Genomic DNA, 488048 nt, shown 5'->3' on the forward strand with positions numbered 1-488048 from the left:
AAATAATTGGATGTAAAGGGCACTGGCCGTTTGAAACGATGAATATTTGACCGTGTGACAGCACAGGCGGCTGGCTGGGCCTCTGCTCATCAAATTACCCTTTCATGAGGAGCTTTAGTTCACTTGGCACTGGAAAGCCCGGAGGAGAGCAATGAGGAAGGGAGCAGCGTGGAAAAACTCACCTGGAAACAAGCTTAGCACCAGCAAGGAGGAGGATGCACTGAGGGAAACATGAATTTCCATTTGTTTCCCTTTGGTTAAAGGAGTTTTGAGAAGGAATTAGTGACTGATGGAGACAACAGGGACAAAAATAAGGAGTGGACAGACAATAGACTAAGTGTAAATAAATCCTTCAGGCTATGATACTGTGATGCTTTGATAACATTAGCTCTAAGGCAATGTAAATAATTAATATTAATTGTCAGATGGGTTGTGGTGTGCAATGGGGAGTATGAGGAAAGGAAAAGGAGGAAAAAGTAATAAAGGTGGAAAAGGGAAGCTGTCTGCTGCAGGATTTGCATCCCTCGTGTTACAGCCAGAGTTAAATGAAGAGAGGTTAAGCCACTTAAGAGAGCTGAACAATTTTAAGATAAGAGGTTCATCTGGGCAGAAAGCACCTCTGTAACACTGCTCTCACATCTTCCCAGATCAGCTGTGATCCCCCCTTGGATATCCAGGAAACCTCGTTGTAATCACAGCATTGAGTATTAGCCAGATTTTTTTTCTTATTTTATTCCCCTATGTGCCAAAATGCATGAGGACTTGTCTGGGCTTAGCTACAGGGATCTACAGTTTTGGGGCCTCCAGGCTAAAGTTTTTCCTTCTCAGAATAAACAAAACAAAACAAAAAAGCTTTTCCCTTTGAAATCTGTGTGTCCCCCAGCCAGCTGCTGAGACTTTGTGTCTCCAGTCCTCCCTCACTTCATTAACTCTCTGCACAATCAAGATCCTGCTGAATTGTGACTGCAGTGGCAGATTACAGTCGTCTACAATTAACAGGCATAGATAGAGCATAATTCAGGCTGACCTTTAGCCACAGAGCTCTGCTCTGCTCTGCAGACCTCTGTCCCAGCCTTCATGAGGCAGCATCCACCAGGGCTGAGCTCTGACATCAAACCCTGGCTGTAAATCCTGCTTTGAGAGATGGATCCTGTGCATTTCCCAGTCTCCAAGGGCAGCTTTCCAGCCTCTGTGCATGCCTTGAGGAGCTGCTGAGCTGCCCTGAGCAGCACAATGAGTCTGCACCACGCTGCGACGCCCAGGAAATGCAATGCAAGATCAACAACCTCACTGTTCTCTTACCCACAAATTCATCCCTGCCTTCCCCTCCTTTGGTTATGATTTTTTCTTCCTGTCCTAAAGGTCCCATAATGTTGGATTCATCTGGAATTTCTGTCCCAAAACTGTGAGTTGGCCAATGCAGCTGGGAACAGCAAGAGGGGGCAGAGCAGCCAGAGCTGGTGGCCGCGAGGCCATGGTGCATCTGTTCACCCAAAATAAAGAGTTCCCAGTGCCCAGCTGGGATCCAGCAGAGCTCAGGACAGTCTTTTCCTGTGGCTGCCCCATCCCTGGAAGTGCCCAAGGCCAGGTTGGGCAGGGCCTGGAGCACCCTGGGATGGTGGAAGGTGTCCCTGCCCATGGGAGGGGTGGCACTGGATGATGTTCCAGGTCCCTTCCAACCCAAACCATTCTGGGATTTTCTGACTTTGAGAACCAAGGATTTACTCGGGTTTCTCCCTTGCTGCACAAATATAAATAACACACATAGGAATCTGGGATTTTGTGGAGCTCTTTGGAGTAACATGATTCTTTGTAGAGGGCCTTGAACTGCTGTGGCAAATCAACAGGACATAACATGGAATTAAACACTGAAACTGATTTTTTTTTAATAATAATAACAAAAACCCCCCAACTAAACCAGCTCCTACCTTGTCTGACTGATAAAGCACCGTAACATTAAATTCAAGCATAAACAAAACTGAGGAAGCCATCCTGAATTTCTTGATGCATTTAATAAATGAGATGCAGGATTTTCAGTCTGTCTCAGGGATAAAACACAGTCAGAGAGAGCAAACCCCTTCCATTCAGCTGTGCTTGGAGAGCAGTCCCTGCCAGCATCCTTGGCACCTGGAAGAAGGACAGCAGGGCTGATGCCGAGCGCCACGGGCTCATCACGTTCCCCTTCTCCTGTTTTCCCTGCCCAGTTTGTCCTGCTGCTCCACGGGCAACAGAATTTTGGAAAGCAGCTCCTTTTCTCTAGCAAGGCAGGGGAGTGAGCTGTGCTGTAATGCTGATTAAGCTCGTGTAGCTCTTGCCGGGGAAGCTGCACAGAGCCCGTTGCAGGCGGCTGTCACAGGGCCAGGGGTGAAAAAGCCAAGAGGAGCTCAGGGAAGAGCAAACAAAGAAATCCAGCCCTGCAAGGATCCAGGACCTTAACAGCAACAACAGCGACCCTGAGATTCTTGAGCTGAAACACAAAGCCCCAAACCTCACACGTTCTTCTCCTGAACGCAGCACAAACCCTCGGTGAACACGGAGCAGCCCCCTCCCCACCCCGGGGCACCCTGCACCCCCAAACCCTGACCCCACAGTGCCAACACCCCAGCAAGGCAGGGCTCAGCCTGTGAATCCCTGCAAAGGAGAGCCAGGGATGTGGGGAAGGGTTTGGAGGGGCCCAAAGAGGAAGAGGAGACTCAGGGGAGACCTCGTGGGGTCTGCAGCTCCTCCTGAGGGCAGCTCCGGGCTGTGCTGGGAACAGGAGCCAGGGAGCGGCTGGAGCTGGGCCAGGGGGGTTTAGGTTGGATTTAGGGAAAGGTTCTTCCCCAGAGGGTGCTGGCACTGCCCAGGGAATGGGCACGGCCCCGAGGCTGCCAGAGCTCCAGGAGGGTTTGGACACCACTCCAGGGTGGGATTGTTGGGCTGTTTGTGACGTGACAGGAATTGGACTCAGTGACCCCCGTGGGTCCCTTCCAATTTGGGATTTTCTGTGATTCCCTGGTTCACAGCTTTACCCCACAGGAGATTGCCCATCACCATTTTCCTCTTCCAGCCTTCCTCCAGGAAGAGGAAAAAGCCCCACGAGCTGAACATTCTTCTGTTTTAGTACCACAAGAGCAAATACCTCCATAAAACCCAAACAAGTAAACAAACACAAAATCTTCGGGATGTCTGCACAGCCCTGAACCTCCATGGGGGAAGAAACATCATTTTAGGCTTTCCCACAAATTCCAGTACTGAGAAGTGAAGATTTTCCAGCAAGATCCTCATATCACACAGGACATTCCTGACAATATGTCAAGAAGGTGTCCTGTGCTAAAATCCCTTTAAATCCAACAAATAACCCATTAAATATGTGGGGGGAGTTGGGGTTTTTTTACTCCAGACTAGACAATAAGTTCTTTGATCTGTTGCCTCAAATTTCACTGTCTCTCTGAAAACAAAAGAAAGAAAAAAAGCCACAAATTTTTACATGTCTCACAAGAGGACGGCATTCAACTCAGACTAAAAATTATGAAGTCGTATATTTTTAATATTCCTGTCTAGCCCTCTGCAAACCACAGAACAATGCAACATCCATCATCATAAAAGCTGGGGCAGTAAATTAAGAAGACAGCATATTTGGGGGCATTTTTAAAAGAAAAATAAATATTCCTAATGGGAAACTTGAGAGAAATCATTAAAAATTACTGTGGTATCCATCACAGGAGAATGAAATCAATTAGGTCTTAATCTCCTGTTATTTATGAAGGGAAGAATTAAGAAACAGAATTTCTTTAATGCAGGCATTTTCTGTTAGGTTCTGCTGCCCCAGATTTGAGTCCCAAACACAGCAAAACCTCTCAAAAGTAAAACAAATGGGAGTCAAATGTTGGATTTTTAACAGCAGCTAATGGTGTTAGATAGAGCAGGCAGCCCATAATTATCCATCTTTCACACAGTTTAACTTGGGCCATTACATAATTCCATTTAGGCCAGGGAGCCCTCAGAGTTGTATTTTCACCTCGTGACAAACACCAAAATTAGAGATGTGATCCCAGCAGCGTTACAGGTTCAGTCCAGATCTGGCATCACTCGAGGGATTTGTTATTAATTCCTCTGGAATTCACTGGAACAACATTACCCACGGAGAGCTCATGTGGATTTGGCATCCAAGCTCTGGGTTGCTCCCCAAAAATTGGAAATCTACGACACAATGTGCCCCTGAGGTCACTGAGGGCTGGGCAGGACGGGGCTGGAGGGACAGGAGGTGGCACTTGGGTGTGGGAATCCAGAGCATCCCTCTGGCTGCCCTGGGACCCTGGCAGGGGTCAGGAACCCCCTGGACAGAGCCCCCAGAGACACTGGCTGTGACCTCTGGCCATTGAAAAGAGTTTTCCATCTTACAGGATGAATTACCAGCTCTGAGGGTTTGATATCAGTAATAATTAAGTGTGGCACGGGTGCAAAAGTAAAATTTTATGATTCTAGATGAGGGGTCCAAAGGGGACAAGATGGAGGAAATTGGGTGTGCCTTGTCCTTTTTCTCCTTCTTCGTGCCCTCCATGTCTCACTGTGGTGTTGTCATTTTTCTGTTGGTTCAGGCTGGGGACACACTGTCCAACGTAGGTGACAGATATTGGCACGTTATTGTAAATCCAGCCCAGGGAGTTTCTGGTATTTAATGTTTGTAACATCCCACTGAGGGCAGAGCCCCACACGCTGCCCTGCAGGACAGAGCTGGGCAGGGCAGCAGAACATGTGAGAGATAAACAGAATAAACAATCTTGGAACCAGCACAGATGAATTATGGCTTCTGCTTTGGCTGTGGGGCTGACAGAGACTTTCTACAATCTGGGAATCATCAATAGCACAGATTCTGACACTTGGGGACCTGGTTTAGTGCTGGGCTTTAGTGGCACTGCTGGGCTCAGAGACCTGATAGTCTAGAGGCTTTTCCAAGCCAAATAATTCCAGGAGCAGGGGGTTGGAGCTCCTCTGCTCTGGCTGGGGGAGCTGGGGGTGTTCACCTGGGGGAGGATCCAAGGAAAACTAAAAACCCTTTTGAGGCCTCCAGGAGAGCTGGAGAGGGATGGGGACAAGGGATGGAGGGACAGCACACAGGGAATGGCTCCCACTGCCAGAGGGCAGGGATGGATGGGGTACGGGGAATTGGGAATTGTTCCTTGGCAGGGTGGGGAGGAGCTCGGCTGGAATTCCCAGAGCAGCTGTGGCTGTCCCTGGATCCCTGGCAGTGCCCAAGGCCAGGCTGGACACTGGGGCTGGAGCACCTGGGACAGTGGGAGGGGTCCCTGCCATGGCAGGGGTGGCCCTGGGTGGGGTTTAAGGTCCTTTCCACCCCACCCCACTCCATGACTCTGGGATTGTTCAAAGCCAGCTGCATGTGCAGCCAGCCTGGGATTTAACCAGAACATTGCTCTTTTCTCATCATTTCTTCCCCAAATCATGGCAAAATCTGTCTCCAGCACATTTCCCTGACTCCTTCCTCAGTGACACAATTTCAGAGGACAACCCAGTTACAAAACCAGAGTTCTGTCCTCAATATGGTTTTTGTTTGACTCCCTGGCCACAGTTATATATCACAATAAATTAAATGACTGCTGAGGGACCTTCCTTCCAGACACCATTAATCAGAAAATTAGCCCACATTCAGACTGGACACTATTCCCCTGGCCACCCTTTGGTCAGGATTTTTATTAATATTCCCCACATCATGGATACAAAGTGCTCACTTCAAGGCACACAAAAACTTCTGGAAAACCACAGCAACATGAAACAGAAATGGATGTCTCCCCATTCAAGCACAGCTGCATAAGCCCATCAGATGTGAGATAGCAGATGGCCCAAGAAAGAAGTTGAAGATGATAAAATTGTTTCCAAAAAGTTTTTTTGCTATTTTATACCAAGTTGCTAAAGCCAACTGCAGACTTGAAATACCTCCAGAACCACGGAGCAGCCTCTCTGTGATAGGTGTTTGTACCCTGGAATTATATATTAACTGAGTCTAGTCATGATAAGATACTGCAGAAAATAAAATTATGTTAAACATGAAGTCTAAAAATACACCCTGTGACAATTTTTTAAAAAAATATCCACCAAATTTCTGCAATTAAGAGCTCTTTTACATATTCCTATCTATGCAACATCATCCTCAAGCAGTTTGTTGCACTGCTCCTATTTTATATCATTTTATGTAACTCTGTGTACCATGAGAAAATTGATGCAGTTTCTTCTCCCTTTTTTCTTTTTATTTTTACTTTTTTTCATCACTCTGCAGCTGGTAGGGAGATGATACACCTCATTATCTTATTCTGTGGGTCATCTAAAATGAGTATTAAGTCATTCTACCTCCCACAGCCTTTGGTACGGAGCCAAGGAGAACTCGGAAAAGTAAAATTCCTGACCTAAAAAAAGAGAGGATGCTTTATATTCTCAACATAAAAATGAGGTTTTAGGAGAGGATGCTTTGTATTCTCAACATAAAAATGGAATGGTTTGGGTTGGGAGGGACCTTAAATCCCATCCAATGCCACCCCTGCCATGGCAGGGACACCTCCCACTGTCCCAGGCTGCTCCAAGCACCCTCACATGGAATAATTCCTTCTTAATAAACATGACAAGCTTATTCCAACAGTTTTCTCACAGCATAACTGAAATTGCAAGAGATAAAACCATAACCTCCCAAAACACCTCCAGCTGGGAGACAAGTCCCCTTCCAGGACCCAACCTCATTCTCCATGGGCAGAGTGGACACAATGAGCAGCACAGGCTCCTCTTCTCTGATGAGGATTTTGGGCAAGGATATTCGTGATTTTGGCATAAGTAGACACATATTTAAACCAAATCCTAATAAATCTTTCCATCCTTGCACTGAGCTCCTCCACCACTAGTAAATTGGATGGATTTTCTGTAGCTCCTTTCATTCTGGTTTTATGCTCAGGTAAATTTGCATTTCAGTTGAAATAAATGCCCTTTTATCCAAGGGGCTGCAGATGGGGAATGGTCCCAGCTGGGGTTGGGATTTCTCCAACCCCCATTTCCTGGTGCTGACCTCTGGCCAGGACAGGGGGATCCCACAGGACCCGGCCACATCCCAAAGCAGCAACCAACTACAGAGGCTGCAGTCACAGTGCCTGGAGAAATGTGACCCTGTGGGACAGCCCTGCACCCTGACGGGCTCCAGCAGGGACAAGTGGCCACTCAGAGCTCCTGGGGGGACAACCACCCACCCCTCAAAGCACACAGGCACTTCTGTCCCCGCAGTCAAAGGGGCAAACACCCCTGCAGATGAGGCAAGCTGGATTTTCAGCCCTGAAGCTCCCACTGCAAGGGCTGTGTCAGGGAATGGTTTCCTCTGGAGAGGGCTGCCAGGAACTTTATCCCTGCTTTTGTGTGTTGTTTTCCTTGTAAATCGGCATTTCTGTCCCAGAAAATATTACACTAACGTGACCAGTCCCAAATATCCAACAATAAAACCCCTCCAAAGCCTTACCCAGACATTCTCCTCATCTCTCTGAGCAGCTGAGTAAACTCCAAGATGTAACTAATGGCTTGCATACACATACACAGGAAAATATTTGGGTTTAAATAAATCCCCAGAACACTGGAACCCTCAGTCCTTTACACTACAATGACTCCCAACCCTTAAGGAGGTTTTTCTGTCAGCTGAGATTAATGATGTCAGCAAGCAAACAAACACCACGTCCTGCACACCTCCAACACCCATGTGGGCTTGATTTCCACTCCTGCAGAATTCCAACCCTGTGGGGAGCTTTTGTGCTTGGCAAGGACAATGCCAAGGCAATGTGCTGACACATCCACACAGGCTCTGTGCCTGAATGCCCCCAAAACTTCCCAAATCTCCCCCAAACCAGCGCTGTTAGAAATCCTGACGTGTCCCTCCCAAAGGCACAGCACCAAGACCCACAGAACTTGAACTCAATCTGCAAATTTCTCCAACAGGAAGGAAAATTCCAGCTTGACAAGGGTGGGTGACCTCCAATTTTCCTGTTATCTGCTGGCAAATGGGCTCTTTGAAGAGTCTGCAGGGCCAAAGGGAGATCCCACCACTTTTTCCCTAACTCTGAACTTCCTAAAGCTGATGTCTCTTTGTCCAGGCTATTCCTGTTTTCCTGAAATGACATTTTCCTGCACAGTCCATTTTCCATCACAATGATTGGATTGTAGAGCTGCAATGAATGCCAGAATTGTTTGCTGGATACATTACCAGATAACTTTTTTTTCCCTCAAGCCCAGAAAGAGAAATTAGGTTTGCAACAGAGATAATTTTTGGTTTTCTGAAGCACAGGTTTTGTACCATGTAAAACATTCCCAGACAGTGATTTGCATCATGCATTTTCCTCACTAGTTTATTTGTACAAAAGAAATTCCACCTCCGGCTGCCACAGATTTGTCCTGCAGGTTTTAAAAATCGTGTTTAGAGAAAATAAAAACACTTGGAAATAACCCTTTTACAAAGCCAGAGGATTTTTTTTTTTTTCCTTTTGGTTGATGCACTTGGCTTCATGCTGTGAGCCAGAGGAGCTGCTCCTGAGCCAGGGGAGGATGCAGGAGGTGAATGTTGTACCCTGTCCCCAAGGAGGGAGAGGAAACCAGGCCAGTGGAGGTGTCATTCCCTGCTCAGGGCATTCATGGTGGTGCCAAGGGGTAAAATCCCACCTGAAGCCTGTGCTGCTCTTCCCAGGAAATGCTCACACGGTTCATTTCCTCACGAGGATCACCTGGCTGCCCCGATTTCCAAGGAGGATCAGTTCCCTTGCTTGACATTCCCAGTCAGAGGTGGGAAGCATGTAAAATACATGCATTTATTTGCATGGATTTACATATGGGCATGGAGTAGGGACATGCTATGGCATGGAGATGAACGTTCCTCCCCCTTGAGTCCTCATTCTTTGGTTTTTTGACTTCAGGGAAATGCAGCTTTGCTTCATCAGGTCACTGTGGCCAGTAGATGAAACCATCTCCCTTGAATTCCTGGTAATCCTGCAGGACAAATGCCTGATGCCATGGGAAACACTCTCATTCCCACTGAGGAAGATCCTGTCTCTTCCTCTCTGCCAGAGAAGAAGTGGGAAAGGTTTCTGTGCTCCCTTCAAGTGTCAGTCCCAGCCCAGGGGACATCCCTGACCTGGGAGTGATTATTTTGCTGTGTTCTCCATGGATACCAAACTCCAAATGTTTTCTCTCCATGCCAAAATCTCTTGCTGTGGCTTTAGGGTGAGACTCCAGGCAGGCCTAAGGGCATACACTAAAGCAGGGTGAAATGTAAATAACATTCTTCTATTTCCCAGATGTGCAGGAAATAATGCACCTGAGGGCACAGACCTGATGAACCAAAGCTGCATTTTCCTGAAAAAAAAAAAAAAAAATCCTAAAAATCAGACTCAAGGGGGAGAAACGTTCACTTTTTACTGAAATAAAAGAGAATCTGGGCACTGATTCTGTAGGAAATGTCTCTGGTCATAGTGAGCTACACTGGATGAAAGCTTGAAAGAGAATCTTTGGTGTCCCTTTTCTGATTCCACTTGGAGTCATCTGTGGTCCAGCCTTGGCTTTGGTTTCCAGAATGACTTCCTTGGTTAAAAAGGTGTTTTTCAGGGAAAAATGCTGGCAGGTCCTTCCTCACTGCCTTACCTTCCACCTCCTCTCCCAACAGATTGAACTGCTGATGACTTTTTGAGGATCTGGAATATATTTGTTCAACAGATCTCCGTCTTCTCGGCAAGCAAAAATTACCATTGTTATTCCTACATTAAGTGGGAAGCTGAAACACAAAAAGGCAAAATAATCCAACAGAAACAGAGCACAAAACACCCCAGGTCCCTGTGTCCAGCACAGGTCACCCAGCTGGAGGTTATCCCAGTGGCTCACAAACATCCCTCTTCCAAAAAATCCTGACCTTGCATCTCAGCCTGGATTAGGAAAACAAAGCAGAACCATCAAAGGCCAAATTCCAGCCTCATTCAAACCCCATCTCAAACTCTCTGCAGCAAAATTTAACACTTGCAGTGATTTTTAGGGGCAGTGGTTTTTTTTTCCCATGGGATTTGTGGGTACAAAGGCACAACTTCTCAGGCAGTTTCAATAATTGTGTTTTATTTAACAGCACCAAATAAAAACACAGCACTTGGATCAATATTATCCTCATGCTTTATTCCATAAATAAACTCCATTGGTTTGTGAGCTGCTTGTTTTTACTTCCAACATGTACAAATAAAGATTTAAATATTTTTTTGGAGGAAACGTGACAGCTGGTTTGAGTTCTGCACGTCTTGATGCAAACATCCTTCTTGGCACCACTCCTTCATCTGCCATTTCTAGAAACACTTTGTGCTCACAGAAGTGGAGTAAAACGTAAGTTACAATGAAAAACGTGAAAAAAAGTGTTATAAACAAATATTTAAATATTGTTTTTTAATGGGAGAGCTCGCTAGGTTGTTTCACTCTATGAACAGGAATGGAGTTCTTCAGAAAGTTGAAATATTGGTCCCCTTTGGAATGTTAAGTATTAATGTGAAACTGCTGTTGCTCTGATGATGTGGTAATGCTATTTCAACTGGTTCCTAAACATAACAAATAAGAGTTTTCTTCAAGGATTTAACTCACAGGAAATCAATTAAGAAAATACTTCAGAGAAATAAGTTTTTTACGTCTTATAAACACTGGGCTATTGCTACAGAGAAGTGTACTTTTTAAAAAAAGGATTAAGATAAATAATACCCCTGTAATGCAGTATTTGCATTAAAAATTCTTAAAATTATTTCCTCTGGGTAAAATGACCAAAAGGTGATGCTCTGGGACAGCTGTGCTCCCTTTTAGGCTGTTTTTGATTACTTGAAAGTTGCCTTAAAATTTCAATTGAAACATAAATGATCTTTCTTTATACAAAGAGCCAAAGATAAGAAAAATACCTCCAGGTAATTGAGATAACAGTTAATTTTATGGCTTATCTAGAAGTCAAAGGCATTCAAGATCCAATTAGGATGATGAGAAAGAGGCTCCTTTGTCACTCTGTGTTTCTGTGAAGGAGCTGGTCCAGTAATTGCTAGAGAAAAAAAATACAAAAGTGCTTTAAAATACTGTTAAAATCCATCAGGTGATAGAAATGTTTAGTGATACAGGAGGTGAGGTGGAGTTGGCATCCCAGATTTCAAATTTAATGTGTCCATTTGCTCAGAAACAACAGGAAATCCTCACCTTTTTAAACATCTCCACACGCAGCCTGTTACTCTGGATGATGATCCGCTTCTGTTTCTCCTCTTGTTTCTTTTTAACCTCAGGTAAATTGTCATAAATCCTGTCAGGAATTCAGAAAGCAGAGTTCATGTCATCCCCGGGGCTCACAAATAATTAATTTTTCCTGTAGGGAATGTTTGCCTTCCATGCAGCACTTGTAATGGGCATCTCTAAGTATTTAAATTTGATTTATGGCATGGGAATGATAAATTATTAATAGTCATAGTTTGATATGAAATCTGGCTGGTTTTCAAATCTTGCTGCAAATTCTGATTTTGGAATAAAAAAAGTAAAGAAAGAGATGAGATGAGTTAATTTCAAAACAGTAGCTTCTAATGAGCTCAGTGAACTTCGTTTCAATTTCTAGCAACAAAATTCCAACCAGAATCTGGGCTGTATACTTTTTTTTTTTTTTTTTTGTATTTATGTCACACAATTAGTATCAAGCAATCACTTTCAAGTAATTTTCTAAAATACAAGAAAAACATCATTATAAGTCTGCAAACTGTTTGCATTTTTCCACTGTCATTAGGAACGCTTTTTACCAAGGACAACACAATCTTTCCAGTCTAAAAGTAACATTAAAAAAGTGACTTCTGATCTTTTCCCATTAAAATCAGTGATAAAAGTCCCAGGATTTGGAAGAGAAAGCAGAACAATCCTGGTTTTGCACTGATGCCTTGTGAGGCTGCCCTGGAGCAGAGCCTGGGCAGAGTCACAGAATAAAGCAGGGATTTATTCCAGGATCTCCTCATGGATCCACCTTGGGCAGCAGCAGAGCCCAGCCAGGGCTGCACCCAAATGACCCAAAATGGTCCCAAAATGCACGAGCGCTCCCGGGGCTCTCCCTGGGATCAGTTCTGCTCCATTGGCACCTTGGAGTTCATTGTCCCATTCCAGCTCCAGCCCAGGCAGTCCCACCCTGCTGGTTTTTCTCTCTCCAGCCCACGGTGTTTGTGCTCCTGGGCTGAGGTTTGGATCATTTGTCCTTGGTGCCCAGCTGGAGCAGGAATTGTTTTGTCTCCCTGCTCTGTGCAGAGAGCTCAGCATCCCCTGATGTGAAGCTCAGACCCTCACACTAAAGCAGCTCAGAATCTGAGAAATATAAAAGCTAAAACCTGAGGCATCAGCATGAGCACAAAGCCTCTTTAGTTCTTGGTTCTCCTCATAATATTTTGCAATTCCAGGTTCTTGAAGCAGCCTGTTTTAGCTGGGGATTGTATTTTGGAGAACAGGATTGGGACATATTTGAAAACAGAGATTAATTCCTCATGGTGCCTTCTGCAGCTTCCCTTGCATGAAGTGCAATGCAGCTAAAGATCAGATACCACATTCCTCATGATTTGCTGTCATTCCCATCCTCTGTGCCATAAAATACCCAAAGTGACCTCACTGCTTCCTTTTATGGGTGTTCAACATGAGGGACCTGCCAAGGGTTTGGTTTTTATGCCGTGGCTGCCCCATGGTGTTCAAAGGGCAGGGCTGCCCAAACCTGAGGTGATAGAGCAGAGAAAAATTCATGGACAAACTCCAAAGCAGAGGGATTTGTACCTTTTAGATCTCATGTGCATCTCCTTCTCAGGAATGACTCTCTCCTTTGGTTTGAAGAGGTTATCTGGCAGAGAGAAAATAAAGTTACTACTGGAGGGATCTGCTTTTACTGACATCTCAGATGTCATATCCCATGGAGCCACAATTTGTCATTTCTGGTTAAAGTTTTCAATGCTTAAAGCCAGATCCAAATCTCCAAAACTTCCTCACAGGTTCCTGCAAGCAGCTGCACCCTGGCTGCTCCTCAGTGTGTCAGGAGCCTGCCCCGGCACAGTCATTTCTGATTCAATTTACACCTGTTTTGCAGGGCTGTGGATAATTATCTGAGCTTTAGAAGGAGGAAAATCACATTACTCCTTCTGATCAAGTATGAAGAGATCTGTGATAATTCCAATCAGCATTTCCCTGGATACAGGAAAATAATTTCTGATCTGAGCAATTAGTGGGTCTCAGGAAAAGGAGATTTTAACATTTTCCTTGCAAAAATGAGTCCTGAAAGGGAAGGGAGGATATTTGTACAAGGTGGGAAGCCAAGAAATAAATGAGATTACTGTTGTATCTCTGTGTAAAATTCATGGAATCACAAAATGGTTTGGGTTGGGAGGGACCACGAAGCTCATCCCATTCCCACCCCGGCCATGGCAGGGACACCTCCCACTGTCCCAATGTCCAACCTGGCCTTGGGCACTGCCAGGATCCAGGGGCAGCCACAGCTGCCCTGGGAATTCCATCCCAGCCCCTCTCCACCCTCCCAGGTGGGAATTAGGAATTGGGAATTCCTAATTCCCAATCTCCCACCCATCCCTGCCCTCTGGCAGTGGGAGCCATTCCCTGTGTCCTGTCCCTCCATCCCCTGTCCCCAGTCCCTCTCCAGCTCTCCTGGAGCCCCTCCAGGCCCTGGCAGAGCTCTGAGCTCTCCCTGGAGCCTTTCCCAGGCTGAACAATCCCAAATCTCTCAGCCATTCCTCATAGCAGAGATTTTCCATCCTTCCAATCAAAATCAAGGGGAGGGAGGCTCTGAAGCCTCCTGTGCCTCAGGACTGCCTTTCCCCCCTCAGCACTTGTCTACACTTAATCATCCTTGTTAAATCTTCAGCACACACCAGCCACATGCTCGATTTGCTAGGAAAACATAATTTGTCTTTTATTTATTAGTGTTCTAACGCTCATTTGCATGTTGATTCACTTAAAAGGAATAAACACTTGGATGCTACTGCTGTCCAAATAACTCTGAAAGTGCAGAGAGAAGATTGTTTGTGACCCAGGGACACCTTCCACTATCCCAGGTTGCTCCAAGCCCCTTCAACCTGGCTTTGAACTCCTCCAGGGATGGGGCATGATGACAATTGATCATTCCAGACCTTTGTGTGTAGCCACCAGAACAGGAAAAACCTCATCCAGGGATTTGCAGACCCACTTCCTATCCCATATACAGCATGATAAACTGATAAAATGTATTTCTCCTGCAAGTCCCTCAGCCAGGGTGGTCTCTATTTTCAATTTCTGGGAAGCAGCACAGAGGCTGGGAGCTGTGCAGGTGCTGTTGCTCCAGAATAATCCTCTCCTGCTGCCACAGAAGGGCATCAGACCCTTCTGGACAAGATATGTGCTCTGCAGGGCTTTGAAGGGATGGACTCAAAAGAGACTCTCGGGAAAATCCTCCAAGAAAATAATAAATCCACCTCGGTTATGGAAATGCCCTTTGTGAAGCAGTGTGGAGCCACGAGGTTAATTCTCATGGCCAAGCATTCCTGTAGCACTTCCCAGCTGGCTGTTTAACAGAAAAAAAAAAAAGAAAATCACATGCAAACATTGAGGCTAATCCTTGCTGGATTGTAGGATTAGGATTCAAAAGTGAAATGAGAAGTAAATATAAAAAAATTGCTAGAAATGAGAAAGTAAAAGTCAAGTGTGCATTTAAATAGTTGTTAATCCTCTACACTGAGAAGAAAGCTCATTTCAGAGGGGGAGAGCAGCAAACAGAGCTGAAATAACCTCGAGCTCATCCTGGAGACCTGACTTAAAGCTCTTTCCTACCAAGCAAAGATCAAATGGGCCACGAGGTAGACAATTCCCCTCTAAATTATGTTTCAGCTGTTCCTTATCAAAGCTCCTTACCAGATTTCATAGCTTTGGATGAATTTTGGAGAAGGGATTTCAGAGCAGACCTTCAGCACTGCCAGGGATGCAGCACAGTTAAATACAGCTTTAGACAGAGAGGAGTCACCTCGTTGGTGTTTTATTCACACCTTGTGAAACTCCTGACTTTCTGGCACTCACAAGCTGTAAATGAATGCAAATGGGTCGTCCCTGTAATATATTTTAATTAATGCTAAACTGCACCTCCAAGAGGATGAGTAACTCTCCTACTTGGGAAGTCAGTAAATATTTAGACAGAGAACAGATAAAATGATTGTGTCGGAACCAGCCCCTGACTTCCTATTTACCACTAAATCACTGGAGCACTTAAAAGAGGAAAAACAGTGGCAATATTTATCAAAGTATACACAATATAGATACAGTTTCTTCTAACATGAATGTGAATTCTGAAAGTTTGGTAGGAGCTAAAGTGTGCTTTTGAGGATGTGTGAAAAGCAAAGCACTGCTGGTGGTGAGACTCTAATTTAACTGCTCTTTTACTGAACTGAAAAAATAATTCACCAAAAACCCATTTGCACAGAGAAATCCTAGGATACAGAACACTTTTTTAAGCACGGGGGTTTTTTAAAATCAGCAGTCCCCTAAAAAATAAATTAGCCTTGAATCTAAGATAGATGTGGATGTGATGCTGAGCTCCTCGTGCCCATGGGATTTTCCTGGGAATTCATCCAGGGGATGTAAAGCAGTGCCTACACCCAGGGGTGCTGCCCAAACTTTGCACATCCCCTGTCAGTGACTTCATGCACTGAACTGCTCCAGCTGCAGCCTGCACATGAGGTTTTGGTGTTATTTACACAAAATGCAATAACCCCCGAGTTAAGGGTTCAGGGTAAGGCTGCCTGGCTCCTACTCACCCCACAGAAATCCTAAAGCTCACAAGTGCTCCTTGCCCCAACAGCACCCATAGGAAGGTGGTTCCCAGATTCTCCAGCTGTTCAGGTCTCTCCTACTACTACTGAGACTTCTGACCCTCCTCAATATTTCATTTTTTTTCTGGAGAACATTACTAATATGTCTAGAAAGCTGTAAAGTTGAGAGGTTTGTGGAAACATTTTCATATTAGAATAATTTTGAGAATGTTGCTGGAGATTTCAGTCCTTTCTATCCAAATTATACTTAAATATTCATGGATTTTATCCAGAAAAACAAAAATATTTGCATCTCACCTGGCCTTCTTAAATCTTTCCAGTATCATTAGAGCATTAGAGCATATCATCCTAAAAACTTTTTTTCCCTCAAAAAATCAGCAGCTTTTGATGAAGGTGTGGCAGAGTTTATATTAGTTTAATAATATCTTCAAAACAGATCATTCCTCTTCCCAATTCCATTACCTGACTGCAGCTTAGACTTTATTCAGAGCTGCCAGCCAAAAAAAGCCAAAAGAATGAGTGCCACTATTAAAAGTTTGAATGGGGAAAAGAGAACTGGGAAATGACCCCAAATAAATGACCCAAATAAAGGGACAGCTGAGCACCAATGTGAAAGCCACAGGATTATTGCAAATTTCTCTGATTGCCACCTTCTCCTCCCTCAGTCCAAACAAAAACCTCCCTGGCACAGGACTGCTGGAGAAACCCAGCCCTGGAAAATCAAAAAAAAAACCCCAATCCTTGTGGATGTGACAGCCTGGTCAGAGAGGGAGAAAACTCGATATGTTTTCCCAGGATTGGCTTGTGAGAATTTAGGGAGTTGAAGATAAAGAATGATAGCTTGTTATTCTAAACAGCCTGCAGGCATTGTTTTCCTACTCTCTGTTTTCCTGGTTTTCCCCAAAGATTGTTTATCAGAAAGGTGTTTTTGTTAATTAGCAATCAGGTGACTTGTATTGATTGACTGACCAATGTGGTCTGTCGGTATCAGCACAGTCTATATAAAACTGTATAGAAAACAGTCTAATCCCTATAAAAGAGGGGTTTTCAAAGCAAAGTGAGATGCTGTGCAAACCAGCCTTCTGGTGAGTCTGTGTCCTTCCTCACTCAACAGTGACAATCCTCATCCTCCAGTTCCAAAAACACTTTTGGGACAGGTTTGGAAGCACGACTGAGGGGATATAAATTATTTCCAAGATATTACCCAAGATCGAGGGTTTGGATGCAAACCCAGAGGAGTTCAGCAGGCTCCAGGGTGGGGTTGAAGGGTAACCTTCAGCTCCTCTGGCCAATCCCAAAGAACAACCAACCCCTCCAAGGACAGGAAAAGGCAAGGTGGGCAAAAACCCCAAACGTGCCTGAGAAATTGCGTCCAACCTCCCAAAGTGCCTGTGCACACCAAGATCACAGGGCTGTTCATTATGCAGATTTAAAGGGCCATAAACAGCTGGTAGTCCTGTCACTGCAGTAATTACATTACGGTTTTGGAGATTTAAATGCAGTTATTTGAACATTGTTTCTATTCAGCTCGTCACAGTGGGATCTCTAATTTGTTAGACACAGTCAACAGCAGAGTTGTCTATCTTGGACTAATTAGCACGCTCAAAATTTAGCGGTGCCCATTACCCAGCACAAAGGCTGCCTGAGAGTTCTGTGCAGGTTCTGTGCTTCCAAAGAGCCCTCGTGATGATAAAACCTCGTGCAGGATAAACATTTTCATTTTCCTCAGATTACTTGCAGCGTTTTGTAAAACCCCGCTCGTGAAGGACAATTAAAAAGTGGCAAACAACTCAGGGTTTTGAGGATGGGAAGGTAAATGGGAACTGCACAGATGTTGGTATTTATATGGAAATTATGCTGAATGCCAATTATTTCTTTCTCCGACAAGAAACTGAAGTTGTAACAACACTGTCAAAACACAGGGAAACCCTGCTAGTCAATAATTTCATGTTATCAATAAAGATGTTTTAGGCTTATAGAATAATCTCTCTGGGAGAGAGAAAAATCTCTGCAGGTCTTTTGCTCTCTGGGTGTAAAATATTTTAATGGAATCAAAGTTGCAAAAGTAGAGAGAAGCACATGTACTAAACTTACTTCAGCAAACTGATCAAAACACCTTGGGCTGCAGTTTAGGCCCCATTTCCACCTGAATAAAAGCAGGCACCCACCTCTCCCCATCCTGGGCCACCCTCCTGGGTGGGTGGTGGAACCCTGGCTGCTGGCAATTTTGGACTTTCTCAACTAACCCCCAAGAGAACTCTGCATTTGACCTGAGGCCATGGAGAAGGCTTCCAAAATTGAATAATAGAACTGAGATTATGCGTGTGTCGTTTGAATAGAAGTGTGTAAAATCACCTAGTAGAAAATGTAGAGTTTAAATTTTTAGAATATAGTAATATATATATAAAACAAGACAGAAGTTTTAAGACAGAAACTAGTTCTTCTTCTTTACCTTCTTCATAAGTTTAAGTAGTATTGTGTAATTAAATAAAAAGTCCACATTACAGAGCACAAATAGTTATTAAGATAAGCTACAGAAACCAAAGATTCTCTCTAGGCAAATTTACCTTTAATGACCAACCACTAAAAGATGGAAATAGTTGTTAACTTCAATAATTAATGAATATATTTCAATATTATGATTTTATTACTCATTAAACAAGCATAAAGTTTAAAACTTCATTATTATTTGAGGAGAAGTAGGCTTAGCCTTTCATATTTTGTTTCATAAATTATTTGCGGAGTGGTTTGGGGGATTTTTAAAGATGTTCAGACAGAAGTGGGAGATTTTTACCACTTCCTCTAAGAGAGATGACAAACTCCTGGCGTGCTGCTGGCAGAGCTCACAGAGTCCTCACACTGCACAGCCCTGAGAGATCTGATTCCAGGTAAATTAACTTGGATCATGGAAATGGTGAATTCATTCTATTCAGCCTTTAAGATAGAATTCATGCTTTGTGCTGTGTTTCCTTATGTTTATTTAGCTCTCACTGTAAAGACCCAGTAGGAAGTTGGAATTCTCCAGGAAACTCCAAGAGCCCTGAAATGGGGCTGCACCCACTTCTCCTGCATTCCCCAGGCAGCCAAAAAACCCTGTTTGTGTTTCCCTGGGTTGAGGACATCAAATATTCCCTTCCCTGCATCTTCCAGGTGTCTTTGTTAGTTTGTTTAATCTTTTCAATTAATTTACTTTTCAGCAGAATAATGTATCTTCAAGCAGCCACAGATTTAAAACCAAGATGTAAAGAGGAACGCCAATCAATCAAATAAATCTTTGTTCTTTAGTCAACTGAGTTAATGAACATCCAGATGGCAATTAAAAAAAAAAGAAAAAAGAAAATAAAAAGAAAAGCAATTTGTTTTACATCTTAAGCTTAGATAACATTTACAGAGGTGTTGTGTGGGCTGTGAGGGAGAGAAGGGTTTCCCTCATGGGGGGTTGAGGCTGTTTGCCACAACCTAATCAGCTTTAATTAGGAAATCACAGAGTTTTCATGCCTTGATGCAGCAGGGCTGTGCAGACCAGAGCTCTTCCCCAGCTCTGGGATTTCTGACACAAGTGGCAGATCCACACCTGCAGCTGGGGCTCCTTCCCAAATCCCACCTGTCCCCAGACTGGTCATTCTGTCAGCTGGGAGAGGATGAAATGTCATTTATTGCCATGTCCCCATGAGCAGCAGCAGCTGAAGAACACAACTGCGTGTGACAATGACAAAAAGTCCCCAGGGAGCTGCCACAGAGCACAGGAAATTCCTCATCCCCACTGACCCATCTCTGAGCTGCTGGGAATTCCTGCCAGGAGCATCTGCACCGATGCTGGAGAGTGAACCGGGAGCAGCACCTCTCCTGTTTCTCCCCAATTTCATTTGGAAATTCCATCCACGACTTCCAAAGGCAGCCACGGACCTGCTGCTGCTCACAACTCACCACTGAGCGGGTCAGGGATGGTGAATTGCTTCTTCTTGCTGGAAGTGGAGGTGGAGAGCTTGGGAGCCAGAGCTCGGGGGGTGCCTGGGGGAGCCTCCCTGTGCTGGGCCCTCCTCAGCTGCACCATCAGCTCCAGCCTCCTCAGCCTCTTCTGGGAGCGGGAGATGAACTCAGGGTTGTGGATCTCCAGGGCTTCCTGCAGGAACAGAGAAGCTGCTTTGTGCCCTCCTGAGTCGAAGGGAGGAAAAGGTGTGATGGGCATAGGGCTGAGTTTGGTTAGAGATGGTTAAAGTGATGAAAATGAGTCTGGGTTTGGGTTGGAAAGGACTTCAAAGCTCATTCCACCCCCTGCCATGGGCAGGGACACCTCCCACTGTCCCAGGATGCTCCAAACCCTTTCAACCTGGCTTTGGGCACTGCCAGGGATCCAGGGGCAGCCACAGCTGCTCTTGGCACCTGTGCCAGGGCTGCCCACCCTCCCAGGGAACAATTCCTGCCCAATATCCCATCCATCCCTGCCCTCTGGCAATGGGAAGCCATTCCCCCTCTTCCTGTCAAGTTTATACATCTCTATGTTTCAAATTACATATTTTTACATCCAAATTCAAGTTCTTGATGTTTTGCCTGTTTCCTTTTCTCACCCCATCACCGAAGCAACTCGTCACTGACAGTTCACAAGCTTTCCTGTTTATTTAGATTGTCAGATCGCTCCATGGCTGATCCAGAAAGAAAACACTTCCCAGTCAAAGGCTGCTTCAACATTTAGGAATGTCTTAAGACAGAGGAAAGGAGCAGAGGTGGGTCTGCAGCATGTGCAGGACGAAAAGGCAGGGAAGTCCATCAGCTGCTGGTACCAGCCTGGGCCATGTCCACAGCTACAGCTGGTGCTGGAAGTGCCAGGCACTTGGGAAACTGGGAATTTATAAATTCCCAAACTCTTAGCAAGCTTCCCCACAGGAACAGCAGCTGCAGCTCAGAACAAAGAGCCTGGACAACCAGACAACCAAGCAAGTTCTGGCAGTGCATACAAACTGCCAAAACTTCACTAGAAAGGGAAAAAATCAAGGAATGTGAACTTCTGCCCTTAACAAGTTCCCAGGAAGCAATCACCATCCATGGGGGAAAAGGGGAGAAAAGGGAAAAAAGGGGGGGGGAAAGGAAAATTAGCAGGAAAAAAGGGGAAAAAGGGGAGAAAAAAGATGCTTTACCCGCAGTGTCCGTGGGACTGTTGGAGTTTGCTCCAGCTGGGAGCTGGATCCTGGCCAGGTGAGCAGGTTTTTCTCCCAGGTCACACCTGGAGAGAGGGCCCTGGGCAGTGTCACCGTGGGCAGTGTCACCGTGGGCAGTGTCACCGTGGGCAGTGTCACCCTCCTGCCTCCCCGCTCGTCCTGTGCCTCGAGCTCCTTCGCTCTGTCCCTCGGAGCTGGGGATTCAGAATTGCCTTGGAGAGATTTAAAAGTTCGTTAGGAGTGCATGGCTAATTTTTTATTGGATTCTCCACCTCATTAGACAGAGAGGGCAATTCCTGAAATAAGAAAGCCAGGCTGTTATTAATAGGCCTCATTAGGCAGAGGAGATCAGATCTAATGGTGGCTGCCCTGTGACACCCGGAGTGTCTCTCACATTATCCAGACCTCACATGGGAGGAAATCACAATTAAAACTCCAGGACACTCAACTCTCTTTGCTGGTGCTTCCCAAAATTTGTGCCATGGAAAGCCAGGGATATCTTGCTGTGACCTGCAGTTGGAATTCATTCCAATTTATTGCAGAAAATACCAGATTGCTATGGGTTTTAACCACAAATCATTTCCCTTTCACCACACTGAGCCTTTCATCAGCACCACTGGCTTTTTTTTTTTCCTTTGTTTTTAATCCAGTTTACTTTCTGTCACTCCTACAGATCTGTTAGCCAGTGGAAAAGCTCCATTAAAAAAAAATCAACAAAAGGTTATTGTGTATTATAGGGCATTATTATGAAAGCTGTCAATTGACATTAAGAAAAAGATATTATTTTCTACGCTTATAATTAAGTTTTAATGCTCACTGACTGATACTCCCTGCACAAATTAGGACCAAAAGAGGCTGTGTGCTCAAAAATCAGATTCTTATTCAGAGGACAGAACAAATCCAAAATAACAAAGGAACTTCGGAAGGGCTCCATATGAACTGTTTGAAAAGTCACACTGGAGTGCTCCTTTCTTGCCAAATAATTTGATTTCTAGAACTAAATATCTGGGAATAAAGCCCGTTACTGTTTTATTTCAATTTTTGGTTACAATAAACTTAAAATATTTTCCTCTTTATGACATATTGTACATATTATATTGTACTTAAAAAACATATTAAAAAGATCTGCGTTGGGTACATTTGCCTTATAAAAATCTGAAATGTATTTCCTCCCTAACACTGTTCTCACCAACATTTTGGAATAAACCTTGAAACCTGTGAACATGAAATTAAATTCCTCCCTAAGCCAGGTTTACAGAGGTGTGGATTAAGTTGGGCTTTGCCAGATCTCAGTGGATGCTTCACTTTTGTAAAACAAAGTTGCTTTCAGTTAGGGGAATGCCATGATTTAACCTCAGGCACTGAAAACAGCATTTAGGCTTCCAAATGTCTGACATTCAGCAGCTTTATGCTCAGCGATGACAAATTTTGCCTACCTGCCTGCAAAACACTCTCTTCAGAAAAAAACAGCTGCAAGAAAAAAAGGTTCCACGACCATTACAACATTTTTAAGGAATAAGTTTCTCACAAACAAATGGATACTAAATCCAAATTAATCTCAGTTGCTTTCTGCAAAAAAATACCTGGTGCATGAATACAGCTGCTGGTGTCATCTGCATTTTAGCTGTGAGGATTAATGTTGGAAGTAAGACATCCCAGACATAGCTGAACCCAAAGAAATTATGTTTTACACACTGAAGTCTTGTTAATAATCATAGTTCAGGTAGTTGTGTCAAAAAAAAGGTTGAAGGAGTGAAAGAAAGGTATCAGAACAGAGTTGTAAAAATCTCACTGCTGGTATTACTAGGTTAGGCTGGGGCTGCTTGACTTTGCAATTTTAATGCTTTTTTGAGATTTTCTTGTGAATCTAAGCCTATCTTGGTCATTTTAATCTTGTTTTCTATTAACCATAGCAATGTATACAGTCAGATCAGCTGATTGATCTCTCACCAGATGACTCACGCTCAGCACTTAAAGCTGGACAAGAACGGCCTGACTTTCCATTATTTCACTTTTTTTTTCTTTGAGACTGATCTCATCTTATTATTGAAACCATATTCCTGACAACCACAGTAGGATTTGTACCTTACTTTTTAGGAGCTGCTTTTGCCCATGAACATTTTCCTCCCAGAGGATCCTTGATGACGCCGTTATGTTGCACACACTGCTGGAGAAGGACATTTTTGGTTTCAGGACAGCCTGTGCTTGGATCTCTTTGGATTTGGAGGTGTCTTTGGAGGGATCTGCCCAGTTGGATGAGCCATCAGGAGCAGCAGCAATGGTTTCTCTGGGGGCTGCATCTGGAAGGGAGCCAGGGGTTGTTGTGCTGCTCCTCTTCCTGCTTCCCAACAGCATTGGTGTTCCTGGCAAAAACAAAAAAACCAATCCTATAACATGGGAATTTTTTTTTTTTTCCTCAGCTCTCTAAGCCATGTAATTTTTATTGGCATGGAAGGATCCTGGAGTTGTAGGGCTGAGCAATGCCCTTCCCATCAAAAACTGTCATGGCAAAGCTTTGTGCTGAACCCTTTGGGTGCTGGCTCCAGCTGTGGCTGTGCACAGAGCCAGAACGGGGCACTGGAAATGCTGGGGGTGGGAGATGCTTCTGAGGCAACCACTCCACTGGAGAGGGGCCAAAACCCTGATCCCAAAACTTGTTAGGCCTTGGTTTTCATCACAGCCACCACTGAATCCATAACAATGACTCTGATGAGGTTTAAACAATTTCAGATCCTGGAATCCTGGAACACTTCCAATTGAAATGTATCTTAAGAGCATCCAGTGCCACCCCTGCCATGGCAGGGACACCTTAGTGATGGGCAGTGCTGGGGTGATGGTTGGACTCGATCATCGTGAAGGGTTTTTCCAACCTAAATGAATCTGTGTTTCTATGATTCCCTGTTTGACACTTCCTTATCTCCAAGTCACTCACTAAAATCAGGTCCTGCCTTGTGGGAAGTTTTCAGTTCACTTTCTCAGTCCTTAATCCACTCACAAAAGATAAGAAATATTCTTTTCCACCAAATGATGATCTCCAGTGCATTTTAGTGACCTGACTGTCTCATGTCTCTTTTTGACTCTCAAATATTTCTGAGAAAATCAGAGGCATTAAGATACAGCATTTACTGTTTTTCCCTTTCCCTGCAGTTCAGAGCTTGGAGCACAGAACCACAGAATTGTTTAGGTTGGCAAAGCCCTCTGAGATCATTGACTCCAACCACAACATCTCGAGCTCCTTTCTGTAACTGCCCATACAGTGAGGAGGAGTCAGCTCCTCAGGGGATGCTCTAGTGAGGGATCCCTAAAGATCAGCCCAAACAGAGAAAACAAACCTCATTTTTAATTCAATTTATTGAGATGAACCCCATCCAAAGCAGTTTCACAGCCCTACAGAAAATCTGGTCAAAGCAAGAGAGCTCCCAAACTCTGGGGTAGCATCCAAGCTCTCCTGCTCTCTGACAGAACTCGTTTTCCTCTGTGCTTTTCATACATCACAAATAACTCCCTTATCTTTTGTCACAACCAAGCTCTTTTCTCTGATGGAAAGAGTTTTGATGCAAATGTTCTCGAGAAACTGGACAGACTCAATTCTGTGCATCCCTTCAGAGCTCTTGCCTATCCAGGGACCTGTTCCCTGACCAATCCCATTCCTGCAGTCACACAAAAATGTCCTATGGCACAGAGAGGGGGGAAAAACACCAGGACAGATTAGTGGGGTCATGGACTCAAAGGGTGGCTGTGGGAGGAGGTAGGAACAAGCAGTGGGGTAGGAGAAGATGAAGAAAGCAGCAGGTAGCACTGAGTAACTGCAGAGCAGCAGGGGAGGAAGTCCTTTCACTCAGGCAGCCAGGAAATCCAAGCCAAGATGGATAGAGGGGGAAAAAAGGAGGAGAGCTAAGCCACAGGAAGAACCTGAATGGAAAACAGATTATCTCATTAAATCACCTTTGAAATTAAAATAGTTCACTGGCCAGCAGTAAACAGAGAAGAGAAGAAAGAGGAAAGGAGGAAAGAGTTTCTGCTCATCCATGGCAGCATCACAGTGGGAGATAATTTGCCTTCATATCAAGAAATGGTCTGTGCAGCAAATGTGTGTTGTGAAGCCAAACAGCTTCACTGTCAAATTGCTCAATTTGGGGACCCTGCTGTGTCCCCAGGAGGGTCTGTTTGCTGCTGCTGGGCTCCCCAAAATCAGCAGGAGTCATCAAGGGGGTCAAAATGGGCTGTAAGGGAGAAGGGTAGAGACCAGAGTGAAGGGAGAAGGCTCCAAGTCACATCTCTCCTCTCTAACTCAGAATATTGATCTGAACACGAGAAAGAAGAGCTCCTGGAGTATTCACACTCCATTTACTCCTAACTACCAGACTAGCTCTCCATGGGTATTGGCTTCCAAGTGTAAGTACAGAAACCTTCAAGAATGGACAATTAAGCTCCAGGAAATTTCTTACACGTTGTGCAAATGGAGAAAACCTTCTCTCCTCTCTGCACCACTTCCCTGCTAAAAGAAACTCCACCAGTGGCATCCTCCCAACAAGGCCTGGGGGATCCCTGTGAAGATGTAGATTAGGAGAGAAGGAAAAGAAATGCATGAACAAAACTAAGAATGGGGCCAAAAATTAGGAAAAGGGGATGAATGCTTCTTAGCATTTTATGATAAAAGGTTGCCTTGAGAAAGAATTTAAACACCCCCCACGATTCCTGATGAAATTCAGGAATAAAATCAACACGTCCTTCCTGCATGAAAAGTGTCTTCCTTGTGGGTCTGGATTTAATATTCTAACTAAATCTTAATCCTTATTATATTCACAGTATGGTGGGGATTTTTTTTGTGTGGTAGTTAATTAAGGTAGTAAAAAGTATGCGTCTTCTTCTTGTCTAACAGTGAAAGCAATCAGAATAATAACAGAGTCAATTTGCTAAATTCTTTCTTCTAGCTCCCTCTTGAATTAACCTTTCCCTTCCAAAGGTGCACCCAGGTGCAGCCAATCCCCAGGAAAACAGAGCAAAGCAAACCAGACAGGGGCTCCAAAAATCAACTCCCTCATCCTCAAAGCAGCTCTCAGTTACTTTAACAAACACAGATGCAAATGATATTTAGGAATAAAAAGAAAAAAAAAGAGAACAAGGCAAAGGTACTTAAAGGTAAGATCACAGTGTTTCACTCTGTACACCCTGGACCAGTTTTTAATATTCTTTGTGGGGAATTAGGACTGTTACTCTCATTAAGACTATCTGGAATTGTGTATCTAAATCCCTCCACCAACCCAGCTTGAAATATATATGCCCCACTGAGAATAGCCAGAATTGCAACTGGATGACCAGAAATAGATGTTTTTTCTATTATCCCAGCTGAGGAAAGCCTTTAAAACCAATGAACAAAGACATGCAAGTGTAATGCTTTGGGAGATATGGGAGAGCAAAACTGAAAGAAACAGAAAGCAGAATGACTCCATTAATAAAATTCAGCCAGTATAGGTTGTAGCTGTAACAGTTCAGCTGCTTATAGAAGCAAATTTAAGGAACAAAGTCATAATTACATCTGGAGAAGAGTCATTTCTGCCCTGTGCAAGAAAGATGACAACAGCTCAATTTTTAAATAATGACTTAGTGAAAACCATACCATAGAGGAGGAGTTGAAAATATTCTGTAAAACCAAGGGTAGGTTTTCAAAAGCTCCTTTAAAGAAGAAAAAAAAAAGAATCCTTGATCTTGGAGTAAAATAAGTATATTGTTTTACTGTAAAGTATCTTTTTACATTTCCCCTTCTCTCCCTTCAGGGGGTTTTGCTAATGGAAAGTGACCCTGCATTACAGCAGGTTAAACTTGAGACACTCACAATCCAGGCAAACATCCCCTGTTCCATTGTTACTGGTTTCCCCTCTCCCCCATTCCACTTTACAGCAGGATAATTCAGCTTTTCATCCTTGAATAAAACCCTCCTCCCAGTGTTGCAGCGTGGATTTTTGATGATTTGTGAGAAAGTGCTTCTTTGAAACTGGCCAAAGCTCACTTTAGCAGAGGCAGGGCTGCAAATCCTCCGTGGCCACCAAGTCAGCCCAAGAGGTGCTGGGAGGGGACACCCCGAGCTGATTCCCTGTGTGTCCCTAATGAGATCAGACATCAGCACTGGAGACAGCTTCACATTGCAGACCACCTGCTGGGGGGTTTGTTTTAATTTAATAAAAACCCCACATCCTGAGCTGCTGAGCTCTCCTGCACCTCCATGCTGGGAGCTGATGCTGCCAACACCCCAAGCAGAGAGGAGCAGGAATTAACATTCCTTAAATGTAAGAAACTTCTGCCTCCTTCAAGATTTAGACCCAGTAGTTGTAGAGACCCACACGTGCCTCAAGCAGCCATCCATAATGCCAAGCAAGACTCCAGCCTCCCTCTGACAGAGACTGATGGCTCAGCCCTTATCATGAATCAAGGGTTGGCACAGCTGGGCCACGCAATCTTAGATGTGAGCAAACAGAGCACATCATCTCAACAGCCTGGTAACCAAGAGAGATGGAAACATTGAGAGCCATGACAGCGTTATTAGTTATGCCAGGGTTTGTCAAGGGATGCAAGATAGGGTGGAGGATTTATTTCTCAGATCGCTGCCGAGGAAAAGGCATCACTTGTGATCAGTCAACAAGCTGCAGTCGGCCAGGGGTGCCACAAAATTCACCTGTTTTGAGTAGAATCCCCTCTGACCAACAATGAGACTTTTGTCCCAAACTGCCTCCTGATGCTTCTCAAATGATTCATTTGCAAGAGGCAGCATCAGCTGCTGCTCAGCATTAACATCCATGGAAACTACCTGAATTCCTGGGAATGTAGCTCTGCCCACGTTTCCTGTTCAAAATGTGATGTTTAACGAGGTCTTGATTCACCTTTCAATAAAAATCTGGATCCTGAGAAGTGGGGCTGGGCCCTGTCCTCAGCTCCATTCCCAGAATTGTCAAGATCCAAAGTCAAGGTAACTTTGCTGGCTTGAGGAGAGAGGCTCAGCCAGGCCATTTCTCCCAATGAATGTGTCATTGCACCTGTATTAATGCTTCTTCAAACAGCCCTGTCTGGTGGGGATAAAGCTTAATTATCTCAACTATATCAGTAACACCTCAAGCTAAGAGTTTAAATTAGAAAAAATTGTCTCTAGTAAAAAAGCAAAAAAGCATCTCTTTTCCCTAGCTACCTCTTTTTGGTTGATTTTTTTTTTTTAAACCATGTTGACAGCTGTGGCCGCATTTCTCAGAAGGAAGAGGCTTTCTTTTGGCAAAAGCTAATATTTGACTGTAGAAAGTTGCAATCATTTATAACAGAAAGTGTACCTAAGAGCTGTTAGTCTTCAAACCTATAATCAGTCCTAAGTAGGAAAAGCTTCTTAATGTCATGAAACAGCTTGTTTACAGAAGGCTTTGGGCAAAATTAGTGTAGTGGCTTCAGAGCAAACAATCCCAAACCCAGCTAATCACAGCCCCTAACAATCAGCCTCTCCGTGCTGAAGGCCAATTTATTTTCTCAAAGCACTTTGCAAATAATTAATTGACCTTCTCCCTTGGTGTTAAACAAGGGAATATCACTTATTTCAGAGAGGGACTGGGGACACACGTGCTGCACCCAGTCTGGCTGCCATGGAGAGTTTTGGAGGAAGGAGGATTTGCAGTGGCTGCACCAGCAAAATCCTGCAATTTAACAGCCTCCAGTTGCACCAGGGCAGGTTTGGGTTGGGCAGCAGGAAAAATTCCTTCACTGACAGAGTGGTTAAGCCCTGAAATGGGCTTCCCAGGTGGAGTCAGCATCCCTGGGAGCATTTCAAAAATAGCAGACCTTGGTGATATGGTTTAGTTGACATGATTGTGTTGGACTTGGTGATCTTGGAGAACTCTTTCCAACCTTAACGATGCTGTGAGAAGGAAACATTCCTGCCTGACACCTGCAGGACATCACCTTACACCAGGAATCAGGAGAGGGTATAATTGCAGCAGAATGTTTTAGTGGACAGCTAATAACCCACCCACATGATTTGAGGTGACTGCTCGCACCAGGGAGCTCCCAGTATCCAGCTGCTCAGCTACAGTGTTTGTATATTTTACTAGCATTTTTCCCTTTTCCCTCCCATGAGCTGGGAGAGGATGAAAGGAAAAAAATATTTACTGCTGTACTTTCGAGACATTCTCTGTAACAGCCACAGACCCAAAACCTCCGAGTTAGAAATCCATGTTTGCATTTCCAGGATGTCATGCTGGAAGCTATCAGACGCTATTGTAGTGACTCCAGGAGTAATCTGATGCAGTGTGACTTAAAAAAAAAAACGTTCAGGATGATTCAGAACATTTAAATGGTGATTTGCAGGGTAAGAAAGGCTTGGGCCACTTGGAATTCTCATCATGTCCAAGGCACCTAGTTCAGCTCCTTCTGATAATTTACTGCAGCCTGGCTGAGCCAAGGATTCATTTCACAGACTGTACAAGAGTCGTTCCTAGTTTAAACCAAGTGTGAATTAGGGGAAAATGAGGCTCTTTACTCCAGTGGCATAATGCAGTCACTGAATGCACAGAGCCCATCTCTTTTAATCATTATTTTAATGATTCTGGTATTCCGGCCCTGCTGCTGGCCCAGAGTGCTAACGAGTGACTTGTACCCTCCAGTCGTTCACTTCAAATTGTCTCACATTCTTACCAATGCTGACAGCTCAGATAGAAATGTCTCAGAACCACAGAATCATAGAATGGTGTAGGCTGGAAAGGGCCTTTAAATAATAGAATCTAAAATGGAAAATAGTGGAAGAATCAAACCCTCAGTTCTCATGTGCTGAACTTTAACTTGGATCTTCAGACAACATGAACATCTTTGGGAAAATCCAATTTAAAAGTTTCACTCATAAAAATGTGTTCTGTATCATCATTAACAGGGCAAACATACTTCTGTCTTCCAGAGAAATAATGGCCTTTCTACACAACAGCTTCATTGCTATGTTCCATAACAGAAAATTGAGCCTTTACTCCTCAAAGGGCATTTCCTGAAGGAAACTTCAACTCCAGTCAAATTATTTTATCATCACACTCTTAAACACACTAAACCAAACAAACAAACAAAAAAAAATCCACAAGAAAAGCCCAAAGAAATGAACAAACTCCAAGAAGACCCAACCATCTCTGGCTGCTCCTTACCTCAAACCACAGAGAAGTTGATAAAGAACAATTGGCTCCACAGGAAAATTATCTCAGCCAGGGTCACTGTGACATCACAGCAGTGTCACTGAAAACCAGCTTTGGCCCACACAGCCCTGAGCATCACCCTTCTCCCTTGCTGACATCACTGCCCACGGTCTCCAGAGGCAAGACAGGAGGTCACCACATCTGTCTTGCGATTTCATAAAGAAATAGTTTAAAGGAGTGGAAAATCAAAGAACACCCCTCCTGCTGATCCCTTCCTTCTCCTATACCCTTTGTCCCACTGATGATGGGGAAGGCAGCACGCCTTTGAGACAGAGAGCAAAGCTGAAGAGCTGCTACTCTAAAAAATGCAAAAGGGTCTTCCAGAAAATATGAGGCATCCCCTTCCTTCTAGAAATGAAAATAAAAACTCCAAGATAAAGAGAGCCCCCTGCTCTGGCCCATCACACAGGCTGGGGCTTGTCTCAAAGGGTGGCAGCATCTTCCAGAGTTACCTGTAACAGGATTTCCAGTTCCTCACTTGAGTTTTCAACACCTGCAAAGATTGAATACTCATTTTCTGGGGATGCAGCACATGAAGGTCACCCCTCAGTGTAACACAGACCCAGTGACACAGAACGTCTAGACTAAGCAAAATTGACAGCCTCCTCCATTTCAAATTTATCCCAGATGAAGTGAAACATCAAAGGAGCTCCTTTTAATGGGCTTTTTGGCATGTGGGCCTTTGTTCTTAACAAGTCAGCACCAGCTGCTGTGTCCATAATGCCAAGTCAGTAACATCCCCAGCCAGATTCCTGGCTGGTGTAAATCAGTGTCACTCCTCTGCAGGCAGAGATTTCAGTTGGTTGACATCAGCTGAAGATTTGGCTCCTTGTGCTTAGCAGGTGCAAGATAAGTAAAATCTCCTGTGCCATATTTCATATTTCTCCTGTCTTCACCACCAGTTCTGCTGCACACATTTGCAGGGTGGAGAGTTAATTAGCATCAGCTGGAGCTGCTCAAGTTTCTATACAATAAATTCCATATTGTCAGGAACTGCTCTCCTCTAATTATATCTTGTTCATGTATATATATATGTTTATATTTACACGCATACAAATCTTTTACTCTGGCTTATTGCATGGTGACTTTCCCATAAACAGAAGATGAGATGAGAACAGGCCACATTCCTTCATCACAGCATTTCAAATACTATTTAATTAATGAAAGTAAATATTACTTATAGCCTTCAGATTTCCTAATTGGCCCATTATGTTATCAGGTTGATATATTAGTTTAAAGGTGACCCACAAGATTTACTTGATACATAAATGTCTCAAAGCTCTTCAGTGTGTATTTAAAACAAAAATATATTTCTGCTTTGCAGGTAGCAGCTTATCAAAATCCCACAGCACCAGATGTTCTGATTTTACTCCAGTATGAGTAGGAATACACATACATGCACCAAAAAATTAAAATAGCTCTTGAAACAAATTCAAGTCTAGTTATTTACCCCTTAAAAACACACTGCTGACTTCAGCACTTGTTAATAAATAAGTTCAAGAAGGAAACAGAAGACTGTAGTCATCTGGGGCCATTCAACAAACCCAAAGCCCAGATCCCATCTCAGTTTCCTCCACTCGCTGCCTTGGGTTGTTTTAATTAAGCAAATTATGCTTTCAAGTCACCTGCCCCGCTCTTTGGGAGAAGATACAAGTGGTGCATTACTGAGTCTCTGCCGTGTCTGGATCACTGCTGGGACCACGTCCTTGCCTTCCCAAGCATTCCAGCCCTGAGTTCTGAAAGAGGAAGGCTGGCAGTGCTCCCCTGGCAGGACAGCTCCCAGGCACTGCTGGGCACCTCCATCACAGCCACCCCATTGTGCCATCCCCTCCCGAGCCGGCTCCAGCGCGGAACCTTGGAACCCTTCTGCTGGAAAAGGCCTTCCCGTGCCCTGGCCCAGCTCTGCCGAGGCCACCGTGTCCCCAGGGGCCACACACATGGCTTTTGAAGCCCTCCATGGATGGGGACTCCAAACTGCCCTGGGCAGCTGGGTCAGGCCTGGACAAACCTTTCCATGAAGGAATTTTCCCAAATATCCACCCTGAGCCCAGCCCAGGGCCGTTCCCTCTGCTCCTGTCCCTGTTCCTGGAGCAGAGCCCGACCCCCCGGCTGTCCCCTCCTGGCAGGAGCTGTGAGAGCCACAAGGTCCCCCTGATCCCCCTTTGCTCCAGGCTGAGCCCCCTCAGCTCCCTCAGAGCCTTCTCCAGCTCCATTCCCTGGACCAGTTTCGGTCCCTCAATGTCTCTCTTGTCCAAGACTGACCCCAGGACCTGAGGTCCCTCATCCGTGCCCAGAACAGGGATTGTCACTGTCCTGGTCCCGTGGCCACACTGTGGCTGATGATCACCTTATAACCCTGATATCCCTAATTTTGGGTGGCTTACATGGCAATGTGATTTATGATTTTCCCTTTTGTCATCTCCCCCCACCCTCCTAGCACATCTGGACCTCAACTCAGGGCAGTGGGATCCAGCACAGCACCCACCATCCAGACTGGATTCACTCTCCACCTTGGTTGTTATTCCTTAATATCTCTCCACATCAGTTTTGGGTATGACAACAAAACATGAACAAAAGTGTAGAGGTGAGCAGGAAATATTTTGGTTTAAAAAATAGCTGAGATGTGTGAAGGCGCTCAGGCGTGAAGTTTACTGCTATCTAAGCTCAAATGGATAAATTTAGATGTTGGCATTTATAATCTTCCCTAGAAAAGTGATCATATTGTTTAATCAAGAGGTCAAAAAGAATTTAAAATTGTCCCATTTTCTTCTTTTTTCTCCTTTTTAATAATTCAGCCTAGTGCCCAGTAGGGTAATAGATAGTGAAAGATGGATGGAGAACTAGATATTCATGGGGAATATATTCTTCATGAACGGAAGGTGAGAAATTAATATTAAAAATGTTCCTGTCTTCAGCAGAAACAAGACTAATCTTTTCATTCCTAACTTACCTTGTATTTATGAGACATCAGCTGCAGACAGGAAAGGAAATTGCAGCATTGCCTAGGAGCAGCGTTAGCAAGTTCTGACAGCTTGTTAAAAGCCGTGACCAAAGGCAGGGTGATGCACATCCATCACCCCTGGCAGGACCTCGTGGAGCTTGGCCTGGGCTGGCCCCTGGCCACAGCTCTGAGGTGGGTGGCTCGTGTGGCCCCCAGTGGGACCCTTCACACATTCCTGCAGCTGCCCAAGGGATGTGGGAATGTTGGCCACTCACTAAAAATAAACACAGTTCTGTCCTACGGCTCTGTCCTCCCACGGTTCAAGTCTGACTTCATGTATAACATGGATTTTCCAGCACTTACGATCCCATTTCTTGCCAGATAATGGAAGTAAAGGCCCAAAGCAGCAGAGCCAATAGAAGAGAAGAGTCCACAGTGGGGAAATATCATATTCCATCCATGGGATACTCTAGCATGAACCATGGCTTTGAACTCTGAGTCCCAGAGATTTGGATTTCCAAGTGTAATTCCCATCCACGAGCGGAACCCAAGATTTACATTTCATTAATAATCCTAAAGCATCCTTTTCATAATGTGGCACATGATGGAAATACATAACTCTGGAGATTACCTGGCCCGGCCTCCTGCTGAAAGAAGGGCCTTAGATTAAGTTATCCAGGTCCATGTAAAGCCAAGTCTTGAACGGCTGGATTTGGACATGAAATAATGTGAGTAATACAGTAAGTAGAGTCATCATTACTGCAGTGAAGTCACACAAAAGATTAGGAAAAAGACACTCAACTGGGCCTGTAGGAAACAGCCAACCCAGTCCCAGCACCTGTAAAGCAGAGAAGTATTTGGGTGCTTTGTCCAACTCAGAGCCTTATAAAGCAACCTATACATCCTGGAAACTGCATTTACAGATTTCATACAGAGAAGTGTAGCCTTGAAAGTAATTTTTCTTTTTTTTTTCAGCATAGTGATGTTATTACCACTTGTATTTCTGCTGGCAGGAAGCTCTTGCCTACAGCTGCAAACCAATATAAACTCCAACTTTCTGGGTCATCAGAAATGTAATGGACAAAGTGCTCTCTGCAGTTACCTCATCAAGAAGATAACTGAGTTACAGCACGAACACTGTGGCAAAACCTGTTCACTGTCCCTTCTTTGCTGGTTCTCCTTTCTTTTTAAACACTTCATTTCACAAACATTTCATTGCATAAACATGGAGAGGAGCAAAGCTTAACAGGAACGGGTTTGAATTAATAAACAGCAGAGGAAAAAATATCCAAACTAACCGGGAATCTAGAATGGGATAAAAGCTCTTCTCCAAAAGGGTTGTTCAGTCCTAGAGGGATTTAAAAACCCTCTGGATGTGGAACTTGGGGACATGGGTCAGTGGTGGCCTTGGCAGTGCTGGGGGATGGTTTGACTGGATGATCTTTAAAGGTCTTTTCAAACATTAACTATTCTCTGATTGATAATCTCATACCAATACTTCTCCTCCTCACTTCACCCAGTCCAGAAGTAAAAAAGACTCAGTTTTTCATTTGTCTCAGGTTAAAATCACACCATTCTCTCTCATTTGAGGCCCAGTGTGGATGTCCCATGCATTTTACCAAGTTTCTCATGGTTTGTCCCATTTAATGGTTGATGGCTGTGCACGAGCTCATTACTTGGATGACCCTGCTGACAAAGGCTGTGGTTTTGGAGCATTATTCTGGTTGTTTATACAAATTTCACACAGGAAAGTTGTAGTAAGCTGATAAACACCTCCTTACACGTTACAAAAGGTCTGAGCAAGAGAAATGTATATCTTTGCATTCTATATTATGGCCCACACAAAAGGTGGAAGCAGTTAAAAGGTAACACTTCCCATGTTTATTTACACCTATAGTCTTGTGTACACAAATGGTGGAAGTCCTTTATCACAAACCTGTATTTCTCAGCTCCTAAATTCACCGATTTCCTCCTTTCAGTAAAACTATGGAACCATGAGCAGCCTCCCAACTCACTTTCTAATTATTTCCAGTAAAACTGGTTCTTCTATGCCACCATGGCATCACTAAGCCCAGGGAAGGCTCAGTTTTAAATCTGCTTTGTCACAGAGAAACCTTAGATGGTGTTGAACGAAGCCTTGAATACATAACACTCCCCATGGAGTGATATTCCCTGATATTCAAAATTAAGATGCATAGAATGAAATGTTTCATTTGCTGGTGCCATCCCTTTATATTTCCACCCCAAACCCCTTAGCACTGGTTGGCATCTTCCCTCTCCTGCTCCCCACTGTGCTTTCTCCCCTCCAACACCACACAGCTTAGGAAAATTGAGGAATATTTTATCTCAGGCTCTGCCCCTGCAGGAACAATCCCATTGATTTCAGGCATGGAGAAGGGAGAGCAGCAGAGACTACAAGGAGTTTGCACCTTGCCCAGCCCTCGAGGCAGCATGAGGCTTCTCATCTTTCTCTTTCCTTCCACTTGCACACTGGGAGGATGAAGGTACAAAGGAGCTTTAGGAAGTCACTCATGTTCATGCACTGACCCTTAGATCAAAAAGGCCAAATAAGAAAAGGGTAATTGTAATTAAAAGTAGCCCAAGGCTGCAGGATACAGAGGGGGTGAGTTTAATCTTTGTGTTTTTGGTAGGAAACAGACTCCACTCATTGCCAATCTTCCCATCCACCTTCCCTTCCCGGAAAGGCAATAAACTCAGCTGTGGTTATCCAAGTGTGCTGGAAAATCCCAGTGCAGCAGGAGCTGCACCACTCTGGGCAGGAAGCAATCCCCAGGGCCCCTCTCCCTTCCCCAAGGAGCAATGCTGCAAAGAACATTTTATGTTTGTAAAATGCTTGGAAAGATTGGAAACAAATGTGTTCAAGATTTGCAAACCTTTTACCTGGTTCCATTAAGTAGAAAAGCCTGAGCTTATTACTGTAGTCTTCTAAATAAAAGCTGAAAACAAGACCATTTTTAATTGCAAGGAGCACAAAACCAAGCTCAGTGCAGTCATCTCCTTAAATTCACACCTTGAAATTCAGCCCTTATTCAAACATAAACCTAATTATTTTCAGGGGATAAGCACTTGCACATTGCTGAGAGAATAATAAAAAAAATACTGTTATAAATGGTTAAAAAAAGAGGTTTAATGAAGAAAACACAGGGGGATTTTTCTCTCTCAGCTGATGAGCAGCACGCATCACTACCATAGCAAATATTCATGGTAGTGCTGGAGCTGGAAACCTCTGGGTTGTGCTCTAACTCCCTGAGCCTCTGCAGAAGCAAGGATTGCTCTTATCTTCTCTCACAGGATCACTGTGGTGGGGCTGCTCCAGCTTGAACCTCTGCTCCACCAGCCTGATGTTTATGGAAATGACTTACCTGCCTCATTGCTCGAATTAGGAATTTGGAGGGAAAACACAGCGTGGTGGCTGCCAGGCTGCTCATCCTCTTCCTTTGCTGCTGCTGCCTTGGGAGGTTCTCTGGGAATATCCACAAACGCTGGAAGTCCCGAGGCAAAAACACTTTGCAAAGGGTATTTACGACCCAAATGTCCTTCCTTTGTTTTCTCCTCCTTAATTACCTTATTTCCCGTGAAGTCTGCGCTCAGGTGGGATCTGAGTGGAGCCCGGTGCGCTCCCGGGAGCTTCCTTGGAGCTCTCTCCTCCATGGGCTCTCCATTAGCTATGCCATCTACTCCATCTGCTGTTAATCCGGACAAACTGCACTTCAGGCTCAAGGACAACGTGGATCTATACATTTTTTGGCATTTAACTGGAGGTTGATCAATGCACACACTGAGCGACTTGTCCAAATAATAGATGGTGCTTGGACACGGCTCAGACACCTGGAGCTGGACACAGGAGATGAATGAAGCTGGAATTTTCTCCCTCCTATCACTGCTTTGGAGAGCCACGCCATCCTCCTTGATTCCAGGGTCAAAAAGCTGCTTTTGGGGTTCTTCACCTAAGTTTGAGCAAGACTTGGAAACCTTTAAAGGAGGTTGGTTGGCACGGGCTGGGGGAGGCCAGTGCTTGAGGAGAGCAGGGACCTTGCTGGACGTGGGGGACACGGCGCTGGGCTCCTGGCCAGCCCCAGGGCCACGTGCCAGGTCTCCAGAGCCCACAGGAACACGCCTGGCTGTGACAGTGATGGAGGCAAAGCCTCTCTGCTGCCTTGGACACCGCTTTGGACTGGGAGAGTCCGATGGTGACATGGAGTCTTCTGAGGATGCCTGAATCTCTAACCTGGTGGGAAGCACCAAAAATGTTCTGCTAACGATGGCTGAGCCCTGGTTAGGCAAGGATGGCTTCGTGTGACAAGCTCTGGGCTGGGGGATCAGGGCCTGCATAGGCAGAGAGAGCTGGTTTCCTCTGGACTTATCCTCCTCAATCTGTGCAATGATTACGGGTGAAATCAATGTTGTGTTTTGGGAAGGCAGAGATTCCTGCAAATGAAAAGATTCCCAGTTATCACCGTACTCCAATATCCTGTGTGCAACTGTTTCTCATCCACCATCTATCACAGCAGACAGTTTTGTTCACAATCTCTTGTTACCTTTCTATTCATAATAACTTTTTTGTCATTTAAAAAATGTACACTCTTGAAATCAGCTCTGAATTGTCTGGGAGGCTTCAATGAAAACTTTATCACTGCTGAAGGGAAAAATATGAAAATATAAAATGTGTATTTCATAGTATTATTTTGAGTATTTAACTCATGACCATGGATGGTATTGGTGGGTGTTTAAAAGTGAAGACCATTGCCAGTTTCAGACTATAATCTCCTCTTTCATGATGATCTGCTGGAATTTAGAATGCGTTTAAGTATACTATGGATCACTGGCCTGTGACATCACATGCTTCAGAAGACATGGGCACCAGGGGCATGACAGCTTTATAATCAGTTATAGGCATGAAAAACTCCCAAAAAAGTGATACAGTTACCCACAAGGGCTCTGGGTACTATTTTAGTTAATTCTCTCTTTCTTATGATTCCTCGGTGACACCTGCCAACCATGTACAAACACATATGGACAAGATTGATTGACAGTGGCCCAGAGACTGAGAGTGGCCCAGATTAATTTTTCTATCCATGACAGGAAACATCCATCTTGATAGACCACACCTTACTTCCCTCGAGGTGACAAAGGAGGTGCTTTTATGTTCCAGCTCTCTGACAGAGTAAACCTGAGTTTAAAGCCTCCTGCTATTATTATCTATCCTGCTGGGCACATAAATCCTATGCAATAAAGCATCTGGTCTAATCTCATTGCTGCTGTAAACTGGTTCATTAGATTGCTCCTGCCCTGTGTTCCCAGATCTCTTGATCCTAACAGAAAAAAAAAAACCCAAAAACCAAAGACAACACTGAATTGGCAAGCAGAATCTGAGGATTAGCTTCCTAAAGAAAGCCCATCCTGTGTTTAGGTACCATCAATTCATGCTTGTTATGAATTCACCCCAGTCCTAGCTGAGTGTCTCTATCACCTGATAATCAATGCCAGGACTCAACAAGGGCTTCACAAAACACGATATTGTTCTTCCTCTAGGAGACTGTGAGGGTGGCAGCACTATAACCTCCCTGGTGCCATGGTCACTCTTCTCAGGAAGGGAGAAACGATGCATCAGGTTTCAGCTTTTCTGTTTTTCACATTCTGTGCTGCTTTAGTGAGTCTGGGCTTCACACCAGGGGATGCTGAGCTCTGCACAGAGCAGGGACACAAAACAATTCCTGCTCCAGCTGGGCACCAAGGACAAATGATCCAAACCTCAGCCCAGGAGCACAAACACCGTGGGCTGGAGAGAGAAAAACAAGCAGGGTGGGACTGCCTGGGCTGGAGCTGGAATGGGACAATGAACTCCAAGGTGCCAATGGAGCAGAACTGATCCCAGGGAGAGCCCCGGGAGCGCTCGTGCATTTTGGGACCATTTTGGGTCATTTGGGTGCAGCCCTGGCTGGGCTCTGCTGCTGCCCAAGGTGGATCCATGAGGAGATCCTGGAATAAATCCCTGCTTTGTTCTGTGACTCTGTCCAGCCTCTGCTCCAGGGCAGCCTGCACAAAGTATCAGGGTGACACTGCACTGGAGCCCAAGGGGAGATGATCTTTAAGGACCCTTCCAACCCAAATCATTCCATGATCTGATGCTCCTATAAAACCATCCCTGTGGTCCTCCTCCATGCAGGAAAACATCACCAGAAACATTTGCTTTGTATCTCTTAGGAAAGAGCCTCTTGGGAACCCAAACAGGCAGAGGTAGATCAAGAGTTTATTAATGAGGTGAAATGCCAGATAAATTTTACCAACTCTTTAAACCAGCTGCTTGTGGTTTGGACAATTCAATAATTTCACAGCCTCAGGGAAAGCATTTTCTTCCTCCTCTGTTTCTTTCATGGTTTGTAACAACATTCGCCTCATATTTTCTTCACTTCATTTACTTCTACCTACAGGTTTAAGACCTTTGCATGCCTTCCAAAATTCTCAAGTTCCTCCAGATTTCTACAGGGCACCAAAGAAGAATGTTCCTTGAGAGACTTTATTTTGGATGCATCTCTCATGCTCCAGTAGTTAATTTGACATTTATTTCTTTTGTTGAGGGCTGCACAGATGGAGACATCCTGCAAGAGTCCAAAGGCATGTCAGAAATGCTCCTGATTAGCTACAAACTTCTGTACCAATATTTTAAATAATTTACTTTTCCTTTTTTCTGTTGAAAATATGTATTATTTTCTCCTCCCCCAATGCCAGCTGATCCTGTGCTTGTTGGGAGCTTTCAAGCTTCATTGCATCTTGTGAAAAAAAACCCACACATACACAAAGTAATTGTGGTGAGCTGAAAACCTCAGGCTTTATCCTGAGGACATATCAAGCAGAGTGTATTGATATTTGGGATATTGCTTGATTTAGCTTTGTGGAGGGTTTTTTACAAATTCTTTTCCCCAGCAAAACATGTCATTTTTCCCCCTCACCAAGAGCACGCAGAATCACAACACTTAACCATCGTTATATTTGGCTTTTCTGCTGCCTAAGCTAAGCTTAGCTAAACAAAACCAAGTCCAAACACACTGCTCAGCAATCAGTGCTTGTTTTTTAAACCCTCCTGAATTCTGCTGACTGCTCCCCAGACAGAACTTATTTATCTTACCTTGGTAGGGCTGGATTTTCCCCACACACCATTCTCCAGCTGAAGATCTGTGCATGTCCTCTGACCATCAGGGCCCCAGCGCTTTTGTGTCACCCCTGGGGAAAAACACAGAGAAAAGAACATTACTGTCAGTGTTCTGGAGGAGATGGGTTAGAAAATGTGCTTTTAAATGCAGCACAGAAGGAGGGAAGGAGTCAAGGAAATGATCTGATTGCCCTGGGATCTGTTTCTCCCCCTCCACAGAAGAGGCTCTTGAAACACCTTGGGATCCTACTGCAAGGACTTGGACAGCCCCACACTGTGTCCAGGGCTGATCCAAAGCTTCACTGTCTCTGCTTTTGGTTTCCATGGTTTTGGGCATGACCGTGGAGGGACTGGGGAAGCCAGGAAATGTGGATTTCAGCAAACACCCCTTTTGTGCTCTCTGCAGAACGGGGAGCACACACAGCCCAGCAAGGAGCTGGGTTTCACTGGCACTGAGGCACCTTCACATTTAAAGAGCTGCAGTGGTTCCAAACAACGACCACAAATTCTATCACATCACAGCATTCCCAGTTCAGTGATAATTGTTCCACCAGCATCTCAACCTCTGCTTTTGTCATGGGCTGTTTTCTGTGAGCACTGTTCTCCCTCTGCAGCTTTTTACATGGAGCTAATTTCCATTTAACACAGTCTGGGCTATTGCACTGATACATTACGTCTGCTGTCAACTGCTTTGCCAGAAATTACGTTACTTTCTAGTTTGTATTAAGCATCCAGAATTAATTTTCAGAAATTCTCCATTTGGACTGAAATCTCTTGACGTTCCTGGCTGTTGTTTTACAGCAACATGTCACACCACTGGTAAGACCTTTTGTATTATTTTTCTTCCACCCAGGCAGGCTGCCACAGGAGAAAATTTTTTGCTAAGCAGAAATTCAGTTTATGTGTTACATTATATTAACAAAGGAATATAAATCAGCTCCACTTTAGGAATTGTTTATTAAACTATACCCACCACAACAGAATTCATCTCCTTGGGCGAAGGGCAAGAGGAGGAAGATATCAGATCTATCCCTCAAGAAATCTTTAGTCCCACCACAATGTTTAGAGGGGTTTTGACGAGATTTTTGTTTAATAAGATACACTAAAATACACTTTAACACTTCCCTAGCATAACTCCAAGATGCCAATGCCACCATGCATGTCCATGGCTGGCATGAAGGGAGAAGTTTGTTTTTGTCATTGAGCAGCAGAGTCCAGAGCCACAGAGCAAACAGCTGGACTCATTAGCCACAGTGTGGGAAAAACCAGAATCCAGCAAACAGCCAGAGCAGAGGGCCCTCTCCATGGTTTTTGGCAAAGGAATAATGCTGGGCTGCAATCCGTGCCAAGGCAGGAACCTGGTCTAGCACTGGAAACTGCTGGCACCAAACACGGGTGAGATGTCCTTGGAGCCAGCTCCTCACCCTGTCGTGGTGCATGGTGAGGAGGACAGGATCCAAGGACAAAACTCTCCTCTGCTGCTGGGGAAGCCTCATGGAAAGGTTATTTTCAGTGTATCAGTGCTGGGGTGAGACACACGTGGGCACCTTCATGGTGAAGAGCAGCCATGTGTGCTCTTACTTATTTTTTAAAACAATTAAATAGAGAATAACCTGAAGAGTGGGGTAAAGAAGAAATTTGTGGATTGAGACATTAATAGAAATTTGATAAAAAAACCCTATGTAATTAAAGTAACAACTTCCTCTAAGTTATCAATATTTTCCAGAAATGCTTTGCAGCAAAAACCCTGCAGTTGTCTCAGATCAAAGAGGAAACTACAATAGGAGATCATCAACTTCTGAATGTCAGCTGGTGCACAAAGAAATCCAGAGGCAGTCCAGGGATAAATCAGATCCCACAGGCTCATTCTTCCATGAATTTCATTCAAATGCATTTCCAGCACCAGAGAAATATTGATGACTACAGAGTCAAAGAAGAGCAAGTTGTCAAAGTCCACACAGCAGATTGCACAGAACAGGTAAATTATTCTTATCCAAGTAACCTCCCATGATAAGCAATATTCTATGGGTAGAACCTTCCAATATCCCACAGATCCCTTGGAACAGATTGGTAAATTTATGTCTGTTTAACTTTAAAAATAGCTGTTTCTGGAGCAGGAGAGGCAAGAAGGAGAGAAGAAGAGGCAAGAGGTGAGAAGAAGAGGAAATATTTATTTTCTTTGCTAAATTATCCACAGTAGAGTTTTGCATTGCTCTTTGTATCCTATCCCATGCAAGGACATTCTCACATTGCTATAGGAATCCTACAGCTGCAAAACACTCAAACTTTTGGCAAGTCATTGAATGTATTTGCTGAGAAAGATTAAATGGCATTGGTGGCAAAAGCACTGGCATTTATCATGGTATTATTAAATCTGTTGTTGGAAGCTTTATGTTTGTTAATTCATGTTAAGAGAACAAGCAAAAAAAAAAAAAAACCCCAAACCTTTAAAAAGAGCTGGAATCTGTGTTTGCACTGAAGGCACTACAGGGAGCACAAGGCTTTAGCTGAGACCTGTCACACACCGGGCGTTCAGATTCTCACTGCTGACAAAACACATTGCCCTGGAACCCTTGTTACACAACAAAATGCAAAGTTCACTTTTTCCCTGGTGTGAAAGCATGAAAGAAATGGCATTTCAAGTACTTTCTGTCTCTGTGGGGAGCAGGAGAAACTTATTTCTCTCCAAGCTGAAATCCCAAGGATTGGTTTAACCTCCCCAGACCTTCCCTTCCCACCACAATCAATTAAAAATGGGAGGTGCCATGAGGAACAGAGGAGCAGCTGCTGGCACCTGAGCTCTGTCCTGTGACATCTTCACTCTTCTTCATTTTCTCCCCTCACAGATCCTGTTTGTTGAACCAAATGCTTCCTTGGCAAGGGAGCTGGGGGTGTTCAGCCTGGAGAAAAGGAGACTCAGGGAGCTCTGTACAGCTCCTGGAAGGTGGCTGTGCTCAGCTGGGGTTGGGCTCTGTCTTCAGGAACTGACAGAACCAGAGCACACAGCCTCAAGCTGCACCCAGGGAAATACAGGTTGGATATCAGGAAAAAGTATTTTACAGAAAGGGTGATAAAGTTCTGGAATGGCTGCCCAGGGAGGTGGTGGAGTCACCATCCCTGGGTGTGTTTAACAAAGCCTGGATGTGGCACTGGGTGCCAGGGTGGAGTTGAGGAGTTGGGGCTGGGTTGGACTGGATGATCTTGAGGGTCTCTTCCAACCCAGTGATTCTGGAATTCTGTGAATTCCATGAATTCTGTGAATTCTGTGAGGCATCTGGACATCCGGCTGCAGCCCAGGGTTTTCCTAATTACGGAGTGCAGCTGGAATCGCTTCCCCAGTCTCGAGTGCCTGGATCCTGCCTCGGGCCAACTGGCAGCTGCCTCAGAGAATGGTTCAGAAAAGATGTGCTTGTAAATCAGCTGCTGAAGCCCAGCTCGATGGCAGAGGTGAGGGTGCTGCTGAGGAATCACTGCCCGGGAATGTTTGGCAGGCCCAGGACAGCCCCACACGGAGCCAGCTCAGGTTTTTTGCAAAACTTGGGACTCACATAAAAAACATGGAAAAACGCTGCTTTCCCAGTGGTTCAGGTCTTTGCCAGGCTGGAGGACACTGGTTGGTGACAAACCAGGAGTGACAAGGACATTGAGAGGCTGGAGTGTGTCCAGGGAAGGGAATGGAGCTGGGAAGGGGCTGCGGAATTCCTGAGGGATCTGGGAAGGGGCTGGGAACTCCTGAGGGAGCTGGGAAGGGGCTGGGAACTCCTGAGGGAGATGAGGGGGCTCAGCCTGGAGCAAAGGGGGATCAGGGGGACCTTGTGGCTCTCACAGCTCCTGCCAGGAGGGGACAGCCGGGGGGTCGGGCTCTGCTCCAGGAACAGGGACAGGAGCAGAGGGAACGGCCTCAGGCTGGGACAGGGGAGCTCAGGGTGGATATTGGGACAAATTCCTTCACCAAAAGGGTTTTCAAGAATTGAAACAGGCTGCCTGGGGAACACTTCCACCACCCTGGAAGCATTCAGAAATCTTGTGGATGTGGCGCTTGGGGACGTGGGTCAGGGGTGACCTCGGCAGTGCAGGGGGAATGCTTGGACTCAATGTTAAGAGAGTTTTTCCAAGTTCAAGCATTCTATGATTGACACCCAGAGTGACACCAGGCAGAGCTGGAATGACTTTAGATCACTGGCCTTGGCCTCATCCCCAGCTTTTGTCAGGATAGTTGCCTATTTTAGTCACTTACTGCTCACATGCTGACAGATCTCAAATGTGTGTCAGCACTTCTGGTCTCCCTTGTTCTGCTCCAAGCCCTGCTGCTCTGCACCGACCACATCCCCTGTCCCCTCTGAGCCACCAGCATCACCTCACAGTGAACTCTGGAGCCTGCAGGAACCTCCAGTGCTTCCCTGAAAACTCCATCCAACAGCACTGCAGAACACACACACTGCTATGAAAAGAGCAAACCTTCACTTTACAAAAAAATTAAGTTTTTTGTTGATCTTAGCTCAATATCCATGAGACTGGTGAGGGGAATTGGGCTCCCACCCATGTCCATGGCAGCAGGATCCCTACAGGACTAAAGAATTCCCAAAAATTCCTCAAATTCCCCACTTAGCACCTGGGAGCTAAAGGACAGGGATGGCTTAGCTGCAGGGTTGGGTATCAGAGCGATCACTCTGCTAACACAGTGTCTCACTTAAACATTATTTTTTAAGGCCTTTTCTTCCTTCTGTGTATTATTCTTACTGGAGGAAGTAATTTATACTCTATTTAAAACATTAGAACTGTTTCAATTTCCTCGTGGCTTTTTAAAATTGAAATACCTGCGGAAGCCTGGAGGAAACAGAAGTGTCATCATTAAAGATTCATCACGCTCCCTGCTCAGTAAGGGCTGGGAGAGATCATGGTTTGCTCCTTCACATCTGAGGTGAGTCATCCAAAAAATCCACCTGGACGTTAGGGATACATCGGAGATGAAAGCCAAGCTGGAACGAGCACCGGAACCAAACCTGTGTCTTCTGCTCTTCTTCATGTGTCATAAAGAAGGATATCAAAAAACTGGTGTCACCTGAAATAAAACTGAGCAGCAAAGCTAAGGTTCACGTTCCCGGTATGAAAGGTAGAGATATGAATGCTGAAAATTTTACATTTTCTCAGAGTTCTTGCTGTGTCAAATTGATTTATAGGAAATTTACCAAAAAATGTTGTGTTTAGTTGCTAGTGGGGAGAGCTCTGTGTCTCCAGCAAGCCTTGGCACAGGCACATGGAATGGTTTGGGTTGGAAGGGACCTTAAGGTCATGGGCAGGGACACCTTTCACTATCTCAGGGTGCTCCAAGCCCTGTCCAACCTGCCTTGGACACTTCCAGGGATCCAGATTCTCCTGAGCCTCCAGAAATGATGTGAAATTCAAGGAAGAGGGGAGGGGTTGCACTGATAATCTCTGCAGGATTTCACATTTAGCAGCCTTGCTGTAAGGCCGGGCAGGAATTTTAACCAGGATGCTTAAGGAGAACAGGGATCCATCCTGAGAGCTCAAACACACCTAAAAACCACCCAGGATGTGCTCCTCAAGAGAGGATGACAGAGGGACAGTCCTTCAGTCCTCTCAGAGCACCTGTGCTGAACTTACAAAAGTCACCTGCACATCCTGACAACTGGGGTCAAACAGCAACGTGGGCTCGAAGCAGGGGAAGCAGCTCCAGCCCTTTCCTTGAAACCTCTCTTGTCATGAAAAAAGCCAAACCAACACAAACAAGCACTTTGCCACAAAAGAAAGCACTTGAACACAGTGGCACAAAATGATGGTGTTTTAAGGCAGCTTGGTGGGGAAGGCTTTCAAATCAGAGCGAGCCTAACAGCCTGAAATCATTTTAGCCTGAACAGGAGTCATTGTGTAAACAAAATAGAAAAGTTTTCTTTGTTGTTGGGTTTTTTTTTAACGTGTCAGGACAGTTTTTCTTCTGTTACAAGTGAGATTTGATAAGTGAATTATCTCTCCCTGCTTGCACACCTTGGAGCTGTGCTGGCTGCCTGCAGAGATGATTACAGGATCCACCATGGAAGGGACAAATGGATTCTGGTCTGCTATCAAAAAGCCACAAGTCATAAATGTCTCATTATGTGTGCCATTAGAAGCAAGGTGCCCATCAGGGGGCTAGAAAGAGCACAAGAATTAGATCTTCAAACCCATGCATAAGTGAAAAAAAAAAGATGTTTTCATTATGCATTGCTGTTATTCTTTATCTCCAATTAATAATATAAAGAGAGGGATCACCCTCAGCACATCCATCACACAGACAAATTAAGAAAATTCTTAAATTCTTCACTTTCTCCCTTTTCCCCTTCTCCTCCAAGTTTTCTTTCTTTTTTTTTTTTTTTTTTTTTTTAATTTTTAGTGATGTGCTGTTGGGCAATCCAATATTATCTATACATCTCACCATGATTTGGGACCTAGATATGTTTCTGTAATTTGGACACATTTTTCTAAGAGGATTTGGCAAAGCATGAGAGGAGCATAAACAACAAAAAAACCCCAAGTTCTGCTCAGAGAAAAGGAAGTCTCTTTAGGAAACCCTGGGAAATTCTGATTCCTGTGTGAGGTGCCCTCTGCTCACACCAAGGGAGGTGACACCTTTGGTTCCTTGCCAAAGTTCCTGCTTGGGGACCATTTTATTTTTTTGGGAAACTGCTGATATTTCTTTAACCAAACCCTTCAGTGGGGTCAGGGACCCCAGGGAGGGGTTTTGCCCTGGAGGTGAGGTCTGGGACTATGTGGGAATAGGAATATTCCATAAAGAGCTGATGGAAGGGTTCCTTCACCCCTCTCAGAATCCCCTTCCCAACCTCGCATGAAAACCACCCCATTTCAGGGACCACATCATTTCTGGAAGTCCAGGAATGCCTGAGACAGCCAGAAGATTCTTAAGTGACTGTAAACATGACAAATACAGTGCATAATCAAACAAAGGCAGAGCAGTTCTGCAGCCAAAAATCATATTTATGAAGAGTGATTTTAGTTATTATGAGTATTTATGTAAAGGTCACAACATGCATAGAATTTGATGGCACAAATGGATTCTGTAAATAAAAATTCCGCCCGTGTGGCTCAGAACTGGTAGCAATTACAAAATGTACACATTTGCCCAGAGCTGCTTGTGCATAATAAGAGCTTGAGGTTTTTGTGAAGCCTCCCAATTCAATATTTCTTATATTTACCTGCTTTTGAAAGAGAAATTCAGAGAGGACAAGTGCACTGCCTGTTATGCATTTCATGACTCAATTTATGTCCTGCTGCAGGGATTTTTTTTGAGATGCTTTGGCGTAACAATGGTATTTATTGATTTTTTTTTTCCTTTTAATACTCTTAGAACAGCGGTGACTCCAGAAAATGATGTGTGCCGTGGGTACAGATGTTTTTGTGGAGGTATCAAAGGAGTGACTCCAGCCCACATCTCTATCACTCCCATTTTGTTTCCAAAACAAAGAAATGGGATGTTCAGGAGCCAAATTTGACACTGAACGATTTGTACAATAAAACAAAACTTGCTGGAGCTCCAGCCATGCCAGATTGAATACTGACTTTTCATGTTACTTCTGTACAATAGAAGCATTCATTTTTTTTTTGTGTAATACTTGGGATAATTCTTTCTTTCTGGGAAGTCTCTCACATTAACTGCTGTGATTACAGGCATCACAAACTGCTTGATAATAGGGGATGCAGGAGGCTAAAACCAAGATAAAAAAAAAACAGTTTTCACAGGAAAAAAACACAATAGGCAAGATTTAAATAACTATGAGGCCTCAAAAGTTCAGTTTCTAAGTCACTGGTGTGATCACAAATAGTTTTGTTTTGCATAACTTAAGAATATTTTGCGTCTCCCTCTAACTTATTTCGGTTGCCACAGACTTGCCCCTATTTGAAATCTAACAGATGAATTTTGCAGTTACTCCACCACATAAAGCTTTCCAGTTAGTGAATTATTATTTGCCTTTGGAAGGTAAAGAAGAAAACCAAATCTTTTTTCATAATGTACTTTTACTACGCACCCATACTTTGTTTCATCTTGAAATTTCCCCTTTTGAATTCCATTGCAACAGGTGGAGAAACCCAGATAGAGATTAAATAATAGAGATTAAACCAAAAAATGTTGTCATATGACCATAAAAAACAGGGCACGGGGGCTGCAGGTTTTATCACCAGATTCAGCAGAAGACAATTGGCCACTGCCTTTTTTGTGCTTTTTTAATCAATGGTGTAGAAAAGTCTGGAATCGAGGATGAAATGTTAAAGCCCTCAAACCCACAACTCCTGGCAGCTTTTTGGGGTGAAATGTGGAGTTGTCTCCAGCTTTCTGGTGGCTGTGGATGTCACCTGGATGGAAGGAGCAGGGCTGAGGCAGCCCTGGATGCTTCTCCAAGAAGGAAGCAGCTGCTGCCTAGCAACCACCCAAACCTGGTGGCTGTTTGTGTATTCCAGTTCTTGTGCAAAACTAAAGCTCAGATCTCAAATTATTGCATTCAACAATAATTGCATTCAACATCAGAGCTGCAACAGATGGATAAGAAAGTGCATTTTTCTTTAATTCCTAATTCTCCAAGGTTATGCTTGTAAAATACATACACCCCCCCCCCCCAACAAATTCAATGCCAGACCAACCAGAAAATATTTCAATATGTGAATAATTATGTTTTGTAATAGTTATCCTTTAAGAGCTACTTCCATGAATAAATATCTTTACATTCTCTTACTAAGGGTGATATAGGAACAAACTTAAAGGGCTGTGCGTTCTTTTGGGCATGACACAAATTTCCCTGCAAAAAAAAAAGTTGTCCCTGTGGTTTAGTAGTCCTGGGGTTTTTTCCTAATTATTATTTTCTACATGTGAAACAAGTAAGGAAAAAAGAAAAAAAAAAACCCAAACAACAAGAAAACCCCAAAACTTTTGCACTATGCCCCCTACTTGGATTACATCTTAGTCTGATTTTCTAAAGGAATTTGATTTATGCCCTGTCCTTCTTTATGCCCTACCTGGGCCTTTTGAAGTTGTGGTCTCTTCCAAGCAATTTCACAGAAGGGTTGATAGCTGATGTCCCAAGCAGCTGACCACGAAAATCAGTGGATTTGTGGGAATCAGAGGCTGCCACAGACAGAAGCTGACCAGGTCACCCCTGCTGGATCTATGGATGCATTTCCCAGTTAGGCAGGACACATCCCTTGTCATGGGAGCAGGGAGGGGGCACAGGGGGCAGGTGGAAGAGGGGAAGGGAAAGGAGACATGAGGAGGAGTGAGGAACAATATTTGGGTCTGAGATCATGGGCTCTGACAGTTCTCATGGAATGGCCTCTTTCTTGTCAGCCTGGATTTTCCATTTCACATTATTCTTTTCGTTCTCTTAAAAAAGATGGAAATCTCCTGGTAAGATTATGGAAACTGAGGGGCTTGGAGAAAAATCAAGTAATGCCACAGCTGCTTGATCCTGGTAGTGGGGTGCTTTAGACATAACCATGTGCAACATCTGTCCTGTTTGAAGTCCCAGAGCAAAGAGCTGCTGGAGCAGTCACCCTCCTAAATGTGACAGGCTCAGCATCAGATTCCCAGATTTTACTGCAGAGAATGCTCAGAATCATGCCATGTGAAGTGATAACTGAGCAGCTCAGAACAACCAAATGCTGAAACAATTCTCTCTGTAAGGCAAATGAGGTGGCTGGGGACGGTTGCCACCAGCACCACTTTGTTTGTCCTGCAGTTGTCCCTTTCCACAACAATCTCTGATCCAGAGCCAACCAACAAACCATTAAATAACTCAGCTGCACTCTTCCCCCAGCCAAACCCTGGCCCTGACACATCCAGCCTTTCCACTGGGTGCTTTGGGATGGCAATTGATCCCAAAATTGAACCCTCCTGCTGTTGGGACACAACTCCAAGGTTAGGTCAAGACTAGTAGAGAAAGAAGCAGGGAAAGGAGCTGAAATAAAACCAGTTCCAGCACACAGACTTTGCTCAATGTGCTTTCAGACACCTCTTTGGTCACTGTTGGTATTCCCTGTTCCATCAAATCCTGGGAAGGACCTGCAGGACACGGCTGAGCCTTTCCAGGCTCAGCAGGGAGCACCCTGAGCTCGCAGCCCTGTGCTGGTGACACCAAGGCTCAGGTGGGACGTGACCAGGTCAGGCTCTGCCCAAAGCCAAGGGCAGCAAAGCTCAGGAGGAAGGTTCAGTTTTCTGGGAAAGCTGCATCTGGAAATGTGGATATGAAATTGTACAGCCAATCCACATGGTGCAGCCCTTGGGCAAACTGAGTGCACCCTTTCTGCACCCATACCTTCTTTTTATCCCAATTTTCTTGGATCAATAGGCTTAGGTAGATAGCAGGTAGATATCTCTATTGAATTAGTTGCAGTTACTTTGGTTAATTGGCAATTTTAGTTTGATCTTTTTTGTTGTTGTTGTTGTTTGTGTGGTTTTGGTTTGGTTTTTTTTTAAGGATGAAATGTAGAACCTGTTTTGTTTGCTTTTTTTCTGGTTTGTAATGGACCATTTTTTTTACATCAACTCCAAAAATGCACCTTGCTGGCTCTTATATCCAAAGGAAAAATAGACAAAAGCCTGGGCTTTGCTAGGACAAGTGTAAATGTGTGCTGGGAATACTCCAGCAGCTGCCCCACCCTGAAGAAGAAAACAGGCTAGTTTTATTTCAAACCCTGCACCATGGAGCTCAGTGATCCTGAATTTTCTCTCCCCAACCCATCCATGCAATCTGGATGATGGGAATGCTAACCAGATGTGGACACATTGAATCTAGAGAGCACTGCATTATTCAAGGGAGGCAAAAAGGCCAAAATTTACAACAGGAGTCTTTACTGTAAATTAAACCAAACCAACAGCAGCCAACAGGACAGACAAACTGCAGGGATAGCTGCAAGGGCATTGGGTTAAATCTTTGTCATCTTTAAACACATTAAAACACACTTTTTGATTGTTTTCCCCTTTTAAAGAGAAAAAAAATTTAATATGCACTCAGAAGTATGTGCATTTTTGGTGCTTAGTGGGATAAAGGTCATCTATGATGTAAAAAAAAAAATCCCAGTAATTCCAGCAAATCGTTCATTATTTTATATAAAAAGGCAAAAATGTTTCTTACAACCTAAACTGAAAGCATGATTTTGGAGGATGTGTCTGGTCTATGTCATATTGATTTAAAACCAACTTATTACTCTAAATGTGGTTAGACTTAGTTAGAAGAATGCTGGGATTAACACCTTGGCCAGAAATTTAATGCTGATAGATGTATAAATGTAGATTTATAGACTTCATTCAACAGTTAAGGAAAATTTATTAAGTCAAAATTAGGTGGATTTCTCTAATTTATAACAGTATTTTTATATTTCAATAAAATACTGAAATGAGCACAAGATGTTTCTATACCTTGGGTGTACATTGCTGTTTCTGCCTGTGTATTGTGATAATATTAGGATTTCCCCAGGATTTCCAAGGTTGAGAATGTGGGGTTTTCATTGGGTTTTCGGGGATTTTTGGTGTTTTGGGGTTTTTTTCCACTTAGTTCCCTGTCACCTTTTAAAAAGCAGTATCTAAATCAAGGTGTTATTAATTTCCTTGCAAATAAACAACTAAAAGTTCCACCAGCTCCAAACCTTATTCTTCCCAACCCTCTCCTTTCCTAACAAAGCTTCCATGTCATGGTTGTCCATTGGCAGAGCTGGACAAATCTGATCAATAGAGCTGGAAAGATCTGGTAAATGTTCAGCCCAAATTATTATAACTTCACTCTCAGATTCCTGGAAAAAACTCCTCCTTTTGGGACCCAACTCCAAGGTCAGGTCAAGACTACTACAGAAAGAAGAAGGGAAAGGAGCTTATATGGTGTGAAGTAATGCTGTAATAAAATCCAGTATTTCCCTGAAGGAGGAGTTTGCAATAGCTGCACCTACAGCAGGTTATGATAACAGCCTCTGCTTCGTGGGGAGAAATAAACAGCTTTATGTTCCTGACCTCCAGCACACAGTGCCACGAAATCAGAGTGCAATTGGAGTTATTTGCTGCTTTTCAGATATTCATTTCTCTTCCCTGGTGCTGAAAGGGCTTGGCTGAAGGCAGCTTATACTAGATTAGGCTTCCAACACCTTCATGCATTATGGACTCCAAAGACATCTTTTTCTCTCACTCTCAGAAGGTGAAAGTGTTGAGTCATTTCTTTTAAAGACCTGGTGGATGTTATTGCTCATTAAATGAGAGAGCTGGTGCTCAAGGCAGGGCTCAGGGATGCTCTGCCAGGCTGGGTTTAGGGATGCTGCTCCAGGCTGGACTCAGGGATGCTGCTCCAGGTTGAGCTCAGGGATGATCTCCCAGGCCAGAATCAGGGATGCTGCTCCAGCCTGGCTCAGGGATGCTGCTCCAGGCCAGACTCAGGGATGCTGCTCCAGGCTCAGGGATGCTCTCCCAGGCCAGGCTCAGGGATGCTCTCCCAGGCTGGGCTCAGGGATGCTGCTCCAGGCCAGACTCAGGGATGCTGCTCCATGCCAGGCTCAGGGATGCTGCTCCAGGCTGGACTCAGGGATGCTGCTCCAGGTTGAGCTCAGGGATGATCTCCCAGGCCAGGATCAGGGATGCTGCTCCATGCCAGGCTCAGGGATGCTCTCCCAGGCTGGGCTCAGAGATGCTGCTCCAGGCCAGGCTCAGTGATGCTGCTCCATGCCAGGCTCAGGGATGCTGCTCCATGCCAGGCTCAGGGATGCTCCCTGTTCCACTGCAGCTTCCACATCTCCTCAGGACTCAGCTCTCAGCTTCCCTCTGCTGCTCTGCTCACCCTTCCCTGGTTTAACTGAGCCAGACTCCAGCAGCTTATCCGAGATCCTAATGGGGATTACCAGAGCTCATGGATGCAGCCTGTGCCAGCAATAATTCGGGTTTCAAACGCGAGCGCCTGGTGGGAAGGGATTGTCATTTGTGGAGCCAGTCCCTTTAATGGAGAAACAACCCCCGTGCTACAGGAGAGGATAATTTGGCAGTTCCAGTCCCAGTGGCTCAGAGACATAAAATCCAGCCTCATCAATGTGTAAGATTAGAAGTAATTAGCCCCTATATGGTAAAGTCATTGCTTAGGAACTCGGCGCCGTCTGGGGACTTGGTGTGACGATGCCTCAGGGACAAGTAAGATGGGACCTTTGACTTGAGTGATTTGGAAGGGGCTGAGACCTAATTAAATCTGCAAAGATGCTGTAACTGCATTAAAAGGGATTTTTAAATATGAGCCATATTCCCTTTCACTAAACAAACTAGGTGTATTCCACCCTGGAACAGGGAGAGAATTAATCAAGGGACAGCGAGCCAACAGCTGCTGTGCGGCTGCCAAAGAGAAGATGATACAGGATTATACAGAATTGAAGAGCATTTAATAAGAATTCAGGGATATTTACAAGAATTGAAGAATATTTAACAGGTTTTTTTTAAGGATGAGTTTTTATTCAGCTGTGGTGAAAACCAAGCACATAACCCTCATTGTAAATCCAAGAGAATGTGGGTTTTTTTAAAAATTTGTTTCTCCTAATGTTTAACTTATAATAAACACTGATTGCCTTACACAAATAAAAGCTAATTTTCTTGTAAAAAATAATATACAATTTACTTTTTCACTCATTAAAATAACCAACTTGCAGCTTTTCAAAGAGGGATACGCAGAGCTATTATATTTCTGCTACTGAGCTTCACACATCACTTCCCATCTTCCTTTTCCTTAAAAAGGCTGGGCATTTTGTGCTGGTGAAAGGAAAGATTGTAAGTTCTCTTCTCAACAATGATTGCCTCATTTATATGATCTATCTTCTCCTAAGAATAAAAAAAAATCACTGCATGATATTAATATTTTTCTAGCATAACTCAGCCCTCTGCCTTTGTCAGTGCAGAGCTGGATCCTCAAAGCCTGGAAAATTAGTGGAAAAATATTTAAGGGCATGAACTCAGAGTGGGAAAACAGAGAAATCCTGATTGCAAAGAGAAAAGAGCACTGGGATGACACAGGGAAGTTTAGACACTTCATCATTGTGCCTAAAAAGGATTAATTAAAACAGCATCAAACTCATGGGTAGGCAGGTCAATGCTGAGAGAAATCACCATTTAGCCAAAAAAATATTATTATTCAATATTATTTTTCTAAAGTCTTAGAAGCATTATGATTTTTGCATTTATGATGGTGGTAGGGCTATAATTACTACTTTTACAAAAGAACCATTCCTGAATGAATTCAGGGTTATTTATACCTAAATTATCCATTGTTATTATACTGAATTTTTTTTACACTGAAATTATCCCTTGCTACTTATATTGAAATTATCCATTGTTTGGACTGCCTATAAACCTATGAACTCAGTAATTTTTATTTGATCCAAACTTGGTGAACAAAACTATAAATACATTATCTCATAGAATACATCTACAGCCTATGGGGCGACTAAAAGCATGTTATTAGCATGATACCAAAAATTATTCACTCAACAAACATCACCCCTCACAAACCAGCCCCCAAAATAAAGTGGTCACCCTGTCACCTGCCTGGCGATGTGGTTCTGAGTTAATCATACAGAGATATTGATCATGGAAGAGTTTGGGCTGGAAGGAACCTAAATCCTCTCCCGTTCCATCCCCTGCCATGGTGTCTCAGGTTTAGCTGGGTGTGTATTCAATTCCCATCTGTCAGAGCTGGGGTGGCTCTCTCTGTTCATTGGGCAGATTTTTCTTTATCTCTTCCACAGCCAGTCCTCCCTCCAGGAGTTCTCTTCTTTTAATGAGCCATTAATTATTAATTATTAATTATCTTCTGTTCATGGCCAGTGACGTCCCTGCATGGCTGAGAAAATTCCATCATCCATGAGGAGATGCTTCACCCAGGGGAGGAGCCAAGAATTCCTACCTGGATACAATCTGACCTGGGAACAGCACAGCAGCCTTTGCCCCCTGCATTCCCAGAGGAGCAGCTTCCTTCCCCCTGCATTCCCAGAGGAGCAGCTTTCTTCCCCCTGCATTCCCAGGGGAGCAGCTTCCTTCCCCCTGCATTCCCAGAGGAGCAGCTTCCTTCCCCCTGCATTCCCAGAGGAGCAGCTTTATCCCCACTGCATTCCCAGAGGAGCAGCTTTCTTCCCCCTGCATTCCCAGAGGAGCAGCTTCCTTCCCCCTGCATTCCCAGAGGAGCAGCTTCCTTCCCCCTGCATTCCCAGAGGAGCCCAGGCCCATCTCCCCCAGCCCTGGAGCTCCAGAGGAAAACTCCCCCCTTGTGCAGATCCTGCTCCAGCAGAAGCACAGCTGGCACTGCAGGAGGGCTGAGCCCCCCTGGGATGGGGCTGAGCCACCTCCCTGACCCACAGGGGACAGGGCTGCTCTGACTCTGGCAGTGTTGTGTTTTTTGTATTTTTAATTCTCCTACTAAAGAACTTTGCCTGAGCACCCCTTAATTTCAAAATTATAATAATTCAGAAGCAGGGGGTTTCCATTTTCCATTTCAGGGGAGGTTCCTGCCTTCCTTTGCAGACACCTGGCTGTTCAAACCAAGACACATGGCAGGGACACCTTCCACTGTCAGAGGCTGCTCCACCCCCAATGTCCAACCTGGCTTTGGACACTTCCAGGGATCCAGGGGCAGCCCCAGCTGCTCTGGGCTATGCACTGAGAACCTCAACCACTGCTGGGCTGTGGAAATTAATCCCTCATCATAACCATGGCTAAGTGGATCTGTGCTCTCCTTTAATTACATCAGGTTCATGGAATGGTTTCTCCTCTGCCCCATTTGGGCAGATCCAGGTGTCATTCCTGGGGACATCCATCCCTCAATAATGCAGTTCCAGCAGCAGCATGTGGAAACGCTCTGTGGGCTCTTTCTTTACAAGAATATAAATTTAACCAGTGGCTGTGTTTTTTAGTAGAGAAGCTTGATGAGCTCCATGGCTCCTCAATCACCATAAGAAAAATCAACAGCAAAGTGCTCTGGTATTTCAAACCTTCAAATGACCTTTCAAGAGGATTTCAGTTTGAAAATACAATATGAGGATACTCTGTGGATTTGGGAATTCATCTTATAGCCAAAGCCTTTGCTAAATGTCTCCTGCTAGAAATGCAGAATAAACAGCAGTGGGGATCAAAGGTAGGGGAATAAAAATGAAGGAAAAGGCGGGTGGTGACCAGCTGGTGACCTGGGTCAAGCCACATGTAATTATTTGTCTTCAATTCTGGGTGTTAGAAACGTCCCTCAGCTCTCAGAAGGAGAGCAATCCCAGTTAGACAAAGTGGGAAACATGAGTGGGACACAGGAAACAAAAGAAAAACCCTCACATGAAAAATAGTCCCACTCTAATGGCACAGGAAAAGGCACTGGAGAGAAGGAAAATGGAGAATATTGCTGGGAAAACCCTGGGGACTGAGGAGGAGGCTGCAAAGAAAGCCTGGCTCCATCCTCCCCAGAACAAAACAGCAGATAATGCTTTTAAAGTTGAGTGAGTTTTTATGGATTTTTTTTGAAATTGGGTTTTTTGGGTTTTTTCTCCCTGACTAAAAGCTGAATAAAAGTTATTTATAAAAGCCTCTGTATTTTTGGATGGAATGGACAGAGAAAATCTCAGGTAAAAACAAAATAATTGCAAAACGGTGAAACAAGAAAAACTGCATTTGTGCCTGTATCTTAAAAATAGCAACTGAAGCAATACAAAGTGAGTGAGTTTGAATATGAGCACACAGCACAGAAGTGCTGAGTAACCCAGAGTGCTGCTTAATTTTTAAAAAGGGATCTCGATATCTCAGGCATCTCAAAATTAAGATGGGATTAAAATACATCAGAAGATAATATGAAAAAAAAAATAATAAAGCCAGTGTAAATTACCTTGACAAGACCAGGATGACAAAGGAATAGAGCCTGAAATCAAAGAAAATATAAATAAATAAAATACAGCAGTGCCCCCACATCTCCCTAACTCATCCTAAATGAGCAGAAGTACTCTAGAAACTGATATTTTCTTAGAAAGGGGCACATTGCTGCAAAATACTGACACTAAATAAGAGATGCACTAAAATCACAAAACTCAGAAGATGCATAGGAAGAGGTATGAGAAGACGTGAAGCTCCTGGGTATATTAAAATAGAGTTTTTCTGCACAAAGTGTAATTAAATCTTGAATCTCAATTACCATAATCAGGATAATGAAATAACTGATAATCTCCAACAAAATCCTACCCTTCCCAAAGAGTAAATTAATCAAATCACTCCACTACACCATTATTTTAGCATGTATAAACTCCTAAAAACACTAGAAATTTCCTTTGAATTCCTTGAAGGAGTTCATAGCTGCAGCCCTCTTTGTTGTATTTTTACAAAGGAATTCTCTAAATGAACAAAACAGAAGCAAATTTATTTAAGCCAGACCAACATGGACTGGTCTGAGGAGGAAATCTCTGCTCTAAAATAAAAATTAAGTTGTTTATGGAAACACAAAGCAGCACATGCAAGGTTTTTGTTCATCCCATGTTATAGGAGGATATTTTAGAGGGAAAGGTCCTAAGTTTCACTCTCCTTATTGATGTTGGGAAACAATGACAGATTTATTGTAAAGATTTGTCAGCAGCAGCAGCAGCGAGGTCACTGTGCCCTAAGAAAGAGAAAATGTTCATTTACCTGGAACCCCACCCCAGTGAAACCTTCCTTACCCAACCCTTTGCCTGAACAAAACATGCATTTACCTCATAAAGCTTGAATTGTGCATCAGGATTCAGCTAATTGGAGGTTTGCTGTCATTAATTTAGATAATATACATTCATCTCACATAAATAGCTTCCAGCAGCTTCTTTAATTTAACCTTTCTTTTGGCCTCCTTTTTTCACTGTCACACAACCAGCAATTGGGAGCTCACAAACGACCTCCTGTGCCACAGCCCTACCATAACAATCCATGGGAGGAATTTCATAAAACTGATTAAATTCTACCACATTGGCTTTGATGAATTAGTAGAATTTGTTACCTGCAGCTGCTCAGAGATAATCTTTGATTTTTAGCTGAGTGTTGGAAAGAGTAAACCAGGGACATGTTGTAGCTTTGACACCTTCATGGCTGAAATGGAAATAGAGCCACAGCGTTCACAGAAGCAAAACCTTTACAGATTTTTGCCTTTTATCTCTCTATTCTCACTGCTTAAAACAATATCTGAGGAGGATCTCCCATGACAAAAGTGTTTCTGTATAAATTTTGAGATGATTACAATTATTCTGTAATGATTATTCCTTCCTGCCTGGTGTCACATCACAAAGAAGAAGAGCTGGGGATCATTTTCCCACAAAGCTTCAAAGGTGGCAAATGATCCCAAGGTAAAAAATGAGCTCCAGCACAGCAAATCACCCAAAATGTTTTGTTCAACATTAAATTATTATTCACCATTTAAATTAAGGATTGCAAGGGAAATTCATTCTGAGCCTTTTCCATTTCCCTCATACTCACAATTTGGCTAATGAACCAAGAAAGCAATTAGTGAAACATCTCAATTTATAGCAGGTTGAGGTAATCTTTAGCCAGGGCACAGTTAAAACTCCTGCGGTGTGAAAAGGAGACTTTTCATCTCCTGAAGCAGCTCTGGGGAGTTAATGAGAGCATCAGCAATGGCACAATTTGTTATTTCTGGCTGCCCCTGGATCCCTGGCAGTGTCCAAGGCCAGGCTGGCCAGGGCTTGGAGCAGCTTGGGATAGTGGAAGGTGTCCCTGACCATGGCAGGGATGGCACTGGATGGGATTTAAGGTCCCTTCCAACTCAAACCATGGGAGCACAGCAGGGATTTCCACAAGATACGGATTTTTTTCAGGCATTTATCCCATGCAGCTCAGTTAAACACTCCCACACAACATCTGGGAGCAGCCCATCCAAGATTCCACAGCACTGTGGTGGGCACTTCCCAGTTCCCCAGCTTTAGAGGGATTTCATTCCTGTGGGACAGCACTTCCATGGATGATCCTGTGCTGATCCTTTGTTGCAGTAAGGTAGAAAAATTATAAAGAAAAACCTTCTAAAATCAGGCCTGCTGTGGCTGGCCTGTCATTTCTTCTAAATCAAGCTTGCATTTTACCAGTTCCCATGTGAAAGCAACCCTGGTGTGAGCAGCTCATTAACATAACAATCTATTCTTGAGTAAAAAACAACCTGTATAAATTGCTTTTACATTTTAGACAGAAAAATGAAAAGTATATCTCACAAAGAACTTTCCCTGCACATACACACCAAGAATTTGAGCGACCAATCAATACAGGATAACAACTTGTTATTAATCCATAAATAATTGGCAAGAAAGCTATTGACCAATGGGAATCCCACACAAGGTCTGTGAAATTTATAAAAAAGGAGATATGTGAATAAAGAATGGCCTTTTTTTCCACCATGAAGAAAATAGAGTCCCATGTGATTTATTCTCATAATCCTTCTGTGCCATCCCAGTGGGAAAAGGGGAGAAGCAAAAGAAGGGGAGCACTCCCATGGTTAGTGGAGCCTCCCTGACTGATGCAGAGTTCATGAGCTCCAGAGCAGGACACAAGTCAGGAATTGTACATGGACACACTCAGAGCACCACCAAAATTCAAGAAATAATTCGATATTCTCAAAAATTATTGAGCTGCAGTCAACAGAGCACGCACAAAAGAAACCAGGACTTGTGAACAGCTTAATGCAAACAACTTTTCAGCACAAAATATAGGGAATGAAGAAAACAAGGCTGCATAAGGAGTAGGATACATTATGGAAAATACAGTGGCAATAATATAACTTAGTGGTGTGCTGCAGTATTTTGCCTAGTAATGATTTGTGTCTGTAAAATTTTAAAGGGACCTGAGTTAAGTATATTTGTAATTTTAAGACTTTATGATAGATACTCTTATAGTAAGGATTTAGGAATGGGCAATAACATGGGAAGAGTTTTGTTGTTTGTTTTTTGTTTTTGTTTTTTTTTAATTCAGTGCATCAATAACCACAACTGGACTAAAAATAAATACTTAATTGCAATTCAACCAAAAGCTCCCCCTGAGGCTTGAGCTCGATTGGATGCTGGGTGCTAAAATCAGCCTCTCCCTTTTCCTTAGGATAGCAAAGAAAAAGGAGAATGAGCTTGACTTTATTTACAGCATGGTAAATAGAGTCACGCTCAACCTTAGGAGAAGCATGAGCCTGGGTAATTGAGTCAGGAAGAGGAGTGGAAGTCTCCTGTGACAGCCTGTAATTGTCAGAGTTCCAGTTAAATGCAGCAGACACTGATTCAGTTCGTATTTTGAATGCCTGGGTAGTGCCTGGATCAAACCTGGCCTCCAGACCTCTGGAGAGCTGCTTCTCTCTGCAGCGTGGTCCTTCCACTCTGATACAGAGACATTAACCAGAAAAACTACATGGGTAATTCTGCACTCAGTGCTGAAAATATTTCATTTAGAGCTGCGTCGAAAATTCCATCCCCTTAGCAACTGGGAGGTTCCTGCTGGAAGGAAGATGGGGCTCTGGGAATGTCAGAGGCAAGCAAGGATTCTGTGGGTGTGAAATTGTTGGCAATTATGTCTGAGCACTGGCTGCACATGTTTTTGCTGAATGTGTTCAGATTTACTGGAGGAATTGGCCTGGAGTATTTACTGAATTCTGGGAGGCCTGATTAAAATAAACTCTGTTCAAGACACTTGTACTGTACTGAGACTCTGGAGTCCAGGGAGAGCTCTGGATGTGTCAGACACCAAAACAACAACAAATTAAAGAAAGGAATTGGCTCAGGAAATATTACTGCTGGTTCCTGAAAACAAGCTAAAATGCAGTTGCTACCTGAGGAGCACAAAGGGAAAGAGAAATAACATGAGAAGCAATAAAGTGGAATTTGGTGTGGCAGAGCAACTCACAGCAGATCCACGAAGGAAATGAGCACAGGTGATTAAGAATAAATCACTCCATGGTGACCTGCCATTCCCATCCGGGCTGGACAGGCAGTCCTGGGATGACAGAAGCCACTCTTTCCTTCCTCTTCCCTTCACTGCCAGACCCAGGGCAAGGCTCCATTTACCAGCCTGGGAACTGTCCTAGGTTGGAAATGGGGCTGTGTATTCTATCCCCATCTGTCAGAGCTGGGGCAGTTCTCTTCTGTACATTGGGCAGTTTTTTCTTTATCTTTACCACCATGACCAAGCCTCCCTCCAGAAAATCTCTTCTGTTCATGGGCCATTAATTATTAATTATCTTCTGTTCATGGCCAGTGAGTGTCCCTGCACGGCTGAGAAAATTCCATCATCCATGGGGAGATGCTCCACCCAGGGGAGGAGCCAAGCATTCCTACCTGGATACAATCTGACCTGGGAACAGCTCAGCAGCCTTTGCCCCCTGCATTCCCAGAGGAGCAGCTTTCTCTCCACTGCATTCCCAGAGGAGCAGCTTCCTTCCCCCTGCATTCCCAGAGGAGCAGCTTCCTTCCCCCTGCATTCCCAGGGGAGCCCAGGCCCATCTCCCCCAGCCCTGGAGCTCCAGAGGAAAACTCCCCCCTGGTGCAGGATCCTGCTCCAGCAGAAGCACAGCTGGCACTGCAGGAGGGCTGAGCCCCCCTGGGATGGGGCTGAGCCACCTCCCTGACCCACAGGGGACAGGGCTGTTCTGACTCTTAGCAGTGGTGTTTTGTATTACTGCATTTTTTATTTTATTTTTATTTTCTTCCCTACTAAATAACCGTTATTCCTGCTCCCATATCCTTGCCTGAGAGCCCCAAATTTCAAAATTATAACAATTCAGAGGGAGGGGTTTTGCATTTTCCATTTCAGGGGAGGCTCCTGCCTTCCTTAACAGACACCTGGCTTTTCAAATCAGGAATGCAGGCAGCAGCACAGGTTTCCTTGCAGCTCACTGTCCAGGATTCTCCCCTCTGGATCTCTCTGACCTGTCTGCTGGAAGAAGCCACCAAAGCAGCTCTTTCACTCTGCACAAGCCACCAACCCCACGTCCAGCCCTTGGAGGCTTCCATGAGCCTTCCCAGAGCAGTGCATTGATCATGGAGAGGTTTGCAGGGAATGACAATTTAGGAGTGCGACCATTCCCAACCACAAACTGTGGGAATCACACAATCCTCAAATGGTTTGGATTGGAAAGGACCTTGAAGACCACCTGATTCCAGCTTCTGCTGTGGGCAGGGACACCTTCCCTAATCCAGTGGTCCAGGAGCTGCCAACCTCACAGGGGTAGAGCAACAGCAGCAACACGAGTGGGGCCCTCCTCACATCCCCGCAGTGAGCCCTGAGCAGGAGAAGATCCTCACTTTCATGGAAGAGGGCTCTGAGATCCATTTCCAAGCCCTTTTATCCTCCCACCTGCAGGAGAACGGGACCTGTGGTGGTGTTTGGCTCCTGCATTCTCCTCCCACATACATCAACCAAGTCAGCCCACGCTTCCCACAGGACAGAAGGAGGAGGAAGCTGCTTCTGACCCCTCAGGAAGGTCTGTGTGCTCCTCAGGAAGGTCTGTGTCCTCCTCAGGAAGGTCTGTGCTCCTCAGGAAGGTCTGTGCTCCTCAGGAAGGTCTGTGTCCTCCTCAGGAAGGTCTGTGCTCCTCAGGAAGGTCTGTGCTCCTCAGGAAGGTCTGTGCTCCTCAGGAAGGTCTGTGAGCTCCTCAGGGAGACTTTGGCTCTGGGCAGCACAGCAGTGCACAAATTGCAATCAAGCATACAGGGAGTCCAAAGCCCAACGCAGAGCTCGGGCCAAAATCCTGCTCTCCTGCCTCCTCAGAGGATGCAAAAAGAAGATGAAACCTTTTTTAATGATGTCCTGGTGCCACTGTGAATGTGGGTACCAAGGAGACAACACAAGTGTGGCTGTACTGAGGATGACTCCCCAGGCCACAGCTCAGGTTCGTGTTCAAGGCAAAGCTGCAGCTCTTTGGATGAGGAATAAGTCATTTACCCAAACATAAAAATTCTTCTTTGAGCACAGAAGCATCTCTCTGCTACCTTACCCATAAACTCCAGATTAATCTGCTCTTCTAAAGTGTTTATAGGTAATATCATCAGAGTTTCCTTTTGAAGAGTTTAATTTTACAGCTAAATTGCCAGCTTGTATTCTAAACATCTCAGCTGCGAGGTTCCACAGATTTTGGGGGGTCTGCAGGATTGATGTGCTCAATTTCTGCCTCTCAGACTCTACTATCTGCTTTTTGCAGTCATCCTGCTATGAGGCATTTCTCCAAGAAGGTGATTTTCCTTCCTGTTCACTAAATCTCTGGCAGAAAATGCATTTTAGTGAACTAATTAAATAGAGTTGGATTGTACATCAAATATCAGTAATAATATCAGGCACTAACATTCTGGCTGCTGTGAGAACAGGTTGCAATACACATTGTACCTGTAATACATCACTGGGATAATGATTTGATGCATCTGTGCTGTTAAATCCTCCCTTGGCAGAATGACCAGCCAGCAAAAGACTGGAAAATATTTATGGGAAAGAGGATACTGGAATGGTGGAGGGAAGGATCCTCCTCCGTGTGCTGTCCTTCTCCTCCCAGCCACATTCCCAGGGCTTGTGTGAGGCCGTATCCCAAATTTTCTCCTCATTTTCTGACTCTCCAGAGTATGAGCATCTCTCCTTTTCTGTATTCTACTTATTAATTATTATTAATTAAACTCCTGTTTAATTAAAATCTAGTGTATCCCAGAAAAACCTGAGCTTATGTTCTTAAATATGCTTTTTTCCCCCCTCCCAAAGGATTCCCAAGTGCTTGACAAGCTACAACCACAGAATGATTAAAGCTTTTCTTGAGTTCAGTTTTAATTCTGTGAGTTAATTTAATTCAGTAGAAGACACATTGATAACTTGTTCTCACTTCCCATTTCTGTGGAATAAAAGAAGGGAGATCTTAGCTAAGCAAAACAATGTTCCCAAGAGAGGAAATTCTTGAGATTATCAAAATGCAGCACCTGTAACCAGTGTTTCTTCTCAAACGTAGAGAAGTAAAAAAAAAAAGGACTTTTTTTTTTGGGAACAAAGTTCACAGAACCCTTTTGGAGAATGCTAAACCTAATTTCTAATCCATCAAACTGTGATCTCCCCCACACCCAGAGTACTGGGTTTTCAGTGACCCACTCATCCTCTAGTGTCCATAATTCCCCAAAAATAGCCATGAAAAGAAGCATAAAGCATTAACTATAACAATAAAAACATAAATTGACCTATAAATTGCCACTGCCCAGGTTCATTTGGGCTCTGGGGGATGGCAGCACAAGGCTCACATCCATCTCCATTAATATTTTCAGCCAAAGGTTAAAGAACAGTAAAACGAACTAAGCTGCCAGAGAAAATACATATTAGCATTTAGATTAACAGTTATTATCTGCATTTCCCATCAGCAGACAACAGTGAAATACGTGATGATGGCTTCAGATATTTTTTCAGAAAGGTTAAGGGGTCCCTGGATTCAAAGGGCTGGGAAAGACTGGCCTGGGAGATAAATGGCCTGGCCCTGGCATGTGCTGTGCATCCTCAATACATCTGGACTCTGGCTGGAATTAAAATTCATATTGCAGCAGCAATTAAAAGACAGAAGTAGGTCAGGAGCTGCTGTTCAAGGCAATGTGCAGGCAAGGAAAGAAATGAAAAAACCCAAAGCAAGCAGCGTCTGCCTGCTAGAAAATTCAGCCTTGAGAAACTCAGGCTGAGGTATGAGAGGAAAAAAGAGGGAAAGGAGAGTTCGGGTGGTTCAGTTCTGGGCTCAGCAGGCAAAGGCAGCTCTCAGGCTGCACACTGACATCAACTCTTTCATTCTCCATGGAGCAAGTATTTCATTGTCCACGGACTCCCCCAGTGCCCTCCCTGCGTGTCACACGCTGGGACAATGCCCTTTGTGGGAACTCATCAGCTCCAGGCATGGAAAATGGGAATAAAACCACGTTGCTTCCATTGCTGTTTGAAAACCAGAGGAGTTTGGTGCAGTCACCTGCAGGCTGACACAGACCCTCCCTGCAGGCTGCTGCTCTGCTTTTGCAGTGCTGACAACTAATGCAGGTCAGGGATTTCATGGGCAGCTCAGTTTTAGTCCCTCAGCCACATAAAATTGAGCAAAGTGAGACCCAGCCACCTAATGTAGATTAAACCTTGCTTTCATTATAATCTGTTTTTAAAAGTGGCCTGTCAACCAAAACTACACCAAAAATAGGTTCTCTAGCTCTATAAGAGTTTGCACAGGAACTTTGCCTGTTAAAGTTCGATTTTATCCAGAAAGGGATTTTTAAAATAATTTTAAATGCTCCAAAGAGCAGCAGCTGGTTTCAGAAGAGGCTCTCCATGTGTGGCCTTTGCTTCCTGCCTTGCCCTGCTTCTTGTGGGAATTTCCAAGCCAAGCCCTGCCAGGTATCTCCCCAACCTGCCCAGCTGTCTGTGCTCAGCCTCCCAAATCCATTTTCCATGTTGGCAGCTCCAAGTGGCACTAGGAATCCAGAGCAATAGAAGCAGACAACTAAATGCAATCAATTAAACCCAAAGAGATCTGAAACCCAGTCCCAGAGCACCCATGGGGACTGTGGCCAGAGTGACCTTCTGCTGCTAAAACACTTCTTTTTTTGCCATTTATTTATCCTACACAAGGGAAAACATGTCTATATTCTGTTGACTCCAGTCTTCTTCTTCCAAAAGACAGACAAAGTAATTGTCAATAGCTGATTTTGTCACTTTTATTGTGTATTTTCTGCACTGTTCTGCCCCTCATAAATCCTGCACTGCTGGGCTTTAATCACCAGCAAAAGTTTCTATACCTTATTCCACCTCCTGCCAGAGGCACAGAAGACATTTTTAGTTGTTTGTGATACAAGCCTGTGCAGGACTCTAATAATTATTAATGGTAACACAACATCAACAAGTGGGGGCACAACTTCTAGAGCTGTGTGTACTTTGCAGGGAGGGCAGGAAGGAGAATCCCTTTTTACAGGTAGTGGCCAGGGCATAATTCCCAGGGGAGTTTGCTCAGTGGGTTGCCAGCTGTGTGGCTGAGGTGTTACAGCATCACCCAATTAACTCAGTAATTAATGCACAGCGCTGATGGCAATCTGGGACAGGTTTGGGGTGGGACCACACACAGAGGTGGGAGTGGGGCTGGTCTCTGCTCAGCACTCCTTCCCCAGGGATGCAGAAGTGTCTCAGGAAACAGGAGCAGCATTGCAGGAGAGAAGAACACCCCTGAAAATGCCCTGGGGGAAAACTGGGGCTGGGCTGGAGCATAAACAAGGAAGGACTGCTGGGAACTCTGCTCCTCCAGCCTGGCTGGAGGATTTACAGCAGAGGGACTCGTGGAGGACAAGGGAAAACTGTCGGAATTTGTGCTATTGATGATTCCCAGATTGTAGAAAGTCTCTGTCAGCCCCGCTGCCAAAGCAAAGCCATAATTGGTCTGTGCTGGTTCCAGGTTGTTTATTCTGTTTATCTCTCACATGTTCTGCTGCCCTGCCCAGCTCTGTCCTGCAGGGCAGCGTGTGGGGCTCTGCCCTCAGTGGGCAATAAAAAGCCAATAAAGACTTAATGCCAACGTCACTTCAGAGTAAGTTTTTAACACCACCTGGAATCATCATCCAGTGCATTTTTACTTGTAATTTTTTTTTATTTTTCTCTCTTTTTGGGTGCTCAGAAGATAATTTTCTCCCCACAGAGCAGCGAGTGCAAAGGGTAACTTCCCTCCACCCCACCAGTGCTGGCAGCAGCACAAATACAGGAGCAGTTCATGACTATTTATACTTCACAACCCCATCCCAGTGAAAGCTTTTAAGTAATTAGTTTTCCTCATTAACAGATGCTCTGCCTGGTGAAGGGCACTCAGGTGCTCCTAAAGCCCCTCCTGGATTACAGAGCAGCACCACACAGGCTGCGAGGGCAAAGCTCAGAAATGCTGAGCTGGGCTGGTGAAAAAGGCAACAAAACCACCACATTTATATAAAAATGTCTCATTCCTGCAAGATCTCAGAGCTTCACAGCAATAAAAACATTCCCAAGATATTATCATGATCCCCTTGTATTTAAATCAGATGGACAATATTTATCAACATCACTTTTAGGGAGAGCCAAATACACTTTAAGGGATATCAGGAGTTTTTTTTGTGCTGAAGTTGCATCCTATCCTAAAAAAAAAAAGCAAATTTGATCCATCCCATAGACCAAAAAGTGATTTGCAAACACAGGGAACAGGGTTAGCCAATAAAACACGTGGGGTTTGTACCTTCTCCCTGCCACATCTCATCCATTATCTCATTTTTCTCTTTCACACTTGCAGAGGCAAAACGGACATCAGGTAAAGCCTAATTTAATATTATCAGTACTGCATTCAAACACATCACCACGAGCTGTGTTGCTAAAATTGCACTGCAGGAAAAAATACAGGTAAAACATTGTTATCTCCTTGGAAAAGCTGGGCCTGGTGCTCCAGCACCCACTGATGCCTTTTGAAAGCAGCAGGATTATTTTCCCGAATAAGGATTACTCCCATGATTAAGGAGTGCAGAATTACATCCATTCTTTGCATATCTCCTGGTGTTTACATATCCCTGCTTTCACCTCTTGGTTTTTGTTGCTTTTTCTTTATTTTTAACATGGACATTTAATTACTGTTAGCACCAGATATCATTGTGCTGGACTTGTATCCCTTCAAAATGTGGCTGGGCCTTGGATGCCAAAGAAGAAATGCTTTTGTGATCAAAACAAAGGAAATAAAGCAGAAGCAGCAGAATGTGGGCTATGCAATTAAAAACAAATAAAAAGAGAGGGAACTTGTTATTCACAATCAAGGCTTATTCATGATTCATCTCACATCCCTGCTCCTACCCATGGCCTCTGCTCTCGGGAGCTGATTGCTTTTGTATCAATTTTTAACTGTGCCAAGGACTGAGTTACCTGAGAGCTCCCAGGCACTGCTGGCAGGATCACTGCTGGAAAATAACAGCACTCAAACAGTTGGAACAAGTATTATAAGCAGGTTTGCTGTTAATGATTAATAAATAAAAATACTTTGATGTTTTTCACCTTGTAAAGAAGGGGTGAGAGTTGCTTTAGTTCATCCTGCCGTGTGCTTTATATTCAAAATATATCTCCTTCCTATCCTTAGGAAAATTAAGTTATTTTTCCATTACTTTATAGTAAAATAGAACATTTAATGCAGAGTTATTAATTAAGAACTTAATGCAAGTCTCAGGTCATGTTCTCAACCCAGTGGGAAATGTATCTAAATAAAAGCAACACCATAAGTTAAACTTCCAACAGGAAACCAACTTTTTTTTTATGGAAAACACAACTTCTTTCAAGCTCTCACATCTGACACTGAATTCCATGAATCTCAGTTTGGGAAATCGTAAAGGGAACATCAATATCTTTAGTTTTAGTAGTGTGCTAAAACTACTGGGGGGGGGGTGAAAACTTAAATACCACCAGATAATGTCAGGCAGCTTCATCATAACTTCACCGCCAGTTCTGTAGGTACTGTTTACACATTTCCTAGAGTTAAAAAGAAAGGCACATCATGCCTTTTCAGGCTTTAAGTCACTTCAAACTCCAAAAGAAGGCAGATTATTTATGGCTCCAGCAGCTGCGGAGCTGCTCCCCGGAGCATCCCTGGGATGCTCTGTCCCGGTGGGTGACAGCGACGGGGACATCATAACTTCAGAGCCAATTCTGTAGGTAGTGTTTACACATTTCCTAGAGTTAAAAAGAAAAGCACATCCTGCCTTTTCAGGATTTAACTCACCTCAAACTCCAAAAGAATGGAGATTATTTATAGAAAGACTGGCACAGGAGCGAAAGGAGCTGGCAGGACGCTCAGACACCCCCCGAAATTGCCTGAATTCACCCCAAATCCCCGTTTCCCTGCAGCTCTCGGCGCAGTGCAGGGGGTGACAAAGGGCTGCGTGTCCTCCCAGGAGCATCCCCGGGTGGTGACAGCGACAGGGACACCGTAACTTCAGTGCCAGCTCTGGAGGAACTGTTTATACATTTCCTAGAGTGAAAAAGAAAGGCACCACCTGCCTTTTCGGGCTTTAACTCACTTCAAACTCCAAAAGAACGCAGAGTACTTTCAGAAAGGCTGGCACAGGGGTGACAGGAGGTCTCAGGACGCTCAGACACCCCCCGAAGTTGCCCGAACTCACCCCAAATCCCCGTTTCCCGGCGGCTCTCGGCGCGGTGCATGCGGGTGACAAAGGAGCGCTCCGGCAGCCGCGGAGCCGCTCCCCGGGGCATCCCCGGGATGCTCTGCCCGGCCAGCCCCGCCGGGTGACAGCGACAGCCCGAGCTGCCAGCGCATCAATTATTCACCCTCCGCCGCCCCAGCAGCTGCTCCGGCAGCAGAGCCGCTCGCTGCGTGCTCCGTGTCCCGGAAAAAATGGGATTGCAAAATCCTGGCATGGGCAAAACCTGGGTGCGCCGCTCGGGGACAAGTCGTGTCGCGCTTGTGCCACTGGCTGTTGGGAACAGCTCATTGTCTTCATCGAAATATTGAATTTATCGCCCTCCTTCTGAGTGTTCTGGAGCAAAGTTAAGAGGAAATGTCCCAACCTGTTCCTGTTGCTTGCACATATTTCTGTATTGACCTCCCAGACTTTGAAACAGCAAACACCTGTTTGCCAAAATGTTGCTGTTCCTGTTCTAAGCATGAAAGGGGGGGGGGGGAAAGCACAGCAAATCCCTAATTCACTCCAAAATCCATCGCAGTGTTGTTTTTGAAATTATGTTTTGAAGGTGGTATTTTCACTGGGATGTTTTAATTTTTATTGAGAATTTTTAAAAGGATCAGTGGTAGCATCATTCTTCTCGATGTTTGCCATATAGAAATCATTAATAACTGAATATGATAACAATTGAATGATCATCCATCTGATAATTGATCAGAAGACTAATGATGGAACACAATGAAGGATTTTTAATAATTTACATGTCTAATTATGTAATGCTTTAATGGGGTAAACAAAGATTTACATCATTTTCTCTAATACTGCTAAGAGCAGCACTGGAATATTGAATTCATTTTGGTATCCACATTCTAAATACAGCTATAGAAAAAACTACTCAGAAATTATTTGAACTCAATAAGGAAAATTAAAAACATGTATTCAGCCTGATTTGTTTTCCAAAAGAATACTGAGAGTTAATTTGATTACAGTGCACCAAGGGTATTTCAAGGAGAAAATACCTCGAAGTATTTCTGAGGTAGATATTTCTTTGGAGACGGTGATTACCTACTACAAAAATGTTCTGAGTGACCTCTGCATTTCTTAGATACCTTTCTAGAAAATATGCTTTTTCCAAACAAACAAACAACAAAGTTTACAGAACTTAAAATGCAGGGAACGTAAGGGCAGATTCCTTTAAATCCTTTTAGAATTACATTGTGCTCATGTTGTTCCTTGACTCTCCACTACCTTCCTATCAGCTGCATGTGGTGATTTTAGCAATCTTTCAATAAATTAAAAAACAGATTTGCAATAATTTCAGGATTTCACCCAGAGAACCATGACATTGTAATGCAAATGAGGCTGATGAATGTTTCATGGCAGACTTCAAAACGTTTGCTGCTGAGCCTTTCTAGAGCAGCCCAGGTGGATGCACTTTTCCTCCCACCTTTTTCTCATTATTCTAGTTAGGATAAGAAAGAAAAACAACTTGGGGCACAAGGACATGAAATAATTTGTTTTTGCTTAAGAATTATAAATGAAGCTTATTTCTGCCTCTAATATTCCAGCTCTAGACAGGTTTATTCAGTGTTTGATGTAGGTGGGATTGAAGGACTTTGATCACCATCTTAAAACTGCAGCAGGGACAGAAGGGTTTGTGATTATCTGCTGGATTTTGGCACAAACCAATCTCTTCCAGATTGCAGGTGCACTTTGGAGGTGGTGATTACAGAGATCACTGCTGAGGTCACCCCCTCCTATGGTGGACTTGTGACAACGGCCAAAAAAGAAAAAGTGTTTTCACCTGAACTGAATGCTGGCAATGTCCTTTAGGATGTGTGCAGCATGAAAGGAAAGGTTAGGCTGTGAGGAAGAAGATAGCCAGGCAGATATTGGCCAAGTCAGCCCTTGGAAGCATTTCCCAGCAGGATCCACCCCTGGTTGTGAGCACTAAATGATATCTCTGGCTGCAGCTGGGCAGGGGATAATGCAGGTCCAGATCAGCTCCAGCTCCTGGCACCTCCTGCCACCCCTCCTGAGGTCTCCAGGTGGATGGTGAACAGCAAAGAGTGCAAGGGGCACGGGGGAGGCAAGGGGAATTGCTGTCTGGTGCTGCTGCATGAGTTTTGCCTGGGAAAAAAAACAGATTGACAGAGTTGTAGCTCAGAGTCCCTGTTCAGACAGTGTCACATATGCAAGGAGGTGACAAATTATGCTTGACTGCACTTGAAAGCTGCAGAAATGTTGAGTAGCACGGGCAGGGAGATGGGGTTCCTATCCATTGCCATCAAAATATCATCTTTTAGTGCTGTTGACAGTTTAATAGCTACTTCTGGATGGTGGAGAGCATTGTGAAGTGCTGCCACTGTATTATTAACCCAGGCTGGAGCTTCCCTGCAAATCAGAGCAAAAATCCACACAAATGGAACTTCTGAAACAGTTTTAGATTAGAGGTGTGCTGGTCACAACAGGAATTATATCTCTCTGTCTGCATCTCAGGCAGATACAATAACTCTTCAACCCCCGATTACGTTATCATTTATTTTCTGAGATCACAGAATAATTAATGTTGGAAAAGACTCCAAAACCATCGAGTCCAACCATTAACCCAGCACTGCCACATCCACCACTAAATCACATCCCTAAGCACATCCCAGGTCCAAACTCCATTCCATTTTAAAAATCCAGGTGATGGAATTCTGCTCAAATCGAACATTTTTGATTCCATTTTTCTCCTCCAGGCAGCTGCTCTGACCTGCAGGATACAGTGTGTGAATCTGCACTGCTCGTGAGAAAATGCAACCGTGCAAAGCTTGCATCCACGGATGTCACTGCCTGAAATCATCCCTGGGATGTACAGAGCTGTGCCACACCGTGGAAATGGCTTGCAGGGCCCCAGTCTGTCACAGTTCAGAGCAGATTTGTGTAATCTCACACAGCCTCAGCATATCCTGTGGCTGGGGGGGTGTGGTGTGATGCTGTGACCACAGAAGAGGTTTGGGATTCAGGAGGTTGGAGTGTGACTCTCTATTGATACCTTTAAATTAGCTATCGCTGTGGTATCTGCTTTCTGTCAAGGTGCTGCAGGAGATCAGTGAGATGCATCTGGGAGGGGAGTGAATCAATTCCCTGCTCTGCCTGGGGGCTGACCCTTCCCTGTTGGCTGTTTCCCAGCTTGTCACCTCACTTATTTCCCTTTTTTTTTACATTTTTCCTTGGCACCACTGGCAGGGAATGTGCTCCCTGCTGGGGCTCCTGTCTAGAAGTGCCACCTCCCCAAGGTGGCTGAGCTGACTGTGGGATGAGACTCTCAGCATTTTCCCTCTGTACTCATCACTGGTGAGCAGCACCTTGAATCCTGTCCCCACTTAGGAATCCCTCACTCAGGAAAGGAAATTGAGAGGCTGGAACTGGTCCAGGGAAGGGAATGGAGCTGGGAAGGGGCTGAGGGATCTGGGAAGGGGCTGGGAACTCCTGAGGGATTTGAGAAGGGGCTGGAGAATCCCTGAGGGAGCTGGGAAGGGGATGGGAACTCCTGAGGGAGCTGGGAAGGGGCTGGGAACTCCTGAGGGAGCTGAGGGGCTCAGCCTGGAGCAAAGGGGGATCAGGGGGACCTTGTGGCTCTGCACAGCTCCTGCCAGGAGGGGACAGCCGGGGGGTCGGGCTCTGCTCCAGGAACAGGGACAGGAGCAGAGGGAACGGCCCCAGGCTGGGACAGGGGAGCTCAGGGTGGACACCAGGAGCTTTTTCTTCCTGGAGAGGACTGGAAGCATGGGAAGAGGCTGTTTAGGGAAGTGGTGGGATCCCCATTCCTGGAGGTGTCCAAAGAATTCCTGGATGTGGCACTCAGTGCTCTGGGCTGGGGACAAGTTGGGGATCAGGCACAGCTGGGACTCGATGATCTTGGAGGTCTTTTCCACCCAAAATAATCCTGGGATTTTGAGACACCAAATGTGGCCCTTCTGGCACATGGCACCAAGAGGGGCAACACTCCAGAACAACCCCAGGGAGCTGTGGCAGAACTGCCAAAACACGTCCTGCTGGCACATTGTTCCCCATCTGGGTTGGTGGTGGTTTTTTGGTTTTGTTTTTTTGGGTTTTTTTTTTTGAAGTCTCAGAAAAACAGAGCATTACAAAAACATCAAGCTGTGAGAAGAAAAGTCAAAAGCCAGAAAATTCCAAGTTAATGCTGACTCCTTAATTCACATCATTAACTCTGAGGCACGGCTGAAGTCTGGGCAGCAGCCTGAGCTGAACTCTGGTGGGGTTTGGAACAGGCTGAGGATTTGCACACCCAAGGGAGCACAGATTCCTGTGTGGGTGCAGGAGGGGAACTGGGACTGGCTGAGTGAAGGGGCTGGATGCCACTGCCACTGGAATGGGCAAAAAAAAAAAAAAAAAAAAAAAGGAGGGGCAAGAAAGGGACAGAGTTCCTGAAAAATTAGCCGGAGGAAGGGAGGTGAGAGAAGATATAAACTCATCCCAGGGGAGAATAAGATTAAGGACACTGACAAATGAGGGAGCCAAGACATGAATTAAAAGGTGAGCAGGGAAAGGCAGATACTTAAACAGGAAAAATAGGGGGTAATTGTGAAAAAGGCAAAACCAACAGGGAGTGAGAGGAGAGCGACTTGGACGGGGATCTGGCACAAAGCTGGGACTGCAGTGAAAGGGGCAGGAGAACAAAGATCCCTCAGAGAGGGAGAAATGCAATCAGGGCTGGGAGAGGCTGAAGAAGAAAAATCAAGAGGAAAAAAGGCTCAGGTTTGGTGGGCAGAAGAGTCAGGGCATTTTGGACTCCCTCCTCTTTTTGTGGGCAGAAGAGTCAGGGCATTTTGGACTCCCTCCTCTGAAGGCAGAGCAGGATTGGAGCTCCCACCCCTCTCTCTGCCCAAGGCCTGCTGCACATTGATCCTGCTAGCTGAGCCCTGGCCTTCATTTCTGCTTATTAGCTCCAAAAATTCAAATTGCACATGAGAAACAGAGACCAAACCAATCATTAAGGCTGCAAATGAAATATCCCCAAGTAAGGAAATTCAAAGAAAGCTGATGAGGAAAGAGTTTTGCAAACTGTGATACATAAATACATATATTCCTCTTCTGCTGAAGATCTTGGAGCACTTTGGCTCTTTGAAAATACACACAGCTGGATACTTACATTTAATTAAATAGTTTTTAAGATAATGACTACCGCAGTTTTGGCATAATTCACAAGTAAAAGCAATCAAACCCAAAATTCAAAACTGCTTTTATTCAAATATCCAGCATCACTAACAGCCTCTACAGTTTTCGACGGAATGGGAGCCATAAAACTCCATTCCAGAGTTTACAGTTGCAATAAGAGCAGATTTATGGGCAATAAGAAGTGTCTGTGTGCACCTTCTTGTGCCTCTCCTTTATTAGGCTAAAGCTGAGACATCCCCAAAAACGTCTTTAATTAGCTCAAGCACTTCATTTAACAAAACAAGCAGTTTAGAAGAAATATAAACCCTGATTCTCCAGCCACCACGTACAGGAAGCAACTATTATTTGTGCAAGATTAATAAAGTCACAGGTGATTTTAGAACAACCTAATTAAAGCATGATTTAAACCTAAGAGCACATGGATTTTTTTATATCAGTACTGGATCAAGGAAAAGAAAATACTATGTTAATAAATACCCTGTTTTTGTATTAAAGAAAGCTATGTTGAGGGTGGGTATGAAGACACCTTGCAATAAAAGTTACTTTTCTTGTAAAGACATGCAATAAAAGCATTTGTGGGATTCTTCCCTCGACTAAACCAGAACTTCTTTTCTGTCCCATCATGTAATCCATGCATCAAGGGAGAACAGTGCAATGATGAGGGAATAATTGAAGTTAGAAAGTCAGGGAAAAGTCTGACTGTGGGGACAGTTTTCTGTCTCACATTTCAGATGTTTTACATAAAGTGACTAAACATCTGTATTGCATATACTGTAATTAACATTTTTCCCATCTATGGTGGAATACAGCATTAAAAATACTGAGCACATTCAGCTACACCAAAATCAGAGAGAAATGCAGAGCTCCAGCATTGTTTTCAACACATATCAGAGCCCCTTTGGCTGCAATCCAGCACTGGATTTTTAAAAAAGCTCCTTTTATCACAGGCAGGGGTTTTCCAGAGATGATCTTCCACCAGTGGACCCAACTGAGGATCCAAAATTCCAAACCCTTTTGCAGCTCCAGGGTTCCAGGATGGCTCGGGTTGGAAATGACCTGAAAGACCATGGGCAGGGCCAACTCCCACCAGAGCAGGCTGATAAAATGTCTTTAACTTTCAAAAAAGTTCTTTTAACTTCAATGAAACTTCTTTAATTTATTTAACTATCAATAAGCAATGCAAAAATTGGATTTGTGGAGAAAAGAAGGGAATGGCATTGCAATTTTTTGCAAAATTACCAGGAAAACATGGGTGCTGAGTGTCTCCCTGAAAAACATTCACACAGTGAGAGGAACTGTCCTAGAATTATTTTTCCCACAATGGTTTCTTTTCATTGTTATTCATCATTGAGCTGCTTCTCTAAACTTCATTTAGAAGTCCTGTGAAATGGTTCTGTGAAAACAATTATTTTAAGAATATAAATAACCATTGGTAACTTTGGACACTTTTTGCAAGAATTTTAAAACTCCAAGCCTTGGCATTTTATTTCAGGTAAGGGTTTCTTTCCCAAATGTCTGCTACAACACCTGAATTCTTCACTGTAGGTTTGTTATTGCAGCAGGGATTTTTATGAAAATCTGTCTGTATTGCCCAGCCTGGACAGCAGCAATTGGCTCCTCTGTACCTCAGGTCCATCCTCCTCTTAAAGATTCATTTTGTGATCAATTTGAAGCAATTTGCTTTTGCTTTCTTCCTTCATTTTTATTTCTCCCAATAAAGAGATTAATAAAGCAGTGTGCCAAGAGAAAGTGCCTTTAATGGCTTCTTTTTCCTCAAATATTTATCTCCCAAACATTTTTAATATTTAAACATTTGCTACTTAATTTCTAATAAACTACTTGGTATTAATTGAGTTCAAGGAGTAAAATAGAGATGGATTCTGTGCCAGGCTGTGCTGATTAGTAGTCCTGGGATTGTACCATCAGTATTGTCTCACCAACAGTTTATTCCAAATATTTTAATGGGAATAAAGAGAGGGAGATGAAGTTATGATCTCTTAGGTAGATGCAATCATTTAACAGTGCCTTGGTTTCCCAGGACCTGTGTTACCTGGATTTATCACAGAATGTTTTGGGTTAGAAGGGACACTAAAGACCATCTCATTCCAACCCCCAGAGGAGAGACAGGTCCTACCATCTTTTATGTTATTTAAGTTCTGTTGGAGTTACAGCAATTTCCGTGCTTTTTAATGCACATTTCTAAGGTCTTTTTAGACAAGTTTTGCTTTTTAACTGCACACTGCAAAATGCTCAGCTTGATCTTGATTAACCTCTGTCTTGGGCTGTTAGAAATCTCTCTCTGACCCTGACAAATCCCAAACCTCCTCAGTGACAGCCATCCTTCCTCACAGGTCATTTTTCTGCCTCATTGCTCCAGCAGAATCCCTTCCCAGCTTGCAGCCCAGCTCTTCCCTGTTCCTCCCAAAACAAACCAGCCCAGAGAGGCTGACCCCAGCCTGTGGGAATTTGTGGTATTGATGATTCTGAGATTGTAGAAAGCTTTTGTCTTTCTGCCCTGTTGCTAAAGAAGAAGCTGTAATTTGTCTGTGTTGGTTTTAAGGTTGCTTATTTTTGTTTATTTATAACATATTCTGCTGCCCTGCCCAGCTCTGTCCTGCAGGGCAGCGTGTGGGGCTCTGCCCTCAGTGGGATGTGACAAACATTAAATACCAGAAACTCCCTGGGCTGCATTTACAATAACGTGCCAATATCTGTCACCTACGTTGGACAGTGTGTCCCCAGCCTGAACCAACAGAAAAATGCCAACACCACACTGAGACATGGAGGGCATGAAGAAGGAGAAAAAGGACAAGGCACACCCAATTTCCTCCATCTTGTCCCCTTTGGACCCCTCATCTAGAATCCTAAAATTTTACTTTTGCACCCATGCCACACTTAATTATTACTGATATCGAACACTCAGAGCTGGTAATTCATCCTGTAAGATTGAAAACTCTTTTCCATGGCCAGAGATCACAGCCAGTGTCTCTGGGGGCTCTGTCCAGGGGGTTCCTAACCCCTGCCAGGGTCCCAGGGCAGCCAGAGGGAAGCTCTGGATTCCCACACCAGCCCTGCTCCCATCCTGCCCAGCCCTGCCTGCTGCCAGCTCACCCCTCCCTGCCTGGAATTGCATTCCATGCCAGGCTTAATGGACTGAAACAATTCCCCTCTCTAAAAGGTCTAAAAGGAGACCTGATTTTCCTCTTTGGAGCCCTCACTCTGAGGTCACCTCTGCTGCCTCTCCTGCAGAGAATAAAGCACCAAACACCTCAGCACTGGTGCAGAAGTCCTGGGACAGCTCTTGTGATCCTCACAGTGACCTTGTACTTCCCTCAGCTTTTGTGAGAGTCACCCACGTTTTCCCAGCTTTTACTTCAGCCATAAATTCTCTGGCACTGCTCCATTGCAGTCTCTGCTCAGTGCCTGCCCTGATGAGCTGGGAAGGCTGGCCGGTGCTGCAGGACAGATGGGACTGTGCCTCTCACTTTGGCAGCCACAGCGAAAGAAGTAGATCATTTCAGACAGGAGAAATGTGATTTTTTTCCCTTTCACGTTTTCACGGGCTCGTTCACAGCTCACAGAGGTCAGAAGAAAACCCCCATGAATTGTTGAATGAATGGTGCACATAAATTAATAGCAAGCCTTTATAATATCTATAAAACAGTTCAGGATCCGAAGATTCCCCAGTGGGAAGGACTCGAGAGGGTTCAGATTCAAACCCTACACATTGGCTCTGGATTTTCCCCCAGGAAATCCCTTGAAATCCCAAGGATAGGGATGGCAGAAGCCCCCAGGCAGCTCATCCCACAACTCCTCTGCCCTCCACCCTGGCAAATCCACAGACCCAGCTGCTTTGCTCAGAAATGCTCAGTTTCACAGCATGAGAGGCTGCACACTGAACTCTAACACAAATCTATCTGATTTTATACAAAAAGAAGAACTAAAATGTGCTGTTTGCCCATTAGAACTTTGGAATTGCCTAGGTAATGGAATAGCATTGGATCACAACCTTAAAATTACCTGTGCTGTTCAGTTCACCTATTACAACTTCAACCCAGAAATTATTGTTCTTTTTTCCAAATAAGATTATGAAAACACACATGCTGCCACAAAGCCTCTGAGCGGGCCCAGGACTGCACCCTGCACTCTCTGAACATTATTTCCTGCTGCTAAACTCTTTCTTTGGATCTGTTTTAGACAGAACCTCTTCAAAGCCATCCTGGGTGCAACCTCGGCCTGAGTGGAGCAGGTGTGAGGCACCCACCCCTCACCATCTCTGCTTTTCCATGGAAATTGCTGAGGCTCCCCAGGTTTTGATTACTTCATCCTCTGTAGCAACTGGATCTCGTACAAAAGAAATTTCCAGGCACAATAACCTGCCTGACCTGGAACAAGGAGCAACAAGAAGCAATTTCATTGTGACGTGGATGGGGTTTCACATCTTCCCTTTGGCCATTTCCCAATCCAAGGCAGTAAATTAATTCCCAGACACAAACCTAAAAGGGCTCTCTTCACTTCTCCATGTCTTGTTGCCTGATTTTCTAAGAAATTCATGACCTCAGTAAATAATTCAAGAGGGAAGAGGGAGCTGGGAGATGGCAGAAGTTTATCTGGCTGCAGAGGGGAAGGTGCTGTTTCTGAAGAGGTCACAATGAGGGCAGGTCCCTAGAAGATCAAAACTTAAGCAGGTTGATGAGGTTGATGGCTGTGGTTATGAGCTGGAATTTGGGAAAACACAGCAGTGATATGGATGACAAAATTTCCATCTCTAAGCTGTAGGGGATTGAATTTGAATTTTTGTCTCACAAATTTTCATGTGAAACATTTTCATATCTCACATGAAAGTACCTGGTGCAGGAATTAAAGGCAGAAGGATCTGTGATTCCATCTTAAAATCCTGCTGCACTTAAAAAAGAAAAACTAAATGGCAGGCAAGGAGGGAATCCATATTTCACAGGAGCTGGTTCACAGACTGTGCCCACTTGGATCAATATGGGAAAGCACTTTTGTTCTAGAAGCCTGTCGGGTCACCTCACAGATATGTACATTTGTAATGAAGGTTTTCAATGTACATTTTCTCTGGGACAAAGTTCATGCCAGGTTGTCACAGGAAAGGCTGATGGACCTTTCAAGAGGGAAATCTACCTCAGAGGGCCAAGTATAAGATATATATAATACGTGTATATAATTATAGCATATATGATTACAATATATAGCTCTATCAATATACAAAGTGTGAGAGAGAGATCTCAATCACACAAGTTCTGAACGTTTCAGGTTAGTTAAACATCTCAATTTAATTCCATACCAACAAAATAACTTCCAGCCTTGTGAAAAGACAGCAGCAAACTTCTGTCTGTGGGATGCAAACCTGCTGTTGGTGCACACGGGGCTGGGGAACTAAAGAGGGACCAGATCTGGGACACAGTGGAACATCTTCCCTTGGATCTTGAAAGCACAAACACAAAATATGTGTTTATATAATAAATATATATAAAAAATATATATATTATAAAATATATAACAAGTAAATAAAATAAAAACAAAAATGATATTGTATTTATAATAATTATAAATTATTATAAATACATAATATGATATAAATATTATATATTTATTATCATAAAAATTCCTGATCACTCTTGAAAGCCTCAGTTTCTGGTAGGAGCAGCCCAGGCTGTAGCAGTGTTGTCACAGCTCTTTAATGAAGTGCTTCTCCTGGCTGCTCTGTTCCAGCTGCTGCTGCTGAGCAGGGCCTTCCAAAAGAAGCAATCACTGCCTGCGAGCTGGGTTTACTCAGCTGTGCCACTTCTGAGCTGATTTAAGCACTCTGTCAAAATGGAGTGAAATTAATTAATTCACTGGAGAGCTTTGCCTTCTCCAAACTTAAGGAAAAAGGAATGCAAACGAGCAGTAATCAGATCCACATTTTTTCAGGCAAAGTGTTTGAATACCCTCGGAAGATGTTCTGTTTCTGCACAAATCCAGAGAAGGACCAACTCAGTCCTCTCCCCCTGGAATAAATTTCCTCCTCAGTGGCAGCTCCTGGGATTTGGGTGTTTGGCTGCACCCCACAGACCCCATTTAATCCCCCAAACTGCTGCAGGCTCTGAAGGCACTGGAAGGATGAAATAAAAGACAATTGGAGCTGGATGACTTCCACGTCCAACTGTCGGAGATGCTGAAGCAGACAATTGCCTTCTGCTTCTTACTGAGGCTTTTTGGGGTTTAAGTGCTCCTTGATAGCTTGGTACACAATTAGAGGTGGATTAGAGGAAGTGGTAATAGGGTATTTTTTGTCTAATCTGCTCTCAATTGCTAATATTAATTAAAGGAGTTCTTCCTCTTTGTTATACAATAAACACAAGCCACTCTTTAAAATGAGCATTTCAACTTCCTAGCTGCTTGGTGCTGCTTATTTTCAGCTATTTATTTTCCTTTTATTTTGTCTTTATTTTAATTTTTTTCCCAGCAGAAACCATGGCAGGAGCCTGGCACACATCACAACGAGGTGAGGATCATCTGATCCTCGACTTCGTCGCATTCAGATCTGGCTGCAACACCTAAACCCTCAAGCTGTTTTTTCCTTAATACAACTGTCAAACTCTCACAAAAAGAAAGAGCAGAAAAAATACAAAATAACCAAGCCATTTCAGGTAGAACCTGGGAATAAGGGAGATACAGAGCTGTTGTTCCAGCTGAATACCTGGGACGGTGAAAGATGCCCCTGCCCATGGCAAGGGGTGGGGCTGGATGGCCTTGAAGGTCTCTTCCAACCCAAACCAGTCTGGGGTTTTATGAAATTCAAGAAAGAAGCACTAAAACCCTTCTGCTCTCATTAGGAGCTCACCTGTAACAAGGTGCAATGATCAGGTACCAAATCAGAGAGGTTATTCCTGTCAGCTGGATTACATCTGCTTCTGCCATTAGTTGAAAAAACCACATTCTCTTCTAGAACAAAGCCACAAGAAGCTGTGTCAGTAACCCATGAGCAGCAGCTCCTTTAGCAGTACCAAATCAGAGGTTATTTCTGTCATTTGGATTAAATCTGGTTCTGCCATTAGTTGAAAAAACCACATTCTCTTCTAGAACAAAGCCACAAGAAGCTGTGTCAGTAACCCATGAGCAGCAGCTCCTTTAGCAGGAGGAAAGAGTTCTGGGAGGGAAAGAAGACAAAAAGGGAGAAAGAGCAAGAAAAGGCAGCAAAGAGGCATCACCCAGGGCCACAGAGAAGACAGAGGTAGGAAAACATTCCTGATCTGAGCAGAGTGAGGGAGCTCCTACAGCCCCAGCCCTGCTCTGCCCAGGGAAATGGGAGTGGGAACATTCCCTGGAAACAAAGAGAGCTCATCAGAGGGTGCCACCAACTCTATCAGCACTGTCTGCTCCTAACGGGAGCAGCCTGCAGGACACCAAACATCGGGAGCAGGAGGATAACACACTTATCAGGCAGCGCCATGCCTGCACTCACAGGGTGCTTCTGCTCTGATTGCTTCCCAACCACGTTTTGGATTTCTGATGCATCAGGTTGGAGGGGAGAAATGAATGCTGTAACAGGTGAGAAAATAGCTGGGGTCATCATATCCATGAGAAAAGAAAGGGGAAATAAGCAAAACATGCACCACAGGCAACACAATAAACAATAAGTAGGCAATAAATCTATCAGAGGATTAAATGGTAGGGCAGAGGTTCCAGAGCACAATTTATAGTAGTATATTATTTATATCATAAGCAATATTATATATATATAAAATAATATATAATACATTGATATTAATATAATTAAATATATAAATCCGTTATAATTATATTATAAATTATGATATCATATATAATTTATATTTATAAAATTACATTTCCATTATAAAATATATGTATATGTAAATCTATATATAAATGTGTATATATAAAGGTGTATATATAAATGTATATATATGTATATAAAAATGTATATATAAATGTATAGATACATAAACCAGCTATATAAAGCAAGGAAAATAGTCTTGGAGAGACCTTTGCAAAGAGTTCAGATTTTAATTCTTAAACAGGTAAAATAAGCATAGACCAAACCCTGGACATTTCTGTCCTCAAACCACTTCCAGGGCACCTGCTCAAATCCCGTTTTTCAGAGGGAAACTGCAAACCCAGCAAGTTTAGTCAGAGAACACAAAGAAAATCTGGTGCTGGGGTGGCACCCAGAGCAGCAGCTCCAGCCTGAGCCTTGGGGTGGATGCTCTTGCACCGCTCCCTTTATCTCGGGCTGCATTTCAAGCTCCTTCTCCTGCTAACAGCATCTCAAGGACTCGGACTATTAAAGTTATCTGGAAGTGATAATCGCTGTCTCCGCGGGGAGCCCCTGATCCGCTCCCCCTCCTTCTCTTGGTGGTGCCTCCGCATCCATCTCTGCAGTTTTATGGTAGCTCTGCCTCCCATCCCCTCTTCTTGCGCATGTTAATTTTTAAAGGCACCTATCTCTGTCCATCAGTTCACCTCCATCTGCACCATTCCCTCATTTCACTGTAGGCTTGCCATAAAATAATCCACTAATGCCTGTTTGTTGTCCAAACACCTGCTGTGTGCTCCCAGCCCAGCCAAGCTGCATTTTGCTTTGCCTCTCTCATTCTGTCCCTCCCCTGCTTCGTGTGCTGACACTTTTTCCCTAATTGCTTTATTTACCCAGATACTTTTTCCACTCGGGGCTCCCATCTTCACAAATCCCTGTCACGGATTCACCACTTCAAACTTCACTTCAAAATGTGTTTAATAAGATCTCGAATCTTTGCCTGTTTCTGGGTGTAAATAGGGTGGCAGGATGTGCTACCCAATTTGTGTAGACAGAAACCTTTTGCATCTACGAGCACTAACACGAATCCAGTGCTGCAGTTGCAATTAAATGCAAAATTAAATGAGGACAGTTTGTCAGTTTTGAATGAAAATTTGAGGAATCAAATTATTCAGAATTACTTGTGTTTATGCTGTGTGAAGGTCTCCAGGTCTGATACTGGACACCTTTGAGCACAGTTGTTTTTCTGGTTCATACCTCTGCTCCCCCAACACAGCATGAAACTGTTCTGAACCGGTCAAAAGCAAAACCATCCCCAGTTCTCAAAGAAAAGACACAACTGAAAAATCCCCACCCTCCTTTCTCCTCCTGGATTGTGGCTCCACATCTCTGTCCTTTACAGCTCAGGGAAAGCTGAAACCATCCATGAATCTGAGGGTTATGGAGCAGCATTTTCCCTGGAATGTAGGGATGCCCAGAGAAGCAGCAGCTGCCTGGACTCCCCCTTCACCAGCAGCCTCTTGTAGAGGCTTGAGAAGTGATTTCCTTATGAATAAAAAGGGAATAGAACTTGCAGCAGGTCCCAAACCCTCTGCTTCCAGGTGTGCCACCTGTGGGAGCCAGGAGAACCTGCCCTTGCCATGAGCCAGTGCTGCTGGAGGTAGTCTGAAGGCTCTGGATAAATACGTGCCTGGAATGTGAACTCCAAGCTCCAAGGGATGCATTTTTAGCCTTGATTTATCTGCAGGCCACTCCAAATTAATTAATTAGGGCAGGGAGCTCTCCCTTCACCTTCCCATTGGTGGTGGGCAGAGGTGCCTGGTGTGGCAGCCACTCTCTGTCCATCCTGGCATGGGGACAGCCAGGATGCCACCCCTCCTGCCAGCAGGGTCTGTCCTCCCCGCTCAGCTGTGACCCCGGGGCAAACTCTGCACCTCTCCTGTGAAATCCCTGAATTGTGCCTCTTTTCCTCATGCAGTTCTGTGGGAATCCAGAGCATCCCTCTGGCTGCCCTGGCAGGGGTCAGGAACCCCCCTGGACAGAGCCCCCAGAGACACTGGCTGTGATCTCTGGCCATGGAAAAGAGTTTTCAACCTTGCAGGATTAATTACCAGCTCTGATTGTTTGATATCAGTAATAATTAAGTGTGGCATGGGTGCAAAAGTAAAATGTTAGGATTCTAGATGAGGGGTCCAAAGGGGACAAGATGGAGGAAATTGGGTGTGCCTTGTCCTTTTTCTCCTTCTTCATGCCCTCCATGTTTCACTGTGGTGTTGGCATTTTTCTGTTGGTTCAGGCTGGGGACACACTGCCCAACGTAGGTGACAGATATTGGCACGTTATTGTAAATCCAGCCCAGGGAGTTTCTGGTATTTAATGTTTGTCACATCCCACTGAGGGCAGAGCCCCACACGCTGCCCTGCAGGACAGAGCTGGGCAGGGCAGCAGAACATGTGAGAGATCAACAGAATAAACAACCTGGAACCAGCACAGACCAATTATGGCTTCTGCTTTGGCTGTGGGACAGAGAGACAGACTTTCTTCAATTTTGGAATCATCAATACCACAGATTCCGACATAACTGGCGTCCCTGGGTGGGCTCAAACCACCAACCTTTTGGTTACACAGTTCCTCTCTGGATCAAGGTCTCCACCTGCCTCTCCCCACCTCTGAGCAGCTGTGGCCTCTTCTGTCTTTCTTCCACCTTGCGTGCCAGCTGGGCAGCCTAAAATCTTCTAAGCTCTTCCCCAGATAAAATCCTCTCTCGGTTCTCCAGAGCTGTTTCGGAATTCCCCTGGAAGGAGGTTGTGTGTGAGGGCAGCATTAGTGAGGGCAAGATGTTTTCTTCAGAGGGAAGAAAGCCTGGAGCATGTGGAATTATCAATTTCAACTTCATTGGAAGAGTTCTTAGGACCAGAGGATGGAGAAAACCCAAGTTAGGTGGGAGAAGTCACTCCAAACAGTCTCAGGTGTGTTCTCTTGACGTGCACCAGTGCAGCAGCCTTGGAGAAATCTCCTTTCTCCCTCCACTGTCTCCATGTGTGCTCCTTCCATAGGATATGTGCTCTCTCCATGGGATATGTGCCAGGAAATCCTAAGAAGCTACAGCCCAACCTTCCACGGGGAATGTGAAAGCCTTAATGTCCTGCATGGCTAAAAGCAGAGGTGACAAAGCTCTAAACCAAAGTGGAAAAACCCCCAGTCCCACCACAGAGCAATCCTGTGTTTTGACAAGCTGCCACCCCAACTCTCTAATTACACCTCTCCATCAAGTGCAACAGCCAGCAGCTTTTCTGGGAATCATCTGTTCCCTTAGAATTATTTCTCACTGGTTAACATGCTGAGGGAAGGGAATTTTTTTTTTTCAAAAGAGAAAAAAGACACAGCTCAAGTTCACCTGAGCTCAGCCCTCACATGCCTGTTAACATGTCTGCACTCTGCCTTGTTCCTGAATGCCAAAATAATGACTCGGAGTCTGAACTTTATAATTTCCCTGGAGCACCATTGTCCTGCAGTTTGCCTTTCAGTCCTGCAGTGCTGCCAAGGGAGAGGTGAGGGAAGTGAACCACTTTATTTATTGAGTTTGCTGCTGTAACCACTTAAAGCGAGCTCAGCATCACCGGCTGCTGCTTTGGGGTGGGTTCCTGGAACGAGGAGATTTTCCTTCACATCCACATAGGGGAATCTCCCTGCTTTTATTGCACAGCTTTGTCCCAGCTTCAAACACATCTCCTGACCTGAGAGAGGATTACAGCACCTTTGATACCCCAATTAAAATGGATCAGGAGGGGGAAGGAGCGATTGATCCTTCAGCCCCCGTGCTGATCTGCTGAAAGTGCTGACTTGTGCCCATGAGCACAAACACTGAATCACAGGGATCAATAAACAGGGCTGGAGTGCTGCAGCTGCTGCAGGCAGCCTTGCACTAGCAATTACAGAATCTGGGTTGGCTTTACAACTGCCTCGACAAATGCCCTCTAACCCTGATCCTTCCTATCCAAAAAAAAAAAAAAAAATAAAAACAGGAGCTGGCATTTGAATTACCAAAATGGCACATTAAAAGGGGAAAATACCTCAATTGCCTGGGAAGTGCTTATAGCTCTGTGTTATAAACATTCTCCTTTTAAACTTATGGGTATTAGGGAAGGTGTTCTTAAATCTACAAAGCTTGGATGTGCTGTGGAGAGAAGGTTTATAAATGAATAAATGATTCATCCTTTTTGCTTTCTGATGCTGCAGGGAGGCAATTAAGTGGGATTGAAGTTGATAGTTTAGGGGGCTTTGGAAGTTCTTAATATAAAAGATCACAACTACAAAATACTTATGAATTATAGAAGAGGCCAAGGGACAGAATGCTATAGATTTTAATGGCACTTGAAAAAAGTGCCTGGAGGAGACAATAATGTGGTGTTCCTTAGCTGTGACCTCATTGAAAAGGATCTAAAGACCAAAAGGGCAAAGGCAAGTGGAGGAGGACGTCTTACATTTTGGGTTTGTCGCCCTGTGGACAGTGAGCACATCCTCAAACTTCCTAAATTTGCATTTTTCCCATTGCAAAATCCAAGGACTGGGCAATGAAGTGGGGAATTGTGGTGTTTGCTGACTGTAAGACAAAACAAAGTATCTTCCTCATCCCCAGCTCAGCTTTGCAGGTCAATATTTACATCCCTCTGCAACAGTCAACACCAAATATTTGGGATGAGTATTCCATAGGTAAATATCAATACCAAATATTTGGTTTAAATATCTCAACATCCCAGATATTTGGGGAAAGCCCTATTCTACTGCCTGCAGCTCGGAATAGAGCTATTAAATGTTTTTAAAAGAACCTTTAATTTTTCATGTGCAATTTTGGGATGAAAGAAAACAAGCAATAAGTTCTCACTGTACTTCCTGCTTGAAACTCCAAATTTTTACCCCAGCTTTTTCAGAACTGAATTAAATTTTTAATCAGATATTTACCCAATAAGCTACGTCAGCTCTTTCTCTGTGAAGGAATTTTATCTGTTGGCTTTAGAATACAAGGAAAACTGAATATGAGGTGAGGATCCATCGACTCACCAAGGGGAATATCTTCATCTGAAAACCCTGCTTTGTTCTTTCCATGTTTTAATCCCTTTTTTCATCTTTCACATAATTTTCATTTATTTCACAAAAATATTGCCATGAAGATTTCAACCCCCAAAATGGAGAGCTAGGTATTGAACTCTATAAATTCCACTACTTGCAGCTCATTCTGTTGATTTTTCCCATGACAGGAGGTTATGTGGTTTTAATGGAATATTAGTAGTATGGCTACATTAAATGCCATTTAAAACCTCTTTCAAAGTGGTATTGACTGTGTCAAAATGAGACTATGGAAACATCCCAGTGATGGGAAATAGGTGTGAATATTGTATTTTCATCACAGAATTTTCAAACTGATGCAGAAAACTCTGACAGATATATAAAAAAAACCCTATAAAAATATCATATTGTTGTGAGTGGATTTGCCTTTCTATACAAAAGAGCTAAAAACAGGCTCGTTGATATATTAACAACAAGGAAAAATATTCCAAGTAATTATCAGCTCTCCCCACGTGTTGAAAGCCCATTTTGTCCTGTAGCTGTTTCAATCAATACACTATTTATTTTCAAATAACCATGCACTAAGGATCATTTGGACACAGAGCCCATAAATACACATTACCTCATTATCGACCCTCTCAGGCCACTGCTGCATTATTAACATTTCACTCGAAGAAGCAATCAAGCTGTAAACAGCAGGAATTTCTGGAGTTATTCTTCCCCCAAATGTTTTTGTAGGGATGACCAAGCCTGGGATTTTGCCCCCAAAAATTACTTTACTCTGTGATATTCTTCACAGAGAATCAAATGTACCCAGTAGCCAGTGAAATGGGAAGAAATACAATATTTGCAAAGAGGGAATGTACACAGGACAGTTAAACTCCATTTTTTATCCAGGGATTATCACTTGCACACACATGAGAACTCGGAATTTCGGTTCCAAAACACCCTGTTGTTCTAATCCTATAAATTCCATTTTTTTCTGCAGTTGCTGGAAAAGGAACCAACGAGCCAACCAAGTGCTGGGAGCAGAATCCCTTGGCTCTGGGTAGGACAGAAGTGTGCAGTGGCAGCTTCATGCAGCTCATGCAGGGAAATTCTCCTCCCCAAGTGCTGGGGGGTGACTGATGGATTCCCATAAAAATGAGCTTCTTGGGGGCAACAGCAAAGGCTGTTTGAGCAAACTGCCAGGAGCTGGAGGGCTGCACCTTGTTTGCATGTCAATTTATATTGCTTTTAGAGCCATGAGGTAGTACTTGAATATTTTTCGATAGGTTTGTCAGTGCCGAGTGATCTCCAGAAATAAAAACCTGTCTCTGGTCGCCCTCTGTGCCTCTGGGGCCATGTCCTGACACCACTGATCTTGGCAGAGGGTGCTCAGCACCCCCAGGACCCCCCAGATTCAACCCCTGCTCCCAGGGCTGGCTGCTATGGTTTCAGTGTGCCATCACTTAGGGCAGGTGCCATGCCCACCACAGATCCATGCCCACATCCCACCCTCAGGCTAAGCCAGACCCAAACCAGCCCCACTGGTACAGCAGGAATAAAATTATTGGGGTACAGACACCGTATTACTGCTGGGTTTGTAAAATACACCCACCCTGCTTAAGATCAGTAAGAATATAATGAGTTTATGGTGGGTTTAAATGGGATATTGGGAAGGAATTGTTCCCTGTGAGGCCCTGGCACAGGTGCCCAGAGCAGCTGTGGCTGCCCCTGGATCCCTGGCAGTGCCCAAGGCCAGGCTGGACAGGGTTTGGAGCCACCTGGGACAGTGGAAGGTGTCCCAGGGTGTGGAATGAGATGAGTTTTAAGGTCCTCTCCAGCCCAGAGCAGTCTGTGGAATTGTGTGATGTGTCTGCATTCCTCCATCCATGTGCTGGCACAGGAAGGATTAAGCCCATTTTGCATAAAACCAATTGCACCAAGTGAGGGGAGAAGGTGTGTAGGGGTAGAAAGTGGAAAATCACTGAGGGAAGGAGAAGAAGATTGAGAGGACAGAGGCAGGTCCGTGTGCCAGCTGCTCTGCAGAGGAAGAAAACGGGAGGGATGAGCTCAAACCTTTGGATTTCAGATTTGGACTGAGGCTGGGGATAATGCAGAGGCTTCCTGGCAAATTTGGCATCTGACAGCAAGAGCTGCAGTCAAGGTGATCTTCTGGGTAGCTGCTGTATTCACTTTATTTCCAAAGCTTGCATTCATGCTCTTGCTGTCAATAAAAATCCCTGCCTGAATAGATAAGCCAGAGCCCTGTATCTCATTAAGCCTGAGAATTCAATCCTCTGCTTCAAGCTCTGTGCTCCTATGCTACTTTATATCATTAAGAAATATTGCCTCAGCTGATCTCCTAAATCCTTGTATTAACCAGCACAATTAAATCTAATATGAATGGAAAAACGGGAGCCAGTGGGGTTTCTCCGTGGTGTGAACTCCAGGTGCATCCCCATGAATGTGACTGAAGAGTGCACAAGCAACAAGTCAGAAATGAGACCCTTATAAGCCCTAAGTCATTCTATTTTAAATAGCTTAAGAAAATGCTGAGGCTTTCTCGGGATGGATTGTGGAATATCTTGAAGTGAGACCATAAATCCCTATGCTGTCACTCTTTTTCTCTGAGGAGTTATTAAATAAAGCATCCAAAATAAAAGTCAGGCTGTCGAGCTCCTGGGGTTTTGTTTCTCTGTCAGACAGGAAACTTGGTGAGTTTGGAGTTTTAAAACAATGGCCTAAACATGCCAACCATTAGCAGTGGCACTTAATGAGATTCTCAGATAACCCTTTAACAGAATATGTAGTGATTAAGTCAATTTAAATGATTCATCTCCACTGCAGCCTGTGAGACTTGTACATAACAGCCATTTGCGTAGCAATAAAAATCTCCATTTCTCCACACAGGACAGGTTTATAAGGATATTTCCAACCTTAATAATGCCTGCTCTCATTTGTCTGGAAGTTTGTTTCACTCCTCCTTTTTGCCAGATGCTTCTCCTGAATGGGGAAGATCTCAGGGCAAAGCATCTCCTTGTGCAGGGCCACACATGAGTGACTGAGGAGCATTACCAGGCTGGCTGTGAAATTCCAGGGGAATTGAATTCCTGTGACATTCCTGGCACTGGTGTGTGGCCAGAGCATCCCCTGCTCTGTCACACACCCAGAGAAGCCCTAAGGAGCCCGGCCCCAACCCCTGCCAGCCCAAATTAACCCAGCACTGCAGCCTGGTCCAAGGGAATTGCTAAATTTCCAAAGGTGCAGGATCAGATCCTCCCAGATCTGAGATAAATCCAAGGGGAAGGCTCTGCCAAGCCAGCCCTTGGCAAAGCTGCATTTTCTGGAAGATCCTGGAGCAGCCTGGCCAAGGCAGGTTCTTGGAGACTAATCCTTCTTTACTGTCTTCTTCCTTCTTCTTCATAAGTTTAGATAATAATTTATAATTTAACAAAAATGTCCACATTGTGGACTTCAAGTAATTAGTTATTAAATTAAAGGTTAAAATAATTTAAATATAATTTCTTAATGAGAGAGTTTAACCTTAAAAAACCCACTTAACAAAAAATTAACAATTTTTTGTACCTTATTAGTAAAGAACTACAAAACTCACTACCCATAAAACTATAACACAAATAAAACAATAAACACCTAAGTCTAAACACAAACTATTGTCTCGAATACCTTCAATCCCAACCTCAACAAAAGTAAAAATAAAACCAAATACCAGCAGGAGATGACACTGCAGGGTTGTGTAACACCCCCTTCCCTGCTCCCCCAGCCCAGGCAATTCATCATTAATTGAAATTGCTTCTCCCCAACTGACCCAGAGCCACACGGATTAAACCAGATTTCGGAATGCTAATTACACGACATCATTTTCCCAATTATTCTTAAAATTGGATTATGTACCGGGAGATGGGGTGTTTGAAGCAGCCACTAATGAGCAAATCATGCATAAAAAACCTGGTTTGTTATGTTGGTGACTGCACAAAATAAGGTCGCAGGCGTGAAGTCGCGTCCAAAGAAACAAAAGAAACCAAAGAGGTTCCAAGAGTAGCACCAAGCTGGAATTTAGGGAGCTTCAAAAGCCATGGCAGAGCCAGAAAATGGGGTTTTCTTCCTTTTCCTCCCATTATCCATCGATGGTTAAAGCTCTTTCTGGGTTATTGGCTGTTTCAGGGTATTTTCCCAAGAAATTATGATGTTATCTAAGTGACCGAGTTGCTTATAATCCATTTTCAAAAGTTTCTGTGGAGCTTAAGAACATAAATCTTATTATCAAAGAGACTCCACTATTGCATTTTCTTGTGCTTGCCCCACCTTTCTGATGTAATCAAGAGTGACACAGACATTTAATTGCTCCAAACAGTCTCTGTATTGCAGCAGAACTCTTTAGATTCCCACACAATATCACAACTCTAGTTTTAATCCCTTTGTACTTTTCTGGCTGAACAGTTTTGCTGTGATTTCAGGGCAGTTCAGGAGAATATTCCAAATTAGTTTCCAATCCCTGAATAAATCTGGAGATCTATCAATCCACACCTGCCTGTCTATCCCACCATCACACTGCCTGGAAACATCCATTGCTAATTTATCCCAAATATCCTTATAATACAATTTCATTGCAAATTTCAGTCCTGGTTGTTTTTTTCCTCATGGATTCGAGACAATTATTGCTTAAAAAAAAAAAAAAAAAAAAAAACAACAACAAAAAACCCAACAGAAATCGAATCGTGTATGCAGTGTAAAAAACCCAAATTTTCCAGGTTACTTGCTGCAAACCTTCAGATTCAAGTTTGCAAATAAGAACTAATACTCCCTTCTCAACAATCCAGAATGTTTAAGTCAAAATGGGCTTAGCTTTAAATCTAAATTTTTTGAGAGTCATTCCTAACAGAGAAACTCTGAGCTCCTTGAAATAACCCTTTTTTTCTTTTCAAGGGACATAAATTAAAAGAAAGTTTTCAAAAACTCAGGATATTTTTACTCCCTGGACTGATAAAGCCTGTGAGTTGTGCACTGTTCTTTTCTCCTTCACAAGTCTCCTTACCAGTCTCTCTTGACCACAATTTTTTTAAAATCTTGTATAATTACTGAGAAAATTATTTTCTGATATAAAAATTCTGTTATAAGTTTGAAACTTATGTTACAAGTCTATTCTGATATTAAAAAGAAGATATATAGCAAGAAGAGAATGAAATTACAATGCGCTTTGTAGCAACAATAAATATCTTTTGAGTCAATCTCCCATTTACATTTTTAAACTCTTTTCTCTGGTAAAGCTTAAGACAAGACTTCCATAGCAACAGAGACAAGGTCTGGCTCCCACTGCAAGGAATCCTAACAAAAAATGTATTAAGAAAAAAACAGGGGGTGATTATTTATTTTTAAGTTATTTGAATGAGGCACATGAACTTCAAGTTAAAAAAAAAAAATCCAGTGTTTTTCTTCAGCCCAGCCATCAGTCAAAATAAAATAACATATTCTGTTAATTGCTTTCTGCTTTTTCTCACAGTTTCAGGGGAATGCAGGGGTAGAGGGAAATTCTTGTTGGGTTTCGGGTTTTTTTTAAATTGAGATAGAAATCCTGACCCCCTCTGAAATAGCAAATGGGATGTGAAAGAGTTTTCTGCCACCAACTCGTGGCCAAGATTTGATCCAGAAGATGCATTTGTGTCCTTGCCTCATCTTGTGGGCCCTGGCAGCCAGAGTGAGGACCAGGGATGAATGCAGTCCACCAGATTTCCTCCTGCATCCATCAGGGAAATCACTTGGCTCCAACACAGAAAGGACAACAGTGGGCAAAGGCAGAGCCCTGTGCTTTTCTGGAGGTTCAGCAGCAGATCTGGGTGCTGGCAGTCGGTTTTTATCAACACGTCCCTGTCCATGGCAGGGGTGGCACAAAATGAGCTTTAAGGTCCCTTCCAACCCAAACCATTCCAGGATTCTGTGGTGACATTGCTTTGACTCTTGTGCCTGGTAGTGCTGGTTGCCTTTGACAGTGACTTTTGGAGAAGAGCAAAGCTGTCCCAACAAAACACCTCTAATACAATTCTTTAGTGTTTTTTTTTTCCTCACTGATAATTTCCGTTTCCATAGTTCCAGGTTAAATGAAACCTCTTTAGGGTTTTCAAGCTGCCATAAGATGGGAGGAAGGTCCATCCTGTACCTCTTATTTTAGCTCTTTAACCTCGTAGCAAAGTGTGACCAAGCCTTGGAGAAGCCATCCCACAGAGATGACTTGGGTGCCATCCCACCCCAAATCCCAACAGAGCTGGATTTGCCAACAGTTTCTGCTGGCACAGAATGGATATTGCCTGCCCTAACTCTCACTTGTGCCACTGTATTTCACTGATACCACTGAACTGCTACAGTTATTTTTTTTTAAGTGGGTTGAAAGAAGACTGTCATCAATATTTAAAATTAATATTTTCCATGAAAATTTAATTGTGTGCTATGGTGGTTTTAATCTAATCTAGTCAGCAATCTTCACATAGTCCCAAAAGGCAGCATCCCAAGTGACCAATTTTTCCTTGCATTTTCTTTGCTTTTGTACTACTTTATCATTTAACAATGTTTTGCTTAGAAACCCAGATTTACCTTCTGCCTCATCATCGCCATTCCATTATGCTCTTTATGTGTAAACAGAGTGTACTTCAAAGAGCATATATCATTATTAATAGTTAATAAAAGAAATGGAAATAAAAGCTCCACAAGCTGGTCCTGTAGCTGGGAAGCAATTCCCTGCACTTTGTAGGAAATGCTTTCCTTCCTGTTAGATATCCTTGATGACTCTTGCAGGAACATAAAACCAACCCCCTATTATTGCACTTACTGGATATATAATCTTCAAATAATGAGCAACAGGAAGAAAACAACTCGAAGAAGCCTCCTGGAGCATTTTCCCCTGTCTTACCAAGGCCAGCAGCTTTCCTTGATTAAGGGTTAGAGGGTCAGAGTCCCAATAAGCAGTTAGCTGTGGAATTGAATCCATGTCACATCCTTCTCCTCTCCCCTGAGCTAGCTCTGCCACCAAATGAACCTGGGGTATTGATAACGTCAAAGGAACTGCAAAAATGAAGCAACAAGCCATGATCAGCCAATATTCCTAAATACCCTGTCACAGAATTACCTTCAGAGGAGGAAGATTTGGAGTCTGTAGTATCTTATGACAAAGTGTAATGGAGCCTACAGGGTCCTGTGCCCACCACGCCCAAAGCAGCTACATGGGAGAGGTGAAAACCAATTTATTCCCATTTCTGGGGACAGATTTTAGCTCAGCAGGAGATGCTGTTTGTCATTTATAATCCAGCCTCCACGAGTCACAGGAGTTGTGTGGTTGCCATGAACTCCATCAGCTCCTCGAGGCCCTGCTGGGAATGGGTCTCCTGGTGCTGGGCAGTCCCCAGACATTTGTATAAATGATATTTTTGAGGCCGAATTTCCCAGTGCACTGCATGCACACCCTCATTGCCATTCCATGAGTACAGCCAGTGAGGAGCTGTCTGTTATCCCATTGGGAATTGAGCAGGAGTCCTTGATCAAAGGACAAATACCTTTATATTGAGTGATTCCCAAATCATTCTCTTGAAAAGCTTTACCACCAGCAGATGTTTTTGGTGGTGGGATATTTATTTAGCTGCCCATATTGCTCTCCTCTCATCAATGAGAGTCTCGTTTTCCTTCTACTTAATTAAGACTACCTTCAAAGAGACCCTTTTATAAACAAATTAGGGTTATCTGACTCAGAGTTTAAAATGGAGCAGTGTTTGATCAATACAATCGACTGAAGAGATCTAAACTCATCTCTGGGATACTCTGTTCCTGTCTTGGAAAGTTTTTAATGCCTCGCTGAAGCAGAGGTTGAAGTGTGTGACAGCCTCTGGCCTCTTACAACATTAACTGGACAATTTTAAATGAGGCAAATAGCACTGGAAGACCTTCCAGTGGAGCCATTCCCTTTAAATAATGCTGTGTGGAAGGGAGGTGGGAAGCCTGGAATGCTTTTAGGAGGATCAGGGATCATGGAGATGATGATGCTGGTGACAAGACAAACACTTGTGTATTTTTAGCTTCCACAGGATGTGGTTTGGCATTAAAAGAAAAATCACAAAATAAAATTTTAACAGATGAAAATCACAGGCAAAATGAAAATCACAGAACCCTTCAACCATCCATCATCCATCCATCCATCCATCCATCATCCATCATCCATCCATCCATCCCTACCTTAAGACCAAGACTGAACTGGAAACACCTCTAATTTATTTTTGCTGTTGCAGCAGGAAGTTCAAATTGAGCATGTGAAGACCTATGGAGATTCAGATCCAATGGATAAGATACACTATTAATTTCTATTTCTTGCATGGAATGCAGCCTTAGAGCTGTGACTCTCATTGGGAATGCTTTAATATAAAAACTTTACAGGCTTGTCTGTATTACAGAAGATATAGATTGCAATATATCAGTGAATTCAAAAAAAATTTAAATATTTCCTCCAGCAGAACTTCTCCAATTGATGTATTCTGAATGTTTGATCAGTGTGTGTGAACGTTCGAACCAGGGAATCTGCATTCCTGCACACATCCCTTGCATTCATTCCAAGATGCAGGCAACACTGCACTGCACAGACTTTAATAAAAAGAACCTAATTACACGGCAAACCTATGAGCAAAATCAGCCTGAAGAAGGAGCAGAAGAAAGCAGCAAAGCTAAAGTACCTGAAGAGTTACCAGACACACAGAAATTACATCTCTGTCTCACTAATTCAATACTGCCACCTAATTCCTGACAGTAACTAACAATTTCACAATAGCTGTCCACCAGCTCACCAGGAAATTCTCTTGTTCTGGAGAAAAAAATTGTCAGCTGCTCCTGAGTAGGCTTAGAAAAACACTCAACATGTCTGTGCATCTCTAGCCTCTTGTTTCTCTTTTTAATTCAGTATAAAATGCTATTTTTGCTAAGGAAAAAGTTGAGTTTATGGATAGAATCCCTGCATTTCCCACATTTGGGAATAGAGGATTGTGTTTCAGGCTGCACTGGGATCCATTTCTACCCTGGGCCAGTAATCATTTCAATGTGATATTGATACCATACATTTTTGGATGGTTAATTTAGTACAACTTTATCTGTGCCAAGATATCAAGCTGATAATTGATCTCCAGCTTTGTTCTGCAGCATTAATTAAGTTTTAGAAAAGCTTACAGATCAATTTATTTGAGTTAATGCAAATCTGCACCTAGAACAACACGACTCAGATATTTATCACTCTGCTGTTAGTCCCTTCTCATGCCTCAGCAATTCAGGTTTACATCTGGCTCAAGTTTCTCTAATCTAAAATAAACCAGCATGAAAAAGCATTTGATTTCTCATTTAGATTCTCGATAGTCTTTTATTGCAAAGATAAAATCCCTTGTCTGATTTGAAATGATGAAATTGTTGGGTCAAAAATAATGAATAAAATGTTGGAACTCCCGAGTTTTTACAACTAACCTAAATTTTATAGGTCCTAAAAAAATTAAAAGCAAAATGGGGTCCTTTCCACATGAGAGATAACATAGTATTATTTAAGTAGTGCTACAATTGTGATTAATTTCTATGCCCTAAAAATATTTACTTCAAAGATATTGAAAGGTTGATGTGAAAAGCTCCTCACTGTGAGGATCTGGCTTCATTTGCTCTTGCACAGCCCCTCAGGTGAGGATTGGGATAAAACCAGCTCAGGCCAAATCAAATCAGCTGCAGCAGCACCAGGTTTGTTTCTCTTTTCTTAAAATGCAAAGGATGGCTGTTTCCATGTGGATTTATTAGGGAATGTTTTGCGTTGGAAGGGGATCTAAAGTCCATCCAGCACCACCCAGGGACACTCCCACTGTCCCAGCTGCTCCAGCCCCAGTGTCCAACCTGACCTTGGGCACTGCCAGGGATCCAGGGGCAGCCCCAGCTGCTCTGGGGTCTCACCACTCTCACAGCCAGGAATTCCTTCCCAACATCCCACCCAAATTCCCCTGGTCCAGTTTGCAGCCGTTCCCTGGGTCCTGTCCCTCCATGCCTTGTCCCCATCCATCTCCAGCTCTCCTGGCCTGGCAGGGCTCTGAGCTCTCCCTGGATCCTTCTCCTCTCCAGGCTGAGCAATCCCAGCTCTCAGCGTGCCCTTATAGCAGGATGTGGATCCTGCTCACGGATCTGTGCTTTACAGAGGCCTTTTGTTTCATTTCTGAGTTTAAACAAAGCTTCCATTTTCTTCAATCATGCCCAGGTGCTAAAGAGTTACAACTCCAAAACATCCCTCGATTTTTCCCACAGCCTTTTCCCCCTTTTTCTTTTTTTTTTTTTTTTTTTTTTTTGCAGAGTCACGGTTTTCTCAGTTTTGTTTCAGAGCATTTAAACACATTTAAAGCTGAGCTGGCCACAATGACCTTTCAGCACAGCATGCAGAAAACTCTGAATCAGGTAACTCTGCTTTTACTGACTGTTGCACATTTCCTCAGTACTCAGGTCAATACTTTGCAGATTTCTCTAACAACAAATCTGCAATATGGGGATGAAAATACTTGCCCACCTCAAAAATTTTTGCTGGAGGCAGCTTGGATTTTCCTTAGCCTGTATCTAGTGTGATATTCTATCAAGGATGATAAAAGGGAGGATAAAAAAAGAGTTTGTAAGACATGAGCTCTCGGTATTTTTCATGAGAGGATTTTTATGTACATTGTGTTGGGTCAATGAGGTATGCATTTTTGCCTAATTAACAGAGCAGGGTACTATTAATTAATCAGATGAGATACATACCAATAGGGCCCCCTTTATCAGAAGCAGAGAAAATTGCTTTAGGAATTTTCCCAAAATCTTAAAATCTGGAGTTTTCATAATGTGAGATGCCTCTGCCAAGACCTTGCTGGGTAACTCCCCATAGCCAGGACTGCCTTCACCAGCAAAAAGGGTGAGAGTTTTCCTGAGAGAATTGGTGAGGTTTTGCCATGTGGATCCCACCTTTCTATTTCCCTGCTTGCCCTTTCCTGAACATTTCAGTGGGGTTTTCCCCTTGTACAGCTCCCTCACCCAAACCCCATTTAGATCCTGCTCTGTATTGATTGTGTTCATTGTACAAAATGCTGACTGAAGGAATAGGATAAAAAACTTCCCTCCTCTTGGCTTTTCCCAACTTCCATTGAGTCAGGAAGGTCAGAGGAAAATGCCCAACTCCACCCTCCAAAGGAGAGTTGCTTGGGAACTGGAGATTGTTTGATTGTGACAAATATTGTGGGCTGCTGCTCAAAGAGCTCCACAGCTGGAGAGATTGACAAGACCAGAAAATTCAGGGGTTGGTGATTGATTTTTGGGTTTTCCTATTTGTGATAATTTTAATCTGGATGTGGGAGTGTGTCTCAAGTGCTCCCCTTTGTTTATATTTTAAAATCAATAATCATGGAAGCATAGAATGGTTTGGATTGGAAGAGACCTTAAGGAACATCCAGTCCCTGTGCAGTGACATCTCCCACTGTCCCAGGTGCTCCAACCCCAGTGTCCAACCTGGCCTTGGCACTGCCAGGGATCCAGGGGCAGCCACAGCTGCTCTGGGCACCTGTGCCAAGGCCTTACACTCTCACAGCCAAAAATTCCTTCCCAATATCCCACATAACTGTGCCCTCTGGCAGTGGGAAGCCATTCCCCTTGTCCTTTTAATTCAGCTCTTTTTAAGAGTCTCTCTCCCCCTTTTTTGCTCCTTTCAGGCATTGAAAGACCACACTGAGGTCACCCCAAAGCCTCCTTTTTCCAGGCTGAACAATCCCAGCTCTCCCAGCCTTTCCTCCCAGCAGAGCTGCTCCATCCCTCTGATCCACTTGGTGGTTTCCTCTTGCCTGGATCCAACACCTCCATGTCCTTCCCATGCTGGGAACCCAGAGCTGGAGGCAGAACTCAACAGAAAATCTTATTTCCAGAATTTACCAGTTCCTGCAAAGCACTACAGCTCCTTTTTAGCTCTCAGTTGGTGGGGTGAGAGTGGGTGAGAAAACAGCTACACTAGACATCACTTCAATCTCCATGAATGAAGCTGCAATCTGTATATCCTACCTGGAATTCCAGTTGGATATTTATTTTCCCAAATTAGCTTAGCCACAGTAGTGGTGCAGGTTCCCATTTCTATATTTGATGGGGGTTTTTAGTATGCAGCTTGACAACTGGGAATGAGACAGGTAAAAGAAAGAAGAAAAACCACTCCAGCTTCCTCTGGCTGTAACACCTAAGGCAAAAGACCCTCTTTGAAACAATAAAATGTTTCAGCACGGTGTGGAAGGCAGGATGTGCTGAGGGAGGTGGTGCAAACATCCTCTGTTCCTCCTCAGCTGCTCCCAAAATGAGAGGCAGACACAAGGAAGAGCCTGAGCTGCTCCCTTGGGAGCAAGTTTGGCGTGAAAGAAGCTTTTATACCAAAAGAGAAATGATAATTTTCCTCCTTGGAAAGGAAATTTGGTTCCCTGTCCATGGCAGGGGGTTGGATGGTCTTTAAGGTCCCTTCCAACCCAAACCATTCTGGGACTGATCCTATAATTCTTGGTTTCTAGTAGAAAATACTCTGTGATGCCTTTTCCATGAACAACTATAAAATTATCTATTCTTCATCTTTTACTGACAATTTTCTCCCTCTGGAACAAAAGATTAATTTACATTTTCCTATTAATAGGCACATTTTTACAGTGCCTGTACCACTGTAGAAAAGGGGCAGCACAGCATTATTTTTTTTGTCTGCTTACTCAATTATTGTGAGAGAAATAAGCTATTTTAGAGATGTCTTCCAAAGTAGGTCAGGACAGAATGAGAGAAGAAGTCTGTGAGTAACTTTCCAGAAATAAGTGATATCCCCTGATCTGATGCAGGCTCTGGGTGTCTGAAAACCTCATTGGCTACAGCACTGCATTTAGAGGACTGTTAATTAGGAGTGAAAAATTAATTACATTCCTCTGCCTGCTCTGGGGCTGGAGGTGCTGCTGGCAGATGGGCAGTGCTGCAGCAGCACTCGTGATGGCAAAGGTGATTGAGTTTAGATTATTCTGTGCTTCTGATTTTCCACTTTTTGGGTTGTTTTGGATCATTTAGGGAAGATTCATCTCTTTCCTTAGTCAGGGGAGTCTGTTGATGAAGCCACCAAGTGGGATGCTGAAAGATTTTAATAAGATATTGACTGAGGTGGGTCTTTTGTAGGGTTGGTGTTTTTCCTTTCAAACTTTGGAGTGTCACTGGGTTTTTTAAGAACTCTACAGATCTGAGCCTTGGTTTGTCTCTGCTTCAGTTCCCTGCCTGTAAAGAAGATTAATCACATTTCCCCATCTCACAGGAGCATTGTGTAAATGAATCCATTAAAAGATTGCCAGCTGTCCCTATGTCATTTAACGGGAAAATAGGGGTACCTAAAACAAACATCCAGGAGCCTTCCTGGCCAGGGCAGAGAAATACAAAGAATATTTTTCCATGCCAGCAGCCAGCAAGTAATTTTGAGGGTGAGCAATTCTTTCCTTCAGAGACAAGCACCAAACACATGCACTGAGCTGTGGATTTAACTGGAAAAGTGGAGTTATCAAGTGTTCCACCAAGCCATGGGCTGATCTTGCTCATTAATCCAGAATTTGGCATAGAGGGGGTCAGGAAATTGTTTAATTGTTTTTTACTCTGCTTCCTTCCAAGTTCATCTTCTTCCATTAATGAGAGTTTCCAAAGCATTTGGAACCAGGCAGACACCAGGATAATACCCCTGATAATGTGGATTGCTGGCACTGGTGTGGTGTTGCCAAAGCACCACTGCAGGTCTGTTCCTGACATGCTGCTCCTAAAAGTGAGTGGCTGCACTCTGGCCTTTGCTTTCTTGCTCTTGAGGTTTTATAATACATTTTTATTTTATTTTATTTTATTTTACTTTATTTTATTTTATATTTTATTTTTAAATTTAATTTAATTTTATTTATTTTCCTTGATTTGATTTTACTTCTTTTTTTTTTAATTTTTTTTGCTTTATGATGAAACACAGCTCCAAGCCCCAGTAGTTGTACCTGCACCTGCAGGTTTTTTGAGTAAATGCATCCCACACATTCAAACCCTAGAGAATAACTAATAAGGCATCATTTATTAAATATCTGCATACATATAATTATCTTAACCTTGTGATTTTGGAGTCAATGATTTTTTGGTTGACCTGATGATGATTTTAATGGAATTGCTGCTGCTGATCTGCACTTCACTGTGAATAGAGGAAAAACAAGGAACTTCCTCTCCTCTCTTGGACAGCCCTGCAGACCCAAATATATCAGCTAAAATATTTATGTGTCTGCAAACTTAAAGAGAGAATTTTGTGTGTCCAACAATTCATAGAGAGATTTTTTTGGGGGAAGTATTTTGTAAGGTTTTTTTGTGTTGGAGCAACATAAAGGACTTCAAAGTCCTGGAAGTCTGAGTGAGCCTCGGTTAAGCTGAAAATCTCCTTGCTGGAATTTTTGCTGTCATGTCCACATGAGGGTTAAGCTAATGACACCCTGGCACTGTGGCTTTTAAGAGGTTCCTTTACTATAAAGCAGAATTATCAGACTTCTTTGGAGGTTTCACCAAGGTCTAGCTCATTGTGAGCATTTCTGTTCGATTATCAGCAAAAGTTTATTTATATTTATATTTATTATATTCCAAAGACTTGTGGAAAAGACATTTACTCTCGTGCTTCCTCCTGTCTTAGGTTAGAAGAGGTGGCTGGGGGTGTGTATTCAACTCCCATCTGTCAGAGTTGGGGTGGCTCTCTCTGTTCATTGGGCAGATTTTTCTTTATCTCTGCCACAGCCAGTCCTCCCTCCAGGAGATCTCTTCTTTTAATGAGCCATTAATTATTAATTCTCTTCTGTTCATGGCCAGTGAGTGTCCCTGCACGGCTGAGAAAATTCCATCATCCATGGGGAGATGCTCCACCCAGGGGAGGAGCCAAGCATTCCTACCTGGATACAATCTGACCTGGGAACAGCACAGCAGCCTCTGCCCCCTGTATTCCCAGAGGAGCAGCTTTCTTCCCTCTGCATTCCCAGAGGAGCAGCTTTCTTCCCCCTGCATTCCCAGAGGAGCAGCTTCCTTCCCCCTGCATTCCCAGAGGAGCAGCTTTCTTCCCCCTGCATTCCCAGAGGAGCAGCTTTCTTCCCCCTGCATTCCCAGAGGAGCCCAGGCCCATCTCCCCCAGCCCTGGAGCTCCAGAGGAAAACTCCCCCCTTGTGCAGATCCTGCTCCAGCAGAAGCACAGCTGGCACTGCAGGAGGGCTGAGCCCCCCTGGGATGGGGCTGAGCCACCTCCCTGACCCACAGGCTGCCAGGGCATTGCTGACTCTGGCAGTTTTGTATTTTTAATTTTCCTACTAAAGAACTGTTATTCCTATTCCCATATCTTTGCCTGAGCATCCCTTAATTTCAAAATTATAACAATTCAGAGGGAGGGGTTTTCCATTTTCCATTTCAGGGGAGTCTCCTGCCTTCCTTAGCAGACACCTGGCTTTTCAAACCAAGACACCTCCCAAGCTCCTCAACTCCTTCCCAATTCCTCCTGGCTAGGATGAAACCTGGAACCAGAAGAGGTCTCAGCTTGGCAATGTTGATGTTTTGTAGCAAAGCCCTTCCTTACCTTGTCAAGTGAAATGATCATTGCACTGTCAAGCAAATGACACATCCCATCTCAGCCCTGCAGCTGCTTTATTTAGCAGGGGACTTGTGTAATCCAGCAAACTCCTGCTCTCCTCACATCCACCAGCCCTCACATGCTGGGAGAACAGCCCAAAACAATTCTGCTTTTCCTTTTTTCCTTCCCTGAAAGGCCTTTTTTCCTAGCTTTGACTTTGAGTAAGAACAAGAAGGCTGCAAAAATAAATAGCCTTGACTTTGAGTAAGGAGAAGACTTTAAATAAACCTTCAGATTTCCTTTAGATTTGCTCCTTTCAAAGGAAAAATCTACAAATCCTCACCTTTAGAGTACAACATCCCTTTTTCTTTTTTCCTTTTGCTGCCAAATAAGGGAAAAAAAAATTTTGCACAAAAAAAAAGGCATGCACATAATTTCAATCCCATTTATCAACAAATGTTCTGTATCAAGACGTGGCTTTATTGCTTTGCAGCCCTATCAAGACAAGGTTTTAACAAAAATTGCCATTGCACAGGTACTTGGGAAAAGCTTCCAACATCTTCGTTGTGGATTTAATATGTGTGGATAATTGTGGATTTGATATGTGTGAATAATTTGTGAATTTGATATTTGTGGGGATCAGCAGTGCCTGAGTGGAGTCCCAAATTGAGGCCTATAAGGATCTCTTTCTCTTCTTCAAATAGGCTTGCTGGGTGACTTAAACTGAGATAAGCGCCCCAAATGATTTATCTTCAAAGAGTTTGGTCACTTAATGTGAATTTTTGTCATTTAAATTTCCATTAATTCCTGTAGTTGGTGGATTAGGAGTGATTTCCTCCTGAATAGTGCAATAAACTCTACCCCAACCACTTTATACCATTATCAAAACCACTTGAAGCCTTCAATTCTCTGACAGTAAGAAGAAAATTTATGATGAGGCTGAATTCTAAAGAAAGGTCGTTTGTACATCCCTGAGCAAGTCCCCCCCCCAGCTGAGGCCCTGCCAGCTCTCAAAGAGACACAGAAAGGTCTTTGAGCTCCTGTCATCTCTGGGAATAACAGCATCAATATGCAGGGAGGTTAATGCCTCACAAAGGAGCAGGAATCTGCATATTACATTTATCAAAAGATGTGTAAATGAGCCGTATAGGAGTCTCCTACAATGCCCTGCATAATTTATTCCGTGTACAATAAAGAGCTGATCAGATTTCACGCATGTTTACTTTGGGAAAGATAACTGCTGGAGTGTCTGAACCAGCCATGGAATACAAATATGGTTCAAAGTAATGTGTTTATCTACCTGACATTTTAATCTTGAAAACTTTCTTATTCCCATTGTTTTGACAAAGAGGTTCCCTTTTGTGAGAATAATCTCTGCCCAGCACTGGAGGACTTGCTTTGTTGGAGACACACAATATATCTGGGAGTTTATTAGATATGCAGAAGTGAAACAAAAGGCCTGTGGTAGCACCATTTATATTTCTGCTATGGTTTATTTTCTTTCTCAAACTTTGAAGGAGAGGAAAATTAATCGAACCTGAAGTCTTAGAAACAGAGAAATCCTGGTTTCATAACTCAGAGGCAAAGTGCAGAGCCCCATGCTGCAATCTTGTTCCTTGAGCAAGTTCCTAGACAAGTCAAGTTGGGCCCTTGTACATCCATTTTCCTCTCCTAATTCTAACCAGCTCACATTTATCCTCTCAGCATGAGTATTAGCTAAGAGAAACATGCAGTTTAAACTTTTTATAGTTCAATTTCACATTGCTTAGGCACCAGTTAGTGACCAGCTTCCCCCATAATTAAATATTGTGATTTCAACAGCTGGACATTTTTACTGAAGTTCTGGATTTACCCTCCTCGTCTTTACCTTGGATTTGCTGGCTGTTACGTCTTTGTTCCCCAGGGTCTGGCAGGTGCAGATGGAGATTTTCAGTTTTCCTCTTTGAGTTACTTCTCAGAGACTTGCTCCTCACCACCTGAACGTTGGCAGATCCTGTAGGAGAGGATGGGAGCTGCTGTTTGCTGGGCTCAGCATCCCCTGAAGACTCTTCCCTGCAGTGGCTGCACTGAGTTCCCCAAATCCTGCATGCTGGAGGGAATCCTGCTGCTGTCAGGGAGCTCAGCAGAGGAACAGACCCTCCTTTGTTCTCCCTTCAGGTGCTGAAGGCTCTTTGGAGCTGCTGTTAAACTCCTTCCTTAACCTCCCCGCCCAATTCCTTTCAGTCCATGGGATCAAGTTCTCAAGCCTGCTGGATCTAAAGCTCCGGAGAGAGATTTTGGCAGGGAAAGCCTCATCCCCAGCAGGACACTGCCCTACAAGTCCTTGGGAGCATGGCTTGTGTCCCCCACTGTTGTGGGGCTGCTCCATCATCCCAGGGGGATCGGGTGTCTCCCACCACCCCAGTGTCCAAGGCACGACCTCATTTCACACCGAGTTACCCTGAAATCAAGGATTTCATTGCAAAACTAGTGGCTGTGTTTCTCAGCCCTCAAATTCTGGTTTTAAATAATCCTTAAATGCTTTCTAAAAAGCAGAGCACTGGAGTTCTGCAGACCTCTGCCAAACCTTTTCTTCCTTGACACGACTGATGAGTGAATGTGCATATATTTCAAATAACAAAACTGTTTTCATAATTCGCATTATCATGATATTTTGTCATCTTCAAGAGGCTGTGTCTGTCTGCTCTGTTGTGCCAAAGCAAACAGTGGCAGTTTCAACAAGTCCAGAGCAACAAACCCAATGGGATTGTTGTGGTAAAAAAGATATGGGGGCAAACCAGGGACAACTTTTTAGCAGGGGCTGTTGTGATAGGAAAAGGTGCAATGGGCTTGAATGGAAGGAGAGGCAATTTGGATGGGATGCCAGGAAAAATCATTCCCTGGGAGGGTGGGCAGCCCTGGATTCCTGGCAGTGCCCAAGGCCAGGTTGGACACTGGGGCAGTGGGAGGTGTCCCTGCCATGGCAGGGGTGGCACTGGGTGGGATTTAAAGTCCCTCCCAACCCAAACCATTCTCTGATTGTCCAGGCAAAGAAGGGTCACAGCAACAAAAGGAAGACGAAACCTTGGTTAATACTCTGCTGCTGAAAGGAAGAATTCAGTGCTAAATCCAGGCAGACTCCTTTAAGCACACGAGACAAAAACAAACAAACAAACAAACAAACAAAACACCAAACAAAAAACCCAGATGTCATTTGAAGTGTCTGTTAAAAAAAATTAATTAAAAAACAACCAAAAATCCACTCCTTCCACTGCAGCCTGGAGTGAGTCAATGTTTGCCCATCCCAGGTGGGACCCAAGGACAGCCAGCACCTCCTTTGCACAGATCTTCTCCTGTTGCAAATTTTACACCTTTTCTTTTCCTGCAGCTACGGGAATTACAGTGTACATAGCATTTCTTCATCAGTTCACAAATGCTCCCCATTAAATGTGCCCAGTTGATGCAGTCACATGGCTTGGAAAATGCCAATCACTCCTGTCAAATAGATTTATGCTACAACATGGATATGTCAGTAACTCTTCATTTAAAAATAAAATAATGGCAGAGGGAGACTTCATGAGGTGGAATAGAGCAGCCTGAACAAGCAACCATAGAAACCACACAGAGAATGCTGTCCCAGGAGACAAATTTCCTTCCCATATAAATTTAGATGGCCTGTCTAGGTTTGCACCTCCCTCCTCGAGGCTGTTCTGGAGGGAGATGCTCCTTGCTGGTTATTCATCAACTTGGAGCAGAGATGAGGCTGAATGTGGATTATATACATTAAAAAAAAGCAATCCCTGTTGAAGCAGGAGCCCTGAAACACTTGCCTTTTATGTGGAAAAACTGCTACAACAGTGTTTTATTCCGGGGGCCCAATTGCCTCTGTGTGAGTCATCCGAGGAGTTCAGTCAGCGAAAACATTTGTGATAATACAATGAACCAGCAGAACGGGTTTTGCCACAATGAATGTATTCAAAAAAAGAGCCCTGTGCTTCCACCCAGACCTCTGGGCTTACTCACAGCCTGCTGCAAGGTTTGGGGCAGCTGGAGGTCTTGGTTCAGGTAGATTTTGGGGATATTTCAGGCTATTTTCCACCTTAAAGTTGAAACCGGGCTGGGAAAACCAAACAAATATATAACTTAGCAGCAACAAGTCATATGAATGGAGAAACGCATTAATTCTGTTCCATAGTATCAGCAGGTTGGTGGTGTTGAAAGTCTGGGATTTCAGCGCTGGAACCTCTCATGGGGCACAGAGGAGCAGAGAGGCTCACCTGCAGTGCAGCAGGTTTGGGGCTGGAGCTTTTGTCTACCCAAGAAAATCTGTTCCTTCTGTCAAAAAATTTAATTTAGCAATGTAATTTTGGTAATTTTGGCCCTGTACTTGGGTCTGTGAGGAATGATGTGGCCTGCTCCTGAGCTGAAGCTGGCGTCCTGATTTATTTCCAAAGAGTGTCCAGGGAAAACACAAAGGCTTTTCCTGCCCCTTGGGAGCTGCTCGTACTCCGACCCTGCTGCTTTTTACACACTGAATTTTCCAGCAGCTCCCATGTGACCCTTTCCCCTCTGTGCTGATGGAAAGGCTTTCCCTGGCAGCTGTGAAATGCAGGATTTTGTTCTGTTCTAATTCTGTTCTGGTTCACGGGTGCTGTTTCCAAGTATTTTCTGGATGTACCAGCAGCCAGGTGATGTGGGTTGTCCATCAATCACTGATTTATTTTTTATTCCTCAACACCTACCCTGGACAAGAAAATATTTGGACTTCCAAACTCTAACTCTCCCTCTGAAAGAGGAACATACTAAGTTACCTTTTAGAGTAAATTCTGTGTATTTTAGCTCCAGTGCTCAGGGATTAACCTGGTCTTATTCTCTTGCAATGCAGTAGAACTTGCAGCATTTAATATGCATTTAAGCATTTCAATAGTGAATTATTTTTAAAAAGTAAAATAGCTACAGCTGCTCCATGCCAGATATTTATGCCACTGAATTCTTAATTTATTTTAAGGATGATTTTTAAATATATTTTATCAGAGTAACATTCACTGTCATGAAAGATCTTCCACTGCAGGAGATGCAGAATTTCTGTGCTTAAACCTCAGGATTACTCTGAATTAATGAACTGATAATTTAGTTTCTTTTGAAATGCTGATAATGTGTATTTTTTTGACTTCCATTTACATCATGGGCATAGTCAGATACATGGTTTTGTACAGTTTGAGTGTTATTTACAGTTATTTAATTGCTGCATGAGCCATAAGTATCATTATCAAGCCTCCCCAAACCTGCTGGGAAACAACAATTCCTTATTTTTCCCAAGAATCATGATGTGGATCAGCACTTTTTTACGCTGCGGGGTTCAAGGTGGGTGTTGAAAGATGAAGAACAGAGAGAAGGGAGAATTCATAATTTCCATGGTAGAACACGAACTAATTCCTCCTTGGGTTGCTGGATTCTCCAGGACTGAAATCCTGATGCATTCCCTAAGGAATTAACTTGTCATTAAATATCTTGTGAAGAGTTCCAGTGTATGAGACTACCAGAAAATGATAGTCACTTCCTATTTTTTGTATATAATTATCACAAAATCACAGTCACTTCCTATTTCTCTTGCTTGTGTTTTCCTGTTAAAGCACCAAAATCTTTTAAAACTTATAAGGCGTTTAGAATTTTGAACAGAAAATGGGGAGATTTGATCCTCTGGAGAGGATCAGCCCTAAATGCTCAAAGCACCCAGTGCTCTGAAACAAAGAGAGAAGTTTGCTCTCACTGCTCCCATATTAAGCTTTGAGTGAACTCAGCAATTATTGGATTTAGGAGTTACCTTTTGTCTAAAAACACTTTCCTTCTGCATCTCTCACAAGGATTTTCCTTGAAAGGCTCTGTAAATCACTAAAGTCCTTGCAAGGGGGGAAAAAATAAAATAATCCTGTTTAGAATCTCTGAAAAAGTTTTCTCTTCCCAAAACAATTCTGAGCATTCTCCAAACCCCAGGGTGATAAAATGATAAAATGTGTTTTTCCTCCTGGGACAAAGGCAGCTCTGTGCCCAGGAAGGACCAGCTGTGCAGGCGGGGTGGCAAAGTGGGGTTGGCATCACAGCTCCTCTTGTGCTGCCCGTGGTCCCTGGGGAGAGAACGGCTGCAAAAATCCCCTTCCAGCTGCCCTTGGGGGTTTTTGTTTGCTCTGAATTGAAATTATGTCATAATGGGTCTGGGTTTGGGTTTGGGAGGAGCCAAGTTAGATGTTCCACAAAATATCCTCCTTGTTGTCCCATCAAAGCATCTCATTGAATCCCAGAAAGGCCACAGCCCTCCCACATGAAAGCAATGAAATTATTTATTTGCTATTAATGAGTTATAAATAATCCTTAAACCCACTATATTTTTGGTTATTTTAATCAAATTTTTGGTTCAGAAAGGAGAAGGAACTCTTTATTGGATTTAATTTTGCAAACTGCTGGTCTGAGTCTGTTTACAACGTGCACAAATGTACCAAAAATGTGGTGTACAAACTGTTCCTTGCCAAGAATAAGACTTGACACGGTGAGACGTTGAAGCACAAAAGGAAAGAAGACAAAACTCCACCATTCCCAGATCCTCACTGTAGAAGAGGGCTCCATCCTTTTTGGGGCACACAAGGATGAGTGTCAGGGCCCCCAAACATCCCCAGGGACATTTGAAATGGGACCTCTCTGGTCTTTCCTTTGGTGGAGAAAAATCTCCTTGTAAAGAAAAACCAAGCACAGAGCCCATCGGAAAGATGTGTGTGCACAGTTGTGAAATTAGAGCACACAGGTGAGTTGGAAGCTATTTATTTATTTATTTATTTATTTATTTATTTATTTATTTATTTATATAAATACCTGTGGAGCTCATTGTCCTGAGCTCCACTGTTATTTATACAGAAATAAAATTCAACATCAACCCTTGCATCGCATTAAATTTTGTTTTCTTTTGGATAACGGATCATAAAAGTATAGACTTACCAATATACAGCAAGATGTAGCTCAGAAAAGCAGGTATGGATTTAGGCATTAGGATCAATGGTCAATCAAAAGGAAGATCAGTGTTTAAAGAGCACTAAAATGTCCATTTTTATTTAAAAAAGCAGGGAAAAAGCAGATTAAAGCTCAGGAAACTGGTGGAGCTCTGTTCCCTTTATAACTACTATTTGCTTGAGGAGAGTGAGTGTGCCTTGAAGCACAAATGTAAGATCACTTTTTTGGACTGGTATATTCTAGGGTCAAAAATCAGATTTTTTTTTTCATCTATTACAAATTCCTAGTTTTATTGTCCAAAGGAGAATTTTTGCATTGCTTTGAGAGAATTTTACAGCCAAGGGTGCAAGGTTATGGTAATGAAATCACAGAATAATGGAATGCTTTGGGTGGGAAGGGACCTTAAAGCCCACCCAGGGACACTGTCCACTATCCCAGGGTGCTCCAAGCCCCATCCTTGGACACTTCCAGGGATCCAGAGGCAGCCACAGCTATTATAAACCTCTGTAATTAACTTAAAATTCTTCTTCACACATCTTTGAACTCGATTCTTATACTCAAATACTCACACATATTTCTACTTTATAGTATGTATACACCTGTATACATTTATATCTATATAAACTTATATGTACATTTCCCTAAATATTCAATATTTAAGACCTAAATCAGAGGATAACAACTGATGTGGCAAAAGCATGAGGACCAAACTTACCTGTTGATCTGCTGGGGATGAGTAAAGTCAGAGTATTGTAGCAAAAGAGAACAGCATTTTCACACATCTCCATCCTGTTTGTACCAGTTTCCTTAAGCATAATGCACTTTTTCAGAAACTGATTTTTTTGAAAGTAGCTATGATAAAAAATAACCCATCTTCCTCTCCAGGAGTATTTCATTCCCATAACTTCCTTTGAAAATATTCCTTGCACCAAAACCATCACTTAAAATACTTGACTAACATGAGGCTGCCAGCAGGGACTTTGGAGCACGCTGGTTTTTAATTGGCAATGTACTCACTGATTTCAGCAGGGCTTTGGGTGGCTTGGAGTGGTACTTGACTCTGAACCCCCAAAATAAGAGGAAATACAAGGAAAACAAGGAGCAGAAATAGAAATTGTTTTCTCTTTCCTTTCTCTCTGTGCACCTCTATGAAAAATCCTGAGAGGGAGAGAAATGTGCTTGCCACACACCCCCAGCTCTCCCAGCCTGGCTCCAGCCCTTGGAGCATCTCCATGGCCTCTGGAATCTCTCCAGAGTTCCAAATCCCTCCCGTGCTGAGCACCCCAGGGCTGGGCTCAGAGCTCCAGCTGGGGTTCCACAAGAGCAGAGCAGAGGTGCAGAACCACCTCTCTCATCCTGATTAAATATATATGATATAAAGCTTTGTAGGTCAAATAATTTACAATTTTAAGCTTGTTCTTTAGATTTTGCAAAAGGGGAGAAAATTTACAATTCTAAACACCTAAGTCTACACTCCATGAAAAGTTAATGGTTTAATTTTTCTCTTATATATCTTTTATAAACTCTCCTCTGAGAGGGGCTCCCTGCCAGATTTCAACAAGGCTCTGTGCTGTTCTTCTGCTCCTAAACATGCCAGTGCCAGCAGCACTTGTGCTTCCCATGGACTGGGCTGGGAAAAGGGCTGGGAAATATCCTTGTGTCACAAGGAATTGTGGAGCGTGTGCTGGGGCAAAATGAGTGACAGAGAGATGTGATGTGGAGGTGTCAGGTTTGATGGGAAATGATGGAATGAGTGTGTTTCCTCAGGAAAACCTGTCACAGCCATGGGTGAGGAAGTGATGAACTGTGCTTTGAAGGAGTCTCATCCTCTCTCTTTTAAATGAATGTGAAAAAAAAATTAAAAAAAAATAAAATAGCCTTCCAGAGATCATTCCCTCCCCAGAAGCTGTTTGCATAAGAAAAATGCATCAGGAATGAAATTCCAAGGGAATTTTTTATTCCAGTGGGGATTTTTCTTCTAGTTTAGAGAGCAGAAAGAAATAGATACATATATATATATATATATATATATATATATGTATGTATGTATGTATGTATGTATATAGAGATGTATATAGATGTATATAGATGTATATATATAGATGTGTGTGTATATACTTATATATATATATATGTAGATATATATACACATATATATGTATATACATATATATATACACACACACATATATATTATATATATATAATGAGATAATGCAGAAGCTGTACAAACAGTGGTTGAAATAAAAAGGGGATACCTCCAGAAGCCTCTAATTGAATCTCACACTTAATTGCACCCTCACTGAACCTCGGGCTCAGGGACTGGCCTGGCCTCTCCAGGCCTGGGAAGTTCACAGCATCCCACACCGAGAGCCTCTGCAAAATCCCTAAAATCTTTAAAATCTTTACCTTGCTCCTGTTTTCCATCTTTTCTCTGGAATGCTGCCCCTAATTCTCATGCTGAGCAGCAAACCCATCCCTCTGTCCTGGTCAGATTTTGTGCCCCAGCACAGTCCCCAACAAATAATTTATTTGGTTTGGGTTTTCTTACACGTAGTGGGTTTCGTTTGAAGCTCTGGAATACTCATTCCAACATGGAAAAAATATTAAAAAAACCTTTAATTATTTCTATTAATAATATGGCAAGTGAGGAATATTCAGGTTTATCAAACATTTAGTTTGTTCTTATACACATTTCCACATTTGCTACCTCATACATGTGCTCACGTTTCACTCTAAAACTGTCCTCTGCTGCATTTTCCCACTATTCTGCCCCTTCCAGCAGAATTCAGCAAATATGATTTTATTTTAGGATATTTTTTGGTTTGTAGTTTATATACTTTAAATCTATTCTGTGACTAGTGTGTACTAGTATTTATAGACAATGTGTATATATATATATATATAGACACACACACTCTGTTTGTCTCCTGGGAACTTCCCTGAGCATTCCAGGAGATCCCTTTACTCCATATGCTCAGGAAGAGAGCACAATATTGCACACCAGGCATAAATACCATTAAAATAAATATCTTTTTAAGCACACTTCTCTAAAACTTCAGATTTCCAACTTCGTTCCACTTTTCCAAGTATTAAAACAAAAAAAAATTAAAAAGAGCATTTTAAGGTTCTATCACTCGACACCAGGGGAATAGAGAGGATACAGAGCAAAAGTTATGATCTTTTTTCTTTGGTGTCCCAGATAATGTACTTTCATATTGCTGACAATTTTTACAAGACTTTTCTCCCTTGTTTCTTGGGAATGGGCAAAGGCACAGCACAGACTGAGGAAGGCCTCCAGCATCATCCTCCCCTCCTTCCAGCTCTTTCTTTGTTCCCTGTCTGCAAAATTAGTCTGGGGCTTCAGGCTGCCTCTCTATATTAACCATTAGGAGAAGTTCATAGAGCCAAAAACATCTCATTTTTTGAGAAACACTTAAAGTTTTGGGGTTTTTTTTGTTACCTCCACAACCGTTTTATTTTCCTCAGCATCAATCGAAGGAGATAAGGCAGAGTGAAATTGCAAAGGGACATAAAAATTATTTGTTTTTTCCCTCTGTGCAGCCAACACCGAGAGGTCTGGGCTTGGGGGACCCTTCCCACTGGGTTTAGGGAATGTGGGATCCTCATCCCACTCGTGCTGCTTTTGGCTGGGATGGAGGGAATGATGCTGATGTTTTGGAGTCCAGGAGTTTTCAGTGTCCCACAGCATGGCCAGGACAGGTGACCTGAAGTGACCACAGGGACATTCCACACCTTACAATGCCCAGTTTACAAACTGGGCAAACTGGGAGCCACCAACCACTGCTGGGAGACAAGTGCTGAGCAAATATTTGGGCATCACTGCTCTGTCTGGGGCTTTATTCCCCCCTCTCTCTCTCTTTTCTTCATTATTATTAAACCATGACACCCTGCAAAATATTTCTGGTTACACTGAGTGAAATAGCTAAAAGTTATTTCAGCTTTTGTCCTTTAAAATGAATTTTTTAAAGCCTCCAACGTCAGTCAAGCACAGGAATAGTCTCAGTCCTTGCTCACACTTAATAAGAGCTGAAGCCTGATGGCTTGAGCACATACATTAGAGACTCTCCTGTAATTTTATCACTCATTTATCTTTCATTCAGCAGAGTTTGGGCTGCCTGTTCCCCTCCCTGGAAACAGGAAGGAAAAACAGAGCCACCTTAATCACCAAGGTAAGGGGAAATGAATTTTTTATGAATTGCCCTCCATATTTTCCAAGAAGTAAATTATTTCTTACATTTCAAGCTAAAATAAAAGTTGGCTGAGGGAGGAGAGTTGGCAGAACTTTGGCATTTCCTCTGGAGTTCCTGGATTTACATCTGCAGTCTTCGAGCACTGGCCCAGCCCCATGGAATTCCCATGTTTTAAAGGGAATTCATGGATGCTCCCAGCCTTGCCAGCTGGCAGCAAAGCAGCAACCAAGCATGAACAACCCCCACCCAGCCAAAATTTGCAATGTTGGTCCCCATCCCCATGCCTTAGGGCAGATTTAAACCACTCCTGGAGCAGAGGGGGGAAAAGGTTCCACTTCCAGCACGTTCATCCCTCAAGGATGCACAACCAATCTTTGTTTTGGTTGAATACATCCAGTGGCTCCAAATTATTGTGGACAGGTCTTGTCTTCATGCTGGGAGGGTGCAGATGTTCTGGGCAAAGCCACTGGCCAGGTACTGAAGGAAGAAATCAGGGAGAAATCCATGATGGAAATCCCATGGCAGATGTTTAATATTAGGTGCAAGGAATTAATACACTGCAATTTTTACATTTTTTCCAGGAAAAAAACCCAACAACTTCGTTTTCCCACTCATATGCAAAAGAAAGAAAATTTTGTTATTGTTAAAGGAAAGCAAGAAATCAACAGAAAGGAGCTGAAGGGACAATTATAGAGAAGTTCAATAGATTCAATACCACCAGAGATTAATTCCATAGACAGGAAAATAGAGATCTGATGGGTGATGTTGCTCATTGTTCCACTGGTTCATTGCTGCTGCTGGATTTTGACAGAAAAAATTCAATGTGGCTTTTGTAATTTATTTGTAATGCCTCTCCTTACTTACAGACTCAGGATTAGACTTAATTTTGCAAATATTATCTATAGATTTGATTTCATGAGGTGCTTCACTCTGAATGTGGGTTTAGATGGAGGCAATATATAATAAATGTAGAATCTAGAGTAGCAAAACCCTTTTGCAGTGAAACTGATCCTGGTATTTTATTGCACATGAGATGGACCTGTGAAGGAGAGGAGGGTTCCAAACTTTCTGGAAACCCAGTTTATCCCTTTGAAAGGACTTCAAGAATAAAACTGACTGCAAGCATTTCAGAAATGCTGATTGCATTTCGTTTAAAAAAGAAAAAAAAAAACAACAAACCCAAAAACAGAATAGAGATTTTCTTTTTCCCCTCTTAATCCCTTCAAGGGAGGAGCAATCTTCACAATAAAAAATAAAGACACATTGCTCTCCACGTGATACCTGAAAACATCTGCCATCTCCTGGGGGCTCGAAGAGAAAGAAAGAGAAAAGAAGCTCATGAAATATAAAATTACCCTGGAATCCATATTAATGACTGCGGTTGGTTTGCAGGGCTGCAGTGCCCCTCACCCCGTGCTGCTGCCCTCAGGGGCAGCTCAGCAGGAGCTGAAGGGCAGCACAGCTCTCTGTCCTTGCCAGCAGGAAATCAGCAGCCAGGGAAGGCTGGGAGAAATCCTGGATTCACTGCAGCAGGCAAAGGAAGGAATTCCTCCCTGGAAGGGGAGGGTGGTTTTCCAGACTGTGCTCTGCTCTTGTGAGACCCCAGCTGGAGCTCTGGGTCCAGCCCTGGGGTGCTGGGCATGGGAAGGATGTGGAGCTCTGGGGAGATTCCAGAGGAGGCCAGGGAGATGCTCCAAGGGCTGGAGCCAGGCTGGGAGAGCTGGGAGATCTGGGAGAGCTGGGGATGCTCATCTGGAGAGGAGACGAGCCTCAGGGAGAGCTCAGAGCACTGCCAGGGCCTGGAGGGGCTCCAGGAGAGCTGCAGAGGGACTGGGGACAAGGGATGGAGGGACAGGACACAGGGAATGGCTCCTACTGCCAGAGGACAAGGATGGATGGGATATTGGGAAGGAATTTTTGGCTGTCAGGCCCTGGCACAGGTGCCCAGAGCAGCTGTGGCTGACCTGGATCCCTGGCAGTGCCCAAGGCCAGGTTGGACAGGGCTTGGAGCACCTGGGACAGTGGAAGGTGTCCCTGCCATGGCTTTAAGAGGAGCTTTAAGGTCCCTTCCAACCCAAACCACCCTGTAGCTTTATGATTATGGATGGAGACATTCAACAGACCAAGTTGGTTTGGATTGGATTGGATTGGATTGGATTGGATTGGATTGGATTGGATTGGATTGGATTGGGTTGGGTTGGATTGGATTGGATTGGATTGGATTTGATTGGATTGGATTGGATCGGATCGGATTGGATTGGATTGGATTGGATTGGATTGGATTGGATTGGATTGGAGACCCTCCAGCACAGGATCCAAAGCAGCAAAATCCAAAATATCAATTCTTGTGCCTGCTTCATCCTTTATGAACTTCCAGTGTGCCACCAAGGAAGCTGTACTTCCAGATGTTCCGTCCCTTTTTCCACTTGTGTCACCCTGTTCTTTTAAAATTTTAAACTTCTTTTAAAGGTTTTAAAGTTTTTTTAAAAGTTTTCTATGCCTTCTGAGGTTTACATATTTCTGCTAGAGTTTCTCACACACCGTCATGTAACTAATTATTATTTTACATTCTTCTTTGTGAGAAGAGGGAATTAATAGACTGTTAGATTGACCAGTGTGGTTAGAGAAGTGGCAATTTCATCCTCCAATCCAGTGCCACTTTTAGAATTATATATATTGCAAGGTCAAAAATAAAGTTCCCTCCTTTTATTTCCTTTTGTTCTTTGCATCTCAGTTGTGCGTGCGTGAGTTATTTCGTGTCATAGCACGACACACTTGGGAGCCTGAATTGTTTCCATTCATCTGAAACCTCAGGGAAGTTCCTTGTCTCTGGAGGTCCAACCAAACCCAAAGGAAAAGGAAAGAATTTCTCCTCATTTAATCTTGTTTTGCTGAACTACCACAGATGTGGAGCTGGGTGTCCTAAATAGCACATCTATCATTCTGCTTTTGCTTGGATAAAGTTTGCCCTTAGGGACTCCCAGGAAATCTGTCTCAAAATTACCAATCCTCTGCCATCTGAAATGATGCAGTTTGTGAGCTCCAAATGAGAAAGAAACTTCTGTTTCCTTCTGGTTTCGCTTCATTTTAGCCAAGGATAGGAAAGGCGCTTTGGAAATATTCAGATTAATTTTCTTTCCCATTTGGGCCAAATCCACTTCCACTCTTAAAATCGTGGAATTATTAAGTTTGGAAAAGATCTCTAAGATCATTGAGTCCAGCCATGAACTCAGCACTGCCAAGGCCACCACTAAACCCTGTCCCCAAGTGCCACATCCACACGGCTTTTAAATCCCTCCAGGAATCCATAATTTCCCTGGGAAGCCCATTCCAGCCTGACAACCCTTTTTGTGAAGAAATTCTTCCTAATATCAGATTGATGGATGTCCATGCAGGAGGAACAGTGTCTTTCCATGTCTGTGTCTTGTTTTTTGTGCCTCACAACCCCAGTGTCCCCTGGAGGAGTGGGCAGATCTGATCTGGGCTGTGGGAGGGCTCCTTCCAGTTTTAGTTTTGGATAAGTATTCCCTCATATTTCATTGGAAAACTGATCTCTGCCTTAAATGACCGAAGATTATATTTACATTTTGTTTATTAAAAATTATGTTTACATTTAAGGCAAATGCCTTGCCTTAAATGACCAAAGATTACCTTCATAACACTTCACAAAGGATATAATCTGAAATAAAGTAAGAACATATAAAACTAGGACTGATACAAAAAAAAGGGAAAAAATTCCTAAAATGTTTCTGCCTTCCACTCCACCTTTTATTGATACCACAAGGAATAATTTATATTTTTAAGATGCAGGCCTAGGGATGATTCCTGGTCCACAGGAATCCTTTCATCTGACAGATCTTTGCTCAATAATGTCATAAAATAAGGGAAAAAGCATCAATTGTGCTGCTGAACAGCCCCAAACACCATCACCTGTGCTGGGTGGGAACCAGAAGGGAGAAAAGATGGAGAATTACAAGTGCCAGGCATAGAAAGAGGATTTTCAGGGAATTTGACCCTGCTGAAATTTGATAGATTTATCACTTAATTCCAACTGACCAGGACAAGGATGCTCATACCAAAGGTCAAAGGGAGGCAGGGCCACGATGCAGGAAAAATGCAACCAACAGCCTCAGCTTGGCTTGAAGGAAAGAAAAGATAAAATAAATTCTACCAGAGAAATGATCTCCGTAACATGCCCAAAAGCCACAACTAAAATAAGAGCAGAGAGCATAATACAATTAAAAATCTGTTTATTATGACAGTGTGACTGTACCCAGGCATTGGGAAGCAAACTCCTGAAGGATCAATCCCAAAATTTCTTTCCATTTTTGAGTGCTTAGTGATTGATGCATTCAGTGTTCAAAATATAGTTTTAATTTATTCAAATGTCAGAGAAACCACAGAAAATTCAGCCACTGACCTAGATTTATCCATTCCCATGCCTGAAATTTGGCTTTCACTGATAAAAGATAAAAAGCAATTTACTGTTTCTTGAACTTGGCCATATATAATAATAACAGATGATTAATTATTTTTTAAAAGCATTACATTTAAGCACCTTTTCATTCCCCCTGCAGGTCAGGAAGGCTGTCTGTTAGGTTGGTGATAGGATTCAGAGCAAGATACATAAAAACCTCCCTGGCAAAATCACCCCTGGGTTCCTTTCCTTCCAGCTGGAGCTGCTTTCTTTTCCTAAATTGAAAAAAAAAACAAAATTAGCAGTTGTTTCCCGTTCATTGACACATGATATTTGGGGACTTTTTAAGATTTTTTTTAAAATTTTAATTAATTGAAACAAGTTCCTGTGGATCTCTGCTGAAACATCAGCAAGGGTAAGCACAGATCTTTAGGTTTTTCTAAAGGATAATAAGCTAATTTACAGGGAATAATAACATGACAGAATTGGTTCTGTCGCTGAACTGGAGGCACAATATTGGCCCCAGGAGCAGATAAAGCTCTCAGATTCTCTGGGGAGATCCAGAGAGTTAGGACAGCCTTTGACATCCTTGGCTGGTACCCCACAAATCATGGAACACAGGAATTCTGTCAGGAAATAATCCCCCACTTTACAATCCTGGGACAATCCTTTCCAGTGTTGCCCTTCCTGGGGAAGCTCCAGCAGTTTCATCCATCAAAAATCGGGAGGGATCAACAACCTTGGTCCAAGCAGGCAATCCCAAGGATCCCAACATTGCTTATCTGGAAATGGTCTTGAATTCCTGACTGATGTGGGTGAATTCTCTCTGTGCCATTTCCAAAATCCATTTATTGTAGCTGTCCAAGGTGTTGGACGGGGTTTGGAGCAGCAGATATCTGGGATATCCTTCTGGGATAGCAGAAGGTGTCCCTGCCATGGCAGGGGTGGCACTGGATGGGCTTTGAGGTCCCTCCCAACCCAAACCACCCTGTGCTTCTATAAATCTGCAGGTGAGGAATTGTTATTTTCCTTCAAGGCAAGGGAGAGGAGCTGCAGATGGATGGAATAGGTGGAATCCCTCTTTAAAATGGAAAGGGAAGCGAGTCAGGCAAGCATACAAAATAGGTTCTTAGAACATCTGTGCATCAAATATATTTATCCAAATTGCTACAGTCAATCTTTTCCAGCTGAGTGTTCAGCAGTTCAAATCTCTGCAAAACCACAGTAACTGTTCCAGGAAACAAGGGGAATATTCTGTAGTCTAAGGGAAGGAAACTCCAAATCTTACAGGGAAAAACTCCCTCTCCAGGTAGCACAAACTCACCCATGGAACAAGGACATGAACTGAATTCCTTTCAACACTTTGATGGGTTAACTGGAACTCCCACATTTCTTACAACTCTTGATGGTTTGATGTGTCTGTGTTTTTATATCCACACTTACATCCCTGATAAATTTTGCTAATTATTGGCCCAAATGGGACTGACTGGCTTGGGGGATGGATGTGTTCAGTGTCACCAGAATAATGAAAAGCTGATAAGAATATCTGAGCTGCTCTGCCCAGCAACTTCAGCTAAATATAGAGGAGTGGGAAGGGGGTGGAAGCCTGCAAGGGACCAGATCCGTGTCCAGCAGTTCCTGGAACTCCACAAACCCAGCCAGGTCTCCTGGACCTTCCCATGGCATTGCAGCCATGCCAATGATCGTTAATTGACGCATCTCTAATTGCACCTAATTACTTACACTGAATTATTTAGTGTAGCAAGAGGGGAGCATAAGCAGAAGTAATGGGATTAAATTAAGACAGGGAAAAATTAGGTTGAATATAAGGGAAAATTCACTGGCAATGAGATTCATTAGGATGGCTCCCAAGGGAAATGTTGGGCACTGCTTTGCTGCAGACACAGAAAATTAAGTTAAACCCATATTCAGGAAAATTACCTCGATAATTTGGTACGTCTTTCCCACTTTTAAATTATTGAACTCTTCAGCAACTCAAGTGCTGCACAAGGTTCTGCAGGCAGCTCAGGTGCCAGCCCATCCTAACAGCTGATGTCTCTGAGGGGATGATTGCCCTCAAAGCCTTCCAGGAGAGCAGACCCTGTACTTATTCAAAGCATAGTTGTACTTAAACTTTACTGCAAAGCCAGCAATGCTTAACCCGTGGTTAAGTAGTGCTTAAACGCTCCCCAGGGTGGCAGTGAGGAGGCAGACAGTTATTTTGCCACTCTGAGATTATAATTATCTCTGCTCTCCCCGGTAGGAATGAGCGATGGCAGGACATGGGGAGATAGGAGAACCCTTTCAGAGGAGGCATCCTCAGCACCTGCTCTTTCATCTTGTTTTATCGTTTGACCCAGGAGAAGTTAACTGGAACAAGCTCCAGAAGGAGCTGTGAGCACAGTGAGACATGTGCAGAGCCAGCTTTTATCGTGACATGATTAATGATGTTTGAGAAGGCTGTGAGTGGCAGGGGAGCGAAGGAATCCAAAGCAGGGAGGGAAGACTCATCCCTGCTGCTTACACTGTGTAATGCCACCTCAAGGCAGGCAGGGAGCTGTGAACCTTTGCAGGCTTATTCTCCATAAATCCTAAATATGATTCCTTTGGAATTGCCTGGAAACTTCAGTGTGATGACAGGACTCAGAAGACGAGAAGAAAACACAACTGTGTGGCCACTGGTGCTTGCTGGGTCTATTTATCTTCATCTCTTTAACAGCTGATGGGGTTTATTGGAGCCTTTCTGGTGTTTAAATTGCAGAAATTGTGGGGGATTTTGGGGGGAGTTCAGGCAGCCCTCGCTGCCAGCAGGACCTCAGGGTGGAGATGAGACCATGCCCTCTCCAGGAATTACCAACATCCCAAAACAGCCTTCACACCCCACAGCTCACAGGACACCAGGCTGCTTCCAGAGTTCATGGAGTCATGGAAACTGCACCCTGGAATTAAACTGTAATATCCCGCACAGCTGAAAATAAAGGGAAATTGCTCCTGTTTGGAATAAAACAGGAAAGAAGACGTACTCAAAGCCAAACAGAACAAACCTCCCTGGTTTTGTGTTCTGCAATGCTGGAAAAAGCTCAGATAAAAAAAAAGTATATTTGCAGGTCTTAAGCACTCACATAGACACTGCTGCAAAAGAAATACCCATTATTCCCTGTTAATCTAAAGGTAAGGTGTGTTAGCAAACAAAAGCAATCCTAAACTCTTTTGCATTATTTTGCATCTCGTGATCCTTACAAAAATGAAAGGAAAACACCTTAATTTCTTGAGTTACCATTTCCTCCTCCTGAGTCACTGACTTCTGCCTCTCTGGAAGCTGACATCCATCAAGGTGAGTCAGTTTTCCAGAGATATTCTGAATATCTCTTCATTTACAAAGACAGAAGAGATTTTTCAAGGTCCAGACTGTGCTCACAGACTTCAGCTGCTCCAACCCTTTGCTATCTTTTCTCAGAACTGCTCCTGATCAATTAGAAAGCTAATTTAAAGAGCCTTTTTTAAACCTTTATTGATGAACTTGAGCATGTCTCTGTAATTTATAGCAGCACACTCTCCCAATTAATCCCCAGTAACTCATTTTTCAGCCCCCACCACCAATGTTGCAAAGTTCAGTGATCTATGGCTGTTTCCAGAAGTTATTATTCATTTTACCTCCTACAGCACTGAGGGCCACGTTACCCCTTAAGCACTACCATCGTGTCCTGTGATTTAATTGCAGTTATGTGGGGCTGGATGCATTTCCAGAGATTTGCTCTCACCATGGAATGACTCTGCCTTTCATCTCCTCTGAACATGGAGTTCTGAACTTCCATCCTCAAATTCCCGATGGGCTGCAGCAGGAAAGATGAGTGGAACATAAAAAAATTCAAAGACAGCTTGAAAGACTTGAAACTCTTGCAAACTTGCATCTCTCCCTTCCTAACCCATTTTCTCTCACTCTTTTGGTGTAACTCTTGGTTAATGCTTTAATTTCCAGCTCAATTCTTTTTGTTTTTCTCCTCTTGTAGAGGAAACCAAGAGTTTTCTGACTCTGTAGTAGGTTCTCCTGTGATCCCATGTGCAAAATCCAAGGAAAAAATAGGTCAATAACCACGTACAGCCCCTTATGTTGCCTGACAGCTCCAGGTGGGCACTTTCCAAATATCCCTGAGTTCTTTAATCCACAGCCCCAGCACTGATCAGATCACATGGGAATGATGAAATTCAACCAAACTCAGCTTCCTGCAGCTTTTATTTCTCTTTTTGCTTCCCATTCTGCTCTGGAGGCTGACAAAAGGTGAGGAATGATATCTTAGGGCAGAGGTTTCCATCGCTGAGCAGGTCCCCTTTAGTGACACAGAAACCATCAGGAAGATTCCTGCTGGATTCAGACTGCCAGAGAGCAGGATGGATGGGATATTGGGAAGGAATTCCTCCCTGTGAGGGGGAGGAAGGGCTGGGCTGGAATTCCCAGAGCAGCTGTGGCTGCCCCTGGATCCCTGGCAGTGCCCAGGGCCAGGCTGGACACTGGGGCTGGAGCAGCCTGGGACAGTGGGAGGTGTCCCTGCCATGGCAGGGGTGGCACTGGGTGGGATTTAAGGTCACTTCCAACCCAAACCATCCTGGGACTCTGTAATTATGGTTATGGTGATCCTGAGAGCTTTTTCCAAGGGCTGCTCCATGGATCTGTGGGAATCTCGGGGGGAGATTCCCACTGGCACCAGTGAAACCAGACCCCAGTGCTGTTCCTCAGCTCCACTAAAGTCTATTTAAACAGAGCCAATAAATCACATCTCTCCAGTAGCCTCTAAAAGAAACTCTGAGTTCAGGTTTAAATTAACTCCATAATTAGAGTGACAACAATTAAAGAATGCAAATCCTTATTTATTTGCCCAGCTGTTACAAACAGTGCTCAAACATTGAGAGTTACAGATATCTTTTAACTTTATCTGGGTTTGTTTGTACAACATTCTGACTAAACAGTAACAAAGCTGGCAAAGTGTGACATCATCCTGTGTCATACCTGCAGTGTGTGGGAGGGAGACAAGGGAAATCTGAGAATCCAAAGCCCACAGACTCCCCTGATGATGAGGGGATTTGTTCCTTCCATAACTCAGAATGTCACAAAAGAGCAATGTAATATTACGCAGTTATTCTCAATAAATATTTACGAGGAATTTTAAGATCCAATTCCAAAATATAGATAATTAAACCTTGAAAGGAGGCAGCAGGATTTGACAGAGTTAATTTCTCACAGCTGAGTACTCAAATTGACTTTATTTTTACTTTGTACACAATCACTCTCCCCTCCTTCCCATTTCCTCATTCCTGCTGGAAACCAGGGAATGTACTGGGGTCCTAATGGAGCCTTCAGAGGAACCGATGCAATTTTTAAACCCTTCACTATGTTAAACCCTCCAAGGGGTGCACGAGGGGGTTGTGTGGTGTGTGACACCCCTGGTGACCTTTAGGGACAACCACCACATTCCCAGCGGCCCAAAAGCATCAGAAAAAGCCCTGATGCTCCCATTCCAAATCTGCCACATGATGGGTTTTTTTTTTCAGGATCAGAAAAAAATTCTGGAACCGTGCTGGCATGATGTGAGGGCTGAGGTGGAGCCCAAGGAATGGATCTCTCATTTGAAGTTCAAAATGGAGTCAGCTGTTATTAGCCCACGATAATTGCACCAGCATCAAAGATGGGTGAGAAAAGATAAAAGGAGCTCTGCACAAAGTTACAGTTTTCAACTAAAAGAATGTGCTTAAGCACCATTTTCCTCCACACCAGTAAGTCTCTGCTTTGAAGGATCTGTTTAATTATCTCCTTTGTTTAAACCCTTGAGGGTGCCAATTCAAGAGCATTTTAGGGAAGAGCACTCTCAGAAAAATCAAAAACTCCTGGCAAAAAGTCAATTCCACTTGGATTTTTAAATATACGACTCTCAGAAGTGTAGTCACTGGGTTTTGGTTCCCATCAAAACATCCATGCTGAAGGGAAATGGAGTGGGGTGAAAGCATCACCTCCAGGAGCATTATTGGGATTTTAGTTCCCTAAAGAGCACGGGGCAGGGTAGGAGCCCTGTCAGCAATTAAGGAATAATGAATCTACCAGAATAATGGATATTGATTAGGGACATTTCTTTCTGATAAAATGAGGAGAGTCAGCAAAAGGCAGAGATGTTCAACCTAATTATAGTACGAGCTGAAGCAAAGTCAAAGCAGTCACTTGGACTCAGTAAGCCTCAAAAGGGACAAAAAGGAGCAGCACCCACGACATCCAGGGACACTCAGGGGAACTCCAGGGCAGAGGGAAGCTCTGCTGAACCTGAATTTTGTCATGGCAAAGGTGCCTGGGTCAGGCTCACAGGCTCATCATGCCTTCCCCCCTTCCCCACCAAGTGGGGGACATTGTGCTCCTGTCCTTGAGCACTTGGGGTTTTTTAACAAAAAACAACATAGAAATTAAAGGTGGGATGTGCAGGGCAGCTTTGCTGTGGAGATTTGGGAAGAATGAGATATAAAGGCTGTAAGTTTGATAGGATATTATCCTTGTAGAAAAGAGAAAATCATTATTACAGTGCATTGTGCAATCTTAGAAGAATTTCTTGCATGTTTAATAATGATAATAATAATAATAATAATAATAATAATAATAAGAATAAGAATAAGAATAAGAATAAGAAGAAGAAGAAGAAGAAGAAGAAGAATAGTAGTAGTAGTAGTAGTAGTTTAATTACATGCAGTGCTGCAATATCTTGGTATTTTTAAAAATTTTATATATATTGTAATTCTCTATTTTACATTTTTTCTGTGGTCTCAAGTAGAGTAATCAAAACACAGAGAAGCTTTTGAAAGGGAAAGCCCTGGAAGGGTGAACCTGGCTGATTTCCATCAGTAAACAGCCACCAACTCACTTCATTTGTCCCTCGTAATTCCTCCAAATGATCCTGAATTGAAGACTCCAAGGGACAGAGATCTCCTCTCTCCTCCACGGCACAAGGCTGTGTTATTTTATTTTCAGTGAAACCTCACCAGAGAACCACTTGGAGCAATTTCAGCACAGAATCCCCCCGGGAAGGTGCCCATGGCACTCCAGTTTCTCAGCTGACGATGAAAAAGTTTTTATTTTCAAATTGCAACAGCTCCACAAGGCTCTAAAATCAGAGATGTTGGTGCTTGCCATAAACCACCTCTCCAGACCTTGTAATTCTTTCTCTGCCATAGGAAAGGAATGTTCAGGAAACTCCAATTTATTCCCAAAAGGTTCCCTTTGGACGTGGGCAGGAGCAATCTTCCAGTTCAGAATTAATATTTCTGATATCTTTGAAGTTCCAGCTAATTCTCCTCTGATTCTTTCCGAGGCGTTTTTTTGGGATGTTCTTGCTCGTGGTGAGAGCCCCCATGGGACAAAGAGACATTATGAGAAATATTAAAGGCACAAAAAGAAAATGAAAATAATGCTTTTAAGATGAAATAAGTCGAACAAGGAAAAGAATGAGCCTGTTATCCTTGGAAAGAATCAAGATGCTTTTTCAAACATTTAATCCCCTATTCTTCCTTGAAAAAGATATCAAGGCTAAAACAAAGAATTGTGATTTTGACCCAAAAAAGTAAAAAAAAATCCCAAATCCCCGATTTTGCTAGAAGGCACCTTGTGGCTTATTGAGGTTAACAAGAACCCTGAAACAATTTAACTGCATTACAGTTCAGCATATTCATAAAGATATGCTGAGCAGATAAGAGAACAAATGATTTAATTGAAAAATCAGCCAGTGTGAATATTTTTTCCTGTGAATCATGGAAATGCGACAAGATCTGTTAATTAACATAATCTCATTTATTTGACATTATTCTTGTCACTTAATATAATCTTCCTACAAAGAGGAAAAAATGGAAATTACAAAAAAAAAAAAAAAGAAAAGTGAAAAATATAAATGGGGAAAAGGAGAAAAGATAGAACGCCCCTGGAAAATGGAAAAGGATGTAGGTTACATTCACCACTAATAGAGAAAAAGAAATGGAATGAGTAAGGAAAAAAGCAAAAGGAAGGCAGAGATAAAGAAAAGAGAAAATGGGGAGGAAAAATCACCAGAACATTGAGAAAGTGCTGGAGCCCTGCTTCCCCTGCTCTGGCAGGAAATTCCTGTGGCTCTGCTCTAGGCTTCAGTTTGGTCATTAAAAAGGATGGTTGTGGAAATTTGGGTCATGAAGAACCCAATTAATACAATTTATATTTCATATTTTATATATTTTATATTTATTTTATATATTTTATATTTATTTTATATATTTTATATTTTACATATATTTTTATATTTATATTTAATATTTTATATTTTATATTTTATATTTATTTTATATTTTATATTTTATCATTTGCCTTCAGTGTTGAGGAATTTTTGCTTTCTATTTTATATTTTATCATTTATCATTTACCTTCAGGAATTTGTTCCATTTGCCACCATTTCTTTCCTTCCCTTCCAGGGAACAAGGGACAGGACAAGAGGAAATGGCCCCAAGATGCAGCAAGAGAGGTTCAGGTTGGATGTTTGGGAGAATTCCTTCACCCAGAGGTTGTCCACCTGAACTTGTGGTGCTGCATAAATAACAAAAAAGGAAATAATGCAATTTATCTAACGCTCAAGGCTGTAAACTCATTTAGTCCTCAATTACTCCTGTTACTATGACCACAGATATTTAAATGGGAGATAAATTCTTATAAAGCCAGTTGTTAATAGAGACTATTAACTACACTTTCAATTCGTAATTGTAGATATTATTAAGTGTGGGAACTGATAAAAAATGAGAAGCTTAATTGGAAAATGGAGATAAATTTCATTATAAAAAATATGTTGATAAAACATGTCTTGTTTGGCTTCTCCAAATAACTGGACAGGAAAGGAAATCCCCTGGAATTTAGGAGGAATACAGATGCAGAAATCCCATTTTTAGTGTCATTGGAAGGAGAGAGGGATGGATGATGGATGGACAGAGATGGTTTCAAATTGTGTGAGAAAATAAGTCTAAAAAACCAAAGCTGAATTAAAGAAAACAGAACAAAACAAAAAAAAAACCAACAAAACAAAAAAAAAAAGAAATAAAATCTCTGCACAACAGCAGGGCAAACAGACTCCTCTGAAAGTACTACACAAACCTGGATTTTCTGATTTATTTCACAAATACTTGTTAGTACAACTGATCGGGATATGTAATTTTTCATGGCTGTTTATTACAATAAAATGTTCTTTTAAAATCCACATAAGCAACGTGCAACAAACAAACTGTGAGAGCTTTATGGCTGCTCCCTGCAAAGCCTCATTTATCACCAAGACTGAAGAGAAATACCTTGAAAAGTGATATCAGAAAGAACAGGCAGGGGGAAAAAAAATAAAGAATTATTTCTTTATTTTCTTATTTTCCCAAGCAGAGAGGAGAAAAAAAAAAAATCCAGAAATGCTTACAATATTTGTTCTGTCATTGACAAAATCCTCATAAAAGCAAACAGTAACCCACAGGATAAACAGAGCTTTTTATTTTGCAGGATTTTCACTCCATTGAAAGAGATGCTTGTAAATGTATGTTCTATTTTTACCAGATTAAACCCTAATTTCAATAAGGACTGCTTGGAAAGTGCTTTCATAGTCCCAGTGTTAAGCCCCTTTACTTTCTTTATTTTATGACTGTGACTCCACCATTCACGTTCTCTATTCTCCCTGTGAGACCAGCCCACATGAAATAGGATTAAAGAGTGAATTTTGGGAAGTCTGTTGATACAGAGCCTTCTCCAGCCTGGACACTGATGCAAGAGAACATCTCAGTGCTGATTTCATCATCCAAAGGGATGAGAGGGAGCTTTTATAGAGATGTAAAATCTTATTTTTAGCAAATTAGCAAAGCGTCCACTTTCCAGGTTCATTACTCACGGTTTTGACAATGCATTGCTCAGTGCTGGTGGCTGCTTGATCTAGAAATAAAAATGAAGAATATAGGAACATTCAAGCTCCTGATTATGGAATAGTGAGGAAGGGAAATCATTTAAATCCCAGGAGTGGCGTCATCCACCCATGTGAGTCAGTTCAGGTTTCTCTCTGCAGTTTCCCAGCCCAGGGAGCCTGAACTGGGGGCTGATCCAGCTCCCCACTCCTAAAGCTTTTCCATCAGCCTGGATTACTGGAGTGAAATCTATTCATGGGATTATTAAAATATTCTGGTTAAATGCTCTCCTTTCATATACAGAAAACATTCTTAGCTGGAAGGCTTCTTTCCACCAGCTTAATAGTGGTGCAAGGAAATACCAGGTTGGAGGGGACCTCAAAGATCATCCAACTTTCTCAGCAGAAGTCTGGGAAAGATTTACCCATGAGGAAAAAAAATGGTTTTTTATTTAATAAAAAAAGTTTCTGCTGATTTCTGAAGTTTGCTCAGTGGAGTCAAGTCTGCCTGAAGGCCTGCAGTGTCCCCCTGCCCTACAGAAGGGGAGAATGGCAGAATGGGTGTGCAGGCAGCACAAAAAGTGTGGGGAAAAACCAACACAGGATGTGCCAGTGGTTGTAAACACTTGTAAATAAACCAGGGCTGAGGTGGGTAACAAACCTGGCAAGTTTGAAGAGCTGCCCACAGGCTGGCACAGCTGCCCAGGTTTTATCTGGCAGAAAAAATGAGGTTTTCTCGTTCTACCTACGTGACCTATTCTGTACTTGTTTAAAAATGAGCTGTATTATCCCCCCTTCAGTGACTGCTGAGGGAGACTGGATGAAAACACAGATTAAATATTCACCATGGGAGCTATTTTGGGTGGGTGAGGACATCATGGCCAAAGTGTCCTGACAGAAATGGGGAGAACAGTCCCGGCCCTTCCTCTCCTGGCAGAGGTGCTCCCACCAAGGCTGATAAATCCCTGATAAATCCCCCTGAAGGAACTCCCTGATAAATCCCCCTGAAGGAATTCCCTGATAAAATTCCCTTGAAGGAATTCTCTGATAAAATTCCCCTGAAGGATCAAATTTAACCCTTGGAGCAGAATGTAGGGTCTAGAATCCACACCCCATCCCAAATTGGCTTCAGCATTTCTTTTTCTCCATCAGAAGTGATGGAGCTCTTGGATAAACATTCCCAGATTTCTGTGCTGCGATGCCTGAACAACAAAACAGAGCTCCTGCTTTAATTTCATCTATTTCTATATTCCAGAGAGCTGACTTGGGGTTTTTTACACCCCACCTTGCTCACGTAAACACGCTGCATTCGCAGAGCCAAACCCACCACCTCTGCACCTGTGGAAAGCAAAGCAGGATAAAGGGAAAACAGGGACACAACCCCAAATTGCAGCAATTTGCTCTCCCTTTTCAGGGCCATAACTAAACACAGAAGGTGAATTTGGGAAATGGGCCACTTATTCCTCTCACCCCAGCCTGTTGCTTCCTTGATGTGTGATCCAAGCTTGTGTTTTATTGGGATTTGTGCCTCACAGGGAAGGCAACTGCTCAGCTCACACAGGGATTTAAATTTATTTGTCTTTTCAGCAAGGAAATTTCCTTCTCCTCATGATTAGCGTTGGTGGTGGCCTCGGCAGGGATGGGTTAATGCTTGGACTCCATGACCTCAGAGGTCTTTTCCAACCTAAATGATTCCATAATTGCCAGCATCCCCTCACCAGGGATAAGCCTGGCCAGAAAACCCCCAGGATCGGTGTGTCCCTGCTGCCCTGCCACAAAGGGGCAAATGGAATGGTTTAATTTGTGTTTTCACAGGTGAGCTGTGGGGCAACAGCCCCAGAAAAGTGACAGGAGGTGATGCTGGGTGCTGAAATCTGTCTGAGAGGCAGAGAAATAATTCTGGCTGGGGAGAGCTGCATTTGTGATCACGCCGTGCACTTCTGCTGCCCACCACACCTTCAGCTCGACAGCCACAAAGGGAAGGAAATGTCTCCAGCTCCCTGAACCCTCAGCTCTGCCAGGTTCACAACCCCACAAGCAAGTTAAATTATGATCACCACAAACCTCCTTCCTCGGGGTGTGGTGAAATCCCAGTGAAGTCCTGTGAGTGCCCAGGCTTGCACTCCCCTGTCCATCATCACTCCTCAGTGCATCCTCTAGCCAATTACTCGGGCTCCTAATTGCATTTCTGCATAATCCACTTGGACTCATTTGTCAAACACAATTTTGAGGCACGCCGTGTGGACTGCTTTGGTAAATTCTAGATGCTTTTACACACTGCCTAGCCTTCTCCCACTAATTTAGGATTTAATTAAAAAAGGAGGCATCTTTGCTCGACACGATTTGTTCTTTACATACCCACGTAAGTGATACTATTGCTAAAATTAAATACAACTCTGAACCTTACAGAACCTCCACTGTTTTCTCTGAGGATCCACAACATCTCTGTCAACAGGATTTGCCTGGAGAGGAAGAAAACTTTAGATCCTCAAAGCTCACGATGTTCTGTCTATTTTTGGGCTTTCCTGTTGTATTTCTATCACATTTGAAGCCAAAGAGCAAAATGGTTATTATTACAGAGTTTTTATATAGTTTAGAGTTTTACTCTCTATCCCCAAATACATAAAGATCTACAAAGAGTGAGATCAAACTTCTTTTTTGTTAATCATGAGGGAATATCTGGTTTATTAAGTATGACAAGGCTGTGGTTTATCTGAAAGTATCTGAAAATGGGATAATTATCAACGTGAATTGGATCCACAGCTATGTCTGTATAATATTTAATATTCCAGCACCAATCTTTAACACCTTCTTGCCATTTTTGTCCTGAAATTGAAACGTTAGCAAACAATTTGTCACCAAAGAGATTCTTTATGCAGAGTTTCACCAACTTCTGTCAAAATAACTTGCAGTAAATACTTAAAAACCTATAGAATGAAAAAAAAAAACATGTTATTTGTTAGGAGAATGAATAGTATGTACCAATGGAAGGCCTAGTAAATCATTTCCTGCACACCAGTTCATATTTACTCATAATTATAATTCACAGGAGTACATTCCTGCAATCAAGAGACAGGGGTGCACAGCATGAAAAAACATTTAGCACCGAGCAGACTGCATGAATAATTGCCTGTCAGAGTGGCTTATTAAAGGGAAACTACAATTTTACAAGACAATTCTTGTATCTGCTTGTCTAATCTAAAGACAGAGGGCTGTATAAATGCAGAGAGTTCAAGGAAGAAATATTTCTTGCTCTGCAGTCGAGCTAGAAGTTGAGTTTTTAAAGCACTGAAAGAACAATCAAGGTGTGACAGCTTTGAGATGCACAAGCTCAGACCTCTCTAAATTGGAAAGTGAAGCCTTTGTGTTTAAGGTGGCAGCAGAGGCAGGGAGATGGAGGGGATGGAAGTGTGGCCATGGAAACCACACTCCCTCCTATAAGCAGAGCTGATGTCATCCAGGGAATGTCCTTGGAATTGTCCCAGCAGAGGGACCCAGGGGCTGAGAGCAACCCAAGAGCCCTCCTGGAGCTGCTGCCTTCCCCAGCAACCACGGCAGGGAACACTGGGATGACTGGAGCCTTGCAAAGGGACATTTTCCCTCTAAGCAGGCAGGTTTGGCACATTTGGGAGCCACCAAGGAGCACCTCGTGTCCCCTCTCCCTGCTGTGTGGAGGGCAGGGACAGCTCCCAACATCCCCCAAAGCTGTGGGAGGCAGGAAGCCCCAAATCCTGGAAGGAATCCTTCCTCTTTATTCACCCAATTAACGAGTTTCACTTCTCCTTCTCTGACTCATGCACAAGTTCTCAGACAACAGACTGAATTTGCACAGAATTAAATTTAAAACAGGATAATGCTGCAGGGGAAGATTCAAAAATTAACTTAACACACCCCCTCCTCCCCCCCAAAAAAAACAAAATACCCAAGCCAAGGAAAGGTGTTCTACATGAACTCATGGCCTTTGGTGAAAATCCAGCTTAATGAAGCTTTTTAGAACCATCCTGGCATTCTTTTTTTTAATGAATTTGAGGTGATTGAGGTGCACACCTGGCAAGTGGAAGAAAATAATATTTCATTAATAAAGAGAATTGAGAAACAAAGGCAAAGGTGACTTTGGGAGCCCCAGGAGCAGCACCTGCAGCCCTGTGGAAAGCAGAAACATTTTGTCAGGCTTGCCTGAATGCTTGTGATTGAGAGGTCTAAAACCTGAAACCTGTTCATTAAAGAGCTGGGCCAGAGCTAAATCCCCCCAAAATCCACGTGAGCCTTTCCATTGATTTCAGGGAGCTTGGACCAAGGCCAGGGGAGACAGGACAAAGGCAGCAGCTTTAAAAATGCTGCACAAAAATATCTTTTCCTTTGTAGCAACAACCACTGCTGAGACTTTAAAGCCATGTCCTGGTCCCTGCCTGGGTGCTGAGGCTGTCCCAGGTTTCATAATGGGTATAATTTGGATTTTCCACTGCGAAATACACCCAGGCAATTTATATTAATAACTCATAGTGAAAATCATCACATGGAAACATCCTGCAGTCACTGAAAGAAAGCTTTGCTCCTTTCCAAGTAATACACTTGATAATGTTTCACTTGCAAAAAAAAAAAAAAAAAAGCTAATAACTTTTTTAATAACAATCTGAGGGAACTTTCAGCTGAGGGCTCTCTGGGAGAACACTCAGCCTCCAAGAATAGGGGTCTTGGTTAGAAAAATTATTACCAGAGTTGAATATTATAAAACTGACATAGTTTCCAGAAAAGGTTGTAAACAAATTTATTAGGACTTTTTCTTCCCAGAAATACATTAAAAACAATCAAAGGAAAAAAAAAAAAAAAAAAAAAAAAAAAAAGTTGGCCACTGAGAAATGTGTCTAGACAAAACTTCCATTATATGATTTAACAATCCCTGGCAAATGCTGCTTAAAGATAAAATTGGATTTCCGTCCAGAATATTAATACTTTTATTGCAGAAATATGTGTATTTTAGAGATAAAAGTACATGTTCATAGACAGATAGATGATGAACATTGAAAATGGCCTGGAACACAGTTTGTTTTATCAGTGTTTCTCTCTCTGTCAAACAAGTAAATCAATGTTTTTCAGGTGGAGGCTTCTGATGAGGAGGAAGATTTTTCCATTTTCAGACAAGGGCTGCTGTATTTCCATTTCAACCACTGTCAACACACATTGGTGAGTAGTTCCTGTGGCTGACACAAACAACTTTTGATTACAGAATCAGGAACTCACAACTTTCCATTTCCAAACAACTCCACATAAATAGCTTGTAAGCTGAAGTTTGGGCAGAGCCAGAGCAAGCTCAGGAATACAGATATCAGCTTTATTGTGTTTGACTCATCTCAGTGCAGGAGCCTGCTGGAAATAAAAATGTGACATTTTTTCCATCATGACAGCAGAGACTTTTTGAGATGTTTTCCTAAGCCAGACAAAAGGAAGGCACTGAGCATTAGATCAGCTGCTGTCTTTTTTCCAAGGAGGAGCTGTTTCACTGGCAGCCAACTCCAAACTGCTCCGTGCTCCACATGGAGAGCTGAGCCTCGTGCAGAGCACAGCAAGGACCTGCCTGCACTTTCCAGGAATCCTGGATCTTACACCAGAGGAAGGAAAATTCACCTGGTTTCACAGAAACAGAATGGTTTGGGTTGGAAGGAGCTTAAAGCTCATCCAGTTCCATCTGCTACCTGCTGTTGGAGCCCTGGCTGCTGAGAAGGCTTCCAAAATAGAGTGGTAGAACTGGGATTGTGGGGGTGTATAAATAGAATTGTGTAACATCACAGGGTGAAAAACTTAGAGTTTAAGGGTTTAGAATATAGTCATAAAGCAAGATGAAGGTTTTAGGGCAGAGGTTGGTCCTTCTTCTTCACCTTCTTCTTTGTGGGTTTGGGTGGGTTTGTGTAATTGGATAAAAAAGTCCACATTGCAGATCACAGGTTATTGGGTTAAAAGTAAAAATAATTGAGGTGCCATTTCCTAATTAGACAGTTTATCCTTAAAAGGCCTCGTAGAGAGAGAGATGGGGCTCCATTTTTAGTTTGTTGGAGTGCTGTAGAACTCAGAGTTTGTGAGACTGTGACATAGGTAAGAACTAATAAACATCTGAGTCCCAACAAGAAATATCATCTCACACATTTAATCCTGACCTTGGCAGAAAAAAAGAAGCAAAGAATCCACTGTCCCAGGCTGCTCCAAGCCCCAGTGCCCAACCTGGCCTTGGGCACTGCCAGGGATCCAGGGGCAGCCACAGCTGCTCTGGGCACCTGTGCCAGGGCTCAGCACCCTCCCAGGGAAGGATTTACAGAAGGTCAAACAAGTGGCTGAGTTTGTTTCTTGCTCTTTGTCCCCAGGGGAAGATCACACCTCATTTTGGAGAAGCCAGTTGGAGCTGCTTCAGTCATTTGTGAGCTACAAGGTTAAACAAAATTATTTGGGGTTTTCCCAAAGGAGCTGGAGCTAGCATGGCAAAGCCAGGTGGAAGGTGTGGAGTTGCCACCCCATCATCTCCCTGAGAGGGGCTGAAGTCTCCATCAAAGGGCAGAGGAGAGGAAAGGTTTTGTCCTAAAGCACAGTTGAGAAAGTGTTTTATCTTTCGGTAGGAAAGCCTACCAGAGTTTGCAGTGGGAAATCCATTTAGAAACCCAGTTTTGGAGAGCAGCCAGGGAGGGATAATGGCACCACTTGCCCCCAGACCCTGTCAGTGCTGCACAATCCCCTGAGCAGGGTTGGATCCATCCCTTGTCAAAAGCCACGTCAGCTTCTTGCACCCTCCCATCCCTTCCTAACTTGGTCTTCCAAGGGCTCAGATGGATCACATGTGGGTAAAGAGTTGATGGGATGTTTTTTTTTTTTCCTTTCACAAATTAACATTGTATACGTGGAGGCTGTTTCTGTGAATCCCACCCGGTGCTTTGATCCACAAACTCATTTTCCTCCTTGCTTCAAACACTCCATATTCCAGTAACCAGTTTTTTAAACCTTCTAGCAGGTGCTAGTACATCATGGTCCCTCTCTGTGTCATTTCTCACTGTCATCTGGTATCGTTCATCAAAGGATGAGAGGGAACATTGTCTGCAGGCCGAGGAAATCATCCAATCTAACCCTGCCCCAGCTAACGTGTCACTTTTGGCCTCAGGAAAATCACATCATCAGGAGGTGACACAAGTGGCCTGGCATTCTGTTCCTCAATTTCTGAATGCCTGTCACGCTTTAAAAAGCTGGCCTCAGCTCAGCTGCCTCCCCCTTGCAAATGGAGATCCTGAAACCTCCCTGGATCACAAGAGAGAGTTAATATTTGTTCAGTGCTTTCAAAATGTTAAGTGCAACATGAGTGCTGGGCCTTATTACCAGGAATAATGGATGTTTGCAACTCCAGCCTGCACTCTTCTGTGTCATCATTATTTGGCTTCTAATAAGTAACAGCTTTACCAGAATACAGTCCCAGAAAACGTATTTGGAAAATGCTCTTTATTTTCACTGCGAGCTTGAACAGATTTAAGATCACAGATCTGTTGGAGTTGATGCAGTTAAACTTTACTTGTTACATCCAGCTTTTTGCCTTGTCAGTTATATTAGAATTTGTCTGAGAGTTTTGTAAATTGAGTTCATAATGTCATTTTGAATGTAGATCTCAAATATATGAAAAATGTACCATAAACACCAACAGAAAACCCCCACAACCACATAAACTCTTGTACTGTTTGTTATTCACAGGTGTTGCAAAGAGGAGCAGGTTGCCACAACAATGAACTCTAAGCTGACTCGTATTTTAGATTAATTTGTACAGCCCTTTCCCTGAACTGCTTTGGGCTTGACTGTAAAATTTGCAAATCTATTCCTGACTCTGTTGCTATTTATAAAAATTAAAGCTCAGTTTGTGCAAGGAACTGCTAAAAAATTAACTTTTGTGTGCTTCTGGAGTTAACAACACTGACGTGAGTGAGGGTATCTTCCTCCTGCTAGTAAGTATTTTAGCTGGGAATAAAAAAAGTTTATTTAGATTTGGTGAAACTTCTGGCTGGAGAGAGTTGGAGAAACCTGCAGTTGCCAAGAGGATTTCAGCTGCCTCATTCCTGCAGGAATGAACATCCCAGGAAGGGTGAGGGGTAAAAAAAAAACCTGCAGGGAAAGAGATCATGAGCCAATGCCCAAGACATCACATAAAATGTCCTTATGGTGATGCCTGAGATGGTTCTGACAAAAGATCTGCTCTTTATGTAAATGGTGTTTATTCAGAGCACACAGTGCTAGCACTGACCCACCATAAATCTTCCTGAAGAATGCAAAACCTCACACTCTGGCATGGTCAGAAATCAGATTTCTCCCTTTTGTAGACATGAAGCTGCTTCCATTTATTTTGTAAAGCACTTTTAATTACAGAGCACAGGATGAAATACCAGGGTATAAACGAAGCTGTATCCATAATAATCCCATCCTTCCAAACCTCACTTTGGGAACCTCTGTGCATTTGTAAAGAGTACCTGGGAGATGTTCACACATTTGCATCTAAACATCCAACCCCTCTGAAGATTCCTTGTTTTCTATCACTTCCAGCAGCACAGCCTGAAGGAAGATAATTTAGGAAATAATCCCTTTCATTATGTACAGCCAAGCTCCATTTTTAGGCTAAAACATAAACATAAACAGGTTAAAACATAAACAGTTTAATAAAATAATATTACTTAATAAATTAGTATCTTCAGCTCGTTTCTGGACTTCTCCCTGAAAGAAATAATTAATCACCCTCTAAATCCCTAATAGCCCCATAATCTCTGAATATAAAAATTCAAATGCTGGGAGGCAGAAACTGCTGATGGAGGCAGCAGGATGGAAGGAGAGATGCTCTCTTCAACCCTTCTCAAACACCCTAAAGCAGTGCAATGACATCCCAGGAGCCAAATAAATTCAAATGTTGCCTTTGAACACTTCTGCTGGCCAATGTTGCCCATGTGTTGGGCACCCCAAATGTCATCCTGCTGGAAGAAAAGCTGAAGACACACCCAGAGATAATCAAAATGCTTCTATGAAAGTGAGAGGAAGAGGAAAGATTACTGAGCACCCTTCAAAAACACAAAACTTCCCTCCAGCTCTTGTCAAACTTTGTCCAGGTTTGTGAATGCCACACCTTGGCTGACAGAAGCCAGCAGGAATGTCAAAGGAAATGCAGCTTTGGCTTCTTAATTCTCCCTGAAAGTGGTTCACTTTCACCTGCAGAGACCCCCAAGCTAATCAGATATTTAACAGCTATCTGCAAAGCCAAGGCTGAAGTCATTTTTGTAACACAAGCTGATAAATGTAATTTTATTTCTGTTCTGATTCATTGCAATACATCGTAAACCAGAGCATTTATTAAAAGACTCTTCCCACCAGGTGTAAAAACCTTTTATTTTGTGTGCACCCCAACATGGAACATGCAGCCAGTCACAGACACAGAGGTCATTGAGCCCTCATGGAAAATACAGCAAAAACAGATGATCAGCAGCTGGAATGGAAGCCATAACATTTCCAACAGAATAGTGCAAACATAAAAGCCAAAAAGTGATTACATTATTTTTTTATAAGTCCACCCATCTTCTCCTGGGAGGAATATTTCCAAGAAGAATTTGCACTGTGGGTGTACAACAACTACTTATGTGTTTTGTCTGAAAATGCTGAATTTACCTACAAGGCCTGTCAATGAAAAGAAATGACTACAAAAACTTGTGATATTTAACAGAGATGGAGCAAACATTCCCCTGGTGTAGTCATCTGCAATAACCATGAAACAAATCTTGATCATATCTGTACATTTGTGGGATATCTCTTTTTTATTGCAAATCTGTCTCAAGCAGGGCAGCAGCTCTGTTTCCATTCATCCTTTAGAAAAGATGCTGTGACAAGAATTTCAAACACCATTCATGGCCAAATACTGCATTTGGATTTCTAGCAACTAAGAAATGAAAAGGAATGTTCCTTTGCTCCAAGAGAAGTGTCTCCAATTCTGTGTCATGCATTAAAAAAATCAGATGAGAACCCCAAGAGTTGACATAAGGATGTGATAAAACTTTCAGGTTTTGTGGAAAGAAGCATTTTTCAGTTTCCTCTTAATAAATGAAAAACCCACATGCACAGTGCAAAGAAATATATTATGTCTAAGCATGTAAAATATGTCAGCTTGAACATTTTACAGTTTAATGAAAAATGCTTTTTTCAGGACAGTTAATATTAGGTTTGCTGGAGAAAAAAATAAAAATCTTTTATTTTCTCTATATCAGAGTCCAAAAATTACAATTTTTTTTCCTAGCTGTAAAACCCCAGCATTGGGATATTTATGCATTGTGAATTAGAAGCATTTTTTACTGGCTATCAAACTTTTTATAGCATTAGCTCTACTTGCAACATGTTTTCATTAAAATGAGAATGTGGAAAGCAGTAAAATGAATATAGACCCTCATCAGTAGCAGTGAGGCTTTATGGTGGTCACGGGATCAGCTCTCTTCTATTTGTTACAGCTCATGATCAGACAGCAGGACAAACCTCTTCCTTTTCACTGACATCAACATAAATTGTGCTATTGAATGGATTTAATATGTAGAAATTATAAGTAATTCTTTAACTTTCATTTTATTGAACCTGGTGCTTCCTGCCTTAGGCTTGTGCTCGATCTTTGGTGTCCATATAATTCCCATTTAGCGCAGATATAAAGGTAAGCTGGGACTAAGGAGTGCCAAAATTTGGGAGAATTTAATTTAACTCTTGGTTAACACCTGAAGAAAACTTGGCAGGAGCACGTCTCTCATGAAGGGAAACACGAGTGCTCCCTTGGCCTCCCTCAGAACAGACACAAACACATTTCAGCTTTGAACCCTGAGGCCCAGAAAGGACAGACTGCAGCAATAACTCATTTATTAACTAACTACAGGTTTAAATTAATGTCAGCGTGCTGCTTTGTGTCCCCTGCTCACACCCCCAGACCTGCAAAGCCACCACGGTTCCACAGAAGTGATTCCTGCATATCAGTGATGTGAATGAAAATCCAACAGCTTCCAGATTTACAGATTGTTCCAGCAATAGCCTCAAAAATCCCTAAAGGACCTGAGGCCTGAACAGCTCTGGCAGTTTTGCTGCATATATATATAGGAGCACCACAAAAATAACTCACCAGTTGTATAAAAGGGTGTAATATTCATAGCTGGAAGTAAATATTATTGCTTTTCACTTTCCCTGCTGTGGAAAAACCAAAGGTGACTAAAGGCACAGAGTGAGCACATCCAGTATTTCAGTCAATTCACTTTGATTCCCCTTATGAAAATAAAGGTGTGAAATCAAAGAGCTCCCTTGTTGTGGGAGTCCAGAGCATCCCTCTGGCTGCCCTGGGACCCCCCTGGACAGAGCCCCCAGAGACACTGGCTGTGATCTCTGCCCATGGAAAAGAGTTTTCAACCTTACAGGATCAATTACCAGCTCTGAGTGTTTGATATAAGTAATAATTAAGTGTGGCACGGGTGCAAAAGTAAAATTTTAGGATTCTAGATTAGGGGTTCAAAGGGGACAAGATGGAGGAAATTGGGTGTGCCTTGTCCTTTTTCTCCTTCTTCATGCCCTCCATGTCTCACTGTGGTGTTGGCATTTTTCTGTTGGTTCAGGCTGGGGACACACTGTCCAACGTAGGTGACAGATATTGGCACGTTATTGTAAATCCAGCCCAGGGAGTTTCTGGTATTTAATGTTTGTCACATCCCACTGAGGGCAGAGCCCCACACGCTGCCCTGCAGGACAGAGCTGGGCAGGGCAGCAGAACATGTGAGAGATAAACAGAATAAACAACCTGGAAACCAGCACAGACCAATTATGGCTTCTGCTTTGGCAGGGGGCTGACAGACAGAGACTTTCTACAATCTTGAAATCATCAATACCACAGATTCTGACACCTTGTAAGCTGCCTTTGGGAAGGCCCTAAATCATTGCTCCATTAGTGCAGGAGAACGAGGACAAGCCATGGCTTTGAGAACCTTTTGATGTCCTCACTCCTGGGCAGAATGAAGAAAGGTGCAGCAGCTGGCTCCAGCAGCCCTTGGGATTCTGCAGGACAGCTACAATAAAACCTGGATGAGTCTGAACACGTTGGTGATTTCCTGGGAAACCAACCCCAAGGGTGGGAAAAGGGAAGGTACATGAGAAGAGGAGCAGACTCATTCAGAGCTCTGAGCACTTGATCTCAAAAGCTGACAGCAAAAGTGCTGTTGCAGAAAATAGTCCTTTGCCATCCACACTACACAAGAAAATAAGGAGAAAAAAGATTCAACCCTGGATCTATCTTAATCCTTAAATTTGTGCTAAAGGGCTTCCCCTTTGTCAGAGGACTAATCCTACCAAATGACAGCCAGTCTGTCATTTCACTTCTCTTTATTCCTTTTAAGTGTTAGCACTCTGCTGTTTCTTGACTTTTACACACTTTATTTTCTATTTCCTAAAGGCTTTAAAATTTATTTATTTTTTAAAGCACAGTCCTGGATGTCTCCAAGATGACAGGGATGTGGAACAGGAAGTTTCACTTCCCTTGCTTATTCTTTTGTAATCATTTATTCCACACTTAATTAAGCAGGAGATGCTAGATTTGGACAGGATTTTGGACTTGGGTCTAGAAATCAGAAGGTTTATAATCTTTAAGCTGTGTCCAACCTGGCCTTGGACACTTCCAGGGGCAGCCACAGCTGCTCTGGGCACCCTGTGCCAGGGTCTGACAGCCAAAAATTCCTTCCCATCCATCCCTGCCCTCTGGCAGTGGGAGCCATTCCCTGTGTCCTGTCCCTCCATCCCTTGTCCCCAGTCCCTCTCCAGCTCTCCTGGAGCCCCTTCAGCCCTTGGAAGAGGCTCTGAGCTCTCCCTGGAGCTGCTTCTCTCCAGCTGAGCACCCCCAGCTCTTCCAGCCTGGCTCCAGAGGAGCTCCAGCCCTCGGGGTGTATCCATGGCCTCCTCTGGACTTCCTCCAGCATCTCCACGTCCTTTTGATGTTGGATCCCAGGGCTGGAGGCAGCTCGGCAGGTGGGGCAGAAGGACAGAATTCGCCTCCTCCATACTGGCGTGGGATCAGTCCAGGACTGGAGGTTTTTTCCCCACACGGTTGGGGCATGTCCAGCTCTCACCAGCAGAGCCTGAGCCCTTCTCCCAGGGCTGCTCCATCGGTTCCCCCCATCGGTACCGGGGCTTTTCCCAGCCCAGCTACAACACCCGCACTCGGCCTCGCTCGACCCCAGTGTTCTTCTGGCCCCACATCCCGCTCCAACTATCAAACATTCCAAAAACCCTTTGTTTTAAAGCTGCACCTCCGTGGAGGATGCAGGCAGAGACTTTGGGGCAGAGCACGACGGGGTGCACCTGGCACACAACCAGGGAGAGGCAGGGAGGTACCGGGAATACAACCGGGAATAGGCGGGGAGGTACTGGGACATAACTGGGTGCACCTGGGACATAACCCAGAATAGGTGGTGAGGTACCAGGACACAGAATCCCAGAATAATGAGCTTTGAAGAGACCTCTGAGATCATCAAGTCCAACCTATGCCCTAACACCACAACCAGACCACAGCACCAAGTGCCAAGTCCAATCTTTTTTAAACACAGCCAGAGATGGTGATTCTACCACCTCCCTGGGAAAACAATTCCAGTGCTTTATTATTGTTTTGGTGAAAATTTTTTCCTAATATCCAACCTAGACCTTCCCTGACATAGCTTGAGACTGTGTCCTCTTGTTCTGTCAGTGCTGCCCGGTGGAAGAGACCGAACCCCCGACATAACCGGGTACACCTGGAACTTAACCGGGTACACCTGGGATGTAACTGGGAATAGGCAGGGAGGTACCGGGACATAACTGGGTACACCTGAGACACAACTGGGAATAGGCAAGGAGGCACCGGGAACACAACGGGGAATAGGCAGGCAGGTACTGGGGCATAACCGGGTACACCTGGGACGTAACTGGGAACAGCCGGGGAGGTACCGGGACATAACGGGGTACACCTAAAACACAACCGAGACTAGATGGAGATGCACCGGGCACACAATGGGGAATAGGCGGGGAGGCACCCGGGACTTAACCGGGTGCACACATGGGACACAGCCGGGTACACCTGGGATATAAGGATATAACCGAGTGGACCTGGGACATAACTGGGTGCACACATGGCACACAACCGGGTGCACCCGGGATAAACGGATATAACAGGGTGCATCTGGGACTTAACCGGGAATAGGCGGGGAGGTACCGGGACATAACCAGGTACACGTGGGAAACACCTGGGTGCACCTGGAACATAACCGGGAATAGGCGGGGAGGTACCTGGGACTTAACGGGGTGCACACATGAGACGCAACCGGGTACACCTGGGATATAAGGATATAACCGGGTGGACCTGGGACATAACTGGGTGCACACATGGCACACAACCGGGTGTACCCGGGATAAACAGATATAACAGGGTGCATCTGGGACTTAACCGGGAATAGGCGGGGAGGTACCGGGACATAACCGGGTGCACCTGGGACATAACCGGGTGCACCTGGAACATCACCGGGAATAGGCGGGGAGGTACCTGGGACATAACCGGGTACACCTGGGCTATAAGGATATAACCGGGTGCATCTGGGACTTTACCGGGTACAGGTGGGACACACCTGGGTGCACCTGGAACATAACCGGGAATAGGCGGGGAGGTACCTGGGACTTAACGGGGTGCACACATGAGACGCAACCGGGTACACCAGGGATATAAGGATATAACCGGGTGCACCTGGGACTTAACTGGGTATAGGCGGGGGCGGGGAGATACCTGGGACATAACCGGGTACACCTGGGCTATAAGGATATAACCGGGTGCATCTGGGACTTTACCGGGTACAGGTGGGACACACCTGGGTGCACCTGGGACATAACCGGGTGTACCTGGGATATAACCGGGAATAGGCGGGGAGATACCTGGGACATAACCAGGTGCACGCATGGCCCACAACCGGGTACACCTGGGATACAAGGATATAACCGGGTGCAGCTGGGACTTTACCGGGTACAGGTGGGAACAGCCGGGTGTATCCGGGCCAGGCGGAGCGGCAGCACGCCCAAAGGCCGGCGCCGGGCGTGCGCTCCCTTTGTGCGGAGCCGCGGGCGGAGGGCGGCCGGGCCGGGCCGGGCTGGCTCCGCCCGCACCACATGACTCCGCCGTCGGGAGAAACTTTTCCCGTCCCGCGGTCGGAAAATGGCGGCGTAGGGAGCGGGGCCGTGGCATCCCGGCGGCTCCCGGCGCCATGACCCGCTGGGTGCCCACCAAGAGGGAGGAGAAGTACGGCGTAGGTGAGGACGCGCCTGTTGCGCACCGGGGCTGCCCCCGGCTCCGCGGATGGCCGGCGTGCAGCGCCGCGTTCTCCTCCGCTTCCTGCCTCCCCCGCCCGCCTCCCGGCAACTTGAGGGGTTGTCTGGGAGCCAGGGAAAGTTGCCTTTCTCCCTGGCTGCGCTGCTGCCGCTCGAGGTGTTTGTTTTCCCGGCGGCTCTCGCTGCCCGGCCGGGGCGCAGGCAGCGCGGTCCCGGCTGGGATGCTCGTAGGGATCGGGGCTTCCCTGCGCGCCGGGATCCATTTCCTACCCCGCTCCTTCCGTCCCGCCCGGGCAGAGCGGGATTGTTCCGCTGCCGGCCCGGACATCCCCGCTGGGACTCAACCGGACCAAACCCCGGTGAGGTTCGTGCTTCTCTCGGCACGAACCTCCCGAGTTTAACGATGTTGCGTTCGGAGCAAAAGGTTTTATTCCGGCGGTGCGGCGCAGAGAACTTTAGCGGCATGAATGAGCGCTTGTGTGGGGGAAGGAAATAATAAATCGGACTATTCAAATTGGAAACGTGAAGTTCAATGCCCGCCGCAGTTCTTGGGTTGGATTGATAGTGAGGAACAACTTTTCATAGAAATGCACAGCTAAACCTCATCGACAAAGCGAGCAGGAAGAAGGGAGTTTCTGAGGCTGAGTAAAGCCTGAGTGAATTGTGGGAATTAATTTTAAATCCTGTGTGTGTGTCCCTAGAAAACGACAGCTTGGCTTTTAAAAATGACTAGAAAAATCCTAATTCCAGTGTGTGGGACCTGTGGGTAATTCCAGCGCTGAGGATGCAGGACAAGCGCGGGGAAGCAGAAGTGCCACCGATGGCAGTCGCTTGTTAAGTTTCCAAATTTTCTGCCGGGTGGGGTGGGATGGATATTTCGGAATGACTGAATTGTCACGTAGAATGAGCTGATGTTAAAGCCAGTGACACTCGAAAGCAAGTTCCTCTTTTGCAGGAGGGCTGGTGCTGTGGTGGGAGGGACTGCCCAGGCCCAGCTTTCCAGGAATGTCTTGAAATTAATTTGAAAGTGGCATGAGAGAAAAAAGTGAAATAGATTTGTTTCGTAACATAGCTTCAGTGTACTTACATCTCCAGTGTGGGGGATTGCATGTGTGCTAAGAAAAGTGGGTTTAAATGTAATTTAAGGGTAAAAAACCCTTCCCAGTTTGAAAAAGCCCATGCAACGTGCCTGGTTGGTATTTTTTGTGTCCGCTGCTCTGCAGAGGTGTTTGTTATGGTTTTATAGTAGATTTATGTTTCTCTGATAGTTTGTTTTCTTTTTCCTGCAAGAAGGGAGAGATCCTCACCAAACGGGGATTTCTCTGCTGCATGACAGAGATGTGATGTGAGGGTTGAAAGTGGATGAAGTGTCACAAGGAGATAAATTTAGAGCTAATTGAACATTGGATTCACTGCCTGTGCCATTCTGTTATAGGCTTCTTTGGGCGGAATAGCTTCTTTTTGGTGTCCTCTAAAGAAAATGAATATTCAGTTTGGTTCTATGTGTTTTATGGACCTTTAAGAAAGGTTGTTAAGAAAGCACACTGTGAGTCTTCTGATGTTTTAGCTTTTGCAGGTTGTGGGAGATGGAGAAGTTGATGCAACAGTTGTGTAGTCCCAAACAGAATTGGAGACAGCACTGTTAACCTGAAAATTCAGACTTGAGAATATTTTTTTTTCCTATTTGCCATGGTTAGTCCTGGGGTTGATGTTGACTCAGTATTGTCTGCCAGGGAGAAAATCCCTAATAGAAATGCTAATGGGACTTAGTGAAACATAATGTGCAGGGCTTTGGGTGTCTCATCAATCCATGCAAATATCTCCAAAAGGATGGAGTCACTCCAGTGGTGCTCGGTGGCAGGGTGAGGAGCAATGGCTGTCAACTAAGCCAGGAGAAGTTCCACCTCACCATGAGGAAAAGCTTCTTTCCATGAAGGGTGGCAGAGCTCTGGAACAGCTGCCCAAGGAGGGCGTGGAGACATCCCAACCCGCCTGGGTGTGTTCTGCTGCAGGTGGGATGGAGTGGATCATCTCCAGAGTTGCCTTCCAACCCCAAATATTCTGGGATTCTCTGTGGACACTTCCCCAAGCAGAAATATTAGGAAGGTGTGTTGTGGCTATGTTTATTTCACAGCAGTGGGAACTCAGAAATGTACGTATGTCTGTATGCAGAGTTGTGTATATAGAAAACACACACACATGCTTATATAACACATTTAAATCCCTTCTCCCCCTCCTCTGGTATAGCCCTGTGCACAACAGAGTTTTTGTAACATCTCAAGAGGCGAAGATCCGCTGGCTGTGGTGCAGCTGGAGGAGTGATGCCAAGGAGCCTGTAGTGCCAGCTGGTAGGACACAGGTGTGTGAAGGAGCACTCCCACAGTGGGATTTGGGGATGCTGCTGGATGCCCTGCGTGCCTCTGAAGTGAATTTGCTGCCCTGAGCCTCTGTGCAGAGGCATTATCTCAGCAGGCAGCTGGAGAGTGACTCAGCTCCGCTTCCTGAGCGAGTTCAGGAGGAATGGGTGTGGAGCTAATGGGATCATAGGGACATCAGGGTAACCTGTGGGGAGCCAGGCAGAACGGGGGCATCATCAGCTTCCTTGGAGGAGCTTTTCCCTGCTCCTCCTTGGCCTTCATCTCAATCCTGCCTTTCATCCCTCGCCCTGAGCTGGTGGGGAGGAGTGTGGCTCTGTGGAAGGGACCTCATGGGTGTGTGGCTTCCTCCACGGGGACATCAGAGGGTCCTGAGAGCTGTTTGTGTCCCCTCAGTGTCACACAGTGGCCATGGAGTGTGGCTGCTTAGTCTCTCATGCCTTGCTTTTAGTGTGATGTGAGATTTGTAATTTTGGTGCTTTTCCTTCTCCTGGGGAGAAGGGATGTAAGGAGCTGCTTTGGGAGGTCTGGGAGCCTGGCCAGCGCCTCTGAGACAGTGCACAGTGCCTGTGGTAGCTTCCAAATCCTGAATTCTCCTGTTCTTTGCCCCTTTTTGTTTGGGCTGAGAACTGCTGCTACTGTGGATAAAAGTATGGTTTTTAAAATGCCTTTGTGTTCAAAGGTTTATGTTCGTATGAAGTAATCAGACCACTGCTGTGGTAGCTTATTTTTTTTTTAAATTGAGTAAATGGTGGAACAGAAAATTAATACTATGTGCCCTTGGATGGTGAGATGTAAAAGGAGAACTCTTCCCAGTTACAGAGCTTGAGTCCCCATCCATGAAGGGGTCCAGGGAAGGACTGGATGTGGCACTCAGTGCTCTGGGCTTGGTGACAAAGTGGAGATGGGGATTGGACTTTGACTTGATGGTCTTGGAATTTTTTTCCAAATTCAGTGAGTTCCAGTATTTTTGTTTGTTCCTGGTGAATTTTTCTTGTGTGTCATGACTTGGCAAATAATACCAAGCCTAATTTTAGGTGGGGACATTGGCCACACTTCATGGTCAGGGTGTTGTAGTGCCTCTCTGAGATTGGGAAAGCTTTTCCAAAGGGGTTTATGGAAATACCTTCACACCAGGTACACAGAAATGTATACATTTTATTATTAGGGGAGCTCTTTAAGGAGCTGGTGGACTAAGGTGGTGCAATGATCATGATTTAAGAGTTTTGTAGCTGAGTTTTGCTCTTGTAATGTCTCTCTGAAGTGGGGGGATAAGGATTTGTCAAGAGGAAATCCTACAGCTGAGTGCTGCTGCTTCTCTTCTGCTGCTTCAGGGAGGACTGTGGTGCTGTAGGTCAGATTTAAGGCTTTTTTGGAACCCTGGAGTCACAGTCCAGGCTGTGGGGAGCTGTGGTGGCATGTGGAGACTCTTGTTTAAGGTGATGATCTTGTGCATATTTGTGCCTCAGAGCAGGGAAGGAAACATTTGAAGGAGATGGAGAAAGATGCATCTTTGGAATGAATCTTGGTGATTTTAGTGATGGTGTGCTGGGAGGTTTGGAGCTGCCTGGCAGGACAGGACAGGTGACTTCTGTCAGTGATGGCAGGGATGTGCTGTGACACATCCCAAGCCTGTGGAGCAAAAGTGGAAGTGTAAAATGTGTGCATGGAAGATTTGCTGCTGCATTGATCAGTGTTGGAGTGAGCACATGCAGGTTCAATTTCTTAGAGCCATCCTATGGACACCCAGCTCAGGTTTTATTTGTTACATCCCTCTGCTGGGAGGAAATGATGAGAGAATTGGGATTGTTCAGCCTGGAGAAGAGAAGCTTTGGGGTGACCTCATTGTGGACTTACAGTGCCTGAAGGAACTGACAAGGAAGATGGAGAGAAACTCTGCAAGGGATGGAGGGACAGGACAAGGGGAGATGGCTTTAAAATGACAGAGAATGTGATTAGATGGAATATTGGGAAGGAAATGTTTCCTGTGAGGGTGGGGAGTGGCTGGGATGGAATTCCCAGAGCAGCTGGGGCTGCCCCTGGATCCCTGGCAGTGCCCAGGGCCAGGCTGGAGCAGCTGGGACAGTGGGAGATGTCCCTGCCATGGCAGGAGTGGCACTAATGATATTTATTATCCATCCCAAACCATTCCATGCTTCTATTTTCCAATACCCTTTAATTCCCTGCTTGCTGAGGGTTGCATTTCTGTGCTGCCCTATCCTTGGCACCTCCTGAAGCAGAGGGCAGGGGCTGGAAGATGCACCACACCTTTTCCTGCAGGAATGACCTGAGTTGGACTGCAGACTTGTGCCCAGCTCCTCCCAGTTTGCTCAGCAGCCACTATTGTTCTCTGTCAATAAACACTCGTTGCAAACAGCAGATTGGAGAGGGATAACCTTACCAGATAAGTGGAAGGGAGCGTGGACTCCTGTTTGTTTTCATCCAGGTCAGCAACAACATTACAAGCTGGGATTGTTCTGAGAAATGATTCCTGATGGGATTTTCCAGGAATTATTTTTTTTTTCATAAGGCACAAACTGATTTCAGCAGGTAGCCAGCTGCCTATGGCCATAACACAGAGCTTTTATTGAACTTTGCAAAGGAAGTTTTCAGTCCGTTTAGGGAATTTTCAGCTGGGGATTTTACTCTTTTTCCTAGAAAATAAAAAATGAGGTAGAAAAGTGAGATTTTTCCATTTTACATGGTATGCAGATATGGCAGTTACAGTAGTCAGGGGCCTGATTTAAGGTGTTTGTTTTGGTATTTCCATCCCTGGAAGTGTCCAGGACCAGGCTGGATGGGGTTGGAACACTCTGGGATGGTGGAAGGTGTCCCTGCCTGTGGCAGAGGGTGGAATGGGATGAGCTTTAAGGTCCTTCAACCCAAACCATTGTGGAATTCTCTGACTTCAAGTAGCACCTTGGCGGGTTTTGTAATTATCCTTTTATCTGTTCTGTTGGAAATGCCTGACCTAGGTGCACTCAAACAATGCTGATTTTGGGCTCCTTGCCACACTTGGCACAGATTTCTCTGTGTTACAAAGGCATTTTCCTTTCTGCAAAGGCAAAACTCGGGGTGGGGCAAAACAGACAACTTAAAATCAAACCTTTTCCAGGAATTCCCTCTGCAGCTTGCAGCTACAGGAGTAAGACTTGGGATAATTTTTCCTGTAAATATTGGTGTTCCTAGAGTTTGTCCTGTGCTGCCTGTTGAGCATGTGGAGGGTCCTTTGCTTTGTCTAATCCTTCGGTGTGGTCCTGCAGGACTGAAATCCAATAGCTCTTGTTAAACACCTGGGGATGTGTCCAGCTGGAGATAAATAGCTGGGGCTGAATCCTCTTTAATGAATGGAGGCTCCAACAAGGGACTGCCTCTAATCCAGTTTTCAAGTATTTATTCCATCCAAGGTGTCAGCTTTGCCTCTCCCCTTTGACTTGCTTCAAGTCCAAAACTTCCTCAAAATATTCTGTGGAGCTGCTCCTACTTATGGGTATTCTTTGGCAGGGTGGTGGACCACTGACAAGTCAGATTTTTTTCTTTTTTATTAAACTTAAAAGCGATTTTAGTTCTGTTTTCTACCCTGTGGTGGCCCCCAAGGCTGTTCTGACAATAGTAATTTTCTGAGTAAGGCTTTAATGAATTCCTTGATGAGTTATTGGAATACTTTCCTCCTTTAGCTTGGGGGAGGAGGAATTGAAAACACACCCTGTCTAAACCAAAAAAAGTGTTCAATAAGAGAACTCTTGTAATTCTGAAACTTTCCATTTTCAGACTGTAGTTGTGCAAACATTTATGTATTTATAGAATTATCGGGTATGTTTATGTAATTTGTGCATTAAATCTGATTTCTGATGTAAAGATTTGTGGTACAAGAAGCTGCAGTTGCTGCATTTCAGTTTCATCAGCAGAAATGTGAAATATCTCTGGAAATATTTTTCTGCTCCGTGTAGCTTTGTAACTAAACTGAAATAGTTGCATTGAGAACTATTATGTGTAATCATGTACCCTATACGTAACAAAACAAACAGATGGATGAAGAGCTGGAGCAACCATTGGCTGCCATACATGAATTTGGGGGTTTTTGTATTTTTTTTTTTTTAGCCCTGCTGCTTTATTTCGAGTGCTGCTTATATTATTTCAGCACAACCCTTTTTAGAATGTGTTTGCAGAGGGTTTTGGTGGCTGATTTTGCCTTGAGGGTGTTGGAGTAGCAAAATGTCTTTGTGTTCCCCAGTAGAAAATACCAACAAGGGAGTGGAACAGGATTTGCTGTGTGATTTCTGAATGGGAATGGTAGAAAATTGTACATAATCAACATTTGTGCTTGTAGGCACTTGGGTTTTTGAGGCACTCTGTTTGTACATCCCTGCTCTCGTGGTGGCTGTGCCACTTTTATGGATGTGCTGCACGAATTATTGAATATTGAGGTGGAAAACCTGCTGGAGCAGATGCCTGGCTGAGCAGGTCTGGGGGTTTTGGGAAAATTTGTTATCCCTGAGGAGTCCCAAATGAAGAGGAATGATCTCCCTTGAGGAGGAACCTCCTGGCTTGACCTGGGGAGTTCCTGGCTGTTCTGGCACAGCTTCCTGGAGCATTTGGAATATTTGGCAGTGCAGGGTGCACGCACTTGTGACTGAAGAGAGTGCAGAGCAAATCTTGATGATTATTATTATTATTTTAATTTTTGTTTGGGTTTGGATTAAGATTTGAAAGTGTTTGAAATGGTATTTTGTGGTTTGGGATTTAGATGTTTATTATTTCTTATTTATACTACAGTTTTAAAACTTGTGAGTTTTGCAGTCTTTTGCTAATGAGTTGCAAAATGATTTTGTATCTATTTTTATTAGGTTTTTTTTAAGAAATGGCACAAATTATTTTTTGTTTTTATTTTTAACTTAACTAATTACTCATGATCTGTACTCTGGACTTTTTAATTGCAAAATACTGCTTATACTCATGAAGAAGGTGAAGAAGGGCTAGTTACTGCTTTAAAACTTACTTAGTTTTATATATATTACTATATTTTAAAATTTTAAAATCTAAGTTTTCTACTATGTGAGTTTACATACTTTGATTTAAACTAGACACTTAAAATTTTATTATTAATTAATTTTGGAAGCTTTTTTTGCCTGTTTTTTGTTCGAATGCAATGTTTTTTTGGGGTGTGTGCCTTTCAAACCAGAAATCTAAAATTCTCAATATTTAGCTTTCCAACACAGAGCCTCTGAAATACCTGAGAGCCTCTTGAGGCACAGAGATGCCTTCTGCAAGTGCAGCCTGAGGTGTTTGTGTTTGCTCTGCCTTCCTCCTCCTGCTTATCCAAACAAAGCACGGAAGTGCCGGCCCGGCTGGGAGCTGGATGGAATAAAATAACATTTGGGAGGGAAAGGGCCCGAGTGTCCTGGGGGACCAGGGAAGATGAGGCCACACTGTGCCCAAAAACCTTCAGCTGGGCTGTGTTAGGAGGGTTTTCCCATTTTCATGTATGGAATAAAAAGGAAAAACCGGAACTCAGAACAGGACTTGAGTGTCTCAGAAGGACAAGGAACAGATGAGTCCACACCATACCCAAAAACCTTCAGCTAGGCTGTGTTAGGAGGGTTTTCCACATTTTCATACATGGAATAAAAAGGGAAACCAGAACTCGGAACAGGACCCAAGTGTCCTGGGAGGACAAGGAACAGATGAGTCCATACTGTACACAAAAACCTTCAGCTGGGTTGTGTTAGGAGGGTTTTCCCTATTTTCACACATGGAATAAAAAGGAAAAACCAGAACTTGGAATAGGGCCTGAGTATCTCAGAAGGATGAGGAACAGATGAGTCCACACCATAAAAAGTAAAAACCAGAACTCAGAACAGGACTTGAGTGTCTCCGAAGGACAAGGAACAGATGAGTCCACACCATGCCCAAAAACCTTCAACTGGGCTGTGTTAGGAGGGTTTTCCCAATTTTCATGTATGGAATAAAAAGGAAAAACCAGAATTAAGGGAGAGCATGGCCAAATCCCAGCACTGCTGGTGCCTCTGGGGGTGGGCAGAGGTACAGGATGATGGGAAGCTCCACTCTTGCCTTCCTTCCCTGGATGATGGGAAGCTCCACTCTTGCCTTCCTTCCCTGGATGATGGGAAGCTCCACTCTTGCCTTCCTTCCCTGCCTCCCAGCTGCTGCTTCAGCCTTGAGCATCTTCCTGCTCTGCAGGAAAAGATGCTGGCAGCAGGGCATGGTTCAGGGCATGGAGTTGGGTGCTTTTATTGAGAAGTTGCATCTTGCAGAGTGTGCAGTGGCTGTGGATCAGAAATGGAAGTGGAAGCAACTGGTAATAGGAAAAATTCTCCTGTAGCAGAGCCTGCTGCAGGAAATCTCCCCGTGCTGAGGCAGATGGAAGCTGCTGATGAGAATTGGAGTTTGTGAGTCTTGAGGCAGATGGTGGAGGATTGAAAAGGATGCAGAGAAATCTGCTGTGCCTATGACTGCAGTGAGCAAATCCTGCCCTGCCAGGGCTGGGGATTAATGAGGCAGTGGCTTGGAATCTCCTGGAAGTGCTGTCCTGTGAAGGAGGCACTGTGCAGAGATGGTGAAATGTGTCACTTGGGCCAGGGAAGTTAGAGATAAGGGCCTGTGGGAATGTTTCTGTTGATAAATATGAGGTTAATCTCTCAAAGTGGGAGTGTATGAGTGAAGGCTAACATCAACATGACAAGAAATCTTTAATTACTGTTTTGAGGAGGTGTCCAGCAGCTGTCGTTTGATTGACTTTGACTTTTTCCTGCTGCTTTCGGGTGCTGTGGGAGAATTATTTTCTTTTGCATCACTCCATGGCTCATTTCTAGCTTTTAAATAGAAAACAGTGCTTACACTCAAGCTTTTAGTGTGCTCTGCCTAACCAGAGGTAGTGGTGATGTTACCTGGTGTCCAGCCTCTTTTTTTTCCCCCCTTTGTTTCTCTTCTTTTGTCCTTACAAATTCCCACCAAGTTTCTGCAGGCATCACCTGTTGTCTTGTCATCCCTGCAGGAATGCCTTTTTTCCTTCTCACCTTTTTTCCCATTGTTATGCTGCCTTAGTCTTACTTGTTATATTTTTCTTGCCATGACTGGTAGGTGTTGGTATTTCCATCAATCCATCACTTTCTTTGACCAAGAATCTTAGGTGGAGAAGACTTGAGAGCCTATTTTATTTCCTTCTGTCTGAGCTTGGTATAGCATGTGGGTTTGCTTTTTGGTTTTATTTTGTTTTTTTTTTTCCTTTTGTGAATTGATCTCCGAAGTTTCTAATGTGAAGGGTAAATGGTGTGACTCAAACTGGTTAGAAAAAAAAAGTTTGTGGCAATTTAATTAAAAAAAAAAATTGGAAGTATTTTGGCTTCTGTTTGACATGGGAGTTGATCTGTGGAAGGTTTGTGTTTGGCATGGCAGAATCCAGCTCTGTCCTTCCCTGTCAGCAGCACCTCTGTAGCTGCTGACAGTCTGTGTGCCACCCCTGCCACCTCCACTGGGCTGCTCTGACCTTTTTTGGTGCTGCTCACTGACATTTGGGCATAAAGAGCCAAACATTTTGTCCAGGCCATGGCAGGAGTGTGCACAGGGGCAGCTCAGAATTCCTGGAGCACTGGGACTGCCTCACCAACAGCTGGCATTGACTCCTTTGTAAAATTAATTTAATGACATGTGACAAAGCACTGGATAAAGATCCTTTTTCTAGAGATTTCAGTCATTGAGCTTTTCTGGTGAGGAAACAGCTGTCTGTGCTGACACTGAAGTGGCTGGAGATGAGAACAGATTTTTTGTGGTGCAGAAATATTTCTTGGCCAGTGGTTTCCACAGTGTGTGAGTCAAATGGGACAAAACACCAACCCCAAGCTTTTTGATGCACAGCCAGATATATTTTTTTGGTATTTATTACACTACACTTTATTTGTATTTGTTGGTTGTTTTCTTGAGTGTTTGTCTGGAGCTAAGGCTCTTAAAAGGATTTAAAAAACACATGAGATGTTTATCTGGTAATTGGGACATCTGCAGTTAGATGGGATTGCTCATTGCTGCCCTGAACAGCTCCAGGAGGTGCTCGTGGGTGAGGAATTTTTTTATAAGGTCTTGATTAAGTGCTGATGATGGGAATTGGACTTTGGGTTCTGTCTGGTGCCTCTCCTGCTCAATCCCAGTTTTGGGATGTTGATGGGGGTGGTGCTTGTGCAAGATTTTGGCAAAGGCTTGGTTAAACCAAGCTGGGAACGGGGTCCCAGCAGGTGGTGCAGTCCCCATCCCTGGGAGTGTCCCAAACGTGTGGATGTGGCACTTGGGGACATGGGACATAGTGACCCTGCTGCTGGGTTCACTGTTGGATGATCTCAGAATCATTAAAAGATTAGCAAAGTGGTTTTGGGAAAAACATCCCAAACCTTCTGTAAGAATCAGTTGACTCTTCAAGTATCTTGCTTTGAGCTCTGTGGGGAGGGAATTCTTATTCCCAAAAAATAAAGACTGGATCTAGCCAGATAAGCACATTTTAGTCAAGACTTGAGAGAATGACTCAGTTGTGGTGCTGCTGACGTTGTTGGAAGTTTTGTGTGGGTTCAGCTCTGGTTTGATTTTCTAGTTGAATGTATTCTTGAAGCGATTTATTAATAGATTTTTATCAATTACTTGTGCTGCAGAGGAGGCCTCTGTTTATGTACTGGGCTGTGATGACTGATGGAACTGGTTCAGATTTTTGCCTTAAACACAGAAAGTTCAGTTTGGGCTTCCTGCAACAGCTGCAGTTTCCACCGTTAGAGCACACAAAGGTGAACGTGTTCTTGGCTGAAAACCAGGAGTTTTAATACTTTTGGGGCTTGAATATTTAAAATATTGGCGTAACTACAAACTTTCACAGTCTGGGTGTGATACCATCTATAACACAGCATGCTGATCTTAAATCAAAATATAAACTTTTAAGACCAGGAGTTCATGTATTATATTTGTAAAGGGCTGTCTAGATACTTCCATAACAATTTTATAAAAAGTGTTGAAAATATGAAATAATTCTGTGGAGAGGAACTAGAATAATTGCGTGCTAGCTTAAGTTTTCAGGATATGGGTAGTGATAGCTTTGAGAAATGCCTGGGTAAACTGAGTGAAAAGTAAAATATTGAAGATCATTAATGAATCTTGAGTTCTACAATTGCTTCCCTTTTTGCTGCATCTGCATGTGACAAAATTTGTGTTGTTACCTTTGCATGCAGCAGCTTCCTTTTGCTCTTGAGTCATTCATGGAGCAAGAAGCATTTTAAAAGTTTAAATTGTTTTTCTCCAGAACACAAAAAGCTACTTAGTAAGAGGACTGAGTTAGATTCCTCCAGGAAAATGGCACAAATATTCTCCTCACATTTCCCAGCAGGTCCCACTGATGAGTGCTCCTGGTGTCTCAGAGGGCAAATGTGTGATTTATAGATCAAAAACGAGCTGGTTTGCTGGACATGAGTTGAGTGTGAAGTGTGCTGGCTGTCATTAATTTCGTTTTTTAGTAGTTCTGTTTTGAGGTAGAGGTGCTGCAAGTGGAGATGAGTTGAAGAGTTGAGAAATAACCACTGATCTTAAAACATTGGCTTCCCTCTCTGAAAAAATACTGCATTTTTCTAAGGTGAAAGTCACACTGTCCAGTCTAGCACTAACTTTGCTCCCTGTTGGAGCTTTCCAAACAGACATTGAAGCAGATTTGGGGAATCATGGCAGGGAAATGAGTCCCTTAAGCTGTTGTTTGCAGTGCTAGGAGCAGCATGGATCTGCTCCTTGGCCAGGAGCTGGCTCTGGCCCCTGCTCTGCCCAGGGCATGTGCTGGCTGCTAATGCCTCCCCCCTTTGCAGGGAATTCTTGGAGTGGTGCTGGGAAAATAACCCACCAAAAAAGGGGCAAAGAATAATTAAAATACTCTCTTTCTTACAGCAGAGGTGAGCGAGATACTGCGGGGTTAGTGGCACCTTAATCGCCCTCCTGGCATTAATGTGTGACCATCAGGGAGTTTTTAAAATACATTTTCCTTGGATGATTTTGCTTGGAAAGGAAGGAGTTACAGCTTTGAATTATTCTGAATTAAAAAGGGCAATTTGGAGGCTCAGGGCAGTGAGGGAAGGAAGTATAATTGTTATTTTTGATGTGTATCAGCAGGCTTGAAGGGTGCCTTAGCAGTGGGGAGCCAAGTTCTCACCTGGGAATTCCTGTGTATGTCTGGGATTGATTACTGGGCTACACCAACTTTGAAATATTACTTTATTACACTATATACATATTAAAAATCATTGACAATTTAAATAATAATAATAAAAAAAGAGTTGGAGTTGATGATCCTTGTAGGTCCCTTTCAACTCAGAATATTCAGTGATTAGGCTAGAAAAGGCTTTAGAATTATGAAATTAACTCTTGATAAAGTAAATGGTTGTGAATGTACAGGTGTGTTCTTATAGTGCCAAAATTGTGGAGCTCAGGGTCTGGAAGCAGAGATTTAGGGTGTTCCCCTACTGTGGTTTTCCCCCTTCCCAGAAGTCTGAATTTATGGAGTAAAACGTGATGCTAGGTCTTTAATGAGTAGTGGGATCGTACCAGTTACTTTTCCTTATTTTTTTCCAGAGTGAAAACAAAAATTGGTATGGGTTGACAGGATTCTCTGAGGTGGGGAAATTAGAATTTCAAGGATATGAACTCTCTGTGAGAGTGCCCCAGTGCTGGACAGTGACCCTTTGTTAGGGCCAGTGGCCGAGCCAAGTCGGCTGGAAGCTGCCTGGAGCATGTGATTGCCCCTGCTTTGGAGCAAAACAATTTTTCCCTGTTTTTGCAAAATGCTGCTCTTATCTTTGAATGCATTCAGCGCTGTTTGACTGGCTCCCATGGTGACGTTTTCCCCCAATTCCGGCGTGAGGTACAAATTCAGGAAAAGCGATTTCCCATTTCTGCCCTGTTTTGGGGGAGAGGGGGAAGGTATTGCTGGGGTCTCAGGAGGTCATTCCTCTCTCTGGGTGTTCTTTCGGGGAAAACAGAACAAGTTCCTCGGGGTTTCTTTGACTTGGGGTCTGTACTCTTACTGTTGGATGCAGCCTGATAATGTCATGGCGAAGAAAAAGAAATTGAGTCAGATTTGATGTGTAAAAAGCCTCAAACTCCCTTCATCCTTTTTTCCCATTCCAGAGGCTTTCCTGAGACAGGAACAGAGGAATTTTGATTTTGTTTTCCCTTGTAGAAATACTGAGGAGGAAGAACAGTAGGAAATGAAAGCATCTTCCCATCACCTCATTTCCTCCTTGCTTTAGGCTCTTTGCTCTGCATCATCAGCTCGGTGTTGCAGTGAATTGTAATTTTTTTTTCCTGTTTCCACAGCAGTGCAAGAGGAGTTCCAGTGTGTTGAACTTCATTTTTATGGTTGTTGAAATACCTGTTAAAATACAGTTGTGCCATTAAGCTCAGTGCTGTAGTAATGCTTAGTAAAAGACACCCTCTTAGTGCAGTAAGAATTTCCTGCCATGGCAGAGGAGATGCTTGAAGAATTAGGGGCTTGATGCCTCAGGAATGTTCTCAGGGAGCTCTGGAGCACCAAGTTGGGCCAGGGGAACTTTGACATCATTGGTGTGGGTTTAGCCTGGAGTGTTGTGTTGGGAAGGACTTGATGGTTTCTAAATCCCTTTCCCTGGATTTGAGTGTGAGCTTGTGACGTTTGGGATGTTGCACGTGTGTGTGTGTTGTGGTTGGACATAAACTAAAACAGGAGATGTTTCACTCAACATGAGGAGCTCCTCTCCAGGAGGGTGGAAGAGCACTGGAGCTGCCAGGGAGGACCTGGAGCCTCCTTCTCCCAGGGAGAAACTCCAAACCCTCCTGGATGTGCTCCTGCCACCTGCCTTGGCAGGGGGATGGACTGGATCATCTCCAGAGCTCCCTTCCAAACCTAGACATTTTGGGATTCTGTGGCTGGATTTGGGGTGTCTCTTGATGCTGCCCTGGCCATTCGAGTTTTTGGGATTCTGTGGCTGGATTTGGGACATCTCCTGGGGCTGTCCTTGCTGTTGATTTTTTTGGGATTCTGTGGCTGGTTTTGGGGCTTCTGTGGTTGTCCTTGCTGTTGATTTTTTTGGGATTCTGTGGCTGAATTTGGGACATCTCCTGGGGCTGCCCTTCTGGTCCCTTCTGGTCCCCTGGGGACCCTCAGCTGGAGGATGTGGCCTGACTCACCACCAGCCCAGGCACATCTGATGCTCTGCCAAATTTTCTAATAACCACGAGTAGAGGTGGTTTGGAGTTTTGCTTAATTCCAAGCTCTGAAATCCTTTCTTGAGGCACAGATTGTTTTTTGGGTGAGCACAGCTCAGATGCTGTCCTTGCCTTCCTGGGGGATGGTACCAGAGCAGGAGCCAAGTTCCAGCTCCTCAGTGAAATGTAGGAGGTCTGAGGGAGCATCAAAACTCACTTGATTTGTGATTCTGAGTTACCACAAGACAGGTGCCAAGACATCTGCCTCTGGATAATGTTTTGTGTTAGTCTAAATCAGCATCTTGCTTTTTCTGCAAGAGCCAGTGTTGAGAGCTCGGGGTGATGTGATTACTCCTTGCATCCAGGGTGTTTCACTTAATGGACTTCTTAATATTAAAAATCAATTTGGATGTTCTTGATTGTGCTTCTTGTTAGCTGTGCATTATGGCACATTAATAATGCTGCTAGAGTCAATAACGATGTGTATATATATATTTTTTAGCACTAGTTTCAGCTTTATACCCTCAGTACTTGGTGGTGAAGTACTCTGAATACAGATCAGCCAGGAGAAGGGGGGGAGAGCTGTTAAAATGGTGACAGAGCATCTCACTTCATTAGCTCCCTAAAAATAAAGTATCTTGCTTGGAAGAGGGGAGGAAGGAAAGCAAGAAACTGAACTTGCTTCTTGGAAATCTTGGCTTCGTCCAGAACTGTTCATTTCACAGAATCCCAGATTTATTCAGGTGGGAAAAGAGCACCGAGATCTTTAAGGCCAAGCTGTGCCAGATCCCACCTTGTCCCCATTCCAGAGCCCTGAGTGCCACCTCCAGTCCTTCCTTGGATACCTTCAGGGATGGGGACTCCAAACCTCCCTGGGCATCCCCTTCCAATACCTGACCACCCTTTCCATGGAGAAATTCCTCCTGGTGTCCACCCTGAGCCTCCCCTGGTGCAACATTTCCTCTCCTCTTGTCCCTTTTCCTGGAGCAGAGCCCAAACCCCCTGGCTGTCCTCTCCTGGCAGGAGCTGTGCAGAGCCACAAGGTCCCCCCGATCCCCCTTTTTTCCAGGTGTTATTTCTTTCTGTTTTTTTTTTTTAATGAGTGTAGAAAGGACAAATGAGCATCTTTTTGTTCTCCTCAAGCTCTGCCAGCAGGACTCAGCAGGGTGGTTGCACTTTGGGAAGGCACCAGGCCCCAACTTTGTGATTGTTCTGGATTTCTGAAGTTTTTTCAGCTTATTAATGAATTCTCCTTGGGTGGTGAGTGACGAGACACCAAATGTGATGCAGAGCACATTGCTCTGGTGTGAAACCTGAGGTGTCTGCTGGTGCTTAGAAGAGCTTGGTGGCCCTTCACTCTTTGTGTCCTCACTGTGGAAGAGGGGAGGCAGGCTGGCATTGCAGGGATTTCAGATTTCAGCCTCAGGGGTCCCAGAGGCTGCTTTAGGATGCTCTCACCCTCAACAGATGCCCTGTGCAGTGATGGAGGAGTTTGCAGCTGAGCCATTGCGTGTTCCAGGAATTTGCTGCTCCCAGAGAGGAGGAGTGAAAGGAACTGCCTCACCTTTGTAAGGGAAAGTGGTGATAAATCCTGTCTATCTACTTGAAGTTGTGGGATTTGGGCTAATCCTGTGATAAAAGTCACATTCATGATTTAATCAATAAGATTAGAGCATCACTGGGCAGGAGGAACCTCGAGCTGGATTTTCTCGTTTAGCTTGGTGGTAACTTCAGATCTGAGAATTTCTCCAGGCTTCTCCTCTCTTCAGGAAATTATTTTTTTTGGGAATGTTTGGGTAACAGAATAATTAAAATATTAAGAAAGAACTCTGAATCAAGCTTGGTGAGACCAGGAATAACAAAACCCAAGGTGAAGGTGAGAGGATCTACCCTTGGTTAATGTACACATGAAATAATTGTCTTTAACAGTTCTCAGGTACAACTCGACTTAAACACTGCTTTTTCCCTTTTGCTTCTCAATTAGCCTCAGGTGTAGAAATGTGAAACTCCTCTGGGTGAGTAGCAGAGGACTGAGCAATCTCTCTGAATACTTAAATCATCTGCTTTCATTTTAGAAAAAATAGGAAAACCTTCAGGTGTCTTTTAGTACCAGGGAATTTACAAAAGACTTTGCTTTCACCTCTGCAATTTGTCTGCTTTTATTGAAAAAGCATAGTTAGGATTTAGGGATTTTTTTTTTCTTTTTTAAAGGTCCTGTGAAATAAAGCAGGTAATGTGTTAAATGGAGTTTGGGTTCATTCAGGAGTTCAGAATGATTAATACAGCCTTTAAAGCAAAGTAATACCAGGGAATATTACTCTGGAACATCTTTATGCTATCTTAAGATATCTCACCTTTTGTAAAAAGCTTTATCAGTATAAATTGATGCTACCTTTGTTTGCTTTTTGTTTTTGTTTCCACCACTGATTCTTCTAGTGCTGGCCCCCTCATTTTTCTGCTGTGTGCAGATTAATGAGTGCAGCTCACAGAGGTGTTTGTTTTGTGTTCTTGAATGGGAAATGGGGGTTTGGTGCAATTACTGTAATGCCCTGTTCATTGCTCATTTCTTTATCAACTCTTAGAGCTGAAAAAATACCTCTCTCTGTGCCCACACTTAATCCTGTGCTTTTGGCACTTTGGGATTCTCGTGTGGATGTTGGATTTTTTAAATTAACCAAAACATACTTCAGTTAAAAAAAAAAAACTTAAAAAATAGAAAGCTATACCTCAGATTTTTAAATATTTTAAATGACAGCTCAGGATACAGTTGATAAGACAAAATGGAAACATACCAGTTTCATGCTTTACTCCTCCAAACTTTGTCTTTTCCTTTAATTAAAGCCTTGTCATTTGCTCCAATCAAACATCTTCTATCACAACACCTTTTGATGCCACTGTGCATAAAAAACCTTCCAGTGAGAAGGAGTTACCTGCTCCTTGCAGGGGAGTTTGTGGTGCAGTCCAAGCCTTGCTTTGTAATCACAGGGGTGGAATGCACTTTATAGTTATTTTGGTTTGTTTGCTTCCCGATCTGTCAATGCTGTTGGAAGCCAGAAATGTGATTTATTTTCTCTTGCAGGCATATTTTTCACACATATTTTTTTACAGATAAATCACCCCTCCCTGGCTCCTCAGTCAGTTGAGGTCAGTGGGAGCTGGCGTGGGCAGTAATTACCATTTGATGGCTGTTTGTCATCTTCTGTCACAAGAATTGGTCATTCCACTGCAGCTCCTGCTGCCTGACCTTCCTTGTTGTGACAGACTCCAGTTTTAGCACTCTTGGGCATAAATTTTAGTGCCTTTTATTCATTGCTGCCTTTGATCCTGAGCGTTACCCCACTTAAATGCTGGAGAAATGCTCAGCTGAAGTGTGAATTGAGTAGAGGACCGGTTTTTAATCTGTTATAATGCAGATTTTTTTCCTGGCTGGCATGTCTGGTGTGAGTCAGTGAAGTTGCTTGTCAGGGTCCTGGAGGTGGGAGACTGTCCCTGGATTCATTTCTGGATGTGTGAACATCCCAGGGGCCCCTTGGCTGAGCTGTGAGCATTGAAGGGATCTCAGTAAACATCCCAAGGATTGGTGTTGGGTTTTTTTTTTTTTTTGTATTGTACAAGTTTGGAGGAGTTAGGGCTGTGTAACTTTGTTTTCCCCGCTATGCACAAAAGCTGAAATGAGAATATTTCTGGGGAGTGTTTCCAAGCAGACTCTCCCACTGCTCTGTGTTCAGCACTGTGATCATCCCTCTGCTCAGAGCAGTTTAAAATGCTCATTTTTGTTAAGGTGTTTTTCAGAGCCCCTTCTCCTGCAGGGTAACATTTATGGCTCTCAGATACCCTGTGCCAGATACCTGGGAGGGAGAGTTTATCTGTCTCTAATAATGACAAAATTAAAGAAAACATTAAAACACAAATAGCTTGGCTTGTTTTGATGTCAGTAGAAACTGTTACTTTCTAAAACCTTCATTTAAATCCTGGTGGTAATGGTCTCTGCAGTGCACCTGACCTTTATTCCTTTTACCTTGTAGTGTGTTTTTATTCCATTAATAATCTTCCACCTTATACACTGTTTTCCAAACTGCTTTTCCATGGTTTTTTTTCCACTTGTGCACTTGGATTTATTTATTTACCTCTTAACTCTAAAGTCTTTCAAGCCAGAGGAGTTCTTCAGAGAAAAGGACCCAGCCAGCCTGGGTGGATTGATTTATTGGTGGGCCGATGGATTATAGATTATTTATTGATGATCCAATGGGTTATGGATTATTTATTGGTGAGCCAATGGGTTATGGATTGATTTATTGGTGAGCCAATATGTTATGGATTATTAATTGGTGGCCAGTGGGTTATGGATTGATTTATGGGTGATCCAATGGATTTATTTATTGGTGGGCCAGTGGGTTATTGATTATTTATTGGTGATCCAATGGATTATTTATTGGTGATCCAATGGATTATTTATTGGTGAGCCAATGGATTATGGATTGATCTATGGGTGAGCCAATAGATTATGGATTGATCTATGGGTGAGCCAATAGATTATGGATTGATCTGTGTGTGATCCAATGGATTATGGCTCTCAGAATTTCTAAAATCATATTTTACAACTCCTATGCATGCAGTAAATGAATGAAATGATTGAGAAATCATCCTTTAATGTTGATGTGACAATTTGAGTTTTTTAAAGACACTTTGTAAGTTTTCTGTGTGTTGAGCTGACAGGGGAAGACAGAGCAGCTCTTTGTAGAACTGCTTAAAATTGACACAAAGTGCTGTGGAAAGCTGGCAAATACAACAAAAATTGAGTGTATTGCCATGAAGAAGCAAAACATTTTAAACGCAGTGAGGGACAGCTTTAGAAAGTGAAATTGTTGATGGGGGGTTTGTTCCAAAGGGAATTATAAATGGAATTAAGAATTGGTCGAATTTTTATAGAATGCAATTTTTTTTTTACAAAAAGATTCAGAATGGCAGTAATGAGTAATAAAAGCAGTGATGTGATGAAACAGCTGGAATTGTTGTCTGCCTGTGCTAACAGCAGTTTTCCAACTCTGTCCAGCTCTCTACAACTACGATGCCAGGGGACCAGATGAACTCTCCTTACAGATTGGGGACACCGTGCACATCCTGGAAACCTATGAGGGTAAGATGGCAAAAACTAAATTGAAAAGCAGGATTTTTTTGGAGAATTGCATTCCTTTCTTGTTTGTCACCCTCTTGAGTTGGAAGCTGAAGCAAGTGGATTGGTGAGCTGGTGAATAAGCTTTGGTTTTCTGAGGGAGGAGAATTTTCCCACAGTTGGGTTTGTGTGGATCAGTTGTAGCATCTCCCCCACGTTAGAGAAATGAGAGAAGCTTTTTGGGTACCCTTGGGTGATGCAAAAGAACCTGCTGCTACAAGAAGTTTAATCTGAATTTGAAAGTCACCTAGGTCTTGAATTATTTATGTGTCTCTTCTGAGGTGGGTGCCTGTGTTAGTGCTGTGCACTGATTTCAGCCTTTTCCAGGTGCCTCTTTTGATGTGAAGCTCTACAAACATCACCTGTACCAAAATATTTCCCCCCCCATCCTTGAACAAGAGAATTTCAATGCAGGGTTTGATAACCAACACGATGTGGAAATTGTCACAACATTTTCAGCTCTTAATCCAAGAAAAATAAAACATTCATTATATCCTTGAGTTGGAATTTTATGTTGTGCTGCAGTTTGGAGAGGTGTGGGGAACACAGAACTAAACTGTGTGTTTAAAATCGTGCAACATTGTTTGTCTTATGGAAGCAAGATAAATGATTTACTTTAATATATTGATTTAATTTGCTTCCCTAGACATTGATCTTTTGGTAGATCAGGGTGATAAATTTATTTTAGTTATTGGCTTAATTGGATTTTTTAAAATATTATATTTACTGAAACAAGCAATGCTATTTCCACAAGAGTTGGTCATCACTTGAAGTGGAATTTTTGAATGTTCTCATTATTCCTGGGCTGGCCTTTTCTTGGAGCTCAGTTTGCTGCTGCAATGCCAAGTTTAACTCTGAGCAAAGCAATCCTTCCACTATCAGATGTTGCTTTAATAAACCCCTAATAAAGCAAAGATTTTAAATGCAAATGGAGTGATTCAAATATTGCACAGCTTTGTACTTTTATGTATAAATAGATTTATTTAATGAATGTGGGAGAAACTGAGCAGGGAATGTGAAACTCTGTCAGATACTGAAACCCTATTAAATCAGGCTGAAATCCTGTCAGATGCTGAAACCCTAATTCAGGCTGACTGTTCCCAAATAAATGGGACAGTGGGGATGAGCCACTTTCCCCTGGGTGGAAATAGAGGAAAACCTTCACAACCTTCACCCTCTCAGGGTTGGAGCACATGGGATGAGTTCATGGCAAAAGAAATGCAAATTCCTGTTCTCCCAAGCACTGATTGCTCATTCCCGACCTGAGATGGGAAAACTTAAAAAAAATCTTTACAAATCAAGCAAAAACAAAGGGTTAACAAGTTTACAAAAGCTCTTAATGTCTTCAATACTTCAACAGAATATATTGAACACAACAGACCACAATTATCTAAACCTGTTTCAATTATTACAAATAATGAACTTCCTTTACGTTAAGAAAAATGGTAACATTGTTTCTCTAAATTTCTAACACTCAAATCTCAAAAAACTCTCCTAAACTACAACAAACATCTCTCTTGAGATGTTTGAGAACTCCCAACATTACTATTCTTACAAAACCATCACCAAACCACAGCAGCCAAACCTAAGACAGACATGGAAGTGATGCTGTAACTCTTCCCTGTTGAGAGCTGCCAAAATTAGGGGATTATTTGAGTTGTTTGATCTCCTGCTTGCCCTGGATAAAATTGGTGTGGATTGTCCCCTTGGGAAGTTTTGTACCCTACAAATTTCCAGGCTGAGGTGGGAATCGGCCCATCCAAAGGACAACTCTCTAATTAAATAATCCTGGGACAGAAAAGTTGTTGGAAGAGTCAGTAAAGCCTTTTTGCTGAGGATTTTTGCCTTTCCTACCCCTTTTCCCTGTTGGAAAAGCAGTTGATTTTTTTTCATGGATACCTGCTAGAGTCCACATCTGCTCCTCCCATCCTGCTGTAGATTTGATATTATTTTAAATTAATTTCTGCAATTCCAAAGTTGAGAGTAGTTTTGAAGACTGGTGTGTGTCTGTGCACTTTGAAGTGGTAGAAGTTTGGTTTTTTTGGGGTTTTTCCTCCTCTGAATCTGCATTGCCAAGAAAAACTCATGGGAAATCCTTGCTCAGCTGGGGTCTCTGTAGAAGACAGATGAGGATTTGGGAGGGCTCAGTCTCACATCCATGACCTGCAAGGTCTGATTTTAGGACAGATGTAGGATATCTGTTGCTGCCATGTGCTGGGATTAATTTCTGAGTTGCACTTTACCCCTGTGTTTAAAATAATAATAATAATCTACTTTTTTGCCCATGAGTAGAACTTATTTTGGAATTGGTGTTTATTATTGAAGTTTTGACATTTTAAATTCTAATGGTGGAATCTTTATTTTTCTCTAAAATGCAGAAAAATTGTGAAGAAAGAATTCAGTATGTGGACCCTGTAAATTTTCAGTCTTGGTGAAAGCACCCTTTTTTATGGGAGTGAGGGGATTGGAAATGAATGTACACATTTCATTATTAAATACTAAATTTGTGTTCTTCCAGGAACCAAAGTAAAGATGAAGCTGATTTCTAGACTAATTAATGTTGAAAATATTTTTTTTCTTTTAGGAAGTATTTTAGTTTATTTTTCAGTTAGAAAGCTCCTTCTTATCTGAATCTTAGAGGTAAAAACCAAACAGGAAAGCCATAGGAATTCCCAAGTATCCTGCTCTGCAGGAGAGGAGGATTACATTTTGTAGCAGGTGACCTAAAACCCATGTAATTTCCCACATTCTGAATTAGTACTTTCTAAATCTTTATTGTCTTAATTCTGTTTCTTTACATTATTTGATGGAAAGGGCAAATGGAACCATATGATCAATAAATGTGGCTGATTAAGGGGAATTGCTGGGAAATGTAACAGAAAATCAACCTCAAAACCAAGATTAACTGTTGAGGCATCAATTAATTTCTGATGCTGCTGTGAGAAGGAAGTTTGGCTTCCCAAATAGGGATTTGCACAGAAGTTATTCTTGATATTATGGGAAAGTTTAGTTTTTGTTGTGAGTTTTTTTTTGTTTGTTTGTGAATGCAGTTTAACTTCATCAAAATGGATGCATTGTTTGAGAGTAACCACAGCAAATTCTTGAGTGTCTTTTGCAGCTTTGACAGACATAAATATTTTATCGATGTATTCTTAATTGATCATTTCCTTGGATGCACATCTCCAGCTCTTTGGTCCCAGGGTTCTTAAGGGCAAGGTCTGGTCTTGAACAGGTCCAGGGAGGAGAAGGGCACAAATTGTGCCAGGGCATCGCTTCCTTCCCAGGGAAAGAATTCCTGCAATCCCCCAATGGTTTGGGCTGGGAAGGACCTTAAATTCCATCCAGTGCCAAGGCAGGGCCACCTCCCACTGTCCCAGGTGCTCCAGCCCAATGTCCAACCTGGCCTTGGGCACTGCCAGGGATCCAGGGGCAGCCACAGCTGCTCTGGGAATTCCATCCCATCTCTTCTCCAGAAAAGAATTCCTGCCCAAAATCCCATCCATCCCTGCCCTCTGGCATTAGGAGCCATTCCCTGTGTCCTGTCCCTCCATCCTTTGTTCCCAGTCCCTCTCCAGCTCTCCTGGAGCCCTTTCAGGAGCAACCTGGAAGGGCTCTGAGCTCTCCCTGGAGCTTCTCCTCTCCAGGTGAGCACCTCCAGCTCTCCCATGTTTTTTTGGGGAGCTGTTCAGAGGTGGCTTCACCATTTCAGTGCCGCTGCCCCTGTGTGAGGTGTCCCAGACTGCACAGTGGGAGCTGCAGGTGCAGCCTGGGCTCCCTGCACAGCTCCAGCTGGACACCAGCAGCAGCTGCAGGCAGGGACCTGGTGGGACCTGCCTGGCCACACCAGCAGCTCTGCAAGGAGCAGCAGTGCAGCCAGTTCTCCAAGGCAGGTTTTGGCTGCTCTCTTCTCCATGATCCTGAGAGCTCTGGCTGCAAAACTTGAGGAAGCAGAGGTTCATCCGTGGGGAGCTGTCTTTGCCACGGGGCTTTTATTCCACAGAATGTCCTGAGGCAGCTCAGGAGGTGGGCTGGGAGAAGAAATAATGATGGTTTGTTCTTTAGTTTCTGCAGTGCATCTGATCAGAGTTCTGTTGTTCAGCAGTTTAAACTCCAGGACTTCAAAGTGTTGCTTTATTCATCTCAAACTGTGGGAATTCAGTTTTTTTATTAGGATTGGAAGCTGTGCACGGGTTTCAGGCAATGGAGGGAACACAGGCAGAGATTCTTTGCCTCCTTTGCACCTGGCCAAGACTGGGAGTGCACCAAACAGCAGTTTGGTGTTCTTGGGAAGCAGTGGGAACGTGGGATGTGAGGCTGTGGCAGCCTCTGTTGGGAGGTGAAGTGTGGTGGTTACAAATTTGACATTTTTGAGGTGGCACTAAGCCAGCCCCAAGTGCTGCAGGGAGAAGGTGATGAATCCCTTGTGCTTGAGCCTTTAATTTGGATTTCTGGCTTTGTGTGTAATTGATTTATCAGCATGTGTTGGCTTCATGGAAGTTTTCTCCCTGTTCTCAGGACTGGGAGTGCAGTTTTTATTCCACATCTGCTTTGTGATCTCCCCATCCTCCCCTTGACAGGGATGCTTTGGTGTACAAACCCTTCTTTGCCAGGCTGGAGGGGTGGATGTTGCATCCAGGCTCAACTTTCCAAAAGGGCTCCTTGCTTTTTTTGATATGTTACCCCTAAATTCCCCAGTATTCCTATTTCTTGGTGAGATGGCCAACAGCTGAAAACTTGGATTTGTGGAATTGAGGTGGGTTTTGAAATTGGAAGTAGCTGCTCAGTAAGTTTTTGTCAAGTTAACGCTCATAAGTTGGTTTTGTTTGTGTTGGTGAATCAGCAATTAAACACATCATGTGAACCACCATCTCAATCATGTGCTTCTCTCCATTATCACTCTGATTTTGCACCTTTCAGGATGACTTGTTTTATCCAGGGTATTAAGCCTATGGAAAATTGAAATTCAGGTGGGATGTGCAGGGCTGAAGCATGATCAGAAACCACCTCAGGGTGCTGCTGAGCAGGGGAAGAGCAGCTGGGAGGTGCCATAAATGAGCTTTTTAATGCTTTTCCCCTTTTTTCTCTCCTAGGTTGGTACAGGGGTTATACACTACGGAAGAAATCCAAGAAGGTGAGTGTTGCCAGAGTGAGTCCTCATTTTTCTCTTGCAATAAGATGGATTTTGGCACTGGATGTGTGAGTTTGATGGAGCTGGATCCCAGGTGTGCACTGGTCCCTGTTGCTCTGTGTCCTCAGCCTCTGGTCAGTGGGAATTTTTCAAGTTAATAAAAAGTTTTAGCAAGGCCTAAAAGATAAGAGGCATATCCAGCTCTGGGCTCCAAAGGAAGGACATGGAGCTGCTGCAGAGAGTCCAGGGCAGGCACCAGGATGATCAGAGGATGGAGGAGAAAAAGCTTGGAGAGCTGGGATTGTTCAGCCTGGAGAAGGGAAACTTTGAGGTGACCTCACTGTGGCCTTCCAGTGCTTGAAGGAGCTCCAGGAAAGATGGAGAAACAAGGGATGGAGGGACAGGACAAGGGGGAATGGCTTTAAGCTGGAAGAGGGGAGATTTAGGTGGGATATTGGGATGAATTCTTCTCTGTGAGGATGAGGAGGGGCTGGGATGGAATTCCCAGAGCGGCTGTGGCTGCCCTGGATCCCTGGCAGTGCCCAAGGCCAGGTTGGACACTGGGGCTGGAGCAGCTGGGACAGTGGGAGGTGTCCCTGCCATGGCAGGAGTGGAGCTGGATGAGCTTTAAGGTCCCTTCCAAGCCAGGCTCTTTTATATTTCTGTGATCCCAGTTTTTGCACTTTAAAGGTACATCAGTCACTAAATCTTTCTATACATAATCTTTTTTTTTTTGTGCAGTAACTGCTGCACCAGTTTTTTCCTCAGTAAAAAGTTGAGACCTTGTTGTTCTCCTTGGTCTGTTCAGAGGCTGACACTGCTTCTGTTGGAGATGGAATTCCTGGTGAAATGCAGCTCCCTGACCTTGAGAATTTTTGGTTGCTCCCCTTGGAGAGAGGAGGAGGCTCCTCCTGCACTGGAATTCCAGTGTGCACCAAGGGCTGCACTTACAGCAGCTCTTCTGAAATGAAAAGAGAGGAAACCACACGAATGCTGGCTGGAGCATCGTGTTTTATTTTTTGAGCCTTTTACTTCACAGTAATAATTAAACAAAATTAAACTTCAGGGTTTGCTGCTTTTTTCACTGAAACACTGCAAATGCTATGTTTGCCTCCAGAGGTGTGTTTTTAGTTGTTTGCATGTCTAAAAGTACAGAGTTGAGTGGTTCATCCCACCCATTTCCTTACCAGGCCTGGGTTTTTAGTCTATTTTTGTACTTTGCCTTTTTTTTTTTTTTTTTTTTTTGTGTGTGTTTGAACACATTGAATTTTTTACAAACCATATTTCATGAATGTGCTTTTTACAGTCTGAGAAGCAATTAGACATTTTTTTTTGCCTTAAATTAATTCCATGTGTTGCTGCATTTGTCTGACTGCTTCTAAATTTAGTGATTTTAAAATATTTTGTAAACTGGGGTAAAAAGTCACATGCCCATGCTCTATTTCCCCCAGTGGCTTCCCAAGAATTTTTTTTATTGCATTCCCAGATGATCAGAAAACTGAACTCCTGCCTTGAAGGGTGAGATGGTGGGATTTGCTGTATCAGCTTGGCTTGGATTTTTTTTTTAAAGAAAGGTTCTATTTCTGACATCCTGATGTATTTAGAATATTTTTTCAGAGAAGCTGTAAGGTTGCAATAGCATCTTGAAAGGAGAAGGAATGCAGAAATTCAATATATGTTAGAAAAGTCCCAAACACAACTCTTCTGATGCTTGAGGATGTGAATGGCTCGACACACCCTGCAGTGTTTTGGCATATTTTCAGTAATAAACACAATATGTTTTATGCAGCTGGTTAAATAACACATTTTTCTTCTCCCTCCCTCTCCAAGGGCATATTCCCTGCCTCCTATATCCATCTTAAGGAAGCAATCGTTGAAGGCAAGGGGTAAGTTGGGTTTGAAAAGAACAAAACTCCTTTTTCCTGTTTTCTCCACATCGTTTCAGTGCATTGCCAGGTAACTAACACTTCTTTCCAGACTGAGAAGTTATTTTGTTTTGTTTTTGGTTTTTTTCCTGTTCCTTTCCCTGGTGTGTGCAGTAGTTTGGGCTGTATTTGTTGTTCAGCAGCTCTTCAGATCCTTTTGTATCAAATCAGCTTTGCTGGACACGCAGGCAGAAATCTCTAACACGACTATAAAAGTTGAGTTAAAAACAAGGAAAAAAACCCCAACCAAATCCAGAGGAAAAAGGAGGTGGAGTGAAATTAATAAATCATGGTCCAGGTATGAAATGGAGTGAAACAGGATTAAAATGTTTTATTCCTTTGTGCCTGATTTATTTTTATACTCTGTTAAATATGTAAATGATCAAACTACTAATCATGAGATTACTGCATAATGACATCTTCCTTGCTGATTGCAAAACTGCCTTTAAGTACCCTACTTCTGCAATATTCAAAGATCTGGCTGGTGTTTTTTACCTCCATGGCACCTCATTTTAAAACAAATCATACAGAAACTTTGTGGTAAGGAATTGAGTCTTAATTTTTCATTGCGAGACCAATAGTTTGGGAAAAAGAATCAAAGAGCAGTGTGGTGGCATTGCAGGTTGTGCTCATCTGGTTTTACCTTGGTTGTTTGTTGTAAAATAAATCAGTAATGAATGTTGTAGTGAGGTGTGGATTGATATCCTTGGGAGTGGACAAATGAGGAGAGGGTGGGAAAAATTCTCAAGGGTGTGGAGGGATAGGATGAGAGGGGATGGCCTTAAATTGAAGGAGGGCAGGGATGGATGGGATATTGGGAAAGGGTGGGCAGCCCTGGCACAGGTGCCCAGAGCAGCTGTGGCTGCCCCTGGATCCCTGGCAGTGCCCAAGGCCAGGCTGGACACTGGGGCTGGAGCAGCTGGGACAGTGGGAGGTGTCCTTGCCATGGCAGAGGGGAAATGATGCCTCAGGTTCAGCTTTTCTATTTTTCACATTCTGTGCTGCTTTAGTGTGAGGGTCTGGGATTTATATCAGGGGATGCTGAGCTCTGCACAGAGCAGGGACACAAAACAATTCCTGCTCCAGCTGGGCACCAAGGACAAATGATCCAAACCTCAGCCCAGGAGCACAAACAGCGTGGGCTGGAGAGAGAAAAACAAGCAGGGTGGGACTGCCTGGGCTGGAGCTGGAATGGGACAATGAGCTCCAAGGTGCCAATGGAGCAGAACTGATCCCAGGGAGAGCCCCGGGAGCGCTCGTGCATTTTGGGACCATTTTGGGTCATTTGGGTGCAGCCCTGGCTGGGCTCTGGTGCTGCCCAAGGTGGATCCATGAGGAGATCCTGGAATAAATCCCTGCTTTATTCTGTGACTCTGCCCAGCCTCTGCTCCAGGTCAGCCTTCACAAGGCATCGGTGGAAGATCACCTTTGATCCCTTCCAAACCATTCCATGTTTCCATCATCTGAGCACATCAAAATACCGTTCATGTGGTGTGGCTTTGCAGGTGTCCAGTGCTTCAATATCTGACAATATCTTATTTTTGCTTAGAAATTCACAAGTGATGCTAATTCCAACCCTGTTCTATTCAGTTCCCTTTGGAAATGAACAGTTCATTTTTAGGAATTATTCTAGATTAGGTGATTTAGGTTAGATACAGCATAAAAATTTCCCCAGAAGAGGCTGCTCTGTGCAGTGGTGGTGTCACCATTCCTGCAATTGCTGAGGAATTGTGTGGATGTGGTGCTGGGGACATGGCTTAGTGTTGACCATGGTGGTGCTGGTCATGCTCAATGACCTTAAAGCTCCTTTCAAACCTTAAGAATTCTGTGGTTCTTCATTCTCACTGAAGCTGCTGCTTAATTCAGGCTTTTTTTTTTAACCCTTCCTCTTCAGCCAACATGAGACTGTGATTCCCAACGAGCTGCCCCTGATCCAGGAGGTCACCACCACGCTGAGGGAATGGTCCATCATCTGGAGACAGCTCTACGTGGTGAGGACAGCTCAGGGAAACCTCACACTGGGAGGGTTCCATGGGAAAAGTGGTGCTGGGAAAGGTCCAGGGAGAAATGGGAAGGAGCTGCTATTTATGAAGGAACTCTTCATGAATTTTCCCTTCTGTTGTTGTTTCTAAAGGTTGCTTTCAGTGCTGAAAATCCATGTAGCATCATCTCTGTTAAAGCAAAAGTCTCAGCAGCTTTTTGTGCTTGTTGAAGCACAAATCTCATGCCTGTTTTCTCAAATCTCTTTTTTCTTGTGCAGAATCAGTTTTTTTTTAGAGTGTTACCTTGATCTAGCAATAGTTTGTTGAGCAGTTACAATCCATTTTTGTGTAGGTCTTACGTTATATATATAAAACATATATATATCATGTACAATATTTATATAATATATAACCTATTATTAATTTTTTAAAGGTTTATAGAGATTTGGAGTAACTTAACCTGTAATTTTATTAAAGAAATGGTCCTCAGGCTGTTTCTTAAGGCTGTCAGTCTCTGTTATGTAATAATTGAGTATTTAGTGTTGAATTTGTGGCTGTAAACTGGAAACTTTGTAAAATGATCCATGTAGGCCTTTAACCTCTCAGTATTCCTTTACATAAAGTTGGTTGTTCCCAAATTTTGACACCTTAATTTGCATACTTGTTTTTTTTATATGCTAATGTTTCAACCACATAAAAATGCATTCTTAGAAATTTGCAGTGATCATTATTGATAATCTCTCAGATGGGAAGATACAAAACCAGAGGTGAAAGTGCACATAGACAGGATGAAGAGTTCAAGCTTCTATTTAAAATTTCTATTCTATTTACAGTTCAGATGTAAAGCAAGGCCTGCTTGGGATTTAAGGTACCTGGCCCACACTTGTGATGTTCTCATTGTGCAAGGTCACTGTAACAAGATAATGGGAACATGAAATTCCTTTATTTAAAGCAGGATTTAATGCAGTCTCTGTTTCCCATAAATATGTTTGAAATCTTGTATCATAAAAGTGCAAGCTGTGTAATGAAGACACTGAGTGTAATGAAGAGGTTTGTGCTGACTAATGTGGCTTTTAATCACACCCATGAAAATAAAGATTAGGAGTAAGAGTGTAATGGAAATGATGTAGTGTGGCAATATAGAAGATGAAGGATAATATCTTCTATGAAAAGAAACAGATTATGTATTAAAGAGAGAGCTTTAAGGAGTTGGAGTAGCAGGGGGTTGGTGTGGTGAGGAGCAGGGAAGGAGTAGAAATAAAGGCAGAAATAAAGGAGGAGGAACAGACTCTCAGAAGGGCACTGGGAACAGCTTTGCCCTTGGTTCCACTGCTGTGGAATCCCAGAATGGTTTGGGTTCTGAGGGACCTTAAATCCCACCCAGTGCCACCCCCTGCCATGGTCTGGGACATCTTCCACCATCTCAGGCTGCTCCAGCTTGGCTTGGACCCTTCCAGGGTGGGAAGTGGGACTGGGGCTTGGAGCAGCCTGGGATAGCAGAATTTTTGGGTGAGACTGGCTTGGCTTTAAGGTCTCTCCCACACCATTCCATTCTATGATTCCATGTTAAACAATACTTTAGTTCTTTGCTAATAATTCTGAATCCAAGACCAGGCAATCGGGGGAGGTTTGGTTTACTGGAGGTAACTGGTTTCAGACTGGGCAGTCTGCAGGTTTGAGGGGTATTCCATGCTGTCCCTATCTTGCATATCAAAAACCCATTAAACAGCCACATTTATGCCTTGATTCAGTTTGTAATTTGTGTTTGAATCTTGAATGGGTGTTCAGTTGTTGTTTGCAGAGAGCAGGGGATGTGGAATGCTTCCCCATCTCTCTGCTTTACGATTCCCTGCAGCTTCAAAAATCAGGAACCTCTTCCCCATTTGGGTTTGTCTGTGTTTAGCTCCCAGCCATATGTGCCTGTTGTGTCTTTCTCTGCTACATTAGAGAGCTTTTAATAATGTGTATTTTCTCTCTGTGAAGGTTCTCCCACTATAATCAAGCTAGCTTTTGGATAATCTGAACAGACTGAAGTCTTTAAGTTTCACAGTTAGATATCCTTTTCCCAGAGTCCTGGAGTCATTGTATTCTTTTCCTGCATCTTCTGCAGTTTTTTCTTATTTTTTTTTTTTAAGTGGATAATTTTATTGTAATTATTTAATTATTCCTAGCTTAGCTGAGTGTTGCCAAGGAAAGTTTGTATATGCTGTGGGCAGTATTTAATATCCACAGTTTCAGGCTTTACTTGAGGTATTTAACTTCCTATCAAGTTTAGATCTTTCCTGGTGTTTCACTGTCTTTTAAAAGTTACCTGTGGGCTTGTATGGCACTGATGTGCACAATAAAGGGTTTTCAAGTGTCATTGTGGAGGTTTAACCAGGGAGAGAAAGGATTCTTCCATCTGTTGCAGAACTTGAGACTCTTGCTGTTAAAATGCACCATTTTCAGTCCTGCTCTGCTCAGTGAAGAGGGTCACTGAACAAAGCTACCCTGGGAATCAATAAAAGGACATTTTCCCCTTGAATGCCTGAAAACAGCATGACCCATGTGTTAAGGTAGCATTTACACCTATTTAGCTCCTTAAGCTGAGTGCAGCGCTCTGAATATTCAATGTTCTGTGCTGTAGGAAGTTAGGCTCCTGTTCCAGGCTGCTGTAGACTTACCCTTTGAATTCCTATTGATAATTGCAATTTACGCTGTGTATTCCCAAGCCTCCAAACCTGATTTCTCCCCCTTTTCTCCCCACAACAGCAGGACAACAGGGAAATGTTCCGCAGTGTCCGGCACATGATTTACGACCTGATCGAGTGGAGATCCCAAATCCTCTCTGGGACCCTGCCCCAGGATGAGCTCAAGGAGCTGAAAAAGAAAGTGACTGCCAAAATTGATTATGGCAACAGGTTTGTGAACAGCATTCCCAAGTTTTTCTGCCTGAATCCAGATCACCCTGTGTAAACGCATCAGCTGTCAGTGAATTCTTGGAGGATTCTTTTTTCCCCCTGGAGGTGTAGATGAAATATTTGTATATCCACACTTCTGTTACAGCAAGATAAAGATTGAAGTTGAGGCAGCATCTTTAAAGTGGAATATGTAAAGTGGAATCCATCTCTCTCTCTCTTGATGTTATCATCAATTTGACAGTGGTATGAAGCTGTAATTTTTTAAGGCCAATTCAAAAGTGCAAGTATTGCCTGCCTTGAAAATAGAATTTGAAACTCCACTTGCTTCTGTGGCACAAACAGTTGTCACCCTGTGAGCACCAGCAGCTGCCTGTGCCCTCGAGTCACTCAGCTGTAATGTGATGTTGAAGGATTTGGCTCAGAAGCACCATTTAGCTCTTGGTTCCTCTCCTTCCACAGCATCCAGCTGGTAGCACGAGATGAACGGGGAGGTTTCATAAAAGAAAGGAGCTATTTAGCACAAGAGAGTGGAAGATGGGAAGGAAATATTGCCCCAAAAAGCAGTGCAGGTTGCATATGTTGGATATTTTAGTGATTCAGATGTATTCTCTCCCCAGATGGTTGGCTGGGTTTAAAGGCAATTTCTGTAAATACAAGTTTTAGGTTATAACTTGTCTGTACAATTATGATCTTGCATTTTGATCAAAAATAAGAAATCAAATCTTACTCCTCATCATTGGAAGCAGTGTTTTGAATCCTGAGAGACAAAACACGTTGTAGTGCTCCCTTCAGTCCTGCCCATTGTGTGGGATTCTGTTGTCTTTCACACCTGGAGAGTGAAAAAGTTGTCACCAACCCAGTCTGTCAATGCTTTGTGATGCAAATATCTCACCATATTTCATTTATTTTTGCTTAATTCTTCAAGAACTGCCAAACTTGTGGTATTTCTGCTCATGTACTTAATCAGCAAAAGCTGTGATTAAAAAAAGAAGTTAAAAAAATAATCAGTAACTGCATTCAGTCAGTGATTATCCTTTGTAATCTGAGGTATGGACAGTGGTACCTCTGCAGACAATTACCCAGATGATGTTGGGATTATTTGTTGGGCAGATGGTAAAATCCAGTAGCCAGAGGAGTTGGTAAAAGTTGCTCTGAATAACCTCCAGATGCTCAGCCTTCAAATCCAGTGGAACATCTTGTGCTGTGCTTTGTATTTGTAGTGTTCTGATGGACTAATTAAGTGATCAGAATGTTCTCTGGGGAGTGCAGGAGGGAGGTGAATGTGAACTCCTCAGTAAATGCTCTCCACTGAAAGATAACATATGTTCCTAATAAAACCCTAAACCCTTCACTTGTGCCTGAAAGGAGCATGAATGGGGATTTTAGGATCCAGACAGAATGAATTCATTATCTGCTTTATAAATACTGGGTGATCTTTGAGGTCCCAACCCAAACAATTCTAAATGTTTTCTGTCCCAATCATATCCTAACCTTTCCTGACTTGAGAAACACTGATTTGTAAATAAGTTTTTTTTTTTTCCTTCTGTAAATACAGACAGAAGTTTTGCAGCATATTGTCAGAATAACTGAGGAAGCAAAAACAGCCTTAGGAATCTGTATTTCTAATCTTTCTGAAAATGGGTCAGGTAATTTTGTTGTGAAAATGTGGGTGGGTTTTTTTGTTTTTTTTGTTCAGTTGCAAATATCTGTAACTGGGACACTAAGGAAAAAAAAAAAATCAGATTTTTCCCAAGCATCATTTGCAAGTTAAAGGCTAAAACAAAGGAATTGAATCAAAGGAGGGTTTGCTTCGACTCCTTTGACAGCCTGTGCAAACATTGGTGTGTTGGAGTCTGGGTTAGGAGATTTTGCCTGAATTTCTGAGCTTTTCCCCTGGCCCAGGCAGTTTCTGCCATGGAAGGGCTCTGACAGTTCCAGTGCTCTGTGGGTGTTTCTCCTGCTGTGGCTGCTGTCCAGGGAACAGTAGTAGGGAGGAAGAAAACAACTTTGGCTTTTTTTCCCCTTTGGTTTCACTGATGAAACCATTTTCTCACCAGAAAATTCATCTGGGAGTGAGATGTTCTGGAGATGCTGGAAAGTTTTCTGGTGGCTGGGTCCAGCTCCAGAACAGAAATAAAAAGTCTTCTGCCTCCACCCTGCAGCTTGAGTGATCTTTCTCTCATCTGCAATTAATGCAGTGAATTTTGGAGGGGTTTGGGTGCTGACCCCACTCAAGGATTTTGCACTTCCAGGGGTGAGAAAGAATCCTCCAAGCCCATGGAAATATCTCCATGTGCCACAGCTCGTGTTTCCAAGTCCTTGCAGGTTGTGCCCAGGTGGAATTTACTTTCAGATAAATCCTGAGCCCCTGAGTGACTTATCAGACACAGCAAATTTGATTTAAGCTCATTGATCAAACATATTTCAACTCTAAAGTTAGAGCAGCTCCACTGGGAGTTAGAAGGAAATAGGGACACATTTATTGGGGTGGAGGTGACAAGGGCAGTCCTAGAGAAGGGATCTGATTTTTTTAACCCTTGGTACTGCCGCCAGCACTGTGGAAAATGTGGAGAAAAGTGAAAGGTTTTTCCTGAGCTTGGCTTTGATTATGGCAGAAAGCTTCCCCTCTGCAGAAGGTAATTATGGATGTTAACACCCTGCTGACAGAGATCTGGCTTCTGCTTTAAAAAAAGGGAACAACTTCTGCCTTATCTTGTGGGGTGTGGGTAAAACATGAGTTTGCAGTGGGAGGAGAAGGGGGAGTGGGAGACATGAGCTGTGTGTGGTGGGACTTGGTTGTTCAGGCTGTTGGATAAATCAGAGGAGGAGACCAAGTCTCTGGCAAATTTATTTGTTTAAGAAGTTGCTTCCCCAGCTGTTGTGCTGTTTCGTTTCCATCCCTTCTTCCTGAGCTGTGGGAATAAGTGACTTGCATCCCCAGGCTGGTGACATGTTAAATTGCATTATCATCTCTCAGATAATTTCTTTTCCATCACACGTCAGGTGTGCAAGTTGAACACTTGGCAGGTGGTTTTTTTTATGCATTCCTTTCAGCACTGTTAATTCACAAACATGTTTGCTGTCTTGTTTAGAATTCTGGATTTAGATCTGGTGGTTAGAGATGAAGATGGCAACATTTTGGACCCAGAGCAGACCAGCACCATCAGCCTTTTCAGAGCACATGAAATAGCTTCCAAGCAAGTGGAAGAGAGGCTACAGGAAGAAAAAGTAAGAGACTCTGTGGCTTTTCCCTGGGAAACACAAGGCTGTAAACTAATTACTTGACAGTTACTTTTAGCATTGGTAATGAGGGATTTGATGTGTTTATGAAGAATTATCAGGCTTAAACATTTTGTAAGAATTTTTATGTCTTAGGCTGGGTTTTTTTTCATCTTTTAAAGGCTTTAGTAGAATTTATGGTTCAGACCTGTAAGAATAAATCAGCTGCATTTGTGGGTTAATATCAGAGATGTGCATGTGAGAGGTTTGTTAGTTAGGTTGTCATCAGAGTTTCTATTTGAGAATCACAAAGACTAAAATCCCTATTCTTGTATGGTTTCTTTATGCCAGTCCTAAAAACTTGTTGAAATAAAAGGGGAAAATTTAAAGCCCTTCTCAGTCTTGAATTGGCAGCACCTTTGCAGTTCAGAATGCTTATTTTTAAAAGGAAGGACTTTTCTGTTTCTTTTTATTGTCTGTTCCTGGATTTTTTTTTAAGGTATGTGTGAGGCTCTATTTTTACTCCATTTGGTTCTCTCTACTTAATAAGTGAAGACATCTTTTCTCTCCTTTTTCTCCTCTTTTTCTAAAACATTTTCCTTATGGTGTGGCACTTCAAGACAGATCCAGAAAATCTGTCTGTCATTAAACTTAACAGAAAAAAAAGATCACAGGAGCAGACACTCAATGGAAACCTCCTCCTCTTATTTTTGTAAGATTTTTAGGAAAGTTTTATAGTAGCTGGATGTCTGTTAGGCTAAGTTAAACTTTATTTTGTTCTTCAATTGCAGTCTCAGAAGCAGAATATTGATATCAACAGACAAGCCAAGTTTGCTGCCACTCCTTCATTTGCTTTGTTTGTAAATTTAAAAAACGTTGTGTGTAAAATAGGAGAAGATGCTGAAGTCCTGATGTCTCTGTATGACCCCCTGGAATCCAAATTCATCAGGTCAGTGCCATTTTTATCTCTGCTCACTCAGGGATGGTACTGAGGCAGTTTGGGGGCTTAGCAAAGTCAAATTTCTGTGAAAGGCAGAGGCAGGTCCCTTCACTTGGGGCACGTTTCAGGGTCATGCTGTGCTTGTGGTTCCCCAGGAGCAGAATGGAAATTCAAGGTGAGCACACCTGCAAGGGCTGTGCCCTTGCTGAGCTGCAGAATTCCCACACTTGGTTGCTGAGGAGCTGCTTTCTTTATAAAAATTGTGTGCACTAAGGGAAATGCCAGCTCCCTGCTCAGGGTTTGTTTCCTTAGGATAAGGAAATTGGGTTGAAAAGTCTCCTGTAGATTCTGAAGTTGATTTTATCTGCTTATGTTAAAGGACATTCAGTGATAGGGCATGAGGGAATGGCTTTAAGCTGAAAGAGGGTAGATTTAGATGGGATATTAGGAAGAAATCCTTTCCTGGGAGGGTGGTGAGGCACTGGCATGGGTTTCCCAAAAGGCTGTGGGATTGTCCCAATCCCTGGAAGTGCCCAAGGCCAGGTTGGAGGGGCTTGGAGCACCCTGGGATGGTGGAAGGGGTCCCTGCCTGCGGCAGGGATGGAACGAGATGTTCTTCACGATCCCTTCCAACCCAAAGCATTCTGTGGTTCTGTTGCTCTATGAATTAAACAAAAAGTCTTCAAAATATCCTTCTTTCCAGTGAGAACTACCTGGTGAGGTGGTCGAGCTGTGGCCTCCCCAAGGACATTGACAGACTGCACAACCTGCGGGCTGTGTTCACCGTGAGTGCGCGGAGCCGCCCTGCGGCGGGCACCAGCTGGGTGCCACCAGCGTGGGCACCTCTGCAGGGGCAGACAGAGCTGGGGAGGGGCTCTGGGGCAGGGGATGGAGTGACAGGACAAGGGGAATGGCTCCCAGTGCCAGAGGGCGGGGTTGGATGGGATATTGGGAAGGAATTCTTCCGTGGGAGGGTGAGGTGCTGGCACGAGTACCCGGAGAAGCCATGCCTGCCCCTGGATCCCTGGAAGTATTGAAGGCCAGCTTGGGACAGTAGAAGGTGTCCTTGCTCATTGCTGGGATGGGAACAAGATGATTTTGAAGGTCCCTTCCAACCCAAACCACTCTACAGTTCTGTGCTGCCAAAGGCTTGCATGAGACATTTCTACTAAATGGTAAATATTCTCAATCCCTGGGAAAAACCAAAGTGAATTTTTTGAATTTATTAGAAATGATTTGACTTCCTAAGGAATGAATTTGCCCAGAACTCCAGTAAGATGCTGAAGTGCTGTTACAAAAGCTGCTCTACTGTGAGAGCACTTTTTGTTAGAGGCTTTCACAGCAAAGGCAAATTCTGAGCAGCAAACCCTCTGCCGAAATGGAACTTGAAATTCAGCTATTAGAAAGCAGCCTGATGTCACTATTGTTTGTAGGACCTGGGCAGCAAGGACCTGAAGAGAGAGAAGATCAGTTTTGTGTGTCAGATCGTGCGTGTGGGCAGGATGGAGCTGCGGGACAACAACACCAGGAAGCTCACGTCGGGGCTGCGCCGGCCCTTCGGGGTGGCAGGTACCTCTGGGGGGATCTCTCCATCTCCTCTGCAATTCTTCCCTGGAAATCGGGTGGTGGAACTGCTGTGGGCTTGTATAAACTCAAAGAGTTGCTCCAAATCTCATCAGACTGCTTGCTGTATCCTCTCCCTACCGGGGTTTGTGTAGCCGAGATTCCAAAGCTCGTTTGTTATTCCATAGACAACTCTGAAATTCCACAGTTCATAATTCCACCCCTCTTCTGAGTCACTGGGGCTTCAGTTCCCTGGGGGGTTCCCTCTTCCCACGTTGCTCAGTTGATTCAGTGCCCTTGGTTTGTCTTTGCAGTGATGGATGTTACTGACATCATTAACGGGAAGGTTGATGATGAGGACAAGCAGCACTTCATCCCCTTCCAGCCGTAAGTAGGGAGCACGTGCAAGAACAAGCAGGAGTGAAAAAATCAAGATTTTAACTTTGATTTTTTTTTAAAAAAGCTAATATTTTAAGCTAATTTATTACCATGGAGTATTTTCTCCTGAGTAGTATTGCTAATACATCTTCCCTGATAATTTGCCATTAGCTGCAACAGTGATATCCCCAGAAACTTGAGGGCTTTTTGTGTTTAAAGCATCCATTCCCAGTTCTGCGGCCTTGTTTTCTTTTTGTTTCAAGATGTCAGGGGGAGAATGTGTAAGAGGTGGAATGCTTAGAGTAAGTTCATTGCTGGTTTAACTCTGCCTGAGATCAATAGAGATCATGTTCTACCTATAAGTTTTTACTTCCATGAAGTGAGGAAAGGTAGAAGGGATAAGGCAAATAAATCTACATGAAGTATGGATGCTTTGTTTTCCCATTGTGGAATGTGCTAGACTGCCATCTGTTCCAAAAGGCAAAACATAATTATGGGAGCTAAATTCCTTGATTAATCCACTAATGGATATTCAGATGGGCTTCTAATAATATTTTTTTTAAAAGCTTGACATAATAAAATCTTAAATTAACTTTGTTTTGGGGAATAGGCCTAATTGAGGAAGCCCTTGTGGTTTGAAGGTGTAGGGCTGGTGAGAGGACTGGAAGATGTGCAGGTCTTGCAGGGATAGGGGCTCCTAATGACAAAATCAAAGTACAATTCCATTTTTGAAGGAAAATGGGGTTTGGGGAAGAGAAGGATACATGTTATATGGTAAACAATAAAAAAGTAATTTTTTTAGCAAGTGTGTGGATGTATACAATGAAAATGAACCTTTCAGAGGGGGTGCTAATGAAACATCCAGTTTTCTGCTCCATTAGCACCAATTCATTTTTCCTGTTTCATATACACAGAGCTTTAAAAAGATGCACAGTGTGATTTTTCTTTTTCCCCTGTAATAAATGAAAACATTCTCCTGAAAAAGTCTATCCCAAAGGACATGAATAAGGTATAAGTGAATGCAGGGTGAACGCTGGTATTGTTATTTCCAATGTAGACTTGGGCTGTGTATATGAGGCACATTTTTCTCCTCATCCCATGCTTTATTTCTGTTGTACCACATGCAATTCTGTTTTCATATCTTTGTTTGTATTCATTCACTGGCCACCAGCACAATGGCTGTCAAAAGCACTTGGCAAGATTTACTTCAGTGCCACCTGATGCTGCTGTTTATTTATCGTCCCCATCCTCTCATTTGTTCACCGAGTTTGGGTTGTCTGCTCTTCTCCTCCTTTTCCCTGTGAGATTGATGGGAGCTGTTCCTTCAGGCACTTCACCTGTGGAATGACAGAGGTGACCCTGGAGGTGTTGCAGGGCCAGTCTGCTATGAATATATCTATAATTCAATATTTATATAAAAGAGAACTGCCTGTGTGGGTTTTCCCTGCGTAAACGGGGACTCCCAGCTGGGAGACCTCCCCCTGCTCCCCGAGGACTGTCCCTGTCCCTGAGGGAGCAGAGCCCTCCCAGGTGTGCTGGACTCTCTGTGGTAGATCAGCGTTCTTCTGATTAATGATCTCCCTCTGTCTTTCTTGTTACCTTTCCTGTCCTTTGTCCTGCGTTGACTAATAAATACTCTTTGTCACAACTATGATACGATCTTTTGTGTTCCCTTGTCACTGTGACTTCTGGTTTTCTGTGCCCCTTTGTCTCCTGGTGTTGGTCGTCATGTGCATCCTCCAGGCTAGCGTTGGATGACGCCATTCGACACAAGCAGCTGAACATATCATCCCGTTTTTCACCCAGGGTGGCAGGGGAGAATGATTTCCTGCAGACTGTTATAAACAAAGTGATTGCTGCTAAAGAAGTCAACCACAAGGGTCAGGGTAGGTACCGCTCTCCCTTTGCGCCTTCATTTGCTTCGTGCCATGGTGGTTTTGATTTTGGGATCAAAGAATTGTTTTTGTACGGTTTTGTTCCTTCCTTTTCCCTGCTCTTCCCCCTTCCCCATCGTTTTTCCCCTGCCCACTGTGGACTCTGCATGTTGTGGCATCGTTCAGCTCTTGGAGGTCTTTGTTTCTGCTGGAGAGGGTCCAGGGGAGGCCACCAAGATGATCAAAGGTCTGAACACCTCTGATGAGCAGAGACTGAAGGAGCTGGGCCTGGTTACTCTGGGGAGGAGGAGACTGAGAGGGAATCTCATTATTCCATAGAAATACATCCACAGGGTGTCAGGGGATGGGGCCAGACTCTTTTCAGTGCTTCCCCATGACATGGCAAGGAGCAGTGGCCATAAACTAAGACACAAGTTCCACCTCACCATGAGGAAGAACTTCTTAACTTCTTTCCGTGGAGGGTGGCAGAGCTCTGAAACAGCTGCCCAGGGAGGATGTGGAGTTTCCCTTTGTGCAGACATTCCCAACCCACCTGAACACGTTCCTGTGTCACCTGCTGCCCTTGGCAGGACTGGGTGATCTCCAGAGGTCCCTCCCAACCCCACCTATCCCATGAGTGATCTTCTGCTGGAGGTGCTGACTCAAGGACTCGCCTCTTGTGCTCTTGAGCTCTGGATTTTTACCTCTCTGAAGGATATTCTCTTTCTTCTCTTCCTTGCCCATATTTTTCCTCTCTGCATCTGCACTTGGGACGTTTTGCTCTTCCCCAGGAGACCTGAGCTTGCAGGTGAGGAGGGAGCCAGAGCCAGGCAACCCCTCTGAAACCTTCCCTGGTGCCTTCCCTAGGCCACTGCTCTGGGTTGATTTATTTTTGTGTGTGGTCTCATGATCGTGATGTGTCTGTGCCCAGTTATTCCAATGCTGGCTTCAATATTTTCTGGAATTGTGGATTAATGTGGAGTTATGCTGATTAATGCAGTTTCCACCAAACACTCTGAATACCTGTATCACTCCATGTCTGACCAAACCCCAGGAAAACTACACACTTTTTCCTGACTTTTTGCACTAATCAGTATCAAACAAAATTTTACACAAACCTTATTTTGAGATTCTCCTTTAGCTAATAAGGAAAAGTTTTATCTGCTTCCCCTCCTTGTTTTCACCTGTGGCCAGTGTGTGTCCCACAGGAGAAAACATTTCAGTGTTTTTGATTCATTCCAGGTTCTTTCCCTAAAAAAGAGTTCCCAAGCAAACAGAAGAAGGGTTAGGAGTTGTTCCTTAGCCAGTCAGTGCAGGTACAGTTGCAGCTCAGTGAAACAGCAGCTGTCAGAACCATCCCTGGCAACAAATCAGCCCAGAAACTCTCACAGAGCTACCATGGAAAAGACAAGCTGCCAAGTGTACACAAAATGAATGTACAGTTAATTCTCTAACAGGGTAACCCACAATTTATTTTGTGGATGAATATTTTTGGGGTGTTTTTCATTGCTTTTAATTTTAGGATTTTCTTCTGTAAATTGCTGCTGTGATTATTTTGTGCTAAAACATGATTGCCAGCCACTTCACCAAGTGGAGGCTTCTTTGGGATGGATTTCTTTTTTATTTTTATGGGCGTTTTTCCTCACTTTGGCATCTTTCTTTTTCCTGTAACAAATGTGCCTGATGTTAGTTGGCAAGCAGCAGCTTTTTAGTGGCTTCTTCTGCTACTGAGCAGAAAAATATCAGCTGTGTGAAGCTGATGCTGTAGATTTGTGTGCTCAGAGCAGTAAAAACAGGTTATGGGGTGGTGATCAATCAGTTTGGGGTGTGGATCTGCTGGTATTGCTTGGAATCTTTTCCATGCAAATCATCCTTGCTTTTTTTCCCCATGGAAGATAAATATCTCATTAAAAAGAACATGAAACATAATCAGAAATAATTTTGTGTGCTGTACTCATATTTTTGTGTGAAGTGATGAGATCTGTTGAGTGTTTTAAATGTTTTGTATTTTTTTTAGTAAAGGAAGATCAGTTATCTTAACATACCTAATTATTTTAAAATTTTTACATTTTTTCAAGTTGTAGAAAGAAATCTATAGTAAGCAGGAAAAAATCCCAGCAGTTTGATAATTGTGGGTTTTTTTATACGACAGGTCTGTGGGTGACTTTGAAACTTCTTCCAGGAGATATCCATCAGATTAGGAAAGAGTTTCCACACTTAGTGGACAGGTCAACAGCAGTGGCTCGGAAAATGGGCTTTCCTGAGATTATCATGCCTGGTAAGGCACTTAATGAACGCTGCTTTGTTATATTTTAACTTGCTTTAAATGTCTGTATGTATGGGAGGTTTTGGAGGAAAAAAAAAAAAAAAAAGATGAGGTTAAGGTATGGTATGCATAAAAAAAAAAAATCAAAGATGTTGTCTCATTAAAAATAAATGTAAAATGCTTTAATACCAACATCAATAAATAAAGCTCCCACCCCTGTCAAGAAGACAGGAAATCCCAGTGAGAGTGGAAATTCTCCTTTTTTTCCCAGTTACAATGAATGTACACCAGGTACACACTTTGTATTATCCCCATAGCAAGGACATATGTAAAACTTCTCTCTCGTGCTGAATCCAAAGCAGATTTTTGAGGCACAGGCTTGATTTAGAGATAGCAGCTCTCTTAGGGGTTGTACCAGATCTGGAGAATGCATTTGAAAGAGAGCCACATCATTTTTTTTTAAATACATGTATTCTGTGCATGTTCACTTCAGGTGTTTACAAAAAAAAATAAAATAAAAAACAAAAAACGAAAACCAAAAAGAAACCCAAAACCAAACCAAAAGCCATGAAAACCAACCCAAAACCGTGGTGCTTCTCAAAATAAAAACTGCCATGAGCAAGAGCAGAACCTGCAGTGGCCTTTGCAGGTTGATGGGCTCTGGGGATGTGTGGGATGTTTCCAGAGCCCACCCCAGGTCCAGGTCTCCCTGTGGCTGCTGACAGATGTCTGTCAGATATTTTACAGTTTCTTCTACAAGTCAGTGCCTCAACACTTTGTTTGCATCCTGTGCTGGCTCATAAAATTATTATAAATCTGTTTCCCCAGCTCATTGTCAAAAATTTCTGTTGAATTGGGGTGGAGCTAAGGAGCATTTTTAGTCAGAAATCTAAATACAACCCTCCCCTGCAACCCCCAGGCCAGCAAAAACATCAAACCTCTTCCTGCTGTAAGAGATTAGAGACCTCTTGTAGGCTGTTAAAATATTTTAAATTGCAAAATACCTTTGCATGGGATAAATGACTGTGTTGAAACTTCTCCTTTCGAGTGAATACTGGAAGAGGCTGTGTAAAAATAAAATAAGTGGAAATGCGGTGTTTGAAATGTTGTGCCATTGTTTCTGTGTGTCCTTGGTTTCCTAAATCCTTGGGTTTGCTGTGAGAATTGTGGGTTATTTTGTGCTTGACTTTCCCTTGCAGGAGATGTTCGAAATGACATCTATGTCACCTTGGTGCAGGGAGATTTTGACAAAGGCAGTAAAACCACAGCAAAGAATGTGGAAGTCACAGTGTCTGTTTATGATGAAGATGGCAAGAGATTAGAGGTATTAAAGTATTTAATGTCTGGGGGCTTTTTGATTTTGATACATATCGTGTTAAGCCTTTTCAACAGCTGTATTTGTCAGCTTAAGGTCCCAGTTTTTATTTTCAACCAAACTTTTGTCACTATTAAATACATTTTGCCTTTTCAATGTATTCATTTTGGTACCAGTTTCTTGAGAAACATTCTCTCTTATTCTGACCTGCTTCACTGATTTATTTTTTGTTTATTTGACTGAAAGAGTGGAGTTTAAGTGACATAAATGTCACTTCTGTTTGTTTTTGCAGAGTGTTATTTTTCCTGGTGCTGGTGATGAAGCCATCTCAGAGTACAAGTCAGTGATCTATTACCAAGTAAAGCAGCCTCGTTGGTTTGAGACTGTAAAGGTATTTAAACTGTTAAAATAACTTCTCTGGGTGTTAATGGCCATTAATACAGTTCTCTGGCCATTAATACAGCTCCCAGTGGGAAACAAAAGTGGAGAAATGCAGTGCCTGTGTTCAGCAGGGCACGGAATAGCTCAGCTAAGAAAGGCTTTGACTTTTATTGCATATTGAATTTTATTTCAGCCATTGCTCAGGATGGCTGTAGTGGGTAAACTCCAGCACCTCTTCAGGAATGGTTTGCTCTGTTTCCATGAAGCTGGCCTAGAGGAGAGCAGGATATTAATGCTAAACCACATTTTTCATAGTGTTGGGCTCATTACTGTTTGGGGAGGTGGTTGTGCTTTAAGCCTGCTTGTTTTGCTGGGGTAATAACCTTTCCACTGCCAAGTTTGGAGATTGCAAATGTGGAATCCATTCAGCCTGCCTGTGAGCAGGGGCTGTGTGCTCACAGGGCCTTGCAGCTACTCCCCACAGCAGAATTTTTCACTCCAGAGTTGCCTTATTGTCTGTAGACAGAAAAGGGCTGTTGGGGAATGGCAGAGGATGGATGTGCTGCTGGGATTGTCACTCATTGATGATGTCTGGATGGAGCTGGGGGAGGCTGAAGGTGCTGCCCTGTTTCCTTCTCCTCCCCTCCCCTTGTACTGGACTCATCACAGTCTGGGGGGAGCTGGTTGTGCTTTAATCCTGTCGTTTTGCTGGGGTAATAACCTCAGTGCCACGTTTGGAGGTTGATGGTGGCTTTCTGGAACCCATTCAGTCTCTGCAGCAGTGGGAGCAGGGGCTGTGTGCTCACAGGGCCTTGCAGCTATTCCCCACAGCACAATTTTCACTCCAAAGGTGCCTTGTTGTGCCTGTAGACAAAAAGGGGCTGCTGAGGATGGATGTGCTGCGGGGATTGTCACTCAGTGGTCATTGAGAAGTGCTGGAAGATGCCTGGATGGGGTTGGGGGAGGCTGAGGGTGCTGCCCTGACCGTTTCCTTCTCCTCTCCCCGGTGCCAGGTTGCAATCCCCATCGAGGACGTGAACCGCAGCCACCTGAGGTTCACCTTCCGCCACAGATCCTCCCAGGACTGTGAGTAACTCAGTACCTCAGTAACTCTCGTCTCCTTGCTCCTCAGGTTCAGCTTTTCTGGTTTTCACATTCTGTGCTGCTTTAGTGTGTGGGTCTGGGATTTATACCAGGGGATGCTGAGCTCTGCACAGAGCAGGGAGACAAAACAATTCCTGCTCCAGCTGGGCACCAAGGACAAATGATCCAAACCTCAGCCCAGGAGCACAAACACCGTGGGCTGGAGAGAGAAAAACCAGCAGGGTGGGACTGCCTGGGCTGGAGCTGGAATGGGACAATGAACTCCAAGGTGCCAATGGAGCAGAACTGATCCCAGGGAGAGCCCCGGGAGCGCTCGTGCATTTTGGGACCATTTTGGGTCATTTGGGTTCATTCTGGGACCATTTTGGGTCATTTGGGTGCAGCCCTGGCTGGGCTCTGGTGCTGCCCAAGGTGGATCCATGAGGAGATCCTGGAATAAATCCCTGCTTTATTCTGTGACTCTGTCCAGCCTCTGCTCCAGGTCAGCCTGCACAAGGCATCAGTGGAAGATCACCTTTGATCCCTTCCAAACCATTCCATGTTTCCATCTGAGCACATCAAAATACCTTTCATGTGGTGTGGCTTTGCAGGTGTCCAGTGCTTCAATATCTGACAATATCTTATTTTTGTTTAGGAATTCACAACAAGTGATGCTAATTCCAACCCTGTTCTGTTCAGTTCCCTTTGGAAATGAACGGTTCATTTTTAGAGCCTCTGCTTTAGGACAGCCTGCACAAGGCATCATCCTTGGGAATTCCTAGAGCAGAGATGCTATTCCCACATTCCCAATCTAGAACTGATCATTGTCATTGCTTTTAGTGTGGGATTAAATTTGTGACACTTTGTCATATCTCGGCTCCTTTTTCTCATTACATCTTCCTCACTCTTACCTATCTTGATTGAGTTTTTCCTTCCCTGCCCAGTTTTTTTCCCCCAAAGGGGATAAATGAAATTTTTTACTCGGTTACTAATGGAGTAAAGCTTTTCATTAATAACTCAGAGGATTGTGGTATTCTGTATCTTAGAGGTAGGGACTAATAAAGATCTTCATCAAATGAGAACATGAAAGTTTAGAGTTGGCTTAGCATCACTAATTGAAGACTTTGGGATTAAGAATATTAATGAAATGATCTAGACAATGATACTTCTTAAGGAAAACAGTGTTCTTAAAGTCAGTGTCATTATTATCAGAATTATGATTGTGTGCAACAAATTATTAGAGTCGGAAATGTTATTAGAATGACTCAAATATTTAGGTTGGCCACAACCTAAATATTTAAGAGGTCACTCCTAAATATTAACAAGAGCCCCTTTCAGAGCTTTCTCCCAGGCTCCTTGGGCTGTCCCAAGGTGATGACACTTTCCTTCTGGCTTTGGTTCTCAGCTTCCTTTGTGATCTCTCCTTCATCTGTTGCTTTTTTCTTTTAAATTTTTGCCAACAGATTTGACCAAGAACAAGCTGAATGCATTTTGTAGTTCCTGTTGGCTGCAGAATGGGTCAGCTTTCAAAAATCTGAGGCACTTCATCTGCATTTATGGATCCAGTTTTTGTTTTGCTTCTAATGTTCCCCCTCCAAATGTCTGTCCTCAGGGCTCTGTGCTCTGATGAGATCCTCAGTGCTGGTGTTTAATCTTTATTCCAGCTGCCAGACACTGCCATTCTTCTAAAAACCTGGGCTTTCTCAATGCATCACTTTTCTGTTTTGTTTTTGAAATTTGCCTTTATGAAGCTTTCCAAGAAGAACAGACAGAATATGGAAATAAGAAGCATCTGGTTATTGTTGATGTGTTCATTTTTCTTTTTTTGGTTCTGTCTTGCTTTTAGAAAACTTTCCTATTTTTTTGTACACTTAATTTACATGAGAATTTTTGCTGTGGTCGCTCACTGATAGATTGTCCATGTTTGTGAGATTTAGGTGTCCTGACTGTAGAAATAATTGTGGTGATTGATTTTTTTTTTTTTTTTTTTTTTTTTTTTTGTAACAGCCAAAGATAAATCTGAGAAAATATTTGCTCTGGCATTTGTGAAGCTCATGAGATATGATGGGACAACTCTGAGGGATGGAGAGCACGACCTTATAGTATACAAGGTAGAATTTTGACTTCCCAGCAGGGAAGCTCCACTAAATGGCTTCTGGGGAATTCTGTTCCAGAATTACCAGAATTACACTGGAAAATGTGTTTTTAACTCTGCTGTTAAATCAAACTAAGCAGCAAGTTCTGAGCAGTTTGCTTATATGGGAGATTGAGTGTTAAGCCTTCAATATGTTGTAATTTCAACAGGATTTGTTGAGTTTTTTTGTGGGTTGGGATAAGTGAGTTCTGTGGCCTTTTTAATAATCCCATTTTGGCTCTAATGTAGCCAGATTAGTGCTAAATTGGTGTTAAAGATGCATTTGATAGCTCCAAACCTAAGGAAACCCAGTATTAAAGGTTAAAATTTTCTTACTGCTGAGGTTTTGACTGGATTATTTTCTCCTGCTGTGTTTCAAACATCCCTGTAGGCAGAGGCCAAGAAGCTGGAGGATGCCTCGACCTATCTCAGCCTGCCATCCACAAAAATTGAGCTGGAGGAGAAGGGACACTCAGCAACAGGCAAGAGCATGCAGAACCTTGGGAGCTGCACCATCAGCAAAGACTCCTTCCAGATTTCCACCCTGGTCTGTTCAACAAAACTTACCCAGAATGGTGAGTCCCCAGGGCTGCTGGAGCTCCTGCTCCTCCCAGCAGTGCTGGGATCTGTGTGCTGACTTTGCTGCCTTCTCCATCCCCATTCCATGTTTGCTGGGTTAGACTGTGTTGGGTGAGTGTGTGAACCATCCAAGCTTTCCTCAGTTTTGCTCCAGAGCAGTTGATGTCTCTGCAAAAACAGAAGAATCCCAAGTTATTGTTTCCCACATAGTTGAGGCTCTTGCCCTGAGATCCACTGAAACAGGCTCTGTGGCATTTCACTTTTCTTTGAAAAATAGCACTGAGGGAGGGGATGAGTTTGCTCTCAAGAGTAGGTAATATCAGGGCTCTGCTCCCAGACATGCTGGTTTGTTATTCCAAGGTGCAATATCCATATTTCAGGGCTGAGGACCCCTCTGATGTTCTCTTCCTTTGTGTTACCTGCAGGTCACCCTCATCTTCCCACGTGGCAAGCACATTTCTCTCACTCTCAGGATTTTTCATAGAGGTGCACAGAGAGAAATAAAAGAGAAAACAGTTTCTATTTCTGCTCCTTGTTTTTCCCATGTGGAATGTGTTTGGAGAATTGTTTCCCTGGGGTGATGCTTGGTTGGATTCTGGTGAGGATTGTTTGAGCCTGATGGCCAATCCAACCCACCTGAGGCTGCACTCTCAGAGAGGGGCACGAGTTGTGTTGGAGATAGAGAATCAGAGAAAGTAGAATGTAGTTTTAGTATCCTCCTTTTATATAGTATATTAAAGTATTTTAGCATAGTTATAATAAAGAAATCATTCAGCCTTCTGAATTGAGTCAGACATCAGCATTCCTTCCCATTGGGTTCGCCTACATTTACAATATTCCCACACCTTCCCAGGAGTGCCCTTGGCTTGGTGTGTTCCTTTTCAACCTCTCATTCCGTGCATTTCTCCTGTTTGTCAGCTGGCTGAGTGCATCCCAAGGCTGTGGGAAGCTGGTGGCAGCCACCAAAGCAAATATTTCCCATTTGCAGCCTGTGCCCTCCGTGCAATTCTGGGCTCGGTTGCCATGGAGCGATGGCTGGCTGCACCAGCAGCGTGGGAGGGTCATTCCATGGGGAGTGAGGCATTGCAGGGAGCTGCTGTGACTCAGGAGGGGTTTTGGGGAGCTGGTGGGGATCACCATGGCACTGCAGAGTCCCCTCTGCCCGGGGGGATGTCCCTGCTGTTGTGACTCCAGCCCCGGTGGCATCTCCCAGCTCATCCCGGCTGTTTCACATGCAGAACACATCTCATCCACTGCAGGCTGGCAGCCTGGGAGCCTGGCACAAAAACTGGGATGTGCTTGTAGGATTTCCCAGCAGAGATGGGCTCGCAGCACACTGCTCTCCCAATCCCCAGTGGGGCTGGGACTGGGAGGGCAGGATCCAACATCTGGAATTAAACTGCTTTTTGCCAGAAAATCAGAGCTGTTTTTCCCTTCAGCCTTCCCTAGTGCTTGTCAGTAGTTAAAAGTGTTTCCCAGTGATCAATATATTGACGTGGCTTTCACAGAACTGCTATTAAAATTAAGCCTGAGCATTGTTTGGTGCTTAATTTACATATTGTTTGCTTTGAAGGCCTGATCTTTATTTAATGCTGCTGTTAATTATGTTGTCTGGGAAACTTTTCCTCAGAGTTGCCAAAGTCTTTTCTCTCTTCAAAGTACTGTGACATTATTAAGGAAGATCACCAAGAAACAAAACCAAAAAATCATCATTAAGTTCCTCCCTCACATATCAGTTTTCATCTAAAAGTTGACAGTGGTTTTCAGATGGTGATTTCTGAGGCTGATTTTGAGTTTTGTAAAAGGGTTGGTTAATATTCTTTCTTTAACTCTTTTAAAAAACAAGTAAATAAAAATCAGTTTTCATCCTCACTTACAAAAATGTTGAGCCAAAGCAAATTTTTTCTCCTTTTTGTTGCCTATAGTAGTTCTTTCTTTACCCTCCATAACTATCTTAGAACTGACCTTAAGAGTTATTTTTAGTAATTCTGAATCTGGCTTTTTCTGCATGGTGTTTGATGGTGCAGAGACTTTTTTGTGTCTGAGCTCTTTGAACACTCCCTTGACTTTGGTTCTCTATGAACTTTGCGTTTTTAATGTTCCTTTTCCATCAGTAATCAATGTCCTTAGCATGGAAAAGTCTTCAAAATAACAAACTTGGCCACTGCTGAGACTTTGAGAGAGAGTGATGGTGTGAGGTGTCTACTCAGTTTAGCACTTGACCAGTTTTTAGTGATCTGAGCAGAATTTATTAAAGCAGGACATTCCCTGACCTTTTCCTGGATTTTGCAGTTAATTTTGAGGAAGACTGGTGACACAAGACAAAGAGCAGGAGGAGGAACCCTCAGTGCCTGTGGAAGTAAATGCTCCTGGTGCCTCTTCCAGGATGTCCTTTGATTCTCAGGAACAGAGCTGGAATTGCATTAATGGCTGGGAAAATGTTCAGTTATCAGTAGGCAGAGCTGGCTGTGCTGTCCCTGTGGATTTGCTGTTGGAAGCATCCAGGGCACCTCGAAAGCTTATTCCAAGAATTTCTGTTTTCTCTTCTGCCTGAAGGACTCAGATCTCTGGATAAGAGTGGCTGTTCCTTCACTGGAGTCAGGACTTGGAGGAAACAGGGGGACCAGGATTTTGGAGAACGCTTGTGAGAAATTTGACTTAGCACAATTGATAATTAAAAAAACCCCAACACACACAGAGGACAAATTGAAGCGCTATGGTGGCATAAAAAGTGAAGATGTAAGCACAGAATTAAAATAAAAATCACACAGACTGGAAAATCAAATGTTAAAGTCAAGAAGGCAGAGAATTTCAAAGAACAGATGGGAATTTAGTTAGAGGGGAAATATCTAGCTGAATTCAGTGTCTGGGCTTTGGGAGAAGTTTGGGTGTTACTGTAGGGAAGTTTTGCATAGATCCAGGTTAAGGAAAGCAGACAGGCAGGAACTTGGGGTGTTTCCTTCCACTTGTTAAATACCTTGTAAAAGAACAATCTTCAGATGCAGTCCCTAGAATAATAAATCACATTAATAAAGCCCAGTTGCTGCTGGGGACTTTGCAGTCTGTTTGTTTAATGGGAATTCACAGATCCCAGACTGGTTTGGGTTGGGAGTGACCTTAATGATCACCCAGGGACACTTCCCACTGTTGCACATTGCTGCAACCTGGCCCTGGACACTTCCAGGGATCCAGGGGCAGCCACAGCTTCTCTGGGCAACCTCATTCTGTCTTCCTCTTGATGTTTTCTAATCTCAAATGTCCCTTGACCTAGGCTTACTCCATCATTCCTGTTTCCTGTAGGCTAAAATACTGTTTTAAATCCTTTTTCTGCATTATTTTACACACAGCCCTGTGGAAAGAGTGGGATTAGCTGCCTGACTGCTGCTTTGCTGGGGTTAATTAATGCTTGCATTCCCAGCGAGTGCCCATTTTTCCATCCCCTGTAAGTTATTTTTCCCTTTCAGCTGGCCTGCACTGACATTTTGTGCTCACAAATGTATATTCATTTAGCATTTGCTCTGCCATCACGCTGCCAGTCCACGTGGGTTTGTTTTCTTGGGGCAATCCATGATGCTGTTCAGAGCTCGTCTGTGGGCTGGCTTTTGTTCACATCATTTCTTCTGTCAAGCTGATGCCTTGTTAGAAGTCAGACTGCAGCCAAATTCAGGGGTGGGAAGCTGATATAAATATATCCATGAAACACTTTGGGTAACTCATGGAGGCATCTTTGCTTGGCTTCCAGAAGCAATTTTTTTTTTTTTTTTTAATACTGAGTTTCTAAGACTTTGGGTTCAGGCTATAGACTTCTTGTAGGATGTATTAAAAGGGAATGGAGGACTTGGATTCAACTCTTTCAAAGCTTTAATGCAGTAAAACTCCCTTGATTTCTCCTCACAAAGAGATGATGAGAAGGCTTGGTTTGAGTGCTGCTCAGAGGGGACTCTTTCCAAGGAGTACTGTAGGGCTTTCCACTAGGAGTAATTTCATTTATTACTTAAAATGAAAGGTTTTTGAGAAAAGCCTAGCAGCTGCTTTAAGTCTTTGCAGATGATTTCCAGAACAAACTCTGCAGAGTCATGCCTTGGTAAACGTTGTGTTGGTTGCTTTGAAAGCCTGAATAGCAAAGAGGTGATGAGGGGGTATTTGTTGGGAGAAAGTGCCTGTTTTGAGTGAGTTTGGGCACAATTCACACAGTATGAGTTATCTGGGGATGTGGGCCAGGGGCTAAACTGAAGGCAGTGAGGCTTTAAATTAGCCATCAAATCATTGAACTTGGAGAAGACCTTTGTGATCATTGTGTTCAGTTTGTTACTGAAGGCTTCTCCTGAGCAGGAGTTGCTGGGAGTTCTGTTTTGTGCTGAAAGCTGATTTTCCATGGGGAAGAACTTTCCCCTGGGGCTGCTTTGGCCAAGGCAGGAGCAGTGTGGGGTTTGGGGTCTGGGCTGGGGTTGGTATTCACTGGGGAGCTGCTGCTCTGCAGGTGAACCCTGCTGAGAGCCCCTCCCCAGGAGTTTCTCTAGAGGAATCTGTGATCACAAATGAGAGAGCTGGCCTCCTGCATTATCCATCAGGGAATGCTGCAGGGTTTGGGGATGGGAGCACTGGCATGATCTGGGCTGGGCCTCAGGGTCCATGCCCTGGGAGCAGCCAAGCACTGAGCACTGGCAGATATTCATTGCCCCCACTCTGAGTTAGTTTGCAACTCTTTGTGCTTCATTGTGCTTTATTTTCTTCCCAGTTTATGCAGTGAGAGCAGAGAAGCTGGAACCATTAATGCTGGGAGAGTCACTGCCCTGTAGATACTACTGTGTTGGTGGCTGACTAATTTCATTTTGGCTTTTTTTTTCCCTAAATACACAACTGTTGTGTACAGCAAATCAAAAACCCAGGGACCAGGCTTCCTTGGCCTAGATTTTCCTGCTGATATTTCAAAAGCTGGCTGCTTTTCTGAAAGCCTTTGAGTTCTGTCTGGGCACAAGGATTGTCCCAGCTTTCTGCAGCACCAGAGGGTACCAGAAATACACTGTTGTCCAGGGAAAAAAGCTGAAGTATGGAAATAAAACTTTGTCCTGCATATGGTGATGGAGAGTGAGGAAAGGGAAAGAGCCTGCAGGAGATAATTGTTTTTTTTTTTTACTCCTAGTTGATCTCTTGGGACTGCTGAAGTGGAGATCCAACACGAGCCTGTTGCACCAGAACTTGAAGCAGCTGATGAAAGTTGATGGTGGTGAAGTGGTCAAGGTAATGAGTTAAAGTCTGTAAAAATCCCAGATTTTGAGGTGCCTTTTTTTTGGCTCCCCACACTTTCCCCCTCAACCCCACTGCACTCATTAGCACATTATATTGCAACCAGGAACCTCAAACTTCAGGATGCTGATGCTCCTCTCCCTGCCCTCCAGGAATATTTCAGATGTTTGAGGGCTGATAAAACACACATCAAATGCACATTTCTGAAAGCTGGGTTGTTTTTTTCCTAGCACTTTGGTGAATTTTTATATACAGACACATGAAGAAAAGGTATGTTTCTTTGGAAGATTAGACCATCTTGGAAGTCTTACATGGTGATGTTAAATGTATTTTTGATCTATGGATGTGGAATGCAATCTTAGGGTGTGCTGCTGTTGTTTTCTTCTAAAAAATACTTCTGGAAACATTTAGCTGAGCCAAGTTATTTACATTTGCCAAGGCCACTGAGTGATTGCAGGGAGCTACATAAAGACAGATTTAGCTGTGCAAAAGAGAAGGCTGGGACTTTATGGAAGGTGTTGTAATAAATCAAATCTAAAAGAGTGTCAAAAGATATACTTGGGGACAGGTGACCCTGGAGAGTTCTTCCCTTACTTCAGGGGATTTTTAGTTGTTTAATAGAAGCATAATGAAGCCTCAGTTTAAAGTAACTTAAAGCAGCTGGGAATGCTGATTTTGTCCTCCTTGGAGGGTGGGGAAAGTGGGGTCCCACAGATCTGTGTTTGAGGAAGATTCTGCTTGCTGTGGTTTTGTCCTGGATCATTTGAGAGCAGAATCCTGCCCGTGGTACTGGCTCCTGCTGGGCACTGCCATGGCTCTGCCTTGGACTTCTCCCTCCTCTCCAAGTGTGACATCCCAGGGTGCGTGGCACCTTCCTGCTGGGTGGGATCAGGGATTTCCTCAGGATGCACCACAAGTGGGCTTGGAGTAAAAGCAGTTTTGGAGTGAATTCTCCAGCTGGCACATGCTCAGGACCCAGTGAGATTCCCTTCTGCTCCCAAGGATGTCAGCACAGTTGGAGTCAGGCAGAGGGCAGAAGAGGGAGTGTTTAATAGTGCTCCCACCACTGTTTTTATCCTTCTTTTAGAGGGCCAGTGCTTAGAGGAGTGTTTAATAGTGCTCCCACCACCATTTTTATCCTTTTTTTAGAGGTCCAGTGCTTACATTCTCCATCTGTTGCAGCAGTGTTCCATCTCTGTGGGAGCTGCCCCATTGCAGGATCTGGTTTGTAGCTGTTCCTTTCTGTTCCTCCAGCTTTCTTTGCCCTTCATGTTTTTAACTACAATACCCAGTGCAGCCTGGATATCTTTAGAAAAAAGTATTGATGTGATAAAACACATTCCTATTTTCTGTTAAGCCATTGCCTGTTTTAAAAACTCCCAGTAAAAGGCCTGGGTCTACTGGTGATCATTTATTTGAGTCGAGATGAGCTCAGATCCCCATTCTGTGCCTGTTCCCAGAGCGTGTGGAAGCTGTAAATGTTATCTCCCTTCCCCAGAGGCTCTGGCTCCATTTGTGCAGAGTCTGTGCAGTATGAGAATGTAAACTAATAGTGTAGGAATTATTCATGCCACCTGAGAAATGTCTGCCCCTTCACAGAGCAGCAGCATCTCTGCTGTGCTCTTCCTGCTGCTACACCAAGTCCTGGTGAACAGATTTCAGACTTGAACTCTGCTCATGAAAGTCAGGCTGAGGTGCCTGAATGTGAAATCAAGGCTTGATCAGCCTCCCAACCATCCTTTGGCTTCCAGGGGACTCAGTGTGTGGGACCCAAGAGTGCAACTTCTCTTCAGACCAAGAGAGAATCTTCTCCTGTCGAGGCTCAAATCTGTGCTTTGCACTTCCCTCCCTGCCAGCTGGCAGCAGCCACAGAATCATTTAGAATTACAGAACCATTTAGGTTGGAAAAGACCTCTGAGATCACAGAGTTCAACCTCCAGAACATCAAGTCCAGCCTTTAATGTGCTTTATTTGCACATCTTCTTTAATGGGATGAGTAAGGCTGTGAGAAGGTGATGTTTTCCCTTTGCCCCCATGGTGAAATGATGAGCTGGCTCTTCCCCAGGGCTGGGCTAAGATCAGCTGCAAGAATTTGGGCTTTTGTGTTTTTTCATCCTCAGCAGCACGGACTGTGAGTCTGTGTTCAGTCAGTTTAAGGAGTTTGACATTCAGCTGTGCATGGGGGTTAGCTCCTGACATTTGACTGTAGGTTGAGGAGATCAGGTGGATCAGGCTTGACCAGGAGGCTCACTGAACAGCTGAACATTTTTAAAGGAGGAAGGTGGGAGGCAGGATAGTTTTCCATCCCTCTCACAGGATGGGGAATGCCTCTTGGAGCTGGAGCCCCAGGATCAATTCCCTTCTGCTTGTTGAGATAGTCTTCCTTCTGTCTCATCTACAAGGCAGAATATTTTTTTTTGTTTTTTTTTTGCATTTTACTTTGCAGGCCCTGGCACAGGTGCCCAGAGCAGCTGTGGCTGCCCCTGGATCCCTGGCAGTGCCCAAGGCCAGGCTGGAGCACCTGGGACAGTGGAAGGTGTCCCAGGGGGTGGCACTGGATGGGATTTAAGGTCCCTTCCAACCCAAACCATCCTGGGATGATTTGAGACAGATGTGCTGGAACCATCCACATTTAACCCCTTCTTTCTCAACCCAAACTGAGCTGTGCTGCAGCCTGGCTGTGCCCTGGAGGAGCCCCTGTGTGTCTGTGCCAGCTGGAGGAAGGAGCTGCTCAGACACAATCCCATTGCAGCAGAAGTGATGAGTACCTCTGGCACTGCATGGATTCCTGGCTGCCTCTGGGAAGAACTCCTGGAATTAGGGACCTTTTGTCCTTGTGCTTTACTGGGAAGCCCCTGGCACTAATCTGCTTTTCCTGTGGTGTTGCACAGATGGGGTGCCCAGGCAGGGGAGTGAAGCCCTTGCTGTGTAGGTTTGGGGCAGCAGTGGGGTGCTCTGTTCCCATTCCTGCATGTGTGACCCAGCTGGGACTGTGGGGATGTCCCGAGTGCCTCCCAGGGCTCAGCTCCCACTTCCCCTTGGCATGAGACTCAGTTGCTTGTGTGGTTTGTGCTCTGAAACACCCAAATTTTCAGCAATGCATGGTGACCGTGTGGTGAAGCTGCAGTTTGGAAATTCTTGTTGTTGGAGTATTGTCACAGGTGAAAATCCTTGTCCAGGTGTGCCAAGTGTGATTTCTGACTTCATTTTTTCTGTTGGAGTGATAACCTGTGTATAGATAATCAACTTGACTAAAAATAATCTGCTGAAAAGTGTTGGATTTGTCATTTTTTAGCTAACTTAAAATGCCTTTACTTTAGTAAAAATACCTGTAGAAACCTGTGTGGAACCTCAGTTTAATTTGCCTTTGAAAACATGATGAGAGCTGTGTTGTTTCTTTGTAGTTTCTTCAAGATACACTGGATGCCCTTTTTAATATCATGATGGAGAACTCGGAGAGTGAGACCTTTGACACTTTGGTGTTTGATGCTTTGGTAAGCTTGCAGTGGGGAGGGTCTGAAATGTACCTAAAAATGGGGAATTAATGATAGAATCAAGTTTATTAATGGAAAAGATCTGAGCTGAGAGTTATTATTTAATTTAAAAGCTATATTTAAATGTTCAGATCCAGAGGGAGTTGGATTATATCATGTCATCATCCCAGGAAATAAGGAAGCACTGAAATCCAGTCACTTTTAATGGATTACCAGCAGAATTTAGGACAGGAGCAGAACAGAAATTTTAATGTCAGTAATGTTTCTTCTCTGAGAAGAAAGGGGAATGCACAAAAATTAAAGATTTTTTTTTTTTGAGACTAACACACTAATTATGCTGGTTTTTTTCCAGGTATTTATCATTGGGCTGATTGCTGACAGAAAATTCCAGCATTTCAACCCTGTCTTGGAGACCTACATCAAGAAGCATTTCAGTGCTACCTTGGCCTACACGTAAGTCAGAAAATTTATTTTTCCTCATGTGACTCTGAGAATTTCTCCAGGTAATGTTATTTAGTTACTTGTGTATGTATCTTTTGATAGTGCTGTAATGAAGAAGGGGGATGATTTGACAATTTCAGGAGTTGTTTTGTAAGGAAAACAGAAGCAAATCTCACTCGTATTGGAAGTAAATAATGTCCATTTAAGATGCTTCAAATACTGGGGTTTTTTTGTGCATTAAATGACACTGTACCCTGATTATCCACATTACCGTCAATGTGGGGAAGAAGCAGTGAAAGACAAAAAAAGTCCCATTATTTTTGTTGTCTGAAGTAGTTTGTGACAGATGGAATCTTTGCTGCTGTGTTACACTGGAGGAAGAATATCCAATGAAAATCTTTGCAGTACTGGGGGGAGGGAAGGCAAACCCAAACCAGAAAACCTGGGGTGCCCTTTGCTGATGCTGAGTCTCTGTTAAGGGACCTGAAAAAGTTTGAAAAAAATGATTTAAAATGGTGAAGAATCATGAAATCATAGACTATCCTGAGCTGGAAGGACCCACAGGGATCACTGAGTCCAGCTCTGCACACACACCCCAAAATCCCAGTCTGTGCATCCCTGGCAGTGCTTTCCAAACCTCCTGGAGCTCTGGCAGCCTCGTGCCCATTCCCTGGGGAGCCTGGGCAGTGCCAGCACCCTCTGGGGCAGAACCTTTCCCTGATCCTTCTTTAATTCTTTTGAGCCTGCCGTCTCAAGGCTGATATTTTGGTCACAGAGTTGCTGCTGTTGCAGCTCTGGGTGGAGCATCCTGAACTTCTCAGGAGGAGCTGAGGGTGGTCCTCTCATGGCATGGAGAGCATCGTTCCCTCCCTCGAGGGAAGGCAGAGACAGGGAAAGGCTGAATTCTGGCTTGGGGTGTCCCCATGGGTGTGAGAGATCCCTGCCCTCGCCCTGCCTTTTATTCATGGAACATCCAGCGTGGAAAAGAGCTCCAAGATCATCCAGCCCAACCTTCAGCAAAGAGAGGTGGCCTTGGCAATATTAAGTGCTTACTTGGAATTCTCAGGCAGTTTGTTCCTGCTCCAACAAATCCCCAGGCAGCAGGATCTCTGTGAGCTCAGTGTTGTTTTCTGTTAGTGGGGAATAATGTGCAGCTTGTTTACTTGGAGTGGGGATGTTGGATCATGCACTGGAGCTGGGATGATTTAAAATGGAATTGCTCGTGGTTGCATTAAAGCCCTGATTTATATTCATTGGAAGGGAGGGAGCTGAAATGGGATTATTTTGAAAATTGTTTCACTTTCGAGTCTGATAGGCTTTAAAATGGGGAAGAAGAGAGTTTCTAGCTGCTAGTGTGTACTTTGAGGAATAAATTTTACAAATTTCAGCCCAAAATCCATGGGAAAGATTTCTAAAGGGGAAGCCTTGCTGAATGAAGGAACTCATAGTTTGTATTAATTCTAACAGTATGCTTGTATTTAGTTATTTTTATTTATAATTATTTATTATAACTAGAAACACTTGTAATTTTTTATTCTTATTTATACTTTGTTTATTTATTATTAGTGGGTGCATTTTTCTCAGAGCCTAAATCTGAATATCCATCTGAACATCCAGCAAAAAATCAGCCTTACTGAAATTCATTTCATTATTTGTGTGTTAAATGAGGTTATGGTCTGTGGTTTTTCTTTTTTTGCTCAAGAATAAATTCCAGCCACTTATCAGCAAAACAAAACCATAATGCGTTTATTAGTTGCATAATTAACTTTGTAGCTCTGCGGACACATAATTGTTCTTTAAACCCTTCAGAATGGAAATTCTGTGAGAATACTTATAACTTGTGTGTGGGTTTTTTTTTTTTGTATTTAAACAGAAAACTGACCAAGGTTTTAAAAACATACGTGGACAATGCTGAGAAGTGTGGGATCACTGATCAACTCTTCAAAGCCATGAAAGCCCTGGAATACATCTTCAAGTTCATTGTCCGCTCCAGGATATTGTTCAACCAGTGAGTATTGCCAAAAATGCCCCAAAACTGCCAACATTTTACAGTCCAGCAGTTAAAACTGCTTAGTATTGCACTATTCTACAAATGCTTGAAGCTGTGGGAAATATTTCAGGGGAAGGGTTTTCCCTCTTTAGCAGAGATCTGTATTTTCAGTAGCAGTGAATTGGTAAAATCAGCATAGTTGAGGTCTCTGAACAATTAAAGCTTGGCACTGTTTGGGGAAACTTCTGTTGCTGTATTGTGTTTTATACACAAGATGTTACAGAAGTTATAAACCAAGCTGATGGGATCTTCACTTAGATTGAGTCCTTTTACTGCTTGTTAGCAGTGGGAACAGCCTCATTGCAAGGGATTTATGTAGAGCTCTTCAGTTACCATCTCCACCACCCTTTTCTCTAATTTAAAGCTTGGAATTTATTTCTGTAGGAGCCTTGCTGCGAGATTCATAAAATACTGGATATCACTGAGGCTGGAGCAGGGCCTACAAATCACTTGAAAACAGAAAAAATAAAATTCCCTCTGGTTGCAGATTGGATTTACAGACAGTCTGACCCTCCAGGACTGGCTGTGGGATTTCCACAAATTCAGTGTGAGACCCAACCCTGCATGCCAAGGGATTAATCAGTGAAATTACTGAATGCAGAAAGAGCCTGTGATTATTTTCTGCTGCAGGACTGAAGCCCTGCCTGGGGGCTGTGATTTGGAGTGACTAAAATGCAGGATGGCTGCTGCTCCTCTGAGGAATCACAAGCAGCAAGCTGAAGCTTTTATACTCCAAAACATGGCATGTTTTTAACTTCAGGAAGGGGTGGTGGGCTCCATGGATGGATGGAGCATTTTAGCAGTTGAGTTCTGGATAAATCCATGGAAGTTCATCCACTTTTAAAGCATGGTAGCACATCTGTTTGTTCACTACAGCAAAGGTTGATAAAGGCAAAATCTTACAAGTGACCTTTAGAAAAACCTCTGATTTCCTCAGTAATGATCCCAGTGCCTGTGGTGTATTCACTACAGTCTTAAAATCCTCCAGGCAGTACTGGAAGGACCAGCCTGGTGTAAACCTTGATTTCTCACAGCTGCAGAGATCTTGTGCTGTATCAGGTATATTAAATAAATAGATGTTATTAACTGACAGTAGGAACACAACACATGTGTGACTAACTTGTTTATTTTTATTATAACTTCCTTTTTGAAAGGCAGAGCTTTTTGTCTGAAGCACTTTGATTTATTGGGCTGTCAAGTTCAGTTACTCTTTCTGTTGGTATAAGTTTCACCTCTCTAATCTGTTCAGGGGGACACTGAAATCCATTATGGAAATGGGGACTTAACAGGTTTTTTATCCTGCATAACCCCCAGTTTTAGCCTGAAAGGGGAATAGAACTGTGCACAGCAAAATAACACAATTAAGTGGTGTGGGTTTTTTTTTTTCTGTAGTATTTATTTCCTCTGTGTCCAGGTTAAAATAAACTTTTTCATATCTGAGGCTTCCAAAGGTTTATGAGCACAATGCTAAAAGTGACACACATTAACTTCAGTGTAAAGCAGCAGGAACATCCTGAACTCTGTGCTTATCCCAAGAAAAGCCCATTTCCAGCTGCAATATGTGATCCATCATGATGTAGCTTTATAGATGGGATATTGGGAAGGAATTCCTGGCTGGCAGGGTGGGCAGCCCTGGCACAGGTGCCCAGAGGAGCTGTGGCTGCCCCTGGATCCCTGGCAGTGGCCAAGGCCAGGCTGGAGCACCTGGGACAGTGGAAGTTGTCCCTGCCCATGGCAGGAGTGGGACTTGATGGGATTTAAAATCCCTTCCCACCCAAACCATTCCATGATTCTGTGATCTTGGATGTGAAAAACGCCAATCACTTGGTTTTTAAAAATTTTAAAGTTTAATAATAATAAAATGGTTATAAAAATAATCATATAATTAGAGTAATAAAGTGTAGAGTTAGGACAATTACAAGACAATAAAAGGCAAAGAATTAGGGACGTCTGCTATCTCTCTTGACAGTAAAGCATGAAAAGCATCCCTTGTGAACAAAGGAATCACCCTTAAACCAATACACTTGTTGCATATTCATACACCTTCATGGTTATGCATCCATTCTATTCTAAACAAGAAACTCTGTCTGTTGTATGTCAGCTGTTCCTTTAATCCTCATGGCATCTTCGAGTCTGAGCAAGGCCTGAAGAAATTAGCTTCTTCTGATAAGAAGCCATAAATTCCTCTCCTTTGGAAGATTTAGGTGTTCCTTGAGTATCTCATTCGTAAAAAAAAGAAAAAAAACCTTCCCCCCCACATACAGAGTCTCTATATATATAATTTATTTTTTTTTAACTACTAAAGACTTCATTTTAACTACAAAAGCACAACTAATCAATATAACATTATACATATAGTAACTATCTGCGTAGAGCCATATAATACACATTTTTCACATTGGAGCATGATGAAACAGTACAATGATTGTATCTAGCAAATTTCCGGATGGAATTCCCTTTCTGAGCTGCAGACTACATTCAAGACCTTCCTACTGGGTTTAATTCCAGGAGAAGATGGAGGGTCTTGGTGCAGGTGTCTGGGGGGATCAGAGCCCCTGGGCCAGGCAGAGCTTTGCAAGCCCAGCTGTTCTTGTTGGGTTGTTGAGGCTCTTGATCCATCAGAGCTGACTGGGTAAAGATGGGGTTTAACTGGGGGAAGCATTCATGGAGTGGTTTGGGTGGGAAGGGACCTTAAACTCATCCCATTCCACCCCTGCCAGGGGCAGGGACACCTCTCACTGTCCCAGGGTGCCCAAAGCCCCATCCAGCCTGGCCTGTAAGTCCCATGTGGTGTTTGTAACTCCCCTGTTCAGATTTAATCTGGATTCCAGATCCCGGTTTTTGATCATGGTAAGGCTGAACACCCTGGTGTGGGTGAGTCCCACGTGCTGCCCAAGGAGGAGAAGTTCTCAGGATGATGTGGAGCCAGTGGTGGTCTCCCCCTCCTTTTCCAGTGAGGATTTGCCATCCTACACCTGGAGCAGGGCAGGTTCTGCATTTAAACCACTGCAGAGAATTCCAGGAGCACTCATTGTACCAGTGGCTCAAGTTCTTCACCTTGGCTGTATTTTTTTGGCTTCTGGTGTTGCTCAGGTGCCTCTGTACAGTTTTTTAGCCCCTGAAAGCATCTGAGAGAGAGAGAGGGGGGATCCCAGTGGGCACCTCACTGTGAGGAATCTGCCTGAAGGCACAGGGACCTTGTTCCTGCAGCTGAGCTGGGGCTGTCATTGCTCTGTGTCAGCTGTGCTAACCCCATGGCAAACTGAGCCTGAAATTAGTGCTGAAACACGATTTAACCTCTGTGCTTCCTTCCCACAGAAAAAAAATTATCTTCTTAGCAAAAAGAGGGTCGATGGGTTCATTCTTTCTTTCTTTCCCAGAGTTTAAGGTCACTCACCTTAGGCCACTGGTAGATTTTAATGATTGCTGGCAAGTTGTCTGGCTGCTTTCTGCCTTCATCAGCACGAGGGTCCTGGCAGACATCTGCAGGGTGGAGAGGCTGTCCTGGGCACAGGGAACTGGGGAATGTTCAGGGATCCACCAGGGAGTGCAGCAGTGCTGCTGCATGTGGCATTTCACAGAGACAGCTTCACTATAAAAATCCCTTCTTCCTGCTGGCCCAGCCTGGCCAGTCTGTCTTGTCATGAGTTTTGTTTTGTTTTTTATTTTTTTTTTGGAAGAAAGCTCTTGATTCGGTGAAGGAAGTTGTAGAAATTCTTGAGAAAATGCAAGACAAAAAATCTCTATCTATCGTCTGATTGTTAAAAGACCCACCAGATCTTTTAAAACACTATTTCCACTGTGGTTTGTGCTGATGAAACCTAATTCTTTTCCAGGCTGTATGAGAACAAAGGAGAAGCAGACTTCAGGGAGTCTCTGCTGCAGCTCTTTAAGTCCATCAATGAGATGATGAGCAGCAACTCTGACCAGACTGTCATAGTGAAGGTTTGTGCTTTCCAGAGCTCCAGTTCTGCATCCTCAACCACAATAAGGCACTGAAGTATTTGCTTATTTGTGCTTAAAAGCTGGCTTCACTTCAATCAAGGTTAATTCTTGGTGCTTCTGCTGAAGGGTTTGTGAATGGGCTAAGAATTTTCTTTGAGCAAGTAAATGTATAGGATTCTAGAATTATTTAAGTTGGAAGACACATGTAAGATCATTGAGTCCAACCTTTAATTGCTTCAAAACCCTCACTTTTATTTAAAAAAGAGAACTTAATTTGGGTTCAGTGGTGTTTGGCTTTTTTAACTTGTATAACCTTATAGTTAAGGTCTTTTTAAGACATTATACTTAAGATGCTGCTGACAGTGTAGATCCTCATATTTTAATGTATTTTTATCTGAGGCTGTTCAGGAACTTCAATATAGGATCTTAAGCCCTAGAGGATGTATTTTAAAAATGAAAATTAGTAGTGACAGAGACTGGGAGCTCCACCTTTCATCCTGAAGGTGGATGTGTTCCTTTTAAAAACAGCATCTGCCTTTGGGAGCATTGGCTCATGCAGTTGGGACAGGGGTCTGTGGTGCTGATATCAAAGAGCAAAAGCTCTGAATTACAGGACTGGTAGATTTAATATGCAGAGGAGGCTGGATATAGAAGTTAGTGGATGCTTTTCATCATGGGAAACTACAGAGACTGCCCTAAACGTGTGTTTTTGATAAGCTGCACCTTGAACTTCTCCTTGTGCTTCCAACCAGAGTTTATAAAAAAGGTGAAACCCCTGACCCAACCCAGCTGAGAGAGGATCAAGGGGCTGAGATTTGGGGTAGGATTTTGGGACAGCTGGACTCTTCCTGCTCAGGTGGTTGCAAAGACAGACAATGGGAAATCCCTGTGCAGGTGGGAGAAGTTCCTGGAGCTGGAAAAGTCCCAAGTCAAAGCCCCCAGTCCTTTGTAGCTGAGCTCTGGGGCTCCTGACACTGTGCTGAGCACACAGCAAAAAGAGATAGTGGGGATAAAGCACCTGAGGAGGAGTATTTTAGGCAGAGAGGCCATGACTGGATCATCTCATAACAAAGTAGGGATATTACACGTTTCAGGAAAGCTGTATTTTCATTTCATTGCCACAGCATCTGTCCTGAATGGAAATGGGCAGGTGGAGGCTGTGCCTCAGAGTGTGCTCTCTGGGGTTTTACAGGCAGGGAGTTTGCAGATTATGGGAGTGGAATGTGATTTTTTTTTTTTTCCTGAGACTCCCTTGCAGGGCCTGCTGCAGGAAGGCAGATGAACATGAGATTTTTTTTTCTTTCACAATTTATACCTTGCAGGGGAAAAATGGGAAAAAAAAAAAAACAACCAAAAAAAACCCAAAAATTGATTTGGTTGTGTTCACCTGGGATGCAGGAAGGAAAACTGCCTGGCAAGGACTGGAGGGATCCCAGCAGCAGTGGCTGAGGTTCAGAGCTCTGCAGGCTTGGGGAGGGCACAGCTCCTGGCTGTGTTTGTGGGGTGGCAGATGGAGCTCTGAGGGATGAGCCAGGGTGGGGCTCAGTGTGCTTGAGGATGCCTTGCAGAAGCCTTGACAAGCTTTCATTCATTATTTATTGCTTTCATCTCCTCTGGACTCTTAATTACTGAGCTCTTGGAGCACATCATTGCTACTATTGGCTTTTTTGCAGCTTGTAAAATTGCTTTTATGATGTTCAGGTATCCAGTGTGAGCACCAGGCAGAGAAGTGTGCTTTTGTCTGAGAACAAAACTATTGAATGGGTGGATAAATGTGGGAGTTTTTCAGAGAGGGAGTGTGGGTTCTGTGCATCCTGCCTGGCACAAATGCGTGCCTCTGTCACAGAGAACAAAACCATTGACTTGGTGGGTAAATGTGGGGTTTTTGGAGAGAATTAGTGTGGGTGCTGTGCATCCTGCCTGGCAGAAATGTGTAAAGGTGTCAGTGGCACTGGGGGGTGACATCAGAGGCCTCATTCAGCATCTCCATCTCTGCTGGTGGAGGGGAACATCAGCTGCACCTCCCAGAGCTGGGGCTGACACCTGAGTGAGGGATGGGCAGATGGGGTGTTGCTATTGGAGATTAAATGTGTACACAGAAGCTTGGTAAGTTTAAAAGCAAAAAAAACCCCTCGATTTTATTCAAACATCTGGTATTTATAGAATTCTAAAGGTGTCTGTGGATTGGAGTTATTGGAATTATCACCTCTCCAACCACACTGGTCTAAAGAGCAATCAATCATTTGTCTTCATTCACAGATAAATATGTAAACTGTTCTATTTATACATGAAATTGTGTGGGAACTCTGACTCTCAGATACGTAAACATTGTCAGAAAGTTAAAGAAGTTTTACGAGAACTTTTAAAACTTTCAAAAGAGCTACAAAAGAAAACTTAACACTTTTAAAAATCAGGGCAGCAGTGGGGGAACACTGGTGTAAAGTGTGTGAATCCCTGCGTGGTGCCCCACCTGGGGCTGGCACTTTGGGCACCTTGGAGCCATCAGGGCAGGGCCAGCAGTGGGTGTTGGGGTGGCAGGGTTGTCCCCCACAGAGCCTGGGAGCAGCCCTGGGTGCTGTGCTGCTTCCAAACCCCAGGCAGGGGTCAGGGGGTGCCGGGGGTTGGGAATGCTGCACCTCCCCAGGGCTGGAACCCTGATCTCCTGTGCCCTGGGGCTTGCTGACATCCTTAGCAAGAGAGTTAAAAGGAAATAAATGGATTTTTTAATCTTTTCTCAAGTTTGTTGTTGCAGGGGGCTGTGGGGGCAGCTCAGGAGGGGACAGGAGGGCACAAACCACAGCTGGCATCTCCTGGGAGCACTGCTGGGGACCAGGGCTGGGCACAGGCAGGGCCAGGAGATGCTCCAAAGGCTGGAGCATCCCTCCCATGGAGCCAGGCTGGCACACCTGGGGGGGCTCACCTGGAGAGGAGAAGCTCCAGGGAGAGCTCAGAGCTCTGCCAGGGCTGGGAGGGGCTCCAGGAGAGGGATGGGGACAAGGGATGGAGGGACAGGACACAGGGAATGGCTCCCACTGCCAGAGGGCAGGGATGGGTAGGAGATGGATAATTTGGAATTCTTGGTTGTGAGGGTGGGGAGAGGCTGGGCTGGAATTCCCAGAGCAGCTGTGGCTGCCCCTGGATCCCTGGCAGTGCCCAAGGCCAGGCTGGGCACTGGGGCTGGAGCACCTGGGACAGTGGGAGGGGTCCCTGCCATGGCAGGGGTTTGGAAAAAGATCTTTGAGTCCCTCCCAGCCCAAACCAGTCTGGAATTGTGGTGCTGTTGGATGCTTTGCTGAAGTTTTGTGGGCAACCATTGATGTTAAACAGATAAATCCCAAATGCCTGTGTTGTGCAGGAAGATCAGCAGATCTTGCTGTGTAGCAATTTTAGGCTTTTTTTCACTGATTTTTATAAATATTGAGGAAGCTAAATAAGTGTAGACAAGATAAGTGTGTTTGGAGAGAGATAAGAAGTTGCAAAGACCTACACAGAAAATTAAGGTGCTTTACATTAAACAAGGGAGATGCTTGCTTCCACATCCCACTGCTCCCATTTCTCCTTGCAAAAACTGGAATTTTCTTTTGCAGTTTATCACCATGGAGCAGAACTGGTGCTGGAAACTCTCTCAGAGATGTTTCCAACTTCTTGGGCTGGATATACTGGATTTTTTTTCCTATCTGCTGGGGGAGTAGCCTTTAAGCTGACACAGAATGAAAGACTTCAGTCTTGTGTTCTTAGCAAGAATTCCTCTTTATCTATTCAAAGATTTATGTCCTTGTGGAAGCTGATGAGCTGTTGACTGTGTGTCTTCAGTTGTTTAATATTTTGCATTTAAAATGCTTCTTTTTTTTTCTTTTTTTAAATTTGATTTTTTCAAGGCATTGGGTGCATGCATGAGGGGGAAAAAAAAGTTTCCTCAAAAGAAAACTCTCAGAATTGTACAAGAATTTAAGGACGTAGAGCACAAAAAGAGGCTTGAAATTTCTACCTCTTTTAGGACTATGGACATTCAAAAACTCTTGGGTAGGGGCAAATTTACAGGGTTTTTATACGTATACACATATAAAACATTAAAAGGTTATTTTTAAATTGTCTGGTACTACTTCAGCTGGATTTCTGTAATAGGTAAAATTTCATATGATCTTGGAATGTGGTTTGAGCAGAGCTTTATTAGCACTCTACTGCTGCTTACACCTCATTTCTTTTGCCTTTTATACACTCAAATGTGTTTGGATTAAGATGTTGAAGAGCAAGAACAACTAAAACCCACTTTCACCCCACGTTATAATCAGTCCTGTGGGTTTGAATTTGGGAACTGCTAAAAATTACAATGTTCAAAACAATGCGGAAGTTGGGTTTTTTTAGTTAATTAAATAAATTTTAGGGATTTTCTTTTTTTTTTGGGTGTTTCAGTGTTGTCTGCACTGACATTTCAGGGCTGCCTTTTGCAGTTTTTGAAGGGGTGGGGTTGTCCAAGCTGGAGAAGGAAATCCAGGCAGTGATTTGAGCTGTGGTTGTTCCCTCCATAACAAAAATTCTCCTCTCCTGCTGAGTGGCAGTGGGCAGGGGAGGTTCCACTTCATTTTCCAAGCATCACTTTGACTTTGAGGGTTCAACCTGCTGCAATGAGGTGAGCAGCATTTGGTGTCTGCATGCATTTTTAATGGTTACAAGTGTGCTGAGCCTTCCTGGGTTTATTTCTCTTTTCTGCTAATTGGTGCATGATAATTATTTCCTCAACCTTCTCCTGCTGAAGCTTGAGTTCAGATGGAGACTGGGAGTGGTGGTCCAAATGTGGATTAAAGTGCAGAAATTCCTTAGTCAGGGATTCCTGCATCTCTTGGGAGGCATAGCAGCTCCTCTTGCAGTGGGGGGAGCTGGACCCTTCTCGAACATAAATGACACAAAAATTCTGACCTACACCTAACATATTTCACCTACAAAAAAATTATAAACTTGGTATAAAAATGATACCATTAAACCAATACAAAAATATAAGAATTCTGCTCACTTCTAACACATTTCTCGGTTTCCAGTGTGTGCTTTAATATTCAGCATTTATTGCTAAAGCCACAGAAAAGTATTTAAATGAAGGCAGGGCAATATGAGGTGCATGAGAAGAAAACAAGAAACTGTGTTAAACTGCAGGGCTTTTCCAACAGGTGGAATTTTGGATAAACATCATTTCAGATGAGCTGAGTAACAAAATGCAGCTGTGGACTGGGGTTTCTGTGTCTCTTAGAACCCGTGTGGGAAGTATCTCCAGAAGATATTTATTTGGATTTGGGCCCAAAATGAAGTTGGGCTGGTTTTTGGCCTGAAGTTGGACTGTTTTACACTGAATTTAGTGCCAGAGGTGCTGCTTTGCAACTGGGATACAAACTGGTTCAGTTTGTGGGTTGAATAACTGCTCTAGGCTGGGGCAAATCTCAAATATTGAGTTTAGGTGTTCCTGGATATTGTTTGATCCAGCTGCTGACTGGGCTTCATTTGGTTTGGATGAGTTTAATGGAATGGCACCCAAGATAATGCTGGGGTGGAAAGGAGGTGCTTTGTTGAATGGCACAAAGGATGAAAATTAACATTAAAATAATGTTCTCAAATGGAGTTGAACGAAACAAATTTATTGCTTTGTCAAACAAAAGAGTTCAGAAGAATATCACATATTTAATACAGAGTTTTTGTGCTTAATTTGGAGGCCAGGCATGCTGATGGAATCAAATGGATTTGGAAAATGACAGTTTTAAATTAAGGATTTTTTTTGCTTTTATGGACTACAAAGAGCTGAACTTGAACCCCAGAAAAAAGCTGTGGTGTTCTGCTCAGAATACATTTTGTTTAATACTTTGCAAATGTCATTTGGTCAATCTAATGCCAACCTTAAGATACTGCAGAGAAGCTTTTGTGACCTTTTTCTTGTCATTCAATTTATAAACCTAAGAATGGGATAATTTTCCATTGTTAAAAGATTCTTTTTCTGTCCTGCTTGCTTTTCACTCACCAGTGACCTACTGTAATTATCACAGAGGTGATTTCACTTTTGTATTAATTGAGAGATCTCACCGTATTCTCAACTGTGTTACAAAAGTAAATGAGTAAAACTCATTTTTCTGTTACCCAAAATTATATCAGAAATACTTTAAGGTACTTAGCAAAGTTGCTCTGTCTTATTTTAATGTGCTTTTATTTGCCTGATGACACAAAGAAGAGGCTTTTACTTGTCCTCTCATCCTTTTGTGAAGAAATTAAAAACTCCAGAAATTTCCTTGGAAAGCAGCTCCTCCTGGTAGTTTTAGCAGTTAGGCCACTTTCTGTCCCAGTAAATAAATGAAGCTTACTCTTATTTAAATATTCAAGTGCCAAAGTGAAGTTTGGTTTTCTCCACTCAGCAAAAAACTACAGAAAAATATCCTTTCAGAGAATGAGGATAAATAATTCAGATTAATTTTTAGTCATAAAAACTCTTTGAACTTTTAGATCTGGGCAATGAACTAATTTCCCTCTTGGTAGATCCCATTCTTTACTCATTTTTGGTTCATCAAACCCAAAAATGTCTGGAAAGGAGCTATCAGTGAGAAAAGAGGTGTGTGGGCAATGCAGGGAACTCTTCATTGATGTGCACAAAGGGCTGCTAACAATTGTTATTGTTGGCAATAAAAATTCCATTGCTCCTGAAATTATTGGATTTTTTTCCCCCCTCAAATGATCTTTTGATACCAACACTGAGTTTGTTCCTTCCACACAAACCTGGTTTCCTCACCAGCTCTGGACAAGTTCAGGAGAACACAATTAGTTGTTAAATTAATTGATGTTCAGAGGGACCACTGTTGGAAAGAACAATTCCATTGCTCCTGAGCTTACTTATTCTGGTTTTTTTTTACCAGATCTGAAGGGGTTTTGCACTCAAATGATCTTTTTGAGTGCAATTTGTTCCTTCCACACCAACTTGATTTGGCTGCCAGCTGTGGAGAGGTTTAGGAGAGCACAATTAGCTGTGAAGTCATTGGGAGCCCATCAGTGAATTTATCTGAAAGGTTGCAAAAGGTCCTGCTCCAGACAGAGAGCAGGTTGGGATGATTTAGGGAATGAGCTGCAATTAGTCTGTGGAAGGATAAATCCTGGGAATTGCCATCCCCTGCATTGGCTGTGCAGAGCTGTGCCCATCAATTATTCCTTAATTTCTTCCATTTAAGGCAAAGCTTTGACTTTTCTGGCCCTGATAATTTTCACTTAGCGAGTTGTGTTTCTTGGCCCAGTTAATTGCCTTTTTCACAGTTTTTAAAGATATCCTTGAGGCACTGAGCAGCTCCCTGGCTTCTGTTGGCAGCTCCTCCTTGGAGGGAATGTCAGCTCGTGGTTCTTCCCATCCTTTCTGTAGAATAATTCCTTTTACACACAGCTGTGGTGTTCACAAAGGGGAAATTAATTTCTGTTTGTGTAGTTGGGATGTAGAGGATGAGCCACAACATCTCTGAGTTGGCTGCAGGCTGCCATGGCCTTGCTGATGTCATGCTGAGCCATGTGAATCACAGGCAAAAAAATAAAATCCCAATAACAGCCCACAGCCGACAGAGCAGAGGAAATTCAACTCTGGAGAATATATCCATTATTCATGCCACACACACTGGCTCATTGCTGCTTTCACTCCTTTTCATCCTTCCCCTTTGCTGCTTTATTTGTGTGCTTTGTAGGACTGGAAATGACTGATTTTGTGACTTGATAAGGGTGGGAATAATTTGTCACTGGTTTTGCACAAAGAGAGGAGCCCCTTCGGGCAGTCAGGTTTTTATTGCAGCCCAGCTTGAAACTGTGTGTAATTACTGAGAGTGTGTGTGAGGCTGATCTTGCCAGCTTTGGGTGTGCTTCTCCTGTGATCACAAGGAAATTACTGCAAGAAACTGTTGGAGTGAACATTGAGTTCCTCACTACTGGAATTTAATGCTGGAATTTAATGTTGGAATTTTCAAGTGGTTAAATCATCCCTGTGTAACATGGAATATTGGGATTTTGGCCTTAGTTTGCTGTGTGCTTCTTGTGGAAATGAGGAGTTGGAATCTTTGTCCAGTGCTGGTCAAGAGTGAAAAGTAATTAATTTAATTTATTTAAATGGGAGAAATGTCCCTTGCCCTCCAAACCAGATGCTTATTTGTTTTTCCCTGATGTTATATGGAAAGACAAGAGCAGGGCTTTTTTTTATCTGCTGAATTTTATATACCTCATTTATGCATTGCAGTGTCCTGGGAATAACCAGCATTGCAATGGAGCTACTGCTCACAGAAAATCTACAGAGCAAGATCTACAGCAAGAGCTGCACTTCTACATGATTTAATACCAATAAAAATTATTTTAGTAGCCCTTTGGCTTGGACGAATACATTTTTAATCATGGGGCTGTACAGCCTCATAGTCTGATCATCTTGTCACATTATCAAGCCAGCTGAGGTGGGAAATTGGGAAATATACTTCCGCAGTCTTCTTTAAATCTCCAGAATTAAACTTTAATTGGTTTGTCCATAAAGTAGACCCTCAGTTACTGCTAATTGTTGCAGCTCCAAGCTGTAAATGGCTGTTGTAAATTGTTTTACCCCACAGTAGTTCATGAGAGACATTGAAGTGTTAATTTTTACACTCCGTGTGAAATTTTAATTCGAGATATAAAATGCAAGCTCTCTTTTAAGACGTGTTACTAAACATTTATTGCTCTGTGCATGTGAAAGATCAGCAAATAAACCCCCCCTGTTGCTGCCTGTGGTTCCTAACTGGTCATTAGAGCCTCATCCACCACAGCTCCCTGTGCAGAATTCCTGAGCTCCAGCTCAGGAGTCCTTCCAGCAGATGTGGGATGTTTGATGGTCCAGCTTGACAGCTTCAGTGGATTGTGACTGAAAATTGGATGCTCTGGAATCTGCATCCAGCCCAGGGACAGGATGGGTTCCCTTTGGAGAGGGGTCTCAGCCTTGGTGGCTTCTTGAGGTTCTCCTTGGGTGTCACCAAAGCATTGCTTGGTTTCTTTTGAGAGCTCTAGGGCTGGGTGTGGAATGGGTTGTGGCATATTGTAAATGCAGGTGAACCCAGTGAGAAGAAATGAGGATGTCTGACTCAATTCAGAAGGCTGAATGATTTTTTTATTGTCACTATGCTAAAATACTTTAATATACTATATAAAGGAAGGTACTAAAACTACAAACCTACTTTTTCTAACTATATCTCTAACTCACCTCGTGACCCTCTGAGAGCCCAGCCCCAGGTGGGTTGGATTGGGTTGGGTTGGATTGGGTTGAATTGGGTTGGATTGGATTGGATTGGGTTGGATTGGCCACCAGGCTCAAACAATCCTCACCAGAACCCAACCAAGCACTCACCCCAGGTAAACAATTCTCCAAGCACATTCCACATGGGAAAAACAAGGAGCAGAAATAGAAATTGTTTTCTCTTTCATTTCTCTCTGTTCACCTCTATGAAAAATCCTGAGAGAGAAATGTGCCACCACAGTGGCAGGAAAGGGGAGCTCTTGGAAAAGAAAGGAGTGGGGTTTGTGATCTCTCCTCAAGACTGTTCACCTTCTGTGGCTTTTCTACCTGTGGAACCACAAATTGGGAAATGTGTGTCCAGACTGGGGAGGGTAAATTACAATAATTTCTCACATCACAGAGTGACACAGGGGGTTGGGTTGGAAAGATCTTAAAATTCACCCAGTGCCACCCCTGCCATGGCAGGGACACCTCCCACTGTCCCAGGTGCTCCAAGCCCCAGTGTCCAGCCTGGCCTTGGGCACTGCCAGGGATCCAGGGGCAGCCACAGCTGCTCTGGGAATTCCAGAATTCCATCCCAGCCCTTCCCCACCCTCCATGGAAACAATTCCTTCCCAATCTCCCATCCAACCTTTTGCCTCTTTTCAGATAAAAATACACCTGTTATCAGACAATTTGGTTTGATCGATAAAACACAAGGTGAGGCAGACAAGTCTGGCTGTTCTCGTTTATATTTCAATTACTCTTGAGTTGTTTTTTTTTCTACTCTGGTGCTCAGTGCATGTAATAGCTATGAATTGTTCTTAAGAAAAAGATAAAATGAGTAAAAATCCCTGCAAACAATTAAAATATTAAACATCTGTTTGTATCTTCCAAGCTCTTTCATGTGCTGTGCAGTGGCAGCTGCGAGTTCAAGGGGAATTGGGAAGAGCCAGGGTTTCATGAGTGGCTACCAAGAATTTACTGCAGGGAAAAAATGCTAATTAGGTTTTCTGTTTAATTTTTAAGTAGTGGAGTGAAAATTAAGCCCAAACAACTCCAGCATGGCTGAGGAGGAGGATGAGAAGGTGCTCAACAGAAGATGGGGATAAAGGGATTAGAAGAACCAAAAGGTTTCTGTGAAATGTTGGAAGAAGCTTATAAAACTCAGATTTTGGTCTGTTTCCTCAGTTTATGAACATTTCATGCTTCTGTCTTATTTTAAATCAGTTTAAAAGTTTAATTTTTGCTGAATTTCAGCTCAGGTGTCACAGAAAATGGTGAAATCAAAGCTATCTCCTCATGAATTATTCTCTTCTTGCAGTCTTTGCATTACCTTTAATGCAAAGACCTTTAAGCACATTAATTAATGTGCTTAATGCAATGAATACAAACCTTTAAGCACGTTAATTTCATTAATTTGGTTGGTTTTTTTTTTATTTTTTTTGTGTATTTTTTTAGGGTGCAGCACTTAAATATTTGCCCGCAATTGTCAACGATGTGAAATTAGTGTTTGATCCAAAGGAACTCAGGTGAGTAGAGTTAATTAAGTGTGGAGTGCTAATTTTATATAAAACTTTATTTATAAAGACATATTAAAATATACACACAAATATATAAAATACATAGAATATCTAAATATAAAAATATACACTATATATTTCGTGTTTCTACTATATCTATGCTATCTATAAAGATACAAAAATATATAAAAATATAGACATATATACTGAGACAGTGAAATATGAATCACCTGAGAAGTTTTATCACTTTGGTTTTATTGCAGTTTTTTTGTCCCTTGCAGGTATTTTTAAGGGTTACACAAAGAGCCTGTTTTTTAAAAATAACATCTAACAAATATCTGTCAAACTTTGCAGTACAAACCATTAACAAGAGTTATTAATCAGGCAGCTGCCATCAAACTCTGAAGCTGGACCATGATGCTTCACTTTTATGTATAAATTTCATGTAAATAATAAAATAATAAATAATTCTGTGATTCAGTTGCTGGATCGATGTCTCAGTAGCTCATAAACATGGCAGTGTTGTTAGTAAATAAAAAGCACAGTAACAGGATATTAAAAAAAACCAGTGGAAAAACCAAATAAAAACTGGCATTTCAGCCAAACCTTTAGCTGAAAGCGAAAAATATAATTTTATTTTTTTATGGTGCTGTTACAAACTGAAAAAACATCTTAAATCTCATTTTACTGTACAAACCCTTCTAAATTTTGTCTGACTTTATTTTTGTGGTCTTGATATGTCAGAAGGAGGAAAAGAGATAAATCAGGGATAAAATAAATAAATGTAAAATAAATAAACGTAATCTTAGTCTAACATTCCAGTGGCCTGAGGAACCTGGCATTTACCTTCTGCTTGTCTGGGGACTGTCAAGTGCTTTACATCTACACTTCCCTGGGCCTAAGAAGTCCAGATTTGTAGAGTTTCTGGACTAAATAATAAATTTGGTATGCAACAGCAAAATTCCTGAGAAAAGAGAAAGGAAAATGCAGGACTTGGTCTATTTTAGCCCAAATATTGCATTTTTTCTGTGGTATTACCAATACAAATTTCAGTTAAATACTGGGAGTATTTAAATTGAGGTTGACTTAAGTCTCAGTAGGAAAAGCAAAGAACCCAAGATTTTAGGAAGGGATGGAAAATTGTTGAAAAATCTTGTCAATATTAGGTAGGAGTGATGAATGTGATGGTACCTTTTCCTGAAATGTCCAGTTCTGGGGTTCTCTAATTATTAATTTTTTTGTTGGTAGCTTACAATGTTAATTTTGGCATCCATAATCATGAATGTGCTGATTGACGTGAAGCACAGGCAAGGAAAACTTGAAACCTAAAACCTTAAGTGAAACACAGACAAAGAGTCTAAACTGAGATAAAAGGGAGGGGACAAAAGAAATGGCATTAAAAACTAAAGAAATTTGTTGAAAACTATTAATGAGTCTCTGATTTATTTTTGTTTTAAATCTCTCAAGAAAATCGAGTTTGCTCATCCAAGAGCAGGAAGTCATCGTGTCTCGGGTTCTTTATGGGTGATTGCTTCCAGTTGTTTTTCCGTGGATTTTTAATGGATTTTTTGATGGATGATTTAGTGGGTTTTTGCTTTTTGTTTGATGGATTTTTGCTCTCCCTGTGTGTGCAGCAAGCTCTTCACCGAGTTCATCCTCAACGTGCCCGTGAGCCGCTTGACCATCCAGAAGCTCTATTGTCTCATCGAGATCGTGCACAGCGACCTCTTCACCCAGCACGGTGAGCAGGCAGAATTCCAGCTCTGTCCCCTGCCCCTGCTCCCTCCTGCCACCCCTCTGCAGCCTGGCACACCTTAAGGCTGTTCCATTGGAAGGACGAGGTTGGAAAATCAAAACCCAAGAGTGGTTAGGGTGGGAAGGGACCTTAAAGCCCATCCAGTGCTGCCCTTGGCTTGCTGGGCAGCTGTTGTTGTCACTAATCATGGAGGGATTGCTGGTTTTGGGCTGGTTTTTCCTCCTCTGGAGGTTGGGATTGAAGGCATTTAGGAGGATAGTTCACGTTCAGACTTAGGTGTTTATTTGTTTATTATTTCTTATCTGTGTTACCGTCTCACAGCAGTGAGTCCTGCACTAACAATTACAAAATGGCCAACTGTCTCTTGTTACAAGGTCTTTTAAGGCTAAACTACCCAATGAAGAAAGGACACCTAAATTATTTTCACTTTTAACCCAATAACTCATCACTCAGAGTCTGCACTGTGGACTTTTCTGTCTAATTACAAAATACCACCCAGACCCGTGGAGAAGAACAACCAGCCTCTGCCCTAAAACCTCCATCTTGCCCCATATATGTTGCTATATTCTAAAACCCCAAACTCTGCCATTTTCCACCCTGTGACATTACACACTTCTGTTAAAACTACACACCCATGATCCCAGTGCTGTCAGTCAATTTTGGAAACCTTCTCCACAGCCTCAGGTCAAATGCAAAGTTCTCTTGGTAGTCAGAGTCTGTCAGCACAGAAAGTTGAAAATTCTCAGCATCCAGAACTCCAACAAGGGATGGGACTATTTTCAGGCTAAGAATGATTTATTGCTCAGATAAACATCAGTCTCAGAGGCCCTGAGATTTTAGAGGAGCAGGCATTTGGCCACAGCTGAAGAGCAGTCACAAGTTCTTTGTTACAAGGCAGTGCAGAACTTTCTAACCCAATGACAGCTGCCACAGGGTTTATTTTGCTTTTCTAACCCATCACCTTTACTCACTTCTGATGCACTGTGGATACTTTAGTCCAGTGGGCTTCTAACTCACAGCACACATCTGCTTCTGTTAAAACTTCTAAACTCTCAGCTTGTTCCATACAACCCCACCCTTACATTAGAAACCCTTCACCATCTCACCAACACAGTTTCTCACTTACTTAAGGCATATTCTTGCTTACAACTATAGAAACATGATAGAAAAACAGGGGTTTTCTGCTTAATATTTGTGTATTGTATTTTTACATCAATCCAAGCTTCTTCCAAAGCTGCAGCTCAAACCCTGCAGTGTCTGTGGAAGTTTGTTTTTCCAATTCCCACAGGCACCTTGCACTATCCCAGGCTGCTCCAATCCCCATCCAGCCTGGCCTTAGGTATCAGGAAAATCACTTGTTTACCATTTGTTCTTGCAGTCTCACTTAGGAAAGTGCAAAATTACAAAAATCTTAGGATTTGTTATTTTAAAAGGGCACAAAGCAGCCAGGTTATTTGTCTGTTGTAATTTTGTGTTGGGGTTTATCAAAAATCTTTAATTCAGCTTTTGTGGGCTCGTGTGGGGGAGGTGAAGTTTTTGGATGCCCTCTGTGCCTTGATGCTGTTCCCTACCTGAAGGAAAGCAGAAACCTCTCAGAGGTTGCTGTTCATCCATGCCTTGTTATTTTCTGCTTTCTCATTAATGGGCCAGTGAAAGATAAATTCAGGCACTTGTCCTACAGATTTCCTCCTCTGAGGTGAAACACTTGATTCCTTTTCAAGCTGGCTGCAGGTTAAACTGACCCAAACAAAGTGTTTGTGTGCTGTCAGGGAAGGTAATGAGGGAGCAAATAGGCACTGCTTCAGTGGGAAAGGAGATTTGGAAGGATTCTGCTCTCAGATCACAAAAGCTGAGACTGCTGAGTGCTGATAAAACAAATTTTGCTGGTTCCAGTTTAAAAAATCTTGGTGGATTGGCATTGTGGTGGTTTTATGCTGCTCTTACAATCTCTGAAAAACAGTTTACCACCTGCGTCACCCTGTGTAGAAATTGGGTAGATAGAAACAGCAAGTCCAGATTTATCTTCACTCCTGAAATGATTTGAAGTTATTCAGCCCTTAAGTGCTGGATTTTCAAGAAGTGAAAGGAGGAATTCAAGTGGAGTTGCAGGTGTTGGGGCCTGGGTAAAATGGTGTGCCCAAGAATAATTTAATGTTTCCTGGCTAGAGCTGTGCATCAGTGTTACTCATTTGCTTTATTCACTCTCAGCTCACTGCCTGTGTAATAGTTTTCCCTTCTCCTGGCTGCTCTTAGGTTGCCAGGACTTTGGGGCAGAAGTCAGTAATATCAGGGATCATCCTTTACTCTCCTTGGGAGGAAGAAATGGAGATAACTCAGCTGAAACAAGAAATTGAGTGTAAAACACACTCCTGAGAAAGGCTATGCTGCATTTGCCATATTAATCTTTGCCCTCCCTTATTGAACAGTTCCATTTCCAGAGGGAGAGGTAGGAACTGTGTGTGGCTGGTTTGTTTTTGAAGCCTGACTCCCAAACTCAGCCCTTCAGGGAGCAGGGAATGGTGCAGCCCAACGTTATTGAGCTGCTGAGAAATTTAAATGGATGTGTTTTAATGGGAGGGTGATTAATCAGGGCCCAGGGCAGGTTTGCTGACATATCAGTGCTGCTTAATGGCTCTGAGATCTTATCAGAGGCTCCTCAGCAGGGTTTTCCTGTCACTGCCTGTTAGGAATGTCCTAAATCCAGCAGCCTTTGGTAGGGCTGGTATGGGGATTCCAGGCACCTGCACCGACCCAAACCACTCTGGGATTCCCATGGGTATCTGGGGGGTTTTATTCAGTAAAAAAGGGTGTCTTTAAAAGGTTCTCTGGCTGTTGGTATCACAGAATCCCAGACTGGGTTGGGTTGGGAGGGACCTTAAACCCCATCCAGTGCCATGGCAGGGACACCTCCTGGTGTCCTAGGCTGCCCTGGGACACTGTCAGGGATCCAGGGGCAGCCACAGCTGCTCTGGGAATTCCAGCCCAGCCAGGAATTCCTCATTCCCAATCTCCCATCCATCCCTGTCCTCTGGCAGTGGGAGCCATTCCCTGTGTGCTGTCCCTCCATCCCTTGTCCCCAGTCCCTCTCCAGCTCTCCTGGAGCTCCTTCAGGCTCTGGAAGGGCTCTGAGCTCTCCCTGGAGCTGCTCCTCTCCAGGTCTCCAGCCTTTCCTCACAGGAATTCACAGAATGACCAGGGTGGAAGAGACATTCAAGGTCATCGAGCCCAGCCCCAACACCTCAGCCTGGCACCCAGTGCCACATCCAGGCTTTCTTTGAGGAGGACAGGGGCTCCATCCCTCTGATCTTCCCACCATAATTCTTCATCGTGATCATTCTCTGAAGTTTGTGTCTGAAGCCTCTGTTGTGCTGGGAAACTTTATAAACATTCAAATTCTCTTGAAAAGAAGTCAAACCTCTATCCACAGCCTTTGTAAAATAGAGTTTTTCCTGTCCCTCGCTCTGTGGGTTGGAGTTCATTACTGAAGTGTTGTTGCTGCCCTTCCTGCTCCTCACTGATTCAGGAATTTTAAACTGATAGGGAATGCTTCCCTATAAGCTGTCACCTAATCCTGGATCCTGTTGCACAAATGACATTTTCTTTCCTAAAAGCAATATGAACTACATGACTGTGAACTTAGGCAAGGCTGGCAAATGCACAGAAAATTTAATCAGCCTGCTTCTGGTGGAGAAAAAAGGCTCTAATTCTGTGCTTTGAGAGGTCAAGGAAGATTTGTGTCTCCAGAGGAATTAAAATTCAAAATACACCAATCTGTGAAGTTTGGAGGATTTGGGGGTGAGAGGGGTGCATGTGTGAAGCAGTTTGCTTTGGTGATGTTGAGTGATGGATGATTCACTGGGAAATTTGGAGTTTGGGACCTTGGATCTGAATGGAGTCTGCTGGTGGGGTTTGTGTATCTTTAAAAACAAAGATGTAATATAATCGTTAAAATAGTAATAATTTAATAGTAATATAATAGTTTTAAATATAGTTTAAAATTTTATTTTATTCATATTTATAAACACAAATAGGATAATGTTTCCATATAGTAAAGTAGAGGTAAATGAATATATAAATACTTTGTATTGAATTGTAAATGAATATATATATACTTTCCAGAAGTAAATGAATATATAAATAACATTTATCCTTACCACCATATAACATAATTTATATAATCATATAAATTGTTTTTACTCCACTACTTAAAAATTAAACAAAAAGGCATAAATATATTTTTTCCCTTAAGTGTGCAGCAGTTTAATAATAATTTAGTGGATATTTTCAGTGCTCATGGTTGGGAGTTAAATGAAGTGCCCTGTCCTTGCAAACATCAAGGTTTTGGTTTATGTAAACAGTGATTTTTCTGATTTGTTTTGTCCTATGGAGTTGTTTGGATTTGCTGCTGCTTTGTTTTCCAAATGACTTCCAGCTGATTGCCAAGTGAGATGTGGAGCTGCTGGAGTTTGAAAAATCCAGAGATTTTTCCATGAGGAATTTGAGCCCATTGAATATTAGTAGACAGCACCCAGCATTTATAAAAGTTCTTTCTGTTCAGCTATGACTCAACTCAAGCTGTGGAGCAGAAACAAAGTTACTGAGCACAGGTTAAGTTTATTTGGCCACGTGAAGTAAATGAACCATAAAATAAATGGATTTATCAGCGTCCCAAGAAACACAGTGTTTTTATTGACACAAATTTATGGTGTGTATTCATCTTCAGCAGAGCTCCTGTGTTCATTGAAGGCTTTCCTTGGCTGCTGCTAATTGATGATTCCTGCTGAGCATCCTTTGCTACAGATGAATATTTGATCCCCTCTGACATTAAATCACCACGGGCTGGGCTTTGCTCTAGAACAGATGTGGAATTATCATTGTGCAGCAGATCCTGAGCTGCCTTGGGAGCAGGATCTGATGCTTTGGACCACGAAGGGTCCCCATTAATCAGGGCTGGGGGTGCTTGTGGCAGGCAGGGTGATGAGGATTCACCTTTCCTCCTCTGTGTCGGGGGCTGCTTTCCTTTGAAATGACCCCAAGATGTGAGAGTCCTCGTTCCCTTAGCCTGCTGCAGCCAAAGGAGGAGTTTGGAAAGCTTCTGATTGTGTTTTCAAGGTTGTTTATTTCTCCTTAGCCATAACATTCTTTCTCTGACCTGCTGAGCTCTGCCTAGCAAGCCCACCATGGCATTCTGCCCTGAGCCTCAGGCAGCTCCCACCTGATATACTCAAAATTGCATGTGTATGTTTAGAATTTATTACCAATTCCCATCACCTGTGCTAGACTGTGAATCTCTGCCTTAAACCAATAGAAAAGTGTCACCATCACAGCAAGACATGGAGGGCAAGAAGAAAGGAAAGAAGGCTAGGACATGACCAAATTCCTCCATCTTGTACCCCCTGAATCACATTCTAAAAATCCCAAACTTCTGCTTTTCCACCCTGTGTGAGTTCAAATATCACATTACTAAAACTCCTGTGGTTTGTAATTCCTCATACAGAGTTGGCAGTTTTTTCCATGGGCTAAAATGGAAGCCACAGTTGTTTTTGACTTCATGCCAGGGTCTCTGAGACCCCTGCCAGGGTCTGGAGCCAGCCAGGACAGCCAGAGGGATGTGCTGACACCTCTGAGCTTCCATGTAATCAGTGCAGGGTGCAGCAGCTCAGTGTTCTTCAGAGCAGTTCATGGCAAAGATGCACTGAAAATCTCATCCTCATGTAGGGAGTGTCACCTCAGCCATGGGTTGGTTGGAACATCACAGAGCCATGGAAGGGTTTGGGATGGAAGGGATCTTAAACTCATCCCATCCCACCCTTGCTGTGGGACACCTTCCCCTGTCCCAAGTGCTCCAAGCCCCAGTGTCCAACCTTGGCACTGCCAGGGATCCAGGGGCAGCCACAGCTGCTCTGGGCACCTGTGCCAGGGCTCAGCACCCTGCCAGCCAGGAATTCCTGCCCAGTATCCCACCCAGCCCTGCCCTCTGGCAGTGGGAGCCATTCCGTGGGACCTTCCCTCAATATTCTCTCCTGTCAGGAGCTGTGCAAAACCCTGAGCTTCTTCTTCTCCTGACTGAGCCCCCCCAGCTCCCTCAGCTGCTCCTCCTCACCCTTGGGATGATTTTGTGGAGTTCCCAGCCTGTTTTGTTTCCCCCCATGTATCTCAGCAGCCCCAGGTGGGAGCTGAGAAGGGAAAGGAGTGTTCTGTGCTGGTTGTGTCATTGCAGACCCAGCACTGGGACCAATAGTCAGTTTTCCCTCTCTCAGAAATGCAGCTTGACTGCCTCCCCCATTGATCAGAGCAGCTCCAGCACTGCAGTGGAACTCAGATATTAAACTGATCTTTGCCCCCTCCCTACCAGAGGGGCTTAGCAGGGCTGTGAAACATTCCCAACCCTCTAATTAGGAGCCTTTTAAGTTATTAAAGACTGATTCACCTCACAGGCTCTGCAAAGAAACCTTCTGTGCCTTTCCTGGAGTGCTCAGCAGCTGGGCTTTGGAGTTCTTCCCCTCCCCTGCATCTGGGGACAGCTCACATTCCACAACCCCTCTGCCCTCTGGGGCTCTGCTTCATCTGCTGTTTCCTTTCCATGTTAGCCCAAAATTCAGGGAGCAACATATCCTGAAGTTTTCCAAATGTAGAGGCACAAGGCTGAGATCACAGAGCATCTCTGGGGCAAATCTGCAGAGCCAAGCTGTTCACTGGGCTGATATTTATATGGATAATTAGTAATTCATTTTGACTTGGTGATTCCCTCCATGTAGGAACAGTCTGAGTACTTGAGCAAGGAAGGTTTTTTTTTGTTATTTTTGGGATTTTTTAATAGCAAATGGTCAAAGGTTGGAACAGCTCAGAGGCAGAAGTTTTTAAGGTGAGGTGAGGCTTTGGTTGAAAAGCTGGAAGTCAATTTATTTTTCCTGGGTTTTTTTTATGTGTTATGTAAGCACTGAAGCACATCAGCCTGAAGGCCCTGAAAGCTGTGTTTGTAACCTCGTGTTTTGTGTGCAGACTGCAGGGAAATCTTGCTGCCAACAATGACAGACCAGCTCAAGTATCACTTGGAGAGACAAGAAGATTTGGAGGCTTGCTGCCAGTTGCTGAGTAACATCCTGGAAGTGCTCTACAAGAAGGACGTGGTGAGTGTGGGCTGGTTCTGTGATGAGTAACACTTCACAGAAATTGTTTTAGTAAAGTGAATTAAGCAGGTAACTCCTGAAGCTTTATATTTTTATTTTTCTTTTTATACCCTCCTAACCAGCCTTTTCTAACTCTGGTTTTCCAGTGATGGGGATGTGTTTGTTGTGTGGCATCTCACAATGTCACATCCAGCACAGCACTTGTTTCTGAGGCACATCCAGTACAGCTTTTCTGGTTAGATAGTGAAGAAATAAATGTCCTTAGGAGTTAAACCTTCCTCATTTACTGTGCCTGGCCTCTTCCAGGTGGAAAATACTCTGTTTTGGTGGTTTATCTTTTCTCCCATGGGTATTTTGGGAAATGTGCATTTGAGCTGTATTGTTGCTGACATGGTTCCCAGACGTGCAGCATGTGTAATATCCCTTTTTTTTTTTTTGCATAATAGTCTTTTTTTGCATTCTCTTGACCTCCACAAACATACAACAGCTCTTTGCCAGAGAGCTGCAGTGATTTGATGCTCTCCTGAAATTTGGGCTGCTGCTGCTGCCTGAACCTTCAGGGCTGTGTAGAATCATACACTAATTCAGCTGGAAATTACCCTAGGGTCAGCTACTCACATCCTCTCTGGCATCTTATTTAATTGGGCTTTTTTGGGTTTTGCTCTGATTTTGTTTGTTTTTGGAAGTAGCTCTGTGTGGCTGCCTCAGAGGGGGGTTTGTTCTACAGGAGGAATTTGGTGCTGCAGCCTGGCTGCTCCTGTCTCTCTTTGTTGGCTTTTCTCTCCGTGGTAGGGGCTCACCTGCAGCTCCATCCTCTCCCAGGCTGATCCTGGCAGCAGGACCAGCTCCTGGGTCAGTTTATGCTGCTGGTGGATCATCCTTCAAATATGTAAATCTATTTTTCATCCATAAAGTAAAAGGTGGGAGCAAAGCTCATCTGTTTCTTTCTCCTTGTGGTGTTTTTGGCTTTGTTTTTTGCCCATCATTCTGTGTGAGGTTTCTGGATTTGTCCTTAAAAGCTGCTTGGAATAAAAATTTCATTTAACTCTTTCAAAAGCGGTAGGTTGCTTCTAATATTGACTGAAATTAGCAATTCATTTAATAAAAGTTTTGCTTTGCTGTTCTCTTCCTTTTAATTGAGCTGTTGCAGAGCAGCCCCCCTCCCCTCCCCCATTTCTGGTAATGCCTGTGGGGGTTTGATGTTGGAAAAATCACTTGGGGGAAGAAAATTAATGGGTAACTAAATTGGATAATGGAAAAGGCTGCATTTCCAGTGACATTGTAACAGCACATTTTAATTCATCAGAAACAAGTATTACCAAAATAACACTTTGCTAAACCCATTCCCTCCTTGTGATCGACAGCAAGCCACGTTTGACTTAATTTCCACTGAGAGGTGGGTTGAGAGGCAGCACCAATGGCTCAGTGGTGTTGGTGTCTGTTGCTTGTAGTCATCACTGATTTATTCCTTGTGCCCAGGGCCCCACACAGCGCCATGTCCAGATCATCATGGAGAACCTGCTGAGGACAGTGAACAGAACTGTGATTTCCATGGGACGGGACTCGGAGCTCATTGTGAGTAAACTCAGACACCTCTGTCACATCTCCCCGAAGCTGCCTGTAATAGGATTGCAATCCCAGGTGACCCAAAGCAATCACACCTCCTCTCTCTCTTTCTTTCTCTCTGTGTGCTCAGGAAGCTGCAAAAAGCACTGCCTGGTAATTTTGCTCTGGTTGGCACAGGGGAAGAGCAAAAAAAAAAAAAAAATTCTTGAAAAATATCTGTGAGCAGGTGATTAGCCAGGATTGATATCTGTGTGCGCCAAAATGATGTAGTATTGGTAATTAGCCAGCTGGGAAGTGTGGAAATGAGACTTGGCTGTTGTTCCTGCTTTACAAGCATTTACTTGTCTTTTTGACTTAAACTGAGATAACCAAGGTGAGTGTTCAAATGACTGAAGAACAGAGCCCACAATTATGTTTAGAGAAAGAACTGATGCAAGTGACCCTACTGACTTAACACTGTGATTTTAAAGCCTTACACTTGAATTTTTCCACTTTTAATTAATTAATATTGGACTAAATAATGAATGAATAGTGAGGCTTGTTGATATCTGAGATGGGGATAGATCTGAGTGTGTTTTTGGGGGCCTCTCTGTGTGTTTTTGGGAGTCTCTGTGTGTTTGGGGGCCTCTCTGTGTGTTTGCCTTTGCCTTGTATTCTTTCTCAGCTGTCTGCAGCTGGCAGCTGATCTCTCCAGGGAACTGGTTGAAGTGGGCCAGGTTTGTGCTGTGGCTGAGCAGTTGTACCTCAGTTCTGCATCAGTTTGGGTCAGTTTGGCTCAATGCACTGACTTCTTACCATGGGGTTAATTGTTAGTCAGATAAGTCCATCAGCAACTTGGTTTTTTGATCTCCTCTTTCATTCCCAATTTAAATTCTCCCTGTAATTGCACACTGTGCTATTTGACTTTTACACCCAGTGATTTTTGACACAGGGCTCTGTGTCCTCAGCACTTCTCCCTGGACCTGCTGCTGCTCATTTCCTTGGCATTTGGGGGTGCTCCTGTTGGCAAATCTGCTGCAATTTCATTTTGTCTTTGGTGCATCATCCGCTGGCTTAGTTTTGATCTCCCACTTGTATCACTTGGGGTTTTGCTGTAAGGAGGAGATAATGGATCTCCAGATCCATTGCTGGAGCAGGAAGGCACAGAATCCCAGGGTGGTTTGGGTTGGAAGGACCTTAAAGCTCATTCTGCTCCTCCCCTGCCACAGGCAGGGACAATTCCATTATCCCAGGCTGCTCCAAGCATTGTCCAGCCTGGCTTTGGACACTTCCAGGGATGGGAATCCACAGCCTCTGTGGGGAAATGGTTCCAAGCAGATCATTCCTACAGAATATTCCAGTGCTGGGATGCAGCAGTGCAAGGAAGTCGAAAGACTTGTGTGTTATTTTAACTTCCTCAGTTTCAGGCTGAATGAGAGTTAATTATTGTTTTGATGAACGTGGTTCAGGTGATATTTAAAAATGTTAATTATGCCTTTTGCAGTCAGCAGAGTAGATTTGAAAACTTGGTTGTGTTTGAGCTCAGAACAGTGGTATTAAAGATGTGCATTGTGCTCCTGAGCACAGCCTGGAATCCCTCTCTATAATCAGCTAATGAACACTGAGATTTCAGGCTATTTTTAATTAGTATTTACTCCTAACTTATAATGCAGCTGCTGCTGAAGAGATTCCCCTGTTAAATAACCAGCCACAACTCATTTCTGTGGTGTCAGCAAAGTAGGAGGAGTAAAATGAATAATAATAATAGTAATAATCAGGAAGCACAGCTTGACCCCTCTTGCATCAGATTTGGGTTGAAATGGTGCAGTGACTTTTTAATTTTACCTGCAGAAGAGCATTAACCATACAGGGTGACTGGAAGGAAGGAATTTGAAATATGTGACAGAGTTAAAGTAATGATCATTTCTTTAAAAGAAGTAAAATTCAGGACATAACCAATTTTTTATTCTCTAAATATAACTGTGTTGGTGTCCTAAAGCTGGCATGTTTTCTCCCTGGAAAAATACTTAGTGGCACCGTTTCCATCCAAAATCTGATGTTGCATAATGCAGTTTATGAGCAGTGGAGGAATGTCAAGGATTTAAGTGCTCAAGTGAAAAGTTTTAATTACAGTATGAGCCTTTTCTGCAGCACTAAACTGGAAGGATTCTCCAGTAGAATCCTTCAGCTTTGCACATTCGTTTTTCATTTTTTTTCCTCCTTAAATGTGAATTCCTTGATAAAATCAAAAACAATCCTATAACTTCAAAAGCGAATTACCTTGAAATAAGATACCCAGTTGCAAGGAGAAGAACCAGATATTAAGTAAAATGAAGTATAAATTATAAGTTTAAAATCTGATTTGACAATAATTGCGTTAGCAAAAGAATTTTTAATCCTCATTGATTTGGGCTGGTGTTTATTCTGTAAGTCTCACTGGTGGTTGTTACTTAATCAATTTTCTGAGTAGAAGATTCTAATATTATTAATATTTATTTTATATAATGATTCTGTTATTAGTGCAGGATGCAGCCTGAGGGTGCTGAGCTGTCCTGCTGCTCCAATCTGCCTGGTTTAGGTTAATTTTGCTCCTGCCTCGAGCTGCTGCTGCTCAGTGAGAAATCACCTGGAAAAAACCCACAAAACCTTTTGTACGGAAGAAAAAGTAAATTGAACTTCCTTGAGCCTTGGGAAGGGTGGTTTTAAATGTTCTCTTTCCTTTCCTGGTGGCTTTTGGACAATGTTGGGTTCCACGTGAGGCAACATCTCAGCCTCTTCCAGTAAATCAGGACAGAGCAGCCTTGGTGGCAGCTCCAGAATGATCCACGGCTGCTCCTTCTCCTCGTGTCAGCAGCTTGGGATGTGCCTCATCTCCAAAGCCAAGGCAACCAAGCTCCTTAATTTCTGAGAGGAACTCTCCTGGCCTAGGGGAAGATTGGGGTTGGAATGTGATGGTCTTTAAGGTCCTTTTTCCAACCCAAACCATTCCATGTTCCTGTGGTGTTAACTTCCAAGAGTGTCCATAAGGAGAGTGGCTCTGGAAAACATCTGAAGGTGGGGGAGCAAAGTCAGTGCTGTGACCAGGGAAAATGGATTATTTTGGGTATTGGGAAGCCCTGGGCAGGACTTTGTGGTGTTGCTGATGAATGGGATCTTCTCCACCTTGCTGCTTTCCCCTCGGTGCTTTGGGATGAGGGTTGAGGTGGAACTGGAACAGAAATGATGCAGGAGCCATCGGAAGGAGAGAAGAAAAAGGGGTTTGTGGAACCTGTCTGAGGTTTCTGGAAGGAGATGGAGAAGAGGAATCTCTGTGGGGTGCAGGGGACACCTGACACAAGGAGAGTGACAAGGGTTGTGTGGAGCAGAGTGGCATTGATGGGGGAGCTCTGGATAATCAATCAATCAATCAGCCAATCAGTCAATCAATCACCGTGGTGGACTGTCCATCTCTCAGCACTTCCAGGCTGCAGGTCTCCCCAGAAGGACGTAAAATACAGGCGCAAGTGTGAAATCTGAGTTATTGTTGGTCACAGGAGACTTCTGGGGCTGCAGTTTGTTTTTCAGCAGTTAAATCTGGATGTAAGTTATTTTCCTGTGCCTTAAAAGCTGCCCAGGTCAGGCTTCATGGATTCCAAAACGTTGGGCAGAAAACAGAAGTCATTCCTTTGCCAGACTTCTTCCATGTAAAAATATTTTGCTTTATTGAGTCACATGTTTTCTTCTCTTTCAAAATCAATTGAAATTACATATTGCAAGCTGATTTCACTGAAACTGGAGTGGTATTTGGATGGTGGCCATGGTTTTATTCCATCACTAATACTGAGCTTTTTTTATGTTGTCAAACCATCCTTGTTGCATTCCCTACCAACAATGATGGGAATGAGCTGCACTCACCTAAACAAATGGACACATTTGTAGCACTCCAGTTATTTTAATGAACCACAGATGGCTTTTATGGAATATTAAAAATCTTCATGCAGTCCTTTTCGTTCTCCCAGACAAAAATGGTGTTGGTGCAGTTGGATTTTTAGTGGCAATCTGGTTCAATTCCAGCTCAATTCCAACAGCAATATATAATATGTGGTAATACACAGGTCCTGGTGTAATCTAACAGCTGACTTTGTTGGGAAGTTCATGAAAAATCACCCTATTTGATTGGAAAAAGTGATTTAACCTTTAAAACATTGAGTGAAATCAAAGGCACAGACAGTAGTTTTGCATTTTAGGCAAGAAAAAGCAAACACTTTGAACCCATGGTAGGATTTTCCAGTTTTAATCATGTATTTTTTTTTTTTTTCACTTTATCCTGTTTTTTTAGAAGTATTTTTACAGTTGTTTTTGTTTTTAATCTTTAAGAAACCAAGTGCTACTCACAGGAATAGTGTTTTCCTCCTAGTTCTAGGTCTAAACCAAAGAATGCAATTCTTGCTGTGTGGAAATTATAAGGACTCAGCAAAGAGCGAGGGATATAAAATCACTGCAGTATTTATTGGCTAAAAAGTATTTTGAAGCAGGAGATGGGAGAAGTGCAGCTAGAAAATCAGTGTATGAAGTGCAGGGGAATGCCAGTGAATCCAGCAAAGCCACATTGAAAATAAAAATGCATTTTCCTCATTAGAACCTCCAAGATCTTCTACATGAGGGTGAAAATAGCTCTGTCACATTGAAGTAAAAGCTCTAAAGAATTAGGTGTTTTTTTTTTTCTCTTGGTGTCTATCTAACCTGAGCCTGAGTGATTCTAAAGGCAATACAATTATGATACATTTTACACACTTGCAAAAACATTTTATTACAAAGTACATTGGAGGGTGCCAGAGAACACGAGATGTCAGTTGGAAGCAAGGTTTTATGGTAATGTCAGCTTTCCCCAGGTTTAAAAAAATGTAAAAAATTAAAAATTTGCAACTTCTTAAGAAAATAGCCTGGACATGTACAGAACACGCCATGAGAACTTTCCCTTTGAGCTCTTTGTTTCTCCAGTTGGAGTTTGCTCCCTCTTTTCTCCTGATCCCAGGAGCTCTGGATCACTCAGGGTCCCTGCACACACAAAGCTACTGAGGATTTGGGAATTGATTGCCATGGAGAGATGCTTGGTTTAATTTCTTTAAAAAACCCCAAACACTAGGCCTGTTAGCATGGAGGAGTGCATTAGTTATTAATGTTTGTTTTTTTCTTTTTAAATAATGAATACTGCTGTATTCTCCTTTTTCTGCCCATCTTTGAGATTCCTTTCTGCTTAAAAAAAAAAAGTATTTTTTTGTTTGGAGATATTTGGGTTTCTAAGCCTTGTTGTGTGGGCTGTGTTGTAAATAGTTGTTTAGTTAAAAACAATATAAAATACATGAAATATGGGTTTTTTTCCACATGAAACGGTGGCACTTCCTTCCTGGTGTACAGGATCACCTTCCTAATCCTTCAACTCCCACCAGAGGATTTCAGGATTTGCTTCCATGCAAGAGCTTGTAGCCCTCTTGAAGGTTTACTGCAAATATTGAGCTGGCCATAGGCACCTTCTGCATTTCCATTCCCATTTTAATTTGCTTTTCTTGCTCTTTGAGGGAAAAAAATTAGGTTATTTTCCTTCAGTTTCCTCCCAGGAGTAAATTGGATGATGAGCTAAGAGGAGAAACAGAGAAAAAGAAAAATACTTTCCCAAATTTTTAGTATTTTAGTACAAATTAAAGATCATGGTTCTTGCACCTAAAGGCTGAAGAATTTGTACCTTCCTGCTGCTACAGGGGATGCAATTTAAACCAAATTTGTCACATGACACTCAAATTATCTGAAATCCTTAGGGAAAAATCCCAAAACAAAAGATTCCCACTCCTTGGTGACTTCTAGCATGAGGAATTTTTCCACCAGTGGTCATTTTAGATGCAAGTTTAATGACAGTAGCAAATATTTAAAGGAAAATTTGCAGTTCATAAGTCAGAGCAAAATTTTAAGTGCTGTTTCCAAAAAAAAAATCTGAACCAATTTAGGAAAAATCACATTTCTCCCTTAAGTGTTTCAATTACTGAGTACAATTGATAGATCGAGATATAAATTATAGTAAGCTGGGAAACCCATTTGAGCAGCTTAAATAAATAAATAAATAAATAAATAGCATTTCCAATTTTCAGCTCCTTCCAAGCAGTGCTGCAGCCTGGACATCTCCTGGTGCCTTCTGCAGTATGGGAGAGGTTTTCCAAAGGCTGTTAGAAAACAATACTGACCCATGGCAAAGGCCAACAATCCGGATTGGGACGGGTCTGTTTTGGGGTTGGGTTTTGTTCCCGTGTGGTCGAGACCCTTCCAAGGTGATGCTGAGGGGTTGTCCCATGGCCTGGACCCTGTGAGCTGGAGGTGCTTAAAGGCTGGGCCTGAATTTTGGGAGGTTTCTGGCCACCGCCCCGCTGGGGCTGAGCAGCAGAGTTGGTTCTTCTGGTGGTGAGGACACAGCTGGACCAGAGATGATGTTTTGAAATGTGAGAGCTTGGTTGGAGTCTACATCGCATGAAGGCAGAGGACACGCCACAGTCACGTCTCGGAGATGGGCGCGGCCGCGGGCCGCGGGCAAAATTGTGCTTTGTCCAGGAATTCTGTGCTGAAAACTGCACTCCCCGATCACCACGGAGCTGTAAAACTCAACACCACTGCAAACATAAGGCTTGCTCGTTTTTATTCCCCCTCCTTGCTGTCCAAAGACAACAACCCAGACCCCCAAAAGGCTTTCACCATTCCTGGGGGCGCTTTAACGCGTCGGAGCGCCACGCTTTCGGATCTGAGGAGGGGTGGAAACAGTTTTACTTCCCATCTTTGTCCAAATTTCCGTTCGGGTTTTCCATCCCACATTGGCAACTGCGGGTAGCAGTGGGCAGGGGCACCCGAGCCCGTGCTCCCGGGCGTGAGTCCGTCGCTACAAAAGCCTTTTTGGTACACGCGGTGAGAACTGCACGCTGCCCTTGGCCAGGACACTGCTCCTTCCACCAAGATCCCGTCAGAGATGATGGATACAGCTCCAAATATTTGTCAAAGAAGGCCTTGAACTCCACACGTCATGGACTTGGGTTAAAGGAACCAGAGTTTCCATCTTCCGTGCTTTTTTGATTCAGTTTTGGATTTTTGCTTGGGAGTAGAGGAGTAGCTCTCCTGAGAATAAGGCAAAGGTGCAACCTGAGTTTCCTCAATAGGATGAAGTTTTCTCAAAACTGGCTGTAGTTTATCTTCTTGCTGTTTAAAATCCAATTCCACGCTAGAAATGGGAAGAGAAAAGCGCTCGTTAAATATGATGATAAAAAGAAATCATTTAACCCAATGTCTAAGTGCTTAATTTATGGAAATTAAATAATAAATAGTTCTTGCATGAAAATGAAAAGAGGAAGTTCAAAAAGAAGAAGAAAAATAGGAATTGGATTATTCAGCATTTCCCTGCTGTTAAGGAGGGTCTTGAGGATTATGGTGGAGTTGCTGGGAAGTGACTGACCACTAGAAATGCAACCCTTTTTTTTTGGTGGAGAAATGATTTTTGAGGGCTTCCAAGCTCAGTTCTCCCTTCTGGGAGGTCAGGGTGGCAGCCAGGCACCTGCATCCTTGTTCTTTGGGGAAAGCTGAGAGGTTGGCCAAAAACAAGGAGGCTGTCCCAGAAATTCTTTACCTGAGCTGTTCCTTGACACTTTTACCATAGAAAGGATTAATTTCATCAAGTTCCTGTTGTATGCATAGACTCATACATATGTGTGGAATAAATAGATCAATTAAAAAGCAATTCTCCTTTATAGTGCATCCTTGCCTTTAGAAAACAGTCTGAAGTTGTAAAATCCCTGTCCTGAATTTCAAACACTGTTGGCTACAAAATCCTTCCAGCACTTAAGAACCACAATTGAGATGAAATTCCAGCCCTTACTTGAGCTTTGTGCTGCAGAACATTTTGAGGCCACCTAATAAAGCAAAGGAACAACAGCAGCAAAATAAAATAGAGCAAACATCCTGTCTAATTGTGGAAACTGAATTTTGGACCCTCAGAAGTACCCTGGAATTCAGTGGTTTTGGTTGGGTTTGTGCAGCAACCTCTGGCCATGTTCTGCACTGAGGCTGTTCCTGTTTGTGTAGAATATTTGGGGTTGGAAGGGACCTTTGAAGGATTCCTGTTGCAGTGGGAGCTCTGGATATCAGAGCATGAATTTTAAAGGGTGAAATGTTGGGAATTTAGACACTTGGATTAGTTTATTTCTTCCCTGTCCCCCTCCACTGCTTAGCTGTCTTGGGCTTTGCACTGGCTGCTTTTGTCATTACCTAAATATGAAGTTATCACTCCTGAGCTTGAGTTCACTTTTAATTAGGACTAAATATGTTTCCTGAGGTATTTCTGCCATTGCTTGTTCAGAGTGAACCACTGGAGAAGTGAGATCTGATTGCCCAGGTGTCATCCAAAAAGAGATTATTTTAAACTTCAGTTTAAGCCCTGTCTGACTTAAGGAGAGGCAGGGATGTGGCACAGAACACCTGCAGCCATTTCCAGGGAATTCTCATCATTAAGGTTGGAAAATACCTCCAAGATTTCCAGGGGAAAATTTGGGTGGACTTCACCTTTCACAGGCTTTGTAAACAGCACAGAATGTCATCCTATACCATCTGCTGATTTAGGTGGGGTTTGTTTTCCTCTTAGGAATGAAAGATGCTGAGAAAGGATGAGGAGAATTTTGTGCTTTTTGTTTTATTTTTAAGATCTGGTGTCTCTGACTCTGGTGGAGCCCCAGGAAGGGGTGTTAGAAAGGTGTGATGACTTTTTACATCTGGCCGTGTTTGGTTTGAGTGTAAATCCATTTTTAGCGAAAGTTTTGGCATTTCAGTGATTTGGATAAACTTTCCAGTAGCAGAGAAGAGAAATACATTAGGTAAGAATTCAAGTAGAGTTTTTTACCCATTGCTGTGTTTCAAATTAATAAAAAGCCATTCCAAATCAAAGATAATTTGAAAAATTTCGACTCAGTGCTGGAAGTGTAAAATGGTGAATTTTAGGAGGCAGCTGTATTGGTGCAGGAGCACATTCCAAGTCTACTGCTTAATATCCCTCCTTGTTAATGGAAAAACAACGTTGTCTTCACTGAAAACGTGTTCTGTGTGCAGTGTGGCTGGCAAAAAACATTTGGTTAGGGAATTTCAGCAGGGATTTAGTGGTGGTATGTGGATATCAGCTCATTGGGAATGTCCCAGCACAGGAATTCTGTCAGTGAGGGAAAATCTTGGAATGAGGGAGGTGTTTCTCTAAGAGTTCCTTAAATCTCATTTAAAGTGCAGCATTTAGCATGTGTTATATCTGGTTTTTTCTCAGTATCAGGTTTTTTTGGGGGGAAAAAATAAAAAGGCCTTTCAGCTCTGGCATTGCCAGAGTTCATTTTTACTCCTTTCAAACATTATTCTTGCAGGGAGGCTCTTAAGAGCTGCTGAAAATTGCTGTAAAAAAAGAAATTGTTATAAAACCCCCATTGCTGAAGAGAGTAATTTTTTATATAATCAATTTCTATTAAAGATAGACCTCAAGAGGAAAAAAAAGCATCTTAGTTCTGGTCCATCTGACAAGCCCCATGTCATTGCCTTTTGCTGCTGCAGCACAGATCAGCTTTCAGCCCTTCCTATCCAAGGGAAATATTTTGCTTCTGAATGGTATAAAGAGGCTGAAGGAAAAAAAAAAAAAATTTGTGTTATTTCAGCATTTAGAACTGTAAATTTCATAGAATAATTGACTGGTGTCTATCAGCATCAATTTATCCAGCATTGGAGGGGTTTTAATGGACTTGCTCCATCAGGCAAATTATTTGATTGCAAACTTAGGCTTGTTTGTGCCATAAAAATAAGACAAAAACCTGATTAAAAAAAAAATCAGATATCTTTCTGTATTACTTACTCTTTTACTCCTTAATATTATATCAATCATATGAAATACTACTAATCATCATCAATGACAAATTCCCAGAGAGGTTTGGGTTGGAAAGGACCTTCAGGATCATCCAGTTCCAACCTTTCACTACCCCAGGTTGCTCCAATTTTTGTCCAGCCTTGCCTTGGCCACTTCCAGGGATTAAATTCAGCAAATATTCCAAATTGGAGGACTTTTTGGTATTTTTGTTACCGAGCTGTATTCCTGAGCTGGATTGTGTCACCTGTCACAGCTCTGCCAATCCTGTTTTGCTGAGTGCTATTTCTGTCCCCTCAGCATCTCCAGGTGTCCTCTCTCCAAATGACCTTTTCCTGAAATATCCTCCTGCCGTGTGCCTCTTCTCACTTTCAAACTTGGATTTTGTCCCTTAAGCCTGCCCACAATAACTCCAATAACTTAATTATCCGGGACTCTCCTGTTCTCCTGGCATTACACATGGAGATGGGAATTATTTGTTTCAGAAGCATTTTTTCTTTAATGATAGGATCATATTTTTCAATAGACTGACAATTCTCAACAAGCCCTACAGAAACAAGAGATGAATTTTAAATATTATTTAATAGCACAAACCTTGCCCTAGCACACCTGGTCAGGACATCCTAAAGCTTCACTTCCCTCCATGTTGTTAAACATTGTTAAATTTGGAACACTGAGTCAGAGTTTTTCCATCATTAATGCCTGTCCCAAATTCTTCCTCCAAACATAGGGGCTGTTTTTATCAGCAAGCACTAAAATTCTATTTGTGATACAGATTTCTGTGTTTTCTCCCTAGAATCACTATAGACTTAGAAGGTTTGCAACCAAAACTTCTCATTTTAGGGCAGTTCTCTGTATCAGTGCTGTCCTTCCCAGGAAAATTTGGCCAAATAAAATCATGTAGCAGCACTTGGCTGATTTTATTTTGGCACCACCCTCACAAGGAAGGATTTTTTCCCAGTGCCCCATCTATCCCTGCCCCCTGGCAGTGGGAACCATTCCCTGTGTCCTGTCCCTCCATCCCTTGTCCCGAGTCTCTTTGCAGCTCTCCTGGAGCCCTTTAGGGGACCTGAGGCATTGGTGTGATGAATTTTCTGGTTTTGCCTTTCTGTTTTTGACAATATATCTTAATGAGTTGACTTCTTGCATGCAGGCAGCAGAGAACCTTTTCTGATTTAATTGCTGTATGAGAGATTGAGGGCAGAATTTGAGGAGTGAGAACCATTGGGATTAAACATATGGACTGTGGGAGGGTTTGGAGCAAGAGGCTCCGAGATGTGGATGGGTTTTCTTATTTTCTAGCACAGTCACACGTTGTTGTCATGGATCATTTTCAGATTTTAGCTGCTCATGATGTGTTGGTTGCTGGAGGATTGCTGAGTCAGAGAAATCTGGGTTTGAGGATGGAGCTGCTGAGGGATTTCAGAAAATGGTTTGGGATGGAAGGGACCTCAAAGCTCATCCCAGCAGGGACACCTTCCTCTGTCCAGGTTGCTCCAAACCCCAATTTCCAGCCTGGCCTTGGGCACTGCCAGGGATCCAGGGGCAGCCACAGCTGCTCTGGGCACCTGTGCCAGGGCTGCCCACCCTGCCAGGGAACAATTCCCAATTCCCAATCTCCCATCCAGCCCTGCCCTCTGGGATGGCATTCCCTGGGTCCTGTCCCTCCAGACCCTTGTAGCCTCTCTCCATCTGTGCTGTAGGTTATTGAGGTGCTGGAAGGGACAACGAGACCACCCCAAAACTTCTGTTTTCCAGGCTGAACAATCCCAATTCTCCCAACCTCTCCCCACAGCGGGGCTGCTCCATCCCTCTGCTCATCCTGGAGCTGCTCTGGGCTCGTTCCAGCAGCTCCATGTCCTTCCTTCCCTTGACTCTTCCAAGGCTGGAGCCTGCAGAGGCTCTGGGCAGCTTTTTCCTCTTTCTTCCTCCAGGGAAATCCTTTTTCCTTCCCCTCCAGCTGAGCCCCTCAGGTGACACCTAAATTTCCCTCCTCCTCCTCACCTCCTCCAGGCACTCAGAGCAGCTGAACCATGGGGAGGTGAAGCAGGAATTACAGAATTCCACATTAATTGGATGACACAGCATTAGTGCTTCACATCCTGGAAAAATGGGATCCAGAGAAGCACTAATCACTTCCAAATGAGCTTAATGCACTTCCCAGCAATCTCTGCTAAATTTCCTCTTTCAGCCCAAAAATCAGCCCAGCCTGGGACCCAAAGCACTGCCAGCATTCAGGAGCCTTTGAGATCCATTTTTTTTCCAATAAGCATCTTAAAGTCCAGAGATAAGATGAGAAAATGTAAATTAATTAATGTGGGTAGGAAATAAAAAGGTGATGAAAATTGCTATTCTCAGCATTGAACCACCTGATTTTCATACACTGCTGCTATCCTAGGGATTGATGCCTTATGCTCACTTTTTATTGCCACATTTGTTAATTTGAATAATTAATATTTAAGGATTTAACCTTTAAAAGTGAATTTCTTCCAGGTGGGCTCTGTGCTGCCTGATGAACTTTTATCCCCATATTTTAACTTGTTCTATCTCTTGTACTGAATTAGATTTTATATATTCAAATAATGTATTTTCTGCTGGATAGTGAGAGTCCACCTTAAATTAATATAAAGTAAAAATACAGAAGAATAAATCATCATTTTAAAAAAGTGGGAAAATTAATGGTTGAGACAGCTTTTAGTGATTTTTTTTTCCCTACAGAACTACAATAGTGAAGTGTGGATTTCTTTTCCTTCCAAGTCAGAAATTGGGATTTCAGCTCCTAGAAGCTTCCTTCCAGCAGCTGAAATTTCCTTGTAAAGCTGTTGGAAATTCCTGACCTCCCTGCCCAAAGGGAAGTCCAGCAGGAATTCCACAAGGTTCTCTTTCCCAGAAATAATTTCTGCTAAAAGCCTGAGAATAATCCACCAAATATTCCAGAGAAGCCCCATTTTCTCCTGCAGATTCCTGCTCAAGGATTAACATTCACATGGGATGGGAAATTCCAAAGGAGCAGGAAGGGCAGGTCCAGGAAAAGAAAATTACAGAATAAAACAGGCTGGGAAGCTTTCAGTTCACCTGGGTTTGGGGTTTTTCAGAATTGCTACAATTTCTGCATTTCAGTGCAATTCCTTTTTAACAGCAAGATTTTACTGCACTGTAAAAATTCCGTATTTACTGCCATATACAGAATTTTGATTTAAATACTTCAGTGTTTAAATTGACTTTATCCTGGCAGTACCCCTAATTAAACTTCTTTTCTGTCTTTAAAAATGTCCATGGGGCAGCAGCATCAGACAGAAATTTGTATTGTGTTTGTAGCAGATGATTCTGGAAGTGTTCTGTGACCTCATGATTATTGAAACTGCTGGATAAAATGATAAAGTGGTTGGGTTTTTTACAATTTAATCCTAATTTTGGGTTCTGTTTTTAATTCTGCCTAATATGGCTACAAATAATATTTTTTACTGACAGTTTTAAGGCTGTGGCTGCTCTGGTGCAGTGAGAGAAGTTGAGTGATTCCTGGCTCTGGAGTTCCAAGTTCCTGAACATAGTGCATAAATAAGTAGAATTTTGAGGAAAATGGAATACCCAAATGGAAATGTCTTTCTTTTCCTCCTCATTTTCAAAGCAGCTTCAGGTTTTGCTAATTTGTTTTTTTGATACTGTTTTATATTTGACCAGTTTCCTGTTTATTTTAAAAAATGAGAAAATAATGTTATTTTCCTTTTTTTAGTACTAAAAATATTTATTCTTCTCAACAAACAGAAAAATAATATAAAACATATTTTTAATACTAACAAAAAACTTACAATTTAATATGCAAAATAACTGTATTCCCAAAAGGCTCTTCCTAGAAGTTATTCCTGACCGTATTGATATTTTGGATGCTAAAACCCCTCTAAAGCACAGCAGGGTTTTTTTTGTTGCCTTCTCTTTGTGTCTGGTTTTTGTGCTTCATGATATCGATACTCTGAAATTTGTCTTGAGAGGAAAGAATTTAATTCCATGAATTTCTGCCTCCTCACCTGTGCTCTACCTGACACTGCAGGATGCACTTCAGTAACTTAATAATTCCTTTAAGATGCTGTCTGAAAATAAAGATTTGAAACAGCTGTAAAATTTTTTCTTTTAGTGTTACAATGTTCAAAATTGAATCAAATTCCAAAATCCCATGCAGTCAATTAAAGGCAAAGTGGAAGGATTTCTCTTTAAATATTGATTTATCCCATAAGGGCATTATTTATATATTAATGCCCTTGTGGGATAAATTTTATTTTTATATATACATACATATGTATATATAAAATATAAATAACAATGATATTTATAGATAGAGATATATCATAAAGTTATATATATTAAATATATTTCTATGGGATAAATTAATTATATATTTATTTATATATATTTTAAGTCTCTCCTATGTTAATTGGGAAAAAGAGATCAAGATTAAGAACCTCCTGCTCTGACAGCTCCAGTACCTTCCAAGAACTCAGGGGTTTCTGGCACCTTGAACAGTTTTAATTTCTGTTCCTAAAAGCTGTTTGGCCTTAAAGAGAACTCGGGGCATTCCCTGCAGCTTTTTCCCAGATTTAATCTGGATTTAATCCCAGCCTGACCCAGGGGCTGCTGCCTTTCCCCAGAGGTGCCAGGGCCTTGTGCAGGAGCAGAAATTCCTGCAGGACATGCCATTTATCAGTGAATTCCTGATTTATCCCTTCTGGCTTATCCTGTCTCTATAATCCCCTTTTCTCCTGCCTCCCCTGCTTTGCTCTGCTTTCTGTCTGCTTGCCTGCAGCAGGAATTCTCCTAAACTGGCACAAAGCTGAGCTGGATTTTGCTCAAAAATCCCCTGGAAACGTGGCTTGAGGGAAATACCGAAATTCCAGGTGGGGATGGGCAGCTGGACCTGCCTCTCTCAGTAGGAAAACTCTCCCAACTTGCTTTTCTGGACTCATTTTAATCACATCAAGTACAAGAATAGAAGCTGGAAGTTTCCTTAACTTGAAATCCACTGATTAGAAATGAAGATTTGCAGAAATTTCTAATTGTTTTTTTTTTCCTAGCTGATGAAACAAGGAGAATTCCCTGCTGGGGTTGTGCTGTGCTGTACCTCCAGGCTGCTCTGAGGCAGGAATTGCACAGGAAAAGGGAGGCACGGGAGGCTTTGGGTGTTTCTGTGCTTCTGAACTTGGCTGAAAAGGAGGAATAAAGGCATTAATTGGTTCCTGCCCCTGCACAGAACCCTGCTGTGGTCAGGTGTAAGGTGGAGCTGAAGGTTTCCATCCTTTTTTTCCTTTCATTCTGTGCAGTGAATAGAAAATTCATAAATAAATAGCTCCAGCTCTTCTGCCTAAAGCTGGCTGAGCAGAGAATTAAGGAGTGAGGGGGGAAATCCTACACTGATGCCTTCATTTGAGTTTTTGTCTCCACTGGAATTGGCATCTTGTGCATTTTCATTTGTGCTGCACTGCCTGATTTGCTGAAACCTTGAGCCACGTTTGTTTTCTCCTCATCTGCAAACAGTCTTGTTGGGTTTTTTGGGACTCCAGAGAAGGAGGACAATGAAGCTGTCAGGGTGAAACATTGTCAGCCTCATGATGGCTTCACCTCATGCCCAGTTCCTGTTATTCCTTCACTGGATGTGCCAAAAAAAAAAACCCAACTGGGTAGGAATGGCAGTTTATCAAATCAGAAAATTAAATGGTTTGGGTTGGGAGGGATTTTAAAGCTCATCTCATTCCAACCCCTGGGCAGGGACACCTTCCACTGTCCCAATGTCCAACCTGGCCTTGGGATCCAGGGGCAGCCCCAGTTGCTCGGGGAATTCCATCCCAGCTCCTCCCCACCCTCCCAGGGAACAATTCCTAATTCCCAAAATCCCATCTAACCCTGATTTTACTCTAAAACAATCAATGGGTTCTGTATCTGGGTCTCTTTGCTTTACAAACCCTCTCTCCAAATGACCTCCCAAGTCGTGTTGGTACTGCCATAAAAATAAATCTAAAGTAGGTACAGAAGTGTATGAAAGTAAAATTGAAGTTGACTTGTTGGTCAGAAAACTCGAAATACCTCCAGCAATTTAAAAACAAAATTCACACCTTGCAACACCTCCCATCCCACAGCTCTGCTGCCCACAATAATTTCTTTCTGATTTATACTTCCACAGGTGTTGCATTTTATGACTTTAGTGGAGTTAAATTTCTGTTTTGTTGATTGGAACATAAAGGCCAATTGCTGGGCCTGCACTAGTGACTGAATCTTTGCTTTCTCCCAGGGAAAAATGGGAATATTGGTATTTTTAACCTACCTGTAGATAATACATGCACTGTTCCTGCACGTGTCACAATTGGCCGTGTCCTGGCCGGTCCGATAGGAAAGCCTGCAAAGACAGGGATGTGAAATCAGTAAAAAAGTCATTTTTTTAACAAATTTTGGCCTTCCATGACCATTTGCATAATAATCATAATTTCAGGATTATTTTTTTACCTTGAATATTGAATACAAAAATCCAGACATTAGGAAAATAGCATCAAAAATGCCATATTCAGTTTAAATTAAGAGATTACTTCTTTGGGGTGTGGTATTATTTTCTCCACTTTCACTCTAACCAAACTCTGAGTATTAAGCAATAAATCAAAACACATAATCCATTATATCAGGAGGAGTGTACAGACTACAATAATGCAAAATAGGATCTCTTTAGGAGTTTACAGACTACAATAATGCAAAATAGGATCTGTTTAGGAGCTTTGTGCCTCTCAGTGATCTCTGAAGATTTGTTGTAGGGATGTTTATGTGTTAAAAGGGAGAAAATGCTTTTGAAATGACATTTCCTGTGCTCCCTTAGCCTGCAGCTGTGCTTTGTCACACTCTGGTTTGAAGTCTCTTGCAGCAGTGAATTCTCATTTACCTGTGCTTGTCTCTGCCGTGGTCACTTTGAATTAAAAAGGGGGTTTTGAGGTATGCAGGTATTTTTTAATACATGGAAAATTAATTCAAATAAATATATTTCATTAAAATAGAATGGTTGGCTGTGAACATGAATGTTCTGGCATGCAGATGAGTTTGAAATGAAAATTGTTAATCCAGTATTTGTACATTGATACTTAGATTTTTCTTTGTAAAATCAAAAATTTAGACTCTTTTGAAGCTAATTTCATTTTGTTACATACAAAAAAATGCTGGCAACATTTCTTCAAAGTTGTTTTTAGAAGTGGGGAAATAATTTGTGCAGGGAACTTTGGAGATGTGGAAAATAGATCCAAGTCAGGATTCCTCCAGGGAATGAGGTTCTGCCTCAAGCCCAGGCAGCTCAGCAGATTGACCTCCAATTATTCAGGGCTGCTTTGCTTAACCAGGGGCATCTCTGCCCCTTCCCTGCCCTTGCAGGGACAGAGCTCCTCTGCTGCCCTGCCAATGAGCAAAAATTAAAACCCAGCATTTGGAAAAAAAAAAAAAATAAAAAAGGCTTAATTTTTACCTGGCAAAATATCCAGCCTACGTAATATCAAGTTTTAATGGGAAATGCTGCTCCAATTCTGCTCCAGTTTGATGCGCCTGTTCCCAGGATGAAAAATCAGCATTTCTGAGGTGCTGCAGGCTGTTTGTGCAGCTCAGAAAATGATCAGCTGGGCCTGTGTCACTTTTCTTTCTGATTTTAAGGATTAGCAGTGGCTGGGCTGGTGGCACAGCCCCAGGCTCTGGGTGCAGCTCCTGGCACTGTGGTGGCACCAACAGAAGTTCATGAGAGGGTGAATCCACTTCTTTCAGACTTTTTTTTTCCTTTTAAAAGCAAAATGCAATGTGGAGTTCTTGCTGTCTTTAGATGATGGTTGTTATTTGGCCTCAAAATTGCTTTTTAATCAGATGCTCAGATTACCAACATTTTTAACATCACACAAAAGTCACATCATGGAACCATGGAATGGTTTGGGTGGGAAGGGATTTTAAATCCCACCCAGTGCCACCCCTGCCATGGCAGGGACACCTCCCACTGTCCAGGCTGCTCCAGCCCCAATGTCCTACCTGGCCTGTTGTTATTTTCCCAACCTGGAAAATGAAATTCGAGATAAATTTAGGGTAGGAGGTAATATAAAAGTGGATTTTTATTGAAGGTTTTCAGGGACAGTTATGGAAAGATGCCTACAAAAGTCTACCCTCACAGTGGTGAGTACATTTTTATAAGTTTTAGGAAATTAGCATCATTGATGAAAGTACTAATTAGGAGGACAGGTGGTGGTGCAATTTTCTCTAGGTTAAGCTCCTTTTCTGGAGTTAGGCACTAAGCTGTACTTTGTCTATGAAATGTAACTTGAGGAGTTGTTCTCAGCCTTGGTAGTTAGGGAGAACCAACCTAGGATAGGGGTCTTGTGTTTCTCAGGGCTTGGAGTTCTGGAATTTGTGCTGGTTTTTGGTCTAGGGAATGGAAAGTTTTTTGAAATATAATAGGTTACAGAGCTCCAAATATATGTGCAGAGAATGCAGAGGACATAGAAAAGAAAAAAAAAGGCAAACACTAAAATGGCATCAAACCCACCTTCCTTCAGATGAGTTCCTACTACTGAAAGATGTGGAGAGGAATTCACACAGAGCAAAATGTCCATTTGGTGTGCTCCTCCTTATGGGAAAACCCCACTCCTGGTTTATATTTGCTCTTATCCTCTCTAAGACAAGCAATTCCTGGTTTTCATTTTCCCTCTTCAGATCTTTCAGAAGCTGACATTCAAATTGTCCCTCCTATGAACCTGAGACTTGTAAAACTTTTTTTTTTTTCCCCAAGCTATTGATCAGCTCCTAAAAGCTCTAACTAAAGATACAACATTTAAAATCTAGAGATGAGTTGGGGAAAGCCTTTATTTACTGAGGGCATAAAGAAGAGTCAATAGCTGCCTTCAGAGGGATGTGGCTCTGCTCTTTATAGGTAAAGCCATAAACACCCTGTGCTGGTGCCAGCTCGGTTTGGTTTTTTTATTTAAAGCTCTTTTCCAGCTGGGACATTTTCATTCATCTTCGTAGCCCTGCAAACAGCTGGAACTGGATGATCTTTAAGGTTTTCCCAACCCAAACCATTCTGTGATTTGATGGTCTTTAAATGCATAATAATTCTAGATTTCCGTATACATAAAAGCATATTTGTTGGTATAAGGCTGACTTGCTAAGCTGATGAAAATGGTCCTTGGTTGTAAGTATTTAAAAATGAGATGATTTTTGGATGATGAGTTTGAAATCCTGATCTCTCAACTGCCACATTCAGCTCTGCTTGGTTTTAGCATCTGTGCAGTTCTCAGTCTGCACTGGCTATAGTGATATATTAATTTTCCAGTTGGATTTAATTCTTGATTAAATTTTCTTAAAGCGGTTTTTCTTTACTGAGTATTTTTAGCTTTTCAGAGATGATTTTTGCATATTTTCTATTATTTCCTTCTTTGAGTGATCCTGTTAGAATTCCCTGAAAGCCCCAAGAACACTCCATGGTGTCCTAATGTTTGGTTTCCATCTGGCAGTTTCAGAGCTCTTTAGGCAGGACTGAATTATGTGAGTGTTAGAACAGTGTAAATTCAATTATTTCTACAAAAATTAAACTCCTCATGAAAGAATTTTGTTGTTGATACCTCAGGGCTTTGGACTTTTACTTTCTTGTTTTCACATAATTATCTACACAAACACTTGCATGGAATTTGTCTCGTTCACACCAGCAAGGATTTCACTACTGGCACAGCATTGCCATGCAGATTTTAGGCAGTGAGGAGGGAGATTTTCAGTGCAGACTCACAGAAAAACAGAGTTTCCATCAGTTTTGGCTCCTAGGAATGATTTGAGAGCAGAGTCTGGATGATACCAAGAGAAGGAGAGCAGAGTTCTGGGTGATGCTGCTTTCTTTGTGCCATACAGTGTTTGAGTAAACTGCTTTTTTCCTCTTCCTCCTAAAAATAATTTGTAAAGTATTCCCATGTAGGAGACAGACCAAAAACGTCATCCTTCGTTAGTAAACAAGTTGTTATTTCCGCTAAAAATAAATTCTTTCAAATGTCAAGTCCTTCACAAAGGAAAGTTTCCTACAGAAAATCTGTCGCCTTTGGAGAGGAATGGAAGTTGTTTTTGGCCTGGTGGGATGCCAGGGGTTGTTCCTGGAGTTTCAGCCTGTTTGGGATGAGATTGTTCTGATGGCCATTGCTCCACAGCTTCATCCTCATTCCTCAGATCCTGTGGTTTCTATTTTATGGAATCCCAGACTGGTTTGGGTTGGAAGGGACCTCAAATCCCACCAAATTCCATGGGCAGGGATCCCTCCCACTCTTCCAGGGTCCTGCAAGCCCTGTCCAACTCAAAGGTCCTTGAAGGATGGGTGTAGGTGAGTTCAGTTTTTCTGTCTGCATCTCTCCTTGGAAAGGAGATCTCCTCTCCAGTTTTTCCCACATTTTTCCATATTATTTTCAGGAGACTTTCATTTTCTGTCAGGTTAATATTTTTTTATTTTTTTTTAGCATTCTGGGTACAACCTGAGCTTAACCTCAATTAACACTCCCAAGTATTAAAATATCATAATGAAGAACAGCCATTTTGCTGACATGGACTGGCAGGAACTAAGAATAGGCTGCAATTTTCAGAGCAGCCTAAGGGGATTACACTCTCTAAATCCCTGTGAAACACACAATTTGTGCACCTGCTGGAGGCTTTTTTTTTTTAATGCCAACTTTAACATCAAAATCTTTGCATTTGAATATTTTTTGCTTGTATAAATTACAGAAGCCCCATTGAGGTGGGAGAGGGAAGCGTAGATCTGTGTATGCTGATTTTTTTGTTTTAATGGGCATCTATTAAAAACAAAGAAAAAAACTCCTAACATTTATTTAGAAGGATTGATCTGTTAGATCTGGAATCCCCTAATGGGAGGATTTTCCAGAAGTGGCTGTGGTGGGTACAGAGCATGATGCTCCTGATGTTCCTCACACTTTTGATGGATTATCACCAGCAAGAAGGATGTACAGACTTCAATAAGTTGTTTTTTTTTTTTGTTTTTTTTTTTTTTGGTTGATGTTTGTTATTTAAATATAGTGAAACAAATGAACTTAGGCAGGCAGTGGGCCTTTGAAGTGTGTTTGAAGTGACAGTTCTGGCCTTGCTCAGAGGAAGTGCACACCCTTCTTCTCCTCAAGTCTTTATATTAATTGGAGTTGTTTTATTATTTCCTGGAGCTGCTGGGACAAGTTATTACAAAGCTGGTTAAACCCTACTAAGCCCAGATTGATTTGGGTTGGAAATGATCTTTAAAAACCCACCCAGTCCCACTCCCTGCCATGGGAACACTTTCCATAGACCAGGCTGCTCTAAGCCCCATCCAACCTGGCCTGATGTTGCCCATCTTTACAGAAAAACGCTTTAAAAATCAACAGTTGCATGGAGAATTTCTCAAAATCTTTGTTTTTTCACTTTGAAGTATTACAGAACTGATAATTCCAGTAACTGTGCTTCAAGAGAAAATTGGCATTATTATTACAAGCATAATCTGCCTTTTGGCAAAATAAAATGACTCCACTTTGTCACAAGAGTTTTAGTTGTCCTTATGACTTGAGTAAGTCATTTTTCAGCCATGTAAAATGCAGAAAAATCTCTTGTATATCTTCTGCATCTTATTTTATGTTAAAATAAATCCTGCTTAGCCCTAGAGGCTTATTCTGCCCTAGGAAAGCTTTACCACTTTAGTTCAATGGGAAACTCATACAAATGTATTTGTATGTCAGCAAAATCAGGTTTTTAGTGGATTAAAATCTCTAGTTCTTTTAAAAATTTCAGATTCTGCTCCCAAACCAGGTCTGGGCAGGTCTAAACCACCTTGGGCTAAAGGTGTTCTGAAAAAACACTTTCAAAGTAGAAAAAAATGTTTTAACCTTTTTGCTGCTGTGTTTTCCTGAAGTTGATAATTAGCAATTAGCAGTTGGCATTTAGAGAGGATAAAAATCAGGATGGATGCTGTGCTTCGAGGAATTACCTTGAGGCTCTTCTGGATGCAAACATGGATTTGCTCCATGTGTTTCAGGGTCTGGTGCTCTTGGGTTATTTTTGATTTCCCTCCTAACTATTTTTCTGTTTTCCATGGTTTTGTATTCTGTTTTTCCTGTTTCCCTTTGTTTTGTTTTCCCACTCGGAGATCACACATTTTTGATTTCCCTCCTAACTGTTTTTCTGTTTTCCATGGTTTTGCTGTCTGTTTTTCCTGTTTCTCTTTGTTTTGTTTTCCCACTCGGAGATCACACATTTTTGATTTCCCTCCTAACTGTTTTTCTGTTTTCCATGGTTTTGTTGTCTGTTTTTTCCTGTTTCCCCTTGTTTTGTTTTCCCACTCGGAGATCACACAGGTCTAAGTGATCCCAGCTTTGTGCTGCTGGGTGGTTTTCTGACTAAGGATTAACTAAACCTCAATGAAAAGAGTTTTCCTCTCAACAAAGCTCATCCCATTCCACCCCCTGCCCTGTACAGGGACAGCTTCCACAATCCCAGATTGCTCCAAACCCCATCCAACCTGACACTCCCACACTGAACACTCTTCTCTCTCTTTTTGTTTCAAGGTTGATATTACTGATCTGGCTTCTGAAAACAAACAAACAAACAAACAAACCCTTTGCCATGTACAGAAACTCAGTGGTGAGATTTTTCAGGCTCTTTCCAAGACAGTGGTTTGTCTTTTGCTGCGTCCTGACAGTTGGAAGCAGATGACTAATTTGCTTTTTGAGGTATTTGCACTGTGGGTGTACAGCACGACTCCCACGACAGCAATTCAAATGCTTTCACCCTGTAAATACATTTTGTATTACACTCAGGTTAGTCAGGGAGTCTTGTTTTTTGTTTTTGTTTTTTTTTTTTCTTAATAACTATATATTTTAATAAGACTGTTGAGTTATTAAAAAAAAAAAAGAACAAAGAGAATTAAAATGTATTTCAAGTGAAATCACAAAATCTTACAGGAATTAGGTGTGTACAAAGTCAAACATCTCTCCTGAATATTTGTGCCTCTGTTGTCTCATCTGAAAAATCAGGAGGATGATTAAAATGTCAGCTTGTGGTGTTAACAACCATTCGGGGAGTTTGCTCTGGTGGAACAGCAGCTGCATTGCTGCTGGGCAATTCTTGGGCCAGGCACTTCCAGCAGGTTATCAGGGAGCACATTCCAGCAGCGAGGTGAGCTCTGTCCCTTCCCCCTTCATCCCAGGTCCCCCTGCTGTGGTTTCCCCCCTGAGGGAGGATTCAGGACTGGATTTGGGTTTTTTGCCTGGATTTGGGGTTTTTGCCTGGATGCCCAGAGCCTCCTGAGCCAGCAGCTCATCATCAGATCTGCTGCACCCAGCCATCCTTTCCTGCAGCTTCCAGTGTTCCTCTTCCCACTTCCCACTGCTCTTACACACTCAGATCCATGGAGTTTTACCTTTAATTTTGTGTGTGTGACTTTTGGGAGCAGCTGGGGTGATGTGTTAGATGGTGGAAATCCTTGTGCCCTCACAGCTGCTGCTGCTCCCACCCTGAGCTGAGGGGTTCCTACAACTGAAACAAAACATCTGGGGTTCTGCTTGGCTTGGACTTCTGAATTGAGGCTGCTCCCAGGAATTGTTTCTATAAAGGAGGCGTGATGGGAGAAATCAAAATATGTGGTATTATTACATCATTTTGCTATGATTAAGATTTTAGTGCAAGCTCAAATACCCTGTGTGCATTCTATCTCTAAGCCTACACTGGCTTCAAATAATAACTGCATCAGCCAGACTTGTTTAAAATTCCAAACGTTGTGCAGTAGCATGGATTTAAAAGAGGGAGGAGAATTTCTGGCCACTGCTGCTGATGTTTGTGTGGAGCCAGTGCTTGGTGTTCCAGGAAGGCCTGGACTCGGGGTTCTGGGCTGGTGACAAGGTGAGGATCAGGCACAGGTTGGACTTGGTGGTCCTGGAGGTCTTTTCCCACCTAAATAATTCTGGGATTCTGTACTTGCAAGAAGGATGGGAAAATGCATGGAGATAAAACCAAAGAACAGCAGGAAGGATGATGGAAGTGCTGAACTCTGCCTGTTGCAGCCTGAGCAGGTCCCAGTATTTTGTGTTTTCTCATTTCCATGGATAATGAGAATTATCCAAGTGAGGAGACTCCACAGACCAGGAATGTGTCAGTTGCTTGAGTTCTGTCCACAGTTCCAGGTCCCATCCCTGGAATTTCTCTGGAGCTTGTGAGGATGACAATAAAGTAAACAAATCTCTGATTTATCAAAGAAATGACCTGACTGGCTCCAGGTTCAAACCATGCCAGAGGGTAAATTTCCTCTCAGTGCCAAAATACCTCTGCTGGCCTCTGCAGTCCAGCCTCTCATCCTGAGGAGTTACTGGACCACACACAGATTCTGTGGCTTTAGATGGAATAAAGGCTGATGGAGATGGGATATTGGGAAGGAATTGTTCCCTGTGAAGCTCTGCCCAGAGCAGCTGTGGCTGCCTCTGCATCCCTGCAAGTGTCCAAGGCCAGGCTGGACAGAGCTTGGAGGGGATGGTGGAAGGTGTCCCTGCCCATGGCAGGGTTGGAATTGGGATGGTCTTGAAGGTCCTTTCCAACCCAAACCATTCTGGGATTCTCTGACACTGGAATTGAGGGAAAAAAATCCCAGTGTTCCCCCATAGAGTTGTGTCTGTCCTCTTCTGTTTGGTTCATGCAGAAATGGAGTAGACATCATCCCCCGTCATCATCCTATTAGGAAAAGAGGTCCAAACACAGCTGGGAATGTTGGGATGGATTTCCAGCCTCCCTTGGAATGGCAGTTTTCCTTCCTGGTTGACCTGGAGCACTGATCCCTCCATGACATGCAAAAACCATCACAAGAGAGCATCACAAGAAGCTCAGAATTGGCCCAGTTTCACTTTACTGTTTAACGTGGAAAAAATGGCTCCATGGCAGGGAATTACTCATCCACCTCCAAAATTCCTCTGTTCTGGCAAAGCTCAAAGCAAAACCTGTGAGAGCTGTGGGACAGTGTGGACACTTGAGGTTTGTTCGGGGGTGAGTGGGAGCAGTTCCAGCTGAGACCCAGCAGTGGCCCAGGGGTGGGGTCAGGGAGGATGGACACATCCATGCCTGGGAACTCCTCACTTCACTTTTCCTCAGGCCACAGATCCCAGGATCTGTGTGGGTTGGGAGGGACCTTAAAGATCATCTCATTCCAAGCCCCAGACCTGAATCCGGCTCAGGTCTCCATCATCTCCCAGTTTTTCACCTTCACCTTCCTAGATGTGCTACACAGGAGCTTTTCTTTTTTTTTTTTTTTTCTGGAAGCTCTGCAGTTTAAAAACAAAGCCACCCCCATCTTTAGACAAGTCTTTTTCCTCTTTTTTTGCCATTTTTCCTCAGTCAGGATAAGAGATAATTGTACCTTTGTGCAGGCACGGGGCTCAGAAGGAGGTGTCAATTAGAAATCAGTTGTTTCATCTCCTGGTGAGGGAACAGCAGTGAGAAATTTAACACTGTAAAGCTCGTTTTGGTCCCATTTTTACAGGCTCTTGTTCTCTGCATTCTGGTACTGCCAACAGCCAAACTGCAGTTATTGAAGGATTATTCTAATTGTGAAAACTTGTTAATTCCTTACCTTCAGTCATCCTCTTTTTATTCTTATTTAAAAACTGATTTATCAGGGAAACTCTCCTATATGATTTGGGCAGCTTGGTGACATTGGGAAGCTTCTGATCCATGGTAATTCCTACGGATATCTTTAGCAAAACCATTGTTTGCTTACACTTTTTTTTTTTTTAGTCTTTCATTAATAGACTCCATCAGTGCTTCCAGATTTGAATTGTGGGGATTTGCTTTTATTGGCCTTTGTGTCCCTGCAGCCAATCTGCTGGAAAAGTCCTGAACCTTAATTTCACTTTGAAGCTGCTGATCCTGGGCTGGAGCAGGGAGGTGTGGTGGGGAATGACATTTTTCTTGGTTTTAAAGTCCACTGAATAGCAACCAGATAGAAATCAAATTATTTTTCTCAGTAGTTCAAATACATTTCCATTAAATTCTGCCTGTACAATATATGCAGATAAAAAGCTGGACTATATTAGCAAATTAAGTTCTATTTTTTGAGATTCAGAACACTCCTAGTGGCATTTTTTGGGGGGAGAAAACAGAGCATTAATACCAAGTAACCTTGGTAAAAAGATTATTCATTTTTTAAATGCTTATTCCACATTTTGGTTGTTGTTAACTGTTCATTTTCCTTTTCCCCCCCCCTCATTTCCTTGATGAAAGCCTCCCAGCAGTGCATTCCTCACAAAGGATTGATAGAAAGTGGCTCTGACAGCAGGGTTATTGAAGAGCTCTTTATCTTCAATGTTATGGTACCCAGGTACTCTGAATTATTACACATTAATGTTCCAGGATGTCTGTGAACTGTGAGACTTTGCCCTTTTTATCCACTCTGCCAATCTGATCCGAAACTTGGATTATCAGCCCCAGAATAGATGTGTCCAACTCTAATGAAAAATCCTGTCAAAAATATAAATCTCATCCTGGTTTGAAGGCCTGTGAAATAGTGTGCTCTGAGATACTCCTGCCTTTGGAGATTCAATTCCAGACAGGTTTTAGGGAGCTAATTCAGAAAACAAAGGAATTTGAGGTTAAAAAAAGGAATTTGAGTTTAAAAAGGAATTTGAGGTTAAAAAAAAAAGGAATTTGAGGTTAAAAAAAGGAATTTGCTGTTAAAAAGAAATAGAATTTGAGGTTAAAAAGAAATTGAATTTGAGATTAAAAAAAAGGAATTTGAGGTTATCAAAAAAAGAATTTGAGGTTAAAAAAGATGGAATTCAAGGTTCGAAAACTGGAATTTGAAGTTAAACCTTGGGTGATGCTGGATTTTTTTACCTTCAGTGATATTGGATATTTCAGTGCTCAGTCTTTTATCATCAGCTTTCATTGGTTGGTTGGTTTGGGATTTTTTTGTGAAAGAGAATTTTAGATAAGAGATGTCAAGGAGATCAGTGGACTGGCAGCAGGTATTGGAATAACCTCCATGGGGTTTTGGGATGCAATGGAATAGTTCCAGTGGTGAGGTGGCAGTGTGGGCCTGCTCTGCTCCAGCTGTGCTTGGGAGAGCAGGAAAGGGCTGGTTCAGAGATTGGAAAACCAAATTTCTTATGCTGAGGGCAGGTAAATGAACTTTTGGTGTCTTAGTGCTGCTCCTGCTTTGGGGTGAGTGAGCAGCACTCGACCATCACTGATCCAGGGATCACAAAGTCCACAAAACTCTGACTTCTGCAAAAATTACTCCTTTTTCTTGGCTAAGGAAGAGATCCAAAGAGAAGGGAATCCAAAGAGGAGAAAAGGGAATCCAAAGAGATTCCCTGGCTCTGCCTCAGGAAGGTATTTGGGAATGATCTGTAAATGAAGCAAAAATACAAAAAAAAAAGAAAAAAAAAAAATAGAGCAGCTCCAGAGAGAGAAAAGAGGGAAGAATTGAGGAGGTGGTTTCAGGGATAATGAAATGAGTGTGACCATTTCAGGCAGAATGGATGGATGTAAAAATGTCACAGCAGGAAATAAAGGCACTCATCAGAGTCCTCTTCCCAAGCTGTTCTTACAGTGTCCCAAAACCTGGAGTCATTCAGAATATGACACAATTTGTGCATCCCAGATGCAATTTGCTGTATTCTTTCTGCTTTTCATGCATTTATTTGTAGTGAGCTGTCTTTTGTAGTTAAGCTTATCTGTTGTTTCCCTCCCTTTCCAGGTTTTCTCTTAGAAATGATCCTGTTAACCCTTCCCTTTGCCAGGGCTGTAATTGAGAAAAAGCAAAACAAAAGCACTGAGGGGGGGAAATCCCAAACCAAGCCCTGTGCTGTCATTGCTGCAGCTGGTACATACTCCCAAATTTGGGCTCTGCTCTTGTAGACTCTTTGAAGCTTCCTTTTCTCCAGTGTGAAATAAAGAACTGCACTTTGGAAGGTGGGGGGTGGAGGTTGTCCCTGCCTCGATTTGCTCTGTCTCCTTGGGCTGCTCTGAAGAGCTGGGCTGGGAGCAGAGCAAACAAGCCAGGCAATAATTGCTTTGGCTGCCTGGCTTGGATTTGCCATCTCTGCTGAGCAGGAGGATCACTTTGGGTGACCTTGAGGACCAGAGCTGGCAGTGCTGCTCGAGGATGCTCCCTGCTCTCCTCCTCCCTTGGGTGCAGACCTCCATCCAGGCACACAATATGGGCTTCTTTTCTGCTCAGAAATCAGCATGGGAGGCACAAAATTCCCTTAGTCATTGAAAAACGTGCAATGACATTTAAATTCCATCCGTGACAACCGTCTTCAATGGAGTTTGTTGAGAGCTCTTTAAATTCCTGAACCACTGCTGACTAATAGAGGAATGTAAATTAGCTCTGGAACAGGTTCATTTAACTCTTGTCTGGTGTGTAGCATTTGGCCTGGCAGAGTCAAAACACTGTGACTTGTTTTTGTGTGGCAAATTGAGCACTTTGTTTATTAAAATTGCTGATTTGTTGTATAATGAGGAGGGCACAGATTACTGTTCCTTCCACGGGAAGGATTTAGAGGGCAGGTCACTGCTGTTCTCCACAGCAAAGTAATTCTGATTATGTGCTCATCTTCTGCTCTGTATTTCACAGATCTTTGTTGGCCAGGTTTTAGAATGATTAACTTGCATTGTGCTTGCAGTCCTATCAGCCTTAGTGGTGCTCCACACATTTGGCTTCCTAAATTCTCCCTCTGAACACAGACAAATATGTCTGTAAAGTGAGATCCATGATAATTCATCAGAATAAAACCAGAGCATGAAGCTGGGATTGTGTTGTAAAGCTGCACCCTGCATCATGTAATATTCAATGTTTTTTTTAACTCTGAGCTGGGACTCTTAATTGAAGCTGCAGCTCTGCACTTCCTTCATGCATGACTTAAGGCATCCAGCAATGTTTGCTGGGATGTAATTTGCTTTTTTTGTAGAAGCTTCCACACAGAGTGGTAGAACAGCCATTTTGCCAAGGATTTAGTAAATAACGATGCACATAATACAGAATTTTAATAATTTCCTTTGATACTGGGAGGGGGAATCACAATATTTGTGTTTCTGCTGCTGCTCCAGTGGCTTTCCCCTTCCCTTGAAGCAGAGTTGAGTGCTGGCTGTTGTTGCCAATTGCAGATGATGGAGCACTGACATTTTCAAAAGCACACATAGATGATAGGCACCCAAAGAATGAGACTGCTGCCTTCAGAGATGCTGCTACAGTCCTGCTGGCATCGACTCATTTAGTGATGAATTGCAGTAATAGCAGTTCAGGACCTACAGCATATTAGTGAAAATGAATCCACTGAGCACCAGTCCCATGGCACTGCAACAGCACTTAAAGAACACTGATTTCCTTAAAGGCAGAAAAATCTGATTAAGAAATTTAGGTGGGGCTTTGTTTTTTGCTTTTGGTGGTTTTTTTCCCCTTCATATTTTTTTTCTTCTCCCAGTAGGGTGTTATTTGTATTTGTTTCTTGTAGTGTGTTATTCTAAGGAATTTAATGCGCATCAGAAAAGCAGGTGAGTTCCATAAATACAAAATGTCTCTTGCTGTTCTAGCAGATGGAAGATGCTACAATAAACAGCAGAACTGCTTTAATTTCTTGATCTAAACTGACCTAAAACCTGGTTGTAACAAGCAAAAAGCTCAACATGCTGGCACTGAGGAGATGCATCACAGTTTACACAGGGTCTGTGGCAAAGAATGGTATAAGATGAATGCAGCAATTGGCAAGAATGACTCTAATAAAAGGATGGGGCAGCCTATTATTGCAGGAGTTGTGTAATTTGAGAGAGCTGGGGATAAAGACAGGCTTTGTGTTAATGATGTGTTGGTGTTTGCAGGAGAACAGGGTGTTCTCCCAGCTCTGGAGAGAGGCATCACTGCGGAAGGTCCCGAGCACAAAGCTGTGCAGTCTCCTTCCAAATCATCCACCAGCCACAAAATCAGAGGGGTCTGGAGTGCAGGGATTTGGAAATGTGCAAGTGTGCATTTCTCCTTCTTCTCCTTCCTCCCCATCCTGACACCCAGCACACCCAGCAGGGAGGGAGCAGGTCTGGGACACGTCAGGAGCACGTGCAGGGGCAGCTGGAAGCGGCTCCAAGTGTGAAGCAGTGCTAATAAATGGCTCTTCCTGGTCAGATGGAGTCTTGTAAACCCCAGGGCACGAGTCTGAGAGGCTGTAGAGATATTCTAAACTGGGATTTATGGATAATTTCACCATTTTAGGGCTAATACAGCTTTGTAAGGCTGACAGCTGCAGAAGAATTATCTGAAGACAATCCTGGATAGTTTGGCCAAAATCTGTTTTGGACAAATATATCCCAAAGGCAGGGATACACTCCTAACACTGGCTGCATTAAAAGCTCTGCTCTGTCGGAGCAATAAAAAAAATCTGTGTTTGTTGCACCTGTGGCTGTACTGTCTTTGGGAAGGGATAAAATCTGGATATGTAATTGTGTGGAGGAAGCAGAGTATTTATAGCAGGTGGCTCTGGGGGTGATGTGGGTGTTTGTGCACTCAGGGTTCTCGATGAGCGGGTGATGAGTTATGATGATGATGGAATAGTTTTCTGTATTTTGTCATTTGAAAACAGCTTGGCTGTTTTGGTTTTTTTTTGAAAACTTCTTGCAAAAGCTCCTGCAGTTTCTCTAAGTTAAGAAAGTCAGGAGAGTTCATTTTCTGAATAATAATTAAAGAAAATGAATTGAATTATAGAATTGATTTGGTTGGAAAAGGTCTTTAAGATCACTGAAACCTGTGTGGCTTTCAGGTAGGCCAAGAAACATCCCAGTCTGAATATCCAGGACTTGATAAGGTCCTTGATAATGGTAATTGGTAAGGATATAAATAATAATATAACCAGCTGTAAAATAAACTAACAACACAAACGTCTGACAGCAGGATCCAACAAAGATGACTTTTTAATGCCTAACGTGTTGAGTTTAAGGATTCATATGATTTCTATGTTCCTAAAGAAATTTAAAATAAAGATGTACCTTTCTGACTCAAACAAAAGCAGGTGTTGCTTCAAGTAGCATGAGCAGCCAGTTTTGTAATTTTAAAGTCCTGATCTCTTCTGGCAAATTGTGATTTAATTGCAGAAGTATTTCAAAACACACAAACAGCACACATACATTTTGAGGTATGTTCAGTGAATAAAGATGAAGGAACTAAGGCGAGTTAGTTGCAAAATACTTAAGGTGATAAAAGATGGGTTGAATTGTCCAGGTAAAGACTAAAAGTTGTACTGAGTTACAGTTTCAGTACCTTTAATGTCTTATGGGTTAATTTAAATAATGAGACCTAGGGATAAGGTTAATTTTGTTTCATTCTGCTTGAGTTTGTCATGTTTAGGGCTGTGTGAAAGTTATAAAGAAGACTTTGATATTCAAAATTTTCATTTCATTTCCTTCTGAAAGAAATACCATGAAAAATTCAGGTGAAAGGAAAACCAGACGAGATTCGTGTGCCATTAAGGGAATTACATTAGGAGTTGTAATAATATCCCTTAATCTTAAAAAGGTAAGTCTCTTACAGAATTAAGGTTTTGCTGCTGCTTTTCATGCCGTGTGAGGAATTACGGCTAATGCAAGTTGCTGATGTGAAAACATCCTCACTAATCCTGTTTGGAGAGCGGCTCGTTCTGTGCTCCTTAGAAGAGGCACAAGAAGATGTATTACGGGCCCTTCGTTAAATAATTACTTAATTGCACCCTGGGACTGGCAGATAGCAATCTGAATGCTGCTGGCAGGTTTCTCCTAAAGCAGCAAAACTCCGTGTGAGGAGCGCCACACGCGAGGCAGCGGGGGCGCGTCGGCATCAGCGAACTCAAGGTGAAAACAACATTTCAATCAACTCATACTCATTAAGAAGGCTTCTACTCACCCTTCCCTGTGAGCTTCTCCCTTCTCTAGCTCCTGTATAACACCCAACAGCACTTTGATGGTCTCCTGACTAGAGCTGATCAGGTTCTCCATCATCTGAAGCTGCGCTTTCAAGTCCACAACTTCGGTGTGAGGCACGATTTGTTGGCATTCCTGGCTCACGGCCACGGCCGTCCGGCAGGGCTGGCTCTCCTCCGCGGGCGCCACGTTGACCTGCGGGCTCTGGTCACCACATTCGGGGGCCGGGCACTGCGCCCGCGCCGCGCACGCTGGGGCATCCCTGCCCGGGGGCTGCACCCCGTTCAGCTGCACCGTCCTCCCGCCCTCCTCCTCCTCCTCGGGGCACGGCCCCCAGTCGCCCAGGTCGGGCTGCGAGGCCGGCAGGTACACGGTGGCCACTTCAGTCTTGAAGACCCTCCCGTGGAGGGGCTGGGCGGCCTCGTCGCTCGCCAGCCGCGCCGCCGGTGCTCTGCCCCGGCCGGGCGGCCGCGCCGGCTCCTCCCGGCCGCGCTCGGCCAAGTTGGGTGGAGGAGGTTCTTTGGGAGAGCTGTGCAAATCGCTGCTTTTCCAGGCCTCGGCGTCGTGCGCGGCGCGCTCGGAGACGTGGGAGATGAACTCGGCCGTCTGCAGGCTGCCGGCTTTCCTGCCCCACGCCGCGGCCTCGCCCGAGCCCCGGCCCTCCCTGTCCTTCACCTCGATCAGGAACCCGTTGTTCTCGCTCGGCAGCGTGTCCACCGTCGAGGCGCTTTTCAGAATATTCCCTTTTTTCCGGTCCAGAGGGAAGGTCTGGTAGCACTTCTTGAGATCAGGGGAAGTCTGCACTCCTGTGCTCTTGGTGACGTTGGGGATGGACCTGCGGGCGGGCACCGTCATGTACTTGCGATACGCCGTCTTGTAGGAGATGGCCTTGGCCTCCCTCTTGTCGGGGTCCTGCGTGGAGGAGGTGGAGAGCTGCTTGTCCCTCTGCTCGTTCTGGGCCTCGCAGATATCCTTGAACCTCACCTGGAGGGCTTTGTTCCGTTTCTTGATCTGCCGGTTGGGATCCAGCGCGTATTTCATCTCCAGCGCCAGGGAAGCCGCGGGCTCGACGTCGCTGTCCGAGGCGGTGAGTAAGCATTTGCTGGGCTCCTTACTCACCATGGTGCCTGCAGCCAAAAACAGTGCGAAAAGGCTCCAGTTACAACAGAAATGTTACTTTTCCCCCCTGAGGTTTTTGCAATATTTAAGCCACGTTCCTGTGATCCCACTGAAATGGATGTGACTCGCGACGGATGCGCTCGATTCCGTCGAGTCACAACCCTTGGTGGTTTTCTAGGGATTTGTATCAATCGTGTTTTGCCTCAATCTGTTGTGAAGGCCTGCTCCTCTGCGAGGAGGTTTCCTGGTGCCAGAAGTTGTTCCACAACGATTTTCCCAGGATGGGACCATGGCTGTCATGCCAGGGCTTCCCAGGAAGCAATTTCCTTCAGGAATATGTGCTCCCAGGAAGCCAGTCCTCTGAATTTACCCGACAGTTAGCAAAAACTACAGGGAAATTGAAAACCGAGTGTCTTTGTCCATGCGAAGAAAAACTGAGAGCTCTGCCCACCCTTAATTCTCCTTTAATGCAAATGTTTCGTAGCAAGAAGTGTCCAACTGGCATTATTTTTAGAGCGTGCTTGCTTACCAAACACATTTCTGCTGTGTAATGTATTCAGTGTTCTTTGCAAGGAATTAGTTGGTCGTTAGAGGTGTCATTATTTGGATTTTTATAAAAAATTTCCCCATAGCTAAAACTAAATGCAGATTAATTATTAGCAACTGGTTGGTAATGCTGGGTGTGTAAAATTTATGAATTAGTGAAGTTTTGGAGGAAGTCAGCAGTGCATCAATTAAGGTTTTGCTTCAAATGCAAAACAACTCATCCTTTCCTAGAAGCAGTAATGTGCCTTTACGATACAGCTGCTTATCCCAAAAAATCCTAAAGCACTAAAAACCTCCAAACCTGTGATGAATCACAGAAATTACTTAATCTGCCATTGAAATAAGAAGCTCCTCCTCAAAGAGGAGAAGATGCCAACTACTTAACACAGCATCTACCCAAAAAAACTCCAAAACCCCAAACCTCAGTGGTTGTACAGATCACAGAGGATCTGGAGTAGCTGCATAATTAAGATTTCATTTTTACACCTCATTTGAAGTTGTAATTTTTACTTTCCTGTTGTGCAGATTTCTCCCTGAGACGTGCTGAATTACCAAATTCCCATTTAATCCAAACATTCTGCATATATCTCCTGTTGAAACCCTCAGAGGGACTCAGGAGTACAATGTAAAACAAGTAAAGGGACTTTCAGGTGTACTTGAAATATGTTTTTAATTAAAATTCCTTTGTCTATTTAATAAAATATGTGGAACTCTTGAAGAGTTAAGTGCCATAATAGCATCTGTTTTAGAAAGCCAACTCAGGGGCACAAGGGAATGAATCCTTGACTAGTCTATATTTAAAGTAAGAAAGCTTAATGGGGAAATAATTTCCAGTAGAAAACGGAATGTTTATGAGGTTTAAAAGTAACACTTCCCTAAAGACACACACAGATGTGCATGGCACGGAGTCCAAGGTTGGACTTCTGGGTCAAAAATCTCATGAAAACATGTCATTCCTTAATGTTTTTTTCATGTTTTAATTCCCTGGCCCCGGTAATTTGTGAAGAAGGAACTGAAATATTCCAGAATCCCCCCAGTTTGCTTTTTTCTGTCTGACTTGTGATGCTCAGGGAGTGGTGAGGGAGCTGCAGTAGCTGGAGAAGGGGAGAAGTTTTTTGTGACTCTGATGTAGAGCAAAGTCTGTAGAAAAGCAAAAAGAAGAGAAAATTCAGGACAAAACCACTCAATTAATGGAATCTGAGATTGCCAGATTGCAGTTTTCAACTGGGTATTTTATACAAGCCTAAGATCTGATATCAAGGTGACCAAGTCCCTGTTTTGGGGGAAAAGAGAGAATAAAATGGAAATTCTAAGGGAGAGTCTGAAGATAAAACCAGAGTAGGGGCTTAAGATCAGTTATTCCTGTGCCCTTAACACATGAGGTACAAATTAGGACAGATTTTGAGGGGAATAAATCAACTACATTTGAGTGTCAGGAATTTTTTGTTCCAGTTGAAACCCTAAATAAGGAGTTGGAGGTGGGGGAACATCAATGTCCTGTCCTGGCTGCTTTGGGCTGTATTTTAATTGTAATTATGTTTTTGAGTGCCTTTATTTGAGGGACATTCTGCAAACAGAGCAGGTAGGGAGCCATCCATCTTTTTGGCTATCTAGAGCTGGAATTTTGGAAGTTTTAGTGAAAAATGTGCTGGCTAAGATAGAAACCTGGTCCTTTAGCTTGCAGCTGGACCACATAAAAATCTATTGTAAAAACTGCTGTCGAACCTCAAAACTCTGCACTTCAGAATTCCTGGAAGCAAATTTTCCACAACAGTCTGGTAAATTAGTGAGTTGACCAAAAAAAACCCTAAATACAAGAACACAACAGCCATTAGTTCTAAATCTGCCAGTAGGAGTTTCTGAGCTCACAAGAAATTGTGGCAAAAATGAAATGTTGCATTCACAAAGATGTTAAAATATTCAGTAACTGTGTCTGAAAAAGCTAGGTTTTTACCCAAAAAGGCTACAAAAATTGGCTGTTAGCTCTGAAAGTCACCCTTTAAACCATCTCTTAGGATTCCTTGGAGTTGTCAAAGTGAGTTTTTGGACACTTGGTTATTTGACAGCAGGATCCATGAACATGCAATTTATTTTCAAGTATTGGCTTGGTATTTCATTAGTCTGTTTGACCTGTCTGGATTTTCAGATTATTTTCCCTCCCACTTGAATCTCATAGTTTTTGGGGGCTACAGGATGGCTGGGTTTGTTTGGGATGACTTCCCATGAAATTCATGAAGTCCATAACCCAGCTGAAACCAGGAGTCTGCAGATGTCATCCAGAGTGGATAAATGGGGAACTTCATTCTGCAGTTAATTTTGAGCATGTCTTTAATAGCCAATAAATTGATCCTTCACCAAATTGCTTGTCTCCCTTTCCCAACTGCACGGGCCTGATTGATTTAGCTGATCCAGAGTTTTTTATTCCCACTAGTAGCTGGAAGTAATAATTGTAGATATATCAGTGATTAAGAATGACAACAACCAAAAGAAGTCGATTTTTTTTTTTTTTTGAAGCCTTGCTCGGATCTCTGTGCCTCTGAGGGGAACTCTCTGTGCTCAGCTGATAAAAGAACAGTTGAGGAAAGAGTCAATTGCGAGTTAGACACTTCACAAAGAAGAGTTGATAAAATGTTTCCTGTTTGGTTTCATTTTTGGGTTTGGACAGCGTGTTGCCTCCTATTTTGGGTTATTTGGGCACTGCCACAGCGCCGTCTCTGCAGGGCTTTTGGATACTTGAGGACATTTCTGAGCTGGAGTTCCTCAGTTTATGGCTCATGCTCTCAGGGGGGTCATAAAGCCTTTGAATTTGAATTTTAGTTGCAAATGCCAATTACATACAGATAATAGAGTTCAAGTTTTTTTTATCTGTACTTACGCCAAAGAGCTGGTTTGCTAAACTAAATACTTAAGTAATCACAAGCTTAGTTTTTCAGTTTTTAGCCTTGATTTGTTGATAAACTTGTGGCCGTTTATCCTTAAGCAGCATCCCTTTATGTCTGACTATGGAAATAAACTATTAAATAATAATACTAACTAAAAAAAGTGATGCACAGAGAAGCTTTGAGTGGGTATAAAATCTTCAGGGGAATTATGGAAGCCACCAGTTAGGTGGCACAAATCTTTGCAGGACCTTCACTCTGCATCCCAAACTCTGCAGAGTCACTGCTCTGGGAGGAGAATTACAGTGTGGAATTTCCAGACTGATTGGTTAATGAGGGGAGAGGAGATTTGGAACTCACCTTGCAATTTCCATTTTATCTCTGTCAGTTTTATGACACAGAAGCAGATTCAGGATGTGTTAATACACAGAGTGGGCTTAAACTTTGCACGTTCCAGATGCAGGTGGAAGGCAGAAATTTCAGTCTTTGGGCTTCCAGAGCAAGTGAAGGCTTTGGAGATGCAGCTGGAAACATCTGTGCACGTATTAAGAGCACACAGGATTCTGTGGATGGATGGATTGGCTTAAAATAATGCAAGGAATTGCAAATAATTGACTTTTTGCATGGGAAGTGATCTGCAGCATCTTTAGCTTCTGGGTATTTCCAGGCTGAACATTCTTCTTAGAAATCCCCACTGCCTCAGATATAATTTTATATGTCTAAATACCACCTTAAACCACTTATTTTCAAAAACTATTTGATGTCTGTAAGTCATAAGTGTATCTATGGAATATTTATATAATTGTACTGTTAAAAACCAGAAAGAACCTCAGATTTACTTTGTAGAAACAAATCCAGTATAGAAACCTAATGTTAATTCTAAATATCCCATACATTTTGACTTAATTAAATGAATATTTTTATTATATTTTCCAAGGAATCTAATTGTTAATTATCTGACATGTTGTTATGTTAAAAACTTAAAAATTATTTTATATCATCCTAAAAGTAATGTCCAGTAAAGAAGACTGCCATGATAAAAACATTGAAAAATATGAATTATCTTAGGCAGCTATTAATTACAAAAGTTGTTTACAGAAACTCTGCCTGTGTTAGGAAATTTTGGAGGGTTTTAATACAGAGTGACTGAGGGGAAACTCTGACTTTCAGATAAATCTGAGGATTGCAGGTATTCCCAGCTTTTAGGGGATAAAAAGGACTGATGAGAGGATTATTAGGAAAACTGCTGGGGTAGCCCAGCCTGTCTTTATTTCATCACAGAATCGTTCATGTAGAATAACAGACTTAGCAGTGCTGCTAAATGTCAAACCAGTATTTTTTTTTAAACTCTGTTTTGAAACCCTGCGGCGCTGAACTTGAATTTTGTCTCTCTTGAACTTCCTTATTTATTGCTCAGTACCCAAGTCATCCTCACTGCTGCATTTCCGAGTGCCTTGGAAGTCTTCCTTTGGAATGGTCGGGATCCTGTGGCATTGGATTTGTCTTTTCCCCCCTCCCATCCATCGGGAGGCTCTGGGAGAATGATGGATAAAGTCACAGCTGATGGCTGAGATACCCAATAAATGCCTTTAAATGCTCTTGTGAGCTTCAGCTTCAGAACTAAGTGGCAACAAATAAAATCGTTGTAAAACATAAAAATGTACGATTTAATAAGCCTGGAGACTTTTAGATAAAACAGGAATCTACTAGAAGATAAACTACTTAAAATTTTCTTTACAAACCAAGCCAGTTTCCCTGAATGGAGCTGGTAGAGGCAATTTTCTTTCATTTTGACATTTCTACTATGCTCTAGAAACACAAATTTTAATAATACTTAGGGTTTTTTTGCTTCCTGTATTGTTCATACATAAAATTAAAAGGAATCCATTCAATGTGATAAAATTCTGGAAAATAAGGGTTATTTTCCCCATAACAGATTTTTGCAAGGAATAGCACCATTAGCAGGAGATTTGCACTTGCACTAAAAACCAGTGTAGACTTATGGGGTGAGTTAATAACTATTAACTTCCCAGTGGAACAAACACAATGTCACAAGATACTCCCTGTGAATTCAGAGTGCTCTGAATCTCAAACATTTGCTGGGATTTAGTGGCCTGGAAAAAATAATGTCACTGTGAAGAGAGCGATGCTGATTTTTCTCCCTGTGCTCTGCAGCTCCGAGGACAGGAGCAGGGAAGGTTTCTTGAGCATTATTTTGCCATGAAAATCTGGGCAAGGCTTTGTCCCTGCTCCAAGGGGAAGAGGAAGAGCAGGATAGGTTGCTAGGAGAATCCCAAATAGTTCTGCTCACACTCTCCTGGCTTGCAGGAGTCCAAAAGCCACAGGACTTGCACTGGAAGGTTTTTCTTTTTTATGGGACTTTCTGGTAAATAATTTAAAGGGCAGGCTGTTAAAAACAAGGGTTTAAGGCAGTTCCTTATTGGCATTACTGTTGAATACTAAGTTTAATTGTTCTGAGTTGACATCAATAGGTTTTGTGGGTGTTTAAGGGAATAAAAAAAAAACCCAGGCAAATGACAGGGAAGAAACAGTGCTGCTCTTTAGCTTTGACCAACAGGGTTGTAAAACTGTCAGAGCTCTGCACAGAGGGAGCTGAATGCTGAGAACACAGAATCATGGAATGGTTTGGCTTGGAAAAGACCTTAAAGCTCATCCCATTCCACCCGTGCCATGGCAGGGACACCTCCCACTGTCCCAGGTTGCTCCAAGCCCTGTCCAGCCTGGCCTTGGACACTCAGGGATGATCAGACTGTGAGCACCTCCAGGAACTGCAGCTGGTTTTGTTCCTCCATCAGACATTTTCAAGTGTTGGGTGAAGAGGAAAAAGCAGGTAAGCAGGTCCCAGCTCCAGGCTTTGATGCTGCATCCTTAGTTTTGCCCTGCAGGTCAGAGCATTCCCTTGGGAATGCAGGTGATCCCTACAGATGGGAGGTGACAGTGACATTCCTGGGGTCAGTGCCTGTAAGGCACCAGAGCCTTGTCAGCTCTTCCTGCCTGGGTCAGGGCTCCAGGCACACAGGCTGGGGAGGGTGTGAGGTGTTGTTGAACAACTCAGCTGGGTAATTTAGGTCTAAAATATGACATCATTAATTAATGGATGTTAACTGGGGAATAGGATCTGTCTAGATGTGTTTCTGCACTCCACTGCTGGCAGTCACCACTAAATAAGAGCTGTGTCATTTGTCACCTTCTTGAGGAGCACTTTCCTGAATTTTCTGGTTTCAGGCAGGGTCTGGTTCTGCTGGAATTCTGAATTATCCGTGTACAAGTGGATCTAAGCATGGCAGTGTTGGGGAAATTGCACAGATCAGTCTGATTTCGCTAGAGCATTGTACAAAAATTCTTATTAATCACCCAAAAAGAGTTTTACTGGAGCAAAAATCTTCAGATGCAGGGGAATTATAGTCCCTAAAGCTGCAAAGCTTCCTCAGAGCTGGATCTAAGATGCTTCTGAAATCCTGGGAAGGAAGAGCTGAAGTCTTGTTTTAGGGGAAGTTGTCTTAAACTCCCCAAATCCCAGGTTCTCATCCAACAGGAGGACTCTGGGAGAGGGCTGATGGAAATTGCTCATTCCAGGGAACATAGTTTTGGTGGCACACAGTTTTGGTGGGAAGAACTACGTGGGAAATGAAGAGGGAAGCAAATACAGTGTGGAGCTGCTGAGTACATCACTCCCACGTTTTGTGGAGCTGGGACAACGTGGAATAGGATTTTAAAATAAACCTGGTGTCCTTGCCCATGGCAGGGGGTTGGAATGAGATGATCCTTAATGTCCTTCCAACCCAAACCACTCTGTGATTCTGGATTTTAGGATGGGCTGTTTGTGATAGGGATGATTAGGAAGTTTATTAAAGTAATGATTAAAGACCCTCTCAAGGATATTTTCTGGCTGGGGAAGGCACCACAACTGGCCACCAGACAGATAATTTGCATCACTTTTCTTGTGGTTTTGAGTGCTTTTATTACAAGTTGTGAATGCAGGAATGTACCACGTTCTTCTCACCAACTTGCTCAACAAAAACCACACGGATTCCTCTGGAATTCAGCAGTTTAGGCTCAGTCTCCAGAAGGGATCAGTGTTATCACTGTGAGCAGGCAGTTCAAGCATAATTTCTGCTGAATTACTCTCTCCAGCAGTGGGATGTTTTATCTGTCTCTTTGTCAGCTCCGTGGAGATATCACTGTGTTTTATTTGCCGATGGCCTTGATACACAGAAATGTATTCAACTGATCCACAAGTTAAATTTCTGTACTGGATATCTCCTCATTCATTTCTCTTTTCTGTTTGCAGGAGAGAATAATGAATATAATAACAAAATGGGTATGAACAAGCAATTGCTAATGGTTGGAAGGAGACTTCGGGCTTGTTGTAGATTTTGTGCTTATTCATAGATAAACACACCAAAATTAAATATTTTACTGAATTCCCTCTTCTTCCTTCTCCCAAGGAAGTAACTAACCAGACCAAAACTACTTGTGTTATAAACTTTTAAAATACAGTCCTGAATTTACATGCCTGTTTAAATGGGTTTGTCTTGGGCATCAGAGAGCCCCTGTTCCAGCTTTTAAAAAGTCATTTACACCATGGTTGGGCTTTGCAAGCTTTGACCTCACCAAAATTGTTCCAAACAATGCGATCACAACCTTGACATGAGAATTGGGGAAAAAAAATGGTAGAGAAGGGCAGCTGTAAAACAAGCAGGGAAGGTGGGCAAGAGCACAAAACAAGTAACTCCTTTTCTTTTTTGTGAGCTTGTGACAATTCCTCCTCGCTCAGACCAGATGGAAAGAGCTTCCTCTGCTTTTGTTTTTAAACTGGTTTAATTTGGTAACTACGTGGGCTTTATTTATAGGCTTGCTCCAGCAGTCATGGGCAGGCAAAAATAACAGCAGCAACCTGCTTCTCCTGCCCATGGATGTCACAAACATGAGTTAAAGCTGGGGTTTCTGAGATGTTTAACAACTATTTTTGATATGGGCTGAGTCTGAGACCAGAAATCAGCCAAGTCTAGGGAGAGGGACACGGTAGAGCTCCAGCACTTCTGTCTGCCAGGACAGAAATCTCTTGTAATGATTTAGAAGTTTGGATCTGCACCTGAACATAGCAAGACTTGAAGGCCTTCAGTCTTTTTAATGCCATCTGCGTTTAATTCAGACTTTGAAAATGGCCCTTACTCCTCTACGCTGCTCTGTATCAAACCCAGTGGATTTAGCTGGAAAAACTGGAGTAAAATCAGGCTTGGTGTCTTGTGCCACTAAAGGGGGAGAAAAATGCAAAGAGGACACCAAATGTTGCTGTTTGCTCACTGAATTGTTATTTTTGCACGCAGTTCTCTTTGCCTGGGAGACCTGAGCTGGGATGTCTTCATGGGAAGAAGCAGTTTTCAGGCACTGATCACCCTGACACAGAGCAAAAGCATGACCAGGGTGAACTGTTTCAGGAGTATTAAGGGATCACTTTTCTGCCTGAACGTAGTAAAATTGGAGTAAACAGCCTTCAAATGGGGACGTGCCGCTACAATAAGAGAATGCTCTGAGCACATTCCGTGTGGTCAATAACAATTTAAAATTGAGTGTCAGTACCCAGGGAGTCATACCTGTGTGTGTTCAGAGGTTATTCAGGATTTTCTAACCAAGTACCTGTTTTCAGAAGGTTGAATGTGGAGCTCCCACTGAATTTACCACTCTTGAGATTTTTTTTCCTTAAAATATGTTCATGATTTCATTTTCAGTAAGCCTATTTAATTTGCAAAGTGATTAGTAAAAATTCAAGGGAGTACTGGGCTATAAAATAGATTTGTTGCTTACATGTTTTTTAATATCTCAGACAAATTTTCAGCAGTTCTTTAAACTGTGCCTGTCATAAAGTAGAATATAAGAGCTTTTTATTAATAACTAGTTCAGATAATGACGTGAATTTTTTATGGGCTCAGATATTCTAGATTTACTGTCATTTCCTCAAGTGGGCATGAATTATGGGACTATACATCCCTAGTTCTCCCTGTCCTGTGCTCGGATAAGGAATGGCTTTGAGACATCACAGCTCAAGAGCTCTGTGGAGGTATCCTTACATTTTAGCAGGGATTTTTGGCAAGCTCTCAGGTTTCCCTGACTGGTTTCCCCATCAGTCACTGCAAAGGAATGGCATGGCTAAGTTGGCTTTTAAATGCTGCAGAAGCAGCCATTAGTGTTGGTACTTCCCTGCCTTCTGTACAAGCCCTGGCTGGGTTTGGGTTTTTGGGTTCCCAGGCAGTGTCCTGGTGCCGGTCTGGGAGGTGACACACGCTCCGTGACTCGGCACTTGGGCAGCTCCTGGTTTCTTCTCCACATCCTCCTTCCCTGTGCTCCTCTGCACTGCCCTTCCCACTCTTTTTGCTGAGTTAGTGATGTCTAGATTAGAATATGGGCTATGCTGTGTGTGCCCCTCGTGCAGAAATGCTCTGTCAGTGCAGTGGTTAACCGGGGGGAAAGGCAGCGAGGATCTCACCAGCTCCTTGTTCGTGAGCTCAGTTAATACAAGGGTGCATTGAATGCTAAGTGCTGGCCCTCTTGATAAGGAACTGAGCACTTTCTCTTGTGGTGCTCCTGCCCAGCTGGTTTTTTATGTGTTAGTCCCAGGGAAAAGCTCTGATTCCATCCAGGATTAGAATTATCTCAGGCATCTCGTTAAAAACACACATCGTTAATAATGACCGAGTCCTAAAGCACAAACATTTTTCATCAGGGGCATCGTGACATCCTTACAAAAAAGACCTAAAAAAAGCTGATTTAGTATCAGCTTTCCCCATCATGTGAAGGGAGGATGCTTTCAATGCAACAGCACCGTAAACTCTGGGGCAGGAATTTTATTTTAGAACTGTTGGAATTAGAACATTTCAGTTTGAGTCTCTGGATTAGCAGTGTACATTATGGATTTCCCCTGGAATTAGAGACCCTATGCCACCACTGTATAGCAGAATATCACCCTCCAGGTGATAAATTAGTAATACCTGAGCCCCAAGATATTTTCCTCTAAATATGAATTCTTAATGCCAGGAGAAAAGCCCAGCTTTTAACTTAGAACTGTTATTTGTACTCAGGGGGAACAGATCATTGTAGTCCAGACAGCCAGGCATGAGCAGGCTGGTGGAACACCAAGAGGCATCACATCAAGAGGGGATCCATTCCTCTCCCTGATTTCCTATTTTTACTATTGGTCTCTTGGCTTGGAATTCGACATTAGATTAATCCCAGTCCGTGGTTAGGACATAATTGCATATCATGTGATTTTATTTATTTATTTATTTATTTATAGCTAGGAGTTTTTCCATCTAGAAGCCAGATTTTAACCTTGATACATGCAGCATTCCTGGCAGCCCGGTAAATCCGAGCACGATCCAGCACTTAAACGGAGCGAATAAATTCCCGGTTTATATCAGACATGACCTGTAACTGGTTTGCTTTTCCTTAGCGCTTGCCAGCATTCAGCTGGGGGAAAAAGAAAGGATTCTCCGAGGCTGGGAGAAACAGGTCTTGCCAGATTTGCCGGTTGTAGAGCCTAATGAGTTAAATTCTCCTCCGTGCAGCATTTTAAGCTGCTTAGACGCACAAGGTCAAAGCAAAGCGCTCCATTCCCTATTCCGACTGAGCGGGGGGCACATCTCCCTTGGGACAGAGCCCTCGGGAGACGGTGACATAAGCAGGGAATCAATTCCCCGCTGCCAGCAGTGCAAGCTGTCCCTGTTTTGCCGGGGCTGGCAGATCCCATGGAACTGCAGTCCCGCATCCCCTCGCTGCCGTAACTCCCCCGAACGTGGCATGAAGTACCGGCGCCGAGGTCACGCCAGAGGGTTTTTACTGGCGAGGGAAGCACGATGGAATTGCAGAGCGGGAAGCTCGGGATGCCTTGCAGGGTGCAAGGACTGTGACTTTGGGGATGGTTCCCTGCTACCTTTTGTCCCGTTTTCTTACCGCGTTTCCACGGCATCCCCGGTTTCTGTGTGGTCGGTGATGGTGATGGGGGACTCGGGTGTGTTAAATCGGGAGAGCCCTGCACACTTCAGTGAATAGCAGCAGCTTCAGTCCCCGAGGAGGATTTTTGGGTTGGTTGGGCTTTTAATGAAGTGCCGTACTGCAAGTTGAGGGATGAACACATCCCGCGTTCCTCCATCGCCGCTGTACGGACACTTCATTAGGACGGCTGAAGTTAATAAGCAGCGGTAGTTCCTCGCCATCAGCCATGTGAAAAGCCAAAGCACTTCGTGCATCCTCCAGAAATCCTCCGGCCACCCCTCTCCCCTCCCCGGCACCGCTGGAAGGGGAGCAGGCAAAGAAACGCTGGCATTTTTCTAGAAGAAAGTCGCGTATCGGGATATTCTCTCCTTATCCGTCACCAAAGTTATTGGATGCAGGAGCTGTTCGCAGGCAGGCAGATACGCTATTGCATAACGCTGGCGCTCAGCGCCAGCCTTTCTCCTCCTCATCCCTACCAAGTTTTCCGCCGGCAGAACCAGCGGAGCGGGGGATTTCGGGGGCGCCTTACCTTGTGCTTCCTCACGCAGAAGCGGCGGTCTGGGCGAGCATCTCCCTCCAGCCGCCGGGGCGAGCTGGGCGTCAGAGCCTGGGCGCCGGGGCGCATCTGCCGCGGAGCCGCCGCGCCGCCGCCGCGCTGCCCCGCCGCCCTCATGGGCTGCGGCGGGGGCTCGCTCTCGGGGGTCCCCTCGGCCGGCTCCCCGCCGAGGGGAACTTGTTGAGCGGGACCGGCGGGCGTCCCCCAGCCGGCCGGGAGCGGGGAGGAGGAGCCGGGGGCCGGGCTGGCGGCGGGGGCGGGCGGGGGAGGTGGGATGGAGCGGTGCCGCGCAAAGGAGGGGAGAAGCGCGGAGCTGGCAGGCTCGCTGAGAAGGTTTATTTATTCCTCCCGTTCCCCCTGCGCGGGGTTCATTAATAAGGGAGCCGTGCACGCCGGCTCCGCGCTGCCCGGGTTTCCAGTCGCGCTACGGGAGCGGTGGAGCAGCCGCAGAGTGGGTGATGCTGATCCATTGGGAATTTCAGCGAAGCGCTGGGTTAAAGCTACACGGCTGCCTTTTATTGGGAGGGAAAGTGTTTGAGGTGCTAAAGGAGTAGCTGCTCCCATTTGCTTTTAAACCTTCCGTAAAATGGACGCGAGTTCGTAGCGAAGCAGTTTGGCAGAGGAGATCGATGAACGTGATAATCCGCGTAGAACTTGAATCCCCTTTCCTCCTTTTCTCTCGTTGTACAGAGGGTTTAGCAGCGGTGTTTTCCACTATAAAAAAAAAAAAAAAAAAAAAGTTGGGAGTTTAATAGGTCGTGTGTATTTTACCTGAGTGATAGATAGAAAACGCCATGAGATGTGTGAGAACTGCTCCGATTTTCATTTGGAGATTCCCAGGAGTTTTGCTGTTCAATAAATACTTTCCAGCAGGAAAGTCCCCTAGCCCAGGTGCCAGCAGGTGTGGGCCACGAAGTTCCTTTGTCACAGCACTGCCTTCACCACGGATGTCGATGAGGGTTATTGATTTTGGGGGTTACTGAAGCTTCCCCTGACTTGAAAAGAGCGGCTGGACCAGCCCGAAATGTTGCAGCACGACCCGCACGCCACAGCAGGCTGGATGAGCGATGCAGCAGAAGCACGGGCTCGGCTGCTGGGTGTGTTTTGGAGAGAACGAGCTGGAGCAGCCCATGGCAGCAGGACCCGCGGTGCTGCGGCACCGGGCCGGGCAGGCGGTGCGCTGGGGCGGGGTGCGGCTGGACCCGGGGCTCCGTGCGGGGCTGAGCTCGCTGTGGCTGTGCAGGAGCGGAGCAGAGCGCTGCTCAGCACTGCACACAGACAGCAGAGGGCAGCTCTGCCGGGCTGCCACCTGTGCAGGTGCTCCCACTGCCCTCCTCCCTCTGCTCCTTATCTCTGCTGCTGATCCCTAAATCGGGGTGCCCTCCACACCACCCACTGCTCTGCCCTGCCACAGCTTTGATCACACTGAGCATCTCTCGTGGTGTTTTATCAGAGATACGCTTTTTTCCCAAAGAACTTCGGTATCGACCTGCTTATTGATGCAACAGCAACCACCACGCTGTTGTTTTTTTTTTTTCTTTTCGGTTTTCTTCCCAGCAGTGCTGACTTGCTGTATTCCAGGTCCTCTGTGGATTTCGCTCTGCGAAAATGAACGTGGTTTTGGCTGCAGCCTGGGTACAGATGTGGGTAAAATTACATGGTAGGGTGACCACGTCTGAAATAACGCAGGCTACTTCCTCAGAGCCAACAGATCAGTGGTAGGAGATGCTGTTGCTTTTTCACAAGCTGAAAATGTGAGTTTATCCAGCCCGTGATTACTGTAGAGAAATACTATAACTCGATATCCTGAGTGACTTGAAAGGAGAATCTGTCTGACAGAAGCAGAAGTTAAACATCATTCTTGTCTTCTCCATAATGATATTTAGAAGCTGTTGTCTCAAGGCTGATTAGTCTTGCACAGCATTATTCATATGCCCCACTTATAAACTGTACAGCATCTTCCGGAGATTCTTAGGGAATTAAAAAGTATTTTCTGATGTGGACCAGATTCATGTGTAACTGCTGACACCATTGGTGTATACAGGGATTTTTTAAAATCAGGGTTTGTGAAAAATGAAGTGTTTTGTGATTATCATGCTTCATGTTACTGTAACAGCACATAGAAGTAAATACACTGGGAAATTGGAAATGCTTCATCACCCCATTTGTCAATATTTTAGCCTTTAAAAATGCTGAGCATGACTGTTGCATAATGAAATGTAGTGTTGAAGAGATGCTTGAGAAGGGAAGAGTGGGGTTGGGTTTCAACCTGAGAGGGTGCAAAGATAAAAGAGACAATTAACTGTAGTTGTTTTAGGTTATAAATGCATTTCTCCCTTATGGAGTGTCCTGCCTTCCCAGATTGGCTTTTTCTCCCTGTGTGTGTCAGGGAGGAGTGAGCACTGCTTGGGGCTGCAGTGACATGTGCAGGTGGAAGTCCTGCCTTGGAATTCTGGGGGCAGGGAGAAAAGCAGGGCTTGGAGAGCAGAGAGAAGGAGTTTTAGTGGCATTCTTTGTGGAGAAGTACAGTGAGGGGCTCTTCTCCCTCACTGCTAAGTGCACCATAAATTCAGGGAGGCACCTGTATTTAGAAATATTCATCACACACAGCCTGGTGTTACAGACTTCAGGTTTTACGTGATTTTTTTTTTTCTTACATTCAGTTTCTGAGGACACATCTGGGTGGCTGTGGGAGGGTCAGCCTGGCATGTCCTCCCACAGTCAGGTTTTGGCTCAAGGACTGTCCCAGGAAATGCTGTGCCTGGGGGGGATTTTTTTGCAGTGCAGCTGCTCTGTAGGATTATGCTGCTCTAGAACACACAGGTCCGACAGTGCAACACCAAAATGTAATTTTTTGGAACAGTCTCTGAAGTTCTTGTGGAGGAAAGCTTGGATGCAGCTCAGGGAAAAGCTTGTGGCAGCCAGAGCTTGAATTACCTGCCAGGTGTTTGGTGATCACCAGTGTGGGGAAGGAGGATGATAAACCAGCACCAGTGGGATTTTCTAATTATATTAGGAGGCATAATTGAAGTCCCAACACTACATGCCTGAGCTGGGTTCCCAGGGATATTAATTCCTTAGAACCAGGCTAATCTATGGTAGAACTTCCCACCTGTGTTGGAGATGAACGAAGAGTGAAGTTCACTTGATTTGAAGCAGAGCTGTGGACAAAGTTATGCCTTTTCTCTCTGTACTCACTTGGGACCAGTGCTATCATTCAGTCTTTGCTAAAACCGAGTATTTTTACATTGTTGAACCTTCATTCCTATTAATTAGGTGGCTATTTCCATGCCTTTAGATGATAACTGTCTGGCTTTCTGGGCTAAATTGGTAATTAATTTGTTTCCTCCAACCTGCCAGTAAAACAGAAATGGAGGGATGGTAAATATTAAATATAATATCTTCTCCAGCTGTGGTGAAGGCAAACTTGGCTGGAATTTAAAACAGGTCTTGATGCAGTCCACTCCTTGGAGGAGCTCCTTGCTTTTGGGGGAGGATATTTTCTGTTTGGCTGTGATGCAAAAAAAGGTCTCTTGGAGTCATGTTTGCCAGAAATTTGGGAGATTTGTTGGAGTGTCTTCCTCCATAACAAGTCTTTTCCATGAGCTTGGAAAATTCATTTGAGCCTATGCTGATGTCAGTTCTTTATACATAAAGTGCTAATTCCACGTCTCTTTACTTAAAGGAACATTTTGAAGATAAAGTGGATTTAAGAATATGTGTCTAATACCCATAATACCTGTGTGCAGCTGAAATATTAAACAGCTGATTGAGGGAACTGCTCTTTGTGGGTTTTCTGCTCGGAGAAGAAAAATGCTGAGTAACCTCATTAGCTCTGATGGTTATTTCTGTGCTTCGTTGGGATAAGAATGAGCAGCATTTAGTTCTTTCTCTCAATTTCCCATCGTACAGATCATTGGAAGAAAAATAGAACAGCAGGTCTCAGCAGCTAAAGCTGAGATTTTGGGTTCCAGTTGAATGCTGTCTCGTCAGGAGCCCAAATTGCTGGAGATGTTTATCAAGAAAATCTTGATTTTCTTGGGACTGGAGTGGGAGTTTTGTCATATTTTCACTGTGTTTATAGTTCAGAAAAGTTCCTTTTCAGCACACAGATGTTTTTGGGAAGGGAACTGAAGTGGTGATGGGAAAGCCTTGGTTGTTCTTCCAAGGATGGGGATTCTGAGCTGCTTTCCCATGGTGTGGAATCACGTCCCTGATAAAGATGTTCTCAGTAGAGGCCAAATTCTGCTTCCATTTTCATGCAGCCTGTACAGTTGGGAAATAAATGAAGGTCTGGGAGAGCGTGATGTATGAGCCCCTAAATGGCTGCATTTTGTTCATATTTGAAAGGCAGTTCAGGCTGTCGTCATTACTGATGACTTGTGCTTTTAGAGCCCTTCTTTTTGCATTTCAGAAATCCTTTGTGCCCATCTGAATAATAAATCACCCTGTTTGATTTGCTCACTGAGAACAAATGGGAAATTACATCCTTGTTAAGATGTCTTGAAGAACTGTGGAAGTGTGGGGGAATGTTTTTAAAGGAACATTCTGCCAACTTTGTTAATATCTCTTTTGTTTTATGACCTTCCCAAATTCCAGGGTTTTCTCTCTGACTGCTTTATAGCAAAGGGAAAAAATCATGCCCTGCTTAAAAATAAAAACCAACAAATCTGGTCATACTTTTGATTGCCTTTAGATAAATGGTTTCAGTTTTAACCACCTAATGAAATGTGGGATGAGCATGAATTTCATCTTCAAACTCAAGTTATGGGCAGCAAAAAGGCAAATCCAACAAATAATGGGGATACTTGCATCTGATTCCTATTTGCTCTTTGGTGGAATAATATATTATTTATACAACATTGATTTCATTAGATGGAGGATTTAATGCAACTTTTCTGTCAAAGTGGAGAACATTCGATGTAATAAAGTAATGTAAACTCCCAAAGCCTCAGGAAGGTTTTCTCATTTGAAATATTGAACTATTTAAAGTTTGAACATAGCATAAAAATACAGACTTTTATGTGCTTTTGCATGTTGCCTTCAAGTTAGAAGCCCAGGGAGCAGCCTGGTCCTAATGCATAACAGAAAAAACCAAGCTGAAATTAAATGTGTTAAACAAGTGAAAAATGAAAACCCTACAAAATTATGGACGAGGGAAATACTGAAGAGTGCAAATAGAATTAAACTCACCATTTCTATCAGTGCTCTAAACGAAAATTTAGTATTTTGGCCATAATGTTCAGAAATGAACTCTTTAGTGTAGTTTCTAAAATCCCCAAGCAAGTGCCAAAATAAAACTGCTCTTAATAACTTTGATACATGACAGGGAAATATGATGACAGTGAATAAAAAAGGGATATAAAAGAGGCAGTTTGCAGCATCATGGGCACCTAAAATTTAGCCATATGCTCACAATTAAGAGCTTCTCCTCCCTTACTTATTTTAGTCTAAAAATCTCAGTCTGTGACTGAGTTTTACTTTAAGAAATGAACAGAAGTTATTTTGGAAAGTCTGGAAATCCTAAAAGCCCATGATATTTCAAAACGTTGTGTTCTGAAAAATATGGGGAGCCTGATAATGACATTAAATGAGTTTACAATTGACATCAGAGGCCACACGAAATCCTCCTTAATCCTTGGTCTGTGGCTCTTCAAAACACAATCCAGGAAAAATGGTTCTATCCTGTATGGCTTGGGGACACTGAATCAAAAACCATTCAAAGCAGCACCACATTTTGGTTTTCTTCAATTTTTAAACAAGTTCAGGACTTTAAATATTAATACTTAGCAGTGGTTGAGGAGCATAATTAGCAGCAGCTTTATATCCAAAGGGTGTCCATCAGTATTATGAAAAAGCCCAATAACTGGAAGGGCTATTGGGGAGGAAAAGGATGAAATCTCTGAAAACCCAGAGATAAAAGTTATAATTTGATAATAATGTGGCACTTCTCCAATTTACTTCTGGGAATTCAAAGTAGTGCTCTAATAAATTGAGTGTATCCACATCCTTCCCTTCTCAGCAGCCTTCTGCCCAAGCCTGGATGGGGAGGTTGGGTGGATGGCACTGCCAGGGATCCAGGGGTAGCCCCAGCTGCTCTGGGCACTTGTGCCAGGGCCTTACACCCTCACAGGGAGGAATTCCTTCCCAAAATCCATCTGCCCTCTGGCAGTGGGAAAATAAAAGTCTTTCTCCATCTTTCTTCCAAGCCCCCTTTAAATAATGAAGGCCACATGAAGTTCTCCTTGGAGCCTTTTTTTTTGGCTTTGGTGGCCTTTCTTCACTTTGGTGGCCTTTCTCGTTCCTCCTGCCAGCTATGATGTTCCCCTCAAGCTGTGGAGACTGTTTATTTATGGAATTATTTTACTTCTGTATGAGCTGATGGAAATCAAAGCTTTCACTGAAGCCTGGTGGGAAACATCACCCAGGTTTGCTTGAGCTCATCTTGTCCTCAGGAGGATGAGCTGGAGTGACGAGCTGTGTTTGGAAGCATCATTTTGTTATTTCACATCAATTACCAGGTGACAGATAAGATCTGCAGCAATTGATTATCTAATGAGGGACTTGATGTCTTGTTGGAGAGCTCCTGGGGACTGAAGGTGGTGACAAAAGGACGGGTGGTGGCATCCTGGAAGCTGGCACATCATGTCACAGATGGCTTTGGTGGCTGGGATAAGGGACACCAAGTCTTGGGGGGAAGAAAGAACAAACCCTCGCTCTTCTCGCTGTAGAATCCCAGCATGGTTTGGGTTAGAAGGACTTTAAAGTCCCACCCCTGCCATGGGCAGGGACACCTTCCATAATCCCAGGTAGCTCCAAACCTCATCCAGCCTGGTCTTGATGTTCCATAGGAGCTCATTTAGCAGGCAATTCATGATGTGGGGTTTTTCATAAAATTTTTTGAACTTTAAAATATCTTTTTTTCTTTGTTTGGCCTTTTTTTCTTTTTTTTCCCTTAAATTTCAGATGTTAGCAAAAGTTACAAGGTTAAGATTCCTGCCTAGAAAAAAACCCCGGTAACTGGAAAAAGCAGAATGCTTGTACATGTTAATTTTTCCATTTATTAAAGAAAGAAAGAATTTTAATAATTCACAGGGATGCAATGAGTATTTGCCTTTTATATATTCATATTTATTACTTGGCTTGAATTGTAAACATATTAATTCCTGCCTAGCAGTTAATGACTTTGGGTAATGTTTGTGATCTCTTTATGCAGAAATTGTCCATATACCTCACAGTTACTTATAGGGACAACCTAATCAGAGCTATTTCCTTGGCTCTGAAGAACATTTTATCTTGCTCTAAGTAGCTTTTCTGAGGTATTTTTAAAGCATTTTAAAAACAATAGTTAAATTTACCTCCTCAAGAGATTATGAGTATTTTTCAGCCGTATCAAAAGATGTTGCAGATCCCATTTTTGCCAAACGTCAAGAGTGGGATGAGTGTTGTAGGCTCTGCCATAACTCAGGCTTGCTTGATTTTCTGCTGGGGTTTCAAATGTTATACCCCACCCCAAAAAGTGATTTAGGATGGTTTTAAATTGGAAATTATAAAGTAAGAAAAAAATCTCATGTTTTGAGATTGAAAGATGGGTCCTGGGAATAATTGGGATGTTTTGGTATTTTTAATTCCTCATTTTTTGTATCTTTAGTATATCTAAGTAGTACTGTAACATACATTTTTGTATATTTGAATTCTATGATACTTTAATCATAGAATCACATAATGGTTTGGGCTGGGAGGGGCCTTAAAAAAAATTAGTTCTATTCTCTACCATTCTGGTGAGATTTCGCAGTAGCCTGTGTGCTGATTTTAGGTTTTTCCTATTCTTTCTTAATATTTATTTTATATTTTGAAGCCATCTTAAAGCTGCTTTGCTGGTTTGGCTTTACTTCCCCTTGGGACAGATCTCCAGGGCTGGGATGGGAAATCCTGGGTGAGTCTGGGCATGAACCTGAACATCAGAACCTGGAAAAGAGCTTCTGCTTGGTCCTGTTGGTACTGCCCAGATGGGAAAAAAAATATGGAAAAAAGGGATGTGAATCATGGGATATCCATACTTTTTCTTGGAATGGTGTAGGAAGGCTGAGCTCAGCTCTTGGGTCAAAGCAGCCCCTTCCTAGAAACATTCCCTGTCCTGCCTCTGCAGCCTGAGGAGCTGATTTTGACTTTGGCACGTTTTACACCACTGATTTTAATCTTGGTTTGGATTTAATTGCTTTTTCCAAGGAGAGATTAGTTCTCATTTAAGTGTGGATGTATAATTAAAAAACATCGCTCAACTTAAGTTGCTTTTGTTGCCTGCACGCCGGGGCCATAGGTGGGGGAAAGCAATTCCAGAACTGAATATCCATCTCTAATCCTGAGTGTTCTTAGAACGTGATAAACGACTCCTTATTTGGGAGGGATTTGCTTCTTTCCCTTCTGATTTCTGCCAGAACAAAGTGGGGGAGGAAAATAAAATTCAATTATAAGTTGGAATTTTTTTAGGTGGTGTTTTGTTGTTGCTGGAGTACATGGTGTGTGCTGGCTGTCATGAGGAAAATTGTCAAAACATGTTTTGCACCTTTGGTTTAGTGAGAAAATAAATAAGTTATTCTCCTAAAATATTTTAGGTGGGTTTTGGTTAACTTGCAACTACAGAGAAACCTGAATTAGCTTCAGCTGGAAGCAACAGAGCTTCCTGAGCAAATATTCCATTCCTTCAGGAGGAAATCCCTGGAAGTGTCCAAGACAGGTTGGCCAGGGCTGGGATGGGATGAGCCTTAAGGTCCCTTCTGATGCTTTGTTCAGGCTGGAGCAGAAGCTGGGCAGAGTCACAGAACAAAGCAGGGATTTATTCCAGGATCTCCTCATGGATCCACCTTGGGCAGCACCAGAGCCCAGCCAGGGCTGCACCCAAATGACCCAAAATGGTCCCAAAATGCACGAGCGCTCCCGGGGCTCTCCCTGGGATCAGTTCTGCTCCATTGGCACCTTGGAGCTCATTGTCCCATTCCAGCTCCAGCCCAGGCAGTCCCACCCTGCTGGTTTTTCTCTCTCCAGCCCACGCTGTTTGTGCTCCTGGGCTGAGGTTTGGATCATTTGTCCTTGGTGCCCAGCTGGAGCAGGAATTGTTTTGTCTCCCTGCTCTGTGCAGAGACCTCAGCACCCCCTGATGTGAAGCTCAGACCCACACACTAAAGCAGCACAGGGTCTGAAAAATAGAAAAGCTGAAACCTGAGGCATCACTGCCAACCCAGAGCAGTCTGAGATTCCATGATCTTACTTTTCTGTGGAATGGAGAAGGGAATGAGATGTGTTTAGCATGTTCAGCTTGTTTCTTAACTTCCAAATTTATTATTCATTCAAAATCAATATAAAAGAAAAATTCTTCTGTGTCTTGGGTCCACACTGGTTCATTTACCTCCAGCAGTTTGTCCTTTACCTCGTTGATGGTCTCCTTTTGTCCTCTTGGGGTTGGATTTCTGCTGAGTTCAGGCAGGATCAGGATAAAGAGCCTTTTATCAGCAGCATCCTGTTGGAGTTTACTCTGCTGAACGTTTTGGTCATCGTCCCAAATCATAATAAAAGAGGGGTTTAATTAATTCACTTTTCCACAATAGAAAAGTTCATCTCCTTTTGCTTAGATTGCAGCTTAGAGATTGATTTCATGTTCTTTTCATGAGGCGCCTTTGAAGCTCTTCTGGAGACTGCACATTGTTTAGCACTGGGTTGTCTGAGAGAATCCCCCAAAGTCTTGAGTTGCTGTGCGTTTAATAAGAAACAAAATTCAAATTTAATAATGTTAGGGAAGAATTGGGTCATTCTTGGAGACTCAGCCCACATATTCTTGTGTTCAGGTTCTGCAGATGAGGCCTTCCCTACTCCCTTTAATTAAATGCAAAGTATTAAACAGGTCTGTGTTCCTTGAGAGGGTGTAAAATGCAGATATTGCTGCATCTCCAAACACCTGCAGACAGCTCCTGGAAAATACAGGAAACTTGGAAAAGGGAAATGTCATGGAAATTTTCCTCTGCTCCTTGCAAACCTTGCACATGTTTTATAAAATTGAACAACCTGCAGAAGTTACAGGTGAAGTAAAATGGTGCAAGAAACAACTTGTGCATGTGGGACAAGGATAAAACTCCTCTGCTCTGGAGCCTGGCTGGGAGATTTGGGATTGTTTAGCCTGGAGAGGAGAAATTCCAGGGAGAACTCAGAGCCCTTCCAGGGCCTGAAGGGGCTCCAGAAGAGCTGGAGAGGGATGGGAACAAGGATGGAGGGACAGGACACAGGGAATGGCTCCCACTGCCAGGGGCAGGGATGGATGGGGTACGGGGAATTGGGAATTCCTGGCTGGGAGGGTGGGGAGGGGCTGGGCTGGAATTCCCAGAGCAGCTGGGGCTGCCCCTGGATCCCTGGCAGTGCCCAAGGCCAGGTTGGACACTGGGGCTTGGAGCACCTGGGACAGTGGAAGGTGTCCCTGCCATGGCTGGGGTGGAAGGAGTGATTTGGGTGCCAAATTCCAAGGGAAGAGCCAGGTAAGATGAGGACATTCCTGTAGGCAGGGAAGAGCAATTTCACTCCTGTGAAATCCCCTGTTTGCTGTTATTGGGTATTAATCTTTTCAGCTCCTCTTATCTGTCTCTATTGGAACAGAAATTCTCAATTGAAATGTGATCTGTCTGGAAATTGTATTTCTCTTATTTACCATATTGATACATGCATTTGTGTAAATAGCATTAATTTGCTGCTGTAACATAAAATATCACAGAAAACTGAGCTTAAGTCAGAGAAGTCAGAACAAAGGACCAGCCTCTTATCAGTCTGTGTGTATTTCATCATTTCTGCTCTTTGGGGAGGAGGGAACGAGAACATTGCCTGTGCTGGGGATTTCATTTTGATATCATGCAAATGTGGAGAGAGCCCTGCCTTTATTTTCCCCACTGATGAGAGCCTGGCAGTAATTCCTGTCTGCAAGGACTGGGTCACCTTCTGCAGCTCAGAGAGCTGAGAACAGCCCCACAGCAGAGCCTGCATCCCATAAACCTTCCCATGTGCACTGTGTTCTGTCCCAAAAGCTGGGGAAGGGGACAGCCCCGGGGTATGGTGTGATGCTTGATGTGCTGAGTGAACCAAAGGTAGGAATTAATTACAAAATGCAAAAGCTTCCCCAAAGAGACTTCCTCCTGCAAGGAGCTTTTTAATCCAGGGATCTCTGAACTGCGTGGTTTCATCAATTAAATTTGGATTGCACACATTTCTTATCTCTCAAGCTCGCTGGGCCCTCAATAAAGCAGTTGCTAAATAATTTACGTTAAAACAGGCGGGTGAGAAGCACCAAAAGTGGGATAATTTGTCTTCAAAATGGCTGTTGCTTTTAGGAGTGTATTCATCTGGCAGCATCACCTGTGTGGTGTGAAGATTATCATTTAAAAGATCATTTCTCTTCCTCTTGTTCCATACATAATTTGTCATAGTGATACCTCAGTGCTGCAGAGACAATAACCCAGGTACCTGTGGGCTGTCCCAATTACTGGGACTGCAGTGCATTCCTAACTGGAAATGCCACTTGGCTCCAATTATCACCTCATTTTTAGGTTTCTCTTTTTCTTTAATTCTTTTTCCTGGTCTGCATCAAAAGTTTATTATGGCTTTCAACATTAATTGTGTTTGATAAATAAAATGGGGCTTCTCATTGTAATAGGTTTGGTTTTATTGTTCCTCCTCAGTGACTTTTTGAAGGAAATATCTACAAGGGCATATCTACAGGAAAGCAGGGAATGACTTTAAAATGAAGGAGGGGAGATTAGATTGGATATTAGGGAGAAATTCTTCCCTGTGAGGATGGTGAGGCCCTGGCACCAGGGTTGTATTTCCATATTCAGTGCTGCATTTTTTGCAAAATTACTTAAAAAACATTTTTTTATGGCTTTTCCTTTTTATTTTTTAGAGTTTGAGTACTGGCCATTCCCATAAATTCAGTTGTTTTCTGTATTTTATGACTGCATTTATAATTTTATTATCACCATTAATAGATGTGTAAACCAAGATACCTGAAACAGATTTATTGAGGGCAGTTCTGTAGATTTTCAGTGAAATAATGTTTAGTGTAGCAGAGGGAGGAAAAAAAAAAAACAAAAAACCATGAGGAAAGGCAAATGCGTTTAGAAAACCAGAAATAAATGTACTGACCTTGAGAACTCCTGAGCACTGTGGGTTCCATTGAAGGGCACTGTTCAATACTGACACTGCATGGAGCTTTTAGGAGAGTAGCATTTTTTGGTTAAAATGGACTTTTTTTTTTGTAAAAGCCCTAGAAACATGATAAATGGTGTTGCTAAAACATCTCATTAATTTTTTCGCCTGCTTTTTACAGAAGTTGGTGCAAAGCACTTTTGAATCAGAGAACTTTTTTTGTCTATTCCCACTGTGTTACCATCAACTTCCTAACAAATAAACCTTGTGCAAAGTGAATTTCAGTGGAGCTCCTGCGGGCTTGGAATCACAGAATCGTGGAATGGTTTGGAGAAACCTCAAAGTTCATCCCATCCCATCCCATGGATCCCATCCCACCCACGGATCCCATCCCATCCCATCCCATGGATCTCATCCTATCCCATAGATCCCATCCCATGGATCCTATCCCATGGATCCTATCCCATCCCATCCCATGGACCCCATCCCATCCCATGGATCCCATCCCATCCCATGGATCCCATCCCATCCCATCCCATGGATCCCATCCCATCCCATGGATCCCATCCCATCCCATCCCATGGATCCCATCCCATCCCATCCCATGGATCCCATCCCATCCCATCCCATGGATCTCATCCTATCCCATAGATCCCATCCCATGGATCCTATCCCATCCCATCCCATCCCATCCCATCCCATCCCATCCCATCCCATCCCATCCCATCCCATCCCATCCCATCCCATCCCATCCCATCCCATCCCAGCTGCTCCAGCCCCAGTATCCAGCCTGGCCTGGGACACTTCCAGGGATCCAGGGGCAGCCCCAGCTGCTCTGGGAATTCCATCCCAGCCCCTCCCCACCCCCACAACCAAGAATTCCCAATTCCCAGTCTCCCACCCATCCCTGCCCCTGGCACTGGGAGCCATCCCTGTGTCAATATTCTCTCTCCATCTCTTCTCAGCTCCCTCAGGTGCAGGAGGTCACAGTCAGGGCTGGGTTCTGGTTCTGATCTCTCTGAAAACCTTTTTGCTTTTCTTCCCAAAGGGCTTTCCCTGCATCCACTCCTGCAGGGACTCAGTGCTGGAAAAGTTTTCATTTTAAAACAAACTTTTTATTGACTGGAGACGGAATTGTCAGAGATCAAATCAGGATCTGTAAAGTGCTTCTGGAGGTAAAACAAGGTTTGAAGACTAAATAAACTGATTTTCACCTCTAAACTCCATGTCAGAGCTCTGCATTTTGCATGGACTTTTCCTGGCTTGACCTAAAATCAGTTTTGCTGCTTAGGGAGGCTCTGAACTCCTTAAGTCACATCAGCTAAAGGAAGTTTCACATCTTTTGCAGGAGCTCTGGAAGCAAATATTGTCACTGAAAAAATACCTTACTGCATCTTGATTGGCAGAAAGATGCTTCAAATGAATGTTTGTGGCAGCAGGAGAATGCCCAGATATTTATCACTGCCATTATTTCAGGTGTGGAGTTCTGTCTCTGCAAGGAAAAAGGCTCACATGTTTTATTCTCTTGTTCAAGAGGCAGAGTTTGGCCTAAGGAAATGGAATACTCTGTGTATTCAGTAAAAAATGTGATAAATGTGATAAATGGGAACGTTTTGCACTTGTTTTTATCCTGCTGCTGTAGCCACAAAATAATTTTGTCTCTGAAGGTACTGCTGAATTTACTGGGGGATTTTCTATTATGAGAAAAGAAATGTTTGTTTTAATACTGTGAGAAATACGTGAATTGTTGTACATAGAGAGAAATTTATGTGCCTTAGGGGGGGATTCTGCTTTATTTTGGGTCTTTCTCCTGCCCTTCCTGGTGTGATGCTCCTGGGAAAAGCTTCAGGAATCAAACTCCCTTCAGGATGCCCTGGAAGCTGAAACTCCCATCCATATCTTTCTCTATTTTATAACATAAAATATTATTGAAGAGAAGAAATGATGGAAGATCCTCTGCCTTATTCAGCTGGGTTTTTTAATACCTTTACACTATAAATTACATAAAATATTATTATTGAAATGAGCAAATGTCTCTGCAGACAAATTGGATTTTACATTTTCATGTGGCAAAAAGATGAAATTTGGGACATTTTAAAGTTGGATTTTTATCCTGTGAATCCCTAAGTGGTGGCAATTTAATGAGTGGCTTCTAGAATTCATAACAATTGATTTTTAGTTCTTTATTTGTTGCTGATATAGAGAGAATACAAGTTGTAAGCAGAGAGAAAACTTCATTTTTTTAATCTTTACAAACTCTCTGAGAATTGTGAGTAGGACTAAAATCCTTTCCAACAAAGTAAATTCTATGGAAATGTTCTGAAAGTCAAATTGTAGTGAATTAATTCAAGTGATTTTTTTGGTTTTTTAAAATTATATATTCATCCATTTATTTATTTAGCTGGCCACGTAAGGAAAATTTAATGGAAAAAATGAATTAAACTTAGACTTTTTCATCTATTCATGACCATGGTAACAGAGACATTTTAATAAAACATCACTTAACTGAATGTAGGCTTGATTTCTCTAGATTTTCTCCCTATATATAAAGAGCTTAATATTTCAATTTAAATATTTCACTGGGAGAAAATGGACAAGGCTGTTTAAAACAGGATCTTTTATCCCTGAGGGAGACAAGTGTTGGCATGTGTGGTCTGTCCTGCAGGGAATTCTCTTTTCATTCTGGAGTTTCTAAGTGTTAATGTTACATGTGGGGATTATTTAAAACTAGAATTTCCCTTCTTCTTCCTGCTCAAGAGCCATTTTAACACTGAGTGTTTTATTTTAAAGGCGATTTAGGAAAATAAGTAATTTTGGAGCATCCTGTGCCTCTTCAAGTTTTGCCTCAGAAGTGAATTTTACAGAAATCAGAAGTAATTTCACAGTTTGGAATAGCATATTTTCTTTTTTTTTTTTCTTTTTTTTTTTTTTTTAATATTAAATGTGTTTCTAAATAATCAGGCATCCTTTTCCAAAGGAAAAAGAGATGCTTTGGTGTTGGCTTCAGGTTTGTTTTCTTTTAATGGAGCAGAATTTTCACTCATCCTGCTTGGGAGCTGGATCTGGCTTCCCTTTGGGCAGGCCTGCAGATATCCTGGATCCTATGACTTTGCTTTGGGAATAGAAGAGAATTATGGAATAATCAAGGCTGGAAAACCTCTCTAATGTCACCATCAGGGTGAGAGGTGGCACAGAGTTTTATCAGGAGGCTGATTGGCATAAGTGCCTTGTTTGTTTTATCTTTTCTTCTTTTATCTCTCTTCTTCTCCTTTGTTTTATCCTCTTTCTCTTCTCTTCCACCTGTAGCGAGCTGCAGGTGGACCTGATAGGTCATTTAATCAATAAATTTCACATGATTGGCTAATTAACATGACACCCCTTGGGAGTAAACAACTTGGTACCAACTCCAGGTGCAGATTGTTTAGAATTCTTTCTCTCCAGCTCCCTAAAGTTTCCCAGATGGATTAATGGGAAAGCTTATCTTGCTTTCTTTATGTCTGATCTGACTATTGCTTCCACACTCTGAGGTTAATGAGTCCATGCTTGCACCTAACCCAGCACTGCCAGGGCCACCACTGCCCCGTGTCCCCAAGTGACACATCCACAGGGATGGGGACTCCACTTGGGCAGCTGGGCCAGGGCTGGACAAACCTTTCCATGAAGGAATTCTCCCAAATATCCACCCTGAGCCCAGCCTGGGGCCGTTCCCTCTGCTCCTGTCCCTGTTCCTGGAGCAGAGCCCGACCCCCCGGCTGTCCCCTCCTGGCAGGAGCTGTGCAGAGCCACAAGGTCCCCCTGATCCCCCTTTGCTCCAGGCTGAGCCCCCTCAGCTCCCTCAGGAGTTCCCAGCCCCTTCCCAGCTCCCTCAGGAGTTCCCAGCCCCTTCCCAGATCCCTCAGGGATTCTCCAGCCCCTTCCCAGCTCCGTTCCCTTCCCTGGACACGCTCCAGCTCCTCAGTGTCCCTCTTTGGATCTTGCAGGATCCAAACTGAGCCCAGGGTTTGAGATCCCTCTCAGTGCCAGCCCAGGGCACAATTCCTGCTGCCTGTGGTCACACAATTCCTGCTCCAATCCAGGTGCCAGTGGCCTCTGGCACACCTGGGCACACCTGGGCACAGCTGGGCTCATTCCAACCCCTCAGCACCCCCAGGGCCTTTCCTACCAGGCACTTCTCAACCCTGCTGGCCCAGGGTGGCCCTGGATTGGGAAGAAACAATCCAGGAGAGGCAGAAATTGCAGGAAACTACTGGCAAAATGTTTCTCTAGTGGATATTCTGTAATTAACTTCCCCTCTGTGTGACCAGCTCATTTCTGAGCTTTGCAATAGGGAAAGAGTTCCAGGGCAAAGCCTGCCACTATTTAAGTGAATAAATAGCTGAGAAATGCCCAGTACAATGGAAACCCCTTGCAGGACTGGCTGGGTAAACACAGCTTTGCAATTATTCCTATGGCTCAAATTGAAATTGATTTTTTAGAGAATTAGGTACCTTTTTTATATATATTGCTTCCAGTGCTGGACTGTAGATGATGACAATGATCTCAAATACAACTAAAGATTAAAAATCAACTCAAGATTAAAATCTAATCATGTTGTTAGCTATTGCTAACTAGTTAGAGCATATTAAAAACATCTAGAGTATAAATATTACCTCTAAATAATTACAAACCCTTATTAGCGTTGTAATTAAGAGCATGCTGGCTGCAAGTGATACCTCACAAAGAAAATGATGACTGATAGTTGTACTTTCCTCCTAATATTAAATAGATTTTCCTTCCTAGCAGGGCCTTGAACAGTGGTTTGCGGTGGGGATCTGCAGAGCAGTGTTGGAGCAGGGATGTGTGTGTGTGATGGAATGTTGGCTTTCAAGGAACAATTCTGTATCAAAGGAGGGTTTTTTATTACTGAGATAAACACCAAGATGAGCATGAATCATTATTTTATGCAGGGAAACAGGAAGCAGTGTTGATAGCTGCTTAAAGACCATGCCTCAGTCTACTCAGCACCAGATGTATTAGCTTAAATTACTCCCCAAACAGGTAAATAAACAAAAATATTATCTAAATTATCAGCCAGGTTTGAGAACTGAGTTTGTTGGAAGGAAGCAGAGCTCTTGGTCACCTGGAAAGGGCTGAATTTGCCATTGTAAGCTTGATGTGAATAAAACTAAAACTAGATTGCTGTCTTTGCCAAGCAGTGGACTTGGAGGATATTTAAGTGTCTGTGAAAAGATACCATGGGCAAAAGAAAGTTTGTTCCAGCTCTCCTGGGCAGTCCTGAGCCATCCACAGAACTGAGCTTCATGTGCAGCCTAATGTGAGGCAGCCAAGTTAAAAAATGTCTGATTCTGCCTGGTGCTGGCACAGCACTGAGATGGATGGATCCTTAGAGGAGGTGGGAGGGAATGGGGGCTCTGGAATGTTTCCTTGTAGGCATGAGCCTTTTTGTGAAGGCTGCCCTAGAGCAAAGATTGGTCAGAGCTAGAAAATAAAGCAGGGATTTATTCCAGGATCTCCTCATGGATCCACCTTGGGCAGCAGCAGAGCCCAGCCAGGGCTGCACCCAAATGACCCAAAATGGTCCCAAAATGCACGAGCGCTCCCGGGGCTCTCCCTGGGATCAGTTCTGCTCCATTGGCACCTTGGAGTTCATTGTCCCATTCCAGCTCCAGCCCAGGCAGTCCCACCCTGCTGGTTTTTCTCTCTCCAGCCCACGCTGTTTGTGCTCCTGGGCTGAGGTTTGGATCATTTGTCCTTGGTGCCCAGCTGGAGCAGGAATTGTTTTGTCTCCCTGCTCTGTGCACAGAGCTCACCAATACTTACTATGAAACTCAGACCCACAGAATCTGAAAAATATAAAAGCTAAAACCTGAGGCATCAAGCCCAGTGTTTGCTGTGTCAGGAGCTCATTAGGCATAGATTTGACAATTAATGTTTGGATTTTGAGATGGTCCCATCTTATTTCCATTTCATAGTAGGAAACATTGTCTTTGTAGAGCCCCAGATTCTGTTCCTCTTAGAAAGTTCTTTTAATGTCCCAGAGCAGCAGCTCAGGTGGACTTTCCTTCCATATTCATGGGGTTTGCAGGTGCCACACAGCTCCCATCAGGTACCTTGGCATCCTCTGAAAAATCCAATATTCCTACATGGACAGAATCAGTCCTGTAGGACTTTAGATCTCAGCTCCACTGAAGGAGAAAAGCAAATTCCAGGAGTGCTGATCAGGTGGAATTTAAGGTTAACCTGTAAATTCTGTAAATAAGAGGTCTCAGAGCACATGCAGGTGATCCAGTGTCATTCTGGGCTTTATCTCAATTAATTGGATTGATGTGGGAATAAAGATTTTAAATTGAAATTAATGCTGAATTTAAAGGTAACAATAAAGGCTCTGTGTCTTTATAAAGAGAAAATTACTGAGTGTTTTCCTGGGCTATGGTATGGAATAACCTTAAAAACAGCACAGAAAGGGGGATTTGCAATTCTATAAAACAAAAAAAAAGAATAATTTCTTCTTTCTTATAAGTTATTTTGCTGGGGCTTTTACCAATTTTTAATGTTTTTCCTCTTGCATTAAGGACCAGAAAAGATGTGGACTTCATTACCAGGCTTTTAGCAGATAGGCAGAGAGGGAGGATGGACAAGAATCTCCCATTTGTGGGATTTTACTGCATTTAGGAGCCCTGGAAATGGGTTGGATTGTTACTACAACACTGTCGCCCACCAGAAGGAAAAACTAAACTTTCTTTTGGTCACTTTTTACTCTTTCTGTGTTTTGAGAGAGATCTGGATGGTGCTGCTGTTCTGGTTTGATGGAATTCACTGGATTTTAGTAGTATTTTATTAAGCATCGCTGTATCTGAAAATAAATGAAAACTTGGGGCTGGTTTAGCTCAGTGTGATAATTTTGAAAAGATTTCTTCCTTGAGCAGAGTATTGACTTCCCAAATGCAAATGGTGATATTGTGTAATATTTTCAGGAGTGCTGTTTATTACCTTGCAGACATTTTAATGTGTGAGCAATTTTTAGATGAAGAATGTGTCGCAAAAGCTTCGGTGATAAACTCCTGAAATTGGAAACTGGAAACTTTTCGAGATGGTTTCTTTTCGTTTGTTTCCTTGACAAAATTTCCTTGATTTTTACATATCCATGAATGAATTTTAATGATCAAATTATCTCCACTGCTTTCTGTGGTTTTCTATAGCAATTTTATGTTTTGATAGCCAGTATTATGTTGCATTATCCTAAATAATGGATTCCTTTCCTTTGTTTTTTGCCAGGGGAGTTTCGTGGCCTGCATGACAGCCATCCTGAGGCAAATGGAGGATTATCACTATGCCCATTTAATCAAGACTTTTGGCAAGATGAGGTCGGATGTTGTGGTGAGTTTCATTTGTTTTATCTCTTCATAAGATGGCTCAGCTTGTTTTGGGTTTTTTTCGTGTTACTGGTCATTAAATGCACACGTGAGATGTGAACAGAATGTGTTTGGCATTACAGATTTAATATAAAATAATTATTTAGGCACTGTGACATGTACGGGAGTACAGCTGGAGCTGTTCAGTGTTTTAAAACATGAGACATGAGTGGATTGAAGGCAGTTAAAAGAAAGCAGTAAAAACAGTAGTGATGAGACATTAGTAAAATCTGGTAAGTAAAGAAGAAAAAGAATATAAAAAAGGCTTTCTTAGGAAAGGAACTTTCAGTGTTAAATCTTCCAGATGTCCTGATTTCATTTCTTGAAGTTGCTTTTACTTAGACATCTGCTCACTTTCCCTTTTCCCCTTTATGCAAAACACTTTAACCTTAGAGATGCCCTTAGTTGTTAAATAAGCAATAATAATTGAAATTTGTCTTCTCAGAGTCATTGGGTAGCCTGGCTAAGGCAACAACCCAAGTTAATTAAAGGATAATAGAGGGGAGTTTATAGCCGAGGAGATAACTCTGTAATAACCTGAAAGTGCCACTGCCATATGGCCAGGCTGGGCTGGGAGGGGACACCCAGCTCCTGCCTGAGCTCCAGCAATCAGTGATCACCCATCCCCACTGCCACCCTGAGGTGCTCCAGGAGCTCCCACCTGGCTTTGGGTCCTCCTTCAGCTTCTCCTCTTCCTCCAGCCCCACCAGAACAGTGCCAGGACCTTTCCTTTGTGTAATTTTCATGTTTGGCCTTCCCAGTTTGTGCTGGATTTGTGTTATCTTCTTTCTGCCTGTGTTGGGCAAGGTTTGAGCTCTTTGCTCTGTTCCAGTTTCCTGCTCTGGCATCTCCAAAGCTCAGAGCTGCTGTTGTGAGAGGGGGAAGGCAAAGTCCAGCTGCAGATTGCTGGAAATAGGATCAGTGCATGGAAAAGGCTGGGCTCCTTTGGGATCTTGGAGCATTGACATGGATGGGCACCAAGAGCAAAACATTCCCAAACTAAGTGCAGATAATGGGCTGAAAAGAATTTTTATAGCAAATAGAAGAGCAAAGAAAGTCAGGGTCTTTCCTTTGTGTAATTTTAATGTTTGGGCTTCCCAGTTTGTGTTGAACTTGTGTTATTCTTCTTTCTAAATGCACTGGGCAAGGTTTGAGCTCTTTGCTCTGTTCCAGTTTTCAGGTGCTGAAGCCTCTTTTTGCACCTGCTCTGGCATCTCTAAACCTCAGAGCTGATTTTAAATAATATTCATTAAAATTTGGAAGTTTATTGGCAGAGCATTGTTAATCCTGTGAGTAAAGGAAGCTACAAGGAGTAAACTAAATTTCCTTTCTTTTTGTTTTTCCATGGTTTTCCACTTCTTTAACCCAGCAATTTTTTTCTGCCACTCTCATTTGACTCAGCCAGTAGAACTGAAATCCAGGAGTCTTTGCTTTTAAACCCAGAGCTGGAGGTGACAACTGCACCTCCTTATTGCAGAAGATTCCATTTAATCACAAAGAAGTGATTTAGAACTGAGACTAAATTCAGCCAGGCAGAAATAAAAAGCTTTTTCCTAAAAAAAAAAAGGCAAGAAAAGAGGAAAACTTAAGCTGTGGTTTCTTTTTCACCACTGGAGACCCTTAAATCTTCCTTCAGCCTCTGCTCTTGCTCAAGCAGGAGTTGGAAGCTCAGGGCTGGAAGTGCTGGAGGAAACTTTATGGTCTGTGTTATGTAGGTGGCAGGTTTAGGTTATTATAATGGTCATATTTGGCCTCAAAAGTCCTCAAAAAGATGAGGTGGAGTGCAATAAAACCAGTCTTTTACCTCTCTGTGGAATAGAGAGCTTAGATTTATTAAGGAATGTCAGTTCAAAAAGGAGTTTCCTGCTTTAAGATCCCTTCCAGCCCAGACTTTGCTGTGCTTCTATAAAATCAAAATCTGTGATTCTGCCGTCACCCTGAGATGAAATATTATCTGAGATCAGGGAGGTTATTTCTGGGACTAATTTATTTTTCCCCCCTCTTTTTACTTGGTAAAAAAATTGAGATACATGTGGTTTAGTTGACAAAAAATGCCTGTTAATGTTCTGCCATGTGGAGAATCTCAGACTGAGCTCAGGCTGTTTCCTTTCCATCAGTGGATGGGAATTTTTTAGGGGTCTTACCTGCTGTGAGTTCTGTTTCCTATTAAATAGGATTTGTATTTGTAGCTGGAGAGAGAGCAGGAGTTGTAACCCTTCCTCCTTTAGTACAGGTTTTTATGTTCAGAAATATTTGTCCTGCTTCCAGTTATTCTGAAAATAAGCAGCTTTTTCTTGTCCTGGTGCTTCATTCTCTTCCCAACACCTCAAAAACTCCGAGTTTTCCACATAAAATGAGGTTAATTCATCCAAACCATTTGTTTTTCTATGAGAACCATAAAATGGAAAAAAGAGCAATATTATGAATACATAAACCCCAGGTGAGCGTGGGGAGCCTTTTATTTGATCAATAATTAGCTCAGTTGTTACAAAGCATTATTTAAAGTGTGAGCGTGGGGTTATTAAAATGTAAATATCAGGGGATGGAAATGCAGAGCTGAATCAGCAAAGTAGGTCAGAACCCCCAGGCTCAGCAAATAATCAAATCATCATCAGTGGAATTCTTTCACCAAAACCCAGGAAAAAACGAGCAGGAAATGTGCAGTTTGAGCTCTGAAGTGAAGGCAGATTTTCCTGAGCTGGAGGAGGGGCTCCAGATTTTTCCCAAAATCCCAGAATGGGGAAGGGACCTCTGGAAATCACCCAGTCCAACCCCCTGCCAGGGCGGGGTCCAGGTGGGTCTGGGATGACTCCAGAGAAGGAAAATTTCACTTTGCTTTGTGAAATAAGAAACATTTACCCAGGCTCAGGAAGGAACCAAATCATCATCAGTGGATTTCTTTCACCAAAACCCAGGAAAAACAAGCAGGAAATGTGCAGTTTGAGCTCTTAAGTGAAGTCAGATTTCCCTGAGCTGGAGGAGAGGCTCTGGGATGAGTGGTGGCAGTGGTGGCAGCTGAAGCAGGAGCAGCTCCAGACTTGCTGTCCATCCATGCCAAAGCAGCAGGATCTGTTTGCTGGGCACGGTGGGGCTCGCTCAGAGGTTGGATTTGGTGGTCCTGGGGGGCTTTTCCCACTTTAGAGCTCTGGGATTCTGTGATCCTTGCTGATGTTGTGTGGTAAAATGACAGAGGAGCTCTTACACCTGGAGTTTCTGTACATTGTGGAGCCCAGTTTTTGGAAGTTCCCAAAATCCCAGAATGGGGAAGGGACCTCTGGAAATCACCCAGTCCAACCCCCTGCCAGGGCAGGGTCCAGGTGGGTCTGGGATGACTCCAGAGAAGGAAAATTTCACTTTGCTTTGTGAAATAAGAAACATTTACCAGGGCTTGAAGGAACAGGACCCAGGGAATGGCTCCCACTGCCAGAGGGCAGGGATGGATGGGAGATTGGGCAGGAACTCCTGGCTGGGAGGGTGGGCAGGCCCTGGCACAGGGTGCCCAGAGCAGCTGTCAGCTGGTCAAAATCAGCTGGATTACCTCGGTTGGTTTCAGTCGCACAAACTCATCCGAGTTCTTTTTCCCTGAATCCAGGGGGGGAATGTTTGCACTAAGTGATTTTTTTTGCAGCAATATTTGGGAACTGAGAACCTCCAGCAGAAAGATGGGCATCAAGAAGGATCAGCCTGGAAAGGAGAAGCATCCAGGGAGAGCTCAGAGCCCTTCCAGGGACTGAAGGGGCTCAGGAGAGCTGGAGAGGGACTGGGGACAAGGCATGGAGGGACAGGACACAGGGAATGGCTTTAAACTAACAATAGACAGGGATGGATGGGATCTTGGGAAGGAATTGTTCCCTGGGAGGGTGGGGAGGGGCTGGGATGGAACTCCCAGAGCAGCTGTGGCTGTCCCTGGATCCCTGGCAGTGCCCAAGGCCAGGTTGGGGCTTGGAGCAGCCTGGGACAGTGGAAGGTCAGGAATGAGACGTTTGCTTTAAGGTGTTCCCACCCAAACCATCAGGGACTCTGGGGTTCTTGATCTCCAAGCCTCAGGATCTCTGCAGCTCCCTGCATCCACTGACAGGGAATTTGTGAGCCAGGAAAACATTTGAACAGAGCAGTGGATTAAAAGATAAATCTGCTGAAGATCCTGGCTCTCAGAGCTGAAAAAAGACTGATGAGAGCAGGGACTTCAGATTGGTTTCTCACTGAAAAGGTTACACAGAAACCAGTCTTAGTTAAAAGTCCAGTCGATGGAACATATTGGGATTTTTTTTTGGTAGGCATTTGACATTTTAAAGATAGACCAGATAAATACCATTGCTGGGAAACTGTATCAAAGGGAAGATATTCTAACCTTGGAATAAAAGTTCATTTTTATCTCTGTGTGAAGTGGATCAAGGACTTTCTGCATGAAGTTCTCTTTTCCCCTTTATCTTTCTTACAGCATTTGATATTACTGAAATTGTTAGATAGCAATTACAGATTCCTAAGTTGTAGGAGATGATTTACATTGTAAAGTACACAAAGTTTCTGGTCCAAAGAACTGTGTGTTTATAGCTGTGTAGAAATAAATTGGTTTATGCTGTTAAATTAACTGTTCTTGGGCAGTTTTTCACTTGCAGAAGCAATTCCTGCTGCTCCCTTTAGGGAGGGTCCCTCCCAATTTTGGGATGTCCAAATCATTTTTGTCCTCTGCCCCAGGTGGAGGTGATGCTTTGAGCTGGAACATGTTTTTATTTTAATACATAAATAATCTGTATTTCTGGAGAATATCCATGAAGGGAGGGATTATTCATCACCTGACTCCCAGGACTATTTTTAGTGCAATCCTGAGTTAAATAAATATTTATGTTTGTTTTTTTTTCCTCTTTCCATGAACCAATGTGCTTTTATCAATTTGCCAAGAGTGTGTCGTGAGATCTGTATCACAATACACGGAGGAACTGGGAGGTTTTGTCCCTAGTATGGAAAAAAAGATGGTTTTTCCAGCAGAAACTCCTTCTGGATAACTGGCGAACCAATGCTTGGCCTTGAGGAATCCCATTGGTTGCTTAAATGTGGGAATTCTGTTGTTATAATTTCTGAAACTGAATTATTGTAGGATTTATGGGCATCATGTATAAATGTGCTTGAGTAGGATTTTGGTGTGTTTTTAATGAAAAACAGCTTTTGGAGGAAGCAGAACACAAAGACCCCTTTGGAATGCAGTCATCAATAACTGCCACCATCCCTTGGCGTTGCTTGGTCCGATTGTCTCCAAATTTTATCTCTTCTTGCAGGATTTCCTGATGGAGACATTCATCATGTTCAAGAACCTGATAGGGAAGAACGTCTACCCCTTCGACTGGGTGATCATGAACATGATGCAGAACAAGTGAGTACAGAGGGAAAAGCTCCGGAGCTCTCCCGAGCCGGCGGCTCCGGCACTGCTCCGGCACAGCTCTGTCACAGCTCCAGTGCAGCTCTGTCACAGCTCCAGTGCAGCTCTGTCACAGCTCCGGCACAGCTCCAGTGCAGCTCTGTCACAGCTCCAGTGCAGCTCTGTCACAGCTCCGGCACAGCTCCAGTGCAGCTCTGTCACAGCTCTGTCACAGCTCCGGCACAGCTCTGTCACAGCTCCAGTGCAGCTCTGTCACAGCTCCAGTGCAGCTCTGTCACAGCTCTGTCACAGCTCTATCACAGCTCCAGTGCAGTTCTGGCACAGCTCTGTCACAGCTCTAGCACAGCTCCGGCACAGCTCCAGCAGAGTTCCAGCACAGCTCTCATGCAGCTCTGTTGCAGCTCCGGTGCAGCTCAGTTGCAGCTCCGGGGTTGCGTGGAAGCAGCAGCTGCAGCCAGCCTGCCCTGCCTTCTCCTCCTTCTCCCATTCTTTGCAAAATTGCCTCTGGAGGAGCGTTGTCGTGGCCTGGGTGGCATCAGTGTGAGAACCTGGATTTTGGAGCTAATGCAGGTGCAGTAAAATTCTATCCATATCTTAAAGTAATTCAGTTTATTCTTTGGAGGGTGAATTGCATGTTTTGCGTATGACCTCAGATTAGGTGGTGTTGTGTGGACTTGTATGTCCAGGAATGTTTTCATTGGTGTGACAAGAAGAATTAAGGAAGCTTTTAAATCCAAAATCCATCACCCCAGTAATGTAGAGAGAGGCTGAAAATGTTCCTAATGCTCATTTTTTCCCCAATAATTGCAGTTCTGTCATTATTTAGCATTCCTTTGTGCAGTATTTTATGCTGGTGACATTTTATTAAGTGTGTCAAATGCTTTTATATGTACTGAGATGAAAGTATAAGGGAAAAACATTATATTTACCAGTTGCCTGGAGAAATCTCTTCTGCATTTACTGGAAGCTACCATGGCTGTAAAGTTGTCAGCGTTTCCATATAAAATCCTGACCCACAGCTCCTGCTCTCCTTATAAAAATGCACCATAACTTTAATCTTGGCTTCTGAAGTCTCCTTAGCTCCCTAATAAAATCTGTTCTGAATAAATAGGAGTCAGGAGATTGAGCCATCTTTGGGTTCTTCCTGCTGGTTTGGAATGCTTGAGAAGCACCTGATGTTTGAAATAAGGAGCCCTTTGACTGCTGATGAGGAACATCTGAAACTCTTTGGATTGATTGCTTTCTTTATTAATTTTGAGTGCCCAAGGCCAGGTTGGACACTGGGGCTGGAGCACCTGGGACAGTGGGAGGTGTCCCTGCCATGGCAGGGGGGCACTGGGTGGGATTTAAGGTTTCTCCAACAATTCCAGCCCAAACCAGGCTGGAATTGTGTTCACATCACTGCCAGGTGACCTCTCAGTGTTCACTCGGGTAGGGATTTCACCTTGGGTTTTATTGGCACTATGAAATTCTGGCCAAACAAATGAAAGAGGAAAGGTACAAAAAGAACCTTTCCCTGCCCGTGTTTTTTTTTCCTTAAAGCACAAAGGGATCTTTTCCCCAGGCAGTTCCTCATGGAAAATTTGGAACAATACAAAGCATGATGGTTCAGAGTTAGGACAGAGACTTGGAATTTTTATCCTTAAAAATAGTCTTGTCTTTATCCCATGCTGAACATGAAGTCCTGAGGAAGCAGAAATGGGTTGTGTTGATGATCTTTGATTCTTCCTGACTTGCCTCAGTGCCTGTAGAGTATCTGAGTAGTATTTAAAGTTAAAAACATTTCCCAGTCTTTTTGGTGTTGAAGAGTATCCTCAGCTGTCCTAAGGGAGGTTGTTCATCCCCAGTTCCCTCATTCTTTCATTCCCATTGCACCAGCTCCTTTGGAAAGTCTCAATTGATTTCCATGCTTTTCATTTTTCCTGTTGGAGTTAACATGGTTTCCAAACCCAGAAAGCTGCACTGTAAAATACCTTGTTTTGTCCATCTGCTGCATTTATTTCCACCCTTATAAAGTTTTATTGGAGAAAACCAGATGAAATTTAAGAACAAATTTTGTCTTTTAAAGCTGTGGCATCCCCTCCATAGAAATAACTCCAAATGTGCAATTTTGTGTAATTTCTGAAAGCACCTCCTTGAGCAGTTTCTGTGTCATGAGCCAAATCAAGGGAACTAAATTTTAAATGTATCAAATATTTAATTTTTTTCTTGCATGGAATGAATCTGGTAGTGTGAAGCAATGGGAAAAAGAATAAAAATAGCTGGAAAATCAAGCTCTAATTCCTCTTTTAGACCAGTTCTTTAGGATGTTTCTCCAAAAGCTCCTCTCTATGCAGTGCTTTTCTTCCAGATTAAAATGCTCTGCATTAAGCAGTGGCTTCAAATATTCTGGATGAGATAAAATTTGTAGCCATGGGGGAAGAGAGGAAATGGAGAAATGCATGTGAATGACTGGATTACAGGAAATATTTGCAAATGTAACTTAAGTTCAAATTTAGTATTGTATTTTTTGACTTTCACCAGTGGAAGAAATATCTAGAAATATATATTTATATATATATATATTATATATATAAAAAAATTCTGCACACTCAATAGTGACAGAAATTACTCTGAAAACTTTGCTTGCCTGTTTTTGGGCATGAAAACATCAGGATCCTCTCTCTTTCCTACCTCCTAGTACTGCTGTGCCAGGCTCAGAATCACATCCCAAATTCAGGATCACATCCCAAATTCAGAATCACATCCCAAATTCAGGATCACATCCCATGCCTTTGTTCCAACACCTCCGGGAGCCACCTTTCCCACCTTACATGCCAAAATGAACACAAGAAATCTTCATATCTAACAAGAGAATTCTTCCTTTTTTTCTAAAACACTTAATCTAATGACTTGTCTAATGTAGTAAAATTCTCATTTTTGCTAAGCAGTTTGTTGATTCAGAGCCCAAGGTTTTGGTGTTACCATTTGGTGGAATTGCCACCAGTGTGTTCAAGAGAGTATTGGTTTGCAGGTGGCTGATCAGCATTTTGGGGATAAAAAATTTCATTCTGGGGGTAAAAGAAGATAATATTCAAACTGATGCAGTGGCTTTTCCTTTCACTTCTAAATTTGGTCCAGATCAGTCCCTGGTTTACTGTAAACAACAATATCCAAGGAAAGGAGATGGAAAAAAACCACTGAGGGATAAGAGAGATGGATAAGGGACCATTAAATACACATTTGAAACTGCTCCTTGTAAGGAGGAGCTGGAAATGATTTATAATTCCTTTTAGGGTACTTGTCCACCTTAAAATTCCAGCTGTTTTAGGGCTTGTCCGTGCCCTCATTTTCAGGAAATTCAAGCCATAATATCTGTATTTAACAGTTTTAAGCAATCAGGGAGTTTTCCTGTGTTTCTGGACAGGGCTGGGAAGTGCTTTGGAGGCAGATTCTTCATTCCAGGAAAGCACACACGAGGAGTTGGAGCTGTAAAAGCAGATACAGGAAAAGGCAGGGGTTTTGTGATTTTGTCTTGTTTCCATTTCCCCCTTCGAAACCGTGTTTCAAAATGATTCCGAAATGTTTTAGAAATTGTTTTTAACTTTTGTCAGAAGCTGACAAGCTAAACTTAGGTTCCTCCTAAACACATAACTCAGAACATGAAAGCAATTCCTCCCTACGGTTCCGTAAATGAAAATAATTTAGTCTTTGGTCTTACTTTTGGCATTTGAGACAATTCAGTTCCTTTGGTAAGACCTTATGATATATTAATTTGTAACTGCTACTTTCATCTGCAGCTGTGCCAGTGGAAGCTGAGTTGCCTATGAAGAAGGAATCTGATGTTTGCTGTTCTATTTTTTGTTTCTAATGTCCACATTTACATAAAATACCTGTTTGTTTTGCCTTTTGAAGTCAGAGAGGAAGGGATGAGATGCTCTCAGTGAAAATTAGGTTTCTTGTCTCTGTTGGTTTTTTTTTTCCAGAGGAAATAGAGCTGGGCTGGGGAGGGAATCTGGAGGGTCAGGGAGGGTTAGGCTGGATGTCAGAAGTTTCTTCCCAAAGGATGCTTGGGCACTGGAAAAGCTCCTCAGGGAATTGTCATAGCCCCAAACTCTGCTCAGCAGCAACAGAAATATTCCTGTATTCTGCTCCCTGTTCCCAGCAGAAATCCAATCCACCACTCTACACCTTCCATGAAGAAAATGTCCTCAACCCCACCTAAACCCAACCCACCAGCCCAGAATCTCAATGAATTTTCTCTGTGAAAAGCCCAAAAAAAAGCCTTGCAAAGAAGAGAACAAAGGACAGGGGAGCCGCTCAGGATAAACATGTCCTGGAATGTTTATTTTTGGAGCTTCCAGGGAAATGTGGGCAGTTCTGCTGCCTGGTTGTCATAGCAGTACCTGTCAGATCCGTGCTGTGCTCTCAGAATTACCTCCAGTGCTGTTTGTGGCCATCCATCAGCAGTGGGCAAACCCTGCAACTTCTGCTCAACTCGGGACCTTCTGAGTTGATCCTTCCTGACAAGTCCCCCAAAGCCACCCTCAAATCTGGGGTTAGCTCATGGAAATTCGGCTTAATGGCGATATTGTGCTGGGTTTGAGGCAGGCTTATGGAAACAAAAGCAGGAAGGTTTTAATAAATGTATGAAAATAGGCTCTTTGCACTTACATAATTGACCAGTCAAGTTGCATCCATCAGATGAGTGCAAGTGCAAAAGCTCTGATTTAAAACCCATCCTGAGCTCCTGCAGGATGAGGGGTAGTTTTCATAACAGGGGAAAAAGAGGCCAGAAGGATGGCAGAGATTCTGGATTGCACCCCAGTTTCACAGCCTATCAGGTGTTATTAGATCTTTGGGATTGGGGTGAAGGGAGCAGAAAAAAGCTTTGAAATCATCATTTCGTTTCCCAAATCCCTTTGTGGGTTCAAGCCTGTGTTAATTCCATGTTCAAAGACATTATTCATGGCCTTAAATTGCTCCAGGGGAGATTTAGATTGGAGATTAGGGAAATCTCTTTCATGGAAAGGGTTGTCAAGCACTCCCTAGGGAAGTGGTGGAGTCCTCATCCCTGGAAGTGTTCCAAAAACACCTGGAACAAGGTGGGTTGAAGGACTCAATGACCTTAAAGGTTTTTTACCAACCTTAAAAGATTTTAAAGCTTTTTAAAGTTTTTTTATCAACCTTAACCACTCAATGATAGATGATACTTGAAAATCCAAGTTTATAACTGGGGCCCTGATCACTTAAATATTTCCTCAAGTGGAACAGGGTAACTGGTTTACATTGCCAAATTGTAACTGGGATGAAGGAAGTGTTTGAAATGCAATTATGTTTTAGGAGGCCAAGGGATGCATTGTTTCAAGAAGAGTTTGAACAGTACAAAAAGCTTGGATTAGAAGGAATTGCTGCTACTTTTCCTGACTATTAATGCATTTCTTACAGGACTCTGTGCTTGCTTAGGAAGTTTAAGAGTCCAGACATGCAGCTTGAACAATCGAATAATTTAATTCAGGGCTGGAATGCAATAAGACTTCAAATGGGAGCAATTTTGTTTTTCTTTAGTGCTGAATATTTCTCTGTATAGAAAAGCCTACCACTATTTCCCATGTATAGACCGAGGATAACAATTTTCAAAGCTTGGAACTTCCTTAGGAACCAGCTCTCAAAATGAACTCGTGTGCCCCAATGTTTGCTCTTCATCTGGGAATAAAAGACACAAATGCACGTTGGTAAATAATCTTAAATTTCGGTACATGGAGAGATTCTTTTAGCTGTCCATAAAACCTCATTGCATAATGTACTGACCTTTTCAGGAAAGGCCTTGCAGGATTTTTGCTTTAGCATTGTACCTGTCAAATTAACTGCACCTGGGAGGAAAATGAATGTAGTTGACTGTGTTTGAAATAACAGGGTATTTTCTTATTCAAAGAGCTGAGATTCCTTGAGGGAATATTCTTCAGCAGGTGCTCTTTTCCCTTGATGGTTTCCACCCCAGAGCAGGTGGCTTTCTCCCAGCCTTGGGAGTTAAAAATGTCCCTGGCATTGGTGGAATATTGATAATGGTGTGGTTGTGAGAACTGATGAGCAGATGGGGCAGCCCTCTGGATTTCATGATCTGGTTTTCTCCTTCATTTCTGTAATCTGTGATCATTTGTGATGGAAAAATCATGGAAGGAGAGCAGGGTTAGATGGGATTTTGGGAAAAAATTGTCCCCTGGTTAGTGGGGAGGGGCTGGGATGGAATTCCCAGAGCAGCTGTGGCTGCCCCTGGATCACTGGAAGTGTCCAAAGCCAGGCTGGATGGAGCTTGGAGCAGCCTGGGACAGTGGAAGGTGTCCCTGTCCTGCAGGAGTGGGAATGGGATGGGATTTAAAATCTTTCCAACCCAAACCAGTCTGGGATTCTGAGGAGCACCTGGTGAAGCTGCCAATGTTGAGATGTGTGTGTGAGGTGTCCCAGCCCTCCCAAATCCATCTGCTCCTTTTTTGAGCACTCCTTCCATCTATTTGGGTCATGATTAATCCCTCCTGGAGTCTAGAGGTGGAATTATGATTTCCAGCACTAAAATAATTACCCTGTTGGTCATAATTGTATTTTCTTAATTATGGTTTTTGTGTGTTCGGAGCTATCTTGGGTTTTTGGGAAGATTTCCTGCAGCAAGGTGGGCTTGGGCTGGTGACCTTGTCCAACATCCACTGTGATGCTGCTGTTTTTTGGATTTTATTATTGTGCTTCCCTTGACAAAGACATTTTCCTGTCCCTAAAGGTGGGTGGGATTTGGTGTCCTGCCAGGAATGGGGATCTCAGAGCCATGGCAGCTTTATAAAACCAGGAGAAGGCTGTTGCAGTGCTCTAAAGCACAACTTGCTTTTAACTTTGCTTCCAAAATATCACTGAGGAGCATTAGCTCCACTTTTATTGCTTAGCAGCAACCCCGTAACACTTCAACTTTGTTTTGCTGCAAGAAAATTCCAGTGAATTGGAAGCAAAGAGCTGTGTGTTAGGGAGCAGCTCTTCCTGCACGAGGAAGAAGCACAGAGGGATAAAATCATCCCAACTGCTGCTGTTCTTGAGTTCAAGGGGAAAAAGGTGAACAAAGGGTTTTTTAGAGATTTTTTTTTTTTCATCTTTTCTTCTGTTAAAAGAAGAAATTTTTGCTGCTCTTGGCACCTTGTGAAGTTTTAGGTGGTGAGGCAGTGCTGAGATTTAGACCTGAAAATTCCTGAGCATGAGCTGGATGTCCTCCTTGGAGTGGGGACAAACTTGAATCCCTTCAAAACCTTTTGAATGCTCCATGTGTCTTACAAAGCTGGGGAATATAAGGAATCTGTGGGTTTATCATAGAATTGTTGAGGCTGGGGAAGAGCTCTGAGGTTAGAGTCCAGCAGCACCACCTCATCCACAAATGATGCATCCACAATTTTTTTTGAACATTTCCAGGAATGGGGTCTCCACCACTGCCCTGCTGGCCAGCCCTTTCCATGAAGAAATTTTCTCTAATATCCACCCTAAACTTGAGGCTATTTCCTCTCATCCTGTCACTATTATTTAGAATAATCTTTCATCCAGGGGACATCCCATGTTAGTGCTGTGGCTTTTCCATGGGTTTTTCACAGGGAATCACAGGTGGGAGTGGCTACTCTCCCAAACACCAGTTTGCCCTGCTGGTTGTCCCCCTGGTGTGTTTTACCTGCCCTAAAGTCACGAGCAGCTGAGAGGCACCTCCCAGTCTGTCATTTCCCAGGCTGCCTAAGAAATGGGATATTTTAAGGAAAAATAGGGCACAGGATCTTCACACAGAGAAAGAGGCAGCATAGCTCAACTGCTGCACTAAGAAAATGCAAGAGAATGTTAAAAATGTCTTTTTGTTCCTAACATTTTGGAACCATCACCCACATGATGCTGTGGATGTCTGGTTTCTTTTGTTTTTAATGAGATCCTTGGAAAACCAACTCATTTTTTTGCCTACTTGCCCTCTTTTTTTTCCCAACTTGCATCTTGACAGTGTTGAGAACTGCTGGGTTTAACACAGTGTTTTGGAAGAAAGCTGTAAGAGGTTATTAGCCTGTGTGTCGTGGTAATTCTCTGCTAAGAGCTGACTGAGACCTGAAGGAGCCTTGCCAAAGCAATTTCAAATGGAACACAATGATTCCAATATTATTTTCCCTTCTGGAATCTGAACCTGGGCTGACATTAAGGTACTTTGGGATGATTGTACTCAGAAGCTTTTTAGCAGCCAATATCTTTATCAGTTTGGGTTTTATGATATTTTTTAATCAAATTAAGCAAGAAGAATTCAATATATTGTGCCATAAATGATGATAATAATGTTGTTACATGTTTTTGGTTTTTGCTTTGTGCTCTAATTATTTCAGGAGTAGCAGAAACCCTTGGCAGGTTACATTTCCTCAGACAGATCCTTAGTGTAAACCTTCCTTTAATTTAAAGTTTTCTTACAATTTCCTAATTACAACTGAAAAAACCCTTAGCTGTCATTTTAAATTTCACATTTTATCTTGTGATTCTAATGTTCTTTTCTCCACTGCTGCCTGAACCCACTCCAGAGGCCCTGGTGAGTAGATACTCAAAGTTTAGATCTCTCTAAGATGAGCTCATGAACATTTGAATTCACATTATTGTACCAGTGTGGGTGTTTGGGATGAAGCTGCATCTAAGTATTTTATTTCTCATTTCATGGAGCTGTGGGGACTTTTCCTGCTTTATCCTGCTTTTCCTGGCTCCTCACAGCCAGTTTTGGTGCCGGGAGCAGCACATTCCTTGGGACCACCCAGAGGAGATTTGCTCTGTAGGTTCCCACAGGAAAAATGATCCCTGGGACACGGGACCAAAACCAAGACTGAGAAAATGGTGATGGTGATTTGGGATTTCCCTTTGGTGGTGGGAATCCAAAGACCATGGAGCATCCTGGTGGCACGTGGGGACACGGGTCTGTGGTGGCTTTGGAATGCCAGGTTGGACCTGATGGTCTTAGAGGGCTTTCCCCACCTAAATAATTGGAAGGGAAAAGCATTCTACCTTAGCACCTAAACCCATCTGGATGTGGTATTGCAGTTTTTAATTGGAATTCTGGTGCCCTGAGTGCTCATTTTGTGCACGTTGAACCCCTCAGGAGGGGTGTCCACGTCACAGCCCCAAATATGAACGTTCTGGGATGTTTTTAGCACAGGACTTAAGGCATGAACATCATGTGGGAACACTTGGTGCTTATAAAAGCAGCAGAGTGAAGGAGCTAATTAAATAAAAGCTGAAGGTGTTAAATCCCAAAGCAGGGCTCCATTTTTACCAAGTCAAAGCTAACACCACGTGATGTTTATTTTTAACAGGCAAGTGTAGCAACTTTCACTGTGAATCATTCTTTTTCCACATCAGCATCATTTGAGTTACTACCATTGCCCAGTTAAAAATACCCAGGGAGTGAAGGATGAGCTGCTATTTCACACTCAGGGTTTATTCATATTTTCCTGTATTGTAAAAAAAACCAATATTTCAGTCTTGAAAAGTAACAAAAAACGGTTGGTTGGATATTATTTTCAGGCTTAAATGCATTTTTGGCTATGAGTGTGAAATTCAAATTTCTGTGATGAGCTTTCTTTGGGCTGGACCATCAATGAGTGACTTCAGGATTTTCAGCACTTAGAGCAGCTTGACTAAACAGAGATATTGTACATACTATAAAATAAATATTGCACATACTATAAAATAGTACTTTGTTCTTAATTGATTACTTTTTTAATGATTCACAAGAGTAACGTCCAACCCAGTTATTAATTTAATACAATCTGGGTAAAAATATGCCTAAAACCCTGTTTGCTCTTACCCTGCCAACACGTTCCTTTTCTGAATTTTCATCTTTTTCAATGACCGACAATGGTGCAGCATTTTGGCTTCTGAGAACAGCAGCCTTGATGCTTAAAAAGCCAGCGAGGCCTTTTCTGGGGTTATTAAATTTTAGGATCAGAAATATTTCATGAACATATTCTAGAAAACAAGCTTTTACATTTGGAGTATGAGAAAGCATAGCCACTATAGGAAGAACTGGAGGTTTTTTTTTTTAAAAAAAGAAGGAAATTATTCATGCTCTGACATAACAGATGGGTGATTGTAGGGCAGGAAGAGTTTAAAGCATATTTAGGAAGAAAAGAGGTGTCAGCTCATTGGCTATCACCAGTTTCAAGGTTTATATCACTGAATATAAGCACTGAAAAGTTATCTTCTCTCTCTCAGTGCATTGCAGGCAGAGCTTGAGCTCATATGATGGATGTTTCTCCTTTTCCATCACAAGTGTTACAGGAAAGCAGGCTCTTGCAGGTAGTAAAACAGAGATATTTCTAGATCTTGGGATGAACAGGCTGAACTGAGAAGGTAAATTCATGATTTTTTAACATTAACCAAAATGAGAGCATCTTTAGAATATGGGTGATGGATATTGATTATCAATGGTGTTAGGAAATATCCATCCTGAGGCACACACTTTGCCTTGAGTGGCTGAACTTTAAACTTCCAGCATGTTTTTCATTTGGGATGTTCAAAGCAATAACACGAAAGATATTAAAAGCAAACCTTTTCCTTCTTAAAATTCCTTGTACATAAACATTCACCAAAGGCCTGTTGAGCTGCAAAGAGAATTTACTGTCAGTGTGTTCAGGGATCTGTTTGGATTTGCTCTGCCAGGGACAGGAGCTTTGCTCTCCCAGCTTTTTCAGATTTTTTTGTCCTGGATGTGTGGGAAGGGCTTCCCCCCTGCACCTTCCACCTTCCTCTGAGCCTGTCTGTGTTCCCAGCCTGCATCCAGAGCATCCAGGCACTCTGGAAATGCCTTTGCTGTTCCTGCAGTGCCCTTTTCCACCCCTGCCTGGCTTCAGCTTCCCTAAGCCCTTGCCTGGAGGCTGGGGAGAGCGCCCACCTGCCCTTTGTGGGAGTTGTTTGCTGCTTGCCAGCAACTCCAGGAAAAGGAAAAAATAATCATGTATGGCTGCTGCAGAAGGTGGGAAAATTCATTTCTCAGGCCACTGTGGTTATCAGTAGTGTGAGAAGCTTCTCTCTCTCTGCAAGTGGCTTTAAGAGAGAAGGAGCTGGAATGGAGCACCTGATCCCTGATCCCATCTCTGCTCCAATTCCCTTTGGAGCTCCCAGGTGACAGAGCCACCTCTCCATAACCCATGGCCCTCCTGCCCTGGCTCAGTTTGAGAAGCTTTGGGTGGTTTAATTGGCTTGGGCAATTAAACCACCTGGTTTAATTGCTGGCTCAGGTGTCCCCTGGCTGCCTGCAGCTGGTGCAGAGCCATCACTAAAGCTTGGCCTGGTGGAAACGTGGGATGCAGGTGCAGCAGCACTTTGGGAATGCACAGGGCGGGAGGAGTCTTCTGAAACATGAGCACTGAAGATGCATCACTGCATGGAGTGAGTCAGCTAATCCTCAAAAACTCTGGGAATTGAGTCACTGAGTCCAGCAGATGGGCTCCTGCAGAGTCCTCCTTCACTGGGATGGATGGATGGATGGATGGATGGATGGATGGTGGATGGATGATGGATGGACAGATGGACAGACAGACAGACGAACTGCACAGGAAGCAGGGAAGGCTTCAACAGTTGTATCCTCCCCCATCCTCCAGTTTTTAATGTAATTTCTTCTTTTCCTATCTTCTGTGTGAAAATGTATTTTGGTTCCTGTCACAGTTGGAGGAACAGTGAATCTGTGTTAACAAAAAAATCACCTTTATGATATTCTGTGTTTCTTAATGCTGGAATTTTCCTTCTGAGGGCCCAGGAACTCCCTGGGTTTGTTCCTCTCTGTTTTTGGCTGTTAAAATGTAATTACTTTGTATGATTTGCCTGTAGCTGGCCCAGTCACGTCTGCACTATGTGAGGTATAACAGAAGTACTCAAAAAAAAGATGAGGAGAAGGTAATGATGATTTTCTGACAGTTCCCTGATGAAGATGTACAAACAGAAACATTTCTGGGATGAATTTCAGTTGCGTGTTTGCGTCAGTGAGGTTTTTAAGGGAGGTGTGATACTAGGATGGCTTTGTGAGGATTCACTCTCCTTCCCACACTTGTTGTCTCATGTTCTTCCTTCTGGACTGTTTTGCATCTTCTCATGCAGAAACCACGTTTCATTTTTAAAAATCAAAGTGAAATTGCCAACTGTCAAAACCAAACATGCTGTCTGTAAGCTCTTGAATACAGACTAACTTTTTATTTGTCAGACTATTTTTGACAACATGCTCCTTCCATAGCCACTTCAGTCATGTTTCCTCAAGGAAAACGAGGACAAAGTTTTCTTAAGGAAAAATATTTCTATCTTTGAGATATGAATCACAGTTATTACCTTATATTTGGTGTCATGTTGGGCTGTACTTTCCTGTTTTGGTGCAGCCTCTAGCACTTCTTAGACTTTGAGACGTACATTCAACATTTGCCAGTGTTTGTATCTCTGAAAATAATATTTCTTAGCCAGAGTTTTCTGTTCTTCATAAACCTGTACTTTTCAGTGTTTTTGACAGAATTTAAGGATCTTAGGTTATTTAACAATTATTTTTCATCTTTCCCAGTTTGTCCAAAGCTCCAAAGCCTCTTTTTCTCTCACTTTGTTCTCACACTGCTGAGGGAGCAGTGGGGCCTTGGTGCTCCTTGAGGGACATTTTCTTGGCCCTTCTGGAATGTCTTTTGAACAATGGATATGGAATACAGCATGCAATTATTGGATCCCATGCTGGAAGGGCACCTCAAGGATCATCTGGTGCTATGTTCCTTGGGAAGAGCATAGAGAAGAGCTCAGGAAGGGAGTTTGGTTCTCCTTGGAGAGCACGTGCTCAGCTCTGCTGTGGTGTCTCCTGATGAGAGGATTCTCATTGTGCATAACCACAGGATGGTGCATCCCATTCCACCCTGCCATGACAGGGACCCCTTCCATTATCCCAGGCTGCTCCAAGCTCCATCCAGCCTGGCCTTGGGCACTGCCAGGGATCCAGGGGCAGCCACAGCCCCTCCCCACCCTCGTAGGGAACAATTCCTTCCCAAAATCCCATCTAAGCCTGCCCTCTGGAAGTTTCTATTCCTCCTTGTCCTGTCACTCCAGTTCCTGTTAAATTGTCCCTCTCTGGTTTCCTTGGAGCCCCTTTAGTTCCTGGAAGGTGCTGTGAGATTTCCACACCACTTTTTCTTCTCCAGGCTGACCAGTCCCAGCTCTCCCAGCCTGTCTCCATAGTGGAGGTGCTACATACCCTGCATCAATTTTATGACCTCCTGGGGACTTGCTCCAACAATTCCATGCCCTCCTTATGTTGAGGACTCTGCAGTACTCCAGATGAGAATCCATTGCTTAATTTTCCCTGTTTTAATTTACTATTTTCTAATGAAAAAAAAATCCACCATTGTAGTAAATTCTTGCCTCTCGATTGCAGAGGGTGGAAATCCCCCTCTCTGCTTTGCTGCTCACAACTCAGGTTTAACAAACAGGAATCCCAACCAAGGATTAGAAAACCCGAGGGAGTTGTGAGATGGTCACCAACCAGTCAGGGGTGAGACAGGGTTTGAAATTCTCTGTGTTGATCTTTAAAAGGCCTTTGCACTCTTTGCTGTGTGTTCTGGGTGTTCTGCAGCCTCACCCAGGGCTTGTCAAACACCACTGGAAGGAGGCAGTTGGCTTAATTAAAGCAGATCAATGTTTTTACAGCTTCCTATAGTTTAGTTTCTGCCAAGACAACTGACAGGAAGAAACGAGGAATTTATGAAGGAATCATGAAAAATTTATGCTAGCATATGAAATTTATTCATCCAGCATAGAAAGTGTGCTTTAAATTCTGACATCAGAGCTGCTAATGGGAAATTTAGCTATAGACTAAAACTGTTGATTGTTTTGTTTGAATATGCAGATTCCACAGGATTTCCATCCTGGGCTGTGTTTCGTATTTCACAGAACCATGGAATGGTTTGGATAGGGAGGGACCATAAAGATAATCTTGTTTCACCCCCTGCCATAGGTCTGGGCGCTTTCCACTGTCCCAGGCTGCTCCAACCTGGCCTTGGGCACTGCCAGGGATCCAGGGACAGCCACAGCTGCTCTGGGCACCTGTGCCAGGGCCTGCCACCCTCACAGGGAAATCCCATAGAAATCTACTTCCCTTCTGCTTAATGCCATGTTCCCTTGTCCCATCAATGCAGTAGTTTTTGGATTTCTAGTTTAGAACTGTGTTTTTTTTCTCTGTTAGTCAGGATTTCAAACTTATTATTTGCATTAGTCAAAACTGAGGGAATAAAACTCCTTAGAAGAAAACTGGAGTATTGCCAATGACAAATTTACATCAAATCCTTCAACATTAGATCTTTAAAAAAAGAAACACAACCTCACCCCAACACTCACGTGCATTTCTGAACAAAAAAATGGTTTAGATATTTACTTTTTAAGCTTTGCTGAGCACTTTCTGGATATTATCTTCACAAAGCAGAACTCGGTGTGTGGACGTACGAGTCCACAGGGAAAATAACAGCATTTTCCTCAGTCTCATTTCAGCTCGACTGTTGCATTAATTTCCTTTATAACTTCTGACATCCGTAGCATGAATTGCTAATTTGTTTGGTCTGAAACTTGGTAGGAAATAACGACTCCAGTGAAACCAGAGTGCAAAACCACTGTTGCATTCAGCGTTTTTTCCTCTGGTTCTCCTGACGTGACCGACTTCTCCATTTTGTGCTTAACCTGGATTTGATTGAAATTTGTAAACTTTGCCCGTACATGGAGTTTTGTATCAGAGCTCGCTGTTCTCTCTGCTGTAAAATATCTAATCCCTTCTACTTACATGTTTCTGTTAAAGCTGTTCCCTTGTTCTGACATGGAAATCCTCCCTGTACGAGTGTGATGGATGAAACGCAGCACTCGCCTTGATTTAACATGGGGAGAGGTTTGTTAGAGCTGATAAATGGAAAGGGGTTGATTTAAGACACCCTGGAGTGGGTTTTAGGCAGAGATGTGGGTGTGGGATGAGCAGAACTGCTCCAAGACTCGCTGATCATGGAAATTAATCTCCAGATCTCAGCTCAGTTCAGTCTGTCAGAGACGTCCCACAGCAAGCACGTGGAGTGAGATAACGATGCACCACAATTAACCTGAGATGGGCAGCTTCAGATGAGACAAAGCTGACTGGCACGTGAGGTTTTTCCAAGTTTTTCAGCTCATTCAGTTGAAAATTGTTGGAATCTGTACTATCGGTGATTCTGAGATTGTGAAAGTCTCTGTCTGTCAGCCCCGCTGCCAAACCAGAAGCCATAATTGGTCTGTGCTGGTTTCCAGGTTGTTTATTCTGTTGATCTCTCACATGTTCTGCTGCCCTGCCCAGCTCTGTCCTGCAGGGCAGCGTGTGGGGCTCTGCCCTCAGTGGGATGTGACAAACATTAAATACCAGAAACTCCCTGGGCTGCATTTACAAGAACGTGCCAATATCTGTCACCTACGTTGGACAGTGTGTCCCCAGCCTGAACCAACAGAAAAATGCCAACACCACAGTGAGACATGGAGGGCATGAAGGAGGAGAAAAAGGACAAGGCACACCCAATTTCCTCCATCTTGTCCCCTTTGGACCCCTCATCTAGAATCCTAAAATTTTACTTTTGCACCCATGCCACACTTAATGATTACTGATATCGAACACTCAGAGCTGGTAATTGATCCTGTAAGGTTGAAAACTCTTTTCCATGGCCAGAGATCACAGCCAGTGTCTCTGGGGTTCCTGACCCCTCCCAGGGTCCCAGACCTGCCAGGGCAGCCACAGGGAAGCCCTGGACTCCCACAAAAATCTGGAAGGGCTGGATTGTATTTTGTGGATAGATATGATAAATAGCAAATAAATGCTGTTAAAGCTTGGTGGGTGCCAAGGGCAGGTTCTTGTGCAGTAGAAGAGATTCACTGGGTTAAGGAATAGGTTCTGGCAGGAGCTTTAGGCTGCAGAGGAACAATCCTGAAAAAGCCTTTTTTAAAATAAAAAAATATGTACATGGTTTGGTTTCTTTATGCTTTGAGAGAAAACTACCATGTAAAGGTTTCATCTGGTGTTACTCTCTTGTTTTGTATGACTAAGTTTGCTGCAGCAATTAGAAAATTCAGGGTGAAGGATGCACTTAGGATGCACCAACAACAGAAAAATAAGTTTTCTAGTGGTGCTCACTGTTTGTCTACTGGAACACAAATAGCCATTTAAATGTGTTGCTGATCATTGTGTGGATCGAAATTTCCTTACACAAATTCTTCAGACGTCACTGAGAATAATTTGACTTCTTTTGGTTTTTTTGCTTGTTTGTTTGTTCGGGGTTTTTTTTGTTTGTTTGTTTGGGTTTTTTTTGTGAGGTTTTTTCCAGTTTATTCTTTCTTTGTTGTTTTTCCCCCTCTGGATATTGATTAATTGCTTGTGGTTTGATTAATGTATGTATTTATTTACTCCCTGAGTGCTGCATTTTGGCTGTTGAGTGCATGAGCAAATTGCTCATGCTACAGTCAGAGAATCCCAGGATGGTTTGGGGTGGAAGGACCTTAAATCCCCTCTCATTCCACTCCCTGCCATGGGCAGGGACACTTCCACTATCCCAGGTTGTTCAACACCCCATCCAAGCTATGATCCTACAATGGTCCTAATTTTTTATTAACTTCTATAACACACAAAAGAAAAAACAATTAAGAATTTAATTTTGTTCACCCATTTTTCCCCCTCCATGCCCAGTTTTTATTAGATTAATCTCTATGTGCTGGTTACAAAGACTTAAATTTCAAACTTAAATTTATGGGATGTTGTTACCCCACCATGTAAGTCTTTTGATCTGCAATTAATAGGATAATTAAAGTGTCATGTTTATGCAAATGACTGTTTTTCCTGGCTGGGATATTCTGCAATTCATTTACCAGCTCTGGCTTTCCAGGTGAACGTTGTGTCCTTGAGCTCTCCTTGACTGCACCAAACAATTGCTTTGTCCATTGTCAGCTCACAAAACATCAAAACATTAAACATTCCTTTTTTATTTCTTTCTTTTTTTTTTTTTTCCTGAATCATAAAGCTCCTGGCTCTGGGAATGCTATTGGGATGGGGGAATGCTGAGGCTGCTGAGCACAGGGACAGGGGAGGGCCACAAAGTGCAGCTCATTCCCTCAATCCAGGGCAGCAACACCTGGAGTCTGCACTTTGGTTATTTACACCTGAGCCAGGGCAGCTCTGAGATTAAAAGAAAAGAGGAAATCAAAGCCCAGGTTTTCAAAAGAGTGAGTGGATTTTGTGCTAAATGTCCTACTCTATGGATTGTTGGAGGGGGAAAAAAAATGTGGTTTTTCCTTGCTCTGTGAAAAGCTGCAAACGTTTTTGCACAAGGTGTTTTTATCCTATTTTAAATTATTTCCCAGATACAAAAGATGGTGCAAGTGAATAATTTCATGCTTTTTTCTCTTATATCAGTAACTCAGTTTAAATACTTATCTTTTTTCATAATGAGATTTTGGTGTTATATTGATGTAAAAGAAAGTTATATTGATGTAAAAGAAATCTAAAAAGTAGCACAAAGTTCTGCTGAAAAAGTTTAAAAAGAAAAAAGGAGCAACAACTTGTAAAACTTGCTCATCTCTGCAAGGATTTATGTCTGCACATACCTGAGCCAATATTCAGGAACTTTGCCTGAAGACTGACAGAAAATCCAGTAGAAATGTAGGAAAATTTTCAAGGAATCAGATCCTGCCATGCAAATTCACCAGGTTAAGAAGGATGTGATTTGTGAAGGTTTTAAATTTTAACCTGTTTTTTGTTTTTTGGTTTTTTTTTGAGTTTCTCAGTCCATTTTGGAGACTGAATTATAGGAAGGATAAGAAAGGGACAGATTTAATGTCAGAATTCAGGTACTTCAAGGCACAAACTTGGAGAATTTATAGTTGAGGCGTCAGGAGGGATGCCAGCAGTAAAGCCACGCTGATGTCAAGCAAGCAGCCAACGTTTGAAATGTGGTGCAGCTCATTTTGGGCCTTGCTGCAGGCTCTGACAGGCACAGGCTTCCAAAAAATGGGCATAAATTGTCCCCACAGATGTTGCCTTTGGGCCCAGGGGCTGCTGCAAGGGGATGTGCTGTGGTAAATGTTGGAAAAAGGGTTTGCAGCTCGATTTGGGGGCTCTTCCAGGAGATCAGAGGGGTTTTCTTACCAGGAGTGGGGTCAGTGCCCATCCTGGGTGCAAGTGATAGGAAAATAAACACCAGGGTGATATTTCCTGATATTATTGAGACCTAGGGAATAATTTATTGGTCCTTAAAGCTCCTGACTTGGAGCAGCCAGCGTGGGGTTGGGCTCTGCTCACAGGGAACAGGGACAGGACAAGAGGAAACATCCTCAGACTGTTCCAGAGGAGGGTCAGGTTGAATATTTGGGAAAATTTCTTCACAGAAAGGGTTGTCAAATGTTGGAATGAGGTGTCAAGGGCAGTGCTGGAGTCCCCATCCCTGGAGGGATTTCACTGCCTGTGGATGTGGCACTCGGGGACAGTGGTGACCGTGGTGGTGGTGCTGGTTATGGTTGGGTTTGATGATCTCAGAGGCTTCTTCCAACCATATCAGTTAGGATTCCATGATTCAGGGATTGGTCAGGCTGCAGGTTTGATGCTTTTAATTTGCATTTCAGTTTTCCTTCAGTCTTTGCACTGATTCTGAGGCAGTGGCAGAGAGCTGGGAGCGAGCTGGTTATAAACCCCAGACTAAGGTTTTATATAAATTTAATGGCAATATGATGTTCAAGAAAATCAGTGATTTCTTTATCAGGAATTCAGTATGTGGTTTTCCATTTCCTATGAATTTTAATCTATAATGTTCTAATGACCTTTTTTTTCAAGAGCATTTTCTTGTGGTGCCTCATTTATCATGGTAAAAGATATTTTTATTTTTTATGTGAAGTTAAAAGTCACACATAAATTTGATCTTCCATTCACAGTCCACTTACTTAACTGGGTGTTTGATTTAAAGGTACTTCTGGCTTGAAAACGATTTAAAGGTACCTTTGGCTTGAATTCAGGTTACTTAAAATATTTTTTGAGATAATTATCACACAAATATCAATGGCAAATGGGCCAAATATGATCTTGTGGACAAGAATATATTTATAGAATTTTATTCCTGCATTTTGTACTGAAAAGTCAGCCATTGGATTTGTTACTCAAGCAACTGGGCATTGTGGGAAAATTAAACTTTGCCAACTTGTTCAGCTCTTCTTTGCTAAAGGGCTGTTGTCAAAGAAGCTTTGTTTGCCATAAAGAAAGATTTGTAGTGACAGTTTTATATAACAACAATAATATTAATTTGAATTATTTTTGTAAGAATCTCGGAGCAGCTGGGGAAGATCATCTGCATTATGTTGACCTTACAGATGTTCAAGTTGATTCATGGAGGAATGAAGTAATTTGCCTGTGCCCATGCAGTGAACAACCAGCAGTGAAGAGTAGGAGTCAGCTCATAGATCATTTTCGCATGGAATGTTCAGCTCTATTTTGATAACTTGTCCATTTTCCCTAGGAATATTAACCCATACCTCTGCTGCAATAGCCCAGTTCACATCTGAGGCATAAAAGCTGAAAATTTATTTAAAATTCTATGCAAAATTAAGGAAGGTTAATGTAATACTTAGTTTTTTAAGGTCAGCAAATGTGTGGGCAAATACTCACCCCAGAAAACCAATAGGGTTGTGTATTTTTGGAGAGTTTAACCTTAGTGATCATGGAATTGTCTGAGAATTATAGAATGATTTGGGTTGGAAGGGATCATCCCATCCCACCCCTGCCATGGCAGGGACACCTCCCACTGTCCCAGCTGCTCCAGCCTGGCCTTGGGCACTGCCAGGGATCCAGGGGCAGCCACAGCTGCTCTGGGAATTCATCCCAGCCCTGCCCACCCTGCCAGGGAACAATTCCCAATTCCCAATATCCCATCCAGCCCTGCCCTCTGGCACTGGGAATCCATTCTTAGAGTTTTAAACAATAGATTAAAACATAAAATTTTGAAACAGCGGGAAAAGCTCTGCAAAGGCTCCTTTTCCTGGGGGAGAAATACATCTGGAATAAACTAACCCCAGTGAATCCCATACCCTGGCACAGCTGGAGAGCTGCCCTTCCCCTGCCCCTCCATGAAGGAGATGTGCACTGGAAATGTTTGGGTTTTTTTAAAATCTAAACTATAAATGTGTAAAATGATCACAGCATGCCTCCCTCCAAGAACTCACATCCAACCTGGAAAACCCCAGCCACAGAGGCTTGAGGAGAAGAGCAGAAGAAGCTTGACTCTATAACATTTATTTCAAATTAATTTTCTGCCATCCAGCTCCAGCAGTTCATTTTTCCTACTGAACGGGATCTAATAAGACCTAATAGGTGATAAATCAGTTTCCCAGTTTCGGGCATTAAGGAACTGCAGTGCTGTGTTCTGCTAGAGCAGGAAGGTCTCCAGCTCTCTGTTCCACAACAAGCAGGGCATTAAATAGTCTTAAATCATCAGCCTGTCCCTTCCTCAGCTCCAGGACCACTCCCGAGGCTGGGAAATTTCACAATGAGGGATTATTCTTTATGGCAAACTCTGTAGCTGCGAGCAAAGCAATTTAAAAAACACTTTAGGAGAGTGGTTCCTACATCCTGCTCCTGTTACAAATCACTCGGCCTCAGTGTTTACAAAATCTGCAGTTTAACTAATACAGATGGGTTATCAAATTATCCTGATGGAAACAGATAGAGAGGTTGTTTCCTATCAACAGATCCATTAGGAACTAACAACAAAATGGGATTATTTACTCAGCATCTATTCATTCCCACTAATTTGGCACAGCGTTATTAGCACTGAAGCTTTACATGCAAAACATTCCAATTCTTGGGGTAATTTGATAATGCAAGGCATGTTCCTGATCCATCATTTTCTAGGATGGGTCCTATAAACCTGTGTTTTAACAACCCAATCCTTACCCAGCTCTTCCATGGCAAAGCACATCCATCCCAATTAGGAGCAGCACCAGCTCTAGAGAAGGTTTAGATGAGCCTGGGGTTTATTATCCTTCAGTCTCTAACCCACACTCCAAAGGATTTATTGTTCCAAGGACTCTTTTTTCCCAAGTTTAAATCCGAACAAGGTTTTAGGAAGGTTCAGGGCTGCTGCAGCTCACAGCAAAGGGGTTTACCAGATCAGCTGGTTAAAATAACTGGGTTACCTCAGCTGGTTTCAGTCACACAAACCCATCTGAGCTCTTTTTCCCTAAATCCAGGGGGAGAATGTTTCCACAAAGTGCTTTTTTGCAGCAATATTTGGGAAGTGAGAACCTCCAGCAGAAAGATGGGCATCAAGAAGGATCAGTATTCAGCCCAGAGAGGAGAAGGCTCTGGGAGACTTTAGAGCAAATTCTGGACCCTAAGGGGGCTCCAGGAGAGCTGGAGAGGGACTGGGGACAAGGCAGGGAGGGACAGGAAACAGGGAATGGCTTTAAGATGACAATGGGTAGGTTGAGATGGGATATTGGGCAGGAATTGTTCCCTGGCAGGGTGGGCAGGACTGGCACAGGTGCCCAGGCTGTCCCTGGATCCCTGGCAGTGCCCACGGCCAGGCTGGAGCAGCCTGGGACAGTGGAAGGTGTCCCTGCCAATGGCTGGGGTGGAATGAGAAGATCTTTAAGGTCCCTTCCAGCCCAAACCAGGCTGGAATTCCATGGTTTTATGGTCAGCAGAGTCCTTGCATGTGGGACTTGTCAGCCCAGGCCCAGCAGGTTTTGGATGTTATTCCCCTGGGATGAGGAGTTTCCCACATGTTTGTCCTGCCCTCCTACTCCAGGTAATTCTCTCTGGGCAGTGATGTGTCCATTGACTGCCCTGCACATAAAAGGAAAAAAATATTGGATTCAGCTGGAGAGGAGGAAGGGAAGCACAGCAGCACAGCCTTGCTTCTCACCCTGATCGATCCCACTCCTCTGGGTGCTGAGACTTCTTAAAGGAGAAAATGAAGTTTCAGTTGTTGTCAGAGGTAGCAGTGAAATTACTTTTGCAGTTCCAGCTGAATGAACCAAGTTTTATTTATTGTCTAAAACCAAACAGGAGATAAAACACTCACTCCCTGTATTTTGTTTGTACATCATCATAGCAGCATTTTCCTGCTCAGGGATTAACACCAATTGTGGTTGGATTTGTTATTTACAGGTTTCACCTCGGGGCACCTTTCCTTTATTGAGTAGGAAAATCAAAAATTGCCCTTGCATGACATAAAAGCAGAGCTTTTAACATGGGAGGTCAGTGGCTGCTCAGTGGCACCTTCTGATGTACAAAGTGGGGTCAGCACAAAACGTTTCTGTCTCAAAGACATTCAACACCCTGTGAGTTCCAGCTCTGCCAACCTCTGCCCTCCCTGCTGGGGCATCCCACACCCCCTGCAAGAGGGGCTGGAAAATTCCTGAGGGATTTGGGAAGGGGCTGGAGAATCCTGAGGGATTTGGGAAGGGGCTGGGAACTCCTGAGGGATTTGGGAAGGGGCTGGGAACTCCTGAGGGAGCTGGGGAGGGGCTGGGAACTCCTGAGGGATCTGGGAAGGGGCTGGGAACTCCTGAGGGAGCTGGGAAGGGACTGGGAACTCCTGAGGGAGATGGGAAGGGGCTGGGGAACTCCTGAGGGATCTGGGAAGGGGCTGGGAACTCCTGAGGGATTTGGGAAGGGGCTGGGAACTCCTGAGGGATTTGGGAAGGGGCTGGGAACTCCTGAGGGATTTGGGAAGGGGCTGGGAACTCCTGAGGGATTTGGGAAGGGGCTGGGAACTCCTGAGGGATTTGGGAAGGGGCTGGGAACTCCTGAGGGATTTGGGAAGGGGCTGGGAACTCCTGAGGGATTTGGGAAGGGGCTGGGAACTCCTGAGGGAGCTGAGGGACTCAGCCTGGAGCAAAGGGGGATCACGGGGACCTTGTGGCTCTCACAGCTCCTGCCAGGAGGGGACAGCCGGGGGGTCGGGCTCTGCTCCAGGAACAGGGACAGGAGCAGAGGGAACGGCCCCAGGCTGGGCTCAGGGTGGATATTTGGGAAAATTCCTTCATGGAAAGGTTTGTCCAGGCCTGGCCCAGCTGCCCAGGGCAGTTTGGAGTCCCCATCCCTGGAGGGATTTAAAATCCATGTGGATGTGGCACTTGGGGTCATGGGGCAGTGGTGGCCTTGGCAGTGCTGGGAATGGTTGGACTCGATGATCCTGGGGCTTTTCCAACCTGAATCATTCCATGGTTTTCTGTTCATCTTTGCTGCATTTCCCTGGCTGCATGCAGGGCTGGAGCAGGTGGAGTAAGTCAGAGATTTTCTGTAGAATCATGGAATTGTTCAGGTCAGAAAAGCCCTCCGAGACCACTGAGTCCAACCATTCCCAGCACTGCCAAGGCCACCACTGCCCCATGTCCCCAAGTGCCACATCTCATTGGCCTCGTGCTGTTGTCATTAATTTAGGCAAAACAAGGTGCTAAAATACTGGTGTGGGTTCCAACCCTGTACCTGTAAATGTGTTTTAAAGGAATTCTGAAAGAAACCAAGTGTCCCCCAACTTCCTGAGCTGTCCAAAGCAGCTTAAAAAAATTTATGTGTTTGTCATAATTTGAAATTCCCTAACAGGAGTCAATTTAAACAGCTGTGACCCCCTGTAATTATGATTTGTCACAGACTAATAGTTACTTTTTTCCTTCATTTAAAACCCCATTTGTTTTACTGTTTACAAATTAAGAACAAAGTGTCATGTTGGTCCCTGAATGCATAATTGCAATTAAGGTGGTGTCTTGCAGAAATAATACGTGGAGGGTTAATTTGGACCACGAGCTGGTTTTAATTCTGTCTTTGTGTTTCTCTACAAGTGAATTATCCTAGGGTGGCACAGAGAAAATCACAGTTATTTGTAGCTGGGCTGCAACGTTGTGTTTTTTATGGGAGTATTTTTAATGAGGGCTTGTAGCCTGAATTGTTTATGAAAATTCTGTTTGCTCATTCAATGAGAGGTGAGAGGCTCTGAGCAGGGCTTATGGCCCCAGCTGGGAACTTTCCTGAAGGAAATTAGGGAATTTCTGATGAAAATGTCAACACGTGAAGAATTCAATCATAGGAGGGCTCTGCACAAATCTCTGTTTCTCCCGTTTTAGTGACATTTGGCTCTTAAAGATTTGATGATACCTTGGGAATAAAAATATGATCTATAAAAATATTTTATATTTTGTCATGAATTACAAATGTGAGTGACTGTGACATAAGTGAACACACTCCTTATTATAGGATCAGCATTGGAGTGGTGTCATCATTTAATTCCTCTTATATCTTGGACTAAATCACAGTTTTTGAGGCCCATGTGCACCAGTAAATGCTATGTGTGGGGTAGAAGGAGCATCTAGCTTAAATATTAATAAAGTGAGAATTTTCCAATTTTAATACAGTAAAATTAATATTAAGGTAGGTATAGAAAAAAAAACACTAACCCTTTGCTATTTTCTCCAGTAAAAGTTAAATGACTGAACCTAAACATCAAGGGGGAGAGGCAATTATTTCTAAAAAAATTAGAGAAAAGGAAGAAGGTCTTAAAATATGCAGAGAAAAAAAATCTTTATCTCAGATGACGCTTTTAGGGAAAAAAAGTAAAAAATTGAAATATTTTGTAATAATCATTACACTTATTGCATGTTTTCTTTGAAAGTACTGGTTTTAACTGAAAATCAGGCAAAAAAGGCTAATTCCTGAATTTTTCAATCCCTAGTTCTTCAGCAGTGACTCTCAAACCTCTTTGGCCCCTGGGTGTGATCCAAAGCAAAAGCTTTTTGAAGGCTTTTGTGTGGCTCTTGTAACAGTAAAGCTTTGGTACACCATAAATCATATCCCAGGTTTTGTGCTGCCACTTTTAGTATCCTTTGGGATCCATTTTCAGGGATCAATGCTGGGATATTGCTGATGCTAAAGATGAAATTACTTAAAATCTGGACAACTTGTGTGTGCCATTCTGCTTTTAATTTCTCTGGAAAAAATCCAGGAAATAGAGCTTTTTACCTTGTATAAACCTTTGATCCCATTGATCATTGCTGGCCTAGATCACTCCTGGCTGCTGCCAGGCTTTCCATAATATCTGCTGCAGATGGAGCTGAAAACTCTGGCAAATCTGCTCTGCACAAGCATCAATATCCCTTGGAAAAGCAGATTTTTCCTTGCCCTTGTGGGTCGTTGGATGCCAGCATCCCTCTGCATCCTGGTGTTAGTTCCTGCATCCCGCTCAGCTGGTTCCCAGCTTTGTTAGGCCCTGCTTTGCTGATATCCTGAGTTTAGTGACCAGGCAGTGCTGCCCGTCCCTCCTGGATGCTCAAACACCACTCAAGCAAGGGATGAAGGAATTGTGAATTGGTTTAGTCCTAGAATGGTGAGTTTGGAGCTGTGGATCGTGTCCCTGCCCATGGAATGGGATGATCTTTAGGGTCACACAGATCATTCTGGGATTCTCTAAAACAATCCTATAAAATGAGGATGGCTTTACATGTTACTCCATACACAAGCATTGGGTGAAAAAAATCAACCTGAACATTTGGTTTGGTTGTGTTTTCTGGGTGAGAAAATCTCCTATCAGGATTAATCTAAATTTTTCCCCACTTAGTATTTTTTTGCTTCTATGAGCTCATCAAATAATTGCAGTCTACTCCCAGAGAAGCTGCTGGCTTTCAGTGCCATTGGCATTATAAATCTTCTATCTGGAGAGAGCCAAACTGTAATTCAGGCCAGGGAAGAACATAAAAGGAGCAGAAATGGTGCAGAAATGCTGTTTGGACCTTGTACAAACTCTGCTTTGCCCCAGTGCAGGAGAACCAGGCCAGGGGCACTGATTTTTGTGAAGGGACTGCCTGGTTGTATTGTCCTTCTGAGGCTCAGGAATATTTTCCACATGGGAATTAACTTCCTTGGCATGCCATCCCGCCCTGTGCACTGTGGGATTGATTGTGCTCCAATGTGCTGGTGTCCGATTCCCAAATTCCAAGGAAATTCCTTGCACACTTTGGAGATTCTCTTATTGCTGTGTCTATAGTAAAGCAAACTTTTCCATGGCTTTGCCTTGGGAAGGTGAGGATTCATCCAAGGGCAGCTGTGCCTGAAGGTTATTGCACTGTCTCAAACTCATCTGTCAGAAATCAAATTTTAGTCCTGTGGTGCTCTAAAGCACTGTTTGTATTTCAATAGGCAGAGAATTTCCTGTAGTTGTAACAATTGTTTAGCCACGCAGCATAATTTAGTAGCCTCAAGAGCTTTCATGGGATTAACAGAGGGAGTGAAATTAAAAGTATTGTATAAAAGAAATTAAAGTATTGTGTAAAAGAAATTGCAGAGAACCTGATTTCAGAGAGCCCCAGAATGGTTTGGGAGGGACTTCAAAGCCCATCCAGATCCAGCCCCTGCCATGGCAGGGACATCTTTCGCTGTCCCAGGGTGCTCCAAGTTCTGTCCACCTGGCCTTGGGCACTTCCAGGGATCCAGGGACAGGCAAGGATTCACATCCACAATTCTATTTCATTGCTTGTTTGATTGAAACCACTTTTAATCCAAGCCTTTGTCCCGTTGACACACTTGGCTGTGTTTTTGTGACCCTGACTGTGTTTGCCTCTTGGGCTTTGATTTCACCAGGCAGAAGCTAATCCCCAGCTGGAAAATTCTGGGGAGGATTGGCATGTCCAGGGCAGCCCTGAATCCTGCCTGGAGCCCACCCAGAGGCTGCACTGCAGCCCCCACGCCTTGGGGTGCTCCCTGCTGAAAGGCCAAATTGGATCTGTTTGTGGGGCTGGCAATGTCCCTCTGCTGCCCTGCAGAACAGAAAAACCCACATTATTAATGGCACTGTGTGCCCTGCCAGGCTGAATTTTGTGCTGTATCCCCTGGGAGTGTTTGTAGGGTGTGCAGGGTGATTTAACCCTTCGCACAGAGCCAGAAAATCTGCTCAGAGCCACCGAGGGGCTGGGCTCCTCTGCTGGGGGGTTCCTGGTAGGGCTGAAGCATTGTAAATGCAGGCAAACCCAATGGGAAGAAATGCTGATGTCTGGCTCAATTCAGAAGGCTGAATGATTTCTTTATTATAACTATGCTAAAATACAATAATATACTATAGAAAAGGAGGATACTAAAACTACATAATACATTCTCTGACTCTTAACACAACTCGTGCCCCTCTCTGAGAGCCCAGCCCCAGGTGGGTTGGATTGGCCATCAGGCTCAAACAATCCTCACCAGAATCCAACCAAGCAATCACCCCAGGGAAACAATTCTCCAAACACATTCCACATGGGAAAAACAAGGAGCAGAAATAGAAATGGTTTTCTCTTTCACTTCTCCCTGTGCACCTCTATGAAAAATCTTGAGTGGGAGAGAAATGTGCCACACTGAAGCATCCCTGTGAAGCATTTATTCCACCCCACAGAGTACCAGGCAGGGTGCAGAGGCAGCTCTGGGAGGAGCAGCAGAGCAGGGATCCTGGGCAGAAGTTGGCAGCTGGGCGAGGTGGGCACGACGGGCACGGGGGGCAAGCTTGGCTCCCTCCTTCACACATCCCACTGCCTCCTAAAACATGTTGTGTCCCTGTAATACCCGAGAGCCACCCTTTGGATCAAACACAGGTTTTGAAAGCTCCAGCAAGACCTTTTTTTCACTTTGCCAGCATTAGTTCCCTTCACAAAGCTGTCAGCAGCCGTGGCACAGCCCAGCAGAGCAGCTGCTGCGGTTTATCCCACTCATCTCTTACAAGAAATCACATTTTAACCTCTTCCCAGGGAGTCTCTGCTTGCTGGGGAGCTGGACTCCAGTTTTGTGAAGGTTCAGCTCTTCTGGGCAGTGCCTCTGTGGTTGTCATTGCTTAGGTTAGAAAATAAAAGTCACGTTAAGGCATTGGGATATTCAGCTCTCATGAAAACTTTCTGCCATCAGAATCAGCTTCACATTTTGGGGGAAACTTCAGCAAATGGAATTTCTGATAGGTGATCCCAGCACTGAAGAGGCGCTAACCCAACCTTTGCAGATTGCTTTCCTTCTCCTCATTGCTATTCTCTAGTGGAATTTGATGAATTAAATACCCACAGGAAAAAAAGGGAGATTCTTTTCCAAGCAACATCATGACATTTGTTTAGCCGGGTGCAATTGTCTTCCCAGTTGATGGCAAGATGGATGAGAATGCCAAATAATTTGAAATGTAGCAGATCAATTCTATTGATTTATCCATAAGTAGCTAAAGTGGCCTTAATCACCTCCAGTATCCATGGAAATGGGGAAGGAGCAGAGGCCAATGCTGTCAGCACAGAGCAAGGGAGGTTCCCCTGCTGCAAACCCTGAGGCACTGTCAAAACATTTCGCCAAATTCAGCCAGAACTTCCATGCATTGCAGGAAAATTTGCTTGTCATGTCCTTTCCCTACCTTTCCATGAATTACTTCTCTTGTAATTATTTCTCTTTCTGAATGTTTGTATGAAAAGCAGTGCTACAGGAAAAAAAAAAAATCTTCTATATTGATTTTTACCTCTGCAAAAAGTGGTTGGATTCCTTTGTGAAGTCAAGTCTAAACAAGGAGTGAGGTGAAAAGTTGGGTGGTGAGGCCCTGGCACAGAGCAGCTGTGGCTGCTCCATCTCTGGCAGTGCCCAAGGCCAGGTTAAGCAGCCTGGCACAGTGGAAGGTGTCCCTGCCATGGTGAGAGTGGCACCGGGTGATCTTTGAAGTCCCTTCCCACCCAAACCCTTCTGGGATTCTCTGATCCTTGCAGAGGGGAGGGTGATGATTTCTGTTCCTAGCAAAGGCTTTCTGCATTTTATTGAGCACTGCACTACAATGAAATGCTTGTTTAATAACTCACCTGATGGCACAGATCCCTTCCAGCAGCACTCCAACAAATTACATTTGTTTGAAATTACAAGCTCTGCTGGGAGTTTCTGCCAGCTGCCACAATACAAAGTCTCTTGGAATTCAGCAAGTCTGCCTCCTTTAGAAAAATAACTTTTGAGTAGAGCAGTAGTAACGCTGTCCACTTGCAAGAGATGCTACTCCGCCAGCATTGTAGCCTTAGCTAAAACCTCCTAAATTAAATTACCTGCTAGCATTTCCATTAGAAAACATAATTTCCAAGCTTTTACTGCTCTGCCATAAAATTCTTCAGGTGCTGAAGTTGAGTATGGATGGTTCTATGCACAGAGCTCAAATTCCAGGAGGCAAAGTTGCTTTGGGAAAGAGGACAGAAGGCTAAAGCTTCTTCCTTCCTGCACTCAAAGTCATCCAAAACCCACAGCTGAGACCTCAGACACATAGTCAAGGCAGGAGGAGGGGGAGGGCAGTCAGATCCATGGATATCCAAGCAGATCCCAGCCCTTGGAGAGGCTCAGACCCCAGCTGGACACAGCCCTGAGCTGTGCTCCAGAGGCACCTTGGAAAAAGAACCCCGTGTGCCTCCTGGTTGTTGGGAGTCACCACTTTGTCCTTCAGCGTTCTGTAACTCAGTTATTTTTCATTCATCTGTCCCCTTTGTTTTAGAGGGCACCAGGCCCGGAATACAAATGAGGGGAGAGCTATCAGTGATTAGTGGTAATGTGCTAAAGCTGGGGCTGAAATATTTGTTAGAAAATAGGTTAATAAAGTGACATGGAGCACCTGTGCTGCTGTGGAGCAGGCATTATGAGGAGATTATGCTAATGTGGGTATTTAGTAGCAAGTCTTCTTTGGGATTACTTTCTGCTATTATCATCCTCAGCCCAGGAATTGTAATTCAAAAGGCAGCAAATGATCAAGGATTTAGGTTTTGTATTTTTTTTTTTAAGTTTTCACTGCTCTTTAGCCTGCTGAATTAGAGGATGTTGCAATGAATCTTTTAAACACTTTGAAAATGTTCTTGAAGGGGAAGAAGTGGATTGGGCAGGGATGTGTAAATATAAAGAAGTGTTAAATTAAGTTACTTAATTTGTGGTGGGCAGCTGGTTGGCCTGGAGGTGCGAAGGCAGGTGAAGAGGAAAATAGACAAAATTTGAGAAGGGAGAAAACTGGGGGGAGATGCAATGGGGACCTCCAGGCTGAGCCATCAAAATGACTTTGAGTCTCCTATGGTAAGGCATCTCAAATTCTGGGGGCAGTTTTGGACCTTTCTCAACCAGACATGGAGGAGCTGGAGCATGTCCAGGGCAGGGAACGGAGCTGGGAAGGGGCTGGAGAGTTCCTGAGGGATTTGGGAAGTGGCTGGGAACTCCTGAGGGATTTGGGAAGGGGCTGGGAACTCCTGAGGGAGCTGGGAAGGGGCTGGGAACTCCTGAGGGATTTGGGAAGGGGCTGGGAACTCCTGAGGGAGCTGGGAAGGGGCTGGGAACTCCTGAGGGATTTGGGAAGGGGCTGGGAACTCCTGAGGGATTTGGGAAGGGGCTGGGAACTCCTGAGGGATTTGGGAAGGGGCTGGGAACTCCTGAGGGAGCTGAGGGGGCTCAGCCTGGAGCAAAGGGGGATCAGGGGGACCTTGTGGCTCTCACAGCTCCTGACAGGAGGGGACAGCCGGGGGGTCGGGCTCTGCTCCAGGAACAGGGACAGGAGCAGAGGGAACGGCCTCAGATGGCACCAGCAGAGATTTAGGTTGAATACCGGGGGAAATTTCTTTTTTTAATTGATGAGTAAGAAAAAAGCTGTTTAAAACACTGCTTTGCAAGAGGGATGAAGGGGTTTGAGGTGAGGGGTGCTCGGAGAAGGCTCTGCTGGGATGTTTTTGCCTTCCTAAACCTTTGCTGGGCTTTGGGTCCTGCTCTGGGATTTCCAGGTCTGGGGCTGTTGTTTCTCACTCAGCCTGACAAGAGAAGAGAACTCTGGCTCCCATAAACACACGGAATTTTCTCCCAGAGAAGCAGAGCTCAGGCACGGGGAGCATGATGATGTGCAGGAAGGCTGATCAGCTGCAATAAAGCATTCATTATCTTTCCATCTAAATTAACTGAAATAACATCATAATAGTGCTTTTTAGAACCTCACTCCAAATTCCTTCTCTTTTATCAAATTATCACCTAAGCCGAAATTATTTTAATCTGTGTCTGTGTATTCTTGTTTAGGTAATCATTCTGCCATTAAGGAAGTCACTTTCTCCTTCTTTTTCTTTCTTTTTTATGATGTTTGCTTAAGGAAAAATAGTGGGGAGGACATTCCTAGTTTGTATTATTTCTTTTTTCTGTCAGAAATATTTTGCATAAACACTCACAGTATAAATCCAAGTCCTTGGGTACTGGAGCTAACTAAATAATGTGCCAAATGGCATAGGCTGTAAAAATATTTCCACTTTTTAAATATTTCTCTTTGGATTATTCCTCCAGAGCAGTGTTTCTGCAGAGGCAGTTGGATGGGTACTGTACCCAGCTTTCCTCAGCTCCTGCAAGTACTTTCCAACAATGTCAGAACTGAGTGAGAGAAAACGGGGCACAGAATGTTTTTAAACATGAACAGATCAGGTCACTTGACTAATTAGGAGGGAGAAGGGCAGAATAAAAGGCGACTGAACCTGAGAAAGGGCTAAAAAAAATTAGTTGTTTGGCACAGTAACTCCTGTTCCATTTATAAATTGAATCCCTCTGTCCCTCCTTCATTTACAATTGCCACTGGAAGTCAGGGTTTGATGTATGTTCCCACCTCCTGGAGGCAGTGAGGTTGTTTGGAGGGAAAAAAGGACCTTTTGGAAAACTACAGAATCCAACCATTAATTTTTGCTCTGTTTGCTGAAGCAATCTCTGCATCCACAAACCAATTAAGCACCTCTGGGCCCAGTGGAAGGGACTAATAATCAATAACAGGAAACATTCCCGGGAGTCAGGAGCTGAAATTGAAGTCAGTTCAGGAACCAGCAGCACATTCCTGGATGGATGAACTCTGGAGTGAGAGCTATAAAGGAGAGAAGTTACTGGAGAAATGAGAACTGCCTAAGGCAGGACAAGGTGAATGGATCCAAGCAGGTCACTGAGATTTGGATTTTTGGTTTGGTTTTTTGAGAATTTTTGCTTTTTATGGCTTGTATTTCCTAATGTAGACCTCTGGCATGGTTTCCTCCATCTCCTTTTCCCTGGCTTCTCTCAGAGCTCCCAGCTATACCTTTATGTCATGTTCCAAAGGTGGTGAGCAATTCACTGTTCCTGCTGGATCATGGAGAGCTGATACAGGTCTGATCAGGAAATGCATAAACAGGCATCAAATGCCAAAAAATCCTGGTGACAGAGAAAAGGTTTTGGGGACACCATAAAGCCTCCCTTGGGGCCTCCAAGAGAGTGGAGAGAGACTTGGAACAAGGGCCTGGATGGGGAGGAGAAAGGGGAAATGGCTTCAAGATGAAAGTGGGTGGATTTAGATGAGATATTGGGAAGGAATTGTTCCCTGTGAGGGTGTCAGCCCCTGGCACAGGTGCCCAGAGCAGCTGGGGCTGTCCCTGGATGGAGCACCTGGGACAGGGGAAGGTGTCCCTGCCATGGCAGGGGTGGGAATTGATGGAATTTAAGGTCCCTTCCAATCAAAATGATTCTGATTTTGCTCTGGGGTAGGTCTCTAAAGAGTAAGAGGACAGTCCCTGCCTCAGAGGGTCAAACTACAGCAGAAGAGACAAGAGAAATTTCTGGATACCTTTGGAGGCATCCCCATCCCTCTTTCCCCAGAGCTCACACAAAAACCTCCTCTGCCCAGGCTGTTGATTTTGTTCTTTAGTGGATTTTTATGCCCTTTTTTCTTCCACATTTCCTGAAGTGACTTCCTTCTGTAATCATATTCCTTCTATTCCAATCACATCATAGAAAATGTTAATTTCCTGCTTTTAATTGGGTTGATAAAGTCTTTTGTCTCACAAATCTTTCCCAATACATTTGGATTAGTTTTTTTGTCTTACATGGCAGCAGAGTCCATTGTGTTGTGTTCCAGGCTCTGAACTTCTCCCTTTTTCAAAGTTTAACTTCTGTGGCTCTTCCTGACATGGATAATAAATTCTTTTGTTCATTGAAACTGAATTGCAAGAGGAGCACTTCTTTTTATTCACACACAACTGGGAGCCAATCTTGGTTATTAATTACAGCGAGATAAGAGCTGGAGCTGCAAGGGATGCTCTCCAGCTGAGAGTTTTGATTATTTATCCTTTGGCCAAGTGATGTCCAAGTCCACCTTTTATCCTTGAGAGTGTTCAGCAGCCAATTCCTTTCTTCTTAAGTACAGAACTGTTGTGTTTGGGTTAATTCTACTTATTCTGAAGAGCCACTTCTTGCTTCATTTTCTGTTTTATCCAACTTTTGACAGTGAAGTTACTGAAAATTGTCAGGACCTGCTTTGGAGGAGGAGGATTTAACTAACAGCTGGAATGATAAAATATTTCAGCTTCCTCTTTCAATTTTTATTTGGGTATAAACCTGAACCGTTTTTATATTCATGAGTTGCAGCAACTTCCCAGGTGATAACAAAGCATTGCCCAGGTTACAGCCAAGAATTCATCCAGCATGATTTTTTACTGTGGAAATTCTCTCTTTAGAGTAGTGATCTTGCAACTTGCTACTTCTTCTTGCCAGTATTCGAATAAATGTATTTTTAAAATTAACTTCATTAGATAAAACACATCTTAATTTTGCTCTTGGCACTGGAGGTGCTGAAATACCCTGCAAAGTGCTGTGAGGCTTGCCATGACATTTGATTTGCAAATGAAGATAGACTGTAATAACAATTGTAGTAGTGGGAGTAGGGGTAGTAGTAGTAGAAGTAATTATAATAATGATGATGATGATGATGATGGCATTCTGTTGACTGTCACTGGGATTTCTCCACTGACCTATGTAGGAAGTGTTTTATCCAGTTACAGAAAGATTGATAAAATCAAAAATAAATTGGGATTTCAATAATTCAAAAATCAACATTAAGTCTCTCCATCTCTTCTTTGGGATGTTCCTTTATGGAAAATGGGAGGAATTTCCTGGCTTCCTAACAGGGGTTGTTTAATTCCAGCTCAGTTGAATACATGCTCTGTGCTCTGCTCTTTTTCCAGTGGCAAATACATCAGAATTTGTATTATTTCCTGTTTGTTGGTATCCCCTGGAATTAATGTAAGGGAAAAATGAGAGTTAGAATTTAAAGAAAAATAATGGTATATGAAGTAATGAGATTGTGCCGAGGCTTAATTAGATGGAGCAGGTTGAATTCATTCCAGTGATGTCTCAAGGCAGCATCATTAAGCTGGAGGCAAATCCTGCCTGAGTTGGAACCAGTTTTATGTCCATGAGGAAGCAGCCTGGGCTGGCCCCTGCACCACGTCCAGTTGTGAATTTTGGGGGAAGATTCACAGATCTCCTTGTTATTATCAGCTTTCAGAAGCACAGAGCAGGGCTAAGGAGAGGCTAAAAGTGGTGAGTGTCTGATCACAGAGATCACCTCACTTTCAGTCTCAGTTTGTGCTGCAGCTCTGTAATTGAATCTCAGATCTCAAATCCAGAGATTCTAGAGCAGTGCAGGGTGTTCATTTGGGTGCTGGATTCAGCTCATTTATAAAATCTCTTAATGAAGTGCTTGCACAAAACCCTGACAAAGACACTGACAATGAACTGAAGTGCTGAAATTCCTCCTTGGCTGTGCTGGGTGCAAATCCGGAGATAACTTCATCATCTTCATTATAAAGAATAATACTATAAAACACACCTGTGTATATGTATGTACTTGATTTTTATGTGTATTTGCTTATATCTTTAAAATATTTTCAGATTTTAATTATTTTTCTATTTCCCTCTCTAAATTTAATTTTAATTTTCCCATTTAGATCCTTTCTTTCTCCTCCCTAATTCTGCCATGGGGATGAACTGACCTTCTATGACAGATATAGCCCAAATTTTTCCCTTTATTGATTTATTTTGATATATAAATAAATAAACTCTTTTAGCATCCTGATGAATTTATGTACATATTGATATATTTTGAATGTTTGTACATATTGATATATGTATAAAAATATATCAATATGTTCATAAATAATTGCTTGGCAACATATTGCCCTTATATAAATATTTATAAATAATGTCTATTTCCATCATGTTGGGTAATCTGGAGGCTTCTTTTCTCTAGGATAGCAAACTTTCAGCTAAAGATTAATTTTTCTTTTCAGGAGAAATTACTAAGTATCTTAAATTCAGTACAAACCCTTTCTAGCTGGTTTGTTTTAAATAATTCTGCCTTTTTTGGGTTTTTTTTGCCAGCCTGAAGGAGAATCACATTTTTTTTATTTGCAGTAGTGAACTTTTTTTTCAAGATTGGTTTTGGGATGGGGAAAAAACAAACCCAGAACGTGTCAGGAGGGGTTTTCATCATTTTTGGGGACTCTGAGGAGACACAAATCTCTCCCCCAGGCTGCTCCAAAGAGCAGCTCGTCTGTCTGGGCATTAGCTGGCAGCTGCACAGCATAAATTCGAAGTTTGCAGGGGGAATCTCATGTTTGTTTTGAAAATGGAGATCAGGCTACCAAGGAATAATCAGTTTATTTTGCAGCACCATGAATATGTAGTGCCCTACTTCTCCTGTGCCGTTTGGTTTCTCTTTCAAGGCTGTCAGGCCAAGCCCTTTTGCAATTTAAGAGGTGTTTTAGAACCTCCATAAACTACAGTGGGTACTGAATTAGCATTTGGGAACTAGAGCAGTGAACATTGTTTTAAAGACTGTCCTTCACCAGCATTTCTGTTGTGCCATAAGTGAAGTTTTTTCTTGCCTCATGTGTTTAAAAACGTGTTTTTCTTGGCCTTAAAGTTAAAATACAACCAGTTGCAGGTCTGGCTTAGACACAACACTGTAACTTTAAAAATGTATGTCTATATAGTGCTAATAAACTGAATTTTTAATGATCTCTTGATTATGAAAAGATATTTTAAAGACAAGTGATTTTATCCCAAACACTCCCTCTGTTTCTGCGTATGCTAATTTACTTGATTAATTTGGAGAACATCTGCATAGAATTCTGTACACTTACCAGTGGTGAGATCACACTGCTTTTCAAGTATCAGCCTCAAATTTCACTTTCCAGACAGACTCAGATTTTGTGTCTAATTGGGATGCCAAATATACAAAGGTACCCCAGAAGTGTGTAATTATGTAATTTTCTCTTGATCTTTCAGAGTCTTCCTGCGAGCAATTAATCAGTATGCAGATATGCTAAACAAAAAATTCCTTGATCAAGCTAACTTTGAGCTACAGGTAAGAAAAAACTCCCAGTTTTAGTGGAATAAATGACATGAATGCAATCAATTTCTGCCCTGTGTAGTTTTGGTGGGTTTATTCATGGCTCATTCATGGTTGTTAACCCCAGTTATCCCAGTTAAATCATTCCAGGCTCAGCAGGTTTTGTGATCCATTCCTGACTTGTGGGTCTTGTCACAGAATCACAGAATCACAGCAGGGTTTGGGTTGGGATTCTGCCTGAATCATCAAACACAAAGAATTGGGATTTGTAGCTGGGAAGTATTTGTTGGAAACATAAAGGCAACGAGGAGCTGTATTAAGAATTTATCAAGAAACACCATCTCTGTGGTGTCTGTTCTTCTCTCCTTTAAATATTTATGTGTATAATTCAGAGACTTTTAAGTTGTTTTGTAGGTGTGCAGAGAAACATTTCAGAGAATTTATGGAATCTCTTCTTGTCATTTTGGGGGCTTTCAGCTCTGGAACAACTATTTCCACCTGGCTGTTGCTTTTCTCACGCAAGAATCTTTGCAACTGGAGAATTTTTCAAGTGCTAAAAGAGCAAAAATCCTTAACAAGTAAGTCCTGCTCGTCATCTAAATCATGGCCTAGAACTCGAGGTCTACTGCCATCATTTCACTTTAATTTCTTTGCTAAATCTATTCAAATTGAGATGCAATCAGGAGATAATGAAAGGTTGGGTTGAAAAACATGAATCAAGTGTTGTGTGTGTTTCTGCCCTGGCATGGAGATCTGAATTTCACATTCATTAGGGATGAATTCAGTGTTTGCTGCTGCAGGCTGCTCAGAAAGTCAAGATTTTCATGTTAACATGTTGTAAAACTGCATTTTGAAAGCACTTCAGCTCTGTACTTCTTCTAATCTCATTTTATGTCTGCTCTTTGTTGTTCATCCCTTTGCTGAGAGGGAATTTTGGTGGCTCCAGCCTTTTGCACTGGGCTGTCCCTGAAGGATGGGTTGGGAGAGGTGCAGCCATTCCCTCCCTCTGTGGGATCACATTCCCTGCCTCCAGCCACCCCGCTGCCAGTCAGAATCCCACAGCCAAGGAAAGCTGTCAAAAGTGGGAAAAAACCTGGAAATGAGAGTGGAGCATGAAGATCCTGTTTAAACAAAAGTGATTCAGGGTGGAAAGGACCTCTAAGATCATGGAGTCAGGGCCACCTCTGTCCCAAGTGCCTCATCTTTGCAGCTTTTAAATCCCTCCAGGGATGGGAAACTCTACCTGAACAGCCAAGTCCAATGTCTGACCACCCTCTGAGTGAGGAATTTTTCCCAACTTTCCATTTAACCACCCCTGGCACAACTTGAGGTCGTTTTCCCCTTGTGCTGTTGGTATTTCTCCTGTTTTTTATTGGGGCTCCACAGTAGTGACCTTATTGTTACTTAACTGAACACCAAGCTCTGAAAAGAGCCAGTGTTGTGATTTCAGGCACAGTGTGTGGATTCTTTTTCTGTTTGGGAAGAGCAGCTGGAAAAGCCAGGTGTTCCCAAAACCAGTGAGGTCACAAAAATGGAGAATTTCCAAGCTGTGATTCCCTGAGCAAGCACAAATAAAATGTGTCTATGTAGAGAAAGAAAATGCATTTTGTATCCCTTCACATTCCCAATCCAGGCATTTCAGTCTGTTATTATGATAAAAGAAATCCCAGGGGGAGCAGGGACAGTTCATCACTGCTGCAGTGACTTGGTTTTAAAGGTTTTTTGCTTGTGTGGCTTTTGGGTTTTGACCAGAAAATTCAGGAGGGGCTCCACGTTCCATCCCTTTTTATGGGAGCCAAGTTTTGCCCTGCAAACTCCACCTGAGTTTTGAGGCGTTTCCTTTGGAAGCTGTGCTCTACCTGAGCCTTGAAAGAGAATTTTAAAGCACTTTAGGATCTGCTCTACCTGGGACTCGTGGGGCTTCCTTGATGAAACAGGAATATTTACAAGTTCAGTGGAAAAGTGGTGTCAAGCAGAGCTCAGGGTTTGGGGCTTGTGCTATAAATACCATAAATAACATTATGGATAAAGGTTTCTTAAGGAAAATGAGCTGGTGTTGCAGAGCCAGGTGTATTTTATTTATGAAAATTGAGTTGGTTTTGTAAAGGCAGGTGTATTTTATTTAGGAAATTGAGATGGTGTTGCAGGTAAATTTTATTTAATTAAATTTAGAATCCCTTTGCTCTCTCTGCCCAGTGTTAATGAGCACCTACGAGTGCATTTTAGTTCAGCTCAAACTCCTGACCTGAAAAAAGCCAAAAGCTGAGCTGGAAATTACTGTCAAATACGTTTGTGGACTGATAATTCCTGCTTGTCAGGATGGCAACCACAGGCACACATTTTCTTGGAGTGATTTTTATAATAAACAGAGCAGTTTATCTCACTGAAGGAATTCAAGGAATCAACAGGCATTTCTCACTGCTAATATAACTAAATAGATGAAGTAATTTGAAGTGGTTGCTTAATAAAGTTTGCAAAATTGTAAATCTTTCTTTATAATGAATTTGCAAATTGTTATTTTCAGTTTAATCAGGTTTTGGAGGCAGGAATCAAGACAATACATTTGAGATTCAATAAATGCATGGTCTGGAGGCAATTCCATTGCTGTGTGAAGGAACCTCTGTGTCAAAAGGGATATAATTAATCAGTTAATTCAATATCACACTCACCCATCTTTTTAAGTACATATTTCAATTAAAACATCAAATATTTAATAATTAAAATTTAATTATTGTAATTTGTAGGTTTTGCTAAACATTGCATTTAAGCATTAGATAATAGCAGATTCTTAATGACGCAGAAGATTCTCTTTAATCCATATTAATCACTGGGTGTCTCACTGTTATCCCCCAGAAATCCTACAAGTTGCCAGATATTACAGTTTGGCTCATCCTGATACTTAAGTAATGATCTTTAATTTGCAAATATTCCATGTTCAAACGCATCCTTGGGGATCATCAGGGTTCTGATCCCATTTTTAATGAAGGCACTGGGATGATTCCCCCTCATTAAAGCTTTCCTGTGAGAGGAGGGCAGTGGAAAACAACCCTGATGGGACGTGGGAGGTGTTGGTGCCACCAGCTTTAGGGTGGGTGGGCTCCCAGCTCTGCCTGGGACCATGGAATGTTGGAATTGTTGAGCCTGGAAACCCTTTTTCCCCAAATTTTAGTGCTGACAGAAGCATTGCTGAGCTGATGGGGGTAGCCAATCTCAGTAGTGTAAGACCAATTTGAGAACCTGTTCTGGAGCCTCTTCCCTTTTTGAAGGCTGATTTGCAAATGAGATTTATCTGCTTGTAGGTCTTAGGTTTATTTTGTTTTAATGTTGGTTTTGTTTCCCTTTTCAAGGTACGGGGACATGAGAAGGCAGATTGGGTTTGAGATCAGGGACATGTGGTACAACCTGGGTAAGTATCCTAAGCATGTGTCCTTCAGTGTTCCCAAGAAACAATTTTAGAGGGATATTCCTGGAAAAATTCAATGCCAGGTTGGATGGGACTTGGAGGAATCACTCTATGGAAAGTGCCCATGGAATGAGATGGTTCTTTGATGTCCCTTTCAACCATTCCATGATTCTCAAAATGAATTTACTTCCTCTTGAAACAAAAGTATGCCTGCAGAGAGCTTTTAAAAATCAGGTGATTTAAGAAATCAAGTCACCTCTGCACATTTAATTCACAATCTGGGAAGGTACATCATGCATTTTAATATTTATGTGTCTCATGTTTTTTATGAGTTTCAGCTTCTTCTGAACACAAAGCCATTGTTATGGTGATACCCATTCAATGGGGCCTTTTTCCCCTTAAAAGTATCTATATACACATGTATTTATATTTACTCACTTGAGGACACAGTACCTGGAGCTGTAGCAAAATGGATGTGTCCAATGTTCTCAGTACCTCAGCCTGGAAGTTCTGCTTAAACTCTGCTTTTCAGCCTTGTCTGGCAGCATCAGTGACTGAGGAAAGCCTGGGGAGTTGGAGCTCCCTGGAGCCCATAGGTAAATGAGGCAGCTCTGCCTCTCTCCAGCCTGGGCTGCTCCCTGGGTATAATTTGCCTGTACAGAGATTGAATTTCATGAGAAACTGAGTATTTACTGTGACCTCAGTGTACTCGTCTGCCAGATTTCATTATCCTGAGCTTAACAGCACAGACACTTCAGCTCTTCTGAGTTTTATCAAAACTTCCTTAAATGATCAGAAATAAAGCGTTTGCCACTTCACTTCTATCTCTGCCTGAGCTGTTGTTGCTGGGAGTTGAAAAACCCCAGCATTTCTAAGAGAAGAGAGTGCCAAGGGTTCATAAGTATTTGATATCACAGAATTTGCATCCTATCTACTGGAATGATGAGAAAAGGCTTCAGAGAGCAGCTGAGTTCACTTTTTATTAGAAGCATCTTGGGTGAATTAAGTGTCTGGAGAACAGATTAGAGCTTAGGGCACAGCTGAGATGTGGCTTGACAGGCAGGTAATAAAATCAGTGTCGTGCCTGCTGCTGCATCAGCCAGCGTGGGCTGTGGCAGCCTCTGGGTGAGTAATTAGCCAAATCCATCTCTGTTCCAGGACCACAATTGTGGAGTCGTGGAATTGGTAAGGTTGGAAAGGTTGGTAATTGGTAAGGTTGGAAAGGTTGGTAATTGGTAAGGTTTGAGGGCACACCTCGAGCTGTGCCCAGATCTGCCCCCTGAGTTTGGGAAGGACCTTGGGATGTGTCCAGAGGAGGCAGCAAGGCTGGAGAGGGGCTGGGAACACAAACCCTGTGAGGAACCCCTGAGGGAGCTGGGGGTGCTCAGCCTGGAGAAAAGAAGCTCAGGGCTGTGGCAGATACATCCTTCCCTCTCTCAGGATTTTTCATAGAGGAGCACAGAGAGAAATGAAAGAGAAAACAATTTCTGTTTCTGCTCCTTGTTTTTCCTATGTGGAATGTGTTTGGAGAATTGTTTCCCTGGGGTGAGTGCTTGGTTGGATTCTGGTGAGGATTGTTTGAGCCTGATGGCCAATCCAACCCACCTGGGGCTGGGCTCAGAGAGGGTCACGAGTTGTGAGTTAGATATGGGAGTTAGAACAAGTAGGTATGGAGTTTAGTATCTCCTTTAAATAGTATATTAATATATTATAGTATAGGTATAGTAAAGAAATCATTCAGCCTTCTGAACTGGAGTCAGACATCAGCATTTCTCCCACCAAGTTCACTGCATTTACAATACAGGGGTGACCCCATCACTCCCCACAGCTCCTGGAAGGTGGCTGTGCCCAGCTGGGGCTGGGCTCTTTCTCCAGGAACTGACAGAACCAGAGCACACAGCCTCAGCTGCACCAAGGGAAATACAGGTTGGATATTAAGAAAAAGCTTTTTACAGGAAGGGTGATAAAGTTCTGGAATGGCTGCCCAGGGAGGTTAAACCATCCCTGGATGTGTTTAACAAAGCCTGGATGTGGCACTGGGTGCCAGGGTGGAGTTGAGTGGTTGAGTTGGACTCGGTGATCTTGAGGGTCTCTTCCAACCTGGTCATCCTGGGAATTCTGTGAATTCTCTGAAAAGTCAAGTCCAGCCCAGCACTGCCAAGGCCACCCCTGCCCTGTGTCCCCAAGTGCCACCTCCACATGGATTTTAAATCCCTCCTGGGATGGGGACTCCAAACCTCCCTGGGCAGCTGGGCCAGGGCTGGACAAACCTTTCCATGAAGGAATTTTCCCAAATATCCACCCTGAGCCCAGCCTGAGGCCGTTCCCTCTGCTCCTGTCCCTGTTCCTGGAGCAGAGCCCGACCCCCCGGCTGTCCCCTCCTGGCAGGAGCTGTGAGAGCCACAAGGTCCCCCTGATCCCCCTTTGCTCCAGGCTGAGCCCCTTCCCAGCTCCTTCATCCACCTTTTCTCCTCACTAATATTTCTGGCCTCTTTGGATTCTTAAACTTTTCCCAGAATTTAGTGGTTGGAACGTAGAAAGTTTGACACAGACTTTTCCATCCAGCTGGTGTTAACTGAGGTTGTTTTATCCAGGCTGGGCTTTGTGGAGTGCCTTGTGCCTTTCACTACTGCTGCTGTCACTGGCTGCTCTTTACAGGTTATTTAGTTGCTCCAGGGTTCAGTTTCTCACCATTAACAAGGATAATAATTTCCCCTGCAGTTTTGGGAATCGATTGGCACAAGGGGTAGTGTTTTCTTCAATATTTCTTTCTGTGCTGTCATGAAAGCCTTTTATTTTTAATGGATTTTTTATAAATGGAGATTATCCAGGTAAGATGCCTCTGTGACCTCCTCAAACTCAAATATCTGTTATTCTCTAAGATCCATTAGTGGGATCATTAATGCCAAAATCCCACATGTGGAGGGAGTGAGGAAATTGCTGCTCTTCCCAAGAAAAGCTGGGAAGGGTAAATGTGAGGCAGGATCCCAGTCCAAGGCAGCTTTTGTGCTCCTCCTGAGCAGCACCTTGATTTTCCTCATCTTCTTTGTCACACAGAGAGTCCATGTTAAACTCGTGGATCATGTTTCATTCTGGCCCCTCACCAATCTCATCCCTGTCACAGCATCAATTAAGAAGGAATTCCAGCTCTTTGCTGCATGGGAATTGATTGGGGGGTGCCTGACAGTTTTATCTTGGAAGCTTCACTGCATTAATCAGATTATTCATGTGTATGTTCAGAAACCAAATCAGAAGTGAAAAGCTGGAATTCTGGAGTTCTTGAGCACAGGTTTTTTTATCTCTGTGCTATTGTGCATGAGATGTGATGAAATCAAACCAAGCCTGACTTTTTGATTTATGGATTAAAGGGTATAGAAAAGCCTCAAAAATGAATGTTTTGTCTTACCAGGTTTTGTTTCTAAATACCATGATTAACACATGATGCCTGCTGAGTTAAAATTTCCCAGCTGGGAGCAAGGCAGTCCTCCAGCTATAATGTGCATTTAAAAGTATATATTTTTTTTCTGAAATTAAATAGCAAAATAAGAATTCTTAAAGTTTTCAGTTGGCTTTCTGTTTCTGATGCAGGGGAGGCCTCAATAATCACACTTTCCTATTTTTAGGAGCAGGGAAAAAAAAAAAAAAGAACATTTATAGTGTAGAACAGCACTTCAGAGGCTTTTTTCCTTCCATACCACAACCTGAACTTTAAAATGTGTTACTTTGAGTCAGTGTTTTGTTGAAACTGGGGCTTCTTAAACCTTGCTGAGACATTAAAGCATCAAAACAGCATCAAACAGGCCGTGGCCTGTCTTGGAGATGCAGGAACTGGAAAACCACGCACTGGAATGGGTTTTGTGATGCAATGAGGTCCTGCCCGGGGGGCAGTGCTTGATCTGATGGTTGGTGCACCCACAGTTGCGTGGCAGAGGAATAATGTGACATTTCAGGTGACATCCTGGTGGGAAAGGTGGCCAGGGAAAGGCAGCTCGGAGGTGTTGGTGACGTCCAAGCCAGCTGGGGGGAGATGGAGAAGAGAAACTCCTCCAGGTGAAGGGGAATGAATGGTCACTGGTGTCACCAGCGAGTGCCACCGTCCCTTCCCAGCGCTTGACGTCACCAAAGGTGTCTTGACAGGGCCCTTGCTGTGCTGGGAGGGAAGGGCAGGGTTAAAAATAGCCCTGAACTTTGGGTGTTACATAAATAAAGTCATTGCACATAACCCTCTCTGGATTAGTCAGCCGCGTTCCCAGCCGGCCCGGGGCACAGGGGAGGCTGCTGGCAAATTACTCACAGGTTTTTGTGGCCCAGACTGAAATGGGAAGAATTTGGAAAATGGGAATCACACTTTGTCCAGCAAGGAGAGCACCTTGGGCTTGGTTTGTGGTGAGGTCCCTTCCTGCTGCGTGAGCACGTCCCATGGCCAGGCACAAGGTGCTGCAAGGGGAAGGTTTTGCATGTTCAGAGGGGGCTTTTTTTGCATATGGTTCCTAAAGCAGCTGCAGGAGTTGGTTTTCAGAAGAGACTCCTCGATTTTCTCCCAGACTTGTCACTTTTGGAGTCTCTGCGTGGGAGTTCCCACATCCCTGTGGGGAAGAAAAAGGTGAATTCCTTGCTGGGTTGTTTATCAGACAGGGGGATGGATGCCCTGAGGGGCCAGGGAAGGGTTGTTTTCCTTCCTGCTTTGCTCCCAGTGCTTTCTTTGGTGGCCCAGCATCTCCCAGGATCACATTGTCACAGCAGTGTCACCACCCATGGTGGGACAGACATCACCCAGGGCTCCTGCTTCAGGGGTTTCTCCCAGAGAGCTGCCAACAGATCATCCTCTCATCGAAGATTCTAATCTTGTGTGGATTTTTCACATCGCAAGTTCCAAAGATACTCCTCTTCTGAGGGAATTCCTGTGCTTGAGGCAATGGAAGATCCCTCTGTGGCACAGGGAGAACTCGCAGCTCAGGCGGCGCGTGATGAACAGCTTTGTCTCCGTTATTTGTTTTCTGCAGCGTGGGCTCTGACACTCCTCAGGCATAACACAAGAAATCTGTCACCTGAGAGGTCCAGTGTAATCATCCTTGTAGGAGACTGAGGGAAAAAGCTTTGGGCCTCTCACTTGATATTCCTGAGCAGCCCCACAACCGCAGCAGCACCCAGAGTCACCATTTTCCTTGAGTATTAATTTACCCTGATCCTATTGCTAATGCTAATAGGATCCAGGAGTTTGCCAAATCAAGGGACTTAAATTATATCTGCTAAAAAAAGGAGTGTGTTTTGGTGGTAAAGGATTTTTCTTGATTACATTTGTTGAGATTTATGTTAGTTCTGGTCAAAGTGAAACTACCAATTAAAGACTTCACTGGTTACTGTCACAGTGGTGTAGTGCAGTGGAATAAAAATGAATTGAAATCTGTTGCTGTCCTGTACCACTGGTTACTGCAGTGGGAAGCAAAGAGTTTGAGGGCTGGAGGAGACTGAGGACTGGAATCCAAAGAATCTGGTCTGAAGCGTGATATTGGGTATAGAAACAGTGTTTGAACCTGGCTGTAAACATCCCTAAGAGGGCATTTGTGAGGAACATCTCCAGGTCTGTCCTGAGCTCCCAGTGGATCCCAGCCTGTTGCTGATGGAGAAATGTCTTTGTGTTTCCTAAACTTCTGCCTGGAGCTCTGAGGGCTGTGCTGCTCCAGCACCGTGGTACAGGAGGTGATGAAACACCAGCACAGGTGCCCAGAGCAGCTGTGGCTGCCCCTAGATCCCTGGCAGTGCCCAGGGCCAGCCTGGAGCCACCTGGGATAGTTGAAGGTGGGAATTGGATGAACTTTAATGTCACTCCCAACTCCAACCATCCTGATGATTTTTCCATGGACTTACCCACCAGATAATTCGCAGCACACACACTCTGCATCCATTTAGCCAATAATACAAACAGTAACCTGCTTTTTTTCCAATATTTATGAAGTGCCACACTCCTGCTAAGCTTTAATTTGCCTTCCCTGTATGGAGCAGAGCAGGGATGGGAGGAGGAGCAGCTTTCTCTTGGGAAGCTCAGTCTGCAGTCAGGTTTTGCAGGCAGCTCAGCTCTGAGGAAAGGAGACATATTGTGGGCTGGCTGAGCTGTGCTTTCATGTCTCGAGGCTCTGTTAGGCTGCACTCGTGGTGACACTTTGATAGACTGACACCGAGAACATTTTGTTCACACAGGAGTCTAAATAAGTTAATACAAGTGATGTGCCTTTTAGCCTTCCTCCCTGCCAGCCACACATTGTGTTCTAAAATAAAACCTGGAAATTTGGGTGTGAAAATATGGAGTGGGAAATGTGGCGAGTCCCAGCTTGACGACTGCTTCAACAACTCCTCTTGGTTTGCTGTTAGACAATACCTCCTCTCCTGTGGTAATCATTATTATTAATTAAATAATAATAATAATTTAATGATAATAAAATTGTTATTAATAATAATTGTAAATGTGGTAATCATCATCATCAATAAATAAATAAAAATAATAAATATTTCAGTCGAGCCAGGTATTAAAACAGGCTTTGTTATGCGCCATAAGCATATTAATACAGCTTTTACATCTTCTACCAATGCCAAGGGTTGTTCACTCTGAAATGCATCTTTTCTCCTAAAGGTCAGCATAAAATCAAGTTCATCCCAGAAATGGTGGGGCCTATCCTGGAAATGACCCTGATCCCAGAAACGGAGCTGCGGAAGGCCACGATCCCCATCTTCTTTGACATGATGCAGTGTGAATTCCACTCCACCAGGAGCTTCCAGAGGGTAAGCAGAGAGCTGCAGGCATTTAAAGCAAGGAAAATTTGGCTGTTCTTTGACAAAACATAAGGAATTGTGTTATTTCTCATTTTTCTAAGGAATAATATAATTATGGATTTGCTTATTTCCTGCAACTCCTGAGGGGCTGTGGAGTTTTCATCTGTGGGTTTGAAGTGGTTATTGAAGGAGAGATTTGCATGTAGCAAATGAAACCTTTGGTTATGGCACAGGAGCAAAGACAGATGTCTTAAATTGTCACCGTGACTCACACAAGGAGTTTGCTCCCGAGATAAATTGGACATAAAGGAAGCCTGATAATGTGGCAAAAGTATAACCTGAAAGGATTTATCATCTCTACTCTATTATAATTCTGATTTTCCTTACCATTTTATGGATTTTGAAGAGGGGAAAAAAAGCAATCCAGCACTGTCTGTGCTGCTTCTTGCTCTACAGGCACTGCAAAATCTGAAATAGTAATGGAGCATTTTTATTCTATTTGATTTGGACTGCTGAGGGCAGCCCTTGAATACACACACACACCATCTTTTCCTGATAACTTCAACTTTTGAAAGACAAGTGGAGTGAAAGAAAGTTTCCTGATATCATTCATCTGACATTGCTTCCCTTGAAACTTTGCTCATGGATTGAGTTTAAGACTAGTTAGGCCAGGTAGGGTTTGGACTAAGCCAGTGGAGCTCCTTCCCACTGTGAGATTTCTGTCAGTTCAGGATATGCCCTTGTGAATTTTGCAATAAAACTTGACATGTGTTGTTTGCTTTTTTTCCCTTTCTATTGGCAGTTTTCTTTCTTAGATGAAAAACCTTATCCTTTCCCATACTTTTCTTGTGAGCTGCTATGGAGAAGCAGCTCTTAATAAATCTGTAGGCAGAGTAAATGAAAATCTGCGTGGAGAGACTTAAGCAAGGGAAATGGCATCAGCTTCATTGCTTTGATTTGTTTTGTGCTGGATGGTGTGTGGAGAGGTTGTGAACTGTGTTTTGGCTTCATCCAATTACTGCATAATCATTTTTTCTCATGTTTGACTCCAGTGCTACTGTAAAGATTGAAATGCTCACTGGGATGCCATTTAAACAGTTTCCTGTCAGATGCTCTCTTTTGTTGCTTGTCATTTTTTATTTGTACAATTATATAGATCATGAAAAATCCGAGGGTGACTTTATAGCTAAATTTATGGCCTTCAATTTTCCTGACAGAAGGAAACCAGCTTTGTGTGGTATAGTTGGCTGATTTTAATAAATGAATGTCTTAAATATTTCACTTAGGGAGGTTTTTTTTTGCCGTTTAAGAAAAATTCCTCATCCTCAAGTCAGAGATATCTGGGGTTGTACTTGACATAATATTTCCTGTGGCAGTGTAGCTTCTTTATGGATGTAGCATTGACAGGACAGGTGCAGAGGGAAAAAAAAATACAAACCTTTTTCCATGTGTTTGGAGGAACCAGCCACATCCCACAAGGAATAATCAATCTGTCCACTGATCTTGCAGTTCTGAGTTTGCTGAGTATCTCAGGCTGGCCTTTGGGGGATGAAGGTCACAGGCTTGGGAAAAGCAGAGGGTTGAAGGAAAGTGTAGGCTGGATGAGACCTCTGGAATTAATCTGGGCATTAGGTTGGGTTATCTGGGACCACCTGAAGCCCAGTTTGGAGTATTTCCAGTGAGGTTTGTTTGAGCAATTCTCTGGATGAGCTATTCCAGTGTTTGATCCTGGCCTTTGGAAGGTGTCCTTGCCTGTGGCAGGGCATTGGAATGACACAAGCTCCCTTCCAACCCCAACCATTCCAGGATTCTGTGATTCAACCTTTCTGCTTTTTATTTCCTGATGGAATTTCCTGGGGTCAGCTTGTGCCCGTTTCTGCTTCCATCTCCTCTCTGAGCACCTTTTAGGTGTTGGAATGTTTGAGTTGGATTTTCTCTGGGCTGAGCAAACCCAATTCCTTCAACCACTGCAGGTCCTGCAGCACTCTGCCCATGTTGGTGACCCTCCTTTAGACCATCTCCAGCTTGTCAGGGCTCTCTCAGCTGGTGGATCAGAGCCAGACACGGAATTCCATCCCTGGTCCAACAAGTGCAGTGGTCCTGTTGCTGCTCTGGCCATGCTCTTGCTGATGCAATCCAGGACACATTTAGGCTCCGTTGAAGTGGGACACTTTTTTTCATGTTCAGCTTGGTAAATTGGTTTTTCCCAGTCACTTTCTTGCCCTTTGTGTACCTGGAAAAAATCTTTCATGAGCTCTTGCTCTGTGGTTTCCGCAGGAATTGAAGTGGGGCTGCATGGTCTGTAGATTCCTCACTCATTTTTTTGTCTCTTTTGTGTTGAGGTTATAGAAATAGATAATATTACCAGTACCTAGGCAAGCTTTGATGCTTAATGGGTCGATGTAATGTGCTGCTTTATATCCTTTATATGCAAGTACCAATTATCCTTGTCCAGCACTCTTCTAGAGAGAACTTCCAAATGGCATGGTTGGCTGCTGTTAAACTAACCTGCCAGAAATCCAATTATCTAACCTTATTAGTCACATCAACAAGGGTTTAGGTTGGCTCCACTTCTCCAGCAGATGTATCAACCTGATGATTTGTGGGGGAGGAATTACAGTTTTTTCCAGGCCCCCGATGCTGTGATGGTTTGTGTGATAAACAGGCAGCTTTCCCTGTGGTGGTTTTCATTTCAGGAGGATTTGGGTTTGCCTGGTAAAACCAGGAACAGACAGAAGAATTTTGGGGTTTTTTTTCCTTCTCCTAGTGTATTTAGAGACAGAACAAGTTAAATACCCCTTGTTTTTACAGAACTATATTAAGGCTGACTGAATTAAAAGCTGGAGTTGCCCATTTTGTCCTCTCCCTCTGGAGGTGCTTTGAAGCCTTTATAAAAATTCAAAGTAGCCTGCACCTCAAAGCAGGAATCCCATCCTAAAATCAGTGTGGGACTGAAGCTGCCCTGTGGAAGGAAACGCCTCCTTCTCCCCTTGGCTTCTCCCATGGCCAGTGTGAGGAGCAGAGCCTCCGGATCAAAGGGAATTTGTCAGAGCCACAGGAATGATGAAAGAGAATTGGTTTGATTGTTCAGGGCCTGCTCAGGTGAGTGGGATGGATCCAACAGAAGGAAAAGCTTCAGGTGAAACAACCCCTCAGCTGGAATGTGGAATTTGGAGCATGGAAAGCTCCTGGTGTCCGTGCCTCTTGCCCCCAGCTGTGACTTCATTCCTTATTTCCTACCAGCACTCTTGGCTTAAATTTTAACTCACCATTTCCAGACCTGTGTCACTGCTGATACCACGTTCTGCTTGTTTGGAGTTGAGCCCATTTCTACCATTTAACAATAAATCTCAGTATCACCAAACAGCCACACCAGCATTTGATTTTTACGTGCTGGTTATTGGTGAATTTCAGATGGATTTAATTCCCCCTAGTCAGAAGTTACCCCTAGTTTATCAGAATCTCTCTTGGCTTTCAGAACCTACAATTCCTTATTAAGTTTTTTTTTTGCCCCTTCTGAGCCCTGCGTTAAGCTCCCTTTCCCCGTGCTGTGGATTTGCAGACAGGACACAATAAATAACTCTCCCAGTTCCTGTGATCCCACTAAACATTCAAATCCAAATAACTAATCCCCCCACAAAGGATTGGTTTCAATAAGGAACATTTTTAATTACCTACAGTTGAAATGTAAATGTGTAAGTTTTTCTTGGTTTCTGGCCTTTTGGAAGAGATCAGTAATCATCCCTCACTCTAGAGAAGAAAGGGAGAAAGGTAATGCAGGGGCCTCCAAGATGATCCCATCATTTTGAATGGCTCCAGATCTGTTTCCCAGCTGGAATGCCGTGGAAAAATAGGAAAGAGAATGGATGAAACCATTGGGAATAACCACCAACTTTCACAGAAACCCCTGAGCAAAGTTTTGCTGTACTTGGGTGCCATTTCTGCGTTAGGACTAATTTCTGGTGGTGTGATCTGTCACTTCAATTTTATATGGCAAATTATTATTAGCCCACATCAAAATGAATTTATAGCAGCTTGGAGGGCTGAAAGTCCTCCTCATCTACAGCAAAATTAACTTGTCAGCCAGTGCTACAAATTCAGCCTTCCTTGAGATAAACCCAAGCCAAGAAGTGATCAGTTGAGGTGACATGAGATGGTTCACCCTGATTTATTTGCTCCAGGTGGGAGATTAAGGCAGAGGAAGCACTGGAGGTGCTCTTTGCTCAAGTTCAAACTCTCATCCTAAAGAGAGGCTGAGATCTTGATCAGCTGCGAGGAAAAGTGGATAAAAATGTCCTGTAATCTTCCTCTACCACCCCTGGAGCTTTCAGTGTCAACAGGAGGATGTGAGTGTGGCTCACTGATGGTGCAGATATTCCCCCCAGGCCTCAGCAAGTGGCACTGGCTCTAATGGAAACACTGGAGATTTGGCACTTCTTCATTTGAGACTAAATCCCATCACAATAATTGCAGGCTTATTTATGCATTAAATTAAATGTAATGCATTTATAAAAACTCAGTGCATTAGGGGAAAAAAAAAAAGAGAGAAAAGTAAAAATGGAGTTTATCAACAGATGCCAGGTGCAGTGTCCCAGAGCCACTGGCTCGTGCAGCTCCAGGGTCACATTCCTGCTCCCATCATAGGGAATGAACCTCAGCTGGTATTGCTAAAATCTTCCTCCATGGAAAGGCCACAGAAGGAATTTTAACTGATGTTAAATAACATTTCTTCATTTGGCTCAGATGATCAGCATCACAGCGACTCCATGAGAAATATCAGGAATGACTGAAGAGCAAAGATATTGTTAATAATCCTTAAAACCCCCAAAATGCCACAAGTCTGGCTCTGTTCAGCCCAAGAGGCTGTTAGGGGAAATGGCCCAACAAAGCATGGATTTACAAGGATTTAAGTGAAACTGATAGTGGGAAGATCCTGGAGATCCTGCATGACAAATGTAATTGCTCTTCTCTCTCTGAGTAATCTCTTCCTAAAAAATACATCACCTGCAGGGCTGGGGCTGGCAGCAAGTGTCATTTTTCACATTGGCTTAGAAAGTCAATTTTATTTTGGGCTCATTAGGGAGCAGGATTTTTGTGACTTCTCTGTTTCATCATTGTGTTGTTTCAGTGTTTTACTCAACTCTCTGATACTGTGGGAGCATGTTTGGATCTGGGAGGGGATGGATTGCATTATCCTACCTTTTCTCATCTTCCTGTCATTATTTTAATAATGGATTCATTGTATTCTCTGTGACCAGGGGCAGGACCTGAGGGGACAGCTGGAGCTCTGTCAGGGGAGGGTTTGGTTGGATCTCAGGAAAGGTTCTTCCCCAGAGGTGCTGGCACTGCCCAGGATCCCCAGGGAATGGGCATGGCCCCGAGGATGCCAGAGCTCCAGGAGGGTTTGGACAATGCTCTCAGTGGGATTTTTGGGGTGTCTGTGCAGGGCCAGGGCTGGAATCAGTGATCCCAGAATATTTTATGATCCAGGTAATCTATTCTTTCCCCATGTGTCATTATGTGCTGTTAATATCACCTGCAGATGCAAAGAGCATCTCTTGACATTTATAAAATGTTGGTGGTACTCTTTGTTCTCTTGCTTCTCCTCACCATGCTTAGGGGTGGCTTAAGCAAGTGACAGTGAAAAAACCTGGTGACAACTGTTCTGTCACCCAGCTCCCACTGGGAGCACTGGGCTCCCACTCCCCTGCTGGGGCTCCCAGCCCTCCCACCCTCTCCTGCTGAGATCTCTGTCTTTAATCCTGTGCCTCTCTGTGCTTATTTAATGAAGATTTAGGAATTTGGTGACTTCACTGATTTATTGCAGAGCAGCAGGCCTGGAGTGAGCTTTCCTCCACTAACAGAACACATCCATTCCTAGCAGAGCTAAAACCCTCTGTAATCATTACAAATCCATGGAATTACCCAGTTTGCATTTCAAACATATTCTGTTGGCCACTTAAGTTTGCATACTTTTAATATTGCCCAAATAAAATTATTCTGGAGTTGTTTGTAGCTACTCCCTTCCCTTCTGCAGGGTTTATTAACAGCTTGATCAGGTTGTTTGCTGCAGTCAGTGTCTGTGTGCTGAAAAGGGGTGTCAGGGATGCTGGGGGTGCACTCAGCAGGGTTTTCCAGCCTCAGGTGTTGCCTTTCCTCTCTCACACAGCTCCCAGCATTTTTGTGTTTAGTTCTGCTGCTGAGGACATTCTGTCTCCTTTCTCCCTGCCCTCAAGTCCTGTCATTAATCTCCTTCTTTAGTTTTCCATAATGCAAATATTTACACTTCATTTAACCACACAAACGATGATTCCTTTAACCAGAGAAGTCCTTGTAGGGCAGGAGATGGTCGTGGAGAGTCTGAAAAACCAGAGACTGCAAACTCTAAAAGTCAATCAAGCTTTAAAGCAGGGGCTGAACGTCTCACCGAGGCACCCAAGCAATCTGTGAGGCATCGAGGCTACAGTCATAAAGTGAAATATTTGCCAGCTGATTATTTACGCTTGCTTTGTTTAATTGCAGTTTGAAAACGAGATCATCACCAAACTGGATCATGAAGTGGAAGGAGGCCGTGGAGATGAGCAGTACAAAGTATTATTTGACAAAATGTAAGTGTTGATCAGCAGCAAAATTTATGTCACGGGGAAGTCAGGAGAGAGAGCAATTAGACTACAATGAACTTTGTAGCCCAGAAATAATTAAAATCTGTTAACGATGCGCAGTATTTAAAACTGCACCTGAGTCAAGGTTTTTCTCTGCATGTGATTAACAAGGCAAACTTAATTGGTTTTTCAGCCTCCTGGAGCACTGCAGGAAGCACAAATACCTGGCCAAGAGCGGGGAGACCTTTGTGAAGCTGGTGGTGAGGCTGATGGAGAGGCTGCTGGACTACAGGACCATCATGCACGACGAGAACAAGGAGAACCGCATGAGCTGCACCGTCAACGTGCTGGTGAGCACCAAAATCCCAAATCACTGCAACATCGCCATGAAACTGCCACAAATTCCCTGTGAAACCACTGCAGAACCACCACAAATCACTGCAAAATCGCCACAAAAACGCTGCGTAGTCACCATGAGATCACCACAAAATCGCCCAAAAAATCACCACAAAATCACCTAAAAAATCACCACAAAATCACCTAAAAAATCACCACAAAATCACCACAAAATCGCCCAAAAAATCACCACAAAATCACCTAAAAAATCACCACAAAATCACCAAAAATCACCACATAACCACCACCAAGTCACCCTAAAACCACCACAAAACTACCACAAAACCACCAAAAAGCACCACAAAATCACCCGCACGTCACCCAAAGACCCACCACAAAACTGCCACAAAACCGCCAAAAATCCCCACAAAATGATCATAAAATCACCATAAAACCAGTACAAAATCACCATAAAATCACCCAAAACCCCATTACCCTCAGAATCTTGCATCTTTAACAAAGGGCTGTGTCAAGCAGAGTGTCTGTTGGGATTCTTGGGGAAATTTGGAATGCTTTAGGTTTTTTTCCTATTTTTCTCCTATTTTGGTGATGGCAAATCTGTGAAAACATGGATTATCCCTTCTCTAATTGTTTCTACAGAAAGATTTAAGGAGAAATGTTACAGGGCATGTTCATTGGCATTTACAATTGATGTATAAACAACTCTGTGCTGAAAACCACTTGACATACAGAATGTTAGAGTTCTCTGCCATTTACTCCTAAAATTTCCCTGGATTTACAATAATTTTTATATTCTGCTCTCTGCTCAGCGCCTTTATTCAAATTATTTGGAGGAATTCAAGGTATTATTTGATTCACAGCAGGAAATGCTTGGCTTGTTTTCCTCACTGATGGGAAATTTTCTCCTCTTAGATCCTGAAATTTTGGAGCTTCACCCCATACAAAAATCTTGGTTCATCTGGGCTGGAGTTGGAAGCAATAATTGTTCCCGTTGTACTCACACTCATGGTCTTTGGTGGAGATTTGGAAAATGAGATTTTACAACTCAAAAATCAGCACCCATGAAAGATAACTTTCAGAGACCTCAAAATAACATGAACTAAATTTAATTTTTTCACCGTTTGCCACTGAGAATTCCAAGCTTTCCTCCCCATATCATAATCAAAGTTTTGATTTTGCTCAAATACATGAGGCACAGCCAATATTTGTGATTTATGTGATCTGGTTTATGGATTTTGTTCAGGAAAGAGCAAAGTAAATTGTGCGCAGCTTTTTTTTTAAATATAATGTAGTTTTTAGCTTTTTTTTTTGCATCTAATGCAGTCCTGGCCTCGTGCAGTGCAGCCTTTACACCGCCCCCTTCTCATCAGCCATGAACAAAACAGTGCCCACTGGAGCAGGAGAGGAGATTAAGGCATCAAACCCGAAATTGGGCCTTTATTTTTAGTTTGTTTTCCCTCTCTTTGCACATCAGAAAGCATCAGGATATTTGGGAAATGGGCAAAGGGGAGGGATTTGGAGAGTTGTCACAGGCTGGTGATGCAGCAAGTGCTGTTGGGCTGCCTGCAGAAAGGTCACGGCGTCCTCCCGAGCAGAACCCTGCTGGAAAATCCTGCCAGGTCTCCAAGCAGGATGGGGAACAGCACATCCCAGTCACCACACACTGTTCAAACTGGGAAAATTCCCCGGGGAAGGTGAAGTTGTTTCTCCTTCCCTTCGTGAGAGCACTCGGAGCCTCCTGCCAGGAATTTCGGCACCCCGTGGGGGAGGCGTGGAACCCGTGGGGGTTTGTTCTCTCCAGGTGTCTCCCAACAGCTTCTCCTGGTGCTGCTTTTGGGCAGCTGAATTTGCCAGGCATTTGCAGATGATGGATTCTGTGGGTGATGTGCTGCTGCCAGGTTCTGTCACCGTGAGCCACCGAGCACAGGAGCCGCTGGAATTCCCGGGAAGCGGCGCGGGGCGGAATTTTCCGTCGTTTTTCCCTTGCCATAATTTCAAACCTTAGCTTGATTTTACACTCCCCTTTTCCCTCCAGGGCCCACTCAGCCTTTTCATCATTCTCCAGGTACCTGAAGTGAAATTCATGCCTTTGCAAAAATCCAACCCACACTGAAACTCAGCACGATTCCCATGTGAGGTCTCAAAGGGTTCCTAATTGGGACTTTATTGATCCTGAGCTTTTCCTGGGATTAAATTTATCTGCACTGATGGTAGTTTAACTGGGAGGGTTTGATCTGCACATAAGCCAGTGCTGCTGGGAAAGGCTCTGGAGCCCCAGGAGGGGCTGAGGGAGTTGGGAAGGGGCTCAGCCTGGAGCAAAGGGGGATCAGGGGGACCTTGTGGCTCTCACAGCTCCTGCCAGGAGGGGACAGCCGGGGGGTCGGGCTCTGCTCCAGGAACAGGGACAGGAGCAGAGGGAACGGCCCCAGGCTGGGCTCAGGGTGGATATTTGGGAAAATTCCTTCATGGAAAGGTTTGTCCAGGCCTGGCCCAGCTGCCCAGGTCGAGTCCCCATCCCAGGAGGGATTTAAAATCCATGTGGATGTGGCACTTGGGGACACAGGGCAGTGGTGGCCCTGGCAGTTTGTTTCTGAATTGAACCCAAGACTAATAAGCAGTTATATTAACTGGAATAACCCTGGAATAACCCATCATTCCTCTCTGAAAAGTGGATTCTGTCTCTGAACTTGCATTTCCGTTCTCTTTTAAGGGATCACTTTTGTGTTGGATTTATTCCACTTTTAGTGCTGGGTTTGTGCTCTTTTATTGCCTCTTCTTTAGTTTACCATTGAAATATATATAATTCAGTGAAGAAGAACTTTCTTGGTTTTTTGTTTTCTTAGATACACTTTAAATTTTGGAGGCAAACTTGAAATTAGATTCAGAAATGCCTTGAATCTCTCCTCCAGTTATCATATTTTGCATTTACAATATTTGCACTGTTAACCAGTTTATCTCAAGGCTGGAGGCACTCAGAGGAGAGTGATGCTAATGTGTGACATATGAAACCAGGTAAATAGCACTAAAATAACTTTGTATTTCCAAGGAAACTGTTAGACTCCAAGAGCAGATGATGTATTGCTGGACTAAGGTTTGGAGTTTTCAATGCATACAACAACTGTTGCTTAAAAATATTTCTAATTCGTATATTAGAAAATTTTCAGCTGAAAATGGTTAATGATGTGTGACTTGCAAATGCCAGCAGCAAATTTCTAGCTGTATTATTCTTGCAAATTCTTAACCTTTGCAATGAGACAGAAACCCTAAAACATTGCAACATGAAACATCCCAGCCTTTGATTTTCTGAGTTAAAGAACTTGTGTTCCATCACTAGAGGCAAATTTCATTTTGCAGTTTGGAGGTTGATGTTACGCAATTATGAATTTTTAATTTGGAGCGTGTTCTGTGTACATTCCAAAGTGTGAAATCAAAGACTTTGTAACCAAATTATGTTGTTTTTCAGAATTTCTACAAGGAGATCGAGAGGGAAGAGATGTACATAAGGTTTGTAAACATGACTGGTGACAAACTGCCTGACACAGACTCTGTAATTGGGGAAATTAAGTTCATATTAAGCAGTCACCTGGGGGCTGGAGGAGAGGAGTGATGAAAAATCACACCTTGGCTGAACCTGAAGTAATTCAAAAGCTTATCTGCACTGAGAACAGAGTGCTGGAAGTGAAAGTCAGCAGATTATCTCTGTCCCCTTTCTCCAAGTCCTTCAATTCCATTACAATGAGCACTGAAATACTCAGGAGCCAGAATTCTCCTGTTGGTGAAGAAAACAAATAAGCTGAGCAAAAAATGATGTTGCCTCCTGGTGAGGTACAAAATATGAGACTTGGAATAAAAACAGCTGTTAAATAATACCTGACTGATAGTTACTTTAAACTTAAAGCTTTCAAAATCTCTTTTCAGTCCAAGTAAACATGCAAATATTGTGCTTTCTGTAAACCTCAGGGTTCACAGCCCCCATTTGTGCTTTGGCTGACTATTGCTTACACTGTTGTGCTAAAATGAAGTTTGTGTTTGTACTGCTATTTTAGGTATCTAAATGTGACTCATGATTCACTCTCAGGTGCTTGTTATCTTTTCACTTGTCAACTCTCTTCCTGTTGTTTAAATGGTTTTAATTGGTCTTTTAGAAGTTTGTAAAAAGAATAGGAAATGGCAGGATTGATAACTGTGGACAAACACATGAAGTTATTTCTTATTATTTGGGTCTGCCATGTTCAGCATCTCTATAAAGACAAATTGTCTCTCACTGTCAAACCCCCAGCCAAATTCTCTCCAATTTGTGTTAACAAACTTAAAATGAATATCAAACTTGAAAGGATTTTCACTGGCTTTTTCAAAATACAATTTTTAATAGTTTTGTGGGGATTTTTTTAACGGTCGGTATAAAAATCATCAAACAAATGAAGAGAATCCCCTGCCAGAGGTGTGATGATATTGAAGTTAAAGAATGAAACTTATTCCTGTCCCCATAGCTGAACTGTAAAAGTGCTCTGTCTTGCACAAAATCTGGATTGGATTTATTACTCACTACAAGTCATTCTCGTGGTGTTCAGTCAAAGATGGGACTCAGTCTTGGAGGACTTTTCCAACCTTATTAATCCCTTGATTCCCTGAGTGTCCCTTAAAAACAGCACAGTGAAAATGCAAATGGTCCTAAATGTTTTCTGCACACTGAAATGGGAACTTTATCCCATCCCACAAGTACTTACTTGTTTGAAGAGAGACTTGAACCCTTGTAATCTTCAAAAGAAATGCTTGAATAACATCTTAAACCCACTCTTTTTAAGAGCCATTGTTTTTGTTGCTGGCAGGTACCTGTACAAGCTGTGTGACCTGCACAAGGAGTGTGACAACTACACAGAGGCTGCCTACACCTTACTCCTGCACGCAAAGCTCCTCAAGGTAAACCCCAAAACACATCCTGAGTCTGGGAAATGCCAGCAGCAGCCAGCCAGGGGGGAGTTTGTCACTCAGAACTCTGCACTTGAAGCTGATGAGCAGCTCTGTGCTGGGCTCCCTTTTGCACATGGAATTCATCCCCAGAGAAAAGCAGCTCTTCGCTGGATGGCAGAGGTGGATCTTGAGCTGGAGTGAAGGAAATGTGGTCAAGTCATTACCACCAAGTCCAAATTGCAAATATCCAGACTGTACAATGTGTGAAAGCCTCTAACCAGATATTTTAGTAAATGAGCTCTCCACAGATCTTTTGTGCAAGGAGTGCTGGAGCCCCTGCTCGAGTGCTCTTGGGTGTCTGTAACTGATTTCAGAAAATTGCAGAGAGATTCAAATGGCCTTCTTTCCAAGGTCGTGCCTTTAAAAGGTGCACATAATTGTAATGCAGTGTTACCCAGTTTATAGCACATTTGAAGAGGCACAATGATATTGCTCCTCTTCAAGGAATGTTTGGTGTAGCCTGCAATATGCACAAATAATATGTTACCTGCAGAAAGTGGCTGAAATAAAGCATTTGAGTGTTTAACACCATGCACTGCCAGCCAGAAATGGAGTGAAGCTGTATTTCAGCAGCATTAATCTCTTGAAAACATTCAGGAGAGAAGGTGTTGTCTCTAACATGCAGCTTTTTTACGTGCTGATGTCACAGATGTGGGAGCAGGTACCCACTTTGCTCTCCTGGTTATCACTTAGGAAGATGCTGCTCTTGCCAGCAGACACTTGTGTCGTGAAATCACATTTAATACAACTGAATCATCACTGAATTCCTAGGTTTATGTTTTAATTTTGAAAAGCAGTTAATGGGAAAAGTAAAAATCTCAGTGTGATAAGAATGAGAGGTTTTGGAAGGGTTGGATTTAGTCCTGTTTGTCTTCCTCACATTTCACAACCTGCAGTGAAATCTTTCTTCCCCAGGGAGTGCTGGATCTCTTTCCACTCCCCTCAAGGACATGAGCCTCCCCCAGGAGCACAGTCAGGGACAAATAAATGAGAATTTCATTTTCCCCTTGATCTCCTGCCCATTCCAATGGCAAGTGTATTGCAGCCTCCTGGTCCAGGGAAAGTTTCCCTTCCCACTGCAGGGGATGGAGCCAGATGGGCTTTAGGGTCCCTTCCCACCCAAAGTCAGCTGGGTTTGTGTGATTGCACCCTGCTGGTGCCCCTCTTCATCCAGGAAATGGAGCTCATCCTTAGCAGCCACCTGTTCTTGGCAATCCTGGCTTTAATTTCAGCAATCCCCAGCAAAGTGTGAGCGTCAAATATCTATTTTGAAAAGTTGAAAAGGGGAAGGTGTTAAATTTCTGATGGATGCACTGAGAATTATTCGTACTTCAGAGCTGAGTAAACTGCATCCAAGCCATAAAAAGACTAAATATGATGCAGAGTGTAACATGTGCAATTTAAATTTAGACACTCTGAAATGTATTTACTGTATTTTAAAATCATTAGAGGGTTATTACACAAGGAAACATCTCAAAGATTCATCTGGAGTGCCAAAGCACTGTGCCCACTTCACGTGGATGAACCTTTTAGACAGGAGGAAGGATTCATTCCCTTCCATGGGGCTGTGTTCCTGAATAAATGTTGGAATAAGCCACGCCATAAAACCTCACTCAGACTTCACCTGGCATGACTTGGACTAGACAATTTACTTCCTGTGACCTCAAATTAGAGTTTGGGCAGTTGTGGCTGTTCTTAGGGAGTGTGTTCAGAGCAGGTGAGTGCCTCACTTTGTGTGCTCCTTTGAATTCTGTGGGAGAACTCCATGGGAAGAAAGATCCACTTTTCTCTCCTAATACAAATCAATAGTAGATGGCAGGGTAGGATTTGTCACAGGTTTTCATCCCTCAGTGGATGTTTGTTTGTAAATATAATTTCATTAGAGGCTGGAATTACTTTATTATGAAAGTGTATCAGTCTCTGCCTCAGTCCCTGCTCCTGCAGCCCAGGTGGAGGGAGGAGTTCAGTGTTGCCTGAGAAGCAGCAATATTGGGGGTGTGTAACTGAGCAGTTGAGTTTTTCTGTCAAGCCTCAGGACAGGATTTTCAATGACACTCATCACGGGCAGATATTTCATCCTGCTGATTTTAATGGGATCACATCGAGGGCAAGACTGAGAGTGTGTGAGAATTTCACCTTTAAATCTGCAAGAAGGCTCTGCCTGGGGAGGGAGAGAGGCCAAATTACTGAAAGCTGACAAAGTACACTCAAGAAAAGAAACTTTACTCAAGAAAAGAGACTTTTGTTGTGTTTTCAAACATTTTTTTCTCAAAATCGAGGTGTGCAAAACTAACAGAAGATAGCAGCTCTGAGAATGCTGAAAAAAAATTCCATGACACTGTAGGCTACAGCAGGTTTGTGTTGCTCAGAAAGAGAGTTCAGGACAGAGCTGTCAGACGTGTCTGCAGGACACAAACACAAACATTTTGGCCAAAACAAGAAGTGATTGGGTGAAATTTAATAATATATAGGAGGTAAAGTAGCAGTAATTCTGGAAATGAATCTGGAAGTTGCTCAGAGAAGCTGTGGCTGTCCGTGGATCCCTGGAAGTGTCCAAGCCAGACTGGGGTTTGGAGCAGGCTGGGAGAGTGGAAGGTGTCCCTGCCATGGCAGGGGTGGGATGGGATGGGATGGGATGGGATGGGATGGGATGGGATGGGATGGGATGGGATGGGATGGGATGGGATGGGATGGGATGGGATGGGATGGGATGGGATGGGATGGGATGGGATGGGATGGGATGGGATGGGATGGGATGGGATGGGATGGGATGGGATGGGATGGGATGGGATGGGATGGGATGGGATGGGATGGGATGGGATGGGATGGGATGGGATGGGATGGGCTTCAAGCTCCCTTCCAACCCAAACCACTCCATGATTCCTATGATTGATGTTTTCCCTTGATCCATCAGGCATTTGCTGGAAGAGGCAGAGCTGCTAATTGCAGGCAGGCTGGATAAAGTTAATTATGTTTTCCCTGCCTCCAGAGATCCTCAGTGAGTTGGAGCTATCTCATTTCCCTGCCTGCAGCCCTTCCCACTGATGCCTTGTGAGGCTGCCCTGGAGCAGAGGCTGGACAGAGTCACAGAATAAAGCAGGGATTTATTCCAGGATCTCCTCATGGATCCACCTTGGGCAGCACCAGAGCCCAGCCAGGGCTGCACCCAAATGACCCAAAATGGTCCCAAAATGCACGAGCGCTCCCGGGGCTCTCCCTGGGATCAGTTCTGCTCCATTGGCACCTTGGAGTTCATTGTCCCATTCCAGCTCCAGCCCAGGCAGTCCCACCCTGCTGGTTTTTCTCTCTCCAGCCCACGGTGTTTGTGCTCCTGGGCTGAGGTTTGGATCATTTGTCCTTGGTGCCCAGCTGGAGCAGGAATTGTTTTGTCTCCCTGCTCTGTGCAGAGCTCACCATCCCCTGATATGAAGCTCAGACCCACTAAAGCAGCACAGAATGTGAAAAATAGAAAAGCCAAAGCTGAGGCATCACCTCTGTGCTGATGGGTCTGGGCTCCAGGGTTCTCTCACATGAGGTGAAGTGTTCATTGTGTCCCCAGCGGGCTGCACCCATCAGCAGGCCACGGTCACCCTCATCAAACTCACTGAGGAGAAGAAGCCTCCTCCAGAAGCTCCCTTCCAGCTGATGGATGTAATTAGCCTCCAGTTACAGCATCCAAATAAATGCTCCTTGTGCCCAAGGAAGCAAAGGGCACAGCTGTGAAAAAACCCTTTGTTGGTGCATTAACTGCAGTGCCACTCCCTTAAATAAAGCCCCTCTCTTTTATTTCACTTCAGAACTCACAGCTCTGGATTTGCTTTCACTTTCCCCCTTTTTTTTTGTGTGATTTAGTGGTCAGAAGAAGCGTGTGCAGCACATCTTACCCAGCGGGATGGATACCAGGCTGCTACTCAAGGACAGCTGAAAGATCAGCTCTATCAAGAAATTATCCATTACTTTGACAAGGGCAAGGTAAAAAGGGAAGAAAAACAGAGTAAATGTATTTCATTGCTTTTCTCTCAAACGTATAAATTTAATAGTAAACATAGTTTGCATCCAGTGACCTTCAGGAAGCACTTACAGATAATGATATTACAAAAAAAAAAAAGTCAAAAGAAATCAATGGTACATTTATAACTCATCTTTTAAAGGCAAATATATGGGCTTATGATGCCATGGAGTAAATAAAAAAGTGATGCATGTAATTTGGAGGACTTTTTCTGGCAGTTACAAGAACTACCAGAATCCTTCAGCTCCCCTTGTTTTTCCTCATGTACACAAAAATAATTCCCTCAGGCCCTGGATGTCTGTGGTTGATATAATAAATATCCTGGGATGAGGATATTTCATTGCAATTGCATCTTTTAATGCAGAAGGAAATTGCATTTGGCATTGCTTGGTGTTGGAGAGGAAGGGGGTTAATGTGGGAGACAGGGATGGATCAGTGTTTGGGTATTTCAGGCACGAAATATCCAAGTATAGAAATAGGAATCTCTTTGTCAGACATTTCAGAAGTGTAATCTTGGGGTTTAAAAGTAAACAGAAGTGGTGTTTTCTGGTAGAATTAGAATATTATCCAGCCAGCCCATCCTTTCCAGGTGAGTTTTTAGCAGAATCAGATTAAAATCCTAGAATAAATTTGATAGGAACTATCATTTCTATAATTTTGCTAAAAATGTTGCTTTAGAAGTCAAATTTTATAGCTTATCTTAATGCAATACTTAGAAGTTGTTAATGAATGATGCTAAAAGTTGTAGTTTTGGATTAGGGTAAAAATTGTAATTCTGGACTGGGACAAAAGTTGTACAAATATAATTCTGGAGTGGCTGTTTGGTGCTGGGGCTGGTGGAGGTGACCTGGGGACAATTCCTGCTGCCCAAAAAGCTTTTCCTGGGTGAATGAGAAGAATCTCATTTGAGTGAGGGTCACAGCTGATTTTAAAGCTTATTTTTATCTTACATTCCTGTCTGGAAGGAAAACTAGGAGTTGTCTGTTTTTATTTTGTTGGTTTATTTTGTTTTATTTTATTTTGTTGGTTTTATTTTGTTGGTCTTTATGGCTTCTAGTTGGTCCTTTCTGGTGTCCAGGCACTGGGAATTGTTCTGCTGAGCACCAGTTCTGTGCAGAACTCAAGTGCCAGGACTCCTGTGGGATTTTTGTGTGTGTGAGGAGATGATTTATTTCCAACCTGCTCTTTCCTACTCACAGATATTCCTTCTCTCATTTCCTGGTCACTCAAGCTGGTGATAATTTTTCACATTACTCCATGAAAAGGGAAATAAAAAAATCAATATACACTGAGAATACTCATCTTGTGTGATTTTGCAAATGTCAGGAAGCTCCAAGTGGAGGTTTCCAGTGTAGATTGAAGGTAATCCTCTCATTTGGGATGTTCTGACATTCAGTTAAATCAACTTCTTGAGTTCCTTGAGCAGTTTGCAAATGTAGCCCAGCAGCTGCTTTAGCTCTCCGTGATCAGTAAAACACCTGAAACAGCTTTTGCTGTGCATTTTTGGGATGCTGAACCCATGCCCAAACCAATTCCTGCTTTTTTTTTATGCCATAATCACCCAGCTGGGTTCACTCCACATCATCCCACTTGTTTGATTTCCCTTCCCATTAAGTTAACGAGGTGCAGAAGAAGGCCACCAGCACTGGGCAGCTGTGCAGACACCTCAGGCTTTTCCAGAAGCTCAGGAGTTTTGTTTTCAACAAAAAACTGAGCCTGTGTCTCTCCCACCCCAACCTGCCTGATGGGAAGCTGTGGATTTGGGAAGGGAGGGAGATGTGGGAGTTACAAACATTGAGCAGAAGAAATGGAGCAGAGGGATTTCCTAAAATTTGGTTTAAAACATTGGGTTTTTATTTTTAAAGGCTGGTGTAGTTCAGCCTCTCAAAAATCAGGATCCCTTTCTCTTGGCAGAGCAATTTCCCAGGGGAATTTACAATTTCTTTGTCTATTGAAAGCCAACCACGAGGCTCATCCCTTAAATATTGGCATTCACGGGCAGGTGAATTTAGATTTGATCCTCCACACACTTGCTGGAATGGAGTGAACACTTCACTTCTGGCCCAGAAGTGCCTGAGAGATCTGTGAGTGAGGAAAGGGAGTGTGGACTTACCCTGAAGGCAGGAATGGCACCTCACATGGGCTGAGAACAAAATACTGGCCCTCACCAGAGTATCCCTGCTACTTGGAGTTCAAGATCCATTTAGGATTCCTCATTTTAATTTCTATTTTTAATCTATTATTCTTAGCATGTCTGGTTTTTTACCTGTATTTGACTTTTGGTCCTTAAGCCAACTTTTTATAAAGCTGAAGTACAGCTTTCACCTTTAGGGAAGGAGCATTTTTCAGAAACAACTTTTGCATTTTGCAGTTCTTCTACTTTATGGATTTGATTTGATTAGTTATGCTCTTCATTTCTTTTCTAAACTCCTTCTTTCCAAAAGGAAAGTTACTTCCCTGGTATAGGGATCCTGTTTTCTCCTAGATCATTCTTCTTCACTGCACTGCACTTTCCAGTCTCCTCTCCATCCCTCTTGGCTTTTGCCCTTAAAATCCTGATCCTCAGGCTTATCCCAGCAGTCTGACCCATCCTTTGAACTGCTCTCAAGTGTTTGCTCTCTCTGTGTTTTCCTGAAGCTTTGTGATTTCCAACAAAGCCCTTAATGCAGGGACTTTACTGGAAATCCTTGGGTTAGAATATCCCAAGGAGAGAAGGGAAATAGTGATGGGACTAAAGGGATGGGGGAAGGGGTGACATTTTTCCTGTGGGAAGGAACTGATGGAAATCAATGCTGATGAGCTTGTGAATCCAGGGGATGCTCCTTGGCCAAGATCAGGTGTTGGTTTAGACCAGGTTTGTTTGTGGAAGGAAGGGAAGCAGCAGCATTGCTATCCTGCCTGCTGAAATGTGGGAGCAGCTCAGGATTGCTGGTGATGCTGTGCTGCTGCCCATAAATCAGGACAGGTTTTCCTCTGCTCCTCCATCAATTGAAAATGTTGGTCCTGAGGAGAAAAAACTAAACAAATGCACACTGCTCATTTATTTCTGCTCCTCCTTTCTCCCCTCCTCCTCCTCCAAAAAAAAAAACAAAAAAGCTTTTACTGCTTTACAGCAGCCACAGAACAGAGAACAGAAAATATCTGAAATTACACAGCAAATGCCATGCTTTGGCTTAAAAGGCCTTTTTTTCTGGCTCATGGGATGACATCAGATGGCTTTTTATTCCCTCTTAACAAGTGAGTGGTGAAATTCACCTGTCTGCCAAAAATCTGTGTGAGGCTCATGGCCAGCTCAGCCCCGGAGCTGTCCTCAGAGCTGGGAAGGACAGAGAGTCTTGGGAGAGGGAGGATACAGAGTCTGACCATGTTCCAAATGGATATATTTATTTATTTAAAGAGTTTCCAACCTGGCTGTATCTTGAATGCAGTGCTAACAATAGAGAAATGCTGAGTTTTAGCATTTTATTGAAAATATTAGGCATTCATGCCTAATATTTTCAATAATTAACACTACCTGAAATTTAACCAGCTTACAAAGTCTCTCACACATCAGAACGTGGCACCATAATATTCTTATCCCAGACTTATTTCACTGCTCCTGACCATTAACTCTGCAGGAGCTCAAAAATACCCTGAGATCCTCCTTTGCTGCTATTAACCTCAAAAACTAAATTGGATGCTGTAGTTCTTTCTGGCCAACAAGCAATCCAACTTAAAAAATAAGTTAAATTGCTGGGTTTTCCCTAAAAAACACCTCTTGCATCTGCAAAGTCTTGCCCAGAACAATTTGCAGCTCGTGTCTACACAACTAAATTTAAACTCTGCACATTTTTCTTACCCCCTGAGTATGAAAGAAGCATTTTCCTTCCAGTATCAGCAGCCTCTCTCCCTGGTACCCTCTCCAGATAAATTGTTTCTCCCATTAATGAGTTGTACCTGGTACAAATCCTGTGTAGGAGCTCCCTGTACAACTCATTTCTCCAGAAGACTTGCCATGTCCTGGGCAAAGCTGGGAAAGCTTCCAAGGCAGGAAATCTGCGAGGCAGCAGATTGGGAGTTACTGACCTTCAGGAATACAGATTTCATTCATCAGGATCCTGGGCCACAGCCCTGCTGTCCTCACCTGAATAAATTGGCTCTGGAGCAAACAGCTGAATTTTTCACAGGGTTGTGCAGGGGGTGTGAGGCACACAGACTCTGTTTGCCTTGAAAATGGTGGGAAAATCTCCAGTTTTAGGTTGGTTTTCTGTGATGTTGGAGGTGTTGCACAAGGGAAAAGCCAGGTAGCTCAGGAAATAGCCTCAGGTTGCACCAGGGGAAGTTTAAGTTGGATATTAGGAAAAGTTGCTTCATGGAAAGGGTTGACAAGCAGAGGAACAGGCTGCCCAGGGCAGTGGTGCTGTCCTCATCCCTGGAATTGTTCAAAAAATGTGTGGATTTGACACCTGAGAAAGGATTTATTGTTTAACAAGGTGATGGTTGATGATCTCAGAAGTCTTTTCCAACCTCACTGATTCTGTGGACTCCTGGGCCTCTGGAGTTCAGGGCTCTCTCCACTCAAGAAATTGAGTTCCATAATCCAAGTTCTCATTGTTCTTCTGAAGGAGCAACTGGACAGTTGGGAATTCCAAACAGAGATGTTGGAGCACAGTGAGGTTTTTAAGAGACAGTAGAAACAAAAACTGGGTGCTTTTTCTCTTAGACAGAGGTCTTGGCTGGAGAGGCGTTAGTTAGACAAAGTTAGACTGGCAAAAATGGAAAGAATCTTTTCCCCTTTCTCCCTTTTTATTGTGTATTTGCAGAATGATAGATTTTCAGTACACTTCTGAAAGTGTTCCATCACAGATAATGTGACACCATGTCAGCAGGATAACTTGTAAACTGACTTTTAGAGAAACTTTAAAAGAATTTAAATAAGTAATTTAAGTCAGAAACAAATGTTCTAATTGAAGCTGCTCTGCTGAGAGAGCTGGAATTGTTTAACCTGGAGAGGAGCAACTCCAGGGAGAGCTCAGAGCTCTGCCAGGGCCTGGAGGGACTCCAGGAGAGCTGCAGAGGGGCTGGGGACAAGGGATGAGGGACAGGACCCAGGGAATGGCTCTGAGGTGAAAGTTGGTAGATTTAGGTTGGATATTGGCCAGGAATTGTTCCCTGGGAGGGTGTCAGACCCTGGCACAGGTGCCCAGAGCAGCTGGGGCTGCCCCTGGATCCCTGGCAGTGCCCAAGGCCAGGTTGGACACTGGGGTGGAGCACCTGGGACAGTGGGAGGTGTCCCTGCCATGGCAGGGGTGGGAGGAGATATCTTTAACCCAAATCATTCTGGTGTGATTCCATGGTCTGGTTTTCTCCTGTTCATCTCCTTTTCCTTGCTAGGAAGAACACAAGGATTATGTGATTATTGTCTGTTGCACATGAACTAAATCTGGATCACATTTAATTTAAGGATTCATTTTTCAGGCTCTGGAACATTTACAGAATCCATTATTAATATTAATATTCAGTAACATCTAAAGATGGAGGTGCAGTGGAAGCAGCCCCTGCTCCGCTTTGTTTATGGTGTTCACAGACAAGGGTGAGAAGGTGAAAAAAAAATCAAAGGAGATTTAATTCTGCTAAAATTGTTATTTAATCAGTGGCAGTGCTGTGGTACCTGTAGGCAGCGATGTGTAGGCAGAGTGTGTCTGCTTTCAGAATCACTGACTGGCTTGGGTTGGGAAGGACCTTTAAAGGTCACTTGGTTCCACCCCACCACAAGCAAGGATGTCAGCTCTCCCAGGTTCCTCCAGGCTGGCCTGGGACACTGCCAGGGATCCAGGGGAAGCCAGAGCTGCTCTGGGCACCCTCACAGGGAAGTATTTCTTCCCAATATCCATCTAAACCTTCTGCATTCCCAGATGTGGTTTGGGAACATATCTGCGCTCATGCAGGTTTCAGTGGGGAGAACCCGGGGAGTTTGTTTACAGTGTTGATGCAAATCAAAAATTATTTAGGCTTCAGTTTATTTCCAGTCTCATTCTGGAGAGGGACTGGTTAAATCTGGAAGACACAAACAGGGAACCAGGACAAGGGAAGTGATGGTCACACTGTTGTCTTTGAAATTAAAATATGCACAAGTTATGGATGACTGAAGTTCAGAAGAAAATGGCACTCAAAATGAGAGAAGGTTAAGTGATTTTGAAAGCTTTCACTTGCTGACTTAACAAACACCTGAATATTAGTTCAGTTCCTATAAATCGGTGCTACATTGCCCTTCTGAGTCAAAATTAACTCAGCTTGGTATGTGAAAAAGTCTTCCTTTTTCTGCAACTGTGCCTTTACTCTTAAATTCATGTTAATTTTTGTTTAAAAATAAAAACATGCTCTGTATCATCATGCTAGATTAGATCCATAATATGGATAAAAACATTCAGATCCTTCCATTTGCAAAAATTGCGTTGCAGAGCGTTCAGGCTGCCTTGTAATTTCCTGCAGACGTGATCCCTCATTACCGTGATTGTAATTAGTCCTTCTGATGCATTTTTCACCTTCAAGGCACTTTACAAACATGAGGCAACTCATGCTCATTCCAGTCCTCTTCCCTAGATAAATAACATTCTGAACCTTGTTGGAGAAATAAGTAAAATCAAGAGGAGGGGTCGAATATCACGAGGAGCTGCAAGGAAAGGTTAATGAAGATCCAGATTCTGCTTCTTGTGAGCATTCATGGCTTTTTAATCTTGAATTAGGTCACCGCTTTGTCCAGACACCATCTCAGCTGGTTTTTGCAGAGCTCAGAAGCTCCTTTCCCCTTGCTCAGCCCCACAGTGCAGTTTTCAGCCCTTATTTTGTCTTTACTTGGAGGGCAGAAATCTCTCTCCTTTCTCACTGTCATCTCCCATGTTTTTTCGCTCTGCATTTCCTCATCTGCACCATCAGCAGCTCCCTGCCTCTCCAGGCTGCTGCTTCCCAGCCATTCCCACTCAGTTTGCCAGGAACAACCTTGCAGTCCACCCCTCCCCTTTTTTGGCTCCTTTTTTCCAGAGAGGAGCAGGGATGCCCAGTGAACCAATGGGACCCATCTTGCTTTTTGTGACATTGGCTGAGGATTCATCCTTAATGTTTTATTCTTATTTTTTAGACCAGCACCTAGAACCAGGAATTTTCCTAAAAGTCTTATTTTTTTTTCAAGTTTTCCTGATAAACTAAGATGCAATTTCAACTTGCAGATCAGTAGACGAATAGAATTCACCTGACACTGATTTTGGGGCTTTGAATGTGGAATTTAATTTGTGTGGTTTGGGGAACTTTTAGGTTTTGGTGTGTAAAATATCTCTTATTTGCACAGTGCTTTGAAGAGGATGGGATTGGGGGATTTTTATGGGATGGATGCAGGGATCAGGTGTTGTGGAGGTTTCTCCAGGTCACTGTTCCTCTTCCCTCCCCACCTCCCACCATCTTTGGAAGTTGGTGCTTCATCCCAAACTCCCTGTCCCCAGAGGTGGATGTTTTTAGGGAAAAATGGGGAATTGTGTGTTCAGCCTTTGCCTCATTCCTCCTCCATCCACCTGCTCTTGGCTGCTGCATCCCCTCAGGATTCCATGAGGGCGAGGAATGTGTGGCCTGATGCTGAGAGGAGAATTAGGTGGTGTGGCCAGAGGATTTAAATTTAAGATGAAGACTGATAAAATCTGCATTTCTAACTTATTCTGAAACTCTTTTTTATAATAAAGTGAGGGCAGCAATGCCAAGCAAATTTCAGCAGCAGAGGTAGATCATCAAGTTTGATCTTAGATAGCCTGGTGTGCTAATTTAAGCATATTTTTGGGTTTGAGTGGTTCTTTATCTTTGGAGTGGAAAAAACAAATGAAAAATGCACATTTAAAACCATTCTTGCTGCTCCTCATTAAGGCTGTTGCCTTCTGAGGAGCTGAAGGATATTGTTAAATTTCTTTGGGTCACTTGAGACGGCTGCTGAATTTCATGGTTGAGGAACAAGAAGAAGAAGAACCAATGGATATATAATGAGTATTTGTTCAAAGCAATATCTGCAAATTGCCTGTCCTGTCTAATACAGATTACAGATATTAGAGGGAGAGAGAGGTGATTATGAAATATAATCAATCACCAGCTTTGCTCCAAAGCCTGAGGTCCTGGGTGTCTTCGTGGACAAGCTGTGTTTACACATTACTGGATGGGCTGGCAGGAATGATTTCACTTCTGAAGCTCTTAATCAAGATCATTTGAACGTGAAGCTCTGATGTCAAGATCATGAAGATCTCAAGTTGAGATAATTTGACTTGATTGGGATCCAGTAAATTTGCATCCCTTGCCAGGGATGATCATGGAGCAGATCACCTCGAGTGCCACCAAGCCAAGAAGGCCGATGGCCCCTGGGTTGTGTTAAAAATGGTGTGGAGCAGGACCAGGGCAGGGATTGTCCCTCTGTACTGGCTCTGCTGAGCCATCTCCAGTCCTGTGTCAAGTTTTGGGCCCATCAATGATAAAAAAAGTCATTAAGGGGCTGGAGTGTGTCCAGGGAAGGGATCAGAGCACCAGGAGGGGCTGAGGGAGCTGGGAAGGGGCTGGGAACTCCTGAGGGAGCTGGGAAGGGGCTGGGAACTCCTGAGGGAGCTGGGAAGGGGCTGGGAACTCCTGAGGGAGCTGAGGGGGCTCAACCTGGAGCAAAGGGGGATCAGGGGGACCTTGTGGCTCTGCACAGCTCCTGCCAGGAGGGGACAGCCGGGGGGTCGGACTCTGCTCCAGGAACAGGGACAGGAGCAGAGGGAACGGCCCCAGGCTGGGCTCAGGGTGGATATTTGGGAAAATTCCTTCATGGAAAGGTTTGTCCAGGCCTGGCCCAGCTGCCCAGCGAGGTTTGGAGTCCCCATAGCTGGAGAGATTTTAAATGTGGCTGTGGCACTTGGGGACATGGGGCAGAGGTGGCCCTGGCAGTGCTGGGAATGGTGAGCTTGGAGGGCTTTTCCAGCCTCAACATCTCCATGATTCCATTAATTGAGACATTTATAACCCCAGCACAGCTCTTTGGCACATCAGATGCTCAGTGTTTTCAGGCATGTGACACAATTCATTTGGTTGCTTTATTTAGATTTATTTGATTCTAATGTTGATGTTTAACCAAGGTATGTAATTCAGCTTCTTTTTGTTGTTTTCTGATTTTTTTTTTCCAACAGATGTGGGAAGAGGCCATTGCCTTGGGTAAAGAACTTGCAGAACAGTATGAAAATGAAATGTTTGATTATGAACAACTCAGTGAACTGCTGGTAGGTTTTTTTTAATGACATAGACACTGCAATAATTTATTTCAGAGTTGAATTTCTAAGCTTTTAAAATTATATTAAAAATACTATAGCAATGAGAGTAAAATTCAGAAATAAATACCCATCGTGGTTTTGTTGGACCAGTGTCAATTAACTGGCTACCACTGGATTGTCTGAAAAACATTGACTTTTTTTTTTTTTTAGCTGAAAGAAAAATATTGCAGTAATGCTAAGCTGATTTATTTGGGGTATAAAAGGAAATTTTGAATTTAAATATAAATGGGGACATGGAAAAAAATCCCCATTCTCTCTCAAGTGTTTTTCTATATTCACATTTCTTTTTTTAGGTATGAATAATCCCCAAGCATTCATGTCTCCAGTCAGTTATTTTTGCCCTGACGTTACCCATTCATTATTCCTGCACCATTTTTTTCCTCCTGTTCTCTTCCAAAGAGATAAATGGCAGTTGTCAATGTCCCTCCTCAAGTCCCAACCATTTCCACAGGAGCTGGGATGTGGTTCCAGTTTGTTTCTGAAAATTCTCAACTCTAAAGTTTCTGATCCCTTTTACTTTTGCACTCAGAGTACATTTTCCTCTGTTTCTTTGAATTATTTATTTGTTTTTTTTATCCCAGTGTGTCTGAGCTGGGCATTCCTGCAGTGTTGAGCTCAGCTCCACACAGCCCCAGCTCACTGCTCATGGTGAGGTGGACACAGCATATTCTTCATTTCAGTATAAAAGGAATTGGGTAGGATTGTTCCTCAACTAGAAATGGTTGTCAGATGTGATTATTCACCAGGGGGTGGCTACTCTCCAAGTCCCTCAGTTTTAATTTTCCATCTCCTTTTTGCTTGCACATGGGAACGTAACGGGTTTGTCACGGAGGCTGCCACTGTTTAATTATCCTGCTGGATCCATTTTGAAGGAGAAGTTGGAATTTGCACTTTATTCATTGTAGCCACTGATCACAGTGATTGAATGATTTGGATTGGGAGGACCTTAAAACTCATCCAGTTCCACCCACTTTGCCATGGGCAGGAACACCTTCCACTGTCCCAGGTTGCTCCAAGCCCTGCCCAACCTGGCCTTGGATATTTCCATGGAGTTTCTCCCTCTTCTAAGAAGGGAGATGCAGAATTTCCAATCCTCACATCAGACAATTGATTTTATCTGCTCATCAGCCAAGAGATGAGATGTCACACAATTAGTCCTGGCGTGCATTTCCCTCACAAGACAGAGATCAAAATTCACTCTCCCGTATGAGTCAGGTCTCACATACCCCATCAACTTTTCTCATTGCTGCTGCTGAGCAGCTCTTTTTTTTCTCCTATAATAAAATTTAGAAGTTTTTTGTTCTTTCTATTCTCCCTCTTGTCTCTTTTCTTCAAGCAATATTAAATATTAGCCTCTAAGACAATTCACAAATGACAAAATAGTTTTGCTCCAGACTAGCTGAGAAATGCTCAGCAGATCTGGGTCTTTGTAGTCTTGGTACTGTTATCTGTCATGTGGGAGCAGCACTAAACATCCCCCCAGATCAAAAGTCATTCTCTTTGCAGAAATAATAGACTAAAAATAAATCAATGAACAGATCTTCAGAAGCTGCTCATTTGCTATTATTTCATCATTAGAGATAAAGCAGAACGCGGCGTCGAAAGCAGATGGCGTCTGACATGCGTGTGTTTATTCCAACATTTACATTTTCCTGCAGTTCTCAACTGCCTGCTTTCCATATGCAAATTTGTGGTTGTAAATATGGAAGAGAAGTAGTAGAAAAATGTAATGAGATGTAAGAGCCCAGAACTGACAAGTCAGCACCATTGGGATGAGCTGTGTGCAGCTTCATCCTCCCGGTGTTTTGGCGTCACAAGTGTCACAACTGGAATTTCAGATTGCCTTGAAAATTCCTGACCTTCACTGCCAGTGAAATATTGGATATGAATCAGTGAGGTTCACCAAGATGAGGTCCATCAAAATTGAGATACTGGATTTGGAACAGTAAGGTTCACAGTGATGAAGTTCATCAATGGAAATATTGGAGTTCATCAAAATTGAGATGTTGGATATGGAGCAGTGATGTTCATCAAGATGAGGGCACTCAAAATTGAGATATTGGATATGGAACAATGAGGTTCACAATGATGAAGTTCATCAAGGTTGAGATATTGGATATGGAGCAGTGAGATTCACCATGATGAAGTTCATCAAAATTGAGATATTGGATATGGAGCAGTGATGTTCACCATGATAAGGTGAAAATCATCAAAATTGATATATTCCGTAGGGAGCAGTCAGATTCACCATGATGAATAGAAAAATCAGGCTACAGAGTCTGGTATTTCCAAATATTGCCATGAATCTCATATAGAGGTGAGGAAAACAGAGGAATGAAACATCTTTAATTTAGAGATGCATACAAGATCTTAAATATAAAGAATCTCCTAAAAGCTCAGGTCATTCAAATCCCTCCTGTTTATTTTGCAGAGAAAACAAGCCCAGTTTTATGAAAACATTGTGAAGGTGATACGACCAAAACCAGATTATTTTGCTGTTGGATACTATGGCCAGGGATTCCCAACATTCATAAGGGTAAGTATCACCTGTTTCCAGAGACTTTTCTTGCTCTGGAAATTTCCCCTGGCTTGGAGAAACCTGCCTGACACCAACAGGTGTTTTTTAGGTGTACAAAACGAACAACTGTTTTTTCCTTTCTGGTTTCTAAGATGGAATAGGGGAATTTTAGTAGAAAAACTTTGTCTTCAAACATATTCAGTACTTTCTACAGGGTATTACTAGAAATGAAGATAAATGATCCAGTCTGTTACTCAGGGTCATAACCATCTGAAATAGTGACATTTTTACCTGGCAGGTTAATTTATATTTTTATATATAGAATATATATATAATCATGGTAGAAAAGCCTTTTGTATGTGACCATGTTTTCAGGTGAGTGTCCTTTCCAGCACTGTCACTAAAATGAAGTTGACTATCAAAGGTGTGTGTGACACCTTTAATAGCAATTTTTATCATTGATTTGTCTGTGTCATGTGCCAATTTAAGACATGTGGCACTTGGTTGATGTCAGAATCATAGCTTCAGTGGCATTTTACAGTTTTTTTTCACTAATATTAGGATTTTTGTGGGTTGAATTAGTGGCTAAAGAAAAGTGGGGCTGTAACATGTGTGAATTGCATCTCTGTTATGATTCTCTGGCATTTGGCAGTTGGTGACACAGAAATAACACATTATTATTTTGTTAACTTCCCTGGGCATCCTGCGCCACAGCCTCACCATCCTCACAGGAACAAATTCCTTCCCAATTTGCCCTCTGAAAACCAGGCTGTTGAGTGCCCTGCTGATGGAGAAAATTCTCACTTTTCCCTCCACTCCAGCATTCCTGTGAATTAAAAATGTATATACATAAATTGCAGTTATACAGAGCCATCTATTATTACCTTTCTTTCCCCTACTGAGCTTTTCAAAAGGCAGCATTGCAGAATTAAACCCAACTGGGCAAATGTGAGCAACTCCAGGTTCCTACCCCCAGTCAAAACACCGTTTTTTTAGAAAAGCTGTATAATTTTTTTGCCAAGTATTCATTTTGAGATGAGTAATGAGGTTAAGTATATTCAGATGCAAATTTTATCCAAACTTGCTTTAATATGTTTGATCAGTTAAAAATATGCAAGTTGTCTTTTACATTTTCCTTGAGAATTTAATGAACTCAGTATATAAATGGACTGTATAAAATCTCTCTTCATTTTCTTTATTGGCAAAGAAGAAACAAATGCTTACAAATACAATAAACTTAATTTTAAAGTTACAAAAAGTTTAAAGTTTATAATGGTGGAAATCTAATCCATTAATGTGAGTCTTCTTATAAGAGTTAGCATTTTTGGATATTCCTCCTTAAATTGTCATTGGTTTCTCTGCAACTCTTGTTTGCTCATCTGAGTGCCTTTGAATAAATGTTTATCTATAAAAAGCCCAATTATTTATTGACATCCATTCCATCATTAGCTGTGGAAGGTAGAGGAGACATCTTGGATTTGGTAATAATTCCTCTTAATATATTTTCAATGGCCACCAATGTTAGAGATCCTTGAAACCATGTTTTGAGGTGATTTTAGTGTGACTTAAAAGAATACCTAAGGGGGAACGTGGGCTTAATGATCATAGGATGGAACTGGAGGTGAGAAAAAAGATATTGATGAAGTATTGATTATGACACAGCGTGAGGAGTGTGAAATTCCTGGTGTACTGAGAAGTGCTAACAGTGTTGGTGTCACCCCTTCTGTGGCCCCAGTTCTGTACTGGGAGCACTGGTTTTAGATCTGGGGGTGCTGGTGCGAGCTGTGGGTGCCTCTGGATGCCTTGAGAAGGCTGAGCTAGAACAGAGGCTGGACAGAGTCACAGAACAAAGCAGGGATTTATTCCAGGATCTCCTCATGGATCCACCTTGGGCAGCACCAGAGCCCAGCCAGGGCTGCACCCAAATGACCCAAAATGGTCCCAAAATGCACGAGCGCTCCCGGGGCTCTCCCTGGGATCAGTTCTGCTCCATTGGCACCTTGGAGTTCATTATCCCATTCCAGCTCCAGCCCATCAGTCCCACCCTGCTGGTTTTTCTCTCTCCAGCCCACGGTGTTTGTGCTCCTGGGCTGAGGTTTGGATCATTTGTCCTTGGTGCCCAGCTGGAGCAGGAATTGTTTTGTCTCCCTGCTCTGTGCAGAGAGCTCAGCATCCCCTGATAAGAAGCTCAGACCCACACACTAAAGCAGCACAGAATGTGAAAAATAGAAAAGCTGAACCTGAGGCATCATCTGTTTGCAGAACAAAGTGTTCATTTACCGGGGCAAGGAGTACGAGCGCCGCGAGGACTTCGAGGCGCGGCTGCTGACGCAGTTCCCCAACGCCGAGAAGATGAAGACAACATCACCCCCTGGAGATGACATCAAAACCTCCTCTGGCCAGTGTATCCTTGGGCTGTACACCCAGTACAACCAGTACAGCCAGTGCATCCAGCAGCTCAGGTCAAGGATTTATGGATTTATGGCCAACCTGTTGCACTTCTGGCCTGACAGGTGCAATGCACTGGGTTTTGTCCTTTTCTGTGCGTGTGTTCCTGTTGAGCTGTTAGCTCTGTGTGACTGAAATGCCCTTTTCACTTCTTAACCCTCGAAATTCAGATATTCAGTGCTTCACTGTAAAGCCCAAATTGGATTTACCCTCAAAATTTCACAGGCCGGTGTCAGAGCAAATTGTGAGGTGAGTTTGGGTTGAGTTTTATTGTTTTCTCGGTCCCGTTTATAACATGTTATTGTTGCATTAGGAATCTGTGCACAGCCAAAGGGCATGGACGTTGTGAGGGCATTTAATGGTGATTTTTAATACTGCCACACATTCCAACCCACTGGAAAATAGTCATCCCATATGTGTTGATGAACTTCCTCTAATATTAGAATTTAGTATCAATTTCTAAACAGACAGCATTTGATTTTCATTGTGCATTTGGGGCTTGGAACTGCATGATATTTGAGGTCACTTCCAGCCCAACCTATTCTGTGATTCCATGATTTTTTTGCCTTTTCAGTTTCTACAGGGTGAATGAAGTCCAACGCTTTGAGTATTCACGTCCTGTTCGAAGAGGAGAGAAAAACCCAGACAACGAATTTGCAGTAAGAAACTATGAAGAAAACAAACCACTTTTGGTTTGCTTGTTTATCCCCCTCTATTTTGAGCATCTGAGCCATTCATTATCTTTTGCTTGTTGAGAAATAAATTCTAGGTTTAAAGGGATTATTTTTCATAGAAAGTTAATTAAGCCAATTTATCATGTTCTCATTTATACCAATAGGAAAAAAAAAAGGCCAAAGCTGTATTTATTTTGTAAAAACAGCTCTTCTGAGAATTTTAAATTGTTACACCTGAAACTTGTCTTGCTGTGAAGATTCCAGTCAGGCATCTGAAAATTTTTTGTCACTAATACCCTTTGTTTGTTTTTTTTTCCTTTTTTTTTTTTTTTAATGAGTGCTGTGAGGAGGCCCTGGCACAGGATGCTCAGAGCAGCTGTGGCTGCTCCTGGATCCCTGGAAGTGCCCAAGGCCAGGTTGGATGGGGGTTGGGATAGTGGAAGGTGTCCCTGCTCCTGGAACTGGATGGGTTTAAGGTTCTTTTCAACCCAAACCATTCCATGAACATCCAGTAAAACCAGGGGATCTTTCTGTGGTATTCTCCTTCAGAAAGGGAGCAGTTCTTCCCTGCTCAGTCACATACCAGATTTAAATCAGTGCTGCTCCATCTTCCATTTGGAATTCCCCCCTGGCTCTGAACATCTGCCATACCTTGGTCCTTTTCCTGCTGATGATATTTTAGGGCTTTGCTCAGGGTCCCAGCTGTCCATTGATAACGTGACACTTGTGTTCCCTTTGCAGAACATGTGGATTGAGAGAACCATCTACGTGACAGCCTATAAATTACCAGGGATCCTCAGGTGGTTTGAAGTCAAATCAGTTTTCATGGTAAGATCAGCTTGGCTGTATTGAGATTGTATAAAAAAAAAAGGGGTTTTTATAGAGCCAGGGAGCATCTGTGTGTCTCAGTGACTGTGCTTAGATCTGTGACCAGGAATCCATGGGATTGTAGCTGCCACATCCTGAGGGACTCAGGCAATGCTTTTCCATTCCCAAAGGGAAGGAAACCCTACAAGGCCTTCAGCCTTTAGAAAGCATTTGTGTCTCTCAGCAGGTGCCTAGAATGAAGGGACACCTGAGGTGGTGAAGGGAAACCCTGCTCCATCCAAGAGGATCTAGCCTGAACTTTACCAAAGAGGATCTGGATATTTTGATTGTCATTAATGCAAAATGTCCCAATAATCAAAGGCATTGTATGTCTGCATTTTTTACCACTCGTGGTTAAAGGTTGTTTTTGTTTCTTCTCCATATTTAGCTAAATATACCCTCAGCAACCTCACAGAGTAACTCCAAATTACTCATTTCTCTGTTCAACCATTTAGACTGTTTAGATAAGACATATCCATTAAACGCCTTTAAGATTAAATTATTCTTATGCAGCTGTAATTTTTAAGTAGCAATAAAAACATTGTTACTGCATTTTTGAAATCTCTCTTGTGAGGCTTATTTTTAAAGGAAAAGAACAATTTGCATATGATTAATTAAAACCTTTTTCATTGCTCCATTGAGGTTATGTTGGACAGTTGTATTTGGATGAACAGAAGTAATGTAGAAAATTACTATGGTATCTATAGTAACAGAATATGAATGTGATGTGTGACAGTAACAGCCAGCTGAATAAAACACATTGAATTTTTAATGAATTTCGTAGTTTCAATATAACCCTGATGGAGAAGATTGTATTTATCTTCATGATGGCAAGAAGTGCTGTTTGTAAAGGCTGGCAGATCTGATGCCAGTCCTGATGAGCAGAGAGCAGAGCCTGACAGGCACTTGGTGTACACCCCTCCTGCTCTGCCTGGCATCCAAATGGGCACAAATCCCACCAGCCTTTTGGGAGCAAGGATTGTGTGAGTTGCAGAGCTGAGAAATGATAGCAGAATGGAACTTAATAACGTGTGGGAAGACTGCTACAGATAACTTGTGACCTCCTCTGGCACAGTTCCTACAAAATGGGTATTGACTTTCCTCAAGATCTCTGTCAGCTAAAATGCTGCAAGGAGGATCACAGGGTTTACATCCCTGTAATGCTAAATTGTGATTATGGATACAGATATTATTGATCCCTTGCTAAGCACCAGGATACTCCAGCAGCTCTGCAAGTTTCATATTTTATTGATGGAGCTGGAATATCGTTAAAGGGAGAGGTGAGATTACATCAAATCAGTGCTGAGAGAATGGAGTAATTTCATAAATGCAGTGTATTATGTTACATAACCCGTAAGAACATGCAGAGTTGCTTTAAATCTACTGGCTTTTCAAATTCCTTCTGAGTACTTTTACCTAAGCCATTGCAATCTGTTCATTATCTGCCAGGAATCTGGGCCCAGCATTCCATATTCTGTATCTGATTTGCTTTAGCTGGACACAAGAAGTTCTAGGGGAGAGAGACCAGCCAGGGAATTAGAAATCAGATTTTGAATCACACTTGAGTTTAAAAAGCACAAATGCTAATCTCTATTTTGCTTTTATCTTGGAGTTTTTTACTGGTGCAAATGTCTCAAGAGAATGTAATTCCTGTTTTCCCTGGATAGAGTGAGGAGGGCCCAGAGTGGCACTGGGAACAAGGCTCAGAATTTACACTTATAAATAGCTTTCACCAGGTTCCAAAGCCCAGTTTGTAGTAGTGAGATGGCAACTGCAATTCTCCATCTGCTTTTAAAAAATTAGAGGGAGTGTTACAAGAGTAGTAAAAGAAAGGAGAATGAGAAAGAAAGCCATGATTGCTGCTACAGAAAAGTCAAAAAGCTGTCAGCTCAATGAGTGCTAATTTCTGGAGATGCTCAAGAGCTTTAAAAGCAATGGTTCATCAACACATTATTGCATAGTTATAAGGCCATTAATACAAGTGACAGAATCCTAAATTTAGCCTGTGATGTTCCCAGCAGTTCTTGCCCAATCAGATGCTGGATGTGGCTTCACTCCCCAGTCCAGATTCCCCCTGGCAGGCTGGGCTCTGTCCGAGCCTGGCTGCTCCCTGTTCCCAGCAGAGACTCCAGGCTCCTTCCCTGCTTCCAGAGCCATGCAGCAGGCAGGCTGCTCAAAATGCTAATTAAAACATCCTTGATGTAATCAGCTGGCAGGTGTAAGAGTAACAACTAAAGAGATCTGATTATAAGTGGTTCTCAGAAACAGGGTGAGCAACTGATAGCCAGGTAGAAGTGCTGCTTTGTTTATGTAGCATTTATGTAAATGAGGCTGTAATCAAATATACACTTGCATTTTCCTCACAGGCCTCAATTAACCTTCCTTTCCTCTCCCTACCACATCATTTTTTTTTTTATACAAGCAGGTTGTGGCTTCCTGTGAGGACTCTCTACACTCTGGGTCCTGCAAGTGACTGATTTTCAGCCCGTTCTCTAATATTTAAAATATTTTAATACTGTTTTTTTCAACATTAACTTTTTGAAAGACGTGTTAGCTATGTGTAAAAAGTAGCTGGAGGTCAGTCAATTAAAATAAAGCAAGTTTTAGACGGCATAAGAGCAAATTCACCCCATGAAGGCATCTGAGGAGACTCTTCATTGAAGTCCAGGTAGAAAGAAAATTTCTCCCTTCAGTTCTCGATGGTCAGATGAAGAAAATGTGAGCTCTTGGGAAAAAGCACAGCAGATAGTTTAGATGTCATCTCATCAACATATTCAAGTCCATGTCCTTGGAAACACACCAAAATAATCACTGCAAAAATATCTTCTTGATTTTTGAGCGGCTTAGGATTACATTTTCCATCAGAAAATCCACGTTAAAGTTATCATTTCTTTCTTACTGTTACGTTAAGCTGGGTCTTCTTTGTGCTGCTAAAACTCACCAACCTTTAATCTCTGATGTTCTTCCTAATCCTCCAAAAAACCTCACGTGATTGCTGCCAGAGTCTTTCTGGATGCTGTGCTGGGATGTAATCCCTCCTGCAGCAGCAAAATGCAGTTAACTTCCTGCACTGATAGCCATCATCATATCAGTTACTGCAGCACAGAGATAGCAAACACCTCAGTGCCTGAAATCACCCTTTCTGGTAATTATCGGTCAAAAATCTCCCAATAACCTCGCTTCTGAAACATTTCTACCCATGGGGTTTTCCTGAGCAGTTTAAAAACTCTGCCTCTGGTTTGAAAACCTCCTTTTGTTTGGGTTTTAGGTGGAGATCAGCCCACTGGAAAATGCCATAGAAACCATGCAGCTGACCAATGACAAGATCAACAATATGGTGCAGCAGCATCTGAGCGACCCCAACCTGCCCATCAACCCCCTGTCCATGCTGCTCAACGGCATCGTGGATCCCGCGGTCATGGGCGGCTTCGCCAACTACGAGAAGGTAACGCCAGCATTCCCTCAATTCCACCAGCATTGCCTGAGTTCCACCAGCATTCCCTGAATTCCACCGGCATTCCCTCAATTCCACCAGCATTCCCTGAATTCCACCCGCATTCCCTCAATTCCACCAGCATTCCCTGAATTCCACCGTCATTGCCTGATTTCCACCGGCATTCCCTCAATTCCACCAGCATTCCCTCAATTCCACCAGCATTCCCTCAATTCCACCAGCATTCCCTCAATTCCACCAGCATTCCCTCAATTCCACCAGCATTCCCTGCCCTGCTGGGCCTCAGCTCAGCCCAGCACAGGGAGGATGTGGAGAGAGAGGCCAGAGCAGGGATGGAGCAGCTCTGCTTGGAGGAAGGGCTGGGAGAGCTGGGATTGTTCACCTGGAGAGGAGGAGAAGGTTTGGGGAGAGCTCAGAGCCCCTTGCAGGGCCTGAAGGGGCTCCAGGAGAGCTGGAGAGGGATGGGGACAAGGGATGGAGGGACAGGACCCAGGGAATGGCTCCCACTGCCAGAGGCAGGGATGGATGGGAGATTGGGAATTGGGAATTGTTCCCTGGCAGGGTGGGGAGGGGCTGGGATGGAATTCCCAGAGCAGCTGTGGCTGCCCCTGGATCCCTGAGGAATAGAATTTATTGAATGTCCAACCAAGGCCAGGTTGGACATTGGAGTTTGGAGAAGCCTGGGATGGTGGAAGGTGTCCCTGCCATGGCAGGGGTGGCACTGGGTGGCATTTAAGGTCCTTTCCAACCCAAATCACTGTGAGTCTTTGATTCCATAAGTTTCACTTTGTGTTCGTGGCTGTGATTCTGTGATTCCGTGATTCCTTAAGTTTCACTTATGGAATTCCTGTTACTTCACAGGATTTTTAAGATGATCAATTTATCTTCATTGTACCTCATTCTTCTGGTAGTAGATGTTTCATTTTCTGAAATAATGGCTCATTTCTCTCTCTCTCAATTAGGCTTTTTTTACTGAAAAATACATGCTTGAGCATCCAGAGGATCATGACAAGATTGAGAAGCTGAAGGATCTGATTGCTTGGCAGGTAAAAAAACTTGAAGTCAGGTTTGCCAGAGGCAGCTGCTGTGGAAAGACAGCTTGGTGTCACTTTGGAGGAGATTCAGACATTATCCTCACCTTGGATACATTTCTTTGCCATTTAAATCTGTTTTGGAGCTTGAGTTAAAGTTCATCTTTTCAAATCTGACATAATTGCTCATTTTGATAAACTTGGAGAGAACAAATATGATCAAGATATTTTCTTTTTGCTTGTTTCTTTTTTTTTTTTTATATAAACACACTAAGTGACCATCTCCCATCTGTATCAGATGAGAAAATATTTTTGAGGGCAAACAGAAGACAATTGCAGTTTTGTTCCATAGTCACATACTGGACATTTTTCTATGATCTCTATGTAATTTTATGGTAACTAAAAAAAAATACCAGGTTGATTTAGAGGTGTTTTATTTTTCCCACAAAAAAACAAAGTGAATCATTGTCTTTTCATATTCAATTCTGTCATTATAATAAAGGGAATAATTTACATTTCCATAGATTTCAATCTTTGAGGTAGTAGAACCAAAGCTACAGAATTAAAAATAAAATATCCTCTGAAGGCCTTAAAACTCTGAGTAAGTAAAAAACTCTTCTGGTCTGAAAGAAAAAGCATTTTTTTATTTATTTTCTTGCGAGCTTTTAGAAAAGATTAGATTTTATAAGCTTAAAGTTTTATAGAGGAAAATAATTTGGTCCCAGCAGACTGCCTTGGTGTCAGCTCTGTGTCTTTGCCTCTGAGAGTGATACTTCAAATGAATTCCAAATACACTTTCCCTCAGCAAAGGCTCACTTTGGTGACACTTGTGTTTTAAAATAATATGAAAATTTGAAAATAGGTATGGCAGCTGATCACAATGTATTGTAATTATTCAAGGCTTTTAAACACATCATTTCCCATCAGTTTTGTACTTCCAAAACAACAGGAACCAGGAAAATAGAGAAAAGAGATCAAAAATTATTTTTATAACTGAAAATTAAGTGTCACCAAAAGCCCGTTCAGTGCTTTTAAATTGTCTTGGATGTTTCATACACATTTAGGGGAACCTAAAATTTAAAATTCCTCTCAAATTACTTCAGTTTCCAGCCTGGTGGGAGTCAGCTCCCAAATATTGGGAGAGGGATGTGTATGGAAGCCTTTGAAGGGGCTGAATTCATCCTGGAAAGCAAAAAGGAGATTTCATTCTTCAATAATGTGGGGCTTGGAGTTCTGTAATCACATGGAATTTTCTCCCTGCTGTATAAATCCATCTGGGTATATGAAATAGGAGCCTGACAATTGTATTACCAGCTGACCAGTTAAATTCATTTTTTTTCATCTTCTTATCTCTTTCTCCACTTTGCTGTGGAATTCATAATTCATAATTTATATAATTCCTGTGAACTTCAAGTGTACATTTTGTTTCTGTCTCTTATTAATTCTGATAAATTCCATTAGCAAAGCAATGTCCATTTTTGTCCTTCTTGGCGCTTTTCTAACTTAGGCAAAAAATGTTCCCATGCAACTGCACCATTTCAAGCTGATCTTTCATTTTAACATGAAGATAATGAAATGATTGATTGAAATTAAGGCAGAGAAATGAATGATTGATGACATTAGTCACTCTGAATTTAGCTGAAGTATTTACAGCACAGCAAAACAGAAAAATATCACAGCAAATCAAAACCTTGTTCTCTTACAGAGATGCAAGAACTGTTGCATACCAGACTCAGGTTTTATGTTCATATTTTATGATCCCCTTGCTCTGAAAGATTGTTTTCAAAGATTAGTTTAATAATTCAAATCAATGTCATTTTTTTCAGTCTTTTCAGCCAAGCAGATCGAGATTTTTAAAAAAATGAAAAGGGGGAACAAATCAGGGAATCATTTCAAGTTGCAGTGGAACTTTATAAAATTTTAAAATCAGCCAAGAACAGAGTTATTAAATAAGAAAATGCCCTTTCTCCAAGGCCAACTTAATTAGGAATATCCTGAATGTGGCAAAATTCTGCCTCTGACAGATGTAAAATTCCATGTCGGTCATCAGCACATTTCCCTGTGTCTGGAAAGGAGACACAGGAGGAGTTTGGAAGTTGGTAGAAGAAGGTGAAACAGAAATGATAACACAGCTGGGAGGTTCTTCCTGCACTTCACAAATGTTTAAGGATTAAGTGGTCTTGGACAAGGAGGCCAAATATCCTGACTCAGCAGTCTCACGTTCTTCTGTGGCAAAGCTGTGAGACATTCATGAATTTCAGCTTCTGTAAAAGGTTAACAAACCTCTCCTTCCTCTCCTTCCTCTCCTTCCTCTCCTTCCTCTCCTTCCTCTCCTTCCTCTCCTTCCTCTCCTTCCTCTCCTTCTCTTCCTTCTTCTTCCCCTTCTCCTTGTTCTTCTCCTTGTTCTCCTTGTTCTTCTTGTTTTTCTTCTTTTTCTTGTTTTTCTTCTTCTTCTTCTTCATCATCTTCATCATCTTCATCATCATCTTCTTTCTTTCTTCTTTCTTCTTTCTTCTTTCTTCTTTCTTCTTTCTTCTTTCTTCTTTCTTCTTTCTTCTTTCTTCTTTCTTCTTTCTTCTTTCTTCTTTCTTTCTTTCTTCTTTCTTCTTTCTTCTTTCTTCTTTCTTCTTTCTTCTTTCTTCTTTCTTCTTTCTTCTTTCTTCTTTCTTCTTTCTTTTCTTCTTCTTGTCCTTCTGCTTCTCCTTCTTCTTTTTCTCCTTCTGTCTCCCCCCACATTTTTTTCATACAAATAATGTCATTTGCTTCCTGTTCTTGATTTTCCAACCTGAAGGTGGCTGACCCCCAGGACAGGTTCTTCAGTGAATTTTCTACCCATGAAATGGTCTCATATGCTTCACCTTGGTAATTGCATTTTTTTAAGAAAGAATCAATTTCCAATGTCAACAGTTCTTTAAAATAAATGAGCCAAGTGACCACTTATGCCTCCAAAACAGGAGGGTCACTGGTAATGATGTAAATTTAGAAATTACTTACTGAGAGCAGGGAAAACTTTCTGGTTTCAGTTTCATTTTTGTCAAGTGCAAATCCATATGCTTACAAAAAAACGCCACTACATTAAAAAAAAAATTACTGTTCTTTGTAGTCTTTTAGGAGAAGCACCTCTGTCCATTTAAATAGTGCCAAATGTCAGGGAATCATCTCGATAAGATTTCTCAAGTCTGTTAATCTGTAATTCATCTGTGTATTTATTATTCTCCTTACTGATAATGCTGCTCCTTCTGATTGCTGCTCAGTCTTATTAGAAAAATCTGTTTTTAATCAGTATTATGATTTAATTATGAATTATTAAGAAGAAGCCTCTTAGCTTGATTGCTGCAGAGAATATCTGAGTTAGAATCAGAGCACTGTGTGGGCTGAAACAAACCTGGAAGAGGAAATATTTTTCCTGAGCTGGAGGTAGAAAACTCTAATGGTGTGTCTGGGTAGTTGTGGGAATGAAAATGTCTCTCTTAAAACATTTCCAAAGGTCAGCTACACCTCCACACTAGGAACTAATTATATAATCCAGTGCTGGCATGGATATTTTGTGACAGAAGCCTTGAAGATAAATGATTATTTTCAGTTACAAAAGAGAATCAATTCAATTTTCTCCCTCTTCTGTTTTCTTCCCAGAGAAAATAGAATATTTTTTCTAAGGAGAACTATATAGTATCTAAAACTGTATGTTTTATTAATAAATATTGCTCTGCAATATATATCTGTCCAAGGATGGAGCTCATTTGCAGCTTTAGAAAGAGCATTTATTAAAGAAAACATAAACTATTTTCTTCTTCAGGGTTTTATTATCCTCATGGAACTGGGAAAGGAGTTGATATTAATAACCTGGTGTGAGACTGATCATTCATCAGTTTGGTGTTTCGAAGTACAGAATCCGTGGGGGCTTGAGGGTGGAATATCACAGGAGGGTTTGTGCTGTGGGATAAATCCAGTATGGGATTTCTGAGCAGAACTGGGACTGAATTACATGTATAGGACTTTGCTTAACAGAAAAAAAGGGAAGTCCTGGAGAATGAGGGTTTAGATCCTGTCGTGCATCATGCAAGGAATGATGATGGTCACTGTGATCGTAATAATAATTTCTGTCATTTTTAATATTATTGTTATTGCTATTTATTTTTGTTGTTGTTATTATTGTTATTATTATTATTAGTGTGATAATTACTATTACTTTTGCTCTTATTACTAATATTATTATTACTTCACGAGCTCTTTCCCTGCTGTGGGAGTGTTGCCGTGTCCCTTGGCTCGGGAGGGGCTGGGCAGGGTGGAGCCAAATTTGAAAGCCAAATTCTGCTTTCCAGATCCCATTCCTGGCCGAGGGCATCCGGATCCACGGGGAGAAGGTGACAGAGGCCCTGAGGCCATTCCACGAGAGGATGGAGGCGTGTTTCAGGCAGCTGAAGGACAAGGTGGAAAAGCAGTACGGGGTCCGCGCCATCGTAAGTTCCCTCCCAGTTTCTCTTTCCCCAATATTAGGAATTCCCTTAAATTACAGCAACTTTCTATTCCCGTGTGATGATTTCATTGATTCAAAAGAGCAGTGTAAATGCAGAGTTCCTGGTTGTTCCCAGTCATCATCAAATTATGGAATACTGAGAAGATGAGAGATGTTGAGGGAGCCTCGGTGCTTTCATTTCCGAGCACGAGAGCAATTCCTAAACTGCCCAAAGTCTGTTCCTTGAAAATCAAGAAAATCCTTCCATTCTGAAGGATTTGGGTTACAAAAATGAGTTTAAAAATGGGCACTTAGCAGGATTCTTCCAGAGCTGAATGCCACCTTTCCCTAGATGGAATTCCTTTAGGGAAGGGAGGGCTGTGCTGCTCTATGGTAATGTTATACCTACCGTGAATGTAGGCAGGCAAGAAAGCCACAGCTCCTGCTTCATAGGGTTAGAAAGATTGAAATTCATGCTTTTCTCATTCCAGCAACTTATTTCCATCCATTTCCAATTCATCCTTAAGGGAAAGCCAAGAATTTCATGGTGTTTCCAGTGGAGATTTGCTCTGCTTTTCAGTGTTGAGTGTGAAGGTCAGAACAAACAAGTGAAACAGCTCTTTAATTGATACTTGAATTGATAATTCAGCCAAAAATACATGGATTGGGTGCTATTATGAGATCATATTTTGCTTGGAGAAAAGGAGGCTCGGGGAGACCTTGTGGCTCTGCACAGCTCCTGCCAGGAGGGGACAGCCGGGGGGTCGGGCTCTGCTCCAGGAACAGGGACAGGAGCAGAGGGAACGGCCTCAGGCTGGGACCAGGGGAGCTCAGGGTGGACAGCAGGAATTTCCCCATGGAAAGGGTTGTCCAGGACTGGAAGGGGCTGCCCAGGGAGGTTTGGAGTCTCTATCCCCGTGGGTGTCCAAGGAATGAGTGGATGTTGAGCTGGGGTCAGTAGAGAACTGGGCACGGCTTGGATTCCATCTCAGAAGACTTTTCCACCCCAAATAATTCTGCATATGACATGTGTTTTTAATGGGGACACTGAGATCTTACAGGAAACATTCCAGCCTTTGTGGTGTCCTTTAACTGATGTTCTGTTTGTGGTCCTTCAGATCCCATCTTATGAATTTATATATTCAGGGAAAAGTTCAAACAGTAATTTATTCCCAGGGAGAACAGAAGTAATTAACATTAATGATACCTGCATTTCAGTCACTTCAGTAATATCCATTTACATCATCAAGCAGATGACTGGAAAGTGGTGTTATCTCTCTAATTTCACTCTACCCACCAGTAAGAATTTTCAGGATTGATGGAGTTTTATCTCTTCTGTCTTCCTTGTACAAGGCCAATTTACCAGTAGTTGACAGGGTGGAAAATATACCTGTAATTAAACAGCATGAGATTCTTATTTGTTGACTGCAAGAGTTCAATTATTTTATGCATATATCAGTTATTAATGACTAACAAAGCTTGGAGAAATATTCAGAACTCTGAAATTGTCTGAAACAAAACCAGAACTTTCATATATTTTCTTCTTAACCTAGTGTCACTTTGTAAATTGGCACTCCTGATATTTTCAACATAAAGTTTCTCTTTGTGGGTTTTTACTCTGGGTTTTTGGGGTTTTATGAAGTCCATTTCATTGAAATATATTGACATGGCAGTCACAATGGTGGCAGAGATGGATTAAAAATTATGTAAATATGTAAAAGGTTATCTTTTAAAGGCAAGATGTAAAAAAGCATGGAAATACCATTGGAACAAAGGAATGTTAGAAATATGCTTAAAATTATACACCTGCCAGTGAGGACTTAAATATTTTTTTTCTAGTCCTTTGAGTGGATTTCCTTTAGAACCTATTTCTTTGTTTGTAACATGAGGTGTTGGTTGTTGTTGATTTATTAATGCTACCAAACTCTACCTGAAAGAAAGTCCCCTGAACCTTCCCCCATTCCCTTTGGCATGTGGATATGGGGTTTTTTGGGGATCAAACAGGAACATCTGGCCTTTCTTGGCCTGAAGGAGCAGGAGGGCAGCCGGCCGCGCTCCATGGTGCGCTCCTTCACCATGCCCTCGTCATCTTTGTTTGTAACATTGATTTATTAATGCTACCAAACTCTACCTGGAAGATAATCCCCTGAACCTTCCCCCATTCCCTTTGGCACGTGGATATGGGGTTTTTTTTGGGATCAGGCAGTAACATCTGGCCTTTCTTGGCCTGAAGGATCAGGAGGGCAGCCGGCCGCGCTCCATGGTGCGCTCCTTCATCATGCCCTCGTCATCTTTGTTTGTGACATTGATTTATTAATGCTACCAAACTCTACCTGGAAGATAATCCCCTGAACCTTCCCCCGTCCCCTTTGGCACGTGGATATGGTTTTTTTTGGGATCAGGCAGTAACATCTGGCCTCTCTTGGCTGCAGCTGTCGGGCCTGGAGGAGCGGCGGGGCAGCCGGCCGCGCTCCATGGTGCGCTCCTTCACCATGCCCTCGTCGTCGCGGCCGCTGTCCGTGGCCTCCGTGTCCTCGCTCTCCTCGGACAGCACTCCCTCCCGGCCCGGCTCCGACGGGTGAGTGGGGAATCCTCAGCCAGGGATGGTCCCTAAAGCTCCCTGGGCTTTGAGGGTGGGCGGCGGTCCCAGATCTCGGCGGGTTGGGGGTGCTCACCTGGAGAAGGGAAGATCCAGGGAGAGCTCACAGCCTCTTCCAGGGCCTGAAGGGGCTCCAGGAGAGCTGGAGAGTGTTGTAGTTGAGATGGAGGCAATCCAAAGCAGCACACTCCATTTTCAGAATGTTTCAAACTGGTTTTATTATAGCATGGATGCTTTTTATACATCCTTACAAAACTCATCAGTTTATACTTTACTCACTGGTCAGGAAAAACAAACAAAGTGTTCATTGGAATAGGCAGCTGGAGGTTTATCTTATTTTGGTTTCTATGTCAACAACCTTGGTAGAAAATTCTTTCAGGGTTAAACATGGATCCTCTGATCAAACTCCTCTCTGGCTCACAGAAGTGGCTGTAAAACCTCTTATACAGGAGAGGGGCTGGGGACAAGGGATGGAGGGACAGGACCCAGGGAATGGCTCCCACTGCCAGAGGGCAGGGATGGATGGGAGATTGGGAATTGGGAATTGTTCCCTGGCAGGGTGGGGAGGGGCTGGGATGGAATTCCCAGAGCAGCTGTGGCTGCCCCTGGATCCCTGGCAGTGCCCAAGGCCAGGTTGGACAGGGCTTGGAGCAGCCTGGGATGGTGGAAGGTGTCCCTGTCCCTGGAACTGGATGAGTTTTCACATCCCTTCCATCCTAAACCATTCCATGATTTGTTTTTAAGTAACAGTCTAATATTGGCAAAAAAACCCCAACCTACAGAGACATTTCTCTCAAGGCCTCTTGTTCTCTAAGCTAGATAAATACAATGCTCTTTTTTTTTTCCTCTAAGCATTCAAACAACACCAAAAAACTCCCAAGAGGAGATCAGTTCCCCCTTTTTAGAGAGTCACAGGTGTGTGAGTGCAGGAGGGATGCTCTGCAGGCCGTGTGTGCAGCCAGCCCTGTCCCAGGAGCTCAGGGCAGGATTACCTGACTGCTCAATCACTGCTGCTCACTTCGGCTGCCAGAGGAAAAGCTGCTTATGGCAAGATTGTACTTCAAGACTTATCAAGATATTTCACATGAGAACTGGGAATTCTGTTGATAAGCCCTGTCTCACAGTCACATCCCTCAAAGAACAAAATAATCTGTTTGCTGTCTGGGCTTTCCATGCAGCCTCAGAAGTCCCTTCTCTCTCTTCCTCCCCTCAGGCACCCCTGTAATCCAGAAATGCAATATATGACCAAGGCAGCAGTATTTTAAAGCCTTCTGAAGGGCTGCTGATTTACAGGGATGTGCTGGAAACTCTTGTGCACCTTCAGAGGGGAGTTATTACCTGGCTAGAGACTAAAGGCATCAAGTAAAATTAAATCCAGCACCTAAGGACCAACAGGATGCTTGCCTTGATTACAAAGAGTTTATTTAGTCATTGGGAGGAGCTGTGAATTGGACACAGCTCAGCTCTCATTCCACTGCCCTCTGGAATGCTTTCACACATTGGTGTAAATGTGGGACAGCACAGATCCTGAGTTTTGACTAATTCTGAACAAAGTTGTCTTTGTTCTGGAGCTGGAGCTTAGGCAGGAAAACAATCCCAAGTAAGTGAGCAACTTTGTTTTATCTCAGAAGAAAAAAACCATAGATTTTTTCCCTTGCTTTTTTCTGGTTTTCTCTTCCAAATCTTTAAATGTATTTTACTTTGTCATTGGGTGCTGTTTCCTTCAGGTTCACCTCACAGCTGTGTTGTAGTAGGTGTCACATAGCAGTTTTTGAGGATCTGAGTCTCCTCAGGGTGTATTTTCACAAAGACCATGGTGCAGCTCAGCTCTGAGCCCAGGGCAATACAGGAAAACAGAATGAGCAACTCTTGTCACTGAGAAGACATGAAAATACCTCTCATTTGTTTGATCAGGAGGAGAAGAAAAATCATCAGATATAAATAATATCCTTAAAGACCTCAAAAATTCAGGTGGCTGTAAAATCATGTGGGTGGTTTGGCACTGCTGGCCTGGCAGAAATTTCCTCCTGTTCTTGTTGTAGTTGGTTTTGGTCATTTCTTCTCTTATCTTTCCATGTCTCTCCATAAACTAAATTTGAGAAGAGAGATGAAGCTAAAAAACAATTAAATGTGAAGCTAAAGGAGTGTCTTATCCAAATCACCCAGTTTCTATTTAATGTCATTTCCAGCTCCTGCTCTGGAGCTTTTCAACAGCAAAGACTCAAAGCAGACTTTGACAATAGGACATGTTCTACAACTCCCAACTCTATAAATAAATAAAACTGAATGTAAAAAAGGGCCTTGGGTTTATTCCCTGCTTGAGATGGGACTTAGAAATACAAATGTGAGCACTTGCACTCAGCAGTTGGAAGCAGGAGAATCCTGGGGTCCAGTGGGATTTCTCAGCTCTTGGCAGTCCCAAAGTGCTTCCAGTTGGAGCACAGTATGCTGACCCATTTTAGCACAGACACATTAATAATCCAAATAATTAATAGTCCTAATACAGTGCTTGGAAGGCAAGCAATTAATCATTGTCAGAAGGATGGAAATTCCTCTTGTGAATTTGCAGTTGGCCTTGGAGGTGCTGGCATCACCCAGTCCAAAATACACAACTCAGGTTCCTAAAAAGTCCTGGTGTTGGGAGAGCTGGGCTCTGGTCTGGGCTCTGTCATTGAAGCTCTTTGTGGCCCTGGGCAAATTGTTGCCTTCCCTTTTCCCTTTCTGTAAAATGGGATGAATAAACTGGTGGGTTTGTTCCCAACCCATGGGATTCAGGATTTGGGAAATGGCTCAGGGGCTGCTGTTGCAGGTGCTGCTTTGAGCATCTTCCCATCAAATAATGTAGAGTGGAAACAACAACAAAAAATAACAATAATTTGGGTTATTGTTGCTGGGTATTGCTGCTGATGGTGGGGATTAGGATAATGTCAGTGCAAATTGTCTGGAATGTGAATACTTTGGAATTTCACAGCAAAGACTGTGGCCTGGACCTGCATGCACCCATGGAAATGCTTTTTTAGGGCTAAAAATGTCCTTCTTTGGGAAGTTTTGGTTTGGCTTTGGTTTTGTAATGTAGTGGTTTGAGACAGTCATAAAAGCTGCCAGCATGATTCTGTCGAGGTATGATCTTAGTAGTGTTTTTCATTTATAATATAAAATAAATCATAAAATACTTTGTCTAGCCAAGAGTGCTCCATCCTTGGAAGTGTCCAAGGTTGGAGCACCCTGGGATAGTCAGAGGTGTCCCTGTCCATGGCATGGGGTGGGACTGGAGTTTCCAGATGTCACAGCATGGTGAGTGGCAGTGCTGAATGAGAAACCCATTTTTTATGTGAAATTCAGGAGTTTGTGCAGCCAAAAACCAATAAATTTACTGCAGAGCATGGAAGTCTGCAGCTCTGCTTCTCCAGCAGTCCTGCAGTAATTTTTATTATAAGACAATTATGATTGTTGTGACCTTCTGCCCCCTCCTTCTCCCTCTAATGAGTTTTCCTGGATTAGCAAAGCCTCATTAACTCGAGTGAGACTTTGGGAAATACGTAAATAAAAATTAGGTGTTGTGAAAACAGCGTTTTATTGATCTGAGCAACAACATTTTTCCTTAGGTTCGTGCTGGAGCCCCTCCTGCCAAAAAAGATGCATTCTAGGTCGCAAGATAAATTGGACAAGGATGACCTAGATAAAGATAAAAAGGAAAAGAAGAAGGAGAAGAGGAACAGCAAGCATCAAGAGATATTTGATAAAGAATTTAAATCTACTGATATTTCTCTGCAGCAGGCTGAAGCAGTGATCCTTTCAGAAACGGTAACTTTATTGGCAAGGAAAGATTTATCTAATTCTGAGCCTTGTTCTCTCTCTCTTTTGAAATCAAAATGTTGATTTTTACTGTTTAGTTCCTCTGTAGACCAGGAATAACTCTGAGGGGATATACCACAGTGTTAATATACATGCTAATGAATCAAAAATACAGATTTGATTTACGGTGGGGAAAAGATCCTCTGAAAATCTTCACCCCAAGCTCTGTGTGACTGTTTGATGAAGGAGCAGATGGCACAGCATAGCTGAAATAAATGCTGCCGTCCCAGCAGCCTTTGGAACAGTAGATTGGGGTGGATTTGCTCATATTTCAGCTGCAGGACAGTGTTTGGTGGGACATTCCAAGGTCATTCTGTCAGCAGTTGCGTGTCCTTGAAGGGCTGTTTGGAGCAGAAAATCCTGAGCGGTTCCTGTGTGTAAGAATATTAAAACCAGGGCATATCTCCCTTAAACCCTCTCTTCTTGGCTTAGATTTAATTCACTGGAACTGTCCTCAAGGCTTAGGTAACCTGAGACGTTGGAGCTGGGAAATTGAAAGCAGGGATGTCTAAAGCTGGAGCAGGAAAAGTGTGAACTGACTGTGACCTCCAAATCTCTGCCTGGACACCTGTTTGGAGGCCAAGAGTTTAAAATTGCCTCCAGAAAGAAATGGAATGTTCTTTTCAAGATATGCACAAGTTCTTGTAGAACCAGCTTTGCACTCAGCAGAGTCTTGCTGGTGCTGTGTCATTGACATTGGATTTTGAAACTATTTCTCTGTCACCTGTGATAACTGCATCCTTTCATTCTTTCTGTTGGGTATTTATAGGAAGATGCTATTTACATGTTCAGCCACACTTCCTCTGTTTTCTGGATTTTGCCCTCCTTTTCCACTCAGAGATGAGTTAATCTCTCATACATGTCTTAGGACAGCCTGAAAAATCAGTTTTTCTATTTGATACGCCCAGTCAGAAACTCCAATAAAATCCCATCTGGGAGTCTCAAGCTTTTCACCTTTGAAACCAGTGAGTTTTTCTGTTGACTTCAGTGAATTTTGTATGAGCCTTGGTTTGGTTAAATGGAGATTCCTCCTGCACAGATTTCCACGTCTCGTGGTTTTGCTGCCGTGCACTTTTGCTTTGCACCTTGCAGCAGTTGTGTTTGGACTGATTGAGGACTGGGATCACCATGGCAGGACTTCCACTGGCATCTCCCAGATCCCAAATGGACCAGCAGAGCTCGTGGGATGTCACAGAAGAAGGAAATTGTATTTCAGGGCAGCTGAGCCAGTTGGAGCAGTTGAGAGGCATCCAAGGATGCCGGGGAGCTGGCTGGTGTCACTGCGAGGTCACTGTCAGCTCTCAGAGGTCTTGGACATTGGAAAAGCTTGTTCATGACAGGAAAAATGCAAATTCTAGCTGGAAAGGAGGCCAAGATAACCCCTCAGGGCATATTCCCATTTGGCATCCGAGGAGCAAAAATCAGCAAAGCCCAACATGGTTTGACTCAAGTTCTCCCAATCTTCCCAGTCAGGAGCTTTCAGTGGCTGACTGGTGTGAGCAGTATTCCCCTGTTATGGAGAGGGAGGCAAATTAAATGTCAGAGCTGGTTACTTACAGTTATTTTGAGCTTCTTCAAGTCCACAGATCAATAATATGAAAAGGAGTTTGCTGTTGAGAGAAAAACTCTCCCTTTTCAGCCTCTGCAGAGAGCTCCTTGATGAGCTCCAAGACGACTGAGTCAATTTGGAACGTTTGGTGTGAGTGGGGTTCATTTCTAGGTGAAGCAGAAGAAACTCTTTTGAGATCAGTTTACACGAGTGTTTGCCCAATTCCCACTGCTGCTTTCTGGAATTTTGAACAGATAATATCAAGGATGAGTTTAAAGATAAAATTTGTCTTAAAATTTTGCATGCTGGAGGCATCTCCTGTTAATGAAGCGAAGGGAAATTTGGTAGAAATTCAACTTTCCCTATGTTCAACATTTGTGTGCAAGTTCCCTTTTTAAGATGAAATTACTCCCAAAGCACTTCTACCACTGTGCTGTATGAAGAAAAAGACATTTTGCTTTTTCCTGCATTAAAACTTGGAAGAAGAAAGTTTGCTGGATTAAAAGTGGTGGAAAAAAAAGATTGATTTTTTTTTAAAAGAAAAGTTGGGAGTACAGATTTGTCTAGAAATGGAAATTAAGCTTTAAAAATTTCTAAAGTGACATTTTAGTAATTAATACTTTTAGTTGCTAAAATTTTTATTACAGATACTGGATTCATTGTGCTGAGAATTTTACAGCTCGTTGTGCTGTCACTCATTCAGTTAAAACATTTCAGTCATTTGGTGAAATTTTTAAAATAGATTCTTAGTTCTGACTTCTGAAATATTTGGGGATTTTACAGCAGAAGACAAATTTCCAGAGAAAATCAAGTGAGAGAAATGCCAGTGGCCATCCCCATCTCTGCAGAGCTCCTGCTGCTCTTCCCAACAATGATGTTGTGTAAAGAAATGAGTGTTTCCAGTCTTTTATGGGATCTTCTTTTTTCCAATCAAATGAATCACCATAGAAGAACATGGGGGAATTCTAAAACTGCAGAATTACTTCATGGAGCCTTTAGGTTTGCACGGAAAAGGAGCATTCAGAGGCTGTGTCATGGAATGGTTTAAATACTCTTCCCCAAATTTCACTGCACTCACCATGAATTTATTGCCTGATCAAACCCCAGGCCTTAATTACATAAAAACAGCAAAGATAAATCAAGCACTTGAGTATGTGAAGATGATCAGGAATATCTTCATCGCTTCCTAGAGATATATTATCTTCTTTTAAGTATCACATCAACTTCTTCAACATAAATTGTCCTTGTTAGTGCTTTGATCCCAGGAGCTGAGAGCAAACCCAGCTCTGAGGCCAGGTACTTAGCAGAGCACTCGGAGGCTGCTGTTGGAAATCAGAAGAACAGGCTGTGTTTTATTGATCTGGTGGTGTCTAACATCACTCACCATTGATCTGCCCTTGGCTAGACCAGGAAAAATTAGCAATGGCTTCATTATGGATTGGTGGCCTCCCAAGAGCACATATTCCTCAGCAGATCCGTGATTTGTGTGGAGCTTTCAGAGGAGGCCCAAGCTGTCAATCACAGGAGAAGTTCACATTTATTTCAGTAATTACAGAGTGACTTAACTTGGGGACCTGCCTCCAGTTGGTTTTTCTCTTGATTCTGGCATGTTTCCTTCACCAATTAGCGTGTTTTCCTTAGTTGCTTTTTTATAATTATCTGCCCCTGAAAAAGTGGTTCCTTTGCTTACTCATTCTACTAAAAATACGCTTGAAAGCATGTGGAAAGCAGAAACCTTTGGAATCTTTAGAATTTTATTTTTAGCATCAAAACAATTTCCTAGAGGTCACCCCGAGGTCTTGATGAACTTTCCAAAAAAAGGTCCATACTTTTTGGTCAATCATTTGTTGTAGAAGGGTCTCACAGGCACATCTTTGATGTGAAGCCTTTTAGGGTTTGTTTTCTGAAAAAATTTCAGATTTCTCCTTCCCAATGTACTTCATAAAACCCCAGACACTGGGAAATGACAAAATCGTTTGAAAAAGCCTGGATTGCTGCTGGCACTTTCTGTTTTGTCCCACTGAAGCACCTTGGAGTAATTCCCCTTTTAACTTCAAGCTGTTGCTCCATTTTCTAGGATATGTTTGAAATAAAAGCTTCATTTTTTTCACTATGATTCCTGTTTCTAAGGGGGTGGTGAATGGAGAAATTAGTAGAGCTTAGAATTAAAGTCAGGAAAAAGAATTGCCTTAACTAAAGCTTGAGTTGCCCATCAGATTACAAATATCTTTTGAGGGTTCATGATGGAAAATTTGAATGGATTATGAAGCAGCCAGAGCAAAGAAAAAAAAAAAATAGAGATATTTCAGTGAATTAAATACAAGCACAGTCAGGAGCCACCAAGAAGGTGTTTGTGAACAGATGATGTCTTCAGCAGAAGAGAGTTTGATGAAGAGTGAGTTAACTTGGGGACTTGTCTCCAGTTGGTTTTTCTCTTGAGTCTGGCATGTTTCCTTCACCAATTAACATGTTTTCCTTAGTTACTTTTTTATAACTATCTACCCCTGAAAAAGTGGCTGCTTTACTTATCATTCTACTAAAAATATGCTTGAAAGGATGTGGAAAGCAGAAACCTGGTTAAATGGTTAAAGAGGTGCATTTTGACAGGAAAGTAGACTTGTGTGAGAAAAAATAAACCTTTTGAGTGCTGTATATAATGTGGTGTGAAACTCTAAAGTTCCTCAGGTGTTACTAAACAAGTGGTTTGGGAATTAGCTCAGCAAACCAGACCAGGCTGGGAGAAGGGAGGACTCTGGAGCTGGGGATGAGCAATACTGGCTGTTAGCGCTGTCCTCTCCCTGCAGAGCATCAGACCAGCTCTGCCACTCGTTTCTCTGTGTTCCTTGCCCACCTCCCTGGTTCTGTCCCCCAGATCAGCCCCCTGAGGCCGCAGAGACCCAAGAGCCAGGTGCTGAACGTGATGTGCAGCGAGCGGCGATTCTCCGTGTCCCCGCCCAGCTCCCAGCTGACCCCGCCGCCCATCACCCCCCGCACCAAGCTCGCCTTCAGCATCCAGCCCAGTAAGTCTTCTCTCTGAAATAAACTCCTTTTTGGGGTGGAAATGGATGTCCTGAGCGTGTCTTCACACCATGGTGTGAGTTTCGCCATCACCAGGGTATTTCTTGCACCAGGGATTGATGCCTCAGGTTCAGTTTTTTTACTTTTCAGATTCTGTGCTGCTTTAGTGTGTGGGTCTGAGCTTCATATCAGGGGATGCTGAGCTCTCTGCACAGAGCAGGGAGACAAAACAATTCCTGCTCCAGCTGGGCACCAAGGACAAATGATCCAAACCTCAGCCCAGGAGCACAAACAGCGTGGGCTGGAGAGAGAAAAACCAGCAGGGTGGGACTGCCTGGGCTGGAGCTGGAATGGGACAATGAACTCCAAGGTGCCAATGGAGCAGAACTGATCCCAGGGAGAGCCCCGGGAGCGCTCGTGCATTTTGGGACCATTTTGGGTCATTTGGGTTCATTTTGGGACCATTTTGGGTCATTTGGGTGCAGCCCTGGCTGGGCTCTGGTGCTGCCCAAGGTGGATCCATGAGGAGATCCTGGAATAAATCCCTGCTTTGTTCTGTGACTCTGTCCAGCCTCTGTTATGGCTCAGCCTTCTCAAGGCATCAGTATTACTTAAGCTCTTACCTTTGCCAGCAAAAATTAATTCTATCTTTTACAAAAGCAAGCAGAAACAGTTTCTTTTCAAGTAATCATTAACAATTAATTAGGTGTAGAGTAACAGTCAAAAATTCGTGTTGTACTTTATCCCATATTGAGTGTTTTGAAGCATAAAGCAATATTTTTTGTAATTGTACATTAAAAAAACCTTCTTTTTGATATGCTGTGGGTACAAACCAAAAAGGAAAACAAAGGTCAGGCTTTTTAAAGTAGTTTTTGTTTGACATTGACACCTATCACTCAGCTTTTCTGTAAAGTATCATCTGTTTGCTTCAGTCTGCAGCAAACCCTATTGCAGAACTGGGTGTAATCCAACACCTATTTCTTTCCCAGTGCTCTTTCCCAAAACTTGTTATTCAGAGTTTGCAGCTGTCAGCATGTGACAAAAAAGCAAAAAAATAAGATATTTTTGTTATATGTCCCCAAATCCTACTCCAGTGCTTAAGTTAGTAAGGAGGAGAGGAGGTGATCAGTTGTCAGAAAAAACTCTTGTTCCATCAAGGTCACTGCTTTGTGTAGTGGTTTTGGTACTTTAAAACTTTCTCTCTTAAACAGTCAGACACCCAGAGCAAATGTTTTGATTTCAATTAACTTGTAACTCTCACCTTCCTTTACAATTTTATAGTCAGAAATGAAAAACCAAAAATGCCAAAATCAGGGGATATAGAGAACTAGGTGTTGTATATTCCTGCAAAAGATATATTAATTGGATATTTTGTTCATATGTGCATTTTATTAACACTTAATTTGATTTCTCTTTTTAAAAGGTATCTGAAGTTAGCAGGTACTTCTGAGAATATTTTTGTGCTAGAGATTGGTGGGTGTTACATGAAATAGGATCAGCTTATTGCACCAGTCCAGAATCATTTCAGGCATTACAGTGATAATTTTTTTTAGGAATTCTAAGGATAAAGAAGTTCCTTCAGAGCCCAAATGGGCTAAAAGCAGTTATTGGGTTGCTAAGCAATCCTGGCTGCCTGTTAGCTGGCACTTGAAGAGAAGGGAGTGTAAAATGTGATCATTAGGGTAAGATGAAAAAAGGGTCCCTTAACTGATCCTTTGCCAGCTCCAAGATCTTCCCAGTGGCACATGTCCAGTAAGGAATAAATATTCAAAGCACACCCATCTGATGAACCACCTTGAATAATGAATTTCATTGAATAATGGGGAGCACACCAGAAATTTGGGGTAATTATTTGTATTGTGACCATCTTAGGGGGGTTTAGTTCAGCTGAGGAAAAAACAGATCTGCAGCAAATAGATTTTCTTGGGACAACACTGAGAATTCCTGAATTTGTTCAATACCTGCTGCAGGGTATTGTTCCCTGGATTTCACTGAATTCTGGGAAAGATCAAATCATTGTTTTTCAGGATAGAATCTTGTTGTTCCACTAAGCAGTTGCCAGATAAATGAAAACATGGTGCTCGTGTATTTTATGAGCTCTTCCCGTGGGTGGAAATGCTCTGCCCACATTTGAAGGGATTTATTTATTGTGATCCTTCATCAGGATGAGGTTGGGAAGGTGCCAAGGACAAGCTGCAGGAAATTCCAGCTGGAGCAGGAGCTGGGGGATGTAGGGAAAGGGGGCAAAGCAGAGCAGGACATAACTGCATGGACAGCTGGGTTCCATCCAGGTTCTTCAAGCAGAGTTGCCTCCACACTTTGTTCCCTCTCCAGCTCTGCTGAAAACATTGCTCAGATCTTTCCCAAAAACCTGCCTTTCCATGGATCTTCCAAGGATCTGTTAAAAGAAACAAATGATTTGGGTTATTCCTAACAAAATGGGTCTCGCCATCCTCTTGGGAGCACCTTGGCTTAGGTGAAATCAGAAGTTTTATCATGGAAGAAGTGAAATCTTGTTAGTTGAAAAAATATCATATAGAATGCAAAGTTGAATTGCTCAGGGGGGTTACATTTACTTTATTTTTGGGAAATTGTGTGTTATTCTACTCAATTTCCCAAGGAATGTCTACAAAGAGGTTTAAAAAACATGGTTTGTTTTTAGTAAATATGGAAAGAGTTCTCTTTCTGAAGCAGGGTTCAAGGTTTTGCTAAAGCTCTAACTAAACACACAAAAGAAAATGTAATTTCCCAAATGTTTCCATGTATTATCCCAAACTGCATGGAAAAACCAACCAAAAATTCAGATATCAATATACTTAGCTAAGATATAGATGTTTAGTAGTGGGGGAGATGTGCAGGACCAAAGAGTTGTTTTGTGACATGGAAGATCTCAGATTCCTGAGTTCTTGAGAATGGATGGGGAATTCATCCAGAACGGACAGGAAAGTTCATTCCCAGAATCAATTTTTAGTTACAAATGCACAGCGTGGTTTCCCAGCTGCAGTTCAGGTCCATGAAGAAGGAGATTCTCATGGAGATCCAGAAAGAAAACTCTTGGGAGGAAACTCTGGGGAGTGGAGAAATCCTCCCTGTTGAGAGGGAAGGATAAAAAACAGGAGCAGTGGGAAAAGCGATGAGAAATTCAGTCCTGGTGGACAAACAACATTTTCAGCCTATTGGAGAGGAAGCCACTGAAAATGTGGAGTCCCAGGATGGAAAATAACCTTTTTTCCAAGTAGTCAAGAGTTCAGGTGGAAGGATGAGGAGTAAAATTACAGTTTTCAGTGACAAATCAATAGAGCCACCTTAGAGTTAAATTGTGTAGTGCGAGGCCATTGTAGAGAACAATAAATTCACACTTTTAATAAAATATTGATACGAGCTTTGCAATAAAAACATCTGCATAAACAAATCCTCTCTTGTTCCACAAATCACCCCAGTAAAATAAAATAGAAATAATATTTTTTTCCTAAATAAAATTCCCTCATTTATAAACAAATCATTTCAGTTTCTTATCTCGTAGAGATCGCAGTGGGTTTTGTTAAAATGGCAGAATTAAAATGACTGTACTAAAATGAGTGAATTACCCTGAAATACACTGTGGGGGGATATCTCCCCAAAAACCTATGTATCACTCAGGCCTCAATAAACTTTATTGTCCCTCAGGCTATTTGCCTCTCCAGCATATACCTGGGAGGATTTATCTGCTAAGAAAAGGGAATTTTCTACCCAGCACACAGGAATAATAAATGCTTGGTACTTTCTCGTGCATGATTTTATTTACTCAACAACTAATGGCTGCTCATTTGTTATAGTTACCTGGAGCTTGAAAGTTTTGGAGAGAGATGTACTTAATCCCAGGCTTTCATTTGTGCATTTTATTAAAACAGAGCTTTTATTTTACTGGGAGAAAGTCAATAAAACTTAGCCAGAGTATATTTTCTTTGTGCACTTTGCAAAACTTTTATTGTGTTTTAATGTATAAGGTGAGCTTGAAGGTGAGATAATTGTATTTACATAGCTATTTTGGATATTTTGGTGGGAAACACGAGACAAAAAATATGTTTATTAAAAACAGGGTGTTGTTCGAGTATTTAGAGGGTGTTTTAAAGTGAGTCCAAGGCCAGGTTAGACAGGGCTTGGAGCAACCTGGGATAGTGAAAGGTGATGGTGGAAGTCCATCGTTGTTGGAATTTGGTATTGAGATGATTTTGAGATTGTAGAAAGTCTCTGTTAGCTTTGCTGCTAAAGCAGAAGCCATAATTGGTCTGTGCTGGTTTCCAGGTTGTTTATTCTGTTTATCTCTCACATGTTCTGCTGCCCTGCCCAGCTCTGTCCTGCAGGGCAGCGTGTGGGGCTCTGCCCTCAGTGGGATGTGACAAACATTAAATACCAGAAACTCCCTGGGCTGGATTTACAATAACGTGCCAATATCTGTCACCTACGTTGGACAGTGTGTCCCCAGCCTGAACCAACAGAAAAATGCCAACAGCACAGTGAGACATGGAGGGCAGGAAGAAGGAGAAAAAGGACAAGGCACACCCAATTTCCTCCATCTTGTCCCCTTTGGACCCCTCATCTAGAATCCTAAAATTTTACTTCTGTACACATCACCCGTGACTGGATGATCCACGAGGTCCCTCCCAGCCCAACTCATTGTGGAACTGTGGGATTCAGCTGCTGGCAGAGTTAACCCAGTGTTGTTTTTTGCAGATCTGGAGCTGAACGGGATGTCCAGCTCCGACATCCCCGACGTTCCCCCTCCTCTGCCCCTCAAAGGAAGCACGGCCGACTACGGGAACCTCATGGAGAGCCAGGACTTGATCAGCCCCACCACGTCCCCCCCTGCCCATCAACGGGTGAGTCCCAGAGCCCCATCCCTGCTGAGCCCTGTGTGCCCTGAGCCATGCCAGGGGAGCTGCCATCCTGCTCCTGCATCCACCAGCTGATCCACAGGGGCTCTGCAGCATCACCAGGACCTGGAGGGAGGAAAGTTGGGCTCATTCTGGGCAATTCCAAAGCCAGATGTTGTCAGGTTTGTTGGGCAGGGAGCTTTCACCAGCAGGAGCAGCAAATTGGATTGAAAGCCTTTCAGTCCTGTGTCAGGAAAGGAAATAAAACATGGACCTGCCACCTTCCCTTCCTGGAGCTCTGCTCTGCCAACCTTCAGTCACCACTCATTTATTTCCCTCAGTCACCACTCATTTATTTCCTTGAGGCAAACTCGTGTCCCCTTTGAGGCAAGGAGCTCAGAAACTCTTCATCACCAACAGGCTTTGCAGCTTTCTGAGGAAAATTCGCTTTTTCAGCTTCGTTTCCTGTAGCTGGAAGCTTTTAAAAATAATGTGGTCCTTTTCCTTAAAGCAGCACTTTTGAGAAATGCCTTTTACTTTCTTTATGGGCAAAAAAAACACATTTAAAGGGGTGTGGAGAGTTGATCCTGCCCCACCGAAGATTCTCCATCACTCCCCTCCTCAGTGGGCAGGCAGAGAAAATGCAGTGAAAGTGCCATGGGTTGAGATAAGGACAGGGAGAGATCCCTCACCCCTTGCCCTCAAAACAGGCTCCACTTTGGGAAATTAATTGAATTTATTACCAATCAAATCAGAGTAGGGCAGTAAGACCCCACGAGGTCATGAGTTTCCTTTGACTTTGAAATGCCAAATTTTGATCGAGCTGTTTTGTGGTAAAATTCCGTGCAGAATTGATCCCTTTTGTTTGCAGAAGTGTCATCCAGGATTCCTCTGAAGTTCACCATTCCAGTGAAATTCTGTAATTGTGTGGAGCAATTTGCTTTCCAGCAAATTTCATGGCGGCAGAAATGCAGAAATCTCAACAGAGGAGGAGTCAAGCAGGAATTTGGTTTGATCCTGGGCATAATTGTGTTTAACACAGATTGTCCCAGTACATGAGTCCAGCTTTTCCAGGGTTGAAATTGTGCCTTTGTTGTCGCAGGAACTGACTTTTTTGGTATTGTTTTACCATTTCAGGCTGAATGGTAAAATAAAAAATACAGATCTAGAAGTAACTTCAGGAGTGAGAATAGAGATATTCAAACCACCATCATTTTAGTCTTTATTTTCATATACTGAAAAATTCTCTATTCTAAGCCTCTCTTCTATAGTTGTTCCCCATGGCTGGATCATTTTAGTCAATATTTTCACTTTCCTTCTCATTTCCATCAAACTTTACTGCACTTCTAACCTTATAACCCATTTCCCCAGCATCTCTCTCAGGGGCCAGCTCTCATTTGCCCTGAATACAGCCCTCTAAGTGGAAAATTACAGAATGTACAGCAGGGCTGCCAGGAGGTTTGTCTAAGGAATCCATCTCCAGGAAGAAAGCTGAGAAATTCACATTAGGATTCACTTTTCTTCAACTCCTTCCTGCATAAACTCCTGCGTAGTAAATTCATTTTGTGTGATGTACTGTAAGGTTTAGGCTGTGGTAGTAGCTCAGGATTGCTAAAATGAGTTCAGATTTTAGCTAAGTATCAAACAGTGACAAGAAATAAAATCCTGGCAGCCAGGTGTTTTTTTTTTTTCTGGCTGGGGAGGCTTTTGGAAGGGGTTTCCACTCTGGGGATTGATGTTTTTAGTTGCTGTATGACTCCCAAATGCCACGGGGGTGTGGTTTTGGGAGCCCATACCTGGGGATAAGTGAGCCTGATTTGCTCTGTGACCTTGTGCAGCTCCTGTACCTGCCACAAGCAGAATTTCCACATCATTAAATGGGAGTTCAGAAATATAGTACCAATACGCTCCCGTGGTTTTTTGCAAAGTTTTATTCAGCTCCTAATATTTTTCCTCTTTCCAGTCTTGATTGCTCAGGCTCCTCTCATTTTTTTAAACTACATTTTGTCTCTGTAGGAACATACCCCATTTTTTAATATCTGGCGTTGAAGGGCATCAGGATTTAATAGCTCAGAAATGCAATCAGATACAGGCTGCATCTTCTTATCTAACTGCCCACAATTTTCTTCAGCATCTGTGTTTTTATAAGCTTTCCAAGACCATGGAATGTGGTTTCAAAGCCTGGCAGAAGGATTTAAGGCAGAGCTGTCCCAGAGCCACCTGTCCTGTGCAGGGCCAGGAGTGGCACTCATTGATCCTTGTGTGTCCCCTCCACCTCAGCAGATTCTGTGATTCTGTATTGGGTTTGGAATTGATTTTGGAGAAGGCTTCTAATCTTATAACAATCACTCTGTGCCTTTATTTCATCAGGCTGGTAGGAAGGAAGCTTTTAAAGAACATCAAGAAAATGAGTAGTGCTGGACATGAAAGATCAGATGGGTGAATTCTCATTGCTGCCATGATTAAATCCCACTCCACAGTTTTAATGACTTATGTTTCATGGGTCAAATAGCTCCATAATTCATAACTGGATAATTCTCTGCCTGGTAAACTGATCATCTTTTAAATTACACTGCAGTTCTATCAGTGAAGAAAAATCAGTAAAACCTATTAGAGATAAGATTATCTCAGTAGCTTTTAAACTGGAAATATCTCGTCGTGTGAGGAATGATTGTGTTTTTCACTCTGGTTGTCTTGCAGTGGGTTATGAAAGGCAGGAAAAGTGCTGTAGTGAACTAAAAGCAGGCAGCCAGAAAGGGATCAGATGCTCCAAGTCAAACTGCAGGCAGTAATGTCATTTTTGAGACAGCAATCTCAGATATTCAGAGTCCAGTGTTACCTTGGTCTACCTGAACTCTTTAATCCAGGTGATCACCTCATCATTTCCTGATTGTCCCTTACTCTATGTTAATTCTGAGACCTGTGTAGGTATTTTCATGCTCCCTGCAATTTGTTCTGCTAAAAATGTCCTTAATAATATATGGGAACATAAAAAAAAAAAAAAAAAAAATCTATGACTCCTGCAAGGATTATTATTACATCAAGGGATTCCTTTAGGCACTTATCATTTTTTATGGGTTCATCCTCACCCTTGCATACAAATCAACCTCCTGCTTAGTATTCAGAGCAGGGAGGCAGCTCAAAGAAAATAGATAAAGGAGCACTTGGGTTGCTAATATTGGCTATAACACTTCCAAAGCATGGGGTAATGGTTGGGATGGGAACATCTCCATCAATCCAGCACATGTGGAACGTGGGGATGGCTGAAGCCTGTGAGAGCACAACAGCCTTGGGTTGGCTCTGGTGTGTGGGGATTGTTCTGGTTGCTCATTGGGATAAAACTGGATGATTTATTCAGCTCTAACACACAGAAGGCACAACCCAGGAGGATTTTTCATGTGTTGCAATGCAGGTGCTGCAGTGCTGGAAATTCTCTCTTGTAGCAGCTGCAGTGAGCAAAAACCCACCTTAAAGGCTTCAGCAAATGCTTGTCCTCATGTGGACAGGGACAATGAGGCTGGAAATGCAGCTGGAGCTATGGAGGAGCAGGAATTAGGGAGCACAACTTGCTCCCTATCTGATCTCTGCTGGCTGTGAGCAGGGGCAGGAGCAGGGGGTGCCTGGAGCTCTGTCAGGGCAGGTTCAGGTTGAATTTCAGGGAAAAGTTCTTCCCCCAGAGGTGCTGGCACTGCCCAAATTCCTCAGGGAATGGGCATGGCCCCGAGGCTGCCAGAGCTCCAGGAGCCTTTGGATAATGTGCCCAGGAGAAAAATCAAATGAAAATATGGGGTTTATTTGCCATCTGATCATTGTTTTTGCCTGCTGGGGGTGGGAAACCTTGCAAGCCTTTCCTCCTGTGCCAGTCTCTCACTCTTCAGTGGGTTAAGATGTTGCTGAGCAAAGAGTTTCTGAAAAATTCATTTACTTTTTAATAAGTCTCCAAGTCAATGGACTGCCACTGCTTTTTACAGGATTTTGAGTGAAACCTGTGGTCTCCTTCCTGCTGTCTGCCCAGAGATGTGATGTGTCCCCTGATTCAGATCAGGAGTGGCCGTGTCCCACTCTCCACACGGGATCAGGCCATGGTTTGGGCCATGCTGGTTTATCTCTCTTGCAGGACCTGGGCCTTCAGTGAGGAATGCAGGGTCAGTCTGGAGTCTAAAGTGAATTCTGAGTGTTTTGCTCATCACTCCTGAGTCTGTCTGTGCACGGACTGGGACGGGGAAGCAGCGCTGGGGAACTGGAGTATCATCCAGTGTGGGCACAAATACTCATGGTGTCCACGTGGAGAAATGTTCCACAGAGGGAAAGTGGCCTCAGAAATGTTCCACAGAGGGAAAGTGGCCTCAGCTGTGCTCCAGCAGAGCTGTCACACCCCAGGAGCCAGGTCCTCCCTGCAGGAGGGGTGCAGACCCCTGTCAGCTCCAGCTCTGCCCTCATCCACTGCCACTGTCCCTCACAAGCCTGGCAGAAATCATGGGGAAAGTCACAGAGTCACCAAACAGTTTGGGTTGGAAGGGACCTTAAACCCCATCCATTCCCACCCCTGCCATGGCAAGGACACCTCCCACTGTCCCAGGCTGCTCCAGCCCCAGTGTCCAGCCTGGCCTTGGGCACTGCCAGGGATCCAGGGGCAGCCACAGCTGCTCTGGGCACCCTGTGCCAGGGAACAATTCCTGCCCAAAATCCCATCTAAATCCACCCATTGTCAGCCTAAAGCCATTCCCTGGGTCCTGTCCCTCCATGCTTGTCCCCAGTTCCTCTCCAGCTCTCCTGGAGCCCCTTTAGGTCCTTGCAGAGCTCTGAGCTCTCCCTGGAGCTGCTCCTCTCCAGGTGAGCCCCCCCAGCTCTCCAGCCTGTCCCCTTTGATCTGCTCTGGGATTCTGGCCTGGAGCAATTCCACGTTGCCCATTTTGAGGCGTTTCTCCTGTTGCCCTGTGAGGGGCTGAGAGCTGGGAGCACACATCTCTGCAGAAGAACCCTTGCAGTGCCTCTCCCTGATCCCAGTGCACTCCAGCAAGGGCAGGTGATGCCTGTGCCACCGAGTCAGATGAGTCTCTAATAGATGATGGATGAAGCAGGGGCTACACAGTCATTTCCCATCAGCTACCTGCTGGATTTTGCACAGAACTTTGCTCCCTGGGTCAAACAGCCAATTAGCTTAAACTGTCTGTAATTTGGTTGCCATTAGCAGAGTGTGGCTGTTCTCCCTGCTGGAGAGTTATTCTACCAGAGCCTCACACTCAAATGTTGTTTTTCGTTGCAGATACGAAATAACCACGTTGTTGTCAGGCATCTCAGCTCCGTGCTGAAGGAGTAACTCTGAAAGCATTTTCACAGTCCTGGCTGCCTGATGGTCTATTTACATCCCATTTCTGCTGCTTCTGACCTAATTAGATCCCTTAATCCTTCCAACCAAAGTGGTTCTCTCTGGATCTCCAGAGCATGTCCTGTTGGTGACCACTGAATTTCAAGGAGTTCCTTGCACAGGAAGAAATCTCGTGCAATGCCACAAGGACCCTTTTGGAGAAACAAATTCTGGTTGATTTTTTTGGTAGTTGTTTCTTTCAACATTATTCTATGAACAAAAAACAACTCGTTTCTCATTTTGCTCCTTCAGAGTAGCAAAAAAAAAAATTTAAAAAAGCATTTTCTGTAATTGATTTTTACTACATCTTCAACACGCCTGGTGTAGTGCAGTTTATATCTCTCCGTAAGAGAAGACAGACAAATGTTTTTAAACTTGATTCTTTTCTGTATCAGGGAAAGGAAAAAAAAGCAGCAAACAAATGGGAGCAATTTCATGTCTGAAGCAGAAGGAACAGATTGTTTCTGTGTTGCAGATGTGCCTTTTACATAAGGTTTCTGCTTCCCCTGAGGTACCCCTGAGTCAAGGATTCTGCCCAAAATAGGTTGGGATGTCAAGCAGCAGCTTCTGTCAGTTTGTCAGGAAGGAAAGGGAAAAGTCAGGTTCACAATTAACCACCGAGATATAAATACCAATTTGGCAAAGAGAGTTTTAATTAAACACAAAATCGAGGCAAACTTATTTTCATTGCAAAGTTTCTAAGAGGAAGCACAGCACAGATGAGCTTTATAAGCCTGATAATAGCTTTTGTGAGTGTGGTGTTAAAGGGAGGGAGGAAACGTGGTTGAATTTCTGTCCTGGGATAAAAGGAAGGATGGATCAGCCCTGGGAGTGGTGGTTTGGACTTGCCCCAGCTCCATAATGGAATGTTTGGTCTTGCAAAATTCCCAACAATGTCGCCCCAACCAGCATTACACATCCTACTTCATAGATTCATTGGGAGCTTATTATATAAATGAACATGTGCTAAATTTATCCGACTTTCTAATGGAAATTGTAAATTCAATTATAATAATTATCTACCTATCTCTGCTATTTCTTTCTGCCTAATTTGCTTGCAGAATCTGAGCTCGGGTAGGTTTTGAGCTTGTTATTTATAGCATATATATTTAGCTTTTTCTCATTGTATTTGCATTGTCTGTGCTTTTCAGAACCAGGTTTTCAGGGCTGATTTGATTGTTCTCTGATCAATATGAAGGGGCTCATTTGCTTGAGAAATGCCTTTGATCTAATTGAATTGAGAATTATTGCCAATAGAGTGTTATTTAAATTCAAAATGGATTTGCACAAATGATGCTATCAGCAGAGTTGTTTTTTTTTTTTCCTGTTGATGAATATGAAGTTAAAGAGAGCAAAGCAGGGAGGAAAGTTTTATGTTTTGTGCTGTGGTTTTGAGGAGCACGTGGTTTATGCAGTTTGAAGGCAATGTCAGCTCCATGAGATGTTGGATGTTCTGCAGACCACCAGCATTTCCCAGAGCTTTCCCAGAGCCCTTGCCTGGATAAAGGACTGTAATTCAGTAAGTTTTCAGGGATTTTGGAATCTTCAGATCCTAACTGACATTTATTCAGGTGCCTTAGCAGGAATTCAGGAGTTAACGTGCCAAGTTAAGAAGGGGATTTGCTCAGGTAGAAGAAATATTTAATGGTTCTGGCTGTTACACTTCAGAGGCAGATCAGCAGTAGCAATTTAATTAAAAACCAAACAAATTCTTCAATTTTGCATGCAATAAAAAAAATCAAATTCTTATTTTGTCTGCCTTTCATATTAATCTGTTGACTTTCCTGACTCAGGGATCATCATGTCCCACTGAAAGCTGGGAACAAGCAGTGCCTGTTTGGAGCCTGCTGTGGGAATTCATTCAGGGTGGGAAAGGGCACTAAAATCATCCAGTCCAATGTGTCCCCAGCACTGCCAAGGCACCACTGACCCCTGTCCCCAGTGCCAGGGGTGGGTGCCTCTTTTCCAGGGAAATGCAGCTTTGCAGACCGGGCACCCTGCTCCAGTGCCTCACTTTTGGTTCAGAGATTCTCCCTCAGCAGCAGATCAAACCCAGTGAATTTCCAGAGAGCATTTTGAAGGCAAGGATGACACTGGGAGCAGGCAGAAAGAGCAGTGGTGCTGCTGGAGAGCCTGGGGAATGGACAGTGGATGGATGGAGCAGAATGGAGAGACAAGCTCAGGGCATGGCTCACCTGGTGGTGGTTTGGGATCCCTCTTCCTTTACCTGGAGAGTTTGGAGGAATGAGGAAAGGTGTCAAATGGATTGGAAAGTGGTGCTGTCCAGGCAGGACACAGGAAAGAGATTCCAGCAAAGATCCAGCCTACCTGGCTCAGCCAGTTTGCATTCCTAGCTTTCTCCTTAGTCTGTGATCAGTAAAACTGTCTGGTGAAATCTCAGATTTGTAACTCCATGCTGGCTTCTCCCTGCTTGGCAGAGCATATTTAATTACCTTCAAGGTTGTTTTTCTTCTGCTCTTACCTCTGAAAACTCCCAGTCATGAGATTGCAGGAGCATCAGGAGCTGCTCTGAGCAGAGGAGGGACTGAGATGTCCTGGCATCACCCTGAACCTCTCCTCTTTTTGGAACAGCATCCTTGGATAGTTTTGAAAAGGACCAGCTTTGGTTCTCTGCACTTCCATGGCGTTTCTCAGTTGTTTAGATGCCGGGATCTTCCTGATCCTGACAAACCATCAGGAATTTTGTCCAGCACTGAGGAGTTGCAGGTGCTTGGGCTGTCCTTGCAGAGGTGACTGAGGAATTTGGGCAGAGCTGGTGCTGGTCAGGCTGTGGCTGTGTGGAGCCAGCAGCTGGTGCTGGGCTGGCTGAGGCAGGACGGGAACAAAGAGCTGGAAAAGCATCATTGGGAAGGAGGAAAACAAAAGGCCCTGACTGGGGAGTGGGGGAGAATCACAGGGAAAAACACAGGCAGAGCAGAGTTGATGAGCTGTGACACTGCAGCACAGCCTCTGGGAAACCTGTGCTGCCTGCACAGCCCAAATCTGGGAAAACCTGTCTGCAAACTGCAGCGTTCCCAGCACTTCCTGCAACAGATTTTATCACTTCCACGTTTCAACATTAGGGAAAAAGGTCTTCATTTCCATAATGGCTTTTTTCATTTATCCAATTAGTTGGTGATTCTGACTGGGGATGCTCTTCTGTTGTGAGATACATAAAGTGATTTTAAATATGTATATTTGAATGTTCTGCATTTCTGTTTGGAATATTTTAATTATAACTCTGTGTAATAGTAAATTGTGAGTGACTTATTCCTCTAAATGATTTTAATTTGTTTATTTTTTGTTTTTTTGTTTAAATATTTCTGTTCTTAGTGTGCAAAATCCAAAACATAGTGGAAAAGCAATGAAGCCATTGCTTCAGCTTGGGTTTTAAGCTCTGAGTGCCTAGAGGCTGAGGGCAATCGATACAGACCAAGAAATCAATATCCTATCATGATATAAAGTGGGGAATTATAAACTTCTCCAGTGCTTTCAAAAGATTTTTCCCTTAAATATTGAGCTAATTAATCCTGAACTCTTGAGAGATCTTTTTTCACTGTCAAAAGTCAAAGTTATATTTAAAAGTAATGGCTGAGAGCATTTTGTGCTCACAGCAAATTCTTCAGGGAGAGGTTTTTGTGAGCCAGAGGCCTCCAGACTTACCTGCTGCCTCTTGCACTTAGACATGACTCAAAAGCATTCCAGAATTCCATTCATTCCTCACCTGATCTGCCCAAATTGTTTTTTTTTCCAGCACCTGCCTCCTCCGCTGCCCAGCAAGACTCCGCCGCCGCCGCCTCCCAAGACGACGCGGAAGCAAACGTCTGTTGACTCTGGGATTGTCCAGTGAAGGAGGAAGCGGGATTTTTTCCAAAGATAAAGCTGTAACAATTCATTTCCCTAAGTATTTTATGGTCTATAATGTTTACCTCATTCAGGCGTGCAGTATCTAACATTTAGTGCAATGGTAACTCCGTAAGAAATCCATTTCTCGCCACGTGTCGGAACCAACACTACATCCCCCTGGTTTTGGGGTTATTCCCTCCCATAACTTGAAAGAAATCTGGATTTCTACTTGAGACTGGGAACTCCAGCAACTGACAAGACCCTCTTCCTAAACCTTCTCCCTGCTTCTGGATAACGCCAGGCACAGAGCTAAATGTGGAGATTAAAATGAGAGCTGGAAATGTTGTACCTAAAGATTTTGGGTACCTCTGGAGCTTCAAATGAGCAGAGTTTTTGTAGCTAATCTCAGTGTATATAGGAATCAATGACAATATTCACATGGAATTCAGGGCAAGAGGAGGTTTCCCAGTGAGGTGAAGCTGCTGTCGGATTTCCCTGAATAACAGGGATTTCAGCCCCGGGTTACAAATCAGACACCACTGTTTTGTGAAATTGGTGTGTGTTACAAATAACCTGATTGCAGTGAGCAAAGTGGGGATTTGGGGCTGTCTTGGCCACAGTGACCGCGATGCCATCGAGTTTAAAACCTCTGGTGAGAGGAGGAAAAGTGCCAGCCAAACCTCCCCTCTGACCATGAGGCTGCTCAGGGAATTTGTAAGGTCCCCTGGGAAAATGTTCTTGCAGGTGCTGGGGTCCATCAGTGCTGGTCCCTTTCTAAACATCACCTCCCAAGGGCACAGGAGCAGCAATTCCCAAATGTTGGAAGTCAAGCAGAGCTGGCTGGGCTGAACAGGGATCTCCTCTTGGATATCACGTGGAAAAGGAAGGTGTGTGCCAGTGGAAGCAAGGTCAGGGGGCACAGGAACAACACAGAGGTGCAGCTCCCCGCTGTAGGGAGAAAATTCCTGTGGTCAAAGCTCAGCTGGAGTTGGAGTTGAACTGTCAGGAACCAAAAAAAAGAGTTTTTTTCAAACGTATCAATGGCAAAAGGCTGTGTAAAAATATAATCAGCCCATTCTAGGGTGGGGATGGGCACCTCACAAACAGGACAGGGACAAGGCAGGCATGTTTAGCACATCCTTTGTCTGTCCTCAGCGTGGGACCCAAGAGGGTCCCAGTGCCCTGAGCTGGAGGGCCACGACTGTGACAATGCTCAGCTCCCAGTCAGCCTGAACCTGCAGGACCTGCAGCCCCAGCTGAATCCCTGCACATCTATGGGCCCTGATGGGATTTACCAGAATCCTCAAAGAGCTGCTGATGTCATCACAAAACCCCTTTTGATGATTTTTGAATGGTCTGGGGAATCCAGAGAGGTCCCAGCTGACTGGAAGCTGGGGAATGTTGTCCTGGTTTTCAAGAAGGACAAGAAGGAGGACCCTGAAAACTACAGGCCCAGTAAAATCATGGAGATTATTCTGGAGCACCTGGAAAACACCTGGAGGACAATGCAGTCATTGGTCACAGCCAGCACGGCTCCATGAGGGGAAAGTCCTGCTTGTGACCCCAAATTCCTCCTACAGCAAGGTCACCCAGCTGGCTGATCCAGGAAAGCCAGGAGATGGAATCTTTTTGGACTTCTGCAAAGCTTTTGATAGCATCTCCCACGGATCCTTCTGGACAAAATGTCCATCCTACAGCTGGAGAAACACATCTCGGGATGGGTGAGCAGTGGCTCAGGGGTGGGGCACAAAGGGTGACAGTGGCTGGGGTGACACCAGGCTGGCACCAGTCCCACTGTAAATAAGACATTAAAGTGTTGGAAAGTGTCCAAAGGAGGCACAAGGATGGGGAAGAGCTAGGCTGGAGGAGAGGAGACTGAGGGGAGAGCTTGGTGGGTCAGCAGCATCCTCTGAGGGAACTGCAGGGGCAGGAACTGAACTCTTCATTGGCACAGTCAGGGACAGGACCCAGGGAACAGCCAGGGCAGGGTGAGCTTGGATTTAGGGAAAGGTTCTTCCCCAGAGGGTACTGGCACTGCCCAGGGAATGGGCACGGCCCCGAGGCTGCCAGAGCTCCAGGAGGGTTTGGACACTGCTCCAGGGTGGGATTTTTTGGGTTCTGTGCAGGGATGAGAGCTGGGCTGATGATCCCTGGGGGTCCCTCCCAGCTCAGCGTAATCTGTGCTGAATGGGCTCTGTAAAACCAGAAATTGGGGATCACCCACTGCCACTGTCACTCAGTTGGACCTTCTGGGTGTCCATGAGGGGGAGAACAAGGAAACCTTGGAGCTGCCAGCAGCACGAGGATGTGGGAGAGAAAACTGAGCAGAGAGGAGACTCCTGGTCATTCTGAACCTAAATGTTGAGTACAGAAACGGGAGGAGCTTTTTCCTTCCTCTATTGTGTAATATTTCATGTTGGATTAGGATGAACTGAACGGAATCACTTTGTCCTTGTGCCATCATTCTGTACAGTGTTTGTATATATGATGGTTTTTAGAATGTTTTAATTTTTATGGTGCCTGCTTTTCACGTCATAATGATTAATGTGCCTGCAAAGAATGCTTTATGTGTTCTTAATTTTCTAATTGCTGAAAGTGTAAAGAAAAGACAAAATAGTGGGTGTTTTTTTCCAGATATTAAGCTCTGAGAAGTATCAGACTGATGGGATGGGGTTTTGGGAGGGAGGAAGGAAACTAACTTTATATTCTAGTGTTTTTTTATTGTCATCACACTTTGGTTTTTTTTATTATCTACAATCTTTTTACTCTTACAGTAGATTGTTTTTAAATATACCACTGACTCAAAAAAATAAACTATTATTTTAAAAGCTTGTCTAAGAAAATGAATATGTTCCCTGGGTAATTTTGGTCCTCACTGCAGAATTTTGGGAACTACTGCATTATGTAGAAGGCTGTGTATACACTTTCTTTTTTTCAGGACAGTTTAGGAGGGGAACTCGTGAGAAAACTGAAATCTTTTATTGTGCTGTTGTGGCTGTCCCTGCAGGTTGGAGTTAAAACACACATCAGCACTAAGAACATCCATCTCTGTGTGCTGTCCATGCCCAAAATGATGGCTTGGGTATCTCTAAGTGAATGCTTCAGAAAACAGATGAGTTTTATGTAATATTTTCCACCTCAGGTACCTGCTACATGATGCAAGTTCCAAGCAGAAATGACTTTACACAGCAATAAAACAACACTGTTGTTACAAAGGCAGAAAAATTGCCCTTCTCATAAAAAGTGGCTCCTGTGGTCAATTACATATTCTCATTCTTTTGCCTTAAACCACGGTGTCACTTTGGATCAAACAAACACACTTTCCCTTGCTGTAAAATCAGCTCCTGGAGTGTCTCAGGATTTACTGCTGGATCTCATCCTGCAATTCCCTCTTTGTTCTGTTCCTATAATCTCTGCTCAAGAGGAGCAGGCAGGGAAGGATTCTTGGCTGCAGTCAATCAAATACCCATAGTCAATCAATAATGTATTGCACCTTTCATTCTGTAAGTCTTGTATTTAATTGAGAATTGCTTTGGAGGCTGCTCTTGCTGGGATGCTGGGTGAGTTTCCTCTTTTCTGTTCCATTTGCTTCCTAAAGGATGGGAAGAGCTTTCCCATCTGCCTTTCAGTGGATACCTGTAAATTGTATTTCTGCTAATGTGTTTGTTTTCCCACGCCCTTAGCAAATTCCTGTGCTCATGCAAGTGTTATAATTCGGCCCTGCGAGACTCCTCAAACAAGAGCTGCACTTCCAAATCGGTCTCACAGCACAGACTCCAGATCTCATCTGTGTGTGTGTTTTACAGATTGAAAATCAGTCTCTCAGAGCTGCTCTCAGACCCCAGTTGTCACCCTTTTACAACCTCACAGCTCCTAGGCTGTGACCTGTGCAGAACCCCGAATGAATCGGGGCCCTCCTCAAAGTGGGCTAAAAACACACTTGAGCAAAGCCAGCAGCTAATTCCTCACAGGCAGTGGACAGTCCTGGGAATGTTGTTATTTCCCATGGTTTGCTCTCTCCTTTTCAATCCAGCTGGGAGTCAGAGCATCCCAGTGCCTTGGGAATTCCTTGTCATGTTGTTTTGGACACAGCTGGGCTAATGCAGAAGAGCTCGTTATGAAACAATTCAGAAAACTTATTTGACTTTAACCAGTGATAGGATCTCCTGTCCCTACCATCTGCCCCATTCCTGTAGGAATCCATCCCCAAAGGGCTGCAAGTTTTTTGCTTTTCCCAGCCCGTGTCCTGAGCTGCATGTGGAGAAGGTGAGGTTGGGACAACCTAATTTAATCATCACCTCTTTATCCTCCCAGTGCTTCCACCCCAAAGGTCCCACTCAGACGTGATTCAAATCAATATTTCTGCTTGCAAAGGTGACCCATCCATCTTTTCCATAGCAGACCTTGGCCAGGGAATCCACAGGGGCCACGTTTTCACCTTTTGGGACAAGTCAGGGATTAACCTCCTCCAAGTGCTGCCCCTCTGCTCACACTTGACAGCAGCTCCTCGGGGCTTTGTGACACAAATTGCACTGAAAGAAGGAATGCAGAGATGCCAAGTATTGGATAGTGGAAAAAACAGAATTTCAGTGGCCACTCATTTTCACTTCTTGAAAAGCAGCTTAAATTCACTTAGTGCAAGTTAACTCACAGAGCCAGGATAAACAGAGATTCCTCAGTTCCATTTCCCTGAGTCTCAGGCTGGGAGTGAGGGTGGATTTTACAGGTGCACAGATCAGTCCCACACAAAACCACACAAGACAGGGGTTGTTTGATTTTTAATCACATTTATTTTCACTGGGAAGCTCAACACAAAGGTCACCCCTCAAGCTGGTTCCTGTAATTGACATTTATGATTACTGAGATGTCTCCCATGATACCACAAATTCTGAGGGTAAAAAAGTTTTTTTCATTCAGTTTTATCTTAACATAGGCATTTTTCTTTAGCTCGCCTGTAGTTCTGTGTGACTTTACAAAGGAAAAGGATGAAAAATTTGCAGTGAAAACGTATTTATTTGTGATATATGGATAGAGATTCACATGAGTGCAGGTACAGCTGTGTATTCATGCACACACATCAAACATGTATTTTTAATGTGATACATCTCACTTCACTGACCGGTTGAGTCTCCACCTTCTTGCTTCATGTTAAGCATCTTCCCTGTCATTTCTTGGGGCCTTTTTGGGGACCATCGTGTGCCAGAAGTGTGGCGTGGTGTGAGGCCAGGCTGTGGCTGCATCCCTGCACAAACCAGGTAAGGCTGTTCCAGTTTCCATCCTTGCCCTGTGATAAATCAGTAAATTTGGAGCATGTGTAGAGATTCTCCCGTGGCAAACAGACCAAGCACTCGAGTGATGGTGAGCACTGAAATTCAGGGTTTTCCTCTGTCCTCGTTTTTTAGCAGAAATTGGAAGCGTGAGATCTGGCTGCGCTGACATTTCAATTTCCTCTCGTTCTCCTTTTGGACTTTCCATGGCTCTAAACTGAGTTTCAGGCTTGCAGTGCCATCTTCTTGGCATGCAGAAAGGTGGGGATCAGGATAAATACTTGATTGTTGTATGGGGTCTCTCCAGCTGTTCTCCACTGAGGCTATTTATGGGATTTTTAATTTCCCTTGGGTTTTTGGTTTTTTTTTTCATAAATATTCTGCAGACATGAATAATTACTGTAAATTGTGTTTCTCTGTTGAGTGACACTTTTATTTTTCATTTCCAACGTGTGTGGCATTGTATTCAAGCACTTCAAAGGGAAGTGGCTGAATTAAATAACTCATTTCCCTGCTAAGGAAGGTGTTTGTGGACTGCAGTGCTGGGGACACGTCCTGACCCCCTTGGGATGATGTTAGGATCCAAATATTGAGAGATTCCTCTGCCCAAATTAATCTGCACAGGAAACCACGTGCTGGAGTGCACAGTTCTGATTTTATTTCACAGTAAATGGGACGTAGAAGAAATAGAAAAGAGATGAGAGAGATGAAGCAGAACATACTTGTCATCAACACTCCAGGGAGTCCTTAGAAGGAGGAAGCAAAACCAAACCCAAATGTGACACTGGCTCCTTTTAAGGCATTTTTGGTGCATTCTCCTGTTGCTGGCTGCTCTTCCCAAATTTCTTCCATTCTCCCATGGCTGTGCTTGCATTTCCCCAGTGCTGCAATCCCAATTTCAAATGAGTTTCCTCTCTCCATCCTCCCCACGAGTGGTGCCAGATCACTGCTGTGACAGGGGAGAACACAGAAAATGAACTAAAATCTTTCTTGGACTCCAAAAATTCTTCCTGGACTCCAAAAAGAATTCCTTAGCAGGATGTGAAGGAAGCTGGGGGAGTGAAGAAGGACCCAGGCACTGTTCAGAGCAACGCTCAGAGAGGTAAAACAATCCCAGCAGCTCCAGCCTAAGCAAAACATTCCTTAGCTCAGCATCAATTATGCAGCTTAAACCACTTATTAACATCCAATTTAACAGGATGAGCACTGGTTTGGGGAGTGTGTTCTTGCAGCAAGAGGGGAAGGCACTGCAGAGGGCAGGAAGTTGGGTTAAGCTGTAATTATTGTTTCTCTGTAAATTAAGATGTGTTTGCCTGTGTTTAATTGCATGAGCTCCAAAGATCACCAAGAAAAAATCCAAAAGAAATCAACTATAAATTAAGAAAAATATTAAAAGTAAAACACCTTATTTCAAAAGATGAGGCACTTATTACTTACTTGTGTTGCAGGAGGCCTGTCATGAGATATTATTTTGCATTTTATTGAGATCTGGTTGTCAATAATATTCAGTTTACTGCCTATAAACTTCCTTCCAAGAGTTTATTACTCTGTACAGTTGGCAAACAGATTTGTTGTTGCTTTTTTTTCCAAGCAGTTATTGTTGAGTTGCTCCACATAGGGAAATAATAGGAAAATAAAAAAAGAGAAATAATGGGATTTTTAAAGAAGTGTATGTCTTTCCTCACTCTGTGGTCCCTGTGGAGGTGTGCAGAGATCCGTGGGAGTATTTGAGCAGGGAATAGAAGTACAAGTTTAAACACAAAATCCTCTGGGGAGAGGCAGAGCTCCTCTGAACCTCCCATCAGAAGCTCCTGGAGAGAAATCAGTGTTGGTCTGGTCTCAGCTGCTCCTTGGGCTCTGGACACAGTGCCCAAAAAGTGACTTTGGAAAGAGAAATTCCTTTTCTCTGGTGTGGGGTTTCCTGGGCCGTGGTGTTTGTGTAGAGTCAGGAGCAGAAGTTGTGTCTTAGGTTAGGCCTGGTCCCAAAAGCCCTGGAAAATGGGAAATTGGGGTTGGCTTGATGGCAAGAACAGGGCTGGAGCTCCTGTTCTGGGAGAGCTGGGGGGGCTCACCTGGAGCAGCTCCCGGGAGAGCTCAGAGCCCTTCCAGGGCCTGGAGGAGCTCCAGGAGAGCTGCAGAGGGATGGGGACAAGGGATGAGGGACAGGACACAGGGAATGGCCTTAAGCTGACAATGGGTAGATTTAGATGGGATTTTGGGCAGGGATTGTTCCCTGGCAGGGTGGGCAGCCCTGACACAGCATGCCCAGAGCAGCTGTGGCTGCCCCTGGATCCCTGGCAGTGCCCAAGGCCAGGTTGGAGGACCTGGAACAGTGGCAGGGGTGGCACTGGATGGGCTTTAAGGTCCCTTCCCATCCAAACCATTCCATGATGCTCTGTTTGGGATTCCAAGGGATGAGCTGCCTGTGCCTGGCACTGCCCTGCTGTGCCACCCATCGTCCCCACAGGCCCCTGAGCTCACAGCCTGGAGCCTTCCTCCAGTTTGGGAATGGCATCTCCCAGCTTGGACCCACCCAGGAGCCACAGGCAGCACAAAATCCCATTCTCTCCCAATGGAAATGTGGGGCTGGAGGGAATTTTTTTCCTCTTAAAAGTTGGTGCAGTTGAGGAGCAGAGGTTTGAAGGGAACCTCAAACCACATGGAAGGGGTTTTGTGATCCAGCCAGGAATTTGGGCAGGTATCCCTGTGCTCCATCCTGCTGGCAGTCATAAATCAGTGAGCCCATTACATTTGATTTTCACTCCAAGAAAAATGAAAGTGAGAGGAGCCAAGTGCTCCCCTATTTTCTCAGATAATTTGCCTGTAGCTGAGCTGTGAAATGAGTGGTGCTTGCATTTCTCTTCTCCCTTAAAACAAAAGGATGGAGCAGGGGAAGGCACCTTCAGGCAAGAGCAGAGCTGCTGCAAACCAGCGTGCAGCACGTGCTCGTGTTGCCTGCTGAGGGATGGGCTGGGTGCTTGGCATTCCCTGACTCCTGCAGCTGGGAAGGGTGAAAAAGGGGCAGTTGGGAAGGCAAGGAAATAAAAGTAGCAAAAAGAGCTGAAAAATGCATCCCTATTCACTAACTTCTGGATTCTGGATGTGTCAGAACCCAGCACATCCCCCTGGCTGGCTCCAGACCCTGGCAGGGGGCTCAGGGACCCTGGCATGAAGCTGTGGCTTCAATTTTAGACTGGGAAAAGCTGTCAATTTTGTATGAGGAATTACAATTTTGACCATTTTCCTTTATTTGGGGGAATATTTGTTTGCTACAACGCTGCCAAAGCAGCACCAATGCAGCAGATCAATCATCCCATTTCTCCTTCAACCTCAGCCTTGTCAGGCTCCATTATTCTCACCACACTTTGACAGTTCTGGGTTAAAAAGGCACCAATTACCTTTGGAAATATCCTTTCCTGTAGGATCGGCTCCAATCCTGCTGACTTTGGGAGTTCCTTGTGCACAGGACAGGTTTTGGAGGGGGAGCTGCCTCAAAGTGTTGCATAAAACCATTTTATTGCACTTGGCAGAGGCTGTGGCACTCGGTGGCAGCCATCCTTCTTGAGCACGTTAGGGAGCCAATTTAATTATTGGTAGAGCTGGTTTGTGTAGGTTCACTGGGGCCATTTCACTGCTCTTGGAATCTGTGAAGCCTGGAAATATGGAATTCTGTCCCTCTGGATAACTACAGGCAGCTCTGCTCTGTGCTTGGCAGAAAAACAAGTCCCAGCCGCAGAGGTGACCTCAGAATTTCATCTTTGCCACCAAAATATGATCAAACCTTTGCAGGTATTTTGATTTTATTTGTTTGGGTCTGTAAAACAATTATTTATTAATTTATTTGAAAAAAAAATGCTAAATTAAAAATAGGGAAGGGCAGTATGGGTTTCTCCAGGGGATGGTTCAGCAACAGGTACTTAAATTTCCTTCTGGAGGAACCTCCCTGTGCATCCAAAATGACTTTATGGATCAGTACCTGGATGTTCCCATGGGGTCTGGGTGGACAACAGAGCCAAAACTTCAGATGTTTTATAGCAAGTAATAATTACAGCTGTTTTATAACAATTCAGAGCTGCAGCTGCTGTATAACAAGTAATTAGCTGAGGTCAGGGTTGCAGCAAAAGCCACAAATTCTCATTTTCCCCCACGTAATTTCTCACTTCTGGCTGTGTTTGCCCTGCATCTGACCCATCCTGCTGTCACAGCCTCCCCTCCCCAAATCAGCTTTTTGTGCATCTTTTCCCTGCCAGGGGAGCATTTGATCTGAAAATGTTGGGATTTCATTCCTAACTGGAAAACAGGGAGGGGAAGTGCCAAGCAAACGTTGTGACCCAACAACAGAACTGTCCTAGATTCTCACATCTTGTTTGGAAATTCGATGACAGCCTCATTGCCCAGGGGTACAACATAATCACTTCTCAGTTCACTGAGATGCTGCCTCCCAGCAGCTGCACTAAATGTGTTCTCATCCCCCCTGCTTGTAAGAGCACTTCTGAATTCTTCAGATGCACAGGGAGGAATGAAAAAACGCAGCTCAAGCGTAGAATGGCTGGAATTTTTAATTCCAAATGTAAATATGCATCGAAAAACAGGTTTTCCCAACAGGTTGGATATTAAGAAAAAGTTTTTCACAGACAAGGTGATAAAGTTCTGGAGTGGCTGCCCAGGGAGGTGGTGGAGTCACCATCCCTGGGTGTGTTTAACAAAGCCTGGATGTGGCACTGGGTGCCAGGGTTGAGTTGAGGGGTTGGGGTTGGGTTGGACTCGATGATCTTGAGGGTCTCTTCCAACCTGGTCATTCTGGGAATTCTGTGAATCCAGGCCTAAGGCTTACAAAGACAAAACCCAGCATCATCAATGAAGAATTTGGGTGGTGGCTGTGTGCTCTGGTTCTGTCAGTTCCTGGAGAAAGAGCCCAACCCCAGCTGGGCACAGCCACCTTCCAGGAGCTGTGGGGAGTGGTGGGGTCACCCCTGTATTGTAAATGCAGTGAACTTGGTGGGAGAAATGCTGATGTCTGACTCAATTAAGAAGGCTGAATGATTTCTTTATTATAACTATACTACAATACATTAATATACTATTTAAAGGAGATACTAAAACTACAAATCACCTTTTTCTAACTCCCATATCTGACCAACTCACAACCCGTGACCTTCTCTGAAAGCCCAGCCCCAGATGGGTTGGATTGGATTGGACTGGATTGGATTGGATTGGATTGGGTTGTATTGGATTGGGTTGGGTTGTGTTGGATTGGATTGGATTGGATTGGATTGGATTGGATTGGATTGGATTGGATTGGATTGGATTGGATTGGATTGGATTGGGTTGGGTTGGGTTGGGTTGGGTTGGGTTGGATTGGATTGGATTGGGTTGGGTTGGGTTGGATTGGGTTGGGTTGGGTTGGATTGGGTTGGGTTGGATTGGATTGGATTGGATTGGATTGGATTGGATTGGATTGGATTGGATTGGCCATCAGGCTCAAACAATCCTCACCAGAATCCAACCAAGCAATCACCCCAGGGAAACAATTCTCCAAACACATCCCACATGGGAAAAACAAGGAGCAGAAACAGAAATTGTTTTCTCTTTCATTTCTCTCTGTGCTCCTCTATGAAAATCCTGAGAGAGGGAAGGATGTATCTGCCACAGCCCTGAGCTCCTTTTCTCCAGGCTGAGCACCCCCAGCTCCCTCAGGGGTTCCTCACAGGGTTTGTGTTCCCAGCCCCTCTCCAGCCTCGTTGTCCCCTCTGGATGTTCTCAAGGTCCTTCCCAAGCTGAGGGGCAGAGCTGGACCCAGCACTCGAGGTGGAACCTCACCAGTGCCAAGGACAGGAGCAGAATGAGCTCCCTGCTCCTGCTGCCCACACCATCCCTGACCCAGGGATCCTGATCCTCAGAGCTGCTTCTGCTGTGACACTTGCCAAGACAACTTTGGAGTATCTCCACCACCATTTGCAAGAGTTACTGGAATTCCTGGAGTGAAATCTGAGCTTCACATTTGTCCCACTTTTGTCTCTGGGCTCCTTGCTCCGGGAATCAGGGACCTGTTGGGCAGGTCAGAGACAAAATTTTGCCTCAGCTCAGAGACAAAATTGCCCTCAGAACTTTAAATATTTTTTTTCTGGCAGCTCTGCCCTTGTCCCATTTGAAGCTGCACCCCCAGAGTAAGTTTCTTTTTCAGGAGGGACAAATGTCTTACTGTAAAACAGATTAAACATTTGGATCCATGATGTCGGTGCCGATGTTTTAAACCCACAGAAATCCCAAGTTTTTCATACCAGTTTTGCTTTCCCATGCAGAACCTCTGAATCTTTAAGGTTGGAAAAGACCTCAAAGATTGAGTCTAATGCTTAACACCTTAAATCAAACCCTGAAGTACTTATGAACTATTTTAATTTTACTTTTGCTGTTCTTTTCACTGTTTTCACTGCCACGGCCCTGGGAGATGCTTCGACTGACAGAACCTGCTCTGCTACTGCAAACCTCCAATTTTATATTTTTTTTTTTTTTGAAAAACAGTGGCTGGAAGAGCTCTGGTAGAGGCAAGGGAAGAACATTTTAATGATTAAATTTCATTACCTCACCCTAAAATCCTCACTCTTCACACCCTGAAACTAATGGGAGGCATTAAAGAAGCTTCAGTGGGCCCAAAGTGGCCCAGGGTTGCAGCAAATGCATCAAAAAATCACAGAATAATTCAGGTTGGAAAAGGCTTCTGAAATTATCGAGTCCAACCATTCCCAGCACTGCCACCAGTGCCCCATGTCCCCAAGTGCCACCTCACGGGGCTTTTGAACAGAGCTGCTCCAAAGGCCTGCAGCTCATTGCAGAGGGAAAGCAGAATGAAAAAAACCCCACAAAATTTAATTTTAAGTGTCCAAGGCCAGGCTGGATGGAGCTTGGAGCAGCCTGGGACAGGGGAAGGTGTCCCTGCCATGGCAGAGTGGGAATGGGGCGAACTTTCAAATCCCTTGTGAGCATTTGACTCTGTGATTTTCCATGCCAGAGCCATTCCTAGTGGGTTTTTACTTTTGAAAAAAAAAAAAAAAATAGGGAGCTTTGGGAAAGAATTTTCCAGTCGGGAAAAATGGAGAGTTGTAAAGCTCCAGCAGAAAGAAAAGAAACAAGCCTTCATTTTCCAGCACTTTCTGGGATAATGTTACTTTATTCTGAAATGTATCTTTGTGGGTATTGTTTTGCACCATTTTTTTGCACTCTGGTTTGTTGGAATTAGTGCCTTTAGTGTCATGCTCGGGCTGTTGATAATGATAAAGTGCCTGGAGAAATGGAAATCAAGTTGCTGCAAATCCCAGCACCATGTTTTAAAGGATGCCACATGCTTTACCCCAGCTGGGGGCAAAGGTTTCATCTGGGGACATTTTTCTATGTCAGTGCTTTTGCTAAATGACTTTCTCCTTGTAATGATTTCTCTTCAATTATCTGACAGGAGTCCAGTTGCTGAAATCCCGGAATTTTCCATCATAACTGACCCTGCATCCAGCTGAACATCACCTGCAGGCTCCTGAGCTCCAGAAAAGGACAGAGAAGTGTTCATTGTTCCACAAGAAAAGGAGCCTGAAAACCTCTTCTTTCCAAGGTAATTCCTGTAATTCCCACTTTTCTAGCTGTGACCTCAGACTCCAAACCCATCCATGCCCATTTCTGTGGGCATTAGGGATGGGTGGGGATGGTCGGGACAGACAAATGGAGTCCTGGTGTAGGAATTAGTTGGAATTGCTTGTCTGAGCACAAAATGATTAAAAGTGAGGAGCTGAAGGCTTTGTGGGAGTGTTTTTTCCAGCTCTCTGCTCCTCCAGGACAGGGTTGGATAAGACACAGTTGTAATGGCTCAGAGAAGTTCTGTGTAATGAGATGCAAATGTCACAAACCAAATAAAAACATTGCAATGATCCCAATCATGAAAAGAAATGTGGGCCCTGCTAAGAGATGTGAACCACTGCAAAATAAATCCTGGGGTGCAGGAGAAATCACACAGGCTAAGGAAAAAATAACAATTTTTAGTATTAGAGACCCTGTTTGAGATTCTATTTAGTAATAAATTCTAATATTTAGTTTTTATAATTATTATATTATTATAATATTATAATTATTATAATATTATTATAATAACATTATAATATTATAACAATATTATAATATCATAATATCTAGTATTAGATTCTAATATTTAGTATATTAGAGACCCTGTTTGAGATTCTAATCCCAAGTAATTGAGGCACTTCAGTTACAACTGGATATTGTCCCAGGCTTTTCCAAAGATTCCTAAGCTCCCAGTGATTCCACGAAGGAAAATCTGCTCCATGACCTGTAAGATGCATAGCCCATGTGTTTGTCCACATTTGGTCTCTCTGGTTGCCAAATTTAAATCCTTTTTTGGGGTAAGACACAGGACTGGGATGTGCACAAAAAAAATATCGATTTGTGTTTTCCACTTAACACAGAATAAAAGAATCCCAGAAAGCCCCAAAAGCCTGAAGCGCTGACGGATTTTTCCAGGGGCAAAGGCAGACAAAAGCACACACAGAGTTTTCCAGCAGCATCCCCCAGGGCAGCAGAATCACCCTTTTATTTCCAAGGATCTTTCAATCCAGACATTTTTCATCTTTCTGTGCAGCAGGACAGGAGAGGGGAGCAGTTGATGTGAAGGAAACCTGTGGGGTTTTTTTTTTTAGGGTTTTTATCCAGAATTCTTCTTGGAAAGTCCTTTGACCTGCTAATCCTGGCTCCCTGGAGATGGACACAGGCTGCTTCTCCACTATTCCATGATGTTCCAGTGCATTGCTCTCCTAAAAAAATGTGTAGGGGCATTTATTTGCAGAAAAAAAAAATTAAGTATAAAAAAATAAGAACAAAACACTTTTGGATTGTCCAACAATAAGTGCAAGTCTTTTATCTGGGTATTTGACATTCTGCTTACTTGCTCAGCTTCATCACAAAACATTTGCTGGTGAAACTACAGAATTGCTGTCCAGATCTATTTTATTTTATTTTTTTTTTCCCTTGACATGGGATCTGTGCCTCCTGGGGACGCAGTAATTTTCTCCTCTGTGCTGAGAAACTCCTCTCCTGGAGCTCTGTGGTGAGATCCTCTCTGCTGGTGGTGTGGAGCTCTCACAGAGTGTTTGAGCTTTTGATTTCAGGAGGGGAAAAGAGAAGGGAGAAGTGAATTTGAGGACTCTGCTATGACTGTTCAGGTGCAGTGATTTCAGCTGTGGGACAGATTTAGTGCAGCTGCTCTGGCAAAGCTGGATGGTTTGCTTGGAGTGCCTAAACAGATGGAAAAATGGATTTAATTCGGTTTGGTGGCATCCCTGGCATTGCTGCACCGTAATAATACCTTGGAGCTGTGATTGGGTTTGAAATGAGACTTTTCACTTTCTCCTTTCCTTTTTTTTCCAATTTCTCCCTTTCCTTTCTTTTCCCCTTTCCTTTCTTTTCCCCTTTCCTTTCCTTTCCTTTCCTTTCCTTTCCTTTCCTTTCCTTTCCTTTCCTTTCCTTTCCTTTCCTTTCCTTTCCTTTCCTTTCCTTTCCTTTCCTTTCCTTTCCTTTCCTTTCCTTTCCTTTCCTTTCCTTTCCTTTCCTTTCCTTTCCTTTCCTTTCCTTTCCTTTCTTTCCTTTCCTTCTTTCCCCCCTTTTTTTCCTTCCCAATCCAAAGGGACTGGTTGGTAACAGAACAAATAAACTCCTGTGTTGTCCTAAACTGAAATCCATGCACATTCACCTGTGATGGGATTAATTTCACTCCATTCATTATTAACATTTTCTCCAGCAACTGGCTTTCTGAAAACCTCAAATCACATCCCACCAGAGCTGAAATATTAAAAAATTAATAATAATAAAGAAAAATTCCAAGCAGTTACACTTGAAATATATCATAGGAATCAATTGGCTGCAGTTTCCTGGAATTTTAATTTTGTTTGAGCAGTCTTGAAGGAGCTGAGTGTGTTTTTAGCAGCGCTTGGTGTCAGCTGGATGCAACAACCCTTGGTGGTGACCCAACAAAAACCCCAAGGCTGCCTTGCCCTGATCATCTAAAGCTTCAGATGACTTCTGGATGCTCAGAAATTTATGCACGTATATGTTGGCAATAAAAAACGAAACAAAACAAAAAACCAAACAAACCATTAGGAATGGAAGACTCAATTATATTTTGCTGTTCTGTTTAATAAGGAAGATGCCGTATAAATAAGTAAGGATGTGCATAAACACAATTTAATAAACGTGAGAAGAAAGCTGCTTCCATCCCCCAGAATGGGGAGTTTATGGCCCTGTGCAGTGTAATTATGTTCTGATGAGAATGAGCACCATAAACTGAGCAGGGGGGGTGGAATTCAGAATTCTGGGGGTGAACAGGACCTCAGTGAGACACTGAACTGCAGGATTTGTCTCAGAGACAACAGGGGAAGGGCTTTGGTTTGTCTGGATTTTTGAAATGAAGGACTGGGAAGAAGAAAAAAAAAAAAAGAAAAAGAAACAACAGAGGATTCTCCTGGACCAGTGCAGCTGCAGTTTGCTGTTTAATCCCAGAATTAAACCCAGACTAGGTTGGGTTTTTGGGACCTTAAAGCTCATCCAGATCTACCTTCACTGTCCCAGCTGCTCCAAGCCCCAGTGTCCAGCCTGGCCTTGGGCACTGCCAGGGATCCAGGGGCAGCCACAGCTGCTCTGGGCACCTGTGCCAGGGCTGCCCACCCTGCCAGGGAACAATTCCTACCCAAAATCCCATCTAAATCTACCCATTGTCAGCTTAAAGCCATTCCCTGGGTCCTGTCCCTCCATCCCTTGTCCCCAGTCCCTCTCCAGCTCTTCTGGAGCCCCTCCAGGCCCTGGAAGGGCTCTGAGCTCTTCCTGGAGCTTCTCCTCTCCAGGTGAGCAACCCCAGCTCTCCAGCCTTTTGTTGAGACACTTTTCTCTGCCATTAAACCCCTTTTGCTTCCATTTTTCCATTTGCTTCCATTTTTCCAGCTGGATGATCCCAATGGTTCCTTTAAAGTCCCCGTGTGTCCCTTTCTACCCCTTCCCCAGGAGTGGAGCCCCTCCAGCTCTCCCTGAGGGATGAGCAGAACATTCCCTGCTGACCTCAGACCCTGCAAAGGCCTTGGCACTGGGGATTTAAATCCTGCAGGGATTTCAGCCTCTCTTTTTTGGCTCCAAGGCTTTCTGAGCAGAGGAGTGCCTGCAGTCCGTGCCCTGGGAGCCCCGAGCACGAGCTGCAGTTTTTTAGCATCTCTTGCAAAGTCTGAATTTTCTCTCTGTTTTTCCCTGTGTTGCTTCCCTGCCCGTGACCTAAATTATGAGGAGAAGATATTAAAGCCTGGATTTTAACTTAAGAGCTGACTACACCCACAGGAGAAATTAAAGCTCAGTGTTGCTTTTTGATTGAAGGTAAGCAAGCAGTGAAATGATGCTACTTGCCTTGCCTAAATACTGCCAGCAATAGGACACTTGGAGCAATATCCTGCTTTTCTTTGTGGCTTTTTGTACTCTAAAATCAGGCTGATACCCCAACCACATTTCCATGGCAGGGTATTGGAACAAGATGATTTTTAAGGTCCTACCTGGTGCTCCTGCTGTAAGTATTGAATCCATTCTTTCTTAAAATAGGCCAAAAACTATCCTAATTTGCAAATATTTAATCTAAATAAATGCTCTGAGTCCTTGAGTAACCCCATCTCTGTTGATTGTAGCTCCTTTATTTCTACTCAGCCAATTCTTCCACCTGCTGGTAATATCCTGATGGGTTTAATCTTGGTGTCCTCAGCTGAGGGATGAGCTGCTCACATGCCCTGGCTGTGACCCACAGTTACTCTTCTGGGGCACGCCTGGTTGTGGTTGGCCCACGAGTGACTTCACACTGGATTTATCCCTGTGCAAGGAGCAGGATTTGATTCCTGCAGGCTCCTCCTGGCAGGATTCTCTCCCAGAGAAGGTGCTGGTGGTGTATCCAAAGGCAGAGGTGTGGGATGCATTCCAGTGATCCCAAGGAGTGGTTTCCCAGGCAACTGGAACATCTTCAGCTCCATCCACAGCTGGATGGACCTTAAAAAATCACCGTGCCATGGGAATGTGGTTGGGGTGTCAGCCTGATTTTAGAGGACAAAAAGCCATGAAGAAAAGCGGGATATTGCTCCAAGTGTCCTATTGCTGGCAGCATTTAGGCAAGGCAAGCAGCATCATTTCACTGCTTGCTTACCTTCAATCAAAAAGCAACACTGAGCCTTAATTTCTCCTGTGGGTGCAGTCAGCTCTTAAGGGAGCGGGGCCTGCCTGGCCAGCCCTGCCCAGGTTTAGCTTTGGAGAAGTTTGGGATGTTTCCTCACTGAGTTAAGGTCATTCCCAGGCTGAGATTGTCCTGAATAAAGAGGATTTCACTGCTCAGGGCACATAGTCTGGGCACACCCTGCTGGCAAGGATTGAGTGGGTGCTGTGAATGCAGAGAGTCCCAGCTCAGGGGCAGCTGGACCAGGCTACCCCTCCCTACAAAGAAACAGCAGTGAGGAAAGAGAGAAAATCCCACATGGATGAAAAAAAGGGAAGAAAAGAAGCCTCTGAGATTATCTTCTTGGGGCCTTTCAGTACCTAGAAGGGCTACAAGAAGCTGGAGAGGGATTTTTTTTTTAATAGGGTAGGTTTTTAATAGGATTTTTTAATGTAGGGCAGGAAAATGGGGAATGGCTTTGAACTGAAAAACAGTAGGGTTAGATGGGATATTGGGAAGAAATCCTTCTCCATGAGAGTGGTAAGGTCCTGGCAGAGAGAAGCAGTGGCTGCCCCATCCCTGGAAGCATCCAAGGCCAGGTTGGAGCAACCTGGGATGGTGGAAGGTGTCCCTGCCCATAGCAGGGGTTGGAATGGATGAGGTTCAAGGTCTGTTCCAACCCAAACCAGCCTGGGATTCTATGAAAACATCCCTTTATGCGGCAGAAAAAAAGCCTAGTAAATGCATTTTGTTTTGGTTCTCTGTTCATTCTTGCAGAAAATGGGAGTGAGCACAGAAGGACAGCAGGGAACATGAACTCTACATGAACACAGTTGCTTTTCTTCCCAAGCCCCTCTTTATGCTACTGTACCCCAAATGTGCCAGTGAGCTTTGGGAAGAGGTTCTAGGTTGGGAAACTGTTGTTATAGGACACGTGAAAGCACGACACGAGCTACTTGCTATTTGTAAGGTAAAGAAAGAAGGTTTATTCTCTGACTTTTATACCTTCCCAAAGGTGACATTGGATTGGAGAGTGAATGGGCCACCTCTCCAAAGACATTGGACAAACTACTAGTATATTAAGTTTCTTCACCCCCATAAAAGAATGTAAACAATATGTTGTTACAGAAATTGTGTGGGAAAGTTTTCTAACAGAACATAAACTCAGAAGGCTTTGGAAAATTTTAAGAATCAGGGTGACAGGAAACAGCCCTGGAAAACACAAAGTTACCCAGGTCTGCATTTCCCATTGCTGACATCTGTGTCAGAAATTGCCAATTCCAGCCTGTGATGTGGCTGCAGAGCAGATTGGCACCGGGAGCACGGCCACGGAGCTGGGCCAGGGAAGCCCAGGGTGGGTGGTGCCAGGGCGATGGAGAAGGTGGCGTGGGCCCTGCTGTGGACGTGGGGCCGTGCCCCGAGGCTGCAGCGCTGGCAGGGGCACACGGAGGACTCTGCCCTCCCGTCAGGAGCTGCCAGCAGCTGCAGCAGGGTATTTTTAGCTGCTGTCCTGCTGGCTTAGGCGCTGCTGATGTTATGGAGTGTGGCAAGGCAGAGAACTGCGGGGTTATTTGGGTTTCAAGGGATCTCTCGGCCGTAAGGTGGCCGTGCTGTTCCTGCCGCGTGGAGAGGCGGGGAGCTCTGGGAGCTCTGGGAGATCTGGGAGCGGTGGGAGATGTGGAAGGTGTGGGAGCTGTGGGAGTTCTGGGACCTGTGGGACCTCTGGAAGCTCTGGGAGCTGTGGGAGCTGTGGAAGCTCTGGGAGCTCTGGAAGCTCTGGAAGGTGTGGAACCTCTGGAAGCTCTGGGAGGTGTGGAAGCTGTGGGAGATCTGGGAGCTCTGGAAGGTGTGGGAGCTGTGGGAACTCCGGGAAGTGTGGAAGCTCTGGAAGCTGTGGGAGCTGTGGGAGCTGTGGGAGATCTGGGAGCTGTGGAAGCTCTGGAAGCTCTGGGAGCTCTGGAAGCTCTGGAATCTCTGGGAGCTCTGGGAATTCTGGAAGATCTGGAAGCTGTGGGAGCTCTGGAAGCTCTGGAAGCTCTGGGAGCTCTGGGAGCTGTGGAAGCTCTGGGACCTCTGGAAGTTCTAGGAGCTCGGGGAGCTCTGGGAGGTGTGAAAGCTCTGGAAGCTCTGGGAGTTCTGGGAGTTCTGGAAGCTGTGGAAGCTTTGGGAGCTCAGGGAGCTGTGGAAGCTCTGGAAACTGTGGAAGCTCTGGAAGCTCTGGGAGCTGTGGAAGCTCTGGAATCTCTGGGAGCTCTGGGAGCTGTGGGAGGTGTGTGAGCTGTGGGAGATCTGGGACCTCTGGGTGCTCTGGAAGCTGTGGGAGCTGTGGGAGCTCTGGAAGCTGTGGAAGCTCTGGAAGCTGTGGAAGTTCTAGGAGCTTGGGGAACTCTGGGAGGTGTGGAAGCTGCAGGAGCTGCTCTTCCCCAGCTGCTCATTCATAATTTGTGGTGGACTTTGGAGCTTCTCCCACCTCCTGAGGTGACGCTGAAGGGCAGGAGCCCTGTCAGTGTGATACCTTGGGTTTTGAGTTCTTCTGTTCTGTGTTGGTGTGCAGCTTTAGCTTTCTATGAAATGTCACTTTTCACGGGATGGTGGAGACAAAGCAATCCTGTTCTAGCTGGAAACTCAAGGACAATCTCTTCAGACTTCAGGCCCAAAGCATGAACAAGGTGAAAATGGGAGGACAAACAAGCAAGGAGGATGAAACTTCATCATTTGAAGCTGTTAACTGGACACTTAACTCCTGTATGCAAATGGACTAAAACTTATAAAAATGTGAGATCTCTTTTGCTTCCATCATGGAGCCATCCAGGTGTGGCCTTTGAAGGCACTCCAATAAATTTCCACTTTATTCCTCTGAGCTCCATCTACTCCAGCTCCTTAAGGCATCAAGGGATCCCTGAGCCACAGGATGCTCAGGGAGCACCTGGGAAGCATCCCTGGGGCACATCCCCAGAAACAAACCCAGCTGGATTACTCTTCTCTTTTTTACTGTTTAAATTTTTTATGGGATTATAGTTACTCTAATATTTGTTTATTTTAACATGTTTTTGCTTGATATTAATTTAACTTTTTATTTCTATATACAGGCTTTTTCATCATTTACAAGAGGATTTTAGTTTTAAGATTTTTTTAGTCTTTTTATCTGGGATTTGATTTCTTTTTTATTGATTTTGATGTTTCTATGTTGTTCTTTTATATGCTTGTATCTTTTGGGGCTTTTTTTTGTTTGTTTGTTTTTTGTTTGTTTGGGTTTTTTTTGTTTGTTTGTTTTTTGTTGTTGGTTTTTTTTTTTTGATGCCACCAATCATTCAGGTGAGTGTTAATTCCAGAGTTTTTCCAGTGCATTCCCAAGCTGGGAATTGGGTTTAAAGGCTGAACCTTCTGTGAGGAATAGTGGATTTGTCTTGACAAACAAGTTGTTGGTCTGCTGGTAGATAAAACTAGCACTGGGAGATAAACTATGGGAAGGATTCCACTGGCTGATGAATGGAAGATAGTTGCTTTTACAAACAAGCTTTAAGTTTGCTGATAAATGAAATTAGGCATTGAAAGATGGAAGAAACCATGGTAAAAACCCCTAAATTCCATAAAAAATTAAAAATTAAAAGGGAGGGTTATACATTAGAGGGAAATATTTGGTATCAGGCAAATTGGGAAGTTTGTACCCCTCAAGTACTTCAAGCAATGGGGAAAGAGAGAAGGGAAATGTGGGAAATTGGGATAAAAAGGAGGCTGCGGCCTCCAAAAATTGGAGAGACCCCAGGGGAATGTCCCATGGCCCTTCCTTCACTGGAATAAAGAAAAAGGACTCCTCTGTCTCCTTTTTGGTCATAAACCTGATGTTTGTGGTTAGTTTTCCTGGCACTTCCCTGCTCCCAGAAGGGCTGGGCTGGCATCAGGAGGAGCTGAGGAGGGCAGGAAGAAAGAGACGCTGGATTTTTGGGTGCTGCACATTTGCTCCTGCAGCCAGAGCAGTGTCAAGGGCACGGAGAGCTGCTCCTCAACATGTCCTGGGCCTTCAGGGCTTTTCCTGAGGGACTGGAGCAGGAAAAGCTGGAGAATAAAAAAAAAAAAAAAAAAAAAAAGCTAATTATAAAGAAGAAGAAGAAGAAGAAGAAGAAGACAAAGAGGACGATGAAGAAGACAAAGAAGAAGAAGAAGAAGACAAAGAAGATGAAGAAGAAGACAAAGAAGAAGAAGAAGAAGACAAAGAAGATGAAGAAGAAGAATAAGAAGAAGACAAAGAAGATGAAGAAGAAGAAGAAGAAGTTAAGAAGAAGAAGAACAAGAAGAACAAGAAGAACAAGAACAATAACAAGAAGAAGAACAAGAAGAACAAGAAGAACAAGAAGAACAAGAAGAACAAGAAGAACAAGAACCTGGTGGAAAAGCTGTTCCCTGTCCTGGCCCAGGAACAGTCCTGAGCCTCAGCACCTCTGGCCTTTTCTGTTCCCCTGAGAACAGGGCTGCATAATCTTTTCTAATATTGGATTTTGTGTTATACAGGTCCATCTGTGCTCTTGATTAAGAAGGAGCAGTTGATTACTTCCAAATGTAGCAGCTGTGGGGAGGGGTAAAAACCCTGAAGACCCTGATGCTAAAAGGGGAACTCAGAGGGTGGAGAGGGGAGAGATGAGCTTTGCAAGTCAGATACTGATGCAAATCATTGAAGAATAAGGGAGCCAGGTATCACAGAATAATAAAATTGTTGAATCATGGAATGGCTCGAGTTGGAAGGGACCTCAAAGTCCTTCCACTATCCCAGGTTTGCTCCAAGCCCAATATCCAACCTGGCCTTGGGCACTGCCAGGGATCCAGGGGCAGCCACAGCTGCTCTGTGCCAGGGCCTTACACCCTCACAGGGAAAATTTTCTTCCCAAAAACCCAAGCTAAATCTATTTTCCCCCTTTTCCTGTCTCTCCCTGACCTCATTAAAAGTCGCTTTGCAGCTCTAACTTCCAGAAGAGTTTTATCAAGCACTGAAACATAATTGGGCACAGAGAAATCCTTGCACAGAGCAAGAAAAATCCAGCCAGCTGCAACAGGCTTTCAGTGAGGAGACAGAAACTTCTCCTGTCTTGTGGTGTGGGATATTTTTGGATGAAGCCTTTTATAAGAGGGAGAGAACACAAGGGGAAATCAGGATCATGCTCAGACAAAAGGCACCGCATTGTTTGATAGCCACATTCCCTTTCTCCTGCTTGAGGACCTTTACAAGCAACCAAAGTCGCCAAGAATTGATCCAGACCTGGCATTTCCAGAGCCTGCAGAGCGAGGCAGGCTCACAGTTGGATTTTATCTTCCTAGCAGGCAATTTTAAAGCACAATGTGCAGCTGGGGCTCAGCTCTTATTTGTTTGCTGTTTAGCAGGTCATTGTGGAGAGGATCCTTCTTTTCAAAAAGGCTTTTGCAGGAAAGGAGTCTCCTTTAAAGTGGCTGCAATATCCTTGTTTATTTAAGTGGCACGGCCAAAGTAGAGGGAAAACAGCAGCGAGCAAAAAGAGCAGGGAGAACAGATGGAAAACACTCTGCATTTGGAGAAAAAAAGTGGTGTCCTCTCACCTCCTCCGCAGGATGAGCTCTGTTCCAGATGTAGCCACTCATTTCCTAAAGGTTCTTTAGGTCTGGTGTCACAAATTCAAGCTGGCATCTTACCCTTCTCCAGAAATGCCAAGAGCTCATCCGAGGAGCAGCTGAGATGCTGTGAGCAGGAGATTTCCTTCCAAACGAGGGGTCCCTCAGCCCAGGAGTGTTTGTAGGGATAAAAAACCTCCTGGCAGCTGCTTTGCATCCACCTGAGCTCTTCTCATGGGCAAAAATCACTCTGGATTGCACAAAAACCTGCTCAGGGGTGAGCAATTGCCCCTTTGTGTCCAGCCTGTGAGCTCTGGGTATCCTGAGCAGAATTCAGCATCCCCTGTGCCCCTCACTGACCTTATGGACAGTTATGGATCCCCAGGTTTGTGTCCCAAAACATCCCAGCATAATTCCTTGCCCTTCCTGTGCTGCCAGAAGTGAGTTTTCCCTACACTGCTCCCTTTTTTCCCATTCCCAGCTGCCACAGGGCTGCTGGTGTGACATCCCAAGGACTTGGGAGCACAAACAAATGGGTTTGTGCTGGCGTTCTGTAGGGGAAAACATGCAATCTTGCTTGAGCCAGATTATCCCAATAGAAAATATTGGATATGTTTTCCTTGTCTTTCCTCAACCTTATCCATGGGAGAACCTTGAGGTGCAGTGCCATAAAATCCATTAAAAATTGTGCCCTTCAAAGCCACCCAGCTCCTTCTCCCTATTCCTTGCTATTTATAATATTTATGTTAGCTTTCCTTGACTCCTTTAAAGTTTGATCCCTTTAAAGTTTGATCTCTTCCTCTAAAGTCACGTCAGACTTTCCTACATCGTTTTCTCCTCCCTCTCCTCAAAACCCTTCTCCTTTTCTTGTCTATCCAGGCTCTTTTCTCTTTCTGGCTTCTCCTTCAACAACTACTCAGCCTGTCTCAGATCATCGAGATCTTTGTTGCATCTGAGCAGGAATTTGGGTTTGGCTTTGACAGGTGTCGTTTTAGCTCATCACTGACATCTTTTCTTCAGCAGCCACTTCCTGCAGGATCTATTTGAGAAATTTCTGGGTGCATAAATTACGCTGGCACACGCAAATCAGCGTAGCAAAAATGTTAATTACCTCCACTTTTCCACTGCTGAGCCTCCCCTTGATGGTTTGAGCAGCTTTTGTCTGCTCTGCTCTTTCTTTCCAGATAAATTCTCAGAGGGCTTTAGTACTTGGTGCAGGGAGGGCTTGTTATTCATGCTGAGCTTTGTGCAGGTTGTTTATCTGAAGGTGTTCTAAGGACCCTGACAAAAAAAACCAACAAAAAACAGTGAGGGATCCATAAATTAGAAATATTTCCTGACGTGTTCCAATATGTTTTGGCCAAAAGCTTCATTCCTGCCACTTCCCATGGGCTCCAGCCCAAGCATGGTGACATCAGCAGGGCTGGGTGACATCAGCAGGGCTGGGTGGCATCAGCAGCATTGGGTGACATCAGCAGGGCTGGGTGGCATCAGCAGCATTGGGTGGCATCAGCAAGGCTGGGTGACATCAGCAGGGCTGGGTGGCATCAGCAGGGCTGTGGGACATCAGCAGGGCTGTGTGGCCATGTGGGGCCTGGCACAAGACCCAGGAGGTGCCATGTGCTCTGGGATGTGGGGAGTGGTGACATTTTCCATCAGCACTTTGGATTAATTTTGAGACACGTGCTGGGGAGCAGGGTGAGGAACTCGTTCTGCCTCTGCCCACAGCAGTGCTGGCTGTAACCAGGAAAAGGAATTTTTATATTTAGGGATGATGATGTAGACTTTCAAATCCTGGGGATGGTGACTGTGACACAGCCCACGATTCCTGAGTGATGTAGGATCAAAAATGGGATTTTGGAGCTAATTTTTCCCCCTGACATGGGAGGATCCAACTGCAGCTTCATCCCCTTTGCCATGAGGGTGACGTGCACAGCCCCAGTGGTGCAAGAGTGCTCCAAAATCAGGTGCCAGTGAAGATCCAGAGGTTCACAGTGCCCACAAACCCTGAGCCCTGTTCCTGCCATCTCCTGCCAGCCCTGGCTGCTCCCCTCCTGCCTGCTGAGCATCCATCCAGGAAAACCAAAGCTGTGGAGCGGGGCAGGACTGGCAGTGCTGCTCTGCCTTGAATGCCTTTTGGTTTTCCTCCTCTCACAGATCAAACCTGTGTCAGAGGGGGCCTGGCTGGAGCCTGAGCTGCTGCTGGCCCAGGCTGCGAGGGGAGCGGTGTCTGAGGGGAATTGCATTAAGAACTGGCTTTAAAAAGGAGCCGTGTGTCTTCCCAGGCGGGCACGGTGCCAGGGCTCAGCAGAGGAGCTGTCCCTGCCTGCGAGGAGCCGAGCAGTGTCTCGCTCACAGGGCTTGGCTCGGCAGCGCTGGCAGCCAGGAAGGAATTCAATAAACAGCTCTGTCCTTCTGGAGAGCTCTGCACGGAGCTGGGTACCCACAGCAGGCAGCACAGGCCACAGCAAATGTGTGCCTGACCTTTGCTGAGATCACTGCATCCTCCCCGCTGAGCTCTGTGCCAAGCCCTCTGTAAATGGCACAGGGGACAGACAGCCCTGGGCACCAGTGCTGGGGGCAGTGCAGGTGGGCAGGCACTGCCCAAATGTCTGAGGGCAGCAGGGGGGCAAGAGCTGAGCCTCCCCAGGCTGCATCATTTGGTCTTAGAGCCCCTGAACCCTGTCAGTCAGAGCCATTCTCCTCTGGGAGCAGAGAATCCTGGAAAGAGTTGGCTTGGGACAAAGCTTAAATCCCATCCAGTGCTGATGATGCCTTGTGAGGCTGCCCTAGAGCAGAGGCTGGGCAGAGTCACAGAACAAAGCAGGGATTTATTCCAGGATCTCCTCATGGATCCACCTTGGGCAGCACCAGAGCCCAGCCAGGGCTGCACCCAAATGACCCAAAATGGTCCCAAAATGCACGAGCGCTCCCGGGGCTCTCCCTGGGATCAGTTCTGCTCCATTGGCACCTTGGAGTTCATTGTCCCATTCCAGCTCCAGCCCATCAGTCCCACCCTGCTTGTTTTTCTCTCTCCAGCCCACGCTGTTTGTGCTCCTGGGCTGAGGTTTGGATCATTTGTCCTTGGTGCCCAGCTGGAGCAGGAATTGTTTTGTCTCTCTGCTCTGTGCAGAGAGCTCAGCATCCCCTGATAGGAAGCTCAGACCCACTAAAACAGCACAAAATCTCAAATACAGAAAAGCTGAAACCTGAGGCATCATTTCCCTCCTGATGCCTCAGTGCTACCCCCTCCATGGGCAGGGACACCTGCTGCTACCCCAGGTGGCTCCAAGCCCGTCCAGCCTGGCCTTGGACACTTCCAGGGATGGGAGTGTCCATCCTGACAGCCACCTCATACCAAATTTTAAGGGCATTAGAGGTCTCCATGGCAAGAAAATGCCCAGAATCAGTCAGGTGTATCTGTGCCTCTGCAGATGAGATCTCGTGGTGCAGGTGAAGGGTTTGGTTGTGTCCCCTTGCAGCAGTGAGAGCACACAGGGAATGACCCAAGGAATGAACTTTCTGCTTTCTCTGGTTCTTCTCTCTTGGTGTCTTGCTGGGATTTTCTATTATCACCGACTCAGAAGCAGGTTTGTGTGCTGGGAGTGTGATTGATTTCCAACTCACACCTTGCAGTGGGCTGAAAGCAAACCAGCTGGCTTTTGGCTTTCTTGATATTCTTGAAAGCAAGAAAAAAAAATGGGTTTGGAACAAAATATCCCAGCAGCTTTCTCCAGCAAAGCAATGCTGAGGTTTCACTGGGAGCATCCCAGAAGGAAATGAGATTTTGAACCTTTCCTCTATCAGGAGCTGTGGCTTTACAACTTCTGGGGTTTTGCCGATGGACAGGTGGAGGTGTGTTCATTCATTTTTTGTTTGACCCTTTAGTAAAGTCCCACAATGCCAATTTAAAACACTTTGGATTGACTATTGGGCTGGGAAAAGGAAATATCATGTCCTAAAGCTTACAGACTTATCAACCTCAAAACCTTGCAAGGTTTGATGGGCTCAGCTGTGAGTTTTGTGTTGTTCCATATGATTTTTGGGGGAAAACCAAAGGAAAGCAGCACTGAGGTTCAATACAGCATCCCTCAACAAGGCAAGCAGGAGGGAAGAAGTGATACTGCTGCTGATTTTTTCTGAGAAAATACAAATTTTATGGATGCTTTATGGAGGTTTTATTGTGGTTCTTAATGATTCATTTGACCTCTGATAGCTGCCAGTGAAGCCAGCCTGGGAGCAGAGCCTCTGCAGACAGAGCAGGAGACAGAAATGTCAATTGCCACTTGTTCTGTTCAACCTGATTCCTCCAAACCTGAAGTGGGAATATCTGGAATGGAGCTCAACCTCCATCTGTGCTTCAGGCAAGCAAATCACAGGTCTGTTGTGTTAAACTGCATCCTGAAGAGCTGGGAAAAAGAACCTCCAAGGAGGGAGGAGCAAATGGGAGGGTTTGAAAGTTCAGGAAATATCTTGGTGTGTGTCTGAGGGGTGGGCAAAGCCCTTGGCCCCGTGGTGACATCTCAGTGACTCCTGCCTTGGTACCATCTGCATCTGCAGGGGAGCTTCAGGTCGGATATTGGGAACATCTCTTCCCAAAAAGGGCTGTCCAGGGGTGGAGCCCCCATCCCTGGAGGGATTTAAAGCCCTGTGGAGGTGGCTCTTGGGGATGTGGGGCAGTGGTGGCCTTGGCAGTGCTGGGGGATGGTTGGACTCAGTCTCAGAGGGCTTTTCCAACCCAAACTATTCCACAATCCTGTGGTTCTTTAGTTCCAAAGCAGTTTGGGATTTCTCACCTGGCCAAAACCTCTCTTTTAGAGGGATGTGAGAAAGGTGAGGATAGGAGGTATTGTAAATGCAGGCGAACCCAATGGGAAGAAATGACAATGTCTGACTCAATTCAGAAGTCTGAATGATTTCTATAATATATTAATATACTATTTAAAGGAGATACTAAAATTACAAACCTACTTGTTCTAACTCCCATATCCAACTCACTCACAACTCGTGACCCTCTCTGAGCCCAGCCCCAGGTGGGTTGGATTGGCCACCAGCTCAAACAATCCTCACCAGAATCCAACCAAGCAATCACCCCAGGTAAACAATTCTCCAAACACATTCTACATGGGAAAAACAAGGAGCAGAAATAGAAATTGTTTTCTCTTTCATTTCTCTCTGTGCTCCTCTATGAAGAATCCTGAGAGGGAGAGAAATGTGCTTGTCACAAGGAGGGACTGACCAGACCCAATGGGAGATCACCTGGGCCTCAAACAATCACAGTTTAAAAAAATTAAGTCAATAATGCACCAAAATTTACCCAGAGAGTCTCAGGCTGAACCTGGAAACCCTGAGCTTCAATAACCAGCCTCTTCTGGCCCCTCACCTTCCACAAAAAGTGTTGTGTGAAGGTTAATTTCAGATTAAGACGGAGTTGGACTAAATCAGACACAATGAGAGCTGATCTAAGCTGTGCTCAGGCAGAATCCAGCCCAAAGTGCTTTTCTGTGCAGCAGGAGCACAGCCTAATCCTCTTATCCTTGGAGCTGGAGGTCCTGGATGGGTGGGAATGGGAGGTTCTATTCAAAGAGAGGATTTTCTCTCTGAATAAGGCTGGAAATGCCAATAGTCACCTGTTCTGCTGATGGGTTCATATTTAAATAAAGCAAATTTCATCCTCATTTCAGCCCTCATTGACCTGGGGAGTCCTGAAGAGCTTCACCAGCAACCACAATTCTTTCAAACCCAATTTTCTTTTCAGAAAGTAATTTCAGAGTCATTGGATGTTGTCAGCCATGACGTGATTGGCACCACCACGATGAGGGAGAAATGGTCCACCCCAGGCTGAGATCACATCAGGAATTTTTGTTTAAAACTCCTGAAGGTTCTTCCATGCCACTGGGTCTCTCCTCACAGCTCCCTGGCTCCTGGAATAAAATACGTTTTATCAGGAGACTGAATCACAGGACCATGGAATCATTATGGTTGGAAAAGATCTTCCAGATCATCAAAATGATCTGAAATATTGCAGTGAAATTTGGCATCACTTATAACAGCTCAGGTCTCCTCAAAGCCTCACACAAAGGTCTCTTCTGGAGCCCCTGTCTATTGATTTTTCAGTGTAACCACCAAAGGAAATGCACCATTTGGGGCTGGTGCCTCACTGTGTGCATGTCTGACACTCTGTGGCTGTCAAAAAATGATCTTCAGTGTTTTCTTTGGAACCCTGTAATGGTTAAAGCTGGACAAGCTCTTGGATCAGCCTGTCCAAGCATCAACCCAGCATGTTTTTGTAGATGTGGTGCTCATTCTCAAAAAAAATAAAATTGAATTTAGCATTTTTCAGCATTCCCTGTGCAGTCCAACATTCCCAGACCTTTTGGGATTCAGCACTTTCACACCACTTGGATAAATAAACCACAGGATCCCCTAAAATGCTGCACCATTAAATTTCTTGCAGCAACAAATGCTGCTTTTAGACATGAAACATTTGCTGTGCTGCTAGAGATTAACAGAGTTTATTAATGAGATTAACAGAGTTTATTAATCCTGTAGAAGTTTGGATTGGCTAAACTCAGTGTGGGCTGAGATATGGCTGCACAGTAGAAATTAATGTCCAAAGAATTTTAATTGTCAGAAAAAAAATTCATTTGGTGTATTTAGAACTAAGGACATTAAAAAAAATAATTTTGGGGGGATAAAGATATTTGTATTGTGCTGTTTAGAGTATAATAAGACTCTTTGAGGATTTTTCTACTTAAAATGCACTTTTAATGTTTCGCCCTTGCTGCCAGGCTTTGCAACGTCTCCACCTGATATATTGGAAGTGGTAACAAACTCTTGAGATGGATTTTTGAAATCTTTAGACCTCTGACCAGGCTTGCAGTGATGACACAGAGGTAACAATAAAACCACTTGAGAGACATTTAATGGGACACTTTAAATGAAATCCCCGGGGTTGGTGATGGCAGCTGAGCGTGTTCTTGCCATTTTCCCATTTAACAAGAAGAAAAGGCCAAACAAGGAGCAATTAGTCAGAATAAAATCAGCTCTGATGACATTTTCCCTCCTGAACTCTGGTATAAAATGGTCACCTGAGGAAGAACTGAAGGGATATGTGAGGAATTTGGATGTGGTGCTGCATGTTCACGCACACAGTGCTGGGTAGAAAATGAGCAGGTAAAGCCACCACGGGGTTCTTGGTGCATGGGTTACTCTCTGTTCATATTTTGCTTGATTTTGGTCCAAATTTTCATTAATCTCAGCTTTTCTTTGAAGTCTATGCAGGTTAAAATTGGTTTTCATCCTGTGGATCTCCATGACATTGGTGTGCTCAGGTTACCCAGTTGGCCCTTCCATGGTAAGTCCCATTCTCTAACTACTCCCAGATTTGTTTCATTCCTCTTGAATCACTTCTTTATTTAAATTAATTTTGTTTGCTTGGTTGCTTCTTTTCTGCTGTGTTTTTTTATTTTTTATAAAATGAAAGAACTTTCTTGTAGTAAAGCTATTGGTTAAATATTATTACCTCATTTTCCTGGAGCATAGCCTAATTTTTCCTGGTGTTATTAATAAAATATGCAAGCCTCTGAAATAATCATGTGAGCAACTCAGTGCATATTTAATGTGGAGTGTGGGGAGCTGAAATCCTGGATGGAAAAGATAAAATCACAAATCTCCTCTCCATTTAATCTGAATTCCTTGCATATCTCAAAGAGGTGCAATTAGAGATATATGTATTAATTTCACTTACTGCTAGTGAGTTTATCAATTAATTAACTTATTTATAATCAACTGATGTATTTAGACACAGCTGGATCTGAGTAGCCACATTTCCAAATGGATGTGTTCTCTTTATGGCAATGATATCATGCTAAAAAGGACATTAATTGCTTCAATAAATGTCTAAATAAAAGTTATTTGTTCAGGAAAATCTAGTGAAATAGCAGATGAAAATTCAAAAAGAATTTCTCTGTGCCTGTTTTTGTTTTGTTTGTTTTTATAAGTTTTTTTCTTGCAAAAAGTGTTTTTTCTTGTTAGGGAGAAAATTCTGGGAAATGCCTTATCAGGGGCAGAAGGTGTTGGCTGCAGAAAAAGTCATTAAAAAAACCAAAAAAATTAACTTAATAACCACTATTAAAGAAGAGCAATAAAACACTGAATTAAAACAAATCCTAATGAGGTTAATGGCAATTTTACCAGCAATGCCAGGTGTTAATCCTATGGCTTTGCATGGAATTTTTCGAGATAGCAGAATAGGATTTTTAGATGGAAAATCAGCTGGGAAATCAGGATATGATGAAATACACACAGAGCAACCACAGACATGCCAGGAAATTGTTTTATTTTATAATTCAGCAGTAATTAAAAGCAGTTTATTTTAAGAGCTGTTGAAATATGTGAAAGTTTTTATGTAGTTGGCATTTTTTTGTCCTATAGAGTGCAAGTAAAAGGAATGCATGCAAAACCCTGGATTTTTGTCAGAGTCTGGATTTTTATGCAGACTTTTTAAAATTACCGTTACTACTTTTTATTATTAAACTTACTCAGAACTACTTCCAGAATTGGTCATAACTACTGGAAAGCATCCTCCAAATTTTAGCATTACAGGTATTTTTGTTTTCTCTTACCTGTAATTTAAGCCTCAGAAGTTCACACAGGTTATACAAAACTGGTATTTCATTTTTCCCTGAAAAAAAAAAAATCTCATTTTCCAGCAATAAACACCTGTATTGTTCCAAGGAAACTGTGTCACAGCTGGTCAGCATCACTGAAAACAATTCATATCACACCCTAGACATAATTGTATCAGTATTATAGACCAGAAATGTATAAAAAGCTATGAAAAAATCTGATTTTGAACACAATAAAATAACAGCTCATCCCTGGCATTCAAAGCATAAATTGCTTTTGTGTTTCTACTTTCCTCTGTATACTGAACAAGTCCTGGCAAATACATAAATCCGTAATTTTACCTTTTCTTATTTATTTTTTTTTTCTCCTTGTTTGTTTGTTTGTTTGCCTTTCATCTCCAGAGCGCCAGCCCTTTTTATTGGACCTGCCAGCTGTACAGAAAATGGGATTCGTGCCTGGTGCTGCTGAGCAGCTGCCTCTCCAAGGTGGCCAGGGCTGAGGAGCTGGCTCTTGGCGAGCCTCTCCTGGAGTCCCTTTTCCACAAAAGGTCCTTCCGCAACGGCGTCGGAGCGGGAATTAAAAAAACTTCCTTCCGAAGGGCAAAGCCTTGAGAAAATGTCCCAAAACCCAGCCCGGGGTTTGACATCTGATGTTGCAGTCGTTGCTTCGAGTTCCTTTTGATGCTTTGCGCTGACAAAGCCACCCCCGAGAGTCGCCAGGCGTCGGTCTCGGAGCGCCGCGAGCCCTCGGGAAGGGCTTTGCTCCCAAAGTTACACTGGCATAAAGTTTTGTCTCGAAATGAATGTTTTCATGTGCTTGATTTCCCTCCTTTGTCGGCCTACAGGTTTGAATCAAGCTGCTCTTTGATTAACACAAAGATAATCCCGTGCTTTGAGATGTGCGCACGCGGCCTGTGGGGAGGACGGAGTATTCCCAAAATCCCTCCTCTCTGCCAGGCACGAGGCATTCCTGTGCTTTCCCATCCCAAATCACATCTACATTTACTGAACTGGTAATTTTAATACAGATTTAAAGTACATTTCAGGTTTCCAATGATATGAAGGGCCACTGGTGAAAGAATCAGGCCCCCCTTGTAACTTCTGTTGCTGATTTAATATAGTTATTTAAAATGTATAATTTAAAATATAAATATAAATATAGTTATTTCCTTTGGCAGGAAATAGTCTCTGGAGGTGTCTCATCTCATATCCAGAAGAATCCTGGGAAAACACTCTAAGGCAGGGTATCAGCACTGCTCCCTGTGCCTCAGTTAATTGACTTAGGTAGGCAACACCCAGCTGATGAAATGTGCCAAATATGGGATTTTTTTTTAATTTCCTGTTGGAAAAAAAAAAAAAAAACCACCAAAATAAGGAAAACGTTATTTGATGCGAAATTTGTAAATGTGGTGTGGAGGAAAGGTCACCCGATGAGTTACACACGTGTGAGTTCTACTTGTGGCTGTGTCCCCTGAGTGTAACCCAGCCGTGCCCTTGGCTTGAAAATGTGGCAGAGTGTCTCTGCGATGCCTTTTGCAGTCAAAGCTGTGATATAAATTACAATAAATCACTCTATGGATGTTTTCTAATATTTCCCTGTTCAATACCATGGCTCAGGAGATCGTTTTTAACCCTACAATGAGGTGGTTTGGTGCCATCACCTCTGTGATGCCCCCCCTGAGCTCATGGGGAAAAGTGAGCCCAGCATGGAGCTGTGCTGGTGGGACAGCAGGTTTTCCTGGATGATTTCTGGCTGATCCAAGGAGATCAAACACCTTTCTGCCCGTGTTTGCCCAGGCTGAAAAGTTTAACATATCCTGGTTTTTAAAGTCACTTAAACACTTGAGTTCTTTTGGGGTTGTCTCGAGGTTGCTGAGTCAAGTGGGAACCATGGAACCCAGGAACCATGAAATCCTAGGAACCATAAAATCCTAGAAACCATGGAACTCAGAAACCATGAAATCCTAGAAACCATGAAATCCTAGAAACCATGAAATCCTAGAAACCATGGAACTCAGAAACCATAAAATCCTAGGAACAATGAAATCCTAGAAACCATGGGATCCTGGGAACCCTGGAAAATGCCTAAGGAGTGTGCTGGATATTTATTATCTTTGGGTACTATCAGATGGGAGCAAGCCCAGGGTGACACCATGGTGACATTGCAGCCGGGCACGGCCCTGTGACACTCCTGGCTGCTGGCATTTCAGCCACGACAGATGTCCTGCAAATTTTCCATCTCAAACACTCTCCAGGACTCCTCAAGGAGCAGAACAACACTGCCTTTGGCCATGGAAAAGGGAAGGGCTGGGAATGATTCCTGGCAGGTGACAGAAGCAAAAAGAGGTCCTGAGTGCACAGGGTGTCCAGAGCAGCTGTGGCTGCCCCTGGATCCCTGGAAGTGTCCAAGGGCAGGTTGGACACTGGGGCTTGGAGCACCTGGGACAGTGGGAGGTGTCCCTGCCACGGCAGGGGGTGGAAGGGGATGAGCTTTAAGGTCCCTTCCATCCAAACCCATCTGTGATCCCATGATTCCACGAATCCATTCTGCATCTGCACAGGGCTGTGGGGATGGAGGTGTTTTGTCCCAGTGCAGAGCTCATATCCTCGCCCAAACTATCTTTCAGGAAAACAAAAAACCCCAAACAACTCAGATTTACCTTTGTTTGGTTTTTGAGATCTGTTTTTGCTAACATTTTCCTACATAATCAAATATATTCCTGCCTTGGTAACCTGGGATGAACAAAATTGTCTTTAAGCCAACAGAACTCTGCGTGGAGCTTGGAAAATCAGGCTCTTCCCTTTCATTTATTGTGCAGGAATGAGAGTAACTCATTTAGCGTTTTGGCATTTGTCTTTGGGCAGGGCACGTTCCAGAGGGAGGCAGAGCTGGTGTCCTGCTCCCACAGACCTTCATCCCCTTTTATCAAAAATAAGGGATGCAAGAAAAATTGGCTGCTGGAAAAATCCCATTCTTTATGATTTAGTCAGCCCCTGACAGGCCACACTCCAGCTGGAGGGATCTGCATGTACAAAACAAAGGGACCAGGAGCCATAAGTCATCTAAATCACCTAAATCCAGAGCAAGCCTGGAAAATGTGGATTGTCCAGCTGCCTGTCAGGAGCTCTGTCACTGGAGGGCTGATGTGGCCATCTCAGACACAGGAGACTCACCCTGCAATGCTGAACTCATCTCTGAACTTTCCAGGTGCCTTTGTTTTGGAGAGAACAGAGTGACCTCAGTGATCTCTGTCAGGAAATAAGGCTCTGACAGTGCCATTGCCAGGCACATTAATTTTTATGCTGACAGGAACTGGAAATATGGCAGAAAATGTCTTTTTTTCAGTAATAAGTGAACAATGGGAACAGCTACAGGGGTGCCAACCTGTGCCATAATTGATGTGTTGTCATTAATTTTATTTCTTTCTGGAGAACAGGGATTCATGATGCTGTGAGAAGATAATTTGTGGATTTCTTTACTGTTTTTCTTGGCTAACCTAAAAGAAAGATAAAAGATCAAAGAGTTCAGAGGGTGGGAAGAGAGATACTTTGTGTGGGGATTGAGGAGTGAGTTGGGAAGTTGGGAATGCTCTGGCCAGTCTTGGCTGAGTAATTCAGTCTGTGACTTTAGAAAAATAATTTCTACTCAATTTCCCCATCTGAAAAATAAGGAACTGCCTTCATTGAGCCATTCTGACTAAGCGGTGGCATGACGTATGGATTTGGGAAGAGTTTTGGGACAGAAAAGGGTGGTTTCAATAGCTGGAAAGGCTGAAGGACAGCACATAATTCTGGAATCTATAAGGAATTTTTTTCCTTTCTTTGCTCTAACTTGTATCTATCTCTGGAAGCTTTAGATATAAATTTCCAGTGATTATTCCTTGTTTTTGGGCTGTGAGAACCATTCCTGAGCTCAGCAACCACTGCTTGGAGCAGCCAAACTCGATTTGGCCAGTTTTGATTCTAGTTCAAGCTAGAAACCAGATTTCCCTAAATTTACTGAATAAATTACTTTTATTTTGACATTTATTGAAGAATTAAACTCCTTTTAACTGTGATATCATTGCCATAAAGAGAACCCAATTAAGAAATGTGTCTACTCAGATCCAGCTGTGTCTAAGTAAATTAGTTGATAATAAGTTAATGAATTTATAAACTGGCCTGTGCTGGGCTCTGGGATTGGGTTGATGCTACCCTGAGGTTGTGGGAGCTGTATCCCCATCCCATCCTATCCCATCCCATCCCATCCCATCCCATCCCATCCCATCCCATCCCATCCCATCCCATCCCATCCCATCCCATCCCATCCCATCCCATCCCATCCCATCCCATCCCATCCCCACACCTGGAATGGCACCTTCCAAGGAGCAGGACGTGCCACCTGCTGCTCCTCTGCTCCCCAAAACCCATCTGTGCCTTGGAAGGTTTGAGGTTTCCACAGGTGAGCCTGAAGGGAACAAATCCCATAAAACATCACCAACAAAACCTGCCCAAAGGCAAAAAGAGGAATTAACACTTTTCTTCTTCTTCACAGGTTATTGGCAAGGAAGGCAATTAAACAGCCTGATGTAATAGCACCTAATTAACTTGCAAGCCTGAAAATTCCTCGTTGTAATGACATCCCAATACTCGGGTTTCTGATTGCCCAGCACATATTAAACTATGGATATCACATTCAGGTTTCCTAATTTGCTATTATTTGCCTGTATGTGGTAATTTATTCCCTGAAAATACCAAGAGGAAGAAAGGGAGAAATCTCTTGCTGCTTTTAACTCTGGATATAATTCTGACCTTAAGAAAAAGCAAGACAGATATGAGAGAGTATATTAGATGTTATTATTACCGTAATAAAAGAGAGATAAAAATCATCGTGCAGAAAGGCTCTAAGACAACTATTAACCATTTGTCATATAAAGAAAATCAAAATTTAACTTATCAGAGAGTCTGGCACTTTAAAGATTCATCATGAAAAATTACTTCAAACCGTGGAGCATTTATGCAGAATGTCATTGATGAGCTGTCTGTTTAAATGTTGAAAGAGTTTGGGGAAAGATTGAAAAAATGTCAAAGATATGGCTTGTATCAGTCTCACCATATTTAAATTTATTTTTGGGAGAGTGAAACAGCATGGCAGGATGCTTTTCTTCAAGAAAACAAGCTGAGCTCACTGTTCTACCCCAATGGGCCATGGCTGGTGAGAACAACTGAGGTGAGGATGGACCTTGGTGACTGAGAAAGTGACACTGCTGAAAATCAAGTATAACTCTGGGGTTGGGGTACAGAGCAAATTTGGGGTTAGGGCAATTTTTCTGTCTCTGTGGTGATAGACAGTATTTTTCCTCTAATTCCTTGCCAGGTTTGAAGTCACTGGGTTGCTGATGGTGGAAAAGAAGGTGATCCTAAAAGCTCCATTGGCTGAGACTCGTCTTTTCCACTTCTTCGTGTGAACCTTCCAGAGCAAAAGTAAGGGCTCATTGTTAATGTCATTGTCACTGCTAGAAATGAAGGGATGGGACTATTTCCAGGCTAAGAATGATTTATTGCTCAGATAAACATCAGTCTCAGAGGCCCTGAGATTTTAGAGGAGCAGGCATTCGGCCACAGCTCAAGAGCAGTCACAAGTTCTTGGTTACAAGGCAGTGCAGAACTTTCTAACTCAATGACAGCTGCCACAGGGTTTATTTTGCTTTTCTAACCCATCACCTTTACTCACTTCTGCTGCTCTGTGGATACTTTTGTCCAGTGGGCTTCTAACTCACAGCACACATCTGCTTCTGTTAAAACTTCTAAACTCTTTAGAGTTTATTCCATAATAGAAACAATTTATTGTAACTCTATTATTCCATAATAGAGTTTATTCCATACCCACATTAACCCCACCTCTACGTTAGAAACCCTTCACCATCTTACCCACACAGTTTATCACTAACTTAAGGCATAATCTTGCTTACAACTATAGAAACACAAGTTTATGATTTTTCTGCTTAATGTCTGTGTGTTGTGTTTTTACATCAATCCAAGCTTCTTCCAAGGCTGCAGCTCAAACCCTGCAGTGTCTGTGGGAGTTTCTGTTTTTCAGATTCCCACAGGTGTGGATGGAAACGAGCTGTGGAGAGCAGCTCCCCAGACATCACCTCAGATTTCATCCCCAGCTCACTGGAAGAACAGGGAGTGATGGAACATCTTCCACAGGTCGTGCCTCAAATGTTCAGCACGTTCAGGGTCGGAATATTTTGTGCTGACTCTTGGTCAAACCTGGTGAGTCTCTATGGCAACCCTGGAGCACCTCACAGAGCTCTGAGCACTCGGAGACTCCTCTGCCCACGGAGCCTCCTCACAGATTTCTGTGCCGTGTGCCCAAGGGCTCTCCTGACCCCCCAAAATCTTAACTGGCCTTTCCAAACTGCAGCCAGGTCCCAGAGCTGGGAGCTCCACAAGGAGCCCAGGCTGCTGTGCTTGGCTCTGTGGCTTCATTAGCATCTTAATTAGCAGCATGACACTTGGCTGAAGCCAAGGTTTGGGAGGATGCTGTGGAAATTCATTGTTAAACTCGGTGATGTCAGCATCATTTCAGAGTCATTCCCCAGCCCTGCTTTGCTTCATTTTATAACCAAAAATCACACTATCAGTAGATGATGGTTATCATGTTGCAGAGGAGTATTTTCACTTGATTTTCAAGTAAAAATCATCAATTAATTAAAAAAAAAACAAATGTCTCTCAACTTGAGGAAAGAAGAGTATGTAAGATTAAAAATGGGGAAAAAATTATATAATGAATTATGTAAACTGATCATGTTGATTAATTTACACAACCTTAAAGAAAAAAATATAATTTATTGTTAAACTCAGTGATGTCAGCATCGTTCCAGAGTCATTTGGGCCCCTTCAGCCCTGCTTTGCTTCATTTTATAACCAAAAATCACATTATCAGCAGATGATGGTTATCATGTTGCAGAGGAGTATTTTCATTTGATTTTCAAGTAAAAGTCATCAATTAATTAAACAAGAACAAATGGCTCTCAACTTGAAGAAAGAAGAGTATGTGTGAGTAAAAATGTTGGGAAATTATGTAATGAATTACATAAACTGATCTTGTTGACTAATTTACACAACCTTAAAGGAAAGAAGATAATTGCCCCATGTGGGTGGAATTGGGCTACGAAAAGATAATTATGAACAAAAAAAAAATTTGATGTTTTCCTATTGCAAATGTGGAGTGTTTTTATATTTTCATTGCCTTTCTGCAGCTATTAATGACAATTTCTCTGGATTTCTCATGGAATATCCTGAGCAGGAAGGGATCCATGAGGATCAGCAAAGTTTAGCTCCTAAAGGAATTATCCTCATGGATGCCAAGCCCGGGCAGAGCCAAACTCCACATCAAATCCCTGCAGCTCAAGGAGGCCACCAAAGCCCTTTGAACAGCCCAAATATTTTCTCTATTTTTGTATCAATCTGGCGTTTTCCTAAATTCCTACCGTTTAAATTTCCTGAATTTTCTGCTGTCAGTGCCCAGGTGTTGGTGCTGCACTTTTTGAACTCCTCGGAGTGGCTTTTTCCAGAGTTTGGCAGGAGCCATGTGAGGATGAGATCTCCAGGATCCGTTTGCTCTTTAGCATGTGGAGCATGGTGCCAATTTGCATATTTTGGTACTTGAACTTTACAAATCACTCCTTATGATCAACAAATAAGGTGTCATTTACGTGCCCGTGTTCAGGAAATGAGTTACATTTATCTTCCCTGTGTTCTCAGGATGAATTCAGGTGTTTTGGCACAGAGCACTCCCCTCGCCTGCCTCATGCTGTTCACCTGTCAAAGGCTGTACCTCTGAGCCTGTAACTGCTTAATTAATGATATTATAGAAGCTGTAGCCTTATAAACGGGATTTCTCGGTCACTGGCCTAAGCTGGATGTTTTTCAAAGGCATATTGAACCATTTAGCTTTTTATTTAGGTAAAATACCTTGTATTTTAGATGGATTTAGTCATATCACATTAAAAATGATATAATTTTTAGGTGTCTGATGGCTGAAGACAGTTTAATTTGACAAATTAATTGCAAAGTGCTTTGCAGATGTGATTGTTCATTAATGATTGTTAATAAATGAGGGTGGGCAGCCCTGGCACAGGTGCCCAGAGCAGCTGTGGCTGCCCCTGGATCCCTGGCAGTGCCCAAGGCCAGGTTGGACACTGGGGCTGGAGCATCCTGGGACCGTGGAAGTTTGGAATTGGATGGGATTTAAGGTCCTTCCAACCCAAACCCAACCCAAACCCAACCAAAGTCTGAGATTCCATGATCCCATCACCCCATTTGCTGTTCCTTACAGCTCCTTTCCAGCTGCCAGGAGCTTTTACTCCACAGCAACATTTATTTACTGCATTTCAGCAAATGCAGAAATTTTATTTTGTGTGCAGATCGCGAAAAGAAACGAATCTCCCCCATTATCCTGGAATCATGGGATGGAAAGGTTCCCACATGACTCATCCCTGGCATCCACCAGCGGGCACTGCCAGCGATGTCTCAATAGTTTTATGTTGTATTTTGTTGGTGGTTGCAGCACAGTTTTTGTGTGTGTTCCTCAATTCCATGTTAAATGAAGAGAAGAGGCCCTGGTCAGCAGGAGCAGCGAGGTTGGTGCTCGTTCCTGGCTGGTGGAACAAACTCAGGGGATTCTGCTCGGGGTCGCTGACAGCTCTGATTTCTGAGTCACTTCTGAAAGCCTGACCTTGAGGAAATGCTTCACTTTCCCTGTAAATAAAAAAAGGATTTCACCTGCCAGAGGGGGAGAGGGAAGCGATTCTTCCTGCTCTGGTGCTGTGGAGTTGCAAATCCAGGAGTTTTCCAGGCAGAAATGCTGCACACCTGGCAAAAATTCAATTTAAAAATAGGATAATTTCTCTTTTCCCTACAGGAAGCTTCCCCACATTCCCTGTGCAGGATTCCTTGGGCAGGATTCTGACTGGTTCTGCTTCTCCACTTGGCTCTTACTTCCCAGATTTTGAGCTCGTCCTTTTTCCTTCTGCTGTTCTATTGATGGCATTTTCTGCTCCCACTTGGAAATTGTGTGGCATCCAGACACTGCAAATTAATTTGTGTCAACACCACTGCAGGGAAAATCATAACTAATTATGGGAACAATGGGTAACCAGGCAATGGCACAAGGGAGATTTCCAGAGGAGCAAGGAAGGGTTAAAACTGGATCTCGAATTCCCATATTTTGGGGGTGTGTTTTGTCCTGCAACTTCCACAAGAAAAAGTTCCAGGGGAGATAAAAATCTCTGGTGACTTCTGTACATTTTGCTTTTTTTTTTTTTTTTTTTTTAATGATCACAAGTTTAGCTTCTTAAATTAGGTGTGACTGGGGATGGGAGAAGTGGTAATATTTTCCTAGCGAGCCTGAAGCTGCTGCAGGTTAGCATTCCATAATTATTTTTGTCACAAAGATGAATGCCATCCTAAAAAAAGTTGGAAGCTCAAAGCACCTCAGATTTGATATATGAATATTGCCACTGTGGATGTTGGAATGACATTCTGGATGCTTTGTGGGTTTATGGCTATGAGACATTCCTTGGGCTGATTCAGAAACACTTTTCCTACACATTTTAAAGCATCTTTTGGTCTTTGGCTTTTTTTTATCCCTATTTTTTTTTTTTTTTGGCTCATCTGTGATTTCAAAACACTACTGGAAGTGAATTGAAGAGGTTGGAGGAGGATTTAGGAGATATTCATCACACAAAATTCATAGTCACCTTTTAACCACCTCTAGTTTGATACCCTGCAATGCCAAGGAAGGGCTGCACTGCATTAATTCCCACAAATTCCTGCTGGGAAAACACAGATGCCTCACAGGGAACTATTACAACAGGTAATATTTCATGTGTGTGAGGTTTTATAAATTGCCCACCCTCCCAGCTATACAGATATTGTGGAAAAGTCGTTTTTGAGAGAAGATTTCCCAGCACTGTAGTAGTTTTTAAATGAAAGCAGCAGCTTTTGTTTACCTGTTGGTGCCCTCAGCCCCAGCCTGCTGAAGCACTTTGCAACCGGAGCTGGTTAAAATACCTTGGAAAAAAAAGCAGGAAAATGGGAGACTGCCCTCTAACGTCAAAAATCCAGGCAAAGGGACCTGGGAAGCAGCACAGGGACATGGAAGGATAAGGACTGGCTCTGCATGAACAGATTTTGGAGTAGAAAAGTAGAGGAACATTTGAAATTTGGGGGTTTCAAAAGCATCAAATGCAGCTGAGCTTCCGGGAAAAAACAAATCCGAGCCTCAAATTCCATTTGTTTCTCAAATCCTCCCCCAGGTGAGGCTTCATCTGTTTCCTTCCTGACTTTATTAGGATGAACATTTATTGGGATTGATCAGATGGTCCATTGTGACCACTTATGACTTTAGCCATTCTATGATTCTGTTTTCCATCAAAGGTGGACTCTAAATGCAGAATATTTCATGGCAGTTGTTAAAACACTCAGATTAAGTAAAACAAACACATATTGGATCTTGTACCACTTCCTACTGCAACAAATGTGCTTTAAAAATATCAAAGATGCCCAAAAAAAGAGGAAAACTCAATATTTGCATTCATATCAAAGGGCAGTGAACACAGGGAATGGTCCCAGTGTGAGGCCCTGCTCTGTGATTTTGACAACATCAGATTTTGGGGATTTGTTTTCCCTTGCTGCCCACCAGCAGATTTCTGTGGATTTCACATTCATGGTGTGGTGACCACCCTGGGACCAGTGCTGCTTTTCCAGGGAGAATGGCTTGGGGAATAAACATGAAAGGTGTTCCCAAAACACTCCAGACTGCAATGTTTAATTTTTTGATCGCTCAGGCAGCTCCCAGGATATATTCACAGGGGAAGGACACCAAGGTGGATGCAAATCCAAGCATGATTGAAACATCAATCACTTATTCATGGAGAAATATTTACAGTGGGTTTTTTTTTAACTTGACAAAGGGATAATGAAATGTGTATCCTAGGGGGGTTTAGGGGCAAATTTTATTCCAAACAAATGCAATAAATGCAGAAATTGAGCGCTCACCAAGTATTGTAAAAGGCCAGGAATTAAATAAACCCCAGAAGGATTGAAATCAGGCTGGCCAGGACTTTTTTCCAACAGTTTTCCACTGGAAAATGCCAGATTCATAATGAATGAAGTGATCTGTGGAAATCAATCACTCCTGACAGAGTCACAGTGAGGAGCTTTCCCTGCCAGCTGTCCAGTCCTGCTCCAGTCTCCTTCAGGAGCAGATCCAGGATGTTCACCCACCTGGACACAAATCCCACGTCCCATGTCCTGCCCAGCCCTGGAAGCCACCAGAGCCATGAAATCCAGAGTCACTGTGACCTTCCTGCTGCATGACAGATTTCCTGAAGGGACACGTGCAGGTGTGTTTGGCTTTTTCCATTTATTGTGTATTTTTAACCTCAGAATTACCCGCACTGATTTCTGATGTCCTGGACAAGAAAGGAGAAGCAAACCCATGCTGAAAACTATGGCAAAACCTGGAAAAAAGCTCTGGCTCTAAAAGCCCAGCAGGTTTATTGACGTTAGCAAGTGTTTATTCCTTGTTTTCCAGATAATCCAAAGCAAGCTGAACGCTCCTGGTGCTCAAAGGAGAGAGAAGTGCCAGCCTGGGAGAGCTGCCACCTCAACTGGCCATGCCCAAACTGCACTGCAGGTACTGCCAGGGGCTCAGGAAACTTTCCCAAACCCCATGGGGGGGAACCCTGCAGCTCCTGCACCTGCACGGATTTGGGTGGGAGGGGGGAACAGGGAGGGGAGCTCGGGATCCACTCCCTGCTGGAGCTGCTGGAGGTTTTCCTGCAACAATAAAAAAGAGCTTTATTCTTTTTTTTTTTTTTGTCTTAGCTCTAGCATGGTTTCCCAACCCTCCAGGAGGTGTTCCCACACCCTCGGCAGCAGTTTTGGGTACATCTGTGGAGGCTGGAGGTGCCCTGGGCAGGTGGAGCTGGTGCAGATGGCTCAGCTGGCACCTCCAGGAGGAGGAGTCGGGTTCCTTGTGCTGCCAGGGGTCCGATGGCTCCCACTGATCCCTCAGCATCCTTGTGCCTGTGATTGCAGCCTGGAAACCTGGAAATATCACCTGGAATGGCTTCCACTGATCCCTCAGCATCCTTGTACCTGTGATTCCAGGTTGGAAACCTGGAAATATCACCTGGAATGGCTTCCACTGATCTCTCAGGATCCTGTGATTCCAGCCTGGAAAACTTTAAATGTCATGTGGAATGGGTTCGACTTATCACTCAGCAGCCGCGTGCCTGTGATTCCAGGCTGGAAAATTTCAAATTCCACCTGGAATGGCTTCCACTGTTCCCTCAGGATCTTGTGGTTTCAGGCTGAAAAACTGGAAATATCACCTGGAATGCCTTCCACTGATCTCTCAAAATCCTGTGATTCTAGGCTGGAAAACTTTAAAAGTCACCTGAAATGGTTTCCACTGATCACTCAGGATCCTTTGATTCCAGCCTGGAAACCTGGAAATATCACCTGGAATGTCTTCCACTGATCCCTCAGGATCCTGTGATTTCAGGCTGAAAAACTTTAAATATCATCTGGAATGTCTTCCACTGGTCACTCAGGATGCTTGTGCCTGTGATTCCAGGCTGGAAAATTGGAAATACACCTGGCAAGGTGCATGGCTGGGAGGTCAGGAGGGAGGGGTTGGGAAGGTATTTCCAGGCTGGATGCTGTAAGTCATTCCTGATAAATGCTGACAGCTGTTATCTCTGCTGTTACCAGGAGCAGAGATGGAGCTCCTGTGTTGAAGCCCACCCCAGGTCAGGGGTGGCTCTGTGTGGTGGAAAAGTCTCTCCTCCAACCCTGCTTCCCAAGAAAGGCTCAGCAGTCTCTGTTGTTGGTCTCAAGGCAGTTTATTGCAAGTTATCTCATAGATTTTCTCCTTGGGCTGCTCTGGTTTGCTCACAGCTCAGGCAGAGGCACACACACACCCTGACATCCTCTCTGACCCCGACTGCTTCTTCTCTCCCACCCAGGGCTGCTGCTGTCTGTTATATGGTACATTACGTGTGACATGGTTACAGTTTTTCCCAATGCCTATTACCTGTATTAAATGGTGCTTTTCTATCTTTTATATGGTACATTACGTGTGACATGGTTACAGTTTTCCCCAATGGCTATTACCTATATTAAATGGTGTTTTTCTATCTTTTATATGGTACATTACATGTTACATGTTTACAGTTTTTCCCAATGCCTGTTACCTATATTAAATGGTGTTTTTCTATCTTTTATATGGTACATTACATGTTACATATTTACAGTTTTTCCCAATGCCTATTACCTATATTAAATGGTGTTTTTCTACTCTAAACCAATCTGTGAGTGCCAGCATCACCAAGAACATGGAGGTAAGGAAGGAGAAAGAGGGAGGACAGAGCAGGCCCAAATCCCAAATCCATCTTAAAACTTCCGACCCCCATGTACATAGTAAAAACCCCCTGTACAGCACTCAAAAATTCTTCCCTTTACTTTGTGACTACTTCTACTCTAATATCTAAACTTTTGTGACTCCTTGTTCTCCCTGCAAGGTTGGTAAATCATTCCATGGCTCAAACCCAAAATCCCAGCTGTTTCCAGCTGCCTGCCAGGGTCTCAAATGCTTCTGACCTGGGCCCGGAACCTCCAAAAATGTCTGAGGGACATTCTGAGTTCCGACACTCCTGCACACAGCTCTGGCCTGCTTCAAATGAAGATTCAGGAGAGGGATTCAGGAGAAGGAGCCATTGCTGGATGTGTGAGGAGAGCAAGGGAATATTGCCATGCCCTCCCTTTCCAGAAGCAATTTCCAACCTCTCTCCCCAAACCAAGTCCCACAGATCCAGTGGGCAGCAGCCAGGATTAAATCTGCCATGTTTTTATTTCAGTCCAACACCTCTGTTTGAAATCTGAACTAACTTGCAGAGGAAAGCAAGGAGCCTCTAACACCAGAATTCCAGCAGCAGAAACAACAGGCAGGCTCCAAAGGGCAGTAAAATATTCCATAACCTGTAAAAACCAGAGGATTCTGCAGCAGTGACCGAGGAGTTTTTTATCCTCTATGCATTTCTTTTGAATTTTAATGAAGGAAACCAAGGAACAAGGAAGGTTCTCCCACTTTAATAGCAGAAAGAGTGGATTCTTTGGGAAATTACTGGGATGCTTTTTATCTTTTCCTAATGAAAATACTGCCACCAGCTGGTTAATAAATGGGACTGAGGATTTGCACAGAAAAAGTTATAGTGGGGGAAGTTAATTTAACTCACAGCTAAACTGGAAGTGACATTTGAGGTCAATATGTTTTCGGAACAGAAAGTAATTAATTATCTGTATGCTCCATTTCAAACAGAGGTACGTGATAATAAAGCAATGAATGCTTTTCGCCTTAAATATTTTGTTTAACTAAGGTGGCCAGATCATGAGGCACTTATCACCTTCCACCTTCATGGACTGGTGTGCCCATCTCAGATCCCACTGCAGCTCAAACACCCCCGGCTTTGTAGCTGATTATTTTTCAATTAACAGTGAAATTAATTGAACATCTGAGATACAGTAAATTAATTGGCCTTTTCAGATCCATGGGTTTTACTAGTGTCCAATGTTCTGCTGAGTCCCTGGAGCAAACCCTGAGAGCTCTGGGTTGTGAGGGCAGCACAGGCTGCAGGTCTGGGTCCTGGTGCCAAAATTTGGGGATGTTTCCATCAACTCCTTACTCCTGATTTTGTTAAAACTTCAGCAGTGGCAGCAGTGACATTTCAATGGCCATGGTGGGGTTTGAGACAATTCCTGTGCTCGGAATGATCATTTCAGGTTTCCTGCAGCAGCCAGAAAAATGCAGCTCAGCTTTTTAGAAGTGATGGAACAATCAGTGAGAAGGGAATGCTGTAAATTAAGAGTGAGGCTCAGAGGCACAATTCCGTGCTCAGGGGGATTCCCAATTGATCTGTGCTGCAGAGACAGGATTTATTGCACTCTGGGAGTGCAGCAGGAGATGTGTTTCATGTCAGACTAAATCTTTTCCCTTACAGGTGCTGATCTCCTTTGGCCCCAGACTCAGGGACTGACTTTTTGTGCTTGTGCTTCTTATATTATATTGTTATTATATAATATATAATATATAATATATAATATATAATATATAATATATAACATATAACATATAACATATAACATATAACATATAACATATAATATATAATATATAATATATAATATATAATATATAATATATAATATATAATATATAATATATAATATATAATATATAATATATAACATATAATATATAATATATATTACATATATATTACATATTATATATTATATATTATATATTATATTATATATTATATGTTATATGTTATATATTATATATTATATATTTTATATTATATATTATATATTTTATATTTTATATATTTTATATTTTATATTTTATATATAAATATAATATATATTATATTATATTATATTATATTATATTATATTATATTATATTACATTACATTACATTACATTACATTACATTACATTATATTATATTATATTATATTATATTATATTATATTATATTATATTATATATTAATTATATTATAATGTTATGTTATGTTGTGCTTTTTGTGCTTCTTATATTTATTGGGGGTTTTTATCTCTCAGCAAGCTGAAGCCATGAGGAATTTCAGGACCTCCAAGCTTTGGCCTGAGGATTTGCCACCCACCAAACGTTTGCCTGTGATGCCACAGAGCCCTCGAGGCTGGAAAAGCCCTGCAGGGCCACCGAGTCCCAGCTGTGCCCAGTCCCACCTTGGCAGCAGCCCAGCGCCCTGAGTGCCACCTCCAGATGTTCCCTGGACACCTGCAGGGGTGGGAACTCTCCTGGACACTCCAGAGCTCTGTGGCTCTTTACAGCCTCTGTCCTGCTCCACGAGCCAAGAATTCCTCCTGGCTTTTGCCACCAGACTCAGCTCAGGGCAAACCTAACCCATTTTTTTTTTCCTCATTAATAGATTGAAAACAATTAAAGACATTATTTAAAACAAAAATATTGATAAATTTTAAATGACTCCAAGTTTTCTATGAGCTGGTTTCAACCAAGCAGCCCACAACTCCTGCTTGAAGCTCTTTGTGTTGTGGGGTATTTTTCCCAAAACAACTTCCTGGGATGTGAGACCAAATTAATTGCTCCTGCTTTTCCCTTGGAAGCAAACATTTCTCTAATGATCCAATATCTCATTAGGCAGCACTAAAATATTGGTTTTGCTCAGGGAGGACCTGGTTTGGCATGAGCTGACAGCAGGTATTGGACCTTAAATCATCCCAGAATTGGAACTGTCTTGTCTGTGCACTTTCCACACCCTAATCCTATTCTCCATACCCATTGAAATTCCTGAGTGGAATGTTCACTGCTCAGCCACAACAAAAAAGACATTTAAATCCATTGGTTTAATTGGCTGCAAAAATTTTCCTCTGGGAGTGAATTCAGGACATAAAAGATTTCCCAGCACTGGTGCAGATGATGTTGTGTTCTCTCCCAGCAGTGCCATTCATTTCAGTGCAAAACAGGGGAGAGCCAGTGGAGAAAAGAGGGAATCCAGCCCCACACCTGGCCAGGGATGCTGCTGACACCACCACCAGAGAGGTAAAACACCCAAAAACCACCCATGGAAACTCAGCCAGTGTCAGAATCTGTGCTATTGATGATTCTGAGATTGTAGAAAGTCTCTGTCTGTCAGCCCCACTGCCAAAGCAGAAGCCATAATTGGTCTGTGCTGGTTCCAGGTTGTTTATTCTGTTTATCTCTCACATGTTCTGCTGCCCTGCCCAGCTCTGTCCTGCAGGGCAGCGTGTGGGGCTCTGCCCTCAGTGGGATGTGACAAACATTCAATACCAGAAACTCCCTGGGCTGGATTTACAAGAACGTGCCAATATCTGTCACCTACGTTGGACAGTGTGTCCCCAGCCTGAACCAACAGAAAAATGCCAACACCACAGTGAGACATGGAGGGCATGAAGAAGGAGAAAAAGGACAAGGCACACCCAATTTCCTCCATCTTGTCCCCTTTGGACCCCTCATCTAGAATCCTAAAATTTTACTTTTGCACCTGTGCCACACTTAATTATTACTGATATCAAACAATCAGAGCTGGTAATTGATCCTGTAGGATTGAAAACTCTTTTCCATGGCCAGAGATCACAGCCAGTGTCTCTGGGGGCTCTGTCCAGGGGGCTCCTGAGCCCTGCCAGGGTCCCAGGGCAGCCAGAGGGATGCTCTGGATTCCCACAAGCCAGGAGGAGAAACTTCTCTCTTTCCTGTTCAATAATCCTTGGAGAGGAGGATTAGGGGAGGATTGAGCTGCAGTGAGGCCCTCTTTTCCCCAGGGACAGGCTTCTCCAGGGATTTAGGGGAATTTGGAAGGCACCACTGACTTTGTTCCTGCTGCTTTACCCTGCCTGCAGCATGGGCATGACCTGGGAGCTCCAGAAACGTGATTTTGGGGGATGACACTAAAACTCCCTGATCCCTGAGGGCACTTGGGATGTCCCAAGCACAGGTGACATCTCTGGGGCTGCAGAGGACAGCTGGGTCCCTGCTCCGTGGTAACCAGAGCCACGGTGGAGCTGCAGGTACCCAGTGCTGACACTGGGTGAGGAGAAATCGGAGTAGCACTGCAAATCTTTGTTTTATGGATTTCACCTCAATTTCTTGGGTTTGGGTTTGTTGTTTTTGTTTTTTTGTTTTTTTTTTTTTCCTATTGTTGGGTCTATTTTAAGGAGGTTCAGGAGGGACTTTTTTGCTGCAGAGCTCCTGCCAGGAGGGGACAGCCAGGGGGTCTCTCCAGGGAACAGGGATAGGAGCAGAGGGAACAGCCCCAGGCTGGGCCAGGGGAGCTCAGGGTGGAACCAGCAGGAATTTCCCCATGGAAAGGGGCTCAGGAACTGGAACTGCCCAGGGAGGTTTGGATCCCCATCCCTGGAGCTGCCCAAGGAATTCCTGGAAGTGGCACTCAGAGCTCTGGGCTGGGGACATGGTGAGGATGGGGCATAGCTGGGATTCGATGATCCCAGAGTTTTTTTCCACCCAAAATGATTCTGTGATTTTGGGATCTGATACATTAATCAATGTGTACTGCCAGCAGCAGATTAATATCCAGACCTGATTCTGAAATTTAAGTTATTCTATAACTAAACAAAACAACTCATTCCAGGGAGATATTTAGACATCTGCCTGTTTTCAGCATCCATAAAGATCATTCTAGATTCTGACAACACTACTCGATTAGAGAGTTTCTTATCAACAAAAAATATTTGAATATTTGAAGTCAATTAATCAATGAAGTCAGGATATGAAAGAATCAAATTTAAACTGAAAATGTGCACGTGTATTTGAGACAGGTAAATGCACCGTGCTGGTTTGAATTCCCTGTAACTTGTGAAGTGTCTCAGGATAATTGCACTTTAAAATTGCAGTTTGGGTCTCTGACAGGCTGGGAATGTCCATCTTCCAACCTACAGATTCCCAGCACAGTGGAGAACTCTGTGTTCCACCAGAGTTTATTATGAGCCACACAGAAATCCTAATTGCACTTCTAATTGCCAGCAAGTCTGGCAGAAGAAACAGAGCATTTAAGGGGTGGGTCCCAATTGTTCTCTGGACACAGAAAAGCGACGAGAAGGGACAGATTTTGTGTCACAGCAAAGTTGATGTGTCCCAGGAGGATGTGCTGGCTGGAGCAGGCTCCCATGGGGTGGGAATGGTGCTTGATCCCAGTGGGGTTTGGGTCAGATCCTGGGATACAGCACAAGTTCTGCAATATTGACCATTTCAGAGTCATGTTTCTCTACAGATCTCATTAACTGTCCCCTCATTAACTCCAGGGTAATTGGGCACTTCTCATTTCTCGGAGAGAACGTGTTGACCTTCAGTCAAACTCAAACTGACACTTCAGGGGGAGATTTAGAAAGCTCCTTTTGGAAAAATGAAAGTCGTGGCATGTCAGGCATGACAAACATCTTCATTTTCTCCCTGTATGTTTCTGGGGCTTGACTTCTGATTGAGCACATGAACACCTGCAGGAAAAGCTGTTTTCCCAATGTTCTTGGCAGATTTCTGCTCGGGATTATTTCAGATTGCAATGTTTTGCTTGCTGATAAAATGCACCAAGGGGTTCCTATTCCCCTTTGATAAAGGAATTAATAGGATAAAAGACAAAACAGTCCCTCCTAAAAGATCTCTGCACACATTATGGAGTTGTGAAGCTTTCTGAAGGTTGCTCATCCAAAAATGAAAACAGAAGTAATGTTCACTGATGTTTTGTGCTGTAATTTAGCAGATTACCAGCTAAATACCAAGTTATTAATTGACTTCTTTTCCCAAATCCTAATTAGGGATTTGGAGGTCAGTTTTGAAGGCAGATTGAGAAAATATCACCGTATTTAGGAAACACAACCAACTAGCAGAAATGGTGGTGATTTTTAGCAGAGATTTCTGCAAACAGAGCTGTTAGTCCTACAGGAGATTCCTGACAGGTCCAGAACAAATATTCTGACAGCAAATCGACTCCTGAACTGCGTGAGCCAAACACTTCAAAAAATAATGCTGTGTGTTGACTCAGTCAAAGGTTTTCTACATTGTTGATGAACTCAGCTCTTCCAGCCTCCAGAAGAGCGATTTCTGTGATTTCTGTGTTCCTTGGTGTAACCTTTGTGTTCTCCTCGCAGGAATTTGTTAATACAGCAGTAATCAGTTAATTCTTACACATCTAAAAAGCCTTTTGCAGACTACAATGGGCTGTGAGCAGCACCTTCAAATTACACCTCAGGAATTAAAAGGTTTTCCCTGCAGGAATTACTCCGTATCTCCCAAGCCAACAATGCCCCCTGTTTTCCATCGTGTTTCCCATGGGAACAAGAACCTTTAGAGGCTGGAAAGGGCTGCCCTGACGGGGGAAAATAACAATAATGGAAAATCCAGGCTTGTAAAACCATTTGTTTCCCAGTGACTGAACAGAGAGTGTGGATTTGCATTTTGTCCTTCCAATCCAGGCCTCAGTCAGCAAAGCTGAGGCCTCCTGTGTGTCACCACCATCTTGGGCTCCAAAAGAGGTTTCTTCTTCTCCTCCTCCTTCTCCCAGGTGGCACAAATGGCACTAAACTAACAAATATGGGGGGTTTGATGCTGTGACCCTGAAAAATCAACTCCTCCCAAACAAAAGCTGAAAGAGGCTCCAGAGATGGCTCAGGCCCAGATCTTGTGTCGCCTCCAAGCAAAAACATTCTTCTAAACACCGAGTCAAACAATCCTGCTGTGACAACAGCCAGCAGCAATGCTCCAGACACTGGGAATGAGGAAGTCTAGACAGCTCCTGCAAGAGAAATTAGGAATTCTTCAGATGTCTCCTGTTGCCATTGAGTTGGTCCCATTTTCCTCACTGCCAGTGGACAAGAACAGCTGGCTGGTGGTTCATGCCCCTCAAACAGCCTCCCTTAGTCATCCTTTTCTGATATTAAACTAAATCAAAACTTCGGACTTCTTGTTAAAGAGTCATGGGTTTTTTTGAACCTCTACAGTTCAGCTGTGACCTTTCTGAAATTACCTCTTAAATTAAACATCTCTTTTGCAGCAGTCACAATAACAGCTTGTATTCAATATCCTTTCTCTTCCAGCAATTCCTGGAGAACCACTGCATGGAAAGCCACTCCTATCTGGATTTTGCCTTTCTGATTGTGTCCCATTTAATAATTTTCCCGTGGCAATCTTCAGTTCTGGTTATTTGCATTCTTTTCTACTTTGAGGCATTGTAATTTTTACATAAATGGAAATACTGAAGAAAATCAGGCCAAGAAGAGATTCCCATGGATGCACATTGAGTTATCCCCAAGCGTACTGATGAATTACATCCTGAGGGGAAGAAAACACCACTTTTTCCCAACAAACACCCAAATAATCTGGTTCTACCATAAGATCTTATTACAAAACCCAGCAAATAGTGCAGGAAGAAAAAAAGAATACACTTCCAAATTTCTCTGCTGCTCCAAAACAAGACGTGAACTCTGTCATTAGCTTTGTTTTTGTCGTCTTCTCTGTCTGAATTTTAAAGCTCTGCACATAAAGCAACCAGAATTGCTGCTGGATTGGGAGGCAGGTGACATTTGTGGATCGCTGTCGTCGCCGCCGGATGACTCTGGTAATGCTCTAATTATGTGTAGTGAGTTGTCTCTAAGTGCTGGGTGAAAAGCTCCCTGCATCATTAGGCACCTTGTTGTTTACTAAATGTCTTTTATGATCCTGCAGGGGCCCCAAGTGAAGGTTTGTGGCGGCGATTGCGTGCGGAATTTCTATTTTTGGGGAATTTTTAAATTCAGCCATTTGTTTTCACTCCGGGCTGAAATCTGGCGGATTGGTTCTCAGCTGAGACTGAGCTTAATTACTGAGTTTAACAGCAAAGTTCAGCGTGGCTGGATTAGACAGCTCAAGGGTGGCTCTTTTAGCATTAAAATGGCAACATTTTCTAATATATTCTCTTTCTGCTAGAGGGTAAGAGTTTTAAAGGACAGGTCTTAAAGCCTGAGGTGGATATTGGTCTGGATCAGGGAATTATGGAATGGTTGGGTTGGGTTGGGTTGGGTTGGGTTGGGTTGGGTTGGGTTGGGTTGGGTTGGGTTGGGTTGGGTTGGGTTGGGTTGAGCTGGGTTGGGTTGGGCTGGGTTGGGTTGGGTTGGGTTGGAAGAGAGCCTAAAAGTTGTCTACTCCAACCCCCTGCAATAAACAGAGGCATCTTCATCAAGATTTTATTCCTGGTTTTCTGTGGACAAGGGCTATAGTCTGAACTGTTTTTTCTTTAAAAAAATCTGTCTTTATTAAGCATTCTGTTCTGTTGTTTTTTTTTTTTCTTTTAAACCAAATTTTGAAAAATCTCTATCTAGCTGGAAATGTTAATAAGATATGTGAAGAACATATTTCTGTGAAGAAATAAAATAATACATTAATAAAATATATTTCTGTGAGGAAATAAAATATGTTAATAAAATACGTGAAGCACATATTTCTGTGAAGAAAAAACTAGGACTGTCCTATACTAGCCCTACAGCAAATCTAAAATAAATTCTCAATTTAAAAATAACACCAATAAATTTGTGTTGGTTTTTAACCAACACAAATGTGATCAGCTGGGAAAGGATGTGTGTTTCTGGTGGAGGAATTAGTGGCAATCTGACACATTGTCTGGCAAGGTCTAATATTAGGAATATTTTCTCAGGCACTCTAAATAAACTGGAAATAGTCTGGGAAGATCCTATAGGTCTGACTCAGCTGGTGCTTCCCAGAAAATTTTTCATTAGTCCATGACTGCAATTTTTTTTAAGTTGCTGTAATTTGTCCTTATTTTGCAAAGGAATCCATGCATGGGAAGTGGAAGATTTCCAGTTTTAAAACCTCTCTGTGTTGACCTGGGGGGAGTAAATTCACATGAGGCAGAAGGACAACAGGGGCTGCAGCCCCTGGAGTAGAGATTGTTCTGGAAAATTATCCAGGACTGGAGAACAGCAGAGAAAAGTGTCTCAACAAGTCTGGGGGAGCTGGGATTGTTCACCTGGAGAGGAGAAGGTTTGGGGTGAGCTCAGGGTGGCCTTGCAGGGCCTGGAGGGGCTCCAGGAGAGCTGGAGAGGGATGGGGACAAGGGATGAGGGACAGGACACAGGGAATGGCTTTAAACTGACAATGAGTAGATTTAGATGGGATATTGGGAATTAGGAATTGTTCCCTGGCAGGGTGGGCAGGGCTGGGATGGAATTCTGGAATTCCCAGAGCAGCTGTGGCTGCCCCTGGATCCCTGGCAGTGCCCAAGGCCAGGCTGGGCATTGGGGTTGGAGCACCTGGGACAGTGGGAGGTGTCCCTGCCATGGCTGGGATTATTTGGGCTTTAAGATCCTTCCAAACCAGTCTGGGATTTCATGGCAAATTTTATTTAGAGTTTTAAGTTAGTCACTTAGACTCAAATTACATAGCAGATTAAATCCCTTATTTAATTATCCATCTATAATTCCAAGCAGAACTTCCAGTCACAGTCCTCAAATTTAAGCACAGCTCCCCTCATCCCCCCTTTCCCCCAAATTATTAATTTAAATTTTCTCTAGTGATGTGAGTAGTAACCCAGCAGAATATTTTACAACAAATATTCCATTATTTTCTTCTTGTTGTTTCAAAATCGTTTTATAAACATGTTTTTCTGAGTGTTTTCACTTGCAAGGGAAAGCTGCATTTCATGTGGGTGCCTCACATAATTCACCCAATAATCTCAGCACTCAATTAAATTTTAAATGTTTCTCCATTAAACACTTATTTTACCACAGTAAATAATTTAATGGGTTTTCATTTAAAAGTGTCTCACCTCACAGAGTTTTCAATCTTCCTTTTTTATTTAATAAAGTCACATCATCCTATTTCTTGAATCTGAAATAAATGGACTTCTGCCTAAAGATTTTTGGGCACATTCAGTGCTGTGACTCTGCACATACATCTGCATTCACCATCTGAGTAATATGGGAAAATAAAAGAAAAATAAAGTAGGAATCTGGCTCACAAACGTGGAATCAATAGATAAAAATGAAGTGCACTGACACTTTAACAAAACATCAATTTCTATCCTGAGTTCCTATCCCCAGTGTGGAATTACTGATTGGCACAACTGGTAATGACCAGGGTAATTCCTATCACAGAACTCCTCTGATGTACTCAGATAATTATCCAGACCCATCTCCTCCAGTGTTGAATCCTTCTATTCCTCATCTTACCCAGGAATTAACTTTCTGCTGACTTTGAGCAAGGGAAACTTTCAATATCTTAAATATCATTAAAAAGTCAGTGTTCCCTGGGAATTTATAAACAGACTGGAAGCTGAGGTTTCCCCTGTGCAATCAGGAATCTGCCAGGTGGCTTTGGTGACAAACTGGGAATTGTTTAGAAAAATATTTAGGGGGTGGAAAAAATATTTTTATCTGTCCTTTTAATTTTTTTTTCTGGAGAAAGAAAATAAGAAGTTGTTTAAATTTTGCTTTGGGTTTTTAAAATCTGTAGAGAGTACTGATGACATGAGAAAGGACTGATGGGTTAAAGGTTCAAAGTGGAGATTTAGGTGGGATATTGGGAAGGAATTCTTCCCTGTGAGTGTCCAAGGCCAGGCTGGACAGGGCTTGGAGCAAGCTGGGCTAGTGGAAGGTGTCCCTGAAATGCAAATTTCAGGGTTCAGTGTTTAAGGTGTCCCTGAAATGCAGATTTCAGCGTTCAGTGTTTAAGGTGTCCCTGAAATGCAGATTTCAGGGTTCAGTGTTCAAGGTAAATTTCCACTCTTTCAGGGAGATCAGAATCACCAATTTTTATTTGTTTTCCTGTTGCAGGACTCCAGGACAACCATAAACCTTTTCCTTTCCTTTTTCCTCATTGGTGCCTCTGACCCAGAGCATCTGACAGCAGGACAATGCAGGACTGCAAAAACTTCCATGGGCTTGGAAATTTGTGGCACAGGACAGGAGATGCTCCTTAACACCCACGGGGCTTGGCCAACACCAAACTTGCAAGTCAGGTCAACACCCAAAAGTTGTTTATGCTGCTGGTTTAGAACCTAAAATACTTTTGCAATTATGGAAATGGGCTGGAAAATATTCTGTAGGCAAGGATGTGCTGAGGATTCATTCTCTATCTTTGTCTCATTAATTTCAAACACAAGTTATATTCCAGGGCATCATTCACGACCATAAAGTGCTTATCCCTCCATCGTTGCCTCCTCATCCCCTTTTTTTGTCACAGGCTTTGCTGGCATGAGAGTATTGTTGGAATCTGAAATGTAAGGAATTCTCAGAACTCTGGGCCTGTAAGGCAAAACTTAGAATTAAACACAGGATTTGATCTGAGACCTTGGAAAAGACTTCCAAACTTAGATGCTAAAAATGAGGATGTGGGTTTATAGTTTAAAGGAAAGACACATTAAACTAAGTAAAAGAAAGTTTAGACTTTTAGAATTTAAGATATAGAAAAAATAAAAGTATTTACAGAGGTAAACAAGGAGTTTAGAATGCAGCACTGTGGTTTGTGTGATAATATGATTGCTAAGAAAGCTCACACTGTAGCATGGGGCCATAAAACAAAATATCTAAGAATTGGGTCAAAACCATAAATATCCTTATTGGCAGTGTTTTATTGGTCAATAACTCCTTAAAAGATTTTTTTAACTAAGGTTCTTGTGACCTTCTGAGTCATAAAGTGAAGATGTGAGCCAAATTCACCTTCCTGACTATGTAGAAGATAAGAAAAATAAACCTCATCATCTAAAAAGCTCAGAGGACCCATCTCAAATTCCCTCCAAAATTCCCCACAAGTGAATTATCACTATTATGATAAACTCTTTGGAGCTGGGATAAATATTTGGACAACATCCAGCGTGGTGGGACCTGCTCTGGATTGGAGCATTGAAAAAAATATCCACAACAATCCTATGCAACACATGGGAAATTGTGATAAGAGTGTCTTTAAAGCCTTTTAATGGGATGTGATTATGGATATTCAGTTGTCCTGCAGAAAATGCAATGAGGAACTTCATGGGTATTGGAGCAACTTAGAGGAAACTTGCTTATTTCTAATTAGCAGGTATTAATTGAGCATTTTTCATTAGTTAATTGTAAATTAAGGGGAAATCTTTATGTCACCATTCAGAGCTGCTGTCCTTGGGCTTTCTCCTGTGGAATAACTGCAGATGTTTAGGAATTACCATTTTGAAACATTTAATTTACATTCTGACTTGAAAATTAAGCAATGACCCTTACAGATTAGGCAGAGGCATGGATTAGCAGGGGTGAAGGGATGCTTTTGGAAAATGTCACCCTGCAGCTCCCTCTGTGTCTGCAGAAGAGTTTGAGGAGGGAATTGTGTCCCTGTCTGACCCAGAACACTCCTGGGCAGAGCTTTGGAATTCCAGGCACAGCCTATTCTCTCCCCACACTCCTTAAAACCTTGCAGTAATCCAGATGGAAGGTCACAAACACATCAAAAACATTCTTGAAAAATCCTTCATTTCTTTCTTTTTCCCTTGAGATTTTCTTGCTGTTGGCCAAAGATGGGGATGAACAGATTTTGTGACTTGATCAAAACCTCTCGTGTTTCCCTGGTACCTCTTTAAAGCCAGCAGCAGAGACCTTGGCAGTGTGGATGAAGATTTCTACATAAATTTCCACTTGGTTCCATGGACCATTCCCCTTCACCCCTCTTGGAGTGAAGGCTGTGGCTGGGATATTTTTCCAAGATCTATTTGCTGCTTTTCTCCCTGCTTTGTCCAGCTGTGGGAGGGGGGAATTCTGCCCAGGAAACTCATTTTACTCTCCTTTCATACCCCTAAAAATGACCTTGGAAAGCAGAAAATGCAAGTTGAGGGGTAGAAAAGAGGCAGGCTGAGGAAGCAGCTTGGGACAGATGTTGCTTAGGTAAAGACTAAAACAAACTGAGGTTTGAGGCTGCTCAGAAGGTAGAGTTGATGAGTAAACACAGCTAATAAACAAAGTAAATAAGTATTTGGCTACACAGGGATAAACAGACTTTACAGGATAATCCCAGACAAGCTTTTAATTGTTGCTGTGTGGGGTTTATTAAAGAAGGAGAGAGATGGCTGGGTCTAAACAGCTCCTGGTCCACAGCACTGTGTCCTCACCCCTGCCATGGGGATGGGAGCTCCAGCACAGACCATTCCATGATTTCTCCAGCCATTCCCCTTCGTTCCTCTGTGTCCTGGCTGAACTCTCTTGGAACCCTGGATGCTGAAATGTAATTTTCTTGGATGCTGAGAATTTTAAACTTTCCATGCTGAAAGGCACAGAGAATACTACATTTGGCCTGAGGCTGTGGAGCAGCTTCCAAAATGGAATGACAGAACTGGGATTGTGGGTGTGGAGTTTGGATAGAAGTGTGTGATATCACAGGGTGGGAAACCTAGAGTTTAAGGGTTTAGAATATATAAGGCAAGGTGGAGGTTTTGGGCAGTGGTTGGTTGTTCTTCTTCACCTTCTTCTCCATGGGTCTGGGTGGTATTTTGGGTTTTGGGTGGACAGAATTCCTGTCCAGGTTTTTCCCAGATCCACGTGGAGACGTCGATGTCCCTCTGGTTTGTGCTGTGCCAGGGGCACATAAATCCAGCTGATGGAACCCTGGTGTCCCTTGTCCTGAGAATTCACTCCTTGGCCATGAACCTCCTCAATTTGCTGAGGAGATGGGAGGGGAGGAGGCTGTCACTGGGTTAAGGCAGTAAATCTGTCCCGGTGTATTAAAAATGAGAATAAATTGCTTGATTTTGGCATCTCTGAACTCCAACTCTGCATTGCAGCACGTCCCATGACTGACATCTGGGCCAGGAAGGTGGCACCCGTGCTGGCAATAAATTTGTCCCCTCCATCCCCCTGCAGAGGTCACCTGAGGAGCAGGACACTGAGCTGAAGCCCAGGACAGTCCTTCCTTCCTTCCTTCCCTCACCTTGCTCCTTCTCTTTTCCCAGTGGTGCCAAGTTGCCTCCATCAGCCCTTGAGTGCCAGAAGTGCTTTTGGAAAGTTTTCTATCTCTCTACTTGATTAAAAACAACTTCTGCAGCACTGGGGTGGCTCTGTCTGCTCAGGAGAAAAGCCAGCCCTTGTCTCTTGGGTGTTGAACTGGAAAGTGGAGGTGTTCCAAAGAGCTCAGCGGGGAATCATGGAATGGGCTGGCATGGAAGGGACCTTAAGGATGATCTCATTCTGACACTTTCCACTGTCCCAGGCTGCTCCAAGCTCAGTCCAGCCTGGCCTTAGGCACTTCCAAGGATTCAGGGATGCACAGTTTCTCTGGGCACCCTGTGCCAGGGCCTTCCCCCCCTCCCAGGGGACAATTCCTTCCTTATATCCAACAGAAATCTGCCCTCTTTTGATTTAAACCATTTCCCCTTGTCCTGTCACTAAAATATTTGATGCTTTCTCTGCTCCAGCCTCTTCATCCCTGAGATGGTGAAGAGAAAAACTGAATAAAACCTCTCAGGGGGTGTTAAATGAAAAGCAAACCCAAGAAGTGTCAGCCTTTAGCCAAGGATGGGGCAGGGAAGCTCCTGCTTGGGCTGGAGCCCCTGGAATGAGCAGCGATGTCCCAGGCAGCCACAGGGCACGTGCCTGCTGCTCCCAGCCCCTGTGGCCACCTGAGATGGACTAAATGTAAAATATAACAATTCCTGGGATTCTGCAGGAACACCATGGAGAGAGGATGGGTCCCTGCTGCCCAAAGTTCCCCATTCCAGGAGCTCTTCCCCTCCCACAGAGCCCAGGAAATGATGGGAACAGGGGATTTTGCTGGGTTGGGTTGAGAGTTTTGTGTGTTTTTAATTTTCCTTTGCTTACACATGAAATAATGGTAATAGTCCCTAAAAGCTGTTATTCCCCATGCTGAGAAAACACTCTTTAGCCACCTGCTGTAACGAGCATGTTTCAAATCCAGCATTTTCTGTAAGAATATAACCCTCACTTCTCGGGAGGGTTTACTGATCAGCTGCTGGTTTTTCATTTCTAATACCTCAGCTATTTATTTATTCATTCAGATGTGCAATTTATTTAAGGCTGTCTAACATTTTATTTAATGTTTCTTCAGACAACCAGAATAGAATGATCAACTCTAAACTTATGGCTTTTTCTTCATTATCCTGTACAAAAGGCAAAAAAAAACATAATGAAGAGACAAGAATTAAACTTTTTTTGGGGAAATAACTTCTCAGCAGAGGCTTCACACCTGTCTCACTCCAGTGGCAGTGTTGTGATAGGTATGAATAAGTTGTAAATGCCATGAATATCTAGATTTGTACACAGCACAGGCATTTTTCAGGCAGAAGGAATGAATTAATTCTGTGGCTGCTGCTGCCACGTGGATTCCAGGTGAAGTAGGGTCTGGGCTTTGTGCTGACAGGGAGTGAGCAAAGTGCTGAGCTCTTTTCCATCTCACGTCCTTGCTGCAGGTGGCCACATCCTTGATCCTTTATTCTGCCATAAAACAAAAGGAAAAGCTGTGGGAACACGCACTGGCTGCCTTCCAGTGTGGGAGATCCTGCACTGAATTCACAACGAGGACTTTGGAAAGAAGATTCTGGGTTTCTTTTGTCCCCTCCCTGAAGGGTTCTTCATTCCTCTCCCACAGTGTTCAGGAAATGGGGAGTTGTTAATATTCAAATCATTGTCATTCAAAGCTAAGAAATTACATTTAGGTATCCTGCTGAAGTAGATCTCAGGTCACAGGGTCATTTTGGGTGGAAAAGCCCTCTGGGATCATCAGGTCCAAGGCTTGTCCCCAGCCCAGAGCTCTGAGTGCCACCTCCTTGGGCACCCACAGGGATGGGAATTCCAATGCAGCCTATTCCAATGTTTAACAACCTTTTCCAAGGGGAAATTCCTGCTGCTGCCCAGCCTGAGGCCATTCCCTCTGCTCCTGTCCCTGTCCCTGGAGCAGAGCCCGACCCCCCGGCTGTCCCCTCCTGGCAGGAGCTGTGAGAGCCACAAGGTCCCCCTGATCCCCCTTTGCTCCAGGCTGAGCCCCCTCAGCTCCCAGTGTCTCCATTAAAATGATAAAATGAAATTCCCACCACCCCAGGCCTCCTCCTCAGCTCTGAGCCCCACAGGTCCCGTCCCAGCTCGGAGGGGTCGGGGTGGCCTCACCAGGAGCATTTTCTTTATCAATTGCATTTTCTTTATCAGCTGCATTTTGTCCACACTGTGCCTCATCCCCCCAGGCCCTCCTGGGCACATTCTGATCCTCAGCAGTTATTCAATTTTATGAGAAGGAGAATTTGTGGAAGAAGGTCAAAGAAGATTAATAAAGGACAAGGTGTCTAATAACTACACAATAGTAGACAAAAATAGGAGAATGATCAGTGCTCACACTGTGCTGCTTGAACTTATTACCCTGCATTAGCAGCATTCATAATTTAAAACTTTAATAAACTCCCAGCCTCTTTGGGCCAAGATAGATGTTGCTGCTGGTTTTATTAGCTCCACAATGGGCAGAAGCTTTATGCAACGTGATTATCCTGCAGAAGCAAACACCTCGTCACTCCGGGAACGTTCTCATGAGCAGCTAAAAGGGACAAAATCAGACAAATGCAGCCTCGAGACAACATGGTTTCACCTTCAGGTTGGACTTGCTGTGGAGAAGAGATCACTCAGTCTTGGAACAGATGGCAAAGAGGTGGAAGGCTCCAAATAGCAAAGCTCAGGCAGCCCAGAATCCCAGACTGGTTTGGGCTGGAGGGAACTTTAGAGATCACCCAAATCCATGGGTGCACCTTCCATGGGCCAGGCTGCTCCAAGCCCCATCCAGTCCAAAGCTGTGAGCCAGCTCATTGTAAATGCAGGAGAACCCAATGGGAAGAAATGAGGATGTCTGACTCAATTCAGAAGGCTGAATGATTTCTTTATTAGAACTATGCTAAAATACATTAATATACTATATAAAAAGGAAGATACTAAAACTACATACTACTTTCTCTGACTCTAACCCAACTCGTAACCCTCTCTGAGAGTCCAGCCACAGGTGGATTGGATTGGGTTGGATTGGATTGGATTGGATTGGATTGGATTGGATTGGATTGGATTGGGTTGGGTTGGGTTGGATTGGATTGGATTGGATTGGATTGGATTGGATTGGATTGGCCATCAGGCTCAAAAAATCCTCACCAGAATCCAACCAAGCAATCACCCCAGGTAAACAATTCTCCAAACACATTCCACATAGGAATTTCTGCTCCACAAGGAGCAGAAATATAAATTGTTTTATCTTTCATTTTTCTCTGTGCACCCCTATGAAAACCCTGAGAGGGAGAGAAATGTGCTTGCCACACCAGCTGATCCCTCATGGAGCTGTTTTTTCCCCTTTGTCCCCTCACGCTTCATGCAGTTCATTAAACCATGATTGTCACCTTAAGGAACAGGGGGTTATCCCTTAATCCAGGCTTATCTGGCCCTTTTCCCTCCTCTTACACAGCACGTTTATTTCTCAATCTCCCTCTCCAAGCCAGAGCTCAGGTGTTGGATGCTCCAAACCTCTCCTCCCATGTAGGAATATAAAAAGACTTTAGAAAGTGCTAAAAGGCCCCAGAAAGTAGACATAAAGCTAAGAAAGGCTGGGAAATTTCAAAACCTTCTCATGGGAAGCTAGGAAGTTAAGAACCAAGTGAATACATTTATATTTACCATAAGGAACAGGAAAGAACAAGCATTTATAGATAGTTCGAGATGTGAAAAGTCCTAGATACATGCTTTTCAAAGACAGAAGTTTCAATCTCAAATAATGAAGTATTGTGTATTGTTTGAGGTTCATAGAAGTCCTTTTGTTAATGTTAAAATCACGTGGGTTCTTTTATTATTGGTTAGATTATAATATAGATTATAATTACACCTTTTCTTTTATGCTATTGGGTCAAAGAATGTGTAGAAAAAGGTTTTGCATGAGCTGACATATTTCATCTGGATTTGCATGGATATTGTTGTTTCTCTGTGTCTTTTGCTTTCTGCTTGTATGATACAGACAGATGATAAATCCTAATTCTGCAAGCAATGAGAATCCCATCCCATTTGTGAGACACAGACTCCCAGCTCCAGGTGCTGCTGCTTGGGCCAGATGTCTCTGGAGCCAGGGCCACACAGCTGGGACAGATCTTCTCCCCCTGGGCAGCAGCTCCTTCCCTCTTTCCCCTCTTATCCCAAAGGATTTGGGATTTTTTGCCACAGCACAGCTCCTTTCTCTCAGGCAGAACAGGTGAAAGGATGAGCAGTGAGGAGGGGCTGTGGGGCAGGTTTGGGTTCCTCCAGCAGCAGGAGAAGGAACAGGAGGATCCCAATCCCAAAGGGCTTGGCTGCAGGGCAGGGAGGCAGAGCCACTCTCAGCCAGAGCCTGAGGACACGTCCACTGGTGTCGGAGCTCAGAATGTCCCTCAGACATTTTTGGATGTTCCGGGCCCAGGTCAGAAGCATTTGAGACCCTGGCAGGCAGCTGGAAACAGCTGGGATTTTGGGTTTGAGCCATGGAATGATTTACCAACCTTGCAGAAAGAACAAGAAGTCACAAAAGTTTAGATATTAGAGTAGAAGTAGTCACAAAGTAAAGGGAAGAATTTTTGAGTCTTGTACAGGGGGGTTTTGGTTTTGTACATGGGGGTCAGAGGGTTTAAGATGGATTTGGGATTTGGGTCTGCTCTGTCCTTCCTCTTTCTCCTTCCTTACCTCCATGTTCTTGGTGATGTTGGTACTCACAGATTGGTTTAGAGTAGAAAAGCACCATTTAATATAGGTAATGGCATTGGGGAAAAACTGTAAACATGTAACACGTAATGTACCATATAAAAGATAGAAAATCACCATTTAATATAGGTAATAGGCATTGGGAAAAACTGTAAACATGTAACACGCAATGTACCATATAAAAGATAGAAAATCACCATTTAATATAGGTAATAGGCATTGGGAAAAACTGTAACCATGTCACACGTAATGTCCCATATCAAAGACAGCAGCAGCCCTGGGCGGGGAGAGAAGAAGCAGTCGGGGTCAGAGAGGATGTCAGGGTGTGTGTGTGCCTCTGCCTGAGCTGTGAGCAAACCACAGCAGCCCAAGGAGAAAATCTTTGAGATAACTTGCAATAAACTGCCTTGAGACCAACAACAGAGACTGCTGAGCCTTTCTTTGGAAGCAGGATTGGAGAAGTTTTTCCACCACATGGAGCCACCCTTGACCTGGGGTGGGCTTTGACACACTGGGGACAAAGGGAAGGACAACCAGCAGGATTTGATCTTCACAGGGCAAAGCCTCGGCAGGAAAAGTCATCTTTGCTGGCTGAGTTTGGGACAAGGCTCTGGAGGGTGCTGGGTACAGAGGGGATCATTTGTGTGGGCTGAAAAATCAGCCTGGGCTGAGGGATAACAGAGGAGGGGCAGCAGTGATTACCAAAAAATCAAATTTCTCAGCTCATGGCTGGAAAAGGGGTGGCAGATGCTCTCCTGCCACCTGATGCTGCTGCCCTGGCAGGCAGTGAGGAGCAGGCCAGGCAGGAGAGGCTCTGCAGGAAGTGTGGAGTTCAATTTCCATGCTTTGTGTAGCTCACTAAAGTTAATTCACTTCCCACCCACTACATAATTTAATTTCCATGGCTGGAATACAGCATCCTCCTGCCAGAGGCCAGCAGAAAGACCATGTAAAGGTCAGGTGAGTGTCTGAAAAATAAAATTACAGAGAGCACTGATTGCTTCATAACAGGTTTTATCACCCTGTTAAAAAAAAAAACAAACAAAACAAAAAAAAACCAAACCAAAATAACACCAACAACTTTTGAAGAGGTTGTTGATTTTTTTTTTAAAGAATAACTTTTGAAGGGATGGGTGATGATTCAAAATGTTTTTAAAAATAATAACTTTTGAAGGGATGGGTGATATAAAATGTTAATAAAAAAAGAAGGGTTTGTTGATGACTTTTATTATTCCTTCTGAAGGGATTGTTGATGATTTAATATGTTTCACATTTTTGGAGTAACAGAGCTGCATCATGAGAGAAGACAACCACCTCCTCTGTGTGTCCTTGCAGGATTTCACTTTTTGATTGCTGACAAGCAGAACAATTAAAACTGAAGGTAATTTCTTTGCACTGAGTCACATTGTGCAAATATTTTCCTTTTTGGGGTTGAGCTACTCTGGGTTTAAGCTCTGCCAGAAGCCTGGATTATGAATTTGTTCTGTGTGCTGATGGTTTAGGGTTGTGTGTGAGAGAAGGAAAGCTTTAGAGAATCCCGGGTGGGGGGAGGTTTCGAATTTAGGTTTTGCTTTGCAAACATCCCCTGTCACCTGTCATCCTCAGCACCAACCTTCATTTGTCTCATTTCCTTGCATTTTGGGGTATTTTGGTGCCTTCCTGGTGCATTGTCATTGGAATCAGTAAAAACAGGCAGAGAATTATTTTGCTCTTTGATTTTTTTTGTCGTTGGTTGGAATTTTTCTCATTAGAGGAAAATAACTGCTCACCAAATATCCCAAATTTGTTACAAGCACCTTTGCACAGTGCAATTTCCTCTGTTAAATTCCAGCTTTCTGCATCTCTGCTGCAAATTAATTGTATCTCATGAGGACAAATTAAAAAAAACAAATAAAGAAAACATGTGGGTTGTAGACAATTTGGAAATAGAAATTATCCAGTGAACAATTCCTTTGATTTCTCTGATTTGTGTGGATCACTGAGCCACACTCCTGACATGGCTTAGAGAGGAAAAAACCAGAGCTGGGACCTCACTAACTTCAGCAGGGCAATAAAATAATTAAATAGCCTGGGCGTGGTTTAATTCCTGTAATTCTGAGAGGGTTTTTTCCCCCCAATAAAAGTGAGAAATGATGTTTAACACTCTGATACCTATTACAGTAATTAATATCATTGTGTCCAAGGTCTGGCAGTGACTTTCCAGGCAATTAATCCCACAGGGTGAGTTAATGCCACGCTCTCCACAGATGAGTTCTGAAGGAAAAAGGAGAATTGGCTGAACCAGATCCATGAAAAGAAATGGGATATGGGACCTGGGACTTTGAGCTCCAAGCTCATGGAGCAAGAGCTGCCAGGGGGACACGGTCACCCAACCTTGGGGTGTCAACCCCATCCCACCTCTGTGCCAGCACCAGGAATTCTGTGTACAAAGGTGCGTGGGGAGAGCAGGCATTTGTCACTGAGGTGCTCTGGATGGAAAAATTAATAAAAAAAAATTAAATTAAAAGCTTTGGGGAGTTCTTGGAGGGAGAATTTGGGCTTTGTGTGATATCAGGGATGTCCTGCTCCTGACACACAAATATTTCTGTAAAAAAATCTTCCACAAAAAAATCTTGTGGCTTCCTAGCAGTTACTTGGGATACAGCAGATGTGGGTGAAAATAAATAAATCTGATATTCCATAAAGCAGAGATTTTCCTCAAAGTGAAATTTGTTGAACCATGAATGTGCTTTCAAGTTCACTTTTTATCATTGGGATATTTACAGGAATTACTGTATTGGTATTACAACAAATGCATCAAATCAACATTGCTCTGGGATTATTTGTTATTTACTTTTTTATTAGTATATTTTTGTTATTGACTTTTTGTTATTTACTTTCTTTTTATTAGGGATTGTTATTAGTATTTTTTAATTGCAGAGAAAAAGATGTGTTTAAAAGACTGGAAGGAAAATGCTTCTTTGGAGTTATTAGGAAATTCAGGGTTAGGATATTCTGTGATGAACAGTTAAAAAACTGATTCGAGGTTCTGAACCTTGAGTGTGATTTTTATTTCTAATATATGAGGAACAAATCAACAGAACAGGAAATAGAAAATTTGGCTGCAAACCTCTCTTTCCTAGAACCTTTTCTGTGGGTACACCTCTGTGCCACACATAATTCAATATTTTGTGTTCTATATTATTTGTTGTGACTGTTTTACTTTCAGATTCTCTGAACGGGCAGAAATGGCTGTTTAAAAGGTGCAAAATCTTATGGCAAAATTTTATTCGGTTTTGTTCAGGGTCATTTACCTTTGCAGCTCTGCAATGAAACAAATCCCATTTTTCCTGGGTGAAATGCAATGCAGCCACGAGTCAAAGGCCAGGAACTGACCAATTTTAGCAATGTTTGGTCTCACTGAAATCAGATTTGCTTTCAGCTGTTGATTTATTTTTAGACCACGTGAAAAATCATGGAATCATAAAAAGAACAGAGTTCATGAAGAGCTCAGACTCTTCAAGGCAGAGATAAAGTAAGTGTTAAAGGTGAGTGACTGAAAGTACAAACACTGGCAAGGAATTTTTTAGGGAAGATCTCATCTGATCAGTAAAATCTTCATGAAATCTCACCCAGGCTGGGTCAAACCGTTTGGTTTGGGCTTGAAACAGCTGCCAGAGGTTGTAAATTTAAATGCAATTCCACAGAAGTGCACCCCGAAGAAGCAGAAATAGCAGGAAATGAAACTCTCCCGTTTTGCAGCTCCCAAAAAGAGAACGGAGCCTCCAGTGCTCACCTGCTGTCACCTCCAGGTGAGCAGAGGGGATCCCAAACGATGGCAGCAGAGGTGAAGGTGATCCCTGATGTCCTTCAGGAAAAGGATGGAGAGCCCAGGGCAGTCCAGTGGGATTTGGGAATCCTCGCAGCCCTCGAGCTGCGGGAAGGAGGTTGGTATTGTGTCTCCAACACCACCAAGAGGTGTTTTTCAAGATTTTGATGAGGTTTGGGTAGAAATCAAGCTGGCATCCCTGGCTGGGCAGGAATCCAGCTGCCAGGATCCCAGCTGTGCCCTGCTGTGATCCGTGGGGTCACAAATGGGGTTTGGCACAGGATCCGTGGGGACACAAATGGGGTTTGTCCCTGTGCCAGCACAGGAAATTTGGGAATAAACCCCAGAGCCTGATGGAAACACTCACAAGGACTTCAGACCCCCAGCAGGTCCTTGAGGAGACATTCCCTGCACTGCCTTCCTGTTAAAAGTGCATTTTGCAGGGGTTAGCAGCCCATTAATAATGGATGGGAAATCCCAGCGCTCCCAAATCCGTGATGAGGTTTTTGGGGATCAGGGGATGCTTCTCGAGCACTTCCCTCTCTGCAGAGAAACTGCTGCAAGGACACCGTGAGAAATGGTTGGGAATTCTGGGACAAATGTGGTGGTTTTAATAATTATGGAGAAGAAATCCTTCAGTTTCTCCATTCTGTCCTCACAAACACAAAGAGTTTCCTGCTCTACAGCCACACAAACCCCACCACTGAGGTTCTTTACATGAATTGACTTGTGGGACATTCCTGCTATTTTTTGGGGCCACATTATCTTAAACAAGCAGCTCATTTGCATATAATTAATTAAAACTTTTTCATAAAATTAATAAAATATTATTCACTTGTATTTTTCCTCGGTAAAAAGCAGATGTTGCACCCCCAGAATTCCACAAACTGAAGACACTTCATACCAACAGGTTTGTGCACTAGAAAGTTTAAACATCTTGTACACAAATTTCCTGAAGTAAAATAGGAAATAAAACAGGAAATAGAAATGCAACATACAGAACTTAAGAATATTTGTACGTCCTCTTTTATACAGCATTTTTTTTTATACCACATGTTCTCTAAGCCTGGCAGATCAGGAAATACGGGAGGTGAAAAATGGAATACACAAATTCCGTGAAGTAAAATAGGAAATAAAACAGGAAATAGAAATACAACGTACAGAACTTAATAATATTTGTACGTCCTCTTTTATACAACATTTATGTTTATACCATGTGTTCTCTAAATCTGGCAGATCAGGAAATAGAGGAGGTAAAAAATGGAATTCTGCCTGAAAAAAAAAAATTTTTAGGTGGGTTTAGATATTTCTGAAAGGCAATAATTATAATTTTATTGTTTTGTTTTCTTTTTGGATGTCACAATAGTAAAGCTGGAGAAAAGGCTTGGAGCAAGGTGGGATAGTGGGAGTGGGATGAGCTCTCAGGTCGTTGAAATATTTCTGGGAATTTCCCGCTGGCTCGCCACCAGCCCCGTTTTTGGGGATTTGTGTCAGGGATCGGTGCCAGCAGCGGCAGGAGCCGGGCCCGGTGCCACTAGATGGCATCGGCAGCCCACGAGTGCCCATCCCTGCCCTGCCCTGGGAATGACGCCGGGATAACCCCAGCTCCAGCATCCCAGGGGAGTCCTGTTCTGAGCGGGAGCATCCCCCGGGATTGGGGGATCACAGAGTGACCAAGCTGGTGATCTTCAAAATCACCCACCCAGCCCCAGTGTGGGTCTCAGATTGAGTCAAAGAGAGAAACGGAGAGTTTCTAGCCAGGCAGAAGCCTGGGAAAGAGCTGGAGAGAATGTAAATAATTCTTTATCTCTCTTGTTGTTCACATTGTTTATAGTTAAGTTCCATCACTGTGCATCAAGCACTCTGCACCAATGCTGTGGGTTGTTTTCACTTCAGGACCAATGGAGCTGGTCCTTGTGGAGCTCTGTATAAAAGAGCAGGGTATTTCCAATAAATCAGAGTTTTACTCTCAGCAGCCAGATCAGAGTCTCTTCATTCTCATCCTGCCTCGACAGCGACACCCCAACACCTCAGCCCAGCCCTGGCACCCAGTGCCACATCCATACCCACAGCAGCCATGCCTGTGATACCTGGGGGTCGATTTTTCTGCTGGATGTCTCCAGGTAATCACTGAGAGCAGGGAAATGAAATATTTGGGATCAAATCCTTTCCTGAACTCGTTTTACTGAAATGGAAGGAATAGCTCCCCTCAGGCTTTTGAGATTTAAGGCAGATCTGTTAAAATTATGCATGAAGTAACTAATATTAATATAAACCTTGTGATAAAAATTGGTTATTTCTAATTTTGCAATGTGCAAAAGATGTTAACTCATCTTTATCCCTTTTCCTGTCTTCCTGGTCATTTCCACAGGACGAGGCTCTTGTGGTCTGAGATTTTGCTCCCTTTGTTGGAAGGACACCGAAGGTGGCATCAACCAGATCTGGGTTTCCAAGCTGAAAGAACTACAGAATCTCAGAGTGGTTTGGGTTAGAAAAAACCTTAAATCATCGAATTCTGTCCTCTGCCATGGGCAGGGACCTTCCACAATCCCAGGCTGCTCCCAGCCCCAGTGTCCAGTGGCCTTGGGCACTTACCAACTTTGCAGGAAGAACAAGAAGTTACAAAAGTTTAGATATTATAGTAGAAGTAGTCACCAAGTAAAGGGAAGAGTTTTTGAGTCTTGTACAGGGGGGTTTTGGTTTTGTACATGGGAGTCAGAGGTTTTAAGATGGATTTGGGATCTGGGCCTGTCCTGTCCTCCCTCTTTCTTCTTCCTCACCTCCATGTTCTTGCTGATGTTGACACTCACAGATTGGTTTAGAGTAGAAAAACACCATTTAATATAGGTAATAGGTATTGGGGAAAAACTGTAACCATGTAACACGTAATGTACCATATAAAAGATAGAAAATCACCATTTAATATAGGTAATAGGCATTGGGAAGAACTGTGAACATGTAACACGTAATGTACCATATAAAAGATAGAAAATCACCATTTAATATAGGTAATAGGCATTGGGGAAAAACTGTAAACATGTAACACGTAATGTACCATATAAAAGATAGAAAAGCACCATTTAATATAGGTAATAGGCATTGGGGAAAGCTGTAACCATGTAACATGTAATGTACCATATAAAAGCAGCAGCAGCCCTGGGTGGGAGAGAAGAAGCAGTCGGGGTCACAGAGGATGTCAGGGTGTGTGTGTGCCTCTGCCTGGGCTGTGAGCAAACCACAGCAGCCCCAGGAGAAAATCTTTGAGATAACTTGCAATAAACTGCCTTGAGACCGGACAACAGAGACTGCTGAGCCTTTCTTTGGAAGCAGGGCTGGAGGAGAGACTTTTCCACCACACGGAGCCACCCCTGACCTAGAGGTGAGCTCCGGCACTGCTCCATCGCTCTGCTCATCCTCTGAATTCTGCGCTCAACTCCCGGTGCTCCCCATTCCCAAATTCCCCCGTCCGTCCCCGCTCACCCAGCGGCTGCGGGGCGGTGCGGGACCCTGGGGGCCGGAGGGAGGGCTCGGCGCGGCGTCCCCACAGTTTAACCGGCCGTGCTCCGAGCCGTGCCCGCTCCGTGCACCCTCGGGGCCGCGGGATGCCGCGGGATGCGCGGCTGCATCCCCGGCTCCATCTCTGCCTCTATCTCCGGCTCCATCCCCTGCTCCATCCCCGGCTCCATCCCTGGCTGTATCCCCTGCTCCATCCCCGGCTGCATCCCCGGCTCCATCCCCGGCTCCATCCCCTGCTCCCGGCCCCGCAGCCAGCCCGCACCCGCGGCCGGGCGCTCCCGGCGCTCCGTGCCTGGCTCCGGGGCCGTGCTGGGGGCACAGCGGCGGTGGCCGCCGATGTCGCCGCCGATGTCGCCGCTGTCGCCGGCCCGGGGCGATGTGCGGAGTGATGCTGAGCGTGTGGAACGATGCGCGGAGCGATGTGTGGAGTGATGCTGAGCGGTGCTGAGCGATGTGCGGAGCGAGGAGCGGAGCGATGCACGGTTCTGAGCGGTGCAGAACGATGCGCGGAGCGATGAGCAAACGATGAGTAGAGCGATGCTGAGCGATGTGCGGAGCGATGCTGAGCGATGCTGAGCGATGCTGAGCGGCGCGGAGCCGCCGCCGCTGCGCTGGGTCCGCCCGCAGGCAAAGGCAGCTAGTGCACGCTGGAGCCCAGCTGCGAGAAGACCGAGAACGGGGATTTCGGGAGGAGGAAGAGGGAGCGGCCAGCGGAGGCGGCCGGAGCGGCGCCGGGGGCCGGGCTCGGCGGCGGGACCAGCGGGTGGCACGGCCACCCCCGCCCGGGACCACCGCCCGCTACGGGCGCGGCTGACCGGGCTCACCCCCAGCTGAAGCCGGGCACGAGAGAGGGATGGTTTTGTACCGCAGAAATGTGAGAAATGTGTCCCTCCTTCCATTCCCTGTCCCTCCTCTCTCCCTGTCCCCCTTCTCTCCCTGTCCCCCCTTCCCTCCTTGTCCCTCCTCTCTCCTTGTCCCTGTTCTCTCCCTGTCCCTCCTCTCTCCCTGTCCCTGTTCTCTCCCTGTCCCTCCTCTCTCCCTGTCCCTGTTCTCTCCCTGTCCCTGCTCTCTCCCTGTCCCTACTCTCTCCCTGTCACTCCTCTCTCCCTGTCCCTGTTCTCTCCCTGTCCCTGTTCTCTCCCTGTCCCCCCTTCCCTCCCTGTCCCTCCTCTCTCCCTGTCCCTCCTCTCTCCCTGTCCCTCCTCTCTCCCTGTCCCATCCCAGCAGAAGGCTGGAAAGGTTTTTCCCTCCTGCCACGCAGCTGGCCGGGGCAGTTTTCCCTGCCAGGAGCAGAGCAGAGCTCCCTGCCAGCCCTCCTGGCTGCTGGGAGGGAAGGGAAGGGTTGGGTGTCCCAGAGATGCCAGAGGATGCTCGGGGTGCTCTGGAGGTGAGCTGGGGGTCCCACTGGTTTCCCACTGGTTTCCCACTGGTTTCTGTGTCAGCTGAAGGAGTCAAACCCAGGTAAGAATTACAGGATGTTCTTGATGCCATGGCTGCTGTCTCCTGGTCTTGGAAATAAATATTAGAAATCCAGCGGTGGGATTGGTTTCTGGGCAGGGCCAGGAGGTGGAATCAATGATCCTGATGGGTCCCTGCCAGATGAGGATATTCTGTGATTCTCTTCTAGAATTTAGAGCAATTTGTGCCTCCTGTGCTGTCAGCAACTGGTGTAACACCGAGGATTTTCACCACTTCCCCCTCCATAAACTAAACAGGACTGAAAAGGTTTCACTGTTTAAGGGAGTATCTGTCTTGGTTTGAAAAGCCAGGTGTCTGCTAAGGAAAGCAGGAGCCTCCCCTGAAATGGAAAATGGAAAACCTCTCCCTCTGAACTGTTGTGCAAGCAGTGCCTCTGGATTCCCCTGGAGGAATGGAAAATTCCCAAAAAAACCCAGGGAATGCCCCCTGACTGGGCAGGGGATGGAGAGCAGAGCTGGAGTTTCACTTCTTCAGCAACGAGCATAAATTACTTTCCTGCCTTTAATTGCTGTTATTGTCATCTCAGTTCTATTTTAACCCAGTTGCAAAAGCAATAAATCTCTATTTTCAGCGTGATTATCACTCAGGAGGAGCCCATCACAAATGCAAACAGGATGTGATAAATCAGATTTACTCCTCCTTTTCTTCTTTTCAATTTTCCCTCTGCTCTAACACTTGCCTGTGATAAATCCTTGTTAAGCACTAGGATTTCCCTGGGCTTTACTGTGGAATAACACAGCTTCCCAGGACTTTTTTTTTTTTTCCAGAAAATAGGACTGGGAATATTACATTTTATACTGTGGGAGGAAAATCAAGAACAGAACTGAGTTTCCAGGTTCTTGGGAGTCATCAGGGCTGAAGGGAAAGGAAGTTGTAAGTAGTTATTACATAAAACATCAGGAAGGAAAATATAAGGAAATAAAATATGGTTTGTCTCATATTCCATGCTGTGCAGGAGATGGAAACTCAAGTCCTGGAGGAAAATCCTTGGTGAAATACGTGGTGGGAGCAGGTTGGATGTGAGTGATTCCCCTTGGAAGGTGCAGAGCCCAGCTCAGCGTGGTGTCTGGGCTTTTTTGGGATTGTGGCATTCCCTGGGAGGAGCAAATCCTGCTCCTCTCCCTCTGCTCCCAGGGGATCCAGGCCCTGGGCAGCTCCTGGGGAGGAGCTGGGTTTGCTGCTTTTGGGATGGAACTGGTTTTTCCTGCTGAAATGGGGTCAGACAACAAAACTCTGTGAGAATTTGGGGGTTTTGTCCTGCTCCCAATGCTCAGCTCTGGGATTCCATCCTGCCCCTGGATCCCTGGCAGTGCCCAAAGCCAGGTTGGACTTTGGGGCTGGGACAGTGGGAGGTGTCCCTGCCATGGCAGGGGTGGAATGGGACAGATTTTAACCCATCCTGGAATTTGGGCACCCGAATTTGCCCAGCCCAGCTCCCTGTCCCATTCTTTGGGAGCCTTTGGAAATGTTGGATTTTTCTGGGAATATCCTGAGACGTTCCTGGAGGGGAAAAATTGCAGTCAGGTGAATAAGGAATTGTAGAAGGGGAAATGATGTCTTCAAGTAGGGGAAAATTGAGTTATTTTTTTCAGTCTTCAGGTTCTTGTTTTTTTGTTATCTTACCATGACTTCAGAACTCTCTCTGCACCCAGAACTTGCATGTAGGAAAACAGCACAAAAATAGCTAACAAAATTGTGCTGTGAAGCCTTTCAAATCTAAAAATTAAGCTACCCTATTAAGAAGTGACACCAAGATTATTTCCCTTTCTAACCCAATAACTGACCCCTAAAGACCCACAATGAGGATTTTTCTGCCCAATTACAAGAAACCACCAAAACTCAAGAAGAAGAAGGAAGAAGAAGAAAGGAACTTGAGACAACTCCCGTATCCTCCATCTTGTACCTATCTACACTAAAAATCCTAAAACCTAAATTTCTCACTCATGTGACATACTGCACTATTCTCTACAATCCCTACAATCTATTTCACACTCTTGTGGTCTCTAGTTTACCTTGAGGCTTTGGAAGTTTTCTTCACAAATGAGGGTCAAAGTCAGTGTTTTCCTGGGACCCAGAGCACCCCAGGGCAGACAGGGGGATATTTCCACAATTCCACAATTCCTGGGTTCCACAATTTCCTTTATTTTTGTTTTTATAACCCAAGAATATGAAAAATCATCTGCCTTTCCAGAGTTTCCTACCTGCACCTTCTGGAAAGGTTGACACGATGTTGTGTGTCCGAAGGAAAGGAGGGAGTGCACAGCCTGGATCTTGTCTCTTTTAGGTTCCACCTCTTTGTGTCCCTCTTTGTGTCCCTCTTTGTGTCCCCACCTGCCCAGGACACCCCTTCTCAGCCTTGCAGAAGGATGTTTTTGGGGTCACTGGGTGCTCAATGCATCACTCATCCCCCACCTCTGACACCTGCAGTGCTGGGTGCTGGAAGCCAAGGGCACAACCATGGCTTTTGTAATTCCAAGTGACCCCCAGATCACTTTTTGGGGGTATCTCCTGCCAGTGCTCATCAATTCTCACAGCAACTTCCAACAGTTTTCTCCTGCTGGCTGGAAAATAACCCAAAAAAAAGCAGGGAGATATTTCATCCTCCTGAAGTTTTCTCACACTCCTGAGATCCTGACAATAATCTTCCCTCTCCACATTTTTCACTGCAAACGACAGCACAAAGTTGTTAATTCCTTATTAATAATTAGTTCCTTGTTAATAATTAATACCTAATTAATACCTTATCAAGAAATACGGGTAAAATCATATCCACCCCTCCTGCCTCCTGCTCCAGCTGGAATGACTCTTGAAAGCCAAGGTGGATTTGGTGAATTTTTATTTTACTGATCCTGTTTCAGCTGCTCAGCCGAGTTTCCCTGTGCCAGGGAGATTTAGGGTTTTTGAGCCCCATCCTTGAAGGCAAAGGGGTTTTTCTCATAATTCTGGGATTATGAGGCTGGAAAACGCCTCCAGCATCACCAAATCCATCCTCGTCACCCAGAGCAGAGCACAGAGATAAAGAGGGAAAAATCCCCCTGAAACATCTGGCTGTGAAATAAAAATAAAGAATAATCAAGAAATATAAAAAATCAAGAGCCAAAGGCTGATTTGTAGCTGGGGGGGATCCCATGATGGGGGTGATGTTTGGATGTTTGGACCTGGATGTATTTCTGTGGCAGAAAAATCATCCAGCGCAAGGATGGAATTCTTAATGAAAGAAGAATTTCATTAAATCCTAATGGAAGGGGGTGAAACAATGGGAAAAAAACCCAAAAAACCCTCTGAAGAAATAAAAATAAATGCTGAGGAGCTGAGTGCTGCCCTGGAAATGGGGAGGTGGCAGCTGAAATGAGGCAATAATGGCTCTGCTGCTGCCCCCAGAGCATCTCCCAAAATAATTCACTGTTAATTAACTTTCCCTTTCCCCAGGGGATCTCAATGTCCCGTTGGTTTTTGACCTGCAGAGAAAATGGGGTTTAATTCTCCTTCCTGTGTTTAAAGCCACTAGTGGGAGGTGAGGGAGATTTCTCTCCAGCCTGAGCTGGTTGTAAGGGAATTTCTGGGAATAAAAAGGAGTTTGTGATGTTCTGGTATCAGTCAGAACAAAAGAAGATTTACATCCCTTTGAATTTTATATTTTATTATCCTTGTCTGTGTTGGGGTTTCTTTAAGTGATGCTAAAGGCTTGTTTGAGGAACAAATTTTGGAAATATTTGGTGAGGGGAGTGCTCAACACTGAGCCCTGGGAAATCATCATTTCACATTTCCTTTTCTGCTGGAAACACTTTTTTGTTTTGCTTTTTGCTTTTTTTTTTTTTTAAGTACTCCACACATAATTCCATTAGTGCTGGGCACATACTGGGATTTTTCTTGTCATAGGGATTTTTTTTTTAAAGGGCATGTGCGCTCTTTGGGGATTTTTGATCTTTTTTATTATTTTGCACTAATGTATATAGATATATATAGCATTTTATAATAGGTTTATGTATATTTATTTTGTTGATTTTGAGTTATAATTTATAGTTGGTCTTCTGTACAGAGAACTTTTTAATATTTTTGCCTATTTTTGTAGACTTCTTTTGTTAGTTTTAGAGTTTAAGGGTTGTTTTTATTTTTTTTATTTTAGAGATTATATTCTTCTTTCTTTAGCTGGGACAGTTTTATAAGTACAGTAAATTTAACAGACTAAATAGTATATTTTATTTATGTTAATAAGCTACTATGCAGTACATTTTATTTAATTTTAAATACCTATTTTTTACTCTGTTAAATTTTACTTTTTTTTTTAATGTGACATGGATTTTAAACTTTGGACAGGGCTCATCTCCACAGCTGAATTATATTTTTGCTGAGGCTGAAAGGAGATGCCTGGGGCACCCCTTGGGGTTGCAGTTTCCTCTTCCTTCCTGATGGGCCCCGTGAAATCCCAGATTTCCCTGGCTGAGGATGCCAAAGGACAATTCCAATTCCTGTTTTCCCCTCATTTCCAGAGCTCATTTGTGACCTCCTGCATTTCAGGATCATTCTTTTGTGCCAGGGCAGCAGCAGCTCTAATTCCCAAGCAAACATTGTCCTCCAGAGCCACGGATGAAATGCTCTGCTCTGACTTCTCTCCATCAGCAGCTGCTGGGGATAAATCACATTTTAATGATCCAGCCCCTGGTATTGGCATTATTAATTAGGCCAACGCCAGCCTTGCTCCTATTCTGCTTTCCCTGCTAGCCTGTGCTGGCTTTGAGTGGAATTATTTCCCTGGCTGCTCAGGGGGGGTGGCTTTAAATGGAAAAAAGGCAGATTTAGAGGGATTTTTGGAAGGAATTGTTCCCTGGCAGTGCCCAGGGCCAGGCTGGAGGGGTTTGGAGCAGCCTGGGGCAGTGAAGGGTCCCTGGCCATGGCAGGGTGATTTTAATTCCCTCCCAACCCAAACAATTCCACAATTCCATAATTGTTGTCCCTTGAAGAACAAAAACCAAGTCACAGCCAAGGAGCAAAATTGTCTCCATTTCCCTGCAAGGGATGAAAAAACGGAGTCTGCAACAAGTCTTGACTAAATAGATAATTAAATTTTTAAACACTCTGGTGACTTTTTACACAATTCAGTCACAGCTGTTTGAAAGCCTTCAAGTGCTCCATTCTACTGCCCTGAAATATGTAACATATTAATATATATTAATAGTGTCTTATAATATATAACTGTATACTATATATAATAGATCATAATATACTATGTATAATATCATCTTTTATGTAACTATGTATAAATATAATATTATATATTATGTATTTTTATAATTATAATATATATAATTATAATATGTATAATTATAATATGTATAATTATAATATATATAATTATAATCTATATATAATTATGAATCTATATATAATTATATAGAAAATATATT

The 488048-nt window shown here is 43.4% G+C and overlaps 4 protein-coding genes across 7 annotated transcripts; 2 read left to right on the forward strand and 2 right to left on the reverse strand.

The window, feature by feature from the left end:
• Positions 1-10096: 10096 nt before the first annotated feature.
• C6H10orf90 (chromosome 6 C10orf90 homolog) lies at positions 10097-105492 on the reverse strand. 2 transcript variants are annotated; one of them, XM_085582975.1, is made up of 9 exons: positions 105000-105492; positions 40284-40378; positions 36520-37585; positions 23080-23352; positions 20969-21201; positions 19761-19956; positions 12805-12868; positions 11215-11314; positions 10097-11062 (listed from the first exon to the last, which is right to left on the reverse strand). In XM_085582975.1, exons 3-9 carry the CDS (start codon positions 37487-37489, stop codon positions 11024-11026), a joined length of 1875 nt encoding a protein of 624 aa, XP_085439101.1. In that variant the 5' UTR covers positions 37490-37585; positions 40284-40378; positions 105000-105492; the 3' UTR covers positions 10097-11023. The 2 variants fall into 2 exon arrangements, with proteins under 2 accessions (XP_085439101.1, XP_031361148.3); XM_031505288.3 differs by lacking the exon at positions 105000-105492 and adding an exon at positions 69453-69841.
• A 38261-nt stretch (positions 105493-143753) lies between these two features.
• DOCK1 (dedicator of cytokinesis 1) lies at positions 143754-412668 on the forward strand. 2 transcript variants are annotated; one of them, XM_077784742.2, is made up of 52 exons: positions 143754-143985; positions 163645-163728; positions 168855-168895; positions 170723-170778; positions 172712-172808; positions 175551-175699; positions 178792-178927; positions 179710-179867; positions 180562-180643; positions 181292-181427; positions 181736-181808; positions 183543-183685; positions 185826-185951; positions 187139-187263; positions 187547-187645; positions 188649-188721; positions 190726-190829; positions 191244-191427; positions 196575-196672; positions 200083-200172; positions 200525-200625; positions 202487-202621; positions 206500-206608; positions 217299-217369; positions 218995-219101; positions 226119-226246; positions 227726-227821; positions 292182-292283; positions 297595-297689; positions 333817-333895; positions 334358-334458; positions 337228-337286; positions 343912-344060; positions 350574-350659; positions 350847-351003; positions 354474-354514; positions 355840-355930; positions 359834-359953; positions 369161-369250; positions 371733-371837; positions 374082-374223; positions 374438-374516; positions 374842-374926; positions 375683-375769; positions 379077-379253; positions 380225-380308; positions 384616-384753; positions 387182-387327; positions 390954-391152; positions 395625-395772; positions 400484-400629; positions 409746-412668. In XM_077784742.2, exons 1-52 carry the CDS (start codon positions 143940-143942, stop codon positions 409839-409841), a joined length of 5649 nt encoding a protein of 1882 aa, XP_077640868.2. In that variant the 5' UTR covers positions 143754-143939; the 3' UTR covers positions 409842-412668. The 2 variants fall into 2 exon arrangements, with proteins under 2 accessions (XP_077640868.2, XP_077640870.2); XM_077784744.2 differs by having other exon boundaries at positions 143755-143985; positions 183606-183685.
• Positions 227521-273966, reverse strand: INSYN2A (inhibitory synaptic factor 2A). Of its 2 annotated transcripts, XM_021526348.4 has the most exons (4): positions 272700-273966; positions 259597-260740; positions 243997-244068; positions 227521-235025 (listed from the first exon to the last, which is right to left on the reverse strand). In XM_021526348.4, exons 2-4 carry the CDS (start codon positions 260733-260735, stop codon positions 234842-234844), a joined length of 1395 nt encoding a protein of 464 aa, XP_021382023.1. In that variant the 5' UTR covers positions 260736-260740; positions 272700-273966; the 3' UTR covers positions 227521-234841. The 2 variants fall into 2 exon arrangements, with proteins under 2 accessions (XP_021382023.1, XP_085439114.1); XM_085582988.1 differs by lacking the exon at positions 272700-273966 and having other exon boundaries at positions 259597-272689.
• Positions 412669-437935: 25267 nt separating the features above from the next.
• NPS (neuropeptide S) lies at positions 437936-443917 on the forward strand. The gene is made up of 2 exons (XM_031505144.3): positions 437936-440261; positions 441937-443917. The coding sequence occupies exons 1-2, from the start codon at positions 440220-440222 to the stop codon at positions 442144-442146; spliced, it is 252 nt and encodes an 83-aa protein (XP_031361004.2). The 5' UTR covers positions 437936-440219; the 3' UTR covers positions 442147-443917.
• Positions 443918-488048: the final 44131 nt, after the last annotated feature.

This window comes from Lonchura striata, chromosome 6 (genome assembly GCF_050655825.1).
Source record: "Lonchura striata isolate lonStrDom1 chromosome 6, ASM5065582v1, whole genome shotgun sequence".
Taxonomy (NCBI): Eukaryota; Metazoa; Chordata; class Aves; order Passeriformes; family Estrildidae; genus Lonchura; species Lonchura striata.

Coding starts and splice junctions, on each gene's coding strand:
- DOCK1 (XM_077784742.2), top strand. CDS start 143,940: ATGACCCGCTGGGTGCCCACCAAGAGGGAGGAGAAGTACGGCGTAG. Junction 188,722..190,725: donor CCACAGATCCTCCCAGGACT/GTGAGTAACTCA, acceptor TTTTTGTAACAG/CCAAAGATAAATCTGAGAAA. Junction 395,773..400,483: donor CGCCTTCAGCATCCAGCCCA/GTAAGTCTTCTC, acceptor TGTTTTTTGCAG/ATCTGGAGCTGAACGGGATG.
- NPS (XM_031505144.3), top strand. CDS start 440,220: ATGACATTGGTGTGCTCAGGTTACCCAGTTGGCCCTTCCATG. Junction 440,262..441,936: donor ACCCAGTTGGCCCTTCCATG/GTAAGTCCCATT, acceptor TTTCATCTCCAG/AGCGCCAGCCCTTTTTATTG.
- INSYN2A (XM_021526348.4), bottom strand. CDS start 260,735: ATGGTGAGTAAGGAGCCCAGCAAATGCTTACTCACCGCCTCGGACAGC. Junction 244,069..259,596: donor GGAGAAGCTCACAGGGAAGG/GTGAGTAGAAGC, acceptor CTGTCTTTGCAG/GCTTTCCTATCGGACCGGCC. Junction 235,026..243,996: donor AGTGCATGTATTATCTACAG/GTAGGTTAAAAA, acceptor TCCCATTTCTAG/CGTGGAATTGGATTTTAAAC.
- C6H10orf90 (XM_031505288.3), bottom strand. CDS start 69,543: ATGCCCCGGGGAGCGGCTCCGCGGCTGCCGGAGCGCTCCTTTGTCACC. Junction 37,586..40,283: donor GAAAATCCAGCCCTACCAAG/GTAAGATAAATA, acceptor TTTCATTTGCAG/GAATCTCTGCCTTCCCAAAA. Junction 11,063..11,214: donor GTGTGGAGATGTTTAAAAAG/GTGAGGATTTCC, acceptor TTTTTTCTCTAG/CAATTACTGGACCAGCTCCT.